This window comes from Hypanus sabinus, chromosome 14 (assembly GCF_030144855.1).
Source record: "Hypanus sabinus isolate sHypSab1 chromosome 14, sHypSab1.hap1, whole genome shotgun sequence".
Lineage (NCBI taxonomy): Eukaryota > Metazoa > Chordata > Chondrichthyes > Myliobatiformes > Dasyatidae > Hypanus > Hypanus sabinus.
The window spans coordinates 73,623,894-74,200,609 of record NC_082719.1 but is presented as its reverse complement, the minus strand read 5'-3'; the positions used below and the strand labels follow the sequence as shown (position 1 = coordinate 74,200,609).

Sequence of the window (576,716 nt, the reverse complement as noted above, 5' to 3'; positions counted from 1 at the left end):
AACTGATGAGTCGTTATTCAGCACCTTTCTTAATTTGCTTTCAGTTAACTCTTTTGCAGGGGATGTGACATGCAAATCAAGTTGTAGTTGGCTCAGCCAATCAAAATCCCACAATACTGGCTCTCCTGTTTTTACCACATACAAACCCAATGTGGCTTGTTGTTTGTTGTATTTCACGGTTATGAATGTTATTCACATGGGAGTTGTCTTTTCTTCAGTATAAGTTCTTAGTTGGATATCTGCAGGTTTTAGTTCCGTATCTTTGAAATTCCATTCAAATTTATTTTGTGAAATTACTGAAACAGGTGGGACAGTGTCCAAATCCAATTTTATTAATTTGTCATTCATTTTCAGTGTAAGCCATATTGATTGTCTCTTGTCAATATTCACATTGTAAATTTCAAGGCTAACTAGTCCTGTGTAATTCACATTATTCTCAGAATTTTCTTCAACAGCATACAGATTAGATTTCTGAAACGGCAAAATGACTTTTTAGCTTTTTCTTTTCCCTATGTAGTTCATTTATTGGTCCCAAAAGCTATTGGCACAGCACAGTGGTTTTGTGCTGAGGTCCTATGGCCATTGTGAATGCAGCATATGGCCATGCAGAAGAACCCTGTGCAGGGTCAACCCACGGAAGGCTGCTGGACCAGACAACATCCCCGGTAGAGTGCTCAGAGGATGTGCAAACCAGCTAGCAGATGTTCTCACTGGCATCTTCAACATCTCCCTGAGCAGTGACACCATTCCAACATGCTTCAAGGTCACCACCATCATCCCCGTGCCGAAGAAGTCTTCGGTGTCCTCCCTAAATGACTACCGTCCCATTGCACTTACATCAATCATCATGAGGTGTTTCGAGAGGCTCATCATGAGGCACATCAAGACCCTGCTGCCCCCCTCACTGGACCCCCTGCAGTTTGTGTACCGTCCCAACCGTTCAACAGATGACACCATTGCCACCACCCTCCACCTGGCCCTAACCCACCTGGACAAAAAAGACACATACGTTCGGATGCTGTTCATAGACTTCAGTTCAGTATTAAACACAATCATCCCTCAGAAACTGATTGGAAAGCTGAGCCTACTGGGCCTGAACACCTCCCTCTGCAACTGGATCCTAGACTTCCTGACTGGGAGACCTCAGTCAGTCCAGATCGGTAGCAGCATCTCCAACACCATCACACTGAGCACGGGGTCTCTCAGGGCTGTGTGCTCAGTCCACTGCTGTTCACTCTGTTGACCCACGACTGTGCTGCAATACACAGCTTGAATCATATCATCAAATTCACTAATGACACGACCATAGTGGGTCTCATCAGCAAGAACGACGAGTCAGCTTACAGAGCGGAGGTGCAGCGGCTAACGGACTGGTGCAGAGCAAACAACCTGTCTCTTAATGTGAACAAAACAAAAGAGATGGTTGCTGACTTCAGGAGGGCATGGGGCGACCACTCCCCGCTGAACATCGACGGCTCCTCCATAGAGATCGTAAAGGGAACCAGATTTCTTGGTGTTCACCTGACGGAGAATCTCACCTGATCCCTCAGCACCAGCTCCATAGCAAAGAAAGTCCAGCAGCATCTCTACTTTTTGCGAAGGCTGAGGAAAGTCCATCTCCCACACCCCATCCTCATCACATTCTACAGGGGTTGTATTGAGAGCATCCTGAGCAGCTGCATCACTGCCTGGTTCGGAAATTGCACTATCTCGGATCTAAAGACCCTGCAGAGGATAGTGAGGTCAGCTGAGAAGATCATCGGGGTCTCTCTTCCCACCATCACGGACATTTACACTACACGTTGCATCTGCAAAGGAAACAGCATTATGAAGGACCCCATGCACCCCTCATACAATCTCTTCTTCCTCCTACCGTCTGGGAAAAGGCTCCGAAGCATTCGGGCTCTCACAACCAGACTATGTAACAGTTTCTTCCCCCAAGCTATCAGACTCCTCAATACCCGAAGCCTGGACTGACACCTTGCCCTACTGTCCTGTTTATTATTTATTGTAATGCCTGCACTGTTGTTGTGCACTTTATGCAGTCCAGTGTAGGTCTGTAGTCTATTGTAGATTTCTCTGTGTTTTTTTTAATTACATAGTTCAGTCTAGTTTTTTGTACTGTGTCATGTAAACCATGGTCCTGAAAAATGTTGTCTCATTTTTACTATGTACTGTACATAGCAGTTATGGTTGAAATGACAATAAAACTTGACTTGAAGTGACTTGATATCAGCTAAACGGGAATGGCATTTCAAAGATACTGAACTGAAACCTGCAGATATCCAACTAAGAACTTATTCTGGAGAAAAGACAACTTTTATGTGAATGACATTCATAACAGTGAAATACAACAACCGAGAAGCCACATTGGGCTTGTATGTGGTAAGAACAGGAGGGCCAGTATTGTGGGATTGTGATTGGCTGAGCCAACTACAACATGATTTGCATTTCACATCCCCTGCAACAGAGTTAACTGAAAGCAGACGTAGAAAGGTATTGAATGATGGCACGGTGGAAACCCGCAGCAAGGAGCACAATGGGTTATCTGTTTGTGTTACCCAGAGAAATCAGCAGTAGCAGAAAACTACATTCGCAGTGGCCATAGGATCGATGTCAAGAACACAAAACTACTGTGCCATGCCAGTGGTTTTTGGGACTTCCCGGTAAAAAAACCATTGAAATAAAACTAGTGGAACAAATTTTAACAAAAACGTAGGTTTTGCTCTTAGTAAGAACTAAATTCAATTGTAAACAAGGCAGAAGTCTGATTGGTTAGTCCTCATCCAATCAGGAGGGACAGAATACAGACATATAAATACCACCAGACTAGACTTGCTCGGCTATCATCACTGAAGATGCTGGCAGAGTTTGTCATCAAAACGTCGATTACAATCAATACCTGTAGCTGGCTTGAAGCCTGAGAAGAGTTTATTCGATATAGATTGTAATATAGGTATCTCATTTATTGGGAAGTAGGGCTAAGTGGGTACAGAGGTTGCAATGCAGAAAAGGTAGATAGTTTATCTGTATTGGTTTATTTTGATGAGGTGATGCACCTTGATAAAGATAGTTTAGGGTATGTGGTTATAATGTATGAGCTTATATTTCACCTGTGCTTAGGTGTTATAATTTTCAGAGATTTGGGTAGGTTGTGGCAGTATGTCATGGAAACCTAAGGTGTAGAAAGTGCGAGGGGAACAAAAGTGTGAAGATTGTGAAGAAGGTGTAAAGTTTAACTGTTCTGGTTGTGGAGGAGAACATAATGCAGCTTATAGAGGTTGTGAAGTGCTGAAGAATGCACTTGCAATTCAACAGGTTAAAGTACAGTTGGGTGTACTTATGCAGAGGCCTTGCAAAAAGTTACGATGAATGTTGATAAAGTGTTACCGGGCTGAGAACAGACTGTGAATTCAATGGATTTATGTCGGCATCACAGTTCTCTTACTAAAGATACTTAACTCGTGGATAAAATTAAGTTTGTGATGCTTATAATGGATATGGTGAATTGCACTGCTCAGACATCTCGTTGTGCTGAGAAAATTAAAATTAGTGTGAAGGCTGAAGAAAATTATAACCCATGTTATGAGGGAAGCTGTAAATGAAGCTGTGAGAAATTTGATTCCTAATAGTCAAAACTTTAAGAAGTTTATTCCTGGTTTGTCAAATCTTCCCAACATTATGTGTATTCAGGAAACCAAATTGAATCAGAATCAGTTTTATTATTGCTGGCCTGTGTTGTGAAATTTGTTAACTTAGCAGCAGCAGTTCAATGAAATACATAACATAGAAGAAAAATAAAGTAAAAATAAATAAACAAGTAAATCAATTACAGTATACATATATTGAATAGATCAAATGGTGCAAAAACAGAAATAATATATATTAAAAAGGTGAGGTAGTGTTCAAGGGTTCAATATCGACTTAGAAATCAGACGGCAGAGGGGAAGAAGCTATTCCTGAATCACTGAATGTGTGCCTTCAGGCTTCTGTACCTCCTACCTAATGGTAACAGTGAGAAAAGGGCATGTCCTGGGTGCTGGAGTTCCTTAATAATGGATGCTGCCTTTCTGAGACACCACTCCTTGAAGATGTCCTGGGCACTTTGTAGGCTAGTACCCAAGATGGAGCTGACTAAATTTACAACCCTCTGCAGCTTCTTTCGGTCCTGTGCATAGCCCACCCCCCATACCAGACAGTGATGTAGCCTGTAAGAATGCTCTCCATGATATATCTATAGAAGTTTTTGAGTGTTTTTGCTGACATACCAAATCTCTTCAAACTGCTAATGATGCATAGTCACTGTTTTGCCTTCTTTATAACTGCATCAATATGTTAGGACCAGGTAAGGTCCTCAAAGATCTTGACACCCAGGAAGTTGAAACTGCTCACTCACTCCACTTCTGATCCCTCTATGATGATTGGTCTGTGTTCCCTTGTCTTACCCTTCCTGAAGTCCACCATAAGCTCTTTCATCTTTCTGACGTTGAGTGCAAGATTGTTGCTGCAATACCACTCCACTAGACAGTATATCTCACTCCTGCAGTCTCTCATCCCCAAAGAGATTCTACCAACAATAGTTGTATCATTAACAAATTTATATTTGGTATTTGTGCCATTCGCAGCCACTCAGTCATAGGTATAGAGTGAGTAGAACAGTGGGCTAAGCACACACCCCTGAGGTGCACAGGTGTTGATCATCAGCGAGGAGGAAATATTGTCCCCAACCTGCACAGATTGTGGTTGTTACCACATTTAAGCTTCTCTTTACAGGATTATATTGCTGTTGGGCGAGATAGGTTAGTTGGTGAGGGAGTGGTGTTGCTAGTTTTAAAGGAAAGGTATAGACTTGTGGAATTAAATGAAACGTATGCTGTAGAAATATTTGATTCAACAGATAGTAGTATTAAGGTGGTTAATTTTTACAAACCTTGGGGAAAACTTTCTATTGATTTGTGAGAAAGTTTATGTAGCTCTAGTTCACTAAGGGTTATATGATGTGAGGATTTTAATGCATATAGGTCAGTGTGGGATTGTTCGTGGAGTGATGGTAATGGTTTGATTACAGAAGAATGTTTAGATATTACTCTTCTTGTGTGTCTTAATGATGGGAGGAGTATACATTATAATGGTGATAATACTTCTGAAACTGCTATAGATTTAAGTTTAGATTCAAACATATGGGCTGGAGTGAGTATGTGGGATGTCAAAAATGATGAAACATTGAGGAGTGATCATTTTCCTGTAATTATAAGCTTAGGCTTGGATTTATATTGGGGACAGGAGACCACTTTTCAGAAGTGGAATTTTGGTAAGGCAAATTGGGAGAAGTTTTGAGGTCTTATGTAATGAACGTTTGTCAGGGCTGAATGTTGAGAATGATGTGGATTTTTGTAATGTCACATTATTCTTCAAACTATGTTGGATGTGCATTAATAAGAGAAAGGCTGTGCCATGGTTGACTAAGAAGTGTGTGGAGGCAATTTGAGAGAGAAATAAGGCATTTGGGAAAGCTACGAAGTATCTCTCTCTAACTGACCTTATTAAGGATAAAAGGGCACAGGCCATGGTGTTGAAAGTGGTGAAGGTTGCCAAAAAGTTTTACTGGATGCCATGTTGTGATAACATTGGAAGGGATATTAAATTTGTAGATATTTGGGGAATGATTAGGAAAATGGAGGGGGGGGGAAAGAATTTGTAGGGATGATAATACTCCAGTATTGACTGATGAAGGAAACATGATTGTTACTGAAATAGGGAAGGCTGAGTTACTGGGTCGGTCATTTGCTGCAACTCATAATCAATATAATTTAAGTGAAGAGGCTACACAATGAAGGGATAAGGCTCTAAGTGAATACACTGATGTGTTGGAAGCCAACTGTAGTAATGATAATATTATTGATGTAGGCTTTTCTTTGTATGAATTTACAAAGGCAATTATTAATGCAGGCCCCAGGAAAGGATGATATATATTATTGTATAATTAGAGGTATGACTGACAACTCTCTTGAGATAATACTTAAATTTTTGGATCATGGAAAATGGCAGTAGTAGTGACTCTTCTAAAACCTGGGAAACTCCCACTGGATCCTTCAAGTTATAGGCCTATATTGTTAAAATCTAATTTATGTAAGCTTATGGAATGTATGGAAATAGAGGGTTTGAATTATACTTTGGAGAACTATAGAACATTGCAGCACAGAAACAGGCCTTCTGGCCCTTCTTGGCTGTGCTGAACCATTTTTCTGCCTAGTCCCACTGACTTGTACCTGGGCCATATCCCTCCAAACCCTTCTCATCCATATACCTGTCCAAGTTTTTCTTAAATGTCAAAAGTGAGCCCGCATTCACCACTTCAACTGGCAGCTCATTCCACACTCCCACCACTCTCTGCATGAAGTAGCCCCCCTACCATGTTCCCTTTAAACTTTTCCCCCTTCACCCTTAACCCATGACCTCTGTTTTTTTTTTCTCCCCTAGAAGAGAGGTGATACAGCATTTTATCAGAGTAGATTTTGGGAGGGTAGAATGACAGTTTTATGTTTGGAAGGTGATGCTTGGAAAGCACAGTTAAATAAAGAAGTTGAAATAACAGTTTTTTTTGATATTGAAAAGCGATATGATGTGTATATCGGAAGGACTTTTGATTAAATTATGGAAATTAGGAGTGAGGGGGAGATTATATAATTTTTTTTCTGAGGTTTTCCTTTGGACGGTCTATGCAGGTAAGGGCGGGCGAGGTATATTTGGGTTTCTATGGGATAGAGAATGGGACCTCACAAGGCAGTGTTAGTAGCTCTTTATTATTTAATATTACCATTAGTGGTATTTTCTCTGAGTTAGGTACTAGGATGGGTAAATCACTATATGCAGATGATGGAGCTTTATAAATTAGAGGTAGAAATGTCAGTTTTAATGTATATAGAATGCAATTAAGAATTAATAAGTTTAAACAGTAGGCAAATAGATGGAATTTAAGCTTTTAGTAGCTAAAACTCAAGTTATGTGTTTTACAAAGAGATAATTAATAGACATGCTCTTGATTTGAAATTATATGGTCCAGCTCTTGAAAAAGTGTCAATGATAAGATTTCGTGGCATGTGGCTGGATAATAAGCTGACATGGAAGCACCATATCAGTAAAATAATTGATAAGTGTAAAGGAGCATTAAATATTCTCATGTGTCTCTGTGGGTGTTCTTGGGATGCTACACAAAACTCTTTGTTGACCATTATATTTGCTTAATTAGATTTGTTCTTGTGTAGGCTGTATGGCTTATGCAGCGGCTTCATCTACAACTTAAAAATGTTTGCATGTGATAAAGCACAATCTTTAATATCGTGTTGTGGTGCAATAAGGTCGTCCCATTTCGGCTTTACTGGCCAAAATGCAACAATTACCCTTATGATTGCTGTGTTTGAAGTTGATGTTAACATATTGGATTAATTTGAAGAGGCAAAGAAATTATCATCCTTTAAAGGTGTTGGAGAACTGTTGGGAACATCACAAGAAAAGTGGTTTCAGTTTTGGGTGGCTGGGTTCTTATCACGCTAGAATATGGGTTTGTTGGATTATGCAATATCTCCCACTGCAGCTTTCTCGATAACCCCATCTTGGTTTTTTCTGATGACTTTAGAAGATTTTAGATTACACTATTTAATAAAGTTGAAGGATTTTATTATGCCTGAGAGTCTGTTAGTTAATCAGAATATTAAGGAGAATTATTATGAAATGTTAACCATTTTTACAGATGGATCAAAATATAATTTAACTGGAAATATTGGCGTGGGGCTGTTTTTTTGCGTGTTTTACACGTAATGATAAAAAAACAACTTACTAACCATTTATGAGTATATACAGCAGAATTGATAGCCACCATTTTAGGCTTACAGTGCGTGGAGAAAAGTTGTCCTTACAAAGTTGTAATTTGTTCAAATTCTTTTTCAGTTTTGATGAGTCTTAAAACAGGACATTCTTGCAGTTGGTCATCAAACATTATTTCATATTCCAAATATTGGCTTACATGTTTTCTTCTTACGTGTCCCTGTACATGGAGATGATGAGGGAATGAACAGATTGATTGTTTAACTAAAATGCTATTAAAAGTTCAACAGTGAACACAGACCTTCTACTTAGTAAATCGGAAGTTAAGCAGTTGATAGGGTTAAGAATTAGGGGGTTATGGCAAGACTTTGGGATAATGGATATAAACGGAGATGCCTTTACAGAATACATATAACTATTGGGTTTAAGGGAGTAGGGAAGGAATTGTATTGACATGACTTAGGATTCACCATACAATACTTAATTATTCCCCATATTTTGTTGGAAAACATCATTCTGTGTTGTGTAGGTTTTGTCATCATTATGAAATAGTTGAACATATATTATTACAGTGTGAAGCATATAAGGTTGAAAGAAATCAAACACAGGCTTCATTACAATCTTTGGAGGTGGATAGTTGTCATTTAAAAACTTTAAGTTATGGCAGTGACTTAAATTTAATTCACAGTATTGTCCTTTACTACTTATAATCAATAGGGCTTTTTGGTGTAACTTAACTTTCATTTGAAAGAAGACGTAGTAAGTGATATTTTTCCCCCCAATTCCCTACACCACGCTCCACTCCAGTTGGTGGCAGTAATACACCTTTAATTTGGACTGCCAACCACCATTAAAAGTCAAAAGAGGAAGAGGAAGAGGAAGAAGAAGAAGAAGAAGGAGCAGAAGGTTTGGTACTCAATTGTCAGCTAAACTTTGAATTCTCGCCTAGCGTCTAGTTTAGAACCCAGTCTTTGTTTCAGTCTTGTATTGTATCTTGATTCTAGTCTCAGATACTCCTGAACTTGGGTCTTAACCATCCTTACCTAGGTCTCTCGTCACAGTATGATTGAGCCAAACATGGACCCAGTGGGGATCAGAGCCTCCCATCAGCTGTGGCTAGCTACAGCAGGAAAATCTCTAGACAGCACCTGGAGATACATGACTTCTAGGTTGCCGTGTGCCAACAATTGCAAGGAGGAAGCAATAGTCACTTGAGTGAGGCTGTCAGTCACTCTATGGAGTCAGTCCATCTTCCGACCCTGGAGAGACCCAGTGGTGACTCAGGCTCTTGCTGCAGTTTCCTCACTCAGTGTTCATCGGTGTTTGAACTCCTGCTGTCCCAGTTCCCCGTGGAATGTGTAAAAGAGGCCTTCATGATCTTTCTCCTGATCAGGAGAGCCCTGGTCTAGGCCACCACTCATTGGGAGTGGAGGTCAGAGATTTGCTCGAATTTGAAGGAATTTATGGACGTCATGAAGAGGGTGTTCCATCATCCTGCCAGAGCAAACAGGGCCTCGGAACGTCTGATGAAGACGGTCAGGTAGTTGGTCAGCAGCTGAATTGAATTTCGGATTTTACCTGAGGAGAGTTTGTGAGAATAAGGAGGCATTGGCGACTCTGTACTTCCATGGACTCTGAGGTAAACTAATGGATGCCCTTGCCTTGGGAGAGCCAGTAGAACACTTAAAGGCTCTGATCAACCAGTCCATCTGCCTGACAATTGCCTGGCAGAGTGAGACTACCTCAAGACATCAAAGAGGCCTAATCTGAGCCCAGCCTCAACATATTGCAGTTCAACTCCCAACCTGGGATAATGATCTGCCCGTCTCCTGCCGAGCCACTGCAAACTGGCTGCACAATACTCTCCGTCGACGAGAGGTCCTGGCTTCAGAGCTGAGGTTGCTGATTTTGCTGTGGGGAAGCGGGTCATCTGTGGGATGAACATCCAAAGCTGTAGCCGTCACCAAGCTCTTCGGACTGTGATGGTTGCAGCCACTACTCTCAGCCCTACTGGTTCTGGTGTCACGCTGAAGGCAGAGATATCCTGGGGCAAGAACCAACAAGAGGTAAATGCCTTTGTGGATCCTGGGGCAGCCGGTAATTACTGGACTTGGAGACTGCCCGACAGCTCAATATACATCTGTAAGAGTTGAGCCATCCTATGCCCACAACAGCCCAGGGTGGTCATCCTCTTTGCTCTGGGCAGATCCTGCAGTAGACATCACTTTTGCAGATGAGAACAGAGGAACACGCAGAGGACATCTGTTTCTATGTCATCGATTTGTTTCTATATCATTGAGAGAGGGAGAGTCTCTAGTTCAGGAGCAAGCCAAGGAGGTGCCCAAGTGATCTAGAGTTCTTGCAACCAAGCCTAAGGAATCCAATCAGCATGTTCCATCGAAGGGAAAGGCTCCTAAATGTAGACCTTTGGATCCTGGTCGCAGGAGCACAAAGACCCTTTATAGGGCTGTGGTGAACTATGTGCCTGTCTGGACACGCCCCCTGCTGACTGCTCCTGTGACTCCTCCCACAGGCCCCTGTATAAAGGCGATCTGAGGCCTGACGCTCGGCCTCAGTCTCCAGGACATAGTATGATGGACACTCACTCCTGGTTCCTTCTTCCAGTCAATAAAAGCCGATATCTCGTCTTACGTCTCAGTGTGAGTTATTGATGGTGCATCAATTTTATTGACTGGAAGTTTTAAAACATGGAAACCGTTTTGCATCCGGAAAGGTTGGATTTGGACCCTCAAGACCCTGACACAGCTCTCGCTTTTGAACACTGGCTTGCCTGCTTCCAATCGTACTTGGAGGAGGTTCGTGCAACTGAACCCACCGTTATGCACAGAATCCTACTCTCGAGAGTCACCCCCAAAGTTTACTCCATTATCCGGGACCTGCCGACCTACGATGGGGCACTGGACGCCCTCAAAAGACAGTACCTGCGGCTGGTGAACACCGTCTACGCAAGACATCGTTTAGCTACCCGGCAACAGCAGCCTGGCGAATCGTGCGCTGAGTTTCTCCGAGCACTACAGACACTCGTCCGACCTTGCGACTGCAAGACGCTCACAGCAGAACAGCATGCGGAGCTGCTGGTGCGAGACGCCTTTGTGACGGGACTGAGGTCAGTGTACATGCGCCAGCGGCTGCTGGAAAATGCCGACCTTACCTTACGCTCGGCGATAGAGACGGACAACGCTCTAGAAGCTGCTTTGCATAATGCTGATGCTGTCCAGTTGCGCGATTCCCTGCCGGTTCCGTGGACACCTCAGACCCCGCCACCGCCGGCTCCCAGGAGCAAATTCGCCAACGCCGCTGCCAGTCGCGATTCCACGAGCTCCCCGACCCAGACCATGGCTGTGGCCCGTCAGAAGCCCGTGTGTTATTTCTGCGGCCATAAAAAACACCCTCGACAACGCTGTCCAGCGCGAGAAGCGACCTGCTCCAGCTGCGGAAAGCGGGGCCACTTCGCCAAGGTCTGTAAGTCTCAACCTCGAGCGGAGTGCAGCGCTGTGGGAGAAACGTGGGGGCCGCCATCTTGCATGCCCGGAAGTGAGCGGCCATCTTTGTCGGCGTCAGCACGCCCCGCCCCCGACCCTCCGATGCTTACCGGGTACCCCGGATGTGAGCGGCCATCCTTGTCGACGTCAGCACGCCCCGCCCCCAACCCTCGGATGCTGACCGGGTACCCCGGATGTGAGCGGCCATCTTTGTCAACGTCACCATGCCCCGCCCCCGGCCCTCCGATGCTTACCGGGTACCCCGATGGCGATTCAACTCTGGCCACTGTAACTCTCGACCAAAGCACCCCAGACCAGCTTGCAAGGTCCATGATGGACATCCGGGTGGAGGGGCACAGGACTAGATGCCTGTTTGACACGGGCAGCACTGGGAGTTTTATTCACCCGGACACAGTGCAACGCTGCGGACTCGCAACGCGGCCGGTAAGTCGGAGGTTCCATTTGGCTTCTGGGTCACAGTCCACAGACATCCGGGCGGGTTGTGTAGTGACATTGGTGGTGCAAGGCACAGAATATCGGAACTTTACACTACTGGTCATGCCTAATCTGTGCGCACCTGTGCTATTGGGGCTGGACTTCCAGAGCCATCTCGAAAGTGTGACTATGGTATACGACGGGCCCCTCCCACCACTCACTGTCAGGAATCCTCAGTTTGGTGGGACTTCTTCACATACCCCACTACTGACCACACACACACACGGGCACACACATCCCATCCAGAACCAGGCCGACAGCTGCGCTACCGACACCACTTGCAGCCTCTCCACTCTCAAGGTCCCTTCCCCACCGCTGTTCGCCAACCTGACCCCTGACTGTAAGCCTGTGGCAACTAAAAGCAGGAGGTACAGCGCGGGGGACAGGGCCTTCATTCAGTCGGAGGTGCAGCGGCTGCTCAGGGAGGGGATCATTGAGCCAAGCTCAAGCCCTTGGAGGGCCCAGGTGGTTGTTGTTCGGACTGGGCAGAAAAATAGGATGGTGGTGGACTATAGTCAAACCATCAATAGGTTTACACAGCTTGACGCGTACCCCCTACCCCGCATCACGGATATGGTCAACCAGATTGCTCAGTACAAGGTATACTCGACCATAGATCTGAAATCCGCTTATCACCAGCTCCCCATCTGCCCAGAGGACCGCCCCTACACCACCTTCGAGGCGGGCGGCAGGCTCTATCACTTCCTGCGCGTCCCTTTTGGTGTCACGAATGGTGTCTCTGTCTTCCAGAGGGAAATGGACCGGATGGTGGACCAGTACCAACTGCAGGCCACATTTCCCTATCTGGATAACATCACCATCTGTGGTCACGACAGGCCAGATCACGACGCCAACTTCCAACGATTTCTCCAAGTGGCCGCAGCTCTGAACCTTACTTATAACAGGGACAAGTGTGTGTTTGGAACCACCCGCCTAGCTATACTTGGGTATGTTGTGGAAAACGGGGTCATTGGCCCTGATCCCGAACGTATGCGCCCCCTGTTAGAACTCCCTCTTCCCACCACTCTCAAAGCCCTCAGACGGTGCCTGGGTTTTTTTTCCTATTACGCCCAATGGGCCCCCCGTTACGCAGACAAGGCACACCCCCTGGTCAAGTCTACCACTTTTCCCCTCTCTGCTGAGGCCTGCGCGGCCTCCAGCTGCATTAAAGAGGACATTGCCAAAGCTACGATGCATGCCGTGGACGAGACTGCTCCCTTCCAAGTGGAGTGTGATGCCTCCGATTTTGCTCTGGCTCCTACCCTCAATCAGGAAGGCAGACCAGTAGCATTCTTTTCTCGCACCCTCCAAGGCTCCGAAATTCGGCACTCCACGGTGGAGAAAGAAGCCCAGGCCATAGTGGAGGCTGTTAGGCACTGGAGGCACTATCTTGCTGGCAAAAGGTTCACCTTGCTGACCGACCAGCGCTCGGTTGCGTTCCTGTTCAGCAACCAACAGCGGGGCAAAATCAAAAATGATAAGATTTTGCGGTGGAGAATAGAACTCTCCACCTACACCTATGATATCCTGTACCGGCCTGCAGACTCAATGAGCCCCCTGATGCCCTATCCCGGGGAACATGTGCTAGCACACAGCTCGACCAGCTGTACACCCTTCATGCACAACTTTGCCATCCGGGGGTCACCCGATTTTACCATTTTGTGAAAGCTCGGAACCTGCCATACTCCCTGGAGGACATCAGGACGATGACCAGGGACTGCCAAATTTGCGCTGATTGCAAACCGCACTTCTACCGTCCTGACACGGTACAACTTGTCAAGGCCACCTGCCCTTTTGAACGACTGAGTGTTGACTTTAAGGGCCCCCTTCCCTCCACTGACCGCAATGTCTATTTTCTCAGTGTTATCGACGAGTACTCACGGTTCCCCTTTGCCATCCCCTGCCCCGACACCACTGCCACGTCCGTCATAAAAGCCCTGCGCCACCTCTTCACTCTGTTCGGGTATCCCTGCTATATCCACAGCGATAGAGGGTCCTCCTTTATGAGTGAGGAGCTGCGCCAGTACTTGCTAGCTAGGGGCATTGCTACCAGTCGGACCACGAGTTATAATCCCCGGGGTAATGGCCAGGTGGAGCGGGAGAATGCCACAGTGTGGAAGGCCACACTTTTAGCCCTTAAGACAAAAGGGTTGCCGGTCTCTCAATGGCAGGAGGTCCTCCCTGAGGCACTGCACTCTATCCGCTCTCTGTTATGTACGTCCACCAATGCCACCCCTCATGAACGCCTATTCTCTTTTCCCAGGAAGTCTGTCACTGGGACCACCCTACCAGTTTGGTTGACGTCCCCAGGGCCAGTGCTGCTCCGGAAACATGTGAGGAGCAATAAATACTCCCTGCTGGTAGAGAGGGTTCACCTTCTACATGCGAACCCCCAGTATGCTTACGTGGTCTTACCTGATGGGCGGGAGGACACGGTCTCCATCCGCGACCTGGCACCCGCAGGTGCAGCAGACCACTACCCTGAAGGCTCTCCGGTAACTATGAACCCTGCACCAGAGGTGACACCGTACTCACCAGGCCCTACACAGACTCCTCACGACACTTGTATACCGGGCGTTTCGTATGCATTTATACCAGGCGCCTCGCACATGCGTGAGGGGTCACTGGCGCCTAGTGGGCAGGAACAAGCGCAACCTCCGTCCCCTGTGCAATCACCAATGTCGCCGGCATCCATGCGATCACAGCCGGTGCTACGTAGATCGCAGCGACAGATTCGACCACCTGATAGACTTGACTTGTAAGAAACTTCGCCACATGGGACTCTTTCAAACGAAGGGGGGGTGAATGTGGTGAACTATGTGACTGTCAGGACACGCCCCCTGCTGACTGCTCCTGTGGCTCCTCCCACAGGCCCCTGTATAAAGGCGATCTGAGGCCTGACGCTCGGCCTCAGTCTCCAGGACATAGTATGATGGACACTCACTCCTGGTTCCTTCTTCCAGTCAATAAAAGCCGATATCTTGCCTTACGTCTCAGTGTGAGTTATTGATGGTGCATCAAGGGCCTGGTTGCCATTGTCTGAGGATATGGATGTGGGTTTAGACTCTGATATGGTCTCTATTTCAACTAACGACTCTAGAGAATCTATGGAGAAGATTCTGAGAAAAGGTCTGCCAACTTTCCCCTGCTACCTAATGTGCGAGGAATGGTGCTGGGTCCCGAAAAGGGGCATCTTGGATCCAGCCCTCATATGTAACTATCATCTTCATCTCTCCACGTAGCTAAGGCCATCAGGAGTCGAATGTGTGAGATGTAGGCAACTGGACAGTAGTCATTCAAGACTTTCAGTCAGCCCTTCTGGGACCAGACATGATGTTTTCCACATAATCCGGACCCTTTCCAGGCTGAGTTTCAGATTGAAAATGCACTGGAGAATTCCACTCAGCTGCTCAGCACACTTCTTCAGGACCTTGTGGTTCACACCATCCAGTCGCAATGCTTTGTAATGTCTGAATTTCCCCGGACTCCTTCTCAACTGCTCAGTAGGAAGGTGAATCCACGGTGACTGAGGAGTAGGTGGAAAGTGGGGACTGGGGGAGGTGTAGATCATGACAATAGCAATTGATATGTGGAGGTGTGGATTGTAGGTGCAGGGGAAGGAGGGAGTGTAGACAGTGGCAGCCCAGTTGTTTGTCCATGTGTTGAACTGGAGGGGGAGGAGAGAAAGGGAGGTGTTGGTGCCAAGGAAGCATTGAGTGCCTTGGCACCAGGGCTGGTGTGCTGAGGGGAGGGGTGCTGAGGGAATTGGTTTAACTCATTAGCCCATTCATGGCTGCATTCCAAGGCTGTACAGCTAGGCTGATTGAAGCCAATGATGTTCTTCATGCCTCTCCACACCTCCCATGTACTATTCTACCCAAGCATGTTCTCCAGCTCTCTCCTGTATTCCTCTTTTGCCACCTGGATCTTCTCCTTTAGTTCCCTCTGCACATGCTTCAATTCCTCCCTGTCTCCTGATCTGAGGGCTCTCTTTGTGTGGTTGCGAAGAGCCTTCAGATCACTGGTGACCCATCGTTTGTTCTTGGGGAAGCAGCAAACAGTCCTTGATGGTACTGTTACGGATTCAAGCAACAATAAATATATGAGTTAGGCACGGGTTTTTATAACCAACAACACGTTTATTAAACACTGAAAACAAACCCCCCAAAAGTAAACAAATCATTAACGTAACTGGAAATCAGCTGCTGTGCAGCAGCTTAAACAGTTCTTAAAGCAATGAAGCTTAAACAGTTCTTAAAGCAACATTGCCAAAACAGTTCTTCAAAGTAATTTTGCAAAAGTTCAAAATGCTCACAGTCCATTTAAGGGAGAGATTTTTTCAGATTATTTAAATTCTCTTTCATGTCGTGTTGCTTCGGTTTCCAAATCAAACTTTTCCCACGAAGAATTTACGTAACAAAATGGCTTAAAGGCACTGATCTTTCCTTTACAACGCTGTGCTCAATCCTTTCTGCTATTTCACAGGGATTAACACGAGAACAGTCAACAAATTCCTTCCGAATAAGGATCAAACAAGGTCAAACCTGTTTCACCATCGAAATCGATTCTCCTCGATCTTCTAATTCCTGAACTCCGATCTTCACTCTCCACTGATTCTCAACCAGCAGTATTGTAAAGAAACTGCTGGCAATGTCTTTTTAAACTTTAGGCATTAGCTAAAACTTCATCTTTCAACTAAACTGCATCATAACATTAAATCACGCAGTGGCATGAAGCCAACATGGCAAATCCAGCCACGAACTGCCCCTCCTCACAGGGAGGGGTCCTCCTTTTATACCCTGTAAAAAAAACCTGTCACATGACCTCTACTGGTGGGAAAATGACATCACTCCACCATCACAAGACCATTACCTCAAGTCCAGTATAACTTCAACCCCAGTCATGTGACAAGGGTACGTAACACCTCCCTCCAAAAAAAAATTGTCTGTCAAGAACAAAAATTTTAACAATTATTTACAAGAAAAACAAATATATAAATTTTATAACATACATAATATACAATACAATATCATCATATAACATCTTACAATACAGTAGGAGTGTTACAATTGTAAAAAAAACACTCCATCAAAAAAAATACATTGTACATTCAACATCGAGATAGACAATCAGCAACCACATTATCTTAACCTTTAGTATGAGTTATCACAATATTGTACTCTTGTAACATCAAACTCCAATTTAATAATCTTCTGTTTTTGTTTTTCATCTTACTCAGAAAAACTAACGGATTATGATCAGTGTAAACAATAAGTGATTTTTAAGTTGTACCAACATATACCTCAAAATATTCTAAAGCTAAAACAATAGATAACAATTCCTTCTCTATTGTCAAATAGTTTCTTTGATGCTTATTAAAATTCTTAGAAAAGTAAGCTACTGGATGATCAACCTCATCACTCTCATTCCTTTGCATTAATAATGCTCCTGCAGCCTCATCACTAGCATCCACAGCCAATGAAAAAGGTTTTTCAAAGTCAGGTGCCTTAAGCACAGGTTGTTGACATATCATTGTTTTCAATTTTTCAAATGCTTCTTGACAAGGCACTGTCCACACAAACTTCACATTCTTCTGCAAAAGGTTAGTTAATGGAAGGGCAACATTAGCAAAATATTTACAAAATTTTTGATAATATCCTACCATTCCCAAGTATCTTCTGATAGTTTTTTTCCCCGTTGGAGTGGGAATCTCTAAAATTGCCCAAACTTTTGCCTGAACAGGAGCTACCTTACCTTGACCCACAACATAACCAAGGTAAGTCACAGTGGCATGTCCAAATTCACTCTTAGCTAAATTAATAGTTAAGTTAGCTTTTGAAAGCCTTTCAAACAAATTCTCCACCCCAATAATGTGTGCTTCCCAAGAATCATTTCCTGTCACTAAATCATCAATATAAGCATCAGTATCTTTCAATCCCTGAATCACAAAGTTAATCATCCCCTGGAAAGTACCTGGGGCATTCTTCATCCCAAATGGAAGAACATTATACTCATATAACCCAGATGGAGTTACAAATGCAGAAATCTCTCTACCTCTGTCCGTTAATGGAACACACCAATACCCTTTCAATAAATCAATCTTTGTAAGGAACTTTGCTTTTCCAACTTTATCTACACAATCATCTACTCTAGGAATTGGATACGCATATGATTTCGTTACAGCATTCACCTTCCTATAGTCCGTACAAAACCTAATACTACCATCTTGTTTTGGCACCATAACACAGGGTGAACTCCAATTCGAGTTAGAATGTCTAATGATATTATTCTCTTATATATAATTTCTTTCTCAGCATGTTCACATTTTTCTATGTTCATCCTATAAGGGGTGTTGTTTAATAGGTTTGGCATCTCCAACATCTACATCATGTGAAGCTATAGTAGTCCTTCTCGAAACAAATCCTTATATTTAAAAATTAATTCCTTCATCTGCTGTTTCTGCTCAAGCTGTAAATGTGCTAATTTCTCATCAATATTTTCCAGAATGGTTGAATTTGGTAACCTAACAGAAACAATGTTGGGTTTAGAATGAAATTCAGATGAATCATCTATCATGTTCCTTGTTAAATCAAACTCATTCTCACTAACCACAAAAGTCACAGTATCAGATTGTTTCCCAAAATATGGTTTTATCATATTTATATTCCAAAGTTGTGTTGACCTTCTATGATCTGGAATTTTTATCACGTAATCCACATCATTGATTTTAGACACAATTTCACTGTCACGTGTCATGGGGATGTAACAGTACTAAAGCGTCCACACAGAAGTTGATGTAGTCAGTGATGCAATCAGTAAGTTCATTAATGTCCTCCCCAAATGGTTCACAAAGCACATTCAAGTCAGTAACCTCAAAGCAGACCTTCAAGGCCTCTGGACACCATTTCTTTACTGTCTTTGCAGTAACTAGCTGTTGCTATACTTTGGGCTTATACAAGGGCATGAGGTGAACCAGGTTGTGATAACTGCTGAACTTTCGCTGGACAGTGGTTAGGCCTATCCAAAGATTCAGAGTTGTTATTGATAAACATGTAATAAATATTTTTTGCTTAGCTTTTTGTTGTAATGTAAACTTAATGTAAACTGTAATTAGCAATCAGGTTGAAGTTGGATGCACAGCTTTACAGACCCTGTTAGAGAATAGCCCACAGCAAGAGGCTGCCTGCTCAGAGGTCTGCTTTGCAAAGTGTGGTGACCAAGAGACTTCTTGTCTACATTAGCTAAATGAAGTTATGTCACATCAAGCATGATGACAAGTTCAGCTACTTGGACTCTCAGAGGGTCAGCTGTCTCTGCATTAATTGTGGATGTTTGGGATCTCTGTGCCATAAGCTTTGAAGACCACCTGTGTGAGTTACTTTGTCCCAGTAACGGTATATGGAAAACATCATATGCAGATCATTTCATTTAGTAGAAACTTGTATATCACAAGTACTGACAAGGATAACGACAGAAAGAGGAGGTTGCGGAAACAATAAAACTAGAATTAATTCCATAAACTTCAGTTTCTGTAATGGATGACAGGTTCATCTGTAGCATGTTAGTATGATCTTCTAATTCATAGGAATTGTACTTCTGTTTGGAAAATCCTTTGTAGTTTGCAAACCTTTTGTAATTTGGAAATCTGTTATAACTTTGTGTTAAGAACTACTGTACTTGTCTAAATTTAAAAGTTTGTTATTAACAATAAAATAATTGTTTTTTGAACCATTTCGTGAGTTGGATCCATCATTCAAGCTACACTTCAGTGCAGAGACTAGACAGGGAAATTAGCAAGTCCTTGAAGAGCAAGTGGGAGACAGTGTAAAGTCACTAGAGTGAGGGTACCCATTGATCCCTATATTGGATAAGGCTTAAATTCTTCTTTTGAATTAGGGCATTGCAGACAGGGAACCCAATACCATCACACAATTTACATGGCCAATTAATCTAGCAACCAGTGCATAGCTGATTATTTTGATATTGAATCATTTGGAGGAAATCCAATGATGACAAGGAAACTCCACACAGATATACCAAAGGTCAGGATTAAAGCCACCTCATTAGGGCTATGTTGCAGCAGCTCTATTGGGTGTTGTCCTCGCCATCTGCCTCACTACAAAGGTTTTTGAAATAGGTAGAAATTCAAGGAAATAGAATTCATATTCAAAGTAATATTGGAATAAAAACATACACTTGGTAGTGAAAGGTATGGAAAACAATCTTAGCAGCTATTTTAGAAGAGGAACTTTGAAAAAGTCCAGTAAAACTCTAAAACATTGAATTGAACCATATGACCCTTAGTATATCTGGCTTCCATCTATTGCTTTCCCATCCTGAAGTCAACTTCCATAATCACTCAATTACTGGGGGGAAAAAAGCTGTCTTTCAAGAGGGTGAATGCTTGCAAGGTGACAAACACCAATGGAGTACCTGGTTGGGCTCTGAAAACCTGTGCCAACCAACTAGTGGGATGTTCAAAGATATTTTCAATCTCTCCTTGCTACAGTCGTAAGTTCCCACTGTTACGTACCCCGTAACTGGGTCACTTACCAGCAAAGATAGAGAGGTCTGTTGAAGTCTGATGGTACTATTTTTAACAGTATTTATTGGTAAAAATACACAAAAATAATATCAATGCAAACATACAGATAATATACGTCATCAATACTAACTCTAACAGTGCAGGTATGATAATAATCAATAAGAAATAAGCTCTATCGTTGTCTAGGGGATAATGTATTGTCCGATGGAAATATAAAAGTCGTTATCTCATTCAGGCTGCAGCCTTTGGTTGGAGTCAAGAGAGACAGATGTTTAAACTTGCCAGCTTTTCCTTTTTATGATGTCGATCCTTCGAGAGTTCCGTTTTTTGTGTTCGGTCCTTTAGCTAAGCCGTTCCATGGACGCCCTCCAATTCCTAGGCCAAGGAAAAGGACGCACGCGAGCCCCACCGGCTGTCACTATTAAACGCCGTCACGGGATTTCTAGCGTTTCTCCGGGTGCGTCTAAAGGGGTGGTTTGCCAGACCTTCTTTTATCCTTACTCATGGGGTCTCAGATGTCAATCAGGTTGGAATGATGCCATCCCCCAACCAGCCCACGTTGCTCATTCCCTGAGGGCTTCCATGAAGTACAGTACTCAATACACAATTCCATCTCCAAGAGACAATGGCCGTTTCCCGTGGCTTTGTATCGCTGAGGGGCCAGGACATTCTAAACCCCTTTGTGGATTCTGCATATCTTTCTCTCATTTCCTGGGTCACCTGACCTGAATTAATAGCGATCTTGCGATTCTCAAAAAGGAGGGGGCTACTTTGTACCCTTCGAGTTGGGGCACAGGCGTAACACCACCTGCCTCAAAATGGCAACAATTATACTAGAATCCAAAGCGAGCAGGGTGAGCTGCCTTAATGACTATTGTCCAGTGGCACTCACATCTATGGTGGAGGAGTGCTTTGAGAGATTGGTTATGGCTAGAAGTAACTCCTGGCTCAGCAAGGACCTGGACCCACTACAACTTACCTATCATCAGAATAGGTCTTTGGTGGATGTGATCTCATTGGCTCTTAATGCAGCTTTGGCTCACCTGGACAATATAAATATACAAAGGTATACGGTGTATTGGCCTTCATCAATTGTGGACTTGAATTTAGGAGCCGAGAGGTAATGTTGCAGCTATATAGGACCCTGGTCAGAAGCCACTTGGAATACTGTGCTCAGTTCTGATCACCTCACTACAGGAAGGATGTGGAAAGGATGCAGAGGAGATTTACAAGGATGTTACCTGGATTGCGGAGCATGCCTTATGAGAATAGGTTGAGTGAACTCGGCCTTTTCTCTTTGGAGCGACAGAGGATGAGGGGTGACCTGATAGGGGTGCATAAGATGATGAGAGGCATTGATCGTGTGGATAATCAGAGGCTTTTTCCCAGGGCTGAAATTGTTGCCACAAGAGGACACAGGTTTAAGGTGCTGGGGAGTAGGCACAGAGGAGATGTCAGGGTTAAGTTTTTTACTCAGAGAGTGATGAGTGCATGGAATGGGCTGCCGGCAATAGTAGTGGAGGTGGATATGATAGGATCTTTTCAGAGACTTTTAGATAGGTACGTGGAGCTTAGTAAAATAGAGGGCTATGGATAACCCTAGTCATTTCTAAGGTAGGGACATGTTCGGCACAGGTTTGTGGGCTGAAGGGCCTGTACCGTGCTGCAGGTTGTCTATGTTTCTTTGTCAGGATGCTGTTTATTGACTGCAGCTAAACGTTGAACATACTCATTCCTACAGTTCTGATTGAAAAGCTCCAGAATCTGGGCCTCTGTACAGCCCTCTGCAACTGGATTTTCGACTTCGTAACTGGTAGACCACAACCTGTGTAGGTCAGAAACAACACCTCCAGCTCACTGACAATCAACACTGGCGCACCTCAGGAAAGTGTGCTTAGCCCACTATTCGACTATGTCTTCACTCATGACTGTGTGGCTAGACACAGCACAAATACTATCTATAAATCTGCTGGCAATACAACCACTCTTGGCAGAATTTTAGATGGTGACCAGAAGGCATATAGGAGTGAGATATGTCAGCTGGTTGAGTGGCTTTTTAGTGTTACGTACCCCATAACTGGGTCACTTACCAGCAAAGATAGAGAGGTCTGTTGAAGTCTGATGGTACTATTTTTAAAGTCTTTATTTATAAAGGGGCACAAAAATAAGATTAATACAAACATTCAGATAATATACGTCATCACTACTCAATCTAAAAGCGCGGGTCTAATAATTACCATCAATAAGAAACAGCTCGATTGTTTGTCTAGGGGATAATATATTGTCCGATGGAAATATAAACGTCACTCAGTTCCTGCAGGCTTCAGCCTTTGGGGACCGCTGGGTTTTCACTTGTTGGAGAGAGAGAGAGATTTGTGAGAAAAGAAACTTGCCCGGGTCTTTTATGAAGCAAATCCGTTGAATCGGGAAAGTTGGCTCCCCGTTGTTAGTTCAAGAACATCAGTTCTGTGGTACCTGCAACCGGCTCCCAAGCAAAGGGGAACCGAACGCACGTGGCTTCCTTCAAATGGCTTCCTGCTACTACGGGATCATTAGCGTTTCTTCTGGTGCGTCTACAGGGGTTGTTCTTTTATACCTCCTCACGGGGATTCAGATGTCAATCAGGTTGGGATGATGCAATCTCTCTCTCAACCAGCCCACTTTGCCCGAGGGCTTGCACGTAGCATAGTCCCCAATCCACAAACGTGGTCTCCAGGAGACAATGGTCAATGTTGCGTTAATTTGCATCACCGGGGAATGAGGCATCCGGCACGTCTCTCTCCCATTTCCTCACTCTCCAACTGACCCTCCCTTTCTACTGACCCTCCCCCCAACTGGTGCTCTTGCGATTCTCACAAAGGAGGGGGCTGCAGACATAACAGTAGCAACAACCTTGCACTCAATGTCTGTAAGACCAAAAAATTGATGGTGAACCTTGGAACACACAGAAGTCCAAATAGATGACTATGGACAAAAGATGGTGCCATGTCTGGAAGCCGTGTTGTGCACTCCAAATTGGCAAATTTCTGCTTACCTCTCTACTTCTTTCTGCACTTTTCTTACAGGAAGCTGAAAGTCACATCAGGTATGATCGATTGACTCTTTTGAACATCAGAAAGATGGCATTCAATCATAACATGCCGCCTTTCTTCCACTAGGACCCCCTGCTTGCACGAACCATGGGAGGTTCATTCACCACACAGGCATTACTGAGGAGGCGTCATCGGAGGTGAGGACAAAGAGCCAGCTTCTTGGTTAGGTTAAGACGGCGTGCAAATTTGCTGCCACTCCCTAGCATACTCCTGGCCAATGTGTAGTCTGTGGACAGCAAGCTGTGTGAGCTAAGAGCCAGAATATCCTACCAATGAGAAACAAATCACTGTAACATCTTACGCTTTCCGTAAACCTGGTTGTTGGGGGAAAGACCAAACCAAGCCATTGAACCCATTGTGTGCTCCAAGTGGGCAGGTCTAAAGACCTCTCTGAGAAGAGTAAAGGCGGGTGAGTATGTTTCATGGTGAACTATGCTTGGTGTGACACAGGTAGCGTGCACACCCTCAAATCGTTTTTCTCCCTGGATCTGAAGTATCTCTATGTTGACCTTTCTGGCTGCCTAGAGAATTCACGTCTGTGATTATTACAGCTGTGTATATCCCACCACAGGCCGATTCTAACCTGGCTCTTAATGAACTTTGCAAAACCAAAAATTTTCCATGAAATCAGACACCCGGAGGCTGCTTTCATCATCACTGGAGACTTTAACCAAGCATCATTGACCAGAGTTTATCTGAAGTTCTGCCAACACATCAAGGTAAGAACATGGGGAGGAAGCATACTCAACCATCGCTACTCTCCCTTCCACAATGACTACAGAGCACTTCTCCATCCTCCGTTTGGAAAGTTTGACCATTCCTCCATCTTGCTCCTGCCCACCTGCAGGCAGAAATAGTAGCAGGAAGTGTCCATAGTGAAAACTATCCACTGGTGGTCCAGCCAATCAGGCGCAATGTTACAATACTGCTTTAATAGCATCACCTGGGAGATATTTCGAGCTGAGAACATCTCCAAATACATGGAGGTAAATCACAAGCTTCACTTGGAAGCGTGCTGAAGACATTGTTCCCCAAAAATTGGTCTGAGTTACACAAATAAGAAGCCTTGGATAAGTAGTTCAGTGAGCGTGGTTCTCAGCGCAAGGGTTAAAACCTTTGCCTCCGAAGACCAACAGGAGCTTGAGAGATGCCACTATGATTTATGTAGAGCCATCAAGGTGGCAAAATGCCTACACGGACAAAATCCAGTCACAACTCTGCGACAGTGACACATGTAGCGTATGGCAAGGACTGCACACCGTCATGGACTTCAAGAGGAAATGCAGCAGTACAGTCGACATTACCACCTCACTCCCGGACAAGCTATATGTTTTTTACACTCCAGTCGAGGTTGATAGGAATGAACCCCCGAGGAGAGCCGCTGACAAGACCTGCACCTTGACCATCTCTGAGACTGAGCTACGTAGAACATTCCAGCATTCAACAGCTGCAAGGCAGCAGGGCTGGACGGCATCTCAGGGCGCATCCTCAAAGTGTGTGCTGAACAGCTGGCAGGTGTGTTTAATCTCTCCCTCTCCCAGTGTGTAGTGCCCTGCTGTTTCAAATTGTCCATCATTGTCCCTGTACCTAAGAAAACCAAGGTAGCATGCCTGAGCGATTGGCACCCTGTCACACTCACTTCAATTATAAGCAAATGCTTTGAGAGGCTGGTTAAAGACCACATCTGCAGCATGCTACCACCCACGCTGGACCCCCTACAATTTACCTACCGACAGAACCAGTATACAATAATACCAAAGACACAGCACTACACACCGTCCTCACTCACCTGGTGAAGAGGGATGCATATGTTAGAATGCTGTTCCTGAACTATAGTTCAACATTCAACACCATAATTCTCTCTAGACAGGAAACTCAGGGACCTCAGCCTGCACTCCACCTTGTGCAGCTGGATCCTAAACTTCCTGTCGGATCGCCGACAGCTGGTAACACCAGTGCACCTCTGACCGTCAACACAGGTGCCCCCAGTGTTGTGTTCTGTGTCCCCTTCTCTACTCCATTTACACCCACAACTGTACTGCCACACACAGCTCCAATCTGCTGATCAAATTGTCAGATGACATGACTGTGATCGCCCTTATTTCAAGCAGTAATGAGACAGCTTACAGAGGAGGGGTTGACCCCCTGACACAGTGCTGCCAGGATAACAACCTCTCCCTCAATATCCAAAAAACAATAGAGCTGATTGGAGCTGATTGTGGATTACAGGAGGAATGGAGACAGGCTCCACCTGATCAACATCAATGGGTCTGCAGTTGAGAGAGTGAACAGTTTCAAGCTCCTCGGTATACACATCACCGATGATCTCACCTGGACTGTACACACCAGCTTTGTGGCAAAAAATGTGCAACAGCATCTCTTCAACCTCAGACGACTGGAAAAGTTCAGCATGGACCCCCGAATCCTTAAGACTTTCTATAGGGGTACCATTGAGAGCAAACTAACTGGCTGTATCACCACCTGGTATGAGAACTTGCATCAACCTTGATCCCAGGGCTCTGCAGAGAGAGGTACGGACAGCCCAGCACATCTGTGGATATGAACCTCCCTCCACTGAGGACATTTACAGCAGTAGTTGCAGAAAGAAGGCCTGGAAGATCATTGGGGACATCAGTCACCCCAACCATAAACTGTTTCAGCTTCTTCTGTCTGGCAAATGATGCTGCAGCATGAAAGCCAGGGCCAACAGGCTATGGGATAGCTTCTTTCTACAAGCCATTAGACTTCTAAATTCATATGTATGTACATTTCAATGGACTCATAATGCAAAGATTTTTACTCACTCACATGGGATGGATGTAAGATTTATATAAATTCTATGGATACCCATGGAAGGGATCAAAAGTGGAAAGAGTGAGCAACTTCAAATTCCTGGATGTCAATACCTTTGAGGATCTATTATAGACCCAACGTATAGATGTAGCTATAAAGAAGGCACAACAGCGCCTATAGTTCATTAGGCATTTGAGGAGACATGGTGTGACTCCAAAAACAATCAAGAAATTTCTACAGATGTTTCAGGGACAGCTTTCTAACTGGCTGCATTATGGACTGGTATGGGGGGGGGGGGGAGGGTGGTGAGTGTACAGGATCGAAGTAAGCTGCAAGCTTCAGAGAGCTGTAAAATGAGCCTGTTTCAACATGAGCACTAACCTCCATAGTATGCAGAACATCTTCAAGGAGTGGTGCCTCAAAAAGGCAGCATCAATCACCCACCAAAGGCAGCATGCTTTGTCCTCAGGAAGGAGGCACACACTCAATGATTCAAGAACAGCTTCTTCCCTTTCTGCCATCCAATATCTTGATGGACATTGAACCCTCACTACCTCACTACTTTTTTTATTTCTACTTTCAAAATACTTATTCAGCTACTTTAATATATATTTAAATTCACAATTTTTTCTTTATTATTATATTTTGAATTCCACTGCTGCCACAAAGTCAACAAATTCCATGACATATGCATCTTATTGTTTGTTAATTTATTTTGTGGTAATATTACCTATGTGTTGTGTGTAAATGTTATGTACTGTGTTGTGCACCTTGGTCTGGAGGAACATTGTTTCATTCGGTGGTATACATATGTGTGTGTGTACATCTGTATATATGGTTGAATGACAATCAGCAGTCATAGTGATAGAGCACTACATCACAGAAACAGTCCTTTCAGCCCAGCTAGTCCCTGCCGAACTATTATTCTGCCTTGTCTAATCAATTTGCACCTGGACCATAGCCCTCTGTGCCCCTCACAGAAACTCACAAATCCCATTATTCTCAATGGTTTGAAATGTTCTCACACCAAAGTCTTGTCCGACTTCATTTAAAGGACTGAGAGGAAATCATTGTTGAAGTAAATTAACAAAAGGGATAAAAGGTGAAAATTAACTTGTGTGAATTGCTGATGTGCAAGATTTTAGTTGATAACTCCTTATATCTTTTTAGTACCACATAATTGCTAGCTTGTCAGAAAAAAAAGCTTCTTCGTGTTGTTAAACAAGACGGTAATATATTCCAAACTGGAGAATTTCATTCATGTTTTATTAAATTGCAAATTTCTTTTGGACCTCTAGATGGGGCTCTTTGCGAATAGAGATGAGACTAGAGCCTCAGAAGTGAATCAAAATAGTGTTACCAAGAGTACTCTGATAATTATAATTCTATTGCCAATAGTGGGCTGTCGTTCTCATGGTTTATGTTACAACCAGAGCTGAGGAAGTCCGAATTGAGTTTTCGGATATGAGGGAGATATTCCCAGGGAGATGGCAGTGAAAGTTTCATCAGGGAAACAAATATTCTTTAAATAATTTGCATAGAATATTCACTTATTTTTAACCATTTTTAATATTCATAATTTTAGTGTAACTTGTTCTTTCCTCCCACTGTGAATTTTATTGCAGTGTTAGCACAAAAATAAAATCTACTATATTTTAGTTTGCAGATTTTATATTAATAATTAAAAGCAACATTTAATTATTGCTTTTGAATGCTTTCAAGTTCTCAGAACATTCCCGCATGATGACAGTATCTCTTGTACAATTGATTGGATGGACTCAACAAATGAGTATGAATATATTAAGAGGCTGATGATCCTCAAAGGCAGCTTGAGTCTCTTAAACATATTTCCATTGTGACTGTCGGAGAGGATCCGAGTTCTTAATAAAGTCAGTTTGGACTCTGACACACTGGGTAAGGACTACATAAGCATCCACTGGAAGGAGAAGAGATGAAAAGAATCAGGAGACAAGGATAATTACTAAAAGACTGTGTCAGGTTAATTAGTTTATCTTAGTTGATTAAAAAAAAAATAACCTTTTGATAGAAGGCTTAAAACTACAACTGTATCTGCTCCAAGGAAAAGAACCTATTCAATTTCCCTCTTTTGGTGAAGGTCTCTATCTCAGGCAGAACATCCTGATGAAGGTCCTTTGCATCCTCTCAGTGCAATCACATCATTCCTATAGTGTGCTGATAAAACTCAAGGGAGTGCTTCCGCCCAATCCATGTTTTATAAAGTTGGACCATAACCTCCCGACTTTTATATCTATGCTACCTGGCTAATGGAAGCAAGCTTCTCACATGCCATCTTCAGTACCTGCTAGCCTACTGGGGATCCCTGTATTTCTACACCAAAGTCCCTATATCCCCCTTTACTCTTTAAGGTCCAACCATTCATTGGATACTTTATCATTGTTAGTCCTCCCTAAATTCATCACCTTGCCATTATCAGGATTAAATTCCATCTGCCATTCCTCTGCCTTTTGGCTAAATGATCAATATAATCCTGCAGCCTAAGAACATCCTCTTCAGCAATAACACTTATCACTTTCAAGTCATCCTAGTTATTTTTTGGTTGAAGTTTGGTTTTATTATCATGTAAACACATTAGCATAGCAGGTAGTGTAACACTATTACAGCACCAGTGACCCAGGTTCGATTCTGCGGCTATATGGAAAGAGTTTGCACGTTCTCCTCATGACTGTGTAGTTTCCTCAGAGTCCTTCAATTTCCAAAGGGTTTGTGTTGCCTTTAAGGCATTTGTTTAGTTAATTATATTTTCACTTTAGTAATTTGTTTGTTATCATTTTCTAGTTAAAGTTAAGGTTGTTTAAAGTAAATTCGTTGTCTGTGATATATCGCGGCATGTGATGACATCACACCCGGTTTCGCCGCGTCCTGTGGGGAAATATCGGTTTGGAGAAACGGGAAGGAGGGGGCTTATGTGTGCAAGATCAGCTTGAGAGTAGTTTTCTTTCTACGCACTAGAAACATTAGTGAAGCAATGCCAGAGGTTCATGAGATAATTGATATGTTGAATTAAAAATGTTAATGCTGATTCTGTTAAAAGTAATGACGGTTGATTAAGTTTATGTTTTTTGTTATTTAAAGAGTTGCGGATAGTTTGTGTTGAAGTGTATTTAAAGCCAGTCGATCGCGTAGGTAGATTCTGACTGTATGTTGCACTTTAATGCAATATAGTTGTTGTAGTTTTACTTTTGCAAGTATTTATGATGTAAATGTGATGCCAAGAAGGAAACAAATACTGTATATATTTTGTATTGTTTTATCAACAGTTTTCACCATACGTTAATGTGGAAGAGTGAACAGTAAACGGTTAATCTTACTGGGACCGCTTCATTGACTGATTTATGCTTGGTATTTAGTTCAGAGTTCTTTTACACCTGTGCGAGAACACTACAGGGTTGGAAGGCTATTTGGTCACATGAGTGTAATTGGGCAGCATGGGCTTGTTGGGCCATGCTCTACTGTATATTTAAATAAAAATAAAATATAAATAATAAAATGGGGAGCTTGGAACTATGAGGGAAAGGGGTGGTTAAGGTTGTTGGAATCATTCAGGAATTATTTTGTCAAGTGGAGAATGGGAAGTGAGGGGATCTCCTCTTTTTCTTCTTTTCCTCTGTACTCTTAGTTGATTATTCTAACCTCTGGATTAGTCCCTTACATGGCCTAATAATGCAGATGAACCAGATTCCTACCACATCCTAGCTACACTGTCATCTGGATATTCATGTCATGTCCTCTTCCAAAACAGTTAAAGAGTTAAAGGGTTAAAGGTGTTACTTAAAGAATGCTAGCTGTGTGTGCCATGATGTTCCTTATGGTGAGGTGACCAGGCCAACTGTACGTGGATGTGAGACTCTCAGGATGCAGTTATGAGCTATGCCTGAGGAGGTAAACCCCTTTGCCCATGGCCATTCTTTATCATGTTGGACTGAGCCAAATGCAAATGGCACAGAGGACTGCTGCAGAATGAAAGAATTGTGACCACTGCCTCGTTAGCAGGAATTTACCCATATATTACCAGTGGTCTCAAGCAAATTGATGGCTGGGATCTCTGGTTCATAGAAAATACTTGCAATGGATGCCTACAAAGAGATCCGCCATGGGTAGTCCCAAGCCCGGCTACGAAATGAGGAGGTACGGGCAAAAGGCTATCAATCCACCCCATCAAAACCCCATGCTACAGAAACACCAGCAGAAGCTCCAAAGACCTCATTCCTGGAAGAGGAAAGATACACCAAGAAGCTGGGCTACACCTGAGGACAACATGAACGACTGGCCCAGGACAGAGGACTCTGGCCCAGTAGGGGTGATAGACTTAGTGAATTTGTTGAAACTTTGGGGGTTGAGGATGTCTTGACAGAAGTACAGTATATAAGATTGAGAGGCATAGATGGGGTGGATTATCAAATACATTTTTTCTCTCATGATAGATGTATTAAAAACAGAAAGACATAGTATTAACCAGAAGGAAAGAACTCGTAAAGGAAAATTTGAGGGGAGGGTATTACCTTTCATGTGTAGGGGTATGTAAGCCTAAAAAGCAATGAATACTAGTCAATGGCAGCCTGCTGCAAGGGGAATCCTCAGATTCAAGTAAATCCCCACACTTGCTCCATTTGCCTCTCTCTGGCAAGAGGAAGTGATATGAGTGTCACTCAGGAGCTATCATCACCTTATGAAGCAACACAATAGACCTTGAATATGTGAATGTTAACTACTGATGAGGTTTCTGCTTCCTGTATTTAAAGAAGCATCTAACCTGCTTAAGCTTAAATAAACACTTCTGTCTTGTAAACAGTGCTCAGTTTAATTATAAACCAGAGTTAAGAAAGTTCGTTTTTGAGTCAGCTCAAGTACAATGGGCTGCAGTGAGGGAACAGACCTTCCTTATTTGAAATATTTGCTGGCATTACAGATTTATTGTCAACGTTTGTGCTATTGGTCTCTCCAGTGACTGGAAATATTGTCTTTGTGCCTGCCTATTAGCCAAGTGTCTGCAAGTTCTTTCAACCTTGGATGTTAGCATATGTTTAAGAAGCAAAAGGCAAAGAGAGCTCAATCAGATACAAATATAAACTCTTTCACAGAAATACACAGCACAGAAACAAACCCTTGGGGCCCATTTTTTCCATACTGACTGTGATGTAAATCTATTTGTGCTAAGCCTGTATCCCGTTACTTCTTTCCTATTGAAGTACCCATTCAAGTGATTTTTGATCATTTTAATCTTTGTTGAACCTGCTCCTCTGGTAGCTCATTACAAATACTCACCATCCTCTGTGTGGGAGAAAAACTTTACCTCTCAGATCTCTTTTAAGTGCCTTCCCTCTCGCCTTAGTTTGGTTCTTGACTCTTCTGCCCTGGGATAAAGGTTCTGGCTATCTGTATCCTTCATAATTTAATAAGCCTCAGTAAGGTCACCTCTCAGCCTCCTGTGTTCCAGGAAGCGTAACCTACACATTCCCCTCTGATGTTGCTTAACCTGCTCAATTCCTTCAGCAGATTGTTTGTTATGCCCAATCTACTGGTGAATCTCTTCTGTTGCCACATATTTTCTGCAGTGTGGTGGCCAGAACTGTACACATACTCCCAAACTGATGGCAAATATAACTGCAACATGAAGCCTCAACTCTTATACTCCATGTCTCGGCCTATAAAGGCAACATACCAAATGCCTTTTTTCTCTCCCTTAACCACTTGCACTTTCATTATCAGGGCACAATAGACTTGAGCCCCAAGGTCTCTGTATAAATTGAAGCTCTTAAGGTCCCTATACTCTATACATCAAAGCTCCTAAAGTCCCTGCCAATTACTCTGCATGTCCCAGCAGAATATAAGCGCTTAATGTGCATTGCTTTCCACATGTTTGGATTGAATTCCAACTGACACTGCTTATGCACCATCAATAACTCACTCTGAGACGTAAGGCGAGATATCGGCTTTTATTGACTGGAAGAAGGAACAAGCAGTAAGTGACCACCATACTACATCCTGGAGACTGAGAGGCTGGGCTCAGGCCTCGATCGCCTTTATACAGGGATCTGTGGGAGGAGCCACAAGAGCAGTCAGCAGGGGACGTGTCCAGACAGGTATATGTAGTTCACCACATTCACTCCCCCCTTTGTTTTAAAAAGAGTCCCCATGTGGCGAAGTTTCTTACAGGTTAAGTCTATCAGGTGGTCGAATCTGTCACTGCGATCTACGTAGCACCGGCTGTGATTGCACAGGTGCCGGTGGTGGTGATTGCACAGGAGACGGTGGTGGTGGTGATTGCACAGATGCCGGTGGTGGTGATTGCACAGGTGCCGGTGGTGGTGATTGCACAGGTGCCGGTGGTGGTGATTGCACAGGAGACGGTGGTGGTGGTGATTGTACAGGTGCCGGTGGTGGTGATTGCACAGGTGCCGGTGGTGGTGATTGTACAGGTGCCGGTGGTGGTGATTGCACAGATGCCGGTGGTGGTGATTGCACAGGTGCCGGTGGTGGTGATTGCACAGGTGCCGGTGGTGGTGATTGCACAGATGCCGGTGGTGGTGATTGCACAGGTGCCGGTGGTGGTGATTGCACAGGTGCTGGTGGTGCTTGCACCGGAGACAGAGGTTGTGCTGGTTCCGGCCTAAACGTAAGGCGAGATATCGGTTTTTATTGACTGGAAGAAGGAACAAGCAGTGGTTGACCACCATACTACATCCTGGAGACAGAGAGGCTGGGCTCAGGCCTCGATCGCCTTTATACAGGGGTCTGTGGGAAGAGCCACAGGAGCAGTCAGCAGGGGGTGTGTCCAGACAGGTATATGTAGTTCACCACAACTGCTCCACCCAATTTTTGAGCTGATTGATGTCCTAACGTATGTTTCTTTATAATCGAGAATTACACCATTTTTTGTGTTGTCTTCAAGCTTACTAATTACTGTATACCCCGTACATGGAAAATCTAGTACTGTAAAGCAGATGTTTGTTTTGGCAATAGCATGTGAGCTGGCAACTTAAGAAACCTGTTTGCAAAGCAAGAGTGGAATTCCCCTAGATCTGCCAGCACACTAAATTTTGAATTTTCTAAAACAATTACAAGATATCAATATACAAATGAAAGGTTTCTGAAGACTCCTTTGTACTTTTATGCATAAAAGAAAACTAAAGCATCATCAGTACTGGCTCTTCATCTTTTGTAATTAGTTGAGAATTGCGGCAAAGTTTAACATGGAAATCATTGTATTTTAAAACTTATAGAATGAATCACACGTCAGCTTTTAATATTTTTAAGGTTCACTGGTTCCTTTGTCACTTGTCTTCTGAAAGGAACTATCTGTGTTTTGCCATTTTAATGCAATATATGTGACTTAATTTAGGAGTTTGAAAATAGTAATGTAATGGAATGTTCAAAAATAAGAAGTTGGAGTAACTGAACCATATGCTAACACTGAACCAGACAGCATGAGACAAAGAGCTTGAGGTTACAAGTTCAAATCTAAATGTGTACTGGGAGCAAACTTCCTGTCAAACTGACTTGATTACAGTTAAATTAAATCGTCTGAATTTGGTAAAAGTGCATTTATACATCTTTGTGTTTCTTATCCATTTCTCCAGTTTTTCTCCTTTGTGGTCATTGGATCTAAATCCTTGAGATACTCCATGCGTGTTGAGAGTCCTTCAGGACACAGGTTGACTGATCATCTTTGAGGAATGGACTTACCTGAGATCCATCAGCTGGCTTTTCTTCAGAGTTGAAACCATGGCTAAGCATGATTCGATGCATTTCCCTCTTCTACAAATGCAATTTTATCAGCTTTGTAAGGTTGTCCAGTTAGTTCTCGTTACATTGCAGCTAGAGAAAAATATTTGACCAAGAAGAGAGAGAAACTTTAAATGGTAAATTTTATTCTAGCTCAGTGGACAAATATGGGATTTATTTCACGTCAGAAGGATAAATCTAGTGTCCCATTTTCTTTGAAGTTGGTAGCTATCCTTCTTCATAGGCAGTTTCTACTCCAGTTTTTGGGATCCTGGCATGTTAGGTGAAGCTAATTGTACAGATGAGCTAAGAGGTGTCTGATGGGACAGGTAATGGAAAGACAATGTGATGGTGTGCTCCACCTGCTAATTCTTCAGTGCACCTGTGTGCTCCTTCTCCACTTTGATGAGCTTTGGGCCAGAGATTCCCAAGTCAGTTGTGGTTGCACTTCAAGGTCCTAATCAACTTATTGACTTGAGTTATTCCAATTTCCTTCTCTTTAAACTATATCCCTTTAATTTTCACATTAGAACCACAATCAGGTATATTAACACTGACATATGTCATGAAATCTGTTGTTTTGCTGCAGGGGTTCAGTGAAGAATTTCTGTAAGTTAAAATAAGAAATACATATATAAAATATAAATAAGATGGCAACAAATTTTTGCGAGCAGCCAAATTGAGAAAAGTGCTGTTTGGCCCCTCCTGATTTGTGGAGTCAAAATTTTTTGTGAAAAAGGCCATCTATAGTGGCTCCTCCCAGGATTTCTCTCAGAGTTGCACAGTGTGAAGGTCATGTCCATAGTGAATCTAGATGGAAAGAAGCTGCTGTGTGATGCCTGGAGCAGCTTCTCAGTCACTGCGAGGACTCTTTTGTGAAAGGTTACAGCATTGAGGTTTCCTGTGTCAAAGTGCAAAGAGGTCCCTCTGTAGTGGACACAGTTGAATTTATTTCCTTTCCTGGATAGGGTGAAGAAGAGATGGTCAGCAGTGGTAGAGGTGCGCAGGAAATGTGAATGTTTAATCATTTACAAAATAATGAAAAAAGGTAAACGAGCCTGCTCATGTCATTATCTCCCCAATATCATTGTGAACTTAACCTTGCTACTCTATGCTCCCTTGGTGCAGTTGAACATTAACTTATAGATAGTTCCAATTTCTATAGTCTTATCTAAGTACAATCTGATTCCTTTTGAATCATGGTAGAATTTGGCATAAGAACAAATCCCTGCAGAAATTCAGTTCTTCCTTCTACAAGATAAATTGCACACTTGTAATATTTTCTGAAAATATTTGTTCTTTACTTTGCACAGTGGCACAGGGTTTAGGATTGTTGTCTCACAGTCCCAGGGACCCAGATTCAATCTGAACCTTGGACAATGCCTGTGTGGAATTTGTATGCTCTCCATAACCACACTGGTTTCTTCCAGGTACCCTGGTGTCCTTGCACATTCCAATAATGTGCTGATAGTTTAACTATTTTTCTGACTACACAAAACAAAATTGCAAACTGGGGGCAATAAAGGGGCAAATAGCCCCTTTGAGTAGTGTCAAAAAGATTTAAGGGAGAATTGATAAGTATTGAAAAGAAAATGGTGAGTAGGGAAGTAAGAAGAACTTGAATAATTGCAAACGGAGCTGGAAAAAAAGCATGCAATAAGGGTAATGACACAATTGTAATGGGGGACTTCAATATACAAGGTGATTGGGAAAATCAGGTTGGTGTCAGACTGCAAGGGAAGGAACTTGTTGAATGCCTACAAAGTTGCTTTTTAGAGCAGCTTACACCTACTTGGGGAAAATCTATCTTAGATTTGGTGTAGTGTAATAACCCAGATCTTATTAGGGAGCTTAACGTAAAGGAACCCTTAGGAAGCAGTGGTCATAATATGATTGAATTCATATTGCAATTTGAGAGGGAGAAGCACAAGTCAGATATATCAGTATCACAATGGAATAAAGGGAATTACAGAGGCGTGAGAGGAACTTGCCCAGGTGGGTTGGTGGTGGGGGATACTGTCAGGGATAAAAGCAGAGCAAGAATGGCTGGGGTTTTTGGGTATAGTACACAAGGCACAGGATAGATATGTCCTACAGAAGAAGTAGTTTTCAAATGGCAGGGGTAGGCAACCATGGTTGACAAGGGCATGTAAGGTAACAAAAGTGAGTAGGAAGTTGGATGATTGGAAAGCATTTAAAAATCCAACATAAGGCAACTAAGGAAGGAAAAGATGAAATATGAGGACAAACTAATAATATAACACAAGATACTAGAAGTTTTTTCCAGTTATATAAAGATTAAAAGGAAGATGAGAGTTGATATTGGACAACTGGAAAATGATACTAGTGAGGTACTAATGGGGGACAAAGAAATGGCAGATGGACTTAATAAGTACTTTGCATCTGTCATCACTGTGGAAGACACTAGCTGTGTGCCAGAGGTCCGTGAGTGTCAGGGAGCATGGGTGAGTGCCATTGCTATTACAAAGGATAAATGCTAGGCAAACTCAAAGGTCTTAAGGTGAGTAAGTCACCTGGACCAGATGGACTACATCCCAGAGTCCAGAGAGAGATTGCTGAAGAGATAATGGAATGCATTGGACATGATCTTTCAAGAATCACTTGATTCTGGCATGGTCCCAGAGGACTGGAAGATTGCAAATGTCACTCCACTCTTTAAAAGGGAGGAAGGCAAAAGAAAGGGAATTATAGGCCAGATGGCCTAATCTCAGTGGTTCAGAAAGTGTTGGAGTCCATTATTAAGAATGACGTTTCAGGGTACTTGAAGACCAATGATAAAGTAAGTCAAAGTCAGCATGGTTTCTGTAAAGGGAAATCTGACCTGACAAATCTGTTAGTTTTTCAAGGATGTAATAAGCAGGGCGGAGGAAGGAGAGGCAGTGGATGTCATTTACTTGGATTTTCAGAAGGCATTTGATAAAGTGCCACACATGGGTTTGCTTAACAAGATGAAATCTTATGGTGTTAGAGGAAAGATACTGGAATGGATAGCAGAATGGCTGACAGTCAGGAAGCAGAAGTGGGAATAAAGGTGGCCTTTTCTGATTGGCTGCTGGTGACTAGTGGTTTTCCTCAGGGGTCAGTATTGAGACAGTTTTCACATTGTTTGTAAATGGTTTAAATAATGGATTTGATGGCCTTGTGGCAAAGTTTGCAGATGATACGAAGATAGGTGGAGGGGATAAGTAGCACGGAGAAATTAATGCGATTGCAGCAGGACTCAGACAAACTGGAAGAATTAGCAAAAAAGTGGCAGATGAAAAACAGTGTTGGAGATTGTATGATAATGTATTTTGGTTAAAGGTACAATAGTGCAGACTAGTATCTAAATGGGGAGAAAGTTCAAACATCAGAGATGCAGAGGGACTTAGGAATCCTTGTGCAAGACTCCCAGAAGGTTAATTTACAGTTTGAGTCTGTGGTACAGAAGGTAAATGCAATGTTGGCATTTATTTCAAGGGGAATAGAATATAAAAGCAAGGAGATAATGCTGAGCCTTTATAAGACACTAGTCAGGTTGCACTTGGAGTACTGTCAATAGTTTTGAGCCCCATACCTCAGAAAAGATGTGTTGTAATTGGAGAGAGTCCAGAGGATGTTCACAAAGATGATTCTGGGAATGAAGGGGTTAATATATGAGGCGCATTTGGCAGCTTTGGCCTGTACTCATGGGAATTTAGAAGAATGCGGAGGGGTGGGGGAGTCTCAGTGAAACCTACAGAATGTTGAAAGGATTAGGTAAGATGGATGTGGAGAGGATGTTTCCTGTGGTGGGTGTGTCCAGAACTAGAGGGCACAGCCTCAAAATTGAGGGGTGACCCTTTAGAATAGAGGTAAGCAGGATTTTTTTTTATCCAGAGAGTAGTGAGTCTGTGGAATGTTCTGTCTCAAATTGTGGTGGAGGCCGAATCTGTGGATGTATTTAACACAGAAGTTGATAGTTTCTTGATCGGTCAGGGCATCAAAGGAAATGGCAAAAAGGCAAGTGTTTGGGGTTGAGTGGGATCCGGAATCAGCCATGATGGAATAGTGGAGCAGACTTGATGGGCTGAATAGCCTAATTCTGCTCCTATGTCTTCTGGTCTTATTGTTTAATATTGTCCTGTGTATGACAATGCATTGTGACAGGAACAAACTATATCACTAATAAGCTCCATCCTCTTGCACAATGATGCATAAATCTCAAGTTGCCGATAACAGTTATTTATCTGGCTCATGAATTAGATATTCCAAAGATAAGTTTCCAATTGGGAGTAGTTGAGTAGAGATATAATTGGCATCTGAAAAATCAATTAGAGGCCCAATTTCATTTAATTTGGTGAATGATAAAGCTGAAGGATAACTGAGTTTGTGTAAAATGAACTTGATTATATTATGTTCATTTGGTCTCATTTTCTGTGAGAGTAATCAAAGAGTAGCAACTACTCAGAATGTTACATGTATGACCATAATTCATCAGAAAATCTCTGCTATGCATTGTACGTGCCAAATCCAAAATTGTCTCTGATGCCTTTCTCACTGCCTTTCACCTTTACTTCTGCCTCCAATTCTATTTTGTGTTGTTTTAGCTTCTGTCTGCTTGTTCTTTCCAAATGAGCCTGAATGCACTTCATATAATCCCTACAAATTCCTTGTTGCTGTGGAAAATTGGTCAAAGCCCCATTCCATTTCTGAAGAAAATGGTAGTGTAGTTTTTTTTTTAAATGAAAATCAAAATAATATTGCCTGCTGGAAATCAGAAATAAAACATAAAATGTTAGAAACATTCAACAGGTCAGACCGCATCAGTGAAAAGAGAAACAAATTTAACATTTCAGATCCTAAACCTTTAATCTGAAATAGGCAGGAAAGAAAATTAGTTTGTTTTAATTTGCAGAGAATGTAGGAGAAGAATGGAAACAACCCTCTTACCTCTGATTGAGCAAGAGTAAATGGTTTAAGGTGGTTGTGAGAGGCAGATTATGTTTCTTTGTGCTTTGTACAAATGACTTGGATGAGAAAGTGGATGGGTGGGTTTGTAATTTTCCAGATGACACAGAGGTTTGTGGTTTTGTGGAGAATGTAGAAGATTGTCATTGGGTACAGCAGGACATTGATTTAGGCTGAGAAGTGATGGAGTTCAGGAAGTATGAAGTGATTCACTTTGGGAGGTAGAGCGTGAAGGCAGAAAACAAGGTTAATGGCAGAATTCTTAACAGTGTGGAGGAACAAAGGGATCTTGTGTCTCACAACCATAGATTTCTCAAAGCTGGAGCGCAAGTTAATAGGGTGGTTAAAAAGACATATGATGTGTTGGCCTCCATTATGCTGGAAATTGAGTTCAAGAGCCACATGGTAATGTTGCAAATCCACAAATCTCAGGGTAAACCACAATTGGAATATTGTGTTCAGTTCAGGTCATCTTATTATAGGAAGGTTGTGGAAACTTTAGAGAGGGTGCAGAGAAGATTTACCAAGATGATGCCTGGATTAGAATGCATGTCTTATAAGGAAACAGAGAGCGAGCTTTAGCTTTTCTCTTTGGAGAGAAGGAGGATGAAAGGTAACTTAACAGAGGTATGCCAGATGATGAGTGACACAGTTCAAGAGGATTGCTGGAGACTATTTCTCAGGGTAATACAAGGGGCCATAACTTCAGCATGTTGAGAAGAATGTATCGAGAGTAGATCAAAGGCAGGTCTTTCACACCGAGTGGTAGATATGTGGAAGATACATTAGAGAATTTAAGAGACCCTTAGATAGGCACATGACTAAGTGAAAAATGGATGCTAATGTAGAATAGAAGAGTTAGTTTAATCTTGGAGTAGGTTAAGGGGTCAACATAACATCGTGGGCTAAAAGGGCCTGAACTGTGCTGCACTGTCCTATGTTCAATGTTCTATGTCCTTTGGCAATGTTATGGGTTTCAAATAGTAATACTGAGAGACATGCTCAGCATATGGTAAACAACAATCCATTATTATTCTGTATATTCAGAAGATTAACAGGTTTGATGGACATTGCTGAAATGCCAAAGATTCTGATTAATTTGCATTGATTTGGCAGTTGCTTTGCAAAACCTGACAGATAACCTTTACTCTTCTCTGTATTTTTCATCAAGGGCATCGCCTAGAAACTATTCCTGGAAACTAATACTGTCCCCAGCCGGTGAATGAGAGTGTCCAATCAAGCACTAGTCTGGGATAATAGTGATTTTGGGATCTATAAAAGATAAGAAGCACATCTCTAGTTGGAAAGCCACAGAAGATTGCGAGTTGAGGGAAAAGAGGGAGTGGAGATGGATGTTTCATTTTCAATGAGTGTCACACTATTGATTGTTACAGACTCTTTATGCTTCAATATCAGCCAACATTTTTTTTCAGTTAATGCTTGGAAAGAAAGAAAGTATGTTAATGGTGCTCAATGTCAGTGTGGTGCAGCTGGCAGCATTTATTCACCATCTTCATGAATCTACCCATGTCTGCGAATGAGTCACAGTGCATCTGGGTGGTATGCAACTTGGATGACTAGCTGGAAGCAGATGAAAGTGTTTTTTTTTATTTTGAAAGACCATGAGATCATTAGTCTTAGGAGCAGAATCAGGCAATTTGATCCGTTGAATCTGCTCCACCATTCCATCGCAGCTGATTTATCATACCTCTCGATCTTAACCTCCTGCCTACTCCACATAACATTTGGCAACCTGACATATCAAGAGCATATCAAACATGGAATTATTTTGAAACTGTGCCCTGTGGTTGTAGACTCACCCACTACAGGAAACACCCTCTCCATATCTACTCCATCGAAGCCTTTCAACAGTCGATAGGTTTCAATGATGTCACCCCTCATTCTTCTGAATTCCAGTGAGTAAAGGCCCAGAGCCATCAAATGCTTCTCATATGTTAACCCTTTCATTCCTGGAATCATTCTTGTGAACCTCCTGTGGCCCCTCTCCAATACCAGCAAATCTTTTCTTAGATAAGAGGCCCAAAACTGCACACAGCATTCCAGGTGTGGTCTGACCAATGCCTTAACATTCTTGCTTTTATATTCTAGTACTCTCAAAATGAATGCTAACATTGCATTTGCCTTCCTCACCACCAACTCAACCTGAAAATTAACCTTTAAGGAATCCTGCACAGAGACTCTTTGTACCTCAGATTTTTTAAATTTTCTCTCCTCTTAGAAAATATTCTATACTTTTATTCCTTCTACCTAACTGTTTGACCATGCACTTTCAAACACTATTCCATCTGCCACTTCTTTGCCCATTCATCCAACTCGCCTAAGTCCTTCTGTAGCTTCTCTACTTCTTCAAAACTACCTGCCTATCTTCATATCATCCACAAACTTTGCAAAAAAGCCATCAATCCCATCATCCAACTCATTGACATACAACATAAAAAGAAGTTGTCCCAATGTAGAACCCTGTGGAACGCCACTAGTCACCAGCAGCCATCCAGAAAAAGCTCCTTCTATTCCCACTGTTTGCCTTCTGCCTATCAGCAAATGCTTTATTCATGCTAATATCTTTCCTGTAATACCATGGGCTCTTAACTTGTTAAGCAGTCTCATGTGAGGCATGTTGTTAAAGGCTTTCTGAAAATCAAAATACACAACATCCTCCGATTCTCCTTTGTATATCCTGCTTGTTATTTCTTCAATGAATTCCACCAGATTTCTCAGGCAAGGTTTTCCATGCTGACTACGGCCTATTTTATCAAGTGTTTCCAAATATAGTACCCCGAAACTCACATCCTTAACAATCAACTGCAACGTCTTCCTAACCACTGAGGTCAGATTAAAAGGCCTATAATTTCCTTTCTTCTGCCTTTCTTCCTTCATGAAGAGTGGAATGACAGTTGCAATTTCCCATGCCTCTGGAACCATGTCAGATCAGTATTAATGCCCTCACATATTCTTCAGCCCCCTCTTTCAGGATCTGCGGTGTATTTCAACTGGTCCAGGTGACTTATCTATGTTCAGAGCTTTCAGTTTCCCAAAAACCTTCTACCTAGTAATGGCAACTTCATACACTTCTACCCTCGACACTCTTGAACTTTCAGCATACTGAATGTTCAAGACTGATGCAACATTCTTGTTCAGTTTCTCTATCATTTCCTTGCCCCCCTCCATCAATACCCCTCCAGCATCACTTTCCAACAGTCTGATATCTACTCTCGCTTCACTTTTATACTTTATATATCAGAGGAAACTTTTGGTATCTTCTTCTGCATAATTCACTAGCTTACCTCTGTATTCCATCTTCTCCTTCTTTATGACATCTTTAGTTGCCTTCTGTTGGTTTGCAAAAGTTCCCGATCCTCTAACTTCCCAGTAATCTTTGATCTATTATATTCCCTGTCTTTCCTCCAAGAGGACTACAACCTTGTTGTGGGGATTAGAGGCTTGCGTGCCTCAATAACTTTGTTGGAAGGAATCAGGGCTTTCTGCTTTGACTCTTGATAGGGGCACTCATGCCAAACAGGTCAATGGATGGAGGTCAGACTAAGAGAGGTCCTCCAGGTTTGGAGGTTCAACTCAGAGCAAATAACCTTGACTGGTCAAAGTATTGTGGTAGAAACAGCAATGAGGAGTCCATAAAGGAACTTCATTGCTGCTCTTAATGTCAGTGGCATAATGGGCAATAAGCATACACCCTTTCTTTGGTTTTATGTTGGCTTTGACTTCTCCTGTTACCCACAGTTGTGTCATCCTGCCTCTAGACCATAAGACTATTGTACTATATGTGACTCTTCTGTATACCACAAGACCAAAAGACCATAAGATATAGGAACAGAATTAGGCCACTTGGTCCATTGAGTGGTCCGCCTCTCAGCCCTAATCCCTGCCTTCTCCCCATATCCACTTATGCCCTGACCAAACAAGTATCTATCAACCTCTACCTTAAACATACATAAAGGCTTGGTCTTCACAGCTGCCTGTGGCAATGAATTCCACAAATTCACCACCCTCTACTAAAGAAATTCTTCCTAATCTCTGTTCTAAAAGGATACCTTCTATTCTGAGGCTGTATCCTCTGGTCTTAGACTATGTAGCAACATCCTCTCCACATCCACTCCATCAAGACCTTTCACCATTTGATAGGTTTGAATGAGGTCACCCCTCATTCTTCTGAACTTCAGTAAATGCGGGCCCAGACGCATCATCGGTCTTCATATGACAAGCCGTTTATTCCTGGAATCATTTTTGTGAACCTCCTTTGAACCACCTCAAGTTTCAGCCGATCCTTTCTAAGATAAGGGGCCCAAAAACTACTCACAATACTCCAAGTGAGGCCTCACCAGTGCTTTATAAAGTCTCAACATTACATCTTTGCTTTGGTTTTCTAGTACTCTTGAAATGAATGCTAACATCACACTTGCCTTCCTCACCACAGTCTCAACCTACAATTTAACCTTCAAGAAATCCTGTACAAGGACTCCCAAGTCCCTTTAAGCCACATATTTTTGCATTTTCTATCCTTTTAGAAAATTGACAAAACTTTCATTTCTTCCACCAAAATGCATGACCATACACTTGCCAATACTATATTCCATCTGCCATTTCTTTATCCATTCTCTGAATCTAAGTCCGTCTGTAGGTGCCTTACTTCCTCAAAACTACCTACCTCTCCACCTATCTTCATAATATCTGCAAACTTAGCAACAAAGCCATGAATTCCATCATCCAAGTCATTGACATATAACGTAAAAAGAGTCAGTCCCAACACAAACCCAGAAAAGTACCCCCTTATTCCCACTCTTTGTCTTCCACCAATCACCCACTGCTTTATCCATACTAGAATCTCTTCTATCAAACCACAGGCTCATTACTTGTTAAGCAGCCTTCTGCCCACCTTGTTAGAGGTGTGTCACCTTGTGTGGCACCTTGTTAAAGGCTTTCTAAAAATCAAAGTACACAACGCCAACCTTTTCTTCTTTGTCTATCCTGCTGGTTATTTCTTCAAAGAACTCCAACAGCTTTTTCAGACTACATTCTATTTTATCATGTGCCTCCAAGTACCTGGAAACTACATTCTTAACAATCAACTCCAACTTCTTCCCAGCCACTGAGGTCAGACTAACTGGCCTATCATTTCCTTTCTTCTGCCTTATTGAAGATTGGAGTGACATTTGCAATTTTCCAGTCTTCTAGAACCATTCCAGAAACTAGTGATTCTTGAAAGATGAAGGATCATTACCAATGCTTCCACAATCTCTTCAGCCACCTCTTTCAGAACCCTGATGTGTACACTATCTGATCCAGGTTGCTTATCTGCCTTCAGACCTTTCAGTTTCCCAAGACCTTTCTCTTTAGTATGGTAACTTCACACACATCGTGACCCTTGAAACCTGGAACTTCCTTTGTGCTGCTAGTGTCTTCCACAGTAAAGATGATGCAAAATACTTATTCAGTTCATCCCCCATTTCCTTGTCTCCCATTACTACCTCTCCAGCATCTTTTTTCCAGCTGTCCAACATCCACTCTTGCCTCCCTTTTGCACTTTATGTATCTGAGCAAACTTTTGGTATCCTCTTTAACATTTTTGGCTAGCTTACTCTCGTATCTTTACCTTCTTAATGACTCTTTTAGTTGCCTTCTGTTGGTTTTTAAAATCTTCCCAATCTTCTAACTTCCTACTATATGGCCTCTCTTTAGCTTTTATGTTGACTTTGACTTCTCTTGTTAGCCACTTCTCTTTCCTTTAGAATACTTCCTCTTCTTAGGGATGTATATATCCTGTGACTTCTAAATTGCTCCCAGAAGTTCTAGCCATGATGCTCTGCCGTCATCCTTGCCTGTGTTTTTTTTTCCAATCAAAGACACACCAAAGTTCAAAGTTCAAATAAATTATATTATCAACGTATACATATGTCACCACATAGACGCCTAAAATTTATTTTCTTGTGGGAATACTCAACTAATCTATAGAACAGCGAGTATAACAGGATCAATGAAAGATCAAACAGAATGCATAAGACAACAAACAGCAAATGGGATAGATAAATAAATAGCCATTGTTATGGTACGTCTCTGGCAACAATAAATATAGAATTGAGACAGGTTTTTTTATAAACAAATAAACATTTATTTAACTCTGCTCAACAAAAATGAAAAGTAAACTAACGACTAACTTAACTGGAAGTTAACTGCTATATGGCAACTCAAACAGTTCTTAAAGCGATAAATGCGAACACACTTCTTAAAGTGGTAAATGAGAAAGTCAAAATGATTTGTACAGTCAATCAGGAGAGACTTTCCTGAACTAACAAATTCTTTGACGACATGACGTTACTGCTGATCCCAACCGAAATATGTCTTGCCTGAAAGACTCACGGTGAAGGAGATAAAAACGGCTTGAAGGAACTGACCTTTTCCTTGGCGAATAACCCTGTGCCCAACCATTTCTGCTCTTACAATGCAGGGGTTATCTCGGATGCAGGTTACTATTTCCTGAACGAAGATCCAATAGGGTCGATCCTGTAGTAAACCACCAATGACACCAACTTTACTTGATCCTTCAAGTTCCCATACTTCAGTAAAATCTTCATTCTCCAATACTTAGACTTTAAGATTAAATCGAAGATTTTCAAAACTGCCGGCACATCAATAATCTACCTTACAGTAGAAATTAAAACTCCACTTTAAAATGAAACTGCGTCACAAAACCAAGTACGCAGCATAACGGAGTAACTGCCAACTTAAACGACATCTCAACACAAAAGCTCCTGCATCACAGCAGGCTCTCCAGTTTTATACCTGTTGAGAACATGTCACCACGTGATCTCACACTGGCGGGAAAATACATCACCTCACCATCACAAGACCTTTACATCATGCTCACCAGATACTCAATTACGTCATGGTTATAAGACAGTTACAAAATACCCACGGGGTATGTAACACAACAAGTAACAAGAACATGAGATGAAACGTCCTTGAAAGTGAATTCATTAGTTGTGAGAACAGTCAATGATAGGTCAAGTGAAGTTGAGTGTAATCATCCCTTTTTGTTCAAGAGCAAGATGCTTGAGGGGTACTAACTGTTCCAGAACCTGTTGGTGCAAGTCCTGAAGCTCTTGTACCTTCTACCAGATGGCAGCAGTGAGAAGAGAGCATGACCATGGTGGTGGGGATCCCTGATGATAGATGCTGCTTTCTTACGACAGGATTTCATGTGGATGTTCTCAATAGTTGGGAGGGATTTATACATGATGTACTGGGCTGAATCTACTATTTTCTAGGATTTTCCATTCATAGGGATCAGTGTATCCATACGGTACTGTGATGCAACCACTCAGTATACTCTCCACTACACTTCTATAGAAGTTTATCAAAGTTTTAGATGTCATGCCAAATCTATGAGAACTCTTAATCAGAAACTCCTCAGGAACCAGTGACTATATTCCATCGGGAGTTTAAGGAGATTTGAAATCTGACTAAAAACTCTACATTCGAACTGTTCCATCACCACTTGGTATGAAGAATCCAATGTACAGGGTTCAACTGTGCTTCAGGAAGTGGGCATCCATCATTAAGGACCCTCACCATCTGGGACATACCTTTTTCTCATTATTACAATTGGGGAGGAGGTACAGGATCCTGAAGCCCCACATTCAACATTTTAGAAACAGCTTCTTCTCCTCTGCCATCAGATTTCTGAATGGTCCATGAAACTTCACCATTTGTAATTTGCAATTATTTCAAAGGTTCATTTTATTATCAAAGTGTCCATACAGAATACAATTTTGCGATTTGCAATCTCCAGATAGCCATAAAATACAGAAAAAACATGGAAGTCATTGAAAGAAAAGATATCAACCCCCTCCCATAAGAAAAAGAAAAGGATACACCATTCACAAACCCCTAAACCCCAATCCCTGTCTCATGCAATAAAGTAAGCTATCATCCACTCACCAAACAAACTATTTGTTTGGTTGATTGTGCATTTATTTATTTGTTTAGTGACTTAGAGTGACTCTTATGTCATGCACGATACTGCTGCTCCAAAACAACTGAAGTCAGTGATAATGAATCTGATCCGGATGGGGCCAATGTAGGATTAATGTTCACTACCGTAAGAGAGGCAGGAGATGCTTGAACAGGTAGGGAATTGTTCAGGATTTGTGTTCCTTCACCAACTGCAGTGGGCTTCTGTGTGCGTTAGTGAAGAGAGTCTAGTCTCATAGTGCCATCTTGAATGCTACTTCTCCATTTCAGCAGCTGCAGTCCAGGGATTTGGACAAGTCAGTGGGAATATTAGACTTTTCTAGGAAATGTTGTGAACATGCTTGAATCATTTTTCACTGTCCACTTGGTAATCTCCTTACCTGACTGAGGTCAGAGTAGTGCACTTGTTTCAGGAGCATGAAGATGGAAACAATGAGACCCATCCTTGAAAATAGTCTGTGTATCCAAATTAGTGATTCTGATGATGATAAGGACCATAAAACATAGGAGTAGAATTAGGCCATTTGGCCCATCAGATCTGCTCCATCATTCAATCATGGCTTGTCCTTATTCTCCTCTTTTCCCTCTTTATCTTCTGCACCATGGACCTACGCTCAGTGCCAGTTACCTGGTGTCTGTGGTGTTCTGCTGGGAGGATATGCCCCACAACAGTATCCAAAACTGTATATTTATTTTGGGGGAAATCGCCACAAGGATGCTCTGCTCTAACTGTCTATTCACATTTCTACTTCTCCTGACAGTCACCCAGCTACTCGCCTTCTGCAACTTCCCGGTAACTCTGATCAATTACTTTCTCACTCTCCCGAGGTGATGGTCACCCAGCTGCTGATCCAGATGCCTAACACGGTCTTCAAGGAGCTTCAGCTGTACGCACTTCATGCAGATGTAGCTCCCTGGGAGACTAGGGGTCTCTCAGAAATTCAGTATCTGGGATGAAGAACACACAATGGCCATTTAATACACTTAAGTCCAGCAAGAGAGAGAAAGAAAGGGAACCTTAAGAGAAACTTACCCAGAGCTAATACCTCTAGAGCTGAAGCATCCTTTGGGCCAATGCTCTGGCAAAGAACAGTGATGTTGGTTTGTTCTGGAGAAGTTTGCATTTGTGCCTTCTTTTGAATGTCTCAAGGTGTCTGTTAGTAACCCATGAGTTTCATGCTGAGTTTGAGGTCATGATTTTCAAATTCTCTATTCCTTAGATGGCAAAATGGATGATGATGGTGAATGTCATTATCTGCCTTCATTGAAGGTGCCTCTCTAAATCTGGTTTATATCATTCCAGGTTTTCTTGTGAGCTATTATTATCGTTGCAGTCAGAGCAGCTCTGCACTCATTTATTATGAAAACCATCCTCCTCTGCTTCGGCAAACTAGCTGACAGTGACTTGAAGCTCAGTATGCAAATGCACATATATATATATATATATGTGTGCATATATATATATAAAAGCATCATTTGCATACTGCAGCTCAGTCAGATGTCTGGATTTGGAGTAGTCCTTTGCAATGGTAATGGCAGCTTAAGTCAAAATCTAGTATTGCTGGTATATATGGATGCACACCAGAGCAGAAAGGAAGAATTTGCTAAACTTCTTGATGCATCAATTTGAAAGAAAAAATAATTTACCTGTGATTGTTTATCAAAAGTAAATATAAAACAAATAAAAGAGGAAATATTTTGTAATACTGTGAGTAGAATAAAACAGCATGCTTCATTTTTATTTGTATGGCCTGGTCCAGCAACTGTCCATCATTTTCTCGAGCTATAGCCAAAAGTACTCATAGTCATCCTGCCTTGGCGATGTCTACATACGTGTTTAGTGCCCTCTCATTTGGGTGGCAGACTGTCAGGATGTACTTTGGACATATGGAACCAGGGATTATGTGTGACAGAAGAAGTGCCCAACTGTTACTTAATCAGAAGCAATACACACATGAGCTGAAGTTAGGTGGAGAGCTGATAATCCCAATGCTCCAGTGCATCAATGGTTACCTCACTCTGTTCTCAGATTCCCAGCACTAATTTGCTTCTGCTGCTGTCCAGACTCAAAGGAAAGCAATCAGAAATTTGGCAGCATTTCAATCTCATTACTACAGGCAGGTGTAGAAAAGCTTTACTGCTGCCATTAATAGCATCAGGAGCATTCTGCCCACAAGCATAGTCAGAATAATTGTTGTTAATAACTGGATGAATGTAAAAAATGAATATGTTTTTTGGACACAGTGCCTGAGTGAAAGCATCACATTAAAGGTGCTTCAAACCAAGTATTTTTAAACTGTGCGGAAATTACCTAACTTCTTTGGAAAGTCTTCCACAAAGTTCCACTGGCAAATATGAAAATTGGGTTGACATCCAGTTACTGAATGGATTACTGTGTGATTCTGTCGCACAGAGTTACACAACGATTCATCCAGTAGCTGTCATACAGAAACTGTACATTCAGGAAGTGTTGCACATGCAGAGCTGAAAAGGGAAAACAAATGGCCAGTTCAACCACAAATGAGCAAAAGTCTTTAACTAGGCTGGTAGTCTGGCTTCACACAGATGCTTAGTGCATTGTAATTTTTTTAAATTGTACCATTCTGAACATTTGTCATAAATGATTCTCCATTCAAATATGATTATGTTCTGCAATTGGATATAATTAGGATATAATTTTCCATCACTAATGAGACAGTACCTTACACAATTTAATCAGTGGAATTACTCAGGTAAATAGGGGCTGAAATAATTGGGAATAGTAATGAAGTGCAGAACAGGAAGAGAGGCTTCTAAAAGCATGAAATACAAATGATCTGTTCAACAGTACAAGTAAGGCTCATCATGAGCACTGAATATAAATAGATTTTCATTTGGAATTGTTAAACGTGCATTGATTAAAAAAAATCCAACAGGACTTGTTGTGTGCTCTAAACAGCAGATTGATTTATGGACTATAGCTCTATACACATAAATATTGGAGTTATATACAGATAAATATGGAATATTTATATGTATATGGCTCTAATTTGATAATAGTACCAACTAAGCTTGTCTAGCCTTATACATGAAGGGACATGTGCTGAACCTGGTGTCAGCTTTTCATCCCTCTCTATTTTTTCCCTCCATTGTCTTCATGGGAGATGAACTGTTGGAGATCAACTCCAACCCAACAGAGGTAAATATTGCAAAGTCACTATATTTAAGTTTGCTGATGACACCACTGTTGTTGACCAAATAAAAGCAGGTGATGTATTAGCATAAAGGAGAGAGAATGAAAATCTGGCTGAGCGGTGCCACAACAACAACCTCTTTCTCAACGTTAGCAAAACAAAAGAGCTGTTTATTGACCTCAGGAGGAGGAAACCAGAGGTCCGTGATCCTGTCCTCATCAGAAGATCAGAGATGATGAGGTTCAGCAGCTTTAAATTTCTTGGTGTTATTATTTTGGAGATCATATCCTGGGTCCAGCCAGCAAGTGTAATTACGAAGGAAGTAAGGCAGCACCTCTACTTCCTTAGGAGTTTTCCAAGATTCTGCATAACATTGAAATCTTTGTCATAGTTCTACAGATGTGTGGCGGAGAGTATATTGACAAGCTGCATCACAACCTGATATGGAAACACCAATGGCCTTGAACAGAGAATCCTACAAAAAGTAGTGAATACAGTCCAATCCATCATGGATAAGGCCCTCCTCACCATTGAACACATCCACACCGAGTGCTGCTGCAGAAAAGCAGCATCCATTTTCAGGGACCCCCATCATCCAGCTCATGCTCTCTCCTTGCAGGTGCCATCTGTTAGATGGTACAGGAGCCTCAGGACTCACACCACCAGATTCAGGAACATTTATTATCCCTCAGACATCTTGAACCAAAGGGGATAACTTCACTCAACTTCACTTGCCCCATCCCTGAAATGTCCCCACAATCCATAGACTCACTTTCAAGAACTCTTCATCTCATATTCTTGATTTTTATTGCTGATTTATTTATTATCATTATTATTATTTTTACCTTCTTGTTGTATCGGTACTCTGTGTTATATTTTGCACACTGGTTTTCTGCCCTGTTGGTGCAGTGTTTCATTGATTCTATTATGGTTATATGATTTATTGAGTATGCCTGCAAGAAAATGAATCTGAGGATTGCAAATGGTGACATATATGTACCTCCATAATAAATTTATCTTGAATTATTAACTTTGAATATTTATATGGTATCTTAATTTAAACTGCTCATCCAGTAAACTCTGTTGTTTTAATTTGCTATGTCAGAATCGGTAAAGATAGCGGTGCATTCTTTCAAAGGCAGTAATGAACCCATTGTGTTTCTATGACAGATCAGCAACTTTTTGGTCTCTTCCCCTAACATTAGTTCTTACTCTTCATATAATTTATATTCAAAGGTTTGCACTTTCTCTGGGGATTTTTGAAACCATCTGCTGTGGAGAGGAGGGAAAAATAGAGCTGAAGAGAAGATGACTGTCTCAGACTCAGCATGGCCTCAGAAAAAAAGGACATCTTTTTAAAACTAAGAGGAGGAGGATTTTTTTCCAACCATATGATACTGGATCTGTGGAATTCATTGTCACAGAAGGGAGTTGAGGCCAAATCATTCAGTGCATTTAAGGCAGAGATTGATAGGTTCTTGATTAGTAAGGGATTTAAGTATTATGGGGAAAGGGCAGGAGAATGGAGATGAAAAAATGGATTTATCAACTTGTGAATCTAGGGTCAATAGGCTATGGCATTCCCCAGCTCTTAATTCTTATTTCTTATGCCCAAGGAGGAGGCCAAGATCTGCTGTGAAACCTCCACTTTGGTTATTTTGCTCTTCTTGTTTAAGTTACATACAGCTCTTGTACCAAGCAGCAGAAATTAATTGACCTCAAGTGAAGAGATCACAACTACATTTATAAAGTGGTGTCTTCATACAGAGTACCTTGTTAACCTCCTTGTTTGCAAGTGTAAGCTTCAAACAGATATGAAATTTAATTATTAATAGAAGGCAGAGGGAGATGGTAAAGGTTGTTCTTATGTTTGAAAACCTGTAGCCAGTGGTGTGCCAAGAAGAATAGTGCTTGAACCTTGCTGTTTGTTATGTACATGCAATCTGTATATAAATGCAGGTGATATGATTTGTACCATTGCAAATAACGTGAATATTTTTATTGTTGATAATGAGGAAAATAGTTGTAGAATACGGGATGATGTTGAACAGTAGGTGAGGTGGGCACAGCAATGGGACATGGAACTTAATCCTGACAAATGAGAGGTAAAGTACTTTGAGAGGACTAATAAGAGGATTCTGTCAGGGGGCAAAAGTCTAGTTTTGATTACCAAGGAGGATGTGCTTGGGAAGATGAAAGGTCTGAAGGTCAATAAGTCAACTGGACCAGATGTAGTAGATCTCAGATTCTGAAAGACATAGCTGAAGAAATTCTGGAGGCATTAGTAATAATCATTCAAGAATGCCTAGATTCTGGACTGTATCTGAGGACTGGAAAATTGCAAATGTCACTCAGAAGTTTCGAAGTCAAAGTACATTTATTATGAAAAGAGATAGTATGCATCCAGAATTCAAGTATGTATACACCAACCAGAATACTCCTACCTTTAAGAAGGGAGGGAAGGAGAAGACAGGAAATTTTAGACCAGTTTGCCTAACTTCAGTGGTTATGCAGTTGTTGGAGTCCATTACTAAGTATGAGGTTTCAGGGTAATTGGAGCCATATGATAAAAAAGGCCGAAATGAGCATGGTTTCATAAGGAGCAATCTTGCCAGACAATTCTGTTGGAATTCTTTGAGGAAATAACAGGCACGAGAGACAAAGAAGAGTCAGTGGATGTTGTTTACTAGGAGTTTCAGAATGCCTTTGACAAGTTGCCACACATGAGGCTTCTAGGCAAGAAAAGAGCCCATGCTATTACAGGAAAGATATTAGTGTGGGTAGAAGATTGGCAGACTGGCACGAAGCAAAGAGTCTGATTTAAGAGGGCCTTTTCTAGTTGGCTGCTGGTGACTAGCGGTATTCCGCAGGGGTCTTTGTTTGGAACCACTTCTTTTCCCATTATATGTCAATGGCTTGGTAGATGGTATTGTTGGCTTTGTGGCCAGGTTTGAGGATGATGCAAAGGTAGATGGAGGAGTGTGTAGTTTTGAGGAAGCAGGGAGTTTGCTGAAGGACTTAGATTGGGAAAATGGGTAAGGAAGTGGCAGATGGAATGTAGTGTAGGGAAGGGTATGGACATGCAATTTTATAGACTACTTTTTAAATGGAGAGACAATTGAAAAGTCAGAGGTGTAAAGGGATTTGGGAGCCTTGTACAAGACTCCCTAAAGGTTAACTTGCTGGCTGAGTTGGTGGTAAAAAAGGCAAAGGCAATAATAACATTAATTTTATAAAAGGGAATAAAAGTCAATAATAGCATTCATTTTGAGAGGACTAAAATATAAAGGATGTAATGCTGAGGCTTTATGAGGCATTTGTTAGACCACACTTGGAGTTTTATGTGCAGTTTTGAGACTCTTATCTAAGAAAAGATGTGCTGGTATTGGAAAGGGTCCAGAGGATGTTTACAAGAAAGGTTCTAGGAATGAAAGGGTTGATGTGTGGGGAGTGTTGGATGGCTCTGGGCCTGTACAAGTTCACATTCAATTTTATTGTTATCTGACTGAAAGTACAGTATATCCTACCACATTCCTTTGGCCCACAGTGTACCCACCCAGAAAACATACATCACACACAGCACTTCATGACTAAACAGTACAGTGAACAGTAAACAGCTTGCTATCCTAGTAACAAGAGTTTGGTGGTGGCAGAGTATTCATTAGTCTCCCAGCCTGAGGGAAGAAACTGTTCCTCAGTCTGCCAACACGAGCCCTGAGGTTACTGTACTTACTTCCTGATGATTGTGGCTCCAAGAGATTTTGGGAAGGGTGATAGGGATCCTCAGCAATGTTTAGGGCCCTTCATATACAATGCTCCCAGTAAAGGTCCCTGAGGATCCCTTAGGCAGTTTTCAATTTCTCTCCTTTCAGCTTTCATACCACATAGTGACGCAGCCATACAGGACAGATGTTGGAATCAGGGCGGGGATCTTTGCATCTCCCAATGTCCTCTAAAGTGTAGATGCTGCTGTGCTTTCTTGGCTAATGAGGAGGTGTTGTGGGTGCAGATTAAATTGTCTGTTATGTGTACACCAAGGAACTTTGTGCTCTTCACTCTCTCTACAGCAGAGCCATTCATGTGCAATGGAGTGTGGTCAACTTCACCTTCCTAAAGTCTTCAATCATTTCTTTTGTCTTGTCCTTGTTGAGACCCATTTTGTTGTTCTCTCACTATTTGACAAGCTTCTCTACCCCTTCTCTGTATGCTGACTCTTTATCGTCGCTGCTAAGGCCAATCACTGTTGCTTCATCATATGTACTCGCTGATGTTTTGAAGAATGAGGCAGGATCTCATTGAAACCTATTGAGTATTGAAAGGCCTATACAGAGTGGATGTGGAGAAGATGCTTCCTATAGTGGGTAAGTCTAGGACTAGACTAGAGTTGAGGAGGAATTTATTTAGCCGAAGGGTTATGAATCTATGGAATTCATTGCCATTGATGAAAGCTGAGACCAAGACATTGGGTATATTTAAGGAAGAGGTTGATTGGTGTCTTGATTAGTTAGTGTGTCAAAGGTTACAGGGAGAAGGCAGGATACTGTGGCTGAGAGGGATAATAAATCAGCCATCACGGAATAGCAGAGTAGACTCAGTAGGCCAAATGGTCTAGTTCTGCTCTTCTGTGTTGTGGTCTAATTATGATAGGGAATATACATTTAATGGCAGAGATTTGAGGAGAATTGCATAACACGGGGTCTTTGGTATACAAGCCCAAGTATAAATGAAGCTGGCAGTACAGATAGATTAGGTGGTGAAGAGGCAAATGGGATTCATTAAGTTCATTATCTGGGGCATAGAGTTTTACGAGAAGAAACGTATGCATTGACTTTATAAAGCATTGTTTGGACATTGGCTACATTTCTGGTTGGCACACAATGAGTAGGATATGACTGCACTGGAGAAGGTGCAGAGGAAATTCATCAGTATGTTGCCTAAATCAGAACACTTCACTCAGAGAACACATAGAAACAGAGAAAACCTACAGCACAATACAGGCCCTTCGGCCCACAAAGCTGTGCCAAACATGCCCTTACCTTAGAAATTACCTAGGGTTACCCATAGCCCTCTATATTTCTGAGCTCCATGTACCTGACCAGGAGTCTCTTAAAAGATGCTATCGTATTGCCGGCAGCCCATTCCACACACTCACCACTCTCTGCATAAAAAACTTAACCCTGACATCTCCTCTATACCTGCTTCCAGGCACCTTAAAACTGTACCCTCTTGTGCTAGCCCTTTCAGCCCTGGGAAAAAGCCTCTGGCTATCTACAAGATCAATGCCTCTCATCATCTTATACACTTCTATCAGGTCACCTCTCATTCTCCATTGCTCCAAAGAAAAAAGGCCGAGTTCTCTCAACCTATTCTCATATGGCATGCTCCCCAATTCAAGCAACAGCCTTGTAAATCTCCTCTGCACCCTTTCTATGGTTTTCACATCGTTCCTGTAGTGAGGTGACCAGAACTGAGCACAGTACTCCAAGTGGGGTCTGACCAGGGTCCTATATAGCTGTAACATTATCTCTCAGCTCCTAAATTCAATATGCTTATGATGAGAGACTGAAAAGGCTTGGTTTGTTTTCTCTTGATTGGAGGAGGCTGCGGGGAGATTTGGTTGCATCATATAAAATATGAAGGACCTAGATAAGTTAAATGATAGGAAACTTTCCCCCTTGGCTGAGCTGTCTAAAACTACAGGGCATAGGTTTAGTGTAACTGGCTCAGAGGGGATCTGAGGAGGAAACTTTCATGCAAAGGCTGGTTGGGAGATGGAAAACACTGCCTGATGGGGGTAGTGAAGACAGGTACTCTCACACATCTGAAAACAACATAGATGAGTACTGAAGCTGCGAGGTATAGATAGTTTCAGACTAAATGCTGGTAAGTAGGATCAGAATAGAAACATAGAAAATAGGTGAAGGAGTAGGTACTTGATGGTCAGTATAGACAGGGTGAGCCAAAGTGCTGGTTTCTGCCCTATATGATTCTATCACTTTCTGTTTACTGATAATGTTTGTAATTTACACACATTACATACTCTGAGCACAGATGCTTGTATTGGGAGATTTCAAAAAGCAATGCCACAAAGGTCAAACAAAAGATCTCTAGTAGTCATTTAAAGGCATTCCCACAGTAATCGATGAAACTTTTAACTCACTGAGATGCTCTTGAAAGACAGACATCACTGGATCTGCACACCTTAGTACAAAAAAGAACTATCACCACATACAAAATACCCAGCAACTGCTAGGAAAGAATGAATGGTATCTCCAGCATCTGGAGTAGCTGACCACAAATATAAAAAAAGTGACAAGGCTGAAGAAGGGTGGCATTGGTATGGTCCAGCTTCTACATTTCTTTTACCTCAAATAGACATCACAGATTGCTGCTTCTCAAAAGCACACTCAGTGGCCACTTCATTAGGTATAGGAGGGGAACCTGGTGCAGCCTTCTGCTGGTGTAACCCATTCACATCAAATTTTGATGTGTTGTGCATTCAGAGATGCTCTTCTGCACACCACGGTTGTAATGCGAAGCTATTTGAGTTACACTCTCCTTCCAGTCAGCTTGATTCAGTCTGACTATTTTCATTCAAACTCTCTCATTAACAAGTCACTTTCACCCACAGAACTGTCACTCACTGGATGCTCTTCTTTGCTTTTCACAGCTTTCTCTGTAAACTCTGGAGAATCGATTTCCCCTAGCCAGGGGTCCTTGGAATGGTAGAGTTAATGGTGGAGATCATGGCTTGGAACCCCTGTGTGTGAAAGTCCCAGGAGATGAACAGTGTCTGACATACAGGGTGGCCTAGGTGCGACTCGAGTAGCAGCAGCACTCTCAATGGAACGATTAAATATTCCTGTTTCAGTCTAATACGGCTAAAAAGCACAACTGCTTACAGGGACAGTACAGTCAACAAAGATGTCTTAATGCATTGAAACAAACTATCGCTGCTTAAAACAAATGGAAACAACACCGTTTGTGATCGGAAGTACCCACGAAAGACAGCTCGGAGGAAGTGCGAGCGTACGTTTCTGGGATACAAGTGTGTTTAAGGAAACGGGGTTTCAAACTCCCTATGTCGACCATCTTGCTGGCAAACGTGCAGTCTCTGGTGAATAAAATTGATGATCTCAGAGCTAGGGTGCTGATTCAGACGGACATTAGGACCATGTGCGTCCTTTGTTTCACAGAATCCTGGCTAACCCCTTTCATACCGGCTGCAGCAATTCAGATTGACAGGTTTACTATACACTGTCAGGATAGATCTACAGAGTCTCTCAAAAGCAGAGGTGGAGGAGTATGCCTCATGATCAACTCTTCTTGGTGCACAAATATATCAGTGCTGTCCCAATTCTGCTCACCAGACCTGGAATATCCAGCAGTTAAGTGCCGTCCTTTTTACCCACCACGGGAGTTCTCTGGGGTCATTTTGGTAGCAGCTTACGTTCCACCTCAGGCCAATGTCAAGCGGACTTTAGATGATCTGAGTAAGGGGATCAACATGCACAAAACAGTGCGCCCTAACACCTTCACCATTGTTTTGTGAGATTTTAATCAGACCAGCCTGATAAGATCTCTAAGCAACTGCCATCAACAGATCACGTGCAATACCAAAGGAAACAACACACTGGACCATTGTTACACCACCATCAAGGATGCCTACCGTGCTATTCCACACCCTCACTCCGGGAAGTCTGATCACCTGGCTGTACTTCTACTCCCTGAGACTGAAGACTGCAGCACCAGCAGTGAGGACCAAGAAGGTATGGACAAGGGAAGCATAGGAGTGCCTACAGGACTGCTTTGAATCCATGGACTGGACTGTATTCAGGGATTCATCTTCGGACCTGGATGAGTATGCTGCAGTTGTTACTGACTTCACTAAAACCTGTGTGGATGAGTGTGTGCCCACAAAGACTTACTGTACATTCCCAAACCAGAAGCCATGGATGAACCAGGGGTTATGTCATCTGCTGAAGGCTAGATTTGTGGCATTCAAGTCTGGCAACCCAGGCTTGGACCGGAAAACCAGGTATGATTTGCGGGGGGCAATTTCAAGGGCAAAGAGACAATCTTGGACAAGGTTGGAGGTGACATCAGATGCACAACAACTCTGGTAGGGGCTGCAAGACATTATTTCCTAGAAAGTGAAACCCAATAACATGAATGGCAGTGATGCTTCTCTGCCAGATGACCTCAATGCCTTCTGTGCACACCTTGAAAGGGAGGACACAACTACAGCTGTGAAGATCCCTGCTGCACCTGATGATTCTGTGATCTCCATCTCAGAGGCCAATGTTATACTCTTTAAAGAGAGTGAACCCTTGCAACGTGGAAGGTCCCAATGGAGTACCTGGTAAGGCTCTGAAAACCTGTGCCAACCAACTAACAGGAGTATTCAAGGACATTTTCAACCTCTCACTGCTATGAGCGGAAGTTATCACTTGCTTCAAAAAGACAACAATTATACCAGTGCCTAAGAAGAATAACGTGTGCTGCCTTAATGACTATCGCCTGGTGCCACCCACATCGACAGTGATGAAATGCTTTGAGAGGTTGGTCATGACAAGACTGAACTCCTGCCTCTGCAAGGACTTGGACCCATTGCAACTTGTCTATCGCCACAATAGGTCAATGGCAGATGCAATCTCAATAGCTCTCCACATACTTTAGACCACCTGGACAACACAAACACCTATGTCAGGATACTGTTCACCGACTATAGCTCAGAATTTAATACTATCATTCCCGCAATCCTGATTGAGAAGTTGCCTCTGTACCTCTCTCTGTATTTGGATCCTTGACTTCCTAACCAGAAGACCACAGTATGTGTAGATTGGTGATAACATGTCCTCCTCACTGACCTCAGGAGTGTGTGCTTAGCTCACTGCTCTACTCTCTATATACACTTGACTGTGTGGCTAGGCATAGCTCAAATACCATCGATAAATTTGCTGACGATACAACCATTGTTGATAGAATCTCAGGTGGTGTCGAGAAGGTGCACAGGAGTGAGATATGCCAACTAGTGGAGTGGTGCCACAGCAAAAACCTGGCAATCATCTCAGTAAGATGAAAGAGCTGATTGTGGACTTCAGGAAGGGTAAGACAAAGGAGCACATACCAATCCTCATAGAGGGATCAGAAGTGGAGAGAGTGAGCAGTTTCAAGTTCCTGGGTGTCAAGATCTCTGAGGATCTAACCTGGTCGCAACATATCGATGTAGTTATAAAGAAGGAAAGACAGCGACTATACTTTATTAGGAGTTTGAAGAGATTTGGCATATCAACAAATACAATCAAAAACTTCTATAGTTGTATCATGGTGAGCATTCTAACAGGCTGCATCACTGTCTGCTATTGGGAGGCTACGGCACAGGACCAAAAGAAGCTGCAGAAGGTTGTAAATCTAGTCAGCACCATCTTGGGTACTAGCCTACAAAGTACCCAGGACACCTTTCGGGAGTGATGTCTCAGAAAGGTAGCGTCCATTATTAAGGACCTCCAGCACCCAGGGCATGCCCTTTTCTCACTGTTACCATCAGCTAGGAGATACAGAAGCCTGAAGGCACACACTCAGCGATTCAGGAACAGCTTCTTCCCCTCTGCCATCCGATTCCTTAATGGACATTGAATCTTTGGATACTACCTCACATTTGTTCAATATACAGTATTTCTGTTTTCACACGTTTTTAAAATCTGTTCAATATACATAATTGATTTACTTGTTTATTTATTATTATTTTAATTGTATTTATTATTACAATTAATTTTTCTCTCTACTAGATTATGCAGTGCATTGAACTGCTGCTGCTAAGTTAAGAAATTTCATGTCACATGCCGGTGATAATAAACCTGATTCTGATATCAAGGCACCCTGACTGGCACCAACAATGGTCAAAGCCATTCACAGTAGATCACATTTCTTCCCCATTCTGAAAAAGACTTGAAACTCTTGTCTATGTCTTCATTCCTTTATGTATTCAGTTGCTACCACATGATTGGCTGATTAGATATTTGCATTAACAAGCAAATGTACAGGTGTAGCTCATAAAGTGGCCACTGAGGGTATAACTCTTACTTCTGCCTGACCTGAATTTCATTGTAGTATAATTTTATAATGTGGAAAGGCATGGATTGTAGTTAATACATTCCCTTGCCCCCAAGTCAGAGGTTGTGTGTTCATGTTTCACCTCAGAGATTTGAGCTGGTTCTGAGTAATCCCAGGGTCTCCTGCAGGAGAGTAGTATTTTTTTCAGATGAGTTCTTCGACCTACTTGAAGCTCTTTAAAGAAGGGCAAAAGTGTTGTTTCCCTTAGAGCTCAGCGTTCAACACCATCATACCCTCCATATTAATCAACCAATCTCCAAAACCTGGGCTTCTCTACCTCCCTCTGCACTGGATCCTCAATCAACAGATTACTGTCAGTACAGATCAGAAATATTGTCTCCTCCTCACTGGTAATCAACATTGGCGCACCTCAGGGATGCGTGTTTAGCCGACTGCTCTGCTCTACCTACACCTCTGACAATGCAGTTTAGCATAGCTCAAGTGCCACCTATAAAATGCTGGTGACACAACTGTTGTTGGCAGGATTTCACTTGGTGAAGAGGAGGTGCAGAGGAGTGAGATAAGATCAGCTGGTTGAGTGGGCGGGGCTCAAAAGAACAACCAAGGGAATGATTGAGGACTTCAGGAAGGGGAAGTCAAGAGAACACCAGACTACATTGAGGAATCAGCAGTGGAGTGGGTGAGCAGTTTCAAATTCCTGGCTGTCAACATCTCTGAATATCTATCCTGGGCCCAACATATTGATGGCATTTAACACGAGGTAGTAAATTGGATTAGACATTGGCTTCACAGGAGAAGCCCGGGAGTCGTAGTAGATGGATGCCTCTCTGACCAGAGGCCTGTGGTTAGTGGTGTGCTGCAGCAATTGGTGCTGTGTCTGTTGTTTGTCATCTGTATCAATGATGTGGTTGATAATGTCGTAAACTGGATCAGCGAATTTGCGGATAGCACCAAGATTGAGAGTGTAGTGAACAGCGAGACAGACTATCAAAGATTAGAGAAGGATCTGGAAGGGCTTGATAAAAATGACAGATGAAATTTATTGCAGACAGGTGTGAGGAGGTGCCCTTTTAAGGACAAATCAGGATATGACTTAAATGATGAGTTGTCGGGCACTGAGGAGTGCGTTACAACAGAAGGATCTGGACGTGCAGACCCATAATTCCTTGGAAGTGGCATCACAATAGATAGAGTCATAAAGAAAGCTTTTAGCACATAGGCCTTTATAAATCAATGTAGTAATTACGGGTGTTGGGATGTTATGTTGAAGTTGTACAAGATGTTGGTCAGGTCTGATTTGGAGTATAGTGTGAAACTTTGGTCACCTACCTGCAGGAAAGATGTCAATAAAATTGAAGGAGTACAGAGAAAATTTAGAAGGATGTTGCCAGGAATTGAGGACCTGACTTATAGGGAAAGCTTAACCTGGTTAGTACTTTATATTAATTGTAATAATAATAATAACAATAATAATAATAACAATAATGTTTTTTATTGATCTTTTGTTACAGCAGCAACACTTAAAAACACACTTAGCAGTATGCAGACTTAACTAATAATAAAGTACAGAATAAGAATACCAAATAATAATATTGCAATGTACAATAATGTGCAATAATGATGCATGAAATAATTAAACAGAGACTATTGTACTGTTATGTATCCCGTAACTGGATAACTTACCAGCAAAGATAGAGAGGTCCGTTGAAGTCTGATGGCACTATTTTCAAATGTTTTTATTTATAAAGGGGCACAAAAGTAAGGTTAATACAAACATTCAGATAATGCATGTCGTCAATACTCAATCTAAAGCGCGGGTATAGTAATAAGCATCCTTAAGAAATAATCTCGACTGTTGTCTAGGGGATAATATATTGTCCGTTGGAAATATAAAAGTCACTCAGAAGTCTGCAGGCTTCAGCCTTTTGGGGAATCGCTGGGTTTCACGTGTTTTAGAGAGATTGGTGAGAAAAGGAAAAAACTTGCCCGGGTCTTTATGAAGCAACTCCGTTGAATCAGGGGAGCGTTGGTTCCCCGTTGTTAGTTCGAAGTCCTTTTTGGTGTTATCAGCCACCCACTCCCCAGGGAAAGGTGAACGGAACGCACGTGGCTTTGTATGGCTTCCCGCCAGCATGGGAGCGCTGAGCGATGGTGTACTTCTGGTGCGTCGCTGGGGTACCGCCTCCTGCAGTCCCCTTTTATCTTGACTTGCAGAGTTGTAGATGTCCATCAAAGTAGGGTGATTCAATCCCCACCCCCACATTGCCCGAGGGTGTCCATATCCATGGTAGCTGTCACGTAGCAGGGACATGCAATTCACACAGGTGCCTCTAAGAACAATGGTCAAAACCGTTGCATTGTCTCTCATTTCCTGGGTCTGAGACCCGAATTAATAGTGATCTTGCGATTCTCCGGAAGGAGGGGGCTGCTCCCGCCCCTTCGGCCCCTCAGAGCTGTGGTACATTCATAACAGTACAATGAAGCGTGTTCTCCTATTGCAGAGAGATGAACTGTTGTATACACTTACTGTACTTGGTAAGAAAGATTACCTGTAATGATCCTTGTGACAGCAGAGCTGAATGAGCCTGTTTGAAAGGATGCTCCACTGCTTATTCAGTCGGTCATGGAGACGATGTGCCAGATTTTGCATAATAGATACCAGTTTGTTTAGTGACTTCATCTCCACCACTAACTCATAAGAGTACAGGAAACAAGCAGGAAGTCTGTTGAAGTATGTTGTTCTGATGTAGAAAATATTCCCTAGCGTGTAGATGAATGAGGGGAGATTTGATAGAGGTATACAAAATTATGAGAGATACAGATCAGGTAAACACAAACAGGCTCTTTCCATTGAGGTTGGGTGAGAGTACAACTAGAAGTCATGAGTTAAGGGTTAAAGCTGAAATGGTTAAGGGGAACATGAGTGGAAACTTCAGTCAGAGGGTGGTGAGAGTGTGGAATGAGTTCCCACCGGATGTGAATACTATTTCAACATTTAAGAGAAATCTGGATAGGTACCTCAATGGGAGGGGTATAGAGAGCTATGATCCAAGTGCAGGTCAATGGACCTTGGCAGATTAATAGTTTGGCATGGACTAGATGGGCTGAAGGGCCTGTTTCTCTGGTGTGGTGTTCTATGACTTCTTCTGTATGACCATAACTAATTACAAAGAAGCACAACCGCAGTTATATTTCATTCGGAGTTTGAGGAAATTTGGTAAGTGGCTAAAGACTTTAGCAAATTTCTTCAGATGTGCTGTGGAGAGTGTTCTCACTGGTTGCATTACCAACTGGTATGGAGCGGCCACCACACAGGATCAAAATAAGCTGCAGAAAGTTGTGAACTCAGCCTGCTGCATTATGGGCACTAGCCTCCCTATCATTGAGGACATCTTCGAAAGGTGTTGCCTCAAAAAAGTCAGCATCGATCATTAAGAACTTCCATCCAGATCTTGTGCTGTTCTCATTGTTACCATCAAAGAGGAGGTACAGGAGCCTGAAGAAACAGACTGTATGTCTGAGCAACAGCTTCTTCCCCTCCACAATGAGATTTCTGAATGGACAATTAATCCATATATACTACCTCATTATTGTTTGCTCTCTTTTTCCACTAATTTAAATCAATTGTATATGTAAATATATATTTAAACATATATGTTTTCTTATTGTAATCTGTAGTTTGTTTTTATTCTGCATTGCTCTTTACTGCTGCCCCAAAGCAACAAATTTCATGATATATGTCAATTATATTAAACCTAATTCTGATCCTGATTCTGAGTGTCCTGATCTAACAGTCAGCACCAGCAAACTAGATTATCTTGTCAATGCCAGATTACAATTTGTGATATCTTGGTCACCTATAAAGCATCTCACACATTTTCCACATCAGAACAATATACTTCAAAGTGTTTGTCTCTAAAGTTCTTTGCAATAATCTGAGACTATGAATTCTTTAGTGATTCAGATAGATGTAGAGGTAGGGAATTTTTGACAGTATTATATTTCTGCTTTCAGGGTGAAAATGCATATTTAGGCAGTATTCTAACTATGAATTGTTCATCATAATTCTTTGGATGGTAGCTTCACACCATTGGCTCCTTAGCCAAGCATATACACCAAATGTCTGAACCAACAGTTCCTTATAATGGAATCTGAGAATTCCACTTGAGAAAGAATATTTGCCTTTCTTTCAAATCCTATTCTTTCCACAGAAACAGGAGAATTTAAGTGTCTGGAACTGCTAGCAGACAGTACATCAAATTCTTATCAAAAATATAATTCATCAGTTGAGATCTACCTATCCCTGCTGACTTCATATTAATTTTCACCAAACCAACAAAAACAGATGTCTAAAATTGGAGTTACATTTCAAAGTTTATTTAAAATATAGAGAATATGAAAGTAAACTTTTGAACAAAGTTGTTCTTAGCCTTGAGTGTGAATGAAATATTTAGTTCTTCTGCTCCAGTATTTCTGTGCTCCATTAATCATTCAGGGGATGTTTCATGCTTAAAGCTTCTGATTCTTTCTCCAGTTTGGATTAGTTCATTTCTGGTATGAACGTTGGTATCCCCTCTGAAGGAAGTATAAAGACTCTTACTGTATAAAGTTGCTTTTGGATGTCTGTTGGTAATCTCTTATTAACAGATGTCCAAAACATAATTATAAAAGTGGATTATGTGTTCCACATAAGTTGTTTTCATTTAGAAAACAATGAAAGAAGACAAAAGTCCAAAAAATGAGCCGTTAACAGTTACACTAATCAACTACAACAAAATTTAAACAGAATTGAAACCATGTCATCATGTCAACAACACCAAATACTGCCAACTTGCTTTGCTTAACAACAAGCATCCCAAGACACCATAAAGAAAACTTACAATTCAAAATATGAGTTTTGGGGGGAACTCTTGGAATTTAGGGCCTCAGCTAACAGTGGAGCAGCAAAAATTTTGAATTGCTCAATAAGGCAGAATTGGAGATATCTTTGAAGTTTATCAGACGAGAGGAGATTTTAGAAATAGAGTGATAGAACTAGATGGAAATTTGAAAAAAAAGTTGAGGGAAATTTTTTAAATGAAGTACTGTTTAAGAGGTATGGAACAGCTGGATTCAAGATTCAAGATTGTTTAATGTGATTTCCTATACTCAAGTGGAATAGTGGAATAATTGATACTGTGGATCTGATACTGCACAAAAAACACAAGATAAGAACACAGTAACAATAAAAAAGTAAATACATAAGACAGCTTATGTACATATGTAATGTCCAGATTCATATTTTTGCTGTTATGCTGTATGCATTTCATTTAGCAGTTCTTTAAGAGCAGTTTGTTTTGCTTTCATTCTGTTTGGGTTATTGTTGAAGATAAGGGATGATGAGGAATGTGTGCCATCCAATTAAGATGGTAGAACTGAGGGGAGGTTTTCTTGGTGAAGGACATTAAGGTTGGTCTTGGGGCTTTTACTCAGCGGGAGATGAAGAGAGAAGACACTGGGGAGAACTGGTCATAGGGTACGGCCTGGTGGGAGACCCGTCTGTTCGAGATGGATTGCGAGAGATGTTCAGAAGGTGGTGTGTGCTTTCACGTTGACCGAGGGGCCCAGCACATGAGTGACAGAGAAGTTCGAGATGAGCTCCAACTTGTGCACATTTAACTGTTAAATTAAAATGGGTCCTTTTCTATTTTGTTTTTCTTTACTAACCCTTTAGTTAAGATTCATAAATATAGTTCCTTTAATTGTAAGTAGTGTACTGTCTGTTATTTCCTGGCATTAATTTGTAACACAATAGCAAATTATACAGCATCCACACAACTGGGGTTTGGGGTGGGAGAGTTGTCTCAATCTCAAAAGTTTGACAGGAGCAGAGAGCGTCTTCCCTAGACTTACGCAGCCAAGGATACTGGGGGTTTCACATAGATTGATTGTATGTCCACAAAGTGACACTAGGCTGTATATAAGGGGACTGACAGGAAACAATAAAGTATTGGTGGAGTTAGTGGGTGGAGGTGTTCATCAGTCTTACCACTCAGGGAAAGTAACCATTTTTGGTGGTATTATGTAGCCTCCTCCCCGATGAGAGTGGGACAAGCAGTCCATGAGCCGGTGTGTGGGATCATTGATGATGTTTTGGACCCTCTTCCATGACCTTTCTGTAGATATGTCCTTGATGGAGGGTAGGCTAGTACTGGTGATATATCAGCAGTTTGGACTACCTGTTGTAGAGACCCCTCCCGTCTGGCAAGGAGTAATTTCCATACAAAGCAAAGTTCAAAGTATATTTGTTATCAAGGTATGTATAAATTATACAACCTTGAGAATAGTCTGCTGACAAGCAACCACAAAACAAGAAACTGGAAAGAATCCAACAAAAAAAAAGACTAACAAACACCTAATGCATAGTGAGAGGAAAAAACAACAAAAGCATTGTGCAAACAAGAAAAGCAAGCTACAGCATTCATAATGAAAGTGAGTCCATAGACACGAAGCCTGGGGCAGCTGGAGCAGGCCCACAGCCTCAGTCTCACAGAGGAGCAAATCATCATGGAGCTCGAGGACACCAAGCTCAGAGCAGCGGGAGCAGCCTTAGCCTCAGCCTTGTGCAGCAAAGAGCAGAGCGGCAAGCAGAACCAGCCCAACCCTCGCCTCTGGTCGCGACACCCTGCCTTTTCAATCTATCTGGCCTGGCATTTATATCATCCAAACATTTGGCTGTTCTCCATACTAGGATCCAGGCCCTGTCACTTTGATACAGTCTGGGCCTCAAATACAGCACCATGTTACAGTCCATACCAGACCTTTCCAAATCAGCCCGGTGCTTAGACCCGTCCAACCTCACTCTCGGTTTAAGTGGGTGGGCTCCAAAGCTCCTCTTCCTCGACATTTCTCTGCTTCACCTGCCCCAACTCCATCTCAACCATGTCTTGACCTCACTCCAACCACAACTTCTCAAACATGCCTCGACAACATTCTGACTTTGCGTCACACCCACACGCCTCGAGCGTCAATCCAGCCTCGCCTTCACGCACCAGTTTATTGCTTGCAGTGATTATTTACCACAATTTTCCATAGAAAAAGTGTTATTAATAAAATATTTAGTTGCACTTCTTACTCTATGAACCAGCAGTAAGCTGTTGCTGGTCTTCAGTGGCATCATCTTAAACAGGAAGCTGTGATGGCACTTACAATGCTGGACCTGAGACAGATCATCTGAAATGACAGGACAGAGGAATTTAATGTTGATGATCTGTCCACCTCTGACCCCCTGATGAGGACATTAACTAAGAGGTTGTGTTGTGGCACCACTCAGCCAGATTTAGGCTGATTCATCACTACCTTTGATTTGGCCTATGACAGTGGTGTCATCAGCAAACTTAAATATGGCTTTGAAGCAGTGCTTAGCCACGCCTTTATCACAAGTGTAAAGCAAGTAGAGCAGGGGGCTAAGCACACAGCCTTGTGATGCACCCCCTGTGCTGATGGAGATTGTGGAGGAGATGTTGTTGCCAATCCAAAGGGACTGAGGTCTCCAAGTGAGGAAATCAAGGATCCAGTTGTACAAGGAAGTATTGGAGCAAAGATCTTGAAGTTTTGAGTTCTGAGGGGATGATACTATTGAACGCCAAACTGTAGTCGATAAAGAGCATTCTGATGTATGCATCTTTGCTGTCCAGATGTTCCAGGGTTCAGAGAAGAGTCAGAGATGGCATCTGTTGTGACAGTAGGAAAATTGAAGCAGATCCAAGTCACTCCTCAGGCAGGAGTTGACATGTTTCTAAACAAACCTCTCAAAATACTGCACCACTGTGGATGTAAGTTCTACTGGATGGTAGACATTGAACCAGGTTACAATGACCTTTCTAGGCACTTGTATAATTGAAGCCTGCTTGAAGCAGGCACATACCTCAGATTGTCAAAGCGAGAGGTTAAAGGTCGCAGTGAATACTCCAGCCAATTGATCAGCACAGGTCTTTAGTACTTGGCCAAGTACACAATCTGGGTCAAATGCTTTCCATGGGTTCACCTTCCCAAAGGATGCTCTCACATTGGCCACAGAGACTGAAATCACAGGACCATGTAGGAGTTCATGATGGTTCCTCCGTGTGTTGATGGCCAAAGCAAGAATAGGCATCGAGCTCATCTGAAAGTGAAGCTCTGTTGTCACCTATGTTGCTTGATTTCACTTTGCAAGTGGGCCTATTTTCACTCAAGCCCTGCCACAGTTGTCAAGCATCCTTCATTGCTTCAAGTTTAGTCTGCAATTGCCACTTCTCCCTTTAGATGGCTTTCTGGAGATGGAACCTGGACCTCTGGGATTTTCTTGCCAGACTTGAATGCCTATAATTTGGCCCTCAGCAGATTACAGATCTCCCGATTATACAAAGCTTCTAGTTGGGGAAGACTCTGAATGATTTTGTGAGGAGACACTGATCTATGACTTTTTTTATAAAGTCTGTGGCAACTGTGATGTGTTCATTCAGATCCACAGATGAGTCCTTGAACATGGGCCAGACTACCAACTTGAAGCAATCCCATAGCCGCTCCTTCGCCTCTCATGATCACCTCTTTGTCATTTGGCCCCACCTATACTGAAGAACACAGATATGATTTTAGGCATGTGGAATTCCAAACTTTGGAACAATGTCAGCAAGTCTTTAGAGAGATTGTTACGGATGTGAAAGAAATTTGAAATTAACATTTTATAAACTTCTTCAATGAACATCAATGAAACTATATGACAGGTTCATTTATCAAATACAAGCAATGTTTTAACCAATATCAGGACCTATTAGATTTTACTTCATATCAGTAAAGAAAATCAAGCAGGCCCATTTGTATTCATGGATTCCAACCCACCAGATTTTATGTTAAATATTTTCTCCTCTGGTTGGATTCATACTTGAGAAAATCCCACTAACATACAAATATCATTAGAATTCTTCATTTTAATAGCATTCATTTAAATTATCTCTCACATGCATTCTTCAAAAAGGTATAAGCTTTTTCAATGGCCCATGCACAGCTGGTAGCACCATTATTTCATTATCCAATATAATACTTTATTTTCAGTTATTACAAACACCTTCATGTGTAGACATTCACGTTCATTACAAAGTGATCAGGATGGGCTGTTTTCTGAGTGGAAAAGTGCTCAAATCTGCATTTAATACTGCTTTACCCCATTTTTTCCCTTTCTTGTCACCATCATTGGGGCCAAATTCGAAGTGTCCAGTCTCAAAGTGCTGAAACAAGTCCTGGTAACTTGATAGAAAAATTATTTGTTATTGTTAAAAAGCAGCCTTGTCTTATTTAGCACTCACCTTGATGTCCACTATTTATCTTCCTGACAATGAAATTCCACATTCCCATGTAATCAGATCTTTAGCAGTATACAATGTACAAATTATAATTTATGCTGTCCCAGGGGATTGAGAAATTGCTTTCATTGTTTCCCACCAATGGCAAGGCCTACCACCCACTTGTCTGTAAATTAGCCTCCAAGTCAAATTAAATACTTGTTCTGTTAAAGCAGGGAGCATTGCTGTGGAATAGTCTGGCTGTCTGCCAACCTGTTAAAGAATGAATATTGATTTTTAATGCAGATGCTTAGCTAACTCATTTCTACAGTCTTATTCACATCAATTTTTTCCCTGTACATTTTAAGCCATACATACATGATATAAAGAATAAAGGAGGGAACATGCACTTGGAGGTAGAGGTTGTCAAATGCTCTAAATGAGTACTTTTTCATCAGTATTTACCAAGGAGAAGGATATGGAGGATAGGGAGATCAGTGCTAAAACAATAGGGGATTTCGAGACAATGAAGAAGGTTTATTGGATAAATTAAAGAACATTAATCCGGATAAGTCTCCAGGGCCTGACTGGACATACTCCAGGTTACTGAGAGAAAGAAGAGAGAAGATTGCTGGGGTCTTGACCAATATTTTATGTCCTTTATAACCATGGTTGAGGTCCTAGAGGACTGGTAAGTTGCTAAAATGTTCTATTTTTCAGGTAGGAAAATAGGGATATTCCTGGAAAGTACAGATTAGTGAGTGTCACGTCCGTGGTAAGGAAGTTATTGGGCAGTTTTCTTAAGGATAGGATTTATTATAATGTTTAGCATGGTTTTGTGCAGAGCAATCGTGGCTTACTAACTTAATTTGAATTTCTCGAGGGGATGGCAAAGGAAACTGATGAAGGTAGAGCTGTGAATATTGTCTACCTGGCTTTTAGTAACACATTTGACAAGATCTCCATAGAAGTAGCATCCAAAAGATTAAGATGCATGGAACCCATAGTGAATTGGCTGCCTGGATTCGGTATTGGCTTGCCCATAAACATGACAGAGGATAGTGGTCGATGAGAATTATTCTAGCTGGAAGTTTGTGACAAGTGATGTTCCACAGGGATCCACACTGAGATCTCTGCTGCTTGTAATATGAAGTTCAATATAAGCATATAAATGGTCAGGATGAAGATGTAGTGGGGTGACAATGTATCTCTACCAAAGGAGATGTAAAGTGCTCCTTCCCTCTGCTAGCCTGCAGATCACACTTGGGCAAAGTGTAGCACCTGCTTTGCCCCCCGATCGGGAACACATGAAGCCATGGGAGGTGGTGGTGTATATCACAGGTCCTGGTTATACAACCATTGACACCAGGCAGACAATCTCTGAAGTTTGTTTGATAATGCCTTGGGTCACACATCAGATAAAGGCACTGGTCAGTAGAAGGCAATGGCAAATCACTTCTGTAGAAAAATTTGCCAAGAACAATCATAATCATGGAAAAGCCATGATTGCCCATGTCATATGACACAGCATTAAATGAATGAACGAACAAATATGTAGGTTGGTAGGTGAGTAATTCTGCAGATGACAATTGGTGGTAGAAAACTGCCAAATAATACAGCAGGATATATGGCATTTAATTGATCAAATGTGAAGCGTTACACTTTGGGACATCAAATATACAAAAACAGTTAATGGAAAGACCCTTAACAGTGCCAATGTGCAGAGGGATCTTAGGATACAAGACATCACTCTCTGAAAGTGATTCCACAGGTTTATAGGGTGCTAAAGAAGATATACGACATGCTTATCTTTATTAACCAAGGAAATGAGTTCCAGAGTCAGGAAGATGTGTAACAGCTTTATAAAATTCAAGTTACTCTGCATATAGTATTCAGTTCTGGTTGCCAATTATTCTCCCTGAGGAATTGTCTACTTGAGAAGTTTGTGAAGACTCAGGCCCAGACTATCATAGAGGTAGATCAATAGGTTCTTGGATATTAAAGAATCAAGGGATACAAGATACTGGCAAAGAGGTAAGAGATCATTTGTGATCTTACTGAATCCCAGAGCAGCTTATACCTTTTGCTATTTCTTTGCTCTGATGCTTAGAGGTGACTACTGAACAGTCTCAAAGGCGAGTTTGGTTTAATTAGTGGAAAGAGACACAGAATTAATGTCTCATGCCAAAGAACCTTCACTGTTTCTGAAGAACTGGTGAAAGATCTTTGGCCTGAAATTTTACATGTAGACTGAGAAACGAAGTCACCACTTCACCTCCTGGAGTGTTCTAGCATTTCCTATTTTACATTTCAGATTTCCATCTTCAGCACTTGTTTGTTTGGAAGGTTCAACAGATTGGTTGCGGAGCCAAAGGGTATTCTCTGCAGCTTTGACTCAAAACTTTCAACAATGTCCAACAATACCAAATTATTAAAGTCATCCCAATCATAACTACTTACCCAACTCATATTTTGTAGAAAGATTCGGATGAAAAATTTACAAATATGCTCCCCTCCATTGAACTTGCATTTTTACATGCTAAGGATTTCTTTCCACATTATTAGTAATACTTCATTTCACACAAAAATCAAGCAAAATTGACTTATCCTTTGTATAAATATTGTAGAGGTAAAACATCATATGAAGTGGGAAAAGTTTTCTAAATTATCTTCTCGTTAGTGGTTACAGCATTGAAAATTGCACCTAAATGCATTATGTTACTCTTCCATGGCATCCCAGAATATATTTAAATGAATACTAATTACCCATATAAAAGAAGAGTGCAGACTTAGCAAAAATACAGTTGCTCAAATCATATCCCTTTATGCTATAAACTGGGTACTTTCATGGCACTTTAGTCACTGCTATACTCAACACGGTGATTTTCATAATTAAAGAGTGAAACACCAATTCTGGCATTTAGGATATGGCACAGTGCATAAGTAAGTTACATTTAAAAAACAGATTCTGATGTGAGCATCCTGGGAAATGTTTGATTGTAAGCTAAGCAAATGCTCAAACTCACTGTCCGCTTATTTCAAAGATTCAAAGTATATTTATCATCAAAGTATGTATGCCGCAAAACAAATAAAACTATGGAACCCATTCTAAGAAAAACTTCAAACCACCAACAGGCAAAAATAAACAGATGGAGTGCTGGGGTAGGGCTCCGAAAACCTGTGCTAACCAATTGGCAGATGTGTTCAAAGACAATTTCAATCTCTCATTGATACAATTGGAAGTTTCCACCTGCTTCACGCCAGTGCCCAAGAAAAGCAGGGTGAGCATTCACATCTACGGTGATAAAGTACTTTGAGAGGTTGGTTAATGCTGGAATTGAGGCAAAGTTTAGGAGGGTTAATGGTGCCTAATGGCAACTTTTTTGCTTGCATCTTCAGAAAAAGCTCTATTTCAATCTTTAATATCTCTTTCAGGGTTAATTTGGAGTTACACACTGACTTCAGTTCTTTGCAGGAATGGGATCCACTCTCGGGATTTCACAACCGGCCGTTATTGTTCGGCACGCCAAAGGCTCGGCCTAAGAGTCTGGCTTGGATTCAGAAGCCTAGGATCTCGGGGCTCTGGGGTCAGGCAGAACGAGGGTCGGTGTCACAACAGGAGACCCATGTGTCGTTGGGGGAGTTGGGATATCTGCGGCTGTGTGTCCAGTTTTTGGGGACAGAGCTCGATAAAAATTATGTGGCAGACTATTAATGTCATAAACCAACAAACCAGCAAGTCGTTTGTTATGTCTCCCCACTCGCTGGAAAAATGGAGACAACTCTTTCTCCCTTATTAAGGGGAGGGAGAGGGAGAGGGAGAGGGAGAGGGAGGGAGGGAGGGAGAGAGAGAGAGGGAGAGGGAGAGAGAGAGAGAGGGAGAGGGAGAGGGAGAGGGAGAGGGAGAGGGAGAGGGAGAGAGAGAGAGAGAGAGAGAGAGAGAGAGAGAGAGAGAGAGAGAGAGAGAGAGAGAGAGAGAGAGAGAGAGAGAGAGCACCCCCCTGTGGTATGTCGAATACCGGGTGAAACGTGAAGCCTTTGGGGTACCTGCAACTCTGTGTCTTTGCTGTTGCTTTGCTCATGCTTGAGTGCTTGGTGTCGATACCGATGATTTTCCTTTTGCTAGTGAGGGTAGAGGAGATTGTTGCTCGCTGCCGCTTACATGCAGGAGGGGTGAGCTGGGAGGGGACTTTGGGGTTCTAGCATTTAACTGTCGTTCATTCTTTGGGGCACTCCTCTGTTTTTGTGGATGGTTGCAAAGATAAAGCATTTCAGGATGTATATTGTATGCATTTCTCTGACATCAAGTTGTATCTTTGATCCTTTGAATGCCTCCTTAAGCAAGAACCTGGATCCTTTGCAAGTTGCCTATCACCACAATAGGTCAACATTGGATGCAACCTTATTGGCTCTTCAAGTGGCACTGGATCGTGTGGACAATACTAATATGACATCAGGCTGTTGTTGATCGACTACAGCTCAGTGTCATTTCTGTTATTCTGATCAAGAAGCTCAAGTACCCCGGCCTCTGCAACTGGATCCTCGACTCCCTCACTGGAAGGCCACAGTCTGTGCAGATCGGACATAACATCTCCACCTCGCTGATAAACAACACTGGCAGATCTCAAAGATATGTGCTTGGCCCACTGCTCTACTCGCTCAACACCCATGACTGTGTGGCTAGGCTCAGCCCAAATGCCATCTCTAAATTTGCTGATGACACAACTGCTGTTGGCAGAATTTCAGATGGTGAGAAGAAGGTGTACAGGTGTGAGATAGATCAGCTGGGTGAGTGGTGTGGCAGCAACAACCTTGCACTCAGCATCAGTAAGACCAAAGAATTGATTGTGGACTTCAGAAAAAGTAAAACAAGGGAACATGCACTGATCCTCATCAGGGGATAAGAAGTGAAAAGGGTGAGCAATTTCAAGTTCCTGGGTGTCAACATCTGTGAGGACCTACCTTGGGCCTGACGTATCAACGCAGTTACAAAGAAGGCACAACAGCAGCTATACCCCATTAAGAATTTGAGGAGATTTGGTACATCACCAGATTTCCACAGATGTACCATGGAGAACATTCCAACTGGCTATATCACCATCTGGTGCAATGTGCAGGATTGAAATAAGCTGCTGAAAGTTGTAAACTCCATCAGCTCTATCATGAGAACCATCCTCTGCAATGCCCATGGTATTTTGAAGAAAAGGAAGGACAATGAAGAGAACAAAACTAATGTTGTCCAAGAGTAAACAGATGACAGGTATCAGTGTTGAGAGAATGCTAATTTGTCTGGGGAAGCTGTAAATAGAGGGAGCTGAAGGAGGACCGAGAAACAAAAAGCAAACAGACCCATTGAAACTGTGAGAAACAAAGCATATTATTGCTGGAAGCTGGAATGATGAAGTATCAGGCAGATCAGGCACAATGTGCAGAGGGACAAAAATCTAGGTTACAACAAAACTAGCCAGGGATTTGAAGGCAAAGAACTGCAGATGCTGATAATCTAAATCTGAAACAGAAAATGCTGAAATATGCGCAGTCCAGGAAGCACTTTTGGAATGAGAATCAGAAAGAGAGCTAATAACTCAAATCAATGACTCTTGACATAGTACTGACCCTCCTCCCTACAAAGCTGCCCAACTGGTCAAGCACCCTTGGTGTTTCCTGACTAGTACCATAATTGCCTGACCATGACAATATAAAAAAACTGGCTATTAGAAATCATTGAATTTACATCGAGCCCCAAAGGTTATCATCTTTCTAGACAGAAGCTGAAGGCTGATCATTCAGCTTCATTGTGAAAGAGTAAGCAACTAAAGGCAGATATGTCAGAGTGGGAGTGTGATGGAGAATTACACTGACAGGGAACTGGAAACTCAGGTAGCAAAGAGGGGGAATCAAGGGAGCTTTCTCTTCTTGGCTGCCTGTACGCTTTACAGTGTTGGGACTATTCCTTCTCACGTTACATGTCAATGATTCGGATAATGGATTTGATGGATTTGTGGCTAGGTGTGCAGTGATACAAAAATAAGTGAAGGGGCAGGTATTATTGAGGAAGCAGATAGTCTGCAGAAGGACTTGGATTGGAAAAATGGGCAAAGAAGTGGCCAATGGAATATGGTATACAGAAGTGTCTGTCCATGCACTTTGGTAGAAAGCATAAAGACATAGACTATTTTATAAATAGAGAGAAAATTCAGCTAACAGAGATGCAAAGGGACTTGGGAATCCTCGTGCAGGATTCCCTGGAGGTTAACTTGTAGGCTTCATTACATGAGGACTAGAATATAAAAGCTAAGATGTAACCCTAAGGCTTTATAAGGCATTGGTCAGACTACATTTGGAGTATTGCCATCAGTTTTGGGCCTCCTACCTAAGAAAGGACGTTCTGGCACTGGAGAGGGTCTAGAGAAATTCACAAGAATGCTCCCAGAAATTAAAGGGTTAATGTTTAGCGGTGTTTGATGGCTCCGGGCCTGTACTTGCCAAAATTTAGAACAATGAGGACGATATCATTGAAACCTATCAAATATTGGAATGCTTAGATAGAGTGGGTGTGGAGAGGATGTTTTCTATAGTGGGAAGTCTAGGACCAAAGTGCACAGCCATAGTATAAAAGGACATCTGTTTAGAACAGAGATGAGGAAGTATTTCTTTAGCCAGAGGGTGGTGGATCTGTGGAATTCATGGCACAGATATTTGCAGGGGCTAAGTTAATTGAGAATATTTAAAACAGAAGTTGATAGGCTCTTGATTAGTAAGGGCTTTAAAGGTTACAGGGAGAAGGCAGGGGAATAGTGGTATTTTAAAAAGGAGGGGAAGAGAAAAGATTTATGTGGTAGTGGCATCATATAAGAATGGCCTATTCAGTATGGACATGGGTAGGATGGAAGGTGAAGACAAAATAAACATTTTCCTTGTTCCTGTGGGAGAAGGGAAACTGAGACTAGACACTTGGGAAATGGAAAAGATAAAATTGTTGGACCTCAGAAACAAAACTAAAAAGAGATGAACAGGTGTGGAAGGTGTCATTTTAAGTACAGATATACCAGTGGCACAGAACCTAGGAGAATTGAATGGAGTCCTTACAGGGAGATGGGTAGAAGAAGGTGACATCAAAATTACTATGACAATCTAAGCAGTTCCAATAGATGGTGGTCATTAATGCATCCTGTGACAAGAAGGTAAAAAAGTGAGAAAGGAAAGAGTCCCAGAAGTGAACCATGTAAAATAGTGGAAATGGGCAGCAAAGCTGATGAAACTTTCCAAGACCAGCATGACAGCAGAAAGATGAAGCAATGCACTGGTGAATGTACGAGGGGAAAGGAAAAAAATAAGACTAGTTTAAGCATCCCTACAAAGCAAGTGTGGAAGAGTTTAGACCATCTGAGCCCTTTGATCTCCTACCAAAATGCAGCAACCCTTAGCTGTACCTGTGATTTCCAGGAATTTAGTGAGGTTGATGGAGAAGTAAAAATGAGGTCATCCAGGGTAAGGGTCAATGCAGTGGAAATATCTGGCTGGGCCTTTATCAAGAAGGAGGTAGAGGACCCTCAGACCATACTAGTATGAGCCAGAGTTTTCAAGGGATAGGGTGTCCTTCAAAACAGGAAATAAAGTTGATTTTGTCATTCTATTCACAGAATAGATGAATATGAAATCATACACTTTTTAGTAAGTAGAAGAGATGATCTCTTCCAGCTACGCCTTCTAATATGCAGATCAAATGCAAAATTGGTGGATGCTTGGACAATTAGATATCCAGATAGTAAGATCTGATAGAACATAAATATAGCAAGGCTTCATAAGAAACTTAAATCTTAAAAATTCAGACTAGTGCTCAATAAATTAAAACCAGTGCCAAGGGAATTCAAAATGTTACTGATTCCAGCACCTAAATAAGACAATATATTTTAAAAAATTGTCAGATATTTTTCCACTTAATGAATTTATCAAGGTTCTTCTACTTTAATGTTATGTGATACCATATTCCTGAAGCCATTAAATTGTTTGAAAGTGATCAATGCTGAAATGCAACTGTCTGAAAAATGACCAGCATTGTTAAGTGCTCATCAGATAAGATGGAAACAGTACACTGTCGTTTTTATTCATACCAAACTCAATGGATTGATAATTATCTGCATATTCAGGCATAATGAATACCAACAATTGAGAACAACTATTTCCCTAGATTCTTCAGTATTATATTAAAATCAAAATTTTCATTAAATCTGGTGCAGGGAATACTGTATTGTATAAAAATAAAAGGCTTTACAATGACTTTTTTCCAGTTAAGAAATTGTGAAATAATTAGCATTTTGCACAGGGTGTTGTGAATTGAATACTGATTATAGGTTTAACTCTATTAGTTCAATGCATTTATTTTAAAGGTGGAATTTTTTTTAAAAAATGTGACTAAATCTGTAAAGGGAAGCAATGGAGTTAGATTACAAAGTAAGATATATCCTTCATGTAAAATGTTTACTAAAGTGAGTCTTATCTCATTGATAACCCCAAAAGTACATGTTGTTACAGATACTGAAGTTATCTGGGTTTGGATCAAATGTAACAGAAAATTAAGTTTAAGAAGTATCCTTCTTTTGAATACTATTTGTCCCAAACTTTACGGAATGAAATTTATTAATGGTTATTTACTTCATTTAATTTGTTAATCCAGCAAAGAAATCTATCCGAATAAATTGGATAGATACATGGATGGGAGAGGTCTGGAGGGTTATGGACTGGGTGCAGGTCAATGGGACTGGCGGAATAATGTTTTGGCACAGACTAAGAGGGCCAAGTGGCCTGTTTTCTGTGCTGCAGTGTTCCGTGGTTCTATGGTTCTAATAAGTTCATTGTTTTACATTGAACGATTAATTGTTTTTAATAATTGTTGTAACAACATTTACATGTAAGGCAAGATAGCATATATAATGCTAGAGAATCAGATGTTGACCTGAACAAACAAATGCAGGCTATAGTTTATTGTACAGTAATTATGGAGTCAAATCAGCACTTCACCAATTACAGTGAATTTGGCAACTGCGTGAACAACAGCTTGAAATTCTATTGTACCAATGGGACACTTTGTGCACTGGTAGCACAGCTACTGAAATTGGATTGTGTCCCTCATGAATCTGACACATTAATGCCCAGGGATTGTCGGGTATGGCAGTAATGGCAAGGGGATACAACACTCCTGTTAATGTCATTTGTATGAAACAGTACTCACACACGGGATGTCAACAGCCTTGTCTTCAGACATTGATGCAGATTCTAAACAGAGGGTTGAAATCTACTTTGGCATTATTTATTCTATCAATTAGCTACCCGCTTTAAGATTTTATATTTAATGACTGTGTTCAATGCTCTTCCTTCCTGATTCACCTGATGAATAGGCTAGAACCACAGCGGCATATGCACATAATCATGTATTTGCATGCTGGGTATCAATTCCTTCCATAAATCGCAATACATCAATACCAACTGCCAATCTACAACTATGCTCCTAACTATGAGTAATATCACCAATCTGCAACCTTACTCATCAAACCTCCTATGTTCATATCCAGATCATTAGCATCCTTAACAAGAAGCAAGGACCCAGCACCATCAACGATGGAAGGATGATTTAATCAATAGGAAATTATTGTGAGAAATAATTAGTAAACTCTTGTTGCAGTTGTAAAGTAAAAATCCCATTTGAGCTAATTATGTGTGTCTTTCAATCAAAGTGTGAGATTTCCTTGCATCATACACTTGGGTGCCCTCTTCAGTTACCTGATGGGGTAACCATAGCCTTTGGCCAGAAGCAGATGTCATCAGGTGGTTCCTTAACTTCATAGAGTGTTTCAATCCTTAACTGCTACAATCTGCAGTTGGCAAGTCAGCAGTCATGGCCAAACCATTGCCCATCTGCTCCTGACTTCCAGCTCAAATCCTCTTGTGTCTTCTATATCCAGCAAGTGGCTCTTTCTGCTTCCTTCCCCATGCTCTGAGCTACTTGGGTCTTGCTCTTTTCATCAAGTTCCAGCGCAGACTGCAACCTCCATGCTGACCTTGTTGGAAACCCTCTCCATCCGATCTCCAGGGGGAATAGCCACATCTGCCATCCTTCATCCCTGCACTCCTGGACTAAGAACTAGTACCTCAGGACCTTCTTCTCGCGTGCTTCCTCACATCGTACTGTAAGCTCCACCAGGATGATTTTCTTGTCTTCAGTCTAGTGAAAGTGTGGTTTGCCCCACCTCCGGAAACTGCAGCTTTCTCCCCACATTGACCCTCATGTCCCACGGTTTGACAGTTCACAGCAGATTGGATCTAGGCCTCTTTGATAGTACTGGCATGGCCCTCTCCTTGATGAAAATGACTACCCAGTTTGCCTCTCTGCCAGCTGGTCTCTCCCGCTCCAATGTGTCAGCAAGGGACAGCAGGACCTTGCAATGACACCACCTATATCATCCTTGTGTTAAAGCTGGTTTGCATCCTACCCGTATGTGCATCAATGAACCCTGCTGACTGTAAAGCTTGCAGCTAGGGTCCTCTCTCAGCCCCCATGCATGCCGTTGTGATGGTGTTGGAGAGTGCCATACATGGATGACAAGAGGAAAGTGATCTTGCACTTGGGAAGATCCCATTTTGTCTAGGCGCCCTATGACCCCAACTCCACTGCCTTCAACAAATACCTTTCGTCCTCTCAGTTTCACACCTCTGCCTGGACCATGTCATGCCTATTCCTTGGAATACCCCATCATTGGAAGTGTGCAGAGCCGAGGCCTTGCCTTCCCAGGCATAGGTTGCCGATGATTTCCCTGAACTGCAGGGAGCTCACTGCCTGGTGTATGGCTGAGTTGGCAACCCACTTTCAGCCCGATCTTGTGGTGACTCTTGCTTAGTTTATTAGCTTGTTATTGGAGCCCCACGGTGTTAGCAGAATTCTACTTTTTGCCACCGTGAACTCCTCCACTACTGATGGCAATGGGAGCTGTAGCTGGCCTGATCTTATGTGGAGTCCCAGTGCAGAAAAACTTGGAGGGATCCCCAGCCACTTCCGCAGATGCTTATTGACTTTCCTTTCAATGCCTTCTACAGTGGTCATGGGGAACTTGTACACTGTGAAAAGCCACAACAGCCTTGGCAGAAGACCATGTTGGTACAGTCATGTCTTAATTTTGGGAGTCTGGTTTTGTCGATCTTCTTCAGCCACTCTTCAGTCTGCTTTACAGTGCTGGTGATGTTGGCATTGTCTGTCATTGCAGCATTATACCACTTTCTAAGACACTTCACTAGGTTGTTCTCTATGGATGGAATGACTTCTTGTATTTGCAGACTGAACTTGCTAGTAACTTTGTCCTTTTTGACCATTGTGTATCTGGACTTTCTAGCCTGGAAGGTCATCCTAGCCCAGGTAGGATATATGATGGGTGATCTCCACTGAATCCCTCTGCTTATTGATGGTAACCCTATTTTTGTGTTCACGGGTGGTTTCTGAATTATTTATCAACCTTGGTCTCTCAATTTAAGAATTTTTGTTTATCTTTAAAGCTGGAAATACAAAATACAATTGTTGGAAATAAATTAGCATTATACAAAAATAAAATAGTTGGAAATAGAATTATCACAGCTTACATAGTTTAATGGTTTCACTGTAAATGACTCGATGTCTCTGAAGATCAAAGGCCACTGGGAAATGTTATCCAGGCTGATCTTCCATTGTGGTACCAAGGGTTTGCACATATTTGCAGACAGTCTTCATTAAAGAAATTTTTGAAATTATTTTTTGTATCGATTAAGGTTATTTCTGTACAAATAGTCCAACCACAACATTTCATCTCTACAATGTGTTGCTCTTTCGTTGCTAGAATAATTTCCTTCTGTGGGGAAAAAATAGCTCAAACCCACACATACAGCAATAAAATAATTAGTATTCAGATAAATTTCAGCAGCATTGAAGCAATCCTGTACAAAGTGCATCTCTAAATTTATCTATATTCCTCATTAATTTTTAAACCTGTGGTATTAAGAAAGCAGTTCATGATGACATATAGCAGGTAATTAATATTCCATTCACATCCCTGGTTATTACTAGCACATAACTTTATTTCTGGTGAGCTATCAACAAGGAAGAAATCTGTCATGCTTAGTATACTGTATATGTGCTCTAAATGTATGAATGGAGATTTGTTTTCTTATTCATTCAGAGAGTTAGGGATATTTCTAATTGTTACAGAAATGGAAATGTGCTTCCTTGTTGAAATGCAGTAATAGAATTTGTAGTTAATGTCAGGACTTATACTAGTAACAATGAAGTTAGTAGCCATATTTTTTTATCAACTCAAAATTGTGTGGCCCTTGGCTGTAAGATCCCTAAGGTCCTACTTCTCCCGGCAGCAGATGTCACAAGCTGTTGGAAAAGAACCTTGGCATGTTATGGCAATACATCGTGTAGAAGGTGCGCATACAGCCACAATGTTCCAAGTCCAATAGTAAAGGGAGTAAATGCTTAAAATGGAGTGTTGGGAGCTGGTCGAGTGTGCTGCTCCTTCAACAGTGTTATGCAACATCTGTGAGAGGGAAGGAATTGTTTTGGGTTGGCACCCTGCATCAGGACTGAATTCAATAAAATTGGACACAATTTTTCCTTCTCCCATACATCTGTTCCTGCGCGTTGGTTTCCGTCCCCGCTCATATCTAGTTTAAATCCACTGGAGCCTCTCTAGCAAACCTACCTGCAAGAATATTTGTCCCCCTCCAGTTCAGATGTAAACCGTCGCCGTCGGAACAGGACCCACCTTCCCTGGAAAACTGCCCAATTATCTATAAATCTGAAGCCCTCCCTCCTGCACCATGACTTCAGCCACATGTTGATCTGCTGAATCTTACTATTCCTAAACCCACGTGCATGTGGCACTGGAAGCAATCCTAAGATTGCTATCCTGGAGGTCCTGTCCTTTAACTTGGTGCCTAGCTCCCTAAGCCCACCTTTCAGGACCTCCTCACTTTTCCTACCCATGTCATTGGTCCCTACATGGACCACAACATCTGGCTGCTCACCCTCCCTCTTGAGAATACTGAGAATTCGATCTGGGATATTGCGGATTCTGGCACCAGGGAGGCAACAGACCATCCGGAATTCTCGATCTCTTCCACAGAACCTTCTATCTGCCCCCCTAACTATCGAATCCCCTATCGTGACTGCTCTCCTCTTTTCTCTCCTTCCCTTCTGAGCTGAGGGTCCAGTCTCGGTGCCAAAGATGCAACAACTGCAACTTGTTGCAACTTGTCCCTGGTAGGTCATCCCCACCAACAGTATCCAAAACGGTATACTTATTGTTGATGGGAACAGCCACAGGGGTGCTCTGCTCTTCCTGTCTACTCCCCTTCCCTCTCCTGACAGTCACCCCACTACCTGTCTCCTGACTCTTAGGGGTGACTATCTCCCTGAAACTCCTGTCTATTTCTGCCTCTGCCTCCGGAATGATCCAAAGTTCATCCAGCTCCAGCTCCAGTTCCCTAACACGGTTTGTCAGGAGCTGCAGCTGGATGCACCTTTTGCAGGTGTAGTCATCAGGGACAGCTGTGCTCGCCCTGACTTCCCACATACTGCAAATGGAGCACTCAACTGCCCTAACTGCTGCCTCCATTACCTACCCCTAATCTAATTAGATTAATTAAAGGAGCTTACCCGGCCTTACCTCACCTGGAGTGAAGCTCGTACTCAGCCTCTGCTCGCTTTTTAAATTCCCTCGCTGATCTCAGAGGCTGAATTTCAAGCGCTTGCGCAGTTGTGCCCCGTTCAAACCCTGTTCTCGCCGAAGCCTGTTGAGCCAAAGCTGTCCCACTCTGCCTCAGTCCACTCCGTCAATGGCCGCTGTATATGGCGGTCTTTCTTTTAAATCTTTGGCACGCTACTTCACACGCCTGTGCAGTCTAGCCTCTTTTCCCCAATCAGTTAAAAATAATGGCTTCTCTCCGAGCTTTTTTTACCTCTTCCCTCTCCTCCTCTTGCTTTGATTTAAAAGACCGTTGGAAACTTCCTCTCCTTTTTAAACCTTTGACGTGCTATGTTACATGCCTGCGCAGTCTAGCCTCTGCCCCGATCAGTTAAAAAAAAAGGCTTCTCTTCGAGCTTTTTTTACCTCTTCCCTCTCCGCCTCTTGCTTCGATTTTATCTTGCTCTTCTCTATTTATTGCCCCGTCCTGTTTCTGACATCTACCCACACTGACTCAATAGACCATCCGTCCATGACTTCCTCCTTTTCTGCAGCCGTGGCACTATCCCTCATTATCAATGCCATGCCCCCACTGCCTTTGCCACCCTCTGTGTTCTTTATGAAACATCCTCTTGCTCTTCACATACTTGTAGAATGCCTTGGGGTTTTCCCTTAATCCTGCTTACCAAGGCCTTCTCATGGCCCTGTCTGGCTCTCCTAATTCAATCCTTAAGCTCCTTCCTCCCAACCTTGTAATTTTCTAGAGCTCTAACAGTACCTAGTTTCTTCAACCTTTCGTAAGCTTTTCTTCTCTTCTTAACTTTGTACGCCATGATTCTTTAACCCTACCATCCTTTCCCTGCCTCAATGGAACACACCTATGCAGAACTCCATGCAAATATACCCTGAACATTTGCCACTTTTCTGCCGTGCATTTCCCTGAGAACAACTGGTCCCAATTTATGCTCCCAAGTTTCTGCCTGATAGCTTCATATTTCCCCTACACCATTTAAATGTTTTCCCAAATTGTCTGCTCCTATCCCTCTCCAGTGCTATGGTAAAGAAGACAGAGTTGTGGTCACAACTTCCAATTGCTCTCCCACCGAGAGATCTGATCCCTGACCAGGTTCATTTCCCAATATGTCTGATGGCCTCTGAGTGGCATCAGCAGTTGGTGAAAAGAACTTTGGTTTTCGGAGCATTTTGGAATTTCAGGATTTCAGATAAGAGATTGTGGACCTGTACCAGATCAAGTACAGCCTCTCCTCCAGCTGGCCTATCAACATATTGTGTCAGGAAACCTTCCTGAACACACTTAACAAACTCCATCCCATCCAAACTTCTTGCGCTCAGGAGATGCCAATCAATATTAGGAAAGTTAAATCTCCCATCACAGCAACCCTATTGTTATTGCACCTCCCATCACAGCAACCCTATTGTTATTGCACCTTTCCAGAATCTGCCTCCCTATCTGTTCCTTGATATCCCTGTTACTATTGGGGGGTCTATAAAGAACACCCAGTAGATTTATTGCCCCATCCTGTTTCTGACTTCTACCCACACTGTCTCGGTAGACCATTCATCCGTGATGTCCTCCTTTACTGCACCTGTGGCACTATCCCTCATTAGCAATGCCATGCCCCAACCTCCTTTGCCACCCTCTGTGTTCTTTATGAAACATCTACAGTTGATTTACAGTTGCTTTTAGAAGGACAGAATGTTTGTCATCTACCATCCTTTCATGCCGAGAAAAAGTATTTGAGGAACAATAACAGCATTTAAAAGATATATTGATAGTAATGGGTAAGAAAGTTTTAAAGGGAGCTCGACCGAACACATGCTAGTAGGTCTAGTTTAGGTGATCATCTTAGTCGCCAAGGACAAGTTGGCCCAAAGGGCTTGTTTCCATACAGTAATGCTCATAGCTCTATAACCTTTAATACCCATCCTATGGACTGCTTTTCCAGCATTTATGGAATGGGTCGTGTTAGGTATCTCATCAATGATGCTTCTCTCCCAAGCAGTCATGGACAGGGTTGTTTTAAAATTTTTTTAAAGATTCTGAGAGCTGATCAGATGCATGGAACAAGTGATGTTTTTACTAATTAACGTATCCCTGAATGTTGTTAGTCTTACGGTATGCAGGCAGGGAATGTGTCATTGTCTGAGCATTGCAAATAGAGTTAAATATCGTAAATTTTTCAGTAAACGTCCCCTCTTCTGACATAATGATGAAGGATATTGTTGAGCCTCGGACAGTGTTCTGAGGACTCTTGCAGTGGTGCCTTGAAGTTAGAATAAACGGCCTCCAAAAATTACCGTCATATTTGTAAAAGTTTTGACTCAAGCCAGTGGAGAGTTTTTCCTTATTGGTTGCAAAGTTATTCAGAATTCTTATGTCTAGATTCAATTAAACACAGCTTTGAACTCAAGGACAATCATCCTGACCTTCCAATGAGTTTCAGTGCTTTTGTCTGTGTTAAGAACAAGGCTGTAATGTAATCTGGAAGTGACTGGTCATGACAGATGCTCTGAGCATCAGTGAGCAGGCAACTGGTGAATCAGTGCCACTTGATAACACTGTTGACAATGCCTTCCATCACTTAACTAATGACTGTGGGTAGCCTAACAAGGCAGTAATTAGTGAGATTGAACTTGTCCTGCTTTCTGTGGACAGAACATATTGAGCAATTTTCCACTTAGCCATGTAAATGCCAGTCCTACATCTGTCCTGGAATAGCTTGGTTGAAGAAGTGCTTATTTCTAGAGCAATGTTTTTAGACTTCTGAAGTCTTTTTGGTACTACAGGTGGTGGGGCTCATGGGCTTTCTGATTCAGTAAAATCACTGCCTAACCTTTTAAAATCTTATGTTTTAATGTCATTCACCACCCTCCTGTAAAAGACTTCTGAAAATCCAATGCACACATTCACTTGTCCCACCTCATCTACTTTAATAGATGCACCATCAACAAGCTCCAATAGATTAGACAAGAGTTAACATCCTTTCAAAAATCCTATCGTTATTACATCTTTTTAATTTTTTCTCAGCTCAAACTGGTAAAACCTGAGGTACGGGCATAGCCAAACACACTCATTTGTCAATTACTAGGAACATTCAGACCATTCCAGTAGTGTTTAGTATTGAGGCTTTTTGGCGATTTACATAGCTGTTGCTGTATAGTCCTAATTGTTTAATGCTACTGTGATTGTGGGATGACAAAATGTGTAGCCATTACTGCTGGAATAACGTATACCCGATTCATGTTTCATAGCCTTTCAATTTCCTCTTTTAATTCAGCATATTTCTGGTGATTTGCACTTATTGATTTCTGTATGTTATGTATGTTTGGAACGGCTATATCTATTAAAAAAAGTTGTTCTTGCTTGTTTATCGTGTATTATTCTACCTGGACAGTTATTATGGATTGCCCTATCTGTAATAATAGATTGGTCATAATACTATTTGTGGACAGGATCAAGCTTGTATTTATAGTAAGGTGTGGTTTCTTTTGTGATTTTGTATACTAAAGCAAGATTTTGGTGAATGATGCTTGCCACTTGATTGTGCCTATGTAAGTAATCTGATTGAGTTAAACTGCTGCAGGATTCTGTAGTGTTTTGGATTATTTCCAGTTTCTTTTGGCATTTTCTGCATTTATTATCTTCAATTTGTTGATTTTTATTATGTATTTTTGAGGATGTTTTGTGTTAACCGCCTGGTCCTGCATTGCCAGAAGGAATCCTTCTGATTCTGGGAAGTGGTCTCCAACTCTAAGTCAGGTTGACTTTCTTGTCAACATCTAGTCTGCTCAAATTGTTGGGATGTCTTTCATGAGGGTCATATTGTTCCATTGGTTAACATTTTCTTCTTTGGTGATAATTTCTTCATTTTTCTGGGTTGTGCTTTCACTCAAGTTTAGTGGTGTTTATGTTCTTCTGGAGTACTGACTGTGGTTTTTATTGATGAAAATATATCTCTAGATGATTTATCTCACTGTTGCATATTTTTATGTCTGCTAGTCCTCCTTTATTGTAAATATGATTATTATCTACACGTCTCACATTTCTAGTGGATTTGCCACTACTGCCAATGTCAAAGTCTGAACATCAAGAAAATATTTCAGTTTCCAACTCAAAATGGAAACCCTCACACTTTGCCACTGTGAAATCTATCATACTTAGTTTTGATCACTCATGTGGTCTACAGCCATTTTGTAATTTTCTAATCCCACCTAGAAAACTTGCAGGGCTTCCCACATGATCTCATTCTGATGAAAGCCCTTTGACCTGAAACATTAGCTCTGTTTCTCTTCCAATATTTGCACCCTGACCTGATGAATATTTCCACATTCTTCTTTATCAATTACTTGTCCCATTGACTGTAATGTGTTGAGATCACCTTGTTTGATTGCAATCCACAACTCCTTGTCAACATCCCCTTCCCACACATTATCCAATGGAGACTGCTGTGATTGTTTTTTTTAAGTACATGCTGTACACACTAATGATGTACGGAATTGTTATTTATTCAGGAGGCCCTTGAATGCCTTGAGAACATCAGTTCTGAAAAGCAGGTGATTAAAATAGCTGTGGGTAAGAGCACTTCAAGAATACAGTATTGAGTACTTTTTCCAAGCTATTTTCAACATCCCAAGCTCACTTTATGCTGGCCAGACTGAGCTGAAATCCTGGTTTAAATTTCTGTAAAGGTCAAGAGATAAGAACAAGTATTTTATTCAATTATAACCATTTTATATATGATTTACAATATTAATCTTTTCCAAGAAGTCCTTTATTACTGATTTCAAAAGTTGTGCTCATACTTTTCATCAACAATATAAATGTGGTAAAGCTATAAAATCATAATGGAACCCATATGTGAATCTTTAAAAGATTGTTTTCCACAAGGAGTGAGAAAGACTTACAGATTAATCTGTCAATATTTTGAGTCATTCACTAAATCACAAGGTGTATCAAATAAATGGGTGCTGACCACGAAGAAATTAAATGTCATGTACTATTTGGTTTGCATGTGCAACTATCCATACCTGAAACTACTGGTAGACTTCACATGATTATTACGTGTTTGCTTTGTATGTGTTCTAGTTGATTTAAAGTTGTAACTTATAAATATACTGATTTTTTTCAACAATTAAATGCCAATTAGTAGATACATCTACAAGTAAGCAATGATTTAAACAAGGCCACCATTTCCACATGACCTGTTGGAATCTTAAGTTCCGGTGAAATTACATTTGTGAATCTTTTTTCTTGCTGTAATCATTATTCCATAGAAGGATCTGTACTTATCTAGAACAACATCCTTCAGATGAGGTTTTGATCTGCTAAACTGCTGTTCTGATTATGTGGTATCCTCCTTCTGAGGTATTCATTCTGCAATGTAGATATAGAAGCTGTCAAACTGAAGGCAGCTTAAACCGTTGAAACTTCCTACAACATGCCGCAAACACTCAGCAGGTTAGGTAGGATCTAAGAAAAGGGAAATAGTTAATGCTTCAGATCAAAGATGGAGGACCGTCTCATAGAGAATACTTTTCTGACACTTTTCCTGCCTGTGTATTTTCATAATGTTGTCAATTTGTTTCAGCTTTTCATTGTTTGCACTTTTTTTCAGAAACTTTTAACATATCCATTGCTAGAAGTAATCTTCAGGCATCCTGATAGAAACATTGAAAACCTGCAGCACAATACAGGCCCTTTGGCCCACAAAGCTGTACTGAACATGTCCTTAGCTTAGATATTACCTAGCGTTACCCATAGCCCTCTATTTTTCTAAGCTCCATGTACCTATCCAGCAGTCTCTTATCGTATCCACCTCCACCACCATCACCACCAGCCCATTCCACACACTCACCACTCTCTTCGTAAAATAAAACAAATTACCGCTGACATCTCCTTTGTACCTACTTCCAAGCACCTTGAAACCGTGTCCTCTTGTGACAACCATTTCAGCCCTGGGGAAAAGCCTCTGACTATCCACACGATCAACAACTCTCATCATCTTATACACCTCTATCAGGTCACCTCTCATCCTCTGTTGCTCCAAGGAGGAAAGGCCAAGTTCACTCAACCTGTTTTCATAGGGCCTGCTCCCCAATCCAGGCAACATCCTTGTAAATCTCCTCTGCACCCTTTCTATGGTTTCCACATCCTTCCTGTAGTAGTGTGACAGTTCTTTCCAGATAGATAGATAGATAGATAAATTCCTTGAACAGCATGTTACTGAACCTACAAGAGAATGTGCTACCGTAGATCTGCTCCTGTGCAATGAGACAGGTAAAATTTGAGATCATGTAGTTAGGGACCCTCTTGGAAAGGGTGATCACAGTATGATTGGGTTTCTCATACAAATGGGGGGTGCAATAGTTCAATCTAAAATCAGTGTATTATGCCTAAACAATGGAGCGAGGGAGGATTTGACTAGTGTACACTGGGAACACAGGCTATTTGGCGGAATGGTTGAGGGACAATGGAAGACTTTCAAAGAGATTTTTCACAGCACTCAACAAAAGTATATTGCACTTAAAAGCAAGGACATTAATGGCCATCCTTGGATAACTAAGGAAATAATAAAAGGCATCAAACTAAAAACTCTAGCATACAAAGTCACCGAAAGTAGTGGGACACTGGAAGATTGGGAAAACTTTAAAAAGCAAAAAAGAACCACTAAGCGAGCAATAAAGGAAGATAGATTATGAAAGTAAACTAGCACAAAATACAAGAATGAATAGTAAAAGCTTTTATAATTATATAAAGCAGAAAAGGGTGGCTAAAGTGAATGTAGGTCCCTTGGAGGGCAAGAAGGGGGAATTGATATTGGGTAATGAGGAAATGGCAGAGGCTTTGAATGACTATTTTGTGTTGGTCTTCACTGTGGAGGACGTATCTAACATGTCAAAAACAGATGTTATGGATGCGATGAGAGCTGAGGACCTCGCTGCAATAGCTATCACTAAATAGGTAGTGCTGAGCAAACCTGTGGGCCTGAAGATAGATAAGTCCCCTGGTCCTGATGGAATGCATCCCAGCATACTGATAGAAATAGCAGAAATTATAGCAGAGAATTTGGTGATAACCTACCAGAATTCTTTGGACTCTGGACAAGTCCCAGCATATTGGAAGATGGTGAATGTCATACCACTGTTCCAAAAAGGATGTAAGGAAAAGGCAGGTAATGATAGGCCAGTTAGTTTAACATCTGTCGTTGGGAAAATGCTTAAAGGTATCATTAAAGAAGAAATGGTGAGGCATCTGGCATCAGGCAGGCATAGCATGGATTCAGCAAAGGGAGGTCCTGTTTGACAAACTTACTGGAGTTCTTTGAGGATATAATGAGCACAGTAGATAGACGGGAACAGATGGATGTCATTTACTTGGATTTCCAGAAGGCATTCAATAAGATGCTGTGTAAAAGGCTTATCCATAAGATATGGATGCATAGAATTGGGGTTGACATATTAGCATGGATAGAGGATTGGTTAACTAATCGAAAGCAGAGAGTTGCGGTACACGGGTGTTACTTTCGTTGGCAACTAGTGGTGAGTGGTGCGCTGCAGGGGTCAGTGCTGGGCCCACAATTGTTCATGATATACATTAACGATCTGGAAGAGGCATATCTAAGTTTGCTGATGACACTAAATTGAGTGTAAAAGAAAATTGTGCAGACTATACAAGGAGTCTGTAGAGATATATAGATAGATTAACTGAGTGGCAAATGGTCTGGCAGATGGAGTACAATGTTCGTTGATGTGAGGTCACCCACTTTGAAAGGGAAATGGAAGGGCAAATTATTATTTAAATGGTAATAGAAATTGCATCATGCTGCTGTGCAGACAGACTTGAGAGTGCTTATGCGTGAATCACAAAATGTTGGTTTGCAGGTGCAGCAGGCTATCAAGAAGGCAAACGGAATGTTGGCCTTCATTGCTAGAGGGATTGATTTAAGAGCAGGGAGGTTATGCTGCAACTGTACAGGGAACTGTTGAGGTTACACCTGGAGTATTGTGTGAATTTCTGGTCTCCTTACTTGAGGAAGGATACACTGGCTTTGGAGGCAGTGCAGAGGAGGTTCATCAGGTTGGTTCCAGAGATTAGAGGGTTAGAGTATGAGGAGAGATTGAGTCGCCTGGGACTGTACTCACTGGAATTCAGAAGAATGAGAAAAGATCTTGTAGAAACATATAACAGAATGAAAGGGATAGATAAGATAGAGACAAGAAAATGGTTTCCACTGATAGGTGAGTCTAGAACTAGGGGACATAGCCTCAAGATTTGTGGGAATAGACTTATTACGGAGATGAAGAGGAACTGCTTTTCCCAGAGAGTAGTGAATCTGTGGAATTCTCTGCCCAATGAAGTAATGGAGGCTACCTCAGTAAATATATTTAAGACAAGGCTAGATAGATTTTTGCATAGTAGGGGAATTAAGTGCTATGGGGAAAAGGCCGGTAGGTGGAGGTGAGTCCATGGACAGATCAGTCTTGATCTTATTGAATGGTGGAGTAGGCTGGATCAGATGGACGACTCCTGCTCCTGCTTCTTACGTTCTTAGGTCCTTATCCTGTTCCAGGAGGCAGAAATTATTGAGTAGCTGTTGGCAATATTAATAGAATTTTGGGCCTTGTGGATAGAAAAGCAGAAGGAAAATGATATGGGAGGGCGAGCTGATCTGAAATCCAGGTTTAAGTTCCTGTTAAGGAATATAACTGTGGGTAATCTGTTGTGAGGAAGGAATACTGGGTGACACTATCTGCATGGACAGAACATAGGTACAGCTGAGACTGTTAGGAATATATATAAAAAAAGATTTTGTACTTACTTTGTGACTGCATGTGGAACATTGTGATATATAGGGAAGATGGGTGGAGAGAAATGAAAATGATTCTTTTGAGATAGCTGCAAAATTGATGAGCCATTCTTGCCTTTTCTGTTCTAGCAGGGCAACATTTTTTTCCCCCAGATTAAAATCAGTGATGATGCCATGCTGCTAACTTCCTCATCATCACCATCTGTCCTGGTTAATGCTAGTCCTGGCATGCTCCTGCAGTAACTGGAACACTTACTACTTCTATGCTCTAATATCTATCCGGCTTGCATCACAAAACCAAGAAGCAGACCGTGAAGTGTCATTGTTGCTGCAATACTCCCTGCAATTCATCAAAAATTTTGGGAGATCACACAGTGGACAACTCTCAGGCAGACCATAAAATATTGGTATTCAGCCTGATTCTTTGTGAAATCAAATGGCAGTCTGTCAACTAGAGAGGAATGAAGCTTAGGGAATTAAATCATATGGTCCAAAACCTTCTTCTCTTCTTCAAATGCTAACTTTCCACTTGAACCACAGGATGAATTATGTAGGTCTATTGTCACCATGCTTATAGAAATATTATGAAAACCGGTTGAAGATATTTATGATTCTGTAACAATGCCAGGACCTGGTCATCATCCACAGCATCCTTCTTCTGGCTCCCCATATTCTTCCCTTTATTCCATGGTCTACTCTCTTTGCCCATTCAATTCTATCTTCTTCAGCCCTTTTCGCCCTCCCATCTATCCATCTACCAGCCTTTTCATCATTGACTGTCACCCTTCTCCCATCTTCTCCTCTTACATAAATTCTCCTAACAGCCACCAGCTTGTGCTCCACCCCTTCCCCACACCCTCTTATTCTGGCTTCTGCTCATTTTCTTTTCACTTCTGATGAAGGGTCTTAGGCCGAAATGCTGACTGTTCATTTTCGTCCATAGATGTTGCCTGACCTGTTGCATTCCTCCAGCATTTTGCAAGTGTTGTTCCCGAACTGCATAATCTGCATCTTTTTTCTGTACCTTGGTGAAAGTTTTGCTGACTTCCTTAATTTATCTTATAGTTAGAATCTGCTTCTCAAATACTTCAGATTTTGCTTTATGTCAGTAATAATGCAAAAAATTGGATGTTGGTTCAAATTTTATTTCATTTATGTAAAGTCATAGACAAAGTTTTTCTGAAAATATTTTGTTTTTTTTAAAATACAGACATTCAGCACTTCAATGAAAAAAATTACGTAAAAGGTTTAAAGCCATTAATTTAAAACTGAAGTCACACTATAAAAAGATATAGTTTATATGTTTCTTTTCTATGCAAACTGACAACTTTAAGAAGCTTTATCTGCAAATTAATGCATTATTTTTCTGGCAAGATCTCTTAATCACAGATTTTATGCACTTCTATGGGTACCTAACCTAAAACTCACATAGTGGGCAGATTTAAATTCCTGCAAATTCCCCACTAGTCCAACTATCCATAATACACTTACTTACTCACCATAACTCATACTTGATTTGCCACTTCACTGAGTAATCTTATTCTGCTTACCCATTGTCCATTGTCTGGTATTAAAATACATTTTGCAGCATTTACTATTATCCATTATTGTTGATTTGCAAGTAAAACCCTCTCTGATCCATTACTGCAGAAAATCTTGCCAGACCTAATTTGTTCATGTGTTTATAAGCTTAAACTTATTTATTATACACAATATTCTCTTGGCCTTTTTAAGAGTGGTGACCCTTTCTTAATGGCACATTTTCTTTATGGTATGTACTTAGTCATTTAATAGTTCTTTATATTTCCTCCAATAATTTAGCAAAATTCTTGAAATTGAGAACCAATACTACATACAATACAATGACTGGAGGTGCACCCATGACGGGAAATTTCAGTCTTAAATTAATTTCAGACAATGCTCAAACAAGAGAAAATCTGCAGATGCTGGAAATCCAATCAACACAAAATGTTGGAGGAACTCAGCAGGCCAGGCAGCATCTATTGAAAAATTACAGTTAACGATTCGGGCCGAAACCCTTCAGCAAGACAATGCTCAGTCGAGTTGGAACTCCCATAGACACATTTTGTTGATTGCTCGGTTTCATATGTGCTTGGCAACACATGGTGGGCCAAAAGGCTCGTCTCTGTGTTTTATGACTCTAATGCTGAAAATCACATAAGAGATAAAATGTTTGGGAGGTGAAACAGAATTATCATTTAAAGCAAGTGTTTTATTGGTATGCAGAATTTAATGTGTTTCTATCTCCACAGACATTGCCTGACTTGTTGAACATTTTATGTATTGTTTATTTTGGATTCCAAACATCTGCAGGATTTTGCTCTTTTTTAAAAATAATGCCACTGGATTTTCATGTTACCCTCCATGTTATGCATTACAGCAGTCTGATTAACCATATGAGCTGAGGAAATGTATATTGATGGTTTCTTGCATCAGTTTACTAAAATCTCAACATTCAACTCGTAAAATACAAAATATTATCTTCTAATCTTTGTTTGTACAGAAATGATAACAAAGGGGAAAACAAGTAATAAAATCATTGGTAGTAAATCTACAGCTGCAATGTCACCTATGAAGTAAGCCATAGTGTATTTTGATTTTGACTCCTTCCTCTACTTGAATTCTTTCTCCTATCAAAATAATGTCTCTAACCATTTTAGTAACTTTAATTCAGCACATGAAATATGGAGTTTTTACTTTCATCAAAAGTTCCAGCCCCAAGAGTTGCACAGTAGTGTAGTGGGTAGCACAATGCTTTACATTACCAGTGACCCAGGTTCAATTCCTCCCCCTGACTGCTAGGAGTTTATACCTTCTCCCCAAGACCATGTGGGTTTCATCCAGGTTCTCTGGTTTCCTCCCACAGATCAAATATATACCAGTTGGAAGATTAATTGGTCATTGCAAATTGTCCCATAATTAGGGTAGGTTAGGGTTAAATCAGGGATCGCTAGGTAGCATGGCTCAAAGGGCTGGAAGGGCCTATTTCATTCTGTATCTCAATTAAAAAATGCTTGTGTCAGAGTCTTGGTTCTACAAGTTTATTAATGTCACAGAGCTATGACAACACAGAAACAGCTCCTTTGGCCCAATCAGGCCATGCCAAACCAATCTTCTGCCTTGTCCGTTATACCTACACGCAGACCATAGATCTCCAAACCCTTCTCATCCATGTACCGATCCAAAACTTCTCTTAAATGTTGCAATTGAGTCCGCATCTACCGCTCCCGCAGGCTTGCACCATCTTCTGAGTAAAGAAGTTCCCCTGCAGATTCCCCTTGAATATTAGCTCTTTCTCCCTAAACCCTTTTACCTCTAGTTCTAGTCTCACCATAGCTGAGGACAAAATGATGAGAGGTATAGAAAGGCATCCACAAAGTTGTATATTTCAACCTCTTATGCTCCAAGAAGTAAAATCCTAACCAATTTAACCTTTCCCTATTACTCAGATTCTCAAATCCTGGCAGCATCCTTGTAGATTTCTCTGTGATGGATTAGAGGCAATGACAATAAAATATTAATTCAATTTATTGGTTTTAAAACTGGAGCAGAGATATTACAGCATCATTATCACCACCATCAGTTTGGCTTTATGCAAGGAGCAGTAAGGTCTTGTTTTGTGGCCTGTTTAAAATGCGGCAGAGCATTAATAATCATCAAAGTTGTAGTGCAAGTGTGACATCCAAAAATGGAAGAATGATCTGATAAAAAATGATAAGGGCCATTAGCGGGAAGAATAACTGAAAGCCAACACATACCCACCAAGAGGATGGATCTTTGCAGAAGCCACAAGCCTTGATGAACGCACTGCTGCCTGCATCGGAGAGGCACTGGAGGAGTCGATGTGTGCAGTCTAATAACGAGTGATGATCTTTGTTGCTTTTTTTTGTGATTGCAAGACTTGTTTGGACATGGTTAATGTGGAATGCTGCAAGTCCGATTGACTGGTTTATTGGTGGACAGCAAGGACTAGGTCTCAAGCTACAGTGCCAGAAGAGAGGCGTCAGAGGCAGTGCACACCATTGGGAGCGATGCGGAGCGGCGTCAAGGCTGGAGTTGGTGCTGCCCCCTGAACTTGCTTGGCAGAAGACAACCCATGTTGTGGTCGACTTCAGTTTTCTGCAACATTCATGGACTCAAGATCTGGACTATTTTAAGTGTCTGTATTCTACTGATAAGTTATCTGTGCTTGCTATATTGCATGTGCTATGTTTGCTCTGTGCTGTGTGTGACTGTTGGTACTCAGAGTAACATAGTCTCATTTGGCTGTGTTGGTGAGCATTCATGTATGGGTGAATGACAATTAAAATAGAATTGAATTGAAATGACCTGATTCTGCCCTTGTAGCTAATGGTCAAACAACACGCTTTACAGATGCCCAGGAAGCCTCTTGGACTTTTTAAGTTAAATTTAAAAATGGAAGTTGAACCCCTTATAATACAAATTTATTTCCACTGTCAAAGAAAGAAATAAATCTAAGCAAGGTAAAGAAAACCCTTATCTTTCTGTTGACAATCATGGAAACAAACACCAGTTTAGCTTCAGAGGATGCCAGTTCAAATATTTAAAGTTAAATATTCATGACTGATTAAGTATTGAACTCTTGCACAAAAGGTTGCTCTTCAGAGCACTCAGCAGACTTTGGGAATTCTCATGGTAAAATTTTGCCCTGCAGCACCAGACTCCTACGTAGAGCACCTGTAGTTCACTGATGTAGGTTCGCAAGACTTAGCTGGAAGAGTGAAGTTAAAAACATTTAAAGAGGTAATAGAAGTGCTGTTAGTAAATCCAAGAGGGACCAGCAGTTATTACCCTTCAGATGAGCCACCATTTATAACTGCCCAGAAACAGCAGCAATAACTTCACCCCACTGCTGTCGAGAAATACAAGGTGGTTTTTTACTGCCATCAAGAAATATCATCACTCATTGTGTCCAGCAACACAAGCATTTACTATGATCCACTGTAATTCAAGTAGCAGTCAATTTATATGTGTTTGGGTCTAGAAATCAAAGATATATTGACCTCAAATATAAAGATGTCCTTCAATGACCTACTTGTATCTTTCTTTAGAATTTTCAACTGATATTTTCTGTCTGAAACCGGCATGTTTTTGAGTTATGTTTATTGTTCATCATCTCAAATGCATACGCCCTGGTTTGGATCTATGACATAAATCTGACAGGGAAATTTAGATAAATGTCACATTTGATTTTAATAATGATAATTCTTGAAGTCGAATGCTTAGAAGCTTTGGCATGAAACCAAAATGAAAAACATTAAATATTTTCATTGCTTGTTCATTGAGTGGTACACTGACTAATGATGGTGCCATGGGATGTTGAAAGAGAATGTTATTCAAAACATTGGAAAAGACTTGCAATTTTCAGAAATATGAGATAAGTCATCAGTAGGCTGTAACATCATTTAGCAATATTGTTACATTTTGAAAATTTACTGTGGAAAGTAAAGCCTACTAAGTTTTATCAGTTCTTTCTAGTTTTATTAATATAAATATTGCTTGCAGAAGTACTACAATCAACTCATGTTAATCTATTCTATAATTCTCTATATTAATCAGTTCCTCTGGTCATATAAACTATCCAGATTAGCATCTTGGTATGCGGGAAGAAAAAAGCAAGGTAAAATAGGATATCTTTGCTATCCAATGATTCCCAAATATGTTAATCCCTTTCCAAGCTATTGTATTTATTACGTCATATTGAACTTTCTATTTGCAATCCCTTGCATTACCCCATATTTAAGTTAAATTCAAGCTAAATTACTTCAGAGTATCTTTGTCAGAATATAAACTAAATTGTTAGTTGGAAACTGGTTCATTCTAGTAAGAAATGCAAAAGAATGCAGATGATGGAATATTGAGCATAAGGTAAGCATGAAGGGGCTTGATCCAAAACATCAACTGTACATGTCCCTCTGCAGATGCTGCCTGACTCAATGAGTTTCTCCAGAAGCTTTCTCCATGTTATGAGTGGCTAAACTTTTCACTCATTTCCTGTGGAAAATACCCAGCAGTTATTCAGTGTACTTATTCAGTTATTTCAGTGTACAGCGACAGTGGGACACCCCTGTCCCACTTTACAGACCAGTGAAATTCTTCCAGCATAGAGATTGGCGCTGGGGATTTCTTTTGTCCTTCTTTCATTTCTTAATTTTAAAAGAAGTTCATTGACAAACTGGGTAAACAGAAAATCTACCAGAGTGATTTAAAAAGTCCCTGGGAAGTTCCCAGCAATGTTGCTTTATGCATAACTTCATGCATAAACACTGTTGTTTGTTGAGATTGTACGATATGCTTTGATTTTTGCTCATTTTGTTTTCTGCAAAAGTGTTTCAATGTACCGGTAGTTTTAAATGTTGGTTGTAACAAGCACTTAAAACACAGGGGAAAAAATCCTCATTCTATTGGTTTTCAGCCTTCATTAACCCAATTTCTTTAAGTTCTGTTAAAATAATCTTGTGCCCCTTTCTTTCTAAATTCATTTTAAAAAATGCATTCATATCAACTGGAAATACATAAATGTGGTTAGAATACTATATAGCTGGATGTTGATGTTGTTCCATTAAAGATCTAAGATTAAAAAGAAATCAGATTGGACTTTTATGTCAACCAAAAAGCATTCTTACACTTATACCTAGGAACTAGCTAACATAGGCACTCATCGTGAGAATCAAATGTGCCTTAATCAGTTATGAGCAGGAATAAACCAGAGGACAAGTTTTTAAGCTGAAAACAACAAAAGCAGCTAGTTGACAAACTCAAGTGGACAGAATGATTGACAGACATGCTTTTATTTTCTTGTCTATTCAAGAGAGCTGTGATACCTTACTTGGTGGCTGTCTGCTAGTTTGGAGCCAACTATGAACAAAGGCAAAACAATTTTTAATCATTTGTTATTTATTTTTCAGAATGAGCTTATCTGAAAATTCAGCAATCATGATAGGAATAATATGCAGCAAGTTTAATAAACTACAGATTTACAGAAACAAAAAAAAAGTTTTAAACAAGGTCAGCTGAAGTCTCAGTTGATTAAAATAAATACTCTAAATTCACATTCCTTCCAGTAATGGGCACTCTTTCCAATTGCCCAATTGTGGAAGAGCTATTAAAGAAAATATATTTCATTGCCCATGAGCATATTCATAAACGTGGTTTTGCCATTTGACAACAATTATGACCTAACAGAATAAAGACATTTGGCTCATCGAGTCAGTTGATCATAGTTGGTTTATTTTCTATCTCTAGCCCATTATCCAGACTTTTCCTCATAACCTTTAATGCCCTTACTAATCAAGAACCTATCAAACTCTACTTTAAGTATGATTAATGACATGGCCTCCACAACCATCTGCAGCAATTAGTTCCACAGATTCACCACCATCTGGCTAAAAACCTTTCTCCTCATCTCTGAAATAAAGGGGCATCCTTCTCTTCTGAAGCTGTGCCTTCTGGTTGTAGACTCTCTCACTATTGGAAACATCCTCTTCTTTTCCATTCTCTCTAGACCTTTCAATATTCAGTAGGTTTCAATGAGATCCTAAACTCATTCTTCTAAATTCCAGTGAGTACAGGCTCAGAGCCATCAAATGTTCCTCTCATAATAACTCTTTCATTCCTGTTATCATTCTCACGAACCTCCTCTGGATCCCCTCCAATACTAGTACATCTTCTCTGAGATATGGACCCAAAACTTCTCACAATGCTCCATACAACCTGAGGGCTTCTCAATTCACCAGATGAACTATATAACATAGTTGTGCAAAGTTTGAAGTGGAGCTGTCTCCTCCCTAATAAACATGACACCCAGATATGGCAGACACAGCATGTTCCTATTCACCCAGTTTGGAGCATCTAATATTGAAGTGTCACCCATTCTACCCGTCACAGGAGTTTAATTTAGTTATCCTACATCCTACCCCAGTGGGCATGATTTGAGATCCCCTAATATCTTTTTCAACATTACCAATGACTTCAACCAGGCCTACTTCAAGAGCTTGTCTCCTTATCCTCCAGGGACTGAAAAGTCTTTGACCAGGGTGATCACAGTAATCAAAGATTCCCAGAGAGCCACACTTACCCTCCCACTCACCCACAGTCCCACAGTTTGTTAAATCAGACCAGCAGACTGTGGTTCTCTCTGTATAGGAACAGAAGCCAAAACAAAAGGATCCAGTACAGAAAATCATGCAGTACTGCTCTGAGGAAATAGAAAAGCTTCTACGTGATGGCTTTGACTTAGCAGACAGGTTTATCTTTAGCTAGCCCAGATGAGTATGTCTTCTCCATCATGAACTTAATCAGCAAGCGTCTTGAGGATTGGGTACCAAAGAGGACAATCCAGATTTGAGAAACTGTGGAAGAACTGGTTGATGCACTGAATGCAGCACATCCCTTCTTAAAGAGCTTAATGTATTCTATGGATGCTTTGAACAGAAAATCGATGTAACCGCCCACCCCAACAGCTTCGTGTACCTGAACCCAATGCAAACACAAGATTAGTCTTCCAGAGACAGAATTGAAGGAAACCACTAAGACCAGATAATGTACATTGCTGAGTCCTTAGATTCTGCACAGATCAGCGGACTGGAATATTTACAGGAATTGTTAAACTCTTCGTGCTTCAGTCTGAGGTTTCCATCTCCTTTAAACTGCCTAGAATTTCCCTGCCGCATAGCCCTCTATTTTACTAAGCTCCATGTACTATCTAAGAGTCTCTTTGACCACCTCTACCACCTTTGCTGGCAATGCATCCCACATCCCCACCACTATCGTTCCAGTCATTGAGAATAAAAAGTGACCACCACCTGTGGCTCTAATGTTCACCATCATGAAGTGCTTTGAGAGGCTGGTAATAGTACATACAGTACTAAGTCAGCTCCAACCTCTTAGACAACATCAACTCTCTGCAATTCACCTGCTGCCAAAACAGGTCAACAGCAGCTACTATCTCCCTGGCCTTACACTTATCTCTGGGGCACCTAGATAGTAAAGACACCTATTTTAGATTATTGGTTGTTGATTTTATTTCCAAACAAACTTATCTCCAAACCTCGATACACTGAATTCAACAGCATCCTTTGCAATGGGATCCTTTGCTTCCTGATCAGTAATTGCAATCTGTAAGGATAGGCAGCCACTCCTCTGCCATAATTATTCTTAACTCTGGAACTCCGCAAGGCTGCTTCTTCAGACCCCTTCTCTACTCTCCATGCACTCATGACTCATGGCCAGATCCATCTACATCCATCTACAAGCTAACTCCATCTACAAGTTTGCAGATAATGCCACTGTAGTAGACCACATCTTAAACAATGAAGGATTCGACTACAGGATGGAAATAGAAAGCCTAGTGTCGTGGTGTCATGTCAACAACCACTTCATCTATGTCAGCAAAACAAAAAAAAAGCTGGTCATTGACTTCAGGAAGTGAGACAGGGTGTTTGGGAGAAGAAGGAAATCTGTTGGCACCAGTTTATATCAAGGCTGACAGGATCAAGAGCTTCAAGTTCCCAGAAGTGAGCATCACCAGTAGCCCAACCTTGTCCAACTACATTGACACCAAGGTCAAAAAAAGCTCGACAACTTCTTTAATTCCTCAGGAGGCTCAAGAAATTTGGTGTATTCCCTTTGACCCTTCCCAATTTTTATCAGAGTCCCACAGAAAACATTTGTCTGGATGCATCACACCTTGGTGTAACAACTGTTCTGCCCATGACTGCAAGAACCTGTAGAATTGTGGACACGTCACAGAAACCAGCCTCTCCTCCATGGACTCTGTCCGCATTTCTTGCTGCATCAGAAAAGCAGCCAGCATAATTAAAGAATACACCCACCTTCCATTGGGTAGAATACTGAAAACACGTACCAACAAACTCAAAGACAATTTCTATCCCACAGTGAAAAGACTGTGGAACAGTCCCTAGTATAATATGATTGACTCCCCCCAACCTTAAAATTTACCTCATTATGACCTGCACTTTGTCAAGTGTGCTGCTCTTCTCTATAGCAATTATACTTTATTTGGTATTCCATTATTGTTTTACCTCTTATTACTTCAATGCACTTTGTACTGAACTGATTTACATAAAGGATATACAAAACAATTTTTCACTGTACCTCAGTGTATGTAACAATAATAAACAAATTTAAAAAGAAGGGAAATTCTCCAGATGCTGGAAATTCAAGCAACACACACTAAATTCTGGAGGAACTCAACAGGCCAGACAGTATCTATGGAAAAGAGTATAGTCGCTGTTTTGGGCCGAGACCCTTCATCAGGACTGGAGAAAAAATGATGAAAAGTCAGAGTTTGAAGGTGGAATGAGGGAGGGGAAAAACACAAGGTGATAGGTGAAAGGGTGAAGTAAAGAGCTGGGAAGTTGATAGGTGAAAGAGATACAGGGCTGGAGAAGGGGCAATCTGATAGGACAGGACAGGAGCCATGGAAGAAAGATAAGGGGGAGGAGCACCAGAAGGAGGTGATGGGCAGGTAAGGAGATAAGGTGAGAGAGGAGAAAGGTTATGGGGGATAGTGAAGGAGGTGGGGGAAATTACCAGAAGTTCAAGAAATCAACATTCATGCCATTAGTTTGGAGGCAACTCAGACAGAATATAAGGTGTTGTTCCTTCATCCTGAGTGAGGCCTCATCACGACAGCAGAGGAGGCCATGGATTTACATATCAGAATGGGAATGGGAAGTGGAATTAAAATGGCTGGCCATTGGGAGATTCTGCTTTTTCTGGCAGATGGAGCATAGGTGCTCGACGAGGTGGCTTCCCATTCTACATCAGGTCTCACCAACGTAGAGGAGGCCACGCGGGAAGCACCTGATAGAGTAGATGACTCCAACAGTCTCAGAGGTGGTGTTGCCTCACCTGGAAGGACTGTTTGGGGCCCTGAATGGTGGTGAGAGAGGTGGTGTTGCCTCACCTGGAAGGACTGTTTGGGGCCCTGAATGGTGGTGAGAGAGGTGGTGTTGCCTCACCTGGAAGGACTGTTTGGGGCCCTGAATGGTGGTGAGAGAGGTGGTGTTGCCTCACCTGGAAGGACTGTTTGGGGCCCTGAATGGTGGTGAGAGAGGTGGTGTTGCCTCACCTGGAAGGACTGTTTGGGGCCCTGAATGGTGGTGAGAGAGGTGGTGTTGCCTCACCTGGAAGGACTGTTTGGGGCCCTGAATGGTGGTGAGAGAGGTGGTGTTGCCTCACCTGGAAGGACTGTTTGGGGCCCTGAATGGTGGTGAGAGAGGTGTTGTTGGTGCAGTTGCAGGTGCGGATGATAAACATATTTACCAGTTTTCCAATGATAGAGATGTCCCTTTAAAACACAAGGCGAAAAAACAAATGGTTGGAGTAACTCAAAGGGTTAGACAGCATCTGTAGACAGAAATAGACAGATAACATTCTGAGGATGAATGAGTAAGGGAATATGGTATGGCGAAAGGACAGGGCAAAAGCTAGACAGTGATATGTAGGTCCAGGTGAGAAGAAGTGACGTGGCGGCGAGGAAGTCCACCCCTCCTACAAATGACCAGGTACTGTATCTCACCATGGCCGACGTGAGAGGAACCCTGTGCAGGGTCAACCCATGGAAGGCTGCTGGACCAGCCAACATTCCTGGTAGAGTGCTCAGAGGATGTGCAGACCAGCTAGCAGATGTTCTCACTGGCATCTTCAACATCTCCCTGAGCAGTGCCACCATTCCAACGTGCTTCAAGGCTGCCACCATCATCCCTGTGCCAAAGAAGTCTTCAGTGTCCTGCCTAAATGACTACTGACCAATCGCACTCACATCCATCATCATGAAGTGTTTTGAGAGGCTCGTCATGAGGCATATCAAGACCCTGCTGCCCCCCTCACTGGACTCCCTACAGTTTGCGTACCGTCCCAACCGCTCGACAGATGACGCCATTGACACCACCCTCCACCTGGACAAAAAAAGACACATACGTTTGGATGCTGTTCATAGACTTCAGTTCAGCATTCAACACAATCATCCCTCAGAAACTGATTGGAAAGCTGAGCCTACTGGGCCTGAACACCTCCCTCTGCAACTGGATCCTAGACTTCCTGACTGGGAGACTTCAGTCAGTCTGGATCAGGAGCAGCATCTCCAACACCATCACACTGAGCACAGGGGCCCCCCAGGGCTGTGTGTTCAGTCCACTGCTGTTCACTCTGCTGAAACATGACTGTGCTGCAACACACAGCTTGAACCACATCATCAAGTTCGCCGATGACACGACCGTGGTGGGTCTCATCAGAAAGAATGACAAGTCAGCTTACAGAGGGGAGGTGCAGAGCCAACAACCTGTCTCTGAATGTGAACTAGACAAAAGAGATGGTTGTTGACTTTAGGAGGGCACGGAGTGAACACTGTTCGCTGACGGCTCCTTGGTAGAGATCGTTAAGAGCACCAAATTTCTTGGTGTTCACCTGGTGGAGAATCTCACCTGGTCCCTTAACACCAGCTCCATAGCAAAGAAAGCCCAGTAGCGTCTCTTCTTTTTGCGAAGGCTGAGGAAAGTCCATCTCCCACCCCCCATCCTCATCACATACTACAGGGGTTGTATTGAGAGCATCCTGAGCAGCTGCATCACTGCCTAGTTTGGAAATTGCACCATCTCGGATCGCAAGACCCTGCAGCGGATAGTGAGGTCGGCTGAGAAGATCATCGGGGTCTCTCTTCCCGCCATCACAGACATTTACACTATACGCAGCATCTGCAAAGGAAACAGCATTATGAAGGACCCCATGCACACCTCATACAATCTCTTCTCCCTCCTGCCGTCTGGGAAAAGGCTCCAAAGCATTTGGTCTCTCACAACCAGACTATGTAACAGTTTCCTCCCCCAAGTATCAGACTCCTCAATACCCAGAGCCTGGTCTGACACCTTGCCCTATTGTCCTGTTTATTATTTATTGTAATGCCTGCACTGTTTTTGTGTACTTTACGCGGTTCTGTGTAGGTCTGTAGTCTAGTGTAGCTTTCTCTGTGTTGTTTTTTTACGTAGCTCAGTTTTGTGTCATGTAACACCATGGTCCTGAAAAATGTTGTCTCATTTTTACTATGTACTGTACCAGCAGTTACGGTCGAAATGACAATAAAAGTGACGACTTGATTGGCAAATAGAAGTGGGAAGTGTGGAAATATGACAGAGGCTGGGAGGTGACAGATGGAGGCATGAAGGTCTGCAGATGATGGCTTCATCTGCACATCAGCTGGACCTCTCTGTTGCAAATTACTTCAATTCACTGCACCACTGTCACATTGACCTCAATGCCCTCAACCTCTTCCATTACCAAAGTGAAGTCAAATGTAACCTGAAGGATCATCTCATATTCTACCCTGATAGTCTACACTGTAATGGCATGAACATTGAATTCTCCATTTTCAGGTAAGCTGCTGCCCCTCTGTCCTTTTCTTTCTCCCAATCTACCCAAATCCTCCTACTCTCACTCAACCTCATCACACCTTCCCCCATCTTCATATCACCCAGCTTCCTTCCCCTCATCCACTAACCTTCAAAAGAAAGATGGCAGCACAGGAATGCAAGTTATGAAAGTTTTCTTGCATTTGATTTATGCAGCTTTGGAATTTTGGAGCCAAGAATAAACAAAGGAATAACATTTTTCAGCTAAAGCATGTTCAATTTTTTTCAAGTTCAAGGTTAATTGTCATTCAGCCATATATGAATACCCAGAAAATACAGCTAAATGAAACAGCGTTCCTCTGGTGCTGAGATACAAAACATAGTACTAAGAGTCGTACACAGCACAAAGTACATATAGCACGTACAAGGTGGAAGTAAATATAACATAGCTAACACTCCAGGGTCATGTCCTGTAGACTGATGGTGCATGGATGTTGTTGGCAAGAAAACGTCTGCAGTATTCCAATCATCATGCGTTAGTGCAGTGGCAAACACAATCCAGCTCATCATCTTCAGAGTGAACACTGGAGAGCAGCACTGATGGGAGTAGCCAACTCCCAGACTCCAGTACATCTGCTGCACTTCTGCTTTCTCCCGCACCACCTCCAGCATCGCTTCCCTGAGCACTGCAACAGGCATGGGAGCCTAATCTGCACTACCACTGAGGCCATGCAGAACCCCATTCAAATTCAGTATTCTTTATTAATTTCAGTTTGGCTAAAGTTAGCACTCTTACAACATTCTCCATTCTAAACGTTCTCCCAACTTTAACATTGTGCACTTCCATAATATTTTGCATAAATACATTGGATATTATTCATAATTGTTACTATTAAACTCTTTTAAACTTCATCACTGGGACCTTTTTATGACACAAAACACCAGCATTATGTAGTTTGATCATATCTCCCTCTTTCCTTTGTTTAATCACTAGCACAGATTTCGTGACAAAATCCAAATGAAAAAGATGCTGAAATGTAATTAAAGCAAAAATGAAAAATAAACATATGGAAGGTATGTGCCTTTTACCTCAATGATAATTTCATCTTTTGTGCTGGGAACTGCCATAAAATTTAAATGATGTAGCTGTACCCAAAAGCTCCATAATACTGCTGTAGATCAACCAAGTGACACACACAAAATGCTGAACAAACTCAACAGACCAGGCAGCATCTATGGAAAAAAATAAAGAATTGAAACTTCAGGCTGAGCCCTTTATCAGGATTGGAAAGGCTGCCTGACCTGCTGAGTTCCTTCGGCATTTTGTGCATATTACTCTGGATTTCCAGCATCTGCAGAATCTCTTTTGTTAGTGATCTCTCAGTAATCTCTCATTCCTTCATGTGATGTTTGCTCTTGTTAAATTGATCATTATCAATCAATGCTTCTCAATTTATATTGGAAAATAACATTAGTTGCTTAGACACAATCGATGATGGTGTACCACATGGGTCAAAGTTCCGGCCAGCCCTCAATACAAACACCAAAGATCTCCGTCACAGAATATCTGTCATTGAACATTTGCTAATGACTTTGTCTTCGCAGCTGAGGGTGAAGTTCTCCGTAATATCAAGCTAACACTCACTGACATTCAGTTGAACCCTGTTTCAAATTCAGGTGAAGTATTAATTTCAGTCTCAATTTCAGCAATGATAAAATCTCACTGGTCAGATGACTCTGAATCTCAGCAGTAAGATCACTGTCTAAACACCAGAGTAAAGATCACGTCTGGTATCAATCTTGTATGAAAAAAAGGCATCTTATGAAAAACATACCGTAATTGATACACTAGGACTTCAGTATTTTTGATTGTAGATTTTGTCTGACTTGTTGAAGAGTTTCGTTGTGAATATGATGGATGTTCAACTAAAGGGAATCACTAAGGCAATTTTGGCAATATAAGTATTGATATAACATCAATATAAGATAAGCAATATAAGATCAATCTATCTTATGCCTTTCATGTTGTCACACCTTCAAGCTTACTAACACTTACCAAGAATAAATCTTACTCAGTGGGTATGATTGGCTGGGTATGAATGAGACACTCCCAATTTAAGTCCCATATGTCCTATCTGAGTCAGCCCTGTTCAGTCACATGAATACACCTCCATTTAATGTACAACTTTTGGCTAAGCTCCAACATTAATAACCATGTTCTGATACCGATACCAGATTAGTGGCCAGCATATGAACTGAAGAAATATTAGTCTGCCTTCAAGTTCATAGAAATATAGAAAACCTACAGTACAATACAGGCCCCTCAGCCCACAATGCTGTGCCGAACATGGCCTTACATTAGAAATTACCTAGGGTTACCCATAGCCCTCTATTTTTCTAAACTTTGTGTTCCTATCCAGGAGTCTCTTAAAAGACCCGATCATTTCCACCAACACCACCATTCCATGCACTCACCACTCTCTGCGTAAAAACTTACCCTTGACATTTCCTCTGTACCTGCTTTCAATACAGTTTAAGGTGCTTGGAAGTCTGTGCTGGTAAATCCTGTTGTAAATTGTGAGAATGCTTCATCAAGCACCTCCACTCCATCTACCAGAACTGGAACTTCCTGGTGGCCAAACACTTTAATTCCCATTCCCATTCCGTTTCGACATGTCAGTCCAGAGCCTCCTCTTGTGCCAAGATGAGGCCACCCTCAGGGTGGAGGAGCAATGCCTTATATTCCACCTGGTAGCCTCCAATCTAAAGGCAAGAATATCATTTTTCCCTTCTAGTAAAATAAAATTTCCCTCCCCCTCTCCTCTTATTCTACTCCCCACTCTAGCCTCTTACCTCTTCTCAACTGCCCATCCTCGTTCCCTTTCTCAATAGTCCTCTCTCCCCTCTTATCAGATTCCTTCCTCATCTACGTCTTTCCTACACATCACCTTCTAGATATCCTCCTTCCTCTCCCCCCACCTTTTGATTCTGGTGTCTTCCTCCTTCAATCTCCAATCCTGAAGTAAGGTCTTGGCCTGAAACATCGACTATTTATATATTTCCATAGATGCTGTCTGACTTGCTGAGTTCCTCCAGCGTCTTGTGCGTGTTGCTTTACATTTTCAGCATGTGTGGAACTTATTTTGTTTATGATCTCTATCCTGCCGTATTCTTTAGCAATCTTCCATGCTATCCACAACACCACTGATCTTCATATCGTCTAAAAACTTAATAACATATTAATAACATAATAACTTAATAAAACTTAATTATTTAGTTATGTGTAATTCCCCACTTAAGTGTCTGCAATAACATGAATCTCAAGGTGGTACATGGCTAGAGTCCAAAGACGTACCAGTTGGTACGCTAATTGGGCATTATAAATTGCCCCATGCTTAGGCTAGGATTAAAATCAGGGGAAGTCGTTAGGTTGCGCAACTCGAAGGGCTTGAAGGGCCCATTCCTTGTTGTATCTCAATAAATAAACTAACATATACATAGTTTGATAATAAATTATACTTTAACTTAGAAATCATTGAAATCGGTTGTGAATACTCAAGATGGGTGCATGGAACGCCCTGTTGGGGATGGTGGTTAGGGTCAGATGCATTAAGGACATAAGAGACTCTTAGACAAGCACATAGATGATAGAGAAATGGAGAAATGGAGGGCTATGGGAGAGGGAAGTGTTAGATCGATCTTAGAGTAGGTTAAAAAGTCAGCATAACATTGTTGTGTTGGCACAGGGCCTAGTGGATAAGTGATCTGAAGGTCAGTGGTTCGAGCCTCAGTTGATGCAGTGTGTTATGTCCTTGAGCAAGGCACTTAACACATTGCTCTGTGATGACACCGGTGCCAAGTGGCATGGGTCATAATGCCCTTCCCTTGGACAACATCGGTGGCGTGGGGAAGGGAAGGCTTGCAGCATGGGTAACTGCCGGTCTCCCATAAAACCATGCCCAGGCCTGCGCCCTGGAAACCTTCCAAGGTGCAAATCCATGGTCTCATGAGACTAATGGATGCCTCACGTACAAACAAGTTGGATGAAATCAGCAGGTCGGGCAGCATCCATGGAAATGAGCAGTCAATGTTTCGGACCGAGACCCTTCGTCAGGACTGAAGAAGGAGAGGGCAGGGGCCCTATAAAGAAGATGGGGGGATACCTATAACATCATGGGCCAAAGGGCTTGTACTGTGCTATGGTGTTCTATGTCTATGTCCACCTACCTACATTTTCATCATAAATAACAAAGGTCCCAGTACAGATCCTTGCAGAACTCCATTAATCAGAGACTTTCCTGCAATCACTACCCTCCGACTTCTATGGACAAACCGGTTCTCAGCCCAAACAGCCGATTCATTGATCCCATACATCTTAATCTTCTGGATGAGCCTCCCTGAGGAACCTTGTCAAACACTTTACTAAAATCCATGCAGACAACATCCACATCTCTATCTTCATCAATCACTCACATCACATCAGCAGTCCTCCGGGACCTCGCCTGTGGTTAGAGAGGATATGATGGTGTTGGTCAGGGTATTGCTTAACACTCTTGCCTCTCTCAATAAACTGGCCCTAATCCCAACCAGCCCTAGGGATTGAACCACCTCAATATATTTTGAGAGACCCAACTTTAATCCTTCTTTTAATTTGAAATGTCCTAGCATATTAATACTCTCGACACTGATCCCCCATCCTCTACATTCTTCTTCTCGGTAAATATTGATGTAAAGTACTCATTAAGGAATTCACCCTCATACACTGCATGTAGGAAAATGTGCCCTCCTTTATCCCCTCCCTAATTATCTTTTACTCCCGATGTATGTATAGAATTCCTTGGGATTCTCTTTAATCCTACTTACTAAAGGCTTTTCATGGCCCCTCCTGCCTTCCCTAATTCCATTCTCTTCTTGAGATTTTCTGGCACTTTAATTATACTTGAGGGCTCTATTTGATTCTAAGTTACTACGCTTTACATACTTTCTTTGACAACCAAGGTTCTCTTACCTTACCATCCTGGCCCATCCTTCTGACTGGAACATACCTGTACTGTACTCTGTGCATTTGGTCTTGAAAAACCTTCCGAGTATCAAATGTTGACGTGCCCAAAAAACAGTGGTTCCTAATTAACATTCCTTTTTCCTGCCTAATGCTCTCGTAATTTGCCCTGCACCAATTTAATATTCTCCCACAAAGTCCAAACTTATATTAATCTATTGCTATCTTAAAACATAAGGAGTTAGTTCCCTAATTGCTCACCCACTGAGTAGTTGGTCACCTGGCCAAGTTCATTACTCAACATCAGATCTATTACAACCCCTTCTCTTGTAGGACTATCTATGTATTGATTTAAGAAACCCTCTTGGATGCACCTAACAAATTCCTCCCCATCTAAACCTCTTGCACTAAGATTGTCCCATTTTATATTAGGGAAATTAAAATCCCCCATGACAACAATCTTATTCTTTTTACCTTTCCTTAATCTGCCTGCTTATTGATCCCTCAAAGTCCAAGTTGCTATTGGGGATGGGAGTTCTGCAGTAAAATCCCTTCATAGTGATAGCACCCTTCCTATTTTTGAGTTCTACCCTTATAGACTCAGTGAATGAGTCCTCCGTTATGTCCCTCTGAATACAGCTGTGTGTATTTTCCCTGATCAGTAGTGCAACTTCCCCCTCCCATTTTGCCTTTATCTTTATTTTTTCTAAAACAATGAACCCCTGGGGCATTAAGCACTCACTCCTGTCTGTCTCTCAACCAAGTCTCTGTAATGGCCATAACATCATAGTTCCATGTACAGGTCCATCCTTTAAGTTCATCGGCTTTACACATAATACTCCAAGCATTAAAATACACATACTTCAAACTATCCATCCCTTTGAATCTATTTCTTTCCTCCTGTCTGTCTTCACTGGTTCTGACATCGACCCTCTTCTCCTTCCCTCCACATTCTGACCTGGTGCTCTGGTTCCCAACCCCCTGCTAAATTCACTTACAAAACCAGCGCCCCCCACCCTTCCCTACCACTTCTTTTTTTATGCCTTTTGCTTCCATTCCAGCAGCTGGATTAATCCTGTTTACTCCAACGATTGCAGAAACCTTTCCTCCTTTTCATATTTTTTTGTATGTAACCTATTTTTCAGGGTGATGAGGGTATCATCTTTGGCTACATCTCTGTGGTATTCTTTCAACACAGAAAAACATTTCCTCAAGGATATGAATCAAGAAGTGCACTGATTAGAACCAGTGGATCAAGTGCAAATAGTACATGGAAGGGATGATACCAAGGGTAGATCACACTAGTTATCATTTCTAAGTGAAATTGAGCCCATTGGGAAATAGTCCTTGGCACTCCATGCACAATAAATCTTCGTGTGGCTGAAGTTTTTGCAAGGTCAGTTTGCATTTAGTGACGCCATAAATCATGCACCAAACATTTTCTCCTGAACTTACATAAATTGAAGTTTATAGGTGCAATGTAAAAACTTTACACACTATATAAAGTATAAAGTGGAATTTGTTCTACTTTGTTGCATTTGTCTATTCAAAGGGAAACCCTGCAAGCATCAAGGGATGTGACCAAACATCTTCAAAACCACTGCAGGCTGCTCAGACACCTTTCCAAACTCACAGTGTGCAGGAAATCATAGACATGTCTTTTTTCAACAGTTAGCTATCAATGTATTCAATAATAATATTGCTGTTGTCCTTTATAACTGGAGACTGACAGAACTAGTAGCATTGCCAGCAGCTGCCATACCAGTGTATGTCAGCACAATGAAAGATATTTATTTTTATCCCATATTTGGGGTACATTTTAAAGGTGTTAAGAATAATTAATACATGAAAAAGATAGATGGATAGATTCTTTATTGATACCAAAGAAAATTACAGTGTCACAGTAGCATTACAACTGAACAGATATACAGCGTCAGCATGGCTACTAAACTCCCCACCATCAAGGACATCTTCAAAAGGTGATGCCTCAAAAAGGTGGCATCTATCATTAAGGACCCATACTATGCAGAACTTGCTCTCTGCCTTCAATGAAACACCATCTTTCTTTAAGCTGGGGAACTAAAGTTGTTCTGAGTGCTAGGCTTTTTTTGTCCAGGCCACAACTATTTGCCCTTCCCAAGTTGTTCCTGTTTGTATTATCCAGCAATCTCCTGTTTAATCCCAGCCTAATCACAGGACAACTTACATTGAACAATTAATCTACAGCCCAGAAGGTCTTTGGACTGTGAGAGAAAACTGGAGCACCCAGAGGAAACCCATGTGGTCATGGGGAGAATAGACAAACACTTTACAGACAGCGGCAGGAATTGAACCTGGGTGGCTGGCACTGAGAAGCATTGTGCGAAATGTTATATATTAAATGTAATGTTAAAACTTGCAAGGGTATAATTCCATCCCTAACTGATAGAGATCAGACAATAAATAATAATGAAATGGTAAAGAAATTGAACAACTAGTTCATGTCTGTCTTCATAGAAAAAAGCCACAAGATATCTGCCAAAGGTCAAGTGATTTCAGGAAGCGGCTCTCTGTAACCATCTTAGAGACAACAGGGGACAACTAGGGAAGGGAAAATGGTTGCATGTCTAGCTCTCTGAACGACTTTAGTTCCCAGTTTAAGAAAATGCTGTTTCATACAAGGCACAGAGCAAGTTCTGCATAATGTGTGTCCTTAATGATAGATGCCACCTTTTTGAGGCATCACCTTCTGAAGATGTCCTTGATGGTGGGGAGTTTAGTGGCCATGATGGTGCTGTCTGAGTTGAAACTCTCTGCAGGGTTTTTCCAATCCTGTGCAATGGCCCTTCCATACCAGAGGATGATGCAACCAGTTAGAGACCAGGATATGACAAGAACCATGGAAGTATCCACTCATGTTTCCATAGGTCATGAGGAAGCAGGAGAATTGTGACCTCCCCACCACTGACATCATGGACAGGAGGTGATCCATTATCAGAGATCCCCACCATCTGGGTCATGTCCTCTTCTCACTGTTACCATCAGGCAGGAGGTACGGAAGTCTGAGCTTAACAAATAAGTAAATAAATAAACAAACAGACAAACAAACAAACAAACAAACACGCACAAATAAATAAATAAATAAATAAATAGATAAATAGATGGATAGATAAATAAATAAATAAATAAATAGATAAATAGACTGACAAACATTTTTAAAGATCTTGAGTAATTTTCTGCTTGCATTTGCTTCTGTTACCTTTATTTTGTTTCCTATTTTTCAAACTTCCTTAATTTGCCTTGCTTATTTTCCCTTCTTCCCTTCTCCTTTAAAGTTCCCAAGCTTATTAAAACCATCTTCAAGAGCACTAGCATTTCCAACTCACCCACAAATCTCACCTGGTCCTCGACCTGCTTGCACAGATCCCAGCTGCCCCAAAGACATTCCCAGTGTCTCAAAAATGTACAAACCAAAGCTAACCCTCCTGCACCACCTGTCATTCATTTCAATAAATTTCTCTACTGATGATATATTGTTTTCAATACCCATCAGACAGAAAATTTGTCAGGGCATCAGGCATGTGAGAATTTGAGGATAGGAAGACATCAAAAATGATGACAAGTGCATTCCATGACAAGCATTCATATGACACATTCAGTGTATTTCAATAAATGATTCATAAAACAGGAGCATTAATGTCTTCATTGTTTATAGTGGCAATGTGTGATCAGATGTTAATCTTACTCTGTATATAATGATGAATTCATAAATTTAATAAGCAATATATTTACTCAGCAACAGTGCATCTCTGCATAAATGTACGGTACAGAAACTGCACTGTGGCGGACAAGATGTCTCTACAACGGGTAGTCAAAACCAGCCAATGTATCAGCAGCACCAGCTTATCCACCATCAAGGACATATTTACAGAAAGGTGCCGGAAAAAAAGAAAAAGGCTAACAATATCATGGAAGATTCCTCCCCCCCCCCACCCCCACCCCGACGATGGACTTTTTGTCCTACTCCCATCGGAGAAGAGGCTACACAGAATCAACACTAGGACCAGTTTAATAACAGTTACTGCACCCAAGCTGTCAGTCTGATTGACACCTCCACCCATTAACACAGCTCAGCACCACTACATTCTCATCATCTAGTGTCACTTTACGTACATACAGTCAGTCTATATAGCAGTTATATAACTATAGAACAGTCACTTCTACATTTGTTTTATAGGATTGCTTTTATATTTGTATTTATTGTGTTTTTTTAATTATTGTTCTCTTTATGCTTATTATGTTTTTTATGCTGCATCGGATCCAGAGTAATAATCATTCTGTTCTCCTTTACACTCAATTATGGAAGACAATAAATGGTCTTGAATCCTGAATCTCACTCTCCACTGCTTTTCTTTTCTCTAAGGTGACCGTCCTCTGATGTTAGGTGCTTGAAAGTTTGTTTTCTCCCCAGAGCTGGAGAGTAATTTTAAATCATTTAGTGCAACACTGGAGTTAACGAACCATAAACAGGTAATTAAATCTCCCTAAGGGCCATTTTTCATGTAACAGCAGAGGCTTTTAAATTATTAATTTATAGATAAATGCTTTGAAATTGATTCGTAACTAGTAGCATTATGGTTGAGAAAGGCATAGTATTTTACTTCCAAAATTCAGAGCAAACTGAGGATGTATTTCCAGTTGAAGGACATCAGTAACTACTGCTGCTAGATGCCATAATTAGGACATTATGAACAGCACTTCTTTCATTGATTTCTATAGCTACAGAAGATAGATTGGGTCATACAGTACAGAAACAGGTCCATCAACTCACGGTGCTCACAATGGCCATTGAGCACCCATCTACAACAATCCTGAACTAATTCCTCCTTTCTTCTCACATTCCCACTAATTCTTCCATCACTTCTCAGCCTTTATTCTCCTGCCATTCACCTACACCATGGGGAATTTACAGGCAGCACTTAAACTAATAAACAGCACTTTATTTTGCTGTGGGTAGAAACCTGAACACCTTGCAGGGAACCCCACACACACAGAGACTTAATTTTTTTTTTGTTTTAGGCTTACCTACACAAGATAGAAATGCCATGGAAATATACAGTACTTTTGTTGAAGTAACGCAGTACTTCCAATATAATTAGCCGAGGGAGAGGCGCTGGAAGACTGGAGGAGAGCTAATCTTGTTCCATTGTTTCAGAAAGTCTCCAAGAAGGAAATCACAAGGGCTAAAAGAAGTCATGAGGTTGCTGTTGCAGAACGAGAATTGCAAAAACTTCTACGGATATATTAAGAGCAAAAGGATAGCAAAGGATAAAATTGCTCCTCTGGAAGACCAGAGTAGTAATCCATGTGTGGAGCCAAAAGAGATGGGGGAGATCTTAAATGGAGATTTTGTATCTGTACTTACTCAAAAGCTGGAGACAGAGCCTATAGTTGTGAGAGAATGCTGCAATGAGGTCATAGACACTGTACAGATTACAGGGGAGGAGGTGTTTGCTGTCTTGAGGCAAATTATGGTGGATAAATTGTCAGGGCCTAACAGTGTGATCCCTTTGACCTGGTGGGAGGCTAGTGCAGAAACATCAGGGGCCCTAACAGGGATCTTTATCAATTGTAAAAGTATTATTGGAAAGTATTCAAAGAGGCCAGATAAGTAAGTATTTGGATAAACATGGACCAATTAAGGATAGTCAGCATGGTTTCATGTGGATTTGGTCATGTCTAACCAATCTTATTGAGTTTTTCTGGGAGACTTTGAGGTTCATATTGCATGTGTTTCTGGATTCTGTTACTCTAGTTGTGCTAGTCTTGGGTGGTGTGTCAGAGGGCTTCAAGGAGAACTGTGGCACTTTGACAAAGACAGGCTTTGAGGCCTGTATTGGCTAGTGGCACAGCACTGAACTGAAATGAACTGAATTAAGCTCAATACCCCTGAACCCCTGGTTAGATGTTTGATATTCAAGGTGTTGTTCGTTTGCTTTTTGCCTTTTGCAAAATTTGTTCTTTTTCCACATGTTGAGCAATTGACGTACTCTTTGAATGGGTTCCATAGTGTTTCTTTGTTTCATGACTGCCCGCAGAAGGACAAATCTCAGAGTTGTATTCAGTTAACGTTCTTTAATAATAAATGTACTTTGAACTATGAACTTATTTAAAACATCATTAGCCACTAGGAAGTTGCCAGAGGATTGGAGGATAGCTAATGTTGATCCACTGTTTAATAAATGCTCTAAGTATAAGCCTGGAGAATATAGACTAGTGAGCCTGTCATCAGCAGTAAGTTATTGGAAGGGATTCTAAGAGACCAGACATATAGGTGTTTGGATAAACAGGGATTGATTAGGTGTAGTCAACATAGCTTTGTGTATGTTAAATTGTGCCTAACTGATCTTACAGAGTTTTTTGTGGAAGTTACCAGGAAAGTTGATGAAGGCAAGGCATTGGATGTTGTCTACATGGAAATTACCAAGGCCTTTGACAAGGTTCCACATGGGAAGTTGATCAAGGATGTTCAGTTGGTTGGTACTCAAAATATGGTAGTAAATTTGATTAGACATTGGCATCATAGGAGAAGCCAGAGAGTGGTAGTAGTGGTTGCCTATCTGACTGGAGGCCTGCGACTAGTGGCGTGTCATAGGGATTAGTGACGGGTCCATTGTTGTTTGTCATCTATATCAATGATCTGAATGATAATATGGTCAGCTGGATCAGTAAATTGGGAAGACACCAAGATTGAGGGTATAGTCAACAATGAGGAAGACTGTCAAAGTTTGCGGCGTGATATGTACTAGTTGGAAAAACGGGCTGAAAAATGGCAGGTTCAGTTTAAGGCAGACAAGTGTATGGTGTTGCACTTTGGGTGTACCAAACAGGGTAGGTCTTACACAGTGAGCTGTAGGGTACAGAGGAGTGCTATACAACAGAAGGATCTGGGAATGCAGACAGATCTGTAATTTCTTTAAAGTGGCGTCAGAAGTAGATAGGGTGTAAAGAAAGCTTTTGACACATTGGTCTTCATAAATCAATGTATCGAGTATAGGAGTTGGGAAGTTATGTTGAAATTATATGAGACATTGTTGAGGCCTAATTTGAAGGGTGGTGTGCAGTTTTGATCACCGACCTACAGGAAAGATGTTAATAAGATTAAAAGAGTACAGAGAATATGTCAAACATGAGGAAATCTGCAGATGCTGGAAATTCAAGCAACACACACAAAATTCTGGTGGAACGCAGCAGGCCAGGCAGCATCTATAGGGAGAAGCACTGTCGACGTTTCGGGCCGAGACCCTGACCCGAAACGTCAACTGTGCTTCTCCCTATAGATGCTGCCTGGCCTGCTGCGTTCCACCAGCATTCTGTGTGTGTTACAGAGAATATGTACAAGGATTTTGCCAGACTTGAGCACCTGAGCTATAGGGAAAGTTTGAATAGATTAGAACTTCATGTCCTAGAGAGTAGAAAATTGGGTGGAGATTTGATACAGATATAGATACGAGGTGTATGAGGGGTAAATTATGAAGGGTATAGACAGGATAAATACAAACAGGCTTTTACCATTGTGGTTCAGTGAGAGGTCAAGGTGAAAGGTTTAAGGGGAACATAGCGGAGAACGTGTTCACTCAGAAGGCGGTGAAAGTGTGAAACCGGCAACCAGCGCAAGTGGTGGACACGGGGTCAATTTCAACATGTAAGAGAAATTTGGATAGGGACAAGGTTTGAAGGGGTATGGAGGTACAGGTCATTGAGACTAGGCAAATTAATGGTTTGGCATGGACTAGATGGGCCACAGGGCCTTTCCTGTACTGTAGTGTTCTATGACTATTACAAGTACAACAAATATAAATTAATAGAAAGTAAGTTAACATAAATTATACATAACTTACATGACAAAATAAACATAACGACACTAGCACAGGCAGAGAGAGAGAATAAGAAATCTGTTTTGTTATCAATTTAACAGAGTTCGGAGCAGAGGCAAGAGACCAGGTCCGTGGTGAGTATCCATGAATACCCGGTAAGCAATGAAGGTGGCTTTTCTCTGGAGCGTTTAAATAGCGCAGAGCCTTTGCTGAGATGATACGCAGAAAGGAAAATAACTAATTGTTTAGAATAAACAGACTGCAATTTAATATATTATGTTTTGATAGGTGATGGCTACTGCACAGAATAACTCTTGGACATCAGTGTGATCCAGGGCAGACATGATTGCAGGAAATATCTTTTAGCTTGATGAGCTTCACCTCAGAGTCACTGAGCTAGAGGCTGTGGTGAATTTAGACAAACATACCAAGGAGGAGGAAGGTTACCTGGATGCTGTGTACTGGGGTGGTGGAGGGGGGGGGGGGGAACAAACCTGTGACTACAGGACCTCAGATGGGGTCAGTAGTTATGAATAAGATAATGTAAGAGGGATGGGTGTAGGGACCCAGATGGCCAGAATGCAGAACCTTAATCTGTGCAGTTGAACTACAACTGCCACTGCCTCACAACACCAGCTTCAATCCTGACCTCTGATACCTCTCTCTGAGGAATTTGCAGATTTTCCCTGTGGCTTTCCTTTCCACATCTTAATAGTTTGGTAGGTTAATTGGCCTCTATAAATTGTTCCAGGTGCGTGGGTGGTTGATACAGTCAGGGAGGAGCTGACGAGAACGTAGGTGGAATGAAAACCACATTCAAAATTGGATTCATGCAAATGAGCATTATTGTTCAAGTGAAGAGTTCTGTTCCTTGCTGCAGTGTGTCAAACACCCCATAGTGCTTGTGATTGACACTCTTCTTTGTAACAAAGAACAAGTGACAAAGACTGTGCTGCCTGCCTGCCGTCAAGGCTCAGGTCAGAATGGCCCTCACAGTGGGAGGGAGTGAATCTTGTAGCTGTAGTAAAGGTAGGAACCTATGATAACGGTGAAGCAAAAAAACGGGTTCTGAATAGTCAGGATATCAGAAACAAAATCACAAAGGTTATACAACTTGAATAACATTAATAAAATGGAGAAGTGGCCGAAAGACTGGTGTGAGAGAAGTGGTTTATGGCTCATTAACTGGGGACTGTGGACACTGTGTGGTTAGATTGGTTTACACCTGAAATTGTTTGACCAGTCTGCAATAGAAGCTCCATTCTTCGGGAAGCAGAGGGTGTGTCTATATAAATTGCAAATATTACAAAGATATGCCAAATATCTTTAATATATCTTCAATAATATAACTTTAAGCAAAGTTATCACTAAACTCCAAGACCTGGGAGTAAACATCTTTCATTGTGATTGGATCTTTGATTTCCTGACCAACTAACCACTATCAGTAAATGTAGACAGCAACACCTCCACCATGATTAGTTTAAACACCAGTGCATCACAAGGCTGTGTCTTCAGCCCTCCACTCTACACCCTGTACACTGATGACTGTATAGCCAGACTCTGCTCCAATTCTATCTACAAGTTTGTAGATACCACCTTAGTGGGCCACATCTCAAATATGGTGAGTTGGAGTGCAGAAAGCAGATAGTGAGCTTCAGAACATCATGTCATGAAAACAAACTTTCACTCAATGTCTGTAAAACAAAGAGTTGGGAATTGACTTCAAAAAGCGAAGTGTACATCTGTTTTTATCAACTGTGCTGAGATCAGGAGGGCCAAGAGCCTCAAGTGCTTAGACGGAACACCACCAATAGTCTGATCTAGTCCAAATACTAGAAAGTTTACCATTACCTCTACTTCCTCAGTAGGCTAAAGACATATGGCATATCCCCATCGAACCTTACCTATTTTTACTGAAAGCATCCTATCTGGATGCATCATGACTCAGTATGGCCACTGCTCTGTTTGTCATCATAAGATATTGCAGAGAGTTCTGGACACAACTCAACACATCACAGAAACCAAATTCTCCCCCCTTCAATAAAATAGCTACCCACCCCAGACATTCTCTCTTTGCTCTCCCATCGGGCCGAAGATACAAAATTCTGAAAGCACATATCACCAGGCCAGCTTGTACTCCACTGGTATAAGCCTATGGAATGGTTCCCTAGTTTTGATCCCTAAACTTGAAACTTACTGTATATCTGCTCTGCACTTTCACTGTACCTGTAACACTTCACTCTGTAACAAGAGAAAATCTGCAGGTGCTAGAAATCCAATGACACACACAAAATGCTGGAGGAACTCAGCAGGCCATGCAGTAGCCATGCAACAAAATACAGTTGACGTTTTGGGCTGAGACCTTTTGGCAGGGCTGGAGAAAAAAAACACACTTTACTCTGTTATTATTTTACCTTGTGCTACCTCAATGCATTGTGTAATGATTTGATCTGTATGAACATTATGCAAGCTAAATTTATCATCACACCTCGTTACATGTGATAACACTAAACCAATCCCGATTCCAGTTAAAAAGCAAAGACATGGCTTCAGAGAAAATTACGAAGCTGGGAAAAGCTGAAAAGTCTCTGATTGGAAGGATAAGGATTACAGATCTCAGATAGGGCTGGAGATGAATAAAATGAAAGAGTGAAATGAAAAGCTAACATTTAAAACAAAATATATTGCTAGGGAAGGGTGGGGGAGAAGTATCTCTATTAAGTAAATACAACCAAGAAGGAAATAGGAAAGGTTTGAGCTCAGGAACCTATCATGAGACAACCTGGCTAGAGATGATAAAGGATAAAGGTCACTTATGGGAGTTGTTTATACACCATCTTAAGGTAACCACATGGTAGAACAGAGTATGAGATGAAGAAATAATAGAACCTTGTCAGGAAAGGAATTTAATAAGCACTGGTGGTTTCTACATGCAAAGCAGTTCAGATAAAAAGTTCACTGGTTGTTTAGGGGTTAGTTTCTGGATACAGCACTTTTGGAGTCAGCCACGGTTAAGATTAAGGCTATAGTAGATTTCATATTGTGTAATGAGAAAGGAATTATTAATGGCCTCATCATAGAGCAACTCCTATATTAGAAGCAATCGAAACATGTTGAATTTTGATATTCAGTTTTGGAGAGGGAAAAATGGGTCCAAGATTCGTACTTAAAATAAGGGCAAGCACCAGAACATGAAACCAGAGCTAACTAAAGTGAAATGGCAAATTAGATTAAGGAATCTATCAGTCAGTCAAGGAGCAGTGGTAGAATGGAATCTTTTGCAAAGAACAGAATGGATACATTCCAAAGTCTCCAAGGAAAAGCCCCAACAGCAGTAGTCAACTAAAAAAAAAGTCAGAAATCATATCGTACTTAGAGATAAAATATACAATTGTGCAAAGGAGGGAGGTGGGTCAGAAGATCAGAAAGAATATAAAAATGATTAAGAAGCAAAGAGAAATTAGAATATAAGATAAAGCTCACCAGAAATAAAAAATAGCAGTTGGTAAGAGCTTCAATAAATATTTTTTAAACACATTACCATTGCAATTTGACAATTGCCAACATAATCATGGACATGATTTCTCTTGCTCTCCACGCAGCCCTGGATCACCTGAGTAGCACAAATAGCAATGTCAGAATACTGTTTATCGACTACAGCTCAGCATTTAACACCATCATTCCTATAGTTCTGATTGGAAAGCTCCAGAACCTGGGCCTCTGTATCTCCCTCTGGAAATGGATCCTCAACTTCTTAAGCAAAAACCACAGTATCTGCAGATTGGGAATAACATCTGCACCTCACTGACAATAATCATTGGTACCCTTCAGAGATGTGTGCTTAGCCCACTGCTCTACTCTTTCTGCACTCACCTACAAATTTGCTGGCAATACAACTATTACTGGCAGAATTTCAGATGGAGATGAGAGGGGATACAGGAACAAGATATGCCAGCTAGTTGAGTGGTGTCACAGCACTCAACATCAGTGAGACCAAAGAGCTGATTGTGGACCAGAAAGGGTAGGATGAGGGAACATGAACCAGTCCTCATAGAGGGATCAGAAGTGAAAAGAGTGAGCAATTTCAGGTTCCTGGGTGTCAATATCTCTGAGGAGCTAACTTGGTTCCAACATATCGATGCACTTATAAAGAAAGCAAGACAGTGGCTATATTTCATTAAGGGTTTGAGGAGATTTGGTATGTCACCAAAACACTCTCAAATTTCTATAGATGTACTGTGGAGAGCATTCTAACTGGCTGCATCGTAGTCTAGTGTTGGGATGGGAGTGCTACTGCACAGGATCAAAGTAAGCTGCAGAGTGTAAAATCGTTTAGCTCTATCATGCACACCAGCCTTCAGGGAGGGATGCCTCAACAAAGCAACATCCATTATTAAAGATCCCAACACCCAAGACATGTCTTCTCATTGCTACCATCAAGAAGGAGTTACTGAAGCCAGAAGGCACATACTCAATGATTCAGGAACAGTTTCTTCCCCTCTGCCATCCAATCCCTAAATGGACATAGAACATATGAACACTACCTCACTACTTTTTTATTTCTATATTTTTCTCTATTAATATACTCCAGCATTATACTGCACCTGCAAAGTTAACAATTTTCATTACTGATATTAAATGTGGTTCTGATTCTGAATCTGACATTTTTTTATTGGGATCATAAGACCCTGTTGGACATTGGGAAGGTAGAACACTGCAAGTCTGGTTCACTGATTTATTGGAGAGGCTGATGGCAGGGAAACTGCATTGACACAGTTGTGGAGAGGTCTAGGCCTCAGACTGTGGAGTCACCTGTTGCAGCTGTCCAGGGGAGGAAACATCAGAAGTAGTGTGGCAGAGGACAGAGGCCTCTGTGGTCACACTGGAATCCATACTGAGTTGGGAGCTGTCCCCTCCCATTGGTGCTGGTCTCCAGTGTTCTCTCAGTGCTGCCCTCTGGTGTTAGCTTGGTGCCACACTCCAGTGCTCACTTGGTGGAAAAACAAGCTGAACAAGGACAAATTACCATCAATCCACAGGCCAGACAACTCAGGGACTTGGGCTATATTATCATCTATTTATTTTTCGTGACTACATTTTTCTATTATCATAACCATATATCTTATTTGCACTGTGTGCTATGAGCAGTGAGCAGTGTGTTGTTGGTAATGTGTTTTGCACTTTGGCCCTGGAAGAACACTGTTTTGTTTGGCTGTATTCATGTGTGATTTAACTCAAACTTGAGCTTGAACTGAAGAAAGTTTGTTATGGGAAAGTAAAGCTGAGGAATTAATAATGGAATGCATGGAGACAGCAGTTTACAGATATGTTTGCAAAGCTAACAGAACGTTATCCTTTCTTGTAAGAGAAATAATACACTTAAGTAAGGAGGTCATACTTTTACATAAGGCAATGGTAAGACAGTTTCTGGAGTTCTATATGCAGCTTTGAACTTACTTTAAAAGGATGTTAATATGTTGGAAGCACTTCTGACAGGTTTACTGGACAAAGACAGGAAAGGACTGATTCTCTTAAAAGATAAAAAAAAATTGGATGAATGATAATTAAACCTCAACTGAACTTGAATTGAATAAAGTGAGTGTTGATCATGGGAAAGTGAGACTGGGGAATTAATAATAGAAAACATGGTGACAGCAGATGGCAGGTATTTAACATCAGTCTTCACTATGGAGGATACAAGCAACAATATAGGGGCTGTGAATAAGAGGAGAGGGAGGAGCTCAGAAAAACTACAATCACTATGAGATGGTGCAGATAGTGATGAAGCTGAGGATTAATGAGTCTCTGATCCTGATGGACTTCATTCTTAGATCTGGTACTAGGTGAAAACCATGTACTGAAGGAATGGTTTCAATTTTCCAAAATTCCCTAGTATGTGGGAAAGTCAAAAATAGTGAATGTAACTTGTTTATTCAAAAAGGGAGGAGGAATAGAAAAAAAAAACTATAGATGAGTTAGCTTAAGATCCGTCACTAGGAAAATGTTAGAAACTGCTATTGAAGATATGATGGTAGGACATTTAAAAAAGTTAAAGTTTGTCAGGCAAAACGACCCCCAAAATTGATTGTAATTTTTAAAGAAGTATTGTGCTTTAGATAATGAAGTTGCATTAGGATGTCCAAAGACAAAGGTTATTGTGAAAAATAAAAGTGCATAGCGTAGGAAGCAATCTGTTGTCGTGGATGGAATATTGGTTGACTGACAATAAGCATGCTTAAGTGTATACTTTTAGGTCAGGGCAGATGTCACAAATGGCATGTCACATCATTTGTTACTGGTGTCTCAACCTTTTACAATGTTAGGAATAACTTGGTAAAGGGAATCAACGGTAGTGTTGACAAACTCATGAATAACACAAAGCCAAATAAAAAGAAAAGAAGTGTGAAAAAGATCAAAAAGAGTTATAAAATGATAGAGAAATTTTAAGTAATTAGATGAACACCTGGCAAGTGGAGTATAAAAATCCTAATTATCTAAACAGTGAGAGATTGCAGAGCCGTGAGATACAGAGGTGTCCTCGAATATCATTTGCTGAAGGCTACTATACGGTGCTGCTAACAATTAAGGAAAGCTAAGAGGATGTTATCCCTTCTTGTAGGAGGAATTATACACTTAAATAAGGAGGTCATCCTTCTTTTATATAGGGCATTGGTAAGACTCTTTCTGGATTTCTATACACTGCTTTGAACTTACTTAAAGAAGGATGTTAACATATTGGAAGCACTTCAAAGAGATTTACTGGATAAATAACTGGAAAGGACTGGTTGTCTAAAAAGATTTAAAAAAAGACTCTCTGAGCTTGTATTGGCTAAAATTTTAAGGAGTGACAAAGTCTTGATAGAAACTTTAGAAAATCCTGAGCAATCTTGACAGGGTGAATGTGGAGAGAATTGTTCCTCTTGTGGGATAATAAAGAATGATGACTCACTGTTTAGAAGTAAGTTAAGATAAAGGTTAGTGTAGTGCTATTACAGGTTGGGTGGGGTGTTTAGGAGTTCGCTTTTCAATTCTGGCACATTCTGTAAGGAGTCTTTGTACATCTTCACTGTGGAATACATGGGTTTTTCCCCAGGTGCTTCAGTTTCCTCCTACGGTCCAAAGATGTACTGGGCAGGATAATTGGTCATCATAAATTGTCCTACGATTAGGTTAGGGTTAATTGGACTTGTCGGGTTGCTGGAATATTATGGCTTGAAGAACTGGAAAAGGCTATGTCATGCTATATTGCTAAATAAAACAGTAACATAGAGAAACAGGCCTTTCAGCCCATCTAGTCCATGCCAACATGTTATTTATCCAGACTTCTCTTAGATGTTGCAATCAAACCTGCATCCACCACTTCTGCTAGCAGGTCATTTCACACTCACACCATTCTCTGAGTGAGTAAGTTCCCACACAGGTTCCCCTTAAATATTTCACCTTTTACCCTTAACCTATGACCTCCAGTTCTAGTCTCACCTAACCTCAGTGGAGAAGAAGGCTGCTTGCATTTATCATTTTATATACCTTCAGCAAATCTGCGATGAAGATTCCTCTCTACAAATCTACCATTCAACAATGCTCTGGAGAATAACCTATTCTATCTTTCCCTGGATCTCAGGTTCTCAAGTTCTAAACACATCCTTGTAAAATTTTTCTCTAAATTTTTTCTCTCATAAATGGTCATAACTTTTTGAAGCTCTTTCATAGAGGGCAGTGGGAGAGCATATTTGAAAATTTTTAATTAAGTAGTAGGTAAGCAAGTGGGTAAAAGGTAAATGGAGTTTTGAGATTATAATCAGATCATAGAAACATAGAAAATAGGTGCAGGAGTAGGCCATTCGGCCCTTCGAGCCTGCACCGCCATTCAGCATGATCATGGCTGATCATCCAACTCAGAACCCTGTACCTGCTTTCTCTCCATACCCCCCGATCCCTTTCATCACAAGGGCCATATCTAACTTCCTCTTAGATATAGCCAATGAACTGGCCTCAACTGTTTCCTGTGGCAGAGGATTCCACAGATTCACCAATCTCTATGTGTGAAGAAGTTTTTCCTCATCTCAGTCCTAAAAGGCTTCTCCTTTATCCTTAAACTGTGACCCCTCATTCTGGACTTCCCCAACATCGGAAACAATCTTCCTGCGTCGAGCCTGTCCAATCCCTTTAGAATTATATATGTTTCAATAAGATTCCCCCTCAATCTTCTAAATTCCAGTGAGTCTAAGCCTAGTCGATCCAGTTTTTCTTCATATGAAAGTCCTGCCATCCCAGGAATCAATCTGGTGAACCTTCTCTGTACTCCCTCTATGGCAAGAATGTCTTTCCTCAGATTAGGGGACCAAAACTGCACACAATACTCTAGGAGCGGTCTCACCAAGGCCTGGTACAACTGCAGTAGAACCTCCCTGCTCCTGTAGTCAAATCGGTGACAATCTTACGAAGTTGTGACCGGAAGTGACCAACTTCTGTTCCTAATTTGCATGTTTGTCTGAAACAAATTAGGACAACTGGGCCCAATGTGCTCGGCATCATGCTATGAGAAGAGGAGAAGGGAAGGTATGCCCTAATTTAAAATCAACCATAACAGGAGAGGGGAGCAAGTGGGGACGAGAGGATGCTTGAGAGGGGAGAGGGGATGCTTGAGGGGATTCCAGTTCTCCAAGGACACCCTAATGCAGATGTGCTTAATAGCACAACTGCCCTGGGTTAGACTACGTCTTGTTGGAAAATTGCCAAATCTAGGAAGCACTGTGATTCTGCTAACACTGTCCATTAGATAGTGCTGGTTGTACTGACATAAATTATCTGTTTGTTGACGCTTTGGATTCTGCTGCAAATGGTCTCTGTAATAAGGAAAGGAAGTAAGCACTGCAGTGACGAGTTTACTGGAAAACCAAGTCTTGCAGCAGAAGTATTACATTCTTGGTGTCCAGTTAATTGGAATTTCACCACTCCAGTTTAATCAAATGCCTAAATTACCATGCTTAGCTTCTGAGTGTAAAATCAGGAAGGGTTACAGAACACTGCTGCAGAAGATCTGTCCCATTGTTCTCGTTTTCTCCGCTTCTCCTAATTCTGAGCCCATGTCAGATCCAGTATATCCAGAATCGAATGCTTATAATGCAGATCTTGCTTTTGGAACGTGTAGTGTGGGTTTCAGTGCGGTGTTGTATTCACTATCACTCTTCAGTGCTAAAACACAAATAAGTAGTGTTCATTGATAGGATTGATTTCAATCGCTCTGGCTAAATATAGTCTAATATACCTATGATGTAGTCTCTTCCAGTCTCTTTCTGAACACACAAAAAAAGCTCTGCACAAGCAATGGGAGGTTTGCACCATTTCACCGTCTGCCCTTTGAAGAAGAATGTACAGTTCTGACATGCGCTTCCTCAAAGCCTAAAAATAAGCAGCCTAAGATTTGCAGAACGAGATAGCAGAGATAGATTCCAGCACCAGCAACACAGTTAAAGAAAATAAACTGTTAGTAGTTCTGTGGCTGTTGTTGTGGTGTTTCTTCCTAATTAGTTCTCACTCCTTCAATCAGATACTCCTTTGGATACTTTCCTTTTGAAAAAGAAAGGACTGAAGAGGAGAAATTACCAGTAGTTGGAAAAATCAATATTCAAGCAATCGAGTTGGAGACCAGGGAGCCTCCTTCTCCCATTTTCCCTTCCCATTCTAGTTCCGCTCTTACCCTTTCTCCTCACCTGCCCATCACCTACCTGTACTTCCCCTTTTCCTTCCCTTTAATCTCTGCCTCTCCCAGTGTAATGTGCTCTCCTGCTTCAAATCATCCACCATTGTCCCTGTACCAAAAATGACAAGGTAGCATGTCTGAACGACTGGCGTCCTGTCGCACTCACATCAATAATAAGCAAATGCTTTGAGAGGCAGAACAAGGACTACATCTGCAGCATGCTGCCAGCCAAACTGGACCCCCCACTCCCCTGTAAAATTTGCCTACTGACAAAACCAATTGACAGATGTAAAGTAGTCACTGCTCTACTTAGCATCCTTACACTTCTGAAGAAGAAGGATGCTTATGTGAAAGGCAACACGAGTGAATCTGCAGATGCTGGAAATAAATAAAAACACAAAATGCTGGCAGAACTCAGCAGGCCAGACAGCATCTATGGGAGGAGGTAGTGACGCCGTTTCGGGCCGAAACCCGAAAATAGATGCTGTCTGGCCTGCTGAGTTCTGCCAGCATTTTGTGTTTTTATGCTTATGTGAAAATCTGTTCTGGACTACAGTTCAACATTCAACACCAAAGTTCCCTCTAGGCTCAACAGGAAGTTCAGAGACCTTGGCCTTGACACTGCCTTGTGTAGCTGGGTCCCGGACTTCCTGTCAGTTTGCCGGTAGGTGGTAAGAGTGGGCTCCCTCCCCTCCTCCCCTCTGACTCTCAACACAGATGCCCCTCAGGGCTCTATACTAAGTCCACTGCTTTACCCCCTGTATACCCATGACTGTGTCACCACCTACAGCTCTAAACTGCTAATTAAATTAGTCAATGACACTACATTTATTGGCCTAACCTCAAACAATAATGAGGTGACCTATAGAGAAAAAGTCATCTCTCTAACACAATGGTGTCAAGAAAACACCCTCTCCCTCAATGTCACAGAAACAAAGGAGCAGGTTGTGGATTACAGGGGGAATGGAGACTGGCTAACCCCTATTGACATCAATGGATCTGGGGTTGAGAGGGTAAACAGGTTCAAGTTTCTCGGCATCCACATCACCAAAGACCTTATGTGGTCTGTACATACCAGCTGTGTGGTGAAAAACGCACAACAATATCGCTTTCACTTCGGACAGTTAAGGAAGTTTGGTATTAGCTCCAAAATCCTAAGTATTTTCTACAGGGGCACCTTTATGAGCATCTTGACTGGCTGTATCACTGCCTGGTGTGGGAACTGTACCTCCCTTAATGCAGGACTCTTCAGAGAGTGGTGCAAACAGCCCAATGCACCTGTAGTTGTGAACTTCCCATTATTCACAACATTTATGAAGACGGGTGTGAAAAAAAGGCCCGAAGGGTCATTGGGGGCCTGATTCACCCCAACCACAATTTATTCCAGCTACCATCCGGGAAATGGTACCACAGCATAAAAACCAGGACCAACAGGCTCTGGGACAGCTTCTTCCACCAGGCCATCTGACTGAATAACTCACGTTGATTTGAGTGTATTTCTATGTTACATTGTCTCTTCTAGTTATTATAACTTATTATAAATTACTATGATTGCACATTACACATTTAGACAGAGATGTAACATAAGGATTTTTACTCCTCATGTATGTGAAGGATGTAAGAAATGATGCCAATTCTATGGTCCACTGTCCTTTCATATTAGATTCCTTCTTCTTCAGCTCTTTACCTTTTCTACCTATCACCTCCCAGATTCTTATTTCATCCCCCCCCTTCACCCACCCACAAATCCTCCCTCTCACTTTGTCTCACCTATCAACTCTCATGAAAGTTTTTCTCTTGCGGCAGCAATATATTGCAATACCTAATCATAAAAACTATAAATTACAGTAAGAAGTACTAGGTCTATTAAGAAAATTACATTAAATAAGTAGAGCAAAAAGAAAGGAAAAATGCTGAAGTAATGTTCATGGGTTCATTGTCCATTCAGAAATCTGTTGGCAAGGGGAAGAAGCTGTTGCTGAAGCGTTGGGCAGATTCCTATACCTCTTCCTTGATGGCAGTAATGAGAAAAGGGCATTTACTGGATGTTGAGGTCCTTAATGATGGATGCCACCTTTTTGAGGCATCACCTTTTGAAGCTGTCCCGGATCCTGGGGAGGATCGTGCCCATGATGGAGCTGGCTGAGTTTACAACTTTCTAAAGCCTTTTTTGATCCTTGGCAGTGGCCCCTCAATACCAGACGGTGATGCAACCATTTAGAATGCTCTCCGCAGTACATCTGCAGAAATCTGCAAATGTCTTTGGTGACATTCCAATTCTCCTCAAACTCCTGATGAAATGGAGCCACTGTCGTGTCTCATTTGCAACTGCGTCAATATGTTAGGCCCAGGATGGATCCTCAGAGATACTGAGATTCAGGAACTTGAAACTGCTCACCCTTTCCACTTCTGATCTCTCGACTTTCCTTTCCTGAGATCCACCATTATTTACTTCGTCTTACTGATGTTGAGTGCAAGGTTACTGCCATTGGGTCCCTCATCCCTGTTTTACTATTCAATAACCTCATGACTGATTATCACAACGCACAACACACCTTTTTCCATCCCAATATCCCCTGATTCCCATAATATCTAAAAATCTATCAGTCTCTGTCCTCAATACATTCATTGACTGAATCTCCTCTTCAATGGAAAATACAAAAGATTCACTGCTGTGTTGGCAAAGAAATGTCTCCTCATGTCTGTTCTGAATGGCTAGCTACTCATTTTAAGACTGTGGTTCCTTGTTCTGGAGAGCATAGCCAGGCAGCATTAATCGTGTATCTGTCCTGTCAAGGTCTTTGAGATTTTAATCTTTTCTTTATTCTTAAAAATGTCAAGAAATTAAAAGACATGAGAGCTTAAAAGAGGAAGATTCCAGGACTTGCTGGTGTGTTTCCGAACAGGATTCTTCTATTGCTTTTTATTGGCAGCTGGCAGACCAACTAAAAAGGTGCATTATCACCACGTACTGAACTGGAGGGTGAAGGAGATGCAAGAGAGGGATCCTAATATCTCCCACCACCAACCCCAAGAAGAAATAATACAAATAATAAGGATATTAATAATAAAAACTAACTAAATAAATAAATATATGAACATGACTTAAATTGTTTTAAACAACCCAACAATTCATAAGAATTTTTAAAAGAACTCTAAAAGAAGCATGCTTTCAAATTTTTAGTTATTTGTCTGACTAATAAACTAATTGATAGTGGCCAATGAGAAAAAAGTTAGTGTACTATTGAGGAGCTGAGGCTTTAGCTTCTCAGCATAAGAGGTAAGTTGCTGGGTGTGAGGATTTCTTAGACATATGATTTTTAAATTCTGTGTTTTTTATTGCCTGTTCCTTTTCTGTTTTGTTGCGTGAGGGTGGTTGGTTGTGGGTTGATGTTCTGCTGTATTCTGTTAGCTTTTCTGTGTGGGGGAGGTGTTGTTTTTTTGGGGGGGGAGATGATTAAGACGTTGTTCTTTATTGTGTGTGGGGGTGGATTTGTTGTTTCTCTCCGAACGACTCTCATCTTCTTTGTTTTTGTGGCTATCTGGAATAGACAAATTTCAACATTGTATATGGATACATGCTTTTGTAGCGGTGTGCTACACACAGCGCTGGAATAACGACACGCAGACCGTGAGTTGCAGTTGCATAAAAGATTTATTCAAACTTCGCGGCCTCGCTTTTAAGCCTTCCCCTTTCTGCCCTCCCCGGGCGGGAATGTTGTATATTCACAGTCCCCTCCCGCACGTGGGCTTTTCCCCTTGCTGGTGAAGAAGGCCTGGCGCCCTTTTTGGGGCCGGCCTGTCTGCCATTTTGTGAGCCGGTTCGAGTGTGCTGGAAAATGGGTCACCACACTTTGATAATAAATGACCATTTTGAGAACAACTTTGAAAAGAGCTTCTTGAGAAGGCACAGTTAAGAAAATATAAGGTTTTATTTTGTTGTTCATCCTTAGTTTTTAACCCTGCGTAAGCAGGATGATAATTAAGTCAAGACATGGGAGGTCTGGTCTCTCTGATGACCATATCTGTGGGAATTACATCCAGTTCCAGCTCCTGATAGACTCCAGGCACTAGAACAGGATATGGAGGTACAGAGAGTCAACTGGGAAGCTGAGGACTTCACAGATAAAACTTTTATTGAGATGGTCCCACTCGAATACAGGTTTCAGCTAGCTGGGTGACCACCAGGAGCAGTAAGGGGAGCAGGTAATTGGTGGAGTGTTCACTGGGGCTGTTCCCCTCAGCAAAATGTATGCCTGTTTTGTTGCTGCTGGGTAGGGTGGTGTGGACTATCAGGGCACATCAACAACAGCCAGGTCAATGACTCAGCAGGGAAGCATGAAGTCAGGGAGAGCAATAGTGATAGGAGATCAACAGTTGACTAGAGATTTGTGCGAACAGTGAAAGAGACACCAGAATGGTGTGTAGCCTCTATGGCAAAGGATATGTCAGAATGGAGGCAGAATGTTCTCAAAGGAGTGAGTGAACAGCCAGAGGTTCTAGTGCTCATTGGCACCAATGACATGGGTAGAAAGGGGAAGAGGTCCTGAGTGTGGTCTCATCATGACTAGGGGAGGCCATGGACTGACATATCAGAATGGGAATTGGAATTTCTGTATATCGGTGAGACCCAATGTAGGTTAGGAGACCGCTTTGTTGAGCACCCTATGCTCCGTCCACCAGAAAACGTGGGATCTCCCAGTGGCCACTTATTTTAATTCCACTTCCTATTGCCATTCTGATATGTCTGTCCATGGTCTCCTTCACTGTTGTGATGAGGCCACACTTAGATTGGAGGAACAACATCTTTAAATTCCGTCTGGGTATCCTCCAACCTGATGGTATGAACATTCATTTCTCGAACTTCCAGTAATGCCCGTCCCTTTCATAATTCACCATCCCCTTTTGCCTTTCTCACCTTATCTCCTTGCTCATCTATTGCCTCTCTCTGGTGCTCCTGCCCCCTTGTTTTCTTCCATGGCCTTCTATCCTCTTCAATCAACCCTTCTCCAGCCCTGTAGCTCTTTCACCAATCCACTTCTCTGCTCTTAACTTCATCCCACCCCCTTCAGGTTTCACCTAACACCTTGAGTTTCTCTCTCTCCTGCCCCTACTTTTTAAATCTACTCCTCTGCTTTTTTCTCCAGTCCTGCCGAAAGTTCTTGGCCCAAAACATCAACTAACTTTTTTTCCATAGATAGAGCTTGGCTTGCTGAGTTCCTTCAGCATTTTGTGTGTGTGTGTTGCAAAAGTAAATCTTATCAGAGTACATATATATTACCACATACAACCCTGAGATTCTTTTTCCTGTGGGCATACTCAGTAAATCTACAACAGAAACTATAAACAGGATCAATGAAAGATCAAGCAGACCGTAGAAGACAACTCGAGGAAATCTGCAGATGTTGGAAATTCAAACAACACACACAAAATACTGGTAGAACACAGCAGGCCAGGCAGCATCTATAGGGATAAGCACTGTCGAAGTTTCGGACCGAGACCCTTTGTCAGGACTAACTGAAAGGAGAAATACTAAGAGATTTGAAAGTAGCGGGAGGGGAAATGCAAAATGATAGGAGAAGACCGGAGGGGGTGGGATGAAGCTAAGAGCTGGAAAGATGATTGGCGAAAGTGATACCGAGCTGGAGAAGGGAAAGGATCATGGGATGGGAGGCCTCGGGAGAAAGGAAGGGGGAGGTGGAGAACAGGCAGGGTGATGGGCAGAGAGAGAGAAAAAAAAACAAACAACTATATATGTCAGGGATGGGGTAAGAAGGGGAGGAGGGACAATAACAAAATTGGAGAAGTCAATGTTCATGCCATCAGGTTGGAGACTACCCAGCCGGTATATAAGGTGTTGTTCCTCCAACCTGAGTGTGGATTCATTTGACAGTAGAGGAGGCCATGGATAGACATATCAGAATGGGAATGCGACGTGGAATTAAAATGTGTGGCCACTCGGAGATCCTGCTTTCTCTGGTGGACCAAGCATAGGTGTTCAGCGAAACGGTCCACCAGTCTGCGTCGGGTCTCACCAATATATACAAGGGCACACCGGGAGCACTGGATGCAGTATACCACACCAGCCAACTCATAGGTGAAGTGTTGCCTCACCTGGAAGGACTGTCTGTGGCCCTGAATGGTGGTGAGGGAGGAAGTGTAAGGGCAGGTATAGCACTTGTTCCACTTGCAAGGATAAGTGCCAGGAGGGAGGTCAGTGGGAAGGGATGGGGGGAGGAAGAAGTGGACAAGGGAGTTGTGGACCTGTGAGTCACCCGTCTTCCATCATTTTGCATTTCCCCTCCACCCACTACTTTCAAATCTCTTAGTATTTCTCCTTTCAGTTAGTCCTGACGAAGGGTCTCGGCCTGAAACGTCGACAGTGCTTCTCCCTATAGATGCTGCCTGGCCTGCTGTGTTCCACCAGCATTTTGTGTGTGTTCATAGAAGACAACAAACTATGCAAATGCAAATATTAAAAAAAAAATAATGAGAGCATGAAATAGCAAATAAAGCGTCCTTAATGTGAGATTATTGGTTGTGGAAACATGTAACAGAGTGTAGTTATCTTCTTTTGTTCAGGAGCCTGATGGTGGAGGAGTAGTAACTGTTCTTGAAGCTGGTGGTCTGAGTCCTGAGGCACTTGTACCTTTTACCCCATGGCTGCAGTGGGAAAAGAGCATGGCCTGAGTGGTGAGGGTCTTTGATGGATATTGCATTCCTAGGACGATGTTTCATGTAGATGTGGCACAGTGGTTGGGAGGTCTTTACCTGTGGTGTACTGAGCTGAATCTATTTGTTCACACAAATCTCTACTCAACTGTTGATCTCCTATCACTATTGCCCTCCCTGACTTCAGGCTTCCCTGCTGAGTCATTGACCTGGCTGTTGTTGATGTGCCCTGATAGTCCACACCACCCTACCCAGCAGCATCCAAACGGGCATACATTTTGCCGTTGGGAACAGCCCCAGTGAACACTCCACCTTTTTGTAGGATTTTCCACTCAAAAGCATTGCTGTTTCTATACCAGGCCATGATGCAGCCAGTCAATACACTCTCCACTACACATCTATGGAACTTGGTCAAAGTTTTAGATGTATGCTGAATATCCACAGACTCTGGAGGAAGTAGAGGCACTGTTGTGCTTCCTTCACAATTACATTTATATGATAGGTCCAGGACAGGTCCTCTGAGATAGTGGCACCCAGGAATTAAAGGTACTGACCCTCTCCACCTCTGATCCTCTGATTACTGGCTCACAAATCTCTGGTTTCCATCTCCTGAGGTTTGCAATCACTTCCTTGCTCTTGTTGACATTGAATGAGAGGTTGTTGTTATAACACGACTCAGCCAAATTTTCAATCTCCCTCCTGCTTGCTGATTCATCACCACTTTGATACGGCCCACAGCAGTGGTGTCATCAGCAAAGTTGTATATGGTGTTGGAGCTGTACTTGAGCATACAGTCATAGGTGCAAAGCAAGAAGAGCGGGGGCTAAGCACACGGCCCTGCTGAGCACCTGTGCTGATGGAGATTGTGGAGGAGTTGTTTTTGCCAATCTGAGCTGACTGGTTTCTGAAATAGAAAGACAGAACAGATGAATGAGTAGTTGAGGAACTGGGTCAGGGTTTCGAGTTCATGCATCATTAAAAGCTCTTCTGGGGAAGGGGCAACCAATACAAGAAGGACAGGTTGCACTGTAACTGGAGTGGAACTAATGTTCTGCTTGGGAGGCTTGCTAGTACTGCTTGGGAGGGTTTAACCTTATTTGGTGGGTGGATGCGAACTGGAGTAGCAAGTCAGAAACTAGTCAGGATGGGTAGAGATGAATGTAGATGTGCTGAGCAGTTAGAGCAGATGGGAGCAAGGTAACAGACACAAAGGCATGGACGGGCAGTGGCTGTATTTTAATGCTAGGAGTATTATGGTTAAGGTTGATGAACTTGGAGCAAGGTTCTGTAAATGGAACAATGATGTTCTGGCCATAACAGATACTTGTTTGAAAGAGGAAAATGAATGGATGGTTAATGTTCCAGGCTTTCAAGTTTTAAGAAGTTAGAGATGGAGATAAATGCTGGAAAGCTGGAGGTGGCAGTTGTGCTATTAATAAGGGACATACTCATGAGAGCTGCACTAATGAGATTAGTGTGCACAGCCACACTAATGAGACTCACCCACAGTCTACTGTACTGTACATGGGTAGAACACAAAAAAGAAAGGTGCAGTAACTTGATGAGATTATACGACAAACCCAACTCAATAGTCACCAGGATATTGAAGAACAGATTAGGAAATGGACATGTGATTGAGGTGTTCAAGAGAATCTTAAATAGGTACATGAATATGTGGGAAATGGAAGGATATAGACATTGTATAGACAGACAAATCAGTTTAGATAGGTGTGTGATTACTATTTCGTAGTTCAGCACAACATTCTGGACTGAAGGGTCTATTTCTGTGTTAAAATGTTCTACATAATAAAAAAAGGGATAAAATATGGGATTAATGTGAATGAGTGGTTGATGATTAATATGGATTTGATGTGTCAAAGCCTTTTTCTATGCTGTACTACTACGGGCCCAATCTTTGCAATTGCTCCTCAAAGGCAGACCTGCCATTCGAGAACCGAACAAGTCAAATCTAAAGAGACTGCTGATGCTGGAATGTGGAGTAACAAACAATCTGCTGGAGGAACTCAGTGGCTTGAGCAGAAGTAGAATCAAATTTATTATCACTGTCTTATGAAGTAAATATTGTTTTGTGGCAGCAGTACAGTTACTGAAATAATGCAAAGAAATGGAATAACAAGCTGGTGCTTATGGATCATTCAAAATATTGATGGCAGAATTAAGAAGCTGTTTCTGAGCCATTGACTGCGGGTCTTCCGTCTCCTGTATTTCCTCCTTGATGGTAGTAATGAGAAAAGGGAGTATCCCACTTGGTCAGGGACCATAGTGATGGATGCCATATATAAATGATTTGGATACAAATATTTGCGAGTTGATTAGTAAGTTTGTTCTCAACAGGTATCGGTGGAACAAAAGATAGTGAAAGTTATGAAATTATACAGGAGGACATAGACCAGATGGGAAGTTGGGCAGATGGGTGGCAGACAAATTTTAATTTAGGAAAATGAGAGGTGACGCACACAAAATACTGGTGGAACTCAGCAGGTCAGGTTGTGTCTATGCAAAAGCATACAGTAGACTGTTCAGGCCAAGATTCTTCAACAGGGCTGTCTGCTGTATTTATATGGGAAGAACTCTAAAAAGAAAGGTGCAATAACTTGTTGAGTTGATATAACAGACCCAACTCAATAGTTACCAGCACACTGAAGAACAGATATACAGGCAGATTACGAATGAACATGTGACTGAAGTTTTCAAGAGGATCTTAGATAGGTACATGAATATGTGGGAAATAGAAGGAATAGACATTGCATAAACAGATTAGTTTAGTTGGGTGTTTGATTACTATTTTGATTAGGGCAGCACAATATTGTGGGCTGAAGGGTCTATTTCTGTTTTCTAGTGGTCTACATAATAAAGAATGGGATTAATATGGGATTAGTGTGAATGAGTGTCTCCCAAAATATCGACTGTACTTTTTTCCATAGATGCTGCCTGGCCTGCTGAGTTCCTCCAGCATTTTGTGTGTGTTGCTCAGATTTCCAGCATCTGCGGGTTCTCTCCTGTTTGAAATATGAGGTGTTGCACTGTGGAAAGTTAAAAAATAATAGAACATGTACAGTAAATGGCAGGAAGCCCAGGAGCATTGATTTACAGAGGGACCATGGTACAAGTTCATAGCTGCCTGAAAAAGGTGACAAAGGTGGATAGGTTCATGAAGATATTTGGCAAGCTTGTCTTCATGGTCTCAGCATGAGTGTATGTTGAACTATATAAAGTATGGTCAAGCTGCACTTGAATTATTGTATATGGTTCTGGGCATCACAACATAAACCTAAAGGGTAACATAAGCACAGAACAAGTTTGCTTGAAATTTTCTTTATAAGGGCATATTGGTTAGGATGAATTTATTCTTGCTGGAGTGTAGGGTGCTGATGGGAAACCATAGATAATTTAATACAAAATGGAGGTCATGGACAGTCAGTTTTCCTTATGTAGGGAATCTAAAACTGGAGAGTATGGGTTTAAGGTGATGGGCAAACAAAGTAAATAAGATCAAAGGAACAAGTTCTTCACACTGAGGATGATGGTTATGTGGAATAAGCTGCCAGAGATAGAAACATCTACAAGTTATAAAAGGCATTTAAACAAGTATTTGATCCAGGAGAAATATGGGTATAATGTATGTAAATGGGATTAATAAAGCTAATATACATCATAGACAGCATGAAAAAGTTCGCTGAAGTGCTTGTTTCTGTGCTGTGCAATTCTGACTATTAATTTATCTTCCCTTATATGAATGTGACCTGCATCAGTTTTTAGTTTGCTTTTTTTTAACCCATTTTCCTACTCAGCTTCTAATTCATTGTGCAAACTCTGCCTCTCTGGTTAAAATGCTGAACTGTGAGATTTAAAGTTGAGATAGTGAATACCTGGTTCCTGAACGCACTGCTTGGTCTAGAACAGTGTGTCTCAATGTCCCGCCAAAGCACCTTCTTATTTACCAATGTCTCTGTTGGGCACGATATACTTTCTAGTGCCCCCCAATGTAAAAAACATTTCTACCATATGCTAACATGAGAAAAATTATTCTGCTTTAAATTTTTATTTGTTTTAAACCTAGCTTACACAGTACCTGCGCGCTGGACAGCAGCTTCAATATCAATGGCATGCTTGAGCTTGATGGGTTTTAGCAAGAGTTGAAATATCCGGTTCAAGTTGTGACAGCAAAAGTCTTAAGTCCCCACGTGTAACAATGTCCAAGCGGTTTCTGATGTTTGCGAGTATCTGGCTCACTGCACTGAAGCCTCTTTCAACAAGGTAGGAGGATGGGAATGCAATGAAGAAAAGTTTGGCTCTTCTCCAAAAACCAGGAAACTCCATATGACAGTGTAGCCACATTCCACAAAATCCAACATTTTTGAAAAGCATATTTACTTCTTCATTCTGAATTTTGAAAATGTCTCACTTTTATCATCAATATACATTTTGAGCTTGTCATAGATTGATTCTCCATTGAAATTTGATTTTAACATTTCACAAAAGGGAGGCTTTTCAGAAACTTTTTCATTTTTGATAAACCGTACATATGCCATTAGCAATGCATTGTCTTGCACAATTGACTCATCCAGTTGTATCCAAATTCTGTTTGTTCTAGCTCTGTGCATAGTTGATACTCAATGTCTTCACTCATTTTGTCAATGCAATGAACTACAGAGCTATTACTCAGAGGAACTGATTTTAAAATACTGGTATCCATTTTGAGAACAGTGATGAGCATGTCTGATACAGCAGATATTATTAATCTTTCACTAATTGTATGAGATTTTCCACACTTTGCTATCACTGTGGAAATGTTATAAGAAGCAATGAGATCACTATCAAGGTCATTTCTTGTTTTCTTGGCAAATGACTTGAATGTCCAACACTTCCAAATGCTTCTTCCATCTTCTGGAACTGAGTAATATCATAAGTGCATTTTCAGGAGTGTGTCTTTTACAGAAATGTTCCTGCAATTCTGATGGTTTCATGGCTTAATGGCTTCATTAGACAGCACAGCATTACAAATAATACACATGGGGCGTTGCTGATCTGACATGAACGGAATAAAACCATTCTCCAGGCATATAACATAGCATTGATGTACTTTCTGTAGTTTCTGTTTCTTAGCAGGATTAGAATTCAAGACTTCACTGCCTTCAGATTCATAGAGATTGCACTCTATGTATTTAGCCGTCATTAATGGGGCTCAATTAAAATAAAAAAATTAACTGAGAATGCCTATCAGATGTTGACAATGTCAGATAGTTGACATAGCTGGTCAGGTCTCAAGTTAGGGTGCTGCTTACTCACCTCCCAAGAATCTTGAATACACTCTGACAACTTCTATTTCCCCTAATGTCCCCTTATGACACATAACCACCCACTAGGGGGAATCCCTGCTTTAGAAGGTTTTCCGTTACTTTGTGCCCAAGTTTAAATGCCCTCAGTGAAACAGTGCTAGATTTTCAGTTGCCAAGTCCAGGTAGGTTGCAATTTTTAAAGTGTCCTCGTTTGCATTTCATTGGAAGGAATGGTTTTGCCTTTGCATTACCCACAAAAGTGGTTAAGGCCTTTGTCTGGTTACCTGAAGGTCGCTAGTTCAAGCCTTGGCTGAGACTGCGTGTGTGTCCTTGAGCAAGGCACTTAACCACACATTGCTCTGCGATGACAGATATATGGGTAAATGGGTAGCTCTATGGGTCCTAATGTCTTTCCCTTGGACAACATTGGTGGTGTGGTGTGGGGAGACTTGCAGCTTGGGCAACTGCCGGTCTTTCATCTTTCCATCCAAAAAAAACCTTGCCCGGGCTTGCACCCTGGAAACTTTCCAAAGTGCAAATCCATGATCTATCGAGACTAACGGAGGCCTATACACACACACAAAGTTCTGGAGGAACTCAGCAGGCCAGGCAACATCTATGGATAAAAAGTATAGTTGATTGTTTCAGGTTGTGACCCTTCATTAGGACTGGAGGGAAAAAAGATGAGGAGTCAGAGTTAGAAGGTGGGGAAAGGGGAGAAAGAACGATAGTTGATAGGTGAAGCTGGGAGGGGGGCAGCGTTGGTGAAGTAAAGTGATGGGACGTTGATTGGTGAAAGAGAGGGTTGGAGAAGGGGGAATCTGATAGGAGAGGACAGAAAGCCTTCGAAGAAAGAAAAGGGGGAGCAACATCAGAGGGAGGTGATGGGCGGGTGAGGAGATAAGGCGAGAGAGGGAAAAGGGAAAGTTGGAGTGGAGGGTGGGTGGGCATTACAGAACGTTTGAGAAATCCATGTTCATGCCATCAGTTTGGAGGCTAGCCAGACGGAATATAAGGAGTTGCTCCTCCAACCTGAGTGTGGCCTCATTGCAACAGTAGAGGAGGCCATGGATTAACATGTGGGAATGGGAAGCTTAATTATAATGGGAGGCCACTGGAAGATTCCGCTTTTCCTGGCAGTTGGAGCATAAGTACTCAGCGAAGTGGTCCCCCAATCTACGTTGGGTTTAATCGATACACAGGAGGCCATCTCGGGAGCACTGGATACAGTAGATGACCCCAATAAACTCACAGGTGAAGTGCCGTCTTACCTGGAAGAACTGTTTAGGGCCCTGAATGGTTTTTCAATCAATGACTTTGCTGTTATTTAGACTCTAGAACTCTAGCTAAAAGAAGAACAACTTTTGTGATGAAGTTGCTCTTCTGATTTTGAACTTGAGCTTATATGGAAATGGCCAGAGTCAAGCCCCTGTCCCAAATATCAGTAGCAGCTACTGCAACCATAAATGAAAATATACTACAGCACAATGTTGATTGTGTGAAATGTTACTGCCAGTCAATACAAATATGTATCTAAACATCTCTTATATGTAGGCCAATTTGAGCACCCTTTAAGATTTTGTTAGCCACCTGCGCCAAAGTATCCCAACATTCCCAATGCAAAGTTGATGATACTGTTGATAGATCTCAAGCCTGACCTCAGCTTTACACCCATATCTATCCTGGATTACTTGTAGGCAAAAGAACATCTTTCTTCAGCACCACACTAGCCCTCATATCTCACTCTCTTAAAGAGCAAGATCTAACAATATTGTTGTGGATGATCAGGGGTCTTGCCTTTAGAATGATACTTACAAATGAACAGCATCTCCATGGATGCACCAATGCCAGTGTTTCTCCTTCTAGAGCAGGGTTCCCCAACTTGTGGTCCACAGACCCCTCAGGTAATGGTAGGGGTCAAGGGCATTATAAAGGTTGGGGACCCTTGTTCTCAACTGACTCCCAATGAATAGCCAATTATATTTTACCATGCCTATCTATTGGTCACATATTGACAGCCTCAATAGACCATCAATGTGGAAGAATGTTGTCTCTTACTTTCTATTTGAATAGATATGCCATTTGCTCCACTCAGTACCCCAGCACATGCTCAAGACAGCTGACCCAGGTGCACTGGAAAGTGAGCATAGATGGAAGGAGTACAATAAAGTTTAAATAAAGAGGACGTTCCACCATTTACTACTATAGATCCTCTGTTTTATTATCTGTTTGTTGCACACTACTGTTACCCAGTCAATGCAGATTCTGAATTATTAAAAGCGGCTTATCCTTCTGTTATTAACTACACTATCTGTCTCCACTTTGAATTAAAGCAGTGGTAAAGTTGATACATTGTCAACAGTAATTTAGAATTCAAGATAGGAAAGGAAGGGAGCTGTAAGTATTTGTAAATAGATTCCTGTATAAATAGCTTTATACATTACCCCGATTACAAGGTTGGTCGAAATTTACTTGAAGACAACAGGCGGATATTGCAGAATGTTATCGCTTATTCAATTTATTTCACAATCTTCTTCGAAAAAGGGAGAAGCAACAGTAAAGAGCGAACTGATTTGAGAGGAGAGGGTGGGGATTGTCTCCTTTCTCTTAATCTGACCCCAATGATTTTGCTGTGAACGGTCCGAAAAAACATGACCGTGAAATTGAATTATTTGATGTTTACAATACTCCATTCAGTTCAGTCGGTGCAAAAAAAAAGAATGGCTGGAAGGGGATGGACACCGAGAATTAAACTGCATGTCTTGCATTCAGTTTCAGAATGGCAATTCCCTGGAAAGGGAAACCGTCTCACGTGATTTCAGAAACAGAATGTGATTTTGAATGAGTGTTGTGGCACCTGAAGTGAATCCTTTATTCAGAGCTTCATGTGACCCATCAGTGAGAGCAAGGAACCCCGCTGGCGCTCGTTCTGTTACTCCAGGGCTCAAGGGCCCGAGTCCGAACAGGTCTTTCCACCTACTTCGAGAATGGCATCCCTAATAAGTCTTCCACACACAGTATTATACAACATTTTTCAGTTAACATCCATTACAGAATAGGCACATTGCCATATTTGGGCTGTCGGTCAAATTCCCCAAAGGTCACGAAACGGAGGGAAAAATAATCACCAACAAATTTAGGGATTGTAGGATAAATCGCACCTTCTATAGAACGCCGCGATGAAATAAAATGCACGCTGCCACATTTTCGGAGGCGTGGATTGTGTGCGGATATGTTGATGATTTTAATAATCGCTTGCTGAATAAACAATAGACAGGGAACCTAATTTGTGAAATTAACACGTCGCATTTATTGAATGAGACAACCCGTGCATACAAGCCCCCCTCCCCACCATTACCCCCACCCTCTCTCACATATACATACACAACCCCCGCAAGTGCTATTTATCAGTCCGGAGTTCTGTCAGATCCGTCGTGGCCATCAGATTTCTTCAGCGGGTGACGTTGTCAGAATTCACCTCATGAACTGATGTGTGGCATCTTTTGAATTCCTACGTTCGTCCGATACTGGGTAAAATACCGTGTGGCTTGCTCACTTGCCCAGATCGACAGGCTGCTCACGGGTCGGATATTACTCTCCCCTGAAGGAAAAAAATGCAGAAGGAATAATTGATGAAGAAATCGGTTTGAAAAAAAAAGGAAGCAGGGGACTAGCGTCTTGTTAGCTTTCGAAATCGCGAAGCCTTGTGGAGCAGGGTGTGTGTATGGTGTGAGTGTGTGTGTGTGTGTATGTGTATGTGGAGGCTGCGGCGCCCCGTAGTACACCACATCCCTAGTCGGAAGAGCAGCTGGATTGCTATTGTCATCTCTGGCCAGCTGAGATAAAGCAGCTGCGGCAGCGTCCCTTGGAAAGAGGCAGCAGCCCCGCATCGAGCCCATCCATCTCCCGGCCCCAGCAACCCCGCACTGCCTCCCAGCCGTACCACACTGGGGACGCTGACCTTGGGCTGGCCAGCGACTCGGTTCGCAGGTTTGATTTTTCTGGAAAAGAGGGGACAACAAAAGGAAAGCAAAACATTTCTCTCTCTGTTTACACTTCATGGGGATGTGTTCAAGGCAGGAGAGGATACAGACAGACATAGACAGCGTACTCCAGAGGTGCAAGGCGGACAAGGACTGCCTGTTTTCCGGTAAGATTTGATATTAATAAAAAAAAACAAAAGCTCCTAAATGGCTTTTGCTGTTTTTTTTAATCGGTGTTAAAATCCCGACTGTAAGCGTTTGGTTCTTTGACATGACACTGGGAATATAAAGTATTTTCTTCTGTTGCATCTTTATTGCATTAATTTACGGTATTTAAAATGGATTTGCAGCAATCACATAATTATAGACCAGATAGATGAAAGCCACTGTTGCTGCATTTTCTGTTCAATTCCATGGATGTGTCCATTTGCACCGACAATTTTGTTGTCGCTATGGTAACACTTGTTGCATAAAAAACGTACTGTACTGTAAATGGCCTGATCAATGAAGTACGCTCTTCGCAGACTCTGAACTGCATGTGATTGTTTCGCTAGAGCTAGATTATATCATTAATCCACGCAAGGCAGTTCAGTACACAATCCTCTTCGTTTGTTCACTTAATTTTGATATTGTTTCTGTTTTATTCTAGATTTCAGATATTCCGATTCCACATTCACCTATACATATACAAGAGGCTCGAAAAGGTAGTGTGGAGCTTTATCTTTCCCATCCATTTCCACCCCTAACCCCTCAAAAACAAAACTTCCGTGTCTGTTGTTGTAAAAGTAGTTCCAAAACTTGCTCAGAACTTCCGCATACCCAGGCTTTTCTTTCGGTTCAGTTGAAGAACGATGAACAATAAAAGGGTGATGATATTGTCTAATAGGTGTTCTAATTTGCAGAGCCAGTCTTGAATTTAAATACAAAAATTAAAAACAGAAAAAGTTTCTGTCCATTAATACTTTGTTCTAAAGTTCCTGAATGCAGTAGCGCACGTTGCAATATATATCATTATATATTTATTCACGTTATATCTAGGGCGTTGAATAAGCAATATGTGTGTTCCAGTATTTGCAGGTTTTTTCTTACGTATGCTCAGAGCCCGCGATTTATCTGAAAGGTATATAAATATAGTATCATATGCCATGACTAACTGGGTAGTTGCTGAAACGGGGGAACTAGTTGTGATAATTTTGCCCGGCTCCCCGCCCTCGCGAAGTTTATAACATATATGAAAACAAAATTGACGGCTTTAGATTTCTGAGAGAACTGGAAGACTTGGGTTTACTAGTTGTGCGGTTTTAACCATCTGCTGGAGCGGGGCATTTCACCTCTGTAGATACGGTATTGTTATGCACACGGAAGGCCATTTCTGATGATCGAGCAAGTCCACCTTCGAGTGGTGGATGCAGAAACCCATAGATGAGAGAGAATTCGCTCAGCGGACTCGTTTCTTTCGGAGTTAGGAAGTCTGTGCTGCTATTTTAAGGGATTTCTTTTTACATTTAAAAGGACGGCCTAAGAGGTTACCACTGTTTTTTTGTCTGTAGTTCGAATGAATGTGCAACCGCGAAGAAGAGGAAACTAGCTTAGTTGGAGGTTGAAATAGGCTTTGAAACACCAAGCTTAAGCACTGAAATCGCTTTAGTCATAAGAATTTTCATTGCAGTTATAATCCTCAGAGCAGCTTCAAAACAGTACACAGTAAAAACGAAACAAGAATTAAGCAGACAGCGCAAAACCTTTCAGACTGTTGCCTGTTCTTTAAAAAGATCATTAAGTCTATCTGGGTGCTTATGAAGTCGACCTTCATTCACGGAGTTAGACTGGAACGCCTACCTAAAAAAAAATCATTGATCTCCGTTCTGTGAGTTCCTTTTTAGGAGGGGACTTCCAGAGTTCACATCCCCTTCCCCCAAATATTACTTCCCAGTTTTGCTCTTAAGTTATCTACTTCTAATTAGTGGGATTCCCTCACTGGAAGAAACACTTTCTGTCTTGCATTCGTTCATTAAACACCTTCATCATTTTAAATGCGTTGCCTGCGTTACCATTACAGTGTGGTGAATTTAAGTATAGTGTTAGATTGAATGTAATTTTTCAGTTATGATAATATTCGTAAGTTTAGCACTAATCTTATGTCTTTCTTGAATTTCACCATCCAAAACTCAACAGTACACTCCAGTCAGTATTAAAACTTTGTCCAGTTATAGTATATCTTGTTTTTTTTTTCACAATTGCCTTAGATAAAGGCAAACATTATATAAACCCCATTTCCTGCCTCCATGCCTCTATCTTTTTAGATTTGCTACATAACTTAAAAAAATACTCTCCGAAGGTCCTTATGGACAATACTTCAAAACTGATCCCTGGATATCATCAGAGTGCCTGGAACAAGCGAATCAACCATAGTGCTTTCACAGAAACCATATGGCCTCATATTGATCAATTTGTGTTTGGGTACAGACATTCTATGTGGTATATTTGTTTTTGAAGTTAATTACATTATGAATTTCCACCGCCAAATAAGAGCAATTCACAATCCAAGACTTTGCATTCTCCATACTTACTACTGATTAAAATTTTAATTATAACTGAGTTGATAAAATCAGTATCACAGGTCATAGAAGCAATTAAAACAAAGGCTGACATAGCCCTGGGATTTATTTCTAGGGGCAAAGGATATATTATTGAAAAATAAGGAAGTTAAGATAAAATTTCATGAGATCTTGGTAAGGCCATGCCAGAGTGTTGTCCATTGTATAGTCACGGGTGCAATATGGAAATACAAAATGATTACCAAGGTGGTGCTAGAATTGAAAGGGGGAATGTACAGTTTTGGTATTTGTTTTTGGAAAAAAAAAGTACTTAAAATTGAGCCAATAAAGTTTTTTGAAGTTATGAATGGGATGGAAATAGTGGAAGGGAGAAAATATTTCCACTTGAAAAAGAATCCAGATCATTAGTCAAAATGGCTGCCAGTAAGCCAAAAGGAATTGAGAGGATATTTTGTTTCTGTGTAATCGTAATGTGGAATTTCTTACACCAACAATTGTTGTGCAAAATAGATACTTTTGAAAAGAAATTAATCACTGCTTAATGGAACAATAAAATTATAACCTGGAGACAAGACACTTTTGGTGGAATAGGAGGTGACTTGTGTAGGTTGTTAAGACTGGTGCAGACTTGTAGGACCTTTTGTGTTGGATTTTTTATGTTATGGTTATGTGCTGAAGATCATTGGCTGCATTGCATGCAGTTAATTGTAAACCAAATGATTAGCTTTTCCTCAGTAGAACTTTCAATACTTCCAGTAGAAGGTTGTAGGTTTAAGGCCCTCTGTAGAGAATTGGTCACATAATCTAAAATGGCATGTCACTACAATTCTGAGGAGTGCTGCATTATCAAACATAGCAATGAGATGATGAGTTAAGCCCTTACTGCCTCCCAGGTGGAAATAAAAGTTTATATGATTCAATTTCAAGAAAAGTGCAGTAATGTTCTTTCTCTGCCCAATCGATAATTTTATATCCACCAGCATTGTTAAATCTAATATCATAACACTAATCTCCCTGCTATTTGTGGATATTTAATGTCAGTGAATTTTACTGCTGTATCTCCATTTACCATAAGAGTAACCACAATATGACTGTATTTTGTTTGCTGTAAAGCACACTGGGACATGAAAAGTGTTAGAAAATACATTTTATTTCTTAAAGAATATCATAAAACTTAAATTAAGTAGGGTGAATTTGCACTGCAGCTGCATTTATTTAGTTTTACAATGGACAATCCCAATGGTTACGAGGGGCAAGTTCAACTTTAGGCTTCACATTGAGCGGAGAACAAAAATGGAATTTGTACAGGATGAGTATTTTATTTCACAATGCGTGTGTTGATGATATAGTTTCAGCCAAAGAGTCTGAGACACTATGCTGTACGTGACTGAGCCTAGACCAATCAATCATGCTGCAGAAGCAACTTACAAAGCAAACAAGCCTACTTAAAGAAAAGAGTAGAAATACAATTTCACCCAGAACAATCTGAGCATGTTCTTTGGGAAAATAAAGTGACTGGAGGATAATTGTAGGCAAATTATGCACATAAAATGAAGCTGTCACTTCCAGCTGTATAGATATGAGGTGTCTATGACAGGATGATTTCCCAATCACCCTCCCTCTGACAGGAATACCATTGTCATCATATGAAATATTTTTATTTTATTAAGTAGCCTTAATAAACAGATATCCAATGTAGAGAACTGGAAAGCCACTAGCATCTTAGTAGTTTTCTTCAGCCAAGATCCTTGCTGTTATTTGATGCTATGCTGAATAAACTGGCAACTTTATACGTTGTTGATTGCAGAATTATATGGAAAGCATATATTAGAAGGCCAATCTGACAGACTTGGTTAGGATCTCTCTCAATCTATACTCTGTATTGAAAATCCACTTGAATTGCAGACATTTTACTTAAGAATCCTTAAGAAAAAAAGACAAATTTTGAATGTGTGCATTATTTTTTACCTGGTGGTGCAAATCGTTCTTATTTGATGTCATCTTTTGCTTTGATCCAAAAGCATCTGACTCACCTTATAAATAGCAAGTTATAAATAGTGATGTGCCAAGTGGATAAAGAATAGATTTGAGATGGTTCATTTAATGTATTAAAAGACAAGATGTAGTCTTCTCTGAGGTCTTTTCCAGTGTTTGACCTTATGGAGGCAGAAAATTACAAAGGAAAATTATAAAAGCAGTGAAAAGACAAAAATTATTTACCTTGCATTGTGAAATTTTAACAGAGAAAGAATACATTCTCTAGTAGAAAATGATTATGTCTCTATGTACATTACAATAAAGATGAGTAGTGGTGTGTGTCCATTGTGTCTGACAATGGCAGGAATCCAGTGCAGGAGAGAACAGAAGACAGTGCACCCGGACAGTTCCACTCTCTCAACCGCAGAAATCCTGGTCCAGTGGTATGAACAAGTGTCACAAAATGGGGTCTTCCTTGGTTGCAGAGGATGACCATGACCTCCTCTGTGCCTTGTCACACCCTTCGTTCTCCGTGGAGTGTTGCAGTACCGTCTTCCTAGCTGTTGGATTTCACTGTAGCTCTCATCCGCCCAGTCTGCCAGATCTGACTTTGCACGCTAGCAGAGGCATGTCCCTATCTCACCAGGGTACGAGGCTGCCAGGTATTGCCACCTGGTTTAGCCCGCCTGTCGAAGCAGTGTACCGGGGTACAGCCACTCTCGCATGCCAACGGCTGCTTGGAGCCACAGGACAGAGCTAAATGTCTGGTGGGGACCAAACTTGAATGAACTTCCCCAGAATGAACATGACAAGCCCCTTCACTGGAGGTGCTACCCTTCCCCGAAAAATCCCATAAAGGTGAGTACCCATGTGCAAAGTCTAGGAGAGGTGGAATACCAACATGAGAAAGCAATATTTCTGTTATACAGACCCATTAGGAACACTGTATTTAGTTTAGGGCATCAAGAAAGACTATTTCTTGATGAAAGCAGGCCTACAAGAAAGCTATTCAGGGGTTGCTGGTAAAGATGCAACAGAATCAGAATCAGCTTTAATATCACCAGCATGTGTCATGAAATTTGTTGACTTGTGGCAGCAGTACACTGCAGGACGTAAAAAATTATTATCAGCTGCAAAGGTAAATAATGTAAAAATTGAATTAATGAGCTAGTTTATGTGGATAGCTGAGTAATCTGTCAGCAAAGGGGAAGAAACTGTTCTAAAAGCATTAAGTGTATATCTTCAGGATCCTGTGCCTTCTCCCTGGTGGTAGTAACAAGAAGTGGGCATGTCCATGTCCCATATGGGGGCCGTTAATGATGGTGCTGTCTTCTTGAGGCCTTGACTCTTGAGGAGTTCTCTCTGATGGGTAGGGTTGTTCCCATGATGGAGCTGGCTGAGTCTACAATCCTTTGTAACTTATTTTGATCCTGTGCAACGAAGGCTCCATACCAGGTTGTAATACAACTAGTCAGAATGCTCTCCACTGTATGTATGTAGAGATTTATAAGAGTCTTTGGTGACATACCAAATCTTCTCAAATTCTTAATGAGATAAAGCCACTGGCATGCCTTCATGATTGCATCAATGTGTTGGGCCCAGGATAGATCCCCTGAGATGTTGACACTCAGAAACTTGAAGCTTCTTACCCTTTCCACTGCTAACCATTCAATGAGAACTGGTGTGCGATCTCTGACTGCCTCTTCTCACTCCACAACCAATTCTTTGGTCTTGCTGATGTTGAGTGTGAGGTTATTGATGCAACACCACTCAGACAAATCTATATCGCTCTTGAATGACTGATGGATGTCATCTGAGGTTCAGCCAGCAACAGTTGTGTTATTGACAAATTTATAGATGGCATTTCAGTTGTGCCTAGGCACACAGTTATATGTGTAGCGAGAGCAGAGCAGTGGGCTAAGAATGCATCCTTGAAGTACGGCTGTGACTGTATGTGAGAAGATATATTTCTAATCCATACTGACTGACTGTGGTCTTTTGATGTGGAAGTCAAGGATCCAGTTGCAGAGGGAGGTTTTGAAGCTTCTTAATTAATACTGAGGGGATGATTAAATTAGATGACCTTTATTTATTACATGTACATCAAAACATTGAAGCATACAGTGAAATGCATCGTTCATGCCAGTGACAGTCTGAGTATGTGCTGGGCCATTCTGCAAGTGTCATTGTGCTTTGGGCACCAGCGTATCATGTCCACAACTTTCTAATCCTAACCCTTACATCTTAGGAATGGGGAGGAAACTGTTGCTTCAAAGCAGACTGGAAAGCCAGTGAGACTATGTCCGCTGTAGAATTGTTGCACTGTTGGGGAAGTTGCAGCTGATGCAAGTTCTTGCTCAGGCAATAGTTAATTCTAGCCAGGATCAACTTCTCTAGCCACCTTGTTGCTCTAGATGTGAGTGCCATTGGGCAAGAGTCATGGAAGCAGCTCACAAATCCTGCCACAGAGGCCGTGCTTCCAATTGTGTCTCTAACTTCACATAGAATTTGCGTTTTCCCTCTCACAATGGCCTTCCGTAGATAATAATTGAACCTCTTGTAAGATTCTTGATTGCCAGCCTTGAACACCACAGATATAACCCTCAGCAGATTGCAAATCTCCTGGTTGATCCAGGGCTTCTGGTTTGGGAAGATTCACTGCATTCTCAAAGGCACACACTCGTCCACACAGATCTTAATGAAGTCGATGATGGATGTGGCATATTCATTCAGATCCAAAGATGCATTCCAGAATATGGTCTAGTCCACTGATTCAAAGCAGATTTGTAAATGACCTTCATTATGCCTTAATTTTATCAAATTAAAATGTTGAATTATATGGGCATTGTTTGAACTGTAAGATTAATTTGATGGGTCTAAAGAAAAGAACCTGATTCCAGGACAATGGACATATTTATAAATTTTGTATTGGCCTATCAATATTCTTCTGCACAATTGATGCTGGACACTAAAGATTACTTACAGTGGGCAGATTGAAAACTGAGAATGAGTTTTTACCATGTATCGATATCAAGTGATCAATGGAAGCAAAGTGAATTGAAGTACATATCTACAGTCTAATTACATAGAACAGGCTCAAAGGGTTTAATGGTTTCTTTATGTAACTTGAACCTAATATGAGATCATATTTTGCACACTAATTTACAAAATGCTTTTGGTCTCATATCCTATAATACTTTATGGATCTGACTTTTTACAGACTTTTTGCTAAGTCCACTAGTATTAGTACAGTTCTGCTGCAGTTGTACAAGGCCTTGGTAAGACCACACCTGGAGTATTATGTGCAGTTTTGGTCCTCTAATCAGAGGAAAGACATTCCTGCCATAGAGGGAGTACAAAGAAGGTTCACAAAGAAGGTTCCTGGGATGGCAGGACTTTCATATGAAGAAAGACTGGATCAACTAGGCTTATACTCACTGGAATTTAGAAGATTGAGGGGGGATTTTATTGAAACATATAAAATTCTAAAGGGATTGGACAGGCTAGATGCAGGAAAATTGTTTCCGATGTCGGGGAAGTCCAGAACGAGGGGTCACAGTTAAAGGATAAAGGGGGAGCCTTTTAGGACTGAGATGAAGGAAAACTTCTTCACACAGAGAGTGGTGAATCGGTGGAATTCTCTGCCACAAGAAACAGTTGAGGCTGGTTCATTGGCTATATTTAAGAGGAAGTTAGATATGGCCCTTGTGGCTAAAGGGCTCGGGGGTATGGAGAGAAAGCAGGTACAGGGTTCTGAGTTGGATGATCAGCCATGATCATACTGAATGGTGGTGCAGGCTCGAAGGGCTGAATGGCCTACTGCACCTATTTTCAATGTTTCTATGTTTACTGTTTATACGATGGAAGAATAAAATCATTTGCATTCTATGTGCATGGGTCTGAATCACAAAAATATTCATAGGGTAAATGCTATGGTTGTAAGTGAAGGGTACAGAAAATCTTTACGGATAACATACTGGTTTTTGAGGTATTCTTTTGGAGAGAGTAAGAAAAGTATTATGTAATTAAAACAGAATTCTGGAAAAACACAACGGGTCAGGAAATATGTGTGGAAAGAGAATCGGAATTGATGTTTCTGGGTGGAGATCCTTCAGTAGAACTGGAAAAATGAGAAATAAAGTTAGATTTTAAAACATTTATCCTGTGTCTGGCTTGGTTGAGATCAATACTTGGTGTTTATGTCAACCAAGACTAAATTAGAGTAAATTTACTCTTCAAATTCAAAGTTAAATTTATTAACAAAGTATGTATATGTTGCCATTTATTATCTTCAGATTCATTTTCTTCCAGGAATATACTGGAAAATAAAGAAATACAATAGAATTTATGAAAAAAAGAACTATACCTAAACAAAAACAGACAAATACCCAATATGCAAAAGAAGACAAATTGTGCAAGTTAAAAAGAAACTTAGAACAGGAGTTGTAAATTGTCCTTAAAGGTGACATTAATAATCTATGTCCTTTCCATGTCTTTTTGTGAAAGAGATAAAGATACTCAGTTACCTTTTATATCAGGTGATATTTTAGTTGATGGAAATAGAATGGTTTCACTTATATTAAACACAAATAAGAAAGTTTTTTGTGGGTTGTGAGGAATGTGTTCAGGAATAGAAGTATTTACATTGAATATCGTAGATTAAAACTACCTCACTTGGTCCATCTGGCTCATGTTGGCATTTACAAATATACAGCAGTTCCCTCTTATTCGTCTCACTCCCCATCCCACTTTCTTGAAATTCTTTTAACTATTTAAGTGTATTTTTGTCATTTGATTTTGTATTTCTACAGAAAATGTACAGCAATTGAAATATTTCTGTAGAGAGCTGCTAAGGCCACAATAATGGAATAATTTAGTAAATTACTCAGTGCAGTATTTGGAAATCAGAATAGTTGTTGGAGTGTAGTTCAGCTGAATTTATTCAGTAATGGAATTCTATTGACAGCTCTGCATATGTTAGTGATGTTGATGAGAGTGAGTAAGATAATGACTTTTATTTGAAATGGTTTCAATTACAATGGATTGGAGGGATCAATGGATGTGGATACCAGATACCTCTGTTTCTCCACACTGCCAAGAATTCTGCCATTAACCCTGTATTCTGCCTTCAAATTTGAACATTACATTTTTCAAGTTTGAACTCCAAATGCCAGTTCTCAGCCCAGGTATGCATTCTGTCATTGTTCTAATGCAACTTGCAACAATTCTCAAAACTATCCACAACTCTATCAGCCATTGTGTCATCTGTAAACTTACTAACCCACCCTTTCACTTCCTCATCCAAGTTATTTATAAACATCCCAAAGAACAGGATCCTAGAACAGATCCCTGTGGAACACCACTGGTCACCAACCAACAGGCAGAATACACTCCATCTGGAAACACCCTGTGCCTTCTAAGGTCAAGCCAATTCTGTATCCACACAGATAAGTTTCCCTGGATCTCATGCACCTTGTCTTTCTGAATGAGGGTACCTTAGGCCTGATTAAATGCTTTACTAAAATCCATATATACCACATGCACAGCTCTACCTTCAGCAATGTGCTTTGTCATATCCTCAAGGAATTCAGTCAGGCTTGTGAGGCATGGCCTGCCCCTCAGATTATGCTTCTCCAAATGTTCATAAATAACCATATAACCATATAACAATCACAGCACGGAAACAGGCCATCTTGGCCCTCCTAGTCCATGCCGAACCCTTAATCTCACCTAGTCCCACCTACCCGCACTCAGCCCATAACCCTCCACTCCTTTCCTGTCCATATACCTATCCAATTTTACCTTAAATGACACAACTGAACTGGCCTCTACTACTTCTACAGGAAGCTCATTCCACACAGCTATCACTCTTTGAGTAAAGAAATACCCCCTCGTGTTTCCCTTAAACTTCTGCCCCCTAACTCTCAAATCATGTCCTCTAGTTTGAATCTCCCCTACTCTCAATGGAAACAGCCTGTTCACGTCAACTCTATCTATCCCTCTCAAAATTTTAAATACCTCGATCAAATCCCCCCTCAACCTTCTACGCTCCAATGAATAGAGACCTAACTTGTTCAACCTTTCTCTGTAACTTAATTGCTGAAACCCAGGTAACATCCTAGTAAATCGTCTCTGCACTCTCTCTAATTTATTGATATCTTTCCTATAATTCGGTGACCAGAACTGCACACAATATTCCAAATTTGGCCTTACCAATGCCTTGTACAACTTTAGCATTACATCCCAACTTCTGTACTCAATGCTTTGATTTATAAAGGCCAGCGTTCCAAAAGCCCTCTTCACCACCCTATCTACATGAGACTCCACTTTCAGGGAACTATGCACAGTTATTCCTAGATCTCTCTGTTCCTCTGCATTCCTCAATGCCCTACCATTTACTCTGTATGTTCTATTTGGATTATTCCTACCAAAATGTAGAACCTCACGCTTCTCAGCATTAAACTCCATCTGCCAACGTTCAGCCCATTCTTCTAACTGGCATAAATCTCCCTGCAAGCTTTGAAAATCCACCTCATTATCCACAACACCTCCTACCTTAGTATCATCGGCATACTTACTAATCCAATTTACCACCCCATCATCCAGATCATTTATGTATATTACAAACAACATTGGGCCCAAAACAGATCCCTGAGGCACCCCGCTAGTCACCGGCCTCCATCCCGATAAACAATTATCCACCACTACTCTCTGGCATCTCCCATCTAGCCACTGTTGAATCCATTTTATTACTCCAGCATTAATACCTAATGACTGAACCTTCTTAACTAACCTTCCATGTGGAACTTTGTCAAAGGCTTTGCTGAAGTCCATATAGACTACATCCACTGCCTTACCCTCGTCAACATTCCTCGTAACTTCTTCAAAAAATTCAATAAGGTTTGTCAAACATGACCTTCCACGCACAAATCCATGCTGGCTACTTCTAATCAGATCCTGTCTACCCAGATAATTATAAATACTATCTCTAAGAATACTTTCCATTAATTTACCCACCACTGATGTCAAACTGACAGGTCTATAATTGCTAGGCTTCCTTCTAGAACCCTTTTTAAACAATGGAACCACATGAGCAATACGCCAATCCTCCGGCACAATCCCCGTTTCTAATGACATATTAAAGATCTCCGTCAGAGCTCCTGTTATTTCTACACAAACTTCCCTCACGATCCTGGGGAATATCCTGTCAGGACCCGGAGATTTATCCACTTTTAAATTTCTTAATAGCGCCAGTACCTCCACCTCTTTAATTGTCATAGGTTCCATAACTTCCTTACTTGTTTCCCACACCTTAGACAATTCAATATCCTTCTCCTTAGTGAATACCGAAGAGAAGAAATCATTCAAAATCTCTCCCATCTCCTTCGGTTCCACACATAGCTGACCACTCTGATTATCTAAGGGGCCAATTTTATCCCTCACTATCCTCTTGCTTTTAATATAACTGTAGAAACCTTTCGGATTTACTTTCACCTTATTTGCCAAACCAACCTCGTATCTTCTTTTAGCTTTTCTAATCTCTTTCTTAAGATTCCTTTTACATTCTTTATATTCCTCGAGCAATTCCTTTACTCCATGCTGCCTATATCTATTGTAGACATCCCTCTTTTTCTGAACCAAATTTCTAATATCCCTTGAAAACCATGGTGCTCTCAAACCTTTAACCTTTCCTTTCACCCTAACAGGAACATAAAGATTCTGTACCCTCATAATTTCACTCTTAAATGACCTCGATTTCTCTATTACATCCTTCCCATAAAACAACTTGACCTAATCCACTCTCTCTAAATCCCTTCGCATCCCCTCAAAGTTAGCCTTTCTCCAATCAAAAATCTCAACTCTAGGTCCAGTCCAGTCCTTCTCCATAATTATATTGAAGCTAATGCTATTGTGATCACTGGACCCGAAGTGCTCCCCAACACATACATCTGTCAGCTGACCTATCGCATTCCCTAACAGGAGATCCAACACTGCCCCATCTCTAGTCGGTACTTCTATGTATTGTTGCAAAAAACTATCCTGCACACATTTCACAAACTACCGTCTATAAGTAACTTCTCCAATAATTTGGCCAGTGCTGAAATAAAACTCATTAGTCTATAATTCACAGGGTTATCCCTATTCCCTTTCTTGAACAAAAGAATAACTTTTGCCACCCTGCAATCATCTGGTACTACTGTGGCCAGTGCAAATGCAGAAATAATCATTACCAAAGGCACAGAACTCTCTTCCCTTGCATCCCATAGAAATTTGGGCTATCTCCCATTTGGCTCCAAAGACTTGCCGATCCTGATGTTCTTCAAATTTTAATTTTAATCTATTGCATTCTATGTAAATAGAATTATAAAAGAACAGCCTATGTAATAAATAGATCTTATGATCTTAATAATTGTTAAAGCAGACTCAAAAAGTTAGAAAATCTCTTCCACTTTTACTCATATTCCCATGATGTTAGTGCTGCTTGGTTGACTGCTGCTACTCAAGTGGGTTTGGTGGAGGGGGTGCGGCTGTGGTTGGAACACGAGGATTAGGTCAGAAAGTGGAGGGATTGAGTGGAAGGTAGATATCATGACCAGTACAGATAAGGTAATAGAAACCATGTGATAGACAGGTTGAAGTGTGTGTATTGAATTCTGGGTTTATTATGGATAAGGGTAACGAATTTAGAGCATAAATCGGTTATAATGTGGAACTATTATAGTGTGGCCATAATAGACCTAGTAGAGAGGGGGACAGGAAAAATACATAATATTGCTGGGTTTCTATGCTTTTAGAGGAGGCAAAAGAGGGGGAGGAATCAGGCATAATATCGCAGCTGCTCTCAGAGGGTACATAACGGCAGTATCATCTCCTCGGTCTGTATGGATAAAGCTTAAAAGTAATAAAGGTGCAGTCACTCTGAAGGGATGCTCAATAGCTATCGGGTCTTTGAGAACAGACATGCAGGCAGATTAAGGAAAGGTGTAAAAACAACAGTGTTGTTGTAGTGGGTGACTTTAAGTTGCCTAACATAGATTGGTGGTTTCTTGGTGCAAAATGCTTAGATGCGGCAGAAGCTGGGTCCATCCAAGAGAGCTTCTTAAATCTGTATGTAGATAGTCTAACACGAAGAGAGGCCATATTAACCTGGTATTAGATTATGGCCAGATGACTAAAGTTTCAGAGGGGAATAGTTAGGAACTACTGATCACGATGCTTTAAGTTTTAAGATAGCCATAGATAAAATTAAGTATGATAAGTATGCAGGAGAGTATTACATTGGAGCAAGGTGAACTAATAGATTATTAGGTAGAATCTGGGGAGAGTGAATTGGGAACAGCTGGTTTTGGGCATGTCCATACCTGACATGTGGAGGGTGTTTAGAGTCAAACTGCACAGAGTACAGGACATGTATGTTCCAGAAATAAGGAAAGGCAAGATGGCAAGATAAGGAAACCATGGGTGTCAAGACACGTGGTGAATTTAGTCAAGAAGGAGAAGGAAGCATATCAAAGGTTTAGACAGCTAACACAGAGCCCTTGAAGACTATTAAGAAACAATGTCAGACAAGGATTCAAGAAAGGGATTAAGAAAACCAAGCTGGGCCCATGAAAAGTATTTGATAAGTAGAATTAAATGGAATCCTGAGCCATTTTATGGGTAAGATCGCTCAGGGATAAAGGAGAGAACAGGTGCTTGGAGGCAAAGGATGTGGATGAGGTTCTAAATGAGTACTTTGTATCAGTATTTACAGAGGAGAAGGATGTGGAGGATAGGGGGATCAGTGTAGAGTACATTAATATGCTAAAGGGCATTTTGAGATAAAGAAGGAGATATTGAAGGAGAAGGAGATAAAGATAAAGAAGGAGATAAAGATAAAGGAGATAAAGAAGGTTATGGTGATTGTCCCCAAGGATGATGGCATATACCCCCAGGTTATTGAGAGAGGCAAGAGATTAGATTTCTGCAGTCTTGAACATCATCTTCGCTTGCTCCCTAGCCACAGGTGAGGTCTTGCAGGACCGATAAGCAGCTAACGTTCCATTATTCATGAAGAGACATAGAGAGAGATATAATCCTGAAACTATAGACTGGTGAGTCTCATGTCAGTGGAAAGGAAGTTACTGGAATGGATTCACAAAATAGGAGCATTTGGAAAACAATGGCCTAATTAGTGACAGTCAGCATGGCTTAATGCAAGGCACTTTGTGTCTTACTAATGTGATTGATGATTGTAGAGGTGTGAATGCCATCAACATAAATTTCAGTAAGGTGTTCAATAAGTTTCCTCACAGGAGGCTCATCCAGAAGATTAAGATCCAAGGTGAAATGGCTGTTTGGATTCAGAATTGGCTTGCCACTTGAAGACAGATATGATTTATTTTGGGCGCAGGGCTGTGACTGATGGTGCTTTGCATTGTTCTGTACCGGGACTTCTGTTGTTCGTGATATGCCTGTGTCAGAGAGGTGTCAGTGCACAATCTAACTTCAAGTGATTTTCTTAGTTGCTTTTCTTGTGATCACAACATCCTGTAGGACAATGTTAATGTGGAATGCTTGAAGTCCGATTCATTGAATGACGGGTGGACGGCAAGGGAGCTGTGTTGCTTTGGTTGTAGCAAGTTTTAGGCCTCAAGCCATGGTGTTGCCTGTTTTAAGCCACCCACGAAAGAGGCATTGGAGGCAGTGTGGCGCGATGTCCAAGCAGGAATCTGTGCTGCTCTCCAGTAGTTGCTCAGCAGAAGCCAAGCTGTAATGTGTTCAACTGCAGACTCCTGTAACATTCATGGGCTCAGTGTCTTGGACTAAACTTTTTTATCATGTGACTGTATCTTACTGATCTCTTATATATGCTTGTTACCCTGTATGTGCCCTGTGCTGTGTGAGACTGTTGGCACTGTATTTTGCACCTTGGTCTCAGAGTAACACTGTTTTGTTTGGCTGTATTCATGGGTATTCATGTATGGTTGAGTGACAAACTTGAACTTGAACTGTAGGTCATTGGTTACCAAGTTTGCAGATGCTACCAGTGTTTTGAATAACTTAGAAGGATACAGCAGGATAGGGATCAGTTGCAGATAAGGACAGAGAAATGGCAGATGAAGTTTAGCCCAACAATGCCTAGAATCCTGACAGTATTGTGTCCATATCCATAGCTCCCTGAAAGTAGTTATGCAGGTTGATCAGGAGGTAAATAAGGCAAATGGCATGCTTCCCTTAATTATTTGAAAAACTGAGTTCAAGAGATAGAAAGTTATGTTGCAGCTTTATAAAACTCTACCTAGACTGCATCTGGAGTATTTCATTCAGTTCCGGTCATCTTGTTATAGAAAGGACTTGGAGGCTCTGTAGAGGGTGTAGATGAATTTTACCAGAGGGCATGATCTCTAAGGAGAGGTTGGATAAACTCGGGCAGTGGAAGCTGAAGGAAGATCTAATGAGAGGTTTAGAAATTATGAGAGACATAGTTAGAGTAGACAGCCAGTATCCTTCCACCACACCCCCACCCAGAGCTGGGATGTCTTATAGCAGAGGGCATGCATTTAAGGAAGAGTTCAAAGGAAACATGTGCCACAAGTTTGTTTTTTTACATTGAGACTGGTGGCTGCCTGCAGTGTGCTACCAGCAGTAGTGAAGTAAATATCAGGCTCTTAGGCACATGAAGGTGCAGGAAGTAGAAGGATATGAAAGTTGTGTAGGCAGAAGGGATTAGCTTAGTTAGGCATTTGATTACTAATTAAATAAGTCTGGCATAACGTCATAGGCTGAAGGGTTTGTTCCTATGTTGTACCCTTTTATTTGTTTGTTCTATGATGTCACTGTGAAAGAGAACAGGGGATTTATTGTTCACAATATCTAATGCCAAATCTATATTTTTAAAACAACCACACTGGTCTTTATGGCAGCTTGCTGTGTGAATATCGGCTACTTCCTTCTGAGCAGTTCAACAATATACACATTACAGGAGTATTTTATTGGTCATAAAGCACAGGAACGTGTTATAAGCTGAGCATGCCGAGACAAAAGAGGATCTGGAACAGGAGATTCTGTAGGTGCTTGAAATCATAAAAAATACACAAAATTGTGGAGCAAGTCAGCCAGCATGTATGGAGGGAAATGACGCTGCCTCTTTATAGTAGTCATTTTAATATTATATCTTGTAGCAAGTATTGTATGCGTCTGAAAATTAAGTGTTGTATTGCCCTCCCAACCATTAGAGCACATCTACACAAAGCATTGTCAAAGGAAAGCAACATCCATCATCCGGGTCATACTTTCTTCTCACTGCTACCACCAGGATGGAGGTACAGGAGCCTTAGGACTCACACCACCATGTTCAGGAACACTTATCACCCCTCAACCATCAGGCTCTTGGATCAAAGGAGGTAACTCCACTCAACTTCACTTGATCCATAATTGAAATGTTCCCACAATATGTGGACTCACTTTCAAGGACTCTTCATCTCATGTTCTCATATTTATTGCTTATTTATTTATTATTATTATTTCTTCCTTTTTGCATTTGCACTGTTTATTGTCTTTTATGCACTGGTTGAATGCCCAACTTGGTGTGGTCCTTCATTGATTATGTTATGGTTATTATTTAATTATGGATTCATTCAATATGCCCACAAGAAAATTAATCTCACGGTTGTACATGGTGACGTATAGGTACTTAGATAATAAGCTTACTCTGAACTTTGAATGACGTTAGAGAATCTTTCATTTCCTGCCATGTAAAAAGCTCACATTATTGTTCAATGAACACATTTTGTATGGTATCATTTACAAAAAAAAAATCCTGTTCCATATTATAAAAATTATGGCAAAGCATTATTTCCATATTGATAGAGAAGGTGTTCCAAAATTGCTGTTCTCAGCTGAAAGGTCTCACTGAGTTGCAAGGCAGGTATTTGTTCCTCTAGTCCCCTCAGAACAGAGTTAGAGCGATACAGTCCTTTCACCGAGAAGCCATGTAATCAGTTGTCTTTGAATCCTATCCTTTTCTTTTATAGGGAAGGGTTATTAAAATATTTCAAGTAAATATTTAATAACATAAAACCTGAAGTTTGAAAGCTAATCGCAAACAGGTTTCAGAGGCATTCTATGTTATATCTAATGAAATATCAACATGTCACATCTCTGAAAAATAAATATTTGCACTTGGAACTGTACATTGTAATGTATTATAATGTTCAGAGCAGCTGAACTTCTTTCATTTCTGAGGAAGAAGTGAAATTCAGTTGCCTGCAAACTGCATAGTTCAGTTTAAGTAATGCAGCTCATATAATTTTCAACTTTTTTGCCTAATATTAATGACAGCCTGGCAACTTCATACAATGTTTTGAATGTCAGGTTGTTCTCAATAAAATGAGTATTGAGTTAAAATGATCATTTTAGCCCCATTGATTGACTTGTGAGAAGGAGGAATTAACTCAGCATAACTCCTCTGACTCATAATTAATAATGCCACTGGATGCTTACTTGTACATTGTCGAGAATTAAAATGGAACTAAAATGATGAACAAAGCTTCTAAAATATGAATCAGTGATAATTAGGAATTTATAATATTTATCATTGAAAAGAATGGGATTACAAAAGATTTTTATGGCAAGTACCAAATCAATCCTCCACTATTTCTTCTTAATCAATTTGCCTGAATTAAGTCCCACATTGTTTATCTTTGCAGCAGCTTCTTGGTATTCCATTCTGCATATTCACAGCCGCTTGCATTACGAGAAGATTAAATCTAAACCATCTTCTCTTTTCCAAGCTTGAGAATGTTTCCTGGTTCATGAATCCTGTATAGCTGAGACCATATTATCATACCTCAATTTATACATTTACTTAAGATTCTTGAGTACTTGATTAATATTTCTAAAGTAAATGATTAAAATCCATAAATCCTTATTACAGCAACAGGGTTTAATATTGATTCAGATGTGCTGCTTTTTAAAAATTGATTCAAGTGCTTGGAAATGCAAACATGTATGTACGGTTGCGTACACTTTGTCACTCTTTATTCCTTTAATGCTTAATTTTTCTGGCAGTATTAATGATTGGTATTGTTCTGAATTTTTACAAATCATTCTGAACATTTGTAATTAGGGTTATGTTAAGGGAGTTATATTACAGTGTTGTATGGTGCAAATATCACTGATAAGTTCAAATATAACATGAAATGTGGCAGTACAAGTGTGTACGAGATGCATGATTTTAGTTAACCATCTAATGAAATGTGCCTTATTCTGAGCACAATTTTCATGGCATCATTTCAAACATTCTACACCAGTACTTTGTATTTTAGTAATGTATTTAAAAAAAAACATCATTACAATTATTTGGATAACTTGTCTTTGTCTCTTCATCTGGATCCTGTAATAATCATTGGGGTTCTCTACTCTAATCCAGCAACATTCATCTTCCAAACACATGTTTCTTTTAAATCAATTTATCATCAATCTATACAGTTACATTACATGCTTGACTTTTTTTAAGGCTCTTGTGGGACACTTTATTGATTGCCTTCTGGAATGTCCAATAAACTAGATCATTTTTGCTTTATCCTATCAGTCAAGATATCATCATTTTATCCTGTCATTGTTTTATTTGAAATATTATGCACCAATTTTGCTTCATATATTTAATTGATTTACATTATTTTTTAAAATCATTTTGATGTCCATTTGGACATTTTCAGTAATATAAGACATTTAATAATGGCTATCACATTTCCAATAATGGATGTATAGAATTCTGCAGTATAGAATAAAAGTAAAATTACCTCAATGTTTAAAAATTTGTTTACATATGCCTGTTATTTGACCTGTTATTTTCTGCCAGTGTTGTATAATACAGCCAGGCTAACACATTACTAAAGTTTATGTCAATTTTATTTTTTCCCTTAACGCTTTTGCTTATTCAGGATTATGACTAGATTTTTAGTTGCAGCAAAAAACTAGTCATGTTTGTAGTCAAACACAAGGAAATCCGCAGATGCTGGAAATTTAAGCAACACACACAAAATGCTGGTGGAACGCAGCAAGCCAGGCAGCATCTATAGGGAGAAGCGCTGTCGATGTTTTGGGTCGAGACCCTTCGTCAGGACCAACGAAGGGCCTGGTCCTGACAAAGGGTCTCGGCCCGAAACATCGACAGTGCTTCTCCCTATAGATGCTGCCTGGCCTGCTGCGTTCCACCAGCATTTTGTGTGTGTTGCTCATGTTTGTAGTACTGACTTCCAAGTTTCTGAGTGTCTAAATTATCCCCAGTCAAAGCTGCAACACATTTTTTATGTTGAATGTGTTGTTCCTACAAATGTTATCTTCAAATTTGAAAAAGTTTTTTAGTTGCATGTTCCCAAATATGTGTTTCTGATCAAGGATTAAATGAGGTGAACTATTAATTATAATGCTTAAGGAAGAGGTAAGGCTTGCTCAGACAGCTACCATAAGACCATAAGACATAGGAGCAGAATTAGGCCATTCAGCCCATCGAGTTTTCTCCCATGTGGATTCAAGATAGTTTATTGTAATTTCCAGTACACAAGTGTAAAGGAGAACAAAATAATTATTACCCTAATCTGATACAGCACCAAAAAAAACTATAATAATAAAAACACAATAAATGTACATAGATTATACAGTGATATCTGTACATAAGGTGACTGTCAGGAAATGTTAAAATAGTGGTGGTTGCAGTGTGGAGAGATTGGTTAGTGGATTGAGGTGTTGATCAGCCTTATGGTTAGGGGAAAGTAACTGTTTTTGAGTTGGTGGTCCTAGTATGGGTGTTTTGTAGCCTCCTCCCTAATTGGAATGGGAGTGGAACAAGTAATCCGTGAATCCATGAGCAGGGTGGGTGGGATCCTTCATGATGTTACTGGCCCTTTTCCAGACACCTTCCTCTATACATCCTTGACGGCAGGTAGGCAGGTGCAGGTGATGCATTGGGTAGTTTTGACTATTTATTGTCGAGCCTTCCTGTCCTGTATTGACAGGAAAAAAATACAAGAGTTTGGCCTCAAGTAGAATAGATCATTCAGTTCCGGTCACCTAACTTTAGCAAAGATTTCCTTAAATTATTCCAGGCATGTGCACTTCACTTGTAAAATTCAAATGTAGACGTTGTGGTGATTCCCTTGAGAGCAAAAAAAAAAGATGAGATAAAATTTGACATCGGTGATCAAGATCATAGCTTGATTCAAAGATAGAAATGGTTCCCTTTTAATGGATGAACACAAGATTAAAAAATAAGCGGTAAAAGATAAAAGGAGGACGTGAGAAAAAACTTTACATGCAAAGGTTGGTCAGGATTAGTGCTCGCTTCCTATAGAGCTGATGGAAACGGAATCAAAAGGAATTTGGATAAGCACTTAAGGGAATATTTTTGAAATCTATGGAGAAAGACCAGAGGAAAGGAATTGTTGGGTTTTATCTGCTTGAAGCCACCAATGGATGATGGGCTGAACAGCCTCATTTTGTTCTACAAGAGATGGAGAAATGTTGTGAAGTGGTGAGCTGTAACTTCAAAACAGATTGCTATCCCTTGTATTGGAACACAATTCCTCTCTCAAGACACGGCAAATAAATCAAGATTTATCTTTCTCAGCATCCTTTTTCTCCCATTACTCATTGAAGTAATCAAGGCTTGCACTGACCAAGTCTCAGCCTAGTTCCAACTTAAAGTGTGCACAGTAGTACCTGAAATGAAATGAAAAGCAGACTATGATGAAATAGATGGACAGTGTGGCCACCTTATAAAATACCTCTTTGTCATTGGAGCTGCACCTTGCCTATTTTGACTGACAGTGTAAGGCTTCTGATCTCATTTTGAAGCCATTGCCAAAGATGGATTCTGTCAATATTGTAGGTATTGCCACCTTAGCAGATGTATTTGTTACAAGTTTCTGTCCAATTATGTTCAATTCTTCAAGAAATAGGTCCTAGAACATCATACAGTACAGCACAGGTCCAGGCTCCTTGGGACACGCAGTTGAGCTGAGCCAATTAAATTAGTAATCAAATGGCTAACTAAACTAATCCCTTCTGACTACACAATGTCCATATCCTTCCATTTTCCTCAAATTCATGTGCCTATCTATATGTCTCTTAAAAATCCCAAATTTACCACTACCCCAGTACCATAGATGAACAATGTTAATGTAAGACAGGGAATAAGAAATGAAGGGAGATATTTAGGGATGGTCAAGGGATGGAGAAATGGACATTTTAACTGGGAATGTGACTGTCAAAGCTAGAGATGGTAGGAACTGTGATGATTAGACAGGTCTCTATGCGGTTTTCCATAGAATGAGTGAGTCAAGGAACCGTGACCTCTGGTAAAGATTTGGGGCTGGGAATCACAGAGGTATTTTGAAGTACAAAGTCAAATTCAAAGTAACATTTATTATCAGAGTATGTATACGTTACCATATACTATCTTAAAGTTCATTTTCTTGTAGGCATTTGCAGAAAAATGAAGAAATGCAGTAGAATTTATAAAACAAAGTATACATAACAAAAACTGACAAGCAACCATTGTGTAAAAGAACACAAATTGTTGCAATATTAAAAAAGTAACACCACAAGCATGAGCTGTAGAGCTATTGAAAGTGAGTCTGCAGGTTGTAGATAAACCTGCTGAAGGGTTTCGGCCGAAACGTCGTTATTACCTCCTCCCATAGATGCTGAGTTCTGCCAGCATTTTCTGTTTTTATTTATTTCCAGCATCTGCAGATTCACTGGTGTTGCCCCTGTAGGTTGTAGAGTTAGTTTGGAATTGTGGTGAGGGATGTATTCTTCATGCTTTCTATAAATGACCTGGATGAGGAAGTGGAGGGATGGGTTAGTAAATTTGCTGATGACACAAAGGTTGGGGTGTTGTGGATAGTGTGGAGGGCTGTCAGAGGTTACAGCGGGACATTGATAGGATGCAAAACTGGGCTGAGAAGTGGCAGATGGAGTTCAACCCAGATAAGTGTGAGGTGGTTCATTTTGGTAGGTCAAATATGATGGCAGAATATACTATTAATGGTAAGACTCTTGGCAGTGTGGAGGATCAGAGGGATTTTAGGGTCCAAGTCCATAGGGCACTCAAAGCTGCTACGCAGGTTGACTCTGTAGTTAAGAAGGCATACAATGCATTGGCCTTCATCAATCGTGGGATTGAGTTCAAGAGCTGAGAGGTAATGTTGCAGTTATATAGAACCCTGGTCAGACCCTACTTAGAGTACTGTGCTCAATCCTGGTTGCCTGATTACAGAAAGGGTGTGGAAACCATAGAAAGGGTGTAGAGGAGATTTACAAGGATGTTGCCCAGATTGGAGAGCAAGCCTTATGAGAATAGTTTGTGTGTACTCGACCTTTTCTCATTGGAGTGATGGAGGATGAGAAGTAACCTGATAGAGGTGTACAAGATAATAGGAGCTGGATAGTCAGAGGCTTTTTCCCAGGGCTGAAATGGCTAGCATGAGAGAGCATAGTTTTAATGTGCTTTGAAGTAGGTACAGAGGAGATGTCAGGGGTAAGTTTTTTATGCAGGGAGCGGTGAGTATGTGGAATAGGCTGCCGACAGCAATCGTGGAAGCGGAAGCGATAGGGTCTTTTAAGAGATTCCTGGATAGGTACATGGAGCTTAGAAAACTAGAGGGCTATGGGTCAGCCTAGGTAGTTCTAAGGTAAGGACATGTTTGTCACAGCTTTATGGGCCGAAGGGCCTGTATTGTGTTGTAGGTTTTCTATGTTTCTATGATACACATGCCAGTTCAGAGCCCTGAAGGGTTTATGGTAATAATCTGCTTCTAAAACCTAATTGTGAGGGACCTAAGGCTTCTGTACCTCCTCCCAATGGTAGTAGCAAGAGAGCATGGCCCGGATGCTGAGGTTCCCGGATCAGAGATGCTACTGACTTGTGGCAAAGCTCCATGTAAATGTATTGAGTGGTGGAGAGAACTTTGTGTGTGATGGTTTGGGCTGTCTCCACTATTTTGGCAGACAACTATGGCAGCTATTTTTTTGCATGGCAAGATATTAAGGAAAAGCAGTAAAATTAACTAACCAGTTAATTCATATTTTATATGACATGGTTTGAAAACTATACCCCTTAAGTACCATAAAATTACCCATTTGCCTTTGAAGTATTCCATTTGATTTGCACCATACACTGGAATAGTTAGGAGGTATCTCATTTTGATGAAGTTCAGATGGAGTGAAGGCATGAGAAATTTGTCGGTGTAGATGAGTATTTAATATAGCATACAATCAGGGAAATTAACTCAGTAGCACTCAGTAAAGTTGAGAGTACTAATGTTTTTGCTTCGGATTATATATGCTTATTTTGATATCTGAAGTTTTAATTGTATGCTAGCCAAGCACGAATTTTGCAAGGAATGAAGAGCTAAATAAATTGCTTTGCTGCAAAGAGATGACATGAACTTGATGGATAAATAACCTCCTTCTGCATTGTAATGATTTTCTAACTTTCAATTCATTATCAACTCATAAAATTAGAAGCTCTTTTCTGAATTATGTCTGCTAACATGTTAACTGCAGCAGAACAGGCAGGAGTTCTAGTTTAAGGATTATTCCAGTGGAGAACGATTCCCTCCTAAATGTACGTGGTGCAACCTCAATCTGTAATCCCAAACATCCCTTCTCCTCTACTGATGCAGACTGAGTTCTTCCAGTAGTTTATTTTTTAATGCTTATTAATAGGCTGATTAACTAATTAATTGCTGTGTCTTGGACAATTTTATTGAGGACAAATAGCTGCCAAATCTGCCTCCACAGAAGTAGTGATTTTGTAACTTAGAATAATCTATGTGAAATAATTCAGAATATCTCTGAGAAAAGGTAAGATGCAATTTAACAATAATTAATCATTGATACTTTATCAAGGATAATACTTTATTGTGGTAGCTATGGCTCATGATAACTATTAAACTTCCTGCGCTGGAAATTTTGTCATTGTTTTAAACTACTCAAGTGGGCTTTTTTAAAATAAAAGTAATGCATTGTACAATGCATATTCGAAAACTGAAAAATAGCATAAATTGCTTTGGACACTTAGCAGACCAAAGAAGTTCTATAGAGAAAAGCTAATTTAACCAAGCATGTCATTAAGTTATTTCTCAGATATAGATCATACATCAGAGTATTTCTATGAATATTTGCTATAATTTTTGGTATGTTTTGATATGAACAGAATCACTTGACCTTGTTCATTGTTTATATTGTTAATTGTTTTTCAAATTCATTTCAGTTTTAAAATTTCAGGTGATTATTGATCCACTGAAGAGAGTAATGAGCTTTCTGAGTAGCTGTGATTGTAATCAGTTACTTTATTCTTGAATATTCTGTTAAAGAGTAATACAAAAAGAAACATTTGTGTGCAATTGCCATAATGTACTTGTTGCCAACAGGAAATCATCTGGGGCTCAGTTAGTAGATAATATATTTGTTAATATTTACCACTGTGAGAGTATCTTCACCAAAAGGACTGCAATAACTATGACCACCACCCTTTCAAGGCCATTTGGGGATGGGCAATAAATGGTGACTATCCTGAAGAAGCAACTCAGCCCAAAATGTCGTCCCTCTATTCATTACCATAGATGCTGCCTGTCCAGCTGAGTTCCTCCAGCATTTTGTGTGTGTTGCAAATGGTAGCTTCTCCAACAGCAAACAGATTGTGAAAAAAATTAATTAATGCATTGCTTTATATTTCTTTATAGAATACGGGCATGGCTGATGACAGCAGCACATACTGTCCTCATGCCCCCGAGAAGGTACTATTAGTGCTTATTCTTGAAGCACTGCAGTTGGGATGACAACGATATTCCTTAAGACCATAAGATATAGGAGCAGAAGTAGGCCATTCAGCCCATCAAGTCTGCTCCACCATTCAGTCATGGGCTGATCCAATTCTTCCAGTCATCCCCTCTCCCCTGCCTTTTCCCCATACCCTTTGATGTCCTGGCTAATTAAGAACATATCAATCTCTGCCTTAAATGCACCCAAAGACTTGACCTCCACAGCTGCTTGTGGCAATAAATTCCACAGATTTACCACCCTCTGACTAAAGTAATTTCTCCGCATCTCAGTTCTAAAAGGTGTTCTTCAATCCTAAAGTCATGCTCTTTTGTCCTGGATTCCCCTGCCATGGGAAATAACTTCACCATATCTAATCTGTTCAGGCCTTTTAACATTGGGAATGTTTCTATGAGATCCCCCCCTCATTCTCCTGAACTCCAGGGAATATAGTCCAAGAGCTGCCAGACATTCCTCTTACAGTAACCCTTTCATTCCTGGAATAATTTTCATGAATCTTCTCTGAACCCTGTCCAATGTCAGTATATCCTTTCTAAAATAAGGAGTCAAAAACTGCACACAATACTGGTGGTCTCACGAGTGCCTTAAAGAGCCTCTTCATCACATCCATGCTCTTACATTCTATACCTCTAGAAATGAATGCCAACATTGCATTTGCACTTCTTCACCACTGACTCAACCTGGAGGTTAACCTTTAGGGTATCCTGTACAAGGACTCCCAAGTCCCTTTGCATCTTTGCATTTTGAATTCTCTCCCCATCTAAATAATAATCTGCCCGTTTATTTCTTCCATCAGGGTGCATGATCATACACTTTCCAACATTGTATTTCATTTGCCACTTCTTTGCCCTTTCTTCTAAACTATCTAAGTCTCTCTACAGGCTCTCTGTTTCCTCAACACTACCCACTCTTCTACCTATCTTTGTATCATCAGCAAATTTAGCCACAAATCCATTAATCCCTTAGTCAAATCATTGACATACATCATAAAAAGCAGCGGTCCCAACACTGACCCCTGTGGAACTCCACTGGTAACTGGCAGCCAGCCAGAGTAGGATCCTTTTATTCCCACTCTCTGTTTTCTGCTGACCAGCCAATGCTCTACTCACCCTTCTGAAAATCTAAGTACACCACATCTACTGCATCTCCTTTGTCTATGCTGATTGTAATTTCCTCAAAAATTTGCAGTAGGTTTGTCAGGCAGGATTTTCCTTTCAGGAAACCATGCTGGCTTTGGCTTATCTTGTTGTGTGCCTCCAGGTATTCTGTAATCTCATCACTAACAATCGATTCCAACAGCTTTCCGACCACTGATGTCAGGCTAACAAGTCTATAGTTTCCTTCCTGCTGCCTTCCACCCTTCTTAAATAGCGAAGTAACATTTTCAATTTCCAATCATCTGGTACAATGCCAGAATCTTATCGGTTCTTGAAAGATCATTGTTAATCTCTCCGCAGTCTCTCCAGCTACTTCCTTCAGAACCCAAGGGTGCATTCCATCAGGTCCAGGAGATTTATCCACCCTCAGACCATTAAGCTTCCTGAACGCCTTCTCAGTCATAATTTTCACTGCACAAACTTCACTTCCGTGACACTCTTAAATGTCCAGTATATTGCAGATGTCCTCCACTATGAAGCCTGGTGCAAAATATGCATTCAGTTCTTCTGCCATCTCTGCGTCTCTCATTAAAATTTTTCCGGCATCATTTTCTATTGGTCCTATATCTACCCCTCAACTCTCTTTTACCCTTTATATACTTAGAAAAGCTTTTAGTATCTTCTTTGAGATTAGTTGCCAGCTTCCTTTCATAATTCATCTTTTCCTTCTTAATGACCACCTTAGTTTCCTTCTGCAAGTTTTTAAACTTTCCCAATCCTGTATCTTCCCAATAGCTTTGGCTTCCTAGTATGCCTTCTCTTTTGCTTTTACTTTGACTCTGACTTTACTTGTCAGCTACAGTAATGTCCTTCTTCCATTCGAAAGTGTATATATTTTTTGTAATATATCTGCCTTGCCCGTCCCTCATTTTTCGCAGAAACTCCAGACTTCACTGCTCTGCTGTGCTTCTTGCTAGTGTCTCTTTCCAGGGTGCTGTGAGGGAATTCCCAGATTTTGACAACTGTTTCAAAGGAACTGTGATCAACTGCCAAGACAGGTTGAAGTCCAAATTCAAGTGTTGTCTTTCACAAGTGGCTTCTGCTTTTTTCCTTTCTGAAAGGCAGAATGTTTGGAAGCTGTGTACTTTTGCTGAGTGCACAGAGGTTGGAGTGGCACGGTGATGTAGTGATTAGTGTAACACCATCACAGGGCTTGAGACACTTCCATTGCTTTCTGTAAGGAGTTGGCACATTCACCCCGTGGGATTCCTCTGGGTGCCCCAGTTTGCTCCCACATTCCAAAAAAAGGGTATGGATCAGTGGGTTAATTGGTCACACAGGTGGCACAGACTTGTCGGGCTGCAACGGCTTATTACTATCCAGTATCTCAAAATAATAAAAATAATTAAAAATGAGAGGATGGAGGGCTTAGAGTGACATGTGGGGTGCCACTCATCTGGTGCCGCTTTGCCCTGGATGGTGCCGTGCACATTGTGTGACAGTTGATCTTCAAGCAAACAAGTGAAACCCCTTTTCACCGGGCGACTCTGGAACTGTGGCTCATTAGCTCCTTGCTAACAGCCACTGGGCTCCACGGCGAGAACCCCACCTTTCTCAGGCTCCGTATGTGTAGGGTGTGTACACTTTGGTGACCTGGTTAATCCAAAAGGAGACCAATCCTGACACCACGCGCCAGACAAGAAGGGCTGTCTGTCTGATGCGACACGCTAAAAAAAACAACTTTGGTCCTGCCAAGCCTGTGAGGTCTTGCCCACCCAAACCCCCAGTTTGTGTGAGTGCTTTGTGATTTACTGCCCCCCTGCAATTGCCCGTTGGCAAGAAATAACAGACTTTATGCTGCTTACAATTACAAAGAAAGTATATTTATGAATGTTAACTTAACCAAAGAGTTATTAAAGAGAACAAAAGGGCCCGTTATAATTAAACAGTCAAATACGCACATATGGAACTTTGGTCTGTGTGAAAGCACACATCGCCTTCTGAATGTTGCATGAAATACATCTTGAACAAATGGGTCTCCCTCGGAAGTATTGGTCCTTCCTCCTTGAAGCCATTCATCTGCACAACGCACCTTGTGCAACAGGGGCGGTATCCTCAGCTACCTTTCCCCCTGTCTTCTCCCAGCTCCTGACAAAAAAGACCTGGACTTACACCAGTTTATCCTCAGAAAACCTCTCCACCCAGCATTCTCTCGATCAGCTGACATCATATTCCTATGTTGAACAACAAAGCCTCTGAACTCAGTTCAAACCTAATTTGGCTGAAAGCAGACCAGACTGCTGTTACAGAACTGCTAAAATGAAATACCTACAGCACAGCAGTAAAAATCTTAACCAGGGCCTTGCACAAGTATGGCATATTACAATGTGTGCCTAACTTGTACCTAATAAATGACAGGAAGGCTTCAGAGACTTACTTATTGGAGTCACTCACTAAAGGACTTTTGTGGCTCACATAGATGTGGGCTTTATTCATCATGCATGTTCCATCATTTGTAGATATGACATGAAATGACAGAAGTCTAGTAAATGTAATGGTTTCGTCAGGCCTCCCACCTTTACCCACAGATTATTGACTACAATGCTGCTTCCTGTCAAAAGCGAGTGGTTAGATACTCAGGAGGAGGTAGTCATCGTCTGGCAATTGTGTAGGTCAATAATTATTCGCTTCTTGAGCTCATGACTGAACATTTTTCAGACCTTGGTTTTTGTAAACACAAATTGCAGTACATTTGAGAAGCTGTAAATGAAACTTATACAATCACCAGACATTCCTACTTCTGACAATGCAGCTATGGTCATTCATTTGGGAACTGACTGCTGAAGGATTTTGTGTTAAGAAATTGCTGCACTGTCTTATGGCTGATTGCCATTCCCCTCATCCAAGTTCTGACTCCAGTCATCCCAATCCAAACTTTTCTATGGAATTCAGTGTTTTGTCCCTGTTTGGTTCTGGACCGCAAGAATGTTTGGAGCTGAGCCTTCTGCTGAAATTGAGGTTACATAAGTGAACAGGCTGTTAGCAGGAAATTTGCATTTGGTGGTGCTTTTAACAATACGGTATAGCCCGCAATCTTGCTGTTGATTGACAGACCACTGGGTTAGTAAGTAGCTACTGATGTTTGAGCAGTGTTGTATTTTGTCAGGTGGATGTAAAAGATGTAGCTGCCTCGAATGTAGCCTGACAGGAAGTGTGGCTAGTTTTAGCACATGAGTTTTACCACCTGGGGTATTTTTGGAGCCCATGGGCTTTCCTTCATCAAGCATGGTCAGTCGTTTATTGAATCACATTAATTTGCTGAAGACAGGCAACTCTAATGGTTGAGATCCTAGGTGGACCCTGAGACTGACCTGTCATTCAGAGATTGACACAACTGTTTGAATTTGAAAATCAAAAACTGCAGGTGCTGGAAATCTGAAAAAAAACGAATAAATTCTGAAAACAGTTTGTAGGTAAAAGAGAAATGGTTAACATTTCAGTTTGAAGACCCTTTGTCACAGTTCTGGTGAATGATCTTTGATCTGAAGCATCAACTCTTTCTTTCTCCATTGATGTCATATCGCCCAGTTGTCAGGCCTGCACATGCAGACTCCTTCCAGTCACCATCCAGACAAACAGGAGTTACCAGCCACTCTTTTCTAACATCACCTGCAGCCTATTTAAACCCAGCTTTCATCCACTGTCCTTTGTTCACTCATCGAACCAGCCATCCTCAACCGAATGCTCCTAACATTCCATTACCTATGAGTTTAGTATTTGTTCTCGGTTATTCTTGTGGCTCCTCATGATTTGTTATATTGTGGTTGATTATTAAAGTTATTGCTGACCGCTAAATTGGGTCAAGCAACCCCTACGATTCTGGACACCAATAAGTGATTACAGCATTTTCTGTTTTTATATGGTAAACTTTGCTTTCTGTGAGGATCACATGACCTATTCCTCTCAGAATTATGAGATGAAAATAATTACCTCCAAAAATATGATTTACGTACTATAATCAAATAACTATCAAAATATAGGCCTGTGGAAATTTATCCCTGTGTTGCTTAATTAATTTTTAAGCTATTGTATTGAAGGGAATTATGATGCCAGAAAATTAAAAATAATATTAATTAGTGCCCTTGGTAATATGCCCATGTGGTATACATTCTCCAGTTTTGGTGATACATCCCTGTTTGAACTTAAAATGCTTGCACACATAAGATGTTCCATCTGTATTGACTGGAAAACATCCATCATGGAGTTACAGCAACAAAATCACACCTATTTAACTGTTATGTCAGTGATATATTGGCTTTTGTTAGGGGAGGGTTCGAGTACGAGAGTCTGCAATTTTATAGAACCATAGGTTCACCAAGGCATAGTATGATGCAACTCAAAAATAGGCCCTTCAGCCCATTATATCCATGCAATGTTTTTTGTCCATATCCATTAATCCCATTTGCCTGTATTAGAACTCTGTCCTTGTATGCCTTGTCTATTTAATTTACTGCCCAAATATTGATTAAACACAGTGTTTGTATATGACTCCACCAATTTCTTCCCAGTGCTTTCCAGATATCAACCCCTTTATTTAAAAAAAACTGCTTAGGTCTTAAAGCTCCTTTATCTTGCATTAAACCAGTTTTGTTTTTGATACCTCCTCTCGATTTGGTAGGGTCTTGGTGGAAATGCAGCTGAAGCATTGTGCATAGTTTTGATCTCCTGCCCCAATAAAGGTTTAAAATTGAATACAGAACATAGAACAGTCCAGTGCAGGAACAGACCCTTCCGCTCACAATTAAATTAGTAATCAAATGGCCAACTTAAATTAATCTCTTTTGCCGACACAATGTCCATATCCTTCCATTTTCCTCACATCCATGAGTCTATCTAAACATCCCTTAAATGTCTTTAATGTTTCTGCCTCTGCCACTATCCCAGGCTGTGCATAGAGGGAGTGCAAGTATGATTTCAGTGGCAGAATGAGGTCTGACGGGAGATTGAGTAGATTAGGCCAGTATTTTCAGACTTGTGTGATGTTATTCAAACAGGCTAGAAGCAGGACGGATATTTCTCTTGTTGTGAAGTCTAGAATCAAGGATCACAGGCTCAAAATAAGGTGTAGGCCTTAGGCCACATCCTGTTTCAGAATGAGATGTGGAGGAACTTCTTCATTCATAGTATGGTGGAATTTTGGAATTCTCTATCCCTGAGAAATGCAGAGGCTCAGTTAGTGAGTTTTTTAAAAGCAGAGATGGGTAGATTTCTGCATGTAATGGAATTATGGGATGACTATGGCTTTTCTCTTTAGAGCAAATGAGGATAAGGGATAACTTGATAGAGGTGTTTTCCTGTGATAAGAGACATAGATAGAGTCATTGGCCAGAGCCTTTTCCCAGGGGCAGCCATGGATTACATGAGACGGCATAATTTTAAGGTGATTGGAAGAAGTATGGGAGGGAGGGAATAACAGAGGTAGGTTTTCCTATAAGAGTGGTAAGTGCATGCAACACTGTCAGGGGTGCTGATAGAGGCAGATCCATTAGCAACATTTGAGAGTCTCTTAGGTAGGCATATGGATCATAGAAAAATGGAGGGATTTGTAAGAGGGGAAGGGTTAGATTCATCAGGGAGTAGGCTAAAATGTCAGTACAACATCTTGGACTGAAGGGCCTATACTGTGCTATTGTGTTTTATGTTCCATGTCCTATGTTCTGTATAGAAATAGTGTATTGGGCATTGAGAGAGAATGTCATCTATCATCTTGATGAATGATAAAGCAGAAATAGTCTTCTATTTCTAACCCTTATGTTTTTATGTTTTTCTTTACCAGAAGGTATAATATTGTCCAAGGTATTTTGACTGGTTTATTGATAAAGTTCTGACCAAAATGTACAAGGGTGCTAAACAGCTTCGTCACTGTAAACGGTTGGTATGTTGTTGTTACTGTATATAGAAAGGAATTTTTTTTCCTCGAAGAAATGCCTCCACAAGACTTTATGATCTTAAGGCTCTGAGTGCTAGTCACAGTCACTTTTCTACAGTTTATGGACTTAAACAACTGCCCTCTGTCTGCTGTACAATTGTGAATGGGCAGAGAGAATTGAGTCCAGCTCACAAGAAGGAACTAGAATAAGAGGGTGTGGGTGGAAATGTCAGGAGGCAGTAGCTTAATGGGGTCTGGGGCCTTGAACATTCAGGCTGTGGATCAGAGTGCACAATGTTATAACTTTCTGATCTGATAAGGTGTTGGGGAGTGACAGAGTTCCAGTTGTAATGCCTTACATGGAAAGGGATTTAGGGAACACAAGAGAAAGATAAGGGAGATTAAAAGCCATTAGATCTGCCTGAAGCAGATTTCTGCATAAACACTGTGCACTGGGAAAGTGGCTCCTAAATTTGTCCACAAAATACACAAGTCAGTGCACTGTGCTCGATGTTTGCATGCATAATCTGATTCTAAAGATATTGTATCCTATTTATTATAGCTTACAGTACAGGATAAAAATAAACAAATTTTAAATGGTGACTTGAATTGGCAAGCATTGCATTTTCTTCTTATTTCTGTACCTGATGGATAGCTTATGGACAGCCGCAGTAGCAAACCTTGGACGCTTTGTGCCTATTGACCTGCAGTCTTGGAAGTGACAATGTCATTGTTTGCTCCTTTGAGCTGCTGTGGGCACAGTCTTGCGTGTTACTTCATGGCCCCAAATGAGTGAGATCATAGTCTGAAGGTCTGAGTTTTCCCAAAATATTTGAAAGAGCAGGGAGCTGGAAAATTATAGCAAGGTCATTGTTCTTTATGTCAAGAGTGATGTGTTGTCTGCACTTGCCTCATGTCACTCATGGCTGTGATGTCTACTGCATACACATACAGAGTGCTGTACTTCAACGAATGACTTGGTATCTTTTGAATGCCCAGACTGAGTACAAGCTTTCCATTTATTTCAAGCATTACAGGCTTCATCCTTTGTAATCTTTTTATCATTTAGCTTGTTTATCACGGACATGGAAAACTGCGGTTCTGAAATCGAGTAGGCATGATATTAGAGCAAGGGCATTTACTGACTGTGACAGTAAAAACAAATGGTATTAGCTGACAATGAGGAATGGCTTCCTTTGGGCATAGAATTCCAGCTAACCTGAAATAAAGATGTCACTGTTGTGGCCCGCAAATGTCACCCTGCATCAAGAGCATGCCAACAGTTGGTGTTTACGCTAATAACTTAAAATCTGAGCAGAACAACATAAAGCTCTCATGTAAGATTGGAATGCTGCCTGTTCAATATTCTGTTGGATACCAGCGTGTGATTTCAAGGCTGTAATTCAATTGTGATTTATTTGTCCAGTGCTGTGAATCCTGATTTAATAACTTAGAATCTAATGCCTATATTACTGCCTTGTATGCTTCCAGCTATCCATTATTCTTTATCAAACATAAACTGTATCATAATGAAGGACCTTGCAATCCCATATGCATTTTCTTCTTCAGAAAGGGCAAGCTCTGAAGAATTTTTCGAAAATATATCAACAATTGGATATCCTTCTGCAGCAATCTTTTCTCTGCTATTTGACAGGGGACAGCTGAATGCTCTGATTGGGTAATTATTTCCCAATCAGATGCAGAATATCTGTTTAACTGACTATTCCCTGCCTGTAGCTTTGTTGGATTTTGCTGTGATGTGGTAGTGTTTTTGACCACTTCATCTGTAATTCTGTATTTTGTTTCCCAGAAGCACTGGCAAGCCATCAGATTGAATGGGACTGTACAATTTCCAGACACGATTCTGCATTTGACTGAGAAATGACACACTAAACAATATGAAGTAGTTTCAAGGATTAATTTAGCAAACAATAACCTGAATGTTCCACTGTTTTGGAAATTTCTGTTCATGCAACAATTTACTTTTGAATAAGCATTTTCAATTAATTTTAATAGAGATCACTGAAGAAGTGGTGGTGCCCATTCTCCCATCCTAACTTCTTTGGGTGGAATCCTGGCAATTTCCTTTTCTTTTTGAGCCCACACCCATCTAAGCCCACCATCTGTGTACCTATCCAAGGTTTCTTAAATTATGCTATTGTACCTGCTTTAACCAGTTCTTCTGGCAGCTCGCTCTATATACTCACCACCCTCTGCATGAAAATGTTGCCCTTCAGGTCCCTAGTAAATCTTACTCCTCTCATCCTATATCTTTGATTCCCCTACCCTGTTGAAAAGACTGTTACCTATTTCTCTCAGAATATTAAACCTGTCTATGAGATCACTCTTCATTCTCCTACATCTCAAGGAATAAAGACCTAGCCTGGGCAAGCTCTCCCCATCACTCAGGCCCTCTAGCTCTGGTAGCATCCTCATAAATTCATTCTACACTCTTTTGAAGTTAGCCACAGCTTTTCTATAATGGGATGAGCAAACCTGTACAAAGTATTCAAAGTGTGGCCTTGCCAATGACTTGTATATTGCAATTGCAACATAATATCCCTGTTGCTATACTCAGTAACAATGATCCCTCTAATTTGTTATGACCAGTACGTGCAAAAATCTTGTGCAATTTTTTACCTTGTGACAACAACGTGTGCGCACTGAATAATTTCTTCAAATGAAACAGTATAAGTTAGCCGGTTCAAAAATCTGCCAACAAATCAACTTAAACTCCATGTTGTCAAAACTGTCCGCATCATAAACTGGAAAAGGAAATGTGATTGTGTACGTTGGTGAAATGAGATAGAGGGTGATAACCTTTTGAGCGCAGTTTAAGTTCCTTTGTGTGCTAGAAGCAAAAGATGTGTGCGCACGCACATGTGCACGCCTTAGGGAGAACATTGCTCAGTAGCCTGACTACTAAATGCCTTTTTCACTGCCCTGTTTACCTGTGGCATTGCTTTTAACAGACTATGTACTTGTCCTGCTACGTCCCTCTGTTTCATTAAATTTCCTAGTGCCTCACCATTCACAGTACAAGTCCTAAAATGGTTTGACTTTCCAAAATGCATCACCTCACAATTATCTGTATTGAAATCAGTTTGCCACTCCTTGGCCCACTTCCCTAACTGTTCAAGATCCCCTTGTAATCTGTGGGAACTATCAGCATTCAAACTTCTCCAAAAATAAAGAGTGCTGCTGCATGCCTACCCTAGTGTATCACATTATAGATTATCCATGTTGACTTGTTGTTTCCCAATGTTTTGTATTCTACACCTGTCCTCAGCTAGAAGCCCAAGAAGACTTTATGCTCATATACAACGGGAAAGCACTAGTTTCTTGTCTCCAAGTTACCGTGTCCTCACCTGTATTATTTCTACAGCCCAGCATTCCCACCAGCTGGCTTTAGCTACCGGATTCCAGATTTCTGTCTGTCTGCCTTACTGCCCTGTTTTTTATGTTGGAGCCTGTGCCTAAACTTGCCTGAAATTCAGCGATGCAGGAGACTGCAGATGCTGGAGTCTGGAGCAATAAACAATCTACTGGAAGAACAGTGCAGAGTTTTAACCCGAAACATAAACAATTCCTTTCTTCCCAAAAATGCTGTTTGACCTGCTGAGTTTCTTTGGCAGATTTTTTGTTGCTCACTTAAAACTCTCCACCTTCATGCCAAACTATTATTATTTGACCTATTTTAACTGCAGTGAGTCAACATCTGTTATTTTGTATTTTTCTTTTTTTTCTCCATTATGTAAAATCCTTGGGATATTTCTGTATGAAATTCAAGCTTTACTCTGCTGTATTGTGCCATTGAAGTTAGTTCTCATTTCAGGATTGAATATTTAAACAAAGCATTTTTTTGGGTTTGAATAACTTGGTACTGAGAAAGGGATTGTCCACTGCACAAAATAATAATAAATCATTTTAATCTTAATTATTCAGTGGCATGTTGCTGTTTAAAAGTAGAGGAAGGTAAGGAGTCCAGGTGTACACGTGCTTAGGAACCTTTTGATTTTCTTAGGTTTCTTACGTTCCAGTGATGTAAGCCCAGTTATTCTTCTATCCAATTCTCACAAACACAAAAATTTAATTTCCATTTAATTTCTGAATTGGAAAACAATTTATGACCTAACAGCAGGAATCTATTAGATTTCAAACCACTTGGGCAAAAATGGAACATTTGCAGGGAATAATTATTCAACCTTTCGAACTACTTGCAAAATCTGCATCACTGCTGATGGATTCAATTATATTTTCATTGCATTTTGTTTTGAGCTGCAGGCTGTGCTAGCATCTCTATCCATGAAATCAGTGGAGGGAAGCAAAATGCAGCAATCTTAGAGGCATCCAAACTGAATGAGTGGAAATTGGTAACGTGATCAAGTATGGACATAGATAAGGAATATTTAGATTTGAGGACAAGGATTTTGGGATGCAAAAGAAAAGGTTAAAAATCCTCATTCAATATCTGTGTAAATTTCCCCATTTACTTTGGTCCTGGCCTGCTGAAAGCCACAGTAACTTGGCCTCAACAATAGTATTGTTTTCTTTTTCTTCACAGTAAAAAAAATGTTAGAGAAAGCAAGATGGACAGGGGAAATCAACTTGGGTGAAGCTGATCTCACAGCACCCAGTTCTCATTCACACAAGAGTTTATAACCTACCATTTTTGTCATTGGTAGCAGGTGGCTGAGGTGTAGAAGTAGGATATTAGTTGCTCTTTTAGTTAGGACACTGCTATGTCATCCCTGTAACAAACTAATGATCTTGTTTTATATTACAATTTATATATCTTGACGACATAGAAACTGGCTATTTCAGCCAATCAAGCCTATGCCAAATTACAAAGCAATACCATACCCTGCTAATTTTCCCTACACAAACAAGAAAACCTGATGACATGAACATTGATTTCTCAAACTTCTGGTAATGCTCCCCACCAGGCTTGACCATTCCCCATCCCCTTTTCCCTCTCTCACCTTATCTCCTTGTCTGCTCATCACCTCCCTCTGGTGCTCCTTCCACCTTTTTCTGTCTTCCATGGCCTTCTGTCGCTTTTACCAATCAACTTCCCAGCACTTTACTTCATCCCTCTCCCTCCCGGTTCCACCTATCAGCTTGTGTTTCTCACTCCCCTCCCCCACCTTTTCAATCTACTCTTTGGCCTTTTTTGTCTAGTCCTGCTGAAGGGTTTAGGCCCGAAACATCTTTTTCCATAGATGTTGCCTGCAGTGCTCAGTTCCTCGGGCAATTTGTGTGTACTGCTCTCATTTTCCCTGCAATCTATTCTCCTTATGTTTCCATTAATCCTCTGTGACGGTACCACACAGTAGAGGCAGTTTGCCATGATCAATGTGGTCAACCAGTACAGGTTCTGAATGGGGGAAGCAAACAGAAACACCCAGAGAAACCTCATGTGGTCAGAAAGAGAAGAAGCAAACTTCATGCAGACAAAACCAAAGGTCATTGAAATCCAGTTGCTAGAGCTCTGGAGAAGAAGCTCCACCATCGGTGTCACCATGCCATCTATTTCAATGACCAGGACTCGGCTAACTGCAACCCGCCCAGTGCAGTCTGATGCAATTTAATTTTATAAGAAAAACAATGTGCTGGAAATACTTAACAGATGAAGTAGCAATTTTGAAGAAAAAAGCTGAAGGATTTTTAAAAAAAGCTCTATTTGTCACATATACATTGAGGTATCAAGAGATATCGTGAAATGCATTGTTGGTGTCAATGACCATCACAGTATGAGGATGTGGTGGGGACAGCCCACTGGTATCATCATGCCTTTGGCACCAACATAGCATGCCAATAACTTACTAAGCTTAACCCATATGTCTTTGGAACGTGCGAGGAAACCGGAGCACCTGGAGGAAACTCACGTAGTCACAGGGAGAACGTACTGTTTACAGACAAAATGGGAATTGAAACCCTATCGTTCACTGTAAAGCATTATGCTTACTGCTACACTACCATGCAATTTATGTTTCACTTTGATCACCTTTCAGCATTCCATTAATTCTGGTAAAAGATCATAAAATTGAAATATTAATTTGGCTTCTCTCTTTATGGATACTGATGTCTTCATGCATATTTTCGGTATTTCTGTTTTTATTTCAGAATTCTGACATTTGGAATATTTTGCTTTTGCTAGTGGTCTTTAAGGATGAATTAGCAAGATGGCAAGATTGGCATAAGGCACTTATGTATCACGCAGAGAATTTATCATATGGCTATATTAGTTATCAAAATTATGGAATGTAAAAGTAAATAAATCCTTCTAGTTTGATAATGTGGTAGAAATTATTTCTTCTGGACCGTGTTGTAAAGGAAATGAGCTCAGATTTGACTATGTTTCAGTGTTTTAACACATTACTTCAGAGGTAATGAGTATCTTAACTCAACTGTACTGAGAAGGAAGGGACTTCACTAATTCCTGCCATTATCCAGTTACACTGCTAGAAAATATATGTATGCATTTTACATAATGACAATTCACTAGGAATGTTGATAACCTAGCATTTCTGTTTCTTCCAATTACCCATTGGGACTGTTGAAGCACCTCAGTACCTCGAAGGAACTGTACTGTAATATATTGGTGTTTTCCAGAGTTAATGAGGTTAGTGATGGTGTTGATGGTCCACAGTGGGATCCTTTTTAAGGGATAAGAAAGGGAGGTGCCTGAGAGATGCGACTTGGCCTCAACAAGTTAGAGGTCAGTCTGCCACACTGTAAGAACATCTCCTTTATCTTTGGGTTTGATGGAAAGATTGGGATTAATGCAGAAAGAGTAAAGGGCAGAGTATTGGATTTTATGTAGTTTGGATTCAAAGCTTGACAATTTGACTACTCTTTATCTTTACTCCCAAGTGTCCACATATTTTATTTATCTTGCATGTCAGCCTGAGTAAATGTGTTCTATTAAAAATTGGTGCAATTCATTTCCAATACCTTGCTTGAGCTGGCAAGTTGCAATATGAATGAAAGGATAGTCAAAGTCTACTCCACTCAACTTGACATTGTATTACATCTCCCAAACTTCACTTTGAAACTTTGATATTTACTCTTTATTCCTCTATCCAAGTTATAATTGAAGCTTCTAGTTTTTATTTAGAAGTAGGTTAAATTCCTTGAGTTCCTCATCTTGAAAAATGGTGTCAGTTCATTTACCACAGTGGAAGACCAGTGGAAGCTTTCAACCCTGAGGTCAGTGGACTAGAAGGGTTTACCTCTGATCTCATTGACTGATGGCATGCTATGGAGGGGCTGAGTGGTGTATTCCTCTTTCTATACTATGTTCTGAAAACAAAATTGTTATTATTATTTTTTTATGCCCAATGTAACTCTTAAGTTATATATGACAATCTGCATTCAAATGTTTAATCTAAGTAAACCAGGAATTAGACATGGATATTATTGAAACTATTTTCAGATGTTGAACTTCTGCAATAATTGTCAGATTTTGAATAGTTATACAGTAAATTTTCTGCATTGCTTTGTTTTTAGATTGAACTTCCAGAAACACAACCTATGAAATGTACCAGGGTTTGGCTGTATTTATAGCTCTTTGCATTCTATCATAGTCAAAAACAATTAACTTGCTGAGACTGCATTGTTACCATTTTTGCAAACACTTCATATTTAAATTCACTGACTGATTTTAAGCAGAATTTTTAAAGTTGAGATTTGGAGATATTAAGAAATTAGATTTATTTCGTTGTAAATTGAACTGTGGGCATTTTATTAGGTACCTCCTGTACCTAATAAAGTGGCTAATTAGTGCATGTTCATGGTCTTCTGGTACTGTAGTCTATCCGTTTCAAGTTTCAATGTGCTGTGTGTTCAGAGATGTTCTTCTGCGCTGACTGTTGTCATGTCTGGTTAATTAGGTAATTGTTGCCTTCTTGTTATCTTGAAATTCTCTGGCCATTCTTCTCTGACCTCTCTCATTACCAGCACATTTTTATCCCACAGAACTGCAACTCACTGGATTTTAAAAATTGTTTTTCACACCATTCTCTGTAAACTCTAGAGAACCTTGTGCATGACGATTCCAGGAGATTAGCATTTTCTGAGGTACTCAAACCAGCAATCATTTCACGGTCAAAGTCATTTAGATCACATTTCTTCCCCATTCTAACATTTGGTCTGAAAAACTACTGAACCTCTTGACTATATTTGCATGCGTTTATACAATGAGTTGCTGCCACATGATTGCCTGGTTAGGCATTTGCATTGGTGAACAGGTGTACCTAATAAAGTGGCCTCTGAGTGTATGTGTGCAATGTGTGCAGATTTGTTCAAACTGTATTGAGTGGTTAACTAGTCATGCAAGATGCTAGTTAATATAATTGTTTAAGATCTAGTTCATTAAGGGATAGGTTAAATTTAAAATGGAACTATGTTTTGATTCCCATTGACAAGTGTCAGGCATTAATGGAGGAGAGTGAAGTTACAGTGCTGAGCGAAGTGACCCCACAATCAACAGATCAGTCAAACGCTCTGAACACTTTTCACTCAGTTGTGAATGACAGTGATGAATTAAGCAAATAACAGGGAAAGCAGCTCAGTGAACATCCTTAAACATCTTCAGCATTGTCACTCTTTAAGCTAGTAAGGCATTTGATAAGGTCCCTCATGGTAGGTTGATTCAGAAGACAAAGATGCACGGGATCCAAGGTGAAATTGAAAGTATGGATTCAGAACTGGCTTGCTGATTGATGACAGAGTTTTGTTGTGCGTGGGGGGAGAGTGTTTGTGGGTTTATGTACTCTTGTTTTCTGTTGTTTTTTATGCGGGGAAGGTTTAGTTTTTTTTTTGAGGGGTTTGATGTTCCTGTTCTGTTTTGTGGGTGGAGGAGCTGTTTGGGGGATTGATGATCTGAATGCTGTTCTTTTTTGTGTGTGGGGGAGTGATAGGTTTGATGTTTCTCTCTGAACAACTTTCCTGTTCGTTCTTTGTTTTATGGCTATCTGGAGAAGACAAATTTCAGAGTTGTATATGGTTAGGTACTTGATAAAATAAATAAACCTTTGGACCCTTGAACTTTGAACCTTTGAGTGTATGTGGAAGGCTGTTATTCTGGCAAGAAATCTGTGATAAGTGGCTTACCACAATCACTGTGATATTGTGATAATTGTATATAGATGGGTGGATTAGCAAATTTGCAAATGACACTAAGATACTGGTAGTGCAGCGATTAGCACAACACTATTATAGCTCAGGGTGTTCCGAGTCAGTTCAGGTGCCATTCTGTAATGAGTCTCTACATCCTTCCCATGGAAAGCATGAGATTTCCTGGTGCTCTGGTTTCCTCCCAGATTCCAAAGACTTACCAGGTAGGTTAATTGGTCATTGTAAATTGTACCATTAGGTTGGGGTTAAATGGGATTGTGCAGTTGTAGGAGCAGTGTGGCTTGAAGAGACAGAGGGCCTACTCCACGCTATATTGCTAAATTAGTAGAGTTGGTGACATTATTAAGGAATTTCAAAGAATACAGCAGAATAACTGTAAATTAGTTACAGATGAGGGCAGAGAAATCACTGATGATGACCAGGGTAGTGTGAAGTGTTGCACTTTGGGAAGACAAATGAAAGAAAGTATTCAGATAATGGTAGGTCCCTGAATAGCATTGGGGCACAGAGAAATATTGAGGTGCTGGTCTATAGGTTACTGAAAGTGGCAATGCAAGTGGATAAGATGGTAAAGAAGGCATCTGGCAGGAGTGTTTCATATAAGAATAAGGAATGCATGCAGTAGCTATATTAATTGTGCACTGCATGCTGTTCTGGTTGCCCCATTATAGGAAGGATGTGGAGACTGAGGAGAGTTTGCAGAAAGGGTTTACCATGCAGCAGGCTGGTTTAGGGGGTATAACTTATAAGAAAAGGTGGACAAACTTGAGTTATTATCCCTAGACTGTCAGAGGCCAAAAGGTAGACCTGGTAGATGTTTTTAAATGTATGAGAGGCATAGGTAGTGCAGGCAGTCAGAATTTTTCTCCCAGGGTAGAAATATCAAACAAATAAAAAACAGGTCAAGCTTTTTTCAAAGGGAGTGATGGTGCCTGGAATATGTTATCAGACATAGTAGTGAATCCAGTAGCTTTGTGGAACCCAAGACTCTTGACACATGAACATGAAGGGGACGGAGAGATATGGCTGACACACAGGAGGAAGACATGTAGTATAAATTGGCATCGAAATGAGCTCTGCATCTTTGGCCAAATGGCCTGTCTGGTGCTCTACTGTTCTATCTACTGAACCCAGGCAGAGATACACAAAGCAAATCTCTGGTATTGGCCTACAGCCAATTATAGCCAATTTAGCAATTTACTTCAAATTAGATGGTAGCAAGAAATGGGTGAAGAGCATGCATATTAAAGGCTGTGCATCTCACCATGAGTTTGGAATTGCGTGTCAGAACGAGCCTATGTCTTCAGCCAGACCACTTTAGTGTGACCAAAGCATCAACATGACAATGACAAAACTTGCCTAAGCATAAAACATGGAAGAAATTCTACCTACCGATAACATGTCTACCACAAATCAACAGCGAATTAATGGAAGCTTTGCCATCAAGAGGAAGCTATTTATGGAACAATTGCTCACCATTGCAGACGTTGGAGTTGCCTAGCAACCAAGATCACAACAATAGAAATTAACTACAAGATGAGATTTCTCCCTGTGACCTCGTGGGTTTCCTCTGATTTCCTCCCACAGACTAAAGCCGTAGTGGTTTTTAGGTTAATGGATTTTTGTGAATTGCCTAGTGATTTGGTTAAGGTTAAATTGGAGCTTTCTGGGTGTTGCAACTTGAAGGGCTGAAAGAGATGATTTTGTGCTCTATCTCAGCAAATAAATAAACCCATGAACACCACCTCACCATTTTTGCTCTCCTTGCACTAATTTAACTTATATGAATGTACATATCTATTAAACAACAACAAATTTCATGACATATGTCAGTGATATTAAACCTGATTCTAATTGTAATGCAGTTGTCACACATATGGAACTGACATGAGGTACTAGACTTGAGGTATGGTGAAAATTACATGGCGTTAAAACCACTGTTGACTGAGTGTTGAATTCAAGAGCCCAAACGGCTAATGACTGGGGATTAGTTGCAAATGTTTCAGTGGTTAGAGAAACTGAAAGCAGACCTCTTTACATTCATTGACGTCACCCCTGATAGGTTTCCACCATTAACATCCTGATGGTCAATGGAAGCTGTCACATACATAACATTGCTCCTAAGACAGGTAAACATTTTGTACTGGACGTTATCATTGCCTCAAATCCCAAACTTTCATCTATAAGTGAGGAGGAGTATGTATGAGAGATGAATGCTGAGAGGATGTTTCGCTTCTTGGGGGCGAATGTGGAACTGGGGGGCATAGTTTCAGAATAAGTGGCCATCTATTTATGATTAGATGAAGAAGAAATTTTGTAATCATAAAGCTTTGGAATTCTCTACTGTAGAGTTCTCTGGAGGATAAATCACTAACTACATCCAAGGCAAAGATTTTTGTTCAATAAGGGCTAAAATTTCTATCATATCAAAACTGATACACCTTTTACATAGATGAAATTATGTGTTCAATACACAGTGCACAGTGAGGCACCTATTGCTGAATCATTGCACATTTCTGATATTACAACAAATAAAAAAATTACACAGCTAATTCTCTTGTGTTCCTCTTTGGATACATAACTGAGTTTTTCTCCAAGTTACCTGTCATATGTATTACTTACAAAAATAATGTGCAGGAATAGACAAGCTGATTCCTACAATATTCAGAGAAAGACAATAGTCCATATGAAACTTTAGCAGTGGAACATTTGTCATCATAGTTGAAATGCTTGTTGTAATAGGCCAACCCTATTTCCTATCATTGAAAACTCCTTACCTTAAGTCATCAGAGTCATCAATATGGTTAACAACACAGGAAGAATTTCTGCTTCATTACATTTGTTTGCAGTCATTGTTTCACTTACCGGGTTTATCCTTACAATTGTCTGATTTATAAACATTTCATGAACCTAACCAGGCAGCAAATAAAAAATGAATTGCATATTATTTTTGCTCTGTATCATGTGAAAAATAGTATAGAGCTATTCAAAAAACCTCTACTTTTGAAAACAATGTAGTATACTAAATGTCTATTTTGCAAATTAGCAGGTACGATAGAAATGCATTGCAACCAGGCTTCACCTGGGTGTTGGGATGGCATTTCCGAATTTGTTGCTTTTGCAGCTACGTAAGGGAAGTGAGGAAAGTACCAACTGTGTCTCAGCAGGAAGCACTCTTGCCTTGAAATAGAAGGCTTTGGGTTTAGATATCTTTCCTTAATAAGTCACTTCATCTGATGACCAATAAGCTGCAAAAGTTTGCTGGTCTCCTGGTTTCCTGTGCAGAGATGATGATATACTTTTTCAGTGTGACTCTGGGCTCAGTCCTTGATGGGGAGGCTGGTTCACAGCTCCTCTGTGAGATTTTGCAGAGTGCAGATACGCTCCGTGTACTACTGGCCAGCTCTGCCCTGAATGACTTCAACTTCTTGTCCGAAGATTTACCAGCTAGCAAAGATGTTCCAGGTAATGGTAGTCAATACCACGTGGTAAGGTACTGTATTTCCATACAGATGACTGAGTCATATTAATTGGAAGAACTGAGAAACCATAAAGCTTGCCTAAATACCTATTCATTCTCTCCATGGATATAATCTGAGAAAACTACAAACTATTATATGATAAAGCAACTTTTGTCCTATCTCTGAGAAACAAGAAGTTGGCCAACCTTGTTAGAAAAATTGAAGTGTTTTTTGTTCAGTTTGACATCTATTTGCTGCCTTGAGTACTGATCCACCAATATTATGACTCATTTTGCTCAGCTTGTGCCCTGCTTCTCATTAGAACCAACAGTGCAGCACCATGTCAGTTCCCCGAATGTGGTATGCCACATGCTACTTGGGAGCCAAAGCGCCAGAGCAGATAGAGGAGTATTGTGGAGAAAGACACTGTTAAGCCTACATATAAAGTCAAGAATCAAGAGGTCTATCACAATGGGACTAATATTCTGAGCTGTGTATATTTCAACGCAAGGATTGTTGTAGGAAAGATGGATGAGCTCAGGGTATGGATCAACACATGGAATTATGCTGTTCTAGCCATTAGTGAACTTGGCTGCAGGAAGGACAGATCTGGCAGCTCAGTGATCCATGGTTCCGTTGTTTTAGACATGATGGAGCAGAAGGGATTAAAGGGGGGAGGGTTGGCATTACTAGACTGGGAAAACATCATGGTCAGTCAGGACAGACTGGAGAGCTGGTCTAGTGAGGCTTTATGGGTAGAACTGAGGAATAGTAAAGACACGATCATGTTAGTGGTCGTATTATTATAGACCACACAACAGTACACAGGATTTAGAGGAGCAAATTTGTAGAGAGATCGCTGACTGTTGCAAGAAACATAAGATTGTGACAATAGATAATTTTAACTTTCCACATATTGACTGGGATTCCCATACTGTAAATGGGCTGGATGGAAAAGAGTTTGTCAAGTGTGTTCAGGGAAAGTTTCCTTAATTAGTACATAGATGTCCCAACTGGAGAGAGTGCGATACTAGATTTCCTATTCGGGAATCAGACAGGGAAGTTGTCAGAAGTTGTCAATTGGAGAAAGATCAATTTTGATGGCATCAGAGAGAATCTAGCAAGTGTGGATTAGGGCAGGTTGTTTTCTGGTAAAGGTGTACTTGGTAATTGAAAATCAAATTTTGAGAGTACTGAGTTTGTATGTCTCTGTCAGAATAAAAAGCAAGGAGAACAGGTTTAAGGAACCTTGTCTTAAAGAGATACTGAGAGCCTGATTAAGAAAAAGAAGGAAATGTATATAAGATATTGGCAGACAGAAACAAATGAGGGACATGAGGAAAGTAAGAAATGCAAGAGAACACTAAGAGAGAAATCAGGAGGGCTGAAGGAAGGCATGAGGTTGCTCGAGCTGACAATGTGAAAGAGAATCCTAAGGGATACTAAAGGTATATTAAAAGCAAAAGGCTAGTAAGAACAAAATAGTCCTATGGGAAGGTCAGAGTAATAACCTATGTATGGAGCCAAAAGAGAAGAGGGAGATCTTAAATGGATTTTTTACAGCTGTATTTACTTAGGAGCAGGACACAGAGTTTATAGATGTGAGGTAATGCTGCAGCGAGGTTGTGGACCCTATACAGATTACAGAGAGGGAGGTGTTTGCAGTCTTGTGGCAAAATGGGTGGATAAATCCTCAAAGTCTGACAATGTGTTCTCCTGGACATTGTGAGAGGCTAGTGCAGAAATTGCAAGGGCCCAGCAGAGAGATTTAAACCTTCCTCAGCCATGGACGAGTGCCGAAGGTTTGGAGGATAGCTAATAATGTTTTGTTGTTTATGAAAGGCTGTAAGAATAAGCTAGATAATTAAAGGCCAGTGAGCCTGACATCAGTAGTGGATAAGTTATTGGAATATATTCTAAGGGACTGGATGAGTAGTTGGATAGACAGGGTTTGATTAGGGACAGTCAACATGACTTTTAGTCATGTCTAAAATTACTTAGTTTTTTGAAGAGGTTACCAGGAAAGTTAATGAAGACAAGGCAGTGGATGTTGTCTACATGGACCCTAGCAGGACCTTTGACAGGGTCCCGCATGGGAAGTTGGGCAAGAAGGTTCAGTCACTTGGCATTGAAGATGAGGTGGTAAATTGGATTAGACATAGGCTTTGTGGAAGAAGCCAGAGTGTGGTCGCAGATGGTTGCCTCTTTGACTGGAGGCCTGTGCCTTGTGGTGTGCCACAGAGATTGGTGTTGGGTCTGTTGTTGTTTGTCATCTATATCAATGATCTGAATGATAATGTGGTAAACTGCATGAGTAAATTTGCGGATGATACCAAGATTGAAAGTGTAGAGGACAGCGAGGAAGACTATCAAAGCTTGCAGCTGGATCTGGACCGTACGGAAAAATGGGCTGAAAAATCACAGATGGAATTTAATGCAGATAAATGTGAGGAGTTGTATTTTGGGAGGACTACCCAGAATAGCTATTACATGATGAGCAGTACGGCACTGAAGAGTGCGGTAGAACAGAGGTATCTGCAAAAGTGGCGTCACAGTTATATAGGGCCATAAAACTTTTGGCACATTGTTGTTTATAAATCAAAGTATTGAGTACAGGAATACAGGATGTTATGTTGAAGTTATATAAGACATCAGTGAGGCCTACTTTAGCCACCCACATACAGGAAAAAGTGTAAAGAAAATTTACAAGGATGTTGCCAGGACTTGAGGATCTGAGTTATAAGGAAAAGTTGAATAGTCAGGATTTTATTCTCTGGAACATAGAAGAAGAGATTTGATAGAGGTATGCAAAATTATGAGGGGTATAGATAGGCTTTTTTCACTGAGTTTAGGTGAGACTACAGGTATTGATCATGGGTTAAGAATGAAATGTGAAAAGTTTAAAGGGAACTTCTTCACTCAAAGGATGGTGAAAATGTAGAATGGGCTGCCAACACAAGGTTTGGATGCAGAGTCAATTTCAGCATTAAAGAGAAATTTGGATAGGTAAAAGGATGGGAGAGGTATGGAGGGCTTTGACCCTGGTGCAGGTTAATGGTTCAGCACAGACTAGATGGGCCAAAGGGCCTGTTCCTGTGCTGTAGTATTCCATGACTCTATGGCATTGATAGAGCATTGCACTTATGTTAATTTGAGTTAAAATAGGCATCAAATTGTTTATGTTTACTAGGGGAGGAGGATATGAGATTGACAGTTGTGTATATTTTCCTTGTGCTGACCAGAGAGTAATTGTAAACCCGCAGCAGATATGTCACAATAGGTTAACTGAATGTCAATCATTAGCAGTGCATTTAACAATTATCACTGTGTCTGAGGTGAGTGAAGCAATACTGAGCAAAGTCAGAGTAATTAGTGGTGATGACTGGTGTGTATTGATCTATGTAGACACTTAACTATGTCTTCCACCTTCAGCCCAGCTTTTGCACTGTCCCTTATGTCTTCCAGTTACTGTAAGTAAGTCTGGAGCATTTAACCAGTTCTTCCAGAGTTGCGTGATTGCATTTGTGGTAAGATAGACAGGGACAATTTAGAAATAGCATTTATGTTCACAACTGCTGTCAAAATATTTTATCTCAACTGTACTTAGTCCAGGTCTGCTGTTAATAGAATATTAATGTTGTGTTCTTCAAGAATACCAGGACATTCTCAAGGAGAAGGTTGTTAAATTTCAGACAATGATGGATATAGGCAAGCAGTACTGAATGGTACCAAATGTAATTTTCCATTATACATCTGCAAAACAAAACAATCACACAGATGTCCAGAGTTTTGTCTCTGTGTTCTCTGCTCTGCTGTCCATTCTGAGCCAGAATTCACGCTGGCAGAGGCATGAAGAACAAGTTTGCACTACCACATAAGGATGTGTGGAAAACTTATTGCTGTCTAATGGGTTGGAAGCCTGCCACTCCAGCATACATGCACAACAAAAGAGATTTGATGAAGAGAGTTATCACAGTTCATTGCAGATATCTGAAGAACTAGTAATCTGAAATGCAGAATAATGGACAAAAGGAGAGTACTCAGTGATGAGTTTCTGTAATTAAAAAGAAAATATTTGAATGTTTAATCTATGCCACCTTTTAAAATAAACTTAATAAATCAAAGTGCAGTATGTTACAAATTTCTATGGGAATTCCAGCAAGCTCCACTTCCAATGATTGTTGTACAGCAAAGAGCGTCAAACATGCAGTTTTTTTTTGCTTTAACAGCAAGAAGCTCTGTGCACATAGTACTACAATAGTACATGTTATCATGTTGCCATGTTCTTTGCCCAAGTGACTTATTCACACAACTATGTGAAAATAGACTGTACCTATCCTGCAGTCTCTCATCTCTCTCTCTCTCTCACTCTCTCTCTCACACACACACACACACACACACACACACACACACACACAGAGCTCAGCAGGTCAGGCAGCTTCCTTGGAAATGAATAAACAGTCAACATTTCGGGGCAAGACTCTTCGTCAAGACGGGAAAGGAATGGGGAAGAAACTGGAATAAGAAGATGGGGGCGGGGTGAGGAAGGGGTACAAGCTAGAAGGTGATTGGTGAAGCCAAGTGGATGGGGGAGGGGTGGTGAAGTATGAAGCTGAGAGATGATAGGTGGAAAAGTGATAGAATTTAGTGTGAACCACAGAAAGAGAAGGAGGAGGGGCACTAGGGGGAGGAGAAGAGATGAGGTGTGAGGTGAGCCAGAGTGGGGTATTGAACAAGAGGGAAGGGGACGGAAAAAAGTTATTGAAAGTTGGAGAAATTGATGTTCATGCCATCAGGTTGGAGGCTATCCAGAAGAAACATAAGGTTTTGCTGAGAGAGGCCCCATCACGGCAGCGGAGGAGGCCGTGGACTGACATGTTATAATGGGAATAGGGATTGGAATTAAAGTATATAGCCACTGGGAAATCCTGCTTTTTGCCGATAGAGTGAACATGCTCAATAAAGAGATCCCAGAATCTACGCCGGGTCTCACTAATGCAGAGGAGGCCACATCGGGAGCACCAGATAAAGTTGACAACCCCAACAAATTTGCAGGTGAAGTGTTGCCTCACCTGGAAGGACTGTTTGGGGCCCTGAATAGAGGTGAGGGAGGAGGTAAATGGACAGGTGTAGCACTTCTTTCGCTTACAGAGGTAAGTGCCATGAGGAGGATTAGTGGGGAAGGACAAATTAACAAGGGAATCATAGAAGTGTTTTCTGTCAGCCTTATTCTAGGCCAGGGGTTTGAGACCTGGGGTCCATGGACCCATTGGTTAGTGGTAGGGATCCATAGTATAAAAAGTTTGGAAACCCCTCTTCTAGGCTCTTCATAGCCACATTAAGACTTTTGAAATGCATATGTTGTGCTAATGTAGTGTAATATTGCTGGTAATTTAAGAATAATAAGGCCTGGCATTTAAAATGGTGTCACATAATCAGGTCACCTCTGTTAATTATATTGGCTGAAATATAAATGTTGTCCATTATTATGGGGAGAAAAGTAAGGTTTGTATTTACAACTATTTTCTTTTCAAATTAATCTTTCCTGTTGTCCATTTTTCCAACATTTATGGTATTTGCTTTTATATTTATTTTGAGGTTCAGCAAGTTTGCACAGCTGAACATAATGGTTTGTCTATTATAAGATCCCACTAACAGCAGTAAATTGAACAAGAGATTAAACCATGTCTGATGGTATGAACAAAAGGGAGAACTTTGCAAAGCAAGTAAGAACATTCTGTACTTTGAATTACAAAGTTGACATGAACAGGCAGGAAAAATCGATAAAACCCAATTTAGAATATCTGATTTTAACCACAGATAAGGAAGTAACCACATGGATGTATACCAGCTCATGCAGCATCCCATTAATAATAGTGCTATTGGTTATGAAAATTAGATTAGCTACTAGAAGTCTTCTTTTCTTTGGGCCAAGCTCAATAATATGAAACATATTTTTTGTAATACATATTGAACTCCATTTAATTTATTTAGGTACAAATGAGTTGAGTGAATGAAGCCCAATATACGCAATACAGCAGTCAAATGAACTGTTCAAAATATTTGAAGATAACTAACAGTCCATCATCTATGTTACCATTCACTGCCGAGGACAAGTAGCAATAAGAAAGCACCTCCTAATTCAAGGAGGGGGGGTTAGGCTGCCATTGCACAGTGCATAGACACCCTATTCCCACACCCAATTCATCGTTTCTTCCCAAGCCATATCTGAGGCATTGAACTCTATATCTCAAGAGTTGCATTGGATGCTCAAAGCTGTACGCTGTTTAGCAGTTCGGCAAGTCGATCACATGTATATGTTATATAATATTTGTTGGTCTCAATAGCATGAAGAACAGAACAAACAAGGAGGGATGTTCAACTTCTGTGATAAAAGAGAGAGGACATTGAAATGGAAATTATCATTGAGTTCACATACAAGAGAAAATCTGCAGATGCTGGAAATCCAAACATCACGCACAAGATGCTGGATGAATTCAGCAGGCCAGGCAGCATCTATGGAAAAAAGTACAAGGGTTTCAGCCCGAATGTCAACTGTTTACTCTTTTCCATAGATGCTGCCTGACCTGCTGAGTTCCTCCAGCATTTTGTGTGTGTTATTAATGAGTTCACCTAGAATTAGAGGAGACTGAAATATTAAATATGTTGAGAATATAGGGTAAGTTATTGCAAAAAATCTTATTATTGGTAGGATGTTTTGACACTTGATCATAACTCTTTCTCAACCTGTCACTGATTCACATGTTGGGAGATTAAATAGATTACTACTATAGAAAGTTTCTTTACAAATCTTTGTTGAAATCTACTTAGGATCTAAGGAAGATGCAAAACATAGATTTGAAATATCATGTCCTGGGGTAACTTTCCATATAGATAGGAAAGTGCAGGCAATCCAATTAATTATTGGATACTCAAGCTCATTAAATGATGAGGGGCACAGATAGATGAATAATCAGAGTCTTTTTCCCCTACCCTACCCTGGGGAAAAAGATTGTGATTACCTGCCCTATCTATGCAGTTCATCATTTTATAAACCTTTAAAATGTCATCTTTCCACCTCCTTTGATTCATGGGAAACATTCCCAGCCTCTTGAACCTCTCCTTCTAAATCAATTTCTCCTGACCGGGCAACATCCTTGTGAATGCGCCATCACATCCTTCCTATAGCAGAGTGACCAGAACCACTGATAATATTACAACTGCAATCTCACCAACATTTATACAGCTGCAATGTTACATTCCAACACATGTACCAAGTGTTGAGGAAAGCATGCATGTCATATATCTTCTTCACCACCCTGACTAATTGTGTTCTCGGTTTTGCGCTTTGGAATAACGTATTTGAAACCTGAAAGTCTCCGTCCTACAACGTGCTCTATGGTCCTTCACTGTGTATGTCCTGCCCTGGTGTAACCTCTCAAAATCCATGACTTTGTACTTGTCCAAGTTGAATTCCTTCTGGCATTCATTTTTTCCACTTCCACTGTTCCTAGATCCTATGATAACCCTATACAACCTTCTTTACTATCCACTCTGCCATCTGATTTCGAGACGTTACAAACTTAATAACCAAGCCACCTACCTTCTCATCCCCATTGTGCTAGCAGGTATACTCTATGGCCACTTTATTACGTACACAAGGTTCCTAATAAAGTGGTCACTGTGTATATTTCTGTATATTCATGGTCGACTGCTGCTGTAGTCCATTCACTTCAAGGTTCCACGTGTTGTGAGTTTAAATCTGCTTTTTTTCATGCCATTGTTGTAATGCGTGGTTATTTGAGTTATTGTCACCTTCCTGTCAGCTGGAATCAGTCTGGACATTCTACTGTAACCTCTGTTAATAACAAGGTGTTCTGCCCACAGAAGTGCTGCTCACTGGATTTTTTTTTGTTTTTAGCACCATTCCCTGTACACTCTAGAGACTGTGTGTGGGTGAATATCCCAGGATATTAGCAGTTTCTGCGATACTCAAACCAACCCATCTGGTTCCACGGTTAAAGTTACTTAGACCACATTTCTTCCTCATTCTGGTGTTTGGACTGAATCTCTTGTCCGTGTCCACATGCTTTTATATATTGAATATAGATGTATTTGAGTTACTATAGTGGCTACTGAGTGTATATCCCTGATAATTTTATGTATCTAAATCTTTTTCCCTCTTAAGTTCTTCTACTCCAGGGGAAAAAAGTCTCTTCACCTCTCTTCATGTTTGCAGCCAAATGGGTAACTTACTTTCTGCATTGTCTCTGATGCTTAATTTCAGCAGTAATCTCCTTAAATAGCTTGAAGGCCTATATTGAGGACCTACTTCCTTGCACAATATATTCTTATTTGATAATGTTGCAGAAACTGAGGTTTCCAGCATATGTCAGGAGTGGCTGAAGTGGAAGTGTAGATCTGAGGAAATTCTGAGTAAAATTAGCTTATAAACACTGTAAGCAATGCCAGAGGAGATGAGTTATATTGTATAAATGGTACCTAATTCCTAAGGAAATGGCATTTAGCATGGTTTTCGGAGAACATTACAAATTGTTGGCAAAATATATTCTTATATTCATACATCATTATTTTATCTGGGTAATTAGCAATTACAGTATCATTGGTCTGAAATGTTCTGAATCAAAATCTTCATTCTGCTTTGACAATCTAAGTGTGGCAGTCCTTAAAATAAATGAGTTATGAGACATTTTCCCCTTAAAGGACATTACGGGCGAAGGCTTTGTTTTGCACAGCATACACTAGAGTGTGGTTGAAATTAAATTGTAGTCAGGCAAAGGAAATTATTTTCAAATATGTCAACATTACTCCAGCCCCATAGGGTATCATTTTAAGTTGACTGAGTAGATGTTATGTATTGTTCATGGCATCATAATAAAATGGAAGCATTGAAGTGTTATGGTCAGAAAGATAGGAACACGATTGTGTCCTGACAATAAGAAATGCAGCTGTTTATTCATGCGCCAGAATATTGATGTTTCTTTAACCCTTACTGATGAGTTTAGCTTTGTTGTAAATGAAATACCTCAATGGTTCTTATCATTCCAGTGATGGAAATTTATAGTGAATACTAGGATCCATTTCTCCATACTGTGGTATTTACTTTCTGAGCCACTAAATTCCACTTTATCTCTGACAACTTCGGTCAGCAGTCAATGAGGAAAGATTAAAGTGAGACCATGTATAAAATAGGCCAGGCCTCCCAGTCAACAAGTGGATCAACTGCACCCTTCCTGGTGAAGTTGGCATTTGTCGATATGAAAGTGAGAACCGTTCACTGATTCTCACAGCTTACTAGATTAATTTACATGAGAGGGCAGTCTCTTTGAGCAGAAGGTCAGGACAGACTAACAATTTGTCTCATTTGATTTATTTCTTCCATCCGCAAAATGCCTATAAAAAATGGATGGAAGTTAAAATACAATAAGAGGAGGTATTTTGTGAATCTTAACTGAGTAAATATTTGGGTTCCAGCTCCAGCATATGATACTGCAAACGATTTTGCTGTTTCTCATTTCTGGCTTTCACCTATAATTAAAAAAGCAAGTGTTTTTCTATTGGTAGATAGAAGAAATCACTCCAAGTCATTAATCTAACTTTACCTTCAAACACAATGACCTCTTGTGCTATCATTTCTGTAATTAAGTACTGCATGAAGTGGAATTTGAGCTGATTGAAATTTTAGTGCTAGTGATTCAAGAATCCCTTCTGGGCATTTAAAAATGACACTGGCAAAGTGAGACAAGGGTAAACAGAGCTCACACAATGAACTAAAGTGGGACCATTGTGGATCCTCAGTGCATGATCTTCTTCTCTGTTTTCTGCGAGCCAAATTCTTCTCAGGGAAATGGAAGTGTATATAGTTGCAGCAAGAGGCATGAATCACCATTTTAACTGCAGATCTACAGATTGGCAACCATAACTAGGAGCAGGCCTAATGAAAGAACCAAATCACTAGGAACAAAGAGATTAAAAGATTTGCTGGAGAAGGCACTGGAGAATTGCACTACTTGCAGGCCAGAGTATCCAACAGAGGGATGTAGAAAAAACATGGAGATATAAGTGAAAGCAAAAAAAAATCCCAAGTTTATCAAATCTTGACTGAAAACTGAATCACTGAAAACTGACAGGCAGTCTTGGCAAGAGATGAATATTTCCACTTCAAGAAGAATAAATGAGTGCCATTGGTATTACAAATGAAAAATTGCTTGGCAAACTCAAAGGTCTTATGCTGGGTAAGTCACCTGGACTAGATGGACTACATCCCAGAGTCCTGAGAGAGGTTGTTGAACAGATAATAGATGCAAAGGTAATAGAGATAATAGACTTGAAGATTGCAAATGTCACTTCACTCCTTAATAACGAAGGAAGGCAAAAGAAAGGAAATTATAGGCCAGTTAGCTTAACCCCAGTGTTTGGGAAAGTGTTGGAGTCTATTATTAAGGAGGAGGTTTTAGGGTACTTGAAGACTAATGATAAAATAAGTAAAAGTCAGCATGGTTTCTGTGAAGGGAAGTCTTGCCAGACAGATCTGTTAAGAATTCTACGAGGAAGTAACAAGCAGGGTGGACAAAGGAAAGGCAGTGGATTTCATTTACTTGAATTTTCAGGAGGTACTTGATAAGGTGCCAGACATGAGGCTGTTTAACAAGAGCAGTGAGTGGTAATAAAAGGGAGGAGGCAGTGAGTGGTAATAAAAGGGGCCTTTTCTGGTTCACTACTAGTGACCAGTGGTGTTCCTCAGGAGTCAGTTTCGGGATTGCTACTTTTCACGTTGTTTGTCAGTGATTTAGATAATGGAATTTATGGCTTTGTGATAAAGTTTGCAGATGAAACAAAGGGAGGGGTAGATAGTGCTGAGGAAACAATGTGATTGCAGCAAATTGGAAGATAAATTGCAAGAATGGGCAAAAAAGTGACGGAATACAGTGTTGGGAAATGTATGATAATACATTTTACTAAAATGAAAAATAGCGCAGACCATTACCTAAATGGGGAGAAAATTCAAGCATCAAAGACGCAGAGGGACTTAGGAGTCCTTGTACAAGACTCCCAGAAGGTTAATTTACAGGTTGAGTCTTTGGTAAAGAATGCAAGTGCAATATTTGCACTTAATTCAAGAGGAGTAGAATATAAAAGCAAGGAGATAATGCTGAGCCTTTATAAGACACTAGTTAGGCTGCACTTGGAGTATTGTCAACAATTTTGGGCCCCATACTTAGAAAAGATACGTTGTCATCCAAGAGAGTCCAGAGGAGGCTTATGAGCATGATTCTGGGAATGAAACCATTGATATATGAGGAATGTTTGGCAGCTTCGGGCCTGTACTCACCAGAATTCAGAAGAATGCAGTGGGATCTCATTGAGACCTACCAAATGTTGAAAGGTGTAGATAGAGTGGATGTAGAGAGGATGTTTCCTATGGTGGGGAGTATCTAGAACTTAAAATTGAAGGGCAATCTTTTAGAACAGAGGTAAGGAGGAATTTTTTTAGCTGGAGTGTAGTGAATTTGTGGAATACTCTACCACAAACTGTGGTGGAGGCCAAGTCTGTGGGTATATTTAAGGCAAAAGTTGATCGTTTCCTGATCTATCATGGTATCGAAGGATATGGTAAAAAAACAGGTGTATGGGGTTGGGTGGGATCCAGAACCAGCCATGATGGAATGGCAGAGCAGACTTCATGTGCTGAATGGGCTAATTCTGCTCCTATGTCTTATGGTGTTAAATACTGTGTCAGGAAAAGAAGAGGATAGAAAATAATGTAAGAAATTAATGTTAGAGAAGATGAGGAAGATGCAAAGATATTGGACTGGGAAGACTAATGTTCAGTAGCTTAGCTTAGTGTCTGGTGCACAACAACCACATAAAACTGAAAGCAAGTAGGTGCTCAAACAAGAAGTGGAAGCTGTTTAAGTATGAGATGTAAAAAAGTCAAAGTAAAAGTGTCTGGTTGGGGACGTAAACAGACTATAGTTATGACAGTTTATGGGGATTTTTGGAAGGTGCTCAAGAGATTCTGAAGAAAACTACTTGCACATTATATGACCTTAAGTAAAGTGAACTGGAATAAGTTATCAATATGCGACTCTCTGTCATGTGTGCTGCCACTCCAAGGCTGTGGTTAGATGAAATGCTGAGCTTACAGAGGGCTAACAGACAATCACCCCAGGCACTGGCTGGCACTTTGAGGTCATGGCCAATTCTCTGGCTACTCCACTGGTCTACTGTGTGTGTTTTGTTGGGTTTGCCAATATTGTTTAAAACATCTACTACTTCCTTTAGTTATTGAATTAAATGTGTAAAACTTACTTTATTACACCATGCTTTAATATACGGATTAAAACAAATGCTTTTTAAATATCTCAAAAGACTATATACTTATTTTTATGGCAAGCCCATAATTCATCCCTGGATTATTGATCCAATGGTAGTTAAAATGTGATTTATAACTTTTGTTATCATTTAGAAGCATCTTCAATTCCTCTTGTAATGTATTTATGTAACCAGAGTGAAGGAAAGAAGAGCATCACAATGGAATAATTATTTCAACCAGCAGGGCCGCCCAATGGGTTCCCTACGTCTGTGCAGTAACATTCCATGATAATCCAATGGCTTTTTATAAAGGCAGAAATTATCTTGTGAATAATTATATGCTGATCTTCAATAATTCTGTGCCTAGCTTGTTCACTTACTGAAGGGGAAAAAAATGAATCTAATGATACTTAAGCACTGAGCCCCACAAAAGAAAAATACTTCAGGCATGTGTGAGGCTTCCCTCATAAATACTGATAAGCTGGTATCAGAAGCAAATCTTGTGCTGTCTGCCTTCCACCATAGTGATGTGAAGGCCAGCTAGAATGTTGCTATCTACCATTGGAAACATCCAACTCACTATTTAGGTAAAACATCAAACTGAAGCCTTCCTATTCTGTTGTACACCTCTGAGCATGCTTCTCTCAGAAGTTTCCCTCTGCTCTTTCCACGCATTTATACTGCACTGTTGTCATCCAAAGAAACATTTAGATCATGGATCTTATACTTTATCTGGATAAAAGATGGTTAATGAGTCAAATAGATGTGGTGTACCCCAAGGGATTAAAATCTGTGAATTGATTTAGACCACCATTTAAACCTTTCCATGCATTGGGAGATGAGTGAGATTAGCTTTATTTGGTACATATGCATCAAAATATACCTTTGAATGTGCCATTTCCGTCAAATCAAATCAGTGAGGATTCTGCTGGGAAGCTCCCAAGTGTCACCACACTTCTGGCGCCAATGTGGCATATGTATATATTTCTTATTGTAATTAATAGTTTCTTTGTTACGTATTGCAATGTACCGGGAGCATAAAACAGCATACTTCACGGCATATGCCAGTGATATGAAAACTGATTCTGATTCTGATTCCCATCTGCCAGTATCTGGTCTGTATTGCTCAAACCCAGCTTGTTTATGTACCTTTCCAAATGCCTCTAAAATATTGCTGTTGATCCTGCTTCTGCCACTTGACCTGTCAGTGCATTCTAGACAGCCAGCAGTCTGTGTGTAAAAAAAAACTTGCCTCATAAATCTTCTTGAAATATTCCCCCTGTCGTCAACTTTAAGAATACATTGTTTATTAGTAATTTCTAAGTAAGTTGTGGTGGCTTTTTAAAGTTCAGTGACAGTAGATTTTTAACTAATGGGTGCACTTTTGTATCTTGCCTTGAGTTCCTTGCAACACCCTGGGAAAGGCTTCACTGCTAAGGTAATGGTTGTTCTGTAGAAGCAGTGTCTGGGTTATGGTTAGAGATAACAGTGCTTGGGATGTGAGCTGGGTCCTTTGTTTGGTGGGTGATGAAGAGGGAAGACGATGGAGAGAACCGGTGGGGTCCGTGGTTCGATGGAGTCAGGTGCCAAGATTGATTAAAGATCAGTGAATATGAATTGTGGGAAAAGTTGAGCTCCAACTTGTGCATATTTGACTCTTTAATTATAACAGGCCATTTTGTTCTTTTCTTTGCTAACCCTTTAGTTAAGATGCATAATTATAATTCCTTCAATCATATGCAGTGTGCTGCCTGTTATTTATTGGCCCAGAGTTGTAACAGGGTAGCAAGTTACACAGCATCCACACAAACTGGGGTTTAGGGTGGGAGAGCCACCTCAAGCTCATGGGTTTGTGGGACTGGAGTGTGTATTCCCTGGAATTAAGCAGCCAAGGAAACCAGCGGGTTTCATCCTCAACTAGCCTGTGTAGCTACCACTGACAACTCCATGTCACGTTCGCTCCTGAAATTCTTTTGAATGAGCACCCCAGCTCATAAGTCTCAGGAAAAACTTGTTACTTTTAGGATACTCTGTGAAAGTGTCTGAGAAGTCTTCAGTCAGCTTTGAAGCTGACGAGTAAGGTGACCTGGTGTCTGCAGAATGTCCCTAAATAGGAAATAACACCGCCCCCCCCACCCCCACCAACTAGCACTGTTTTCCTCTTACAACAGAGAGTAATGATCCAGATTATATCTGCATGGACAGATGAGCATGATGGAAATAATGAGGTAATTTGTTGTGTGCCTGGCAGTAGGGAAATGCAAACATGAATACTGTACTGAAATGCCTAGTCCATTTTCAGTCCTAGTGCTGTTTCTGAATGATATCTAATGCAATCTCCTTCAGGTAAAATCAGAATTGGATCATATCACTCTTTAAAAGCAAAGCTATGCAATTAAACTTCCAAGTTTTAGTATTTTTGTGACATTAACCTGTGCTACTAGTCCCATGAACAAACCTGTGAGAAACCCTGAATATAGGCTTTCAGTGAAATTTTATCTATTTTATGGTTGTTTTCCAATATTTTCCAATACTCTATTTATTGGGATTTAACTAGTACAGAACAAAGCATGGAAACATGACTTATAAAGTCATATTTATGCTTAGAATGAAAACCAAGATTGACAGGATTTCATTAACTGAGAGATATGTTGTCATCTCCTGGGTTTGCCACCTACCCCATTACAGGGATTGAAAGTAAATGTGGTGAAATGAAAGTTATTGAGCAACAGGCCAGAACCTCTCATTTTGTTACAGTTGTCAGGACAATTAATTAAAGGGAAGATAAATGAATATATTGAAAAGCAACTGCAAGTTGCCGAGTTGTGTTTGTGTTCAGCATGTGAACTATGCAGTCAAAAGATGCTACCTCACAGTTCTTGCCAGGTAGAGTGATCCTGTAATTTGCATCTCTTCTACACTCTCAACTTTATTATATTTTTGTCTGTTTATTAGTTTGTTTATCAGGGTCTTAGTTTCCCTGATAAACAAGGCCAGCAACTTTTTGCCGATTCTTAACTGCCCTTGAAAATGACTATCAGATGATAATCTATTACTGCCCTCAGAGAGGAGATATAGGAGCTTGAACTACTCATTGAATATGAAAAAAGGATCTAGTGCTTCTCCAGTGTAAAATGATGCATAAACTCTTCTCAGGCTTCAACCCTGATGAAGATAGTGGAGTTTGTCACTGATACACTGGTTAAAATCGGCACCTGGACCCAGCTGGAAGCCGCGAGAAGAGTTATGTGACATGCTCAATGTTTTAGGAGCAGCTTCTGCCATCAGATTTCAGAACAGACAAAGAACCAACCCATGAACACTACTTCACTATTTTGTTCTCTTTTTGCACAACGTATTTAATTTAAATATCATTAATTCTTATTGTAATTTATAGTATTTTTATTTATTGCACTGTACTGCTGCCACAAAACAACACTTTGCACTGTATTTCAGTGATATTAAATGAGTTTCTGATTCTAAATGTGGTGATGGGCCACCTGGTGAAGGTACTAATACAGTGTTATTGGGTGAGAAGATGCAGACGTTTTGATCCAGCAATTGTGAAGAAAGGATAATGCATTTCCAACGTGTGATAATGTAAAACCTGGAAGGATCACGTAGTTATTAATTTTCCCATGTACATAAAGGCCATGTCGTTCTTGATAGCAGTGATAATGGATTTGCAAGCTCTTGGAAAAGTAATCTGGGCAATCTACCACAGTGTATTTCATGGATGGTATATTTGTAGCCATTAGTGACTCCCAGAGTAGGGACAGTCAGCATGGCTTTTTGAAGGGCAGATCATGTCTAACAAGCCTGATAGAGTTCTTTGAGGAGTTGACCAGGCATATAGATGAGGTAGTGCAGTGGATGTGATTTACATGGATTTTAGTAAGGCATTTGACAAGCTACCATATGGTAGGCTTATTTAGAAAGTCAGAAGGCATGGGATATAGGGAAGTTTGGACAGGTGGATTCAGAATTGGCTTGCCTGCAGAAAGCAGAGGGTCATGGTGGAGGATTGGAGGGTTGTGACTGGTGGTGTCCCACAAGGATCGGTTCTGGGACCTCTACTTTTCGTGTTTTTTTTTAACAACCTGGATGTGCGGGTAGAAGGGTGGTTTGGCAAGTTTGGTGGTGTTATGGATAGTTTTGAGGATTGTTGAAGATTGCAGAGGGACATTGATAGGATGCAGAAGTGGGCTGAGAAGTGGTAGATGGAGTTCAACCTGGAGAAGTCTGAGGTGGTATGCTTTGGAAGGACAAACTCCAAGGCAGAGTACAAAATAAATAGCAGGATACTTGGAAATGTGGAGGAGCAGAGGGATCTGGGGCTACGTGTCCACAGATCCCTGAAAGTTGCCTCACAGGTAGATAGGGCAGTCAAGAAAGCTTATGGAGTGTTAGCTTTCATAAGTCGAGAGATAGAGTTTAAGAGTCATGGGGTAATGATGCAGCTCTATCAAACTCTGGTTAGGCCACACTTGGAGTGCTGTGTCCAGTTCTGGTCGCCTCACTATAGGAAGGATGTGGAAGCGTTGGAAAGGGTACAGAGGAGATTTACCAGGATGCTGCTTGGTTTAGAGAGTATGCATTATGATCAGAGATTAAGGAAGCTAGGGCTTTACTGTCTGAAGAGAAGGAGGATGAGGGGAGACATGATAGAGGTATTCAAGATATTAAGAAGAATAGATAGAGTAGACAGCCAGTGCCTCTTCCCTAGGGTACCACTGCTCAATACAAGAGGACGTGGCTTTAAGGTAAGGGGTGGAAAGTCCAAGGGGGATATTAGAGGAAGGTTTTTCACTCAGAGAGTGGTTGGTGCATGGAATGCACTGCCTGAGTCAGTGGTGGAGGCAGATACACTAGTGAAATTTAAGAGACAGGTATATGGAGGAATTTAAGGTGGGGGGATTATATGGGAGGCAGGGTTTAAGGGTTGGCACAACATTGTGGGCCGAAGGGCCCGTACTGTGCTGTATTGTTCTATATTGTTCTATGTCTATGTTTATAAAATGAATGTTTAGAATGCTGGCGGGGTTCAGATCAAGAGGACTGCTTTATTCTGATGGTGTTGAGCTTCTTCAGAATTAATGGAGCTGTACTCATTCAGGCACCTGACTAGTGCCTTTTAGGTGGTAGAAGTGACTTTGAGGGTCAGGAGATAGTTCAGTTGCTGCTGATTAACCAGCCTTTGACTTGTTCTTGTAACCATGTTATTTTTGTGGCTGATCTACTTGAAATTCCGATCACTGGTGAGTTGGGAACTGTTGATGATGGGGTTAAAACTGTAATAATGCTCTTGAATGTCTCTTGTGTGCTGTGGACATTAACAAACAATTCTGTACCAGAAATGCTGCTGCTACTTATTAGCTCTTGCCTGAATGTTATCTAGATGTTACTGCATAAAGGCATTGCTTACTTTATCAACTGTGGAATTATTAGTGAATATCCTTACTTCTGAAATCATGGTGGAAGGGAAGATGATTGCATCAAGATACTGTCTTGAGGAATATCTATAGTGATGTCCTAAGGAACTTCTACCTGGATGTCTTACAACTTCAGACACCTATGTGCAAGGTGTAACTCTAACTATTGTAGTAGTTTCTTTTTGATACATATTGACCTAGTTTAACACACACAAAAAAACGTTGGAGGAACTCAGCAGGCCAGGCAGCATCAAGGGAATGAACAAACAGTCAATGTGTTGGGATGAGACCCTTCTTCAGGACTGGAAAGGAAGGGGGAAGATGGCCTGAATAAAAAGTTGGAGGTAGCGGGAAGGAGGACTAGCTAGAAGGTGATGGGGGAAGCCAAGTGGTTAGGAAAGATAAAGGGCTGGAGAAGAGGAAATCTGATGGAAAAGGAAAATGGACCAAGGGAGAAAGTGAAGAAAGAGGGGCACGAGGAGGAGGTGATAGGCAAGTGAGGAGAAAAGGTAATAGGCCAAGGTGGGGAATAGAAGCCAAGGGAAGAGAGAGGAAAAAAGTTACTGAAAGGTAATCTGGTAGTTTTATCAGGACTCCTTAGCAATATATTTGGTTACACTTACTTCATGTCTGGATTTCAGTTTTTTGCTCCACGTTTGAATCAATGTGATGAGGTCTTTAGCTGAATAGTCCTTGCAAAACCCAAATCAAAATCAATCAAATCAGGTTTAATTGTCATTCAACAATACATAGATACAGCCAAACAAAACAGCATACCTCTGGAGCCAAGATGCAAATCATACAAAACAGCACATTCAAAATAGCGAGCAAAGAAGCATATTCATGCAAAAAATATATGTATATAGTCCAAGACCCTGAGTGACATGTTCCGCAGTTCATGGTACAGTTTCCTGGCAGTGTGGAGACGCATGCAATCCAGCCTAATGTTCCACCACTCGAACATGGGAGGGCAGCTCTGACAGAAAAGGCCAGCCCGCAGCCAAGCGCAAACACTACGCTGCACCGCCTCCACATCACCTGCAGGCAAGCCTGCAACTTGAGGCCCAGTCCTTGCTACAGCCAAGGCTACACAGCTCCCATGTCACTTGTTGCGCCACCAGACAAGGGTAACAGGCCAGCAGTAATTTACATTATCACTGTCCAAGAGAGTCTTGTAATTGCAAGTGAAACGTCTGAGACAATCTCCCATGGTTATACTGCTCGGTGCCTTCGTGCACCAACTCCAATGCCTTCAAGTTACAGGCCGCAACACTGTCTGCAGCCAGGTCAGCTCCTTCAACATCCCAGCTGGCTCCTTCCCTGACATCCCAGCTTAGTCACCTCGGCTGGCTGCCACTGACACCAGTACAGCTACTCCAATCAATGAGCAGCTCACAGATGGAGTAGCCTTGCAGTACCCAAAGTTCTTGGAGTAGAACAATCTTTTGATCATAATTGGAGCACAGTTTACAAAGGAAAAAGCACCATTGGTTTGCCCCCAGGAGACTGCTGCATTTGAACACGTCACCATCTTATGAGAAGTCCATCACCCTGAGTGAATAGTTTATAAATCAGAGGTTCCCGGACTTCTTTTATGCCATCGACCCCTACAGTAAACCAAGGGATCTATGGACAGCAGTTTGGGAACCCGTCTTATAAATGAATAAGTGGCAATTGTTAGTTTCTATTTTATGGCTAATGATTGAGAGTAGTCAGATAAGAGAGTCATTAGCTGGATTGGATTTGTTCTTTGTGAATGGGATGATCGTTGGCAATTCAGCTTTCCTCATTATCTTGTATGGTCTCTGAATTTTCAAGACTTGAATATGCAAAGTACATTTATTATCAAAGAATGTATAAATTATACAATGTTAAGATCTGTTTGCCGCAAAGCAAGAAACCTGAAAGAACCCGATTAAAGAAAAAAAGATAAAAATAAAAGACTGATTGCCAGATAAATTTGCTATTGCTAATTGGACTTAAAGACAAAGACCCAGGTATTCAATTTAATTACTTTATTTCTTGATCACACTAAAGCGAGCAAAATCATGGTCTTTTATACCTTAAAAAACACGCAGTTCAGCCATTTTCAGGGGTTAAGAGTTCCTGCTTAGACCCCTCTGCCTGGGCCTCGATTTCTCCTCTTGGCACTCAGAAGGTTTACCCTTGCACGCAGGCCAGTTGTACGGCCATCGGAACTCCCTCTGCAAGGTTCTGGATGCGTCCATACCTTACACAAAATTCGACACAATCACATACACAATCAGTTCTCCATTAATCAGAAGAAACCAAGCTGTTAGTCACATAGTCTTGAAGGCCAGTGGTTCCTCCCCACTGATTATAAGAAACCAAGTCATCAGTCCTGTAGCCCTGAGGGATAAGGGTTCCTTCTTACACATGACATTCATGCATTATCAGTTCTTCATTCCTAGCAGGACTTAGTACATCTATGTGTTATTGGTTCTTCATTTCTAACAGGACTTATTGCTAATTAGTATGAGTAGACAGACAGACCCCATCTGCTCCTTACCCTGGTATTCACATGCTTTTGTTAACCCTTAGTTCTCAAGCGTAATATTCTTCCACACCAATACTTGATGCACGAGAGAAGAAAGCAGAAACCATGTGAACAACTGAAGAGATCAACAACATTCTGAACCAAAATTGAGTCCTCAGATCAGAAGCAGCCTGAAGTAGCCAAAAACCTCACTTATCAGTTCATCATATTAGCGGGCACAGAACACAGCAGCTGGGGCAGCCTTCATAGCCTCAGCACAATGGAGAGAGGAGTGATCATTGCGCAAAATGAGCTTAATTGGCTCTTGTTTCAGATCCTGACACCCTGCCTTTTTGGTCTTTGGGCCAGTGTTTAAGTTGTCTAAACAGCGGATGGTATCTCGCACTAGGCACTGGCTTCTGGAAAGGAGTCAGGGTGTAGAACATGTCGCCCAGCGGCTCGCTCCAGGCCGGGGTTTCACCATCCAGCCCGAAGCCGCTCTCAAGCTCTTCAAATCAGCTTGGCAGCCAGAGCAATCCACCTCACACGCGAGTCAGTTGTACGGGCATTGAATCTCCTCTGCCTGGGCCCCAGCTTGTCCTCTCTGTGCCCAGACTGATTCATCCTTGCACCCAGGCCAGTTCAATGGCTATCAGAACTCCATCTGCAACGACTCCGCAGCACACTATCTCGATTCATTCCTCGAACTCACCTCGTCATCACTCGCCCCATCGTTTGCAGTGATAATTTAACACAATTTATCAGAAATGTATTTTTAAGTGAGGTTTTTAGTCGGATTTCTTAACTTTTTAACCAGCTGTTGCACACTTGCGCCTGGAACGAAGAAATTTTTTATCAATTTCTATTCTTTATTACTTTGCACCTACTATCCAGGTGACAAGTCCAAATTTTCTGAAGTGTTTCCTCATAGTTCATGCTCTGACGATTAGAAGCATCAGTCAGTGTTGAAGTGAAAGAGTCATTGATAATCACTCTGGAATGAAATTACAAAAAACCATGTATGTTTCAAATTAAAATCATGAAGATGCAGGATATATCCAACTTACAGTAGAGAATGCCTGGTAATAATGCAGGCTATATCTTACATTGAAGCACAACATTATTCAGAACAGCTTGCAGTGAACATTTCTATTTATTTTCAACCAGCAACACCTTCTACCTCTGTTCAAGAAATCTTCAAAGATTGATTACGTAGTCCAGTAGAGTGCCAGATCTTTTCTTTAATGTAAGAAATAGCAAACTCTGTAACTGAAGGTTATTTTCTGATTATCAACAAGCAGCCAAAGCCCAAAATTAATGACAAATCGGAAGTAGAAAATTGCAGCCTTTAAGCAGAAACTTTAGCGAAGAACAAAAATCTGCAGCTGCTGCAAATCACATTATTTATTTATTTTTCTTTCCCTTTTTTTTCATCTTCTGATGCCGTGCAGGTTTCAGTGGCGAGCAGCTGAGCAGATGGCCTCCTCCCAGGCTTCTGTCAATATCACTAAGAGTCATTGTTCAATCTTTCATCTCTGTCCAGCCATGGGGAAATTCCTGACTTCCTTTCAGTGACTCTAATTTTGATTCCGCTGTGCTGAGTTGACTCATTTCAATTTCTCAGCATACATATCACTTTCAGGTCTTCTGCTGTGTTCCCAGTGAACCTGAGCTGGGAATGCATCGGCAGGGCCATGAGTTTTCCCCATTGTATAACATCATGAGGTGGGGAACATAGACTTTGGATGATGAGGTAGGAAAGGGCTGTGACCAGTTATTTTTGTATTTATTTTCTCTTCTATGGGTTTGCATCAGATAATACACAAATAGACAAATGGCTTGATGTAGTCCACACTATCCAAATACAAATTAATCACAGCATGTCCATGAAAAAAGAAACAGTATGGCAAATATTCCTTTATACCTGGAAGGTTATGATATGGCAGCCAACTCGAAACAACAGAGGAAGCTCCACACAGGTAGAGGCAAGCAATTTAAAAGGCACAGAAGTGAAAGGAGGGGGGGGGGGGGGGAGGGAACTGCTGCAGTGAAAGTAGATTCCATAGTTAGAGGAGCAGACACGAGATTCTTGGACGTGAAAGAGACACCCCAGTGGCTTTTGGCTTTTCTGGTGGCCCAATTGTATTGCTGTCCATTTGCATGGGCAAATAAAAATAGGGTAAGGACAAGCAAAGCAGGCAAGTGGAGCGGACCTGTGTTATAATGGGGAGGCTTTGGTTCAATAGGCTTTGGCAGTGAGAATGGCTCCAGAGGCTGTGTTGTGTTTGTTTTGTGAGATGTGGGAGTTCTGGGAGACCTCCAGCCTCCTGGATAACCACATCTTGCCCCAGGTTCACTGAGCTGCAGCTCCTCAGAGGGCGTGCTGGGGAACTGGAGCTGCAGAGCAATGATGTTTGGCTCACAGGGGAAATAAGGAGGTGATAGATAGGAGCTACAGGGAGGTAATCACCCCCTAATTTGCAGGAGGCAGGAAAATGGGTGACTGTCTGGAGGGGGAAGGGAAATGGGCAGCTAGTACAGTGCACCCCTGTGGCTTTTCTCCTCAGTAATAACATTTTGCAAACTCCTGAGAGGGACGACCTATTGTTGGGAGTTGCAGTGACCACGTATCTGACACTCTGGTGCTGTGGCTCAGAAGTGAAATGAAGGGGGGTGGGGAGGGAACTGCTGCAGTGAAAGTAGATTCCATAGTTAGAGGAGCAGACACGAGATTCTTGGACGTGAAAGAGACACCCCAGTGGTATTTTGCCTCCCTGGTGCCAATGTCAGTGATGTCCCAGATCAGATCCATGGCGATCTAAAGGGGAAGATTGGTCTTTGTACATACTGACACCAACGACATAGGTTGAAAAAAGGAGGAGGTCCTGGAGAGAATTTAGAGAGCTGAAAAGTGGGACCTCCAGATAGAAGTCTTTAGGTTGCTGTCTGTGCCATGTGATGGTGAGAGTAAGAATAGGATGATGTAACGGATGAATGTGTGGATGAGAAACTGGTGCAGGGGGCAGAATTGCAGATTTCTGGATCATTAGGATCTTTTCTGGGAAAGGTATGACCCGTACAGAAGGAATGGGTTACACCAAACTGGGTGGCCAATATTCTTGGGGGCAGATTTGTTAGCGATAATTGGAAGGTTTAAACTAATTTGGAAGGGGAATAGGAACTGGAATGATAGGGCTGAGGATGGGACAGCTGGTATGCAATTAGATGCAGTGTGTAGTGAGACTGTGAGGAAGGACAGGCACACAGATGATTAGACAAAATTGCAAACTGTGGATTGAGTTGCAATGTAACATGGGGACAAAATCAAAAAGGGTGACAAATACAGGACAGAGGGTGGTATATTTGAATGCACAATAAAATACACTAGATTATCTTGTTGCGCTGTTAGAGATTAGCAAGTATGACTGCGGCTGAAAGAAGATTATAGTTGTGAGCTTAACACCCAAGGGTACACATTGTATCAAAGGGGGCAGGCAGGTAGACAGAGAGGGTGGCGTGGTTCTGTTGGTAAAAATTTAACTCAGATCCTCAGAAAGAGGTGATGTAGGATTGGAAGAAGTAGAATTGTTGTGAGTAGAGTTAAAAAATTGCAAAGGTGAAAAGACCCTGATGCAAGTTATATACAGGCCTCTGAGCAGTAGCCGGAATGTGGGGTACAGATTACAATGAGAGATAAAAAAAGGCATGTACAAAGGGCAATTTTACAATAGTCACGGGGATTTCAATTTGCAGGTAGATCGGGAAAATCAAGTTGGTGCTGGATCCCAGAGAGGGAATTTGTAGAGTGCCTATGAAATGATTATTTAGAGTAGTTTCTGGTGGAAGCCTTGTAGGAGAAAGGCTGTTTTGGATTGGGTGTTGTATAACAAAGCTGGTTTTGATTAGGAAGTGTAGGGTAAAGAAACCCTTAGGATGCAGTGAATATTTATTATAGAGCTTCAAAGAGAGAAGCTAAAGTCAAATGAATAAGTAATACAGTGGAGCAAAGGGACTTACAGAGGCCTGAGGGAGGAGGTGACCAAAGTTGATTGGAAGGGACATTAGCAGGGATGACGATAGGCTGGAGTTTCTGGGTGCAATTCTAAAGGTGCAGGGTAGATACATCCCAGAGAAGAAGTATTCTAAAGGTAGAATGACATAACCATGGTTGACAAGGGACATCAAAGCCAACATAAAAGCAAAAGAGAGGGCATATAACAGAGCAAATGTAGCGGCGTGTTCAAGGATTGGGAATATTTTAAAAACCAACAGAAGGCAACTAAAAAGCCATAAGATCATAAAACCATAAGACACAGGAGCAGAACTGGGCCATTTGGCCCATCAACTCTGCTCTGCCATTCAATTAATAGCTGATCCTTTTTTCCCCTCCTCAACCCGATTTCCTAGCCTTCTTGCCGTAACCTTTGATGCCATGTCCAATCACGACTTAAATATACCTAACGGTCAGGCCTCCACTGCAGCTTGTGGTAACAGACTCCACAAATTTGCCACCCTCTGGCTAATGAAACTTCTTTGCATCTCTGTTTTAAATGAATGCCTCTCTGTCCTGAGGTGTACCCGATTGTCCTAGACTCCTTCACCATGGGAAACATCCTTTCCACATCTATACTGTCTAGGCCTTTCAATGTTCAAGAGGTTTTAATGAGATGCCCCCTTATCCTTCTAAATTCCAGTACAGACCCAGAGCCATTAAACATTCCTTATATGATAACCCTTTCATTCCTGGAATCATCCTTGTGAACCACCTCTCTGAAACCTCTCCAATGCCTGCACATCTTTTCTTAGAGATGAAGCCCAAGATATTCACAATACTCAACAGTGCCTTATAAAGTCTCAGCATCACATCTCTCTTCTTGTATTGTAGACCTCTTGAAATGAATGCTAACATTGCATTTGCCTTCCTCACCACTGACTCAACCTGCAAGTTAACCTTTAGGGAGTTTGGCACAAGGACTCACAAGGACTCCCTTTGCATCTCAGATTTTTGGATTTTTTCCCTGTTTAGAAAAAAGTCTGTACATTTATTTCTACTACCAAAGTGCATGACCATGCATATTCCAACATTGTATTTCACTTGCCACTTTCTTGTCCATTCTCCTAATCTGTCTAATTCCTTCTGCAGCCTACCTATTTCCTCAACACTACCTGCCCCTCTACCAATCTTTGTATCATCTGAAAACTTGGCAACAATGCCATCTATTCCATCATCTATATCATTGTTATACAGCATAAAAAGAAGTGGTCCCAGCACTGACCCTTGCGAAACACCTCTGGTCACTGGCAGCCAACCAGACAGGGACAGAAAAGGTGAAAAGCAAGTCAATAATATCAAATGTTTTTTTCAATTATATTAAAAGTAAAAGAGAGGCAAGAGTAGGGTTTGGACCACCGGAAAATAATAAATATTTTGCAACATTCTTCACTGTGGAAGACACTAGCAGTATGCCAGAAGTTCCAGACTGTCAGAGGGCAGAAGTGAGTGCATTTGCTATTACTAGGGAGAAGGTGCTTGGGAAGCTAAAGATCTGAGGTAGATTAGTCACTTGACCATATGGACTACACCCTGGGGTTCTGAATGAGGTAGCTGAAGAGATTGTGAAGGCATTAGTAATGATATTTCATGAATCATTAGAATCTGGAATGGTACTGGAGGGCTGTAAAATTGCAAATGTCACTCCACCCATCAAGAAGCGGAGGAGGCAGAAGAAAAGAAACTATAGGCTAGTAGGATGACCTCAGTGGTTGGGAAAATATTGGAGTCAATTGTCAAGGACGAGGTCTCAGGTTACTCAGCACATGATAATATAGGCCAAGGTCAGCATGGTTTCCTCAAAGGAAAATCTTGCCTGACAAATCTGTTGGAATTCTTTGAGGAAATAAGAAGCAGGATAGACAAAAGAGAATCAGTGGATGTCGTGTACTTGGATTTTCAGAACGCCTTTGACAAATTGCCGCACATGAGGCTGCTTAACAAGATAAGCGAGGATAGTGTTGCAGGATAGATACTAGCATGGATACAGGATTGGCTGATTGGCAGGATGCAAAGTCTGGGAATAAAAGGAATCTTTTATGCTGGGCTTCCAGCCCTCAGGTACCATTCCAGAATCTAGTGTTCTGCAGGGATTGATGTTGGGATCACTTCTTTATATGTTATATATCAATGAGTTGGACGATGGAATTAATGGCTTTGTGGCCAGTTTGTGGATGATACAAAGATAGATGGAGGGGTAGGTCATGTTGAGGAAGCAGGGAGGCTACAGAAGGACCAGACAGATTAGGAGAATGGGCAAAGTAGTGGCAGCTGGAATACAGTGTCTGAAAGGGCATCGTCATGCATTTTGGTATAAGGAGTAAAAGTGTAGACTAGTTTCTAAATGGGGAGAAAATTCAAAAATCTGAGTGCAAGGTGACTTGGGAGTCCTTGTGCAGGATTCCCTAAAGGTTAACTTGTAGATCAATTTGGTTGTGTATTTACTTGGAGTTTTGTGCCCAATTTTTGATCTCATATCTATGAAAGAATGAGCTAACCTTGCAGAAGGCTCAGAGGAGTTTCACAAGAACAATTCTGGGAATGAATGTGTTATCATAGAAGAGATATTTGATGGCTCTGGGCCGGTACTCACTGGAATTCAGAAGAATGAATCGGGATTTCATTGAAACCTATCAAATGTTGAAAGGTCTAGATAGAGTGGATGTGGAAAGGATGTTTCATGTAGTGGGGGAGTCTAGGACCAGAGGGTACAGCTCAGAAGAGAGGGACAACCATTTAGGAGGAATTTCTTTAGCCAGAAGGTGGTAAATCCATGGAATTCATTGTCACCCATGCAACTGTGGAGTCCATTGAGTGTATTTAAGGTAGAGGCTGATAAGTTCTTGATTTGTCAAGGTGTGAAAAAAGGTTATGTTGAGAAGACAGGAGAATAGGGTTGAGATAGAAATTGGATCAGCCATGATAAAATGGCAGAGCAGACTTGATGGGCCAAATGGCTTAATTTTGCTTGTATGTCTTATGGTCTTATACAACAGGAAACAACAATAGCTCTTTCAGAGAGCAATTAATTAGTCCCAATCTCTCTCTTTTCTCTAATTCTTACATTTTTTCTCCTTCAGCTGGTTATCCAACTCCCTTTTGAAGGTTGTGTCTGCTTAGTGTCCCTCCCCCTTACAGGCGGCACACCAAATTCAAAAGTGTAAGGATTGTTCACCCCCATGTTCCCATGATACGGTTAGCATTATATTCTGCTTATAAAGCCTTAGAACTCACATACTTATCGACTGCTTTGCTAAGCTGTCTCTCATGAGCATCCCCAAATTTCTCTCCACTTGTTGACTATGTAATATTCTATAAAGGGAGTATATCTTGGGCTTTTCCATTGCATTACCTATTTTTCCACTGTCCTAAAAAAAAATAGCTACTCAATCCAACTATTTACATAGAAACTGTAATTCTTTGGGGAAAGTACTCTGAGGCATTTAAGAAACTCTTAGGCAAATGGTTGATAGTAAAATGGAGGGTTATGTAGGAGGGAAGGGTTAGATTGATCTTAGAACAGGTTTAAGGTCAGCACAACATCATAGGCTGAAAGGCCTGTTTTGTGCTGTGATATTCTATGTTCTATGTATGCTATCTGGTATGGTAATATTGTTTCAGTTGTTGGCCAACTATGCAGTTTTCTGTTCTTAAACTTTATATTGTTGCCAGTGTAAGTTCTCCTTTGAGTGCTTTTTAGTGCAAATTAAAGTGCACCATCTATGACTGAGAGTGGAGGAGGCTGCCACTCAGGGGCTCGATAGAAACCTGAGTTGTTGGTGGGAAGGAAATTTTTGGCTGACTCCTGTGCTGGGGATGGGGGACATTACGTGGAAGTTGGTGTCTCTGGCTAGAATTTGAGAGCAGAGGGAAGGTGTTAGTGATTAGCAGATTGACGGGCTGGAGACTTTGGGAATGAGGGTCAGGGTTGGTTGTTAGGGGAATTGCAGCAACTTATTTGTGTGAATTACCTCAGTAGGTCCCAGACTGGGGAAATACTATTAGCTGTTTCAGGAAAGAGGAGAGTATGCTGCTTGGAACGATGTGATCTAATTTACCTTGCAAAACTCCAAAATGAGCAATGTAAGGAAATTATGTCATTTGAAGCTCTGTTCATGGCAGGGATGACACTGAAAAAGATTGTGCATTGCAGAAGGATTTCCATGCATGACTTTTCTTACCCACTTGTAAATTTGCATGCACACTGCTACCACTCCTTTGACCCCACTGGGTGTTAATTCCACTTCATCTGTGGGCTCTGAAACCATAAACCTAATGATTGGCGAACATGATTTGCCCTTTAACCTGTAATCTGGATGTTATTGCTGTTTATTCAGTGTTGGGATGTGGATGTCACTAATATCAGCATTGTCCCTGAACAGATGCAGTAAAGAAGCCAGCCACACTGCTGGTCTGGAGTCACATAGCTACATGAGGTCAGAAAGGCTGATTTGCTTCCCCAATTGATAATAATTAAACACCTGGGATTTATAACATTCGTTAGTTATGTGGTTACCAATACCAATAGCTCTTTTTAAATTCCAAATTATTTAAATCCATCAATTTAAATTCTCCTACTATCATGATATAATTTGCGCTCATGTCTCTGAGTCAATATTCCAGGCTTTGAAGTCATTCCTATAATTTAACCATTGTCATCATATGCACTTTCCTCTCATGTTATTGTTCAAGCATTTCCCCAGCATTGGTGTTAAATTGAATGGCATTTTAAAGCCAAGTTTGTATATCTATCAGATATATAATTTCCCATCAGAAATATTGAAGGGAAAGATTAAGATTACGATGCATGTTTTGATATCCATTAGAGCATCATAAAAGCAAATTTTTTATAATGCTCTATCTAATAATTTAGGGCCAAAAATGGACAAATAAAAATCAGAAACGTAGTGCTTTTTAACAGAAACAATTATAAAGATTAAGTGGATTATTTGAAGTCAGCTCACATCTTCATGCCTGAATAAATTATGCAAATAACAAAAAATATATTCAACAATTGTGGTCCCATGGAGTGCTAAAAATTAAATGCTTCATTGGGTAACATTTAGACATGATCATACAATTAAATATAAGATCCTATTAAGCTAACATTGAATGTTTTTCTGTGAAAATGCCAATGAAATGAATCAATATTCTGGTACACTACAGATGCTCTGGTCCACCGTTTATATTACTTCCACGCGTAGTCTTGGTCTTGGCTGTGAGTATGCCTGTTCATTTAACCTTTAATAAACCTCCAAATGTTTGACTCTGTGATTTGAACTCATTCTTGGCACGTAGTCAGGGCTGCTGTCTTTGTATTATTACAGAAATGCCTTCCCAACTTGCATGCCTGCAGCTCTGTCAGCTGAATATTATTTGAAATTCTCCTGCAATCAAATTTCTTTGCTTCAATATCTTTACTAGTATGGGAGAAAAGCTGGATTTTGGTCAGGGATGATACTGGAAAATGTAGCAAGCTATTCAACTGTATTCTTGATGGGCTTTTGAGGATGTGTGTATGTGTCTGTATTTGTTCAAGTGTGTGTGTGGGTGTCCACCATATCTTCATATTAGGGATGGGTGGGTTGATTAAAATATGATTCAACAAACCTTCCTTGGTTAGGTGCCTTTTAAAGGGCACCATTCTTACAAATTGATGATGCTCTAGGATCAACCCAGAGACCTCCCTCAGATTAAGTTCAAGTTCTATTTATTGTCATTCAATGGTACACATTATACCACCAAACGAAACAACATTCCTCCAGACCGAGGTGCAGAACACAGTACATATGACTCAGACGCACAACACCTGAAGAAATATTAGCACTAATAAATTAGCAAATAATTAAGTCCATTTACAATACAAGTGTAACACCACTCATGTTTCATATGTGATGAAACCTGGGTGCTGGCAGGAAGGTTCAATAATCTTACAGCCTGGAGAAAGAAGTTGATCCTATCCTAACAGTTCTTGTCCCAGTAGGGTATCAAAGAAATTGCCGACAGATGGAAAGGATCATTGTCAATGCAAAGGGCGCTGTGTACACAGTGCTCCTGATAAATACCTCTGATGGGTGGAGGAGAGCCCACTCAGCATTCCTTGCAATCCTTTGTAAGAACTTTAGGTCAGATGCCACACAAATCCCTTAGCTGGTCAGGTCACTCTTGATGATGCTTCTGTAAAAATTGTTTTGAATAGGAGCTGGGGATGGGGGATCCTAACTTGCCTCAATCTCCACAGCAAGTGGAGTCACTGCTGTGCTTTCTTGACCAACGAGGTGGTGCTTACGGACCAGGTAAGATCACCTATTAAGTGCAGTCCAAGAAACTTCATGCCTCCTAACTGTCTCCCTGGATTTACGTGTAGTGAGCCTGCACTAGCCTGCACCTTCCTAAAGGCCACAATCATCTCTTTGGTCTTGTCCTCTTTGAGAATCAAATTATTAGGCTTGCACCATTCTACCAGCCACTCTACCTCCTCTCTGTATGCTGTCCTGTCTCGTCATTGTAGTTGATGAGGCCAGCCACTGTTGTGTCATCAGCAAACTTAATAATGCAGTTTGAACTGGATCTGGCAGTGCAGTTATGCATCAGCAGCATGGGCAATAGTGGGCTATGTGTGCCAGTGCACAGCACCATAGGACTAGAGATGTTTCTGCTAACACTAACTGTGGCCTTTCTGCCAAAAGGACCAGGATCCAGTTACAGAGAGAGGCATTGAGGCCCAATGAGGACAGCTTACCCTCCAGCTTCTGAGGGTGATTGTATTAAATGCCAAGCTGAAGTCAATAAATATTATCATGACCTATGAGGCACCATTTTCCAGGTGGGACAGGACGGAGTGGAGTGCAGAGTGCAGTGGACCAATTTGAGTGATAAGCAAAACAATGTCTAATGATGTCATTCAAGCCAAAACAGTGTTTTAGTGCACATTAGCCTATTCATTGCCCATTGCCAACATGGGCTACTGGCTCACAGGCAAAGACCTAGGTCATGAGTTATTCAAAAGACTTTCTTTAGAATCAGAATATTACTTCCTATCCACTACTTAAGCATAATCATTTTAGTGTTTGGTGGGGGTCATTCCCACAGGCTATTTTATTGATCCTGGGTTTAAGCAGAGATTTTGCCTCAGAAAACAAACAGGACACTGGAAGAAGTCAGTGGGCCAAGCATCTTCTGTGGAAGCAGGAGGTGTTTGTCAGTATTTCAATTCATCAGGACAGAGAGGAAAGAGGAAGAACTCCCATATACAGAATGAGAGTGAGGTAGGACAAAGGCTACTGGCTGATAGGTAGAACCAGGTGAGGAGGGGATGATGGGAACTGTTCACACCATTAGATTATAAGCTACCGTTGAGGTGTATTTCCATTGTGCCTGGCCTCTCCATCAGAAAGGTGAAGGCCAAGGACAGAAAGTTTGACAAGAGAGTGGGGAAAATAGAGTAAAATAACATACAACTGGAACCTTAAGATGGATGCTGTAGACAGAGCGCCTAGTCTATGCTATGTTCCTGCAAAACAGAGGAGGCCACATTATTAGTACTGAATGCAGGAGATAAGGTCTGTTTGTTTAAAATGCTGATCCCTTGTATCTGCAGACCGATGTTGGCCCAACACTCAATCTATTGGCCTTATACGTGACCCTGGTCTGAGAGATATTTAGTTACTTTGTTTCCAAAGATAGAACAGTTGTCATTATTGACAAGTGGGTGGAAAAAACCCTGTTATTAGCCTGTTAAAGCCTTTTTATGTCACAGCTGATAAATGCAAACAACAGCAAGATCAAATTGAAACGTCTATGGGCCTGAGTTTCTTCTGGCTTTAAGAGTATTGTGGCACCAGGGGACCTCACAGGAATTCCCATGATCCAGATATTTGTATAATGTGGCCAAGGAATGGCTTGGCCTCAGCACCTGATGAACTGAGAACAACTGGATCAGCAACAAAGTGAGATTCTTTCCTCTTATCTTCAATAAGTTAACAATAACCAAACAACAGGTTTTATCAGTTTTCTCAAATGGGATTCCATATTTTCTGGTGAATTGCTATGACACTGTTACAGGAATTGAGGAGGAATGGAGTTTTCTGAATTGAGGTTACATCCCACCACCACCAGTTTCCATGCACACCTCAGCCGATTCTGTCCTTGAACTGTACAATGAGTATTAGGAGAAGCATAGTCTGATTGGAGAGAGCCAGCATGGCTTTGTGAGGGACAGGTTGTGCCTCACGAGTTTGATTGACTTCATCGAGTAAGTGACAAATCAAATAGATGAAGGTAGAGAATTGGATCTGGTTTATATGGATTTTAGTATGGCATTTGACAAGGTCCCCTCTGGTAGGCTCATTCAAATTCAAGTTTAATTGTCATTTAACCATACGCCTGAATACAGCCAAATGAAACAGCATCCCCCTGGAACCAAGGTACAAGACACAGTACCAACGCTCACACACTGCAATGGCTCATATAGCACATCAAAGAAAACAGAAGGTGCTTAGTCAATGGTGCCTATTCTGCCTGGAGTTCAGTGGGCAATGGTGTTCCAGGACCCCTGCTAGTGGAAGAGTGGGTTGCTAAGTTTGCAGATGACATGAAGGTTGGTGGTATCATGAAAGTGTAGGTGGTTGTTGTAGGTTACAATGGGGCCCAGGATGCAGAACTGGGACCTTCTTAGTGTAAAGGGCTTAGGTGGGGTAGAATTTGTTAAGTGTATCCAGGAAGATTTCTTAAATCAATATGTGCATGGTACGATGAGAGGAGGGGCCATATTGGACCTGATGTTGGGTAGTAAGCCTGGCCAGGTGACTGACCTTTCAGTGGTTGAGCAGTTAAGGAACAGTGACCACAACTCCTTAACTTTCAGGATAGCTATAGTTAACGATAGATGCATTCCTTACGGGAGAGTTTTAAATTGGAGTAAGTCAAATTACAAAGGCATTAGGCAGGAACTAAGAAGTGTTAATTGGGAACACCTTTTCTCTGGAAAGTCCAAATCTGACATGTGGAGTGTGTTTGAAGATCAATTGCACAGAGTACAAGAAAGGTATGTTCCTGTTAGAAAGAAGGACTGGGATGGAAAGATGAGAGAACCTTGCTTGTCCAGAGAGGTGATGAATTTAGTCAAGAAGAAGAAAAACATATCTAAAGCTTCAGGAGTTAAGATCTAACAAAGCACACAAGGAGTATAAAGAAGCCAGCAAATAATTATAGAAGGGAATTGGGAAAGCCAGGAGGGGCCAGGAAAAGTCCTTGGCAAGTAGAATTAAGATGAATCCCAAGGCATACATCAAGAGTAAGAGGATAAGTAGGGAGAGGGTGGGACCACTCAAGGATAAAGTAGGAAACATTTGCTTGGATGCAAATGTCCAAAGAATGTGAGTGAGGTTCTTATTGAGCACATTGCTTCAGTATTTACCAAGGTAAAAGATACGGAGGACCAGGGGATCAGGTTATTAAAGGAGGCAAGAGAAGAGATTGCGAGGGTAATGACCTGTATCTTTATGTCCTCCCTAACCATAAGTGAGGTCCTGGAGGACTGTTGAGTGGCTAATGTTGTACTATTTAAGCAGGGAATAAAGGAAAATCCTGGGAACTATAGACTGGTGAGTCTCATGTCAGTTGTAGGTCAATTGCTGGAGAAAATGCTTAGGTATAGGCTATATGAGCATTTGGAAACCCATGACCCAATTAGGGAGAGCCAGCATGGCCTTGTCATGGTAAGTTGTACCTTATCAACTTGATTGAGCTTTTTGACAAGGTGACATGAGAGAATGACGAGGTTAGGGCAGAGGGTGTTGTCTACATGGATTTTAGTAAGGCATTTAGACCATAAGACGTAGTAGCAGAATTAGGCCATCTGGCCCATTGAGTCTGCTCCGCCTTTCAATCATGGTTGTTCCTTTCTTTCTCCTCCTCAACCCCAGTTCACGGCCTTCTCCCCGTAACCTTTGATGCCATATCGAATCAAGAACCTATCAATCCCTGACTTAAATATACCCAATGACCTGGCCTCCACAGCTGCATGTGGCAATAAATTCCACAAGTTCACCACCCTTTGGCTAAAGTAACTTCTCTGCATCTCTGTTTTGAAAGGGCGCCCCTCTATTCTGAGGCTGTGCCATCTTGTCCTAGACTCCCCACCATGTAGATGCTTTCCACACCTACTCTGTCTAGGCCCTCCAACATTCAATAAGATCCACCCTCATCCTTCTGAATTCCAGTAAGTACAGACCCAGAGCCATCAGATGTTCCTCATATGATAACCCTTTCATTCCTGGAATCATCCTCTGGACCCTCTCCAATACCAGCACATCTTTTCCAGGAAGAGGGGCCCAAAACTGTTCACAATATTGAAGGTGAGGCTTCACTAGTACCTTATAAAGCATCAGCATCACATCCTTGCTCTTGTATTCCAGACCTCTTGAAATGGATGCTAACATTGCATTTGCCTTCCTCACCACCGACTTGACCTGCAAGTTAACCTTTAGAGTGTTCTGCACAAGGACTACAAGTCACTTTGATTTTTGGATTTTGTCCCCGTTTAGAAAGTATCCTGCATGTTTATTTCTACTATTGTATTTCATTTGCCACTTTCTTGCTTATTCTCCTAATCTGTCTAAGTCCTTCTGCATCCCACCTGTTTCCTCAACACTACCAGCCCCTCCAGCAATCTTTGTATCATTTGCAAACTTGGCAACAAAGCCATCTATTCCATCATCTAATCATTTGTATACAGCATTAAAAAAAAGTGATCCCAACACCAACCCCTGTGGAACACCACTAGTCACTGGCAGCCAACCAGAAAAGGATCATTTTATTCCCACTTGCTTCCTCCTACCAATCAGCCAAAGCTCTAACCATGTTAGTAACTTTCCTGTAATACCATGGGCTCTTTACTTGGTAAGTGGCCTCATGTGTGGTACCTTGTCAAAGGCCTTCTGAAAGTCCAAATATACAACATCCACTACATCCCCTTCATCTATCCTACTTGTAATTTCCTCAAAGAATTCCAACAGGTTCATCAGGCAAGATTTTCCCTGAAGGAAACCATGCTGACTTTGTACTATCTTGTCCCGTGTCATCAAGTACTCCAACACCTCATCCTTAACAATTGACTCTAACATCTTCCCAGCTACTGAGGTCAGGCTAACTGGTCTATAATTTTCTTTCTGCAGCCTTCCTTCCTTCTTAAAGAGTGGAGTGACATTTGCAATTTTCCAGTTCTCTGGCACCATGGCAGAGTCCAGGGATTTTTGAAAGATCATTTCTAATGCCACCATAATCTCTAATGCTACCTCTTTCAGAACCCTAGGATGCAGTTCATCAGGTCCGGGTGACTTATGTACCTTCCCTCTTGTAACAGTAACTGCACCCATTTCTCTTCCTTCACACACTACAACATCAGGCTACCACTAGTGTGTTCCACAGTGAAGACTGATGCAAAATACTCATTTAGTTCATCTGCCATCTCCTTGTCCCCCATTATTATTTCACCTGTCTTATTTTCTAGCGGTCCTATATCCACTCTCATTTTTATTTTCAACATACTTGAAAAAGCTTTTACTATCCACTTTGATAGTATTTGCTAGCTTGCTTTCATATTTCGTCTTTTCCTTTCTAATGATATTTTTAGTTGCTCTTTGTAGGTTTTTAAGTACTTTCCAATCCTCTATCTTCAATCCACTAATTTTTGCTTTGTTGTATGCTCTTTCTTTTGTTTTTACAATAGCTTTGACTTCCCTTATCAACCATGGCTATACTATTTTACCATTTGAAAATTTCTTCATTTCTGGAATACATATGCCCTGCACCTTTCTAATTTTTCCCAGAAACGCATGCCATTGCTGCTCTGCTGACATCCCTGCCAGCAGTTGTTTCCAATTTACTTCGGCCAACTCCCCTCTCATACCACTGTAATTTCCCTTATGCCACTGAAATAGTGCTATGTCAGACTTCACTTTCGCCCTATCAAATTTCAAGTTGAACCCAATCATATTGTGATCACTAGTTCCTAAGGGTTCTTTTACCTTACACACCCTAATCGCCTCTGGTTCATTACGTAACACCTAATCCAGTATAGCTGATCCATTAGTAGGCTCTACGACAAACTGCTCCGAAAAGCCATCTCTTAGGCATTCAACAAACTCACTCGATTGAGATCCATTACCAATCTGATTTTCTCAATTGACCTGCATGTTAAAATCTCCAATGACTATCATAATATTGTCTTTTAGACTCCCCTTTTCTATTTCCTGTTGTAAACCGTGGCCCACCTCCAGGCCACTGTTGGGAGGCCTGTGTATGACTTCCATCAACGTCATTTTACCCTTGCAATTTCTTAACTGAACCCACAAGGATTCAACATGTTCCAATCTTATGTCACATCTTTCTACTGACTTGGTGCTATTCTTACCAGTAGAGTCACACTACCCCCTCTGCCTACCTGTCTATCCCTCTGATATAACACGTAACCTTGGACATTCAGCTGCCAACAATAACCATACTTCAACCATGATTCAGTGATGACCATTTGACAAGGTTCCTCATGGGAGGCAGAATAAATGCTTAGTGGCAGAAATCTCTGAAGTGTGAAGGAATAGAGGGATCTTGATGTCTATGTGCATAGATCCCTCAAAGTTGCCAAACAAGTTGATAGGGTGCCTAAGAAGGGCTGTGTTGTATTGCCCTTCGTTAGTTGAAGGATTGAATTCAGGAGCTGTGAGGCAATGTTGCAGCTCTATTTAAAATAAAACATGTGGAATATTGTGTCCAGTTCTGCTCACTACGAATCTTTAAAGAGGGCGCAGAGAAGATTTAACAGGATGCTGTCTGGGTTGGAGAGCATGTCCAATGAAGACAGGTTGAGCGATCTAGGGCTTTTCTCTTTGGCAAAAAAGAGGATGAGAGGTACACAAAATGATATGAGGCTTACATCAAGTTAACAGCCAGCACCTTTATCCCAGGGTCAGAATGGTATAACTTTTAAGGTGAATAAAGGAAATTATAGTGTGTATGTCAGAGGTAGGTATTTTAACACAGAAAGTGATGGTTGTGTAGAACACACCACCAGGGCTGGTGATCGAGGCAAATACACTGGGGACATTTAAGAGATGAAATCAAAATGGAAAGCTGTGTGGGACAGAAGGTTCAGCTTGATCTTGAAGTAGGTTAAAAGACTGGCCCAGCATCCTGGGCCAAATGGCACTGTGATGTAATGTAATATATTCTGTGTTCAATTGATTTTCTGATTTGTTTACTACTTCTCAGGTATCAGGTTTTTTGAAGAAGTTACGAGGAATGTTGATGAGGGTAAGGCAGTGGATGTAGTCTATGTGGACTTCAGCAAGGCCTTTGACAAAGTTCCACATTGAAGGTTAGTTAAGAAGGTTCAGTCGTTAGGTATTAATACTGGAGTAATAAAATGGATTCAACAGTGGCTAGATGGGAGATGCCAGAGAGTAATGGTGGATAATTGTTTATCGGGATAGAGGCCAGTGACTAGCGGGGTGCCTCAGGGATCTGTTTTGGGCCCAATGTTGTTTGTAATATACATAAATGATCTGGATGATGGGGTGGTAAATTGGATTAGTAAGTATGCCGATGATACTAAGGTAGTAGGTGTTGTGGATAATGAGGTGTGTTTTCAAAGCTTGCAGGGAGATTTATGCCGGTTAGAAGAATGGGCTGAACGTTGGCAGATGGAGTTTAATGCTGAGAAGTGTGAGGTTCTACATTTTGGCAGGAATAATCCAAATAGAACATACAGGGTAAATGGTAGGGCATTGAGGAATGCAGAGGAACAGAGAGATCTAGGAATAACAGTGCATAGTTCCCTGAAGGTGGAGTCTCATGTAGATAGGGTGGTGAAGGCTTTTGGAAAGCTGGCCTTTATAAATCAGAACATTGAGTACAGAAGTTGGGATGAAATGTTAAAATTGTACAAGGCATTGGTAAGGTCAAATTTGGAATACTGTGTACAGTTCTGGTCACCGAATTATAGGAAAGATATCAATAAATTAGAGAGAGTGCAGAGACGATTTACTAGGATGTTACCTGCACTTAAGTTACAGAGAAAGGTCGAACAAGTTAGGTCTCTATTCATTGGAGCGTAGAAGGTTGAGGGGGGATTTGATCGAGGTATTTAAAATTTTTAAAGGGATAGATAGAGTTGACGTGAATAGGCTGTTTCCATTGAGAGTAGGGGAGATTCAAACGAGAGGACATGATTTGAGAGTTAGGGGGCAGAAGTTTAAGGGAAACATGAGGGGGTATTTCTTTACTCAGAGGGTGATAGCTGTGTGGAATGAGCTTCCTGTAGAAGTAGTAGAGGCCAGTTCAATTGTGTCATTTAAGGTAAAATTGGATAGGTATATGGACAGGAAAGGAGTGGAGGGTTATGGGCTGAGTGTGGGTAAGTGGGACTAGGAGGGCCGAGATGGCCTGTTTCCGTGCTGTGATTGTTATTTGGTTATATATGTTGTTATATGGCTACTATTCTCTGGATGTCCATTTTTGAAAACTATGTTTTCTCAAGATTTGTACGATAACACAATTTGAAAAGACGGATAGTTGGTGTCTCATGAGTTAAGTCCCTTGAGCATTTGCGTGCTCATTCTATGTGAATTTACCTCAGGATAAAACATTGAAACCTCCTTATGTACTGTACCTACTGTACTGAATTGAGTCGATGGTGTGAGAATTGATCTTGTCTGTTAGAATGTAGTTCTAATAATTCCAACCTGTAATTTCACATTACCAGATGACTAACTTTTTGACGTTTCAGGATGTGACTCTTCATTAGGTTATATCATCCAATTTTGATTTCCCATGTCTGTCTTTTTGAGGTACTGCAATTATTTTTGTGAAAATGGTTCCTCAGTGCTGTTGCAGAGGAAATTCCAGGATTTAGTCTTGGTAATGATGAAGGAATAGCAACAGGTTTCTAAGTCAGAATAGTGCAGGACTTGGAGGTGATGGTGTTTCCATAGGCCTAGTTTTAAACATAGTTTTCCTGAATGGCCAATTTTGTGAAGGAAATGAATTTGCTATTCAGAAGATTTCACTTGTCGCTCCTGAATACCTCTACCACTTCTACTAATACAGGACCGCACTTAACAAGGAAGGAATTGGTGATGCATGGCCACCAATGAATGTAAAATAGACCCAACAATGACCATATTCTTGAAATAGTGATGTTACTGAGATACTGTTTTTATCAGAATCATGGAAACCAATCATTTCAAATTTCCTTTATTCTCTCATGGGGAATCTGCAAAGGAACTGCTTCACTCAGAGAGTGGTGTGTGGGTGGAGTGAGCTGCCAGTGGAACTGATGGATGCTGGTTTGATTGCAACACTTAAGAGAAGTTTTGGATGGGAAGGGTGTGGAGTGCTATGGTCTAGGCGTGAGTCAATGAGATTAGGCAGAGTAAAGATTGACACGGACTAGTTGAGGCAAAAGGCTTGTTTTTGTGCTGAGATGCTCAATGATTCTGTGACTCTAAAGATGCTTTGTTGAAGTTTTCTGACAGCAAACCATTCATTTTTAGTGAAATCAATAGAAGGGAAATTAAAATGTTCAACCCTAGCCAAAGGTTGTAAAATGAAAGTAGGGAGCTTACTAATTTATCAGTGGAATGGCTTATAAGCAATCTGCACAGATATTGGTTCTGCTGCTATTTTCAAGACATCTGAAGTAAAAGTTCAGGACCTGAAGATGCAAATTAGGCTTCTGTTAATGGCTCCTTTCGGAAATTTGTCATGAATGAATGCACCACCTCCATATCATGCTCACAATTGCTCAATAGTTCCATTTGTCACGGGGAAATGATGAGACAAAATTTGATTAACCTTTCTCCAGACAGTTAAGCAGAGCAGTGACAGAAACAGAGCATCCAAAAAAATGGCTTGCTGTAATGCCCTTATCTCCTTCATTCTCCCAAGACTTTACCTGTTGGATATCGATAGCGTCACATTGACTCAATGTTAATCCTACTTCAGCATCAGTGTGTCTGATCAGATGTAACTTACCAGGCTTATTTTGATTTGTGTCTAGTTGGTCTAATCTTGATTTGTGTCTAGTTGTTTCAACATGGGGATAAATTCTCTTGTCACTTTATGATTTTCACTCCTGCGAATCTAATCAAATTCTGTAATAAGCCACACATTCTGTAGATTGGCTGAACATTTATATACTTTCTGCTGTTTTTTTTTATCACTGTTGTAATCCCCATACAGTTGCCTCTTGTTTCCATCCTTACCCCACTGGCTTCATCACACAGGACCATGTACAGATATTTCTTTGACAGACATTGATGTCGTTTTTGAGAAATTGGCAGAATGACATTTCTCTGGTGAGAAACTAATACATTTTTTATCCCATCATTTGAATGGTATACTCTGTGAGTCAAATGATCCACTCTGCAGAATGCCTGCGGGTGGGACTGGAGGTGGATGTTGTGGCAAAGAAGAAATTGCAATAATAGTGAAGTAAATGAAGGCTATTTCCTACGAAAATAACATTTGTATTTGCTATTAATTGCAATTGTACACTTGCCAGTCAAAAATTTAAAAATTCTTCAATGTTAGATTCATGATTAACTCCCAGATGCAGATTGCAATTTTATGAAACCACTAATATTTTACTGATTCCCTAGCACAGCCATCTACTGAAAAATGACACAGTTCAGACAAAATAATTTTACAAATCTGTCCTGAAGAATTAAATGTCCATTTTAAAGCCCATTGTGCCCTTCTGCCTCACAGTGGAAAAAAATTTGGAAGTACAAACTGATTTTAGGATTCTTATCTTGTATGGTTATGTTAAAAATATTAAATTCTGAACTGCCATATAGAAATGACTAAACGTGAATGATTGGTGGTGACATGTTTACATTTCTATTCAGGTTTTTGAAGATATTCAGTACTTAAGCTTCAGGCTTGAACTGAGTGACAAGCTACAAAAGAGGTTCAAGAATATGGCCCATCATCACTTCACCATGGGCAATTAAGAATGGGGGATAATTGTTGGGCTTGATTCACCTAAAAATTGACTTTGATAACGTGTTAGAGAACACAGTAGTCATTAGATGGTAGCATTGGTGCTGAAACGTAGATGTGTTTAATGTCCGCTTGAAAGGTGTTCTTTGTTTGGTATTTCTACACAGTACAATATGCACCTGGAGTTTTTACTAATTTTAATTGTTGGCCTCTTCTCAGCTGCTAATAGGTTTTATTATAAATAGACAGATGCTGGAACTACTCGTCAGTATCAATGGAAAGAGAAACAGAATGAGTTTTCCATCACTGACACTTCTTCTGAAGTGGGGAAGAGAGAAAACAAAGGATTGCTGTAAATTGCAGAGAAATTGGGAGAGAGAAGGGTAGAGCAAAGGGAATATCACTGATAGGGTGAGAACTGTTATGTTTTGTAAGTCCAAAACATTAACCTAATTAAAGGGAGAAGATAGAAATCCAAAATATGAGCCTAACTTTGTTTTACTTTAAGCAAGGTGCACATATATCACATAATGGTGTCTTGACATGTGCATGTATTTTTACAGATAACCCAAAATAGATTATTTAAGCAAATAAAGAATGCTTACTCAAACAATATATTTACAACATTACACAAATAATACTGAAAAATTAAATAGTGTAGTGGCATCAGCACCGGACTACGAAGCGAATGGTCTTGGTTTCGAATCTAGCTGGTCCGTTGCATGCTTTCCAACTGCGTTGGATTGTAAAACGCAGGTAAGTGCAAAGGAAACGGCAAAAAATGCCACCCAATGTGCCACAAGGCATGAAAGAGAACAGCAGCATATACACAGAATGCAATGCAACTACTATATACAGCCATCCACAGCATAGTATATTTTAAAATGTCCCATTCAGGCCAAAATAATATATAATCGCTGTGGAGGCTTTTTTACTCATGTGGAATAACATTTTTTCCTAACAAGGGGGATCTCTCTGCCTGGGAGGTGAGACTTGTGGCTGTAAAACATTCTCAGGTTCTGGAGCTTCCTCCATGTTGGTTGTAGGGGTTGTTTCTGAGACTGCAGTAAGTGGTTCTGACAGCTGTGGCTGCATTTATTCTCTAACAATGGACTTTGCTGTCCTCAACTGATTGATGTGTCATCTTCAGATGATATCAGACACAATCTCCACTGTGTAGGATTGTGGTCCACTTCTGGGTTTAATCATTCCACTTATGGAGACTCTTGTGAGGACTGCTTGTCCAGGAATTAAATATAAAACCTCTTTGGTTGAGGAGCCTTCAATTTGTCCCAGCTGTTAGTTCTGCATACATCTTCTGAGATTGGGTTTGAGGAGATCCAGGTGTGAATGCAATGGACGACCCAGGGATAACATAGCTGGTGAACTGTTGGTTGTGGAGTGTGCTGCATTGTGATATGAGTGGAGGATATTGGTGAGCTTCTGATTCGGTACCAGTATAGTGTGTTTTACTGATATTGCTGAGAATGCTTTAGCCTCTGACTGGTCAAATTTTTCTGCCAAGCCATTCATAGCCAGGTGGTATGCTGCAGATGTAATATGTCTTAATCCATTCATTTTCAGGAATGACTGCAACTGTTCTGACACAACCTGTGGTCCATTGTCACCGACTAAGTGTTCTGGAACAGCAGTTATTACAAAGAGGCTTCTCAATCCATCAGCTGTGTGTGAGGCTGTAATGGTGGCTATTGGGAACACTTCTGGCCACTTTGTAGCTGCATCCACTACTACCAAAAAAATTGCATCAGTGAACGAGATGACAAAATCCACTTGAATCCTCTGCCAGGGCAAAGCAGGCCATTCCCAGGGAAGGAGAGATGCTGCTCTTGGCATCTTCTGGATGTGTTGACATCCTGCACAGTGCATGGCAAGCTGCTCAATCTGCTGATTTATTCCAGGTCACCTGACAAGGCTTCAAACCAATACTTTCATTTTAACTGCACCGGGATGACTGGCATATAGCTCTTCCAACACTTTAACTCTTAGTTTGGATAGTACAACAACTCTTAATCCCCACATATAGGGAACTTGACCCCATCAAGGTCAAGTTCATCCTAGCACTGTTAAAACTGGGGGATCTGGAGCATCTACTGCACATTTCAGCCAATTTTAATACCTAAGTAGACTGGAGACAGTGCAGGGCCTTCTCTGCTTTCTCTTTTGATTATGTTTGCCATAAGAGGGAGACTTTTATTTTCTGTTAAGGAGAATAAGAAGAGGATGTATTTCTCTTGTAAATTTTTCAGGTATTTCATTTTCCAAGGGTGAACAGGACAATCCATCCATATTTTCATGCTTAGTATCCCCTTGAGATCAATCTTATAAATGTGTACTCCAATAAACAGATCATACTTCTACATTTGTGATGTTGCTGTTAGTGGAACACTCCCCTGTGGATTAAAAATGGGCACTCAAGGTTTATGATCAGTGTTGACAATAAACTTTCTACCATACAGGTACAGGTTGAAATGTTTTACACTCCAATTCGGATTCAAGGTCTGTCTGTCAATCTGAGCCTAATTTTTCTCTGCAGCAATAAGGGAACATGATGCGAAGTCACTCATCACTTGTGACATGACTGCACTTATACCATAAGACCAGGTGTCACAGGCAAGCTCCACTTGATGATGTAAATATTAATACAGTATCTGATGTCACCATTTCCTTCACCTTCTTGAAAGCCACTTCACACTACTCTGTCAATGGCTGTTTCATCCTGATCTGTAGCAATGAGTTCAAGGGGTGGAGCACAACAGCCAAGTTTGACAGGAACCTTTCACACTAATTGACCAATCCTAAAAAGGTCTGCAAATATGATATGTCCTTTGACCTTGGGGAATCCACTTCCTGTGTTTTCTCAGCACATTTATGTAATGCTTGTGTGTTGATGTTGTGACCACAGTAAGTGATGCTTGGTTTAAAGATTTCATATTTGTTGCATTGTGCTCTGAGCCCACAATCTTCTAATCTTTTTAACACTCACTTGAAATATTGGAGATGTTCCTTGTCACCCTTACCAGTATCAATGATGTCATCCAGGTAACACTGAGTGCCTGGGCAGCCTTACAGCACCTTGTCCATAGCTTTCTGCCAGAGTGCAGCTACAGATGCTAATCCAAAAATAAGCCTATTGTAGTGATAAAGCCCCTTGTGAGTGCTTATGGTGAGAAACACTTTGGACTCTTCTTCCATCACCATCTGTTAGGTAGGCTGCAGCTAAGTCCACTTCACTGAAGTGTTTCCCTACAAAAATGTTTGCGAGGATATCCTCAATCCTGATAGAGGGTATTGAACTACTTTCAATACTGGGTTGATAGTGACCTTAAAATTAGCACAGATCTGGACAGACCCATTCTTCTTGGCTACTGCGACCACTGGTGCTCCCCATGGGCTCCATTCAACCTTGGAAAGAATTTCTTCATCCTCCACGTGACCTTGCTCACTGGCTACTTTATCACGGATCATATAAGGAATTGATGGGCTTTGCATACCTTGGGTGCAGCATTTTCATTTAACACTAATTTACCCTTGATGTGTTTGAGTTTTCCAGTGCCATCCTTGAACACTGCTGTGGCATCATCCAGTACCTTTCTTAATTCGCCTTCAGTTGACTCTATTACAGGGGATGTGGTATGCAAATAGTGGATGGATCTCCAATCAAGTTGTAGTTGTCTCAGCCAGTCACTTCCCCACAATGCTGGCACTCCTGTTTTGACCACATACTAGCCCAATGTGGCTTGTTGGTTGTGGTATTTCACTGTTAGAAATGGCACTCGCACCAGAGTTATATTTTCTTCAGTGTAAGTTCTTAGTTGGATATCTGCAGGTTTGAATTCAGTATCTTTGAAACGCTGTTCGAATTCATTTCATGGAATGGACTGAAACAGCTGAGCCAGTGTCCAATTCCATTTTAATTAATTTGCTGTTTAATTCTAGAGTGTGCCATATTGCTTGTTTATTATTAGTTTTCACAGTGAAAATCTCAAGGCTACTTAGTACTGTCACTCTATTCAGACTTTTCATCAACTGTATGCAAATTAATGCTCTTTTTGAAACTGCAACTTCACTTCTTTTGTTTTTCTTTTCTCTGTGCAGTCCATTTATTTTTTTGTACATAATTTGTCTACTACTTTGTTGAATTTTCTGAAAGTTTCAGCTTTAAATCTGCATGAGGCAGTTGTATGTGAGCCCCTGCCACAATAGTAACACAATTTGTTCAGCCATGCCAATTTCTATTTTGTTGTTGCAATTTTGTTCATGCTCACTTTCATATCTGACTGTAACTCAATTGCGTCTCTGTCTACTGTTTCCGTTGATACAGCTATTTCAACTGCATTTAAATGTAAGTTGTGATTCAGTTAGGAGCCATTTATGAATGTTTTCTTGTAAGATTCCACAAATTAAATGATCCCTCAGTGCATCATTAAGCTCATGACCGAATTGACAATGCTCAGACAATCCTAAAGCGTTCTGCAAATAACAATGGTTTTGATTTTAAATGGTACTGCATTACTTTCACAATATCAGCAAAGCTTATCTTGGCTGGTTTGATTGGAACAGTCAAACTCCAAAGCAAACTGTATGTCTTCAAACACCATTCACTGGTGTGCTCATTGGCTATTTCATTTGCTTCAAAATACTACTCAATCAGCTCTGTATAAAATATCCAGTTATTTGTTGTGTAATCAAATGTGTCGATCTTTCGGATATAGCCAGCCATTTGTTTTTTTTTAATGATTATCAGCATCCAATACTCACAGTTCATAAAACCATGAATTCTCCTGTTTAATGCCTTTTTTAAAAAAACTCAATCATGTTTCTTTTTCCAAAGAAAATGTGCTGCTCTGAACAAAAAAAATATGGGCTGCGCTGCTTTTTGTTTTAAACGCAACAGTTTCTTACTGCGCTTTTTTAAAACTCCAAAGTTAAACTGCACTTCAACAGGTAGGTAGGTATCTCAGGTTAATTTTAAAAATGCTCCATTACAACTGTTATGTCTTGTAACTCCAAAACATTAAACTAATTAGAAGGAAAAGACGGGAGTCCAAAATGTGAATCTAACTTAGTTTTACTTTAAGCAGGGTGCGTGTGCATCTTGAGGTGGAGTTATGACGTATGCAATTCCAGTATTTTTACATATGACCCATAATGAGTTATTGATGCAAAGAAAGAATGCTTATTCAGAGAGTACATTGCTCAAATATTATATATAGAACAAGACCAAGCAGGTTATTGCGGCTATCAGAAACAAACTATGCCTCTCTGTTTACCTGCTAATATAGGAGTTGACCAGCAGTTCTGACTATACGAAGAGAGGGAGACAAAGAGCCCTAATAGTGTTTTGTTTTCCTAAAGATCTTCAGAATGTTGGAATTATAAAATATAATTACTTATGTTTGAGAAGAAGGCCTTTGTCTCATCATGCTTATTTTGGCTCTGAAATTTAAAAAAAAAAGGTTTTTTTTCACATTCTCTTGCCCTTTTGATATTTGGCCTGAAGACTGGGGAATTGAGTTCTAGTTTCTCCACACTAGGATGTCATCCAATTGGCAATGAAGTGGAGTGAAGTGATGACATCAGACTGAGTCAACAGGCTAAGCTGATCCTCTTGTCATTTTCCAGGGAAAATCAAGAATTAGTAAAAATGGAAAAAAAAATTCAAGACTGCTGGGAATGATGAGGTGATTGAGAATGATTAGATCAAGGCCTGACAAGATGATCCATTGACATTTTTATGTGCTGAAGTTACTAGAGCACCATTATGGATATTTTCAGGATCTTTTTTGTGATCCAAACTAATGTACTTGTACATGACTTACTTATTTTCAGCTTTATATCGAAAAGTGTAGTAATGTGTGTAGGCCTCTGTTAGTCTTGATAGAAAGTTTCCAAGGCGCAAGCCTGGACAAGGTATTTTTTTACGGAAGACTGGCAGTTGCCCAAGCTGCAAGTCTCCCATCTCCACACCACCGACGTTGTCCAAGGGAAGGGCATTAGGACCCATAGAGCTGAGCACCGGTGTCATCTCAGAGCAATGTGTGGTTAAGTGCCTTGCTCAAGGACACAACATGCAGCTTCCGCCAAGGTTTGAACTAGCAACCTTCAGATAACTTAATGCTTTAACCACTTGGCCATGTGCCAACATATCGAAAAGTAAAAGGTAGGCAATTATACTTCAGAAATTTAGACAGGTCATGCTATTTTCCTTTCTGAATTTTTTATTTCTTTCTAGAGGGTATGGAGACTATGACCATTTTCAGCCATGGTTATGGCACTCTGGAAACCAGAATGGCTTTTGCCTATCATTTTAGGAATGACTAAATCTTCATAACTTGGATCAGATCCCATCTTGGGAAGTCTACATTTGATACTTTGAAACTGCCCTACCCCCAGTACCACCACAACCTAGTTCCAATCTCCCACCCAGCTATTATCCCTGATTGGTTAAAGTCCCACGCCACCAGATTCAAGGAAAGCCATGTCCCTTCAGCTGTTTAGTTCTTGAACTAACTAGCACACCCATAATCACCAGAGTTTAGTGAAACTATAACCACGTTGATTCCTTTACACTAAATCTCTTTCTTGCTCTACTTGTATTCTATCATGTAAAACTTGGGGATGATTGATGTTTCATTTATGTTTTTCTTGTAAATATTGCTTATATAATGCCATTTGCCTGTGATACTCCTGCAAGTATATTTTTGCTTGTTTAACATGCACAACACATGCTATTATGTAAGCTACCACGTACTTCTGCAGATGACAATTAACTTAACTTTGACTTTGACAACATAGACCCAAATCTCCACTCCATTTCCTACCATTCTACCTTTGGCTTCTTGCATTGTCGTCTCCAGCTAGCTCATTGGCACCTCCTCCTTAAACCCCACCACAACATTGATCATCAATGTGCACAGATCTGATCTTTCCCACTGACGTTCATGACTCACCCACTCCAGCTGACCACTTGTATTGCTCGCCTGCTGATCACAGAGCCAGCTGTCTCTCCCAAGCCACACACCGTCAACCCTCTCCTTCCCTATCCCCCTTTCCCCCTCAGAGTGGCAGATATCCTCCCAGAGGTACAGTCCTATCATAAAGATACTCTTCAATAGTACTCGTGCCGATGGGTCTGAGACGCTGCTGGGCTCTGGAGGCTCAGGACAAATGTGGCTCACCTGTTACTGCCTTGAGCATCTAGTATATATTCACTAAATTCTCTGGTCAGCATAGTTTGGACAGAGACTAAGTATTCTGCAAGTATTATGCTGTTTAATCGATAGTGAACCAATAACAATAGAGAGTGATGTCATACATTGTAATATTTATTTTCAAAACCTCACCCAGCTTTATTTAATTGCCTAGAATACTCTCATGACTGGGAGGACTTTGGCAGGATTGTAGACTTTTCACAGTGTTCTACAGCTGTGTTGCCAATAGCAACAGTTCATGCTGTTATTAATCACTCTCCTCTTCACTCTTCCCAGTGGGGCAGCAATGCCTTTATAATAGGCTGCTTTTATTTTTAATTTTTTGCCCTCATTTTATTTTCTCTCTCCAATATCTCAGCCACGTGGCCTTTCTGTCAGCAGTTGATGAAGTGTTTAAGGCAGAGGCGACAACAATGATGCTAAGTGACTGCCTACTGGGAGATGAGCAGCGATGTTGATGGGAGTGATGGCTTTCCCTCTTACTGATGTGGATGGAATTTTGATGTTTCGTTGTGTATCCTGGGGAGAGCTAGTCTCACAAATATACTGAGGTAGCAAGACTGATTATTTTTTTTCCTTGTTTTATTTTCCTTTAAAATGTTGGTCCTTATATTTAGGATGATAACAGGCTGGAGAAGCATCCCCTATCAAATATAGGGAAATTATTGGAGAAAATTGCAAGAAAGATTAAAGAAGATTTGAGAGGAATGTTTTTTTTAAATAAGAGTGGGTGATATCTGGAACTCACTGCCAGAGGTGTTGGCAGTGTTGAGATATCACTATGTTTATGAGATATTTGGATGGGAAATTCATAGAAAAATGAAGACCTGAGGCAGGGAAATAGGATTTATGTGGATGTGGAGAAATGTCAGCAGCACATGTTGAGCTGATAGACCCATTTCTGTGCTATATAATTTCCTGACTCTGTGCAAAACTTCTGTTTCCTATTACAATCCATCCATATCTCTCTGAATATTAGCATTCTCTAGTTCCACATAATTTAAAAATAATCTGTTTCTGTATTCTTCTTGCCAAAATGCATAATGCAAAATGCACAGTTCTCCACGTTATAGTCCACCTACCATTGTTTTTGCGGACCTACTTAAACTGAACGCATCTCTTTGCAGAATTGTTTACCTAGAAATTAGATCCATTTGAACATTTTGTTGCGTGCATAACTCTCACATAAAATTAATTCTGCAGGTTAAATTGTGCTAGTTACCTTTTCTATTAGCGACTTTCAGGAAATTGGCCTGAGCTCTCCAAGGCACAATTCATCCCAGCAAAGCTGACACTTTCTGAGCTATTTCCAAATTTACCAACAGACACTGATATTCAAGGTGCAGGCTATGTCCTGTGAGGAAAACTCATAAGAAAACATGGAACAAATCCCACAATACATTGGTAGGGTGAGACTTACTTTCTCTGCAGCTCTAATGTTATATAGCTCTCTCCATCAGTCAGTTTTAGTTAATGTACAGCATATTTCCTGAGCTATGTTGGGGTCTTATAACTTTTAGCAGATATTTGACGTAATACACTGCCAAGACACAGACTTCCATCTTGAACTGGATGGTGAATCTATGCCTTGCAGTGAAGTGAGTCCACAGTATGTGCCCCAGTGTGTTGATGGTTGTAAGTGTTGAGTGGTAAATCACGTGGAAGCTTTTTTAATTACGTACTTCTCTTTCCTGTGTTTTCCCCCTAACTCCAAGGCAACAGGTTCTGCAACTGCTCCATGACTGCCACTGGAAAGAGATCCTTTAAGTCTCAGGCATGTTTCCCATTTTTCACAGCAGCTATGATGCAGCAGCCATGGTCTCTGCAGAGAGTTGCTGTTGGGAACTGTGTAGTAAGATGTTGACACACCAGTGAGAGTGAAAAACAAGTTTTGTTTTCTCAATTGCATGTTTTATTTTGGTCCAGTCACCTCATTAGACAGTAACGTTTCAGTCAATATAACAAAACAGGAGAATTAGGTATGCCCTCAGAAACACTCTTTCCCATCTATTAATGCATTGTAACTTACAGGGTTGAATGTTGACAATGTGTAATTTAGTTCTGTATCAGCAAAGATCTTAATCGTTTAGAATACTTCCTAAAAATGAAAACACCCTGTTAAAATGAAACTAACACTTATTCAATGGAGGGAGAAGGCAAAAGTATTCCTGTGGCATTTAAAATAGAGAAATTAAAATAACATTTTAAAGAACTGCACACACAAAATGCTTGAGGAACTCATTAGGTCAGGCAGCATCTATGATAGAGGAATAAGCAATTGATAGTTCAGTCCCTACCTTTCATCATGACCGGAAAGGAAAGGGGAACAGGCCAGAATATGAAAAAGGGGGGAGGGGAAGCAATAAAGTTTGAAAGTGATAGGTGAAACCAGATGAGGGGGGAAGGGCATGAAGTAAGTAGCTGGGGTGTGATAGGTGGAAGAGGTCACAAGCCACATAAGGAATCTGAGGAGTGGTCAGTAAATCATAAGAGAAAGAGGAGGAGGAGGAGCACCCAAGAGAGGTGATGGACAGGTGAGGTGAAGAGGTGAGAGAGAAGCCAGAATGGAGAATGTACTTTTCTAAGAAAAAGAAGCAGAGAACACAGAAAAACAAACAGAAGTACAGAAATGAACAAAAGAGTGCAAAAAACCCAAATTACAACTCACATGACAAAAGAAAAATAGAAGAAATTAAAGAACAGCTAATTGCATGCAAGATGGTTTATCTTTGTATGCAAGATATATCCAAACCATAATAAAAAATGTGGGTTCATTAGATAAACAAATTAAAAGAAAATAAATGAAAGCTTTAGTTTGATCATCATGTCTTGTGCTTCTTCCCCTGGAGTTTCTCGAGAGTCTAACCTTATATCTTAGAGCAGTTCCATTAAAAGTCACACACAGAGTTTGGTACAGGGTCAATCTTCTAACCAGCTGTTATTTGATTGTGAAATTAACTTATTTACCTACAATGTCTCTTTTGCCTATCGTAGAGTCTGAGATCCCAGGCCTTATACTGTAGCCTCTGTACCTCAATGTGCACAATACAAGTAAGGTATAGGAATAAGCTTTCAGAACCACAAGCTTGTTCTTGTATTCAATTCATAGCTGACTTGATGGTAATCTCAATTCCTCAATAGTGAATGCCTGTCGTAACCTTTCACTCCTTGCCTTTCAAAGATCTATCAGTCTCTGTTTTAAAAGTATTCAATCACTCTGCTTCAACTGTCCTTTGAGGAAGAGAGAGCCAATGATTCACAGTCCTTTCAAATAAATCAAAATCACCTTGTCTTTGTCTTATATGCCCAAGCCCTTATTTTTTAAAGATATCCTGTTCTTGATTCCCGTACAAGAGGAAACATCCTCTTCACTCTGTCAAGACCCTCAGGAGCTTAAACATTTCAATCAAGTCTCCTATCACTCTTTAATGCTCTAGCAAATAGAAGCTTAACTGATTCAAACATTCCTCATAAGGCAACCTGTCTATTTCAGCTGCTTAAGCAGTAAACGTTCTCTAACCTGTATTCAATGCAATAGCAATATTACTGAAATAAGGAGACCAGTATTTTTACAGCACTTTGGATGTGGTCCCACTATTAAATTCTCATAGAAATAGACTCTGAAATTCTGTTAGCATTCCTGATTATTTGCTATATCTACGTACTAACCTTTTGTGAATCATGCGCTAGAACAATCAGACCAGTGTTTGAACATTCTGTAATCTTTCAGTATTTAGATTACTTGTTTCTTTTTTTCCCTGCCAAGGTAGGCAATTTCATAGCGTTACAGATCTTTGTTCTCTCTCTTACTCTATCCATATCTCCTTGTAGCCTTTTGGCCTCTTCACAACATGCTTTAACTGTCTTTATGCCATCAGCAAACTTAGTAACCGCATCTGCAAAGCCATCATCCAACTCAATTATATAAATGATAAAATTTATATTTTAATACTGTGAGCTGTGGAATTCTCCAGAACCTTATCAAATGCCTCATGGAAATGTTAGTATAGTAAACTCACTGGTTACCCTTTTTTTATTTGGCATGGTCAGTTATCTCATTCACTCTATAACACATACTGTTATCCAAATATACTGAAGGTGCTCACGGTGAATGGACTGTTGTGAAAGCTGAGGGTCATACTTCTTGGATCCTCTCAGCATGCTTCTGGTTACCCTTTGCTGTCCCTGACCGTTCACTAAATTAGAAGATTTCTCGGTGCAGAGCCTCCAGTAAACTTTACGCATTGGGAAAGCTGTAGTGTAGGCAGCTCGGACTCTAACTCATTGCCTCTGACTGAAGCTCCTTGAGATGCAAATATTTATTTATCTAGTGATACAGCATGGAGTAGGCCATTCTGACCTTTTGAGCTGCACTCGCCAGCAACCCACCAATTTTTCCCAGCCTAATTATGAGACAAATTACAATGACCAATTAACCTACTAACCAGTGTGTGTTTGGAGTGTGGGAGGAAACTAGAGGATACAGAGGAAACCCATGCACACACAGGAAGGAAGTACAAACTTTCTTCCAGAGGAGGCCAGAAATGAACTCCAAACTCTGATGCCCCGAGCTGTAATCCCATCACACTAATGACTACACTACTTTGACACACAATTACAGACATATATCTTCCCTGGATCATGCTGGAGTCCAGAGCTCCCACGTGCCACACCCATGACACGTTGTTTACCGAAGCATCCTTAATACACTTGTTAAGCACTTAATTATTTTATACAATTTGTTATTTTCCTTATTCTATATTTATTACCTCACAACAAGTTCAGTGCAAGTCTTAGGGACAATATAAATTGTAACCAGGTATTGTTTTAGGAATATTATGTTTTCAAAGAGATTGTAGATCTATAGCCATTTCTGCTGATGAAGGGTTAAACAATGCAATGTCTTGTATTATCCTACAATTCATCGGCTGAACCACATCATTATTTGAAATCTCGTACTTGCTGCTCTCTTCCCTGTCATTTTTGATTGGATCAATTTGTGCCGGAAGCAACAAAAATCTGTTTGAAGCTGCTGTGAGCATTGTCAACACGAAGTAAGAACCCTCTCTGGATGAAGGGAGCATTTAATTTCAATTAAAAACTCCCTAAAAGTATCAAACATTCATTTCCAACCTCCCCCAAAATCACTGCCAAATTTAAATATCGTGGTTCTATGTCAGAATGCTTGAAAAATAACATAGAATCCCTGATTAAAAATGTTTGGACATCTGACCATGACTCTCAAATAATGTGCAGCTGCATGAAGTATGTCACTCATTATTTATCAAGAGGCCTTGCTGAACTCCTGAGCTGAGTTCAACAGGTTGGCCTCTGGCACACTGCACGTAGTTTGTCATAATAGGCATATAGGAAAACCATATTCTCTGTTCCACATAGGTCAATGAAGTCTTGGCCTTGATATTCCCAGGAAATTGATAGAGAAACACTTGGTGACATTTCCTATTTTTGTATTGGGTACACATTCACACCAAATAAGGACACAGCTAAGAAATATCTGTAAGATCTTCTGCATCAATCATGTGAGAGGAAGGGCATATTTGAAATCATATGTAATGAATCTTATAATCTACATTACATTCTTTTAAAAATAATTTCTTATCTCCTTAACCATTAAACCAAAACTCTGTGCTGTATTCTTTTCCTCCATCTTTTCTCAGCCCCAACTTTCCTTCTATCCCAGTACCCCATCGGCCTTGAATAGTGCAATGTCTCTCTGAGTCCCAGTGACCATGTTCAGGGTCTGACTCAGTCATCAGAAGCTATTTGACACTCAGTGAATCAAGAGGGCTGGAAGATCACCAGGGAAACAGATCACTGAAATGGTTGACTGCTCATGGTTCACAGACTTGGGACCCAAGCTTCCAACAACATGGTATGAGGTCATCCAGACAAGGTCAGTAGCTCAACCAGTCGAGCCAGTTTTCCAACTAGAAGGGAGGTAAGCATTGGCAGTGATTCTGTTCACTGTCTGTCTGCATGTTATATAACTCAGCCACATGATTTGGAAGTCCTGAAAATTGATTGTAACTCCAACAGACAAGCTGATAAAATCCACAGAAGGATGACGTACATGGAATTAAATTTGCCCCAAGTATTTTGCAAAACATTCTGAATATTTTTCAGAATGACGAATGGTCTCAGCCCGAAATGTCAGATGTTTACTCATTTCCATAGATACTGCCTGTCCTGCTGAGTTCCTCCAGCATTTTCTGTGTGTTGCTTTGGATTTTCAACATCTGCAGATTTTCTCATGTTTGTGAATATTTTTGTGATGTGAGACATATGGATTTGATTCAGATCTAACTTCAATGTGAACTAATAGAGTGATATCACGCCTTAATATTGACACTTGAAGGCGTAAAACATTTATATGCCAATGTCATACAGTGTAGATTTATCACTTACAATTTTGTCTTGCAAATGAAAATTTTAAAATAGCACATTGTGCTTGCTTTAATGATTCATAACTTTAAGCATGCAGACCTATTGAAAGTAAATTACTGGGGAAAATTTCTAAAGCAAAATACTGCATTTTCAAGAACTATGAAATAAACCCAAATACTTTAAGCCTATTGGGATGTGTTGAGATTACAAATGTGGACAATTTATAAGGAAATTAACAAAACTATTCTCTTCATTGAGTTAGTCTCTCAGTCAACCATAGAAAACATTCTGGCAGGAATCTGGCCTCAAATTGGCATTGAACTGGTAATTTCAGCAGCAAGCTGACTGGTGATGTGAGAGATGATGAACTGGAGTTAAGATTAAAAATGTACTGTAGAGGTGCTGAAAAGTGGTTTGACATTCATGCCACAGAAGTGGCCGGACAATGGTCAGTTCCACAAGAGAGTTTCATCGTCTATTCCTAACATTAATACAACCTGTTGTCCTATCTTCATCCTCCTGGGAGTCAAGATTCAAGTTAATTTATAACATGTACATTGAAACATACAGTAAATATCATAAGACCATAAGACATAGAACCATAGAACCACAGGCTTCACAGAACGTTCTGGAAGGAATCTCAAATGCATCCCTACCACGTTTCCCTTTTACCTTTTTCTTGCTCATGTTAAGGTTCTCAGTGGTAAAAATATGTCAGCTGATTTAATTTCTTGTGCTTTTTCAAACCTTTGAAAGACTATTCTGGTATTTCTGTTTTTTCCTTTCTGCTGTAAAGGCCATTCAGCCTATCAATTCTGTGCCAGTACACAGAGTAATCACATTAACTCCCTTGAAACTCATTTCCATCGACTGTCCATTAAACCTACCAGCCGAGATCAGGAGCAGTTAAGAGCTGTCAAATAAACGGCAATGCTGTGTATCCCTGGGATGTGTGGGGCACCCAGAGGAAACCCACACAGTCATAGAGAGAATCAGCAAAGTCCAAGCAGGTAACACTAGAGGTCAGGAATTAACCCAGGCTATTGGAGCTGCAAGGCAGAAATGAGCTTGGCATCGCACTAATGTACTGTTGCAACAGGTTGGTTTTATCAAACGTGTTCATTGCTTTCAGGGAATTTGACTCTCAAGTATATATGCTCTGTAATGTAATACATTGCAGAATATATAACAGTTGTAGGATTCTCTATTACTTGGATATCATATTAAATATTTTTATAAGATTCTGATTAGGGAAAAGGGTGCATCTAGAAGAAGGTCTTGATGAAGAAGACAACGATGCGTATAGAGCAAGAGGGAAAAGAGGAGGCACAATATTAACTTGACAGCCTGAGAATACTGAGCCTTTGTCTTTTAGTGAAAACCTGCAGTTTTCAATAATAACCTTTGGCTGCTGAAAGAATAATTTGAGTTCTAATTTTGTGAAACTTAAAGGTGAAATGACCTTCATTGCATTTTAAACTCGATTGTCAAATGTAACCCCATGGAGCCTCTGATGAATGTCAGCACATTTGATAAAGTCTTTGGAGATTTATAGACAACTTGTTTTTATTTATGTTCAATATTTGCATGACCAAAACATGAGGACAGGTGCAGGCAACTAACTGCAACTATTGACATTCTTTTTCCTTTCTGTGTTATTTGCATAATACAATGAAATTTTTAAAATATTTTAAAAACTTTAAAATGCACTTCTGGACTGAGAGAGGTGCATGGAGGTTGGGGTGGGGAGTAGATTTGGTGGTCTTTTTGTTATTCCTTATTTTGAAAAGCTACTTTTCACCAGCTTTTTTATGATAAATAACTTTCAACAGGAGGTTCTTTACTAAATATTTATGCTTCGGGCAGAAGCTCAGTGCACTTGACTTTGTTACAAGACTTGCATCCAAATATGCACAGGACTCACAACATTGAGTGCATTAGAATGGCTTTTCCTGATCTTGCACACTCACTTGGGTGGAAGCCAGGTAGTAGGCTTTTCCTTGGCTGCATTCCATGTTGGTGAAGGGAGGAGTAAATTAGTTATAGAAGAAGGGCATTTGACCCCTGTATCCTTCTCCATCATTCAACAGATGAATGTTGATCTCCCTTGGCAACTGCACTGACAGGCCAGTCCACCATAATCATTGACTCAATTATAACCAAACAAAATCTTGATTTTTGAATATACTTAATGACTCTATCTCCACAGTTTGCTGGGTCTCAAAATTCTAGATTGAAGATCCTTAGAGAAAAGATAATTGCATCTAAAATTGTATCATTTCCTGAAACAGTGCCTGCTGGCTCCAGATTCATCGCAGTTAAGTGTTAAGCACTTACCACCCTCTAACAAATCTTGTATGTCTTTAGTAATACTGCCTCTCAATGTTCTGAGCTCTGCTGTATATAAGCACAACTTCCATAATTGTTTCTCCCAAGAATCTTCCTGCACTGTCTGAATTGTAAGTATGCAACATCTTAAATAAGGAGACTAAAATTCTATGTAATTCTTCATGTGTAGTCTTACTAATGGTTTGGGCAGTTGCAGAAAAGATTTCTGAGTTTTATACTTCGTCCCCTTTGCAATAACAGCTAAAAAATTCTATTTTTCCCATTAACTACTTGCTATATCTGCAAACTAACTGTCTGTACTTCTACAATACAGCACATCACAGACAGCATTCTTTAGTTCAACACCAATGAAACAAAATTCTGCCTTTCCATTCTTCTTCAAATAACAATCTTATATTCCTTCACATTATATCTCAAGTACATATTTTTGCCTACTGCTTTTGTAGACCCAAATCTTTAGCAACACTCCACGTGGATGTGCACAATGTTGGGAATGGCTTTACTGTGACAAGCTTGGCTGTATCCACTACTTTTTGTAGGATTTTCTATTCAAGAACATTGAGGTTTCCATACCAGGCTGAGATGCAGCCAGTCAATATACACTCCACTACATATCTGTAGCTGTCTGTCGAAGTTTTACATGTCATGCTGAACTCCTAAGCAGGTAGAGGCACTGCCGTGCTTTCCTCATAATTGGACTTCTGAAATGATAACACCAATAAATTTCAAGCCGCACAGTTACAAGTAGAAAGGGAGTACAGCTGGGAGTCAAGCACAATGCTTTGTGGTGCACCTGTGCTGATGGAGATTGAGGAGGAGACATTGTTCCCAATCCAAACTGACTGGTGTATGCACGTGATAAGATCAAGAATCCAATTGCAAGGAGGAATTGAGGCCAAGGTCTTGAAGCTTATTGATTAGTTTTCTGGGGATGATAGTATTGAATGCTGAGTTGTAGTCAATAAGGAGCTTCCAGATGTATGCATGTTTGCTGTCCAGGTGCTCTAGGCACCGGGATAAGTGAGGCCTGCTTAAAGCAGGTGGGTTCTTCAGACTGCCAAAGCGAGAGGTTGAACATCTCAGTGAACACTCTAGCCAGGTGATCAGCACAGGTTTTTAATAATTAGCCAGGTACCAGCTATAGACAACTACCTTTGTACTGTAAGCAAAATTCACTCATCAATTGTTGACCAGACTTTGAAGCAAGGGTTATATTTGTTCTGACAGGACTGCACCACCCTGCCCCCACAACCAGCAACAACACCACTAAAGATCTCACAGTTCATCTCTTTTAAGGATTTAGAGGTGTCCTGGGGATTCCCAATGTGCTCCAGCAATCCTGAGATTAGGGTAACTACTGTAGCCTGCTTTCTTTTTTATTTCTCCTTCTTTGTGAGCTAATTTCCTTCCCCTCCCCCCCCACCTAACTTTTTATTCTGACATCATTCTCCTTCCTTCTCAGTCCTGAAGAACAGTCTCGGTTAAAATGCCGTCTGTTTATTCAGTTCTGTAGATGCTGCCTGACCTGCTTAGTTCCTCCAGCATTTTGTGTGCGTTGCTTTGGATTTCCAGCATTGGCTGACTTTCTGATGTGTCCAACTCATTTGACCCAACTTTGTTGAAACCTCACTGCCCCATTTGACATTTTCTAAGGAATCAATCTTGCAGTCTGTAAGCAGTCGAGACCTTGAAATGGATCTCCCTAGCACCTTATTTGTTAGATGTTAACAAACTGAAATTGACCCAGTTACATTGAGTCTATTTCCTGTTATTTTGACAATCCTCCATATTTGCTAATATATTCTGTACAATGCCATGAAGTCTCAAATGGCAGAGTGAACTTTTATCTTTCAAAATTCCTTTCTGGAAATACAAATACACTGCATTAAGTGGCATCACCTTTATTCATCCAGCTCATTACATCCTTGAAGTATTCAAATAGATTTGTCAAATAGCATTTCCCTCTCAAACAAAAATGATGACTCTGTTTTATTACCTTATGATTTTCTCATCATCCAGCTGCTACTCCCACATAAAAGAATGCAATGTTTTCCAAATAGCAAGTGTTAGACTGACTGGTTTATAGTTACCTACTTCCTTGCTCTGGCTCTCTGGAATGCGGCACCACAATTGCAACTTTCCTAAAAACTGGGGCATTTTCAAAATACAAGGGGTGATTGATAAGTATGTGGCCTAAGGTAGAAGGAGTCAATTTTAGAAAACCTAGCACATTTATTTTTCAACATAGTCCCCTCCTACATATACACACTTAGTCCAGCGGTCGTGGAGCATACGGATCTTGGACCTTCAGAAAGTGTCCACAGCAGGGGTGATTGATAAATTCTTGGCCTAAGGTAGAAGAAGATGAGTTATATAGCTCTCATTACATGCACATGCAGTTCAACTCTTTAAGTGATTATATAGAAAGTTTGAAGTTAATAACTCATCAGGGGTGATTGATAGGTTCATGGCCTAAGGTAGAAGGAGATGTGCAGCCAATTCATTGAAGATTCTAGGTTACAGACTATTAGATCCAGAATACATGTCAGTCTTTGTTCCCAAATGTTTGTGTAGTATCTCTTCTCTACTTTCAAGCTGGTCCCTACCATCACCTTTTTTTTAGTATTATTAGCATTTTTGGTGACTTTAACCAAGTGACATAGCTGGAAGACGACTGCATCATGGTTTCTGCAATTGGAAATAATTCTGACCTCTGGTATTTTTCTGTGCCATTTTCCCGTTTTCTCTGTTACAAGATGAAATTGTTTTGGATGTTCTGTTTTCTTCTGTTTACCAAAGACATGCATTGGTATGTTAATTCACCACCTTAAATATTTCCTTGAGTGTAGGTGAGTGGTAGAATCCAGAGGGATTTAATGGGAATGTTAGGAGAAAAAAGTGGGATTAGAGTAGATGGTTGGTTGATGGTGGGTGTGAATTACATAGGCTGAATTCTAGTTTCGGTGTTGTATGACTATAAACATGGTCCCGATCTGAAGCATCAACTGTTTTGTCCCCTCCTTGGATGCTGCCTGATTTGCTGAGTTCTTTCAGCATTTTGTGTGTGTTGCTCAAGATTTCCAGCATCTGCAGAATCGCTGTGTTCATAAAATCTTCTGGCCTATCATTAATCCTCCACCCGTAGCTTAGCTTAGTTACTTGTGGATGGATCACCGTTCTCATAGAATTATTATTTCTCAATTTATTTTTATTTTCTCTTGGGAATTATGAAATAAGTCCTAAAAAAGAACTGTAACGACTTTGTTGTTTTTCCATTTGTTTTTCTATCTTGTTTATCTAACTCTGCCTTCATACCTTTGTAATCACCTTTATTACATTTAAGACCCTAGTTTTAGGCAATGGTTTCTCACTTTCAAAATGAATTGTGAAGTTCTATCATGTTATGATCACATCCCCAGAGGATTCTTTCCACAATATTAATGAATCCATTTTGTTACATGCAACCTGCTCTAAACCAGTCTATTCCCTGGATAGCTTCATAACATATTGTTCTCAGAAACTACTACAAATGCAATCTGCATACCTTTCCTCAAGGTTACTTAATTATTGCAATATTTTTCATAAAAATTATGAGTATATTTTAATTTATACTCTATCCTACATATAACATCTGTCTGGAAGCCTTTGGGCTGCTCCCATCAGCAACTTCTTTCCCTTACCGTTTCTTATTATACATTTTGAATTTCCGAGTCAATCATTTCTCACTAATGTACTGACTTCATCCTTTATTAATAGAGTAACTGTATCTTCTATCCTTCCAAAATGCCACACATCTCAGAATATTCAGTTCCTAGTATGAGTCACCTTGAAACCATTCTCTCAGTTGCTGGAGCAGACGAGCATTTGGGGGTTGGGAAGATCATGGGAAAATGTTTAAAGATGAGCTGATCGGAGGAAGATTGGGGGAATTACTGAGGAGCAAAATGATCATGGAAGTATTTAAAGGAGGCTGGGAATTGATGAATGAAGAGCCTATTTGGTAAGCTGAAAATCAGGACTAAGTAGAGAATAAGGGGCGGTGATTGTAATTGTCACTGTACCTTGGTACGTTGTGTACCATCCAGGAGGATCATTCCATTCATAAGTAAATCAAGGTAATGCAAGGTAAATAAGAATGTAGAATATAGCATGCGGTTACAGAGAACGTGCAGTGCAGGCAAACAGAATGCTGATGGGCAGATCAAATGTTCGTCTTTCAGGAAATGAGATGTCCAATTGGGAGTCTGATAATGATGGGATAGAAGTTGTCCTTAAGCCTTGGATAGAGTGCTCTTGGGGAAAGTTCAGACTGTTCTAATAGATCAATGGAAAAATGAAGAAGAGCCCAAAGGGAAATATTATGTTTTGTAACTTCAAACATTAAACTAGTTCAAATGAAAGTAAGAGAGCCGAGAGATGCGAGTCTAACTTCATCTTTTACTTTAAGCAAAGTGCACGCACATCATGTGTGGCATGATGGATGTAATTCACGTACTTTTGCATATGATTTATTGAAATGACAGGAACGCATAATCAAACAATATACAAACAAAATATTAAAATATTTCTGAAATCTTAAATACACAACATTCCTCCCTGCTTAGCTATAAACTCCAACTCAATATAGAATGCATCTCAGCTATATACATTATATACTATACATTACTATATAGACATGCACAGTATGGTCAATTTTTAAATTGTCCCATTCAGACTGAAAATTTTAATTGCTATGGAGAATTTCTTACTTTTGTGGGATAATGTCTTTCCTGACAAGGGGGATCACTCTACTTGGCAGGTGAGGCTTGTGGCTGTGAAAACAATCGCAGGTTCTGGGGCCTCCTCCATGGTGGTTGTAGGAGTGACTCTGGGACTACAGTAAATGGTTCTGACAGCTCTGGAAACCTTTCTTCTCCTTTTCTTGTTTTATTTTTCTCCAGATCTACTTCAAACATCCTCTTTCTTTTCCTTTTCCTTTCTAGGATGTGCAATGTGATCTTGAGAAAGTGCATTTAGTTAACTGGAGTATTCTCTTAATAATCCTTCTATTGCTTCCTTTACAATCTGATCTCTCCTCATGGTTTCCTCATTCACAGCATCAACTGACAAATCCTGTTCTTGTATTGCCATTGACTCCTTTCTTTTTGGCCTTCCATTCATCCAGCTGGGATGTGGTCTTTGCATCGACTTTCACAATCAGCTTTTTATCTCCGGCTTGAAGTTCATGCAATAACCTTAAAGCCTGCAGAGTAAATTCGGTTTCTTTATGCTCACAGAAGCTGAGTGCTTGCAACTTTCCTGAAGTTGCTTGCACTCTCTTCCAACTTAAAACCAAGCCACACTTTGCAATTAACATAATTAACATATCAGCAGCTTTCTCAGGTATGGTTTCTGCAAAAAACTGTTGTAGTTGGACCACTGTTTTCATCACTTTTATGATTCCTCTGAGTAGCAAGGTCCTTCCTTGTTCTAATATGCAACTTAATTGCAAATCTGTCTGCTATTTCCATTGATACAGCAATTTCAACTACTTGTTTTAACTGTAAATTGTGTTTCCATTCAGATTCCACAAACTAGGTGATCTCTCAGTGCATCATTAAGCCCATCACTAAACTGACAATGCTCAGACAGTCTCTTCAATTCATCCATGTACTCTCAAATGGACCTCCCTTCCTTTTGATTCCACTTATGAAACCTAAAGTGTCTTGCAATCAACAATGGTTTTGGTTCTAAATGTTCCTGCATTACTTTCATGATATCAGCAAAGCTAATTTTGGCTGGTTTAGTTGGAGCCATTAAACTTCAAAGCAAACTGTACGCCTTTAAACGCAATGCAAAACTGATACTCATTTCTCAATGGCTATTTCATCTGCTTCAAAATACTGTTCAATCAACTCAGCATACATGAGCCATTTAGCCACTGAGCAATTGAAAGTGTCTATCTTTCTGATGTAGCCAGCCATTTCAGCTCTATTTTTTATGAATATTATGACCTGGTACTCTCTGCTTAGGAACCCAGAAATTCTTCCATTTTCTTTTGTTTAAAACTTGATTATGTCTTCCCTTCTGAAGAACACATATTACACTTTTAACTTACACTTTTTAACTTAAACGTCTCACTGCACTTTCTCAGGTAACTGGTCATCTCGGGTTCATTTTAAAATACATGGTCACCACTGTTATGTTTTGTAACTTCAAAATATTAAACTAGTTCAAAGGAAAAGAAGGGAACCAAGAGATGTAATCGAACCTCATTTTTTACTTTAACCATGGTGTGCACATATCACATGGTGGTGTGATGACGTGCAATTCACATATTTTTACATATTACCCAGAATGAATTATTTAAACAAACAAGAATGCTTAAGCAATGTATGTACAAGATTACTCAAATATTACTGAAATGTTAAATACTCAACGGGAAATCGTGTGAGGGGAGTTGGGTAGTGGATCAAAGTACTGAGTGAAGGGTTGTACTTAGTTGGTAGAAAATCATGAGATGCAGCTAATGAGATGGGATGGGAGACTTATAGAAGACTGGGTGGAGTGATTACTATTGAGGGCAATAGAAGGGAAGGCTGAGGAAAATCCATTTCCCACCCCCCCATCCTCATCATATTCTACAGGGGTTGTATTGAGAGCATCCTGAGCAGCTGCATCACTGCCTGGTTCAGAAATTACACCATCTCGGATTGTAAGACCCTGCAGCGGATAGTGAGGTCAGCTGAGAAGATCATCGGGGTCTCTCTTCCCGCCATTACAGACATTTACACTATACGCTGCATCCACAAAGCAAACAGCATTATGAAAGACCCCACACACTCCTCATATAAATGCTTCTCCCGCCTGCCATCTGGGAAAAGGCACTGAAGCATTTGGGCTTTCATGACCAGACTATGCAACACTTTCTTCCCCCAAGCCATCAGACTCTTCAATACCCAGAGTCTGGACTGACACCAACTTACTGCCCTCTACTGTGCCTATTATATTGTTTATTATTTGTTGTAATGCCTGCACTGTTTTGTTCACTTTATGCAGTCCTGGGTAGGTCTGTAGTCTAGTGTACTTTTTGTACTGTTTCACGTAGCACCATGGTCCTGACAAGCATTGTCTTGTTTTTACTGTGCACTGTACCAGCAGTTTTGGTCGAAATGTCAATAAAAAGTGTCTTGACTCGAATAGAACCTACTGTGAAGTGTGACTGCAATCAATGTGGATATGACGAGGACTTAGGAACTTAAATTTGTTCCTATTTATGTCTGATAGATACACTATGGCAAGCCCATACTCAACAAGAAGAACTAGAAATGTGCAGCAGATTAAATGGTATGCTTAACAAGAATAGGGATCACAATTTTGGGTATTTCCTTAGAACTGAGTTGATGCTAGTGAAGGGTCATCATCCCGACTAGACTAAGAAATAGATGAACGGACGTTTCACCGCTGAAATATTTAAAGGCATGGGATCAGTTTGATGGAGGAGGCCCAGGAAGCTGCATAGAGATTTTTGGATTCTTTTGTCCTATTATTTTATTTAATTGCCCCCTCTCTCTTTGCCTAGAGAAGTAAGTATACTGGTTGTTGAAATCCTCCTGCCAGCAAGAAAATAAAATCAGGGTCTTTGATGAAGATCTGACAGCTTAAATTTTAGAACAGGCACCTGCATATCTTTCTTTAAGATATACATATACCTTAATGTCATTTTCATTCTCTTATTTGTAGTGGGCATTAACAATGATCTCCTATACACCAGACTGGTTAATGGACAATATAACAGATCCCTCTCTCCCCTTACAACTTTATCCATTGAAAATCTCCTAAAGAGCTGAAATACACCCTGTTTCCCTGCTTTTTTTCCCACTTTGGTGAAGCCTGGTTTAATTAGCCAGTTTTCCATCAATTCCTTTCAAGCTAGTACTCCTTTAGATATTCAGTCATTCTTTGCCTGTTAAGTTTCTTTGATTTTCTGATGTTGTTCCTCCTTTGCTTTCATGTGAATTTCATTTTTGTCATTAACTTCCTCTTCAGTACTTTACAAGGTGTTGTTATTTGTTGGTTGATATATTTTAGCCATTCCACTGACCTTATTGATCATTGTTCATCTGTCATTTATTTCTGCACTGAGAATAATTTAAGCTGCACATTTGATCTCTGTGCAGATTTTTTTGATTTTCTGAATGTTTGCAACAGTGTCTTTATTTGCTTTTGACTTTCTGGAATCTGCAGCTTTAAACTTAATCTTGTTGCATTTGTTCAGTTATGATACTTCTCCCTTGCTATTGATGATGTGGACTGTGGTTAATCAAATCAAAAAGATTACTGCCAAACAACAAAATGAAATTGAGCAATGTGTAGTATTTTGTTCGAGGTTATTTTGAAAAACAGTTTGATGTCTTTGATGCAAATAAACAAATTTTCCATCACTCGATCATAGCAGAACAGCATTTCTATTGCTTTTGCTAATGATTTTTCAGAAAGCAATATTTTAGAACAAAAAATATCGTTAAGTCACATTTGTTGCTCTAATGGTGAAGTGTAATCATTCATATCATGTCATGTTACACCTCATATCAGACAGTGGTCGTAAACCTGATTCTGATTCTGCTTCCAATTTGAAAATTAATGATTATTTGATACAGTTAGGAACAAAGATCAAATATATAGAATGTAGCATCTTATTCATTAAAGTATAAAGGGGAAGAAATTTATTGTATAGCTTTTCATAATACATAATTTCTATGTGCTTACAACTTATCCCTATCTTGTCTTTTCCTTTTAAAGTCATTATGAACCTCAAAGAAGCGTCTGTCATTTGCATGCCCTGATTGCCTTGTAGTCTCCTTACCGTTTGTACTTCTTGACAATAATATCTGCCATAATCGACATGCAGCATCCTGTGAGAATAGGTCCATACAGTATCATGAGTGGTGGTTGTCCATTGTGTCTGATGATGCAGCTGCAGAGAGTCTTTAAAGTGGGAAAGCCATTGTACTGAAGCAGTTCTACTCCCTCGATCTCAGAAGTCTGGGTCTGGTGGTACAAACAAGTGTCATAAACTGGGGTCTTCATTGGTTGCAGTAGATGACCAAGACGTGTTCTGTGCCTTGTCATACCCTTCACTCTCTACTGAGTGTTGTATTACTGGCTTCTTAGCTGTTGTATCTCACTGTAGATCTTATCCACCCAGTTCACTAGGAGCTGTCTTTACATACTGGCATAGGCATGTCCCTATCTCACCTGGAATAAGGTCGCTAGCTACCCTCACCTTAGCCTGTCTGTCAAAGCAGCATACCAGGCTGTGGCCACTGTCAAATGAAAACAGCTACTTGGACCCACAGGTGAGAGCTGAGTGTCCGATCAGGACCGAATGTGTAGCAGATCTAGTGAAGGGGATTGTTGTGTCCTTTCTGGAGCAGCTCTGTATCATGAGTATTCCAAGCTAAAGAAACATAATTTAAAACATATTTTAAATTTGGAATTTTATAAATGCTGTTGCTTCAACTGACACAAGAAAATTCTATTTATGTGATGTCTCAAATCCAGGTTGTCTATGCATAAAAGGCTTAAATTAAGCTGCTGTATTAAAAATCAAAACAAAGAACACTGTCATCTTTTCTGAACAATATTTAGGTCTAGATTACTGAGAGATTTCCTAATAGCTTTCCTATGACAATAAGCTGTACTAATTTGAAACTAGACAAACTCACTTTAGGTATGCTATTCCCAAGAATTAATGTTTCAAAATTCAGCCTCTCAAATGTTACTGAGCTAATGTGAGTCAGACAATTCTGTGTTCAGAACCATACTAGAAACTCTGAAACATATTTCAGGCTGATTTCCCGATACGGTATCCTGAGAGTATTGTATTGTTGGATGTGCCATCTTTCAGAAGAGATATCAAACTGATGTCTTGATGATGTAGGAGATCCTTGGTAATATTCTGAGTAACCTGCCAGATACTTATTTCTCACCCACCAATACTGAGAAGCAGATACTTTGGTCATAATTACATTGTTAGGTTTCCCTGTGTAAACTTGCACTGTGTCAGTTTCAATTAAGACACTGATGATTTTCAAACTCTTGACAGTGCCAGCAATTAGCCTAACAGTTACGACCTCAGCAGCAAGTGCTTAAAATGATATAAACAAATCCAAACAATGCTCTTCCAGTGAATGGATGCTTCAGTAATAGAAGGAGGATTGAAGAGTATCCCTGGGATCAGAAGACACAGCTAAGTTGATGATGAGTAGATCCCCAGAAAGCATAATCTTTGTCCACAGAGGAGTGGGGGGTGTATTGATTAGGGAAGATATTGCGGTGGCATAGAGAGTGAATCAAGGGCAAGAATCCTTCTACCTTGAACTAAAACCCTATGGCATTCTTCCAGAATGGACAGGATATTAAGAAGCTAATTTGCAGAAAAATTATAGAGATATGTAAAAGATAAGGAGTAACAATAACATGGAATTTTGCCACCCAAATGTAGATTGGGATAGCAATCATATGAAGGGTAAATTCAGATTCAGTTTATTTCTCATTTACAAACCACAAAAGCAATGCTGTTAAAAAATGAGACAACGTTAAGGGTAAAGTTCTATAAATTAAGTATTTCTGAAGTGTCCAATCAGGATTACCTTGTTGATCAGTATGGTTCTTTTCCAACAAGGAAAAAGCAATAGGCTTGAATCTTAAGCGTAACAAAACTAAACAAACATCTGTAGGGGAATATTAAGTAAACAACAGTCATGATTTCTTGAAGTTTAGAATGAATAAGGAGAAAGTGATTGTAAAACAGTCTGAGTGATTTTATGGACCACTGCAAGATAAAAATACTTGGAAAAGGATCAATTTCTGTGGAATGAAAATAGATCTGGGCAAGGTAAATCAAGCAAAATAGTATTTGAACAACTGCAGACCTGTGAGTTGGAGACATTTCAACTACTGTGCAGGAACATTCTTGTGAAGGTGATAAATAAAGAAAAATGTGAATGAAATTGAGCAAATTTATCCATTCTAAGGCACTATCCTCTGCAGCATCAAGAAAACCTTCAAAATGTGATGTCTCAAAAAGGCAACATTTATTATTAAGGACCGTTATCATCCAGGATGTGTCCTCTTCTCATTGCTACCATCAAGGAAGAGGTACACGAGCCTGAAGGCATACATTCCACATTTCAGGAACAGCTTTTTCCCTTCCGCCATGGGATTTCTGAATGGACAATAAACCCATGAACACCACCTCATTATTGTTTTGCCCTCTTTTTGCACTATGTATTTAATTGTTTAAAAAAATATATATTTATACACACACACACATGCACACACGCACACACGCACACTTATTTAGATGCAACCATTGTTGGCAGAGTTTCAGACAGTGATGAGTGAGAGTACAGGAGCGAGATACATCAGCTAGTTGAGTGGTGTCACAGCAATAACCTTGACTCAACGTCAGTAAGACTGAAGAACCGATTGTGGACTTCAGAAAGGGTAATACAAGGGTAGGCACACCAGTCCTAGCAGAGGGATCAGAGGTGAAACGAGGGAGCAATTTCAAGTTCCTAGGTGTCAATAGCTCTGAGAATCTAACTTGGGCTCAACATATTGATGTGGCAAAAAAGATGGCATGACAGCAGCTATATTTCATTAGGAGTTTGAGGAGACTTAGTATGTCTTCTAAAGCACTGACAAATTTCTACAGATGTACCATGGAGAGCTTTCTAACGGGCTGCATCACTGTCTCATAAGGGGTGGTGGGGGGAGAGGGTTGGAGGTGATTGCACAGGATTGAAGTAAGCTGCAGAGAGTTGTAAACTTAGTCAGCTCCATCTTGGGTACTAGCCGCCATAGTATCCAGGACATCTTCAAGGAGCGATGCCTCAAGAAAGCGGTATCCATCATTAAGGACATCCATTACCTGGGACATGCCCTCTTCTCATTGCTGTCCGGGATGGAGGTACAGAAACCTGAAGGTACACACTGAACAATTCAGGAACAGCATCTTTCCCTCTGCTGTCTGATTTCTGAATGGACATTCAACCCATGAACACAACCTCATTACTTGTATTTATTTCTATTTTTGCAATACTTTATATATATATACACACGCACATAATGTAATTTACAGTTTTCTCTTTTATTATGTATTGCATTGTACTGCTGCTGCAAAGTTAACAAATTTAATAATGTACCAGTGATATTAAATCTTATTCTGATTGTAATTAATAGTAGTTTTATTATTATGTATTGCAATGTACTGCTGCCACAAAACAACAACTTTCATGACATATGCCAGTACATGGAACCTGGTTCTGATCTTGATTCAAATAAAAAGATCATATAACAGATGGCAGTTTGTTAACAGCTGTGAGAGCCAGACTGATAAATGAAAGTTTCGAACAGAAGTGAGAAAGGAAATAAGAGAAACTGAGAGAGAGAGCAGAAGACTGGCGGTAAATTTAAGTAAATGGAATCCAAAAATATTGTGTAAGTGTATAAATGGTTGTTAGAGGCAAGGTTGGGGTGATCAATAACCAAATAAGAAAACTACAGGTGGAAGTAGGGTCATGGTTGAAGTTTCTAATGAGAACTGCACATCGGTTTCACCAAGGAAGAAGATGCTGCTGAGTGTCAGTAAAGGAAGATGAATCATTAAAGGAGTAAAAATTGATAAAGCAGCTAGATTAGATAAATAGCCTGGTTGAAAGCCGCTAGATAAGCTAGTGTTTCATACCTTTAGTGATCTGGGTTCAATCCTGACCTCCTGTGCTGGCATTTATTTGAACATTTGTTCTGTGACACCTCAGAAATCTTCTCCTTAACAGAAACCATACTGACTTTGACTTATTTTATCATTACTCTCCAAGTACCCCAAAGCCTCATCATTAATAAAATATGCTGTAAGGTTTCACTGCTAATGTAATGATTTCTTTGTAATGTTCACTGCTGAGGTAACAGTTTCTCTGTAGCAGCACTGTTTGGGTTATGGCTGCAGATAACAGGATGCATGTTAGCCAATAAGGAATTGTTGCTGTGTCTTGTCAATCTGGAAAGATGCTTTTTCGTGGTCTTTTGTCGAGGAGAGATGAAGAGGGAAGACATGTGTGGAGAGAACTGGTAGACCACCGGATGGAGTGGACTGGGATCTGAAGGTCTGAAGGTCATCGACGCTCGGAGGAGACCGATGGTGGAAGAATGACTACTGAGTGAGCTCCAACGGGAACTTTTGACTTGAATTAGGCCCTCTTAAAATTTTCATTACTAACCCTATATTCAGATTAAGATTCATAAAGTCTATCATTTAATTGTATATGGTGTACTGTCTGATATTTTGCGTTGTGGATTTGTAACTGGGGGTACATTACACAGCATCCACACAAACGTGATTACCCAGTCTGGCGGGGCCGAAGGCTGATTCCCCTAGATGAACATGAGCTGGGCGAGCCTGAGGGTTACATTGGTAATAGACTCCAACACTTTCCCAACCACTGAAGTTAGGTTAACCGGCCGATAATTCCCTTTCTTTTGCCTTTCCCTTTTCTTAAAGTGTGGAGTGACTTTTGCAATTTTCCAGTCCTCTGGGACCATGCCAGAATCAAGTGACTCTTGAAAGATCATGACCAATGCATCTGTTACCTTGTCGGCAACCTCTCTCAGGATTCTGGGATGTAGTCCATCTGGCCCAGGTGACTTATCCACTCTAAGACCTTTGAGTTTGCCTAGCATTTCTTCCTTTGTAATAGCAATGGCATTCGCTGTTGTCCTTTGACACTCACGGACCTCTGACACACGGCTAGTGTCTTCCACAGTGAAGACTGATGCAAAGCACTCAAAAGTTCACCTGCCATTTTTTTGTCCCCAATTACTACCTCATCAGAATCATTTTCCAGTGGTCCAATATCAATTCTCACCTCCCTTTTGCTGTTTATATAACTGAAAAAAACTTCTAGTATCCTGCTTTATATTATTAGCAAGTTTGTTCTCATATTTCGTGTTTTCCCTTCTTATAGCTTTTAGTTGCCTTTTGTTGGATTTCAAAAGCTTCCCAATCATCCAACTTCACACTCACTTTTGTTACCTTCTATGTCATTTCCTTAGCTTTTGTGTAGTCCTTAACTTTCTCATCAGCCACAGTTGCCTAGTCCTGCCATTCGAGAACTTCTTCTTCTGTGGGACACATCTATCCCGCGCCTTGTGAACTATTCCCAGAAACTTCAGCCATCTCTGCTCTGCCGACATCCCTGCCAGTATCCTCCCCCTATCCACCTGGGCAAGCTCCTCTCTCATGCCACTGTAATCCCCTTTATGCCATTTCTCACCCCTGCATGCCCTCTCATCCCCATATGCGAGAGATTCTACCAACACTGGTTGTATCATCAGCAAATTTATCGATGGTATTTGAGCTATTCCTAGCAATACAGCCATGGGTATAGAGAGAGTAGAATAGTGTGCTAAGCAGTCACTCCTGAGGTGCGCCAGTGTTAATTGTCAGTGAGCAGGAGATATTATCACCAATCCGCATGGATTGTGATCTTCCAGTTAGGAAGTCGAGGATCCAGTTGGAGAGGGAGGTACGGAGGGCCAGGTTCTGTAACTTACTGATCGGGACTCTGAGAATGATGGTGTTAAATGCTGAGCTATTGTTAATAAACAGCATCGTGACATTGGTGTTTGTATTGTTTAGGTGAGCAAAGACCTGTGTGAAGAGCCATTGAGATTGAGTCTGCTATAGACCTATTGTAGCGATGGGCAAATTGCATTGGGTCCAGGTCCTTGCTGAGGCAAGATTTCATTCTAGCCATGACCACTGGTTCAATTGTTGCCTTTTTGAAGTAGATGGGAGCTTCTGACCATAGCAGTGAGACGTTGAAAATATCCTTATATACACCCACCAATTGGTTGGCACAAGTTTTCAGAGCTGTACTAGGTACTCCATCAGCTTTTGAAAGTTTACCCTCCTTAAAGCCAGCCTTACATTGGCCTCCGAGACAGAGATCGCAGGGTCACCGGGTGCAGTAGGGATCTTCGTGGCTGTAGTTATATTCTTCCTTTCAAAGTGGGCATAAAAGGGGTTGAGCTTGTCTGGTTGTGAAGCATCGCTGCCATTCAGTGGCAGCTCATCTAGAGTTAACAACTGTGGCATACTCATCTAGATTTGAAGATGAATCCCTGAATGCAGTCCAGTCCACCGATTCAAAGCAGTCCTGTAGGCACTCCTCTGCTTCCCTTGTCCGTACCTTCTGGTCCCTGCTACTGGTACTGCAGTCTTTGGTCTCTGCCTATACTCAGGGAGTAGATGTACAGACAGGTGATCAGACTTTCCAAAGTGGAATTACACAGTAAGCATGCATGATGGTGGTGTAACAGTGGTCCAGTGTGTTGTTTCCTCTAGTACTATAAGTGATTTGTCGATGGTAATTATTTAGTGATTTTTTTTTTTCAGGCTGTCCTTGTTAAGTTCCCCAAAATGATTGTGAAGATGTCAGGGTGTGCTTTTTTCAAAAGCTGCTCATAGATTCGTTAATTGGCCTTTGGAAAGAACCCCTAATATTTTGATCAGGGGTAGAATCTGGCGGGAGATATTGGGAATTTAAGAATGATAATATGGCTTTGGTATAGAATCAAAATCAGGTTTATTTTTGCTGAAGTATGTAGCAACATTTATTGTTTTGTGGCATTATAACATTGGAAGAGAAACATTTATTGTAAAATACAAAAATAAAAAATTAAGCAAAAGGGGAATATTGAGTTACTGCTCTCAGACCATTCAGAGATCAGTTAGCATAGGGCAAGAAACTATTCCTATAACTTTGAGTGTGGGACTAAAGACTCCTATTCCTTCCCCTAATGGTAGCAATATGAAGAGTGCACATTCTGGTGGTGAGTGTCCTTACTGATGAATACTGCCTTCTTGAGGCATTGCCTCTTGAAGATGGTCCTCGATGGTGGAGAAGGTTGTTCCCATGATAGAGTTGGCTGAGTCTACAACCCTCTGCAGCCTCTTTTGATTCTGTGCACTGTAGCCTCCAGACTAGAGACCAGGCAGTAGTGTAACAACTCAGAATGCTCTCCATTGTACCCTGTAGAAATTTGTAAGACATTAGACAACATATCAAATCTCCTCAAACTCCTAATGAAGTAGAGCTACTAGTGTGCTTTCTTTGTGATTGTATGTTGGGCCTCAGATAGATTCTCTATGATGCTAACACCCAGGATCTTGAAGTTGTTCACAAATCCTACCTTTGATCCTCAATAAGGACCAGTGTGGGTTCTCCTGACTTCCTCTTCCCGAAGTCCACAATCAATTCCTTGGTCTTGTTGATCTTGAGTGCGAGTTTGTTGTTGTGATATCACTCATCCAGCTGATCTATCCTACTCCTGTATGCCTCCTCTTCGCCGTTTTAGATTCTGCCAGCAACACTTTGTCAAATTTATAAATGGCGTTTCAGTGGTACCTAATCTCACTTTCAAGGGTGTAGAGAAAGTAGAAGAGTTGAATAAGCATGCGTCTTTGAGGTGCACCTGTGTTGATTGTCAGTGAGGAGGAGATGTTATTTCCAATCTGTACTAACTGTAGACTCCTGATAAGGAAGTTGACGATCCAGAGGAAGATCCAGAGGTTCAGGGCTTGAAGCGTGCTGATTAGTACTGAAGGTATGATGGTGTTGAATGCTGATGTGTAATCAATAAAAACAGCTGTTGTACGTTGACAAGGTGCTTCAAAATAATTAGATGAATGCCTGATGGCTGGCATGGATTTATTGAGCCAAGTGATGTTCTTCGGCACTGTAAGCCCATTCTATAATAGTGTCATCCTAATTAAAATAAAGAATGCAGTTTGAGAGTTGGGCTATAAATAGTACAGATGAGTTAGAAACAGGCTTAGTAAAAGCAGAATGTTCTATGTGTATATAAAACGATTATATTCAGCTCAGAAAAATCTAAAATAATGCTCAGAATGAATTGTGTTAACAGTGGCATAACTTAGAGTCATGAAGTCACACTGTAAGGAGGCAGGTCCTTTGGCCCAAGCGGTCCATGCTAACCAAGTTTCCAATCTAAACTAGTCCCATCTACTTAATTGGGGCCCATGTCTCTCTAAAAGTTTCCTATCTATGTACCTGCAAAAGTGACTTTTAAATGTTCAATGTTTTTAAATTTGAGGGCGTAATACACCAGGAGAACAGGGCCACCAGAAATCCTGCTGAAAATTTAAGTGACTGAATGTTGCAACAGCCATTAAGACACCCAATATTGCTTTACTCAATGTTAAGCTGATTTTCAGCAGAGCTCTTTTCAAAGTTGCATGAACAAATTTTCAGACCCTTTTAATGTAGCAGGTGGCAACTCATTTTGAATTGTTCTTATAAAATGAAACTATCGAAAATAGTTCTGGCCCTGTCATCTGGCATTTTTTTTTACCATGACAATTTTATTCAACCATGGTTCTTGCTACTGGAGTAACAGTCCCATAGTAGTCCTAAACCACTGGCTGAACAATCCTAGAATAAGATGCAATTGGTTGTAACAATATTTGACCAACAACAAAGTTAGCCCAGTCTGTGGCTGGTATGACAATGCACTTTGGCAGTGTCTTCACGGGTTGAATGGAGACGCCACATATCACAGCATAATCTGTGGGGCTGAGTTTTCTCCTGTATTAATAATTAACAGGAGGAACTGATCATGTTTGATAGCTGACAATAAAGCCATACTATCTACTCACACTTCGGTTGCTCAAGCCAAACTAAAATATATAATAAGCTGTACATTTTTCATTTGATAATGTAGTCATTTGGAAATAAAACTATTAAGCACAAAATCAATTTTAAGAATGTTGTTTCATATAAAATGGTCTGTGCGGTATTTTAGGCTGAGCCAACTGCAGCAATCAAGTTAGATGTCATAAGATTACTGAAGTAGTATAATGGATGTGAAAAGCTCACATTCTGTCTTTTCCTTCTGCTGGATGCGAGAAGAAACAGGGCCTAGACAACTATACCGTGAATATTCATTTTAAGCATATATTTCTAGGAGGATCAGGTTTCAGTAAGTGGCATCTTTTTGATGCATATTTAAACTATTTTTAGCAATAGGTTTAAAAGTAATCTATAACCTCCTCTGAATTCTGTCTACACGAATTGTTGCTTTGGTAAAACAGCCAAGCATAATCAAAGACACCCACCCACCCCAGACATTCTCTTCTTCCACTCCTATCGAATAGAAGATACTAAAACCTGAAAGCACATACCACCAGGTTCAGCTGCAGTTACTATCTTGCTGTTATAAGACAATTGGATGGTTTCATACTACAATAAGATGGACTCGACCTTTATCTTCCTCATTTTAACCTTGCACCTTATTGTCTATCTGGGCTGCTCTTTCTCTGTAACTGTAATACTTTATTCTTCATTCTGTTATTGTTTTATCTTGTACTGCCGAATGAACTGTTGTAATGAATTGATCAGCATGGAGAGTGTGCAATACAAGTTGTTCTTTCACTATATCTTGGTGCATGTGATCAGTAATAAACCAATTGATTTGATCAAAATGATATGTAAGACAAGTTTTCCACTGCACCTCAGTTATTGTGACAATAATAAACCAATGTTACTAATTAATTTTTATCAATCAACCTTCAAAGCAGTCAGTCTGTTCTTCTATCCCAAGCTTTGGAGGTTCTTTATCAGTTTATCTCAGTCATTGTTCAATTTTGATGGTAAACATTAATGCTGTTAATTCTAGTTCATTATTTTTGTTCTAATTTCATCACCAAGTAAGAATGAAAGAACGGTTTAAAATAAAATTGACTAGTTGTAACGGTAATTGCCTTGGTTATTCTGGGCTCAGTTAATGAATTATTCTTGAATTGCATTCAGGTTGTTCTGTAGAGAGTTTCTGCACAGCAAGGCCCCACAAACAGCAGTCAAGCAAATACCAGTTTATTTATCATGATGATTTAAAATTGTTATCAATGGAAGCTTTAGGAAATACTTCTTTAATATTCCTCTTAAGGCATGAGATCCTTTATCTGAATGGAAAGATGAAGCCCCATCTCTAAACCTTTGTGAGCAACCCTCTACTACAGTATAACACTGTGGTATTAGCTTGTAGTTTGGGCTCCAGTTGCTGAAGTACTGCTTGAAAACTTGTAACTTACCTATGAGAGTCAGAGTGCTATTGTTGGATCTAAAGAACACTCCAAGAAACTACTTTATATTATGCAAAGCCTTTCATGTTCTTAAGATATCCCCAAAGTGTTTCACAGTTTCTTAATAAATGTCATGTGGAATTAATATCACTGGTTTGTTTTAACATTTCTACTCCCAAAACAAATCCTCAAAATTCTATTTGTTACTGCAATCCTTCATTACAGTAAGTTTACTATTATGGCTCTGTCAGCTTGATCCTTATTTGGTTTGATCTGTTTGGTTACAATCTTTTCATATGACTTATATTATTTTTTTACATTTTCTCCACAATGCACTACTTCATATTTCACTACATTGGATTGCATCTCCCAGTTACTTGCCCATCCTGTGAGACCCTTTTCTGTTTATTCTCAAACTTTGTTAATATGGAATGGTCATCAAATTTCAACAGTATTATTTCTGTTGTAAGGTCATAAGATATAGGAGCAGATAAGTCTGTTTGGCCCATTGATCCTGTTCCGCCATTTCATCATGGCTGATCTATTTTCCTGTCAACCCCAATCTCCTGTCTTCCCCTGTATCCCTTCATGCCCTGACCAATCAAGAATCCATCAATCTCTGCCTTAAATACACATATAGACTGAGTGTCAATAGCTGCCTGTGGCGACAAAATCTGCAGATTTACCACTCTCTTTTCTAAAGAAATTCTTCCTCTTCCTCCATTCTAAAAGGATGTCCCTCTATTCTAAGGCTGTGTCCTGTGGAGTTACACGTTTCCACCAAAGGAAATATCCTCTCCACATCCACTCTACCAAGGCCTTTCACCATTTGATAGGTTTCAATTAGGTCACCCCTTATTCTTCTGAATTCCCAGGACCATCATACGCTCTTCAAAAGACAAGCCATTTAATCCTGGAATCATTTTCATGAACTATGTCAGTTCCACACATTTATCCCAAAATTACCAGGCAAACGCCACTTCATCACCATGAGCTCATTTTTAATCTTCTACACAACAGCCTGTCTGTGCAAGTACTTTACCGTTAATACTGATTTTAATTAATAATTATTTTGCGAATGAAGGTGTACACATTTCACTTTGATTTGCAATGGATGATCAGTTTGGAATTCTCATGTATCATCTCATCCGTACCCTCTGGGATAAGTCTAAGAGACCAAGTGCACCAATTCAATATCTACCAGGCAATACACTTTTACTGTCATGGTGGCAGTGTGATTATTGCCACCATGTTTGAACCAATCAAGGTATACTTGTTCTAAATTACACAGGAATATTTTCTATTGTTCAACCCATCTGAAATAGTGTAATTAGAATGCATCTGAAGAACTACTTATTGCTATCGCGGGTGAGATATCTTAACGAAATTTGCATCATTGTTTCTGCCATTTCAGTTTTCTTTGGGAGTGGGACCTTCAGTAGGCACGTCCTCAGCATATGTTTGAGAAATTATTGGCACGTTGATAAAACAGTAAAAGTCAGCTTCGATGAACAGTTAGTACTATTGCCAAAAGTTCACACAGTGTCAGCAGAAATGAGAAAAATTTGTGAAAGATTGGCCTTTACAATAAGAATAAAGTATTCTCTATTAGTATTGGAAAGCCATGCACCATTCTTCCTGCCTGGTTTTGTCTGCCTGAAGGAAATAAAGCTATAGTCAGGAATCAGAAAAAAATCTTACAACATTGTAAAGTTATTACAAAGTCACAAATTGCTCAGTTGGTCCAATGATTTCATTGAAGAAATCTATGTTGTTTCTAAGATTACTTAACATCCAATGGAGGTAAAAGGGTCCCGAGCATGAATGTGACATCTTGAAAGCGCAATCTTTACATCAACTCCGATGGAACACTTAGACAAATTTGCATTTGTGTAAGGAGCCATAACTTGATCTTCAATATTTGTTACCAACCAGAAACAAGTAGCTCTTTATCAAGTACTGCATCGCTAGCTCTCACGTACAGTTGTTCCACATTGTTTTCCAATAATGACTTGCATGTACTATTTGGTAAATTGAAACAGAGCTATTGATTAGATTGTTCACAATGTGCCTTTTTCATAAATCACCTTTCATAATAACCTCATGCTTAAACCCCTCAAAATCCTTACTCTTATATCATGCTTATGTCATGCAAAACCTATTTGTAACCCTCAGAAACACTATTGGACTTCTTGTCTACACTAACTCAAGTTTGGTGTTGGAAGGATGAAATAAAACTAAATAGTTTTGGCTGCATCAAAGGTGAAATTTTCAAAAATTATGCTTTGAATCTGTTTTCAGTTATCTTGATTTACATCAGTATATTCAGTTGGGGACTTCCATACATTTGATTTTTTTTCTTCTGCATTTCTCCTTGTCTCCTCGGATCATGCACGTTTCAGGTCTATGTACCGCTCTGAAACTGCTGCAGTTTTGTTGTTGCATTGTGTAATGGTATTAATTCTCCATCCCTCTTCTCAGGACAATATTATGTCTATTATTGTGGGAAATGATGCCAAGTTCAGAAACATTTATTATCTTATCAGGCTCCTGAATTGCTGTGGTAACTTCATTCGCCACTACTCTGAACTGATTCTATGACCTGCAGGTGCACTTTCAAGGAGTCTTTACAACTTATTTTTTATTTGTAGTTAGTCTTTTTAGCACCTTGGTTGTTTGTCTATCTTTGTTTTTGTACAGTTTTTTTATATAGAATTGTGTTTCTCTTTTCCTGTAATTGCCTGCAAGAAAATGAATCTCTAGGTAATACAATATATGGCAATATGAATATACTTTAGACATATGCCCTCATAATTGTATATTTCTACCTAAAACAGATGGTGAATTAGATATTACCTGAAAGTTTTAACTTAAATAATGTTGCATGCAAGTGTGAAGAATAAATTAAATTGCATTGAAATGGTTTGCGATCTGTTTCAATTCTTAGTTTAGGTGAAGGCCAATCTTTATGTTATTGGACTTTCAGTAAGCTACATGATTGACAATCTCAGTAATCACCTGGAAATTTTGTCAAAAGGCTAATCTTAGTATAGGATCAGAATGTGCAGGACTTTCCACTTTCACATCGCCATATCTCTGAATGGAAAAAAAGAATGAAATGAATATACATAAGTATATTGCATTTTGAAGATCCCTGGTCCATAAATATCCCCTACTTTCAATTAATTTTTCCTTTGTTTTTCCACTTGTTCAAAACTCTTCTGTCCCTAAATAATTGTGTTTGCATTAATTCACTTAAGTCATGTGTAGAGACCAGCATTTATTGTATATTCCAGAGCATTTCAGAGTCAACCCACACTTGGCTAGGCTGGGTAAGGATGGAAGATTTCCCTCCCTAAAGAAACATAGTGAATCATGGTTTTCTTTCTCTTGTCCTAATATACTTCCCAGGTGGAATTTGAGCAATTGTACCATTTGAGATGATTGGAATCATGTGGTACAAATACCACATGATCCAGGCAATAATATGATCCCCAGTTATGGTTATTTTGAGAAGAGAGCTGCTGTTAAATTCAACTCTGGAAACATACCTTGTCTGGAGTGTTAAATGGACTTCCCTCTGAGTCATAAGGCTGGGTAACAGAATGTACAGTTGTTGCAAGAGATAATAGCACAAAGCAATTTGCATTCAGTCACACTTCTACTGGGGCCATTATCATCAACAGATTGATGTGATGGCTCATATAGTGATACACCAGACATCACAGGCAAACTCCTCTCAGTGTTCTTTAACTCATCCTTTAGCGTCCAAAGTTTAACTGGAATTTTGTAATCCAATCTTTAATCAAAGCAGAGCAACTGTCTACTCTTGAAGTAATTTTTGAAGTAATGCTATTGTAGATTCAAATGCCAACCCATTCTATTGATATCTTCAGTGAGAGGAAAGACTTCTCAGTGTCAGTCCATGTGAAATCTGTAGTCTCTCAAGTTACAGCCAGCAGGCAGCACGAGGGTGGACCCTCTTTCCAGATGAATGCACTGGGCTGAGTGCACTTTATTTCTATCAGTAGATGTCACATCCTCTAACTAACGCTCACTATTCCCATTAATGTTTATTAGCCAACAGATGTCATGTCGCACATCCAATTTACCTCTGGGCATCATGAGCATAATGGACTTTATTATTGTCAGAGCATAGAAAGAAAAAAGGTAATGGAAAGAAAAATGCAGTAAAATAGAGTAGGGCATTGGTTAACTGAAGCAATCTGATAGAATAGACATATAATTACCAAATTAATATCATAAGGACTAACTGTGAAATGGTGCATTTTGTTAAGAATTACAATGGAAGAATAAAGGTATTTATGCTTGCAGGTGTGGATACAGATACAGTACAGAAGAAAGGTATATATTTATGCTTGCGTAGATGTTCAGAAGGAACAGCAGCTGGTAATTCATGTGGCTAGACGAATGATCTGGAGACATGGGTTCAAATCCCAGCAGGACAGCTTGGAGATTTTAATATAGTTGATTTAAATATTCTGAAATTAAATAACTGGAGTTAGTAATGGTTACTAGATTGTCATAAAATCCCATGTTTTATGAATGTACTTTGAGGGAAAGAAGTCAACCATCCTTTGGCCTACGTGCTTCAAGGCTGCCACCATCATCCCCGTGCCGAAGAAGTCTTCAGGGTCCTGCCTCAGTGACTACCATCCCATTGCACTCACATCCATCATCATGAAGTGTTTCGAGAGGCTCGTCATGAGGCACATCAAGACCCTGCTGCCCCCCTCACTGGACCCCCTGCAGTTCGTGTATCATCCAACCGTTCAATAGATGACGCCATGCCCTCCACTTGGCCCTAACCCACCTGGACAAAAAAGACACATACGTTCGAATGCTGTTCATAGACTTCAGTTCAGCAATCAACACAATCATCCCTCAGAAACTGACTGGAAAGCTGAGCCTACTGGGCCTGAACACCTCCCCTTACAACTAGATACTAGACTTCTTGACTGGGAGACCTCAGTCAGTCCAGATCGGAGGCAGCATCTCCAACACCATCACACTGAGCACAGGGGCCCCCCAGGGCTGTGTGCTCAGTCCATTGCTGTTCACTCTGCTGACCCACGACTGTGCTGCAACACACAGCTCAAACCACATCATCAAGTTCACTGATGACACGACCGTGGTGGGTCTCATCAGCAAGAACAATGAGTCAGCAATACAGAGAGGAGGTGCGGCAGCTAACGAACTGGTGCAGAGTCAACAACCTGTCTCTGAACGTGAACGAAACAAAAGAGATGGTTGTTGACTTCAGGAGGGCATGGGGCGACCACTCTCCGCTGAACATCGACAGCTCCTCAGTGGAGATCGTTAAGAGCACCAAATTTCTTGGTGTTCACCTCACTGAGAATCTCACCTGGTACCTCAATACCAGCTTCATAGCAAAAAAAGCCCAGCAGCGTCTTTACTTTCTGCAAAGGCTGAGAAAAGTCCATCCCCCACACCCCCATCCTCATCACATTCTACCGGGGTTGTATTGAGAGCATCCTGAGCAGCTGCGTCACTGCCTGGTTCAGAAATTGCAGTATCTCGGATCATAGGACCCTGCAGCGGATAGTGAGGTCAGCTGAGAAGATCATCGGGGTCTCTCTTCCCGCCATTACAGATATTTACATGCTGCATCCGCAAAGCAAACAACATTATGAAGGACCACACACACCCCTCATACAAATGCTTCTCCCTCCTGCCATCTGGGAAAAGGCACTGAAGCATTCGGGCTGTCATGACCAGATTATGTAACACTTTCTTCCCCCAAGCCATCAGACTCTTCAATACCCAAAGTCTGAACTGACACCAACTTACTGCCCTCTACTGTGCCTATTGTCTTGTTTATTATTTATTGCAATACCTTGCACTGTTTTGTTCACTTTATGCAGTCCTGGGTAGGTCTGTAGTCTAGTGTAGTTTTTTTCTTCTGTGTTCTTTTTACATAGTTCAGTGTAGTTTATGTATTGTTTCATGTAGCACCATGGTCCTGAAAAACATTGTTTTATTTTTACTGTGTACTGTACCAGCAGTTATAGTCGAAATGACAATAAAAAGTGACTTGATTACAGCCCAACAACAATGTGGTTAATAATCAACTACCCTCTTACTTACCTTCGAGGTGAATTAGGAATGGACAATTATACCGGCCATGAAAAGAAAATGATATATAAATCACAAATATTTGTAAGCTGTTTAATAATGGTATAAAATGCAAACCAAACTCTGAACTTTATTTTTAGAACTATGCAACTGAGAAGTAAAACAGCTATGTGCAATTTATATGGAATCTAGGTTAGCTTGGATCTGGACAATTAGACACATTTATGATCTATGCATTATCAGCAGGAGAAGGAGAAACTACTAGTTCTGCATCCCTTATCCAAAATGCTTGAGCAGAAGTAGTTCGGATTGTGGAATATTTGTACCTATATTATGACAACTTGCACAAAATGCTGGTGGAACCCAGCATTTTGTGTGTGTTGTTTGAATTTCTAGCATCTGAAGATTTCCTCATGTTTGACCTATATTATGAGATACCTTTGGTGATGGGATTACGTATACAGCTTATGAATAGCTGGTGTGACGCTCATGGGGTGAACAGTTCGCCTTCAGAGCACTGTCTGACATGAGGTATCTGGGTCCTCCACAGACTGTCAGAATTGAATGATGACCTCCAACTGCATTTATTACTGGTTTCCAGTAAGGTGATTGTTTCCATATCCGCCATTGGTTTCATACAGCTGCCTGTTCCACGGCAACAACAATGGAGGTGCCAGTTTTATGGAATATTTTAAATAATTTTATGCATGAAACAGTTACCATCCATTTGCAGTTTGCTGTGATGCACCTTTGCTTGATTCATGATCAACATAGTCTCGAGCAGCTTATGTTCACTCTGACAATGACGTAACCACTTTTTCAATATATGATCGAGATCTTCATTTTTCACTTTATGGAGTGTTTATCTATTTTTTATTAAATTCTTTTCATTACATATGTGAGGTCTCTTCTCAGAACTCTCTGTGGTGCACAGAGACCTGCGCATCTCCTGGGATCCTTCATGTCATGTCATGTCAGCACTCAAAATATTTTGGATTTCGGAAGTTTTTGGATTTTGGAATTCCAGATGAGGGGTACTCAACCTGTAATAGAGAGGAAGAGTAATCAAAACCACAAGAACATATTTAATAGAGAAGATGGTACATGTCAGAGGTAATTCTCTGGAAAATTGAACGTTGATCAGAGGTAGAAGTAACACATGGTAAATGAGTTATGTAAACAGAAGGATTTGTTGATAAGGGTTTTGAAAACTCATGGCAAGATTAGATACAGAAAGTTTCCATTTCTAAGAACATCAAAATATCAAATTCTAATAATGAATTTGCGAAACTCATTCTTACCTAAATGGCACTAAAATGTGAAATATATTACCATAAAGAACAGTTATGTGTCCACATATAAGTGGACACTAAATAAGTAAATGGAGATAAGCAAAACAGAAATTAATGCGTTTGTTGTTAAATGAAGGCTCATAGAGCGTGGCTTATGTGAAAGTGTTTCAGTTCAGTTGGAACAAATTGATTATTCTGTGCTGTAGATGATGTGAAATATCTCACTCAAGTGCAATGGGAACAGATAAGTAAAAGCTGCAAGACTATCCTCCAGGAGCATCTGTGTTACTTTTCTCTCCCGATTACCATCTTCAATCCAACATCAGCATCTTAGATAATAAAGGAGAAACATATGCTAATACCTCTCGTCACCTTCATCGTCATCATCTTGTTTATCTTTATTGTCCTTGATCTTAGCTATTATAACAGTTTTGCTGGTATGTGTTGCAGAGGCCGAGAATGGTTAAGTATTACAATTGAAATGTTAGTTTTATGTTAATGGTTTAATAAATTTACCTTAGTTTATAAATGTCATTACATTTGTTTTTTGTGGTTAGGGAGGAAATGAACTGATGCATTTGTTATCTTTTTCATGATTTTGAGCAATCAGTCGGTTGATAATGGCTTACATCTACTGCAGCCCAATGAGTTGTGAGGTGGCTGATGAGACCAGTGTGAAATTAATTTATAGACTCTGCCTTGGTGAGGTTCTGGTGAGGTGATGGTCGTCTGGGTAGGTAGTAATAAATGTTGTGCACTCCTTTTGATATTTTTATCTGGGATTCCACATGCTTGCATTCTCTTTGCTTTCTCTGAGGCTCCATCTCCACCTTGAGAGGTATTGACCAGCGATTTCCATGAAGAATAGTGAATATCATATTTTTTAAGGAAGCTTTTGAAATATTCTCAAAGGATTTCATCTATCCTTTTGTTCTTCTTGTTGTCTCAGGACCTCAGCAATGTGCATGTCATCCCTTTTAGTAACCATATAACCATATAACAATTACAGCACGGAAACAGGCCATCTCGGCCCTTCTTGTCTGTGCCGAATGCTTACTCTCACCTAATCCCACTGACCCACACTCAGCCCATAACCCTTCATTCCTTTCTTGTCCATGCACCTATCCAATTTTGCTTTAAATGACAATACCGAACCTGCCCCTACCACTTCTACTGGAAAATAGTACTCTTGCCTATTATCTTAAAACTATGCCCTTGTTCTTAGAGCACAAGACATAGGACTCGCTAACTTGATGATGGAATTAATTGGTAAGATAAAGTATTCTGTGCCCCTATTTGTGACATAACTGAAAATGTATTTACAGGAATTTGTAGAATTCTGTGGATTTCTATTGCTTCCTGAGAATTTTGATGAATTTCATCTCTGACAACATTCTTAGAGACCACTTTGGGAACAAGTGAAATCTCTTTGATCTCCTTATTTTTCATCAATGGCAGCAAATCAGGCACATATCAAACCATCCATTCTGTTTCTGATCTTTTAGACCTGCAGTAGGAGAGCTCCATTTGGGCTAGGAATGAGATGCAAGAGATGTAGTGTGCAAGGTGTGGAATTGGCTGATTGTGGAGCTATCTAGAGAATAAAAACAATAAAAAATGTGCAATTTGAAATAAAAACTTCTCAGCTCTCTAGAGATACGGCTTGCTGTGCTGCAGATTTTTCTCTTAGCATTAATATAAATCTAGTAGCTGTCATAGCTCCCTATCATGGCTCTGAGCTGATTATTTTAGACCATAAGATGTAGGAGCATTGTTGGGCCATTTGGCCCACCAAGTCCGCACTTCCATTTCATCATGGCTGATCCATTTCCCTCTTAGTCCCAATCTCATTCCTTCTCCCGGATCCCTTCATGCTCTGACCAATCAAGAATCCATCAAACTCTACCTTAAAAATATCCAATGACTTGGCCTCCACAGCCACCTAGTGTAGCATATTTCACAGATTCACCACACTCTGGCTGAAAGAAATTCCTCATCATCTCCATTTTAAATGTTCATCCTTCTAACCTGAGGCTGTATTCTCTGGTCTTCGATTCCCCCACCAGAGGAAACATCCTGTCCACATCCACTCTATCAAGGCCTTTCAGCATTCCAACATTCCCTAGGTTTCAATGAGATCACCCCTCATAGTTCTGAATTCCAGTCAGTGCAAACCCAGAGCCATCAAATGCTCCTCATATGATAATCCATTCAATTTTAGAATCATTTTTTGAACCTTCCTTGAACCCACTCCAATATCATGACATCATTTCCTAGATAAGGGGGCAAAAACTGCTCACAATACTCTTAAGTGAGGCTTCACCAGCACCTTATACAGCCTCAGCATTACATTCTTACTTTTATATTCTAGTCCTCACTAAAAGAATGCTAACATTGCATTTACATTCCTCACCACTGCAAATTAACCTCTAGGGATTCTGCACGAGCACTCTCAAGTCCTTTTGCACCTCAGATTCTTCAACTTTCTTTCCATTTAGAAAATTGTCTACATGTTTATTTCTTCTACCAAAGTGCATGACCACATATTTCCTGACACCGTATACCATCTGCCATTCCTTTACCCATTCTCCTAATCTGTCTAAGTCCTTCTGTAGCCTCTCTGATTCCTCAAAACTATCTGTCCCTGCATCTAACTTTATATTGTCTGCAGACTTGGCCACAAAGCCAACAAGTCCATCATCCAGATCATTGACATGTAACATAAAAAGCCATGGTCCCAACAGAGATCCCCGTGGAACACCACTAGTCACCGGCATTCAACCAGAAAATGCTCCTTTTATTCTCACTCTTTGCCTTCAGCCAATCAGCCAATGCTCTATCCGTGCTAGTCTATTCCCTGTAAAACCATAGGCTCTTAACTTGTTAAACAGCCTCAAATGTGGCACCTTGTCAAAGGCCTTCTGAAAGTCAAAGTTCACAACATCAACCTATTCTTTTTTGTCTCTCCTGCTTTGCTATTTCTTCAACAAATTCCAACAAGTTTGTCAGACAACATTTTCCCTTGAGGAAACCTTGCTGACTTAAGCCTTCAAGAGAAATCAACTCCAAAATCTTCCCAACCACTGAGGTCAGACTAACAGGATTATTATTTCCTTTCTTCTGCCTCTCTGCCTTCTTGAGTGGAGTGACATTTGCAATTTTCCAGTCCTCTGGAACCATGCCTGAATCTATTGATTCTTGAGAAATCATTACTAATGCCTCCAAAATCTCTTCAGGCACCTCATTTAGAACCTTGAGTATAAGCCACCTGGTCCAGGTGACTTACCTACCTTCATACCTTTCAGTTTTCTATGCACCTTCTTCCTATTAATGGCAATTTCACAAACATCTGCCCCCAAAACCCTTGAACTTCTGGCATACAGCTAGTGTTTTCCACGGTGAAGACTGTTACAAATACTTATTCCGTTAATCCGCCATTTCCGTGTCCTCCATTACTATTTCTCCAGCATCATTTCCCAGTGGTTTGATGTCTACTCTTGCCTCTGTTTTGTACTTTATATATCTGAAGAAATGTTTGATATCCTCTTTTAATGTTGTCTAGCTTGCCTTCCTATTCCATCCTTCCTTATGAATTTTTAGTTGCCTTCTGTTGGTTTTTAAAAGCCTTGTGATCCTCTAACTTCACACTTTTTTGCTCTAAGATATGCCCTCTCTTTGGCTTTTATGTTGGCTTTGACTTCTCTTGTCAGCCACAGTTGCATCATCCTGCCTTTAGAATACTACTTCTTCTTTGGTATGTATCTATCCTATTCTTTTCAACGTGCTCCTAGAAACTCTAGCCAATGCTGCTTTACTACCATCCCTTCTAGTGTTCCCTCCCAATCAATTTTGGCCAGCTCCTCCCTTTGCTCCGCTGTAATACTGATACATCTGACTTCAACTTCTCCTTCTCAAACTACAGTATGAATTTGATGATATTATGATCATTTACCCCTAAGGGTTCCTTTACCATTAGCTCTCTAATCAATTCTGACTCATTGTACAACAGCCAATATAGAATTGCTGATCTCTAGGGGACTCGACCATGAACTACACTAAAAATCCATCTTGTCAACATCCTACAATTCCCCCTCTTGGGACCAATGCAAACCTGATTTTCCCAATCAATATGCATATTGAAATCCCCTATGACTATCATAAATTTCCCTTCTGACATGCATTTTCTATCTCCCATTGTAATTTGCAGACCACATCTTTACGACTGTTTGGGGGTCTGTATATAACTCCCATCCAGGTCTTTTTACCCTTGGAGTTTCTTAACTCTATCCACAAAGGTTCTGCACCTGATGCTATATTAACTCTTCCTAATGGTTTGATTTCAGTTCTTTTACCAACAGAGACACCCCACTCCCTTTGCGTACCTGCCTGCCCTTTGGATAAAATATGTATACTTTGATGTTAAGCTCCCAGCTATAATCTTCTTTCAGCCACAATTCAGTAATGCCCATAACATCTTACGTAACAATCTGTAACCATGCTACTAGTTCATCAACCTTATTCAGTGTACTGCGTGCATTTATATATAACACCTTCAGTCCTTTATTTATCACCCCTTTTGTGTCTGTCGCCCTTTTTACATCACAACTCATCCTGTTGATTGTAAATTTTATCTATCATCAGCCTCTCCTTACTAGCAGTCTCACAACATACACATTAATTAGTCAACTTATGAAAATGGTTCAGCAAGTGAGGTAGGCAAGGTCTCATTATGGTTAGCCTACCTCCAGACTGGTATATATGATTATCAAATGTTGTATGGAATCAGTCTTGTGTGGTGGACTTGCCAATTGAAAACATAAACTAGAGTGAACATGGTTTAAATGAAGTTGGTACAACCTGTTGTGAGAGATCTCTCACTTGTGCTCTTGATCATATTGAAAGTTGAAGTAAAAGAGTAAATAGTCGACGTTTTAGGCCAAGACCCTTCATCAGACCCTTCCTAACGAAGTGTGTTGGCCTGAAATGCCAGCTGTTTACCCTTTTCCATAGATGCTGCCTGGTCTGCTGAGTTCCTCCAGCATTTTTGGTGTGTTGTTTTAGATTTTCAACATCTGCTGATTTTCTTGTGTTTGATACTGAAAGTCAATATGTTTTAATTAATCAGGTAGCAGGAGACACACCAGTGCTTACTAATGGTTTTAGCACAGTTAAATTGCACTGTTACTACCATAAGTTCTTGTTCAGGGTCTCAGGCTTTCAATTTTGATTGTCTCTGTTTATATCCCAAATATTCCATAACAGACAAATACTAATAATTTGTTTATAGAGCTGATGACACAATGATTGTTTGCTATATACTTGGACTGTTGTGTGATTAAAATAAAACTCTGAATGTGCTTTACTTTTATACATCACAGTACCATGCAGAAGTTTTAGGCAAGTGTATATACCAAGGGTATGTTTGAAAACATGGAGTGGAGAATGAGTTTGTGAATTTAGTGGGAGCAAAGGATGTTGGGAATGGCAGAGGTGAAATGCCAATGGTGCGGTAGGGGTGTGGGACAGGTGGCAGCGAAGGAATATAGAGGTTGGGGATGGTGTGGATGCAGACACATCCAGCCCTGTGACACCAGGCAAGGTTATCTAACTCCAAACAATCAGTTTATTGGTCATTACAGAATGTCTCTCTGGTGCTTCCCACTCCCTTCTCTCTCCTTTCCCCTTTTCCCAACAATGATGCCCCTCTCCCTGCTCCCATCCCACTATCAGTCCACAATGGAGGCCCATATCAGGATCAGGTTTATCATCACTCACATATGTTGTGATTTCCTTTTGGAAATAATGGTCACAACATGTAGAATTCTGGATATGGTTTGAGGGTGAACACTTTGAATTCAAAACCCATTTCTTCATTTTAAGTATGGGAAAATGCAAAGTTTGAATTAAGAATTAGCATAAATTAACAGGAAATATAGGCAAAAGAATATATTAGTAGATGAGCAATGGTAGATATTTAAACAGCTATTATATAAAGTTTAGGTAGAAATATTATCCTAATTAGAAAGAGGGATTCTATGAGAGAGATGAAACAACAAAGGAGGTCAGACAAAATACTAAATCAAAAACTAGAGCGTTCAAGCTCCTGGTAGATCTGAAAATTCAGGACATTTATTGAACCAGTAGCAAAACATTAAAAAAGCTAATAAAATGGGAGAAAGTCAATTATGAGAGAATATTAGCAAGTAATGTCAAAACAAACAGCAAAACAATCTATGTTTATAGCAACAGGAAAATGATAGCTAAGAGGATTTTGCAACGTCTGGAGAGTGAGATTTGGGAATTAATAGTACATGTCCATGTTGACTCGTAACACCTAAATAGGTAACCAGTCATGCTGCAGTGAAATTACTGGGATTCTGCAACAATAGATGAATAAGTAGAGTGAGTGGGTGGAAATTTGGCAAATAGAATTTTGATTTATTAAGTGTAAAGTGATAAACTTTGTAAACTGAATCAAAAGGCAGATTATTATCTAAATGGAGAGAGGTTGCAAGCAATACAATGGAATATAGACGTTCTTGTGTATTAAACACAATAGTTAGCATGAAGGCTATGTAAGTAGTTATTAAGACAAAAGGCTTACGGGCCTTTATTGCTAGGGGATTTGAGTTTGGAAATCAGGAAATATTGTTACAATTATGCAGAATTTTATTGGGTTCACCTGGAATACCATCTGTAGTTTTTGTCCCCTTGCTTAAGAATGGATATAATTTTATTGGAGACAATCCAAAAGAGATTGACTGGTTAATACCTGGGATAAGAGGGTTATCCTTTCATGAAAGCTACTGAAGTTGTATGAAGTACATTTGCTTGAGTTTGGAAGATTGAGAGGTGATTTTATTGAAACATGTATGGGGGCATGACAGAGGTAGATATTGAGGTGTTTCCACTAATGAAAGTGCCTCAGATAAGGGGACATGGTTGCAAGGAAAGGAGGTGATCATTTAAAACTGAGTCACACAGGAATTTTTATTCTAAAAGAGGATGGTGAATCTCTGGGATTCTTTACCCAGGATGTTTGTGAAGGATATTTCACTCAAGGTAGTTAAAAGGGGGATATATACATGCCTGAAAGATTGTGGAATTGATGACAGTGTGGAAGAGGAGTTGGAGCCTCGGGGAGGTCAACAATAATCATATTGAATGGCAGGACAGGTTTGGGGAACAGATGGCCTCATTTTGCTCATATTGCGTTTGGGTGTTCTTTCCACTAAGCTGGTGTTCATTTAATAACCCATCAATTTCACATGGAAATTAAGATTCAATTATTTCATATACTGTAATTGTGAGTATAATCTATAATGGAAAGGAAACAAACTTTGGGAATTAAGGTGTAACTTCCTTTACAAAATGGCTCTCGGAAGAAAATTTATTTGGTCAAGACTGTTTGGGCAAAATATATTAATAGTTCATATGCCTCGGCATATAAATATTGTGAAAAGAGTTCAAAAGTAGATAGATTAGATCAAAATAAGGGACGTCTGAAGGAATATGCAAGCAAATATAAATTGAATTGTCCACATTAGTAAATGATAACATGCACTGCTTTAGTTGAAAAGTTATTTTTTCAATTGAAAAAAAAGTCAAAGATATATGAAAAGTAATGCAGTGGCATTAAATATAATTGTCCTTGTGCTGAAACAGGAGCTCAGCAGGTTCTCTCAGCCCCTCAATTCAGAGTTTGTAACTACCATGCAGTTGCTGCCTTCACTGCTGGGACATTACTTTCCATGTCTGTCGCAATATGGTGTCAGAGAGCAAGAGAAACTTGTTGCTTCCAACAAGCAATGTGATGTCCCACTCAGCTGTCATGCTGCAAGTGACCACAAGCCACTGTGAATTGGACTGATCAACAGACCTACACTTGCAACATGCAGGTTACAAATGGTTGTTTAAAAAAAGGAAGCTTTTCACCGAAGGGAGCTCTGGTACATTATATAACAGTATCCTGCTATTGAATTTGAGGCTGGGAGATGCTGTGTGCATGTCATCAATGTGGCAGTGTAGAATCTAAAATTTCTGTCTTTTTCAGTAACTCTCTGTAATATGCCCCTGCTTTATGGCTTGCACGTGAGTAATGAATGTACAGACTTTCCACAAAGGCTCTAATTTCAGCAGCTGTGGGACAAATGTGCAGTGTGCTGCTTTAGACATCATTAACCATAATACTGATACTGAGCAAACAACGACCACTCTGTGGTGAATGGTGGCACCTAATAGCGACTAGGTTACTATCCTAAACATCCAGGAACAGATTGCTATCACATCCTCATGTACAAAAAAAACCCTTATGTGCAAACCACACAAAACCAGCAAGTGCCAAATTCTCAGCTGCGCATTTTTTTCAAACAATGACAAAATGCTGTTATTTTGGTTAGTGATCATGGAAATCAATGAAAATAATTGATAATAACTTGATTGATTGATATGTCTATTTTCAAATATAAATTCTAATTATTGCTGTTTATCTCCTCAACAGGGTGTCTTATTCAGTTCACGTCTCCGAGGATTATCCAGGTACTCATTTCCCTGAAAGCTCTATTTCTAAGGACATGGTTAATGTGTAAGATTTTGGAGTAATACTACACTGCTCTGGATTGACTGTGCACATGCTATTTAGATGTGGTGGTTGGCTTCTACCTGACTAATTTGTAGTCTGTTGCATTCATGTGGCAGATTCACCTTGGGGTGGTGGAATTGCTTAAAAATGTAAATGTATCATCAAATGTCAACTGGTACATTGAATAGGTGAAAACAATAGCTTGTATGTGTGAATTGACCCAGGACAACTCCAACTTTAAGCTGTGATATTCCATCATTCCCCAACTGAATCTGAGAACTGAGGTGAAAAATCTGTTTTATTTGTAAGTTCTCAAGAATATTTAATGAGTCTATTGAGCAAAAGTCTCACAGAGTAAGAGCAGTATTTTCATATCAAGCTACATCAACATTACTAATGCTAGACAGCACTTGTCACTATCCATCATTTTTTATACATAATCCACCAGTGATAAAAGACAATCATTAACATGAGCAAAGTACACAGAATGCTGGAGGAATTCAGCAAGTCAGAGGGGAATAAATAGTTGATATTTCGGGCCAAGACCCTTCATCAGGACTGGAAAGGAAAGGGGCAGAAATCAGAAAAAGAAGATGGGTGGAGGGAAAGGAGTGCAAACTGGGGAGTGATAGATGAAACCAAGGGAGGGGAAAGGTGGGTAAATGTAGGACTGGGGAGGAAGCAGGAAGCTGGGAGGAGCTAGGTGGAAGAGGTATAGAGTTAAAGAAGAAGAAATCTAATAGGAGAGGACAGTGAGCCATGAAAGAAAAGGGAGTAGGAAGAACATCAGAAAGAGGTGATGGGAAGGTGAGAGGAGAAGGAATAACCAGATTCAGTTTAAGATTAAAGTTAAAATTCATTTATTTATCACATGCATATTGAAACATACAGTGAATTCTGGTGTTTGTGTTAACAACCAGCACTGCCTCAGGATGTGCTGTGGTGGGGGAGGGGGATGTTCACAAGAATTGCCACACATTGTAGCACTAACAAAGCATGCCCATCATCTTCATCAGAGCAACACAGCAAAACCAGCCCTTCTATCACCCTCCCACCCATGCACTCACGCATAGACAGACCCACAACTCCAGACCTTTGACCACCAGTCCTTGGCCCTTAACTCTCAGACACACAGAGGCTTCCAACCTCTAGACCCTGGCCCCAACTCACAGGTGTCAACCTAAGATTGCTCAACCTTCAGGCTTTAGCCTCCAGACTCATAGATCCCTGGTCTTCGAACTCCACCCAGAATGAGCAATGGTAAAAGAGAGGAGGGAGGGGGTCATACATTACAGGAAATTAGAGAATTCAACTGTCATGCTATCAGGCTGGAAGCTAGGCAACCAGAATTTGAGGTGTTCCTCGTCCAACCTGACTTTGGCCTCATCATGGCAATAGAGGAGGCCATGGACAGGTATGTCAGAATGTGAAATGGAAATCAAACTGAAATGGGTAACCATTGGAAGATCCTGCCTTTTGTGGCAGACTTACTGAATTCCTGTAGCCTGTTAGGTGTGTTGTTCAAGATATTCACCCTCTGCAGAGTCTCTTGTGTTTATAATCATGAATATGCTTTATTCCTTCCTGCCTTTCTGTTTGAATGTACTTTTTGAATATAGTCATTAGCTCAGAATGCTTCAGCTTCTTTGCAGCAGTGCCTTGAGTAACTCTTCCAAGTCAACACCTCAATGAAGTCATCAGCAAAAATAGTCACAAGCAATCAACAGATTCCTGGTGTCATGTACAAAAATCTGTGGCACAATCTGATATTTTAAAGGGGAACTGATCTTGAAACATTTTCTGTTCATATTGGTTTACTGAAACTTATCTGAATAATACCACAGATTTCTGATGGTGTTCACTTAGGTATGGTTTATAAATAGACAAACTATGACTATACCACCTTATTTGGAATTCAACAAAATTGTTGTTATGGTTGAAATGTAGCCTTATCAATATCAGCATTCATTGTTACTTCAAAGAGATAAAGAGAGATGATGATGAAGAAGAGGTTGTTTCACCTCCAGGCTGCATCTTGGATCTGCAGGATGGTATAAGGTATAGGAGTTGTTGGCAAAATTGACATTTATTGCTCAACCTAACAGCTAGTGCTCCAGCAACTTGAAACATTGAGGAAAAGTACTTCCCATTAGCATTGTTAGTAGGCAAGTCTGAACAATGGAGAAGTTGCAGTACATTTCCAGGCTGGTGTGTGACCATAAGACAATTAGACATAAGGGAAGAATTAGGCCATTTGGACCATTGAGTTGATCCATTATTTCATCATATCTAATTTATTATCCCTGTCAGACCTATTCTCCTGCCTTCTTCTGTAACCTTTGACTTCCTTACTAATTAAGAACATATCAACCTCTGCTTTAAATATCCCCAAGGCCTTAGCCTCCATGGCCTTTTGTGGCAATGAATTCCAGAGTTTCGCCACTCTCTTTCTAAAAATATTCCTCCTCATCTTTATTCTAAAGGGACATTCTTCTGCTCTGGGGCTGTGCCCTCTGGTGCTAGACTCCACCATTATAAGAAACACACTCCTCACGTCTGCTCTATATTGGCCTTTCAGTATTCAATATGTTTCCATGAGATTACCCCTCATTTTTCTAAACTCCAATGAGTACAGGTCTGGAGCCTTCAAACTCTCCTCATATTTTAACCTTTTAATTCCCTTGATCATTCTCATGAATCTTTTCTGGACCCTCTCCATTGCCAGTACATTCTTTCTTAGATAAGGGCCTAAAACTGCTCACAATGAAAGGAATCCATAAGGAACTGAAAGTCCCTTACAATTGCTCACAGTTTCCTAGACAATGGAGATTTTGAGTTTGGGAGGTATACTTAATCTACTTGTCTACAACTTGGAGATGATGTAAATGTGTTGTAGATTTAGCTATACTCCAAACATCATGAATAAGGTATAGCATGAATAATAATGAAGACAAGTATTACAATAGTCATCAAGTGCCTTGTGATGACCATTATTAGGTGTTAGTGGTATCATGCCACTTAAAGTTCCTGTGATGGCAAGATCTTACGGAATGGCTTCTGTTGCTCAGGACCCTGAAGGCACTCTCCTCTAGGCTCTCTGTAGGCTGTTTTTTGAAACTATAACAAGACCAGAAGGCCACACTTGAGTAAGGTGCCCAGTATGAGGAGATCAAGAGATCTTTCCTCTCTATAGGGCATCCATTCTACTTACGAGGTGCCTATGTATGGCAGGCACAATACACTGCCTGAGAAGGAAGGCATTGTCACACTTGTTAGATAAATGGTAGATCATTATATGTTCTATCACTCTTGAATAGCCTTTGAAGCTCAGTAAAATGTCTAAGTTCACTTGTAGGGCCCAAAGAGTCCATGAGGAGAGTCTGTTGTTGAATGTTATGGGCATGATTCATTCTGCTCCATAGTCAAGTAAAAAGCAATGCATTCTACATTCCTCGTCTAGAAAACATCCATTTTATCATTTTATCATTTATCATTTTATTGTTATGAGCAGAGAGACAACATCTGCTGGAAGTAAATTCCTTGTATGTGCATAGGTACTTGGCGATTAAAGTCTGATTCTGATGAATGAAGACAATAGTGAGCTTCAAGCTAAAAAAATGTAATGGTCCTAAGATTGAGGCTCAGAATGATGTTTGCCTTCACCTAGACAGGTGATTTGTCCAGGCATTTGGCTGTAGGCAATGAAATATTTGTCACCTTTTGAAGAGTAGGAGTGGGCTGAATTGAAACACACAAGATCTTGATGTGTCTTGACAGGATGGTTATGTGGAGGATGGTTCTCTTGAAGTGAATCTAGAAACAAAAGCCATTGTTTTAAAAATAAGAGGTCACCCACTTAAGATAGATATGAGACAAAAGATTTTCTTTTAATGGTTGTGAGTTTATAGGGTCATTCAGTCGAAGCCTATTGAACATTTAGTAAAACAACTGCTGATTCAACTTCCCCCTTGTGGACATTTTCCTCTCTGTCATCAGATACCCCATTGATATAAAAATCTATCACAGCTTTAAATACATTCAAGGATATTTTTCTGCTCAAGGAAATCCACAGACTCACACCCCTTTGGCAGAAGAAATTCTTCTTCATTTCAACTCTTAAATGGAGACGTCTTTATTCTTAGATGATTCTCTTTGGTCCTAGACTGTCCTTACATACATTATATATTATAGAACCTTACAAATTTTGGTAAGATTGTCTCTCATCTAAATTCCAATGAGCACAGACCCAACTCATTACAACTTTCCTCATTATAAAATCCCTCATTACCTGGGATCAACTTAGTAATCCTTAAATGAACTACCTCCAATGATAATATATCCTGGGAACCTGTGGAACTCTCTTCCTTAAGGAGAGGGAAGTTTTTCAGTCTTTCAAAGTAGAGGCAGCTAGAGGTTTGATAAGCAAAGCAAGGCAACTGTGGGTAGATATGGATGTGTGATTGATGTTCCAACAAGAGTGGTCATGATCTTATTAAATAGCAAATTAGGCTTGAAGGGACAACAGTTCTACAGCTGCTCCTAATTCATAGGTTTTGGATTTGTATACTTATTTGTCACTTGCTAAATTTAGCCTCTAAGCACTTTATTCCTTGGATAGTTGAAGGAGGGGGTGTGGCTTCTAGAAAACATTTGAAGATATATTGTGTTTCTCAAAGTGCTTTTGCCCTTCCGCCTTTGAATTTCTTAAGCAAATTGTCTTTTGGCTTCAGCTTTTCTCCTTCTCTCTTGAACACGCAGGATCGAATGTTTCCATTTTGAACAGGATAAAGATTTGTAGTAAATCCCATTACGTATCTTGCCTGTGAAATGTGTGCTTAACTCTGGCTCCCAAATACACATGCAAATTATTGATGTCCCTTTAAGCAGCACAGATATAAACCATGTTCCTGCTGTTAAGATTTGTTTTTTTTTATATAGTTTGTACAGAGTGTTAATTACATTTCTATGATTCACTTTCACATAGGAACCACCAACTGGGTGTTGCTCATAGACTAATGTCATCCATATGCCCTCTGAATGCTCTCTGTGTCATGCACAAACAAGTTGCAAGTCAAAATTCCTATTATGCTGCAGAAGTATTGTTAGTCCTTAGCTTCATTTTGTAATTGACAAGCACTTCGTGATTAGGTTTCTTTTTACTATGTTCACTTTGTAGGCGCTGTTTGAGAATAACTGCAAAAGATAACACGTTTGATGGCTCTGCGCCTGCACTCAGTGGAGTTTAGAAGAATGAGGAGGGAATATCATTGAAATCTATCAACTATTGAAAGTTTTGGCCAGTGGATGTGGAGAGGAAGTTTCCTATAGTGGGGAAGGCTAGGACCAGAGGGCACAACCTCAAAATTGAGGAGAGTCCATTTAAAACAGAGAAGAAGAAAGTCTTCTTTAGCCAGAGGGTGGTGAATCTGTGGAAGTCGGTTGGTATATTTTAGGTCTTTTATTAACCAGGACTTCAAAGGTTATAGGGAAAAAACAGTTGAGAGGGATAATAAATCAACCATGATGGATGGCAGAGCAGACTCGATAGGCCAAATGCCCTAATTCTGCTCCTAAACGTCTTATGGTTTATGTTTTCTACTGGTGTGGTCAAATAATTCCAAAGCAACTTGTGTTGTGCTGTACCAGCTTATGCTAACCTCAACCCTGATGGTTACTAAAAGTCCTTAGAGCAGTTTCCTTGCTAGGCATCTGCATATGAGTGCTTGCAGACAGAAAATCACTTTAGATTATTTGGAGATGTTTAAAATCTATCTGTTTTATTGGTACTTGCCTATACTCATGTATAAAGATCTTGGAGTGATGTTCCAACCCAAATCATAAGGTGGTCAGCTTGTGAATCACGAACCTCAAATGCATCTTTGTGTGTTAAAAGTCCTTTGAATTCCAGCAGCTATGTCCAATGTCAAGCTAAGTGTTGACATTTTATTATTTATTTCACCTGCGATGATGTTTCGGTCAATAATGTAGTTTGCCCAAGGCAAAATAGCTGGAAAGTGATGATGACTTTGACTTTGGATTAAGATATAGAATTAGCAATTTCTCTTGAGCAACTATTGCAAACAAAAATTGGAAGAGGTATTCACAAAATGAATTACATATCTATTTCAAACTGTTATTCAAATGAAAAATTATTCCAACAGATTGTTTGTCTCGTTCATGAATGTTTTGTGATTAAACTTTGAGCACTAGGACCTGGGTGTGTGACTACCACAATTCTACTTTTATCCACACCCTCGACGAGATGAGTGGATAATAAATAATGGCTGCAAGCTTGACAGCATGTGGCTGTTGACAATGAGATTAATGTCATTTACAATTCACACGTGAAAGACCCATTGAAAGACTGAGATGTAATGAAGATAAGTGAAAGCTATCCATGATAGTTTCAAGAATAACTATTGCTGAATGTGAGGTTATCGGGCTCTTTCTGTTGGAATTGTTGAGCAACATTGTTTATTTAGACCATGATGAATTTCATGATTAAGTCTTTGATGGTTGCATCAGTTCAGTTTTGCAATGATTAAAATAAGTTAGGTGGATGTTATAGATTATTCACTCTGTTAATAGACAACAAAACTTTTCCATACATCAGTGCACTCTGAAGGACAGAGCATTCCAATGTCAATGAAACTTGCCATTGGTGCTGTGATATTGATTATGTCTGAGGAAAATTTTATTATTAAGACCTGATGGCACAAGGGTGCTCAAGGAACCATCTGTCTTCATTTGTATCTACAATGGGAAAGGACTTCAGGTGATAGGGATGTGTGAAATTTAATCGAGAATGACAGAGTGTGAGGTAAAGCTCCTTCTCTGTTTGTTTCAAGCCAAGAATCCATTTTGATCAATCAAAACTGGCTTTCAAAGATATGGTTAGATTGGAGGGAGAAGTAAAGAAAATGAAGGGACTGTCTGTATCAGCAATACACGACAAGTGTCCTGAGGTGTTTTATGATGAATGCAGAAATTCCAGGGAATGAAAGCAAAGATTCCTTTAACCTTTCCAGAGCATGACCTGTAGCTTACAATATGAAGGAAGAAGTTGAGACAGAACTAAAGAGACAAACTGGAAACAGGAGCCATTGAGCTACTTTTCTGATTGTGTGTTCTTACCTTTTCTGTGGTGGTGACAGAAGACATCATTAGGATTACAAGGCATTATAAGGTAATAATCAACAGAGAATGTAAACAGATATTCCTCATCTTTGATGATTTGTTGACTCAGCTCAGAGGAGCACAGGTCTTCAAATCACTAGCGAGAGAAAATCTGCAGATGCTGGGAATCCAAGCCACACACACAAAATACTGGAGAAACTCAGCAGGCCAGGCAACATCTATGGAAAAAAGTAGTCAACGTCGACGTTACAGACCGAGACCCTTTGGCTGGTCTGGAGAAAAAAAAAGATGAGGAGTAGATTTAAAAGGTGGGAGGGCAGAGAGAAACAGAAGTGATCAGTGAAACTGGGAGGGGGGAGGGATGAAGTAAAGAGCTGGGAAGTTGATTAGTGAAAGAGATACAGGGCTAGAGAAGGGGATGTTCTCATAGGAGGGAACAGAAGGCCATGGAAGAAAGAAAAAGGGGAAGGAACACCAGAGGGAGGAAATGGCAGGTAAGAGGATTAGGTGAGAGAGGGTAAAGGGGATGGGGAATGGTGAGGGGGAGAGTGGCATTACCGGAAGTTTGAGAAATCGATGTTCGTACCATCAGGTTGGAGGAATATAAGGTGTTGTTCCTCCAACATGAGTGTGGTTTCATCGCGACAATAGAGGAGGCCATGGATTGACATATCAGAATAGGAATGGGAAGTGGAATTAAAATAGGGGGCTAATAGGAGATCCTGCTCCATCTACAAGTCTTCACAGTATTTACCATCTCATTCGTTTACCAAGAGATCAGGATAAGGCAAAAAATTAAAGCAGTGTTCAGCAATAAATACTGGCACTGTCCCCAAACACAAACATTAGTGCCGGAGAGTATGAACTTCAAGCACGTTTCCTGAGGACAGTACATCATTTACCACAAGGCTCAAGGTTCAATGCCATCATGATGACCTGGTATGGAAACACCAAAGCCCAAAAAAGGAAAAGCCTATAAAAAGTAGTGGATAAAGCCCAAAGCCCTCCCCACCATGGAGCAAATCTACAATGAGTGCTCCTACAAGAAAGATGCATCCATCATTAACAACATCTACCCTCCAGGCCATTGCTGCTGCCATTGGGAAGGAGGTGGAGGAGCCTTAGGTACCATATCATCAGTTTCAGGAACAATTAATATTCCTAAATCATTGGGCTCTTGAATCAGCATGGATAACTTCACTCATCTCAGCAATGAACTGATTCCACAATCAATGGATCCTCTTTTAAGGACACTACAACTCATATTTTCAGTATTATTTATCTACTATTTATTATTATTATTATTGTCCTCTTGTAGTTCTTTATTCTACTGTGAATGCTTGAAATAAAATGAATCTCAGGGTAGTACATAGTGACATGTACTTTGAGAATAAATTGTCTTTGAATAAACTTTTATCATAAAATTATTGAATGTTTATATAGTACGATAAAATGAACTTGATCTACCATGTTACGACTTTATACTTTCTCTGTACTCTCTGGCACCTTAATCTGCACTTGATTCTGTTTTTGTTTTGTACTATCTCAATGCCCTGTTGTAATGAATTGATCAGATTTACCAAATATGATTCAACATTTATCTGGAAAGGTAGATCAAGAATATAGGGAGCATCAAGAAGGCATATTTCATGTGAAAATGGATCAAGAGGGGGAAGATGTCAGAATAAGGAGGTGGGAGGAGGGGAAGGAGGACACATCTAGAAGCTGTTGCTCTGGATTGCCAGCATCTGCAGGATCCCTTGCGTTTATGGCCTACATTGAGAGACTGTGCCTCCCCCACCACCCCCCATCCCTGTTTCTTGACTCTTCAGCTGAGGCAAACATCTTCCCTGTATCCACCCTTTCAAGTCTTTGAAGTTTTTTTTAGTTTCAATGTGATCTCCCATTCTTTTGAACTCTAGAGAATAAAAGCCTTGTTTACTCAGTCTTTCTTCATATGACAAATCCACCATTTCTGGAAGCAGTGTAGTAAATTAATGCATACATATCCTATTTTGGATTGGAGGCCAAAATGGTACACAATTTTTGCAGTAAGATATTTTATCCTGTTCTCAAATTGTCTTACAATGATGGCCAACATTCCACTCGTGTTCCTAACTACTTGCTGCTCTTGTATCTCATGCAAAATGCTGGAGGAACTCAGCAGGCCAGGAAACATTGTACTTTTTTTCCATAGATGTTGCCTGGCCTGCTGAGTTCCTCTAGCATTTTGTGTGCGTTGCTTGGATTTCCACCATCAGCAGATTTTCTCTTGTTTGTACTGCTCTTGTATGTTGAGTTTGTCCACAAGAATTTTTTGGTTTCTTTGAACATTGCTTTTCTGTGTTGTGCCTACTCACTCAGCTTGTCTGCCTCTCCTTGAAGCTTCTTTATATCCCATCCCTACTCCAGTTCCCACCTAAGCAACACACACAAAATGCTGGAGGAACTCAGCAGGTCAGGCAGCATCTGTAGAAGTGAGTAAACAGTTAAGGTTTTGGTCCACCTTCTTCCCACCTACGTAGTTTTGTATGATCAGAAAACCTGGAAACAGGATTTAGATTCTGAAATGCCAGAATATTGCTGAGCAAGGTCTATTTTACTTATAAAGTAGATATTGAAAGAAGATCTTAGTATGACAAGAGTTGAAGGCCTACTTAAGATAATTAATTACTATGGACATTTCCTGCCATTGTTAAGTTGATGTAAGGATCTCTATTTGCATTACTGATCATAAAACAAAGTGGAAGTGGAAATTAAAAAAAATTGCTGTTGAATTCATAGGTTTATGTCCATTATTTTCCAGCATAGCTGGTACATATGACCTGTGATGCATCAACTCATGCCAGTTGTACACCTGCTGTAAGGGAGAAGCAAGGCACTGAAACGATCTTTCAATGAGACAAAGAAAGCTTATCTATCATCTACTGACTGGTGAATTTCTAGAAGGACTTGTACAGCTGGAGTTTTTCAGTTTACTACAAGTTTCTGCCGGGTTTTTTTTTGTCCAAGTAGCCCTTACATGAAATAAGCAAGGTATTAGAAATGCTAGATATAAAAACAGAAATGCTGACAATATTCAGAGATCAGGTGGCATCATTGAGAAAGAAACAGTCTTTTGGTCATTGAATTATCATCGGATCAGAGAAAAAGCAGAAGTCAAACAGCTATCAGCTAAAATGCAGAGATGGATCTAATATCTGCATCTACTTTCTGGAGTACAGGAATGCTCAATACAATCAGAATATGGGTAGACACTGTGTTGAATGCCTGCTGATGCACATTCATGAGAGACCCAAATATGTCGTGTCATTCCTGTGAAAAGTAGGTGGTACTCCACTTGCAACCCAACAGCTTACTGCCATATTCCTGCTCTCCTGAAGGTGTTCAAACGTGTCTAGCATAGGGAAGAAGCAGAATATGAAAATTACTTGGTAACCATGTTACCAAAGAAATGAGCTAAGCATTTCTCAGGTCAGGTTGTTTGGAGATCTGGAGTAATTCTTACACAAGGAAAAGCAAATCTGTGGAAGTCTCCCAAATAAATCCTATTTCAAGCAAGTTACCTTGTTTCTTCTGGGGACTTCAGTTAGGACTCTATTGGAGAATACTGTGATGGAAACACAGTAATATTTAGACTGTCTCAAAAATCTCCAATATTTTCCAATGTAGTGTACATCAGGTCAACCAAATGACTATTTTTTGGGGGCTTGAATTTCCACCAATTTCTACCAAACCTGATACATAACAGCAAAGTACGTCCAAATGAGATGTTACCACCTACAGGTGATCTACCAGCAAAAAACAGAACTATGCTATAACTGACCAATATGGGACTGTTAGTTCACAAGCAACAGAAAATCTGCAGATGCTGGAAATGAAAGTAATACACACAAAATGCTGGAAGAACTCAGCAGGCCAGGCAGCATCTATGGAAAAGAGTAAACAGTCAACATTTTTGGCCGAGACCCTCTTCATCAAGGCTGATAAAGGGTCTTGGCCTGAAACGTTGACTGCTTACTCTTTTACATAGAAGCTGCTTTGTGCTGAATTCCTCCAGCATTTAGTGGGCCTGTTAGTTTGTAGTTTTGTTGGTAGCATTGGATCTTTTTATCTCATTTTTATATATATAGTATTATGTGTGCTATCATCCAAATTAAGGGGCAAGATAAACTCTGAGACTCCAAGTGACTTGGGACTGAGACCCAAGTGTTAAACCTGTTGAGCCCTTATTTCCCTTATTTTTATCAACATCCTTTCATGAATGAGCGGAAAATTTAAAAATTGCAAATCTTAGGTGAGAATGTGGTGTTGATTTGTCCATGCTTTTTTTTATGAGTTCTTGATTACTGGATTCATTGATGAATTCTAGTTGAATAACTGAAATAAGTTTGGAAGTCCTTAAGAAAAAGAGTGGTTGTCTATGGTGGGGTCATTGTTTTATTAACAGCTTCTGAACAAAACAATGTCTGTGCATGTTTACTAAATATAGAATATGGAGAAGAGAAGCTCTGGTGAAGTGCACTCAACTAAAATTGAGAATTAGTTTAATTCAATAAATTTTAGCACCATTGACAGAAACTAACAACATGAAAGGCTGTTCAGGGTTACAGAAACACGGGTATATTAACTGTAGTTATTTAACTAGACTAGTATTCCAGACAGAATCCAGGGGAAGTTGATGAGAGTATGGGGAGAACAACATCTGATTAATGTAGGATTCATGTAAATACATAGATACATGGGGCCGTGGCACTGTTGATCAGAGATAGTGTCACGGCGGCAGAAAAGAAGGAAGTCATGGAGGGCTTGTCTACGGAGTCCCTGTGTGCGGAAATTAGGGATAGGAAGGGGTCAATAACTCTACTGGGTGTTTTTAATAGACCACCCAATAGTAACAGGGACATCAAGGAGCAGATAGGGAGACAGATTCTGGAAAGGAGTAATAATAACAGGGTTGTTGTGGTGGGAGATTTTAATTTCCCCAATATTGATTGGCATGTCCCAAGAGTAAGGGGTTTAGATGGGGTGCAGTTTGTTAGGTGTGTTTAGGAAGATTTCTTGACACAATATGTAGATTATCCTACAAGAGGAGAGGTTGTACTTGATCTGGTATTGGGAAATGAACCTGGTCAGGAGTGAGGTCTCTCAGTGGGAGAGCATTTTGGAGATAGTGATCACAATTCTGTCTCCTTTACCATAGCATTGGAGAGGGATAGGAACAGACAAGTTAGGGAAACATTTAATTGGAGTAAGGGGGAATATGAGGCTATCAGGCAGGAACTTGGAAGCATAAATTGGAAAGAGATGTTCTCAGGGAAATGTACGGAAGAAATGTGGCAAATGTTCAGGGGATATTTACGTGGGGTTCTGAGTAGGTATGTTCCAATGAGACATGGAAAGGATGGTAGGGTACAAGATCCATGGTGTACAAAGGCTGTTGAAAACCTAGTCAAGAAGAAAAGAAGGGCTTACAAAAGGTTCAAAAAACTAGGTAATGATATGAATCTAGAAGATTATAAGGCTAGCAGGTAGGGGCTTAAGGATGAAATTAGGGGAGCCAGAAGGGGCTATGAGAAGTCCTTAGTGGACAGGATTAAGGAAAACCCCAAGGCATTCTACAAGTACAGGAAGAGCAAGAGGATAAGATGTGAGAGAATATAACCAATCAAGTGTGAAAAATGAAAAAGTGTGTATAGAACTGGAGGAAATAGTGGAGGCACTTAATGAATACTTTGCTTCAGTATTCACTCCGGAAAAGGATCTTGGCGATTGTAGGGATGGCTTGCAGAGAACTGAAAAGCTTGACAATGTAGATACTAAGAAAGAGGATGTGCTGGAGATTTTGGAAAGCATCAAGTTGGATAAGTCACCAGGACCAGATGAGATGTACCCCAGGCTACTGTGGAAAATGAGGGAGGAGATTGTTGAGCCTCAGTCAATGATCCTTGCATCCTCAATGAGGACGGGAGAGGTTCCAGAGAATTGGAGGGTTGCGGATGTTGTTCCTTTATTCAGGAAAGGGAGTAGGGATAGCTCAGGAAATTATAGGCCAGTGAGTCTTACTTCAGTGGTTGGTAATTTGATGGAGAAGATCCTGAGAGGCAGGATTTATGAATGTTTGGAGAGGCATAATATGATTAGAAGTAGTCAGCATGGCTTTGTCAAAGGCAGGTCGTGCCTTACGAGCCTGATTGAACTTTTTGAGGATGTGAAGGTACATTGATGAAGGTAGAGCCATAGATGTAATGTATATGGATTTCAGCAAGGCATTTGATAAGGTACCCTATGCAAGGCTTATTGTGAAAGTAAGGAGGCATGGGATCCAAGGGGACATTGCTTTGTGGATCCAGAACTGGCTTACCCATGGAAGGCAAAGAGTGGTTGTAGATGGGTCGGAGGCCGGTGACCAGTGATGTGCCTCAGGGATCTGTTCTGGGACCCCTACTCTTTGTGATTTTTTATAATTGACCTGGATGAGGAAGTCGAGGGAAGGGTTAGTAAATTTACTGATGACACAAAGGTTGGGGGTGTTGTGGATAGTGTGGGAGGCTGTCAGAAGTTACAACGGGACACTGATAGGATGCAAAACTGGACTAAGAAGTGGCAGATGGAGCTCAGCTCAGATAAGTGTGAGTGGTTCATTTTGGTAGGTCAAATATGATGGCAGAATAAAGCATTAATGGTAAGACTCTTGGCAGAGTGGAGGATCAGAGGGATCTTGGAGTCCGAGTCCATAGGACACTCAAAGCTCTAACACAGGTTGACTCTCTGGTTAAGAAGGCATATGGTGCATTGGCCTTCATCAATCGTGGGATTGAGTTTAGGAGCCGAGAGCTATATAGGGCTATATAGGGCCCTGGTCAGACCCAACTTGGAGTACTGTGCTCAATTCTGGTCGCCTCACAACAGAAAAGACGTGGAAACCATAGAGAGGGTGTAGAGGAGATTTACAAGGATGTTTCCTGGATTGGGGAGCATGCCTTATGAGAATAGGTTGAGTGAACTCGGCCTTTTCTCCTTGGATCAACAGAGTATGAGAGGTGACCTGATACACCGTACAAGATAATGAGAGACATTGATCATGTGGATAGTCAGAGGCTTTTCCCCAGGGCTGAAATGGCTAGCACGAGAGGACATAGTTTTAAGGTGCTTGGAAGTAGGTACAGAGGAGATGTCAGGGGGTAAGTTTTTTACGCAGAGAGTGGTGAGTGCGTGGAATAGGCTTCCCGTGGCAATGGTGGAGTCGGAAACGATAGGGTCTTTTAAGAGACTCCTGGATGGCTACATGGAGCTTAGAAAAATAGAGGGCTATGGGTAAAGACTTGGTAGTTCTAAGGTAGGGACATGTTTGGCACAGCTTTGTGGGCTGAACGGCCTGCACTGTGCTGTATGTTTTCTGTACTCAATTGTCGGCATACACATGCTGAGCTGACTGCCGTCTACATGCTGTAGCTATGTGGCATTTTTCTAAAAAATAGGGACAAAACATTTTTTAAAGTGCAGAGAATAGAAGAGAAGGAAAGGAGAGACTGGTTGTGAAAATAGATGATAGTTTCAAGAAGAAAATAATTCACCTTAAAACAATAGGATAGCTCTCTGAAGCTGTTGAAGCTGTGTTAAACATACATCAAAAGATGGGGTGATAGACTTTCTGTGAGGTCTAAAGTGAAAATTCTTGTGACAATGGCACACTACACCATGGGTAACCTGCAGTCCCTGCTCTTTGCAAAACTTCAAACTCACTGCCCTTACTCTTCACTGCCAGCATAGAATGGAAGGTAGAATAAGAACACAAAATGCTGGAAGAATTTCCTAATTAGGTGCAAATATGGAGAGAAAAATAGAATTAAGAGCCTGGATCAATGACCTTTACTGAGACCTCAAATCACAAGGGTCAAGACTTGATGGTTTCGCTTAACCATTAGTGAAAAAGCAAAGTCAATTTTTTTCTTTTTTATTTTCTCCAGCTTCTGCCAGGAGGAAATCAAATGTTTATATCAAACCCATCACTACTGTCACCTTTGTACTTGTAAAGCAGTTCTTGATGTGTGCTGCAGAGGCTTTCAGAGTTGCAGTAGCCATCAGATTTAATTCAATGTATTTATTAGTCAATTCCAGCATTTACTGTCCATCTCTGGTTGATCACAAAATGAGGACGGAGTTAAGAGGCAACTACGGTAGCTGGTCTGGAGTCACTTGAGGCTAGTCTGGGCAAAGTGAACAGATCAGATGGGATTACAATTGGAGTCATCTTGTGATAATCATTACAGAGACTGGCTTCTTTGGTTTAAATTACTTGATTTATTTAGTTAATTGACTTGAAGCTGCCCGGTGCTATGGTGGGATTCAAAATTGTGTTCTTTGAATCACTGGTCTTGAACTCTGGATGCTAGTTCAGGAGTGTAACCACTGTACTGCTGTTCCTTGTCTCCAGTTTTACAAATGCCGTTGTTCATTGAGCTCAAGGCAGAGTGGCTCCCTGAAACTTGTGAATGGTTATGAATGGCTGCTAAAAGCCCGATGTCAACATTCTATCTCCCTTTGACTTTTTCTTGTTTTTGTTCCACCTGGTCCTGCTCAAGGTACCCTTTTCACAGTTTTGCAAGGAGAATCCTTCCAATTCCACACAGGAGCTATTGCTTTTTCACTAATGGTTAAGGGAAACCATCAAGTCTTGACCCTTGTGATTTGAGGTCTCAGTAAAGGTCATTGGTCGGGGCTCTTAATTCTATTTTTCTCTCCATATTTGCACCTAATTAGGAAATCCTTCCGGCATTTTGTGTTCTGCTTTGAAATCAGCAAAGAATCCTGTAGAGTTTTGGAGCTTTAAGCAACTCTGAAAGCCATCAGTTACTTGTAGAATTGAATCAATGGCCACGGAATTTATCAGCAGTCAATTAACTATATGGTTGTTGATGATCATATTAATTATTCTGTTGTACTGCTATAAGTGTGTGTTACACGGGGTCGAGCTGATTAAACAACAGGAAAATTGGTCGTGCTTTGCACTTTATCTCCTTGCACTACATCTTTTTAGGGACTTGTGTTGCATTTTTGCACCAGATTTATTAACCTTTCAGATGTATATACTTAAATGTGTTTATAGCATGGACATTAGTAGTACTCAAGTTCTGTGTTTGTTTTTCTGTGGGATTAAGCAGCTTCACAGAGGCAATTCCACCTGTTATCAGGTAATAAATACCTTAGTCAAATATATTTGTCATTTTTTCTACTATAACACAAAAAGGGAACCCTTCACAGTTACCAGTGTTCCATTTACTATCATAATTATGTTAATTTATGTTAACTTTAAACACATTAACAACTTTTAGAAAAAATGTACTAGTATGAAATATATATATTCATTTTACGTGCCTTGTTCTTGCTACATCCTGTTTTGTGGTTAATGACACAGGCTTATGTGTTAAATTAGCCCATTTTTGTAAAAGTCAATTTTATTTATTTGTCTACAGTATTTGAATATTATTATCAAGGCCAACATTTATTAACTATCCCCACTTACCACTAAACAGAGGGTTAACTGTGCCATTTCACAGAATACTTTATAGACAGCTACACAAAAAAGGAAATAATAATTTTCTCTAACTTGGTTAAACAGTTTCCTTAATCTTCTTCAGCTTTGTAATGTTTATTATGACTGTATACATTATCTCGGGAATGATTTCTTCTAAACCTAATTCATTACCCTTCTTTGATTGAAGAGAATGTATGAAGAAAGAGATTTCAGACCTTTTTCCCCAGATGCCACTCACTTAAACTGTCAGCATGTCAAAACCCTTTGATTTTGCCTAATTAACACTAAACACAGAGCAGACTTGAACTTCATGTAAATACCACAGGAAAACAAGTGTGGTTCAAGAGTCACTTAGCAGCCAGGAGTTATTTGTTGCGGTTTCATGAAAGAAGCTGTTGAGTCACAACCAGCCAGGGCATTGTTCTGAGTCTTTTGTAATGCTTTATCACAACGTAACAGCTTCTGCTTTTAAGAAGGGTGTTTATCTGGGGTTTAGAGGTTGTTTGTCTGACTATCATCTCATGCTCATTTTGTGAAACCAACAGATACAGCAAAGTCCCTTGCCAGATGCCTGAAGCCAGCTGTCAGGAGGATACATTTCTTTTCTGCTCGATCTATCTGGCAGTGAGTCTTAGCCAATATGTTTTTGTCACTCGGTTGGAGCATGAAGTCTGAACATTGGGAAAAAATGACCACGTGTCATAATGGGTGACACATAAAAATAACTTTGAAATGTAGGCAATGAGCTTTTTCTTTTAGTTCATGTTTTACCATTCCCCAAATACCGTTTCTCTCTCTCTCTCTCTCTCTCTCTCTCTCTCTCTCTCTCTCTCTCTCTCCCTCCCTCTCTCCCTCTCCCTCTCCCTCTCCCTCTCCCTCTCCCTCTCCCTCTCCCCCTCTCCCCCTCTCCCCCTCTCCCCCTCTCCCCCTCTCTCCCTCTCTCTCTCTCCCTCTCCCCCTCCCTCCCTCCCTCCCCTTTAACATTTACCAGCATAAAAAATTAGTTATTGTTTGAAGGCTGAACTTCATTGAGACCCAATTATATGGATTCCCTGTTACCCAAATGTCATCGGGAGCCCCGACCTGCTGACATAAACTATGCTATCAATTCCTTGCAGGTTGGGTCATTTAAATTCAGGAGTGCAATCAATACTTAGCAGGCTCCCTGTTTTTAATTCCAGTCTGTTATTGTGAAAACCCCTTCTGAACACTTCCTGAGTTTTGCTTTGTGAGATGCATAATAAATTCAATGGCGATGGACAAAGATGTACAAAGAAAGGTATTATTTAGCATAAACTTCATTCAGAGTTCCAAATGCGACCTTGGTATAATGCTGAGAACCATTTTGTTGTAAATTTGCTGCACAGTACTGACATGCTGCAGGGCTTACAACTTTATTTTTTAACACTCACATTGCCATTAATTTGCACATATCTCGGCTCAACTGTTCTGTACTGTACTGAAGTGTAACTAGTCATGTTATTTGTAATCGGTTGGGGGTGGGGTGGAATGGGAGCTTTTCTGGTAGGCTGTTGAGTTTGCCACTTTTCATGTTATATATTAATGATCTGGATGACAGAATTGATGACTTTGTGGCCGAGTTTGCAGATGATACAAAGATAGGTGGAGTGACAGGTAATGCTGATAAAGCAGAGAACCTTAAGAAGAACATGAACTGATTAGGAAAAAGGGAAGAGAAGTGACACTGGAATCCAGTATCAGCAAGTGAATAGTTATTCACAATGATAGACAGAATATAGACATAGGCCACTTTCCAAAAAGGACGGCAAGTTCAGAAGACACAGGTGCAAAGGGACTTTGGAATCTTCTTGCAGGATTCTCTGATTATTAACTTGCAGGTTGACTTGGTAGTAAGGAAGGCAAATGCAATGTTAGCGTTAATTTCAAGAGGACTTGAGTATTGTGATCAGTGTTGTGACACATATGTAAGGAAAGACACGCTGGTATTGGAAAGGGTCCAGAGGGCTGTAATGAGAATGATCCCAGGGACTAAGAGTTCATGTATAAGGAGTGTTTAATGGCTCTAGGCCTGTAGTTACTGGAGTTTGGCAGGATGATTGGGAAATTTATGGAGTATTGAAAGATAAATACACACAAGAATGATGTTTGACTCGGAGAGGAAGTGAACTCTGATGATATTCCTTCGCCTGCAATCTCTGTAATTGTTTCACTGATGGACATAAGAGTTTTGAGAATCATACGAAGCTGGTCAGACTCCACTTGGTGTACTGTGCTCTGTTCTGGTTGCCTCACTACAGGAAGGATGTGGAAGCCATAGAAAGGGTGCAGAGGAGATTTACAAGGATGTTGCCTGGGGAGCATGCCTTATGAGAATAGGTTGAGTGAACTCGTCCTTTTCTTCTTGGAGCATTGGAGGATAAGAGGTGACCTGATACAGGTGTATAAGATGATGAGAGGCATTGATCGTGTGAATAGTCAGAGGCTTTTTCCGAGGGCTGAAATGGTTGCCACAAGAGGACACAGGTTTTAAAGTGCTGGGAGTAGGTACAGAGGAGATGTCAGGGGTAAGTTTTCTTATTCAGAGAGTGGTGAGTGTGTGGAATAGGCTGCCGGCAACGGTGGCGGAGGCGAATATGATAGGGTCTTTTAAGAAACTTTTAGATAGGTACATGGAGCTTAGTAAAACAGAGGGCTATAGGTAAGCCTAGTACTGTAATTTCTAAGGTAGGTACATGTTCGCCACAACTTCGTGGGCCGAAGTGCCTGTATTGTGCTGTAGGTTTTCTATGTTTCTATGTTTCTAACATTTTGTGGGTCAAATGCTGGAATTTCTGTAGGTAGCAACTGATAATATCCCATGCAAGGGTCAGCAAGGGCAAACACAGTTTTCCCAGACATTTTGGCAGCTGTTCATAGGCAACTGCACCCTGGCGCTAGACTCCTCATAAAATGGCATGCTGGGGTGACTATGCTCACCACTTAGTATGGCGGTCCTATTGGATTTATATGTGGCAGGTTGAGGAAATCCTTTGTGGATTTCAGTATAGCAGGATAGTTATGGTGGACTAGATTAGAGTTTATACTCTGGCACTTTTAGTTGTTAAAGAGTTTGAATGTTTTTATTTATGTTTTGGTTTGATTTTTCTGAGTCATTTTCAATAACATCTGAATTTTCTTTCAATCATATTTTTTAATCCTAAGGATATATTTAAAGATATTGATGATTTTGACAGGAGTCTAATTTGATGGATCTAGCTTAGAATTAGGTAAATGCATCATTTCAGTTTTCTTATGAAGGGTTTGTTTTGGCACTATTACTTCAACATGTGAAAGGTTCTGTCACACCCCTGGGCCTTGCTGTTCAGCATTAGGCGGCTTCTTTTAATAATTTTCCACCAGATGATCCATATGATGTAACTGAGAAGTTCTAATACAGGTGAGAGATGTTAATGGATGGCTAGCACCTGACCACAGACTCTGTTTACTATTTTTCAATATGTTGAGCAATCATGGAAGTTCAGTCCCAGCATCAAACTTCAAATGTCACCAACGAACAACACTTGAACTCTTTCCCGTCTTCACTTTACACCTTATATAGTTTTAACTCTGTCACATGTACATCGAACATCAACTATGCAGTGAAATGTATTTTTTGCGTCAATGGCCAACAGAGTCTGAGAAAGTGCTGGTTGCAGCCCACAATTGTCACCATATGTCCAGTGCCATTATAGCTCCACTTACACAACTTACCAACCGTGAACATAACCTGTTCGGTTTTAGGCACGTGTACAGAAAACAGAACCCTCAGAGGAGAGAGAAATTACAATAATTTTTATGAACAATGGCAGGAATTAAGGCCTGATTGTTGGCACTCCAAAGTGCTGTGCTAACCACCATGCCACCCATGATTGGATATAATGAGCTTAAGCGATCTTTATAGTTTACAATTTCCTTCCTGTAAGCTTTCTAGTTCTGTTCTTCATTAAATTTGCTTCTCTGTTTTAGCAAAAATTTACCCTGACACCAATAATTTAGGTGATGGTGGTAAGAAGATGACGATGTGTCCCAGATGGTGACGGTCCCAATGATGGATCCTGCTATCTTGAAGGTGTCCTTGATGGTCGGGAGGGTTATGCCTAATAGAACTGGCTGAGTCTGCAGCCTCTTTTGATCCTGTGCATTTTAGCCTTCGTACCAGGTGGTGATGCAATCAGTAAGAATGCTCTGTACCATAAGTTTATAGAAATTCGAAAGAGGCTTTGATGACATATCAAATATCTTCAGATGCTGACATGCCTTCTTCAGGATTGTATTGGAGCTAGGATAGGTCTTATAAGATGCTAACATCCAGGAACTTGAAGCTGCTTACCCTTTCCATCACTAACCCTTCAGTCAGCACTGGTGTGCGTCTGATTTTCACTTCCTGAAGTTCACATTCAGTTCCGTAGTCTTGCTGATGTTGAGTGTGAGGTTGTTGTGACACCACTCAACCAGTCTAATTATCTCATTCCTTATGCTTCCTCATTACCATTTGAGATTCTGCCAATAACAGTGGTGTTGTTATTGATAATTTATAGAGCATGTTTTATTTATAAATGACGTAGTTCAAAGTGCTTTATAATGGGATACAAGTACAAACACAAAAATAAAATTTAAAAAGTAAAAGTAAACATGAAAATAAAATACAAAAAGATGTTAATTAAAAGCAAGGTTGCATAATAGGATTTAAGCTGACGTTTAAAAGCATCAACTGAGTCTGCATCCCTTATAGTTTTAGCTATTGAATTTCAGAGTTTAAGAGCATAGCTCAATAAAGCTAACCTGCATAAGTATTTTTTTGTAGGAGATTGTTTAAATTTAAGAGACTGGTAGAAAAAGACCCGAGAGCTTGAGCAGGATTATAAAACAAATAACAATTCCATGATGTACTCCAGTCCCAGATCATTAAAAGCTTTAAAAACAAATAAGAGTACCTTAAAATTAATTCTAGAAGGGACAGGAATCCAATGCAGATTAGCTAGTGTGGGAGTGATATGTTCCCTCCTCCTGGTTTTGGTTAAAATTCTAGCAGTGTGGTTCTGAATGATTTGAAGGTTGTCAGTCAATAGATTGCTTTGGAAGGCCAGTTAAAAGCGTATTGGAGTGATCTAGTCTGTTCTCTATACAGGCAGAAATTAGCTTTATATTGTCATGGCATGTCAGAAACAGACATACCTTTGCAATATTTCTTAAGTGTAGAAATGCTGTAAATTTATAGATGGCATTTGAGCTATGCTTAGCTACACAGTACTGAATACCCACACAATGTTTCAAGAATGACTTCTCATCTGCCATCAGATTTCTGAATGGTCCGTAAACATTATCTCATCATTCCTTTCTTGCACTATTCATTTATTGTTTGTTTATTATTTACTGTAATGTATAGTAACATATGTCTTGTACTGTACTGCTGTTGCAAAACAACAAATTTCATGACATGTGTCAGTGAAAACAGAGCTGAGACTGATTGTGATCATTGCGTTTTCATTGAGAGGCTTGGTGTTTAGCTGCTGCTACACAACTCCAGGGATCTCGTTCAATCCTGTTTTTGGATGCTCTTTCTGTGGAGTTGGCACATTCTTCCTGTGATGGTATTTCCTTCAGATGGTCCAGTTTCCTTCTATCTCCCACAGACACACTTGTCGGCCTCCTGTTACTCCCTAATATCAAGAGGGAAATTCGGGCATTTCAGAGAGAAGAAGTTACAGGAAAATAACTATGGGGTATAGAACTGGCGGAAACGTTTTGAGAGCTAACATAGAATCAATGTGTCAAAAGCCTCCTTCCCTGTCTTTAAAGAATGTAAAACTTGTCATTTTAAGAACATTATTACTCAGTAAGAGTGGATCTCTGAGGATGAGAAATTGCTCTTCCATGATGTTCCCACAAACCAGCTAAACCTGGCAGCTGTTTTAACTCGACTCTGAGCATCCAAAGTACTAGCTACCCTTATTATCATTGGACTGAAGTAACTTGATGTTCAGATTTGTTGATGGCTGTGTAAAATGTGAGCCGTTGATGCAGAAAAGGATGCAAACAAGTTAGGGATTCCAAAGACAGGAAGTTGACTGGTATGGTAAATATAGTTCCGAGGTAGTCTAACTACATTTGAATTTCAGTTCCTAAGGTAGTGGGAACATGAAAACATTACGAAATCTTTTCATTTGATGGGTGTCATGAAAAACTCCCTGTTCTTGTCCATCGGGCAGCTAAATATTAATCATCAACTTCCACCCTGCTTTGTGAACTTCAGTGAGGCTAATACAAAACTGTTTCAGAACTTCTGCTCAGTGTCCACTTTATTAGGTACAGCCACTTGTTGATACAAATATCAAACAAACTAATCATGTGGCAGCAACTAAATGGATAAAAGCATGCAGACATGGTTGAAAGGTTCAGTTCTTCAGACCAAACACCAGAATGGAGAAGAAATGTGATCTACTGTAACTGAATTGGACCATGGAATGAGTATTGGTGCCAGAGGGGATGGTTTAAGTATCTTAGAAACTGCTGGTCCTCTGGGATTTTCATGCACAAGAGTCACTAGAGTTTACAGAGGATGGTGTGAATTTTTTTTTTAAAATCCAGTGAATAGCAGTTCTGTGGGAAAAAAATATGCCTTGTCAATGAGAAAGGTCAAAGGAGAATGGCCAGTCTGGTTCAAGCTAACAGGAAGGTGACTATACCTCAAATAACTATGCATTATGACAGTGGTATGCTGAAGATCTTCCCCGAATGCATATCATGTTGAACTTTGAAGTGAATGGGCTAGCAGAAGATCATGAACATACACTCAGCGTCCACTTTATCGGATACAGGAGATACAGTTTATGAGATACGCTGAGTGTACATCAGTGTGAATCCACCAGGCATTAATCTTCCACTTCATATTTCTTGTATCAAACTGATTTGGTAATACCTGAGAGCTGGATTTGCATAAATCAAATTTTATGAAAACACAAAGTATACTTGCACACAGATCAATTTGGCTGGATAATTTCTTGTCAGTCTGCAAGGGGTAGGGGTTGTGCATCCAGGTTTTGCATCATACTGTCCAATTATTTTGGAACTGTGTTTCTTCCACAGATCAGTTGGCAATGCATTTTGGTTGTGTAGTGTAAGTGTTGAAACTCGGATGCTGCAATTTATTAATTATTATCTGTTAAAATAACTCAGTGCACAGTGATTAATTTCTTATTAATGAATATAATTCTTCCCCTTCCCTGCTGAATACCTACTATTTCCCAGTTTTAGGATCATTTTTCCTGTCCAATTTTACATAATGAACACTGATGTAGGATGTAGTACAAATTGTGCAAAACAGGAGATGACTAATCTATTTGGAAAAAAAAAGAAATTATCTTATGTGGCCACCAATGTGCAATTATCTATGTTGTCTTCCAACCTAGCTAATTCATACCCCACTGATCCTTGCTGCCATCTGTACACTGGAAGTACTCCAATATCTTGATCAAATAGTCACTGTTCAGGACTGAGCTAATGGTGGTTGAAGCTTAGACAATCATGACCAAATCCAACATGGTCATTAATCTCAAGTTACATTTTACACTTAGCATTCATGTTTCTATAAGCATAAGTGCCTGGATAGTGCACATATAAAGGATCTTCTGCCAAAACTAGAGTACATAGATTGAAACTAATTGAAAGACTAGTGGAGGAGATGAGGGTAGTTCTTCTCTCACTGAGAGGTTGATAGGTGTCTGGAATGCGTTGCCTGAATGGATATTAGGGACATTAACCCTCATCATATTTGAGCAGCATTTGTATGCGTACTCAAAGAGCCAGGAACTCAGGGCTGGGGACCAGTACTGGAGTGTGGGGTTAGGCTAGAGAGCTCGCTTTCTACCAGTAATTACATGATGGGTTGAATGGCCTCCATCTGTCTAATAAACTTCTAATGATCTTATCTGGATTTACTCTTGTTAGGACAAGTGGGACCATTTTTGTTAAGTCCTGACTTATTTTCATTCACTTTCAGGAAATCAATTATTCTAATCCTGAAACATTTTCACATGTAATTAATAAACTGCACCAATTGGGTAGGTGGGTATGGGGCAGGTTTTAACCATCAAGAACATGCAGGTTAACAAATAGGTTGTTTTCTGAGTTTGGCAAAGATGGGTCAGGAGAACAAATGACCAACCAACAGTATTCAGAAAATCCTTTCAACCAGGAAGTTTCACCATGCTTGAAAGTGCAGTCCTGGTAAATGTCAGAGCTCCCAACCTTCTTCTTAAGTTACAAATCTACAATTTTCTGGGCTAAGTACAGGCTGACATGATGAGAGCATTGGAAGATCCTTCTTTAGAACATAGACTAGTACAGTACAGGAACAGGCCCTTCAGCCCACAATGTCTGTGATGACAATGATGCCGATTTAAATTAATCATCTGCATGCTTGAGGACTATATCCTTCCATTTTCTGCTCGTTCTTGTGTCTATTTACATGCCTCTGAAATGTTGCTGTTATAAATGCTTCTACCACCTCCTTTGACACCTCATTCCAAGATTGATTTATTGATATTACTCCTCCCAGATTTGAAAAAATATGATGAGCTGGCTTACAAATCTATTATTAGGTGCCATGGTTCTCTCTGGCAGTGCACATTACCAATACCTCATCACATGAGAATTTGATAATAATATTCTAGTATTTGACACATTAGTTCAGTGTAGATCAGTCCATTCTCTAGTGCCTTTAGAGAAACATATTATACAAGTTCCTTTATATCCAATAGAAAATCAAAGTTCACTGTCAGCAAAAAAGATCACAGATTGCACTTGATGCCTGGATTCACTTTTCTGTCGTGTTCTTATCAGAGTGCTCAAGCTTTTTAAATCTATCCAATTGGTAATATCAAGGTACAAATCCAGTTTGACAGAATTCGTGCATGTGGAGGGGTGGGGGATTGGAAGTCTATGATTTGACTCAGTTATTCTTGATGTGCAGCTCCATCAGCAGACTGCAGTGGCTTACATAACATTGCCACCCACATTTTGTTAGAGTGGAACTGCTCCGTTTACTTTGATAGCTCTTTTAAAGTGTGCTTGGTAGACTTCTGGTGGTGCAGAAATGAGAAGTATTACAGAATATTGATTTGAATTGCATTACTGCCAGATAACAGATACAAAACAATTTTTAAATGAACATGTAGGCTGTTAGCATCTTTCACGATGGCAAATGCATTGAGTACCATAGCAATTGCTCAGTACCAGTAACAGTTCTTGTATAGCTTCATTATCTCATGTATTGTATTCCTGAATATGATACTGCAATTTCCAACAGCAATTCTATTACATTTTTTTATGGATCACGAGTCTTAAAAAATAACAATTTTTTCACTGATAAGAAGTTTCAAGTACACTGACAATTTCTTTTATTGGACAGCATCTCCTTTATACGTGTGGAGTTCCTTTTCAAAATGCCCCAGTACAAAAGTCATATTACTGAACAGAAAGAAAATGAAAGAAACCTTTATGGGGAATCAGCCGATATCAGACCCAGAACATTCACACCTGTCTTTTAAATTAAAGCTAGCACATTAATCTAACAGTCCCATTGTCCTTGGATCATTTAATTTTATTTGTCAGGCAAAGAAACAAAATGAGACTTTAGCTACAGCTTGTTTATTACTGTATCTATCTTATTGAGGTTGTTTTTAAATTGTTACTATTCATATTTCAGACATAAAATGATTCTATTTTGTGGTGCAAAAGAGTAAACAAGTGATTTACAGTAATTGGAAGATTTTGAGCACTTGGTGTCATTACAATGCAAAATGGATTGTGTACATTCTGTTCACAGCCTTGTAATTTGTCACTCTGTAATGTAGCTGAAACTATGCAAACTCTTCTCTTGTTTGTGCAGGGTTTATCCTGCTGCATAATACACCAGCTGTGATTACTTTTTTTTCCATGAATTCCATAATGTAAATCCTATCTACACCATGGCAGTCAAAAAAAGGTGCATGTGTACCAGAGCATTCCCAATGGGTGAGGTGCAAATTCGAGGAGGGCTAGGTCATTCAGCATTTCAAGCCATCTTTACTATTCAGTTAGGCAGTAGCTGATTTTTTTTAATGTCGAAGTTTTGTCATATTTTGTTAAAATTCATGATTCCCTTAACACTCAAAGGTCTATTAGTCTCTGTTTCCAAAGCTCACAGGAGCAAATTTTCCAAGACTTCCAAAATGGTTGACCTGTTATTCTGAGATTTCTTGGAACATGCTTGCATTAAACCTTTCTGTGATCTTCAGTCCAAAATCCAGTGTTGATTCATTAACATGTTGCCTGATATCATGCCATTTTTACAAAAGGCGAAGTTTGACTAATCATCTGCCAATCAAATACACAAGCTCATTATTACTGCAAGGAAATATTTTTGAATCATGAATGTTTTCTGTACTTCATTCAGGTTAAAGGTTTTGGTTGAATGCTGAAAACTATTATGAAGGAATAAATTTATTAAAAGTTATCTGTTTATAAAGTGACTTGTATTAATTTAAACAATTGTATTCATGTCACAGTGAATGACTATTTCATGTTCAAATTGCTGGAAAACATTTTGTTTCTATTTAAAGCAGATAGCCCCAAATAAAGGAAGTGATCACTGCAGCATCTTTTCCATGTAATGCATTTCTGATTTATGCAGTACAAAATTGATACATAACTTTTGCACTTACGCTGTTTCTTCAGTTAAGATTTTGAAATTATGCAAAGCTAGTGTAATCCTATGACACAAGAATGTTCTAGAAATTAATATATATTAATATACCAATTAGATAGTTCTGTCCAACATTTGGAGAAATATAGAGAGGAATATTCTGTCTCCCAAAGATATATGATCAAAAAAGTGCTTGTGTGAATATGAATAGAAAGTCCCAGCTTTTGCTGAGAGTGAATTGTTTTGGTGTAACCTGTTGATTTATGAATGTAAACTGTAACCTACATGGAGCTAATAACAGAATTTGATGTGCTTTTTCTTATCTCTTCTAGACAATACTTACGTGTCAAATTCAGAGAATGAAGATGATGTGTTAGTTACAAGGGACCCCATTCCAGTTATTTTCCAAAGAATAGCAACAGGTAAGGTCATGGAGCTTATTACTGCCAAATGTTACACAACTCTGCATTTAAGAAAGATCGAGCTAAGTTCTTGAATGGCTTAGGCTCTAAGGCTCTGGGCCAAGTGCTGGTAAATGGGATTAATATGAATAGGTCCTTTGGTTTGGGTGAATGTGGTGGGTTGTATGTGTCTCCGCTTACTCATTGCCCCTTTGACTAACTGTTCTGTTTGAACAATGAATGAACCGAATATTCTTTATTTTACAAGACATTGGACAAATACATTTTTTTTCACTACAGCACAGTGCAGGCCCTTCAGCCCTCCATGTTGTGCCGACCCATATAATCCTTTAAAAAAAGTACTAAACCCACACTACCCCATAACCCTCCATTTTTCTTTCATCCATGTGCCTGTCCAAGAGGCTCTTAAATACCCCTAATGTTTTAGCCTCCACCACCATCCCTGGTAAGTCAGTCCAGGCACTCACAACCCTCTGTGTAAAAAATTTACCTCTGATGTCTCTCCTAAACTTCCCTCCCTTAATTTTGTACATTGCCCTCTGGTGTTTGCTATCGGTGCCCTGAGAAACAGGTACTGACTATCCATCCTATCTATGCCTCACATAATCTTGTAGATCTCTATCAAGTCCCCTCTCATTCTTCTACGCTCCAAAGAGAAAAGTCCCAGCTCTGCTAACCTTGCTTCATATGACTTGTTCTCCAAACCAGGTAACATCCTGGTAAATCTCCTCTGCACCCTCTCCATAGCTTCCACATCCTTCCTATAATGAGGTGACCAGAATTGAACACAATACTCTAAGTGTGGTCTCACCAGAGATTAATTGTAGAGTTGCAACATGACCTCTCTACTCTTGAACTCAATCCCCCTGTTAATGAAGCCTAGCATCCCATAGGCCTTCTTAACTACCCTATCAACCTGTTCTGCAACCTTGAGGGATGTATGGATTTGAACTCCAAAGTCCCTTTGTTCATCCACACTGTTAAGTAACTGACCATTAATCCTGTACTCAGTCTTCTGGTTTGCCCTTCCCTGGTTTGCCCTTCCCTGGTTTGCCCATGACAAAGAAATTAATGTAAGACTGCCCATAAAACATTCTTAGTACAAACGTACATTGTTGCACTCTGAAGTAGCTGTTAGGCTCTCACAGTTACATTCAGGACTCTTTCACTAAACTAGAAGGCAACTACAGCCAATAGAACTTGTTTATTTAAAAATTAACCATGCTCCTTTTTGACACCTCTTCCTTTGGAATTAGGAGGAGAAGCAATGTTCTTAGTATTTCTGTAAAATCCATGAGGAGCCTCCTGTCTAGGCCTGTATCTTATTCCAAGAAAGTCTTTGATCTCCTGGTCGATATATGGTCAAAAATAGACTATAATGAGTTGTTATGTTGCAGCTGGGATTAGATTCCAGTGTAAATTAAGAACAGAAGTGTCTACCTTTCCTTTTAAGTATTATTGAGTTTCAATTGATTTTAAAGTATTTTCTTGTTTCGAGCTGGAATGGTAGCATTGCACCAAATACCAGGTAATAATTCAGTAATGTTGCTGTTAGTAGTAAGACTACAATATAAAAGCAGGGATGCTCCTTCCAATAGAGAGAGCACAAGTGAAGAAGGTGATATTCACTTTCACTGTCATGGGCAGTGCAGGTGTAGCTTTGAGCGCTTTGCAGCTATTGGAGGGAGAACATCTGGCAGAGCAGCTGAAGACTCCAAATGGTTGCTACAAACGTACAGTCTGATACTGGCAATAGAGCAATGGAAACAGAAACTTCAGGTCGACTGTTGTTTTCATTGCAAACAAGCTACTGCCCAAACCTTGCTGCTTAATTGGTTTTGCGTTCACCAGTGGCAAAGCTGGGAGTTGGCACTTAGTTAGAAAATATTGTGGAAAGGTTTGCAGGCAGTCTCAAGGAAGTTTAGCTCAACCCCTTCAACTTCAACAGTACCAATAATTATTCTGCAGAACTAGAGTGCTTCATTGCTTGTGGGCATTAAGCTATAGGAACTGCAGGAGATAGAGATTGAAACTAAGTCTGAGACCTTTGGTGAGCTGTCAGGAAAAAAATCGCATTGCCAATAATTGTGAAATCTCATCTTTGCTAAGCAATAACGTTTCAACACTTGTACTTTCTGACGAAGAACTCAAAATACTGAAATCCATCTAATCAGGACAGATAATGAATTACTACATTTTATTAACTGATCCATTCATATAACACATAATTGGCAAAATCAAACAATTTCATATGTAAAAATATCTGGAAAGAATTGAACTATGCAGAACATTTTGATTCAGAAATATCTATGAAGCACTCAACATCTTTAGAATAAAATATTTCATCTAAAGTTAAGCCAGTAGCATCCTTCACAAATGTGCTATTAATTTCTAATCATGTGACTGTGACTAGTGGTGTGCCACAGGGATCAGTGCTGGGTCCATTGTTATTTGTTATCTACATCAATGATCTGCATGATAATGTGGTAAAGTGGATCAGCAAATTTGCTGATGATACAAAGATTGGAGGTGTAGTGGACAGTGAGGAAGGTTTTCAAAGCTTGCAGAGGGATTTGGACCAGCTGGAAAAATTGGCTGAAAAATGGCAAATGGAGTTTAATACAGACAAGTATGAGGTATTGCATTTTGGAAGGATAAACCAAGGTAGAATATACAAGGTAAATGGTAGGGCACTAAGGAGTGCAGTAGAACAGAGATATCTGGGAGTACAGATACAAAATATCCTAAAAGTGGCATCACAAGTAGATAGGGTAGTAAAGAGAGCTTTTGGTACATTGGCCTTTATAAATCGAAGTATTGAATATAAGAGTTGGAATGTAATGGTGAGGTTGTAAAAGGCACTGGTGAGGCCAAATTTGGAGTATTGTGTGCAGTTTTGGTCACTGAACTACAGGAAGGATATTAATAATATTGAAAGAGTGCAGGGAAGGTTTACAAGGATGTTGTCGGGACTTGAGAAACTAAGTTACAGAGAAAGGTTGAATAGGACTTTATTCCCTGGAGCATAGAAGAATGAGGGGATCAACACATACAAACAAGCTGGACTAACTCAGCAGGTCAGGCAGCATCCGTGGAAACGAGCAGTCAGCGTTTTGGGCCAAGACCCTTTGTCAGGACTGAAGAAGGAGGGGTCAGGGGCCCCATAAAGAAGGTGGGGGGAGGGTGGGAAGGAGGAGGCTGGTAGGTGCCAGGTGAAAAACCAATCAGAGGAAAGAGCAAAGGGCGGGGGAGGGGAAGCAGGGAGGGGATAGGCAGGAAAGGTGAAGAAGGAATGTAAGGGGCAAGCACTATGGGTATTAGAAGAAGGCTTCAGAATCATGAGAGAGGTGATAGGCAACTGGAAGAGGAGGCAGAGTGAACGTGGGATGGGGGAAGAGAGGGGGATGAAAATACCGGAAGTTGGAGAATTCGATGTTCAAGGGGCTGGAGAGTACCCAGATGGTATATGAGGTGTTGCTCCTCCAACCTGAGTTTGGCCTCATCATGGCAGTAGAGGAGGCCATGTATGGACATGTCCAAATGGGAACGTGAAGCAGAGTTGAAGTGAGTGACAACCAGGAGATCCTGTCTGATGTGGTGGACAGAGCGGAGGTGCTCGACAAAGCAGTCACCCAATCTGTGTCTGGTCTCACCGATGTAGAGGAGGCTGCACCAGGAGCAGCGGATGCAATAGATTACCCCACCAGACTCACAAGTGAAGTGTTGCCTCACCTGGAAGGACTGTTTGGGGAGAATGAGGGGTGATTTGATAGAGGTATATAAAATCATGATGTGTATAGAGTGAATGCAAGCAAGCAAGCTTTTTCCACTGAGGCTAGGGGAGAAAAAAACCAGAGGACATGGGTTAAGGGTGAAGAGGGAAAAGTTTAAAGGGAACATTGGGGGGGCTTCTTGACACAGCAAGACTGGTGGAAGTGTGGAATGAGCTGCCAGATGAAGTGGTAAATGCGGGCTCACTTTTAACATTTAAGAAAAACTTGGACAGGTACATGGATGACAGGTGTACAGAGGGATATGGGCCAGGTGCAGGTCAGTGGGGCTAGGCAGAAAAATGGTTCAGCACAGCCAAGAAGGGCCAAAAGGCCTGTTTCTGTGTTGTAATGTTCTATGGTTCTATGTTCTTAGTACACAAGAACATTGGAGTAGTGAGACATATGTTAGCAAGGGCTCTAGCTTTGTTATAGTCACAGTAAACCGCTAATAAATTGGTCTAGTGAACATCTCCCTTACTGGTTCATGCTGAAAACATATCACCTTTCCTCAGCCGATTGTAGTTTTTACCACCACCCTGGTAAAATAGATCTGCAGACTGTTGATATAATATCAATTGAACTAGTGTTTTATTTCAATGGGAGGGAAGATTGGACTGGGTATACGGTATGCAAGTTAGACAAGTACTTACCTTGTTCATCTACAGAAGGCATTCCCAACCTGAGGTCCATAGACTCAAGATTCAAGATTCAAAAACTTTATTGTCATTCTAACAGTACATCAGCTCTGCAGGGCAGAATGAGACAGCATTTCCCAGGAGCAGTGCAATCATAACATAACAAATGCAACACTAGATAATAAACATAACAATAAATAGTAAAACACAACAGCCACATGTCAGATAAAATCAAGTTATGTGTCTAGTGCAAGTCAAAAGTGTCCAAAGCAGAGTCAGGTAGAGCAGCTATTTAGCAGTCTGACTGCCTGTGGGAGGAAGCTGTTTAGTAGCCTTGTGGTTTCAGTTTTGATGCTCCTGTAACATTTACCTGATGGCAGAAGAACCAACAGTTCATGGAGAGGGTATGAGGGGTCTTTAATGATGTACCATGTCTTCTGGAGGCATTGACTCTGAAAGGGGTCTTGGACAGAAGGTAGGGAGACCCCAATAACCTTCTCTGTTCCCCTAACCACCCTCTGCAAGGCTTTTTTGTCGGCAGCACTGCAAGTGGAGTACCAGGTTGTGATGCAAAAGGTCAGCACACTCTCAACCACGCCTCTGTAGAATGTAGTTAAGATGTTAGTGGAGAGTGATGCTTGTTTAAGCTTCCTTCAGAAAGTGCAATCTCTGCTGGGCTCATTTCACAATTCCAGTGGTGTTCCTGGACCAGGCGAGATTGTCTGAGATCTGCACCCCAAGGAACTTGATGTTTTCTACTCTCTCCACTGTGGAGCCGCTGATAGTGAGGGGTGTGTACTCAGGCTGAGACCATCTGAAATCGACAATCATCTCCTTGGTTTTGGTGACATTAAACATCAAATTGTTGTCACTGCACCAGCTCTCTAGGTGTTTGACGTCCTCCCTGTACATTGTTTTATCATTTTTGCTGATGAGCTCCACCACTGTGGTATTATCAGTAGATTTAATGATCAGGTTCTCCTTGAATCTGTCTGCACAGTCATGTGTTAGCAATGTAAACAGCAATGGGCTAAGCACACAACCTCGTGGGGATCCAGTGCTCAGTGTGATGGAGTCAGAGATGTTCCTGCCAACACGGACTGACTGTGGTCTCTCTGTCAAGAGATCCAGAATCCAGCGACACATGACAGTGTTAAGGCCAAGCAGCGGCAGTTTCTCCACTAGTCTCTGCGGGATGATGGTATTGAACGCTGGACTGAAATCAATGTCCTTGCTTAAGAAGATCTTAATACCATAATATATAGGAGCATAATTAGTCCATTTAGCCCATTGAGTCTGCTCCACCATTTCATCATGGCTGATCATCATGTTCCCTTTCAGCCTCAGTAATGGCAGTGGCCCATGATATAAAAGAAGCAGTGAACCCTTGATCTACATTTAGGAAAATAAATACCTTGTGAAGTCTGAAAGAAGAAACATATTGTTTAGTAATCTTTTAAATGATTATAATAACTTATTTGATAATTTCATTATTTACAGAATCAAAGAATCAGGACAAGACAATAAACTGAGCAGAAAATATATTTTAATTCTAGAAGCATTCACAATGGGTTAATTACCTTCATCAGTCTTTACATTCATCAGTTAAGTAGCCAAGTGAACTCTACGAAATATGTTTTCAAGATAACTCCCATGCAATAATATACGCAACCTTAGGTCTGTTATGGAGCACTTGCTACTGGCCAATTCAAACTGTGAATATGGCTACCAAACTGGAGACCACTGTCCTTAATGTTGAGGACCCCTATGAAGATTGGTCTGTCAATCAATCAATCAATGATGACAGAGAATCTTAATTTTATAACATGGACAGTTCATTGGAATACTAATGGAAAGATGAAAAGTTTTGTCCTGGAATCTTTTCTCTATCATCTTGTCACTTTTTGGTATGTTAGCCACAAATTCAATATGAATTTAGCTACATACTGTATCTTACAAACATGTAAAAAGCAGGCCCAGTGCTAGCATGGTTTTGAGTTGTTGAAAAACATCTTGCTGAAAACTACCAGTGATATTCTTTTTAATTAGAGCCACTAATAACTTGGCTCTACAAAAACACTAGAAGTAGAAATGTTATAGATTACTTCCCTTTCAGTGTGAATTTGATGCTATAACTCACCTTTATTTTTCAGAATTAAAGTTCAATCATGATGCCACAAGCTGCCTGTCAATCAGAACAAAGCTGCACAACGAGAGGTGCCAGGTAACTCACTTTGAATCAATTTGTCCATTAATTTTTCTCACTTTTTCCAAAATTTAAATTGAATAGTGTGTGGCTTTATCTCACACTCTGTTCAGTTCTCTGTAGTGATAGGAAGCGATTACATGATGCAGCAGGAAACTCTACCCAGTTTACTTCATCTGATAGCTAGCAATTAGGAGAAGCCCTACTGATCACTCAATAACATGGCAACTTCTGTGCTACTCCTACGTATTATTTGTTCAGATTAAAACATAAACTGAAAGCCTTTCAGCAGACTCAGAAAATGTTGATATGATTGTTTTCACATGAATCATTTGACAGATTACCATAAGACATGAAATATAGGAGCAGATTTAGGCTATTCAGCCCATCGAGTCTGCTCCACCACTTCTTCATGGCTGTTCCATTTCCCTCTCAACCCCATTCTCCTGCCTTCTCCCTATAAACTTCCACGCACTGACTAATCGAGAACTTATCTACCTCTGTCCTGGCCGCTGCAGCCACCTGTGGCAATGAATTCCACAGAATCATCATGCTTTGGTGAAAGAAATTCCTCCTTATCTCTGTTCTAAATGAATGTCCCTCTATCTTGAAGCTATGCCCTTTTGTCCTAGACTTGCCTATCAATGGAAACATCCTCTTCACATCCACTCTAAGTTTTTCAATATTCGATAGGTTTCCGTAAGATACCCACTACCTAACAACATTATCCATTTAGAAAACTAATTGTCTAGAATAGAACGGACCATTGAGTTATTCACTTTTCTTTTCAATTGTTACTATTTTATTTAGAACTTGCCATATTTAGAAGTGAATTTACGAGGGGTGATTGATAAGTTCATGCCCTAAGGTAGAAGGAGTCAATTTTAGAAAGCCTAGCACATTCATTTTTCCTACATTTACACACTTAGTCCAGTGGTTGTGGAGCATACGGATCCCTTCTTTGTAGAAGTCAGTGTATTAGACCTCCAGAAGTGGTCCACAGCAGGGCTGATTGATAAGTTCGTGGCCTGAAGGAGATGAGTTACCAACTTCAAACTTTCTGCATTTTTACTTAGAGTTGAACTGCATGTGCATGTAAGGAGAGCTGTATAATTCACCTCCTTCTAGCTAAGGCCACAAACCTATCAATCACCCCTGCTGTGGACCACCTGGAGGTCCAAGACGCTCTCGTTACATGCACATGCAGTTCAACTCTAACTGATAATGCAGAAAGTTTGGTTAATAACTCATCTCCTTTTACCTTAGGCCATGAATTTATCAATCACCCCTGCTGTGGACCACTTCTACAAAGAAGGGATCCGTATGCTCCACGGCCGCTGGACTAAGTGTGTACATGTAGAAGGGGACTATGTTGAAAAATAAATGTGCTGGGCTTTCTAAAATTGACTCCTACCTTAGGCTGCAAACTTATCAATCACCCCTTGTATGTAATGCCATCCATAATTCTATTGTGCAATCTGAAATTCAGTGATTAATGAAAATAAAAAATAATTGACAATGGGATTTGCTCTAAAGATTGTAATGTTCATTCCTGGTCCAGTTTTACTAATGCATAAGGAAATCTAAATACATAGAATGGTGTAGATTATGTTTTTATGCCACTTCAGTCATATTCATTGGCACATGCTTGACCTGTGACATGTGCAATTCTCTGTCCTACTTGCTGCCTTTTGCAGTGCCAATGAGGCTCTTTCAGATGGACGCTGCTATGCCTGATCTCTTTTATATCCATCACCACAAGCACAACACTGAAAAGTTTTCATTATTATTCTTGAATGTTCCTGGCCTGTGATTACTTTCATTTCATTTTTATGTAATGGAAATCCTAGAGGGCATTGACCTTCTTTGGTACACATTTCACTGGCTGCATTAATTTTGCTGGATGTATCTCAAGGTGTCCCTGTGAAGCAGTCCTTTTGCTCTATATGGCCCACAAGAAAATGTTTAAAAATATGTTCTGCTTACCTCAGCTTCCTCTATCATTGAGTTCTCCTGCCCCTAATTTTATAGTTGCTCCAGCTCAATGGTATTCAAAGGAAATTTTATGACACGTAAAAAAAATGTCTTTGTACCTTTAAATATTTAAAGTCCAATCTATTTCTAGAGAGCATGAGAGTGAATTGATTATCTGTGTCTTCCCTGCCCCATCCTGATTTAATTTAAATAAAATAGATGAGATCAAAGTGTGCTGTGCTCACGTTTCAGATTCTTGATTTTAATTCCCACCTGAACCAAACTTGTTTGTTATATAAGTTAAAATTAGCAAGTGTTCCAGCTTGAGCAATCAAATTGAAGAAATTATCCTTTGTTTTTATTAACTAAGGGGACATTTTGTCCTGACACATCTGAGATCCTCTGTTTTAATCCCACAAGGCCATTGTATCATTGAATGGTGGGAGTTTTACAGCACCAGATGAGGTCTTCAACACTCTGTATCCATGCCAGTTGAAACTGAGCCACCCAAAGTAACAGTGCCTTTCTGTACTGAATCCACAGCTTTGCTCACCTACACCACTTCAAGCACTCATCCAAACACTGTTTACATGTGGCGAAAGTTTCTACATCTACCACTGTTTTGGGCAGCGAGTTCTTGATCTCTACTACAAATGGGAAATGAGGGATATATAGATGACTCTCTTCACCTCCCCTCCAATCATTCTACCAATAATATTGGATATGACCTACTTCTAGATATCTAAGCCTCTTATGATTTTGTACAACTTGCCTAATTTTTCTTCAAAGCTAATATTTTCCAGCCCTGATATCATTTCCAGATATCCTGCCTCCACTGCAGTCATTATTTTTTCTGTGAAGTAATAGCCAGCACTGTTTGGAGTCTTCTAGCTGCAGTTCTTTGTTGTATGCAGTTCTAATTGGTGAACCATGCATGAATTAAAATGGTATTCTGGGAACATCATTTTAGGAAGCAAAAATATCCTCAAAGGCCAACCCTTTATGGGGTCTTGTGAACTATGAACTGTATCTCACAGTGCTCTTAATCTGTAGACCTGATACTGCCACTAACTGCACATTCTTGAGTAACTACATCTTCTACTGGAGGGTCTTTTCCTGGTGATTAATAAATTAATTCAATCCCCTTAGCCTGATTTCCTTCATCTCTAAGAAATCTTGAGAAATTCATTTAATTGCAATAGCCCACTCCCCATTAGGTGAATGACAAGGAAGCTGTCGGTCAAGAAGGCAGCTAGTTTTTTTAACAGCTCATCTCATAGTGCTCTGACCTGGGAACATGCCACATTAATGTCTTAACATAAGGTTGTCCTAATATTGTGATCTGGATTGTGATGTTTAATTCATCATTAGCACTATTTGGGGCACTTTTCTTTTAACATCCTTTTCCATAAATATGCGAAGCTTCACTGAATTAATATCACTATCACAAAATCCCCTCTCCCTAATACTACTTCCACTGCCTAGTTTTATTTTCTAAGCCCCAACAAAGAATCTAGAACTAGTCGTCCAATAACTTTATTGAATACTGTGACTTTTACACTGACTGTGTTATTACAGGGGTATCTGCAATCCCCCACCATTATACTTTACAGTTGTTGCACTTGTCAGAATTTGCCTGTAGTGGTGCCTTTTCATCTCAGTGGAACCATATGGAGGTCTACAGCATAACAGTAGTAGTATAGCTTCTGAACAGTAAATCCATAGTAAGTCTATGATAGAAGAATGAACAATATTTGGTTTATGTGTTGACTGCAAAATCCTGTTTGTTATTAAGATAATTAGGGTGTAAAGGCCTGCTTTATAAATATGGTTGCAAACGCTGCTTTCAAAGTTCCTTGCTAATCAATTCTGTTATGTCATGTCTGAGGCTTATGTTCACATTCAGCCCTTTTTTCACTTCTACACTGCTCTATTTTACTATGAATAGTGCTTTCCACAAGTATCCCTTTTTTGCTGCAAATTTCACAGGGTTCTTCGGGTTTCTGCCAACTGCAGCTATTTTCCACCATACTCTTTTAGGTAGAGTGATTCAAACAGCAAATTTGTGTGTGTGCAGAAATATTCATTGTGTTGTCAGAAATTGTCCATAGTACATTCTCTCCTTTCACGGGATCACTAGAAGTCCAATGGTTTGGTACCAGAGCAATCTATCCTTATTATCTGGTTTATGTAGTTAATGAAAAAGAATCACATTTTCTTCTAGTTTTAGTAAAATATAAACCATTGTTTCGTATACAGGAGAGCAGGCATACTTGCACAATAGAGGAAGATTCAGAAGGAGATAATGATTCCGAGGAATTTTATTACGTTGGTCAGGTGAGTAGGCTTCCAGTTATCTATTGGTTGCAATCTGGGATTTGGAGATTTATGAAACAAATGCTGACTCATTTTGAAATAAATAAATATTTAATTTTAATTTTATCATATGTGCTTTCTAATTATTAAATAATATTGAGCGGGTATTCCCACCTGTATGCAGAAAATAAAAAAAATGAAAATTATAACCAGCTCTTGACATCTCATACAGCTTTGATGTAATTAAAATTTGATTCAGCCAATAATTGATAGAGTACTCTAGATAATCTTGTTAAATATATCTCATCTTGTGTTCTTCAGTTTCTGATACGTTCATGAAATAAGGTATGTTTTAAAAAAAAGTCCACTCATGATCTGTCTGAAGTTTTGCTTAAAATCTTAATGGGTAATGGTAAATGATTCCAGAAAATTAATGCATTTACTGTGACAGTACTACTGGTGAAAACAAGGACAGAATCAATCTTATTGCTGATACCCTGTCCTGGTTTGCATCACCAGCTTCATTGTATAGAAGTTCAGCTTTGGTGCTTCAATATTGTCTTAAATCCAGTGATAAAAGAAATCTATTGAAGTGAGTTAAAATGGTTCAAATGTGTTAGATATTAGATGTGATCTAGAATAACCAACAAGTAAACAATTGAAAACTCGGTTTGACAACTTCAACTCAATCCAATATTAAAATATCAGAGCAAAGTAAAATGTAGAGCTTAGTTTCCTCCAAAAAAACATGGAAATAATCAATTTTAAATGTGCAATATTGATGTGCATTTAAAAGCTGAGAAGTTACCTTTCTGTTTGAATTAGCTAACTACATTATTATTAAAACCTCATTTCAAAGGCCCGGGAAGAAGATCAGTTCAATGACTCAGTACCTAAAGGTGCGCACAATACTGGGCGGCTCCACATCTGTCCAGCCAGCAAGACGTAGGTCAAGAAAGAAAAAGACTGTCCTGGTCGGCTGCAGACCTGGTGGGGTGGCTGCTTACATGTGGATCATGGGGGAGTTCTCTTCTCCTGCCCTCCAAAATAAGTTTTAGATTTTTCTTTTTCCTGGATTTAAGGAGAGCCAAGCACGTGCAGTAACACATCTCAACAGCAGACTTTGAATTTATCATTTCATTAAGATCCAAGTCTCACAACACCTCTTCACCGATACTGAATCAACTGGTCCTACTATGGACAAGGATGTATGCAAATACAATGGCTATCAGTTGATTACTAACCTAGCCCATGTTCACTTTCTACACATGTTGGCCTCTATTTGGAAGCTCCTCCTTCTCCCTCTCCAAATACTTAAACCTTAAGCTGGAGCCTGGTCCATTATATTCCTCCAGCATCTAGTTCCCATCTCACTTCTCACTCAGTCCTACCTGGCTTTACACATTCATCAGCTTTGAGTGGGACATTTCTCAAATTCAAGTATGGCCCTTAGGTTAAAAATGGCTTGGTCTCACTTCCCTTGCTTTTATCTGCTGGGCCATTCATTTTATTTCTCAGACTGATGTCTCAGCTTCCCATGTCATTAAACTGTTTCTGCTGGTGGGCAAGTCAGAGTGAAAGGGCCATCAATTTATTGTCACTGAGAAGAAAGATGTGAAAAATATTTTTTCACATATAGTAGTTAATTGGAGTATGGAGTATTGGACAATACCACATTTTTATTTGAATATATATAAGCATTCTAAGCAACAGAGCCAAAGGGTATATGAGAACGATTGAATTGGTTTTACAAAGAGTGCATGCTGATATAATAGGCCAACTACCTCCTTCAGTTCTCAATTATTTGTAAGGATACTTCATTGTTAATTTTCATCTTTTAATCTATATGTAGGAGACTGAGAAACTGTCCAGAATTTATCTTTTAAGTACCGGTAATCAGATGACATAAAAACAGAAAATTTTAAAATTGCAAAAACAATAAACAACAAAATTAACTTATTTGCCAATTTTGTAATTAATTTGAAATTGAAATGCTATTTGCCCAGCCCATTTCATTAATTTAAAAATATGCTGTTTGATGGACATTTTGAAAAAAAGATGTTGAACCCCAAGTTTACAATTAAATGCTGTTTTATATTCTCGAAGTAAATTGCTCACATGCCCCTGATCATGCCAGCAAGAAATTCCTGTACAGGGGGATACACAGCATTATTTAATCATGTACTTGCACAGGTTAATGATTCTGCATTGTGAAAGGTCAAAGGTTTGTGTGTATACTAACCAAGTATTGGTGCACTCTGGGGAGAACATATACTCTAAGTGACAATTTGAGGACACCATGGCATTGTAGGTAGTGGTACTGCCTCAAAGCTTCATCCAGGTTAAATCCTGACCTCAGCCTTTGACTGTGTGGAGTTTGCACGTCTTTCCTGTGGCTATTGTAAATTGTTTGGGAGGAGATAATGGACATGATAGAATGGATGACAAGAAAATAACTGTAGAAGTGGGATGAATGGATTATTCTGTTAACTGGTATAAACTCAATTGTATAATTGGCTTATTTGTATGTTATTAAAATATTGAATAATGAGTTAGTAGTACATGGACTAAATTTTAGATGAAGGATAGAAAATAAAATGTAATGATAAATGATTGCCTTTCAGATTGGGAGGTGATGGACATCGATTCTCTCAAGGGGAAGAGCAATAGTTTATCATGGGTTAATAAACAGAAGTTCATTTACTGTTCTACATCAGTCATTTCAGCATTGCTCTGCAGAATGCAATTTCAATCTTTGCATCTTACAGTAAATTTGAATATGTGGTCAGCAGTAATAAAAATAAATGGACCGCAAGAGAACATAGTTAGCACACTGGGCAGATGAGCAGCAGGTGAAGTTTAATAGAGAAATGTGAAGAGAAACATCTTGATAGATCAAACAAGATAAAAGGATAGTTATTTTGTAGGGAGATTTCTCTTCAGCCCTATTGAGCTTCTCACATAGGGACAGTACCTCCATGGATTTCTGAAGTTAACTTGAGCAAGACCAGTGGGAGAAATGGCTGCTCACAGAAAGAGTTGTAAATTGTCAATGTTTCTAGCAAATTAACTGTTTTAAGTATGTGTATGCTTTCACTTTTAATTGACATTTGATAATTGTTTTCATTGGTAATTGGTTTATTATTGTTTACTGAAAAAACTAACAGTGAAAGAACTAACCTTCATCAGGTTTCGGCCCGAAACATCGTCACTACCTCCTCCCATAGATGCTGTCTGACCTGCTGAGTTCTGCCAGCATTTTGTGTTTTTATTTATTTCCAGCATCTGCAGATTCACTTGTGTTACAGTGAAAAAACGTTGTTTTGCATGTTGTCATATCTGGGTGGATCAGAATTGTTGATTTTAATACTAAGAGTGAAGGAGTTTAATCTTTGAGGAAAAAACACACACAGAATACCCAAGGCACTCAGCTGATCAGGCAGCACCTCTGGAGAGGAATAAGCAGTTAACGTTTTGGACTAAGGTCCTTCATCAGGACTGGGAAGGAAGGGAGAAGAAGCCAGAATACAAAGGTGAGGGGGTGGGAGAGTACAAGCTGGCAGGTGATAGGTGAAAGTGAGTGCAGGCGAATGAATTAGGAAGCTGGAAAGTGATAGGTGGAAGAGGTAAGAGGCTGAAGTAGAAGGGATCTCATAGGGGATAGTGGACTATGGAACAAAGGGCAGGAGGAGTAGCAGTTGAGGGAGGCAATAGGCAGGTGAAGAGAACAGAAGAGCTTAGAGGGGAGCCAGAAAAGGGAATGGAAAAAAGGAGAGAAGGGAGAGGGGAGATAATACTGGGAGTTATCTTTGAAAATGTAGCTGAGGAGGGCAGAAACCTTTTGTCTTGACATGTGAAGCAATGCCTGGCAGTTGGTGAGTGAAAGTTAACTTGCAACTTGTGTGAATTGACAGAAAATGAAGGAAGAGTGCAGCTGAGATAAGGAAACTGAACTGAAGGTATGCTAACACAAGGAACAGCGTGGAAGCAAATTAATTGAAAGTGACAAATTACGCATTAATTGGCCAGTTGAGAAACTTGTGTGGGAAGTCAGGAACCTATGCTTAGATGCTTATACAGGTTGCATACCCCTTATCCAAAAATCCTAAAACCTCCAAAATCTGAAATTTTTTGATTGCTGACGTGATGCCACAAATGGAAATTTCCACAATGTGTTGGGAAGGTTCCCAGACAGATGTGTGCACACTAGACAGTTCTAAGCAGTGACCTTACATACACTGAGTGGAGTCCTTTTGGAGAAAATTTGTTTTCAACTGTCATCATAGCCAGACCTCCATGCATTGCTCACCGTGAACACCATGTGTTTGTGCTTATTCTCTGCTCTGTGCTGTGACGAGATTGTTGTAAATATCACAAAGGCCTGCAGTTACCCCTGTGGGTATTAGTGAAAAGAAAAGGAGAAAGCTTTTATGTTTATCTATAACACAGAAAGTCAAGTTGTTGGAAAAACTTGACTAAGTTTTTGTAAGTGTGAGGGATCTGACAGAGAAGTATGAAGTTGGAATGGCCACTATCTATAACAGGAAGAAACAAAGGACAAACTATTGAAGTTTTCTGTTGAAAGTAATGAACAGAAGTTAGTGAAAAATAGAAAACCACTGCTTAAAGCAAAAAAGTGAAGATCTCAATTGTATATCGATCTTTGTTGTTGTTCAACGGCAGATTCAAGTATTTTCCCAATGCCATTCTGCTGATTTTGTTACCCTGCACACTTTATATTTTCATTACGTTAATGGTTTGTAGTAATTTTACTGTTATGTACAGTACATATGTGTCATGAACAAGTCTAAACTGCTTACCGGTAGTACATAAATTCAGAGTCGGGAATGATGATGATGCCAATTAACTACTGACTGTTCGTCCACCTGGGCAACCACGATACTGATAGCTTACCTTTTTAATAGTTTCACATACACATTATTTCTTTAGAACATAGAATAGTACAGTACATTACAGGCCCTTTGGCCCAGTGTTGTGTCAGCCCTCAAACGCTGTCTCCCATATAACCCCCCCCCCACCTTAAATTCCTCCATATACCTGTCTAGTAGTCTCTTAAACTTCACGAGTGTATCTGCCCCCACCACTGACTCAGGCAGTGCATTCCACACACCAACCACTATCTGAGTAAAAAAAAACCTTCCTCTAATATCCCCCTTGAACTTCCCTCCTTTAAGCAAAAATTATTAAAAATATTGTATAGAACTACCTTCAGGGTATGTGTATAACCTGTATATGTAATGTAAAAATGGATTTTGTGTTTAGACTTGAATCCCAACCCCAAGCTATCTCATTATATGGATGCAAATATGCCAAAATCCAAAAAAAAATTTAAATCTGAAACGCTTCTGGCCCCAAGCATTTTGGTATGGGGTGCGCAGCCTGTAGCTGTTTACTGGAAGCAGCTATCAACTGGGGAAAGAAGCAGGTGACTAACTAAAATGCTTATAATGCTTTAAGAAAAACTTACAGAGAGAGTGCCTCCTGGTTATTTAAACAATGTACAATAGGATTTGATAGTAATGTGTGGCATAATAGTATAATTTTCTTCTGAAACTGGCATTTAAGTGCAGTCCAGGCTAATCCAGTGTAAGTCTTTCTGCTGGATGCAAGGCTGTTCGATGAAATAAATGTAAAGTTTACTGCATTGTAGCAAGACATGCCCGTAATTCCAACTATTTGTTGCTACCTTAACAATATTACTGAGCAGAGAAAATTGATTGAACGAAGTGTCACCAGAAGAGAGTGAAGGAAACTCAACTCTACATTGAATTCAGATTGTAGTTCACCTTAAAGTGCTTAGTGTTGACACTCAGTGGGTTGAGAGAGAGTTATATCAAATGTATTCTTCTGTTGACCGGAGCTCCCAGTAGAACTCTGTTGAACACAACATCGAAGAACTTAAACTAAAAACATGTTGCAGCATTATGAGAATGTGCCACTGCAGTATTACGTAAAGCACCACTGACTGAAAAATTTTTAATGGCAGTCTGTGATCTTGCATAACAACGAATCACACAGATGGAGTAGGAATGCATTTGCATTTCTGTTTAATATACAGTGCAGTTTTATCAATATCATCAAGGTATTAGGCTAAATTATAGCAGTGGTGTTTTAGCACCTGGCACAGAGATAAAATGTGCCAGTTTTGATTTTAACATTAAGCTGCAAACATGATTGCGAAGAAAACATATGCACCTCAACCTTTGCAGCAGTTGTGCGAAAGTCACTTGGGAATATTACATTGCACAATACAGGCTGGGTTAAGTTTTAAATTTCAATCGCTATTAAATTACATTCTGAATGTGCTGAGGGTTTCTTTGTCTCATATGGTGACACTGCTTACAAGTATTATCTGAGATCAATTTCAAATCAAACATTCCTGCTCAAAATGTTTTTATCAAAGAAATGAGATTCTTGGACACTCAACTGTAAATATTCTGATCTCAACAAGGTTTGAAAGTTCTACTTAAACCGTATAGGTACTGGAAACATGACTAACTCCAAAGATAAGTGGTGGTGTAGCTTGCGATGACGGCGGTTGGGGGTGGTGAAGAGATCATATTATAGGTTGGAACATCTAAAAATGTAAGAAGTTAGAACATTTGTTAACAGAAAATATAACAGAAAAACATAAAGTTAACAGAAAAATAATCTAAATAAGAGTTAATTGTTGTTTAGTCAACCCCCAGGGTAGGATAACATTGGCAATAGCATCCGATAAGATAAAGGTATATATTAAGAATAATGAAACGAGGTACTTAAGTCATGGAAAATCTGTGAGGACAATATAATTCAATTTGTAAATACTTCGGAAAGTAGGGCCACTTAAGACTGCAAAAAGAGAGAGAGAATAAAAACAAATTTCTAGTTGGAAAATTTGGAAGGGGTTGATTTGAACTTTTGGTCCTTGACTGGGTAATATGTTGGCAGCCTGCTCATTATAGGCCAGAGAGACTGGAGACATTTGTTGTATGGAACCCTCCCAATTTTTGCCTTTCAAACTTGACAACTGAAGAGAAAATGCATGCTGACTTGGTTTTTCTTAAGGGTTTGCAAGTGAAATATATTCTGGAATTCTCTATGTTTTTTTTTATTTGAACATAGATTGACAGAACTTCTGTTTGAGCTGAAAGCCAGCGGCGTCTGAAGCTGAATTTGTGAAGAGGTCCAGTGTTTGAGAGAAGTGTTTTGACACACTGGAAATAATATGAAGTTCCCAGTGTTAAAACACTATTATTTTACTTGGTTGATATAGAAATACAGAAATAACTTGCAATCAATAATTAGAAAGTCACCAGTATCGAGTGACCAATGGAACACAACACCACAGTTGAGTTATTGTAAAACCATTCACTTTACTAATGCAAATGAGCAGGCAGAGGTCAAATGTGCATTTATACACCACATTTAACCTATTTAAGGCAGTGTAAAGTGGAAATAGATCATGAATTATATTTATTTTGCATTTTTTGAGGTGATGCTACTTTTTTTTTTGAAACGGGTGCCTCGGCAGCCAAGCTGTTAGCACAACGCTATTACCTCAGATTTCAATCACGATGTCTTCTGTAAGGAGTCTCCGTACATTCTCCGTGTGGAAAGCATGTTTTTTTCTGGGTCTTCCAGTTTACTCCCACAGTCTGAAGATGTACCGGGGTCATTGTAAGTTGTCCCGGGATCAGGTTTGTTAGGGGTTGTGGGACAGTGCAGCTTGAAGTATGGAAGGGCCCATTTCATGCTCTATATCTAAATAAAATAAAGAGATAAATAAATAAATAATGTGGATGTAAACAGTTGTACTGTGATGTGAGACTCGTGCTTTTCAGAATCTCTGTATTGCATTCAGCACAGTTACTAATACATTACTTTCCAGATCCACTACAGTAAGTAACAGCTAATTCTTATGGCATAGAGCCTTGATAGACCAAGGGCCTGTAGTTCTAACCCTTCCAGAACCTTGATCCAGGTCTTGAGAGTCAGTGTCGTTGCTGCTCTGCATCCTTCAGTGGTGTGGCAGGGTCTTAGCAGCCACTGGGCCTTGGCTGGCATGTACAAAACCTACAATCCATTATCTCATACTATCCCCTTTTGCTGCATGTGCACACATGTCCATGCTCCAATGAAGATGCATGAAATGATTAGAACCATCATCCTCAGATGGCAAATTTCACCACAACAATGCTTGAAGACAATTACTAATTGGATTACAATTTATAGAAATATATAATTCAATATGGAACATAGACATCCACAGCATGTTACAGGCTCTTCGGCCCACAAAGCTATGCCGACCATGTAACCTACTCTAGAAACTGTCTAGAATTGCCCTACCACATAGCCCTCTATTTTTCTAAGCTCTATGTACCTATCAATGAGTCTCTTAAAAGATTCCATTTTAATCATCTCCACCACTCTCTGTGTGAAAAACTTATCTCTGACATCCCCTCTGTACCCACTTCCCAGCACCTTAAAACTGTGCCCTATTGTATTAACTATTTAAGCCCTGGGAACAAGCCTCTGACTATCCACACAATCAATGCCTGTCATCATCTTATACACCTCTGTCAGGTCACCTCTCATCCTATGTCGCTCCAAGGAGAAAAGGCCAAGTTCACTTAACTGTTCTCATACAACATGCTGCCCAATCCAGGCAACATCCTTGTAAATCTGCTTTGCACTCTTTCTATAGTATTCACATCCTTCCTAGAGTGAGGTGACCAGAACTGAATATGATAAATAATGCTGATAAATGCAGGCGTAACAACTAAGAGTTGACACCCCAATAAAAGTCACTGATCATACTGTTTAAAGAAATGTGCTCACCATTGTCAAAATGGTAGAGGAATCCTGGAAGAAAGCGTCATGCTCTCAGCTTGTTCTCCGAGAGTAAATTTCAAGTGCAATCCACAACCACAGCTTACATTCAACATATGAAATTTGTTAACTAAATGCAATCTATTCAGGCAAAGAAAATCCTGAGCTGTAAAATAAATAAAAGCACAAACATTGCAGGTTCTAATTGGATAGAATTCAAGATTGTTTAATGTAATTTACAGTAAACAAGTGTAAAGGAGAATGAAATAATTGTTACTCCAGATCCGATGCAACCCATAAAAATACAATGAATATAAATACATAAGATAGCTCATAAAGATAGATTGATCATATGTACGTAGAGTGATCTTAAGTACAGGAGCTTCTGTACATAAGGTTACTCTGACAGGAAATGATAAAGTAGTGGTGGTTGGGGGTGTGTTAGTGGATGGAGATGTTGATCAGCCATACTGTTTGGGGAAAGGAATTGCTTTTGAATCTGGTGATCCTGGCATGGATGCTACATAGCCTCCTCCCTGATGAGAGGTTGTGTGAGACATACACGTCCAGGAGCTTGAAACTGCTATCAGTTTCCACTGCTGTGCTGCCGATGTAAAGAGGGCTGTGAGTGGTGTGTGTCCTCCTCAAATTAACGGTCTCCTTTGTTTTATTGACATTGAAGAAGAGCTTATTTGCCTGGCACTGGCTCTCAAGTTCTTCCACTCCTCTCTGTAGGCCATCTTATCATTGCTGGTGATGAATCCCACCACTGTCATGTCATCAGCGAACTCGACAATGTGATTACTCGGGTTTTTGGCTACTGCCCCATGTTGTTAAGGCAACCACATCACTGAATCATCTGAATACTGAAGTGTAAAGTGTAGCTCTGAGAGTACTGCATGTTGAATTCCAAATCCAGAATATATACAGTGAAACTAAGAGGAAAACTCCAAGTCTTGCTATTCTGTGGAGAATTCTGTGCTCCAAAATCTCATGACTGCAACAAAATCTAAACAGCCCAGCAAGTTGTCTTGAAAGATTAAATTATTTAATGAAATGACAGAGAGGATCAATAAGGGGACTACAGCTGAATTTTTTCTTGCATTGACTTTTAAAATCCATTTAATAAAGTAGCACAGAAAAAACTTATGAAATCTGTGATTTTGAGGAAACTTGGCTCAAGGCTGAAAAGGAAATAGCTGGGGAAGTATATCCAACAATCTTCCCTGCTGTCAATTTTAGAGTTACTGCTCTTTCAGACTGTGTATTCATTATCTAAATCTGTAAAGTCTGCAAATGGCAGAAGTGTAATAAACAGTGAAGATAGTCATGAAAATTAAGGAGAATGTTGAGAGGTAGTAAAATAATATGGTTGTAATTACAGCAAATGCCTCCGAACTTCACTTACTAAGTTGCCTCATCCTGATTTGCACTGATGCTTGTGTGGAGTTTGGAATGAAAAGCAAGATGCTCAATGGCTTTCAGCCCGAAACATTGGCTGTACTCTTTTCCGTAGACACTGCCTGGCCTGTTGAGTTCCTCCAGCATTTTGTGTGTGTTACTTCAATGGGTCAGGTAGTATCTGTGGAGGGAAATGGTGAGTTAGTCAAGACTCCTCATCTGGACTGTTAGTCCAGATTAATGTTCCTTTTTGCTCCAGATTTCAACATCTGCAGCGTCTTTTGTCTCCTTTCTCTGGAGGTTGCCCTGGACTGTATGGATTTTTTCCAGGTCCTCAAGGTTTTTTACACATCTCAAACATAAGTGATTCAGTAGGTTAACTATTCATTCTATGTTGCCACTTGTACACAGTTTACAAGCATAGTTGTAGAATCTGGGGGAGTTGATGGGACTATTGTGGAGAATGAATTAGAATTACTCTAAACTAGTGTCTGATGATTAGCACAATCTTATTGGGCCAAAAGGCTTTTTATATTGTTTGATTCCATGATATCCATGTCTAGAATGGTGGAACAAGCTTAAGATGTATAGTTTGGGAGAAGAAAGAAAAGGGTAGATTGCTTTCTACAAGGTGAGAAAATTTAAAAATCTGAGGTGCAAAGGGTCTTGCGAGTCCTCACGGAGGATTCCCTAAAGGTTAATTTGCAGGTTGAGTCTGTGGTGAGGAAGGCAAATGCGATGTTTGTATTCATTTCAAGAGGACTAGAATATAAAAACAAAGATGTAATGTTGAAAATTTATGAAGTACTGGTGTGGCCTCGCTTGGAGTATTGTGAGCAGTTTTGGGTCCCTTATCTAAGAAAAGATGTGCTGACATGGAAAGGGTTCCAAAGAGTTTCACGAAAATAATTCCAGGATTGAAAGGCTTATCATATGAAGAACGTTTCATGGCTCTGGGCCTCTACTCACCGAAAGTCAGAAGAATGAGGGGTGACTTCATTGAAACCTATCAGATGTTGAAAGGCCTTAATAGAGTGGTTATGGAGACATATTTGTCATTTTGCAGCAGCAGTGCAATACATGAAAATATGCTATATATTACAATGAGAAATATAAAAATATTAAACAAGGTGCAATAACATAACATAGAGTGGTAATGTTGATGGATTCATTGTTCACCAGTTATCTGTATCCTTCACCACAGAATATGCCAACTCTGCTGTACATTTCCAATATTTTCCGTTTCTGTCACTGAAGCCTTACTTTGCTTTGAAGCTTATATTGTAGTAAGTAGGTGTGATATAACTTGACTTTATTTGAAACTGTGGCATCTCTGCCAGAAATCCATTTTATGTACAATTGTCATATGATGGCAGAGTCTAATGCCAGAGGACACAGCCCCAGAATATAAGGGCATCCTTTTGGAATGGAGATGAGGAAGAATTTCTTTAGCCAGAGAGTGGTGAATCTATGGAACTCTTTCCGATAGTTGGCTGTGGAGGCCAAGCCATTGAGTACATTTAAGGCAGAGGCTGACAAATTCCTGATTAATCAGGGCATGAAAGGATATGGAGAGAAGGCAGGAGACTGGGGCTGAGAGGGAGAATGGATTGGCTGTGATTGAATGGTGGAGCGAGCAGACTCGATGTGCCAAATGGCCTAATTCTGCTCCTATCTCTTATGTTCTTGTGGTTTTATCAGACCATAAAACACAGAAGCAGAATTAGACCATTCACCTCATCAAGTTTTCTCTGCCATTCCATCATGACTTTTTTATGTGTATTCCTGTTCCCTTGTTTCTATGTAAGATCAGTGACAAAAAACCAAAGGGATTTCAGATATTTTTGATTGATAGTTTTTTGTTCATGAAGGGGTTACATCTGGATTGCACTATCCTGGAAAAATACTGGAAGCAGATTACATGCTGGAGGGAATTCGAAGTATGTTTGAAAAGAAAGAAAGAAAATCCTGATTATAGTTCTGGCGCTATTTGATTAGCTGTCCAGCAGAGTAACAGTAGATTACCCTCAAAAGTAACTTCTCTGGTCTCCAAATGGGTTTATAATTCTGTATGTTTCTCACTTCTTTACTATTTTAACTATAACTTTCTACTTTTTATAAAACTAATCTCATTGGCCTTTAAATTATAAGAGAATACTGTAAATTACCAACGAAAGACAAGATCTCAAAGATTCAATTAAGGTGCAATTTTGACATTATTGTATGTATGAAGAACTGCTAAATAGACTTCATTTTGTGCAAACTAGCCTTTAGACTCTAAGCAAAAGCAAAATAACGGACAACAACATGGGCAACAGTTAGTTGCTAGTGTCGGGAGTACAATTTAAAAATAGCAATGCATTTTACTTCATTTACAAAATTTTGCTATATTAACTGATGGAAAATTATGGGCAACAAGTTTTACTGTTTCTGAAGTATTCTCAGATTATTCATACCAACTATGTCCTCGGTTTCTCATGCTTAACCAGGGTAACTTAGCAGGAAGCAGGGTGAAAGCCAAGCAATTGTACATAAAATGGATTTCTGGCAGAGATGCCACAGTTTCAAATAAAGTCAAGTTAGATCACACCTACTTACTACAATATAAGCTTCAAAGCAAAGAAAGGCTTCAGTGACAGAAACTGAAAATATTGGAAATGTACAGCAGAGTTGGCATATTCTGTGGTGAAGGATACAGATAACTGGTGAACAATAAATCCATCGACATTACCACTCTATGTTATGTTATTGAACCATGTTTAATATTTTTATATTTATTGTAATATATAGCATATTTTCACGTATTGCACTGCTGCTGCAAAATGACAAATTTCATGACCTATGTCAGTGATTATAAATCTGATTTTGATTCTGAGAGCTATGTTTCAGGTCAAGAAAATTCCTGTTGTGAAATGAGTTTCTTTTCAAAGCTTGAACAAAAATATTTCACGAATTAGACAGTATGCCTATCACAGTCTTCTATCCCTAAGGCTGAATAGCTCTGCAGTACAAAAGTGTTGATAAAAATTTCTCTTTATGTGGCTTTATCCCAGTGGCAATATCTTGCAGCACTTTCAATAATTATTGCTTATATCAGCAAATCCAGAATTTATTTACCAAAAATTAATTTGTTCAGTACATGAATGGTGATATTCCTAAAATGCACAGTATTGGTATATCATTAACTGATTGGTTAGGTGCTTAATATTCCATGGCTGTAAATGTGACAGGAGATCGAGTTTGCCACAATTTCTGCATTCAGTATGGGTCTTGAATTATTCAGTTTTTATTTTGGTTCAGCTTACAACTTGAGTTTTTTTATTATTGTTATTATAAATATGTGACAACTTGGGTATTTTGTTTTCCTTAACATTAAAGAAATAAAAGGTAAATATATCTATTTTCAATTAATTTAATAATTTATAACAAATCAATTTATAACAATCAGAATTTACAACCAGAAGTAAACCTAGTTCACTTCTCCATATTCAAAGTAAACTAGCACCGTGTTTTTTTTATTATTCTGGGTCTTCTTCCACTAAATTCTCCCTAACACACCACTAACTAGGATATTTTGTTATATTCATCAGTAATTTATGTACATTATTTTTTTTAAACCTGCATTCTCAAAGCAATACTAATGCTACCTCTTATCAGATATATTTGAAGTAAATAAAAAACAGCATTGGTAAATAGATCTTCTGAGGTATTACTATACTTTGGATATTGGCTGAACCGATAAATCAAAGCCCTGGTCTGATTTAAAATTGTGAAATCGTGTTAGTTTACAGGATGGTAGGAGTTCAGTTTATCCTTGTGGGAAATTTAATCTTTGAAAATCTTAAAACTCATCTTTAATTTTACTTTATTAACCTTGTAAATTCTGCTCTTAGTTACATTCATAAGGAAATAGTCATCTATAGATTTCAAGTGAGAAATTTATTAAAACATAAACTTGTTATATTATTGTGGCCATTCATTAGGAATGAGTTATTGTTTCTGTTTTTATATATCATTGATAAAATAATAGTACTAGAAATTTAAGAGCAGTTAACAAGTTAGTTTAATTTACAAATGATATGAAGAAAGACTTGTTTTACGTAGCCTTAGGATAGTCTTAGGTGCTGGAATATAAATTGTTTAGTAATCAAAAGGAATCGTTTGGTCTTGTGGTGGAGGGATGGGTGAGAGTCTTGGGGGAAGGGAATTAATACTTGGATTATTAGGTTGTATCTAGGCATTGAAAGCATGATGAAATGATTATTTCCTTGGCAGATATAGTTTGTCAAAAGGGATTAGATAGAAAAATTGTTAGCTAGTGAGATGGGGAGGGATATTCAAATAGCAGACTGGTCTTCAAGCATTGAGTAGTAGAATTCAGATTCATTTATTTTGTCATATGTACATCAAAAACATACGCTGATATGCATCATTTATGTTAACAACCAACGTGACCTAAAGGTGAGCTGGGACAGCCCGCCAGTGTCGTCACACATTCCAGCACCAACATAACATGCCCACGATGTTCGACAGAACCACACAAGCAACAATAGTAACACAACAACAGCAACAAAAACAAACCCCTTTCCTCCCCTCCCACCCACCCACTCACTCACTCACTCACTCACTCACTCACTCAATCACATACACACAGATGGACTTCCAGCCCAAGGACAGGCCAGAACCTTGGACCCTTGGACTTAGTCTGCAGGCATCATCCCTCCAATGTCTGGACATAATGACTCAGTGCTTCAACCATTGACCCTTGACTTGAAGACTCAACGACTTCATTCTATGACTTTCGAGCTCTGGCTTTGACCCCAGGATTTGCCGATCACAGAACTTTGAACACTGAGCCTCCAACTCTGGACTCGCTTGGACCTCCGATGCCAGGACTTGTAAGTTTGAGAGATTACTGGTCCTTGTTTCTCTTGCTTGCACAAAGGTCAATCCTGGGACTCATTGAACTTGGAGGGTTCACCAACCTGGAGGGAGTGGGATTTGTGGTCGCCAACCTTCATCCATAGAACCTTCCAACCGTAGTCATTGACCATTGACCACGGCGGTTTGATGCTCTTCGTCCTCAGCAGCTGCCAACTGAATATCCATCCACAGGGATGCACGGATCACAGAGTACTCTAACCTGGATTCTTATTCCAACCACTGACTCCTGCGCTGACACCTTATTAACTGCCCCTGACCTCTAACACCCCCTCCCTGTCCCTGAACGCTATCCTGACCCTTAACTCCCCACACTACCCCCCAAACCATCCATTTAAACCTAAAAGCACAACTAAATCTGAACCCTGACCTCAACAGGCATCACAGCTCAGTGCAATCCTAACTGGAAGATCACCATCTCCAGGCTGAAGTGGGAAATCCTTTCAAAATTCAAAGTAAATTTAGTATTAAGTTACATATATGTCACCATATACAATGTTGAGATTAATTTTCTTTCAGGCATACTCAGTAAATCCATATTAGAATAATAACTATAATATTATCATTGAAAGACTGCACCAACTTCAGTGTTCAACCAGTAAGAAAAAGACAATAAACTGTCCAAATACATACATACATAAATAAACAAACAAACAATAAGGATCAAGAACAAATGATGAAGAGTCCTTCAAATGAGTCCATAGGTTGTGGGAACATTTCAATAATAGACAAGTGAAGGCAGATAGAATTTTGCCCTTCGATTCAGGAGGTTGATGGTTGAGGGGTAATGATTGTTTCTGAACCTGGTGGTGTGCGCACTGAGGATCATGTACCTTCTTCCTGATGGCAGCAACGAGAAGAAAGCATGACCTGTGTGGTGGGGGTCCCTGATGATGGATTCTGTTTTCCTGTGACAATGTTTCCTATAGATATTCTCAATGGAAGGGAGGGCATTATTATATCCACTAATTTTTGCAGGATTTTCCATTCAAGGCCACAGATGTTTCCATACCAGGCTGTGATGCAGTCAGTCAATATACTCGCCAGTACCCATCTATAGTAGTTTGTCAAAGTTTTAGATGTCATGCTGAATCTTTGCAAACTTCTAAGGAAGTAGAGGCACTGCTGTGCTTTCTTCATAATTGCACTTATGTCCTGAGCCTAGGATAGATAATCTGAAATGATAACGCTGAGGAATTGAAAGTTGCTGACCCTCCCCAAATTGGATTGTCCAAAGAGGACTGGCTCATGGATCTCTGCCTCCCTTCGCCTCCTGAAGTCAATAATCAGCTCCTTGGTCTTGTTGATATTGAGTAAGAGATTGTAATATTGACACCACTCAGTTATATTTTCAATCTCACTCCTAAATGCTAATTTATCACCATCTTTGATCCAGCCTTCAATAATGGTATCATCAGCAAACTTGAATATGGTATTGGAGCAGTGCTTAGCCACACAATCATAAGCATAGAGAAAGGAGAGTAGGGGTCTAAGCACATAGCCTTGTAGTGCACTTGCGCTGATGGAGATTGTGGAGGAGATATTGTTGCCAATCCAAACAGACTGGAGTCTGCAAGTGAGGAAATTGAGGATCCAACTGCACAAAGAGGTATTGAGGCAAAGGTCTTGAAGCTTAGTTTCGAGGGGGGCAATGATATTGAATGTTGAGCTGTAGTCAATAAAGAGCATCCTGACATATGTAACTTTGCTGTCTAGATGTTCCGGAATTGAGTGAAAAGTCAATGAAATGGCATCTGTTGTTGACCTGTAACTCGAGTGGGCAGATTTGACTGGATCTATGTCTCTTCTCAGGGTGGAGTTTATATGTTTCATCACTATCATAGCTGCACTCTCTGATATTTGGTCAAAGCCAATGTCACCAATCTTTGTAAACAGACAAAAGTATTTCTGAATATTTTCCATGAAGACATTTTCCTTTAAAGTAGCTGAATAAGAAATACATTTGGCTCTGAATATCTGGCAATACTCTATGCACTCAGAAATACTCATTCAAAAATTATTCTTGAGTTAATTTTGCCACATGCAATGTGTATCAGCTGGATTATCCATATGGCTATGTGCAGGTGGAGGCCCAATAAAGACTGCCAGCTTTTCTTCATATAGTTGAAGCTCTTATTTTAAATTTTCAGAAGTGTAATTTATCACTGTGACCCCACAAGTTTTCCATCAACACAAAATACAGGCAGATGCTGGAAATCCAAAGCAACACACACAAAATGCTGGAGGAACTCAGCAGGCCAGGCAGCATCATTTGCTTAATATTGTTTTAGTTTCAATTTGTTGCTTTTGATTGTATTTCAGATGCGTTTAAAAATATACAAACTACTAACAGCGAACAGCTTTAGGACCTTACTCCTCTCTCAGAGTTTCAGGCAATCAGATTGTGACTTGCTGATCCTATCCTAAATCCATAGGTCATGGCCATCGCCGTAGGTTAGATTACTCCTGTCTCATTTGCAGCTTCACCTGGGTGCCTGCTTTGACAGGTATAAAGGAACTGGCCATTCAGCTGAAGATATGAATATTACTCCTTCTGAAAAATATTTCAGTGTAGACAAACTCTGTATGCCTCTCATCTTGTTCCATCAGTGCCAGGTTATGATTACACACAGATAATAAACAATCAAGTACATTATTCCATACTACTTAATGCTTTTTTCATGATTTTCACTATTTAGTGAATTTAAAGGCACATTTACTTCAGACATTTATCCAGCCATTTTATTCCTTCATAGTTTAATTTAGATTTTTTTTCTCTGTTCATTTATTCCATTTGATTTCCTTATCTATTAGGGAAAACTATGAATTGTAACAGCAGCCACAATCGGTATCAGTATTGTTTCTGGGATTCTTTTTACCGGACAATAAATTAGATGTTTATTGGAGATAAAGCAGCCTGCCTTACCCACAGGCTGGTGTACAGCCTTGAACAGATCAAAGAAATTTCCCTTTACTTACATTTTGATAAGTTAGCCAGGTCAGATCTAACTCAGTAAACGGCAGGAACCTGGATAGACTAGAACAGTGAGATCCTGTGGGAGTTCCTGGAAGTGGCAATACAAGTAAACAGGATGTTTTGGTTTGCTTTCATTGGTCAGGGTAATGAGTAGACTAGGTGGGATGTCATGTCAGTACTTTCTCTGATAAGACCACACTTGGAGTTTTATGTGGAATTCTGCTCAAGTAGTGGGGAAAATGTGGGGAAATGGTTCACAAGGATGAAATGTAGGAGGCTGAGGTGTGACCTTGTGCAGGTAAATAAACCCATGAGGAGCATAGATAGGGTGAATTGTGAGAGTCCTTTATTCCCCAGAGTAAGGGAGTCTAAAACAATAGATTTAACGTGAAAAGGGTTGAAATGGGCTGGAGGGACATCTTCATAGAGAGGATGGTAGCTATGTGAAACAAGCTGCCTAGAGGAAGTACTACAGAGGAATCAGCTACAGTCACTATGCTTAAAAGAGATTTGGACAAGAACATAAATAGGAAAGGTTCAGAGGCCAGACATGAGCAAATGGTTCTAGTTCAAGTAGACACCTTGGTTGGCATGGCTAAGTTGGGCCGAAGGGCTTGTTTCTGTGCTCTGGCTCCAATTTAGCACTGAATATAAGCTGCCATCTTGTAACAGCTGAAAGGTAATCTGGCGTATTTGGATGTACATGGTGATAGACGTGTTCACAGCTGTAACCCAGTAGGTAGCTATGCATCATGCAGCTAAATTTCTTCTTAATGAATTGTGCACTTTCTTCTTGAAAACTGAGAGCTTGGCATGGCTGTCTGTAATAGATTTCATCTTGAAGCTGTGCCTGAGGCACAGTATAAGAGTATGTTTCTGTTTGGCACAGGTGAGGAATGGATTGGAACTGGTAATAGTTTCTGACAGGTAATTGCTCGGTTTAGCATGAACGGCTTGATACTACTACACTTCTGTGCTTTTCACACAGCTTTGAGTGAATGGCCAGGGAGCTCACTTTATTCCAGCCAAAGGGGTATTAATGAAGCTGTAAAAGCCTCAAAACAGGATCAACCGGTTCATCATGAGCATGGTTGACTAACTGTTTGACTGCTGTCATTTCTCCAAGGGGCCTTTCCCTGGACATCCGGTGTAACAGATCTTCTGGGTCTTGGGCATTGTGATTGCACAAATTATAGTCTTTGAGAGAGATCTTTGACCCAGAACATTATGTTTGCTTTTTGTTTCACAGATGCTACCTGATCTTCTGCGTATTTCCAGCATTCTCTGCTCTTAGTGCTAGGTCCTGTGATGTTGCTCAGACCCTGACGGCATTGATGTGAACAAGTAGGCACAGCTTGCACTGCAGATGTTCTTCTTGCTCTCTTTGCCTTTGAATAACCTAAATCATTCGTAAACACATAGGAACAAGTCATTCCAGAAATAAAACAGAAATGCTGTAGCTGATGTTCTGTGGAGCTTGGAAGAACCAGCTGTATTTTTTCTTTCTGCTTCCACCGGAAGTCTAGCAGTCCACCAGTCTGAGGTCTTTCATTTCTCTTTCCCCTGCCATAGATGATACTTTGTCCTCCAGAGCCAGTATTTAGGCCAGAACTAGTTTTGAATGGCTAAATCATGCTCCATATTATATTAGACCGTAGTATTATGGTCTTAATTTGTCTTAACCTGGATGTGAAAGTTACAGCAAGATGTCCATTTTTGACATGCAGCGCACAAGCAAGATTTATTTGAGAGCAAATCACAAAGTGGTCCGTGGTAACTCACACATTCTAGTAGTGGAGCAGACCAAGGATGTCCTTCTGCAATTCAGATATCTGACATCCCATGGTTTTCTATCCCAGAAAACACTTATACACAGAACATTTACATAATCCATGGAATTAGTAAGCAAGGGTTCCCTATAATTAAGATCTAGGTAATTTTCTAATGAGACAGTTGTTTTTGCCTGTGGAGATGAGATGTAGGATAGTCAGACTAGAAGAATTTATGAACTGGAGTAATACATACACAATTCTGGAGGAACTCAGCAGACCTTTATCAGGACTGATGAAGGATCTCAGCCTAAAATGTTGACTGTTTATTCCTTTCCATAGATGCAGCCTGACCCGCTGAGTTCCTCCAACGCTGTGTATGTGTTATACTGGACTTACAGCATCTGCAGAATCTCTTGTGTTTAGAATTTATAAATTATTCCCTGTACAGAGCTAAAGTTGATACATACACCTAAAACCAGATTTTCTGGGCATCATGACAATGTCATTTCTGGTACTTTGTTATATATAAATTGGTTACTACTTTTCTTACATGACATCTAATATAATAGTCCTGCTTGAGCAGTTCCCAGGGACTGAGGACCAATTGCTTCTATTCCATTTTAGTGGGGTTGAGGTGGGATCTGCTATTCTTACAACAGGTGAGGCAATACGTGTTCATTGAAGCAGATGGTTGGGTAGTTTTGAAGTTGGTAGGGACTTCAGGTTCTCAAAGTTTCTGAGTTCTCCATTACTTTTAGGAGTGTTAATGGGCCTGCAGATTCGCTGAAATAGTGGGGATGTTACACTTTTCCATGGAGTCTGAGAACATCCTTCTGCATCTTGTTCAGATCAAGCTCAGAAAAAAAAGAAGTCTTTGTATTGAGAGCTGAGTGAACGACGTGACCAGAGCTGATTGAGTTCGGGCAGTTGTTCTGAGAGGACACTAATATTGATCATATTTGATAGTAGATTCAGATTATTTTGCAGTCAAGTTGTATCTCTTCAGGGCTTTGAGTTGCCTACTGTATGTGGACAAAGTCGCATAGCACATGGGAAGGTAGGGATCACTGCTGCCTGACACATCATGAGCTTTGTGTCTGGTTCTTGAGACTCATGGTTCCTCCATTGTCCAAAGGCTTATCTGGTGCACTGGAGATTGTAATGAATTTTATTGCTGAAAGGGCACTCCTAAGATATATTTAAAAAACACTCCTCGTCTTCCAGGTTTGTGTCATATGTCCTTATTGTTGGGGTTGCTGTTGTGCGGTAGGGATGAGTTGGGGGAGAATCTTGATTTTTCTGATTTTTAAATACATTACATTATCTCACGAGTTACTTGGAATTTGGCCTCTGAACACACAAGTGTACAAATCTTGTCTGTAACACGAGTGAATCTACAGATGCTGGAAATCTTGTCTGTAGCTCAGTGATGAAGTTTGGAATGATCTTGTTTCTTGAGTGAAAGTAAAATTGCTTAAACAACAGCAGGAAGCTTGTTGGATGTGTGTTGAAATTTTGAGGTGAGAAAAATTACAGAAAGCATTAGGGCTATAATACAGCCTCAGCTAGACTCGAGTTTCCATGAAGATTTGTTGTGCGGTTTGCCTGTTGATCGAAATCACGTTTTACTTGCCATCATGTCGCAGATGTTAGATATAGACAAATGGTGCCCAGTGTCCATTTTATGTGCTATTGAGTTTCATGATGCTATGAAGTTTTTGCACCAGCTAAATCCGTGAAGGATGCTCCATAATCCTTCTCAGTTGATGGAATCAAATCCATTCTGATATCAAGAAGGACAAGATGCTACTGCGTACAATTATATTGGAAATATGTCACAGTGAAGATCTTCCACTGTTTCTGTTGATGAATGGAATCAACACTTATTTTAAGAGTTGTTCATCAGTCACTGGGAGGAGGTGGTTGAGGAGGATCTAGTGATGATTTTGCCTGTGGGTGACTATGACAGGATCTGTACACTGCAGTCTCTGCAAACAGATTTATCCCCTTTCAATTATCACATTTCCAGGGTTCCCTGCCATATCCTCCTATCCCCAGACTTAGGAAATGAGGCTGTAAATTAATGACTTACATTCCTCTTTGCCAAGTTTTTGAATTTCAGCAGGGCTACTACCATCTGCTCCTGAAGCCTTGTTGTTTTCCACTTGGCATCTGGCCTTTTCAACTCTTGCTGGTCTTATCATTCTGGGCAGATTAACAGTAGATCATTAGTTGAAAAGTGACTTGAGAGATCCTCAGGCTGTGAAAGGAGCAATTGAAACACAATATTGTTAACAGGTGCCCCAGGTGACTTGTTTATCTATTCGATTCTGGTTATACAGGCATGTATTGCTTTTTCCTTTGTAGGTTGATTTGCCAATAGAAAACACTGAATAAGTCATTGGCCTGAAATATAAACTTTTACTTTCCTCTTTGCAAATGCTGTCTAATTTGTCTTTACTTGAGATGTCCATCATCCACAGTTTTGCACTTTTCCTGGTATGGTTTCTCATTTTGCCTCCTCTTTTTGTATTCTCTTGACTGTGTTAGATGAGCCAGTTAAATGGGCACAGGTGAATACAATGCTGGACATCTTCCTGGCTTCACCTCTCACTATCTAGCTCTCCTCATTTCCCTTTCCCCACCTTTTTGTTCTAGCATCTTCCCCCTTCCTTTTCAGTCCTGAAGAAGTGTCTTGGCCCAAAACATTGACTGCTCATTTCTACAGATACTGCCTGACCTGTTGAGTTTTTACATTTTTTGTATATTCCTGGCTGAGGTGCTTCACTCCCGACATTCTGTGAGTTCCTATGTAACAGGTATGCTGCCAGTAACTATTTTAAACTTCCAGAAGCTGGACAAGAGCTATAGGCAATAATTATGAAGGGAGGTCTCTTCTGGATTAAACAGGAAACACACTTAAGCATCCACAGTATTACTGAAAGAAAAATTGTTGGGTTGTTAAAGAATGAAATACTCTAGATAGACTTTTGAAATTAGAAACAATCTGTCTTCTCAGTGGAAAGTTTTAATTTGTCACAATGTATACTGTTAAGTGCACACTCACTAAATTGTGATTACAATTTCAGGGAAACTATGATGGTGAACTTCATAAGCATCCACAGCTCGAAGCTGACCTGGCAGCCGTGAGAGAGATCTATGGACCTGCCGCAGTATCCCTCAGGTACACTACCCTAACAGGGTCTTTGCTTAAGAATGATCAGCCCTACATTAAAGGTCATGGGAATGTTCTCAACTTGTGCTATTTTAAAATCCGTTCACTTCTTCTACTCATCTTTGGAAGTCTGAAATTACTCCAGTGACCAGTTTCCAGTATCTCATCAACTTTGAGGGAAAGATCGATAGAGGAACCAGAATGGTGAATTTTAGTTTCAAAATCTCTTTGTAAGATAAATAAAAAAAATAGGAAATAAGCAAGAAGAATGCTGACTTCTGAGAGCATCAATGTATTGGATTTATCTATTGCTGCTTGTTGACTGCAGTTTATCCTCGTGAACTATTATAGATAAATTGCTGAGTAGATGGTTTATACATGTCAAGATCACTTTTAATAGTGCCAAAATGAATGAATGTTCTAAGTGTTGAAAATTGCAGTGTAGGGACAATGGTGATATCTCTGTTTTCTATTACACTCTTTGTGGCTATTGTTCTCCCATGTTGTCAGGCAAGATGATGTCATAATGGAAGTTTTCAGACTACAAGAATACAGTAAGCTGTTCCAGAGGATATCATGATGACTGTTTGATTTACATTGTTTATGCTCACAGCCAAGCTCTTGACCCTTCCCCACACCAGGGTAATCCTAACATTTGTAAACCTCGGTGCCTTGCCATCTGGTCCATGTAACTCCTGTGGCTCCCTCATCTGAGCTCATTCATGAATTTAAAGAAGTAAAGCCAGAATTTTAAAGCTTGGTTTTTTTTCTGGTTTCAACAGAGGAACACATTGTAATTCTTCAATATAATCTAACAATACCCAGATAAGGAGATAAAAATTCGATAGCTTCCCCATTTTCAACGTGATTCCTCCATTTATTATAGAAGGTTAGAACTAAAATATAAACCTTAAATAATTTTAAAAGAATTTTAAAAGGGCAGACATAAACAAAACAACTCGCTGGTTTATGGTGTTAAGGTCTGCTGCATCGCTTTTCTCCGAGTTCTCCGACTTGGGAATCGGCAACAAACTCTTCGTCACCAGTGAGAGAAAGAGAGGGAGAGTGTGACCTAAGTACCCACTCCCTTTAAAAAATTCTTTCTATAAAGTAATATTAAAAATATTACTTATTTTATTATTAATTTATTATTTGAAATATTTCCATTTCATTTCATCTGCTTGATAATTTAGGTACTCCGAAGCGTTTGACTCTGTTCAGAAATGCTTGGAAGTATTTGAAAGAAATTGGCATTTGTTTCAAACTAATGTATTATTTTCTCATGTTAAGTCTATTCAAATATTTATATTTGTTTAATTACTTTTCATGATTTTAAAATAATACTGAATGTCTCAAAAACTGGGTGTTCTTTAGAAGACTGTTCTACATAAGTACAGGGCATAGTTTGACACAGTTAATTTCATTTGCTTAGATTGTATATAGTCTTGATTTGGTGATCGCAAAAGTTGTGTTTTATAATATGGGAAGCTCTTTTAAGGCACAGTGTATTATCATACAAAATTTTCCTGGCTGTCTCCATATTCATCCTGGGAAGTTTTTCAAAGACAAGTTTATCATTTTATCCCAAAGTTATTGGGGCTTATTTGCTATCTGCAACATCAGCCTTATTATGAAATTTTTGAATTTAATTGACTATGTCTGAAAATTAGAACAAATTTGTACATAAATTTCCCTTAGGATGTTAAATTAGAAGCCATTCTCATTTATGATTGCAATTGGCATCTTTATGTGAACAGATGAACAAGCAGTACTTTTGGAATCAATGATTTAGTTTGGCTTTGGGAATGTCCCTTTCAGCCTTTGCAGTTCCCATCAATCAGCAAGTAAATTCTGTGATCTCTGTCCATATCATTGGATCAACTTTACAATGGCACAAATTTTCCAGCTTTGCTTTGCAACGAGTTTAAGTTTTAGGATCCAACCCTTGGATTTCTTCAAATATGTACCATCTGCAAATTGATCAAGTAGTTCAAGGTCACATGGAACAGGGAGAGTTTATCAAAAATGCTGCAGACTTTTGAAGAAAAGTATTTTACTGACATTAGGGTCCCTAAAGGGCTGAACATTTGTCTTGAGCAACAGCCACAAAATGCTGGAGGAACTCTTTTGGTCAGGCAACATCTATGGAGAAGAATAAATAGTTGACATTTTGGGTTGAGGCCCTTCATTAGGACAGGAAAGGAAGAGGGCAAGAAGCCTGCATAATGCCCTGGTTATGATTTCTACTGCTAATGCTGTAGGGTATTTCGTTTCATAGCTTTCTGTAAAAACAGTGTGTCCTGCTGGTAGAATGTTCTGTTTTTGGCTAAAGATAATGGGCTATGATGTTCAACATAGAAATTTTGTGTCAGCCAATCAGGATGATAGAATTAGGAGAAGATTCTAGAGAGAGCTGGGTGGAGAGTGGTTTGTGATGGACAGTGGTGGGGTTTGTGGTCTTTTTGGCGGGAGACACAGAGAAGGTTGGGAGAGACGGCCATGGGATTCAATTCAACGGGAAGACACAATTTCAAGGAGTGCTTTATAAGATGAAGAAGTCCAAGAGACAAAGTTTTACCAGTGATTGGTGATGAGAATCCAGCGCCATGAGTAACCATCATACACAGCTTTTGGACAATATGAGTGATGCACCATCAATAACTCACACTGAGACGTAAGGCGAGATATCGGCTTTTATTGACTGGAAGAAGGAACCAGGAGTGAGTGTCTATCATACAATGTCTTGGAGACTGAGGCCGAGCGTCAGGCCGCAGATCTCCTTTATATAGGGGCCTGTGGGAGGAGCCACAGGAGCAGTCAGCAGGGGCGTGTCCCGACAGGCACATAGTTCACCACAATGAGTTCCAACATAATGTGCACATTTAAGCTGGTTAACTATGATGGGCCCTTTTTTTTTTTCTTTCTTTTAATAACTGTTTGAAATTAGTGAATACACTTTCTTTATAATTATATGTGGCTATTTCTTGCCAACCAGAAATTGTGTCTGGGGAGCATTTAGACAGCATTCACTGTAGTCAGGTCTCCATTAACCAGAACATCCCAACTTTTTTGTCTGATTTATGATTTATAACCCCAAATCTTACCATGCCTTGATGTATATTGCTTATAAAAGGAAACCTTCTCACCGCTGAGTCACGAAGCTGTTAGCAGAGTTGGCTGATGAGCCATGTTTGCATATGAGCCCGGTGAGGGGACCTCACCTGAATAGAAATGGGGAGAGGGGAAGCTGGCAGGTGATAGGTGTGAGCAGGTGAGGGGTAGGTGGGTGGGTTGGGAGAGGAGGGATAAAGTAAGAAGCTGAAGGGGTTGGTGAAAGAAGTGAAGGGCTGAAGAAGAAGGAAGCTAATCAGAGAGAAGGGTGGAGCATGGAAGAAAGGGAAAGAGGAGGGCAACCAAAGAAAGTTGATGGGCAGTTTGGGAGAAGAGAAGGGGTGAGAAGGTAACCGGGATGGGGAGTGGAAAAATAGAGGAGGAGGGAGGGAGGAAAAATTACTGAAAGTTAGAGAAATCACTGTCCGTGGCATCAGGTGGAGGCGACCTAGACTGAATATGAGGTGTTGCTCCCGCTCCCTGAGAGTGGCCTCATCAAAGCAGGAAAGGAGGCCATGTACAGATATGTCAGAATGGGATATCAAATTGAAATCGGTAGCCACCAAGATTGTATCCTTTGCAACAGACAGAGCAACAGAGCTTGATATTTCACTTAAAATTTTGATGTTGTGGTAACCCCATTGTTTCATACAACCCCCATAATGTGTATAGAATTTGAATAAAGTTACCATTGAGAAATGCCATGACAGGCCCAGCATGGGATAGCCAACCAGGAAATATGAATGTGTTGAATAGTAATTTTTTTTAATCCATTGGTTGTTTAAGGCTGTTTGTATGCAGGACTTATAAGTGAATGTTGAGGCTGAAGGGGGCAATAAAACAAGTGTGAAGTACAGAACAGAGCAAAGGCGATTAGAAGAGCACAAAGTGGCAATGAAATAAACAAGCAATTTATCAGCCTCCCTTTAGCATAGGAAGCTCAACCAGAATAAATCCTGTCGGAGATGAACAGTCCATTAGTGCATGGCAGTTCATTTGAATCATTCAAGAGTGATTAACAATGATTAACAGAATCCCAGTAATCAGATCACAATACAAGGTGGAAAATTAAATGAAATGGCCCAAAGGCATAAATCTAGATTCTAGTCTGCCTCTACGCTTTCATTTGGATGAAGGATGTAAAACATTATCAAATCTCACTTACTTAAACATAAAAGAAGCGATTCATCCTGTGCAGGCCACCAACACAGGCAATCCCATTTGTCACATTTCCCTAATACCCCGCTGTCTTATCTTGCTATAGCCCTGTAATATATTCTGTCCCATCTGGTCATCTCTCCTTTGATCCTTTGCCATTAAGGGGTAAATTACAACAGCTAATTAATATAGAACACTACAGCACAGCACAGGCCCCTCAGCCCACATTATTGTGCTGACTTTTTAACCTACTCAAAGATCACTCTAACTCTTCTCTCCTATAGAGCCTTCCATTTTACTGTCATACATTTGCCTATCTCAGACTTTCTTAAATGTCCCTAAGAATCTGCCTCTACCACCACCCGACAGGTCATTCCACATACTCACCACTCTCTGTGTAATACTTGCCTCTGATATCCCCCTATACCTTGCTAAGTCATCTAATAATTGTACCCCCTGGTATTCGTCATTCACCTCCTCCCCCTCCGGGAAAAAAGTCTCTGGCTATCCACTTGATCTAGGCCTTTTATCATCTTGTACACCTCTACCAAGTCACCTCTCATCCTCCTTTGTTGTAAAGAGAGAAGTTCTACCTCATTCAATCTACCAGCATATGTCTTACAATTTGGTAGGAACTAGAACGCTATAGCTTAAATTCACACAGATACTGGGCAAGTGTACAGTATCCACATAGACCATCACTTCTTATACTACCACCTTAGCAGTGTGAACTAGAAATTTTGTAAATCTTGTAATCTTTGACTTGAAGATCTTGTACATCCTATTTTAAGGTAACTTCTTTTTCCTACTTCTAATATTTGTATATCTGTGCACTTGAAATGCTACAATGAGACTGTAATTTCCTTTGGGATAAATAAAATATCTATTTATCTAGCTTACACCCAAGATCAGGATAAAACCTAAGTCATTTGAATCGTCAGCTATCTCATGAACTGCCTCAATACATTGTTATTTTGCTTTATGCTCTTTACAGATGCTAACTGATCCAGGGATTACTTTCACTTCATGCTTTTCTTTAAAGTTATCAATACTTGCTGTATTCATTTCTTAATTTTTTAATATTTCCCAATTTAAGCTCTGCTTAGTGCACACAATGATCTGATATCCCTATCTGTTGCCTTAAAAAAGTAACAGCCAATCTGCTCGCTGCTTGCACACCTAGAAAAGTTGCATTTTATCTGCTAATTTTCAGTTGTCATGGACGTGAATGAAAAAATGTGTTATTATTTCTGTATCTGATTGGAGATTAGACTGTCATTATAAAATGAGGAATTATCTGATATTGTCAACTGATACACTGGATGTGTGCTGAAGTTTTCTGCAAAGGACTGCACACAGCATGAAACAACAGTATGCTCACAGCTAGCTCAGCTTGTATCTTGAAATAATTGATTTTCAACAATACTTTGGAGATCATTATTGAAGATACATTTCATTCAGGATATACTGAATTATTTATGAGACTACCATGTTATTGATATCACTTTGATAATTATGGAAATAATATTGATTTGTATGTGTATGTATAAATAATTTGATTAACACTTAGTACTAAAGATATTCATTTTGTAACTTTGTCCAATTCTATTCATGTAATATAAACTAACCCAACTATGCTCCATGAACTGATCTCCACATCTGGGCTTTTGTGTCTCCCTGACTGTCTTCACTCTACTGTTGACAGATCTGTTTTAGACCTGCTCTCTGGAATTCCTTCTATGAAGCTCTCTGCAGTTGTGCTTTTCTCTCCTCCATGACTCCCCTTAAGCCTAATTGCTTTGACCGAGATTTTATAGTTATCTGATCTTGCACCCCTTACAGTCTGTTATTCTGTCATCTAATGTGCATATTTCTGTATATTCATGCGAAACACCTTGGACTGTACTATGCTTAAAGACGGCAAATAATACATTATTTTGATTGTTTCAAAGGTTCAAAGGTTTCAAAGGTACATTTAATGGCAGAAATATATACAATATACATCCTGAAACTCTTCTTCCTCGCAACCAACAGAGGAGTGCCCCAAAGACTGAATGACAGTTAAATGTTAGAACCACAAAGCCCCCCCAGCTCCCCCTCCCACACTTAAGCAGCAGCAAAGCAACGATCCCCCCTCCCCAGCAAAAACAGCATCGGCACCCCCCCCCCCATGGAGCACTCAAGCATGCAGCAAAGCATCAATAAAGACACAGACTTGCAGTACCGCAAAGACTACTCGTTCACCCAGTAATTCGACATACCACAGGATCTATCTCTCCTTAATAAGGTAAAAAGAGGTGTCCCCGCTTCACAGCGATAGGGGAGACATAACGAACAACTCACTGCTTTATGATGTTGAAAGTCACTTTTTCCAAGCTCTGTGCCCAAAGAACTCGGGTCTCTGGGCACTCAGCCAGCAGCCAGCTCACTGCATTTGATCTTCCTTGTACTCCCACGACACACCAGTTTCCTGTGGAGACACTGACCTCAAGTCCGCCCACCTCCAGAGCCATGACATCCCAGAACCCTAAAGGTGCACTGATCTTCTAGGCCTTGGTATATCAAATAGCAGCCAGTCGTGAAACCCCAACAGCAGGTCCCATTCCCGCAAAGAACCAACGTCAGCGTGTAACGCCAGGTCAGGGTCTTCAAAAGAACCCTGAAAGGGAAAGATAGAGATATTAAAGATAGGAATAGAGCTGTTTCCGAAGATGCAAGCAAAGGAGTCACAATTTGTCATCATTGTCCTCTCAAGCTCCACCCAATGTAAGTGATGCGTTAACAAATTTTTATTGAATAAAGGAAAATAATGCAATGAAGGACAAAGGAAATGCTTCAAAATCAGCTGGAAGAAATCCAACACCACATCTAAGAAATAGGAAGACATTGCACTCAATAGGTACACCAGCAGGAAATCTGTTCAAGAGGGAGCTGCACTGGATAAGAGCAATCCCGCTGTGCTGCACAGAACAAGTAGCGACTGCTGAAGTAGAGACTGAACAACCAAGAGACCCAATCACTGAACAGACTGATCGCTGACACCACAGAGTTCACAATACACCAGAATATGTGGATCCCAGATCAGCCTCCACTGCCACCTGAGGACTCACCATAGACAACCCCTCAGAAGAACATCATACTCAACATGAGTGATTGCACAACTACTACTTTATGTAATAGGAAACCATTTTTTTTCCCACTGTCAAGTCTGAGTGAAAGCATTTTTTGATCTAACCTTGATGGTTCTATTTTATAAGAATATATCCATGTTATAGAATTAACCTTAGTGATCAATTGCATTCTCATTCTGTAAGAGTGGATTGTATTGTCAGAAAATAATTGCACTCCACATACAACTTTGTATTTGCCCTTTAAGTTTTGTTGCAAGCTCAGATACATTTGCTTATCAGTGCAGTTATCCAAATATTAACGTGCATATTGGACTTTTTCCCCATTTGAAGTAGATCAGCCTTCCTTGAATTTGATACTTTAGTAAGAAATTAGCTTAATTGTAAGTTCCTGGAACTGTTGAGTCCAGATGGCCACTGTAATTTAATGATTGTTGTAATGAAAGAATTCACAGGTTGTGATTTATATGAAGAATACTTATAATACATATTGTATAAAGCTTCCATTATAATTTAAATGCTGTTAATGCATACTGGATTATAAGCCCAAGCATTCAGAATCCATTTGCAGATTTCTTAAAAACAACTTGGAGAAATTGATATTCATTACATCTTTTTGTGATTGGCAGTGCAGTGTTTGAAAACTTCAGTTTGTTTTAATACAGTTTTGGTAGACCAACATCAAACACTTGAAGCAGATGGGATGGTGTTTAGATACGGTTATCACATAATTGATTATTTGACAAAACTGAAGGCCAAAGACAAAAGGAGAAATTATGAAATTATTTTCTTTAAATGACTAATGGATTAGAAAAGATGAAAAAATTGGTGAACAGTTGCTCCTAAGGTTGAAATGAAATGTGGTTTGGGCTTGGAGGGACAATGTAATGGCTACTGTTGTGTGTGATCCTTATTACTGACTTAGACATGGGAACACAGGACATGATTTCAAAGCACACAACCATCAGAAAGCAGGAACAAAGGCATTAAGAGACCTTAGGAGAAACAAAGATAGATTGGTGCAATAAGTAGAAGTTAGGCATTTGAAATTTATCACAACAGAGGTCCATCTTGGGAGGTAGAATAAGGAGAGATAATATAAATTAAGTGGCTTGGTAGAACAAAGGGAATGGAGGATATAAATATATATCTTTTAAATTAGCAGGACAAGTTAAGAAGGTTAGACTACTTTTGAGTCTATTGAATTCAATGGAAGGAAAGATACTGTACATAAATATTCTGAAATATTTTGTGTGCTTTTTCTCAAAATAAAATGCTTTTTTTTGCACTTTCCAAGAAGTGCAGTTACCCAGGACTGAGAGGCTGTAACTGTAAATCCATTTGAAAATGTAATTACCTAATGCAGTTACATGTGTTGCAACAGTACATTTTCCCTAAGTCTAGATTTGGCTCTTCAAATAAATTTCTTATTCAATTAAATTATAAGAAAATAACTATAAAAATAAATGATTGAGCTTGAATAAGGTGTAAATAGAGGTTGCTAGAAGCTGAAATTCGGGTATTAAATGTAAGCAATTTATGAAAAGTTCATCTACTGAAAAAAGTAAACTGTAAATAACATACGGCTTAGAAATATCAAAGTACAAAATGAGACTATTCTGCTATAAGCTGCTTAAAACAGTTAGAGTTATAGAGTCACTCAGCATGGAAATGAGCTCTTTTGTCCAACTAGTCCACGCCGACTAAGGTTCCCACCCCTTTGTTCACTTCTGGTCCATGCATTCTAAAGTGTTCTTTTTGATGTGTAAATATGTTTTAAATGTTAAGATGCCTTTTCTAACTGATAAATAAAATCAGTTTAACATCCCAATGTGGGTGGACTGGATAGGAAGGGAATATTAAAAGAATAAACCTGTAAACCATCTAATCCACTGGAGAGAAGTTCAGTGTCTTCCAAGATGCTCAACTTTTTTGACTGATTATAAATGAAAGTGATTCTCACACTTAATGGTGAAGTTACATTTTTATCAAAGAACCTTTGATAGGCTCTGCTGGGAGTCTATTGCTATGATAGAGCTCAGAGCAGATTCCCAGATATAGTGGGCAGTATGAAGGACAGTGATTATTTCAATGCAAGTGTTGGGAAATGTGGCAATTTCATTACTTAAGTGAGAAATAGAACATAGAACAGTGCAGTACAGGAACAGGCCCTTCAGCCCAAATATTGAGCCGAACTAATTAAATTAGTAATCATATTTCTAATCTCTTCTGCCTACACATTGCCATATCCTCCTTTTCTCCTCACAGTCATCTGCCGATCTAAACATCTCCTGAAAGTCTCTAAAGTTTCTGCATCTACCACTACGCCACGCAGTGTGTTTCAGGCACCCACCACTCTCACTGTGTACAAGAAACTTGCTCCTCACATCTCCTTTGAAATTACCCCCTCTCACCTGAAATGCATACTCTCTGGTATTAGATACTTAAAACTTGGGAAAAAGATAGTGTTTAAATGCAAATAGCACTCTTAAGACACATTTTAAAACACACAGGATTCCTATCTTAAGCATTTCCAAATCATGAACCATTTCTAAAACACAAAGGATCTCTCAAACACAAAGGATTCCTAAAACACAGGTACAATTCCTAAAAAAAAGACATACCACAATGCAGATGAACAAGTCATCCATTGCAGAAACTGAAGCTGGAAGAATGGATTCTAGCTCACTCCATGTCTCTTGATGTTCTTGACCCTATTCCTAATAAGCCTGAAGAGCTCTCTACATTTACACCATTTTCTTCCATTTGATTGACTTCAAGTGTATATGATATTTCCTCAGATATTCTTTTAACAGAAATGGTCTAAAAACATTTTTGGAGACATCGTTCCATAATCAATGCTGTAAATGCTGTGAAGCTAGCTTCTTTGAGTTCATAAAACCTTCCAACTATGAACACCTCAGTTATTTGATATGCTAGAGGATGTTATCCCTCTAGGCTACAAGCTTCCTTGAACTAAGCAACTTAAGAGTCAGCGTGTGTGTTTGAAAAATAACCCAAGTTAAACATCACTTTGTCTTATATTACATCTCTCCACCAGTTAGCCTCGTGGCATGAGCCGGCAAATCTGAGCTACAATAAGACCATGTTTGCAAAGCTGCTCTGTAGACAAAATTTGTTCTAACTTCAAACTAATTAGTGCTTGCCTTTTACCTGTTAAGGACTGAAGACTCTATGAACAGAAACCAAACAAACTTGGGTAGAGGTTTAGTTACATTTTGTTTTTATCTTAGAAGTGGTAGATGCTGTATTTAGAAAGCTACGATTCTATGCGGTGGCCTAGGACAGTGAATGTCCATCACAACCATATGCTTTCTTAACCACCCTATCAACCCGTGTAGCCACTTTCAGTGAGCTGCATATGAACTTAGACTCCAAGATTCCTCTGCTCATCAGCAGTGCCCTTAATAGTGTACTGTCTCTTTGCACTTCATAATTGGCCAGATAAAAATCCATCTATCATTTCTCGGCACACAGCTGCAAGTGAATACAATGGAATATATCCCATTGTGTTCTTTGCCAGGCTTTTACACTATCCACAACACCACCAATGTTTATATCATCTGCAAACTTACTAACACACTCATCGACATTTTCATCCAAGTCATTTATATACATCACAAACAGCAGAGGTCTCATTAATGACATGTCCTCCAGCTAAAATAAGACCCTTCGATTTCAAAGATACGTTTGCTTTCTTTGACAGGAAGATGAAAGTTACTATTGTAACTTCACTTCTATTTACTTAATATAATTTTATACTATATTAAAATTACAGGAGTCAGTTTGGCTTATTCAGCTTGTACTGTTCCAAAGATTTTGTTCATTTCGTATCCCTTGCACAAAGCCCAAACTCTGCTCACTATGAATCACACCCAAGACAGGAAATAGAGAACCTTTGTTTTTAATGGTCCTGATAAATCTTAACCCGCCTCTCTGCCATTGATTGTAAATTGCAAGTAGCAAATTAAGTCCTCACTAACAAAGCAAAATCTGCTTTTATCAATACTCTTGCATTGCAGTTAGCTTCGCCCTTTACACACTGTGCATGAACTCACTACAAAACCTATCAGAACTGACTTATTAATACTGCCCAAGCTTTTACACCACTCCCCCACACCCAAACACACAATCACTATTCACATAACTGGTTTTCTACATGTTCCTGTGAGCTTTCGGAAAGATTGCCCAGCTGAAAAATAGCCACATGTGTTCATCAGCTTGGCTTATGATGTGAGGGATAGATGCACACTTTAGAAATAGATGCACAAGTTTAGATACACATTGACGTTAAATCTTCAGGGCTTTCCCAAACACAACTGCTCTCACCAGCTTTGAAAAATTGCCCAGTCAAGATCATGTCTAGTGGCCTTAAGTGTCACAAAACCATTGGCACGACATTGTAGATAATTATCAGGATATGTAACAATGTTCCATAATCAGCCAGTTTTACATTTAATTTTATGATTAAACAAATAAGTTTTGGAAGCTTGACAAAGAAACCTTGCTTCGGGCTAAAATTCTGATTTTGGACTTTGCTGTGAGTTAATATCTTCACAATCTCATTTTGACCTGTCTGCTTCCCTGAGTTGGTACAGTAATTGGGTTTCCTTGGACTCAGCTTCTACTCTGCAAGCTTCTGGTGTGGATGCACCCATGCTTGCCATTGACTTTCAGTCTCCATGCTATTACCTAGCACTCAGCTGCTCCCCGCTTGGGCTCTACCTTTCTACTTGAGCATTATGCTTTGCAAAGGGTAACTGCATTTTAACTAGTTTCTCAGTTACTGGACAAATAGATTCATAAAGTTCCTTACTGATAACAATATTAATAAACTATATGATTTTAATTGAGTTCAAAATGATCATTTGTGATACATACCTCAAATACTGTATTCCAGCAAAATATTGTTGAAATTTGTCAGTTTCTAATGAAGTTGTTTACAATAGACATTGATGGAATGATGAAATTTTAAATTCAGAAATAATATGGTCTACACAGAGCCGACATTGCCAGTGAAACGTGGCAGGAGGAAGTTTTGTGGTCACAATGACTTACTGATGAAAAGTGGATAAATGAACGTGGCCATGCATATGTAAATTAATCTACTTCTGATCTCAGCTACACCAGAATAAGATTTTTAACAATTTATTCCCAATGCTGTTGGTCTTTTAGATAAGACGAACAACCAGCCGATCTGGTACGAAAGACAGTGTGAAGTAGCTAGAGTGGAGGAAAAAAGTAAGTGTCAAGACGATCTAAGGAAGAAAATGCCAGAATGCAGATACACATCAAATAAGCTATATCAAAAATAAACCTTGGGAGTAAGCTTTTATTTCATATTCAGCTACTTGGGAGGACAGATGAAAAGCTTATTATTGCAGGGTGTACAATATATGAAGAGCCCACTTAAAAGCGTATGCTGTCAGTTCTTTATCACCAGAAATGTATTAATGGAGCTTGGTATCAGTGCAATTGCAGCATTTTTTTATTGCTGTTATGCCACTGCTGTTTCATCAATGAGACGTAATTTGCAATCTATGATTCAAGAGCAGTGCTGTAACTTGGCAATAATGTTCTAATGAAATTCCCGAGAACTGGTCTCAGCACTTTTGCATTCAAATTTGAGGTATACATCTTCAACTAGTGAAAGTCAGCATTTAAAACAATTTAAAACTTGACCCAAAACAGGAGTGTGTGGGCCACGGCAGTCAAATCTCAGACATGAGATCTCAGGCATGGCACCTGATGATGATGATGAATTGATCTACCAGAAACCCTTTTGAACTTTCTGAATTTGGAGTGGCATCCTTTCCTAGAAATGTATGCAAAAATAAATCATCTCAAGCACTTCAGTTTTTTACTGATAAAATCCCGAAGAAATAATCAGAGATAGTTTCGGCACTTTTGCAATCAAATGAGAGGTGGTATATCTTCAAGTAGTGTAAGGAAGCATTTAAGCAATTTACTTCGCCCACCAGAAACCTTCTAAACTCTTTTTGGAATTTGGAGTTGCATCCTTTCCTAAAAAAATATGCAAAGGGTATAATAATGTCATCCACTTCCTTTTTTAACCATTAAGTATTATCCATCAAATGAGCACAGTACAACATGGACAGTCCAAGCATGTCTCTCGGAGCAGTTTTATTCTTGTGCTCAAAGTAGTCAGCATTATTGAACATTTTGCGGTTAATCTGCTTTAGATTTCCAACATAATAATAACGGAAAACCCCATATTTCTTATAAAATAATTTTTGGAGTTTACTTTTTAATAAATAAAATTCCTCTCAAGTAATTTCTACTTTCAAGCCACAGCAAAGAATGATGACAACAGTAACTTTTTTTTATATTACTGGATCCTGTGTTTTTTTTTTAATAAGATCCTTAAACTGAGCACTATGATCCAGGCACAGTTCGATGGGACTAGGCAGAATACAGTAATAGTCTGGCACAGACTAGCTGGGCAGAAGGGCCGGCTTTTGTGCTGTAGTGCTCTATAACTCTACGACTCTAAGACATTAAAATGTAAATTCCCAAGAAAACAATTATTCTGTCTTACTTTTTAGAGTCGTAGAATTGTGACAAATTTAATTTATGTGATCAGAAATAGAAAATAAGTGGATGTCAAGCCATTATGTCCAATAGTCATTTGAATTATTTTCCTGGGCTACTTCATGCCCGTATTTCTTTCACCTTCTTTGACAGCCAACAAAACCAACTTTTGATGCTCTGCCTTGTACCTGTCCTAATGGACCATATTTCCCTAAGTGAAAGGTCTCGGGAAGCTTGCAGGGCTGATATCGTACACAAAGATGAAAGACCTGGACATTCTGTAACGCACCCATCAGGGATTTCCCAAGTGTGTTCCAATGCTGGACTCAAGGTAGAATTCAGCAGCAGAATGCTGGTTCAGCAGCAATCAAGCCAGGCAAACCGCCAATCGATCCAGATTATACATGATGTACGGTTAACAATTCAGGCTGATGACTTTTTTGACTAACCCAACATTGTCAACCTAATATTGATGTCATTTACACTTTATCTGTAGAGAACTTACTAAAACTGGCTTTAACTCACAGGTATTTGCTTTGAAATTATTTTTCGCTGTTTTGTTTTGCAGATGAGTACTGATCTCAGTACATTTTCTCATGCTAATTCAAGCTGAGTTTTAATACGATCAAAGGAACTTAAGTAGCTTCATCTTAAATCCTTCAGATTTGCATGCCATCTGTTGAAATATCTGATTTGCAGGTTAAGAGCAACACATACAAAATGGTGGAGGAACTCAGCAGGTTAGGCAGCATCCATAGAAATGAACGAACAGTCGACGTTTCAGGCCAAGGCCCTTCTTCAGTTAATGACTAAAAAGTTTTCTATTAAATCAGAAACAAATTATCAGTGGAATTCATAGGTGAAGCATTTGTAGACTAATTAAAGTCTAACTTGTTTGGATAGGATGGTGAGATCTGTAAACTGAAGAGAGATTGTGTTGGCATACAATTCCTCCAACCTATGGCATGAACGTTGATTTCTTCAACTTCCAATAAATCCCCCCCCCATTCCCACTTGGTGAATTTCCCAGTCTGACCTCTTACCTCTTCCCCTCACTTGCCTGTCACCTCTTCCTAATGCCCCTCCCTGTCCCTTTCTCCCACAGTCCACTCTCTTGTTCTATCAGATTCCTTCTTCTCCTGCCTTTTGCCTTTTCCATCTATCACCTCCCAGCTTCTTACTTCATGCCCCAGATGCACCATCAATAACTCTCGGAGACGTGAGTTGAGATAGGCTTTTATTAGCTGGAAGAAAGCACTGTCAGCAGCAAGAGCCCACCACACAACATCCTGGAGACTGAGGGAGGAGCAGTGCCTCCAATCGCCTTTATACAGGGGTCTGTGGGAGGAGCCACAGGAGCAGTCAGCAGCGGGGCGTATCCAGACTGGTATATGTTGTTCACCACAGACCCTCTCCCCCATCGACCTGGCTGCACCTGTCTAGCTTGTCCTCATTCCCCTTCCCCCAACCACTATACTGGCATGTTCCCCCTTCCTTTCCAGTCCTGATGAAGGATCTTAGCTCGAAACACCAACTCAGTTCCCCCAGTATTTTGTGTGTTTTACTCTGTATTTCCAGTATCTGCAGAATTGCATGTGTTTATACAGTTTAAATATTAATCTTCAATCAGCAGAAAATCCATGGAAAATAAGTCCAGTTTATCCAGTCTCTCCCAATTACTGAAGGTTTCCAATCTAAGCCACACACTAGTGAATCTCCTCTTCACCGTTTCCAGCACCATCGTATCCTTTCTACAATGATGTTCAGAAAATATTGGGAAGGAGGTTGTAGATTAGTGGAGTTGAAATGCTGTGCAAACGCTACAGTGGTGGAAGGGGAGGAGGAAGTTCACCATTGGAATTCGTTCAGGAAGGTGACAACTATAACCTATTTAACACATTTACCCATCTCTACTCTCAGATCCAGCCTCATACTAACAACTGTAATCTCCTGAAATCAGTATTTCTTACTGTGCTACAGGTTCTTGGCAGCTAGAGCACTATTTGCATGAGGAACAACCCTTTATATCTGAATGTAGATAATGCCCAAAATATACAGTCTCCTCTCAGCAAAGAAAAACTTTACCACTCCGTTCAGGCATCCTTTGCAGAGTGGAAATTATAGGGTTAACAAATAAGAATGTTGGATGGAAGAGAATGAGCTGTACTGGTAGTAAGCATTTGCTTGCTCAATCACTTTCTCCTTACACCAGTCTGCTGTCTCACAACAGTTTTTCTGATTCTTCCCCAGACTTTTGAAATGTAAAGGTGAGAAAGCAACAAAATTGGCTGATATCCCATTACTCAGTGAATAAACATAATATTATAGAACAGGGGTGGTGAACTGTTTTGACTGCGTGCCAAAATTTGCAATAGTCTTCTGAAAAATTATCTTGCTTGCCAAGGTAATTTTGAGTGGAGATTGTCATTGATTAATATATTAGTAACAATAAGGATAAAGGATGAGTCTTGTTACTTATTTATGTGTATTTATTGTCCTACTATTAATAAAAGTATAAAATAGACAAACAAATGAATATAGCATTTTATAAAGCCTGTTTAAAATTATTAATTTTAATCTTTGAAAAAGACAACTGAAAAATATCTTAATTTCTATATAGCACTGCTATTGTGCCTCAAACAAAGTTTGAACATGTTTGTTTCTTTGCTTGTGTATCTAACATAAGCTGAAAAGGCTAAATGCAATGGTTTACTAATATGAATAAAATATGTTTATTACAAAGAGTAAGTATTTGTGGGGCACTGCTGTCAGGCAGTAAAAACAGTTGTTGCTTTAATTGGCAGTAAATATAATCATAATGTATTTTTCTATTATGAATTGAGTTTAAAGAATTGAGGGGCAGCAATGCCTGTTGCATGCCAACAAAATTGTTGTGTGTGGCATTTTGGGCATGCTTGCCATTGCTTCTCCACCCCTGAATATAACATAAAGCAATAGAGCATAAGAACAGGCTCTTTGACCCACAATGCTATGCCAAACTAATTAAGCTAAAAATGCCTAATTACACTCATCCCTGATGCCTACACAGGGTACATATTCTTCCTTTCTCTGCATATTCATGCGCCTTTCTAAAACTCTCTTAAATGTTTTTGTCTGTAACCACCCTCATTTACACATTCCAGGTGCACAACAATCTGGATAAAACTTGACTTCAATATCTCACACTGAATTAGCAATAGAGAGCATGCAAGTGTAGAGGCTGAAAAGTTAACAGATGGATTTAATGCAAGAGGAATAAGAAGAACATAGAAGAAGACTATTGTCTAATTGGAGAATGGCTGCAGATGAGTGAAGTGCAGTGGTATCACAAAAGTTAGCAGATAAGTTGTTAGGAAAACAAATGACACAAGATGGATGGAGTTTAGAAATATCAAATTCCTGCTGTATCATTGCAGAGGGTACTAATGAGGAAATACCTGGAGTTCAGCTTTGGTACCATTATTTAGGAAACGATGTATTGCCATTGCACATAATCTAAAAAAAAACCCACTTGGCTCGTGTTTCAGATGGGAAGGTTGATATACTGCAAGTGGCTGAAGAAATTAGATCCATGCTGTCTGGAATTCAGAAAAATGATCTTGTTGAAGCATATAAAATCATTAGGCATGACAGGGTGGATTTTGAAATGTTTTCACTGGTGTAAGAATCTCAAGAAGGACGCATTAAAAGATTAAGTAGTAGTTACTGAAAGTGAGATGTTAAGAATTGTGTTCTTGTAATAGCTGGAAAATCTTTGGAATTCTTTTCTCCAAAGTGCTCCAGGAGCTGACTTATTGGGCTATTTAAAGAGGAAGTTTATGAAGGATGGGAGAATTGAGGGTCAAAGGGGCAAGTACAGAAGGGGAAATTATATTAGAAAGGCAGGGCACAATTGAGTGACCATAAGGCTTACTCCTGTATTTTTATCTTGTTATATTCAGCCAGCTACAGTCACATGAGTGTCGGGGAAGGGTTGGAAAACATCCTTGCCCAGAGGAAGAAAACTAAAAGGTTATTGGTCCAGGTTGATGGCTGAGTATCTGATGAAACCTCTTGCACCCTTTTGTGCATTCCTGCGGTGACAAAGAATTGGCCCAAGAACAAAATCCATGTCAGTATAGACTTTTATGCTAATGTGTATGTGAGGGAGTTTATACCAGCACACTTTCTTGTACAGGGTTCTTTCTGGCCCAAAATTTGCAATCTGTATGTAACCCCAGTCCTAAAGGACAAGATGGGATGGGGAAAGGGAGTGCTTCTAGAATAGAAACATAGAAAACCTACAGCATAATACAGGCCCTTTGGCCCACAGAGTTGTGCCGAACGTGTCCTTACCTTAGAAATTACTAGGCTTACCTATAGCCCTCTATTTTATTAAGCTCCATGTACCTATCAAAAAGACCCTATCGTATTTGCCTCCACCAGCATTGCCGGCAGCCTGTTTCATGCACACACCACTCTGAGTATAAAACTTACTCCTGACATCTCCTCTGTACCTACTCCCCAGCACCTTAAACCTGTTCCCTCTTGTGGCAACCATTTCAGCCCTGGGAAAAAGCCTCTGACTATCCACACGATCAATGCCTCTCAACATCTTATATATCTCTATCAGGTCACCTCACATGCTCCCTTGCTCCAAGGAGAAAAGGCTGAGTTCACTCAACCTATCCTCATAAGACATGCTCCCCAATCCAGGCAACATCTTTGTAAATCTCCTCTGCACCCTTTCTATGGCTTCCTGTAGTGAGGCAACCAGAACTGAGCATAGTACTCCAAGTGAGGTCTAACCAGGGTCCTATATAGCTGCAACATAACCTCTCGGCTCCTAAATTCAATTCCACGAATGATGAAGCCCAATACACCGTATGCATTCTTAACCACAGAGTTAACCTGCACAGCTGCTTTGAGTGTCTAGTGGACTCAAACCCCATGACCCCTCTGATCCTCCACACTGCCAAGAGTCTTACCATTAATACTATATTCTGCCATCATATTTGACCTATCAGAATGAACCACCTCACGCTTATCTGGGTTGAACTCCATCTGCCACTTCTCAGCCCAGTTTTGCATCCTATCAATGTCCTGCTGTAACCTCTGACAACCCTCCACACTATCCACAACACCTCCAACATTGATGTCATCAGCAAACCTACTAACCCATCTCTCCACCTCCTCATCCAGGTCTTTTATAAAAATCACAAAGAGTAAGGGTCCTAGAACAGATCCCTGAGGCACACCACTGGTGACCGAACTCCATGCAGAATATGACCTGTCTACAACCACTCTTTGCCTTCTGTGGGCAAGCCAGTTCTGGATCCACAAAGCAATATCCCCTTGGATCCGATGCCTCTTTACTTTCTCAATAAGCCTTGCATAGGGTACCTTGTCAAATGCCTTGCTGAAATCCATAGACACTACATCTACTGCTCTTCCTTCATCAATGTGTTTAGTCACATCCTCAAAAAATTCAATCAGGCCCTTGACAAAGCCATGCTGACTACTCCTAACCATATTATACCTCTCCCAATGTTAATAATTCCTGCCTCTCAGGATCTTCTCCATCAACTTACCAACCACTGAGGTAAGACTCACTGGTCTTTAATTTCCAGGGCTATCTCTACTCCCTTTCTTGAATAAAGGAACAACATCCGCAACCCTCCAATCCTCCGGAACCTCTCCCGTCCCCATTGATGATGCAGAGATCATCACCAGAGGCTCAGCAATCTCCTCCCTTGCCTCCCATAGTAGCCTGGGGTACATCTCATCTGGTCCCAACGACTTATCCAATTTGATGCTTTCCAACAGCTCCAGCACATCCTCTTTCTTAATATCTACATGCTCAAACTTTTCAGTCTGCTGCAAGTCATCACTACAATCACCAAGATCCTTTTCCGTAATGAATACTAAAGTATTTATTAAATACCTCTGCTATTTCCTCCGATTCCATACACACTTTCCCACCGTCACACTTGATTGGTCCTATTCTTTCACGTCTTATCCTCTTGCTCTTCACATACTTTTGGAATGCCTTGGGGTTTTCCCTCGATCCTGCCCACCAAGGCCTTCTCACGGCCCCTTCTGGCTCTCCTAATTTCTTTCTGAAGCTCCTTCCTATTAGCCTTACAATCTTCTAGATCTCTAACATTACCTAGCTCTCTGAACCTTTTGTAAGCTTTGCTTTTCTTCTTGACTAGCTTTATAACAGCCTTTGTACACCACTGTTCCTGTACCCTACCATAACTTACCTGTCTCATTGGAATGTACCTATCCAGAACGCCACACAACTATCCCCTGAATGTTCACCACATTTCTTCTGTTCTTTTCCCTGAGAACATCTGCTTCCAATTTAAGCCTCCAATTTCCTGCCTGATAGCCTCATAATTCCCCTTACTGTAATTAAACACTTTTCTATCTTGTCTGTTCCTATACTATTGTAAAGGAGACAGAATTATGATCACCATCTCCAAAATGCCCTCCCACTGAGAGACCTGACACCTGATCAGGTTTGTTTCCCAATACCAAATCAGCCTCTCCTCTTGTAGGCTTATCTTCATACTGTGTCAAGAAAGGTTCCTGAAAACACCTAACAAACTGCACCCCATCTAAACCCTTTGCTCTAGGGAGATGCCGATCAACATTTGGGAAATTAAAATCTCCCATCACGACAACTCTGTTAGTGTTACACCTTTCCAGGATCTGTTTCTCTATCTGCTCCTCAATACCCCTGTTATTATTAGGCGGTCTGTAAAAAACACCCATTAAAGTTATTGACCACTTCCTGTTTGTATCTTCCACCCACAGAGACTCTGTAGACAATCCCTCCATGACGTCCACCTTTTCTGCAGCTGTGACACTATCTCTGATCAACAGTGCCACGCTCCCACCTCTTTTGCCTCCCTCCCTGTCCTTTCTGAAACCTGTAAAACCCAGCACTTGAAGTAACCGTTCCTGTCCCTGAGCCATCCAAGTCTCTATAATAGCTACCACATCATATCTCCAAGTACTGATACATGCTCATCCGCTTTGTTCACAACACTCCTTGCATTAAAATAGACACATCTCAAGCCTTCGGTCTGAGCACGTCCCTTCTCTATCACCTGCCTGTCCTCCCTCTCGCACTGTCTACAAGCTTTCTCTATTTGTAAGCCAACTTCATCTACAAAACTGCTAAAAAAAACTTGCATTCAACAAAGCAACACCATTGCCATAGCCAGCAACTGAAAAAAATTATCAAAAAAAATTGCCTAATTACAAAAAAATCAAACTTTTAACAATTCTGAAGAATAATTACTACAAAGCAAATCATTTACAGTTAGTCATTTCAAAAAATTGAATAGTTTGTAAAAATGGAAAAATACTAAAATTTAAAACATAATTTCTGTTCTTCCATAATAAAATCAGTGGAAGTGTTAGTATGTTAAGATCCAAGTGGTCCAGGTTATCCAGATTATCCACAATGTCAGAGCACAGGCAAGAAATTACCAGCAACTAGATGCCTACAAATCCCTGACCTCCACATTCATTCATGCCAAAGTATCCATGGTATGTTGGCACTTACACAGTAAAAAAAAATCCAGAAATTCCACATGGAACTGTTGCCATTCCCCTAAAAATAAGATCCAATAATCATCAACTGAGAGAATTGGGTGTTATTTTATCTCGGGGCACCTGAGATGAGTTGTAATCACTCTCATTTGCTGCTGTGTTTAAAATCAGTTAATGCTTATTTGTGCCATAAGTGAGGTTATCAACTATCAGGCTCCTGAACCAGCATGGACATCTTCGCTCACCGTAACGCTGATCACTGAACACACACTATGGACTCACTTTCAAGGATGCTACAACTCATGTTCTCAATGTTCTTTATTATTATTACTTGTTTATTTTTTTTGAATTTATACACTTCCTTCTTTTGCACATTGTTTGCTTGTCAGTGTATATAGTTTTGCATTGATTCTATTGTACTTTTTGTTCTACCGTGACTGCCTGCAATATAATGAATCTCAAGGTGGTGTTTGGTGACATGTACATACCTCTATTCCCCACTCTGCCCTTTCAATTCTTCTCACCTACCTATTCCTTTCACCTGTGTCCCTCCTTCCCTTTTTCCAATTGTTCACTCTCCTCTCCTATCAGATTCCTTCTTAACCAGCATTTGACCTTTCCCACCCACCTGTCTTCACCTATCACATTTCAGCTGGCCTCTTTTCCCTCTCCACCTTTTAATTCAAAGGCAACAAAAGTGTAAATTATGCAACCTTGGGATTTGCTTGCTAACAGGTAGCTACAAAGCAAGGAACCTTAAAGAACCCAATTAAAGAAAGAAAAGAATAAAGATAAACATAAAAGACTAACTTAATGAAAAGAGGAAAGAAATATAAAAATCATGCAAACACTTGAAGCAATCAACAGCATTCTGAACCAAACATGAGTCTTCAGATCTGAATCCCGGAGCAGCCCAGAGTAGGCCTGAATCCTCGCTCATCAGTTCATCATACTAGCCAGCATGGAGCACAGCAACCGGGGCAGTCCTCATAGCCTCAGCATCATGGAGACAAACGAAATCAGCTCTCATCCCAACCGATACCCAGTCTTTTCAGAACAAACAGCGAAAGGCTCCACACCCTGGAGAGAGGAGTGATGATCATGGAGAGTGAGTGAAATAAGTTCTCCCTTCCAATCTGGACCGGTGTTTAAATTTTCTAACAGTGCATTGTACCTCGACAATTAATTCTCAGCATTACCTGCTTGTTTTTATATTCTAGTCCTGATGTGAATGCCAATATTGTATTTACCTTCCTCACCACAGACTCAACTTACAAATTAACCTTTAGGGAATCCTGAACAAGGACTCCCAAGTCCCTTTACGATTCAACTATTTCTATTTTCTCTCCATTTAGAAAATAGTCAACCCTTTCATTTCTTCTATCAAAGTACCTGTCCATACACTTCCCAACACTGTATTCCATCTGCCACTTCACTGCCCATTCTCCGAATCTGTCTAAGTCCTTCTGTAGCCTCTCTACTTCCTCCAATTTCCTGCCCCTCCACCTATCTTCATATCATCTGCAGACTTTGCAACAAAGTCATCAATTCCATCATCCAATTCATTGACATATAGCTTAAAAAGAATTGGACCCAACACACACCACTGTGTTGCACCTGTATTGGTCACCAGCAGCCAATAGAAAAGGCTCCCTTTATTCCCAGTCTTCGTGTCCTGCCAGTCAGCCACTGCTTTATCTATGCTAAACTCTTTCCTGTGGGCTCTTATCTTGTTAAGCAGCCTCATGTGTGGCACCTTGTCAAAGGCCTTCTGAAAATCCAAGTACACAGCATCAATAAATTCTCCCTTATCTATCCTGCTTGTTATTTCTTCACAGAATTCTAACATAATTGTCAGGCAAGATTTTCCCTGACGGAAACCATGCTGACTACGGCCTATTTTCTCATGTGCATCCATGTACCACAAAACCACATCCTTAACAATTGACTCCAACATCTTCCCAAACACTGAGGTCAGACTAACTTTCCTTTCTTCTGCCTCTCTCCCTTCTTGAAGAGTGGAGTGACATTTGCAATTTTACATTTTTACAGAATCATTCCAGAATCTAGTGATAAGGTTTTCAAGATGGCAGTGCGCATGGACGCAGCGGACCCTTGGGGAGTGATGTGTTTGTTCTGTTTGTCCTAGACGCATAACATGCAGTCGGAATGTGCTCGTTAACATCAGGGCATACTATGTCGGAAAAACTGACGAGTTCTGGTGTGACATGGACAGTTTACACCGCTACGGACTACTATCCGCTACCAAGCCGGTTGCTTCCCGAGGGAGGAGGAAGCGAAAGCGCCGTGAGGGAAGACAGAGGAGGGGTAAGAGGGCCGGCATCCATGCTAGGCTAAAATCTAACCGCACCAGGCCAGGGGTACCGTCCCTCCTGCTCTCAAATGTCCGCTCCATCCACAACAAGCTGGATGAGCTGCATCTGCTGAGAGAAACACGTGAGGAATTTAAAGACTGCTGTGTGTATGTCTTAACGGAATCCTGGCTCCATGACAACATACCGGACGCGGCGATACAGCGAGAGAGAATGACATTGTTTCGTGCGGACAGAGAGGCAGCCAGCTCCAGCAAGAGCCAAGGAGGAGGTCTGTGTACTTATATAAACAAAGACTGGTGTGAGAACGCTACAGTAGCTGCTAAACACTGGTCACCGCTGGCTGAATTTCTCATTGTGAAATGCCGGCCGTTCTATCTGCTGAGGGAACTCACCATCATGCTTGTGGCAGCTGTTTACGTAGCTCCCAGTGCCAATGCTGAGGCTAATGCTAACAAAGCACTGGGAGGCCTACGTGAAGCCATCAGTGAGCTACTGACTACACAGCCTGACAGCTTTGTGGTGATTGCTGGGGACTTTAACCACACCAGCTTAAAGACTGTGTTCCCCAAGTTCCTGCAATATGTGGATTTCAAAACCAGGGGAGACAACACACTGGACTTGGTTTATACCAACACCCCACAGACATACAAAGCAGCCCCCCGCCCCCCACCCCCATCTTGGCCACTCTGACCACATATCTGTCATGTTAACACCAGCATATAAAACACTGCTTAAATGTGTGAGAGCAGAGAAAAGACAGATAAGGGTCTGGCCAAAAGGAGCAGCCTCAGCACTACAAGACTGTTTTTTGCACACAGACTGGGACATATTCAAGACAGCAGCCTCCTATGGTGACCATATAGACATTGAGGAGTATGCGGAGGCAGTAATCAGCTACATAGCCAAATGCACGGAGGATATCACTGTGATGAAAACCTCCACTGCACGTGGTAATCAAAAGCCATGGATGAAAACAGAGGTGCGTTCACTACTGAAGGCCCGTGACACAGCCACAGATCGGGGGACAGGAGTACGCTTCGCTCAGCCAGGTCTGCGCTTTCACTAGGGATCAGGAAAGCGGAAAGGGCCTATGCGGGCAAAATACATGGACACTTCTGTGACACAGGTGACATCAGACGGATGTGGCAGGGAATTAAAGCTCTGACAGACTACAAGATCAGGCAGAAAACTGATGACAGCGATGCCTCTCTTCCAAACAGGCTTAACAAATTCTTTGCAAGCTTCGAAGCATCAAACACTACAGCAAGGGGGAGAGCCAGTCCCTTCTTACCATCTGACCAGCCGGCTCCAATCATTGATTCAGAGCACACACGGAGGACCCTTGCCAGGGTCAACCCACGAAAAGCGGGAGGTCCCGACAACATTCCTGGACGTGTGCTCTAGGAATGTGCTGATGGATTAGCAGATGTCCTGACAGACATCTTCAACATCTTCCTTAGTCAAGCCATTGTCCCCAGATGCTTCAAAACCTGTAATCATCCCTGCAATTATCCCCGTAGCAAAGAAATCAGTTGTAGCCTGTCTGAATGATTACCGTCCCGTCGCCCTGACCCCCACAGTGATGAAATGTTTTGAACGGCTTGTCAAGCCTCATATCACAGCCAGCCTCCTCTCATCACTGGATCCTCTACAGTTTGCTTATCGTCCAAATCGCTCTACGGAGGACACAATATCCACCACACTGCACACAGTTCTCTCTCACTTGGACAACAAAGACACTTATGCCAGAATCCTGTACATTGATTTCAGTTCAGCGTTCAATGCCATCATCCCGCAGAGACTAGTGGAGAAACTGCCGCTGCTTGGCCTTAACACTGCCATGTGTTGCTGGATTCTGGATTTCTTGACAGAGAGACCACAGTCAGTCCGTGTTGGCAGGAACATCTCTGACTCCATCACACTGAGCACTGGATCCCCACGAGGCTGTGTGCTCCGCCCATTGCTGTTTACACTGCTAACACATGACTGTGCAGCCAGATTCAAGGAGAACCTGATCATTAAATTTGCTGATAATACCACAGGGGTGGGGCTCATCAGCAAAAATGACGAAACAATGTGCAGGGAGGAGGTCAAACACCTAGAGAGCTGGTGCAGTGACAACAACTTGATGCTTAATGTCACCAAAACCAAGGAGATGATCGTCGATTTCAGACGGTCTCAGCCTGAGCACACACCCCTCAGCATCAGCGGCTCCACAATGGAGAGAGTGGAAAACATCAGGTTCCTTGGGGTGCAGATCTCTGACAATCTCAACTGGTCCAGGAACACCACTGGGATTGTGAAATGAGCCCAGGAGAGATTGCACTTTCTGAAGGAAGCTTAAACAAGCATCACTCCCCACTAACATCTTAACTACGTTCTACAGAGACGTCGTTGAGAGTGTGCTGACCTTTTGCATCACAACCTGGTACTCCAGCTGCAGTGCTGCTGACAAAAAAGCCTTGCAGAGGGTGGTTAGGGGAACAGAGAAGGTTATTGGGGTCTCCCTACCTTCTGTCCAAGACCCCTTTCAGAGTCAATGCCTCCAGAAGACATGGTACATCATTAAAGACCCCTCATACCCTCTCCATGAACTGTTGGTTCTTCTGCCATCAGATAAACATTACAGGAACATCAAAATTAAAACCACAAGGCTACTAAACAGCTTCCTCCCACAGGCAGTCAGACTGCTAAATAGCTGCTCTACCTAACTCTGCTTTGGACACTTTTAACTTGCACTGGACACTTATAACTTGTTTTTAACTGACATGTGGCTGTTGTGTTTTACTATTTATTGTTATGTTTATTATTTAGTGTTATGTTTGTTATGTTATTATTGCACTGCTCCTGGGAAACGCTGTCTCATTCTGCCCTGCAGAGCTGATGTACGGTTAGAATGACAATAAAGTTTTTGAATCTTGAATCTTGAAAGATAGTTACAAATACCACCACAATCTCGTCCGCCACCTTTTTCAGAACCCTAGGGTGTAATCATGTGGTCTAGATGACTTATCTACCTTCAGACCTTTAAGTTTCCCAAGAATTTTCTCATTAGTAACAGTAACTTCACACACTTAATGACCCCTGACACCTGAAACTTCCAGCATCCTAAAGACTGATGCAAAATACTTACTCAGTTCTTCCACCATTTCATTGTCCCCATTACCACCTCTCCAGCATCATTTTCCAGTGTCTGATATCCACTCTTACTTCCCTTTTACACTTTTTGCTTACCATTTGACTATCCTATTTGATCAGTTTTGTGATAATCTGTTTTTGTTTAAGTTATTATTTTAGATCCTTGTCTATTCATGAATTAAGTTGATTACTTTTTCATTGAATGCTCCAGGGCAATCTTGCAAAATCATTTAAGCTTGTTTTTTCCTGGTAGTTTTAGGACAGACTCAGTAAACTTTTATTTATATACACTCAGTGGCCACTTTACACCAGTACTCCTGCAAGTTAACGCTAATATCCAATCATTCAATCATGTGGCAGCAACTCAATGCAGAAAAGTATGCAGACATGGTCAAGAGGTTTAGTTGTTGTTCAGACCAAGCATCAGAGTAGGTAGGATCTAAGTGACTTTAACCATGAAATGATTATTGGTGTCAAGACTTTTTTTTAAGTATCTCAGTAACTTCTGATCGCCAGGAATTTTTATGCATAGTAGATTTCTAGAGTTTACAGATAATGGTACAAACAAGCAAAAAAATCCAGTGAGAGGTAGTGCAGTGATGTGGGTGGAAATGAAGTCCAGATGAGTTTAAGCTGACATGAAGGTGACAGTAACTCAAATAACCATGTGTTACCTCAGTGGTGAAGATCATCTGTAAACTCAGAATTCGTCAATCCTTGAAGTGGATGAGCTACAGCAGCAGAAGTCCACAAATATACACTTTGTGAACAACTTCTTATTTCCAGGGAGTACCGAATAAAGTGGCCACTAAGTGTCTACTGGCTGGTCTAGAATCGTTCAACTCTACCACCTGTCATTCTGTACTTAGAAAATTGGAGTTTAAAATTGAACATAATGAATTTTACTTCAGTTTTGTGATTGCTGTGCGCTTGGTGCACAGTGGAAAATGAGTGCTGTGCCAATGTTTGAAGTTATGCCTCTCTCAATTCTCAAGGGCCTTCAGTAGTCTGGCAGTTTGTGCTATGGTCAGTTATCTTTAACAGCTTGTACAACTGTAACTTTGATTTGAAATTCTCCAGATAAATATTTTCTAAAGCAGAAGACTCTCTTAGAAAACTAAAATGCCCTTTGGTGGCAAGCGACAGCATTTTGATTCGTGTTTTTTTTTTTGTCTCCAGTGATTTATTACTAATTGATCAAAGACTGGAACAATGTCATTCTGGAAATTAAATCTGAGTGGGGTTTTTTGGTAAATAGTGCAGATATATTGCTGTACCCTATCTAAGCAGCTGTGTGTGGGTGTGCATAAAAAATAACTCTAATTCTAGCAATGTTGTCTTCTGTGACACTTCGAACAAGCTCCATTAATATTTATAGCTGTGAATTGTTTTGATGCAGCCAAGTATCATCAATCAATTCAACATAACCATTATAATGATAGTGGACACGAAAAAAAGGGCTTGAGCCATTTCTGCCCAAGTGACAGAATAGAGCTTATTCACTGAAGAATTTTATTTTTTGGTTTTCCCAGTTGTGCAAACAATGCAGTTTAACTCTGAAATCAAATACTGCCATCACAGTGTTCAGCCTTCTGACCTCAGGCTGTTTAATTCCAATATTTTATCAAAGCAAAATGAACATGTGAAGAGATTTAATGTGCAGGATGATAACAGGGTCTCTGCCCAAAATGTTAAATACTGACTGACTTGCTGAGTTCCTCTGGCATTTTATATCTATGGGCAACATGTGGAAGATGAGAATGCAACTGGAAGCTATTGATTTCCCTGCAGCTTTCAGTCGTCAGCTTTACAATGTGTGCATACCTGAAGCACACAAAGCTAGTTAATTCAGGTCATTTCTCATAACACTTTCAGCAGAAGGCATCTCTTTAAAACAACTTTCAAGAATCAACAGATTCTGAATTTTGTTTTGAAATAGTTTAGTTGTTGAACTGAATGCATTTCACCATCCATTGAGTATCTATTCTTATTTTACAGTAAGCATACTATTCCATATAATAGTCCTTAGGACACAATTAGAATTGAAAAGCATCAGTGTTTGGTAGAAAATTTCCTTGTGCAAAATGCTATCACAACTACACAGACATGATGAGATAACTTTTCTGACTTACTTGGTCATTTTTGGCACTGGTGACTGAATAGTAATGTATCAGTTTGCTTTTATGGAATGGTTGATCTCAATTGGATGTATGCTGGACAAGTTTTGTAATTGGGGAACATTTTTTGCCATATTACCACTTAGTTATGAAGATGAAAATTAAGCCACTGGTGACAGTGAAAAGCCTGAGCCTCAAAACAGAGTCCAGCACATTCATGAAGCAGATGTAACAAGTCAACCATGAGATGATAAGGAATTAAGCACCATAAGAACGTGCTCCATCATGATTTGTAACCATGTGGCTTGGCATACCCCTCACTCTCTGATAACTATCAAGCCAAGGAATCAATCCTGGTTCAATGAGGGCAGAAGAGCTTCTCATGACAAACACCTAAAAGTCATTGAGCGGTTTAGCATAGAAAAAGATTGTTCAGCCCATCTAGTCTAGACCAGCCTAGTTTTTTGTCTCATCTCCTCTTGCTGCACCTGGATCATAGCCCTCCATATCTCTCTCATCCATATACAGCACCTATCCAAACTTTTGTGAAATATTACAGTTAAACCCAATAGGCTTCTCACCCAGCTGAGTTCAATGTCTTTCATGCTCGGTTTGACTATCAAAACATGGAGGCACTTTCACAACCTCCCACAGCCCGAAATGACCCAGTGATTTCAGTCTCTGAGGCAGACATGAGAGTACCTTTCAGGAGGTTGCACCCACAGAAAGCAGCTGGTCAAGTTCTAAAGACCTCTGCTGATTAACTAGCTGGAGACTTCAGCAATAATCATTGACTAAAGCTTGGCATTCAATACTATCATCTCCTCAAAACTAAGCAATAAGCTTCAAGTCTTAGGCCTCATTTCCTCCATCCTCAATTTCCTTACTTGCTGACCCTAATCAGTTCAGATTGGTAACAACATCTCCTCAACAATTTCCATGGACGTATGCTCGACTCGCTTTTTATTTATGACTGTGCAGTTAAGCACAGCTCCAATACCATATTTAAGTTTGCTGACAACACCACTGCCTTTGGCCAATCGAAGTTGTTGATGAATCAGCATATAGGAAGGACATTGAAAATCTGTCTGAGTGGTGCCACAACAACAACCTCTCACTCAGTGTCAGCAAGACCAAGGAGATGATTGTTGACTTCAGGAGGAAGCCAGAGTTCCATGAGCCAGTCCTCATTAAGGGATTAGAGGGAGAGAGGGTCAGTAACTTTAGGTTCCTCAGAGTTATCATTACAGAGGATCAACGCTGGATCTAGCTCATAAGTTCCATTATGAAGAAAGCACAGTAATGCCTCTACTGTCAAAGTTTGCGAAGATTCTGCATATCATCTCAAACTTTTCAAACTTCCAAAGATGTGGTGGTGGAGAGCATATTGACTGTTGCACCAGGGCTTTGTTTGAAAACACCAATGACTTTGCATGGAAAAACCTGCAAAAAGTAGTAGATATGGCCCAGCCCATCATAGGAAAAACCTTCCCCACCATGAGTACATTTACATGGATTGCTGTTGGTGGAAAGCAGTATCCATCATCAAACACCCCTATCATCCAGACCATGCTCTCTTCTCACAGCTGCCATCAGGAAAAAGGTATAGAAGCCCCTTGGGATCCACACCAACAGGTTCAGGAACAGTTATTACCCTCAAACATCAGGTTCTTGAATCAGAGGGGATAACTTCACTCACCCATCACTAAACTGTTCCCACTGAACTGGACTCACTTCATTTCCTGTTTTCTATATTTATTTCTTCTTCTTCTTCTTCTTCTTCTTCTTCTTCTTCTTCTTCTCTTCTTCTTCTTCTTCTTCTTCTTCTTCTTCTTCTTCTTCTTCTTCTTCTCTTCTTCTTCTTCTTCTTCTTCTCTTCTTCTTCTTCTTCTTCTTCTTCTTCTTCTTCTTCTTCTTCTCTCTTCTTCTTCTTCTTCTTCTTCTTCTTCTTCTTCTTCTCTTCTTCTTCTTCTTCTTCTTCTTCTTCTTTCTTCTTCTTCTTCTTCTTCTTCTTCTTCTCTTCTTCTTCTTCTTCTTCTTCTTCTTCTTCTTCTTCTTCTTCTTCTTCTTCTTCTTCTTCTTCTTCTTCTTCTTCTTCTTCTTCTTCTTCTTCTTCTTCTTCTTCTTCTTCTTCTTCTTCTTCTTCTTCTTCTTCTTCTTCTTCTTCTTCTTTTCTTCTTCTTCTTCTTCTTCTTCTTCTTCTTCTTCTTCTTCTTCTTCTTCTTCTTCTTCTTCTTCTTCTTCTCCTCTTTCTTTTCATATTTGTACAATTGGTTGATTTTTTTCCCATACATTTGTTGTCTGCCCTGTTGAGAGTAGTTTTCATTGATTCTATTGTGTTTCTTGGATTTACTGTGTCTCCCTCAGATTCACCTTAAATTAAGCCTGACCTCTAGTGCTCCTCTCACCAACCATATAAGCAAAGTGCTTGCCTGAATTCACCCTCTCTATACCATCAGAATTTTGTATCCTTCTGTAAGGTCTAGGCATGCTGAATCTTTGGGCCAGACTGAAGCGGTGGGGCCTGGGCCTGAGAGCAGATAACTAACTAACATTTGACCAATTTAAGCACCGAGACAGATTTTAAAAATTTAGGTATTGAAGCCAAGGGCTGAGGATGAAATGATGTTCAGGTCACTACTCCAGGAAGCGTTACACATCTCTGAACTGATTCTGCAGCTACGGCCTGCAGCCATCAACACTTGCCTCCATGCTAAACCTGTTTCCATGGCTGTGGCCTGCAGCCATCGGGGTCCTAGAGTGATTGCAGCATTGAACTGGCTAGATGGCTCCAATCTTACTTTTGGGGTCTCTTATGTTCTGTGGATTGTTTGTTCACTTTTTTTTTGTTGCTTCCATGATTTGTTCTTTCTTTTTCACACATTGGATGTGTGACTACCACTTTGGTGTGGGGTTTTTCATAAATTCTGTTGTGTTTCTTTGTTTTGTGGCTACCCTCAAGAAGATGAATCTCAAGGTTGTATATGGTATAAGTACTTTGATTAGAACTGAAGTGCCAAGCCAGTGAAGCCATAATATTGGACTTCAGATATGTGAAGCAGCATGCATTAGATATAGTCAATAAATCTCCAAATGAGGGATCAGATCAAAGTGTAGTGAACAGTAAATCAGCTAGCAAGAAGAGGAGGCTCATGGCCTGGCAGGGCCTAGCAAGCATGAATGCTAAAGACAACCAAGGAAGACTCACAACCATTTTCAGTCATCAGTGCAATGTTGAAGATCCATTTTGAGTTCTGTTGATCTCCATCATCGTGGAGACCCCTCTTCATCCAATTTTATTCACTTCCGGTGATAAGGAGAAAAAGCTGTATGAGATTGTTGTCATGATTCAAAGGAAGCAGTTCTAGAGAGTGATTTGGCAGGCTGGGACTTAATTTCTTGGTGGCTGAGGGGTAACCTTACAAAGTTCTAAAAAACCATGTGAGTGAGAATGGGGTCAACACCATGTTTTGTTAACCCATGAGAAAGGAACCAAAAGCTAGAAGGCATAAGTTCAAGGTGAGCGTGGATTGATCTAATAGAAATCTGTGGGGTGATGACATCTTCATGCTGCAACAAGCTGAGAATGAAAATAGGTGAAGCAGGTACTCTAAAAATATCTAAATGACATTTGGATAATATATATTGATAAGAAAGGTTTAGAGGGATGGAAGGTTTGGAGAGAGGTACAGATTAGTGTGGAGCGCACTCTAACTGGTTGCATTACCATCTGGTATGGACAGGCCACTGCACAGGATTGGGTAAAGCTATAGAGGGTTTTAAACTCGGCCAGCTCCATCATGGGCACTAGCCTCCCCAGCATTAAGGACTTCTTCACAAGATGATGCCTCAGTAAAATGGCATGTGTCATTACTGACTTACTCTCTTCTTATTACTACCATTAGACAGGAGGTACAGGAGCCTGAAGGCACACACTCAACACCTTAGGAACAACTTCTTCCTCTCTGCTATCAGATTTCTAAATGGACAATGAAACATCCTTTGAACACTACCTCACTGTTTTTGCACTTTTCTGAACTAATAATTTAATTTAATTATATATCCTCAGTGGCTACTTTATTAAATATGCCTACTGTTTATACTTCATTAATGTAAATACCTAATCAACCAAAAGTTTACGAGGATCTCAATGCATAAAAGCATGGCATGGTCAAGAGTTCAGTTCTTGTTAAGACCATACATCAAAATGGGGAAGAAATGTGATCTAAGTGACTTTGACCATGGGATGATTGTTGGTGCCAGATGGGGTGGTCTGAGTATATCAAACTGCTGATCTTCTGGGATTTTCCTGCACAACAGTCTTCAGAGTTTACAGAGAATGGTGCAAAACAAAACAAAAAGAAAAATCCAATGAGTGGCAAATCTGTAGGAAAATGCTTTGTTAATGAGAGAAGTCAAAGGAGAATGGTCAGACTAGTTCTATTTTTATGTATTGCACTGCACTGCTACTGCAATATAACATATTTCATGACATATGTCAGATACATTAAGCTTGATTTTGATTCTGAGAGAAATGGGTCTAATGTGGGCAAATTTGGCTATGTTAGATGGGCACTAGAGTTGGTGTGGACTTGTCTGCCCGAAGGGGCTATTTCCTTTGCTGTTTTAATCTCTGATGCTAAAACTGAGAAAATGACCATCTCCAACAAGAGAAATTCAAACCACTTGTTCCTGAAATTTAATCACATTCCTGAAGGAATCACATTTAGACTCTTGAAGGTCATCATTGACAGAAACTCCACGGAGCAATCACGTGATGATTGTGGCAAGAGAAAAGGTAAAAGGCTGCAGCAGGTGACCCACAGAGGTAGCTAACATTGAATTGTCCCACTACTCACATTGTTATACTACGTTGTTGAAATGTATTTACAAGCCAATAACAGTGACTACCATCCTATCACATACTCTATCAACAACAAACATGACAATTTATCACCAAAGTCACAATCTTTCAATGATTTCCAATGATAAGCGATTGCTGATGCCTACTTGTGATGATCAGAATGTTTAGAAATGTTGTGATCAATTACAATTAATTAGACTTTATGTAAAGCTTTTCTTCCATTGACAATGCACAAGCCTGAAGTGAGGTAGAGTAACCTCCACTTGTCTGCACAAGTGCAGTACTGATAATAATCAAAGGCTTGGTGCTATCCAGAAAAAATTGCTTGCGCGATGAGCATGCCAACCACCACATTCATTCCCTCTACCATTGGCACATAGTGACTGCCGTGTGTTCCAACTTCCACTTTAGTTACAAGCCTTGACTATCCAGAACACTTCTCAAACCCACAACCTCTAGCACCAAAGAAGTTACATGCAGCAAACATATGGTATTCCATAACTGTTGCACACTATAATGATTTGGAATTTTTATTTTGTTCTTTGTTGGGCTTTTGCTGGAACTCCCTTCTGAGTAACACAACAGAAATACCATCAAAAGAAGTTGCAATTGTTCAGGAAGTTATTACATCAGCACTTTCTCAAGGACGGATAGGTATAAGCAATAAATGGTGGCCTTGTCAGCGAAACTGAACATCCCAAAGAACTTTTTTGGATAAGCTCCACTTTGGCTTTTTAACTTAAACTTAGAGCCAGGCATGTTGAATTGGGATCCAGCCAACCATGAAATTGCTCTAAAGTTCTTGGATAAAAGTCATGCTGGTCTTGTCAATACATGAGGAGATCATGACATGTCAATCAAGCTGGTAAACATGTATCTGATGCTTTCACTCTTGCAATTCCAGGTTAGCAGGTTAATCAATTACCCAGAATCAAATTCAACAATATTTCTAACACCGTGATCAATTGCAAGTAATTACACGTTAGCGACTCATTGAGTTTCTGACAGAATGATGGTCACTGCTATTTGCTTGTAAATACATTTCAGTTCATCCAGCATTTTGTGTGCACTTGACCATGTCTGACACTTCCTTCCCCTGTCTCTATCTCTGGAGACAAACTGTATTAACATCTTCTATGAACTTGCTGAAAGCCATGGCTAACCCCCTTCCCACCCTGTCTCCTGTGAAAATCTGATACCCTTTTCTCAGTTCTTTGGTCTCCGCCACATGTTTCCAGAATAAGGCTTTCCTTTCTAGGATGTCAGCGCTGCCTTCCTTCTTCAAAGATCAAGGTTTCCGTTTCTCCACCATTGACGTTGCTTTTACCCACATCTCCTCCATCTCCTGAACATCCGTGCTCACCCCATCATCCCACCACTTTAACAAGGATAGAGTCCACACCCACCACCCATGAGTACCCACATCCAACACGTCATTCTTCACAACATTCGCCACCTCCAAAGTGATCCTACCATGAAACACTTCCCTCCCCCCACTCTCCACTTTCCACAGGGATCCCTCCCTCCACAATTCCCTTTCCTATTTGTCCCTTCCCACTAATCTCCCACTTATCACTGCAAATGGCCAAAGTGCTACACCTGTCCATTCACCTCATTTCTTACTTCCATTCAGGGCCCCAAATAGCACTTCACCTGTGAATCTGTTAGGATTGTCTACTGTATTCAGTTCTCCTGAGGTGGCCTCCTCCACGATGGTGAGACCCGTCATAAATTGGGGAGTGCTTTGTCTAGCACCTCCACTCCATTTGCCAAAAACGGAATTTCCTGGTAGCCAGCCGTTTTAATTCCTATTCCTATTCTCTTTCCAACATGTCAGTCCATGGTCTCCTCTTATGCCACGATGAAGCCACTCGCAGGGTAGATGAGTAGCTCGTCATATTCTGGCAACAGACACAAAATGCTCGAGGAACCCAGCAGGCCAGGCAGCGTCTGTGGAAGAGAGTGAACAGTCAAGGTTTTGGGCTGAGACCCTTCATCAGGACTGAAAAAGAGCAAATGAGAAGTTAGAGCAAGAAGGTGGGAGAGAGGTGGAAGAAATAAAGGGTGGAAGGTGATAGGTAAATCTGGGAGAGGGGGAGGGGTGAAGTAAAGGCCTGGGAAACCGATAGGTGAAAGAGATAAAGATCTGGAGAAGGGGGAGTTTGATAGGAGATGGTAAAAGACCATGGAAGAAAGGGAAGGGGGAGGAACATCGGAGGAAGGTGATGGACAAGTAAGGAGATGAGGTGAGAGAGAGAAACGGGAATGGAAATGATGAAGTTCAGTGGGGGAGAGGGGCAATTACCAGAACCTTGAGAAATCATTTGCTGAGTTCCTCCAGCATTTTGTGTATGTTGCTTAGATTTCCAGCATCTGCAGATTTTCTCGTCTTCAACATATTCTGTCTGCCGAGCCTCCAATCTGATGACACGAACAGCAATTTCTCTTTCCGATAATTTTCTTTTCTCCTCAGCCTTCGTCTTCAATTTTCCATACTGGCCTCTTACCTCTTCTCACCTGCCTATCACTTCCCCCTGATACCTCTCCTTCTTCCCTTTCTCCCATAATCCCCTCTCCACTACTAACAGATTCCTTCATCGCCAACCCTTTACCTTTCTTATCTAGCCTAGCTTCACCAATCGCTTTCTAGCTATCCTCCTTCTCCAACCCCACCTTTTTATTCTGGTGCTTTCTCCCTTCCTTGCCAGACCTAAAGAAGAGGCTTGGCCCAAAATTCTGACTATTTATTCATTTCCGTAGATGCTACCTCCCTGATCCAACATTTTGTGTGTGTTGCCTTGGATTTCCAGCTGAATTTCTTGTCTTTAACACATTTCTGTATCAGATACAATGCTAGAATGGCAGGCCAATTACATGGAAGCTACTTTGTTATGTATTGGACAAAACAACTGCAAGAAAGGAATCATTGAATTTTTGCAGCAGTAATATTTCAACAACGTACCTTGCTTTAAAAATACATGAACTGTTTAAAGAGGTCAATGCCTAGAAAGGTAGTAGTTCAAAGCATTTTGCTTTTATTCCAAGATTTTTTTTCTCATTCAAACCTCATTGATTCTATCAATATGAAACTGAAAACTTCAGATGATAGAGGCCCATTAGGCACCTATTCCTGTGCTACGTTCTATCATCTGAAGTTTTCAGTTAATTCCAATATTGTGCCAAACTATTAAAATACATAATTAAATGCCCAACTAAACTAATCCCTTCAACTATGTCAATATTATTTCATTTATTACACATCCGTGTGCCTATCTGAGAACCTCTTAAGTGCCTCTATCAATTTGTGTTCATCGCCTAGGAAGTACATTGTAAGCACGCCCCACCCTCGGTGTAAAACAATTCCTCTGTGCATCTCCTTTTGACTTGAACCCCGCTCACCTTAAATGGATTCCCTCTTGTACTAGACTTTCCAGCCCTGAAGAAAGATACTGGCTCTTTACTCTATCTATTTCTGTCATTATCCTATAAACCTCTATCAGATCTCCCTTTACCCTCTGCCTCTCCAGAGAAAACAATTCAAGCTTGTCTAACCTCTCCTTATAGAACAAGCCCTCTAATCCAGGGAGAATCCTGGTAAACCTCTTCTGCACCCTCTCAAAAGCCTCAACATTCTCCCTATAATAAGCCAACTAGAACTAAATGTAATACTCCAGATATGGTCCAACTAATGTTTTATAAAGTTGCAACACAACATCCCGATTCTTAAACTCAATTCCTCGACTAATAAAAACAAGTATATCATATGGTTTCTTTAGCACCCTATCAACCTGTGTAGCTACTTTCAAGGAGCTATGATTTTTGGACCACAAGATCCCTCTGCTCATCAACACTGTTAAAGTCTTGCTATTAACAGCCTACTGTCTTTTTGCTTTTGATCTGCCAAGCTGCAGCACTCCATACTGAGCTTGATTAAACTCCATTTGTCATTACACTGTCTATATCTGCAACTGACCTATGTATCCTGCTATATCATTTGCCAGTCTTTTACGATATCTGCAACACACCTACCTTCCTTTTTTATACAAATTTACTAACCCATCTACGTTGTCTTCCAGATCATTCTCTGTCCCAAACAGTAGTGCTTCTGGTACAGATACCTGTGGAGCACCACTATGCACAGATCTCCAACCAGAATAAGTCTCATTGACTGCTATCCACTGTCTTCTATAGACTAGTGCAAATCTGTATAATATTACATGTGTATCTATTAGCATTTGTGGTTGCTAACCATGATGATTTATGTTGATTGGGTCAAAATGTGAAATACCTTTAGTCGATTTTAGGACTTTTGCAATGACACAAGACTCTGTATTGTTATATTTTTCCCACTAGATAATACCAGTGAATTGATTCTTCAATCTGCCAAAAAACTACCCTACATATTTTTCTTGGTAATTAGTGATATTATTTGATAAAACTAAAGCTCTACTGTATATAAATTAAACATTACAACAACGTGATATTTTATAGTAACAACATTAAGCCTGTCCATTAAGTAAAGTATAATTTGTAGCACAGCAATGTTCTTGGACTGGAAGTCCCCTGCCTTGGTTTGAAATTCAGACACTCTATTATAAATACCATTTAATTATTTGGATATTATTGCTATTTAAGAATTATAGTTCAATTTTAAAATGCTGTGTATCTTTAGGTGATTTCAGCAGATGAAAAGGGAAGTGACATAGAATACAAATAAATGCCTTATAAATCAGGAACTCAAAAGCAGGGAAACAACTGCTATATGTTTTTCTTTTGAAATGAGGAAACAAAAATGGCCAAGATATGAAATAAGTTCACTAGAGAGCCAAGAAAATTTCAAGATTGAGTACTATTAGAATTGCAATGGAGGATTAGCTAAGTGTATAGGAGACAATGAGGAGGGGACTAAAATGGAAAATAAAAACAGAGCTTGCTGAAAAGCTAGCTTAGAATTACTGTCTGAAATGTTCCTTTTGTTTTGTGATTTTTAAAGTGCTGAACTTTATTTGACAAATCTGAAATAATTTAATTACTAATGAATGATGGTGCCTTCCTGGAACTGTGGAAGTTTACTGCTCATTTGTAGGCCATTTGGCCTATGTTGGATATAAAAAGGCGAATTGTGACGAATCCCACTAATGAGTCCTTGATTGTAGCCTTGTGAGGTTTTGTAATTGTAAATTGAAATTTATTATACATTTTGTACTACTCTGTTAGTGTTTTTATTATACTCCAAGTGTATAATTTTTAAATCAGTAAATTAACAAAATGAACTTATCTATCAATATGAGTACTATTATAGATGCAAAGCAAACTTTAATGATCTAGAAAAAAAATCTGAGCTATCTTTCTTCAAACAAAGATCACCACCATCATTAATAATATATTTTTTGGAATAATCTCAACATTAAATAGAAATTGTTGCAGAAGTGGATCCAGGAAAAATTTAAATTTTGAGATACAATAAAGAGGGAATAGATTGTGAAATATTATTTTAATTAGTGTCTGGAGCAATTTATGTAAGGATGATTACCTTAGCTGTGAAATACATGTTGTTAAATAGCCTGCTAACAGGTTTGCAAAATATCACTTGAATAAAGTTGTGGAAGGGGGAGTGGGAGATATTGGGTAGGATAAAATTAGGAAGTGCTAAATTGGTTGTCATCACTCAATTAGCAGGTTTCTAGATCATTCAGATTATGTTACTGAGGAAAGATTAGTTGAAGAGAACAGAAACTGTGATGAAATTTTCAATCCTTCCTTGGATAGGGAGTTTTGCCAGGGAATTGATTCAAGGCAAATGTTGCATTCCTGTTCTTTAAAATAATGGACAAACCTGGTTACCCCAGGCCACTTCATTCAATTGATTAATGGAGAATGAGAAGAGATCTTTGGCAAGAAGAAAATAAATTCTCACTGGAGAACTGAGGGAGAGCAAGCACTGATGTGTGAAAAACAATCTATATCTGACTAACCAGCCTGACTTCTTTAATAAAATAATAGGGAAAGTTTACAAGGTAGATTATACTTTACTCAGTTTTCTGAATTTTGGCATCATTGAATTTATTGCCCATTCATAATAGCCCCTGAGAACCTCATGATGAGCTGTCTTCTTGAATTGCTTTAGCTCTTTTGGTGAATGTACTCCTGCAGTGTTCTTAGGGAGTATTCTAGGGTTTAGATCCAACAGCAATGAAAGATTGGAAATATACTTACCCCACTCTGGGTACTCTTGAAGGGGAACCTATTAATGGTACAGTTCCTATGCACCAGCTGTTTCAGCAATAATGTTCTTTCCATTATAAGACCAGACGAGAGGATGTGCAGTGATGGTGGATGTTGCTAGACCAGTTCTGTGTCTATCCCATCTGGCATAACTGCGGTGCCAGACACTACAATGGACAATGTCCACAGTGGCTGTTGTTATTTTTTTAATACTATTTATTTTTCCTATGCTTAGACTAGTTTACCCACATCATGTGACATACGTATTTGGAAAATAGAATTGTTGGTATTAAGTAAATATGGTAACATGAATATGTAGTTGGTAATGGATAAGAGGAGGTTATTAGGTGAACATGTGCTTTTGACAGAAAAAATTATGGACTTGGATCAAAAAGAAGTTGATACTATGCCTATTAAATTTAACATCACAGGTAACTATCCAGGACACGGATGTAATGAATAAATTTTCTAAGCATATGGACAATACAATCCTTGGAAGTATAATTGATAGTGAGCAGGATAGTAACAGACTTCAGAGAGACATGAATGGGATAGGGCCAGATGGCCTACTCCTGCTCCTATGTTCTTATATTATATTCGTATTTGCTTATAATGGTTAGACATGTGAAAGATGTAATGAGGTGTTGCCGTGTTGGAAATACTGCATATGAGGGGTATTGTGTGTGAACGTGATCTATGTTTATAGCTGTGTGGCTGAAGCAGGCACATAGAAAACTTGGTGTGCATGTGCATCAAAACTTGTGCAGGTTACAATACAAACGAGGGTGAGATACTTGACATGGTGAAAAAGGCTTTGGACAAAAAAGAAGTTATCGAGAGAGCCTTTGTTGGTGTGAACTGTGGGCTGAGTGACCATGCACCAGGCTTTGGAAGATGACTTGGAAATGGAGAGGCTGCTGTGAGAGCTATCTGCCTTATTTAGTATTTGTATTAAACTGCCAACGGCACTGTTTTACAATAATCTGTGCATAAAACTAACATTATGAAATGCTATTTCACTTTTCCTTCTAAGGCATGCACAAACCAAAGGCAGCAAGAGAAAGTGTAGTATATTATGCACCATAATTCATCTACTAACAAATACATTCCTGATCGGAAGATAAAAATTTGCTCTTGTAGGATACTTTGGGATATATATTAAAATATCTTACTTAAAATTCTTCTATGTACAGCTCCTTATTTTCCATCCCAGCGACATAATTAATTATTCTGAGGGACGGACAGTTTTGTAGACAGTTGGGTGCCAGGTGCAGCTAGGTGAAGAATGATTGATCTGTTTTGGAGGCATGTTTGTTTAGGAAGACTGTTGGGAAAACATGGGGAGATGTTTCTACTACTCCTCAGATGAGATCACTCAGATCCAATACTTGTTAAACTTACCAGTCAAAAAATGACTGTGTAATGAGGCCCTCGAGCTCTGCCACTCCCAAGATGTGGATATGGCTGCCAAGGTTGGCATTCAGTATCGCTCACTATCCCTATCTGAGGAACCTACTAGGCTGCTTTGAAATATAATTAAGGAGAAACTACATTGTTGATTGTGGGAGGGGGTCAAGACTACTATAAGGGAGAGCAGACTGCTTAGCCGAAAGGTCATTACAGTCTGCTGAGATTACCAGCTCAATTCAGAAAACAGGGGCCCCTTCCATGCCTTTCTGGCATTAGGATGCTGCTGTTTTCCCTACATCCACGTGGGTTACACTCTATGTCTCGAGCAAAAGCAGGAAGACCGATCACAAACCTAGGCACATTGCCACAGCTCTACAATCCAATGAGTCACAGAGGTATCATCACCATCTTCATTATCTGCTGTGTCGTATGACGTAGGCGATCATGGTCTATGACCATGATTGTTCTTGGCAAATTCTACAGAGGTCATTTGTCTTTGCCTTCTTCTGGCAGTGTCTTACAAGACTGGTGACTCTAGCCATTATCAAAACTCCTCAGTTGTCTGCCCGGTGTCAGAGGTCGCATAACTAGGTCTTGTGATATGCACCAACTACTCATATGATCATCCACCACCTGCTCCCATGGCTTCACCTGACCTGATCGGAGTGAGTTAAGGAGGTGCAGCACCTTGCTCAAGGATGACCTGCAGGTCAGCAGAGGGAAAGAGTGCATTACACCTCCAATCAAAAATCCAATGCCAGAGTACAGGGTTCAGATTGTAATAGTTGACCACCAGGGGAAGTAAGCAGTTGGTGAACAGTTTCCCTGTGGGCACTCCCTCAGCAACAAGTACACCCTTGCTGCGTGAAATGATCTATACGGGCACAGCAACAGCAGCCTCGCCACTGGCACTGTGGCCAGCTCTGAGGTTCAGCAGGAGGGGAAAGTCGGGCAGAGCAATAGTGACAGGAGGAAGTGCAAGAGATTCTGTGGCCGTGAAAGGGATTCCGGCATGGTGTACTCCCTCCCAGGTGCTAGGATCAAGTCTGCAGAATGTTCTCAGTAAGGAGAGTGAGCAACCAGAGACTATGAGCACGTTGGCACCAAGGACATGCGTAGAAAAGGGGAAGAGGTCTTGTGCAGTTAGAGAGCTAGGGAAGAGGCTGAGGAGCAGGAATTCCAGGGTTGTATTTTCTGGATTACTCCCAGTCCCACGTATTAGTCAGGGCGGGGATAGAATGATAATATGGATGAATAAGTGGCCGAGGAACTGGTGCATGGGACAAGGTTTCAGATTTCCCAATCATTGGGTTCTATGGGAGGCACTGTGTAACCTGTACAAAAAGGACAGGTTACACCTGAACACAAGGGGGATCAATATCATTATGGACAGATTTGCTAGAGCTGTTGGGAAGGTTTAAAATAATTCGACAGGGGGATGGGAACCAGAATGATTAGGCTGAGGATTGGACAGTTGGTATACAAATACATGCAGTGTGTAGTGAGACTGTGAGGAACAACAGGCAGATGATAGGGGAAAATTGCAGTCAGTGGAATGAGTTGAAGTGTAACATGGGGACAAAATTGAAAAGGGTAATTAATACAGCACTGAAGGTGTTATATTTGAATACACACTGTATATGCAATGAGACAGATGATCTTGTGGCACTGTTCATGATTGGCGGGTGTAATGCTGTTTATTTAATTAACTTTTTAAACAATACAGTGATGAGTAGGCCCTTCTGGCCCTTTGAGATACTTGGCTGCCAGCAACCCCACAACTCTGATTAACCCTAACACTACCACAGGACCATTTACAATCACCATTTAACCTACCCAGTATGTCTTTGGACTGTAGAAGGAAAAGAGAGCACCCGGAGAAATCTCTGTACTCCACGGGGGGAGATACAGATGCTCCTCACAGAACAATGTCAGAATTACATACAGAAACCCAGAGTGCCCCGAGCTGTAACAGCAATGCTCTAAATGATATGCCACCCTGGCCTGCGCTGAGTTGTGGCTGAAAGAAGATCATTGTTGGCAATTTAACATCCAAAGGTGTTCGTTGATTAAAAGGGATAGGCAGGTGGGCAAGTTGGGCAGCTTGGCTCTGTCCTTAAAAAATAAAATAAAATCCTTAGAAAGAGGTGACATAGAATTGGAAGATGCAGACTCCTTGTGGGTAGAGATAAGAAACTGCAAAAGTAAAGAGACCCTGGTGGGAATTCTATACAGGCCTCCAAGCAGTAGCCAGTATGAGAGATATACTTCACAATGGGAGATAGAAAAGGCATGTTAAAAGGTCAATGTTATGATAGTTTGAGAAGATATGATAGTTGCTGGAGTTGAGAAGAATGAGGGGTATCTTTTTGAAACTTGTTGGATATTGAAAGGCCTAAATAGAGTGGATGTGAAGTGGCTGTTTCCCATAGCGGGTGAGTCTAGGCCATGAGGGCACAGCCTCAGAATAGAAGGACATCTATTTGGAACAGAGATGAGGAGCAATTTCTGTAGCCAGAGGGTGCTGAATTGTGGAATTCATTGCCACAGATGTCTGTGGAGTCCAAGTCATTAAATATGTTTAAAGTGGAGGTAGATAGCTTCTCAATTAATCATGATGTCAAAGGTTACAGGGAGAAGACAGGAGAATGGGGTTGCGAGGGATAATGAATCAGCCATGATGGAATGGAAGAGCAGACCTGATGGTCCCAATGGCCTAATTCTGTTCCAATGTTTAATGTTCTTATAGTCTTAAGATCATGGACATATTTTATAAGACTAAATTTTTATCTACTTTTGATTCCTTTGAAGTTTCACTTCAACCTTTTTGTTTTGCCATTTCAGGGAGTATGGTGCAATTGATGACGTGGACATTGACTTGCACATTGATGTCAGCTTTCTTGATGTGAGTAAACAAATTTGCTGTTTATTTATTGTGACATGATTTGTGAACTATGGACTTCATGTGCAAATGAATTGATTGTGGCACCAAGTCTTATACTGACGGTGTTTTATCTATTGTTCATTTAATTCTATTACTGAATTCATGAAATAAAATTGAGTATACTGGTGAGATATTTAAATGAGGCATGAGAAAGGAGCTGGTCAAAGTTGATTGGAAGAGGTCACTAGCAGGGATGATGGCAGAACAGCAATGGATGGAGTTTCTGGGGGCAAGTCCAAAGGTGTAGGATAGATATAGCCCAAAGATGAAAAAATATTCTACAAGGAGGTTGAAGCAACTGTGGCTGACAAAGGAATTCAAAAACAACATAAAAGCAAAAGAGAGGGCATATAATATAACAAAATTAGTGGGTTGGGGAGCTTTACAAACTAGCAGAAGACAATTAAAAAAAACCACAAGGAGAGAAAAGAGTGAAAGAGCTTGCTAATAAGACTACAGAGGATTACAAAAGTTTTTTTTTCCCAGATACATAAAGCAAAAAATAGAGGTGAGAGTGGATATTGGACTGCTGGAAAATGGCACAGGAGAGTGAGTAATGGCAGACAAACTTACTAGGTATTTTGCATCTGTCTTCTCTGTAGAAGGCATTAGGGTTCTGCCAGAAATTTGAATGCCAGGAGGCAGAAATGAGCGTACTTCCTATTAGCAAGGAGAAGATGCTTGGGAAGCTGAAAGATCTGAAGGTAGATAAGTTACCTGGACCAGATGGGATACACCCCAGGGTTGCCAAAGAACTTATGGAGGCATTATGTCACATGTTCGGACATGGCTCAAGTGCAGAGCAGGGGACACTGAAGCAGGTCGATAGTTCACAGACTTTAGTGCAAACAGAGTCAGAAGGAAGAGAAAACAATAAATGCTAGACCAAAACAGGGCCAAATCAGCCTGCTAGGCTTGTTGTTTCTGGCCAGGCAGCAGAGAAGTCCTAGCTCATCTCCAGGTGCGCTTATGGCACTGGATCAGCTGTTCAGCAGCAGGAACTCCTACATCAATCTCCTGATCAGGGCAGAGCGGTGACTGGGATTCAAAGGGAGACAGATCTGTGGAGGACGACTGGACTGTGGAGTATCCTTGCTCCCGTTAAGTGTTGAACAGGCTGAGTGGAGGTCCATCAAGGAGACTGACCATGTACACCAGTTTTCTTGCATCATCACCAAAATGACCAGGCCGGGCTTGGAATGTCAGCTGGCATTGGGTAAAAAAATTCCTGCAACCATCGGGATGACCAGAATATCTGCCTGGTGGAGGAATACTTAGTTCCTGTATTGACATGGGAATCTGTGGGGGTCCAAAGGCAGGAGTCAGGAGCATTAGTAGCAGAGATTGTCTGGGCAGCAGAAAAGGAGAATCTGCAAGATGCAGGGAGTGGAACTGAGGTGGCCAGAGGCTGCTGAATTGCATTGGTGTGAATGTTAATGCCTGTCAGCTGATGCTGGCTGTCCACAGTGAGCTTGTGGACAGTGGCTATGAGAGCAGAAACTGCAGACACCTGAGTCCAGTTGTCTATGGTGAGCTGTTCAACTATTGTGGCTAGGGATGATACCTGTTCCTCCAGATGAGACTGGGCTTGTCGGCATGAGATTATCTGCCTCATTGCCTCCGTAACTTCACTCAGAACAGATTCCATTGCCTGTAGCTTGTCCCCTACCTGACTAATGAATCTCAGGGCCAGCGTAAGCTGCAGTCTCTCTCTGCTGGGTCCTTCTTTGTTGGGTCAAGACTTGCTGTTACCATGTTTGGGTATGGCCCAAGTACAGAGTGAGAGACACTGAAGCGGGTCAATAGTTCACAGACTTTAATGTGAATGAAGTTAGATGGAAAAGAAAACAATAAACGGTAGGCCAAACAGGGCCGTTAACTAAAACCTTCAAATGGAAAATGAAGCCAACACTGTGGCTGAAAGGAATAACTAAATACAAAACAATTACCACTGGTCTTCAGAGTCAGTTGACTCGACAGTCCAGTTTTCTCAGGTAAGGCCAAATGCAAGCAGGCAGTGAAACATTGTTGTGCTTTGCTCAAGTCTTGACAAGTGCTACAACAAAAAGAATGGAGTTAAATACCATCACAATGATTAGCTGATGTGTGCATATTCATGAGCCCAATTGCTGTACCTGCTGCACTGCCAAATCCATGGCTGTGACACTTTAGTAATGAAATAGTTATTCTATGAGGAGAGTTTGATGGCTCCAAGCCTGTACTTGCTGGAGTTTAGAAGAATGAGGGGGATCTCATTGAAACCTATCAAATCTTGAAAGGCCTGGATAGAATAGAGGTAGAGAGGATGCTTCCTATCGTGGGCCTGTCTAGGATCAGAGAGCACAGCCTCAGATTAGACGGATATCTATTTACAACAAAGATGAGAAGGAATTCCTTCAACCAGAAGATAGTGAATCTGTGGAATTCATTGCCATGGACAGCTGTGGAGGCCAAGTCTTTGTGTATATTTAAAGTGGAGATTGACAGGTTCTTGCTTAGTCATGGTGTCAAAGGTTTGGGGAGAGGACTGGAGAATGGTGTTGAGAGGGATAATATTTTTGCCATAGTGGAATGGCAGAGCTGAGTGGCCTAATTAATCTCCTATGGCTTAGGGTCTTGTGGTCTTATTTGAAGTAATAATCCCAATCTCTGAGCAGCTCCGGCACTTGGTTCCCTCATTCAAACATCAATTGATGGTTTTGCATCATTAGTCTGATATGCAATGTCAAAAAGTGGTGGATTATCCTGGATCATCCCTGTGGTCAAATGAATGCTGATTTTCTGGTTTCTGAGAATTGATACAAAGTAGAAATAAGAAATAAGAAGAAAAAAAACAGAGAATGAAACACTCTAGGCTGCAGTGTTTCACCCGGTGTGTAAATAATCAGAGGATTGAAAACGTTCCAATGCATGACCACAACCAGAAGATGAAATATAATATTTAGTAGATAGATGGTGGTTTAGAATTTAATTTGTAATATCTTTTCCCATGAAATAGAGGGGTGGCATTTTAAAAAAAGAATGGAGTTAAATACCATCACAATGATTAGCTGATGTGTGCATATTCACGAGCACAATTGCTGTACCTGTTGCACTGCCAAATCCATGGCTGACCACATGATGCTATAGATGTCAAATAATTACTGATTCTTCAATAAGTAATATTAAAGGTAAAAAGATAGATTCAGTGGCCACTTTGTTAGGTACAGATGTGTGCCTACTAAAGTGGCCACAAAAGTGGAGTCCATTGTGGTCTTCTGCTGCTGTAGTCCATCCACTTCAAAGTCTGATGTGTAACGCATTCAAAGACGCACCTCTTCACACTACTGTTGTAACACATCGTTATTTGAGTTGCTGTTGCATTCCTGTAAGATTGAACTTGTCTGCCCATTCTCCTCTGACCACTCTCATTAACAGAGCTGTTGCTCACTGGATCTTTTGTTTAATGCACCACTCTGCAAACTCTACAGATTTTTGTGCGTGAAAATCACAGGAGATCAAACCACCCAGTATGACACCAGCAATCAATCCTTTGTCAGAGTCACTTAGATCACAATTTTCCCCATTCTGATAAACAACTGAACCTCTTGACTATGTTCTGCATGCTGTTGTGCTTTGAATTCCATCTACGTAGTTGGCCAATTGGATATTTGTATTAATGAACCGGTTTACCTATAAAGTTGCCACTAAGTGTATATAAATACACCTTTTACTCTAAAGGTTTCAGTAAATGACAGAAAATTAACCCATTTCAAAAATATACAACTGTAACTATAGATTACTAATTATCTCTTTTCTTTTGCTGCTTTCTTATCTGAAAGTGATGACTAATGTTTCAGATCTGATGAATGCCTCACTGATAAGGATTCAGAGTTAGGGCAGGGATACACTGGACAAGTCAATATCAGCAAGAGGCGAGTGTGAGAGATACTGCTATACATTAAGGTGGTTCCCCACAGCCTGATAGGATTTATCCCAGGATGCTATGAGAAGCAAGGCAGGCGATTACTGGGACTCTAACAGAGGTTTTTGCATATGTGTAGCTATAACTTCTAAGGGACAGGATTTACATTCACTTGGAAAGGTAGGGTCTGATTAGGAGTCAACAAAGCTAAATCCTACCTCACGTATCAAGTTGACTTCTTCAGTAGGTTGAAAGTAGATTGATGAAGGCAGTGCAGTAAACATGGTTTATGTAGACTTTAGCAATGCTTTTGAACAAGTCATACATAGTAAGCTGGTCCAGAAGGATAAAGCACATGGGATCCAAGGCATGTTGGTAAACAGGATGCTAAATTCACCTTCTGATGGAGGCAGACAGTAGTGGTAAAAGGTTGTTTTTTAATCTGAAATTGTATAACCAGAGATGTATCACAGGGATTGGTGCCGGTTCCATTGTTTTTTTTATATAATTGCTAGATATTACTTGGTTAGAATCTCCTATATTAAAACATTTGATTGATTTATGGAATAAGATAAATGTTGATGATGAGACAAAAAAATCTTTATTAACAAAGAGATCTTTAATTCAAAATAGACTTATTCCTTTCACAATGGGCAATCAACTTTTATACAATTGGTTTCAAAAAGGGGTTAGATATATAGGAGATTGTTTTGAAGGAGGTATATTAATGTCATTTGATCAATTAAAGAATAAATATAAAGTATCAAATAACACTTTATTTTGTTACTTTCAAGTAAGGGCTTATTTAAGAGAAAAATTAGGTCAAACAATGTTATTGCTGAAATCTAATGAAATAGAAATTTTAATTCAAAAAGGAAAGATTAAAAAATTTATATCTTGTATGTATAATTTGATTCAAAAACAGGCAATTAAACAAGGAGTCCATAAGTCAAGACAAAAATGGGAAAGTGATTTGAATATTAAAATTGAAGAAACAAATTGGTCAAGACTATGTCTTGATAGTATGACAAATACAATAAATGTTCGGTTAAGATTAGTGCAGTATAATTTTCTACATCAATTATATATTACACCACAAAAAATAAATAAATTAAATCCAAATTTATCGGATCAGTGTTTCCGATGTAACCAGGAAACTGGTACTTTTTTACATTCTACATGGTCTTGCTCTAAAATTCAACCTTTCTGGACAAATTTAAGACTTTTACTGGAACAAATTACAGGAACACAATTTCCTCATAATCCAATATTACTTTTACTAGGTGATATTGAAAGGATAAAACTGAAACTCAAACTAAATAAATATCAGAAAGAATTCATAAAAATTGCACTGGCAGTAGCCAAAAAAGCTATTGCAGTTACTTGGAAATCGGATACATATTTAAGTATAGACTCTTGGAAGAAAGAAATCTATGGTTGTATTCCATTAGAAAAAATTACTTATAATTTAAGAGATAAATATGAAACGTTTCTGAAAATTTGGAGCCCTTATTTACAAAAGACAGGACTAAATATATAGATGCTCTGAAGATGAAACAATTGGTTATTTGGGGAAAGAAATAAATATATATATTAAAGTTATTACAAACTCCGTGGAGATCTTCCAATATCCAGGCACTCTTTCTTTCTTTTTTTTTTCTCTTTCTTTCTCTTTTTTTTTCTATAGGGCAGTTAGGGGGGAGGGGTTAAGGGGAGGGGGGAAGGGTTATATACATTTTTTTTCACACTTTACTCTGTAATTACTTAAAAATGCAATAAAAAGTTTTCAAAAAAAAAAGATATTACTTGGTTAAGAATGTAGATGGACTGATTAGCAAGTTTACTGATGACACCAAAATTGAAAGATAGCAAATATGTTTGTCTGTAGATCAGCTGCAAAGTTGGGCAAATTGGTGGCAGATGTGAATTTAACCCAAACAAGTTTGAGGAGATGCATTTTGGCATTCTGGGCAGGATATATACAATGTATGACGATAATCTCAGGAGTGCTGATATGCAGAGGGATGTTGGGATGCAAGTTCATAACTCTCTGAAGAAGGTATTCGACCTGCTTGCCTTCATAGCACAGGGCACCGAGTATAAGATTTGGGGATGTCATGTTGCAGCTATGAAAAATATTGGTTAGGCCACACATAAGGTACCGTGCCCAACTCTGGTCACCACACTGCAGGAAGGATATAATAGCATTAAAAAAAGTGCTATTGCCCAGCACCATTCACATCTACAGTGATGAAATGCTTTGAAAGGTTCGTCATGACTAGACTGAACTCCTGCCTCAGCAAGGACCTGGACCCATTGCAATTTGCCTATCGCCACAATAGGTCAATGGCAGACACAATCTCAATGGCTCTGCACACAGCCTTAGGCCACATGGACAACACAAACACCTATGTCAGGATGCTGTTCATCGACTATAGCTCAGCATCTAATACCATCATTCCCACAATCCTGATTGAGAAGTTGCTGAACCAAGGCCTCTGTACCTCCCTCTGCAAATGAATCCTCGACTTCCTAACCAGATGACCACAATCTGTGTGGATTGGTGATAACATATCCTCCTCACTGACGATCAGCACTGGCGCACCTCACGGGTGTGTGCTTAACTCACTGCTCTACACTCTGTATACTAATGACTGTGTGACTAGGCATAGCTGAAATACCATCTATAAATTTGCTGATGATACAACCATTGTTGGTAGAATCTCAGGTGGTAATGAGAGGCCGTACAGGATTGAGATATGCCAACTAGTGGAATGGTGCCACAGTAACAACCTGGCACTCAAGGTCAGTAAGACGAAAGAGCTGATAGTGGACTTCAGGAAGGGTAAGACAAAGGAGCACATACCAATCCTCATTGAGGGATCAGAAGTGGAGAGAGCGAGCAGTTTCAAGTTCCTGGGTGCCAAGATCTCTGAGGATCTAACCTGGTCCCAACATATCGATGTAGTTATAAAGAAGGCAAGACAGCAGTTATACTTCATTAGGAGTTTGAAGAGATTTGGTATGTCAACAAATACACTCAAAAACTTCAATAGATGTACCACGGAGAGCATTCTGACAGGCTGTCTAGTTTGAGGGTGGGGGTACTGCACAGGACCGAAAGAAGCTGCAGAAGTTTGTAAATCTAGTTAGTTCCATCTTCGGTACGAGCCTACAACATACATCTTCAGGGAGCGGTGTCTCAGAAAGGCAGTGTCCATTATTAAGGACTCCAGCACCCAGGCCATGCCCTTTTCTCACTGTTACCATCAGGTAGGAGGTACAGAAGCCTGAAGGTACACACTCAGTGATTCAGGAACAGTTTGTTCCCCCTGCCATCCGATTCCTAAACTGAACCCTTGGACACTACCTCACTTTTTTTAATATTCAGTATTTCTGTTTTTTTGCAAGTTTTTTAATCTATTCATTATATGTATACTGTCATTGATTGATTGATTTATTTATATTTTTTCTCTTTTATATTATGTATCACATTGAACTGATGCTGCTAAGTTAACAAATTTCACATCACATGCCTGATTTTGATTCTGATTCTAAAGAAGAGATTTGCCAGGAACTTGCCTGGAATGGAAAGTTTTAGTTACAGGAGAGATCAGAAAGACTGGATTTATTCTCACTATTAAATAGGAGGCTGAGTGGTAACCTTATAGAAGTTTAAATTATGGGGGACATAAATATGGAAGGCAGATTATTCCTGTTTGTGTGTGGCACAGGTTTGATTTGAGAAGGTGGAGATTTAAAGGAGGTCTGAGGGGCAAGTTTTTTTGACTGAGTGTGATAGGTATATGGAAGGACAAGCCAGGCAAGGTGGTAAAGGCAGATATAATTACATTAATTGAAAGACACTTGGACAGGTACTTTGATAGGAGAAGTTTAGAGGGATATTGACCTAATGTGTGCATGCAATTGATAAGCATCACAGTTGGCACAGATGAATTGGGCAGTCCTGTGCAATTCTGTGACTTCTTGATGAGTTATTTGGTAAATCATGAGACATTTTCCTTCTCTAATTCACCCATCTGACCTTTTATCAGTTATGAGAGTTGATAGTGATATCATCATATCATGAGCAGAGAACTTCTGTTGTCTTTTTCACCCATCTCAGAGAAAGCACCAACACGTGAATCATAGTTCATTCACTGCCTTTTCCAACTCACTGATACTACTTGTAATCGTTAATTCACATACTGAAGCCGCCCATTTCAATAAAATCAAGTACTAAAATTCTCCTGTGAGGATGAATTGAGGAAGGACAGCAAGGTGTACAGTATTTATCCCAGTATTGAAATGTGAAATACTGGAAGCAACAAATCTTCTCCATCAATTCATCAATACTACATGCAGAATATATCTTTATCCCAAGAATGAAATCTGTAAAATTATTCTCTGCAACTACACACCATTGTTTAACTATATATGACATTCAGTTGAAGTCTCTGCCAACTATGTGCAACATGGGTGCTTCACTTAAACATTAACAATACAGAAGTGAAAATTGTTCTATAGATTATTTGAATGAAAATTCTGAAGTGAATAGAAAATAAGAATGGAAATTAATGGAAAGTTGAGCCAATTTCTTTTTTATTGAAATTGTAAAGGGCAAGCTTTATCATAAAAATCCCAATTTGATGTTTTTTGTGTTTCTTCCCAACTGGAGCATCCACTTCCTCGCAGTAGATGGTGATGATGGTGGTGATAACAATTTCAAAGGAGCCAAGCATGATTGAGTTGTTGGAAAGACAGCTGAAGTACTGTCAAGTTTAGCACATAAAGGAGATATGAAAGTGTGTTTGTTATAATATATTGTAAAATGAATGAAGTGTGTACTTAGTGTGATCATTCATTATCCACTTCTGATGGATCTTGTTACTTTTATATTTCTGAATAAATTGCTTTCTTTCTGCTTGCCTGGCTTTTTGACAGGAGGAGATCGCGATTGCATGGGATGTTATTCGCACAGAACCGGTGATTGTGCGACTGCATTGCTCTCTCACACAGTATTTAAATGGTCCAGGTTAGTATGGCTTAAAACCTGTAGTTTGGTTAGTATGAAACTTAACTTCTAGTTAAGGTAGTTGTAGCTCTAATGCTCGAAATCAAGTGACAAAAAAATATGTTTTGCTATCTGGCCTTTTATTTACATATTTAAATAAACTATAGAAGTAGAGAAGAGGAGCTTATTTTTGAATCTGGACCTCTAACAAGCAAGTGTAGTTCGAAGGCACACAACCTGTTCATAATTTTTGATCACTTAGAATCATTTAAGTTTATCACTCAACTTTAAAGAGGCTTATCACTGGGACTCCAATGCCAAAGATGTTGCTTAACAGAACTACTTAAATTTCCTTCCGTATATTAGTGAGTGAGTATCCCTATGTGGTGCAGTTCTGCACTAAAAATATCTTGATTCTGAATTCCCTGATTCCAGGCTGTATAGCACTATTGCTGTTGGAAAATTTGAGAGATCCCTTTTCATGTATCTCTGGCTACATACCATCATATAATTTCATATAAAATCATCTTAGGGACCAAGGTACTTTTGGGAAGCTACAAAAATAAACATCCTCAATATTTTCTTCACAGTATAAATTATCCTCTTACTGCTGTTCTTCTGTGAATTTTTGGGGGCATTCTTAAAAATCTTATGGAAAATTTGAGTATACTGGATTTTTTCTCATGGTTTAAATAATTTCCTGTTTTAATTTTTCCCTCAGAAGTTGTTGTAGTGAGCAAAGCAGAACAGTGCCGGAGGTCTGTAAGCAGGCTATCTGGGAATATTAGGTCAGCAGCAAAATGCTGGCAATGCTGGGTTTGGAATGAATTCCTGAGGATAAATTGCTCGTTAACAATTCTCTTGAAAAATACCTTCCTCAGTCTATCGGTGCTGAAATTCACAGTAGTTCTGACTGGGTCTACAGGACTGAAATTATAGCTCCAGAAAACTTGAAGTAAAGGTAATAGAACCATTCAGCAGATCTAGCACCAAGTGTGGAGAGTAGAAAGTAAAATTGTTACTAGTCCTTAAAAAAAAGTGGACGTGAAACGTTAAGGTTACCTTTTTCAGCAAGCTCATCTTTGATACAAATTTCACTTTTCTTAGTGTTCATTGATCATTAGTTTAACAGGAATTTGTGTGACTTCTCCTTGAAACTCTATGTTTTTTCTTCCACCAAATGAACCATTAATATATCAGAATACTTCAAGTTCTTGAAGTAAAGAAGGAGCCCCCATTATTTACTAAGAGATCTGAGAACTTGTTCTGGAACTCCACAAAATGTTTGAGTGTTTTCACTGCATAATTCCCATTTTGTAAAAGGCCCGACAGCCACTTAAGCTATTCTTTCCAACATACCAAGAGTTTCACCATCCTACATCAACATGTTCATAGACGCTTGCTATTTCTGACACTCTGCACTGACTTTTGATCATTGAATTATATTGATTAAAATAAAGTTTAAAATATTACTGTTTTGGAAATACACAATATATCAGACCCCGGCTGCTGTCGAAAGTACATACATATACAACTCTGAGATTAGTTTTCTTCTGGGCATACTGAATAAATCCATTGAATAATAACCATAACAGAATCAATGAATGACTGCACCAAATTGGGCATTCAACCTGTGTGCAAAATACAGCAAACTGTGCAAATACAAAAAGAAATAAATAATAATAATACATAAGCAATAAGTATTGACAACATTAGATGAAAAGCCCTTGAAAGTGTGCTCATAGGTTGTGGTAACAGTTCACAGCTGCGGCGAGTGAAGCTGAGTGATCTTATCCCCACTGGTTCAAAAGCCTGATGGTTGAGGGGTAATAACTTGGTAGTGTAAGTCTTGAGGTTCCTGTACCACCTTCCTCATGGCAGCAGTGAGAGGAGAGCATGTCCTGGGTGTTGAGAATCTCTGATGATGGATGGTGTGACAGTGTTTTGTGTAGATGAGCTCAATTATGGAGAGAGCTTTACCCGTGATGGACTGGGCAGTATCCTCTACTTTTTGTAGGATAATAATCAAGATAGAGTGTTTATCACTCTTGATCAAAACTCCTAAATTATTTTAATAAGTGCATTTTGTACCAGAAAAGTTAATAACTCATCCCCTTCTAACTTAGGCCATGAACTTATCAATCCCCCCTGATGAGTTATTAACTTCAAACTTTCTGCATAATCACTCAAAGAGTTGAACTGCATGTGCATGTAATGAGAGCTGTATAACTCATCTCCTTCTACCTTAGGGCACGAACTTATCAATCACCCCTGCTGTGGACACTTTCTGGAGGTCCAAGATCCGTATGCTCCATGACCGCTGGACTAAGTGTGTAAATGTAGGAGGGGACTATGTTGAAAAATAAATGTGCTAGGTTTTCTAAAATTGATTCCTTCTACCTTAGGCCACAAACCTATTAATCACCCCTCATATTACTCAGATATAATGATAAATTTATCTGTATGTGCTTCCAGAGAGAAGTCTTTAGAAGCAATAACCATATATTGAGGATTCAGGCAGGCATAATCATGAGATCTTTCTTGCGTTAAAACTTGTAACACTTGCAAACTCTCACATATAGACAGCTGGGATCAAGCCAGACCTTTGAAGAAGGAAATAAGGAAGGCATAAAGGCACCATGAGAAATCCCTGACAGATAAGATAAAGAAGAATTTCTGAAGATTCTTAACTGGGTAGCCGGGAAAAAAAGTACATTCCCTTTTAGATCAGCACAGAGCCACAGGAAATGTGTGAAGTCTAAAATACTTTACCCCAATATTTACAGTGGAGAATGCGTGGAAGCCCATGAGTTCAGGGGATGGAATAGCAATGTGTTGGGGTTCATAAACATCATGAAACATTCTCAGCCACATGGTAGCATAGTGGTTAGGTTAACACTTTGCAACACATATGATCACAATCAGGGTTCAATTCCTGATGGCACCTGCAAGGAATTTGTAGGTTCTCTTCATGACTGTGTGGCTTTCTCCCAGGTTCTCCAGTTTTCTCGCACATCCCAAGATGTACAAGTTAGGGTCAGTAAGTTGTGGACATGCTGTGTTGTTACCAGAAATATGGTGACCCCTGCAGTCTACCCCTGCTCATCCTTGGATCATCTTGGCCATTGATGCAAACGATGCATTTCACTGTATATGTGACAAATAAAGCTTATCTTTAATCTTTGAAAGAGGAGATAGTGGAGGTATTGAAAAATCACTAAGGCCTGGCCAAGAGTATCTGTGCTGAGAAGCAAGGAAGAAAACTGTTGAGTGCTTGTATCTCTGGTAAACACAGGTTAGGTACCAAAAGACTGGAGGATAGCCAATGTCATGCCTTTATTTAAGAAAGGCTGTAGAGATAAGGGAGGTAACAAGGGGCAAGTGAGCCTTACACCAGTGGCAGGGAAACTAGTAGAAGGGATGCTGAGAGATTAGGTTGACTTGCACTTGGAAAGGCAATGACTGTTTAGAGATAGTTAGAAAAGTTGTGTGCGTGGAAAATCACGCCTCACAAATTTGATTTGAGGTTTCTGTTCTGAGGAAATAACCAAGAAGATTGATGCAGATAGGGTTGCAGACGTTGTCTATGTGAACCTTTGCATGGCCTTTGAAAAAATACCAATTGTAGGTGAGATCACACAGGATCCAGTGTGAGCTAGCCAATTTGAAGTCAACAAAGTCAGCTTGGTGGTAGGAGGCAGAGTGTGGGAATGGAAGGCTGTTCCTCAGATTGGAGGCCTGTGACCACTGGCCAGCGGGATCAGTACTAGATGCTCTTTTGTTTGCCATATATGTTAATAATTTGGATGAGAATGTAGATCATGATTTGATAATCATGATTATGAAATATGAAAATAACACCAACAACCAGGTTAGATGAGGATCTACAATAGGTCAACTGGGGAAGTGGGGAAGGGGAATCTAACTCAGGCAAGTGTGAAGTAATTCATTATGGGAAGTGACATTGTTACAGGACATGCTCAATAAATAGAAGGGCCCTAAGAATTGTTGTTGAATCGAGATATCTTGTGGTACAAGTACAACATTCCTTGTAAACAAGATATTGAAAAGGTGTACACATGCTTGCCTTCATTGGCTATGGTAATGAAGGAAAGAAGGCTAAGATGTGACATGGTATAGGTATATATAATGAGGAGAAGCATAGAGTAGATAGCCAGAGTCTGTTTTCCATGGTAATAGTGTCTAAAACTAGAGGCATAGGTTTAAAGTGAGAGGGCAAATATTACAGGTGATCTGAAGGGATATTTTTTTCAGATATCTGAAATGAGGTGTCAGTTAAGGGGATGGAGGTAGGAACGCTAACAATATTTAAGATATATCTGGATAGGTATATGAGCAAGGCATAGAGGGATATGGAATTAATTAAGAGGGAAATGGGATTTTTATAGTAGGCAGTGTGCTTAGCATTAACATGGCGGCCCAAGTGGCCTCTTTCTTTGCTGTACAACTGAATGATTTCATAATATTTCCCATATTAATCTTCTATATGAGATTGGATTTGTTCGTTGGTTAATCACTCTTTTTACACAGTCTTTGCAATGGGTTTACCGATTGTTAAATCTTCTTCAAACCTGATTTAAATAATCAACATTGTTGATTCTGAATACGTGAAATAGTTTGAAGTCTTTTATATCCATGGCAACAAGAAAGGCAACATCATTGCATCACCTGTGCAAAAAGAATGCCTATGTTTAAATAACAAGCTGAAATCTATAGGTAGCACAGGAAAGTCAGCATAAACAATATACCTTTTCCTTTTACATTTTCCCTCCAATCTTCCAGAAACCCCAGGAAGAGAGTAAATGTTACTTTATTCCATGCTGGTACAAAATCCATGACAACAGCTATCAACAGAGGCAGTAGATATTTATAATAGTGGATGGGCATTGATAAATGAATCACTTCATCCTAGATGAAGCTGAGTTTGCCACTTCCCTGCAGCTACTTAACCCGCATCTTTAAGTTTCTCCTTGGCTGCCGGTAATTTACAAGAGCTTAACAAACAGAAGTAAAGTTCATGCTTATTTCTTGTTTTTTATTATTGTTTGTGCATTGAGATTGAACTCAGTACATACAGGTAAAATACGGACAAGAAGTCCATTTGTACATTCTGACAGTACTGTGGGCACTTATGATTTCTCTTTAAAATTAACAGACAGGGAGGTTTGGCCCCGTGACGCACTGATCTGCAAAATGAAAGCCTGTTTCCATAGAAACAGAGGCAGTACAAGAAAGAGAGGAGAGATACTTACCTATATGGTTGTGATAGATACCAGAGATTATGTCATATTTTGTTTCATTTTGAGATGTGTTAAATGGATGGCATTTGATGTTATTTATGAATGAGATCTGCTGACCTATAAGCTCAGAATGAATGAGCATTAGTCTACTTCCCATGTGTCAAAGCTGATGTCCCACAGCTCGTAATTTAAACTACTGTATTTAACAAATTCGTTCCCTTGGTCCCCAATTTATTGTAATTGAAGCTGTGACACAGTAATCATTCATTCCAGTTAGTCATCAATTAAACCTGCCAGTGAATATAAATAATTTACACAGATGCAAGGTATCTGTAGCTCTCAAAACCTTCTTGGTTCTAATATATTAAATACTATTATGTTTTTCATAAGGTTTTTTTTAATAATACCCTTATTCACTCTCTGCTATAATTTTGCAGTTCCAACGGTTGATGTTTTCCAAACATCGACAAAGGACCGGTTTGGATTGGGGCATCAATTGAAAAAGTAGGTCTTTTGGAAAATGTATTAATTATTTAAAGAACAACACAATAGTCTGCATTTCCATAGCACCTTCTGCTGCTGGAGTTGAACTGAAGCTTTGTACCTATTCAGGTGGAAATAAAAGATCCCATGGTACTTGAAAGATTGTTTCCTGGACGACAGTGGTCTCTCATCCTGCAACATTAAAACAAATGATCTACTTGTAATGATCCTTATGTTTGTACAATTATTCAAAGTGCAAACCTATTCCTATGTTCTCCACATTAATATCATGCTTCCACAACAAAGAGAGATTAATTGGTTGCAAGACATGTTGGAATTTCAAATGTGCTAGATTTATTGTAATATAAATAAGAAAATATTAACAGATGTTACTGACAGATGTAAATATCCATGCATCATATCTCACTCTAAATAGATAGCATTTTCTAATTCTGTCTAATGTTGTTGCCAATTTGGATGGAAGCCACTGGAGGAATTATGAGCAACAAACACAATATGCTAAAGGAACTCAGCAGGTCAGGCAACATCTATGGAGAGGGATAAACGGTCATTGTTTTGGATCAAGACTGGAAAGGAATGAGCAAGAAGTCGGAATAAGAAAATGGGGAGGAGGGGAAGGAGTACTGATCAGGTGAGGGGGAAGGTGGGTATCTTGGGGAGGGTTGAGAAGCTGGAAAGTGATAGGTTGAAGTGAGAAAGGGCTGAAGAAGAAGGAATTTGAAGTGGACCACAGGGGAAAGAAAATATAAGTTGTAGTTCAAAGTCTCTGTTACAATTGTATCACCATTGTGACTGCACTTCAAAAGCTAGAGAACCAGCAGATTTGCTTAGTGAAGAGCTACAAAAGATATCCCAAACAGCAGATTGCTGAATAATCCATCAGTACCTAAAATATAGAGAATTTTTATTCTCAATCTAACAGAAATTAAATCAAGGAAGAACAAAAGGTTTTTAGTTATGTCAGGGCAAGGAAGCAAGGTTCCCAACCTGGAGTCCACAGACCCCTTCCTTAATGGCTTTGGTCCATGGTATAAAAAAGGTTGAGAGCCTCTACAATATCAGAATCAGAATCAGGAATCTTTTTATTATTAAGGGATATATAGTTAGTGCAGGAGAATGGTGTTGAGCAAAAGATCAGCCCAATTCTTGTTGGAGTAGGTGTGATGATCATTCAACAGATTTGACAGTTCTATTTTATCCCTCCCTCAGAATCATGCAGACTTTTGTTACACACCAGTGGAAGCAGAACAGCAAGGAGAAACTGAACTGTCCCCATGGCAAAAAGATCAGTGAGAAGAAAGTGAAATCCCCACTGCACATATTTTCATCTTTGCGCAGGTAACCTGATAAGCTTTGGGAAAAGAGAACTCTGCTGGTTAATCAATAACTGAGTTGAACATTAATTCATTATTTTCTGGCAACAAGCTCAACTTAATGTCCATTCTGCCAGCAAGTGGGAATTATATCCTTAAAAAGTATTCTTAAATATTAATGGAAGTTTTTTGTCTTTTTTTTTAGCTATGCTCTTGAAGCTTGAGGCTGAATAATTGGGCTAGTGCCCCTTTGATATTTTTTTACCTTCAAGGTTTCCCTTTAGGATTCTAAACTGTTTTCAGCAATACTGATTAAACAGAGAACTGTAGCTCTTTCAGCACATAATAGAAACACACAGAAAGTACAATATAATTGCAGCAATACCTCCTAACCCCTGTATGGCAACAGCATCTCAATGAACTATAATGTGCTGCTTGCCCTTCTAATTACTTGTTGTATTTGTTTGGGGACACTCAGTAATTCACGTAGAAGGCTCCCAAATAGTTTTACAGACTAATATTTGCTTTAAAAAATTCTGCCTTTCTCTTCTTTCAGTCAAAGTTAGTGTTTCACATATTCCCAGATTATTTTCCATCTGTATCATTTTTGTTTAATCACCCTTATTAAACAACTCTTATTAACCACTCTTGGTTTTGAAAGCCTCAATTATTCCAGCACCCACCTGTTTTAGGAGAGATATGGATTTCTACCATTTTTTGTGAAGTGTTTTCTGTTTCTTAAAGGGGTTAACAGAACTTTAAGATTGTGAAGTATTGAGTTGTATTTTTAATGTACTAATTTATTGTTAATGAATTATAAGTCTCAATAATATTAACAATCTTCTTGAACTCTATGATATACCCAAAGTTTATGTAATTTAATTTGCTGACTCTCCACACAGATTTTATGTTTAAATTCAAGGAAATGCAGGAAGGGATTATTTGAAACAAGGGATTAATCTCTCAGAGACACAAGCAATTATAGCAACTGATTACTGGGGCAACAAACAATCTGTTAGAGGTTGATCAGCATCTGTAGTGGAGAAAGGAGTTGTTTATGTTCTAGGTCAAAACCCTGCTTCGAAACTGAGAGCAGATATAAAGGAGAGAAGGGAGTGGTGAGATATGAGTCAGAGATCATTGATGGACTGCGGAAGAGTGAAGGATGATGGGCAGGAAGGGCCAGGTGGGGAGAGGAAGGCGAAACTAGAGATACAAGGAAGGCAGAAAAATGGGAAACCATGTTAAAATCTGATAATTAAAGAAAGTTATACTCGGAACCATTAGGGAAGACGTGACTGGCAGAAGGGTCAACATTCAGATGGGCAAAGTGGGGAAGTCTATGGATAAAATGTGTAGGTGGATAGAGTAAGTGGAGAGTTGAAAAAAACTAGGTGTTGGAGAGGTGGGATGGGAAGGGGACAAAAATGGAGGGACTGAAGGAAGCCAGAGTGGAGAATTGCCTAGAAGTGGAAAATTCATACCACTGGATTGTAGATAAGCCAGGTCAAATATGAGGTGATTTCCTCATGTCTTCATTGGACTTCAGCCTTGCATTGTACTTATCAGACTCATGAACCCCTCGGCTACGTCCAACTTCACCATCCTGTTCCTCAAAGCTGAACAGATTGGTGTGGGAATGGGAAGTAGTATTTAAACATCATGCAATTTGGATCTCAGGATAGTCATTGCGGACAAAGCATAAGTGCTCTGTGAATTGATTAGTTATTACAATTGGTCTGGCTGACCTGGAAGGGAACACTAGCCGGGATGATGGCAGAATAGCAATGGCAGGAAGTTCTGGGGGAATTCAGAAGCCCAGAGATGAAGACTTGGTCTAATTAGAGGATGAAGCAACCGTGGCTGACAAGGTAAGTCAAAGACAGCATAAAAGCAAAAGAGAAGCATATAATACAGCAAAAATTAGTGGGAAGTTGGAAGCTTTTAAAAACTAACAGAAGGCAACGAAAACCTATAAGGAGAGAACAGGTAAGCTAGCCTATAATATAAAACAGATAAAAAAAATTTTCAGATATATAAAGAGTAAAAAGGAGCTTAGAGTGAATATCATACTGCTGGAAAAACATGGTGGAGAGATAGCAATGGTGGACAAATAAATGGCGGAAGATCTTAAGTATTTGGTGTCAGTCTTCCATGTGAAAGACACTAACAATATGCCAGGGGGCGGTATTGAGCGTAGTTGCTATTAATTAGGAGGAGGTGCTTGGGAAGCTGAAAAGTCTGAAGACGGACTACACCCCAGGGTTCTGAAAGTAGGAGCTGAAGAGATTGTGAAGGTATTAGTAATTCTTTTTCAAGAATCACTAGGTTCTGGATTAGCACTCTTTAAGAAGGGAGGGAGATAGAAGAAAGGAAATTATAGGCTAGTTAGCCTGACTTCACTGGTTGGGAAGATGTTGGAGTCCATTATTAAGGATGAGATTTCAGAGTACTTAGAGGTGCATGATAAAGTAGGCCAAAGTCAGTATGGGGAGATTTTGCCTGTCAGATCTGTTGGATTTCTTTGAGGAATTAACATGCAGGTTAGACAGTGGATGTTGTTCATTTGGATTTTCAGAAACCTTTGTCAAGTTCTCAGATATGAGACTGCTTCACAGGTAATAGCCCACAGCATTACACGAAAGATACGACTATGGACAGATGATTGGCTGACCAGCAGGAGGCAAAGAGATTTTCTGTTAGCTGCTGGTGACTAGTGGTGTTCTCCGGGGGTTGCTGTCAGGACTGCTTCTTCTCATGTTATATGTCAGTGATTTGGATGACGGAATTGATGGCTTAGTGGCCAATTTTGCAGACAAGATGAAGATATGTGGAGCAGCAGGTAGTGCTGAGGAAGCAGTGGGTCTGCAGAAGGACCGAGAGAGGTTGGGAGAATCGGCAAAGTAGCTGATGAAATATAGAGTAGGAAAGTGTATGGTCATACACTCTGGTGGAAGAAATAAAGGCATAGACTAGTTTCTTAAATGGAGAGAAACTTCAAAAATTAGAGGTGCAAATCAACTTGGGAGCCCTTGTGCAAGATTTCCTAAAGCTTAATTTGCAGGTTGAATCAAGTCAAGTCAAGTCAAGTCAAATCACTTTTATTGTCATTTCGACCATAACTGCTGGTACAGTACATAGTAAAAATGAGACATTTTTCAGGACCATGGTGTTAGATGACACAGTACAAAAAACTAGACTGAACTATGTAATAAAAAAAAAACACAGAGAAAGCTACACTAGACTACAGACCTACACTGGACTGCATAAAGTGCACAAAACAGTGCAGGCATTACAATAAATAATAAACAGGACAGCAGGGCAAAGTGTCAGTCCAGGCTTCCGGTATTGAGGAGTCTGGTAGCTTGGGGGAAGAAACTGTTACATAGTCTGGTTGTGAGAGCCCAAATGCTTCGGAGCCTTTTCCCAGATGGCAGGAGGGAGAAGAGATTGTATGAGCGGTGCATGCGGTCCTTCATAATGCTGTTTCCTCTGCGGATGCAGCGTGTAGTGTAAATGTCCGTGATGGCAGGAAGAGAGACCCAGATGATCTTTTCAGCTGATCTCACTACCCACTGCAGGGTCTTGTGATCCGAGATGGTGCAATTTCCGAACCAGGCAGTGATGCAGTTGCTCAGGATGCCCTCAATACAACCCCTGTAGAATGTGATGAGGATGGGGGGTGGGAGATGGACTTTCCTCAGCCTTCGCAAAAAGTAGAGACGCTACTGGGCTTTCTTTGCTTTGGAGCTGGTGTTGAGGGACCAGGTGAACACCAAGAAATCAATGGTAAGAAAGGCAAAGGCAATGTGAGCATTCATTTCAAGAGGACTAGAATATAACAGCATGTAATACTGAGGCTGTATAAGGTATTGATCAGCCTGCACTTGGAGTATTGTGAGCCATTTGGGCCCCTTATCTAAGAAATGATGCATTGGCATTGGAGAGGAACCACAGGAGGTTTGTAAGAATGATTCCAAGAATGAAAGGGTTAACATATGAGGAGCAGTTAATAGCTCTGGACCTGTACTTTCTGGAGTTTAGAAGACTGAGGGTGGATCTCATTGAAACCTATTGAATATTGAAAGGGCTGGATAGAGTCGTTGTGGGAAGGATATTTCCTATAGCGTGTGTGTGTGTCAAGGACCAGAGGGCCCAGCCTCAGAACAGAGACATCTGTTTCGAACAGAGATGATGAAGAACTTTTTAATGAGAGGGTAGCAAATTTGTGGAATTCCTTGACACAGATGGCTGTGGAGGTCAAGTCATTGAGTATACTTAAAGCGAAGGTTGGTAACTTCTTGGTTAGCCAGGGCATCAGAGGGAGAACATAGGAGAATGGGGTTGAGAGGGATAATAAATCAGCCATGATGCGATGGCAGAGCAGACTCGATGGACCTCACTCATCTTCTACATATGTCGTATGGCCTTAATTACCTCTATAAGGTCTCCTCTCAACTTTTTTCCATTTTAAGGAAAAGTACCCCAGCTTTTCCAATCCTTCCCTCATCCTTGAAGGCATTTTAGTAAATCTATTCTGCACCCATTCAATGTTTAATAAAATGTGCAGTCAGAAATGGACACACACACACAGGATCACAGAAAAGTTATAGCTTGGAAGAAGGCCATTCAGATCATCAAGTGAAGTATTAAATACCAGAAGTTGCCCTTCTCTTTAGCTTTTGCTGCTACTTAAAAACTCTTTAGATTCAAACCTCTGCAGCTGTAATGAAAGTTTGTCAACCTAAATTACTGAAGCCGTTTCTGACTCCACAAATGCTGCCTAACCTATTGAGTATGTTCCGTATTTTCTATTCCTACTAATTATCTATTATATTTATTTCCTTGAAATCCAAAGTAAGTCACAAAATCTTTTCAATTCCAGGTCGCCAAGTTATCCTCCACCTGGATGTGGCAAAAGTAAATCAAAACTGAAACCAGAACAAGATGGGATTCCCAAGTCACAGAAACTGCTAAAGAGGAACTGTTCCAGTACTGGGAAGGTGGAAGATGGCTGTGATTCCAAACCTCACAAACCTCTAGGCCGTTCTTTTTCCAGTGATCCTAGAACTGATCAGACTAATTCATCAAAGCCGCATAAACTTTTAAGTCGATCGTGTTCTGCCACCATGAGGCTGGATGAAAATCTTCCCCTGAAGTCCCACAAATTATTGAGCAGGACATGTTCTGGTGACACCAGATGTGAGCACAATAGTGCACCCAAGCCACACAAACTGCTGAGCAAGTCTTGTTCCAGCACTCTGAAGCCAGAGGAGACGGATGGACTAAAACATCACAAGCTGCTGAGCAGGTCCTACTCCAGCAATGCCAAAGTGGGTAAAACAGAGTTGTGCAAAGATCCCACTTCTGAGGGTAGAAGACTCTCACTTACCTCAGGTCTCATTGGCATATTAGCGCCTTCCTCTTCATCACAGTCCACAGTACGTACCTGCCTCGATGTAGTTTCGCTATCTTTACATTCCATAGAGATGAACTCAATGAGAAAATTCCATATGTTCCAGGGACCTGCTTGAACAAAATATGGAGCAACTTAGAAAATGAGTTAGCCTGATCCAAAACATTCAGGTTCAGGACAACAGGCACCAGCATCTACTTTAAAATTGAGTCACAGTATTGTATTGGAACTTGAAAAATCACAATTGCTGTAGATTTAGATCAGTGCTGCAAATACATTAAGTATTTTCAACTAAAATTAAGATCTCTATCTTAATCTATTAATATTGTAGGAGTGTTATAAATCAGATGGTATCACAATTAAACAGCATCGTAAAGCGAGTTCTGTCACTGGATATTTATGATGACTCTTTGGAGGTGACACAGAGCTATCATTGTGACACTATTTTTCTCTTTTTCTGGAGAAAATCAGTTATCAACCATTTCCCCTCTGCAAGAAGCATTCCTTTTAATCTTTCAGGAACAAACAACTTGTACTGAAACATTCAGAAATAGCCAACATTGGTAAATGGAGTTAATGAATATCAGTAGACCCCTAGGACATTATGTGTTTCGAGTCAAAGTGATAATGGCTACTCTGTGATCTACCATCTTTGCTCAAATATACCATCAAACTATAAGATATAGGAGATGTATTAGGCCATTTGGCCCAATGAGTCTGCTCTGCCACTTCATCATAGCTGATCCAATTTTCCTCCTGATCCTTCTCCCTGTATCCCATCACGCTGTGACGTATCAGAAATCTATCAAATTCTGCCTTAAGTATACATAAAGACATGGCTCTCACAGCTGCCTGTGGCAAAGAATTCCACAGATTCACCACTCTGGCTAAATACCTTTTTTTAAAATCAAAAATCTAACATACATTGATGTAAAGTTAACACTCAGCTGAGACAGCAATTGTAGCTCGTAGACAGGAGTTCCAACTTTCTATCTCCCACTTACTGTAGAAGCAATTACTAACAACAGTCCTAAAATCATTTTTAGCTGGGGCACTTACTTGTAGTCATTCTTAACAATGGAAATAGCTTCTGCCTGCCCTCTCAGCAGAAATACTCTCTATCTGCTCTATCAGTTCCCCTTAAGGAACCAGAGCTTTTTCTGATCAGCAGCTGGGAGGTTTAACTTGGATCACTGTTTTGGATGTTTTGAATTCAACAATATATTTGCCTTAGGCAAAGTTGCTCCACATTTGGTGGATTATCTCAGTACATCATCTTATATTGACTCTGGTTAAATGCTGTTGTTTTTAAATCTCACCTTTGTCTACAAATTCTCCCCTGTTCTCTGTCCACCCTTTGTAATCTCCTCCATCACCCCAACCGATCTCTGACCAGGCACTGATCATCTGCACTGGTTCCTTTTTAAAGCACAATGTCTAGTTTTGTTTGTATCCTTGTGGAGCACCCTAGGACGTTTTGCTAGCTTAATGATGCTACATACTGTAACTACAAATTATTGTTGTTAGCGTTGTTGTTCCACAACAGCTTTTTTTATTGGTTGGTCTCATAGAAACCACTGGGCAAAATGCTGTGTGCACAGCCAGCATCATTGCAAATTCTTGCTGACTCTACAGGGGCATATGTTTGTAGCCATGAGCAACACGCTGACTGAGAGACTAAAACACCAACTTTCCATCTGCTCACACTTGGACTAGATAGATTAGGTACTGACTACGGCATACCTGAAATTTAGAGTCCTTAAAACATACTGACAATTTATTTTGTTTTCTGCTGTGTCTTTTCATTTTGAATCTTTAGTTATTAAGGTCTTGGGGATATTTTGTCATTTGCTTTGACTTTTCTTTGTTAAAATGGTGAACAGAAAATATGATTATGAATATTCTAGTATTTTTAACCCAGGGTGTTACTAGCTAGTCACCCCAAAACCTTTCACCATTTACAAGGCACAAGTCAGGAGTGTCACAGAAACAGTCATAGAGTTATACTGCATGGAAGCAGCCCTTCAGCCCTACTTATCCATGCTGACCAACTTGCCTACCGAAGCTCATCCCATTTGTGATTACGCTCTGCATGTCTGAATGAGTACAGCTGTAAAGATTCTCACACAACGTGGCACAATCCAGGAAAATGGTACCACCCTACCCACTATTTCTTTCTTCACTAGTGCATAATGGGTACAGTTAATTAGAATCTGGTTTATTATCACTGACGTAAGTCGTGATATTCATTGTTCTGTGGCAGCAGTGCAATACTATTCAAACTTACAATAAAAAAAGTAATGTGAAAGAAGAATAATGAAGTGTTGTGTATGAACCGGTCCTCAAACGTGGTAGGCGTGTGCCTGTGACAGAGCTGTAGGTGGCAGTGTTCGGCATCTAGAATAGTCCACTGCATTTATTCACCAGCCTATTCCAACAGCCCTCCCAAACACACAACCTCTACTCCCCAGAGAGAGAAGGCCAGCAGATGCATGTTTCTTTCCAAGATGCACTCCGTCCTGTCTTGGAAATGTGTTGCTTTTTCCATCACCACTGGGTTGAAATCCTGGAACTCCCTCCCCAACATGACTGTAGGAGTACTTTCACCAGGAGAGTCAGGGAATCATAGGTGAACACACTGTGTCACAACTGGTGAGTTGTTTCCTTACAGCTCCTGTGAATCAGTTTCAGTCCTGACTTCCAGTGCTGTCTGTGTGGAGATTGCATGCAATGACTGCATGAGATTCCTCAGGTGCTCCACTTTCCTCCCCCATCCAAAGACACGCAGGTTTACAGGTTGATTGGAGACAGTACCTGTGCAAATTGTGCAGGTGAGTGATAGAATCTGGGGAAAGCTGGTGAGAATGTGTCAAAGTAATGGCTAAGACTAATATAGCATAAAAGGGTGGGGCAGATGGCTAGTGCAGACTCAATTGGCTGCTGTCTAATACTGTGACTTCATGACTGCAGTGGTTCAAAATCATCTTCACAGTGAATTTATTTATTTATATTTCAAAACTACTTATTCATTTAGACAGAGGCAACTATATGCCAGTTATATGCAGACTCTAAAAAATGAATGAAGGAAAAAAGTTCTCAAAATTCTCCAATATTGTGATATTTTTTATTATTTATATTGTTTAGCGTACTTGATAAGTCTTATCTGTTGACTCAGGCAGTGGTTTGATTCAGAAATATTGCAGAGACTTAAGTGAGTGAAAATCAAATGTAGAGCATGAGACAGTTGAGCAATGTTTATAAACCAAAGAAAAAAGGTGATTGAATTTACCTCTTGTCCTGTAATAATGCTAGCAACAGAACAATTGTTTCTGATGGATATGAATCAGAAAGCTGTGAGTCTGCTGCTCCCTTTATAAGCCTTATCTTTTTTAAAATCCTTCAATAGCTCCTGAACGTTTATGATAGGATGCAGTTAGATAACTCCCTTGTTCTCTTAACAAAGTCCATTTTTATTTGCTAGAAATACATGCTTTCAAGTTGTAGTTAGAAACACCCTTGCCCATCCCATCATTATTTTGACCCAATAGTACCTTCCATTGTAAATGTTCAAGTCTTCATCAATTCTGCAGCATCAGGTTTCAAATTTTTGAGAAAGAAAGGTTCTAGGAGACAGAAGTTATTCTGATTCAGGCCAGGATTATAAATATCTGGAAAACTGAAGATTAATCTCATCCTATTAACAATTTTCAAGATATTGTTTATAATCTTTAGTGCCATACCAATTTAGTTACTTTATTAGAGTAAAATTGTTACATCAGAAAAATGGTTAGTCATGAGCTAATCCAAGTAGTTTTGTTCAATTAAAAGTCCTTTCATTAACTGATATAGTTCCTTAGGTTATAATAGAATAAGCAAGCTCTAGACATTTATATGCTATATTAAGAAATGTAATTTGTCTTTAGGCTGATTATTGTTGAACTTGATAGTTATGTTTATTGTTTTCTTGTCGTTTCCTTTTCCTATTAGTCTAGCTTTAATGTGAAAACACTAGTATCAAGGGAGCATGGGTTTCTCGTGCAGGTAAGGAACTTAACAGCATTACTACTTTGACTACTGTCCAGCCCTTTACCTTTTCACAACTAACAAGACCTTATTGTGCGCAGACCATTGAATATGCAGAGCAGCGGATACCAGTCCTCAACGAATACTGCGTGGTGTGTGATGAGCCTCATGTCTTTCAGAATGGACCAATGCTTCGGGTGAGTGGAACTGATATTTCATTTACTTTAATCATAGCTAATCGTTTCATTATGGTGTGCACTTAATGATGAGAATGCAGGTATATGAAAAGAATAATGAATTTTGAGAATTTTATGCTAAATGGCTAAACTTGAACTGACTGCACTTGCTTGCTCTTCAATACAGTTCTGCAACTTGTTCTGATGTATTTCATGTGTCTCAGTTGGGTCGCACTGTTACCTGAAAGGAATAATTGATTCCTGGTATTAGATCGCATCGGTGGATGTAATGGAGGGCATGTCGTACCTCTATAAAACCACTGTAGCCAGTTCTGGCTGTCTCATCATCGGAAGGATGTGGAAACCTCAGAGAAGATGCAGAGATTTACCAGGACACTGCCTGGATTGGAGAGCATAGGTTGAGTGAGCTGGAGCTTTTCTCTTCAGAGTGGAAGAGGATGAGAGGTGGCCTGATAGGGAAGTACAAAATAATAAGAGATATATATTGAAAGGACAGCCAGAGACTTTTTTCCAGAGTATAAGTGAGTAATATAATGGGGCATAATTCTAAGGTGATTACAGAAAGCTCTGCGGGGAAATGATAAATGTAAGGTTTTTTCCACAGAATAGTAGCTGCATGGAATGCGCTGCCAGGGGTGGTGGTAGAAACAGATATGTTAGGGACATTTAAGAAAATGGTAGGCACAGGAATGATAGAAAAATGGGCCGCTATGTAGGAGGGAAGGGCTTGATTGATCTTACAGAAGGTTAAAAGGTGAACACACACCATGGGCTGAAGAGCCATACTGTGCTGAAATTATCAGTATTCTATGTTTAACATCCACAGTCTATGCACTAGTTTTATTCTGAGGTGGAATAGAAGACTATGGCCAGAGTGTACACTATGTCCACTTCCAGCGCTTTATTCCCATGTGGTAATGTGACACGTCTTCTCTTGTTCTAATACAACTGCTGAACAAATTCGATGTAAAACTGATCTCTCTTCAACTGACTGAATTTAGCCATCCCCCAATGAATCACATTTAAATGTGATTATCACTTGTCTTTTTCCGCAATTGCTCCAAATTTTATGATGCTCAGGGATCATTGTTCTAAGTCCACCCCACTAAGACATGCTAGGGTTGTCCCACAAGGTCTGTCTCCACTGCTTCCTTCCTAATCGGGCTGTAAACACATAGGTCAAGTAAGTTGTCATGTGTACAGATCAGTTTGTTTGTCACTTAGGAAACTAATAGGAATAGGAAACTTATAGCTAATAGGAAACTATTCCCCACAGCAGATGTGTCTAACACTAGGGGACATAGGTTTAGGGTAAGAGGTAAGAAGTTTAAAGGGGATCTAAGGAAGTATTTTTTTACCCTGAAGATGATCAGAGTGTGGAAATTTCTGCCTGAGGGGGTGGTGGGGGCAGAAGCTCTCACAACATTCATCAAGGTGAACACAGAAGACTGAAGACTATGTAAGGGTAAATGGCATTGGCATTGATAGGCTAGTTTTTATCTGTTCCTGCCAACAAGAAACTATGAGGCCTAATCCCATCTGCCAGCAGCAAGGCCATATCTGAATAATTAGGCAGTCGATTTATAGCTCACGCTCCTCCAGAATACCCAACAATTTAAGGTATACTTTTGCTGTCAGTATGAACTATAATAAGACAACTGCAGATATTGAAACTCTTCTTTACATTGGAATTTTTTAATAACATTCATTTAAGTTCTGTACAGTCAGCATGATTGAAATCAAGTAGGTATTCAAGCAATAATACAGTTTTAGAGTCTGTCAGCTTCTCAGAGATGGCTATGCACCATGATTTTCTATTAAGTGTTATTCAGATGTTTCTGTGTTAAAAAAAAATGAGTGCAAGCTTTAACACGTACTTGGGAAAGTTCAACAAATTCTAAAATACTTCTGGAGGTTCCCCTGCCCATAGGCTCGAAGAACAGTTGAATCTGCCTAAAGTGAAACAACTGCCATTTCAATTTAATGTGCTGTCACATAAATACACATATGCTTGTCCCAGGAGTTCAAATGAGAGGATGCAGCTCACTTGAGCCTTTGTGTTCAGGAACAGAAAGTGTGTGGATGCTCCAGGCTTAAGACAATCAAGCCCGTTGGAATTTTATGTGGTCAAATACAAGATTAATGTTGATTCTGATATTTATGCCAATGTTTAATGGCAGTCACCAATCTTTCTGTTCTGTTGTGTAGTTTGCTGTAGACTTTAGTTGGTACTTGTTGAACTTTGGGTGGAATCTTATGGTAGTATTTTTAAGATGCAAAAAAAGGAAGGTGTGTTTGTTTTGTCCTTCTGTGATGCATTGGACATGCAAAGCCTAATGGGTTATTTAGGTCATTGTTGAGGGGCTGCGGAAGAACGCTAGCCCACCCAAGTGATGGCTCCCTGATTTTATTAGATTACCAGAAACCCAGAAAATCCATGCTGTGCCTAGGTTGATGTCAACTGGTGTGTCCTATGACAGAGTAAATAGATTGGTGGGGAGGGTGGTGCTACTTCTGTGGTTTTCAAATTCATTTGCAGAAAAAATTCATGGAAAATCAACCAAGGTAGCAGCAGGCAAATTTATTTAAAACTATCTTAAAGTTTCCCTCCGCAATAATATATTCCTGAGATGATAGTTTTGCTGACAGCATGTCTTTGATATGCTTTGGCAGTAATGATAGACTGTAACTGAATGGCTTGCTAAATCATGTTGGGAGCAGTTCACAAATTGACCCCCTTGGTGTGTGTGACTAGGGAAATCACAGCACGCAAAGATTATAATCTGGCTTTGGCAAACAGATTGATTTGTTACATCCTGATCCATGATAACTTATATGGATATCAGTCTTTCTTACTCCCAGTGTTTAAACAGACTGGGTTTAGATTATGAATCAATTTTAATCTATTTCATAGATGCAGGCTGCAGAATTACTGATTTAACAACATTCTCAACTACCTGCTTTCCTGAGACCTCTTCTGGGGTGAATCCATAGACAGTTTGAAGGATCCATAAATTTCAGGCTTATTCTGTCCAAAGATTTCAGTCAAAGTTCTTCATAAATCAGCTAAAGTAATGTTTCTGACACCCAGCAACAAAATGGCAGGAGATGGATTGTCTGTACTGAAAGCCAGTCAGCTACAGACACACAAAAACTCTTGATGACTTTTCTCTTGGTAGCTGTGAGGCACTGCTGCCCAAGATCCTCCCACCCTCTCTCCCCTTAGGACTACTTGCCTGTGTGGTTAAATTTCAGTGAAGGACTCTGCCATATGTACCAGCCCGTGCACATCTGCACGACACACGTAATGTGAGACCCATGCTGTAACATGAAACACATTAGTGCAGAACATTGGGATGTTGCAGCCGCTCCTGTATGACCTAAAGCACTCAGATGAAACTGTATAATATTTAGTGCAGCAATTCTCAGGATGTGTGGATGTACACTGCGTTCTGCGTGTTCACTTTGGAAGGATTTGCGCTGATTCCTGTGTTGCTTTCTCCATGCTCGCCGATTCTCCATGCCATGCTCTCCATGCTCCCCTATGCACTCCTCATAATATAGTAGTCTCCTGTTCTACTTTGCAGCCTGGCCCACCAACATCTTCTCTAGCTGAATTTGATGTGATCTTTTCCTTCAGGCTGTGCCACCCTTTCCCTCTGCCCTGTCACAAGCTCTCATGCTCGGCCTCTCATCATCTGCAGATCCGGTTTTTATGCAACTCTGTTGCATGTTTTGGTTAGAAGAAGAAAGAAAAGCAGTGCAAAAGAAAGAGTATAGTTCTGAGTTTTCAATATATGTATATGGCTCATTGAGAGATTGAGATCATGGTTCATAAAGCATTGGCAAGCTTTTCACTGTATCTCAGTACATATTACGATAATAAACCAATTCTAATTCCACTAGGATTGTAGGATTGATATCTAAGAGAGTGGAATACAAAACCAAAGTTATATTGCAATTAGAAATTGGTTCTAGTTTTGTTCTACATATAAGAATGGACAGTAGAGACTCCTGAGAGGGTTGAGAAAAGATTTAGCAGATTGATTGATAGGATGAGGAACTGAAGACACATTAATAAAGTAAAGAGACTGTTGTTGTTGTCCATTAGTATAGTAAAGATTGAGAGATGGGAGATGTTCAAAGTCATCAAGTGTGCGGAGGAATGAGAAGAGGGAAAAGAGCTCACACTGGGCCATGTGTGGACCATGGCCAAGAACCAAACTATATTGAGTTCAAGTGACTCTGAAGGAGTTAGAGTAAGACTCCATGACAGAGAGGTGGAAGTGAATTTGATCATAACTTTAAAAAGTGAACTAAACAGATAATTCTGTCAAAAGAAGTCTTGTACAGCTGCAGGGAATGAGACTGACTAGTCTTCTGTTGAGATTCAGCATTGGCTTCATTAGCTGTTTAAGAAAGAATGGAGGTCACAACTGCCAGAAGACTTTATGTGTTATGCCAGATTTGAAGACTTGATTTTGCATAAAATTGGATAAATTCTCTCAACGGTTTCACTGTTTTGTGTAGTCTCACAGAATGGAAATTGATACAAAGTGCTGAACATTCTGCATAGGTGTTAGGAAATAGTGACTTTCAGAGCAACACATTAACCAAGCCACTCATGTATTTAGTAAAGTGCACAGCTTCACTGATGGCAGTGTTGTTAAAAAAAACAATGAACTTAGTCTACTTAGGGTACGTCACTGTGGTAAGGGTAGGGCAAGGGTAATATGCACAATATCTGTGGCTGTTGTTATGCTTATTACCCTTGCACCACCTGATCTAATTAGTTGTCTGTTGTACTTCATGTACCAAATAAAACAAGGTGGCCTCTGGTCTCGCAATAAAACCTGTGTTAATTAGATGTGATCATCTGATGTCTCAGACTTATGTTCTGTTCTATAACTAATTTTTATCTTAATTCCATCTATGGAGATTTAAGTTGCTATTTCAATGTAATCCTTTCCAATTGGTTAAGTCTGCTGAGAGAATTATTTCTCTGGTAAGTATAAATGTAACAGTAAGATTTCATAAATTTTTCATCCTTAAGTAAATCATGAAAACATTCTAAAGAATATGTCACAATTACATTTATGAATTGGTGAACACATGTCAACCAGAAGAAATCTTACTTCAAGCCTTCAATATCTTATCAGTGTTTCTTTGTAATCTGCAATACTCCTCTCAGATATTATTTCTGTGCTTTTTTCAGACATAAATACTTAAAAAGAATTTAAAATTAAGACATTTAAGGCTTTAAATTATTCAAGCACCCTTGAAAAACTTGAAACGTAACTGTCAATTAAACATAAACACCAGAAATTCTGGAGATGTTGGTAATCTTGAGAAACACACAAGATGCTGGAGGAACTCAACAAGTCAGGTTGGGAATATGGAGGAGAATAAACAGTCTGACTCTTATGATTTTAGTGTTCGAGTAGTGGAACCATTGCAGAGTCAAAGGCAGGAATGTGGTTTGGGGAGGTTGGGGAAATTACCCTTAACTTTCTATTAAAGGTTGACAATTAGATTAGGACTCAGTCAAAACTGACTACAAATACCTTACTTGTTTGAATTCTAAATTAATGTCCCATATGTGCTTTGATGATGCTCTTCAAGCAAATAATATTGAAGGAGGTCATCCAGGCTATGCATTCCCGAATCCAACAGAAAAGCTCAATAAAATTCTACCTCCTCCCCTACCCATAAGTACCCACACTCCTCCACCTCTAATCTTTCCGAATCAAGATTGTTCCTAAATGGCCCGATACTTCTCAACCCTCTTCAACATTGTTCAGATTTCCTTTACCTTCCATGAAAAAATACAACTGTGCACGAGATGCAAAATATAAAAAGATCTCATGGTTGGATGGAATAAATTATTATTTTCAGTCAATGTTAAAGTCAGAGGATCAAATAATTAATCAACCAGCAGTTCCATTTTGCAGTGTGTTAGCATGGAGCACTGTAGTTTTCTGTAAAGAGAACATGCTGAGTTTATTGATTGGACTTATGTGAGTCTAAGGGATGGGGCCAGAGCATTATATGGTAATTAATAATCTAAACCAAAAAGCATTGGCTATATTTCTCCTTCCTAGCAAAATTGCAGTGTGATAGAGAGAAAAAGTGACATAATTACCAATATGTTGTTCATTGGCTGCATGGAAAAAATAAGCAGCAGCTTCAGATAGGTCTAAGCTATTGTATGGATCACATAGGCCAGGTTGGCTGCAAGTTACTATATAAATAACGTTTTTGTCACTTCCTTAGTTGTTTTCCCCTGGTGGTTCTGACTCACACTAAGTTAAGGATGAACTCAGCTTAGTGTGAAATAGGCTGTCTGTTGTGAGAAAAGCTAACAGATAAAGAAATACCTAACGAAGCCAGCTGATGAGCCTCAACCTTGGCTGGAAGAAGGAGAATAACTTTTAAGCAATGTCACTCAGAGTCTAATACTACAGGGCATAGCATTAAGGTAATTGGAGGAAAGATAGTATTGAGGTGGAGGATCAGTTATTATTTAATGGTGGATCAGACTAGCAAGAGCAAATGACCTGACCTCCTCCAATAACTGACATCCTTATACTATAATTCAATTTAGAAAACATGCACACCTATTGGTGTGCACGAGAAAGGAATTAATTGATTCTGCTGCCCCCCAGACATTCAGTGCCTTCTCTCCCTCCTCGTTTCAGTTCTAGGGCATATTTGAAGAGCAGCAACCATGGAACAGTACAGGTCCTTCCGTCCACAATGTTGTGTAGACCATTTAACCCCTAAGGTCAATCTAACCCCTCCCTCCTACATAGCCCTCCATTTTTTTCATTCATGTTCCTATGTAAGAGTCTCTTAAGTATCTCTAATGTATCTGCCTCCATCACCATCCCTAGCAGAGCATTCCATCCAACCAGCACTCTCAAACAAATGTACTTCTGACACTCCCCTACCTAAATTTACCTTAATGCTATGCCCTGTAGTATTAGTCATTCCCATCCTGGGGAAATATCTCTTGCTATCTACTGTATTTATGCCTCTTATCACCTGACGCACCTCTATCAAGTCACATCTTATCCTCCTTCTCTCCAAAGAGAAGAGCTCTAGCTCACTCAACCTTATCTCATTGGACACACTGTTTAAAACTGGCAACATCCTGGTAAATCCCCTCTGCATCCTCTCTAAAGCTTCCATATCCTTCCTATAATGAGGTGACTAGATCTGAACACAATACCCCACGATATCATTTTGAAGGTGACCCTATCCCTATGAAACCCGTGCCTTTTTGAACTTCAAGCAAAGAAAGTCAGGAAGAAATATAGAAAAACAAAGTCATTATACCAAATGATAGATGGCTCAGATTGGTTGATAGATGTGATGGTGCTCACTTCCTCTGACGTGATGGTCCAGATTTAATTCCACCAACCAGGTGGTAAAATGCAAATCATTGGGGTTATTCATGTTCTTATGTCACTCTGATGTTAGCTGAATAGCCATTACTCATTGGAGTCACAGTTGTGATATTCATTTGAAATAGAATTTAATATGCAATGCTACAACAGCAGAGGGTGGTTAAGATTTTAGTAATAGTATTCAGTATGATGACTGGGTAGGCCATATTCTTCACATATCTGACACCAGTACCCTAAAACAGAAGCTCCATTTTGAGTTTCTTGTGTGATATAATTACTGGGCGGACAGAAGAAAAGATTTAAGGGTCTACTCATAACTTCCTTGTAGAAATTCAACATTCCTACTAACCCCTAAAAATCTATAGTCCATACCTAATCAAAGTGGAGAAAGAGTATTTGGGTTGGTATTGAGAACTTCAGGGCCATCCATTGAGTATACACAGATGGCATGTATTAGGAGCAGAAGGAATAAACTACCATATCACAAACTTTCCACCCATCACCGTGGTCAGATACTTCCCACTCCATTTGTGGAAGATTCTTCCATTCCCAAGATGCCTCCATACCTACCTAGGAAACCACAAAAGCAGAGTGGAAGCAAGTTATCGTCAATTCTTAAAAAGTGTTTATGTATCTTTCTGAAATATGAGCACTATGTCTAATGCATTGAATTATTTCCTGTGGTCTTATCACCTTGTTACTTTAAAACAACAAAAAGTTATTTCTTTCAATCAAAAGCAAAATGAAACAAAATATTTTAGTGTTCATCAAAGAATATCCACTGAAGTGGGCAATGATTTAGGAATTATTACAGAGCTCAGTGCATTTGTACTTGGGAACATTAACTTATTTTATATTCTTCAAAGACAATGTAAGATTTGATGAAAATCTTGATGGTTAAAGGAAAATCACTAGGTGGTGGTCAACAGATGGTGAATTAAATGTAATCAAAGAACGTTTTCACATAGGAATTGCTGTGAATTATCAATCCAGCTGTTGCTGTGTGCTGCTATCCATCTTGATTTTGCAATCTGAAACACTTTGCAACCACTTTATGTACTAATTTTTTTTCCTGCATAGAAATTCAGCAATTGAGCAATTGTTTATAGTTCCATTTAGATTAACGTTTGTGTTTTGGAGAATTGGTCTGGCAAAGTTCTAAGCTGATGGAGTTCTGAGAATATCTCTGTCAAAGCAGTCTCTTACATAAGAGATGGAAACAGGATTATTGGACCTATTCCATCAGTATCGATCATGTCACTTAGCCACACTGTTACCAAATTCCCATCCAAAAATCTTTCAGTCCCAGCTTTGTATATACTCAACCACTATCCCCAGAGGATTTTTAGAGATTTACAACCCTTGGCATAAATAAATTTCTTCACACCTCGATCCCAGGTGACTGATTCCTTACCCTTATACTATTGTCCCAAATTCTAAACTCTCTCGAAATATAGGAGACAGTCTCTGTGAATTCATCCCTTATATTTCTCAGAGGTATCGCCTCTTGGTCATTTAATTTTCAGTCAATCTTACTCGATTTCTTCTCTTGACATATCCAGCATTCAGTATGGTAATTCCATGCTGCATTGATTCCACATTAATCCTCCTTCAGCTGTAGAGATCAAAACTGTCCACAGTACTCCAAATGAGGTTTCACCAAATCCCTGTTCAATTGCAGCAGGACTTTCTTCTGTGCTCCATTCCCCTTGTAATAAAAGTCAACGTACCATTTAACTTCCTAATTGCTGTAGCTTCATGCTTAATTTCTGCATTTCTTGAACCAGCATACCAATACCCTTCAGTACACCATTGGACATAATTTCCCAACATAAAAGTTTTTTTGTATTTCTCTTTTGAATAAATCCATTTAACTTACTTTACTACACATCAGCCCTTGATAAGATCAAGAGAGACTAAGTGTTTGTGCTTCATTCTATTGGAAGTCTCCCACCTGAGCACTTGGACTACTCTCTTGTTGCTTTTCCATTTCTTATCTTACTAGTTTACAATCCTTGATGTGTAAACAATTTCATTTTAAGGCTTCTTTTTTTTCTTTCACCAATATCTCTGCTGCACTCAGGACTAGAATATCATGATTAATGAACTGACAAGTCTAAATGGTAAAACCTTACATAATGTAGGGATGTACAAAATCCAACAAAAATGCCCAAGTTCAAACAAGAGAAAACCTTCAGATGCTGGAGATCCAAGCAACACACGCAAAATGGTGGAGGAGCTCAGCAGGGCAGGCTGCATCTATGGAAAAGAATAAGCAGTCGATATTTTGGGCCAAGACCCTTCATCAGGAAATGTACAAGTTGCTACTTTTCATCAACATACAAGCCTGGGGAAAATGCATCAGTTCAGCTAAGATCATCTTGCTAAAGTACAGTGTGCAGTAGTTCTGCTCTGGAAAACAAATTAAATCCTTGAAACATTTTACCTTGATTTACCTCATGACAGATAGCTAGAGAGAGCTTCCTGGCCCATATTGAGCAAAGATTAATAAACAGTGGATTTCCCAGGTATCCTAATGTGATTTTCATTTAGCAACAAATGTGTTTATTTCCCCTGGTGGAGTCAAGCTTCAATTATTCCGATGTCTGAGAAGAATGTGGTAACCTGCTTCAATGAGTACTGTTCAGTAGCACTTATGTCCATTAGGACAAACTGTTGCTGATGAAACATCAACTCCTGCCTGAGAAATGACTTGGATCCACTCCAACTTGCCTTCTGTCACAACAGGTCAACTGCGGATGCCAATTCAACCCTGGAACATCTGGACAGTGAAAATACTGGATGAGGATGCTCTTCTTTTAATACAGCTTGGCATTCTATACTATCACCCCCTCAATATTTCACTGTACAACTGGATCCTCGATTTCCTCACTTGCAGACGCCAGTCAGTTCAGATTGGTAACAACACTTTCTTCACAAATGTACAGGTGGACCTCAATGCTGTGTGTTTAGCCCCGGCTCTCCTCGCATTATACTTGTGACTAAGAGGCTAAGCACAGCTCCAATGCCATATTTAAGTTTTCTGATGACACCACTGCCATTGGCTACATCGAGGGTGCTGATGAATCAGTATATAGGAGGGAAATTGAACATCCAGCAACAACATCTCACTCAATGTCAGCAAGACCAAGGAGCTGATTATTGACTACAAGAAGAGGAAACCAGAGGTCATGAGCCATTCCACATCTGGGATCAGAGGTGGAGAGGGTCAGCAACTTTAAATTCCTCACTATTATCACTTCAGAGGATCTGTCCTGGGTCTAACACATAAATGCAATTATGAAGAAATCACAGCAGCGCCTCTACCTTCTTAGAAGTTTTGCAAAGGTTTAGCATGTCATCTAAAACTTTGACAAACTTGTACAGATGTGTGATAGAGAGAATCAGGGCTTGGAGTGAAAACATCAATGCCCTTGAATGGAAAAGCCTACAAAGAGAAGTGACATGGCCCAGTCCGTCATAGCTAAAGAGCTTCCCACCATTGAGCATATCTACATGGATGGCTGTTGTGGAAAAGAAGCATCCATCATCAAGGGCTGCCACCATCCATGATACGCCCTCTTCTCACTTCTATCATCAAGAAGAAGGTACAGAGGCCTCAGGACCCACACTACTGGGTTATTACCCCACAACCTTCAGGCTTTTGAACCAGTGGGGATAACATCACTCAGCTTCACTCACCCCATCTGTGAACTGTTTCCACAATCTATGAGCTCACTTTCAAGGACTATTCATACCATGTTCTCAATATTTATTGTTTATTTGTTTATTATTATTATTGTTTCTTTCTTTTCTTTCTTTTTGTATTTGCACAGTCTGTTGTCTTTTGCACGGTGGTTGTGTCCATCCATTTGGGTGTGAACTCCCATTGATTTTATTGTGTTCCTTGTATTTACAGAGATTGCCTGCAAGAAAATGAATCTCGGGTGTATATGGTGACATACATGTACTTTGATAATAAATTTGTTTTGAACTCTGAAGCAACACTTCATCTATCTCACTCCTCTTAACTGCCCCCATATAATTGACAGATTTAATTATCCGTTCAATATTGTTCCGCTGGTAGAGCAGGAATAATTTTATAATTCCTTTGAACTGCAGGATTCAGGGTCTGTGTATATTTGGTAATGAGGAAATTTGTTCTCTTATATAGTAATAATAACTTCTATTTATAAAGCAACTATGACATATCAGACATCCTGAAGTATTTCACAAATAATGAAACTAATTAATGTTGGATCCCCATAAGGTGACATTAAGGTAGTTGACTAGGAGCTTGGTCAAAGAGGAGGATATTAACCAGAGGTAAGAGAGTGGCAGGGTTAGGTAAGAGAGGTTAAAAAGTGAAGCATGTTGTCACTGAAATTGTCCATTTCAAGATATCTACTCTAACCAAGTATTGAAATTACTGGTAACTATTATAGCTATTATTGCAAACTCAACGAAGCGTGAAGTCAGTTTACATGCAAGTTAACCAAGAAAGGAAAGTAATCATTTGAAAACCTTGAAGGTTACTATTTTAATTTTAAAAGCAAAACCCTGAAATTGATCACATGATGCCTATTTTATTGGTGCTAATAACGCCAAGTTTAATTTTGTCTGGAATAGATTTCACAAGTGAATATTTTGAGTTGAAATTGCATCAATTATGAAACAGGAACAGACTATTCATGGGTATCCCATGTCAGGGCACCTGACCTTCTCCTAACAGAAGTTCACCAAATAACAACATTGAGTGAGTACTACACACTTCCAAATAAATTGATGTAAATTAGAGATGAAAAGAACAAATATGGACTTTGTAGAACAATCCACCATCAACTAGAAGAAAATTGTGAAAGTCCTTGCTTTTTAAAGTAGCATTGCTGATATGTGCACGGGCTGTGCGGTTGTATCATGGTTAGCATAACACCATTACAGAGCCAGGGTTTTAATTCCTGCCACTGACTGCAGGGAGTTTTTACATTCTCTCTGTGACTGCATGGTTTCCGCCAAGTGCTTCAGTTTCCTCCCACATTCCAAAAGACGTATGGGCTTGGGTTCGTGATTGTGGGGATGCAATGTTGGTGCCAGAAGCATGGCGACACTTGCAGACTACAACATCCTTGAGATTTAATTTGATGTAAAACTGTACATTTCACTTTATATTTCCATGTACATGTGACAAATAAAGCTTACCTATTAGTCTATGTGGAGTCCTGAGCAGGGAGCTCCAGAATTCACTGCAGGTTGCTCACTTTCCAAAATCCACAGAACTAACAGAAATAAGGTGATTACAAGGGGTCTGTCAGTCTTCAGCATCCACAGCCTCATCACTCAGCAGTGAAAGAAGGAATCATTGTCAACATAAGCTAACACTAAGCCAGCGAAAGAGGGAATCTTCCTTAAATGAATTTAACAAAATTATAGTCCACAGTGCAAACCATGTTATCATTACCACAAACATGGAACAACAAAAATCATCAAGGGACACGAAACAGTGTAGAAAACTCTCACTCATCCTGGTATGTGGGTTCTCTTGGGTAGATGATAACACTAACACAAGAAAGTCTGATGATGCTGGAAATCAAAAGCAACACATACAAAATGCTGGAGGAACTCAGCAGGCCAGGCAGCATCAATGGAACAGAGTAAACAGACAACCTTTCGGGTCGAGGCCCTTCTTCAGATTGTAACACTAAGAATAACTGAATCCCTACTTCAGTTACTTATTTTTCCTAATAATTTTTCCTCCCTTAAAGAAACCAGATCTCTACATCAAATACACTCTTTGTGAAATTCTTTAATTGTAAACAGCGATGTGTAGATCACTCTGACAACTCTTGTGAGATCACTGTGTTGCTCTATTATTGTGTTGAGATTATCATTCCCAAGGGAAATCACAGAAGACTTCCTTCTAAGCTGTTAGATGAGGTATGGTAATCCTAGTGGTTGTCCTGGCCACCTTCCAGCTGATCTTGTTGACTGCAAATTGCATGTCACTTTGAATAAATGTGGGAGCAACCATTTTCTCCCCTGCATCATCTATCCATAGTGTGTGTGTGCTGCTTTGGAGAGTGTGCCTTTTTGGGATAACTCTGTACAAAGTGTCTGAAGACCCAGTAGGTTGAGTATGGAGAAATGACTTTCCTATTCTAGTGCTTGCTTCTGTGAATCAACTTAATACCATCTCACACTTTATTTTGGCCAAACTTACTCTTTTTTTTTAAGCGGGTGATTTGATATGATATTGATGATACATGCAACATTTTTTGATACATTGAAAATGTGTGAAGTGCTATTCCAGGGTAATGAATGAATGTATTGAATACATGTTCCAAGGTGGTTTTACCTTTATATTAAATAGTATTCTTCATCTTAAATAGATTTGAAACCTGGAGTGTTTAATTGAGAAATAATTTCTAAGTTAATTATCATGAAAAAAGATGCATAAAATTGCACATTTGGCCTTTAGCTAACCCGGAGCCAACCAATTGTTCAGTATCACAAAAGAAATACAGAGCAATTAGGCTGGAGATGACATAAATCTTACCTTTCTCAAGAAGAAAATGTGCTGCATTCTTCTGGCTGCAAATTTCTGGTGTCTGATGGGAAAGCAACTGCTTTGCACATCAATCCCAGTACCTGTTAGTCCCAGTTACAGACTGGCTAAATATTTGCATTTACTGTGAATTTTGCAGCTGATGGCTCTGCAAAGTCATCAGCATAAACAAGAAAGAATGACTTGGACTTATATAAATCACTTTAAGATGTCAAAACTTAGCAAATATTACAATGAAGAGGCAACACAAAACACTGCAAATGATGGAATTTTGGTTTGAAACTCTGCAACAGTCTTTATGCAGGATTTCAATCCAAATCATCAACCATTCCTTTCCTCCCACAGATGATGCTAGACCCGCTGAGTTCTGTCAATAGGATTGTTTATAATTACAATGAAGCACTTGTGAAGTGTAGTCACTGTTCTATAGTTGAAATGAACAGAAGGTATTCAGTCAAATCACTCACCAAGGCAAAAGCTTATCTTGTCCTTGATTCATATCTGGCACATGAAGTCTGATTCCTGTCACATTGATATAATAGCTTCTCGTAAAGTTTGTGTTGACAGTTTTCCTTGGTTAAATCAAACTCCTACACAAAATACGAATCACATCAAGATGAACCATTTTGACTTGGTCTGAATGTGATGTGCATAAGAGACCTTTAGGGCTGATTTCCATCCTGTATAAAGCGGCTCCATCAGCTTCATCCGAACGAGGCACCAGGTAGTTCAATTGTTGACACTCACAAAATGGTGCCCATCTACCAGTGTCTGAATCAAATCAGTCAATTTAGCCAAAGAGCCTGTGTACCTCAGGCTTCCATAAAGAAATTATGATCCCAGAAGCACTATTATACAAAAATATCAGAAACCCCAAGTGTTCAACCCACAATTAGGCCTCATCTCTGATCATAGTGGAACATGAGATTTTTTACTATATAGATTTCATAAGGGAGTTTTTAAGCTTCCAATTAACTTCATTCCCTTTTCTTAATTAGTCTCAGTAGGCTTTGTCTAGATCTTGGAAGTGCTGACATCAGCAATTTCGTTTGGATGGAGGGATAGTAAGAAGAGGATGGGAGGATGAACAGATGAGGGAGATATTTGGTGAAAACCACATAAGCCAGCATTAAACAGAGGCAGGAGTCATATTTTTAAGGAGCAGTGCTTCAAGGATCTGCACTTCTTAAGTGAAACTGTTTTGGATCTTTACAACATCCTGCATCAGGCCTTATTGGTTCCTATGCCAGAACCAAGCCTTTTATTGTAAATGTCACCACATTTTCAATCGCTTTGACACAGCCTCCTTTCAGTCTGCTACAGTGTACATTATCTGCATTGTCCATTTTGCAGTTTCAGACTTCATGGTAGTGTCAAATGGCTTATTGCAATGTATTTTAGCCTTATTGAGAGGCATTCACTTGGAGAGATCCAGCAACTGCAGCAGCAGGGTCTGTAGAAATTGGATGAATGGGGGATTAGTGGTAATGATTAATTTTGACTTGATGCTCTGAAGGATTTGTTTCCATACTATACGTTTGTATAACTAGTCTTTCATCACTCCTTCAATCCAACATTGTGATAACAAAACAATTTATTCAACTAGTCTATGAGTGACGTACTATCAATAATGACAGGTACTGCTATGAAGCTCCCAATTTATGAAGGCACAGTTATTTCAACTTTAAACATAAGTTCAAAAGTCAAACTGTATCATTCTTGCAAGACAGGCAGAGAGTGAGCAAGGGTGGGGTTGGTGATCTGGAAGTAAGGGTAGCTTTCTGACAGGTGTCTCTCTAGATTTGGAAGTACTACATCCTTTACCTCATGAACTATATTTTGATCTCAGCAGACATACTGGTGTAATTCACACTGTGGGCATTGACATCTCAGAGCATCTATCCTGGGCCCAACACATTGCTGTATTCATGAAAAAAGCACACCCACAGCTTTACTTCATAGAAGCATAGAAAACCTACAGCACAATTCCACTTCATTCAGAGTTTGAAGGGATTTGTTATGTCACCAAAGTCTTAGCAAATTTATACAGATGTACCTTGATCAGCATTCTGTCTGATTACGTCATCACCTAGTATGAAAGGTCCAATGCACAGGATTTAAAAATCCTGCAGAAGTTTGTAGACCTAGCAATCTCCATCATGAACACTAGCATTGCACTGTCAAGGACTTCTTCAAAAGCTGGAATCTATCCAGCAATAGATGGCAGCATACATCATTAAGGACCATTTCTATCCAGAACCTGCCCTCTTCTCATCACTACCATCAGAGAGGAAGTACAAGAGCCTGAAGACACACACTCAACTTTTTAAGAACAGCTTCTTCCCCTCCACCATCAGATTACCGAACAGTCCATGTATACTACCCCCCTACTGGGGGGGGGGGGGGAACACGATGTAGCAGTTAGCACAACACTACTACAGCATGGGGCATCAGAGATAAGAGATAAACTCCAACACCATCTGTAAGAAGGTTGTCCGTCCTTCTGTTGAGCATGTGGGTTTCCTCTGGGTGCTTTGATTTACTCCCACATTCCAAGGGTGAATGGTTTGTAGGTTCATTGGTCATTGTAAATTGGCCAATGATTAGACTAAGGATAAATAGGTCATTTGCTGGGTGGTATGGCTTGTTCGTCTGGAAGGAGCTGTTCCACCCTTTATTTCTAAATAAATAAATAAAATGTTTGCTCTCTTTTTGGATTTTGAATTTATTTTTTATTTCTTATTGTAACCAGTAGTCATTTTATGTATTGTACTGTACTGCTGCTGAAAACAAGAAGTTTCTGATACTGCCTTGAATGAGCCAGTAGAAATTGGTCAATTGAAGAAAAGACATTAAAAGATCACAAGGGTTATGGGGAAAAGGCAGGTAGATGGAGCTGAGTTTACGGACAGATCAGCCATGATCTTATTGAATGGCGGAGCAGGCTCAAAGGGCCAGATGCCCTACTCCTCCTTCTGTTTCTTATGTTCTTATGTAATCTCAGACTTGGGCTAAAACTAAGTATATAGTCCTATATATAGAACTATATATTATTAACATACTATTAAATTTGGACTTATTCCGCAGATGGAGGTATTCACTGATATTCTGCATTGTGAATATTATAAGTTGCAACGTCCTGTATTCTGAGAGTTATACCCTGGGAGTTCCTTTAATGATTTAATCAGCCGCACCACCGTTGACAGTATTTGTTATAAATGCTGTCAATGGTGGTGCAGCTGAGAGCATGGATTTGTTATAAATATCAAATAGAAGCTGCCCTCTGGTAGGCAGATTTTCCCTTTCACCTACTTGACAGTAACCTGGGAAGCAAAATCTTTATTAAGCAGGAAAACTGCTGCAGTGGTTTAGTACCTGACTCACAAAGGTGAAAGTCTGCTACTAGATATTGGAAAAATAGATAGATTTGCCTGTGAATTAGTCAGAAATCCAATATCATAAGATATGGCATTATTTACGCTTGTCTGCAGAGTAAGTGGTGCCTCATGCATTATTCAGACATCTCGGCAATAAGCATTAAATATTGCTGGTGAGGATTTGGAACCTGGCCCAGTCCTTATACACCCCACTGTGTAGCTAAGTGTCTTGGACCCTGACATCTTCATCAATTGATTAGATAATTTTACAGAATTGTTAAAAGTGGAACATAGACAGAAGGCATTTTAAAGCCACATGGGCACATTATACCTTTCACACAGATAATTAGAGTGATAGTTTTAGTCTTATTTCTGTCTGATATTTTTCTTTGGTTTATTTATATTCAACAATTTGGGGGAATTATGTGATAGTAAATATCCATTTGTCATGACCCTGGCATGTACTTGTTTTCTAATGCACTGGTGGCTGTGATACTTCATTAAAAGTGTACCATCAACTTTTAGTAGGGTCATGACAAGATGAGCCAAAATTCATGTTAAAATAGGCTCAGAGCAATCACAACTCCCTGTGTGGATCTGGAAATGTAGTAAGATGCAGACTAAGAAGCAGGAGGCATTTGTGGGCTAGAAATGTTAAATAGAATGCTTTGTGAACCATTATTGTGAATTTATAGTCACGAGCTTTGTTCTGAAGCTCAATGTAAATCTGAGCTTCCGAACGATGGTTAAAATTTCCAGTGATGGCCAGAAATGGATGGGCAGTCATTCAACTTTCAAAAGGCGGTCAGAATGGGCAAGATTAATTATGTGCGTGGAGGAGTAGAGGTGGCTGAATTTCAGTGCAGTTAAGTGTAAAGCAAGTGGCAAAAAAGAATAGATGATATGCAGAGACCATAAATTATGTCAAAATAACTAAGCATGAAGTGAAAAGACAGTAATAGAATTTGAGCTTAGCATATCCTGTCACTAAGAGTCACAATCACAAGAACAAACACAATATTCAATTATATTGGAAAATATGCTCAGCTAAGTAGAAATCATGCTAAAGTAATCATTTTGAGCATGTTCGAGAAAAGGGGAATCATCTGTGAAAATCAAGGTGAAGGTTAATCCACAGGGGTAAATGATGAGAACTTATTGCAAAATATCCTATCCGTTTTTGAAAACAGTTAGCTAAAGGTAAGTTTATACAGTAACTATCAGTCCAAGAAGAGTTTTCAATACCTTCATACTGCCTTTCTCTAATTGGGATTCCTCTAAGGTGTATGAGATGTTTGCCTTCATTAGCTGGAGCATAGAATATAAGAACAGAGGGGATTTGGTATAACATTTCAATAAACATTGGCTAGGCCACAAGTAAAATAACTTCAGCAGTCCTGATTAGGATCTCAGCCTGAGCCATTGACTGTTTCCATAGATGCACCTGTCTAGATGAATCCCACCAATATTTGGTGTCTGTTGCTCAGGAGTTCCAGCATCTGCAGTGTCTGTTGGGTTTATGACTTGAGACGATGTTACAAAAGCCTTGTAACATCTAAGAAACATTAGGAGAGCATTTCAATCACAGAATCATGGTAGGCTTTGGAGCAGTGACTGGTGAATGGGATGAGTACTGATAGATACTTGATAGTTAGCATGGAATGGTGGGTCAAAGAGCCTGTTTCTTTATTGAATTACTCTATGATTTGTAACATTTCAATGATAATAATTATAGAGAAGGAACAGTGAGACGCCACATCAATCCGAAACTCTGACTTCAGCAGTCCAAAGGTCTAAAATGTCTGTTAGAAGTTTTTGCAACATAGGGAGATTAATAGTTGAAATAGAATTATTTGAAGTGACAGCCATGAATTCGTAACAAACAACAGTGAGAGCTGTGAGACTGAGTTACATTTTCTTGACGGAACAAATTATCTTTAAGATTAGAAATAACCTAAAAAGAAGAATTAGTAAATCATCAAAGCAGTAAGTGGTCATACTGGCCTTTTAGGTCTACAATAAAAGTGTTTGCTTTCAAAATGATGCCATTCATTTTCCAACTATCCACCACTTTCCTACTCTCGCAAAAGGAACATTGCATCCAACGAACTGCTCCAGTTTTTGCAAAGAATTTTCATCTCTGTGGCACCTACTGGAATGACATACTGTATGTTTGCATCACAAACAAGAGAAAATCTGCAAGTGCTGGAAATCCAAGAAACACACACAAAATGCTGGAGGAACTCAGCAGGCCAGGCAGCATCTATGGAAAAAAAGTACAGTCGACGGTTCAGGCCCAAACCTTTCAGCAGGACATTTGTATCACAGATATGCAGAACTCAGTCACAATTACCTAAAGCCACATTACTTAAAAAACTGTATATGTCAATAAATTGAGTTGACATGCAAGGGAAAGTAAGTTAATCAGATTGATTAATCAAGCTAATAGCAATATTAATTATGGTATTGATTTGATTAATAAATCTGGCCAACTTACTTTCCCTAGCCTGCTTAACTACAATTCAGCTGGCATCCTTTGTACCTGTTTTCAGTGTGTCTTTTCCAGTTCTGGTGCTCCATAGCCTTTGCCGTTATTTTCAGGCTAATCTTCTACTGTTTAGCCAGATGCATCAAAAATGACATGGACTGTGGGCAATATTACAGTGAGGGTATGAGGGGTTAGAACACCTGTTGCCTCCAGGTAAGAAGACATTGTGGGTTAAGGTGGTGTAGAATGTGAGAAGAAGATGCAGAAGTTAAACAACTGCAGATGCTGGAAATCCAAAGTAAAAGCAGAAAATACTAAACACATTCAGAAGGTCAGGAACAGGTAGCATTTGAAGAAAAGGTGTAAGTATTTTAGACGAAGAGCCTTCATCTGAACTGGAAAAGTGAAAATAAATAAGTTAGATTTTGTATAGAGGATGGACAAAGGATGAACAGGACAAGTGGAAACTGTGGTGACCCTAATGTTTACTGACGACACCACAATTGTAGGCCGTATCTTGGGTAATGATGAGTTTGAGTACAGGGAGGAAATTAAGAACCTGGTGGCATGGTGCGAAGACAATAACCTATCCCTCAACATCAGCAAGACAAAGGAATCAGTTGTTGACTTCAGAAGGAGTGGCGGACCGCATGATCCCATCTACATCAGTGGTGCCCAAGTTCCTCGGGGTGAATATCACAAATGACCTGACTTGGTCTAACCAAGCAGAGTCCACTGCCAAGAAGGCCCACCAGTGCCTTTACTTCCTGAGAAAGCTGAAGAAATTTGGCCTGTCCCCTAAAACCCTCACTAATTTTTATAGATGCACCATAGAAAGCATTCTTCTAGGGTGCATCACAACCTGGTATGGAAGTTGTCCTGTCCAAGGGTGAAAGAAGCTGCAGAAGATTGTAAACATAGCCCAGCACATCACACAAACCAATCTTCCATCCTGGGACTCACTTTACACCACACGCTGTCGGAGCAGTGCTGCCAGGATAATCAAGGACACAACCCACCCAGCCAACGCACTTTTTGTCTCTCTTCCCTCCGGGAGAAGGTTCAGGAGCTTGAAGATTCGTACAGCCAGATTTGGGAACAGCTTCTTTCCAACTGTGATAATACTGCTGAAAGGATCCTGACCCGGATCTGGGCCGTACCTTCCAAATATCTGGACCTGACTTGCACTATCTTACTTTCCCTTTTCCATTTTCTAATTATGATTTATAATTTAAATTTTTATTATTTTTACTTCGATTTGTACTTCAGGGAGCGCGAAGCACAGAATCAAATATCACTGTGATGATTGTACACTCTATTATCAATTGTTTGGTGACAATAAAGTATATAAAACAGTGCAGATAGCAGATTAATAAGGGAAATTACAGAGAGGAATGAATAGTGATATGTTTAGGATGTAGGTCAGAGTTGTCACTGAAACTTGAAGTGAAATAGAGAATGTTGGAAATGTGCAGCACATTATGCCGCATCTGTAGAGTGAGAAAACTCTGATTTACCTTTATGGATCTATAAAATAACAGAACTCAGCAATTCTGTACAAACAGTTTAAGTAATGTATCTGAAATCACTGAATGTGATATTGAATCTTGAAGACTGTGTTATGCACTGACAGACAATGGTGTTCCCAAAGTTTCTGTTGGGCCCCACTGAAATAACACAGGAAGCTGAAGATTGATAACTCAAAGTGTTGTAAAGTGGACAATTAATGTGACAGACAACTGAAAGCTCGGGGTTGCTCCTGTGGATTGGAAAATTAATCTTCAAAATTGTCACCCAATCTGCATTTGTATTCTCCATTGTAGAATACTTACACCATAAATACTATACTAGGGCTGTTTGGGAAGGTTTAAACTAATGTGGCAGGGGTTTGGGAACCAGACCAGTAAGTCAACAAGTTGAGGCAATGAGTTTGAAATAAAAGTTGAAATAAGAGATTGAGGGATGGTGGTAGATATCCTCAACAGTAATTTGGGCCCTTTGTCTACAACACTCCTGGTAAATGTCACAAATAGTAAAGGAGGGAGACCCTTGTGATCCTCTCAGCAGTTTTTCCTATCTTCTGTAAGGTCTTGTGGTCCAATGCCTTACAATTTCCGCACCACTCAATGATACGGCCAGAAGGACACTCTCAATGGTCTGTACCTCAATCTCTTCCAAAAAAAATGTAGACGCTGCTGCATCTTCTTGAATAATGAGGAGGTGTTGTGGGGCCAGATCAGATCATCCATTATGTGCACACCCAAGGAACTTTGTACTCTTCCCTCTCTCCAGGCCAGAGTCATTGATGTGAAATGGAGAGTGGTCGAACTGATCCTTTCTGAAGCCCACAATCATCACGTTAGTCTTGTCCACTTTGAGAACCAGGCTCTCATTCCACAGACAGCTGTGCTGGCCAAGTCATTGGTTATATTTAAGGTAGAGGTTGATAGGTTCTTGATTAATCAGGGCATCAGAGGTTATAGGAAAAAGCAGGAGAATGGGATTGAGAGGAATAATAAGTCAACCATGATGGAATGGCAGAGCAGACTTAATGGACAAATGGCCTAATTCTGCTCCAATGTCCTATGGCTGTTCTCACATTATCTACTTCTTCTCTGTATGCTGACTCATCATGGTTGCTGACTCATCATGGCCAACCACTCTTGTATCATCATGATATGCTTTGAGCTGGATCTGGTAGTTGAGAGTCAGCAGCATGAACAGCAACAAGCTAAGCACACAACCCTGGGGGCAAAGGTGCTCAGCATGATGGAGCTTGAGATATTGCTGCCGACTCAGACTGACTGGAGTCCTTTCATCAAGAAGTCCAAGATCCAGTTACAGAGAGGGGTGTTGATTCCCAGTGAAGACATTTTACACACTAGCATCTGAGGGATGATCGAGTTAAACGTCAAACTGAAGTCAATAAAAAGCATCCTGGAGTATGATGTATTTCTAGCTAGAACAGGATGGAATGGAGAGCTGTGGCACCATCAGTGGACTGGTTTGAGCAGTAAGTGAACTGGAAAGGGTCCAATGTAGCTGGAAGGTGGGATTTTAAATAATCCGTTAATAGCCATCAAAGCACTTGATGATTGTTAAAGCTAATGCCACTGGATGGTAATCATTGAGGCCATTTACCATCACTGTCTTGGGCACTGGAATGATGGAGGCTGCCTTGAAGCCTGCAGTGACAGTGGACTGTTTCAGAGAGATAGTAAAGATATCCTTGAAGACCTCTATTAGCTGTGCTGCACAGACCCTCAGCACCTGACCAGGAATGTGGATCGGTCCTGCAGCTTTGCCTGGGTTGACCCAGGCTACGATCCTCTGCATCTCAGCAGTGGCCAGAAAGAATCCCTGTTCCTCAGGGGAAGAGTGGGGTTTCCTCAATATTACCTCATTCATTGCATCAAGTGATGCATAGAGGGCATGCAGCCTATCAGGGAGGCATTGCTGTTGTTGACATGCAGGGTGGATTTGTGATCTGCAGGTAAAGCAAGTGAATTTGTAGTCTGGGTTAGTACATGGAACTCTGATTTTGTCACCATTACAGAGACTTGTCTGAGAGCAGGGCAGGACTGGTAACTCAGCTTTCGAGGATTAGATGTTTAAGACTCAACAGAGTTGTTCAGGGAGAACGTCATATCCACATGTAGGGAGGACGTGCTGGAGAGCTCATCCAGTAACTGCATTTGAATAGAGGTCAGAGATAAGAGAGGTACAGTCAGTATATAGGGATTATTACTGAAAGCCTTCCAATTTAACACCAGCCTAATCACAAGACAATTTACAATGACCAATTAACCAACAAACCGGTACGTTTTTGGACGGTGGGCGGAAGCCAGTGCACCCAGTGGAAATCCATGTGGTCACGGGAAGAATGTACAAACTCTTTATAGAAGGTGCCAAAATAGAAACAAACTCCGGGACGCCCCTTGCTATAATCACCTTGCGCTAACCGCTACTCTATCCTGGTGCCCAGGATGCTGTCTGGATCAGAGAGCATGTCTTATAAGGAAAGATTAAATGATCAAGGGCTTTTGTCTTTGGAGTGAAGAAGAATGAGAGGCAACTCAATAGAGGTGTATGAAATGATAAGAGACACAAATAGAATGGACAGCCATCACCTGTTTCCCAAGTCAGAAATAGCTAATACAAGAGGCAATTACACACACAAAATGCTGGTGGAACACAGCAGGCCAGGCAGCATCTATAGGGAGAAATGCTGTTGACGTTTCGGGCCGAGACCCTTCGTCAGGACTAACCGAAAGGAAAGATACTAAGAGATTTGAAAGTAGTGGGAGGAGGGAGAAATGCGAAATGATAGGAGAAGACCGGAGGGGGTGGGATGAAGCTAAGAGCTGGAAAGGTGATTGGCAAAAGTGATACCAAGCTGGAGAAGGGAAAGGATCATGGGACGAGAGGCCTCAGGAAAAAGAAAGGTGGGGGGAGCACCAGAGGGAGATGGAGAACAGGCAAACAACTAAATATGTCAGGGATGGGGCAAGAAGGGGAGGAGGGGCATTAATGGAAGTTAGAGAAGTCAATGTTCATGCCATCAGGTTGGAGGCTACCCTGCCGGTATATAAGGTGTTGTTCCTCCAACCTGAGTTTGGATTCATTTTGACAATAGAGGAGGCCATGGATCGACATATCAGAATGGGAATGGGACGTGGAATTAAAATGTGTGGCCACTGGGAGTTCCTGCTTTTTCTAGCAGACCGAGCTTAGGTGTTCAGCGAAATGGTCTCCCTGTCTACGTTGGGTCTCACCAATATATAAAAGGCCACACCGGGAGCACCGGATGCAGTATACCACACCATCCGACTCACAGGTGAAGTGTCGCCTCACCTGGAAGGACCGTCTGGGGCCCTGAATGATGGTGAGGAAGTAAGTGTAAAGACAGGTGTAGCACTTGTTCCGTTTACAAGGTTAAGTGCCAGGAGGGAGATTGGTGGGAAGGGATGAGGGGGACAAGTGGACAAGGGAGTCGCGTAGGGAGCGATCCCTGCGAAAAGCAGAAAGAGTGGGGGAGGGAAAGATGTGCTTGGTAGTGGGATCCCGTTGGAGGTGGCAGAAGTTACGTAGAATTATACGTTGGACCTGGAGGCTGGTGGGGTGATAGGTAAGGACAAGGGGAACCCTATCCTGAGTGGGGTGGCGGGTGGATGGGGTGAGGGCAGATGTGCGGGAGATGGGAGAGATGCGTTTGAGTCATTTCGACATTAGAGGAGGCCATGGATAGACATATCAGAATGGGCAATTATTTTATTGTGATTAGAGGATGTGTTGCAGTAATATCAGAGATCGGTTTTACACACTCTGAGTGGTAGGTGTGTGGAATGTGCTGCCAGGAGTGGTGGTAGAGCTAGATACATTTAAGAGATTCTTAGATAGGCTCATGGATGAAAGCAAACTGGAGAGCTATGTGGGAGGAAAGCATTAGATTAAAATTGATTAAAAGTTGACCCAATAACATGGACCAAGGGGCCCCTACTATTCTATGGTCTATGTTCGAAGTAATCGTGCAACTGTGTGATAAGGAGTTGTTCATGAATACAAATCATTCCATTGAGCAAGAAATACATTGTTGGTTTGTTACCTGTGTTAAGCAAGTTTAATTGTGGATTGCAATATCAGAATCAAGTTTATTATCACCGGCATGTGACGTGAAATTGGCACCCATTCACTAAACTTGACCATTGTTAAACTATGGATACCTGTCAGCACTAATAGATAGCCAATCATAACTATCCTTATCCCATTCCATTTATTAATATTACAGGTTTCCTTCAATATACTAAGAACAAGGAAGAAAAGTTACCATGATTTAATCAGGAATCACTGAACCATTCTGTACCTAATATCAGCAGTAGGACGAACTGAAGTATCATATGCCCATTGTGGACAATTGAAGTCATGAAGCAATGAATATCATTTACCTTCTTACAAAAGCTGTACATCTTTAACCCTTGGATATCTGATTCAGTTTTTTTTTTAATTTCCTCTGACATTATATTCTTAATCGAATCACCAGCCTCCTATTATAATTCCAGTCAGACAGTAAGAATCCCTGTGAAAATGGTGTAAATGAATTGGGTATTAATTGAATTTGTTTTCCGCTTTTTAGCATAATTGGGCAATCAACACAAATTTACTATGTGGATACTTATGGGCTGTGTTTCTTAAAGCAGAACTGGACTCAAAGGGTTCATTGTGGTCTTAACATGGATGGTGATGGTCTCTATCTATAGAGTAGGCAAACAATGATAGAACATAGGACATCTACAGCACATTACAGGCTCTTCAGCCCACAATGTTGTGCAAACCATGTAACCTACTCTAGAAGCTGCCTAGAATTTTCCTATTGCAAAGCCCTCTATTTTTCTAAGATCCATATACCTATCTAAAAGTCTCTTAAAAGACTCTACTGAATCTACCTATACCACCTTCCCTGGCAGTGCATTCCACGCACCCACCAGTCTGTGTGAAAAACTTAACTCTGACATCCACCTCGTACCGACTTCCAAGCACCATAAGACTATGCCCCTCAAGTTAGCCATTTCAGCCCTGGGAAAAGGCCTCTGGCTATCCACACGATCAATGCCTCTCATTATCTTATACACCTCTATCAGGTCACCTCTCATCCTCCGTCACTCCAAAGATTTAAGGCCAAGTTCACTCAATCTGTTCTCATAAGGCATGCTCTCCAATCTAGGCAACATCTTTGTAAATCTCCTCTACACCTTCTCTATAGCATCCACATTCTTCCTGTAATGAGGTGACCAGAAATGAACATGGTACTCCGTGGGGTCTAACCACGTCTTATATAACTATAACATTATCTCACACTCTTGGACTCAATCACATGGTTGATGAAGGCCAACACACCATATGCATTCTTAACAACACTGTCAACATACGCAGCAGCTTTAGGTGTTCAATTTACATGGATCCAAAATCTCACTGATCTTCCACACTGCCAGGAGTCTTACCGTTAATATTATATTCTGTCTTCAAATTTGACCTATGGAAATGAACCACTTCACACAAATCTGGGCTGAACTCCATATGCCACTTCTCAGCCCAGTTCTGCATCCTATCGATGTCCCTCTGGCAACCCTGCAGACGACCAAAATACCCCCAATTTTTGTATCATTAGCAAACTTACTTAACTACCCTTCAACTTCCTCATCCAGGTCATTTATAAAAATGGCAAAGAGGAGGGGTGCCAGAACTGATCCCTGCAGAACACCACTGGTCACCGTCCTCCATGCAGAACATGACCCATTCACAACCACCCTCTGCCTTCTGTGGGCAAGCCAATTCTGGATACACAAAACAAGGTCTCCTTGGATTGCATGCCTCATTACTTTCTACATGAGCCTCACATGGGGAAACTTATCAAATGCCGTACTGAAATCCATATACTCTACATCTACAGTACTGCTCTACCTTCATCAATGTGTTTTGTTACACCCTCAAAGAAATCTATCAGGTTCGTAAGGCATGACCTGCCTTTGACAAAGCCAAGCTGACTATTACTAATCAGATTATGTCTCTCCAAATGCTCAAAAATCCTGCCTCTCAGGATCTTCTCCAACAACTTGCCCACCACTAAAGTAAGACTCACTGGTCTAAAATTTACTGGGTTATCTCTACTCCCTGCCTTGAACAAGGGAACAACATTTGCAACCTTTCAATCCTCTGGTACTTCTCCTGTCCCTATTGATGATGCAAAGAGGCTCAGCAAATCTCATCCCTTGCTGGTGGGTCAATCAATAACTGTTGCTTTTTGAGTCTGCTCTTAGGGCTAGAAATCTGGTTCTAGCCAAAAGGATGAAACCTTTGGGCACAATATAGACTTGAAAGGAAAGATAAACCAACCAGATTTAGCCTAGGTATCTTGCTTTTCACTAACTTCACAAGCAACCTTGATGCTATTTGACTGTCTCAGATGAACAAAGAGGTCATTTAGGTATGAAGGAAGAATGATGTCATTTGGTACATGTAAATGCATGTGTGATGGACACAGATCAGTTGAACAAAAGTCAAGTATATATTAAGGAGGCGTGTTCCATGCTTGTGTGAGAAAGGCAAATGTGTGTCTCTAAAGCATGTATATTAATAGAACAATTAAATTCAAAATGAAAAATGCTGTAGTATCTTTCTTAATGTTTTAATATGGCCTGATGTAGAACATCATCCCATTTGTGCTCCTCACGTGGTGGATTAGTGATAATTGGAGACTTTTGTAACATTCGGAGGAGGCTATCTAGTTGGAAGTCCATACTGCACAAAGAGGGTGTCAGTGATCTTCCAGTACAGAAGGCTGTAGCTAAAGGCTACAGTCCCAGCATTGGGCTATATGTCCCTATTTACTCCCATCAGGGACATGGGCTATTTTACCTCAAAAAATATTAATTTTAGAAGACAATTAAGATCTTTAAAGATATTAGATATTGTTCAAATAAATAGACTAGTTGAGAAGGAAATGATCAATGGACTTGATCATTCTTGACAATAATGGATCTTTGACATCTGAAACTAGGTGTTCATTAATTGACAATGAATTTACTAAAATATATGAAATATTTAAAAAAGAGTTTAAGAAATTCCTGAAGATAGTCCACAAAGCCAAACAAAATGGCAGCTGTGTTTTGGAGGATATGTCTCCTTGACACTGCAGTCTCACAAGATTCTGTGTGATTTTCTTCAGAAATTGGAGGGAACTTGATAAACACTGTCAGTAATAAATATACAAGAATAGCTCATTGCCATCATAAAATACTTTTAAACAATGCCATACAGGTGTTCCATTGAACAGTTGAATTCCTTAGGCATAGAAGGCAATGGATCAAATGTTGGGCTATGGGATCAATATGGAAGAGTGTCTACTAGTCGGTGTAGACTGATTGGGCTGAATGGCCTGTTTCTACAATATACAATTCTGTGACTGTCTAGAAATACTGCTGCACCCAGGACTTTAGCGGCAAAAGCCTGAGCAGTGCACATTTTCACTGACACTAGAGCGAGATGGGGTAAGGTAATGGCTTCCTCATGACTGCAGGCCTCCTTGTGATTCAGGATGATATTGACCGCACATAATCTTTAATGAATTTATACAACAGCTCTGAAGTATACCACAGCAGAAGGTAATTCTACTCAGTGTGCAGCTGACAGGAAACTTCAGCCAAACATCATGTGAGGTAGTGCCCAGTATTTTGGCTACAGTTATGATGCCTTCATTCTGTGACAGGACATAGTACCATCTGCTTTTGAGCTATTGGGACAAATCAAAGGAGGGATACTCAGAAACAAAAGATACCCGCTGACAACATTGCTCTTGAAACTAGTCCTCAATTCATTTATTACAGGCAATGTTTATATATATATAGCAGAATATTGCAGGATTCTGTGTGTAAGAATCAGCAGGATGCCACCGGCACGTGGGCTGAGCCTGAGGCCTACACCGGAAACCATCCATTCTCCATCCTGCCACCCATGGTGATGCAGGGGTCCGAGATTTAGGTCCCAGTGGTGGTGGTCCAGTCAGGGTCTTGAGCTGGACCCCACGTGCTTAAACTACATCTGCCCACTAAAACCTGTGGATGAGAGTGACAGAAACAAGAAGAGTCATGCTGGCTCAGGCATCACCTGGATTAACAACGCCCGCGCCAATGGTTAATGCCAACAGTACCGCAGCATAAAAGCCAGGACCAACAGGTTCCGGGACAGCTTCTTCCACCAGGCCATCAGACTGAGTAATTCACACTGATACAATTGTATTTCTATGTTATATTGACTGTCCAGGGTACACACTATTTATTACAAATTACTATAAATTGTACCTTGTACATTTAGACAGAGACATTACCTAAAGATTTTTACTCTTCATGTATGAGAAGGATGTAAGTAATAAAGTCAATTCAATTCAGGTCCTAAAAGCCAGCTGAATAGGAAGAACAAGATCAGAGTCATCAACACATTTGCCCTACCAGTCATCAGATACCCAGTTGCAATAGTGTGCTAGCCAAGGAACAAACTGGAAGCCACTGACATCAAGATCCAGAAACTACTAACATACATGGAGGATTCCACCCGAAGTGAATGTCAAGTGACTGTACAACTGCCGGAATAAAGGAGGACAGGGACTTGGAAGTGTCATGGCCACAGTCCTAGAAGAAATCCAATGTATACATGAGTGTGTCAGGAAGATAGCCCCAAAGGATGACCTGCTAGGAGAGAACCTCAGACAGCAGGCAGAGGGCATGGAAATGGAAGTGGGTGAAGCAGAGCCAGAGGACCAAAGACCATGGCAGGACAAGCCATTGCACGGGATGCACCGTCACTAGATATCAGAGGTGGCTGACATAAGGAACTCCTATCAATGGCTGGAAACGCAGGGCTGAGGGACAGCACAGGACGCTACACAAGTATAAGAGCAATAGAAGCAAGGGTCTATCACACCAGACAAGACCCAAGATGCAGACTGCAAAGAATCCATTGAAAGCACAAGGTACACGATGCGGGCAGAGACAGCAAACACTGAGTGGCACAATCAAGTGGCAGGAATTGTGTACAGGTATGGATTGGACACTCCCAAATCTAAATGGGAAAAACCCGAGTAGTTAGTGGAGAATGATAGAGCTAAAATCCTGTGGGACTAACAATACAGACTGATAAGTTGGTACTGGCCAACCAACCAGACATAGTAATATTAGACAAGGAACAGAGGAAGGCAATAGTAAAAGATGTGGCAATTCTGAATGACAATAACATCAGGAAGAAAGCATATGAGAAGCTGGAGAAATACCAGGGCTTGAAAGAGCTTGTAGAAAGGATGTAGAAGGTTAAAGCCAGAGTAATCCTGATGGTGATAGGAGAACTTGGAGCTGTGACACCAGGAGTGGGAGAATAGTTCCAACAAATCCTGGGAACAACATCTGAGGTCTCAGTCCTGAAGAGCACACTACTAGGGACTGCAAGGATATTGTGCCGGACCCTCAAGCTTCCAGGCCTGTGGTAGGGGATCTGAGATTGAGGGGAAAAAACTACATATACACACCATCCTATATATATATATATCACACTTCTTGGAAATCTGTCAGGAATGACGATAACATCAGTGGCGCCTCTGATGAGAGCAAAGCCTGAATTGGGAAGCGCAGATGCACTTGCAGGTCAGGCACGTTACAGCCATTGAAGAATCAGCTGGTCTCTCCTTGTGGTCCTGCTGCTTTTGATTGAGGCCCTTCAGCCGCTCCCCTTCAAATGTGCTGGTACCTTTGTAGACTGCAAGGTGCCAGGCGTTGCAGTCTTTAGCCAAGGCTTCCCAACCAGTCACAGGAGTATTGCATGCCTTCGAGGATGCTTTCACATAATCTTTATAGCACTTTGTGGGGCCTTCCTGCTTTCTGGTGTCTTGTGCCAGCTCGGAAAAAGATCATCAAAGTTGAGCCTTCATGATCAGTGTCTCTCAGAGCTCTCAGCCCTTCCTAGTACTTCTGTTGTGGGACTCTGTCTTGCCACACGATGCCCATGATCTTGCGAAGGCATCGCAGGTGGAACTGGTCAAGCATCTTGTTGTGCCTGTGGTATAGGGTCCACGTTTCACAGTCATACAGCCGAGAAATCAGGATGACTGCTCTGTAGACTGCCATCTTGGTCTTCAGCCGGATGCCATGTTCTCTCCACATGTGTCCATAGTTTGCTAAAGCTTGCCAGCTTTTGCAAGTCTGTTAGAGACCTTTCTAGACCCCAAGACCTGGTTCTGCAGGGTTGGCATAGGGTGCGGACTGAAGTAGAACTTCTGTCTTCTGCAGGCTGATGGTTAGGCCGAATTTTCTTGCTGCCACAGCGAGGTAGTCAGCAAACCCCTGCAGGTCCCTTTCAGTGCGCATTGCAAGAGTGCAGTCATCTGCAAAGAGGAAGTTTTGTACTATTGCTTCCAGCACTTTGGTCTTGGCCTTGAGGCGTCGCAGATCAAAGACGCATCTATCAGTCCTGTAGCGAATCGTTATTCCTGAATCAGTCAGTGAGAGAGCAGAGATAGAGAACAGCGTCATGGCAAACAGCAGGCTGAACAGAAAAGGTGTGAGGAAACAGCCCTGTTTGACACTATTAGTTACTAGGAAGGAGTCAGAGGTGCAGAGTTGTGTATATATGAAACACACACACACACACACACACACACACACACTTACTTCAGAGATGAGGAGGGATTTCTTTAGCCAGAGTGTGGTGAATCTGTGGAATTCATTGTCATAGAAGGCTGTGGCGGCCAAGGCATTGCGTATATTTAAAGCAGCTATTGATAGGTTCTTGGTTATTAAGGATGTCAAAGGTTATGGGGTGAAAGCAAGAGAATGAGGTTCAGAGGGAAACTAAGTCCATCACGATCAAACAGTGGAGAGATTTAATGGGTCAAATGGCCTAATTTTGTTCCTATGTCTCATGGTCTAATATTATTGTTACAAAATATGTCAGAGTAGGCTACCAGTGTACTCAAAAGAATAAATCCCTTCCCGGACAAATGTGGAAGAGTTCTGCAGTACACAGCAGAGAGGGTATCTATGGAGACACAAGGGACTGCAGATGCTGGAATCTGGAGCAATACACAACCCACGAGAAGAACTCACAGGTTGAGCGGTATTAGTGACAGGAAAGAAATTGTCATCATTTCCACCCAAACCCTGACATCAAGATTTGTGGTTGCCTGCCATATGCTGTATAAACTTGTTGCCATGGCTTGGCTTAACTATTACCACAGCATGACAAGTAGAAGCAAAGGAAGAGGGTGTGGAAGACTGTCTGTTTTTTTCAGGGCTTTCAGTGAAAAATTCATGTCAGTGATACCCATTAACATGGCCCCAGTTCCCCAGTCACCATCTTAATTGTTACTGTATCAAAATTCTGGAAGTCCCCTGTCAGCAGTGCTGTGAGAGTTCACCTGAACTGCAGCGGCTCAAGAAGACAGCTCACCACCACCCTCCCAAGGGCAATTAGAGTTAAATAACAAACACGGAACTTGCCACCAATGCCAATATCCCAGAAAGTAAATAATTTAAAGGGAAGCTACATGCCACTCATTATTAATGTCTCATGACATACAGAAATCTGGGACTGGGAAATGAACAGGATTAATTTTCAGCAGGTGGGTGAGAAGCTTCATCAGTAAGGAGCCTTGAAGCAGGATTGTCTCTACAAGCACAGTGATACATTGCACTATTTGAAGATCAAATCTGCTGATGCAATAATAGATTTGTCAGTTCTGCTGATGACTATGCTGATACAATACTTCAACACTACTTTTAAAATAGAACAGCAATTCAAGGATGAGGAAAGACAATTTGTCCACTGATGCTTATCTCCTTAGCCCTTCAAGTCCTCTTGTCCGTCAACCAACCATAACTTTAATATCCTTAACATCTTTAACTTTATTAACTTGCCTGAAAGATGCCTATCAGTTTTATGACATTTTAAAGTAAAAACTCATTGATATATTATTTAACTTAAATTTGTCTTTCACTAATTTAGCTATTCATCATTGAATGGTCTGAGTTGTCAGGAAATAGTCATCTGCTATCATCCAATAATATTATAAGTATTTCAATTGTGCACCCCATCTCTAAAACGTAGGATTTTATCTTTCCTGATCTTTTCTCATTTACAGAATTAATTTTTATTAGTATTCTCTGCAACTTTTGTATGTATGTTCTTATTACAAAATGTGCGCACTGTACTACGACTGGGTTTTGATCAATTTGTTAAACCATTTTGGTACAACTTATATAAATGTGCTGTCTCGCAGCGTAGTCCAACGATGCTTGCTTTATTGAAGACAAGGTTCAATAGATTTTTAAATATTGAAGCAAGCAATAAATGTGGTGTAGTGCAAGGATGTGCTATCAAGGTAAAAGTTCAACCATGATCTTATTGAGCACCTAGACTGGCTGAATGGTCTAGTCCTTCTTTTATTTCTTATGTTCTCACATAAGAACATTGCAAGAGCCACCCACTTTTATTTCTAGGTTGATAAGTTTCCTCTGATTATTTATGTTATTTACTGAAGATTGCCATGTTCCAGACATTTGTCGGGGTTGGGGAATCCTTAAATATTTCTCTCATATTTGCTGACGGTGTTAGAAGGAGGATAGTGAACTGATGCCTGCAGATATCGAATTAATTCAAGGGGTGATTGATAAGTTTGTGGCCTACGATAGAAGGAATCAGTTTTAGAAAACCTGGCACATTTATTTTTCAACATAGTCCCCTCCTACATTTACACACATAGCCCAGCGGTCGTAGAGCGTACGGATCTTGGACCTCCAGAAAGCATCCACAGCAGGGGTGATTGATAAGTTTGTGGCCTAAGGTAGAAGGAGATCAAACTTCAAACTTTCTGCATAATCACTCAGAGTTGAACTGCATGCACATGTAACGAGAGATGTATAACTCATCTCCTTTTACATTAGGCCACAAACTTATAAATCACCCATTGGTGGACACTTCCTGGAGGTCCAAGATCCGTATGCTCTATGACCACTGGGCTAAGTGTGTAAATGTAAGAGGGGACTAGGTTGAAAAATAAATGAGCTAGGTTTTCTAATACTGACTCCTACTACCTTAGGCCATGAATTTATCAATCACCCCTCATAGCTTATACTGGATAAAAATAACTCCCGTGGGAATGACATTCATGAAATACAACAACAAGCAAACCACGCTGGGCTTTGTCTTGTATCTGGTAAAACAGGAGGGCCAGAATAGTGGGGTCATGAATTCCTGAAATAACTGCAACTTGAATGGAGATCTCTCCACCATTTGCATGCAACATCCCCTACAATAAAACCAATTGAAAGCAAATTTAGAAAGGTACTGGATGTCGCCACAACAGTGTTCATGAATGGCACTGAAAGACTCTAACATACAGTATCAAGGGTAAAATTAAGTTAAATGAAAATGCCATATGTTTTGCAAAGCCTGTCCGGTTCTTTATGCCATCCATGGTGAAGTAGCCAGCAAGCGACCTTTTTCCAAGGTTGAGTGGAGCCTGTGGGCAATGCCAAATTTTACCAGTACACGACAGGAATGGGTCTGTCAGGATTTGTAGTGATTTTAAGGTCGCCATCAACTCAGTACTGAAAGTAGATCGATACCCTCTGCTCTGGATAGAGGATATCTTTGCAAACAATTTTGAAGTGAAACACTTCAGAATAGTGGACTAAGCTGAGGCCTACCTGCAGATGAAAACAAAAGAATCCAAAATGTTTCTCACCATAAACTCTCCCAAAAGGCTTTACACTATAATAGGCTTATTTTTGGAGTAGCACCAACACTGTGGCAGAAAGCTATGGACGAGATGCTGCAAGGCTGTCCACGCAGTCAGTGTTACCTGGATGACAAACATTGATATCAGTAAGGTTGACAAGGAATATATCCAAAATTTCAAGACAGTGTTAAAAAGATTAGAAAGTTATGGGTTCAGAGCACAATACAACAGGTGTGAATTATTTAAAAGAGGCATCATTTACTGTGATCACACCTTTGATGCACAAGGATTATCTGAGTATGCTGAGTAAATTCAAGCAGTAGTGAATGCTGCAAGGACAAAGCATGTGTCGCAGTTGTGGTCCTTTTTTAGGATTTGTCAATTACTGCAACAGGTTTTTGTCAAAGGTAAAGGAAATAGTGACGGCAGAGACTGTACTCGTATGTTATGATCTGCATCATCCAGTGAAGCTTTCCTGTGATGCCTCACCATTTGGTATTGGAGTAATCATGTCATATGTTATGAGTGAAGGAAATGAATGTCCGCGTAGCCTTTGCGTTGCATTCCCTTACCGCTCCAGAGCAAAAAATTGTGCACAGATCGAAAGAGGCCTTAAGTTTGGTTTGGAATGCATTACGTTTTCTTAGGCCTGAATAGGACAATTTAAAATTCACTGTGCTGTGGATGTCTATATCGTATACTGTGTGTGTATGTATACTGAGGTGCATTCTATATTTAGTTGGAGTTTATAGATAAGCAGAAGGGAATGTTGTGTTTGTAATATTTCAGTAATACCTGAGTAATATTGTAAATATATTGTTTGATTAAGCATTCTTCATTTAAATAATTCAATATGGATTACTTGTATGAAGTACATGAATGGCATACATCATCACGCCACCATGTCAAAAGCACGTGCCTCACTAAAGTAAAAACAAAACTAAACGTACACAAGTTACTTCTCAGCTCTATGTTTTCTTTCAATAAGCTTTATGTTTTGAAGTTACAAAACTCAGGAAATCCATGCTGTCACCGGGAGAATAAGTTCCACAAGGGGAGTGTTGTGTGTCATGATCAAACCCAGATTGCTGAAGCAAGGAGGCATAAGACTGCCAATCAATCAAAAGTACATTCAAGTAAATTCTTACTGTTTAACTTGAAACTCCATCCAATACATTGGAAACACTCAGCTGGTCATAAAAGAACTGCTGGCATGTAGCATCTGTTGAAACTGCAATATATGCCAGGTGAACAGAACTTCAAAAGAACAGGATTGAACAAAGAGTGAGGGAAATGTGTATGCTTATCCGCAAATGGCCCAACTGATTTGAGCACCAGGCAGGAAGAGCAAGAAGTCAGAGACAAGTTGAAAACACAGGGAGTTTGGCAGTGACTGAAGATGTAGGAGATAGAGCAGATAGTTATTTTTTGTCACCCATTTCAAGTTAGCTGATCTCAGCTGGGCCAGTGGTTAAGATAATATAATTGATCTCAATAACACAGGCTGGGACTAGGAAGTGGAATATCAGAGTCAAAATCAGGTTTATTATCACCGGCATGTGACGTGAAATTTGTTAACTTAGCAGCAGCAGTTCAATGCAAAACATAATATAGAAGAAGAAAAACAGGTTTTTTTTTCTGGTGATTTAGGTAGCTTATTGGAAAGTGCTCAACACATTTAAAATTTCCTGGCCATCTGTGCTTGTCACTAGCCTAAGTGACAAGAATTCACAAACAGAACCAGCATAAGTGGGCTCATTCTCCATTCTGACAACACTCACAAATTGGCCAGCTGCCAAACCAACTTAAAAAATAATCAATATTTCTAATATTTTTCACATATTAAAATGCATAAACTATTAGAACTAAAAAAACAATCAAAAAGATTAAGAATTTAAAATTTAAAGCAGTAACACATTCTATAACATGTAGAAGCTTAGGGAAATTTTTTAAAAATTCAGAATATTTTTATAGAATTAAAACATTTAGTTAAACTCAATTCATCTAAATATACATTATTTAATACTCAGCTGGCTTCCTCACAGATGATCTTCATTATTCAAAATAACTGATTAGCTGTTACTGCATCAGGACTAATCTGGTGTGGATTCAGCTAACAGTTCTCCAGATTTTTTCATCGAATGGTTCTCTCAAATGTGAAAGTGTGCCCTTGAGTGAAAAAAAACACTGAAGATTAAATACAACACAGTGTAATCTGTTACTGAGGCTCTGTTAAAGTTATGATCATTTTTCTGTTTTTTATTGTTCTCAGGTGTGCATTTAGCAAGGGTTTATACGATACCTAGACAACAACATATTTAATTATTGCTGCTTCAGACACTGCTCAAGCAAGTAAATAAGCTTTTCCATTTCGTTCATTCATCCTGTAGTACAACTTAAATCGTTTTTCTTTCTGCAGGGTGAACCAGGGTAATTCCACAGGGCATAATGAGATTATTTGTAAATCTGAAACCCAAGAACAGGTTGTTGGAGTAGTAAATTCAGCTTCCACATTTTATCCCCCCAGCTCTTCATAGATTAAATACTATTACAAGATGCTTTGTCTGTTTCAAAAGAATGTTTTTGATAGATATGTAATTCTGGCCAATACATCTAATCCTATTAAACAAATAATTTATTGCATTTAGTGTAATTCTGCATTATCTCAGTCAACATTTCTTGTACTCTTGTCATCTATTAGACGAGAACACAAAAATATAGAAGCAGGAGGAGGCTACCAGGTTCCTCAATCCTGCTCCATCACTGGATGTGATCAAGAGTGACATTTCCTGGCTTCAATTCCTCTCTGTACCAGATGCCTATAATTTTCAGCTCCCCAGTCATTCAAATATTTATCTATGAACCTGTTAACTATTTCTGATGATCAGGCCTCCTCCACCCTTCGGGGCAGAGAATTCCATAAGACGTAGGAGCACAAATAGGCCCTTTGGCCCATTGAGTCTGCGCCACTATTCCATCATGGCTGACTTATTATCCTTCTCAACCCCATGCTTCTGCTTTCTTCCCATAAACCTTCGACATCCTGACGAATCAATAACCTATCAGATTTTGCTTTAAGTATACTCAATAACTTGGTATCCACTGCCATCAGTGGCAATGAATTCCACAGATTCCCTACTCTCCGGGTAAGGAAATTCCTCTTCATCTCTGTTCTAAATGGATGTCCCTCTATTCTCAAGCTGTTCCCTCTGGTCCTTGACTCACCCACTGGAGGAAACATCAGCAATATTTACTCTTTCTAGGCCTTCCAATAAATTTCAATAAGATCCCCCCACCCCACCCCCTCATTCTTCTAAATTCCATAAGACAAAGGAGCAGAAGTTGGCCATTCGGCCCATCGAGTCTGCTCAGCCATTTTATCATGAGCGGATCCATTCTCCCATTTAGTCCAACTCCCCTGCCTTCTCACCATAACCTTTGATTGCCTGGCTGCTCAGATACCTATCAATCTCTGCCTTAAATACACCCAATGGCTTGATCTCCACTGCTGGCCGCGGCAACAAATTCCAAAGATTCACCACCCTCTAGCTAAAACAATTTCTTCACATCTCTGTTCTGAATGGGCACCCTTCAATCCTTAAGTCATGCCCTCCCGTACTCGACTCCCCCACCATGGAAAACAACTTTGCCACATCCACTCTGTCCATGCCTTTCAACATTCAAAATGTTTCTCTGAGGTCCCTCCTCATTCTTCTAAACTCCAAGGAGTACAGTCCAAGAGCAGTCAAACGCTCCTCATATGTTAACCCTCTCATTCCCAGAATCATTCGAGTGAATCTTCTCTGAACCCTCTCCAACGTCTGCACATCCTTTCTTAAATAAGGAGCCCAATACTACACACAGTACTCCAAGTGAGGTCTTACCAGTGCTTTATAAACCATCAACATCACATCCCTGCTCCTATACTCTATTCCTCTAGAAATGAATGCCAACATTGCATTCGCCTTCTTCACCACCAACTCAACCTGGAGGTTAACCTTAAGGGTATCCTGCACGAGGACTCCCAAGTCCCGTTGCATCTCAGAACTTTGAATTCTCTCCCTATTTAAACAGTAGTCTACCCATTTATTTCTTCTACCAAATTCCAGCAAGTTCAGGCCCACAGCCATCAAGCACTGTTCCTATATTAACCCTTACAAATCCAGAATCATTCTTGTAAACCTGTTCTGGACCCTCTCTAATGCCGGAACATCATCTCTTAGATAAGGGGTCCAAAACTGTTAACAATAATCCAAGCACAGACTTCCCAGTGTCTTATAAGGCTTCAGCATTACAACCTTGCTCTTGTATTCTAGTCCTCTCAAAATAAATGCCTTTGTCTTCCTTACAACCAATTTACCTTGCAAGTTAACCTTTAGGGAATTGTACACAGGGACTCCCATATCCATTAGCACCTCTGGTGTTTGAATAGTCACTGTATTTATAAAGCAATCTATGTCTTTATTCCTTCTACTACAGTACAGGACCAAACACTTGCTGACACATCTGCCACTTTGCCCATTCTCCCAATCTGGCCACGTCCTTCTGCCAACTCCCTGCTTCCACGACAATACCTGCCCCCCACCTATGTGTGTATAGTCTGCCAACTTGACCACAAAGCCATTAATTCCGTCACCCAAATCATTGACATCTAATGTGAAAAGAAATTACCAACCCCTGCAGAACACCACAAGTCATCAGCAGCCCACCAGAAAAGACCTCCTTTATTCCCATTCTTTGCCTACTGCCAGTCAGCCAGTCTTCCATCCATGCTCATGTGCTGCACTTTGTCAAAGACCTTATGAAAATCCAAGTAAACAATCCAAGTAATCCAAATATTAGATAGGATCGACAAAGGAGAGTCAGTGAATGTAATTTCCTTAAAGAATTCCAACAGATTTGTCAGGCAAGATTTCTCCTTAAGGAAACCATTCTGACTTGGACTAATTTTATAATTCACCTCCAAGTACCCTGAAGCTTCATCCAACATCTTCTCAACCACTGTAGTCCAGCTAATTGGCCTAGAAGTTCCTTTCTTCTGCCTCCCTTCCTTCTTAAAGAGCGGAGTGACATTTGCTATTTTCCAGTCCTCTGGAAACATTCCAGAATCTAGTGATTCTTGAAAGATCGGTACTAATGCCAGGTTGCATGGTAAGTCAGGAAGGGGTAGCACCTCTGGTGGGGGAACATGTTGTGTCCTTTTCGGGCAGTTTGTCCACATTTGGTACCCACCTGACACTCAGCTCTCACCTGTGGCTCCCCGTAGTGGTTTGCATGTGACAGCAGCCACACCCTGGGCAATGGCCTCAACAAGCCAGCTAAGCTAGTTGAGGGTAGTCAATGGGTCTCAAACCCTCAGTGAGATAGGGAGTTGTCTCCTCCAGCATGTGAAGCCAGACTCTGGCGGATTGGGTGGACGAGACCAATGGAAGGTCCAACGATCAAGAAGGTGGCCTTTTCAAGCATTGTGGAATGCGTAGAGCACGACAAGATAGAGAAGATATCCTGTTCATCCACCTGCACCTAGTCCCATCTGCAGCCATCTCAACCCTTGTCTTGCCACTGGATCCAGATGGGAATTGGGAGGAGGAAGTGAGGCTGACACTGCACAACTCTCCCTCACTTAAATCCAAATCAGGCGCTAGTCTCGACACCATCAGCTGGCTGGTGGCATAGTGGCATCAACGATGGACTTTGGGGTTGGAGGTCCCGAGTTTGAATCCGGCCGGCTCTCTTTCACGCTCTCCATCCGTGCTGGGTTGAGCATCGAGCTAGCAACTCAACATCGTAAAAAGTACTAATGGTGTGGAGGTCTTCATTGATGATGATGGACGAACCTTTTACTACTAATGCCTCCACAATCACCTCTTCTACCTTTTTCAGAACCCTGGGGTGTAGTTCATTGGGTCCAGATGACTTAGCTACCTTCAGACCTTTCAGCTTCCCAAGCACCTTCTCCTTAGTAATAGCAACTATACTCACTACTTCCCCCTGACACTCTTGGCTATTTCTGGCATACTGTTAATGTCTTCCACTGTGAAGACTGACACAATTATTTTGTCCTCCATTACTAATTCTCCAGCATAATGCTTCAATGATCTAAAATCCACTCTCACTTCCCATTTACTCTGTATATATCTGAAAAAGCTCTTTTATATTATTAGCAAGCTTTTCTCTCCTCATCTTTTTTTCTCTTATGGCTATTATAGTTGCCTTCTGTTGGTTTTAAAAAGCTTCCCAAACCTCTAACTTCTCACTATTTTTGCCATATTTTTGCTTCTGTTTTGCTTTCATGCTGTCTATGACTTTCCTTGCCAGCCACAGTTGCCTCATCCTTCCTTTAAAATACTTCTTCACCTTTGGGGTTTATCTATCCTGCGACTTTAGAATTGTCTCCAAAAACTCCAACCATTGCTGTCTGCCATCAATCCTTCTTGTGTCCCCTTCCTATCAACTCTGGCCAGCTCCTCTCTCATTTCTGTGTAATTCCCTTTATTCCACTGTAATACAGATACATCTGACTTTATAACTCTCAACCTGCAGAGTGAATTCTATTATATTATGAACAGGGTCTCCTAAAGATTTTTTTACCTTAATCTGCCTAATCAAATCTCGTTCATTACACAGCACCAAATTTAGAATTGCCTTTCCCCAAGTGGTCTCAACCAGAAGCTGCTCTAAAACTAGACATTCTACAAATTCCCTCTTTTGGGATCCAGCACCAAACTGATTTTCCCCAATTTACCTTCATATTGAAATCCCCCATGACTATCGTAACATTTCTCTTTTTACATGCCTTTTCTACCTCCCATTGTAATTTGGATCTCACATCCTGGCTACTATTCAGAGACCTGTAAAGACCAGCAAGGTCTTTTTACTCCTGCATTTTCTTAACTCTACCCACAAGAATTCTACATCTTCTGATCACATGCCATCTCTGTTAAGGATTTGATTTCAGTTTTTTACCAATAGATCCATCCACTCCCTCAGCCTGCCTGCCTGTCCTTTCGATACAATGTGGTATCCTTGGATGTTAAGCTCCCAACTATGATACTCTTTCAAATGCGACTCAGAGTTGCCCTCAACTTCATACCTGCCAATCTCTGACTGCATTACAAGATCTTCTACCTTATTCCATATACTGTGCATATTCAAATCTTAGACCTTCAGTCCTGTATCATCACCCTTTTCAGGTTTTCTCCCATGTGACACTTCAAGTCATCCCACCAAGTCATCATACCATTGTATAAATAAACATTGCTGTTCATTTTCCACTCGGTGTGATGCTTAGTCAATTCTGGAAGGCTGAATGACCGACAATCAGATATTTGCCTTTCGATGAAGACAGGCCCTGAATCTTGCTGTTCAGCTGAAACTGCCTACATGAGTGCATGAAGTGAAAGTAGGATTTTGGATTTGTGTAACAAAGAGTTATTTCCATTGTACAAATGGGAAATCGGTCTGCATATTGTGTAAAATCAGAATAAACATCATGCCAAGCCTCATTGATGGCAGTCAGTACAAAGTATTTCTTCATTCAACCTATTTAACGGACGTAACTTACTGTGGCTTATCCAGCACATTGTAAAACACTGAATCAGTCTCCAAAAATGTGTGTCAACCTAATCTGATGATGCAGCAATATCATGACGAGGGTATGTAGTGAGCAACATTGCTTACTTGTCAGAGTGAGCATAGAAAGAGATTATATATGAATTGCAACTGTGAAAACTACTACTCTTTCAAAGAACTTTGAGCCAGGATACTATCCAGATTCAATGAAATATTTGTTCATGCAACAGTATGTTCCATGCTATCCCTAATATTTAAGTTGTGGATGTTACGATTAGGATTAAAATCTTAATGGATGCTCGTCATTATTTTCTGTTAGAAGGTGAAAAAGGGATGAAGATGAATAATGTGAGTGCATATGAACATAATGCTATACAGGTACATACAAATGACAGTTTGGGGGCTGGGAGTTTGCAGGATAAATTTGCCGGTTGCTATGAAGCTGCGGGCATCCTCTGGTTTCTGGTAACTTCTTCAAAGCCACATTTCTGACTTGTAAGCTGTCCAAGTTATGAGCAGTTCACCGGAATGGAACCCTGCCATAACCTGGGGAGGAAAATTTAACCTTGAGCAGTCAAAATGCTGAAGATTTCAGTAACAGATCAAATACAAATATCTGTCATCTTTCTAGTCAGTCTAACAGTCCTACGAATTGCTTGTTGATTCAGCATTTCAGTATTGGAAAGAGTAGTGGTAGAACAGTCAACAGTGCTTTACAAAGTTGTCAAGTAGATACAAGATATTTTTATATTTCAAGTCAAGACAAGTTTATTGTGACGTGCACAAGTACATGCACACAGGTGCAATGCACATCATATTTGCAGCATTATCATACAAGCAACATTCACAATTTTTATCAGAAAGAACATAAAACAAAAATAAAGTCCATTTTAGTACAAAGTAATTGAAGTGGCCATAGTGCTGCTGAACTCTAGTGATTAGGGTGAAGCAGCTGGTTGAATTGAAGTGGCTGTTTTTGAACCAGGTAGTGTGGAACTTCCAGGTTCTGTACCTCTTGCCTGATGGTAGCTGCAAGAAGATGGCATGGCCTGGTTGGTAGTGATCTTTGATGAAGGACGTTGCCTTCTAGAGTAGCACCTCCCCTAGATATTTCCATTGGCAGGAAGCGACATACCCGTGAAATACTCATAAAATTTGTTAGAGTGTTCAATGACAAGTTGAACTCCTTAACCTCCTAAGAAAGTAAAGATGATGGCACATTATCCTTGTGATTGCATTGGTGTGCTGGACCCAGGACAGGTTATCCGATACATTGAAGCCCAGGAATTTAAAGATGCTGAATCCTTCCACTTCTAATTCCCCAAAGTATTGGGATTGGTTTACTGGTACTACTATAAGTTCATTCTGATTAAAGATATTACATTTGGATATAAAATATAGATGTCAGTGTTGTTATCAAAGTAGAATATCAGAAGTACCTACAAACATTTGAAAGGTCTTTACAGGCCTAAGAAACAAAATTATAAATGTATCAAAAGACATAATAAAAAGGACAAGTGGAAGTTTGGTCAAAAGTGTTTTAATGAGGAAATGGTAAGGTTTTGGTCATCTCAAACCCTGACCAGCGAAGGTGATGCAAACAGAAAAGAAATACAGAAGAGGGCAAAGTTTAAGGAATTCAATGTTTGTTAACTGTTGAAGGCTGCAGATTACAGTGATGGTGTGGTCAGCCTTGTCAGATGATGCACAGGGATGAAACAAGGTAAAAAGTTAGCATATTCACCATCACAGGTACAGAGAATGAAAACTGACTCTTTGAATAAGCCATTACTGTAGCGGAGGATGAACTCTTCTGCAGAAAGTAAGGCTCCTCTATTTCCTAAGATGGCACATTTGTTGTTCGATATGTGTAGTCCTTTAGTTGGTGCTGCCAGCTGCTGGACACTAATGGTATGGCAGTCAATGGTCAAGCTTTTATAAAGAAGTGACTGAATGGTAGAAAATGGGATAGTCTGCCAGGCAGTTCTGTGAGTATTGACTTAATTTAGGAATAGTATCCATATATAGACTTATGTGACTTAATTTTAAAAGTTTCTCACACTTTTAAACTGAAGAAACAGGGCACTAGGTGCTGGAATCTGGAGCATTGCACGAGGTGCTGGAGGAACTCAACAGGTCAGGTTGCATATATGGAGGGAAATTAATATCTGACATTTTGGCTTTATACCATTCATAGGCTGCTGCACAGCTGTTGCCTGACCTACTGAGTTCCTCTATCAACTTGACTCTTGCTTCAGATTATTAAACCAATTTGAAAATAGATGTGACATTCATTTTCTTTACTAAGACGGCAAATCTTTGAAGTAGACAACCCCTTTACAGGAATCAACCTGATGAATATATGCAATGTGAGTAAGTGTAATGAAATTCCATGCTGAATTTCATATGTTCCAAACTGATTGGCCTTGAAATGGCCTTAGCATTTTGGGATCATTGCCCATCTCCAATCTCCCCAGAACAGTGGTGGTGGAAGCTGGTCTTGAACTGCTGCAGCGAAGTAATTTTCTCTGTTGTTGTTGAATAACTTTAGGAAACATATATGCAAATTTATTTGTCCATGGCCATGAAATTTAGTAAAGTGATAGGTTAGCATCTTATACATTTATTACTGACATATGTATGGCCTTTATGATATGTCTATATCTTGTTGCTCTATTAACAACGCTTTTTGTTTTGTATATTGCAGCCCACTGTATGTGAACGAGAGCTGTGCGTTTTTGCCTTCCAGACGTTGGGAGTAATGAATGAAGCTGCAGATGAAATAGCAACAGGAGCCCAGGTAGGCACCTTTCACTGTTTTTGCCGTTTACAGTAACTGACAGTTACAGTGAGCAGGTTACAATGAATAGCTGTGTGGCACTGGTAAATCAGGCACTGCCTTTACATTTGGAATTCAAATTAGATACAACAAAAGCAGAAGCAAATTAGGTAATAAATTTTCTATGGGCATTGAGTACCAAGCTTATGTTTAGTATGAAAAATCACTAATAGTTGTGTTAGCGAAATGTTCAATCATTACTTTTCAACCATCAGGCTCCTGAACCAGCATGAATAACTTCACTCACACCAACACTGAACTATTCCACAACTTAGACTCTCTTTCAAGGACTCTACAACACATGTTCTCCATATTATTTAGTTGTTGTTTTTTTTGAGTTCAAGAACCCTTCAAACTGTTTTACCCAATGTCCTGGCCTCCATAGCTGTCTGTGGCAACAAATGTTATGGATTCACTACCCTACGACAAAAGAAATTCCTTGTCATCTCTGTTCTAACTAAAGGGACATCTTTTTATAAGAAAGCAAGAAGTAGGAGCAGAAGTAGACCATCTGGCCCATTGAGCCTACTCCACCATTCAATAAGGTCATGGCTGATCTGGCCATGGACCATTCTCCTCTTACCTGCCTTTTCCCCATAACACTTAATTCCCCAACTATGCAAAAATATATCCAACCTTGTCTTAAATGTATTTATTGAGTAGCCTCCACTGCTTCATTGGGCAGAGAATTCCACAGATTCGCCACTGTCTGGGAAAAGCAGTTCCTCTTCATCCCTGTCCTAAATCTAATCACAAATCTTGAGGTGATATTCCCTAGTTCTAGTCTCATCTGTCAGTGGAAACATCTTTCTTGCCTCTATCTTATCTATCCTTTTCATAATTTTATATGTTTCTATACAATCTCTTCTCATTCTTCTGAATTCCAGTGACTACAGTCCCAGGCGACTCAATCTCTCCTGATAGTCTAACCCCCTCATCTCTGGAATCAACCTGGTGAACCTCCTCTGCACCGCCTCCAAAACTAGTATATCCTTCTTCAAATAAGGAGAGCAGAACTGCACACAGTACTCCAGGTGCAGTCTCACCAGTACCCTGTACAGTTGCAGCATAACTTCCCTGCTCTTAAATTCAATCCCTCTAGCAATGAAGGCCAACATTCCATTTGCCTTCTTGATAACCTGCTGCAGCTGAAAACCAACCTTTTGTGATTCATGCACAAGCACTCCCAAGTCTCTCTGCACAGCAGCTTGCTGCAGTCTTTTACCATTTAAGTAATAATCTGCTCTTTCGTTTTTCCTTTGGAAGAGCATTTACCAACATTGTACCCTATCTGCCAGTCTCTTGCCCACTCACTTATCCCATCTGTATCTCTCTGCAGACTCTCCGTATGTTCTGCACAATTTGCTTTTCCACTCAATTTGCTATAATCAGCAAACTTAGATACACTACACTCTGTCCCCTCTTCCAGATTGTTAATGTATATTGTGAACAGCTGCGGGCCCAGCACCAACCGCTGCAGCACACCACTCACCACTAACTGCCAACTAGACAAACATCTATGTTTCCAAACTCTCTGCCTTCTGATAGTTAACCAATCATCTATCCATGCTAAAGCATGGATCCTTGCATCCTTATCTTATGGATAAGTCTTTTATGTGGCACCTTATCAAATACCTTCTGGAAATCCAAGTAAATAACCTCTATCTGTTTCCCTCTATCCACTGCACTCATTATATCCTCAAAGAACTCCAGAAAGTTTGTCAAACAGGCCCTGCCTTTGCTGAATACATGCTGCACCTGCCTGATGGATCCATTTCTTTACAGATGCCTTGCTATTTCTTCTTTGGTGATAGCTTCAAGCATTTTCCCAACTACAGATTGTAAACTAAGTGGCTTATAGTTACCTGCCTTTTGCTTACATCCTTTTTTGATCAGTGGTGTGACATATGCCATCTTTCAAATCAACCGGGACCTGTCCAGAGCCCAGAGAATTTTGACAAATCAACAGCAAAGCCTCTACTATAACTGCTGCCATTTCTATCAGTATGCTGGGATGCATTCCTTCAGGACCAGGGGACTTATCTATCTTCAGGCCCACAAGTTTGCTCAGCACTGCCTGTTTAGTGATAGCTATTGCATTGAGGTCCTCACCACTCATCACAGCCATAACATCTAATATGATATTGGCATGTTAAATGCATCTTCCAATGTGAAGACCAACACAAAATAGTCATTCAAAGCCTTAGCTATTTCCTCATTAACCAATATCAATTCCCCCTTCTCTTCCTCCAGGGGTCCTACATTCACTTTAGCCTCCCTTTTCTGATTTATATAATTATAAAAACTTTTACTATCTGTTTTTATATTTTATGCTAGTTTATTTTTATAGTCTATTGTCCTTTTCTTTATTGCTCACTTAGTGGTACTTTTGTTACTGTTTAGAGTTATCCCAGTCCTCCAGTTTTCCACAACTCTTGGTGACTTTGTCTACATGAGCTTTTAGTTTGAAGCCTTCTTTTATTTCCTTAATTATCCAAGGCTGGCTCTCCCCACCCTTACTGGCCCTACTTTTAGCTGGAATATGCTTCTGCTGAGCACTGTGAAAAATCTCTTTAAAATTCTTCCACTATTCCTCAACTGTCCCGCCATATAGCCTGTGTTTCCAGTCTACACTAGCCACATCCTCCCTCATCCCATTGTTTATGAATAATACACTGATTTTAGATTTAACTATTGCACCCTCCATTTCTATGAGAAATTTAATCATACCATAATCACTCTTTCCAAGAGGATCCCTAACCTACAAAATCACTAATTTTACCTGTCTCGTTGCAAAGGACCAGATATAAGATAGCACATTCCCTTGTAGATACAGTAATGTGCTGTTCAAGAAAGCCATCACGGATGCATTCTATGAAGTCCTCAAGAGTGCCTCGACCAGCTTGACACTCCCAAATCTATGTGGAAGTTAAAATCCCCCATGTTTCATTCTTACATGCCTCAGATATTTCTCTGTTTATTGCCTGTGCCACTGTAATGTTATTATTTCAGTGGCCGATAGACAACTCCCACTGGTGATATTTTTCCCTTTGCTATTCCTAATCTCTATCCAGATGGATTAAACATCCTTCTCCTTAGATCTTATATCATCTCTCACTGTCACCCTGATCTCATCCGTAATTAAGAGCACTATCCACCTCCCTTACCTTCCTACCTATTCTTCCTCGTTACATGATACCCTTGGATATTCAATTCCCGGTCCTCTCCACCTTGCAACCGTGTTTCTGTAATGGCCACTAAATCATACGTCTTTGAGCTGATTTGAGCCAGTTCACTGACCTTGTTTCGAATACTATGGGCATTCAAAAAAAGTGTCCTTACACTCATTGTGCTTTTAAGATATTTTAATATTTTACCCTTTTGCACTTGACTTTCCTTCATTTCACTCTTACTTTTCTCTTTTTTATTTTTGTTTTTTCTTTATCTTTATCCATACTTTTCTTGTTTGCTCTATCCATACTTCTCCAATGTGTTGACCCTACCCCCCCCCCCTTTATAGTTTAAAGCCCTATCCACAGTCCTAGTTATGCGATTCACAAGGATACAGGTCTGATTACAGTTCAGGTGGAGCCCGTCCCATTGGTACAGCTCTCCCCCCCACCCTTCAATACTGGAGCCAATTTACCAGGAATTCAAACTCACTTCTCCCACACCAATCTTTGAGACATGCATTTAACTCTCTAAACTTCTTGACACTATGCCAATTTGCATGTGGCTCAGGTAGTAATCCAGAGATTTTTAATTTAGTCCCTACCTGCTCAAATTCCCTCAGCAGAACCTCTTTCCTCATTTTACCTATGTTGTTGGTACCTACATGGACCATGGCAACTGGATATTCCCCTCCCACTGCAAATTTCTCTGCAGGTCACATAAGATCTCCTGAACCATGGCACCAGGCAGCCACACAGCCTTCGGGATGCTCTATCCTCGTGATAGAGATCTCTGTCTGCTCCCCTGACTATTCAATCCCCAAATACCACTACATTTCTCTTCTTTTCCCCCTCTTGGATGGCTCCCTGAACTACAGTGCCATAGTTAGGTTGCTCATCCTTCCTACGGCCTCCACTCTCATCCACACAGGGAGCAAAAATCTCAAACCTGTTGGACGAGCTCAAGGACTAAATCTCTTCCAGCACTGTGTCTTGGATCCCACTACCCACCTCACTCGCGGTCACACCACAGACCGAATTGGAGGCAGCTAATCTAATGGGTGTGTCTACCTCCTGAAACAGAGCATCCAGGTAGTCCTCCCCCTTCCTGATGTGCCACGGTGTTTGAAGCTCAGATTCCAGTCATCAACTTTGAGCAGCCAACACTTGCTGCAGATGTGGTCACCAGAAACCACATCATGCAGCTGCAGCACATCACCTGATCCTGTATTATCCCTTTACAGTATTTAAATAGCTGTAATTTGGTGACTTTTTATTCAACCACTACAAAAGCCTCACTTGCTATTTACCTTTGCCTTCTAGCCAAAGCCTCAAGTTCCCACTCCTAACCTGGTCCCCTCAGACACTGACCTCTCTGTTTTGACTCTGCGTTACTGTTATTTGCTCCTAGTAATTAATTGCAAATCAATTGGTCTGCCACTAATCCGCCCATCTCTGCAAAATGCTCCTTTTTAAAATTCTTCTCCCTGACATATGTGAAGCTTTCTCTTCGAATCACTTGTCCACTGCTAATGCGCTGAGCCCCGCAAAACACTCTGTGTTTAAACTTTCTGAGGCTGCGACCAAATTCAAGCCTCACCGTGAAGCATCCAAACAATAACCTCTCATGCTAAATACCAACAATGGCACCCCAACATCAGTCTGTGCCTTCACTAAAGAAATCTAATTGGAGATGAAAAAATGCATTTTGAAATGCTTGTTTAATTAAGCAGGGTGAGATTTATAAAGCAGACATGACTTGTTATCATGGAAACTTGCACTTCAAATGGTGCATAAATCAGACATCTAACCTGAATCTAATTCAGTCTTGGCAGGCAGGCGGGTTTAATTAAATTCAGGGTTTGTCAGTAGCTATTTCATATTTTATTATCTCATATTTTCTTCTGCTGTAGGAGTCCATTTAGATCAATGACTCCATGCTAGTCCAAGCATTTCGATCAGTCCCAATCAATTATTATTCATTTCCTACAACTCATTCTTTCTCACATGTACACTACCTTGCTCACCTCTCACCAAATAGTAAACCCTTGCAACCTATTTAAAGTAGCCATTTGATTTATCAGTGCACCATTGGCATATGGAAGGAAAGCAGATCAGCGGAGTGAAGCGATGGGAAAATGTGTAACCTCTACTCAGACAGCTCTTGGATCAGGACCAAACCTGGAGCCAGACAGCAACTCGCTAACTGTTATACCACTCCGCTGCTTATTTTCATTAAGCTCGTAATGAAAATGTCAGTAATTCTGGATTTAAAGGTCTCATTCTTAAACCTTCTTAATAAATGTTGCTTTCATCTTAAGAAGCGCAGAAAATCAGTTATGAGTCACTTTTTCCTGCATTATGACTTATCAGCTATTTCTACTTTTCATCACTGCAAAGCTGTTCATTGGTACCATAATAACTGTCACGGTGGACAGATTTCAAAGGACAGTGACTCCACAACATTAGCAAAACAGCTCTTTGAGTTTGACTACACTCAATAAGGTTTTCAATGGCTTTGTGCTAAAATTTGTACGAGTTCAGCAATGTTTGGTATTAAATTACAATATCACTCAGTGAACTATAAACTGTACAGTTAATGAATGAAAGAAGTGATGCTGGTATTAATTGGGGACTATTAAGAGACTCTTAGATAGGCACATGAATGAAAGGAAAATGGCCGTCTCTGTGGGAATGAAGTGTTAGGTTGATCTTGGAGAAGGTTAAAAGGTTGGCATGACACTGTGGGCTGAAAAGCCGCTGCTGTGTTGTGTTGTTCTATACTCTAAAATGCAGCTCCTGGGACAAACTCTTGAAGCAGAAGATAGGTATAGTTCACATCTTAAGCTACAAAAGTAAAGGGTAAAATTTCCAGCGATTCAACCAGTCAGAAAGCTCTCCACAGTACATCTGTAGAAGTTTTTGAGTATTTTAGGTGACATGCCAAATCTCCTTAAACTCCAAATGCAATATAGCTGCTGTTTTGTCTTCTTTATAGCTGCATGGATATATTAGGACCAGGTTAGATGCTCAGAGATCTTGACACCCAGGAACTTGGAATTGCTCACTCTGTCTACTTCTGATCCCACTATGAGGATTGGTTCGTGTTCCCTTGTCTTACCCTTCCTGAAGTCCACAATCAGCTCTTTCATCTTACTGACATTGAGTGCAAGGTTGTTACTATGACACCAGTCAGTTAGTTGGTATATCTCGCTCCTGTACACCCTCTCATCACCGTCTGAGATTCTGATAGCGATAGATATATCATTAGCAAATTTATAGAGGGCTTTGAGCTATACCTAGCTACAGACTCATGGGTATAGACAGCGTAGAGCAGTGGGCTAAGCACACATCTCTAACTTGCACCAGTGTTGATTGGCAGCAAGGAGGAAATATTATTATTATTACAAATCCACACAGATTGTGGTCTTCTGGTTAGGAAGACAAGGATACAATTTCAGAGCAAGGTACTGAGGCCCATGTTCTATAGCTATCAAGCAGGACTGTGGGATTGATGGTGTTAAACCTGAGCTATGGTCAATAAAAAAATATCCTGACATTGGTGTTTTGTACAGGTGATCTAGGACTGTGTGAAGAACCATTAAGATTGTGTCTGCTGTAGACCTATTGTGACAATAGGCAAATAGCAGTGGGTCCAGGTCCTTGCTGACAAAGGAGTTGATTCTGGCCATGACCAACCTCTCAAAGCATTTCATCACAGTAGATGTGAATGCAACTGGACGATAGTCATTAATACAGCTCACACTACTCTTTGTTGCCCTTTTGACGCAGGTGGGACCTTCTGACTGTAGCAGTGAGGGGTAGAAAATGTCATTGAATACTCCCACCAGTTGGTGGGCACATGTTTTCAGAGCCTTACCTGGTACTCCATCGGGCCCTGCCATCTTGCAAGGGTTCACCCTCCTGAAAGACAGCCTGACCGGCCTCAGAAACAGAGATCACAGGGTCACTGAGTGCAGCAGGGATCTTCGCAGCTGTAGTTATATTCTCCCTTTCAAAGCAGGCATAAAAGGCATTGAACTCATCTGGTAGTGAAGCATCACTGCCATTCATTCTATTAGTTTGTTGGAAGTAATGTAATATAAACTGATTTTATGTATCTTAATGGTGAAAAGTTAGTTCAGATGCCAACATCGCAAGTTTTCCCACATTCCACATGATAGCAACCTAGAATCTGCAATAATGTCTTGGAAAAGTAAATTGAAACTAGTTTAGCTGATGCAGAAAGAACTGTGATATTAGTTTAGTCAAATTGACATTTAACCAAAGAAATCTTTCTATTGAGCATGCAAGAGACTGCAGATACTGGAATCTGGAACATCAAACAAGATGCTGAAGGAATTTAGTGGCAGCATCCATTGAGGGAAGTTGACAGCGTTCACAGTTGAAGGGGCTCGAGCAGAAACAATGACTATCCATTTCCCTCCAAAGATGCTGCCTGATCCAGCGTCATGTTTGCTACTCCAGATCACAGTTATTTCCGTCATGCATTTGTAATGTTAGACCATGGTGAATTTCACCCAGTACCTGTATAAGCATAAAATCTGGATCCTGCAGAAGGGCATTATTAGTACATATGACATAATCGGTTTTGAGTTACACACACTTCCAATTGATACCCTTCTGTCATTGCAGGTGGTGGATTTGTTGGTGTCAATGTGCCGATCTGCTTTGGAGTCTCCAAGAAAAATGGTCATATTTGAGCCATATCCGTCTGTGGTGGACCCACTTGATCATCGCAGCCTGGCATTTAACCCAAGGGTATTTTCCTTCCTGTTGATTAAGCATCTACATATTGACTCTCTGATATACACTCAGTGACCACTTTATTCAGAACAGGAGTGAAGCCTGGTGTAGTCTTATTCTATTGAAGGCCATTCACTTCAAAGTTTGATGTGTTGTGCATTTAGCATTGCTCTTCGGCACACCTCTGTTGTATGAATGGTTATTTGGGTTACTGTCCCCCTTGTTTTAGCTTGAAACAATCTAGTCATTCTCTTCTCACCACTCTCATTAACAAGGCATGAACATTCCAGAAGAATCCGTTTCTGAGATACTCAAACCATCCCGTCTGGCACCAATAATCATTCCATGGTCAAAGACACTTAGATCACATTTCTTCCCCATTCTGATGTTTGGTCTGACAACAACTGTACCTCATGACCATGTCAGCATGCTTTTATGCATTGAATTGCTGCCACATGATTGGCTGATTAGATATTTGCATTAAAGAGCAGGTGTACAGCTGTACGTAATAAAGTGGCCACTAAGTGTATATATTTGGGATGAAAAATACATATAGCCACAAAGATAAATTGAGCATTTTGGTAGTGTTCTGTGTTAAGATACCTGGCAATCACCATCGCACACTGAAAATTAACATCAGTATATTGTATACAAAATAAAGAAATATTTACTTACTATATAGTCATCACATTGGTGATTTGATTGGTCTGAAAATGTTACCACACTTTTCTGTTCCAGTATTACACTTGGTATGTCTAGATACCAGCAAATGTTTATTTAAGATATTACACTGGCTAAGTCTAGTCATATTCTCAATGAATTTTGTTCTATGAAATATAACACAAGTAATTTAAGGAAAAAAAGACCCGTTTCTATGACCATGTTGTTTCTAACTAACGTTCTTGGGAATGGCACTTTGATCAAAGTTTCTTCAACACAAAACAGATTCACCCGATGGTAATCTGAAAAGTTTAGGGATGAGAGATTGATACAATACTATCCATCTAGTTGGTTTTAAAAATCAATTACTTGTATGAAAGTCTAGTCTCCTTCAGGTATAATGAAATTATTTTGAACTTAAACTAAATATTAGGAGAAACACAGCCAGCATAATCAATGTTATCTCTGTGTCTATTTTAGGAAAAGCACAGGCTCTGAGGGAGCAAGTATTGACTATTAATGATTTAATATGCTTATGCTAATGAAGAAAGGCTTAAATTGAAAATCTTTTCACCAGAACAGTGAATTTTAATTAATATATTTGCAATTATGCTAAGATTTGAGAAGGAATATAGATAAAGATTGCTTGCTCTGTATTATGAATTGAACACTCAGTAATCACTGGGAAATGAACAAAATAATTACATTTGAAGGATTATTTGAACATGTAAAGCTTTATGACGAGTGGTAAGGAACATACTCGAGCTTCATTCTCTTGAGATTATTCCACCAATGAGGCTGATCAACAGCTAAATGCTCTCCACTCTCCTTTGCTCCTTGTCTTTGTTCACCAAAATTTGTTGATCTCATATTTAAAATTATGAACAGAACTAGCATGTACTTCCATTTTGGAAGATAGTTCCACATTCTACTACCCTTCCTGTGAAAAGTGTTTCCCAAGCAGTCCATCGTCGATTTTCAGTTTATTATCGTGAAATCATTGAAACAGCAAACACAGTTGAGACATAGGGTCATAAGGCACAGAAACAGGCCCTCTGGCCCATTTCGGCCATGCCAAAACCATTTAAATTGCCTACTCCCATCAACTTGCACCAGGACCACAGCCTCCATATCCCTGCTATCCATTTGCCTATCCAAGCTTCTCTTAAACATTGAAATTGTGCTCATGTGCACCACTTATGCTGGCAGATCATTCCAAACTCTCACAACCCTCTGAGTGAAGAAAGTTTTCACTCAGATTCCCCTTAAATTACTCACCTTTCACCCTTAACCCATGACCTCTGGTTGCAGTCCCACCCAACCCTAGTGGGAAAAACCTGCTTGCATTTATTCTGTCTGTACCCCTCATGACTTTCTAACTGTCTATCAAATCTCCTCTCAATCTTCTATATTCTAAAGAATATAGTCCTAAACTATTCATATTTTCCTTTTAACTCAGGTCCTCTGGACCCAGCAACATCCTTGTAAGTTTGCTCTGTATTCTTTCAACCTCATTTCCATCTTTCCTGTAATCTGCACACAATACTCCAAATTAGGCCTCACCAGTGTCTTATAGAACTTCAGCACTTCATTTCCTGTACTCAATACATTAAGGCCAATATTCCCAAAGCACACGGCACGGGTAGCAATCCACTGGAGGTCCTCCCCTTTAACTTAGCACCTAACGCCCTGAAATCCCTATGCAAAACCTCATCACTTGTCCTACCATATCATTGGTACCTAAATGGACCACAACTTCTAGCTGTTCACCCTCTCACTTAAGAATGCTGAGGACTCGATCTGAGATATCTTGGACCTGACAACTGGGAAGCATCTGGAAATCTCATTCTCATCCACTGAACCTCCTATCTATTCCCCTAACCAAAGAATCCCCTGTCACCACAGTGTCCCTCTTCTTCCCACCCACCCCCATGCCCCTTCTGAACCATAGTGGCAGACTCAGTGTCAGTGACCCAACCACTATGTCTTTCCTCTGTTAGGTCATTTCCCTCTGCCCCCCCCCCCCCCACAACAGTATCCAAAGTGGTATAGCTGTTATTGAGGTAGATAGCCACTGGGGTACTCTGCACAGGCTCCTTAACCCCTTTCATCCTCCTGACTGTCACCCAGTTTCCTGTGTCCTGCAACTTGGGTGTAACTGCCTCTCTGTATGTCCTATTTGTTATCCCTTCTGCCTCCCAAATGAGCCGGTCTTCATCCAGTTCCAGCTCCAACTCTTTAACACAGATAGCAGAAACTGCAGCTGGATGCACTTCTCACAGTTGTAGACATCGGGGACACTAGAGGTCTTACTGCCTTCCCACATCCCGCAAGAGAAGCATCCAACTGCCTGACATCTCGACTGTCTTGGCTGAGTAGATATAAAGAAGGGAAGGAAAAAAAAATTACCTAAAGCATTTTTTCTTTTGCTTTGTCTGGCGTAAGCCTCTCTTCTCTGGAGGCTCGGAGAGTTAAAGCCTCAAGGTCGCCACTCTGACTCTGTCCAATCAGACAATGGCTGCAGCACTTGTCCAAGCCTTCCTGCTCTTACTACTCAATCCCAAACACGGATTGGTGGCTGGTCATAGCTCAATTACACTGCCACACTCCACCACTGCATTTTTCAACTCCATCAGTGGACCTGAGTGAAACCCCCTTCTCTCAAACTTCTGATGCCCAGATTGGTCAGTGATCAGAGCTCATTTCTTCTACGGTGATCATGATGCAAGTCCACCTCAAACCAATTTGCCTGCATTAGAATAATTCTATTCAAGATACTCAATATACAATATTGAACTCCTTATCAGATACAATGTTGCAGTTGTATCTGCCTTCACCACATCTTCTTTCAACTCTTTCCAGATACCACACTTGATTTGAAAAAAAACTTACCCATCTGATCTCCTTTAAACTTCCCTCTCATCTAAACCAGTGTCCTCTATTTTCAGATCTCCCTACCTTGGGATAATAATTGTGACTATCTAGCCTATCTATGCCCTGGGAAAAAAATTTATAAACATCCATAAAGACCGTAAGACCATATGACATAGGAGTGGAATTAGGCCATTTGGGCCATTGAGTGTAGTGCACCATTCAATCATCGATGATCCTCAGCCCCACTTCCTGGCCTTCTCCATGACTATTATAACATTGTCCTTTTGACACACCTTTCCTAGTTTTCTTGTAATCTATAGTCCACATTCCAGCTATTGTTTGGAGACCTGTATATAACTGCCATCAGCGTCCTTTTACCCTTGCAGTTTTTTAACTCAACCAACAAGGATTCAACATCTTCCAGTCCTATGTCACATCTTTCTAATTATTTGATGCCATTCTTGACCAGCAGAGCTATGCCACCCACTGTCCTATCCCTCCGATACAATGTGTAACGTTGGACTTCCAGCTCCCAACTTCAACCATCCTTCAGTCATGATTCAGTGATGGCCAACATCATACCCGACAATCTGTAAAAGTACAAGATCATCCACCTTATCTCTTATACTCCGTGCATTAAGATATAACACTTGAGTACTGTATTTGCTCCCCTTTTTGATACTGCATCTCTAAATGCTCTGATACTCAAACTGCTGGCTGCAAATTTGTCCTAACATCTGCCTGCCCTTCCTGACAGTCTGACTGCACACTACCTTGGCGTTTTTACCATCTGTCCTATCCTGAGTCCCTTCACTCCAGTTGCCATCCCCCTGCCAAATTAGTTTAAACCCTCCCCAACAGCTCTAACAAACCTGCCCACGAGAATATTGGTCCCCCTTGGGTTCAGGTGCAACCATCCCTTTTGTACCAGTCATACCTCCCCCAGAAGAGATCCCAATGATCCAAGAACCTGGATCAGACACACATTGATCTGCCAAATCAACCAGTTTCTACCCTCACTGGCACATGGAACAGCTAGCTATCCAGAAATTATTATCCTGGAGGTCCTGTTTCTCAGCTTTCTGCCTAGATCTCTAAATTCTCTCTTCAGGACCTCTTTGCTTTTCCTTCCTATGCCATTGGTACTAATTTGTACCAAGATATCTGGCTGCTCTCCCTCCCCCTAAGTGCTGTGGATGTAATCCAAGATGGCACCTGGGAGGCAACATAACATCCATCATAATCACCAATCATAGTTTGCTATTTTTGTGAGTAAAGAAACCCGTTGATTTAATCTCACTTCTATGCAGCAGTTTGAGGAATCTGTTCTGCATTCTCTCTATTACTACCATATTCTTTCTGTAGGGTGATTACCAGAACAATTTTCTAAGTGTGTTCTAACCATTGTTTTGTACAAGTGCAACATGATATTCCAACTCTAAAATTGCCCAAGGTTTGAAAGCATAATTTGAAGAGCTGTGGCCAAAAAATACTTTCCACAAGATTGTATACGATTTAGCCCTAATCCAGTTTTTTGTTATCTGAAGTCACCAACAATGCTCAACCGTAGTTGCCCTTAAGGAGAAGGCATTGAGTTGCCTTCTTGAATTTCTGCAGTCCGTCTGATAAAAGTCCTCCTGTGGTGCTGTTATTTCTGCATTAGAAGTAGATGTTTCAGAATTCCAGGATTTAGGCACTGCCACAGAGATGCATTCCCATGATAGAATGGCATGCAGAGTGGAGGGATCTGGAGCTGGTGGTATTCCTGTACAATTGCTACTCTTGTTCATTTTGCTGGTAGAAATCGCAGGGCTGGAGTATGCAAAAAGGACTACTTCATTCACCACTGAGCTTTTTCAACATTGTTCAAACTGCACTCCTCCAGTCAAGTGGAGATTATTCCACCATTGTTTCAGGTCTGTGCCTTCTATTTGGTGGAACGTCCTTAGTGATCACTTCTTGTGCTCGTACTGTACATTCACAGTAATGTATTTAAGTGGCTGGATGAAGACAGTTTCTGGTCAATAATTGAATCATCCAGGATATGGATGATAAGGGACTTGGTGACAATAATGCCAGTGTTGATGGTTAGACCCTTTTTTGTTGGAAATGCTTGTTGCCTGGCCTTTTTGCTATTAATGATACTTGATATTTATCAGGCAGTTCCTTAATTTATACTGTCTGTTATAGTCCTTGTTGATAACAAGGTATAATTTGATCAATTTGATTATTCAATGTTTTAGTAGCTAAGGTATGGCCCACAATATGCTCATAGTTATATAATTGCATATAGAATTGCATCATAAGACGTTGATTGGCAGTGAATTATAACTGAGAATTGAGATAAAATTATGCTGACATTTGGATTAGTTGAACAGATACTGTCTTAGATCAACATTATGTTTCCTTCCTGACAATGGCTGTGAACTCTGAATCAAGTACCATAGTGCTTCTTAGTAGTTGATGCTGTCAGCTAGTTTCTTTCTAGAATTAGACAACCTCTTTTTCATTCTATTTGCACTTCAAAGGAAATGAAAGATCAAGGATAACCTATCTTTGATTAGAGTGAAGACAGATGATTGCCTTTGGTTTTGACTCAGTATTGTGAGCCTGAACTGGAGTTGGGAGTAAGAAGAGAAAGTTGACATTTATATCTGACTCAAAAAAAAATCTTCATTATAAACTTACATGAAGAAGGAAATTGGAGGTGGTGCAGCATAGCTACACTAGATTGATTCTTGGGATGAAGGTTTTGTCCTTCCAGTAGAGATCAAGTAACATTGCAATATAGTTCATAAGACATCAGAGCAGATTTAGGCCTTTTGGCCCATCGAGTCTGCCCCACTATTCCATCATGGCTGATTTTTTATCCCTCTCAACCTCAGTCTCCTGCCTTCTCTCCTTAACCTTTGATGCCCTGATTTAATCAAGAACCTATCAACCTCTGCTTTAAATATACTCAATGATCTGACCTCCACAGTTGACAGTAGCAATGAATTCCATAGTTTTATACCTTCTTGCAAAAAAAGGAATCCTCCTAATCTCTGTTCTAATTGGATGTCCCTCTGTTCTGGGACTGTCCTCTCTGGTCCTAGACTTCCCCACAATAGGACGCATCCTCTCCACATCCATTCTATCTAGGTCTTTCAATATTCATGAGAAAATCTGCAGATGCTGGAACATCAACTGTTTACTCTTTTCCATAGATGCCACCTGGCCTGCTGAGTTCCTCCAGCATCTTGTGTGTTGCCTTCAATATTTGGTAGGTTTCAATGAGCTGCCCACCTCATTCTTCTAAACTACAGAGAGAGCAAGCCTCAAGCCATAAAACATTACTCATATGATAATTATTTAATTCCTGGAATCATTTTCTTGTGAACCTCCTCTGAATCTTCTCCAATGCCAGAATGCCTTTCCATAGATAAGAAAACTACAAATGCTACAATACTCCAAAGTCTGACCATGCCTTATAAAGCCTCAGTGTTACATTCTTGCATTTGTTTTCTAGTCCTCTAGAGATGAATGCTAACATTGCATTTGCCTTCCATATTACCTACTCAACCTGCAAGTTAACATTTAGAGCACTCCTGAGTCCCTGTGCATCTCAGATTTTTGAATTTTCTGCCCGTTTAGAAAATAATCTGTTCCTTCTTCCTTCTACCAAAGTTGATGACCATACATTTCTCTACACTATATTTCATCTGCCACTTTTTTGCTCATTCTCTACTTCTGTAGACTCTCTGCTTCCTCAACATTATCTTCACCTACTTACTTAACTTGACCACAAAGCTATCCAAATGATTGACATATAACTTGAAAAGAAGTAGTCCCAACACTGATGACTGTGGAACACCACGAATTACCAGGAGTCAACCAGAAAAGATGTATTCCTACTTTTTACTTCCTGCCAGTCTGCCAATCTTCTATTCATCTTCACATCTTTCTTGTAATACCATAGGCTCTTATCCTGTTAAGCAGCCTCATGTGTGACATCTTGTCAAAGGCCTTACAAAAATCTAAGTAAACAAATTCCACTGTTATATTTGCAGAATTGCAACAGATTTATCAGGCAAGATTTCCCCTTAAGGAAACCATTCTGACTTTGGCCTACATTATTATGTACCTCCAAGTATCCCAAAACCTCATCCTTAATAATGGACTCTAACATCTCCACAACCGCTGAAGTCAGGCTAGTTAGTTAGCTAGTCCCTCTCCACACCTTGTGGCGCAATGAGCCAATGTAATTTCTTTTGCAGTTGTCTGTTTTTTATGAGGCCGAGTTGCTAGATTGACGCTCAACCCAGCATGGATGGAAAGAGTTCAAGGAACCCAGGACCACCTGCCTTGAAGTCCAGTGTGGATGCCACTACACTACCTTCAGGCTAACTGGCCTATAAATTCCTTTTTTCTGTCCTCTTCCCCTCTTGAAAGAGTGGAATGACACTTGCAATTATCAAGTCCTCTGGAAGTATTCCAAAATCTAGTGATTCTTGAACAAACTAATAGTAGTCTTCCGTTTGGCATGGGCCTTGTGCACCGAATCAGGCTTTCTTTAACCATGCAGTTGATCTTTCTTAGTGAGGCCTAACCTAATTTGCCAGGCTCTGGCATGATGAAACATAAATAGAAAACAATTTCTAAAAGAATATATTTTGAAGCAGTAGTTGTCAATTTATCTTTAGATGGGAGAGGTTAGCAGTTTGTAATACTTTCAAAAAGGAAGCCATAAATAGCAGACTGGGAGACCGTTTCGCCGAACACCGGCACTCAGTCCTCCAGCAGTGGTGGGATCTCCCTGTGGCCACACACTTCAATTCCACAGACCACTCCCACTCCGACATGCCTGTCCATGGCCTCCTCTACCGTCAAGATGAGGCCACACGCAGGTTGATGGAGCAATACCTTATCTCCCGCCTAGGTAGCCTCCTACCTGCCGGCATGAACATCCAACTCCCAGGCCTCTGTTGATACCCCTGCCACCACCCCCCCCCCATCTTACCCCATCCCTATCTATAATTTTAGTCTGGTTCTCTTTCTCTCTGTTTTCCCCCCTCACTATAATCTGCCCCCCAGCCCTACCTTTCTTTCTCTTTTATTTCCCATAATTCTCCACTTTCCCCCTAGCCCATTTCCCTTCAGCCTATCACTTCCCAGCTCCCTACTTCATCCCTCCCCCCACTTCTTATCCTCCCTCGACCATCCCATGTTACTTCACTCCTGATGAAGGGTTTTGGCCCGAAACATCGTCACTACCTCCTCCCATAGATTCTGTCTGGATTGCTGAGTTCTGCCAGCATTTTGTGTTTTTAGCCATAAATACAAGCTTGAATGTAACTATTTAATGAAATGTCTAGGTGAAATGTCTTTTCATTGTGTATTGAGTTTATGGAATTCACTTAGCATTAATGTTTGATACAGAAACTATAACAACATCCAAGGTAAGACTGAAAAAAATGTAATAATGAGACCAGGATTGGAATATGATTGGAATTCATGATCAGTTGGATGACCAGTAATGACATGAATAAGTTCAATAGCTTTATTCAGTGATATAACTCTGATGTTTTTGCATTGGAAGCAGAAGTAGAGCTTACTACAATTGTTTATAATTATGCAGCAATTATTATAAAATTCTAAAGTGAATTTTTTCTCCATGTTTCAACAAGAAAAAGGATTATGAGCGGTTAGTTAAAGCACTGGACAGCATAACATCCATCAGGGAAATGACCCAGGTAAGGACCAACGTTTAGTAGCAAGCTTTACACTGCATCACAGGTAACTATAATCCTGTTTTTATTAAAATAAGTTTTAAGTGAATTAGAAAGTATGGAGCAACTACCTTCTGCTCAAGTTAATCCCTTCTTCTAAGAAAAAAATGCATTTATCAACATTTGTTGGATTATGAGTGGCTTTGTATGATCTCACTCATCATATGAGCTTTCAGTCACCCCCACCACACCTAGCTGAACTTGCCATTTATAGCTCTACAATTCCATTTGAGCTCAGTGTTTGGATGCCACACCCTCCTTCCGAGGAGCAACTAGACCTCAGCTGATGCATGCTTAGATCCTATATCCAGAACATCCTAATGGCCTTTTGACAGCTAACAGCTGTGAAATCAGAGATTGTGTATTGTGCTGTTGGTTTTCTATGTATCTACATTTAGAAACAGATCAAATAAAGTGAAATAATCTATAGGCTTGAGCATGTGAATATTAAAGAAAAGAATGTGCTGGGGCTTTTGGAAAGCATCAAGTTGGATAAGTCGAGGGACCAGACAGGATGTAACCCAGGCTGCTGTGGGAGGCGAGGGAGGAAATTGCTGAGCCTCTGGCGATCATCAATGCATCATCAATGAGGATGGGAGAGGTTCTGGAGGGTTGGAGGGTTGCAGATGTTGTTCCCTTATTCAAGAAAGGGAGTAGGGATAGCCCAGGAAACTATAGACCAGTGAGTCTTACATAAGTGATTGGTAAGTTGATGGAGAAGATCCTGAGAGGCAGGATTTATGAACATTTAGAGACGGAGCCATAATATGATTAGGAATAGTCAGCATGGCTTTGTCAAAGGCAGATCATGCCTTACGAGCCTGATTGAATTTTTTTGAGTATATGACTAAACACATTGATGAAGGTAGAGCAGTAGATGAAGTGTATATGGATTTCCACAGAAGGCAAAGAGTGGCTGTAGACGGGTCATATTCTGCATAGAGGCCAGTGACCAGTGGTGTGCCTCAGGGATCTGTTCTGGGACCTTAGCTTTTTGTGATTTTTATAAATGACCTGGATGAGGAAGTGGAGGGATGGATTAGTAAATTTGTTGATGACACAAAGGTTGAGTGTGTTGTGGATGGTGTGGAGGGCTGTCAGAGGTTACAGTGGGACATTGATAGGATGTAAAATTGGGCTGAGAGCTGGCAGATAGAGTTCAACCCAGATAAGTGTGAGGTGGTTCATTTTGGTAGGTCAATTCATTTTGATGGGAGAATATAGCATTAATGGCGAGGCTCTTGGCAGTGTGGAGGATCAGAGAGATCTTGGGATCTGATTCCATAGGACACTCAAAGCAAAGTTGCCACACAGGTTGACTCTGTGGTAAAGAAGGCATACAGTGCATTGGCCTTCATCAATTGTGGGATTGAGTTTAAGAGCAGAGAGGTAATATTGCAGCTATATAGGACCCTGGTCAGACCCTGCTCTGGAGTATTGTGCTCAGTTCTGGTCACCTCACTACAGTAAGGACGTGGAAACCATAGAAAGGGTGCAGAGCAGATTTACAAGGATGTTGCCTAGATAGGGCAGCATGCCTTATGAGAATAGGTTAAGTAAAATTGGCCTTTTCTCCTTGGAGCAACAGAGGATGAGAGGTGTATAAGATAATGAGAGGAATTGATTGTGTGGATAGTCAGAGGCTTTTTCCCAGGGTTGAAATGGCTAGCACAAGAGGGCATAGTTTTAAGGTGCTTGGAAGTAGGTACAGAGGAGATGTCAGGGGTAAGTTTGTTTTTTAATGCAGAGAGTGGTGAATGCGTGGAATGGGCTGCCGGCGGAAACAATAGGGTCTTTTTAGAGACTCCTGGATGGGTACATGCAGCTTTGAAAAATAGAGGGCTATGGGTAACCCTAGGTAATTTCTAAGGCAAGGACATGTTCAGCACGGCTTTGTGGGCTGAAGGGCCTGTATTGTACTGTAGGTTTTCTGTGTTTCCAATTTAGAAAAAGTTATTAAATTATTTCAAAATAAGCATTAATGATCACTTTAACTCCTAGAAATTAACTAAACCAAAGAAAAATAAGTCAGCAGTTTAGCTTTTTAATTTAGCTTGATAATCCCATTAAATTGATAGGAACTTGGTTCTTTTCTTATCTCATTCATCCCTATCGAAAGCTGAGGGACTGGAGTGAAATACATCTAGTCCGTCAGCTCAGGCCATTTGTGCACCATTCTTGAACTCAGTACGTCCAATGGTAATGCATTACAATAGGCAGATGTGAAAATCATGGGCAAGCAAGGAGAACATCCCTGGCAATTCTCCATAGACTTCTCCATGGAATTCTCCAATTCTGCCTACAGGTGTTTACGTTTTGGCATATTATCTAACAACTTGTTTTATTGAGGTTCACCAATTGGATTGCCTTAATGCTTTAGTTTCTTCCGTTCCTCCTAAAGTCATACTACATGGATCAGTTTCAGAATGAACAAAACTCAGTAATATTTTAAAACAGTGTGAGAAATAAATCTAACAAGTCACTTTAGCTTTTCACATATCCCTTCACAGTGTGATTTTCCACATTGAATCTTACATAAATTAAGATTTTTATGTATTTGCCAGCAACCATTTTCTACTTAATTAATTTAATCTCTTTATTTTTTGCACTCCTTTTCCCCAATCATGTGCAGTTAATTTTTAATACATGCCAATTTGGATGAAAATTACCCTAAAATATTAACATACCACCTTCACTTCCAGGTGCTTGACTTCTGTTTTTGTTTGAAAACTCTGGTTTTGCTACATTCTGTTCATCGGTATTGGAGTGAGTACTTTAATCAGGAGTTACTGTCCAGACTTTCAAACATCTAGCATAGAAATTGTGTCCTTAGCATAATAACACAACCCAAGTCATTTAATTTTTGTGTTTAGCAAATTCAAAATTAAATTATTGGTTTTATGTGTGGTGACTTCATCCATCATAACTGAATCTTATTTCCAATTCACTGAATTATTTCCAAGTGTACATATTCCCATTATCCATTTCTGTATCTGTATTAGTCATTTCAGAATACACATATTCGTTAAACTCTACTTATATTATTTGTTTCTGCTCAGTAACCATGTTTGAGCATATGAAAGAGTAGCACTTCCTGAAAGTAATCAACCTGTTCTGTATTGTTAATCATGAGCATGCCGTTCTCTCTGTATCCATGCATAAATCCATATGTGATCCAATCAGAAAGGAAAGCCATGTGATGTGCTGGCAGCCTGGAACATTTAGTCCACCGGTTTAAAGTGTCAACATAGAAATAATTTAAATGTGCTGTGAATGTCCCATTCACAGAGACTTTGTATCTTAATGTTTTTGTATGGTAATAAGCATCCATCACTTCTTTGGTGTGTGCTCATTAGATTCCAACGTATCAGCCAGATATTTCTGCAAGTGAGAATTGGTTCATGGACGTCAATGATATGAAATATCTTAACACTTTTATAAGATCAGTTAAATTCATGATTAAATTAAATATAATAAAACACAGTGTATTTAGACACCTCAGGTCTAGTATATCTTTGCCCAATTAAGCGGCTGCTGAAGTTTCTTGGAAATTGTTAAATCGGTATAAAAAAGACAAACTGCTATTTAACTGAATAGCCACTTATGTATTTAAATAAACAAACTAGGATACTACCAATGCTACTACAGTACTATAAAACAGTGTATTGGTTCTTAATAGTCTTCAACAGAGGAATTCATCCAATGCTATGCTACTGTATTTTTTCTTTTTGATTGAACAGAATCAGCACAGGCACCTAGTGCAAATAATCTACTACATTCATAATATGCTTTAGATGATGGCACCCTCCAAATCTTAATTTTCATTGAAGCACTCAAGATGATTATTGATATCTTCAAATTCTTTATACGTCCTAATTCATTGAAGTTATGAAACATTCCATTTTCGCTCCTGGCTGTTTCTAGCATCTCCAAGCCTGAATACTTGAAACCACAGTGAGCAAAACAGTTTTGTTTTTCTGCTTACTTCTCGCCAACTACCTGTCAGTGCATTTTCAACACAAGCACATGCAAATGACTCTTTTTAAAAACTGTTTACTGTAAGGATGGTGTAGTATCTAATAGCAGGAAAAGTGCAAGTGACTGACGCTACTTAGAAACTGTTCTGCAATGGTCTCCTGTCCCAATTATGTGGCACCATGTCCCAAATAAATGAAGGGAATTCCAGCTATTTTCTCAATTAGTTTTTGTTCTTTTAGAATTGTCCCAGGTAAGTGGCTGCCTGATTAACCGATGGCCCAATTAACCAGAATCTGCTGGAATTGTAGATGTGACATTTTACAGAATAAATGATGGTCAGATATGAATTAATATGTTGGCTTCCATGCCTGAAGCTTACTCAGTAAATTGAACCATTGTAGCTCTTCGGGACCTGATCTATTAACATGGCCTAATATTGTACAAAAATAAGCTGAAGGCTGGTATAATTAATACTCAAAAAAAAGCATAAAAGTTTAACTAAAATTAGAAAACATTCTCTAAGCACACTAAGTTTGCCGGTTTTGGGACAGAGATGGATAAATGTTTTAGAGAAAAGAATTTCCATCAGAAGTCAGAAATATTAGATTAACTCTTCATGTTCCATAGAGCTTTTTGTGTACTTTAAGAATTTCCTAATTGTATTTTCCTTATTGCGAGGTTATGGTCATAAATAAAGTGCATGATGAACCGTGGGAAAAATCTATTTAATTTGTTTGTCTTGATAGGCACCGTATTTGGAAATCAAGAAGCAGATGGACAAGCAGGATCCACTGGCACATCCCCTGTTACAATGGTACTTTTACACCAATATTGAATAGTGGAATTTTACAGCAGGAACTGGATTTGATCATAAAATGTAGAATAGTACAGCACAGCAAAGGGCTCTTCAGACCACGATGCCTGTACTGGCCATAATACCAACTCAAAATAATCCCATTTGCCTGTACAAGGCATGTTTAGCTCTTTTCCCTGCCTACTCATATACCTGTCTAAAAGATTGGGGTTAGTTTAATGTCATATACACCAGGGTCCAATGAAAATCCTTGCTCTTTTGAAGCTCAACAAGGTAAACAATATAAATAGTAATAATCAGAACAACAATGAATACAGCAACAAGTGCAAAATAATGCAATTGTGCCAATTCTCTTAAATGTGGCAACACACAGTAAATGATGGAGGAAGTAAGTAAGTCAGGTAGCATCTTTGGAGAGGAATAAGGCGTCAACGTTTTGAGCCGAGACCCTTCAGCAGGACAGGAAAGAAAGGGGGAGGAAGGCAGAAAAAGATGGTGGGGGGAGGGGGAGGAGTACAAGCCTGGTAGGTGATAGGTGAAACCAGGAGAGGTGAGAAGGTGCGAGGAAGAAGTGAGAAGCTGAAAGGTAACAGGTGGAAGAGGTAAAGGAATGTGATAGGAGAGGACAGTAGACCAAAGGAGAAAGGGAAGGAGGAGTGGCACCAGAAGGAGATGATAAAAAAAGGCACAAGAGGGGAGCCAAATTGAGGAATGGGAAAAAAGAGAGGGGCAGGACAAATTACTAGAAATTAGAGAGATTAGTGTCCATGCCATCTGATTGGAGGCTACCCAGGTAGAATATTTGGTGTTGCTCCTCCAGCCTGAGAGTGGTCTCATCATGGCTGTAAAAGCGGCCATGGAAAGACATGTTGGAAAGGGAACGCAAAGTGGAATTAAAATGGGCGGCAACCCAGAAATCCTTCCACTTGTGGCTTAGGGAGTGAAAGTGATCGACTAAGCATTCCCCCAATCTGTCCGATGCAGAGGAAGCCAAACCGGGAGCACTGGATACAGTAAAATGACCCAGGCAGACTCGCAGTTGAAGTTGGCCTCACCTGGAAGGATCATTTGGGCTCTTAAAGATGGTGAGAGAGGTGATAGAGGGGTAGGTGTAGCAATTATTTTTGCTTGCATGATTAAGTGCCAGGGTAGATCAATGGGCAGAAGCAAGTAGACTAGGGAGACATGTAGTCTCACCACCATTCTCCAACCTGGTAATTTCGTCCCTCTCCCCGTCTCTCTTTTTCTATTCTTCATTCTCCTTCTCTTCTCGCCTGCCCAGCTGCACCTTCTGGTGTCCCTCTTCCTTCCCTTTCTTCCATAATCCTCTCTATTATCCTATCACATTCCTTCTTCTGTAGCCCTTTACCTCTTCCACCTATTACCTTCTTCATTCCCATGGTGGAGGTGGAGACAGTTCCAAGTTCATGCCTTAAACTTGTTTATCCATTTTTTTCTTAACACATTAAGCAGTTGTAATGCATTAACCTCTAGACAAAATTACTAGTGTACAATATTAATGGTGTACAATATTACTGCTCTCACTGCCTGGAGATGCATTGATTTGCTTCTACAGAGCATTCCTTGTTCAGTACTTTTCTCCATTATGATTAACTACATTATTATGATTACTCAGCCATGTGCTTTTATTTAATTTGCCAGCTACAGTGGTGCTCGAAGGCTTATGAATCCTGTAGAATTTTCTCTATTTCTGCACAAATATGACCTAAAATGTGATCAAATCTTCACGCAAGTCCTATAACTAGGTCAAGAGGACCCAATAACACAAAAAGTTGTACTTGTTCATTTGTTTATTGAGAAAATGATCCAATATTATATGTATTTGTTGGAAAAAGTGTATGGACCTCTGGGGTAATGCCTTCTACAAAAGCTATTTTGAGTAGGTGTTCCAGTCATGGAGATGAGATTAGAGGTTGGGTTCTTGAGGTGCGCTGCCTGTAAAAAAAAGTCACACGAAGTCTGGTTACTGACAGAACCTGTTTTTATCAAGAAATATCTGTTTATGTGCATCATGCCTCAACCTAAACAACTTTCCAAGGACCTTAGAAGAAGAATTGTAGAGGTGCATGAAGCTGGAAAAGGCTACAAAGACTTGAGTGTTCATCAGTCCGCAGTAAGAGATATTGTCTACAAATGAAGGAAACTCAGTACTGTTGCTACTCTCCCTAGCAGAGGGCATCCTGCAAAGATCCCACCAAGAGCACAACGTGCAGTGCTGAAGGAAGTGAAAAAGACCCCAAGGATAACAGCAACAGACCTGCAGAAATCTCCAGAACTCACTAAAGTCTCTGTTCACGTGTCCACCATAAGAAAGACACTGAAGAAGATTGGTGTTCATGGAGGGACACACAGAGGAAACCACTGCTCCCCCCCCCCCAAAATAAAATTGTGACATTTCTTTGCAAAAGACCTCCTGGATATTCTGCAGTGCTTCTGGACAGATGAGACAGAAGTTGAACTTTTTGGCAGAAATGCACGCTGGTATGTTTGGAGGAAAACACCAAAACCTCATCTCAACTGTGAAGCATGATGGGGGGAGCATCATGGTTTGGGGCTGCTTTGCTGCCTCAAGGCCTGGACAGAGTTGAAGCAGTTTTGAAAGGAGTAATAGCCTAAAATTCCTCCAAGCCAATGTGCAGGACTGATCAACAGTTACTGGAAATGTTTGGTTGAAGTTATTGCTGTTCAAGGGGTCACGCCAGCTACTGAAAAAAGAGGTACGGGTACTTTTTCCAACAAATACATGTAACATTGGATAATTTTTCTCAATAAATAAATAAACAAGTATAATGTTTTTGTGTTATTTATTTAATTGGGTTCTCTTAATGTAGTTCTAGTACTTAAATGAAGATCTGATCACATTTTAGGTTATATTTATGCAAAAACAAAAAAAATTCTACAGGGCTCACAAACTTTCTAGCACCACTGTATATGTTATAATTGCTGGTTCTTGTGATCAAGGAAATGAAATGATGCTGTGTTTTTCTTGTTTAGGATTATTTCCAGTAACAGATCCCATATTGTAAAATTACCTGCAAATAGGGTAAGAAGTTTGATCACTTCATTTTTGAAAGAAAAACAGTTTTGGAATGTACATTTTCCCCTCACACCATTGTCATACAAATTGCATCTGTTTTCCTTGCCTCCACTAATTAACAGCATTCGATTTGCACACATTTTTCTTGCTATTTTTCACCACCCAAAATAATTCCATGCATAAATGTGTAATGCCATAGGGAACCCTAACATAACACAGGAAAAAAATCTACAGTATACCAGAAGCATTAAGATTCTGAATTAATTCCTTGCCTCGCTGCACCGTTGAGTTACAAGTTACAGGATGGTTTTGGAACTCTTACCTGTGATCCCTTGATAACATGTCAGTACTTTTCTAAGCTTACAGTTATCAGAAATTGACATATTTTGTGTAAGTTTCAGTTTTGGGAAATTAAAGTAGACAATCAACAGTGGAATTTATGTGTTAACATAGATAATGAACCGATATACACTACCTCACTATATATTTTTTCTTTTTGGGCTGTCTTTCTGTATTACACATTTAATTACACGTATATATATAGATAACATTTAATTACATATATATTATCATTGTATTTTACAGTTTTTTTTTATCATTAAATATTGGAATGTACTGCTGCGCAAAACAACAAATTTCACGATACGTGCCATTGGAATTAAACCTGATTCTGATTCTTCTGAGTGTAATGTCATGTTGTGAACAGATTTGTTGAATACAGAGTAAAACTTGTCACTTCATTCTTTTATGCAGCAACTAAAATTCATGCATACGCCTCACCAGTTCCTGCTCCTCAGCAGTCCACCGGCCAAAGAATCCAATTTCAGGGCAGCAAAGAAACTTTATGGGAGCACTTTTGCATTTCAGTAAGTTTCCATTTGCAAAATCCTTAAGAATGTGAATTGCATATTTGCTCATTTTTTTCAAATGTAACGAGGAAAGAAATACTTCATCAGTGTCTGCTTAAATATGTAAAAGTTAGTTGTTTTTTTTAAATCATGATAGCTGCTAAATATTTTTCCAATATAAAAGTTTGAAAAAGAAAGTTCCTTTTATTTTTACTGTTTGACAGTAATTAATAACAATGAGGCTTTATTATGCCAAATATTTCAAGGGACAGAGAAGGAGAAGTGTTGGAAGAACTAGGTTTCAGGAAGATTCACATTTAAACTGGTAAACATGATCAGTAATAAACTAATAGAGGTGCAAATGTATTTAAAATAATGGGAAGTGTATGTCTAAATTCCTGATATCCCTTTTTCCAACAGATAAGATATCTTTGCAGTTTTATAACCTTCCCTTTTTTCTTGCGTTTACTATCCCAATCACCCCAATGGTTCTCTATCTAAATGTCTTTCTCTTGTAACTCTGTATATAGAGCACTTATTAATTTTGTTCTTTAATCCTGGTTCTTTATTTCTGTGTCCTTGCTTCTGTGACTCTTAATTACTCTGTGACCCATTTTGAGTGTGAACATGCTTGTACTTTTTCAGGCTGGTGCCAGTCTTCATGCCTGTACGTGTATCATTATTGTACCTTGTCTATGCATTTCAGTTTCGTCCTGGTTCATGATAGTCATTCACTGAGGTCACATTGGTTTCTGTTTTCTGCCACTTCCTTTATGCATTCTTTCCATTCCTCACTCTGAAACCATCCAGAGGAAAAGAGCTTAAATGAAAACTACATCTTTGCACTTTTGAACAGTACTAATGTATTGACTAGGAAATTCCCCCATTCACCCAATATTACAGAGGTGGAGGTTTGTCAGAAACTTCATCTATACCCAAAGTTACCAAGTAAAGCACCCTTTCGAACAGGCTGATTCGCCTCAGTTGTCACAAGTATTGTTGGTTATATAATTACTATGTACTTTATTATTTGTTAATATTATCATATTTATTATTATTATTTATTATTGCTAAGTGTGTTTTAGACATTGCTGCTGAAACAAAATAATTTCTCACTTGGGATCAATAAAGTACTATTATTATATGGAGGCATGAAATATGAAGGTGATGATGTTTGATTATGTTACATAAATTTCCCAAATACTACTGGAGTTCTTTATGTTTTATATCTAGTGGTTCACATATAGAGAACTGGCACTCCATTTTAAGGAATGGTTTAATTGTTGCATCTAACACACGATTACAGGTAAGATCCGACTCGGAATTATTAGGAATTATTCTGCAACTCAGTATTGTTCTCTAACAACCATACTCAGTTGATCATTATCATCGCAAGAAGTCAAAACTCCACAGGAAACATACTTCCCAAAAGATGCACACTGCTACTGCTTCATACCTCGAGTGACGCATATAGCATACTGTATACAGTATGTATATAGGACTAATACATTTGATAATTCTTTATAAAGTAAAACAAATTAAACCAAGTCCTGATTTTTATCCAATGTTTTAATGTCATTTTAAACCTTTGCTCAGATTCTTCTGCCAAAAATTAGATGTGTAATAGCAATAATTATTTGTTCACACATCGTTGACTATAAACATATGACAAGAAAACAAAATATCCTATGGAAGACAAGTTGTTACATATTACAGAACAAATTATGGAATTCTACTATACAGTACATGTCACAAAAGTAGTATCTCCTGTTCAAGAATTCGGAGAGTCAAAGATTGAGTAGTCAATGTCTCTTTCCTATTAAGGAAGAATCTAACTTTAGAGGGTGTATGTTTAAGGTGAAAGGTGAGAAATTTAAAGGAGATTGAAGGAGAAAGTTTTTTCTCGAAGAGAGGGTTAGTTATGTGGAGTGAGCTGCCGTGGAAGTGTAGAGGCAAACACAGTTACAAAATTTAGATAATACTTGATAGGACAGAAGTAGAGGGCTATGGCCTCAATGTAAGCAGTTTGGATTAACATAGACAGACAGCAACATTGTCATGGACTAGTTGGACTAAAGAGTTCACTTCTGCGCATTACAACTCAATGGCACTAAAGAGGATTTAGTTATTTTTTAAATGATCAGGGGGTTGAGAATTTTTTGAACTGGTACAAAGGACCATATGTGGCCTAGGAAAGATCACCCGTCATCATATTGAATGGGAGGCCATGCTTTAGGGGGGCAAGTGGTTTACTATTCCTCCAATTGTTTTGTATTCTTGTATTCATAAGAAATTGAGATCATCTTCACGAAGGAGGAAAATGCCAATTATATGACAAATCACCCTATTTTATTCAGGTTACGTGGCTCTTTCTGTTAAGTAAATGGTCTTGCTGATAATATCTGTTAAGTGGATGAAAACCTGTTGGAAGTATACAACATAGATCAAATGGGCTACCTTTTATTCTAAGGATTTGCTTGTTTGTTTTTATCCCACTTACCACAGCTACATGGAGCAGTGTATGGAAATGGCATTTATCTTAGTCCGTTGTCAAGTATTTCTTTTGGTTACTCAGGCAAGTATATTTTAACTTAAGCTTAAGACCCAAATCTTTAATAGTGTTAAACAAAGGAAAGAAAAATATGTATCTTTATTTTCTCATCTGCTGATTTCTTTTTATGTAAGGACTGGAATTCTTTCTGTCTAAACTTTCTTGAATGCAAACAAGTTGATGTATAAAATATTGCAGAAAAGTGAAGAATTCAATTTGGAGCAGTCATTTTTAAATACAAATGATTCTGCAGATACTAGAAATTCAGAACAACATACAAGCCACCATTGATGCTGCCCATTACCTGGACATCTGCCCTCACTCCATCTTCCCGCCACTTTAACAGGAATAGACTTCCACTTGTCCTGACCTACCACCCAATGAGCCCCTACATCTGGCACATCATTCTCCACAACCTCCACCATCTTAAACAGGATTCTACCATTAAACACATCTTTACCTCCTCCCCAATCTCCACTAACCACAGGGATTGCTCCCTCTGTGAATTCCTTGTCCATTCATCTCTCCCCACAAATCTCCTTCCTGATACTTCTCCCTGCCAGAAGAAGTGATACACCTGCCCATTCACCTCCTCTGTCACCTCTATTTAGGACCCCAAACAATCCTTCCAGATGATGCAACACACTTCACCTACACAGACACAAAATGCTGGAGGAATTCAGCAGGCCAGGCAGCGTTTATGGAAAAGAATAAACTGTCAATATCTCAGGCCTGAAACATCGACTGTTTATTCTTTTCCATAGACGCTGCCTGGCCTGCTGAATTCCTCCAGTATTTTGTGTATATTGATTTCCAGCATCTGCAGATTTTCTCTTGGTTTTGACACTTCACCTGCAAATCTTTTGGGGTCATCTACTGTATCTGGTGCTCCAGATGTGGCCTCCTCAACATTGGTGAGACTTGATGTCTGTTAGGGAACTGATTTATTGAGTATATCTATTAACTTTTCACAAGTTTAAGCCAATTCTAAGTTCTAAATGGAGATATAAAGAATAGACAACTAGTTAAAGAGTTACTTTAGAGATGCTGCTGATGGCAAATTCAACGTTGAAAGGAACTTCAGAAAGTAAACTAGTCCATTGAAATAACGGAAGAAACCTCGAAGTTTTCCTTAAGAGAGGCTTTAATGCATGTCTCTGGCTGGGAGAGATCAGTGTAAGCAACTTACTGTGTTTGTGGAGGAGGGTGTGGGCAATACAGCAGAGCAGTGTTTAGTGCTGCCTCTGCATATTCCCAGCAACCCACATTCAATACTGAATTAGGGCTCTAACTGAATCGCTTGTGTATTCTCACCATAGCCAGGTGGGTGCCCTGGTTTACACTCCCACCCCAAAGATGTGGCAATAGTTAATTGGCTACTGGACCTTGCCCCTAGTGTATCTGGAGAACCAGGGGACAAGTAACAAGCATGTTTGAGGGAACAGATTATGGGGAAGAAAGTTAGGCACTGGGATAGATGGGATTGCTCTGAGGGCCAAATCAGGCTCGATGGAACAGCTGACCTCCTACTGTATCAAATAAAAAATATGAAAATACCTCTGATGTTTGCATTTTCTGAAATAATTGGACATTCACAAAACCTATTATTTTATTTATCCAAAATATAAGCAAGGCAACAAAGGAAACTACTTATCACAATGGGATACTTCAGTCCTGAAATAACCACTCACTTTATATGTTGTCACAAAAAATACTGTTTGATTCTGGTGTATTTAAATCACATTTTTATATATTCCATTCTCTTTAAAATAGTGATAGAATGGTTGACTAAAGGTTCCTTTTGATACAGTCAATGTGAACAATGAAATTCTCCTTTATGATGATTCTCCATTGTGTTTACCCTCTAGGGATGAATAAAAAGCAGCAGAAGGTGACAACCAAGGATGAACAGCCTTCACACAATAAAGCAGCCACTTTACAGGTATTGGGATGCTGCCAAGACAATTTCCATCTTGCATTATCCATCATGTAGCTGCAGCATATATAAAGATCCAATAATGAATTCCAACACCAAAGCAGTATGTTTTTAGTCACCCTGCTCCTGACACTGTGTTTAATGTTTCCATTCCAAATCACTGGAAAATGCATCTGCTTAACCCAATCTGACACACGTTGGGTCATTTCTGTAGGGTCACGTACTTGCACCCAGAGAACCTTGTGATGGAGTAAAGGGATAGGTAAATAGGGGTATAGATTAGAGGGGATTAAAAGACAATGATTAGCTAATGATCAATTACCTTATAGGTACCTTATGTTGGTTGCTGTACAGCCAAAAAGGGAATCTTACCCAGCAACAAGTGATGTACCAGACATTGTTCCCTAATAGCATTAGACGTAGGTCTAAATAAAGAATTATCTGGCCGCACAAAGAATTATTGAGGTATAACGTAACTAAATAGGGGAAGGACATTGTGGGGGGGTTGGTAGAACATTCGAGAGTAGGGGCAGGTGTCAACATAAGGAACTAAGACTGTGTCCATGCTGGCCTTGGCAGAAATAATTATAACTAACCAATAATGATTTTACATATAATTGTATCTATCAATAATTGCATCTAATTGCATGCTATGAATAAAAAGTGAAGTTTGACGAAGTATCACTTGTTTTATGGTTTTATTGAATTTGTGGTACCTTGCGTTATTGTATCAGGGTTGATCCGCCTTTGACACTTGTGGCATTGTGAAGCTCTAGAATTAGGAGGCCTTTGGTGTATTCTAGGAGCTCCTATACATGGCAATCAAATGATAAAAACTATTAATATTATCATACTGTGTATTTGATGGTTTTGATACTGTGAAATATCCTAAGATGTTTCAGTGTAGAACACTTGCTTTAGACTGGACTAGGAAGTTGTGCCAATGCTGCTTGTTGTACTGGGAGCCACCAGATTTACATAGCAGTGTACTAGATTACCATAGGGTATTGATTCATTTCCAATCTCCCAATACAAGCATATCTCAACTTCAACCCAAGTTGTCCACTGCCATTCTAAAAGCATAGTTGTGAGGTGTGAAATTCACATCTGCCAGGGTCACAGAAGGTTGGCTACTCATTACACACTTCTCCATGTTGTCTTCTATTGAGTCTAGATATATATAATAGTTAGAAGTAAAATGGACTGCCAGCTCTCTACCACCTATGTTATAAGACCACATGGTCCATCTTCTCAGTTATTTTCTTTGATGATTCTATGCTACATGGAATATTTTGGGCTTTGCATGCTGCCTTCCCACAAGTTCGAAATCAAACAGAGTGCAAGTTTGAAATAGGGCACAGGAGCACACATTTTTGTCCTGATACACATCTCTAATGAGGCACCCCAAATGCCACTTCAGTAAAATTGCTCATGCGCATTTAATATTCACTAGGAGCGTCATAACATCCAGCAAAAAATAGAGATATTTATAAGTGATATAATACAACATTGAAGAGAAAATGAATTTAAGCTCCCTTGTGCATTGACACTAATATTACATCATTAAATTTTTGCTTATCCTTGAACATCTGTTCAGTTTTATGTCAGTGGCTGCAATATCGCTGGTGAAGGCTTGCATTTGGAAACTAAAGACTGTAGATAACTGGCAGATTGTGCACAGAAAAAGATGACCACATTTCAACATGGGTGATTCCAATCAGGAGTAATTGCTTGGCAGGCAACCATATGCAGCGAAACAATGCATTTCCTCATGATATTTTCAATATTCTTCATCTTTTATTTTCTATTTGTGATCTCTACTCGATAACTGCCCCACCAAAGGGAACAGCCTATCACTATTTGTACATTTTATATCCCTCCTTGTTTTATATATGATCAAATCTCCCTTCAGCATTCACTTCAAGGAAAATATTCCCATTCTCCATGACCATTTCTTGTAAAGGTAGGCTTTCACCTCAGGAATCATTCTTATACACTGTTCCTGGTCCTTCTCATTGTTTCTGAAGCAGTGTTTCTCAACGATTCAGCACAACATCCATGCTTTTATATATAAAGCCTAGACTCGTGTAGATAAAATCAACCCATTTTATTTCTTCCAGTCACAGAAAAAAGGACAGCAACCCCAGTTTTTGCAGAGTCGTAACCTGAAGTGTATAGCCTTATGTGAAGGTATGTATTTCTCCATTGCCGGGCAAATCTTCATATACAGAGAAAACATATGGAAGAACACTTGTGTTTTACAATACTGTAAAACTTATGATTTTAAATTCTAATGAGAGTTCTCACTCTGTACTGAAAGCAATTCTCTTAATGGATAGCTAATCTAATTTTGATGATTGAAGTAATTACTACCCTTCCTCTGGAAGAAAAGAACATGTTTTACTTTATGATCAATAATCCAGATGAATTTTATCACTTATTTTTCTGTTGGCTAAATTTACTAAATTTACTGAATTTACTAAATATTTTCCCATTGGCCTGGCACCCTCTCTTTGCTGTGTGGCCACATGCAAAGCTAAGTAAGAAATTTGACATACAATACATAGTGAGGAATTGAGACATTTTCTTACCATTTGAAGTACCAATGGATGATACAAAGCATACCTGTTTAGTTACATGTGTTATTTCTCAATTAACTGACCAGGTAATGGAAAATACTAAATGTGCAGGTTCAAATCTGGGTTTCTCTCTTGAATGGGATGAGTCTTGATGTCATGTAATGAGAACAAAGACAGAAACATAGAACAGATATGATATAATCAACTGCAGTGAAATCATTTAGACAAATTACCTTCAGTAAGCAAAAATAAAGATATTAATGATTCTCATACCTGCTGCATGTATCAGTATGTTTTGTGAATAAATGAGGTAATGTAACATAACATCTGAAAAAAAGATCAAGATTCAGCCACGCAAGCTTGCTGCAGCATTCCATATGATCACGGGTTTTACTCTCCAGGCTTCATTTTTTCTTCCATGTCAATTCCCTATTATCCTCATTTTGCTGATGTTTCGAAAATGTATCCACTCTTCCTGGGGAAGAGAATTCCAGAGATTCACCACCATCTGCAAGAACCTCTGTTTTAAAATGACTGTCCCTAATCTTGTAATTGTTCCCTGGTACGAGAATTTCCCACTAGATGGTAATTTCTTGACATGTACCCCATCGTGAACTGCTAAGGATCTTGTATCTTTCAATAAGATTACCCATTGTTTTTCTAAACTCCAAAGAATATAGATTAAGTCTTGTATAGTCACTTGTTTTTGGATAACTTTTTTCATCTTTGAAAGTAGATGTATATTATACTGTCTCCAATGGAAATTAATCCCATCTAAATTAAGGAGATCAAAACTGTACATAGTGTTCCAGGTATGTTTTCAACAGTTCTTGGTACCATTGTAACAATATCTCCCTGTTTCTAAATCCAACCCTTTTGCCACGAAGGGCAAAACTCGTACATACCATCTGTCTTACTACTCATGTCCACTATATTTTTGTAATTTGTGCGAAGAAACATCCCAATCCTTTTGTACCTTGCATTCGTTCTCCATTTAGATATTAGACTACCTTTAGCTTCCTTTGAAGCACATAGCCTTATATTTACCAATTTCTAAGTCTGTTCATAATCACTCAGAGTGCAAATAACCTTTTGCAACATATGCTGCTCCCTATTTCTCTGTCATCGGCAAATCCAGACATATACTCTGCTCCCTCCTCTAGGTCATTAATATAAATATAAGTAACTCAGGGCCAATAATTAATCCTTGGAGCACCTCACTATATGAGACAACATCTTATCATTTTCAAAAGACAATTGTTCTTAAAACAAACCACAAAATACTGAAAGGTCAACAGGTCAGTCAGCATCTACGGAGAAGAATAAACAGTCATCTTGACCATTTTTCAGTCTGTGCTAACACACCTTAAATGCTGCACATCAGCTTGTGCACCAGCTTTTTATGTGGGGAATTTGCCAGATGCCTTCTAAAGATAGATCAAACCCTGCATGTACAAGCAGTAAGTAGAGTTTTACACACCAGCCTCTGCCATTATATCACTCTGCTAGCAAGGTAGGTTTCACATGGAGTGAATGTGGGGAGAATTAGAGGTGACTGGATACAGAAAGTGCGTATTTCTTGAGAGCATATTGAATTGGATATACAGAAGAATGTTGGTGGATCAGACAATTGCTCTGGCAAGGATAGTATATGGAAATATAGGTTAAAACAAAAAATGTACAGTAAAAATAAAATTTAAGAAAGCAAATGTTATCAGCAGTCTAAAGATAGGGAAGTCTTCAGTAGCCACCCATCCTCTAAGTTAAGAGGGCAAGTAAGAGTGAATTGCAGACAACAGTTGGTGGGTAAATATGTCATTGATTTGAATGAACTGTAAACTTCAGAAATGCACATGAGAAACAGCCAACAGCAAAGAACCAGAGGAATAGCAGTATTGACAAGACTGTTTTCATGAAAGGAGGGAAGATAAGTTAACATAATTGACAGGAAAATGAGAAAAGTAACTAAAATAGTAGAAAAAATATGAATGCTTTTTTTTGCAGTGATCACTTCACCAGATTTGCACAAACATGGAGAAATTTGGGTAGTTCCACAAACAGATCATGTCTGCACAAGATTCTTCTTTGTGTAAGTACTGTTAGTTTCTGATCTTAGCTGATACAGTAAATTTTCAATAATTAAAATAACTGAGTTGAATTCTAACTGACACTTCTGAAATGCAGAAGACAAATTCTCCCTGATATACTAGATGAGGCCTAAACTGTGATTTATAAAGTTTTTCTGCCCTTAAGAATGTATTCTTCATTCCATTTTGAAGACATCCAATTTCTTAATACAAGATAAAGCATGGATGTAGGAAAGAATTTTCAATATAAATAATCTGTGACTGTGTTGAGGAAACCATATGAACATATGAATTAGGTGCACAGAACACCCACTCTCAGGCAGAGTAGGAAGGCTAAACAGGGCTTCGCTGAGAACTGACGGAGTCTAGGTAAGTAGGCAAGTCATTCCTTATTTCTTATTCAACTCTAGACAGAATAGGGGATATGCCTAACGAGCCAGTGTTCTGATCTGGGTATCAGATGTGAGATTTCCAGGAGCCTCCCAGCCTCCCTGATGGCACATCTGTGCCAGGTGCATCGAGATGAAACTCCTTAGAGAACACATTAGGGAACTGGAGCTACAGCTCGATGACCTCCAGCTTGTTTGGGAAAGTGAAGCAGAGATAGACAGGAGCTGCAGGGAGGTAGTCACCTCAAGGCTACAGGAGCGAGATAAATGGGTGACCGTGAGGAGAGGGAAGGGAGAATGAGATAGTGGAGAGCACCCCTGTGGCTGTCCCACTCAACAATAAGTTCTCCATTTTGAGTACCATTGGGGTGGATGACTTACTTGGGGGGAAGCAACAGTGGCCATGCTCTGGCACTGAGTCTGGCCCTGTGGCTCAGTAGGGTAGGGAACTGAAAAGATTGGCAGCAGTTATAGGGACTCTATAGTCAGGGGAACAGATAAATGATTCTGTGGATGCAGAAAGGAAACATGAATGGTAGTTTGCCACCCCGGTACCACAGTATCCAGAAAAGGGAGGGTGAGCAGCCAGAAGTTGTGGTACATATTGGTACCAATGACATAGGAAGAGAATGGGAGGAGGTCCTGAAAAAGAATATAGCGAGTTAGGAGAAACTGGACCTCAAGGGCAGTAATCTTAGGATTTCTGCCTGTGCCATGTGACAGTGAGGATAGGAATAGAATCAGGTGGCTGATAAATGCATGGCTGAAGAATTGGAGTAGGGGGGAGGGATTCAAATTTCTGGATAATTGTAACCTCTTCTGGGCCAGGTGGGACCTGTACAAAAAGGACAGGTTGCACTTGAATCTGAGGGGGACCAATATTCTTGCAGGCAGATTTACGGGAGTTGTTGTGAGTGTTTTAATCTAATATTGATGAAGGATGTGAACCAGGATGATAGAGCTGAGGATGAGCCAGCACGTTTACAAGTAGATGATGGGTGTAACATGAATGTAAGGAAGGATAAGCCAATGATTGGGTACAAATGCGGACAAGAGCAAAGAGTTAAATTGTACCACAGAGGCAAAATTTAGAAGGGTGAAGAATACAGGACTGAAGGTGCTGTATTTAAATGAGCACAGTATTCGGAATAAGGTGAACAAAATCATGGTGCAATTAGAGATTGGTCGATATAAAATTATAGGAATCACTAAGTCGTGGCTGAAAGAAGGCCATAGTTGGGAGCTTAACATCAAAGGATATACTTTGTATCGAAAGGACAGGCAGGAAGGCATAGGCGGTGGTGTGGCTCTGCTGATAAGAGATGGAATTACATCTTTGGAAAGAGGTGACATAGGGTCAGAGAATGTTGAATCTTTGTGGATAGAGTTTAGAAATTGCAAGGGTATCATTATGGGAATCATACATAGGCTTCCAAATAGCAGCCAAAATGTGGGATTGAGATTGCAAAGGGAGCTGAAAACGGCATCTAACAAGGGTAATGACTCAATTGTAATGGGGGACTTCAATATGCAAGGGGTTTGGGAAAATCAGGTTGGTGTCAGATCACAAGGCAGAGAATGCATTGAATGCTTATGAGATGGCTTTTCAAGGCAGCTTGAACTTGAGCCTATTTGGGGAAAGGCTACCTTGGATTGGGTGTTGTGTATTAACCCAGATCTTATTAGGGAGCTTAACATAAAGGAACCTTTAGGAGGCAGTGATCATTATATGATTGAATTCATACTGAAATTTGAGATGGAGAAGCACAAGTCACATGTATCAGTGTAGCAATGGAATAAAGAGAATTACAGAGGCATGAAAGAGAAGCTTTCCCAGGTGAATTGGAGGAAGATACTGGCAGGATGACAGCAGAGCAGAGATAGCTGAAGTTTCTGGGAATAATTCTCAAGGCACAGGATAAATATGTCACACAGAGGAAGAAGTTCTCAAAGGGCAGGGGTAGGTAACTGTGGCTGACAAAGGAAGTTAACAACTGCATAAAAGCTAAAGAAATGACATATAATGTAGCAACTGTAAGTGGGAAGTTGAATGATTGGGAAGCTTTTAAAATCCAACAAAAGACAACTAAAAATGTTATAAGAAGGGAAAAGATGTAATGGGAGGGCAGACTAGTCAATAATATAAAACAGGATATTAAAAGTTTTTGTCAGTTATGTAAAGAATAAAAGGGAGGTGAGAGTTGATATTGGAGCACTGGAAAATGATGCTGGTGAGGTAATAATGGGGGCAAAGAAATGGCAGATGAACTCAATGGGTACTTTGTTTCAGTCACCGCTATGGAAAACCCTAGCAGTGTGCCAGAGATCTGTGAGTGTCAGAGAGCAGGAATGAGTGCCATTGCTATTACAAAGGAAAATGTGCTAGGCAAACTCAAAACTCTCAAAGTGGATAAGTCATCTGGGCCAGATGGACCACATCCCAAAGTCCTGAGAGAGGATGCTGAAGAGATAATGGACACACTGGTCATGATCTTTCAAGAATCACTTGATTCTAACATAATCTAAGATTACAAATATCACTCCATTCTTTAAGAAAAGAAGAAGGCAGAAATAGGAAATTATAGGCCAACTAGACTAACCTCAGTTGTTGGGAAGGTGTTGGAGTCTACTATTAAGGATGCAGTTTTGAGGTAATTGGAGATTAATGATAAAATAAGCCAAAGTCAGCGTGGCTTTTGTAAAGGGAAATCTTGCCTGAAAAATCTGTTAAAGTTCTTCAAGGAGGTAATGAGCAGTGTGAACAAAGGAGAGACAGTGAATGTCATTTACTTGGATTTTCTGAAAATGTTTGATAAGGTGCAACACATGAAGCTGCTTAACAAGATAAAATCATATGGCTTTACAGGAAAGATACTGGCATGGATATTGGAATTGGTGACAGGCAGGAGGCAATGAGTGGGAATAAAAGAGGCTTTCTCTGGTTGGCTGCTGGTTATGTCGTGTTCTTCGGGGGGGTCAGTATTGGAACTGTTGCTTTTCACATTGTTTGTTAGTGATTTAGATAAGGGAATCAATGGCTTTGTGGCAAAGTTTGCAGATGATACGAAGATAGGTGAATGGGTAGGTAGTTTTGAGGAAACAATGCAATTGCAGCAGGGCTTAGACAAATTGGAAGAATGGGCAAAAAGTGGCAGATAGAATACAATGTTGAGAAATGTATGATAATGCATTTTGGTTAAAGTACAATAGTGTGGACTATTATTTAAATAGGGAGGAAGTTCAAACATTAGAGGTGCAGAGGGACTTAAGAGTCCTCATGCAAGACTCCCAGAAGGTGAATTTACAGGTTGAGTTTGTGGTAAAGAAGATAAATGTAATGTTAGCATTTATTTCAAGGAGAATAGAATATAAAAGCAAGGAGGTAAGGCTGATCCTTTACAAGTCAGGCCACACTTGGAGTATTGTCAACAGTTTTGGGACCCATATCTCAGAAAAGATGTATTGTCAATGGAGACAGTCCAGAAGAGGTTCACAAGGATGAATCCAGGAATGAAGGGGTTAACACGTGAGGGGCATTTGGCAGCTTCAGGCCTGTACTCACTGGAATTTAAAAGAATGCGGGGGTGGGGGGGGGGAAGATCCCATTGAAACCTAGCAAATGTTGAAAGGACTAGATAGGGTAAATGTGGAGAGGATGTTTCCTATCCAGAACTAGAGGGCACATCCTCATAATTGAGGGGTGACCCTTTAGAACAGATGTAAGGAGGAATTGTTTTAGCCAGAGAGTAGTAAATCTGTGGAATACTCTGCCATAGACTGTGGTGGAGGCCAAGTAGGTGCATCTATTTAAGGCAGAAGTTGATCGTTTCCCAATCGGACAGGGCATCAAAAGATATGGTGAGAAGGCTGGTGTTTGGGTTTGAGTGGGATCTGGGATCAGCCCTGATGGAATTGTGGAGTAGACTCGATGGGCTGAATGGCCTAATTCTGCAGCTATGTCTTTTGGTCTAATACCTTTGACCTACAAACATGTACCACTATTTAATTGTTAACCTATCATACCTAAACACTGCAATCTGTCTACATAGTTTATTTTCAATCCTTCCTTCTCCCACATTTAAAAAAACTTTCATCCTCTGCTTCCACCACCCAGAGAATCATGACTTGAGAAAAATAATGCTTTCTCTGTAATAAATCAATTAATACATACGTTTGCTTATTTTGACGAATACCAAACGAGATAAAATTATGCGTCTTATTGATGATGTGCACAAAATAGAAAAACAAATAAAAGGACAAATGGAAACTTTGTTATTTGTAAAGAGCAAATTTGTAAGGAGATAACAGATATTTGTAGTAAGCACAGGGTTGTGATTGTGGGAGATTTTAATTTTCCACACATAGACTAGGAAGCCCATATTGTAAAAGGGCTGGATGGTTTGGAGTTTGTAAAATGTGTGCAGGATAGTTTTTTGCAGCAATACATAGATGTACCAACTAGAGAAGAGGTACTGTTGGATCTCCTGTTAGGGAATGAGATAAGTCAGGTGACGGAGGCATGTGTTGGGGAGTACTTCAGGTCCAGTGATCACAATGCCATTAGTTTCAATATAATTATGGAGAAAGATAGGATTGGACCCAGGGTTGAGATTTTTGATTGGAGAAAGGCTAACTTTGAGGAGATGCAAAAGGATTTAGAAGGAGTGGATTGGGACAATTTGTTTTATGGGAAGGATGTAATAGAGAAATGGAGGTCATTTAAAGGTGAAATTTTGAGGGTACAGAATCTTTATGTTCCTGTTAGGTTGAAAGGAAAGGTTAAAAGTTTGAGAGAGCCATAGTTTTCAAGGGATATTGGAAACTTGGTTAGGAAAAAGAGAGAGATCTACAATAAATATAGGCAGCATGGAGTAAATGAGGTGCTTGAGGAATATAAAGAATGTAAAACGAATCGTATGAAAGAAATTAGAAAAGCTAAAAGAAGATACAAGGTTGCTTTGGCAAGTAAGGTGAAAATAAATCCAAAGGGTTTCTACAGTTATATTAATAGCAAAAGAATAGTGAGGGATAAAATTAGTCCCTTAGAAAGTCAGAGTGGACAGCTATGTGTGGAGCCGAAAGAGATGGGGGAGATTTTGAACAATTTCTTTTCTTCGGTATTCACTAAGGAGAAGGATATTGAATTGTGTAATGTAAGGGAAACAAGTAGGGATATTATGGAAACTATGACGATTAAAGAGGAGGAAGTACTGGTGCTTTTAAGGAATATAAAAGTGGATAAATATCCAGGTCCTGACAGGATATTCCCTAGGACCTTGAGGGAAGTTAGTGTAGAAATAGCAGGGGCTCTGACAGAAATATTTCAAATGTCATTAGAAACAGGAATGGTGCCAGAGGATTGGCGTATTGCTCATGTTGTTCCGTTGTTATAAAAGGGTTCTAAGAGTAAACCTAGCAATTATAGGCTTGTAAGTTTGATGTCATTGTGGGTAAATTAATGGAAAGTATTCTTAGAGATGGTATAATAATTATCTGGATAGACAGGGTCTGCTTAGGAGCAGTCAACATGGATTTGTGCATGGAAGGTCATGTTTGACAAATCTTATTGAATTTTTTGAAGAGGTTACTTGGAAGGTTGACGAGGGTAGAGCAGTGGATGTTGTCTGTATGGACTTCAGTAAGGCCTTTGACAAGGTTCCGCAGGGAAGGTTAGTTAGGAAGGTTCAATCTTTTGGTGTTAATATTGAAATAGTAAAATGGATTCAACGGTGGCTGGATGGGAGATGCCAGAGAGTAGTGGTGGATAGCTGTTCGTCAGGTTGGAGGTCGGTGACTAGTGGTGTGCCTCAGGGATCTGTACTGGGTCCAATATTGTTTGTCATATACATTAATGATCTGGATGATGGGGTGGTAAATTGGATTAGTAAGTATGCAGATGATACGAAGGTAGGTGGCTTTGTGGATAATGAAGTAGGCTTTCAAATCTTACAGAGATTTAGGCCAGTTAGAAGAGTGGGCTGAAAGATGGCAGATGGAGTTTAATGCTGAGAAGTGTGAGGTGCTACATTTTGGTAGGAATAATCAAAATAGGACATACAGTACATGGTAAATGGTAGGGCATTGAAGAATGCAGTAGAACAGAGTGATCTAGAAATAATGGTGCATAGTTCCCTGAAGGTAGAATCTCATGTGGATAGGGTGATGAAGAAAGCTTTTGGTATGCTGGCCTTTATAAATCAGAGCATTGAGTATAGGAGTTGGGATGTATTGTTAAAATTGTATAAGGCATTGGTAAGGCCAAATTTGGAGTATTGTGTACAGTCGTGGTCACTAAACTATAGGAAAGATATCAACAAAATAGGGAGAGTACAGAGGAGATTTACTAGAATGTTACCTGGGTTTCAGCACCTAAGTTACAGAGAAAGTTTGAACAAGTTAGGCCTTTATTCTTTGGAGCGTAGAATGTTGAGGGGGGACTTGATAGAAGTATTTTAAATTATGAGGGGGATAGATAGAGTTGACATTTCCATTGAGAGTAGGGGAGATTCAAACAAGAGGACATGAGTTGAGAGTTAGGGGACAAAAGTTCAGGGGGTAACACGAGGGGGAATTTCTTTACTCAGAGAGTGGTAGCTGTGTGGAACGAGCTTCCAGTAGAAGTGGTAAAGGCAGGTTCGATATTGTCATTTAAAGTAAAATTGGATAGGTATATGGACAGGAAAGAAATGGAGGGTTATGGGCTGAGTGCAGGTCGATGGGACTAGGTGAGAGTAAGCATTTGGCATGGACAAGATGGGCTGAGATGGCCTGTTTCCATGCTGTAATTGTTATATGGTTATGAACAGTATATGAAAAGAGATTTTGAATAGAATGCTTTTGAATTGTCCTTAGGTCCCTAATTATATTTGTCATTATTTTGATCATGCTTGATGTATTTTTGTTCAACAACTGATTTTGTTTCATCTGAATTAAGAACCTATTTCCCATAAGGCAGTAAGTAAGGAATTATTTCAGATGTCATTGAAGTGGAATCAAATAGAAACAGATGATGATGCATTGAAGGAAAACACAGAAACTGCTAAAAAGTCTCAGTAGATAAGGCAAGATCAGCTTGAAGGTCTTTCATCAGAATTACAAAAGTGAGAAAACAAATTAATTTTAAGTTTCAGAGGTACAAAAAGAAATACCTCTGATAGGATAAGGCCAAGTGATCAGAGTGTCTTCTTAGTAACTAAATAAGGCAGTTAAAGAAAGAGAGAAAACAAAGGAAAATAAAGCTGTGAAATAAAGTGTCTATAAAAGCATATGAATAAAGAAAAATATATGCAAGAAAAGTGAAATGTAATGCACTGTATTATTAGCATTTTCACAACTGCTTTTTGAAGTATTGATAATTTTTTTTCTTCTTGTGTCACTCCAGAAATATGACCAGGCATTTCAAGGCTTGATTCACCCTTGAAAACTTAACATCACTTCTGCATGGGCATCCATGGGAGAATGTTTTAATTTCTAATGTAACATTGTATAGGAACTTTGATTAGATTGCCATGTGAAGACCCATCATTGGGCACTCCAAATATTTAGTAGGATAAGATAGACTCTTAGACTCACAATTTACCTATGATCCTGCACTTTAACTGTTTACCTGCCATTCACCTTTTTGGTAGTTCTTTCACTTTATTCTATTATTATTGTTTTACATTATTCCAGCTCAATGTACTGTGTAATGATTTGATCTGTATAAACAGTATGCAAGACAAGCTGTATATTGGTACATGTGACAATAATAAACCACTACCACTATATTGTAGACTTTGAAGTGCAATGTAAGACTAGACAATCTGCCAAGTAAATTTAGTTATATTTATCCTAGACTAACTTCCACTGCCCCAAAGCCATTTTCTACTACACTACCCTCTCTGTCCTCTCCTCTTCTCCTCCAATTTCTAGTCTCCATCTGTTTTCCCAACTCAATCCTAGTCTCATGATTGTGGCCCAGGGAGGTGGAAGTTTATAATAGCATTTATTCATAGAAATATAGATGCTAAGAACCCATACTCCACCTGGAACATTGACTTGTCGTTTGTTTCAGATATGAAGATGGCCAAGTGGGTGATATCAGTACAAACACACAGGATGCCAGCATTCATAAAGAAATTCTTCGGGTTATTGGAAACCAGACAGCAACAGGTTAAAAGAATCACACATCATCACTGACTGGATCAGAATGCCACGTCTGGCTTTTAAGCTGCAGTGCAGTTTCGAACTAAAATATTAACAACCTAATTTCAAATGCACAAGCTAAGATTTAAATAACGCACTTATTTTCAAGATTTCTCATTCGAACCCAATATTTTAGAAAAGCTAAGTCCGAAGTTTTGCCAGACATCGAGTTGGCATTGTTGTGATGGGTTTTCCTGGAAAAGTTGTACAGTATTGTGTATTGACCCTGATTTTATTCGGCTTTGGGAAATTGAGCATGAGACTGGTGCGTTATGACTGGATTAGGTTCTGGTGCTGATTAGTTAAGTTGTGAATCTTGGCGAAGTGTAGAATTTGCGATGAGTGATACTTACGGGATTGCACCCCACTGTATCTCTAAGTTGCCATGTAGGAATGCTGAGGAGGAAAACTCTGCCTCAGGCATCAGATGAATCAAGAATGTTCCATGTTTATCAGTTGCTCCTCTTTTACTCATAAATACCACATAGTTTTAGCAATGTTGATATAGTCCACTCCCATTAGGAGTGAGAACTGTGTTACTTTTTAAAAAGTCAGTCTATCCTATACCAGCCAAACCATTGTTTTATTTATATTTTGAAAAATGTTATAATTGTGAAGACAAAAAGAAATTTAACAAAATACTGCCTGGGGTGCTTTGATTGCGGGCCTTAGTGAAGAAACCCTCCCTTCTAAAGCGCCATAATGATGCCAACTTTTTATATAACAAAGCCTTTTTTAAAAACTCTTGGTGGTGATGGACATTGGTGCTGGCAGCCACTACAGATTCCTTTTAGACCAGAATAAAAACTAAAACAATACCAGAGTCTTGAGAAATGGTATCCAAAATGTACATTTTTTTAAAAAATAGAAATGTAGTGCAGAATTTCAGCATATTGAGACAATAAAGGATAGTCATTTTGATATCTGAACTTGTCCAAAAAAATAGAACACTGCTTTTTTCTATAAAAGTGGCATATTTATGTTTAAAATAAGGATTGGTCTTCAATTAAAATAAGGTTGTCACTCCGCTCCTGAGTTTTGAATCTGGTTGAAGTTTTTTTTCCCTTTACAGACAGTATCTTCTTTCGGGATAAAAATGATCCATCCAACATTGCTCTGACACCTTTTAATTCTGTCGATATTGAACTCCCTACTAATACGATTATTATGTGAAGAGTTACTAGATTTTGGCATATTATTTCAAAAGAAGAAAAAAAAGATTCTTAGTAACTGTTTTGAACCAATATTATATAATCCTTGCAGTGAGTACCCTAGGTACCTTGCATGTGGGAGTGACCATGTGGCATTAAGTCAATGATGTCATCATAATATGACTGAATACTTGTCTATTGTTAGGAAGATTTAATTATGCAGTTAAAATTAGTAACATTTGGTATTTGATTTACAGCAAAACCCCCTCTACAATGTGCCATTTTACAACGATAAAATGATTTTGTTCTCAGTTTTTATTTCAAAAGTACCGTAGAAAGCTGAATTGAGGAGGGATCCACTTTGGAGAACGTTAAACAGCCTGTGTTGTTATGTAAGTTATAATTTTGCAGATTGGGGAGCAGTAGTTCAAAGAGAACATTGCAATATCTGTACTTTTCATAAAGCTCTTGGAAATTACAGACTTAATCTAGATACAAGCACAAAACACTTTACAATGGTATTGCTTATTCCACTCTTCTGTATCAGATACAATTAAAAATCAGCATTTAATTTGATACTCTTTAATTACAAAGAGTTTAGAAATGCAACTTTTCAGACAGATCAACCAGTTTCATTCTTTTTGCTCTCTCACGATATATTGATGGTACTGATTTCAGCTTAAAATAATGAAGATTAAAATATCAGGTATGAAAGAAGTTTACAAATCAAACTTTCTTTGGACTTGTTTAAAATATAGAAATCACTTCTTTTAAGTATTTGTTACATTATCATTGTACACTATCATAACATGTCTTAAGTATCAGTTAAAGGAATAATTCCTGTGACATATTTCAGAGTTGAAAGATGCAGATTGTAAGCATGTTTGTAACAAGGTATGCAATGTGAACTAACTCTTCAAAATAGGTATCAAGTTTTTCAACATATATTCTCTATTTATACTTATTTGACAAATTTGTGAAGATTTGTTGAAAGCTTTCGTTTTGGACATTTGCTGTGCCACCACACCAGATTTCACTATTATGAGGTATAGTTTGTACTGTCCTTTTAAAATATATTTCTGCTTTGCATTTTAGCATCTTTCACTTCTTTGACTAAATCACAACTTTTGTTCAATTTTCCTCTACTTATTTCTAATATAATACCAACCCTGCATTAAGCACTGTCTGTATATCCACACTGCAGCATATAGGTTCCCAGTCACAATTTGCAGTCCCAGTAATCAATGTTGCATATTTAGATTTGTTCATGAAAGTAACCCAAGGTTTCACAGGTCAATACTTAAAACAGTTAAAATAATAAGTTTCACTGATTCTTCTATTATTTAGAGTAAATTCAATTCTAGGTCAGAAATCAACTAACAGATCAAGATTAACACACACAGAACTCACCAGGTCAGGTATCTATGGAAAGGAATAAACAGACAGTATTTCAAACCAAGACCCTTCATCAAGACTGAAAAGAAAGGGGGGAGAACTCAGAATGAGAGGGTGGGGGTAAGTGAAATTGTACAAGCTGCAAGATGATAGGTTAAGCCATGTAAGGGGGAAGGTTCCACCCGGGTAGCCCCAACCTAATAGCAAGAACATCGATTTCTCTAATCTCCAGTAATTTTGTCTCCTACCCCTTCTCTCTTTTTCCATTCCATGTTCTGATTCCCTTCTCATCTTTTCTCCTTATTTACCTGTTGGTTCCCTCTGGTGTCCCTTCTTCTATAGCCTTTTACCTTTTCCACCCATCACATCCAAGTATCTCCCTTACAGCTTAACCTATCAAGTTTCGCTTGTTCTCCGTCTCCCTGCCCCACCTTCTCATTCTGGCTTCTTTTCCAGTCCCATTGACGGCTCTCAACTCAAAACTTTGACTGTTTATTCCTCTCCACAAATGTTGCCTGACCTACCAAGTTCCTCCATTTTGTGTGTGCTACTCTGGATTTCCAGCATCTGTGGAATCTCTTGTGTTAAAAGTTCAAGATGAATGGACGTGAAAATTAGGGAGGATGAACAGTGTAATGGAAACTAAATTGTTAGGTAGTGGTTCTATTGCCCCACCAACCACTCCGTCCCCTCCTTTCTCACCATCTCCAAACTGTATTTTTATATTGTAATCTATTCTTTGCATTTTAACCGGTGTTCATCCTCCCAAAGTACGATAAAATGGATCTAAGCGGAGTAGCACGAGCAGACGATATGTATTCTCATTCATGGAGCATCACAGTGAAGTAAAGAGTGTTTTTGACTAGCATATTTATTTTGTACCTTCCCCAGAAATGGAAAAGTGGTTAATATCCCTTGGAAGTATAATTATTAACCACATAAACAAATGGTGAAAATGGCTGTTGTCACAGATGTAAATATCAATTGTTATCAGGCTATGTTTGGTACTTGGGCCACTTAAAATAAAAAAGGGCATGTGGGATATGTTTTCTTGCTCTAATACTTCTAATGGCATTGCCCACTATAACAGCAGAGTCCATATTAACATACTAGACATGTATTTGTGAAAGGACTTTCAGTCATGGACATTACATTTGTGAATGGGTAAAAGTGGTCTTTGGCAAGCAAAGCACAAACCCTAAAGCATTGACTGTACTTGATTGCATAAACTGTTAACCTGATGTCTTTTGAGATAACTTTTTGGAATGTATTATGCATATTAGGTTAGCTGTGTGAATAATTTTAACAACATGCTGTTATAAGCACAGCATTTGAGCATACTCTGAAGGAATGCTGTATTATTGGAAGTATCATCAATCAGATGAAATTTAAAATCTGCCTGTCCTTTAATTGAAACTAGAAGCAAAATATTTGCTATAATGAGAAAAACCATGATTTTCCCCAGTACTATAAAATAACAGCCCTCACTATAAAATACTGCCAAAGCACATTGGATCTGATACTGCTGGGTGCAGTATGCAGTTTCGTTCAGAACTCTACAGATTAGTTATTCAAACTGAAGGTTTGTGTGCCCATGCTGTGAAATGCAGAAATCTGTGACCCACTGACAGAGTTGTGGAATCAAATCAGCTTGCCTCCCTACATGGTGGAACCAAAAAGACGAAGCTGGATTAGAAATCCCACTGGTTTCAGTACAATTTATAGTGAGGTTAAATGGAAGAGTTCATTTTCTAAAAAAAAAATCTTCTGATTATTTTAAGCACTTTTGAGTTTGTTCGTTATGTTAATTTCCAATGTTTGTTAATTCAATTCTTGTGATTTATAAATATCAGTATGTCCAAGGCATGCATGAACTATGAATATCTCTTATTCATCTTACAGCAGGAAAACTGATTTCATATTTGCCAACCATCAGTATTTTTAGGCGTTGCTCGGGACTATGCCAGAAACAGGCTAGGCACCACTGAGATCATGAGCAGAGGGCCATCAAGACTGGCTTCCTGTTTGGGACAGATAAGTGCAAGTATGCAAGGGCCATGGGTAGCAGTTCTGGATAGCAATCCCAGACCAGCACAATTCTGCCCATTAACTCATGGGTTTCTTTCACCGTGAGTTCAACGAACTGTCCTTAGTTTGGTTGTCACCCTGCTTATGATGCAGTCACTGCATTTGAAAAGTAATTATAAGCTGTTGAAGCATTTTGAGATGTAATAAGATCATATGAATACAAGAACAATTCCTACAAAAGTGCCTCATTATAGACTAATTGAAGCATAGAACACAGAAGCAAGACCTTTGCCCCATAGATGACCATGAAGCGCCCACATAAGTATCTCCCTTTTTCCCTCTTACATTGTTCTGAACTTCTCACACCCAATCCCAACCACCCATGCCCATGCCCATTCCACCACACCTGATTCATTTGTTACCCATTTGCACTAGAGCCAATTAACCTACCAATCATTATGTGACTGGAACAAGAGGAACCCAGTGCACCCAGTGGAAACATGGGAGAACATGCTAACTCCACATAGATAGCATCCATGTTTGAGATCAAAGAGGGATCTAAGCTACTGTGCCGACAATGTTTAAGTCTCTCAATAAATTTCATTTCATAATTTTAAAAAATGTGACTTTGTCTCAAGCTAATATATAGAAGACATTTATTGTAAAACTATGTTTGCCTTGCTGGGCACCAGGAAAGTAACTGATAAGGATCAAGGTTTTTGATGATCACGAGAGATTCCAGCAAAATGGATGAATGGAAGCTTCTGCCCAGGTTCATCCTTATCAGTGAAATTGGCACATTATGCCCTCCAGTACATCCTTTACTAGATACATGCAAGCAACAATTTTTCAAACATTTCCGTCTGAGAAACTGTCTCTGATCAAGAACTCAATTTAACTATTCTGTCATTTGTCATGCATAATATTCCTACAACTGAAAAACAAAGCCTACTGGGATGGTATTTGTGGGCTATGTTCCTCATCAAGAGCACAGTGCTAGCCTTCACCTGTGCATTTGTTCTAATGATGTTTTCAATAGCATATTATGGGAGGAAACACAGGCAGGAAGCCGCTTCCACGCAGAATGGACTTCAAACGTCTACATTTGCTTGGAACAATTCTGTTAAGTATAGAGTCATAGCTAGGCTTCATAGTCTTGTCGGGAAGCTATTTTTTAATCAGTTTATTATTTTTTTATCATATTTGGCTTTATAAAGGTAGTGAATTTTACCTTTGGAAAATAGAGATGGCCATAAAAGAAAAGTGATTCTGAGTAGTTTTAAGCAAAATTAATCTTTCAAAATAGTATAGATTTCCTGAACTTCATTCTTTATGATATTCTTAGTTTTTACACGTAGATTGAAGCCAACATCCATTGCTGTTCTGACAGGCTGTGCTCAAGTTTGATGAGTTTTTGTTCATTAATTTCCATGGAAACTTCCTTGAGTTCAGATTTGTGCCTGTTTCAATCTAGGTTATCCATGTCATAGAGTTTGTCATTTGATGGAAGAAAATCCAAGGCTGTCCTGGGTTAACTGAACAACAGGCATTTGTTCTTAGGTTAATGGAGCATTTTAGTTGCTAGTTATTCCAAACCTAGGTAACTAGGATATCTTTGGGGCAAAGGAGGAGAATCAATGTCTGGATGTCATGGTTTATAGATTTCTACCTAAACGTGCAAATAGATCTTTTAGCCATTGTCTTATTTCTCTGAACCTCTCACCCTTTCTCACAACTTTCTCCCCTTTCTCAATCACTCTGTCTCCATCCCTCAAGACAAACTGTCTACTGACATCTTTTGTAAACCTCTTGATTCCCATGGCTATCTTGACTATACCTTTTCCCACCCTGTCTCCTGTAAAAATGCCATTCCCTTTTCTCTGTTTTTTCATCCCTACCACATCTGTTCTTAGGATGAGGCTTTCCTTTCCAAGACATCAGAGATGTCCTTCTTCTTCAAAGAATGGGGATTCCCTTCCTCCATCATTGATGCTACCCTCACTCGCATCTCCTCCATTTCCCAGACACCAACACTCATCCCATCTTCTGATTGCCTTAACAGGAATAGAGTTCCTCTTATCCTCATCTACAAACCCATGAACATCCAACACATCATTCACGCAACATCATCCATCTTCACCAGAACCCTACCACTGAAACAATCTTTACTTTTCCCTCCCCTCCACTCTCCACAGTGATCATTCACTGGGCGATTCCCCTGCCCATTTGTCCCTCTCTCCTATTCAGACTCCAAACAATCCATCCAGCTGAGGCAACACCACCTGCAAATCCTTTGAGGCCATCTACTGTATCCGGTGCTCCCGATTCAGCCTCCTCTACTGTGCATTGGCGAGACCCAATATGGATTGGGGGTTTGCTTTGTCGCACACCTCCGCCTCATCTGCAAACAGCAGGATTTTCCAGTGTCCAGCCTTTTTATTCCTATCCCCATTCCCATTCTGGCATGCCCTCCTCTTTTGCTCTGATGATACCACTCTGAGGTTGGAGGAGCAATACCAACCTATTCTGTCTAGGTAGTCACCAACCTAATGGCATGAACATTCATTTCCCCAGCTTCTGGTAATTTTTCCCCCTGCCCCTTCCTTTTTCTATTTCCCACTTTGACCTCTTACCTCTTTTCCTCACCAGCCTATCATCACCCCCTGTTGCCTCTCCTCTATCCCTTTCTTCCATGGTCCACTTTCTCCTTCTATCAGATTCCTTTTTCTCCAGTCCTTTACAGTACCCATCTACCCCCCGCCCCCAACCTGGATTCACCTGTCACCTTCCAGCTTGTTTTGCTTCCCCTTCCTCGCCCCCCACCCCACCGTCTTACTCTGTCAAATTTCCACTTCCTTTCCAGTCCTGACGAAGGGTCTCAACCCAAACATCAACTGTTCCATGGATGCTGTCTGGCCTGCTGAATCCCTTAAAAGAACAGTTGCTATGTTTTGGGATATTTCTGGTAAATCCTACTAATGCATCCCTCCCCATCACACAGGTTGTACTGGAGCTTGACAATTTTTCTGGGCTCCCTGGGTAGGACGCTGTATGGGTCCATACTTAGCCCACAAACATGGTTTGAACACATATAAAAACAGTGTATACTACAGTGTGCATCCTTTACACATAAAACTAACTACTGGTGGAGAGGAGAATATTTCACCCAAGTTAGAATGTGGACTATAAGTTTTCCATACCCTGAAAAATTTGTTTTCCTAGCCGTGTTTTGCTTGCTGCTCATTTTTTCTGCTATGCTGCATGGGCAATTGGAAAACTGAAATTGCAATTTACACTTTAAGACCACTGTATATATTTGCCCTACAAGCGGTGTTCCATTACATTCCACTGTAAGGCACAGTCTGATTAAATGTTAATGTGAGCAATGCAGTGCATTTTATTAATAATATAGGTATTTATGGTATAGGTTTAAGATTTTTACAAAGCCATTTGGGATTATTAATATAAATTGTCAAATTGACTTATCACTAAAGTTAGATTTCTGATTTTATCAGTTTGCTGTGTTTTTTCATACCAGATGAACTCCATCAGTACTGCTTTCGCTCTCATGTATTCTGACACAAGGTATAGGAGCAGAATTAGGCCACTCGGTCTATCAAATCTGCTCTGCCATTCCATCATGGCTAATTTATTATTTCTCTCAATCCCATTTTCCTGCCTTCTCCCCATAACAGTTGATGCTCTGTCTAATTAGGAACTTATTAACCTCCATTTTAAATATACTCAATGTTTTGGCCTCCACAGCCATCCATGACAATAAATTCCTCAATTCACCAAAGAAATTTCTTTGTTCTAAATGGATGCCCCTCTATTCTGAGGCTGTGCCCTCTGGTCCTAGACTCACCCAGTATTGGAAACATCCTCATCACATCCATTCTATCTAGGCCTTTCGATATTCAATAGTTTTCAGTCAGATCCCCCTCCCATTCCATTCTTCTAAACTCCAGTGAGTACAGGCCCAAAGCCATCAAATGCTCCTCATACATTAACTTTTTCAATCCTGAAATCATTTTAGTGAAGTTCCTGTGGATTGTCTCCAGTGCCAACACGTTTTCTTAGATAAGGGTCCCAAAACTGCTCAGAATACTCCAAGTACCCTAATACCTCATCCTTAGTAATGGACACCAACATCTTTCCAACCACTGAAGTCAAACTAACTAACTTAATAATTTCCTTTCTTCTGCATCTTCTTAAAAAGCACAGTGACATTTCCAATTTTCCAATCCTCCGGAACCATGCCAGAATCAAGGAATTCTTGACATGGTGGTAAGGGTGTGTTGTCAGGAGACTAACATGTTAAAAATATAGATTGTGTATCATCTAGTAGTCTGAGCTGTGATTTGAAACTTGGTTCTTTATGAAGTGTTGAATGGCTACTAACACAAATTAAGGTATGACTGTGTATTATTTGCATGCCAGACTGTTGCTTTCAGTGGTTTGTAATTACCTTAAAAATGTTTCAAAGGGTGTAATTTGTTTTTGGCCAAAGTGCAAGACCAATGATAAAAACTTTGCAGCCTTTCATAAATCTTATCTAATTCTGTTTTCCTTTGTTGGGTCAAACAGTGTGTTAGAGTTTGCTGAACAGCTTTCTCACTGTTCTTCTCAATTGCCAAATGAGTGTTTTGTCCCCTTATTTTAGACTTGATGGAACTGAATGGTAGAACTGTTTCAAATGCCTGAATGACCTACTACTGTTTCTGCCATTGAGCTATACTCACTCAATACATTAGAAGCAAGCCAATCTTTTGCTTATCAATTAATTACCCAGTGAGTGAAGCATGTGCATGAAGCAAGTGGACCATACTACTGTTCGACATTAAATTAAGACTACACGCTGCCATGCTATCAATACAAATGAAAGGTGTTTGAGAAAACACCTGCAGATCTATTGTGTACTAAGTATCGCAAGTTTGGGTTTATTTGCATTTGGATTTCAAATAATTACCTAATTGACAAGGAAATGTGAGAGGTATTGAGACACAACTAATTTTAAATGATTCAAATGAAGAAAATCAGAGAATCCATCAGACAATCCTGCTAAAAAGTTGAATATTAATTATTTTCTCTTAATTATAGAGTGTGTGTATTGTGATAATTAATGCATGTCTTGAAATAGGAAAATGCCCTAGAGCTAATATTACTTTGAAAATTATACCATGACAAACATAACTTTGTTATGTTTTTCTCAGTTTTTATACCAGGTTTTAAAATAAGTTTTAAATTGGTAAGCCTCCACAACAGAGAAACACATTTAAACTGATAAAGGCCCTTTAGCAAATGGTTAGAGATACACATGAAATACTAACCAATCTTCCGGTCATTTATATTCCTTTCACTTTCATCTTTTGAGGTGAAACTAGCCTGCAGTAGAAACAAAATGTCGGTGTCTGGAAATTGGCAACTCCGCTACACCATGTAAAAACAAAAGAATATGCTGAAAATTTCCAAAATGTCAGGTAGCATCTATGAAGTAGGAAAAGAGATCAGCCATCTTTAAGAAAACTTGTAACGAAGAGACATTAAAGAACATTATCTTTGGCTCCCTTTCCACAAATTCTGCCTAATCAGCTGTTTATTTCCATCAGTATGTGTTTTTATGTCAGACTTCCTTTCATAGTTGTGTAAAATAGTTGTTGATCTGTTTTCACCCACTGTGCACCACTGCCAAAGACCAGTTTCATCCATTTTGCCTCTCTCTCACGATTAATCACTGAGTATTCATAAAGAACAGACACAATTAGCGGCATGGCTGTAAAGGAAAAATTAATCAAGACTCACAGCAGCTTCATCTGTCTGAGCTTCCACTTTCACCACCACTCTATTCCTAACCCACTTATTTTGTCCTTTTTATGCTTTCATTTTAAAATTTGATGCAGAATTTTCATTACACAAGATGAAGAACAGCAGTCACAAACAGATGTAATTGTAATTCAGTACCTTAGCTTTCAGTGCCTTAGAAGTATAAGATACTGTCAACAACGACATCAATGTATGTACATGATGTAAATTTGCCAAAAAAATACAGAGGCCAAATATTTTCTGTACTCGGTTCACATTGCTTTTAATTAGAAGTTTAGGTCCTGTTGCTGTCTAATTTCCTCAAATTGGATTTATGTTTGCTGTTTGATCAGTTCATGAAATGTTTTGATCAATCATTGATGTAAATGCTTCATTAAAAAGGTAATCAATTCTTTCTGGTGAGTTTTCTGTGTCTGAAGAGTATGGTTCTGTGAGTAGGAGTGAATTTCCATGCATTTAATAAGTGAGCTGTTCGGTGGGATTATATTTTTATCGCTATGACAAATACGCAAAAAGTTATGTTATTGTATTTTGGGAATATTGATCTTAACCCCCATGAAAATCTGCAATAAACACCGTGCAAGTACAAAAAACGGTGCAAAATTACTATTTAGAAGTAACCTACAGTATATGCAAAATTTTTTAAATAGGAAGGTGGTTGGTTAACAGAAATATGAGAACTTAGCTTTGTATTAGCAGTAGTATTAAGTGTTATTTGGTAAGTGGAAAGACATAATATACAATACTGTGCAAAAAACCTTTGGCACCCTAGCTATACATGTACCTAAGACTTTGCACAGTACTGTAAATTATAAGAAATTTCATATTGATAGTTTAAAAATGTAAATTAAAAAACACACTCAATGTCCAGCAAGTAGAAAAAAGTTTTATCAATTAGCTCAACCTTATGTTCTTATACTAATACTGTAATAAATAGAAGCAGGAGTAGGATATTTGGACCCTTGCATCTGTTCCACCATCATGATAGATCTCCACCATTTATCAGCAATGTTTCTGCTAGTAGAGTTGTTGCCTTACAGTGACCAGACACCAGGTTCAATGGGTGCTTTCTAAGCAATTTGTCAGTTTTGTCCGGATGCTCCCTTTTCAACCAAAATCACAAAGATATGCAGATTCTAGGTTAACTGGTCACTGTAAATTACTCCTAGTGTGTAGGCATATAATTTGGAGGGACAGAATATAGGCAAAAATATTTTTTTAAAGAAGGATTAGTGGATATGCTGAGCCAAAGGATCTGATGCTGTGCTGTATCACACAATGGCTAGATTATTCATCTGCCCTAACCCCATATTCAATGATTTCTGAAATTTTTTTAAAAATTGATTATAGTCTTTAATGAAATCAATGACTGAACTTTCACAGTCCTCCAGGGCAGACATTTCTCATCTTTGCTCTTATATTCAAACCTAATGTCAATGAAGACCAACAGACCATTTGCACATTTGCTGTAATTTATGTGCAAAGACATTGAGATCTCTTTGAAAAACAATATATCCCATCTCTCAACATTTAAAAGAAAACAGTCAGTCCAATTTTAAGAAACCAAAAAAAATGTTAAGATGCTGGAAATCCGGAGCAACACCCACACACAAAATGCTGGATGAACTCTGCAAGTCAGACAGTATCTATAGAAATGAATATTTCAGTCAACGTTTCAGGCTGTGAACATTACTCAGGATCTTCCTTCAAATGCATTGATAGACAAAATTCAGATTGCAAGGTAAATCCCTTCTAGAGAACTTGTAAGACGCAGGTGAGCTTCCAAGAAAGCAGTTTATAGTGGATAAGTGGTGTGTCCGTGAGAGGGAGGCAGGATCAGATTATAAATTTCACACATGTAATTTTGAGGTTAATTACTGATTGGCAGAATTTATTAAACAGAGATTAGGCAGAATTATTTTTTTCTGGAAAAATGCATGGAAGCTCCACACGTTGACTTCCACTGAAGATGTGGATTGAGGGTGCATTCCAGAATAAATGAAGAATGGAGCAGCAGGCTGCACAAACTTGCAAAGTGTGAGATAAAGGATCATACACCCAGTGGCCATTTTTATTAGGGACACCTGTACATTAGTGCAAATAACTAATTAGCAATCATGTGGCAGCAACTCGGTGCAGAAAAGTTTGCAGGCATGGTCAAGAGGTTCAGTTGTTCAGACCACACATCAGAATGGGGAAGAAATATGATCTTAAGTGAATTTGACTATGAAATGATTATTGCTGCCAAGGACGGCAGTTTGAGTGTCTCAGAAACTGCTGATCTCCTGGGATTTTCACTTAACAACAGTCTCTAAAGTTTACAGAGAATGGTGCAAAAAAAAAACAATCAGTAAACTGCAGTTTTGTGGGTGAAAATGCCTTGTTAATGAGAGAGGTCAGAGGAGAATGGCCAACCTGGTTCAAGTTGATAGAAAGGTGATAACAGCTCAAATTTTATTTACAGTATTCAGTATTTAGCAATACTGCGCTAAGTAGGTCCTTCAAGCCATACCGCCACAGGAAACCCAATTAACCCTAACCTAATCACAGGATAATTTACAAAGACCAATCAACCAACCATGTACATCTTTGGACTGTGGGAGGAAACTGGAGGACCTGAAGAAGACACACATGCTCCACAGGGAGGATGCAGAGACTCCTTACAAAATGGCAAGGGAATTGAAATCCTTCTCTGAAACACCCCAAGCTATAATAGCGTCGCACTAACCACAACATTACCATGGCAACCTAACCATGTGTTACAACAGCAGAGTGCAGAAGAGTGTCTCTGAATGCACAAGGTGTCGAGCCTTGAAGTGGATGCTTTACAGCAGCAGAAGACCAGAAACATAGTACACTCATTGGCCTCTTTATTAGCTTCAGGAGGTATTTAGTACAGTGGCCACTGAGTATATACCTGCAGGGATCCACCCGTAATATCACAGACAACAAGGAATAACTGAGGTATAAGAGACTGCATATGCTGCAATATGGAGCAAAACTACTGGAACAAATTCAGCATGTCAAACAGCATTTGTGGACCCAACAGGATGGCCTGCTCAGAATAGACATTACTGTATTTACACTTGCCCAGCAACAATTAAGAGTTCTAAGAGGATATATAATTATTTAAAGAAATCACTGTCTTTAAACTGTCCACACCTTTCTCAGTTCTGATTTAGATCAATGAGTCCTGATGAAGGATCTCAACCCAAAATATTACACATACCTTTGCTTCCACAGATGCCACAAGACCCACCAATGATTTGTCTTTAACTGAAGGAGCAACAGAATGTATTGCAATTTGGTTGTATTCACGATATGCAGCATTTATGTCTGATCAATATTTGTTTTCACTCATGCCATCATAGACATTTAATCAGTAAAGGTCCGGCACTTCACAACAAAACAAAAGCTGTTCAATCAGTGATAATAGGTGATGATTTGCTTTACTTTTCAGGTTTCCACAGTGAATTTTCAGCCACTTTCAGTTCATTTCCCTGTGTTGGAGCTCAATGGACATTATTGCAAAGCTTCCTGGAGGGAAACTCCACTGTCCATGCAAGTAAATTAACAATAACATTACTACACCAGTAATCGTACAACATCCAAAGAGGTAGTTAAAAATATTGAACTAAATCACTCTCAAGTTTAAGAGAAAGCTTCACATATGCTGGAAAACAAGGACACTATCAACGCTGCCCTCACCCACATCTCTTCCATTTCACGCATGTTTACCCTCACTCCATCCCTCATCAGGGATAGGGTTCCTCTTAGCCTCACCTACCTCCCACTACCTCCACGTCCAGCACATAATTCTCCATAACTTCCACCATCTCCAACTGGTTCCACCACTAAGCACATCTTTCCTTCCCACCGCACTTTCTGCTTTCCGCAGGGATTGTTCCCTATGCAACTCCCTTGTGCATTCGTCCTTCCCCACTGATCTCCCTCCTGGCACTTACCCTTGCAAGTGGCAAAAGAGCCACAGCTTCTCCCTCACTACCATTCAGAGCCCCAAACAGCCCTTCCAGTGAAGGTGACACTTCACCTGTGAGTCTGTCGGAGTCATCTACTGTAGTGTGGCCTCCTGTATATTGGTGAGACCCAACACAGATTAGGAGACTGCTTCACCAAACAGCTACACTCCATCCACCAAAAAGGTAGGATCTCCTGGTGGCCACCCACTTCAATTCTACTTCCCATTCTGACATGTCAGTCCATGGGTTCCTCTACTGTTGTGATGAGGCCACACTCAGGTTGGGAAACAGAACACCTTATATTCCACCTGGGTAGCCTTCCACCTGATGGCATGAGTATCGATTTCTTGAACTTCCAGTAAATGACCACCCCCCCCCCCCATTCCCCCATTCCTGTTTCCCTCTCTCACTGTCTCTTTACCTGCCTATCACTTTCCTCTGGTGCTCCTTCCCATTCCCTTTCTTCCATGGTCTTCTGCTCTCTCCTATCAGATTCCCTCTTCTCCAGCCCTTTATCTCTTTCAATCATCAGCTTCCCAGCTCTTTACTTCATCACTCCCCCAGTCCCTGTTTCACCTACCACCTTGTACTTCTTCCTCCCATCCACCCCCACCCCCTGCGTTCGTGCTCTAACTTCTCATCTTATTTACTAAGCCCGATGAAGAGTTTCAGACTATAACATTGACTGGTTACCCTTTCCAGAGATGCTGCCTAGTCTGCTAAGTATCTTCAGTATTTTGTGTGTGTTGCAGTATTCTTGTGGGCAGGTTTGTTAGAGCTGTTGGAGAGGGTTTAGACTAATTTGGCAGGAGGATGGGAACCAGAGTGAAGGAACTCATGGATGGTAAAAATCAAAAATAGCATGCAGTCAGATGCTAAGACAAAATTGCGACCAGCAGGGTGAGTATCAGTGCATTAGGGATGCAGAATCAAAAAGGGTAGCAAATAACGTACTCAAAGTGTTATATCTTAATGCAGAGTATAATAAGGTGGGTGTTCTTGTTGCACTTTTACAGATTGTCGGGTATGATGTTGTGACCATCACTAAATCATGGATGAAGGATGGTTGCGGTTGGGAGATGAATGTCCAAAGTCACATTGTATCAGAAGGATAGAAAGGTAATCAGAGGGGGTAGCGTGGCTCTGCTGGTAAAGAATGGCATCAAATCTTTAGAAAGAAGTGACATAGGATTGGAAAATGTTGAATACTTGTGGGTTGAGTTAAGAAGCTGCAAGGGTAAAAGGGTGCTTATGGAAGGCCTCCAAACAGTATCTGGGATGTGGACTACAGATTACAGTGGGAAATAAAAAAAAGCATATCAAAAGAACAATGTTATGATAGTCATAGGAGATTTTAACATGCAGATCTATTGGAAAAATCAGGTTAGTGATGAATGGATCTCAGGAGAGAGAATTTGTTGATTGCCTGCTATATGGCTTTTTAGGACTAGTTTGTCATTGAGCCTACTAGAGGATCAGCTATACTGGAGTGTAGTGTAAAGAACCAGGGGTGATTAGGGAGCTTAAGGTAAAGAAGCCCTTAAGAGGCAGTGATCACAACATGATTGAGTTCAACTTGAAAGTTGATACATAGCAATATTTCAGTGGAGTAAAGGAAATTACAATGGTATGAGAGAGGAGTTTGTCAAAATTGGAAGGAGATGCTGGCAGGGATGATAGAAGAGCAACGATGGTCATGCACTTTGGTAAAATAAATAAATGTGCAGTCTAATTTCTAAAGCAGGGAGAAAATCCAAAAATCTGAAATTGAAAAGGACTTAGGAGTCCTTGTGCAGAACACCTTAAAGGTTAATTTGCTGGTTGAGTCAGTGGTGAGGAAGGCAAAAGCAATGTTAGCTTTGTTTGCATCAGGTCTAGAATATAAGAGCAGGGATGCATAAGAGCATTAATGTGGAGTTGTTCATCAGGTACAACTTCATTAGAAGCTGTAGAAAGCCAACTGAAAATTCTTACTCATCATGGTCAAGATTAGCTGGAGCACTCCTACTTCTCAATTGTTTGAATTTGTCTTTATCAGTTCAACATCCTTAATTTATTTTGGCTTAAAATCTTAAAAATAAATGTCATGGCAAATACTAAAAAGGTAAATGGCATGCTGAGAACTTGAATACAATAGGTGGATAAAGAATCCGAAAGGGGCTTGATGGCCTCTGGTAAAATCATCACAGGACGACAGAAAAATCGGGAGGCAGGGTAAGATTGTTCAGGAGTTGACTCAGAAATGCACTCCTCTGTGTTGTAATGCATAGTTAATGTTTAGGGGCAGCGCAGAGTTGTATCAAAGCTCCAATGACCCAAGTTCAATCCTGACATTGGGTAGTTTGTGAGGTTCATATGTTCTCTCTGGGACTGCACGCACTTCCTCAGAATATACTGGTCCGCTAATTTTCTATGATAAATCACTCGTGGTGTGAATACATCGTAAAAGAGAAAAGAGGCAAGTGGATGCACAAAGTAGGTTGTTTTATACCTATAGCAGGGGTTCCCAACCATTTTTTATGCCATGGAGCCTTATCACTAACTAGAGGACATGGAACCCAGGTTGGGAACTCCTGACCTATACAAACACCCGTGTTTAGATCACATGAAATTTGGGCACTGCAGTTTAGGACTGAGATTTCAGCCTTAGGCTCTGCATCATGAATTTATCAAATTTTGGCATGGATATTTTGAGCAATTTCTTCAACATATTAGATAGAGGCAGCTTGAACATACCAGTGCCACTGCTGAAAACCACATGGGGATTAATTTTGTTTGACGCTCCCTCTGATCAATCCAATAATAATGTTCCAAAAGTTAAAGAAATATATTCGCAAAACATGCAATCTTGAAACGATGAAACTTACTGAAACTAAAACTAGTGACATTAAACGACTTAAGCAAAATTAAGTAATCAACAAAAGAGATAACGCCCAGCTCTAAACTGCCAAGAGCAAAGCATGAATACGTAACTAAACCCTTTGAATTAACATCACCCATACTCACGTGAGTTAATTGTGGTAATTAACATAAGAAACGCACAACACAGAAGGCAGATCGAAAACAGAAGCCTACATTCCAGCCCCGTAATTATTATAATTTCAACCACTTATTACCAAAACTCAGAAAACGTTCACACTTAAGTCTTTCTGGTAAGCGGTTTCTGCTGGACTGTGAACTTCTTGACAAACCAGGTTGTTCCTCTTGACTGCATTCAGGGAAACCTGTCTTAAACTACTGCTGTAAAAGCTTATCGAAGTTCAAAACTGAAGTTCCATTAACTGTTAGCTCAGACTGAGCGTAATCTCTTCCACCACGATGGTTTCCTTTCAATGATCCATTAACAGACCGACCCAGCATTATTTTATTTGCATAGGGCCCATCATTAACACTTTGTATCACTGGCAATGGCTCCAGTGCTTTAGGAACATTCACCCCGATCAGCAGTTCAATTTCTGGCAAATGAATATGCTTCAGGTGACCCCATTCCTCTGACGAGGAATGTTCCTTTTTGTGACAGGCATACTTTCCTACATACAGATAATAGGCAATTCACAGTATTTCACATTATCTCACCCCGCAATTTCTAATTCTGAAACGACATCACAACCTTCTCTTGACCCATGGTGCTTAAGAGTGTGTGTTATTTTTCCAGTCAGGTTGAGCTTGTTCATGAGGCTCACTGAACAGAACACACTGTTGTGCTTCCTTGATCTGGCAAAGCATAAGTAACTACTGTCTTGTTACACTTAACCTAAACTGGAATTATAGGAAGCTTTCAATCATGATTGCTAGCTCCCGTAAGGCCATTAGACTCCAGGGCATGACTCGCTGCTGTGTTAGATTCTTTCACAGCTTGTTTCCGATCTACACCCTTTTCTTCAGAGGGAATATGAACCATGCTGGGATGCTTGCCACTGCATACCTTGCTTGAAAGACGCTTCCCGCAATCACTGCTGACGTGCCTCGTACACAAACCAAAACAGACGCCACCTTTTTTTAGGAAGGCAATATTCTCATTATGAACCACGTTCTCCAGCCGAGAGCATGAATCCAAAGTATGTTCATCCTAGCAGAACAAACAGACACTTTTGGGAGACAAAACCATCTCCCTTTCATTTAGTCCTGTCTCAGTTTTAGCTTTACTTTCCCCGGTGGCAAAGCTGCATCCTTTAGCCTTAGAATGAATTTGTGACTTCGTTTTGTTCACTGTGCTTACTGCGAGTGATATAGCGCTGTATACATTCTCAAACACCGGGTGTGTAGCCGTCTCACTTGTTAATCTTACCATTGAGCCTTTCTTGCAGCTTACTGACCACCAACCCCCAACTTTTCCCTTTAGAATATAAGGTGTTGTTCCTCCAACATAAACGTTTTGCTCAGATTTCCAGCATCTGCAGACTTTCTCTTGCTTGTAAAACATACAATGTTGAAGTGATGAAACTTGTGAAACTAAAACTAGCAATATTAAACGTACCTAAGCGAAGTTAAGTGATCTCAAATGTAATTAAGAGATATAATTAAACAAATGATATGATGCCCAACGGTCCCCAGTTCTAAACTGCTGAGAATATGTTACTAAACCTTTTTGCTTTTAAACACCCTCACCCACGTGACTACATAATAAACACACAACATAGAATACAATGGAGATAGAAAACAGAAGGATAGTCCTACATATAAATTAGATCAGATAGAGCGTAATGATAAACAACCCCTGTTAGTTGGGGCGTCTAGAATCAGAATGGGGTTTAATATCACCAGCATATGCCATGAAATTTGTTAACTTAGTGTCAGAAGGGCAATGCAATACATGATTACACAGGAAGCAGTATATCCATTACTCCATTACAGTTATATATATATACACACACACGCACACACATTAAATATTTAAATTAAAAATAGTGCAAAAACAGAAATAAAAAAGTGAGGTCGTGTTCATGGGTTCAATGTCCATTTAAAAGTAGGATGGCAAAGGGGAAGAAACTGTTCCTGAATCGCTGAGTGTGTGCCTTCAGGCTTCGGTACATCCTAACAATGAGAAGAGGGCATGTCCTGGGTGATAGCCGTCCTTAATGGTGCCGCTGCCTTTCCAAGATACCACTCCTTGAAGATGTCTTGGATACTATGGTGGCTAGCACCTCAGATGGAGCTAATTTTACAACTTTCTGTAGCTTCTTTCAATCCTGTAAAATAGCTTCCCCAAACCAGTGATACGGCCTGTCAGAAGGTGCTTCATGGTACTTCTGTAGAAGTTTGAGTGTCTTAGGCGACAAACCAAATCTCCTCAAACTCTGAGTGAAATATAGCCAATGACTTGCCTTCTTTATAGCTGCATTGAGATTTGGGACCAGGTTGGATCCTCAGAGAACATGAACATGAAATTACTTACTCCACATCTGATCCCTCTATGATTAATTTGTGATCCCTCATACAACCCTTTTCTGAAGTCCACAGTCACCTCTTTGGTCTTATTGACATTGAGGGCATGGTTTTTGCTGCAACACCGTACAATTAGCTGGTATATCTCGCTCCTGTACACCCTCTCATCTCCAACTAAGCTTCTGCCAACAATGGCTGCATCATCAGCAAACTTATGACATTTGAGCAATGTCTAGCCACACCATCATGGCTATAGAGCGAGTAGAGCAGTTGGCTAAGCACACATTCCTGAGGTGCACCAGTATTGATCGTCAGCGAGGAACAGTTATTAACACCAATCCGCACAGATCGTGGTCTTCTGGTTAGGAAGCTGAGGATCCAATTGCAGAGGGAGGTACAGAGACTCAGGTTCCATAGCTTACCGATCAGGACCGTAGGAGTGATGGTGTTAATCACTGAGCTATAGTCAATGAACAGCATCCTGATATGGGTGTTTGTATTGTCCAGGTGATCTAAGGCCTGGTAAAGAACCACTGAGATTGCGTCTGCCGTAGATCTATTGTGGCAACAGGCAAATTGTAGTGGGTCCATGTCCTTGCTGAGGAAGGACTTGATTCAGGCCAAGACCAAGCTTTCAAAACATTTCAGCACTATAGATGTGAGTGCTACTATACTATAGTAACTGGATAGACTAGATGAAGAGGGGACAAATGTGATTAGCGAACACTTCACATAAAAACGGTACAGAAATTTGGAAATGCATTTTACAAATAATAATTGATCCCGACTCAGTGGTCAATCTGTAACCCATCATGGGTATGTTTTATTAACCAAAGGCATTGGCAAAAATTAAATGAATGAAGATTTCTCAAATTAGGTCACCAATTAGCAAACTATCTTCTGATAATTAAAGCAACACTGAGGGGGCAAAAGACTTTATTCCAAATGTTGATCATCAGCTGGTCTCACAGTAACCAAATACTTTCTAATATAGAGACAGTGGAATAGCCTTACTCTAAATTTAAGTTAATTCACCATTTTTCGCATTGGCTATTTAAGATATCACACATCATGCAAAACTGAACATGTGTTAACAACTATAATCCAAATCTTTAAGAATTTAAACATAAGAACGTGAAAACTGAGTCTAAACTATCTGGCATGGTGAATTGCATAAAGCAGCTTTATCAACTTATGACCAACTACGATTTAGTAAATATCACTGTATCCATTCCTTTGCACTTAACTAGCTTGAAGGAATTTTGAGTCATCTTTTATACAGACTGATTATAGTGGGTGATAATTTATGATAGATATTCAATGCAGAGCTACAAGGCAGGTAGTACTTTGTAAATATTCAAATCATCCAACCAAACCAGTTATACAATTTATTTTGGTGGCCAAGTTCAGCTAAAATTACATTGTGTTGACAAGACTGAGGTGCACAGATTGTGGAGTGAAATATTACAAACAAGTTTCGCACTGAATCATAAAAGTTACTCTTTGAACTGAATATTACTTTTAGTTTTTTTTTAAATATGGGTCAGGTGCATGAGCTGCAAGACAAAATATACACCAACAAGGTGAAGCAAGTTTATTTTGCTGCATGACAATGTATAAAAGTTAAGTATCTCTCATTGGTAAAGATGGTTTTTTCACACAATTTCAATAAGGTTGTGCTGCTCTTTCAGCTACAAAGTAATATCAACATTTTGCACTCTGCCACCAATATTAAATGGGAAATGACTAAAGTATGCCATACTTAGGAATCATGATAAATACATTTCTAACAGTGACAGAATAACACCTCAAGTAAAATGGCAAACCGAAGAGTTTGAAGTGGGTTTAAATGGTTATTTGCTAACACACAGCATAATTTGATTTACTTTCTAACATTGAGCTTCTTTCGACTAGTCACATATACAATATGTTTGTATTGCAAGTATAAAGGAATAATATGATGTTTATCATTCATAAATCAATAAACAGTTTAATAATACCATTCCAATTAAATATCGTATCAGAAAAGCAATGATAGGGGATACATAATATGCACTTTCAGTGTAGAACTCAAAACAGAATTTCACACTGAGCAAGGGCTATGAAGCACAAGTTGTTCCAGAATTCATTTAAATCTTGTTGTACAATACAAAATCAGCTTGGTTACGATGAGTCATGATTACCAAACATAATATTTTTAAAAGGCAGTTTCCAGATTATTAATTTACTTCCCATGGAGAGTGTAATGTCTCTATTCCATGTGCACATTCATGAAAAGTAATTGTAATTATGGTCATCTGGATAATTCAATCCAGAGCAGGTGCAATAGTAAGATAAATTTCAAATGGGGAAATGCCTCAAAGTGACTTAGAAAAAAGTACGCATTCTTTATTTCTATCTTATAAAGTAGCTGTCTACCAATTTTGCTCACATGTTCTTGATTTGATTTTTGTATTACTTGTTTACTTTGTATTATTTGAACTGTTCCAAAGAGTTAGTATTCTGCTTTGTATCACCCTATTTTACAAATTCCTGGAGATGAAAAGATATTCTAGGAAGAGATGAAACAATTGGTGTGATAGGGAATAGGGAGAGCAGATAAAATGAACTAAGGTAAATTTCCAGTTTGATATTGTATTCTCCACATTGTCTTTCCCTGCTACTTTTATTTACCAGTTTTCAAAATAATTGAGATAATTGTGACTGTCAATAGCTACAAAAACTCTTAAGATATTTTCTGTGCCTGAAACCAACATTTTTTTTTGTGGGAAAGATGAACCAAAAGTCAATACAGTGCCATTTGACACAGTAGCTGCAATATTACTATGTGCTTTGCAGTAAATTTACTCCAATGCACAGAGATATACTATTTGGCACAGAAGTTCACAAATAAAGTTTCTATTTCACAAAAGGAAATTGCAATTATGCATCAGATTATTGCTATTTATGCTTTTTGTGAAAGTCAATGCATATATAAAGCATACAAGTGATCGTTGTTGGGCAGCAATATACATTAAAGCATTTTCAAACTACAAGCAGCAACACCTACAACACACGAATATTGTACATAACTGTTTCCTTTACAATACGGTTCAGAAAATTCCTTTGGCCTTCAGCTCATCCTGCACTCTTGCCAGATAGGTTGGATCGGGATACCCAAACCTAAAAATTAAGTAAGCTCTTAAGTTACTGTGCCAACACAAAATGGAGAATAGTAACATACTTTAATATTTCCTGGATTGTTTTGTTGTCTACTTCCCCCCATCCACTAAGGATTGCTGGCAGTCCTCATTTCGCACCATCCTCCTGCCTCCCCCACAAGATGTTGTATGGTGGTGTTGGTGGTGAGATACCTACAAACGAATGGCTTGCTAAGTCATTTCTGTAGAAATTAAAGTGACGATCACATGGGTCACCTGAATCATATGAAGACCACTCCAGATAAAGGTGGCAGATTTCCATGCCTTAATGAACCAAATGGATTTTTATAACAAATTGGTCATTTTTCTAGTTATCGTTAGAAATGTATGTTTGTTCTAGTTCCAGAATAGAACTACAATAAAACCCAATACTTCTTCCTCTCCACGACCCTCCAATGTCTATAAACCTTGTCCACAGATGTTTTCAAAGTTAGCATTTTGAATATTCTTGTACATTCCAAAAGGCCAATTTGAAAGCTGACAGTTCAGCACATACAATACAAAAGTTTTGCAAAGCTCCATTAGAAGCATGGGCACAAGAAGCCTTTGCATGTCAGCAATTCTTTCAATTATTTACTTACAGACCTTAGAAGTGAACAAAATATTGTGATGGCCAATTGTAACAAACAGCTCCGCTATGAAGTACCAGCAGGCAAAGCTTGGGATAAATATACATGAGCTGTGTACATTTCTCTGCCACTAGGCTAAGGAAGGAAGGAAGAATAAGGTGCAAAAGATGTCAAACTATGGATTAAAAATGGGCTACTAACATTCTTTGTACTTTATTCTTTATCAGTTGTATTAAATACCTGTATTCAAGTCTGTCCCCCACCTACAATTCCCCTATAAATGATCTGTGCAGTTATTTAGTCTTGTTCAAGCACTCAGAGAGTTTCACTTCATTTTCTGGTCTTTTTACTCCTTTGAGATAGAGTTTAAAATCATATTTTCTGATTGCAACTGTATTCTTTCCAAAAGCATGAAGATGATGCTTGGTTACAGCTATTGAAAAGGCCAGCAGTTTCAACAATTGGTTAGAATCCAAAGGTAAAGTCCTCCTCACCACTGAGTATTGCCACAGGAAAGCAGCATCCATGATCAAGGACCTGCTCTCTTTGGGAAGGAGGTACAGGAGCCCAGGGTCCCACTGCACCTTAGTCCCACAGATAGCTGAGATAGTTTCGCAAAGATCAAAGTAAATTTATTATCAAAGTAAGCATATGACTCCATATACTACCCTGAGATTAATTTTCTTGTGGGCATTCACGGTAGAACTACACACAGAAACTGACAATGTGCAAAAGAGAAACAAATACAAAAAACCTAATAAGGACACAAAGGTTGGTGATGTTGTAGATAGTGTAGAGGATTGTCAAAGATTGCAGAGGGACATTGATAGGATGCAGAAGTGGGTTGAGAAGTGGCAGATGGAGTTCAACCTGGAGAAGTGTGAGGTGGTACATTTTGGAATGACAAACTCCAAGGCAGAGTACAAAGTAAATGGCGGGATACTTGGCAGTGTGGAGGAGCAGAGGGATCTGGGGGTACATGTCCACAGATACCTGAAAGTTGCCTCACAGGTAGACAGGGTAGTTGAGAAAGCTTATGGGGTGTTAGCTTTCATAAATCGAGGGATAGAATTTAAGAGACACGATGTAATGATGCAGCTCTATAAACTCTAGTTAGGCCACACTTGGAGTACTGTGTCCAGTTCTGGTCGCCTCACTATAGGAAGGATGTGGAAGCATTGGAAAGGGTACAGAGGAGATTTACCAGGATGCTGTCTGGTTTAGAGAGTATGGATTATGATCAGAGATTAAGGGAGCTAGGGCTTTACTCTTTGGAGAGAAGGAGGATGAGAGGAGACATGATAGAGCTATACAAGATATTAAGACAAATAGACAGAGTGGACAGCCAGCGCCTCTTCTCCAGGGCACCACTGCTCAGTACAAGAGGACATGGCTTTAAGGTAAGGGGAGGGAAGTTGAAGAGGGATATTAGAGGAAGGTTTTTCACTCAGAGAGTGGTTGGTGTGTGGAATGCACTGCCCGAGTCAGTGGCAGAGGCAGATACACTAGTGAAGTTTAAAAGACTACTAGACAGGTATATGGAGGAATTTAAGGTGGGGGGTTATATCGGAGGCAGAGTTTGAGGGCAGGCACAACATTGTGGGCTGAAGGGCCTGTATTGTGCTGTACTATTCTATGTTCTATAATAATAAATAAATAAATCATATTGACCACATGAATTGTAGAGTCCTTGAAAATGAGTCCACTGGTTGTGGAGCCTGTTCAATGTTGAGGTGAGTGAAGTTATCCACACTGGTTCAGAAGCCTGATGGTTGAAGGGTATTAACTGTTCCTGTGGGACCCAACACTCCTGTCCCTTCTTCCTAATGGGAACAGTAAGAAGACAGCATGGCTCCCTTGTGGATCCTGTGGATTTTAACCATTTTTTGAATCTTTTGGCCTTTTCAATAGCTATAGCTAAGCGTCATCTTCATACTTTTGAAAAAAATGTATGGTTGTAATCAGAAAATATGACTAAAAAGTGGGTTAATTCTATAGTTTCTCCTGTAAGGGCAGCAAATCCATGGTTGATTGTTTTCTGCAACAGGTTATTAAAATGGATTTCAAATAAATCATCATTGAAAAAGGGGGAAAAAAGTGAAGTTGTGTGAAATCATCAGTAAAAGTTAAACAGATTATGGTGTGGCCAGGTACATCAAAACCATTAACGAAAGGGAATTGGGATTTATGATAAAAGGTCCTCGCCTGAAACATAGTGAATTCTTATCAATCAAATGCATATTGAGAAGCTGTGTATTTTAACAAGTTGGAGTCAGACAGCTCAGACACAGGCCCACTGATCTTGGTTGATCAAGATACCATCTAAGCCAGCCCCATTTGAACATGTTTGACACACATCCCTCTAGACCTATCCTGCCCATATACCTGTCCAATTGCCTTTAAAGTTTTAGTATACCTGCCTCAACCACTTGCACTGGCAGCTGATTCCATATATGGACCACCTCTGCGGGAAAATGTTACCCCTCAGATTCCAGTTAAATCTTTCACCTCTCACTATAAACCACTGCTCTCTTGTTCGAGGCCCCCAACCTTGAGAAAATTTCTGTACTTCTTGATGAAAATCTTCTTTATTTTATGCCACAGTCATTGGAATAATGATGACACAATATGTGTCCCAATAAAGGTTGATATCAAGTCAATCTTTTTGAAAGGAAACCGTGTTATGGACAGAGCAAAACCTGCTATCCAAAGAAATGGGTGAAACATGACCTCATCATTGTATTAACAAATGGAGGTTTAAGGGCACTGAGATGATGCATTCTGATACAGTTTTAACAAGACAGATTAAAGCTGAGAAATGGAAGATGACCAGCTGTATTTGGCACGCGAAATCAAGCAACCAGTGCTGGAGTCTGGCAGCAACAGGAAAACAGCTGAAATTGAACAGAATAAATGTGCAAGAGCATCAGAGCTGAGTGATCAGCTGTTCAATCATCTCTGATTTTGCAAGATGCTGTTCTGATTTAAACACCAAAAGTAGCCGACAGTAAAATAAAATTGAAGAAGAAGACAGCAATTTGAAGTGCAACTAGGTTCAGTTCCTAACTCCAACACTAACACAGAGGTGAGGGGTGAAATCTATTGTGTGTGACAGTGTCATACAAAACAGAGTTGATCAACTTTATCCGGTGAGCATTTTGGAATTTTCCACAATGGGTAAATTACTTTCTGGGCTTCAATTAGATAATTGCAAAGAGTGAAAGAATTAATAAATCACTACTTCTTTATTAGAGCAGTAAATAAATCCAACTTTTGATAAAAACAGACTATCTAACATACATGAAAGATTTAGTCATGGTGGCAAACAGTCATTCAGTGATTGGCTGATTATATTTAGGTTCTCCCAAATTTTCCATCCATTGAATATGGCCGTCATTCAGTAATACATTCAGCTGCTTTTGTAAAAAAGTGAATAGGCTGCAGCAGCTCACACTTTCTGTAGGACTCCCCAAGACAATTTTTTTTAAACTTTTGTATGCCAGATAAAGATGAAAGATAAACTTATCCTCAATACCATACTTACGCTGGTGGCCCTCCAAAAGTACTTGTTTTGTGATGAATATCATTCCAGGTCACCACATTGCTTCTCCCCGTGGTACTAGACGTTCCAACAGTGAAGATTAGTTTTTGATTGAAAGCTCGCTGTAGGAGCTTGAGCACCTTTCTCCCCTCTGGACTGTTTGGTAAGTAAGCAGTACGCGACGTACCAATATACCTTTGGCCAGGCTGTGGATGCTCTTTCTACAAGTTAAACAAATAACATTACAAAATTATCCGCATGCTTTAATATTAAAACTATAGTTCTGCTCCTATTCTCCCACTCTGTAATGACTCAGTAAGTTTATCTGGTTTATCTCCACATGCAGGCATGATAAAAATGCCATACTTGTTTGTCTTGGTTTCACTCTGATGGGTAGAATAATATATTTTTTTTAAAAGCTGATAACTAGCCCTGTCATTTATTATTCTCCACAGTCCTTTAAAACTTTTTCTCTCAATTACAAATCTATTTTATTTTAAATGTTAGTAATGAACCTGCATCCAGATCATTGCAAATGAAGAACATAATTTTCTCATGTTACCTGTGTTTTCGTCATTAACTTCGAGGCTTCATTCAGTTACAAAGCTTTCTACCATTGGGTACAATTTTTCTAAATTTATTCATACACAAACCTTCACGATTTTGAACACCAGTCACATTTTGTGGCCTTCACTAATCAAGGGAGAGAAATTCCACCTTCTCCAGTCTGCCTAAATGACATACTGAACCTCATGCCTGGGGCCATTATTGTAAATGTATTTACCTCCCTCTCAAGGAGCCGAACTTGCTTTTGGGAATGTGGTACTGATGGAATTGAAAAAATCTCACTACAGGAGAAATTAAACTGCCTCCTCAAACCTCCTAATGGCTACTTTCTACACTCTGTCACCACTTTTATTTGGTGCACCTGCTCGTTAACATAAATATCTAATCAGCCAGCATGTGGCAGCAACTAAATGCATAAAAGCAAGCAGACATGGTCAAGTGGTTAGTTGTTGCTCACACCAAACCTCAGATTGAGGAAGAAATGTGATCTAAGTGACTTTGACCGTGGAATGAATGTTGGTGACAGATGAGGTGATTTGAGTCAAGTTGACACAAGTTGGTCCATGATGACAGACCAGGAAACTCTTTAACTCAACAACCATTTTACTGTGATGGACACGTAACAGACCAGGCATTATGACCCAGAGAATGAACCCAACCAGTCTCACACCGATGGGGGAAGGTGACCATCACACACCCTGGTTACGGTTAAGGTGACCCACAAATGCACAAGCAAATAACTGTATAACCCAAGCTAAAATGTAACAATAAACAAACCGGAACTTCCCACCATAATCCCACAAAAGCATTTTAACACAAGAACAATATACAGTACTGGTCATTAGAAATGCAGGGGCAGGCTGTCGACCATGCCACCACCCAGAACATCACACTAATAGATTGAAAGCTTTTAAATCCCTAACAATTTCGGCAGATGAGGCTCATCCCTCATGCTTGCTAACAGTCAGGGTTTACCCACAATCCCACATGACACCAGAGTTCAATGGGCCAGCTTGATCAGCCCTTCATATTTCCACTAGATGAGTGCAGGTGGCTGTGTTGTTTGAAAAGTAACTAATACAGTGGATTAGTGTATTATTTAATCAACAATTAAGGGAAATTATTATGAAAGTCTGATAATCTGGCATACTTGAGGCTTTGGTGCTGAAGAGGCAGATTTTCCAGACTATTTGATGTTATTAATATCACAACCCACCTTTTCATTACTTTCTGCTTTAGAAGTCATACCTGATCAAAATACACGTTTTATGGCAAACAAGGGGAAGCCAAAGGGAATGCTGCAACCAGAGGTCTGGTCATTTTAAGGAGTCAGGTCAGTAAAAGTGAAATTTTGAAACACTATGTGCCAGGCATCATAGAACTGAGGAACTGTCTTCTAAATTTAGCAATTGATACTAGGTTAATCATTAATTTTTAAAATGCCATTGATAATTGCTTCATCATCATTGTTAACACGAGTTGAGTGAGTATATGAAAATAAATGGCAAAATAATCTCATCAAACTAACAAACTTATTCCTACTACCGTGAATCACAAATTAAAATTCTGAGCTATACCCCTGAGAAGCACTGAGTGCAAAAACAAGAACATTAGATTAAAGAATTCTGTATTTCAGATATTGCACTTTAAGAAGCACAAGACGACTTTGGAGCACCAGATCAATAAGGGAAGTCCTACTTTCCGTGTTCTCAGAGAAATTATTTTGATAAGCTAGGGAGCATGCAGAGCAGTGCATGAGTGGTAAAAGATTATTGTGAAGACCATAAGACGACTTAATTCAGGTAGCGTAGTGGTTAGCACAACACTTTACAGTAGAAGTGACCTGGATTAATTTCCCGTCACTGTGTGTAAGGAGTGATACAGGCTGTAAGGTTTCACTGCTGATGTAATGGCCTCTCTGTAATGTTTTACTGCTGAGGCTAAGGTAATGGTTTCTCTGTAGCAACAATGTTTGGGTTATGACTAGAGATAATGGGGACATTGGAATGAATGTTAGCCAACAGGAGGGGTGTTGTTCTTTCTTGTGCGTCTGGAAGAGGGATTTTCGCGGTCTTTTGTCAGCGAGAGACGAAGAAGGAAGACACATGTGGAGAGAGCCGGTGAACTGGGAGCGAGGGTCTGAAGGTTGACAACACTCGGAGGAGGTCAATGGTTGATGAATGGCCATATCAGTGAGCTCCAACGTGCACTTTTGACCTTTTCCTTAAAATAGGCCCTTTTCCTTTTTTCTTTACTAACCCTATATTCAGATTAAGATTTATATAAAATTCAAAAAAAGTACTGTCTGATATTTTGCGGTTCAGATTTGTAACTGGGCAGCACATCACACAGAGATTTCTCAGTTTGGCGGGACCAGACGCTGTCCTCCCCTAGATGAACATGTGCTGGCCAAATCTGAGGGTTACAGGAGTTTGAACGTTCTTCCCGTGACCACGTGAGTTTCCTCCCATAGTCTAAAGACATACCGGTCTGTAGGTTAATTGGGTATTGTAAAATGTCCCTCGATTAACCTAGGATTTAAATATCTCTGCTAGGGCTCCTGCAATTTCCGCACAGGGTCCAAGGGAACACCTTGTTAGGCCCTGGGGACTTATTCAACCTGATTTGCCTCAAGACAGCAAACATCTCCTCTTCTGTAATCTGTATAGGTCCACAAAGTTGATGCTGCTTTGCCTCACTTCTGTAGACTCTGTGTCCATATTGCATTGGAAGATACACAGCTCAGGGCATTATTCGCACCATGCTCAACCTTTTTAAATTCCTTTTTGTCTGAGGTCTTTATCAACATTTGTCTCCACCTCTCCACTGTCAGTTCAAGCACTCTGGTTCCCATCTGCTTGCAACTCCAGTTTGAGCCCTGGCAAAGCTATGCAGCACTAGTAAACCTTCCAGCTTGGGTATTAGTCCCCCTCCAGTTCAAGTACAAACCATCTCTTCCACCTTTCCTGGAAGAGACCCCAATGACAAAAAAAAACTGTTATCTCCTCCCCCTCCCACCCCCGCACCAACTCCTTAGCTCTTTTTGGCAATTTCTGGCCTCACTAGCAAACCAGAGATCACAGCTCTGGAGATCCTGCCCTTTAACTTTGCAGATAACTGCCTGAACACACTTTGCAGAACCTCGGCACTCTTCCTATCTGCTGTATTTCATCGGTACCCACATGGAACGTGACCCTCCCACTTAAGAATGCTGAGAACTAGATCGGAGATGTTCTGGAGCCTGGCACCCAGGAGGCAAATGAGCACCTGCGAATCTCGTTCTCATCCACAGAACCTCCTTTCTGTTTCACTATCCTTCAGCTTGCCTCTTCTCGCCCCCACCTTCCCCCTGGCACCGAGTCAAGAGACCTGACCGCTGTGATTTTCCTCTGCTCAGTCATCCCTCCCAACAGTATCCAAAGTGGTAAGGTACATCTGTTCAGGGGAATGGCCACTGCTTAACTCCTTCCAGACTGCCACCCAATTTCCTGTGCTCTGCACCTTGGGTGTAACTACCTCTCTGTATGTGTCTTATCTATCACTTCTTCAGCCTCCCGAATGTTCCACAATTCATCCAGTTTCAGCTCCAACTCCTTTGTGTGAAAAGTCAGCAGCTGGATGCAGCTCTTGCAGATGTACTCAAAATGGACAATGGAGTTCTCCCTGCCTTCCCACATCCCACCAGAGGAGCATTCAACTACACTGCTTGACACCCATGAGATATGGGAGCAGAATTAGGCCATTTGGCTCATCAAGTCTCCGGCATTTCACATGGCTGATCCAATTTTCCTCTCAGTGCCAATCTCCTGCCTTCTGCCCATATCCCTCCATGCCCTGACCATTCAAGAATCTATCAACCTCTGCCTTAAATATACCCAAAGACTTGGCTTCCCTACTGTTCTAACTGAGCAAATATAAAGAATAAAAAACAATAAATAAACTGTTGGGGTTGGGGGGGAAGGGAATATACCTACAGTTATTTTCACCTTCACCCACTCAAGCCTCTCCTCACTGAAGCCTCAAAATCCCTACTCTAACACTGTCCACTCCAATGATGGCTGCTCCATCAATGGTAACTCAGCTTGCCTTGCCTTGTTTAAATTTGTTCTTGCCTATCAATCCCAATTTCCAATTGGCCATTGGTCAAAACACCAAACTGTCACAAGTCGATGCCTTATGTAATCAATCAGCAAACCCAAGTGAGGTATGTCTGCTTAAGCTTCAGATCTCCAATTAGTCGCTGCTCAAAACACCAACCACCACAAATCGATGCCTTACATCAATCCATTAAAGAATTGAAGGAGACTGCAGGGAAAGGGAGAAGTGACCCGATGGACAGATTTGAATGCAGGAATGAGAATATTCCATTTGGAATGCATTGTAATAGAACAGTCTGGGCATCATGAAGATACGTACAAACGTTTGTATGATGATTTCAGTTTCAGGAAATGATCAGAGGCAAAGATAAGGATTGTAGAAAGGCATCAGAATTTGTTATGGTATCAAACAACAATGTTCTCACTATTTTCAATATTTGATTAAGAAGAAAACTCCACTCATTCATCTTTGGGCATTAGACAACATTTAGTGAAGGTGGAGCATTCCAAGCAGGGTATTACCAATGTGCGTGCAGAAACTCATGCCACTTTTTGTGATGATGCTGCACATGGAAACTATACATTGTGCCAGGGGCAGATGGAGGACATCATATTGAAAATCTGGACAAGAAAAGGGGAGCCATTAAAGGTAATTCAATGTCTAGTGCTACATAAACCAAGACTGTTTTACACATCATATAATGAAGAATTGATGGCCAAGATGGTGGAGACCCAGATACAAAGAGGCAGCAGCTTTCAGAAAGGGTTATTAACTTCCCAAATAAAGAAAAAAAATGTCAGGGTTGAGTGCATCTAAATGGATTGCTTTTCATGCAGCCAAAGCAGACTTGATCAGCCAATTGCTGCTAGGTACTACTCTAACATTCTGTAATCACACCTTTCGCTCAGAATGATGGTACAGCAGAAAAGCTACTCACCCCCTGGAAGCCATCTGGTATTGTGTAGTGTATCTCAATGGTATCATATTTTTCATAACCAGGAAGACGCATTTGCATGAGCCTGTGAATCATCCGGCCACCTTCAGGTTGGTTTCCCTTTAACTCTCCATACACTTCTCCACATACTGGACAGGCAGACTTAGTTTTAAAAGCTTTGTCTATGCATTCCTTACAAAACGAATGTTTACATTTTAACGTTTCTTGCATTTCCATTTCTTCCAAGCAAATTGGACATGTTTTGTCCTCATCTTTTGCTTTTCTTATCATAGCATCTGAATTTGAGGTGAGATTACATTCAGATTGTAAAGGTTGCCTCCTGCCCGAGTCTACTGTATTGGCACCAAATGAGCTAGGCTGAAAATTCTCTTGCCTTTTATTGGGATCCAGGGCAGCTTCTGCTTTGGTAATATCATCAGGACTTCCCACTAAGCTAAGTTCTGTATCCTTATACCCAAGCCAAACTTTTGGAAAATTCTTTAGGAGAAATGTTTCCAAATTTTTAAATGTTAGGCCTCTCCCTGTAAGGTTAGGTGTTATTATTTTCATGCGTAGATTTGTTGCAATATGTTGATAGAAAGAAACAAACTCTTCTCTTGCAGCACAGCATGGTATGTTTTTCTTATTTTTTATAAATTGTACAGTTGAACATTTCCCAGAATTTGTTGTTTTTCTGATGACATCAAAATTTCTCTCTATGTTTTGCAGCTCATCCTTATAAATATGTTCAATGTAACTCATAATAAATCTGTCTACAGATATTACATCATGATCACATGAGTTCAGCGATGCATGAGACATTGGAGTTTCTGTTTCAGGAAACCTTGCCGATCCTGCACCAGAAGACTTTGCAGCAGAAGGCTTTCCAGACTCCATTCCAGGTCTTGAGGATTCTGTATGAGAGGACTTCCCACCAGAGACTTTTGCAGATTTTGCACCAGAAGCATTGAAGGATTCTGTTCTGGTGGAACTTGAAAACTTGAAATCAGACGACATTGGAGATTTTACTTCAGAGGGCCCTGCGTTCTCCTCCTCAAAGGATGCACAAGGTTCTGCACCTGAGGACTTTGAAATGCCTGATCCAGAGAGCCCAATTTTAAGTTTTGTTAATTCAGTGTGAATTCTATCAATCTTTTCAAATGAATCGATAACTTCATAACTTTTAAGGCCACCTTGACATTTTTCAAATACTTTGCTTAATTTAATGATACCCAGTGCTTCATTTTCTTTGCCCTTAAAAACGCTTAAATCAATGGTTGCTCTGACTTCAGGAAACACCTGCAAAAGGCAAAAATAAGCAATAAGTATATAATCTTTACTAATGTATCACTTCTCTACGTTACCTGAAGCAGGTGTAAATACTAGTACAGTACAAGCATTTTTCTACATTTTTAACTCTTCCTGAATATAACTGGGTTTGCTTCAACCTCAGTCAATGATTTAAGTTTTACCAACCCCTTTTAGTGATCAGTGTTTCAATACCATGAACACTGGGAGCAAGCACATCATGCAAGTCAGAAATTCCTATCTGTGATTCAAGCTCTCCATGATGACCATGGGCAAGTAAAGACAGATGCTGTGACATAGCCCTGCAGGGGTGATGTAGGAAGGAAGTGGTACAGATCAGGCTCCAGTGCTCTGGTTTTCCAACATCTACCTGACAGCATTGGAACTGGCCCTTCGGCCCAACAGTTTATGTTGACCAAGGGGCTCGTCTAAGTCACACCCATTTACATGTATTTGGCTCAAACATTTCTTATCCATATATCTGACCTGGAATAAAACCCCAGAATTTCATCAATAAAATCCCAGAATTGTCACTTTACTTCTCCATTCCATCCCTACTTTGACTTCCCTCATTGTTCCAATGGTACCTTAAATTCAAGAAGCAGCACCTTGCCTTCTGTTTTGGCACATTACAGCCTTCAGGACTTCAAAGCTCAAAGTAAGTTATTACCAAAATACATGTATGTCACCATACACACGCTTGAGATCCATTTTCTTGTGGACCTATTCAATAAATCCATAAGAGAATAATAACTAAATAGAATCAATGAAAGACCACACCAACTTGGGTGTTCAACCAGTGTGCAAAAAACAACAAACAGGGCAAATAAAAAAGAAAGAATTACAATAAATATATAAGCAATAAATATTGAGAACGTGAGATGAATGGCCATGAAAATGAGTCCATCGGTTGTGGAAACATTTCAATGACGGGGCAAGAGAAATTGAGTGAAGTTATCATCTTTGGTTCAAGAGCTTGATGATGAGGGGTGATAACTATGCCTGAACCAGGGGATGAGTCCTGAGTCTCCTGTATCTTCTTCCTGTGGTCAGCAGCAACAGGAGAGCATGATCTGGGTGGTGGAGGTTCAAAGTAAAATTTATTTTCGAAGTACATACACATCACCACGTACAACCCTGAGATTCTTTTTTTTCTGCAGGCATACTTAGCAAATCTATAAAACAGTAACTTTAAACAGGATCAATGGAAAACAAATTGCTCGAATGCAGATATAAATAAAAAGCAATAAGTATCAAGCTTGAAATAACAAGATATAGAGTCCTTAGACTATTGGTTGTGGGAACAGCAGAAGTAGAATAAGTGTAGTTAGCCCATTTTGTTCAAGAGCCTGATGGTTGAAGGGTAATAGCTGTTTTTGAACCAGGTTTTGAAAGTTCTGAAGGCAGCGAGAAAAGAACATGGCCTGGCTGGTGAGGATCTTTGATGATGGATGCTACTTTTCTAAGCAATATTTCATGTAGATGTGCTCAGTGGTTTGGAGGGATTTACCCATGAGGTACTGGGCCGAATCCACTACCTTTTATAGGACGTTCTGCTCACAGGCATTGTTTTCTCTTATCAGGCCATCATGTAGCCAGTCAGCTCTTTCCACCACATAACTGAGAGAAGTCTGCCAAGGTATTTGATGACATGCCAAATCTCCACAAAATCCTGAGGAAGTAGAGGTACAGTTGTGCTTTCTTTGCAATTATATTTATATGATGGGTCCAGGACAGGTCCTCGGAAACATTGATACCCAGGAATTTAAAGTTACTGACCCTCTCCATCTCTGATCCTCCGATGATTACTGGCTCATGGACTTCTGGTTTCCCTCTACAGAATTCTATAATCAGTTCCTTGGCCTTACAGATATGGAGAGAGAGGGGTGGTTGTTAGGACACTATTCAAACCAAGTTTTCAATCTCGCTCCAGTATACAGGATAAAGGCCACAACAGTGGTGTCATCAGAAAACTTGTATATAGTGTTGAAGTTGTATTTAGACACACAGTCATAAGGGCAAAGGAGGTAGAGCAGGGGGCTAAGCACACATCCCTGTGGTCCTCCTGTGGTGATAGAGATTACAGAAGAGATACAGATAATGGATCTCTGATAATGGATGCTGCTTTCCTGTGACAACACTTCACATAGATCTGCACAATGGTGGGGAGGTCTTTACCTGTTTTGGACTGGGCCATATCCACTATTTTTTTTATATAGGATTTTCTGTTCAAGGGCATTGGTATTTCCATAATAGGCTGTGATGCAACCAGTCAATATAGTCTCCACAAATCTATGGAAGATTGTCAAAGTTTCAGATGTCGTGCCAAATATTAGCAAACTCCTAAGGATGTAGAGGTGCTGGGCTCAAGACAGGTCCTCCAAAATAATAACATCAAGATCAAGAATTTCAGATGACCAGTCATTCTAGCATCACGCCTCTCATGTCTAGCACTCATAATTTTCTCCTCTTCACTGGTATATTATGTTTAATTCATCTTCTCCATCCCTGCCCCTTTAACTGACACCACCACGTTATTGAAGCTTTTCTCATCTCCAACGTAGCAAAGGGTAGTCCATTCTGTTATCTCCAGCCCTCCATTTCTCTACAAATTTAAGGTTATTTCTAATGTTTTTAAATTCCTATTGAGAGTCAGTGGCTTCATTACTCTCCATACAAGCCATCTACCCTGCTGAGTTTTAATTTTTAATATAAATAATATTTGAATAAAATGCTTGGAAACGCCAAAATCCCCACGGAATCTTTCCTCCAGTGGTGACACTTACTACAGCCAAGCAAAACTGAAGAAAGAAAACTATGTATGCATGCCCTTGACAAATTCAGAGCTATCAATGGTTGAGTTGCCCCTGAAAAATCTGTCCATTGGAAAATTACTTTTTCCTTCAGTATGTACGTACAACCTTCAGGTACTGTAGAACTTGTTATAGTCATTCACAGCCTAATTTTCATTGCTCATTCCTATTTGCCTTTGGCAGCGTTTGATGGTATTGGGTTTGGTGACCGCATAGCTCTAAACTCAAACAAAGACTTTAATTCCAATCCAATACAGATAGCCACAAGTATCCTCACTAAAGTGAAGTTATACTGTAACTATCCAATCTTTAAAGACTAGTTTACTTCCCTATCTATTCTCCATGGTGAGTTTAGCTGCCTATACCCACTACACGAGCAGTGGGTCCTGCCTCTCTACTAAAGAGAAGAAACTTCCAGCTAACAAAGTAGTTGTAACAAAGTTAATTTATTTACAGTGATACATGTTTAAATTCAAACTGTATTCTTAAAAACATTTAAAACTCACAGGGATTTTCTGTCTTTTAAAAGACCTCTATATTACAAACCATTTCTAAAACACAAAGGATTTCCAAAACATAGGTACAATTTCCAAGAGCTACAAAGACATACCAATGATGCAGACGAACCAGTCGTCCATCACAAAGATCCCAGGTATCCACAGTACATAAACCTTCCAACTCATTAACAGGTCAGTTATTGATCTGCTACCTCCAAGAGGAGCACAACCTTGTCATTGGGTTTGGAGGCGTGTGTGCTTCAATGACCCAGAGAGCCATGTTGGCTGGAGTCAGGGCTTTATGCTTTGGCTCATGGGAAGGTCACCCATGTCAAACAGATCAAAGGGTAGAGGCTGGATTCAGAGTTGTCTACTGGTCCTTCATGTTTGGGAGTTCAGCTCAGTGCTAACAACACTGACTGGTAAAACAAAATTGTCACAGAAACAGCAGTGAAGAATCCTTCTGCATCAGAATGCAATGGTATTCCCGAGTCTCCACCCGGGTCTTGCATGACTGACAGTAGTGGAAACTGAGCGGAAGCTATTGACATGATGAAGGAAGCACTAGATACTTGCCAGAGGTGGAGGGCCTTCACTGCTGCCCTAAACACAAATACTAAGTACTGATCTGCTAAGCGATTGTCCACATCTTGTCTGCAAGTTTCCTTAAACTAAGCAACTTACCCAGCATTTAGTTTGAAATACGCCAAATTAAGTAACCCATTGTGTTATACTGCAATTAGCCTTGTGCTATGAGCCAGCAACTTTGTGGCTCTATACAGTGCATGTTTACAAAACTTATTTACATCTTCAAGTTCATTATGGCTTTCCATTTGAAGTAGCATCTTTGAGTGTTTAAGCCAAGCATATGAAGTACTAATGCAGTAATGTTAAAATATTGTCTTTCTTAACTCTTGATAAGAACTGAAGACAAGCTCCCATTTAAGACCAGAGACTAAATAAAGAATATAGTTGGAAATTTCACTTATAACCATTTGATCTTTACAAGTGATCCCTGTTGTGCTTAGAAAGGTAAGCTCTGCCAAAAAAAAAGCAAGAGACTCCCTGACCCAGGAAGCAAATATCTATCACAAGTGAAGGCAAACCATTGTAAACCACTGTAGTCTGTGTGATATACCAATGACTTTGGGCAGGGAGTTACAAGGGTCATCATAGACTCAACAACAATATTGGAAAACTATTTCCAAATCATCATATGCGCAACTTGGAGGGTTAAGAATTTCTTCATACCCAAGGGTGATAAGAGTCAAGAATGACAACATTTTAACATTACTGGGTTAGTATTCGAGATGCCTGCCTTAAACACTCATAGATGCTACTTCAAATCCAGCAATGTTTAACTGTCTGTAACATCGACACTACCAGTTTGTCAGAAAGAAACAATTTGGGTCAGCAATGACATTCAGAGAAAGAAATATGGAACAAGCATCTATATAACTTAAAACCAGAGCAAAGTGGCTTCTTTCGTACTACCCAAGTTCTTGATGCAGCAAACTGCAACTTCCAAAGCAAATGCATCGCAGTTGCTCAAGAGGAGAAAGTGAAAGTAAAAATGCGACGTGCAGAAAGTGAATAATTAGTGTTGGTCTTAACTGAAATGCAATTGAGTGAAAGAAAAATGTTTAAAAAGTTGCTGGTTGCACTAACTTCGATCACTAATTTTCCTGACTGATTACATCAAACTAGACTTTGAACAAGAATCCAACAATCTGAATCTACCGCTACAGAAAAGGGCAAGAAAGCAGCATATTATCCCTAGAGACAATTCAATGAGCATACCATGTACTGTAGACCAAAAAGTGAAACGATTTGGGCATAACAACGTTGAGCCGTCAATCGGAGGACTATTTAAGAGCAGCCCAAGTGGATTCCCTTGTCGGCCTACAATTTCACAGTATACAGGGCAAGTAGATTAAGAACCCGTATTTGACATAGAAGGATACTTAAAAGTTGATGCTGCGCCAAAATAGCAGAAAGGATGAGCAGAAGTTTGGCCGAAGGATAAGGTTTTGAGGAGGAAAGTGGGAGGGAACGAGCTCGGGCCTAAAAGGCTGAAGCTATCAGTGGCTGAAAAACCTGGAGCATAAACAGCAGCCAGCGCGGCGCAACATCATTTAAATCAATCATAAATACTACAATAGTAATCTGGAGAGATTCTTAATAAAATTACTTGACCAATCACAATCGCTGGGTTGTTTACTCCGCAACCACAACAACAAAAAAACACACACATGGAAATTACGGCTTCTAGGTCCGTTTCTGGAAACACAAACACTGACAACACACCTCCATTTCAAGCCCTCGAATTGAAGACCGTTCCGTCCACAAAGCGTAGCCCCCTGAACTAGCCACTTCCTCCTTCCTCCTGCTGCGCCTGTCCTTGCATCGCCGATTGGACCTTGCGCGCCTTCTCCTACTGCTGATTGGCAGAGCCTCCCATCAATCACGCTGTCCAGGGTCGGAGAAGCTGACGCACGGCTCAAAGTGCGCAAGTTTTATTTCAGTTTTCGCTTTTGGTTTTCCGTTCTGGTTTGGGGAAGGTCGAATCACAGGGCGAAGCCGTTTCATTCTAAGTATGTAAAAGTTGAGAAACAATTTATTTAAAATGCTTAATTCAGTTCTTCAAAGGATAAAGAGAAATTCAAAGACAAGTCTCAATAGAGCTCAAAGGAAATTAATTTCTGGAAATAATGGAAGGCCAGGATTTGATAACTTTTTTGAGTAGTGAAACCCCTGACGAATGGTGCCTTAAATTTTGGCGCAGGTAACAACTTCATTTGTACACAAATGAACCCATATGTACAAGATGAGCTGTAATATTCCTTGCTGACTGGAATACTTATCAACCCACCTTTATTTTTACACTATATACTTGTTAAAACATTCAGAAAATGTAAAGAGTAATTGAATGAGATATAATTAGTTTGTTAAGGACAATATTAAACCACAATTACTGCTGAAAGTCACAATGCTCTTAAATTACAATCTTTCCTATAATCTCAAAATTACAATAATTTTGATAATTATATCAAAATTCAATATTTATTAAAATTTACAAAATTACTAAAATTCACCTATTGCTGGGACTGGAGGCCTAGTGATATAGACAATAGACAATAGTTGCAGAAGTAGACCATTCGGCCCTTTGAGACTGCACCGCCATTTTGAGATCATGGCTGATCAAGAACTGTCAATACCCAGTTCCTGCCTTGTCCCCATATCCCTTGATTCCCCTATCCATAAGATAACTATCTAGCTCCTTCTTGAAAGCATCCAGAGAATTGGCCTCCACTACCTTCCGAGACAGTGCATTCCAGACCCCCACAACTCTCTGGGAGAAGAAGTTTTTCCTTAACTCTGTCCTAAATGACCTACCCCTTATTCTCAAACCATGCCCTCTGGTACTGGACTCTCCCAGCATCTGGAACATATTTCCTGCCTCTATCTTGTCCAATCCCTTAATAATCTTATATGTTTCAATCAGATCCCCTCTCAATCTCCTTAATTCCAGCGTGTACAAGCCCAGTCTCTCTAACCTCTCTGCGTAAGACAGTCCAGACATCCCAGGAATTAACCTTGTGAATCTATGCTGCACTTCCTCTACAGCCAGGATGTCCTTCCTTAACCCTGGAGACCAAAACTGTACACAATATTCCAGGTGTGGTCTCACCAGGGCTCTGTACAAATGCAAGAGGATTTCCTTGCTCTTGTACTCAATTCCCTTTGTAATAAAGGCCAACATTCCATTAGCCTTTTTCACTGCCTGCTGCACTTGCTCATTCACCTTCAGTGACTGATGAACAAGGACTCCTAGATCTCTTTGTATTTCTCCCTTACCCAACTCTACACTGTTCAGATAATAATCTGCCTTCCTGTTCTTACTCCCAAAGTGGATAACCTCACACTTATTCACATTAAACATCATCTGCCAAGTATCTGCCCACTCACCCAACCTATCCAAGTCACCCTGAATTCTCCTAACATCCTCATCACATGTCACACTGCCACCCAGCTTAGTATCATCAGCAAATTTGCTGATGTTATTTTCAATGCCTTCATCTAAATCGTTGATGTAAATCGTAAACAGCTGTGGTCCCAATACCGAGCCCTGTGGCACCCCACTAGTCACCACCTGCCATTCTGAGAAACACCCATTCACCGCTACCCTTTGCTTTCTATCTGCCAACCATTTTTCAATCCATGTCAATGTCTTGCCCCCGATGCCCTGAGCTTTGATTTTACCCACCAATCTCCTATGTGGGACCTTATCAAATGCCTTCTGAAAATCGAGGTACACTACATCCACTGGATCTCCCCCATCAAACTTCCTGGTTACATCCTCGAAAAACTCCAACAGATTAGTCAAGCATGATTTACCCTTGATAAATCCATGCTGGCTCGGCCCAATCCTATCACTGCTATCTAGATATGCCACTATTTCATCCTTAATAATGGACTCTAGCATCTTCCCCACCACCGATGTCAGGCTGACAGGTTGATAGTTCTCTGTTTTCTCCCTCCTTCCTTTCTTAAAAAGTGGGATAACATTAGCCATTCTCCAATCCTCAGGAACCGATCCTGAATCTAAGGAACATTGGAAAATGATTACCAATGCATCTGCAATTTCCAGGGCCACCTCCTTTAGCACCCTAGGATGCCGACCATCTGGACCTGGGGATTTGTCAGCCTTCAGTCCCATCAGTCTTCTCATCACTGTTTCCTTCCTAATGTCAATCTGTTTCATTTCCTCTGTTACCCTGTCCTTGGCCCAGCCATACATCTGGGAGATTGCTTGTGTCTTCCTTAGTGAAAACAGATCTAAAGTACTCATTAAATTCTTCTGCCATTTCTCTGTTTCCCATAACAATTTCACCCAATTCATTCTTCAAGGGCCCAACATTGTTCTTAACTACCTTCTTTCTCTTCACATACCTAAAAAATCTTTTGCTATCTTCCTTTATATTCCTGGCTAGCTTGCATTTGTACCTCATTTTTTCTCCCCGTATTGTCTTTTTAGTTAAGTTCTGTTGTTCCTTAAAAACTTCCCAATCATCTGTGTTCCCACTCATCTTAGCTCTGTCATATTTCCTTTTTTTTAATACTATGCAATCTCTGACTTCCTTTGTCAACCACTGTGGCCCCTTTCCCCCCTTTGAATCCTTCCTTCTCTGGGGGATGATCTGATTTTGCACTTTGTGCATTATTCCCAAGAATACCTGCCATTGCTGTTCCACTGTCTTTTCTGCTAGGCTATCCATCCAGTCAACTTTGGCCAGCTCCTCCCTCATGGCTCCATAGTTTCCCCTGTTCAACTGCAACACTGACACCTCCAAGCTGCCCTTATCTTTCTCAAGTTGCAGATAAAAACTTAACATATTATGATCACTACCTCCTAATGGCTCCCTTACTGCAAGATCGCTTATCAAATCCTGTTCATTACATATCACTAAATCCAGAATATTCTTGTCCCCGGTCGGCTCTCGTACAAGATGTTCCAAGAATGCATCCCATTGGCACTTTACAAACTCCCTATCCTGTGGTCCAGCACCAACCTGATTCTCCCAGTTCACCTGCATGTTGAAATCCCCCATAACTACTGCGACATTACCTTTGCCACATGCCAATGTTAACTCCCTATTCAACTTGCACCCAATGTCCATGCTACTGTTTGGTGGCCTGTAGACAACACCCATTTGGGTCCTTCTGCCCTTACTGCTCCTCAAATCTATCCACACAGACTCTACTTCTCCTGACCCTATGTCCCCCCTTGCAAAGGACTGATTCTCATTTCTCACCAACAGGGCCACCCCACCCCCTCTGCCCACATTTCTGTCCCTACGGTAGCACATATACCCTTGAACATTCATTTCCCAGGTCTGATCTCCCTGCAGCCATGTCTCCGTTATCCCAACAACATCATAGTTACCCATTCGCACCTGGGCTTCAAGCTCATCCGCCTTATTTCTGACACTTCGTGCATTCAGATATAGAATTTTTAGCCCATTTCTCCTCTCTCTGTTCGAATCGCTGCCTATTGTGCTTAACCCAGCTCCCCGAACTCCCATCGGGCTATATGCCCCTAGAATTTTGTTGTCCTTCTAAATTTACTTATTCTTTCAACACATTTAACTCCATGTTCCATCAGACCATCCCTCTGTACATGTGTCCTCCTTATCACTTGTTCCGCCTCACCTTTCTCTACTACACACTTAATATTCCGGAACCGTGTAGTCCCCACCTGTCCTTTATTCTTCCTCTCACTATCCTCTCTCACATTCTGGATCCCCGACCCCTGCAAATTTAGTTTAACCCCCCCCAAGAAGCACTAGCAAACTTCCCTGCAAGATTGTTAGTACCGTTCCAGTTCAGGTGTAAACCGTCCCTTCGGAACAGATCCCACCTTCCCTGGAACAAAGCCCAATTATCTACAAACCTGAAGCCCTCCCTCTTGCACCATCCTCTCAGCACATTTAATCTTTATAATCTTTCTGTTCCTTGCCTCACTCGCACGTGGCACAGGTAGCAATCCAGAGATTGTTACCCTGGGGGTCCTGCTCTTCAGCTTCGCACCTAACTCCCTGAACTCCCTACGCAGGACCCCCTCATTCATCCTACCCATGTCATTGGTCCCTACATGGACCACAACATCTGGATTCTTGCCCTCCCTCTTGAGAATAACCTGCACCCGATCTGAGATGTCTCGGACCCCGGCACCAGGGAAGCAACATACCATCCGAGACTCCTGATCTTCCCCACAAAATCTCCTATCCACCCCCCTGACTATAGAATCCCCTATCACTACCACTCTCTTCTCTTTCCTCCTCCCTTTCCTAGTCGAGGGTCCAACCTCAGTGCCAGAGACAGGACCACTGCAGCTTGTTCCTGGTAGGTCATCCCCACCAACAGTATCCAAAACAGTATACTTATTTTTGATGGGAATGGCCACAGGGGTGCTCTTCTCTCTCTGTCTGCTCCCCCTGCCTCTCTTGACTGTCACCCATTTGCCTACCTCCTGTCTTTTCGGTGTGACTACCTCCCGATAACTCTTATCTATCTCTGCCTCTGCCTCCCGAATGATCCGTAGTTCATCCAGCTCCTGCTCCAATCCCCTAACTCGGGCTGATAGGAGCTGCAGCTGGATGCACCTATTGCAGGTGTGGTCATCAGGGACAACTGTGTTGACCCTGACCTCCTACATACTGCGTACGGAGCACACCACTGCTCTGACTGTCTCCCCCATTACCTGATCCCAGATTAGTCAGAATAAATGAAAAGCAGGCTACTTGCCAAAGTCCTCTTGCGTCGAAGCCCGCTGAGCCAAAGCCCAGCACTCTGCTCCTGCGCACTCCGCTGAAAGTGGGCCGCTTTTTAAAGCTCGCGCTCGCCGCTGATGTCACCCGCGCTTGCGTAGCTTTACCCTTCTCCTCAGGTATTCTCCAGCTAGGTCCGAGGGTCTCGGCCTACCTACAATGGCTGATCCTCTGATCTCCAGTCATCTGTTGATCACGAGCACTCCTTACTCCCACTCCGCTGCCCGCACCGACACAAGATGCAAGGTGGGATAGCTTGGGGTTTTGTGCCTGGATCGTAGCAGATTGAGAGCTTTACAGAAAGCATAAAATCATGAGAAGTATAGATAATGCTGTCTTTTCCCAGCATAGGGGAGTCTAAATCTAGAGGGAGTAAGCTTTGGGTAAGAGGGGGAGCTGTTCCACAAATAAGGTGGTGGGTGTGTGGAACAAAGTGCCAGAGAAAGCCGTAGAGGTTTGTATGATTACAACATATAAAAGATGTCTATACAGGTGGGTAGCTAGGAAAGGTTAGAGAGCTATGAGCCAAACAAGGCAAATGTGTCCAGCTTATTTCCTTGTAATTGGCATCACAAATACAGTAGATAGCGGGGTAAAGAGAGTCTTTGGCACATTGGTCTTCATAAATCAAAGTATTAAGCACTGGAGTTGGGATATTATGTTGAAGTTGTCTAAGATGGCGGTGAGGCCAAATGTGAAGCATTGTGCAGTTCTTGTTATGTTTTCTGACTCCAAAACATAAAACTAAACAAAAGGAAAACAAGGGAGCCTGAGAAATGTATGTGACCTTCATTTTTCCTTTAAGTGAGGTGTGTACTTATGGCGTGGTGGTGTAATAATGTATCACATTCATGTATGTTTACATATAACCCTTAATGAACTACAAACCCTATTTCCAGAAAAGTTGGGATATTTTCCAAAATGCAATAAAAACAAAAATCTGTGATATGTCAATTCACGTGAACCTTTATTTAACTGACAAAAGTACAAAGAAAAGATTTTCAATAGTTTTACTGACCAATTTAATTGTATTTTGTAAATATACACAAATTTAGAATTTGATGGCTGCAACACACTCAACAAAAGTTGGGACAGAGGCATGATTACCATTGTGTTACATCACCTTTCCTTTTTAATCATTTTGGAACTGAGGATACTAATTGTAGTAGATTTGCAATTGGAAATTTTGTCCATTCTTGCTTGATATAAGACTTCAGTTGCTCAACAGTCCGTGGTCTCCGTTGTCTGATTCTCCTCTTCATGATGCGCCATACATTTTCAATAGGAGATAGATCTGGACTGGCAGCAGGCCAGTCAAGCACACGCACTCTGTGTCTACAAAGCCACGCTGTTGTAGCCCGTGCAGAATGTGGTCTGGCATTGTCCTGCTGAAATAAGCATGGACGTCCCGGGAAGAGACATCACCTTGATGGCAACATATGTCTCTCTAAAATCCTAATATACGCCTCAGAGTAAATGGTACCTTCACATATATGCAACTCACCCTTGCCATGGGCACTGATGCACCCCCATACCATCACAGACACTGGCTTTTGCACCTTTCGCTGAAAACAATCAGGACGGTCGTTTTCATCTTTGGCACGGAGAACTTGACACCCATTTTTTCCAAAATCTAGCTGAAGTGTGGACTCATCTGACCACAGCACACGGTTCCACAGTCTTTCAGTCCATCTGAGGTGAGCTCGGGCCCAGAGAACTCGCCAGCGTTTCTGCATAGAGTTGATGTATGGCTTCCTCCTTGCATATTACAGTTTCAAGTTGCATTTCTGGATGCAGTGACGGACCGTGTTAAGTGACAATGGTTTTCCGAAGTACTCCCGAGCCCAGGTCACAGTAGCATGATGGTTTCTTAGGCGGTGCCACCTGAAAGCTCGAAGAGCACGTGCATTCAACAGTGGTTTCCTACCTTGCCCTTTACGCACTGAGATGTCTCTGAATTCTCTGAATCTTTTCACAATATTATGTACTGTAGATGTTGAAAGACCTAAATTCTCTGCAACCTTGCATTGAGAGATGTTCGTTTTGAACTGACTAACAATTCTCTCATGAATTTTGGCACAAAGGGGTGAGCCACGACCCATCCTTGCTTGCACAGACTGAGCCTTTGATGAACACTACTTTTATACCCAGTCATGATACCTCACCTGCTACCAATTAGCCTGCTTAATGTGGAGTCTTCCAAACTGGTGTTACTTGAATATTCTGTGCACTTTTCAATCTTATTTTAACTGTCCCAACTTTTGTTGAGTGTTGAGCCATCAAATTCTAAATTTGTGTATATTTACAAAATACAATTAAGTTGGTCAGTAAAACTATTGAAAATCTTTTCTTTGTACTTTTGTCAGTTAAATAAAGGTTCACGTGAATTAACATATCACAGATTTTTGTTTTTATTGCATTTTGGAAAATATCCCAACTTTTCTGGAAATGGGGTTTGTATATAAACAACAAAGAATGTTTAACTAAACAATATATTTATAATGTTAAGCAAATATTACTGCAATATTAAATACGTAACACTCCTCCTTTCTTAACTATGAAGTCCAACTCAATATAGAATGGCTCGCAACCTAAATGCATTTATATAAATAACACTAACATATGCTATATAATACAACTATTTTATAGACAATCACAACTTAGTAAAATTTAAATTATCCCATCCAGGCCTAAAGATTTAAATGCTGTGGAGCATATCTTACTCTTGTGGAATAATGTTTTTTCTTGTCAGGGGAGTCACTCTGCTTGCTAGATGAGACTTGTGGCTGTGAAACAATCTCAGTCACTGTGGCAGTTGAACCTCTGAGAGCAGGAAGTGGTTCTCACAGCTCTGCATACAATTCTTCTGTGTGTATTGGCATCTCAAACAGTGCATGACAAGCTACTTTATCTGATCTTCTATCCCAGGCCATCAGACAAAGCTTTGAACCAACGCTTTCATTTTGACCACACCTAGATGACCAGCATATAGCTCCTCCAACATGTTAGCTCTCAGCCTGAATGGTGCAACAATGCTCACTTCCCACGTAAGGCAACCTCCATCAAGGGGAAGTTCACCTTGGTGCTGTTAATAATGGGGTTCTGAAGTGTCTGCTCCACATTCCAGCTATTTTGGGTGAACAGGTGGATCTGACACAGTGTGCAGCATTTTCTGGTTTCCCGCTGGATTAACTCCGCTGAATAGAGAGACTTTCGATCGGCGTTAGGAAGAATACGTCACCTGATCCATAGCTTTCTGCCACAGTATAGGTATAGATGCTAATCCAAAAATAAACCCCTTATAGCGATAACACCCTTTGTGGGTGTTTATGGTGAGAAACACTTTGGGCTGCTCTTCCATTGCCATCAGCTTAGGCCTCAGTTTAGACCACTTTGCTGAAGTGTTTTCCTCCAGAAAGGTTTGCAAAGATTATCCTGGGCAGAGGGTATTGATCTACTTCCAGTACTGTATTAATGGTGACCTTAAACTCACCACAGATCTTGACAGACTCATTCCTCTTGTCTACTGAAACCACTGCTGTTGCTCACGGCTCCACTCAAACTTGGAAAGAATTCCTTCAGTCTCCATGCCATCTAGATTACTATCCACTTTATCATGGATGGTATTAGGAACTGGGTGGGGTTTGCAAAAATTGGGTTTGGCACTATTTTACATTTGAAATATTTGAGTTTTCCAAGAACATCCTTGAACACTGCTGTGGCATCATCCAGTAGCTTTCTTAATTCACTTTCAATTGACTCTATTGCAGAGGATGTGGCATGCAGATGATAGATGGATCTCAAATCAAGTTGTAATTGTCTCAGCGACTCACATCCCCAGAACGCTAGCCCTTTTCTTTACCACATACAATGTGGCTTGTTGGTTGTTGTATTTCACAGTTACAAAAGCCATTACCTCAGGAGTTATCTTTGCTCCGGTAGAAGGCCGTAGTTGGAAATCTGCAGGCTTAAGTTCAGTATCTTTGAAATGCCGTTCAAATTCATGGTGTGGAAACAGCCGAGTCCGTGTCCAATTCCGTTTTAATTAATTTGCCGTTCACTTCTGGTGTAAGCCATATTGTTTGTCTATTGTCAGTTTTCACTTTGAAAATCTTAAAACTTCACAGTCCTGTGTCACTCACATTATTATCATATTTTACATCAACAGCATCCAGATTAGTGGTCGTTTAGAAACAATAACTTGACTTTTATCTTTTTCTCTGCCCGATGCAGGCCATTTATTTTTGTCTGCCTGATATGCGTATGTGTCCTACTTCATTGCATTTTCTACAAGATTTGCCTTTAAATCTGCATTGGTCTGGTGTCTGGAGAATGGAGCAGTAAGTTGTCATGGGTGATTTGCTGATGACACTAAACTGAGTGGAAAAGCAAATTGTACAGAGGATGTGGAGAGTCTGCAGAGGGATATAGATAGGTTAAGTGAGTGAGCCAAGGTTTGGCAGATGGAATACAATGTTGGTAAGTGCAAGATCATTCACTTTGGAATGAATAATAGAAGAGCAGATTATTATTTAAATGGTGAAAGATTGCAGCATGCTGTTGTGCAGAGGGACTTGGGAGTGCTTGTTCATGAATCGCAAAAAGTTGGCTTGCTGATACTACAAGTTATTAAGAAGGCAAATGGAATGTTGGCCTTCACTGCTAGAAGGATTGAATTCAAGAGTAGGGTGATCATGCTGCAAATATACAGGGTACTGGTGAGGCCATACCTGGAGTGGTGTGTGCAGTTCTGGTCTCCGTACTTGAGGACGGATATATTGGCTTTGGAGGCAGTGCAGAGGAGGTTCACAAGGTTGATTCCAGAGATGAAGGGGTTAATCTATGAGGAGAGATTGAGTTGCCTGGGACTATACTCTCTGGAATTCAGAAGAATGAGAGGGGATCTTATAGAAACATAAAAATTTTGATAGGGATCAATAAGATAGAACTAGGAATGTTGTTTCCATTGGTAGGTGAGACTAGAACTAGGGGACAATGCCTCAAGATTCAGGGGAGAAGATTTAGGATGGAGATGAGGAGAAACAGTTTTTTCCCAGAGACTGGTGACTATGTGGAATTCTCTGCCCAGGGAAGTAGTTGAGGCTTCTTCACTAAATATATTTAAGAAACAGTTAGATTGGTTTTTAAATAGTAAGGGAATTAAGGGTCATGGGGAAAAGATGGAGTAGATGGAGCTGAGTTTATGGACAGAATCAGCCATGATCTTATTGAATGGTGGGGCAGGCTTGATGGGCCAGATGGCCTACTCCTGCTCCTATTTCTTATGTTCTCATGTGATTCCTGCTATAATGGTAACAGAATTTGTTTGTTCAGGCAGGTTTCTTTTTAGACATTGTAATTTTGTTCACAGTTATTTTCATTCCTGACTGCAATTCAATTGCATCTCTATCTGCCTTTTCCATTGATACAACTATTTCAACTGCTCTTTTAAATATGAGTTGTACTTCATTTAGGATCCATTTTTGAAAGTTTTTTTGTAAGATTCCATGAACTAAATGATCTCTCAGAGCTTCATTAAGCCCATCAATATACTGACAATGCTCAGAAAACATCTTCAGTTCAGCCATGTCTACTGAAATGGACTCCCCTTTCTTTTGATTCTGTTTATGAAATCTAAAGGGTTCTGCAATCAGCAATTGTTTTGGCTGTAAGTTTTCCTGAATTACTTTCACAGAACCCGAAAAGCTCAGTTTGCCTGGTTTGATTGGAGCAGTCAAACTTTTAAGCAATCTGTATGCTCTTCCACTCAGCAAAACTAGCACTTGCTTCTCATTGGCTTTTTCATTTGCTTCAAAATACTGCTCAATTTATTCCACATACAGCAGCCAGTTATCTTTCATACATTTGAATGTATCTATCCTTCTGATGTTTCAGGCCATTTCTGCTTTTTTAAAATTTATTATTATTATCACCCAGTACTCACTGATTATGGACTTGAGAATTCATCTATTTTCTGTTTTTTTTCAAAACTCATACGTCTTTCTCCTCTTGCGAAGAAAAAAAAGTGCGGTGATTTTTTTGAACTTGATTGCCTCACAGCACTTCAACAGGTAGGTAGTTGTCTTGGTTTAATTTAAAACTTCCTCATCTCTACTAATATGTTTTGTAATTCCAAAAGATAAACTAATCAAAAGAAAAACAAGGAAGCCTGAGAGACACGTGCAAACTTCATTTGTACTTTAAGTAAGGTGGGTACTTATGACACAGTGGAATAATGACGTATGCCATTCACGTACGAAGAGGGAAGTAGTAGCAGGAAGGTAGTACAGGAGTCTCCTGCGGTCATCTCCCTCCAAAACAGATATACCGCTTTTTAGTCTGTTGGGGGAGATGGCTCATCAGGTGAAGGCAGCAGTAGCCAGGATCATGGCTGCACATGAGGGCAAGAAAAAGAGTGGCGGAGCTGTTGTGGTAGCGGATTCCATGGTAAGGGGAATAGAGGGGAGCTTCTGTGGCCACAAACGGGACTCCCGTATGGTGTGTTGCCTCCCAGTGCAAGGGTCAGAGATGTCTTGGAGAGACTGCAGGGCATTCTGAAAGGGGAGGGTGAGCAGCCAGCTGCCATGGTGCATGTAGGTACTAAAGATGTAGGAGGAAAGTGGGATGAGGTCCTACAAGCTGACTTTAGGGAGCTAGGAGATAAATTAAAGAGTAGGAACTCAAAGGTAATCATTTCAGGATTATTACCAGTGCTACATGCTAGCCAGAGTTGGAATAGCAGGATAGCTAGAATGAATATGTGGCTTGAGCGGTGGTGCAGGAGGGAGGGTTTTAGATTCTTGGAGCATTGGAACCGCTTCTGGGGGAGGTGGGACCAGTACCATCTGGACAGTCTATAACTCGGCAGGGCTGGGATCAATGTCCTCGGGAGATTGTTTGCTAGTGCTGTTGGGGAGGTTTTAAACTAATATGGCAGGGGGATGGGAACCCACACAGAAAAGAAGAGGGAAGTGATGCAGACACCAAAGCTAGAGTTAGTGAAGAAAAAAGTAAGAGTAGAGTGCATAAAAGTAAAAAACAAAATTCACCTAGATTCTAAAAGGACAATGAGTATAAGGGTACTTTATCTAAATGCCCATAGTATTAGAAACAAATTTAGTGAACTTGCAGCACAAATCAGTACCAATGCATATGATTTAGTGGCCATTACAGAAAGCTGGTTGCAAGGTGGAGATGACTGGGAATTAAATATCCAAGGGTATCTGGTTATACGGAAGGATAGGCAGGAAGGCAGAGGAGGTGGGGTGGCGCTCTTGATTAGGGATGATATTAGGATGATTGTGAGAGATGATATAAGATCTACAGAACAGAATGTTGAGTTCATCTGGGTAGAGATTAAGAATAGTAAAGGGAAAAAATCACTGGTGGGAGTTGTCTATAGACCACCTAATAAAAATTGCAGTGGCAGAGGCAATTAACCAAGAAATAAATGGGGCTTGTAAGAACAGAAAGACAGTTGTCATGGGGGATTTTAACTTCCACATAGATTGGGTGAATCAGGTTGGTCAAGGAAGTCTTGAGGAAGACTTCATAGAATGCATCCGTGATGGCTTTCTTGAGCAGCATGTTAGTGAACCTACAAGGGAAAAGGCTATCTTAGATCTAGTCCTGTGCAATCAGACAGGTAAGATTAATGACCTTGTAGTCAGGGATCCTCTTGGAAAGAATGATCATAGTATGAGTGAATTTTGCATACAGATGGAGGATGAAATAGTTAGTTCTAAAACTAGCGTATTATGTTACAAGGGAGATTACAATGTGATGAGGGAGGAGTTGGCTAATGTGGATTGGGAGCACAGGCTATTTGGTAGGACAGTTGAGGAACAGTGAAATACTTTCAAAGAGATTTTTCACAGTGCTCAACAAAAGTGTATTCCAGTCAAAAGTAAGGACAGTAAGTGTGGGGAGAGCCAACCTTGGATAACTAAGGAAATAAAAGATAGTATCAAATTAAAAGCTCGTGTGTACAAAGTCGCAAAGAATAGTGGGAGACTGGAGGATTGGGAAAACTTTAAAATGCAACAGAGAGCAACTAAACAAGAAATAAGGAAAGGAAAGATAGAGTATGAAAGTAAATTGGCACAAAATATAAAAACAGATAGCAAAAGATTTTATAAATATATAAAGCGGAAGAGGGTGGCTAAAGTAAACATTGTTCCCTTGGAAGACGAGAAGGGGAAACTGATATTGGGTGATAAGGAAATGGCGGAGGCATTGAATGACTATTTTGAGTCGATCTTCACAGTGGAGGACACATCTTATATGCCAAAGAGGGATGTTATGAACGAAATGGGAGGTGAGGACCTCGATAAAATCACTGTCACTAAAGAGATAGGGATGAGCAAACTAGAGGACGTGAAGGTAGTTAAGTCCCCTGATTCTGATGGGATGCTGAAGGAATTGGCGGAGGTTATAGTAGATGCGTTGGTAGTCATTTATCAAAGCTCTCTAGAATCTGGGCAGGTCTCGGCAGACTGGAAAACAGCAAAAGTCACGCCACTTTTTAAAAAAGGAAGTAGGCAAAAGATGAGCAACTATAGGGCAGTTAGCTTAACATCTGTAGTTGGGAAAATGCTTGAAGCTGTTATTAAGGAAGAAATAGCAAAACATTTAGAAACGAGTGGTTCCGTTAGACAGACGCAGCATGGATTCAGAAAGGGCAGGTCCTGTTTGACAAACTTACTGGAGTTCTTTGAGGACATAATGAGGGCTGTGGATAGAGGAGAACAGGTGGATGTCGTATACTTGGATTTCCAGAAGATGTTTGATAAGGTGCTGCACAGGAGAGTTATAAATAAGATATGGATGTCTGGAGTCAGAGGAAGTGTATTGGCAAGGATAGTAGATTGGTTAACCAATAGAAGACAGAGAGTGGGTATAAATGGGTGTTTCTCCAGTTGGCAGTTGGTGGTGAGTGGGGTGCTGCAGGGGTTGGTGCTGGGCCCGCAGCTGTTAATCATTTACATTGATGATTTGGAAGAGGGGATGGAGTGTAGCGTAGCAAAATTTGCTGATGGCACTAAACTGAGTGGAAAAGCAAATTGTACAGAGGATGTGGAGAGCCTACAGAGGGATATAGATAGGTTAAGTGAGTGGACCAAGGTGTAGCAAATGGAATACAATATTGGCAAATGCGAGGTCATCCACTTTGGAATGAATAATAGAAGAGCAGATTATTATTTAAATGCTGAAAGATTGCAGCATGCTGTTGTGCAGAGGGACTTGGGAGTGCTTGTTCATGAATCGCAAAAAAGTTGGCTTGCAGATACAACAGGTTATTAAGAAGACAAGTGGAATGTTGGCCTTCATTACTAAATTCAAGAGCAGGGAGGTCATGCTGCAACTATACAGGGTACTAGTGAGACCACACCTAGGGAACTGTGTGCAGTTCTGGTCTCCATACTTGAGGAAGGATATACTGGCTTTGGAGGCAGTGCAGAAGAGGTTCACCAGGTTGATTCCAAGCATGAAGGGGTTAACCTATGAGGAGAGATTGAGTCACCTGGAGTCACCTATACTCTCTGGAGTTCAGAAGAATGAGAGGGGATCTTATGGAAACATATAAAAATTTTTAAAAGGATAGATAAGATAGAAGTAGGAAAGTTGTTTCCTTTGCTAGGTGAGACTCAAACCAGGGGACGTTGCCTCAAGATTCAGGGGAGAAGATTTAAGACGGAGATGAGGAGAATCTGTTTTTCCCAGAGAGTGGTGAATCTATGGAATTCTCTGCCCAGGGAAGCAGTTGAGGCTTCTTCACTAAATATATTTACGATACAGTTAGATAGGTTTTTACATAGTAAGGGAATTAAGGGTTATGAGGAAAAGGCAGGTAGATGGAGCTGAGTTTACTGACAGATCAGCCATGATTTTATTGAATGGCGGGGCAGGCTTGATGGGCCGGATGGCCTACTCCTGCTCCTATTTGTTATTACTTATGGAATTTAAATTGAACCCATAATGAACAATATAAGCAACAAGTAATGTTTAACCAAACAATATATTTACAAAATTATTCAAATATTATTGAAATATTAGATACACAGCACTTCTGGTCATGTAGCTAGAAACTAAACTTGAAAGAGTACAAATAACTATTAAAAAGATTTTACAGGGAATTGAGGACGTGAGTTATAGGGAAATGTTGAATAGGTTAGGACTTTATTCCTAAAGAATCATAGAATATGGGGAGATTTGATAAAGGTATACACAATTATGAGGGGTATAGACAGTGTAAATTCAAACAGGCTTTTCCACTGAGGTTTGGTGAGACTGGAAATGGAGGTCATATAGGTTAAAGGTGAAAAGCGAAGTAGTTAAGGGAGACCTGAGGGGTCAATTTGTCTCTTAGTGGGGGATGTGAGTGTGGATCGAGCTACCTGCAGAAGTGATTGATGTGGGTTTGATTGCAATATTTAAAAGAAGTTGGTTAGGTACATGGATGGCAGAAATATGGAGATTATGGTCCAGGTGTGGGTTAATGGGATTTGGCAAAATAACTGTTTGGCATTGACTAGATGGGCTGAAGGGCCTGTTTCTGTGCTGAAGTTATCTATGACTCTATAACTCAGGCAGGCACCCTGATCACCATGGATCATTTGGGATGAGGAACCAATTGCCATACTGTATAACTCTATTTATAAATAAAATGTTTGTAATATTTAAATTATAACCTTGTGTGTACATTCCAACAATTCACTTGTTAAAGGTTTCATTAAAAATGCTGTCACAGGACATCCCCAAGTTGCACATGGGTTTTATTTTCACAGATGATGATAAGTCAATTTTGTTCATAAGTTGAAAACATAGAACATAGAAATCTACAGCACACTACAGGCCCTTTGATCCACAATGTTGTGCCTACTCCAGAAACTGCTTAGAGTTACCCTATTAAAGTTTTTTAAGTTGCCTTTTATTTCTCTAAGCTCCACGTACCTATCTAAGAGTCTCTTAAAAGACCCTGTTGCATCCGCCTCCACCACCACCACCAGCAGCGCACTCCACTCGCCCACCACTCTCTGAGTGAAAAACTTACCCCAACATTCCCCCCCCACCTACTTTCAAGCACCTTAAACCTATGGCCCCTCGCATTCTCAGCCCTTGGAAAAAACCTCTGGCTATCCACACAATCATGGCCTCTCATCATCTTATACGCCTACATATGCCCTTATATACACAAAAGCACTCGATATGGTAACCATATCTCCAAAGTATCGAGGTAGATGTGTCTGGTCCTAAAAGATGCTACTGAGCTGGAAGTGATATGCTCTGATTTCCTTTTAAAATTAAAAAAAAATCAAGTGATCACTGAATGGTTTCTTCATTCTTTTCTTCTAAAATGTCTTTAAAGCTCCAAATACTGTCATTGGCTTCCCTAAAAGCTTTAATGTATCCAGCTAATCTAGGATCTTGCTCTCCTAGCATTGTCAAACCTTTAAATCACTTCAAACTTGTGGCCAATCCTGTTATAATCAATCCTTTTTCACGTTCTGGATTTCACCTTCCTATTGTTTTCCTTCTTCTGACAGTGCTTTTTCAGTGCTATAATGTCTTCATTATTCATCAATAAACTCTTCACAGGCTTCCAGCCAGGTACACATATCGACTTTAACCAACATTTTGATGGCGATCTCTGCCATCTTTATCCGTGATAATGCCTGGGCATGTTTAGTCCAGTGGTAGTTATATCCCGTTGTCCGTCTCTCCTGATTGGTTAGTCCTCATCCAATCAGGTTTCCGCTGTCCCACCTTGTTTGCAATCGAATTCTAATTCTTTAATTAATTAATTAATGAGACCTGTGCCTTTGTTAAAATTATTTTCCTCTAGGTTTATCTCAATGGCTTCCTTCACTAGGCAGTGCCAAATGCCATTGGTATGGCACAACTGTTTTGTGCCGTCGAAGTCAACCCTATGGCCATTGCAAATTAAATGTTCTGCTACCACCGATTTCCCTGGTTAACCCAAACAGATACACCTCCTGTGTTCCTTGATGTGGGTTTCCATCGTGAGTCCTATCTGGCTGACATATGCAGCTTTGCATTCACAGGGAATCATTTAAATGCCTAGCGACCTGAGTATCAGGTCATCTTTGACCTTCATAAGCTGTGATTTGAGCTTCTTTACAGTTATGTAGATAGTATTAATCTGTTTTTCCTTCAGGATCCTGGCGATCCTTTCAGAAACTGTGGAAATAAAGGGAAGATAGGTGGTAGAGATAGGCTCCTCCTCATTGTTAGGTTTCCCGGTTTTTCTGTCAGCCATCTTAAGGGCCTGATCGATTTCCTTCACCTTGTAGCCATTCTGTTGAAATGCCATGCAAAATCATCTTATTTTTTTAGAGAGACTCTCCAGGTCTGAAGTAATTTTCACATGGTCAATCAAAGCAGAAAGAACCGCTTTACGTTGGAAGGTGCAATGGTGGCTGTTACTGTTGAGGTATAAGTTCATGTGAGTGGGTTTCCGATAGATGCCAGATCTGAGGTTACCAAATATATTCTGTCATATTAGAATGGCCAGGAACGGGAGGCAACCATTCTTCTCCATCTCCATCATAAATTGAATGCTGTCCAGATGGTTGTGGAACTGTTGGAGTGCCTGGAGTCCATGGTGCTACAGAAGTGTCATTATTGTATCTGAAGAAGCATTTGGGGCATAAGCAGGTGATGAACTCAGAGCGCTCTCCTCTAAGTCCTCAGATTAGCAATACCTGGTGACAAGGGTGATCCCATGGCCACTCAGTCCGTTTCTTCATAGTAGTTTCCCTTATAGAGGAAGTACGTCAATGTAAGGGTGTGTTCAAAAAGGTTGATGGTACCCTTATCAAACCTTGACCAGAGGAATACCAAGCTGTCCCTAATAGGAACTCTTGTGAACAGGGACACCATGTTGAAACTGACCATTATGTTCTCCAGCGCCAGCTGGATGTTGGTTATCATTTTTATGACATTGGACAAATTTTTGATGTGATGCAGGTGACCTGGGATTCAGGACTGCTGCTTTTTACAGGATTTCCTATGAGTGTGGGCAGCGTATATCCGCCAAACGGGATACATGGTGGAAACCCGCATCAAGGAGCATAGGAGGCATATCCATTGGGTTACCCGGAAAAGTCGGCAGTAGCAGAACACCGCACTCGCAATAGCCATAAGACTGACTTTGATGGCCTCATGCCCACTGTCCATGGACCACATGTAATATGAAAGGTTAGTGCACTTGCCAGTCGAAAGCCACTTCCACCACGTTGAATTCCACAATTGGTCCATTTGAGGGATGCAGCAGCTTTTTCTCATTGGTTGCCTTGTAAGCCATTGCACTAGTTTCCAGTTCTGGGCGCCTCAGGGGTTTTAGAGTAGCATGTGCGAGGGACTCACCTGTTTTCCTTTGTCTCCAGGGGCTGCTCTTCACACTGAGGTTGCACCCAGTGCAGAAGAACCATTGGGAAAGTATGCTGCAAATAGGAGAGCCCGTACACACACTTAGCTAAATAACCGTTGAATGCTTAGCTTTGTAGTTGTGTATTTTGGAAAAACATAATTAAATACCAACTGAGTTTAAGGTGTTTCTGAATGTTTAGTGTCATCATTTTTGCAGGTTGGGGTGGCTTAGATGAGTACTTGTTTGACTTAGATGGTTGAATGTTTTACTGTTTCCCTGTCAATACACAGTTAATGTGCTTCTTTGTAATCAGTGTCTTGTGTCTCACTAACAAATCCGTGCAACTGCTACCCCATAACGCCACTCAATCCACCTGAGCCCTCCAGAACCTAGGAGGGCGATGTCTAGTGCCCATGGTTCACATCATCATGGATGGGATTTACAGTACCTGATCAGCTGGGAAGGGTACAGCCTGGAGGAGGAGGTCTGGGATGCCTACCAGTTTCATCACCCAATCGGAGAGGTCCACCAGAACCATCTGGGTCAACCTGAATCATCAGGTGAAGCTGTGGGAGAGAGGGATCCTGTCTTGTGCAGGCAGACGCCTCCCAGTCGCTACCCAACAAACAGAAGTACTTGCCACCCATTTCCAACTCATCACCTTCAGTCCATTGCAACCCCTCTCTCATCCACAATCCTTCTTCACTCATACGAACCAGCCATCTCAACCAGTTGTTCATAGCCTCAACTGCCTTGTTGTGTTAAGCATGTCTTCCTTGCTTTGTGATTCCTCATGGCTTGATATTTTGCAGTTTATTAGTAAAATATCATTTACTGCTAAATGATCTCTGCTGCTTTGCATTTGGATCAAGCCTCCACTACATATCTGGACAGTTACATTGTAATGTGTAGATTTCAAAGGACACTAAATAATTTAAAGGCATAATCTGATGCAAATACATTTATTTGGTTTAGTTTCTTGAGCAGATTTCAGAATTTTACTCAAAATAATATTAGGATAGTTCTCTTATCAGTCTATTGTAGGTTCTCTATTCTGGTGCTAGCATGAACTGATAGCAGATAAAGAGATGTCATCAATGGCAAAATTTGAGCCAAGTGACAATATGTGGCCAATAGTTCTTCTTAGTGTTATTTCTTATTCATAATATCATCCCATTCTGATGATGCATTGAAAACTAAAATGCAAAAGTTATGCCTAATAATAAACTAGGTATGAAAGTGTATTTTCCTTAATCTAGATGACCACGAAGTAATCTCAAAAAACAGGAGCCTGATGAGTTGAATAGAACTACACAGTCATTGATCAGCATGCCTGGGATATTATCTGATGTAGCAGATTGCTCCATTTTGAGAGACCAAATTCTGTTGATGTTGGTGATGTGTGCCTTTACTGGAATTCATCATCCTGCAGATACTAGTCATTGTCCTTTTACGGAACATTATATCAATCAGGAACAACACCTTATATACCGGCTGGGTTGCCACCAACTTGATGGCATGAACATTGACTTCTCTAACTTCTGTTAATGCCCCCTCCTCCTCTTCCTACCCCATCCCTGATATATTTAGTTTTTTTCTCTCTCTCTGCCATCACTCTGCCTGTTCTCCATCTTCCTCTGGTGCTCCCCTCCCTCTTTCTTTCTCCGTAGGCCTCCCATCCCATGATCCTTTCCCTTCTCTAGCTCTGTATCCCTCTTGCCAATCACCTTTCCGGCTCTCAGCTTCACCCCACCCCCTCCGGTCTTCTCCTATCATTTTGCATTTTCCCCTCCCCCTCCTACCTTCAAATCTCCTACTATCTTTCCTTTCAGTTAGTCCTGACGAAGGGTCTCGACCCGAAATGTCAACTGTGCTTCTCTCTATAGATGCTGCCTGGCCTGCTGCGTTCCACCAGCATTTTGTGTGTGTTGCTTGAATTTCCAGCATCTGTAGATTTCCTCGTGTTAGCAGTTAAAGTGGTGTCATCAATGGCAAAATTTGACGCCAGTACAATACGTGGTCCAAGGATGGTTTTATCTTTTCCTTGTCTTTTTCCTACTATCTCTTTGAAATTTGTAAATATACTTTCTTTATAATTTTATGTGTGTACATCTGTTATTTCGTGTGGACCAGCAATTGTGTATGGGCAGTATTTACACAGCATTAGTTCAAATCGAGGTTTCTTTAATCCGAACATCATGATGTTCCTGTTTGGCTGAACCTCAAATCATATTGACCCTAGATGTATTTTGTTTATGAAAGATAGCCTTCTCACCACTGAGTCCCATGGCTGTTCGTGGGGCCAGCAACAAGCCATTTACATACAAGCCCATGGGAGGGGCTTCACTGTGGGGGTTATTGTTCAGTGATTTGCTGAAAGCTGATGTAACTGCTGTAAGAATTGATTAAGTGGTTTGTGTGTTTAAGCCTGTGTTTAAATTATTGTCGGAGAAAATGATTAAAGTACTTTATTGATGCCACAGGGATTAAGTTTGGTGTGATTCAAAGAGTTTACCCAAAAATAATGCTTATGTTCGGAGCATGGGTGAATATTCACAGCCCTGAAGAATTAGACAATATGACAGACCTGCAGCAACTGACATTATCACAATCCAACAGGGTCTTACGATTGTAAGTGAAATGTCCAAGACAATCTCCCACGGTTATGCTGCACCAACTTTGATGCTTCTTCGTAGTGGGCAGCAATACATCCCGAAGCCAGGTCTGCTCCTCTGAACCCAAGCTGGATCCACCAACACCTTGGCCAGCTTGCTCCTTCTTCACCTTTCCAGCCTTCGATGCCTCGGCCGGTTCTCTGGCCCCTTCAACATCTTGGCCAGCTCTGCCGCTGACACCAGTCCAGCTGCTCTGATCAACGAGCAGCTCACTGATGGAGCAGCCCTGCAGTACCTGATGTTCTTGCACTAGAATTGTCCTTGGATCATAAAAAAACAAATTGTATAAACAAAACTTGCCTGTCCTTCCTCAAAGTCTCACTACACACGGCATTTAGTTGTATACCAACTGCCACATCCTCAGCCCTATCACTTAGGTTCCCATCCCCCTGCAAGCTAGTTTAAACCCTCCCCAACGGCTCTAGCAAACCTGCCTACAATAATGTTGTTTGGAGATTCCATATTTCCTAAAAGGGAAAGAAATAACTTTATAGGCACCTGGAGACAGAGGCCCAGTAGAAAGCCTGATACCTAAGGATACAAGATGGCACCAACAAACAAGGCAGCCAATGGTGACGTCCTGCAGACAGTTCACAAAACTACTACCTCTTCTCCTTCTTTTAAATATGCTTCTACTACTAAACTGTAATTTATATTTTGATTATGTGTTTTTGGGCTGACTGTACATTCTGCCACTTTTGCTGTCTCTGGGGGAGTTCATCAAGGTTGAGAGCATGTTTGAGAATGGAGTGTGTGGCCTGATGGCAAAGCACCCATCTATGATCAGCTCCATCACTCATTGGTCCGGCCAATTAAAGCAACAAGCAGGATTGAAATCGATGAGGGTGAGAACAGGTGCCCAGCGCCATCAGCCTGTTTGATGGGTTTCCCTCTCCCTCTTTCCCGTTGCTGCCAGGGTAAGGTGCAGGAGTCTTGGACTTTGGGCAAGTTTGATTGGCACTGCTCTGTGGTTCATGTGTCTCCGGTTACTCCTATTTAACGGTTATTTTGTGTGAGTTTGTTTGGGGTGCTTTGGTGCAGACTGGCTCTGTCCCTGTGTCCTGCAGTCAATGAATGGCACAGTAATTAACTGAAATGCACAAAACTAAACTGATCATGCCTTGGCCATCTCAAGGACTCTGCTGTTTGGTGTTCAATATTCTATTATTCATTAATTTTTTGCTGTTTTCATTATTTATTCATTTTTTGTGTGTTGGGTGTTTTTAATGTTTTCTTTGAATGGGTTCCATAATGTTTCTTTGTTTCAGGACTGCCTGCCAGAGAACGAATCTCAGCATTGTATATTGCATACGTACTTTGATAATAAATGTACTTTGAATCTTTCAAATCTTTGAAAATCTGGTGAGTGGAGAGAGGGCAGGAAGGTCAGCATCACATTGACAACCATAATATGCATGAGTTTTTAGGTTCTGTGAAAGTAATCTACAAGTCCATCATAAAAGGTCCAAGCTGAATGAGAACTAGCAATAAAGGTGAATCCATTAGTGACTGAGGGCCACTAGAAGCACTTCAGCCATGACTATCCATGTTGTGATCACACATGCCTCCATCTTACTACATCTCACCTTTCTGCCACTGATTACCAATCAGAAATCAAGAAGACCACATCCCAACTCAAAAGTGATAGGCACGTAGAGCAGACGGCATCTCTGCTGAACTCAGAAAACTCATAAAGCTTAGCAGCAAAGAGCTCCAGTCACTAGTCAACAGTATCATTGCTAACATCATGGAAGAGGAAGATATTCCAGGAAGCCCCTGAGATAAGGTAATTATGACCCTGTTTTAGATAAGAGGCAATTATTATCAGTGTCCTTCTCAATCCCTTCCTCTTGGTGGCCAGAAAACTGTTTTATGAATCACAGTACGGATTCTGTCCCTTGAGAAGCTCAGTGAGTACGATCTTCACGGTGTGGAAATTCCAAGAGAATGCAGGGAACAACAACTAATATATGTACCTTTCTTTGACCCAACCCAGACCTTGGACTCCATCAGCTGGGAGGCGCTGTGGAACGCTCCCCTGAAATTCGGTTGCCTACAGAGGTTGAAATATAAAGCATTATATTTCAAATAGGTGGACAGGTGTCAAACAAGGCTGTGCCATTGCTCCAACACTGAAAAATGCCTTGCTGTAATATTGCATTACACTTGCAACACGTTTCCCGCTTATATGACCTAATCTTTAGAGCTAATGCAAAGCTCTTCAAGCTGAGGTAACTACGTTCCAGAGTAAAGAGTATCCAAACGTCAGCAGCTGAGCTGTCTTCCACTGATGATGCTTCTAACTTTGCATGCTCAGACCAAGCTAATCTCCAACTGATGCAAACAAACTAAACCTTTCATATTAAGGCATCTCAAATATTTTCATTTCCCAGAAGATTTTTCTGCTTGTGTCCATGATATCCTGAAGTGGGAAGGTGAACAGCTAGAGGTTGTGGTTCATATTGGTACCAACGACATAGATAGCAAAAGGGAGGAGGTCCTGAAAACAGATTACAGGGCGTTGGGAAAGAAGCTGAGAAGCAGGACCATGAGGGTAGTAATCTTGCGATTACTGCCTGTGCCACGTGACAGTGAGTAAAGGAATTGAGTGAGGTTGGAGCAGGGGGCAGGGATTCATTGGAACCTCGTTTGGGCAGGTACAATAAAGATGGGTTGCACTTGAATCCTAAGGGGACCAATATCCTGGCAGAAAGGCTTGCTAAGGCTTTTGAGGAGAGTTTAAACTAGAATTGTTGGGGGTTGGGAACTGAACTGAAGAGACAGAGGAAGGGCAGGTTGGCTCATTAATAGAGAAAGCTTGTAAGCAGTGTGAGAGGGAGGAGAGGCAGGTGTTAGAGAAGGGATGCGTTGAGACTGAAAGTTTGAGATATGTCTATTTTAATACAAGGAGTATCATGAATAAAGTGGATGTTTAGAGTATGGATCAGCACTTGGAGCTATGATGTTGTGGCCATTACAGAGACTTGGGTGGTTCAAGGGCAGGAATGGTTACTTAGGTTACCTAGTGTCAGGCTTTGGATGTTTCAGAAAGGACAGGGAGGGAGGCAAAAAAGGTGGGGGCATGGCACTACTGATCAGAGATAGTGTCATGGCTGCAGAAAGGGAGGAAGTCATGGAGGGATTGTCTATGGAGTCTCTGTGGGAAGTTAGAAACAGAAAGACGTCAATAGCTCTACTGGGTATTTTTTATAGACCACCCAATAGTAAAAGAGACATAGAGGAGCAGATAGGGAGACAGATTCTGGAATGGTGCAGTTATACCTGGGTTGTTATGATGGGAGATTTTAGTTTCCCCAATATTGATTGTCATCTCCCTAGAGCAAAGGGTTCAGATGGGGTGGAGTTTGTTTGGTGTGTTCAGGAAGTTTTCCTGAAACAATATGTAGATAAGCTGACAAGAGGAGAGGCTGTACTTGAACTGGTATTGGGAAATGAACCTGGTCAGCTGTCAGGTCTCTCAGTGTGAGAGCATTTTGGAGATAGTGATCACAATTCTATCACATTTACCATAGAATTGGAGAGGAATAGGAGCAGACAAGTTAGGAAAATGTTTAATTGAAGTAAAGGGAAATATGAAGCTATCAAGCAGGAACTTGGAAGTATAAATTGGGAGCAGTTCTTCTCAGGGAAATTTACGACAAATGTGGCAAATGTTCAGGGGATATTTGCATGGCATTCTGCATAGGTACATTCCAATGAGACAGGGGAATGATGGTAGGATACAAGAACCATTCAAAGGCATTTTCAAAGGCTATTGAAAATCTAGTCAAGAAGAAAAGAAAAGCTTATGAAAGGTTCAAAAAACTAGGTAATGATAGAGATCTAGAAAATTATAAGGCTAGCAGGAAGAAGCTTAGGAATGAAATGAGGAGAGCCAGAAGAGGCCACGAGGAGACCTTTGTGTGCGGGATTAAAGAAAACCCCAAGGCATTCTACAACTATGGTTAAGAGGTTAAGATGTGAGAGAATAGGGCCAATCAAGTGTGACAGTGGAAAAGTGTGTTTGAAACCAGTGGTGATATCTGAGGTACATAATGAATACTTTGCTTCAGTATTCACTACAGAAAAGGTTCTTGGATTGTAGGGATGACTTACAGCAGATTGAAAAGCTTGAGCATATAGACATTAAGAAAGAGGATGTGCTGGAGCTTTTGGAATGCATCAAGTTGGATAAGTCACCGGGACGCGACGAAATATACCCCAGGCTACTGTGGGAGCCAAGGGAAGAGATTGCTGAGCCTCTGGCAATGATCTTTGCTTCATCAATGGGGATGGGGGAGGTTCCAGAGGATTAGAAGGTAGCAGATATTGTTCCCTTATTCAAGAAAGGGAGTAGAGATAGCCCAGGAAATTTTAGACCAGTGAGACTTACTTCAGTGGTTGGTAAGTTGATAGAGAAGATCCTGAGAGGCAGGATTTATGAATATTTGGAGAGGCATCATGGATTAGGAATAGTCAGCATGACGTTGTAAAGGGCAGGTCCTGCCTTATGAGCCTGATTGATTTTTTTGAGGATGTAACTAAACACACTGATGAAGGTAGAGCAGTGGATATAGTGTATATGGATTTTAGCAAGGCATTTGATAAGGTACCCCATGCAAAGCTTATTGAGAAAGCAAGGAGGTGTGGGATCCAAGGGGACCTTGCTTTGTGGATCCAGAGCTGGCTTGCCCACTGAAGGCTGTTACGAATGTGCCACAACTCTGAGGGGCTGAAGGGTACAAAGTCACCCCCTCCTTTTTGAGAATCGCAAGATCGCTATTAATTCGGGTCTGAGACCCAGGAAATGAGAGAAGACGTCCAGAATCCACAAGGTTTGGAATGTGTCCTGGCCTCAGCAAAACAAAACCACTGATAACGGCTATTGTCTCTTGGAGACGAAATTGTGTATTGAGTAATGTACTATTCATTGAAGCCCCTCAGGGGATGACCAGAGTGGGCTAGTTGAGGGATTGCATCATCTCAACCTGATTGACATCTGAGACCCCATGAGTAAGGATAAAAGAGGGTCTGGGGAACAATCCCTTTAGACGCACCAAGAGAAACGCTAGAAATCCCGTGACAGCATTTAATAGTGACAGCCGGTGGGGGCTCGTGTGCGTCCTTCCCTTGCCTGGGATTGGCAGGCTCACCACGGAAGAACGGCTTTAGCTAAAGAAGAGGCCACAAGTAAACGGCCACAACAACGAGACTCCGACGGACTGAAATCAGAAAAGGAAAAGTCGGCAAGTTTTTCTCCCAAAACTCTCTCTCTCTCCAACCATTGCAAACCCAGCAGTCCCCAAAGGCTGCAGCCTGCATGAACTGAGTGAACTTTATATTTCCACCGGACAATACATTATCCCCTAGACAACGATAGAGCATATTTCTTATTGATTATTATTATACCCACACTTTTAGATTTAGTATTGATGACGTATATTATCTGTATATTTGCATTGACATTATTTTTGTGTATTTTTACTAATAAATACTGTTAAAAATCGTATCATCAGACTTCAATGGACCTCTCTATCTTTGCTGGTAAGTGACCCAGTTACGGGGTTCGTAACAAGGCAAAGAGTAATTGTAGATGGGTCATATTCCGCATGGAGGTCGGTGACTGTTGGTGTGTATCAGGGACCCCTTCATTTTGTGATTTTTATAAATGACCTGGATGAGGAAGTGGAGGGATGGGTTAGTAAATTAGCTGATGACAGAAAGGTTGGGATGTTGTGGATAGTGTGAAGGGCTGTCAGAGGCTGCAGCGGGACAGTAATAGGATGCAAAACTGGGCTGAGAAGTGGCAGATGTTCAACCCAGATAAGTGTGAGTGGTTCATTTTGGTAGGTCAAATATGATGGCAGAATATAGTATTAATGGTAAGACTCTTGGCAGTGTGGATGATCAGAGGGATCTTGGGGTCCGAGTCCATAGGACACTCAAAGCTGCTACACAGGATGACTGTGTGGTTAAGAAGGCATACAGTGCATTGGCCTTCATCAACCATGGGATTGAGTTCAAGAGCTGAGAGGTAATGTTACAGCTATACAGGACCCTGGTCAGACCCCACAGAGTTCTGTGCTCAGTTCTGGACACCTCACTACAGCAATGATATGGAAACCATAGAAAGGGTACAGAGGAGATTTACAAGGATGTTGCCTGGATTGGGGAGCATACCTTATGAGAATAGGTTCAGTGAACTTGGTCTATTCTTCTTGTAGCGATGGAGGATGAGAGGTGACCTGATAGGGATGTATAAGATGATGAGAGGCACTGATCGTGTGGCTAGTCAGAGGGTTTTTCCTCGGGCTGAATTGGCTAACCTGATAGGGCTCAGTTTTGAGGTGCTCAGAAGTAGGTACAGAGGAGATGTCGGGGGTAAGTTTTTCATGCAGAGAGTGGTGAGTGCCGGCAATGATGGTGGAGGCGGATACGATAGGGTCTTTTAAGAAACTGCTGTATAGGTACATGGAGCTTAGAAAAATAGAGGGCTATGTGTAATCTTAGGTAATTTCTAAAATAAGTACATGTTCAGCACAGCATTGTGGGCTGAAGGGCTTGTAGAGCTGTAGGTTTTCCATGTTTCTAAGACCTAGCATATGCTTTAAGGTCATTTATTCTGGTCAATGGAGTCCTTTCTCACACTTCCTGCATTACTTAGGCATGCTGCTACCACCTCACCCCAAAACGAAGTTAGATCGTCCATAATCTTTGCCTTTTACACTAATGCAAGAAGACTTTTCAATCCATTATGTCCTATAACTGAGCTATGTACGTACATTACTGGCTGTCCCTGGGTTATGAACGCCTAATATATGGAAACCCCTAAATAGGAGTGAACTTCAATAATATAGTTGTATTCAAAATGCATATATATACAGTGCCTAAAAAAAGTATTCAGCCCCCTTGGCAGTTTTCATGTTTTATTGTTTTACAATAGTGATTAGTAGCGATTTAATAGTGATTAATAGTGATTTGGATTTTTTAACACTGATCAACAGAAAAAGACTCTTTTGTGTCAAAGTGGAAACAGATGTCTACAAAGTAATCTAAATTAATTACAAATATAAAATACAAAATAATTGATTGCATGAGTATTCCTCCCCCCCCCCTTTAAAATGGCACACAAAATCATCACTAGCGCAGCCAATTGGTTTCTTAAGTCGCATAATTAAATAGAGATCACCTGTGAGCAGACAAGCAGACATGTTTCAATTCATTGTAGTAAAAATATACCTGTACCTGAAAGGTGCAACTGTTAGTGAGTCAGTATCCTGGCAAAAACTACACCATGAAGACAAAAGAATTAACTCTGCAAAAAGGTTATTGAAAAGCACAAGTCAGGAGATGGATACAAGAAAATTTCTAAGTCATTGAATATCCCTTGAAAAATTGAAAGAATATGGCAAAGCTGTGAACCTGCCTAGAGCAGGCCATTCTCAAAAACTGAATGACCGTGCAAGAAAGGGACTAGTGAGGGAAGCCACCAAGTGACCTATGACAACTCTGGAGGAGCTACAAACTTCAGTGGCAGAAATGGGAGAGACTGCGCATTCAACAACTGTTGCCCGGGTGCTTCACCAGATGCAGCTTTATGGGAGAGTGGCAGAGGAAGCCATTGTTGAAAACAACTTACATGAAATCTTTGCAATGTTTGACAGAAGACATGTGGGAGATTCTAAAGTAAGTTGGAAGAAGGTTCTATGATCTGATTAAACCAAAAATGAGCTTTTTTTCCATTAGACTGAACACTATGGTGTAATCCAAAAAACACACATCATCAAAAACACACAGTCCCTACTGTGAAGCTTGGTGGTGGCTGCATCGTGCTGTGGGGATGCTTCACTGCAGCAGACCCTGGAAAGTAGAGGGTAAATTGAATGCAGCAAAATACAGGGAAATCCTAGAGGAAAACATGATGCTGTCTGCAAGAGAACTGCAACTTGGGAGAAGATTTATTTCCCAGCAAGGCAATGACTTCAAGCATTACGTCAAAGCTACATAGGAATGTCTTAAAAACAACAAAGTTAACGACCTGGAGGGGCCGAGCCAGAGTTCAGATCTCAATATAATTGAGAATTTGTGGTTGGACTTGAAAATAGCTGTTCACTCACAATCTGACAGAGCTTGGGCAATTTTGTAAAGAATGGGGAAAAATTGCAGTGTCCAGATGTGCAAAGCTGATAGAGACCTAACCACACAGACTCAAGGCTGTAATTGCTACCAAAGGTGCATTACTAAATACTGACCTGAAGAGGGTGAATACTTACGCAGTCAATTACTTAGTGTTTTATACGTAAGTAATTTAGATCACTTTATAGAGATTGATTTTCACGTTGACACGAAAAAGTCTTTCTGTTGCTTGTGTCAAAAAAAGCCAAATTAAATCCACTGTGATTCAATGTTGCAAAACAACAAAACATGAAAACTTACAAGGGGGGTGAATACATTTTTCATATTTAGTAGGTACACTCTGTAGATGTGAATTGTTTTCAATGGTGGCTTTCTCTTTGTCACTCTCCCATAAAGCTGCGACTGGTGAAGCACCCAAGCAACAGTTGTTGTATGTGCAATCTCTCCCATCTCAGCCACTGAAGCTTGTAACTCCTCCAGAATTGTTATAAATCTTTTGGTGGCCTCCCTCACTGGTCCCCTTCTTGCATGGTCACTCAGTTTTCGATGATGGCCAGTTTTAGGCAGGTTTACAACTGTGCCATATTTTTCCATTTTTTTGGTGATTGGCTTGACTGTACTCCAAGGGATATTCAGTGACTTGGAAATTTTCTTGTATCTATCTCCTGACTTGTGCTTTTCAATAAACTTTTCGTGGAGTTTCTTGGAGTGTTCTTTTGTCTTCATGGTGTAGTTTTTGCCAGGATACTGACTCGCTAGCATTTGGACCTTCCAGGTACATATGTATTTTGTCTGCACACAGGACTCTAAGAACAGATCTCTATTTAACTAATTATGTGATTTCTAAAAACAATTGGCTGCACTAGTTGTTTTGCAGAGTGAAGGTGACTTATTGTTTGTAAAATTGATGAGAAAAACACAAAAAAGCACAGTTTATTGAACATTATGCTCTTGTTACCACTTAGCAGCAAACATCTCGTATTCCAACAAGAGGCCCGCATTGAATTTCCAGGCACAATTTGGTGTGATAGCTCTCAGCCCTTAAATACTTTGGATAGGTGGATTCTGGTGTCACAGCAAAGGCACAAGGCAGTTATCAGAGGGTTTGCCAGTGAACAACCACATGGTTTACAAACATGAACAGAATGGAACTGTTGCTTTAGCCAGTGTCACATAGAATTTTCTTACTAGGTCACTTCGTAATCAGTCATCTAAGTTGCATTGAGAACTTGCACCTAATAAAGCAGCTAGCACAAATTGGACTTGTTGCATTCCTTTTCAGCTTAACCCTTTTTGAACAGTTGTATCACAGAAATGGATCCAGGGCCTCAACAGTTTATAGAAAAGCCACAAGTGATAGACACTATAAACCTGAAATAAAAGATTTTGGATCTAAGGTCAGTCACGTAAAATGTTAACTGTTTCACTCTTTTTCTGCCTGACCTACTGGGTATTTTCAGTTTTTACTGGTTTTATTCTAAAGCATTAACATTTGTGGCATTGCTTGAGGTATTTTCAGTAGGAAAATAGCTTTTTATTCAAAGCAAACTAGAGTTTTCTGAAGCCAGCTTGCTATTCTCTATAGTTATCTAAGCTTGGCCGTTATTTCATGTGCTAGTTTATTTTATTTCGGGTAACTTTACACATCCTCCTTTATCTTTCCACTACTGTAATAGCTCTTGAAAGTCATACCTTGCAATAGGTCAGCCTACATATGGATGCTATAGAGACATAATAAAACATGACATATGATTCTCAATAATTGCTTGATTCTGTCATTGAGTTGCTTCCGTTAAATATAATGGGAACATAGAGCGTTAGCCTTGCAACAGGGACATCTATGTGATTTGCATTTTCTTAGCTGTGTGACTTGCTCTTGGTCTTAGGTTTGTTTTTTTAATAATTCAGTCTCTGCCTTTATTTATTTGTTAAAGGGAGATTCTTCCGTGTTGTCATCAATGGATTGAACAGAAAATGAGTTAAAATTTAATTTTATCTGAAGTAAGAAATGTTCAATTTCTGAAGAGTCCAGAGTTTTACTTTTGTTGGATAAAATAGATGCAGGCTTTCAAATAATGTATTTGCTTTGATATTTGTATTACCCAAAATTTTCCTACACAACATTGGTTAAAGATTGGTAGACTAAAATCAAAATATTACATTGACTAGATTATAATAGTGCACATTTTATTTTCAGATTTGAGGGAAGAATAGACAAGTTCCTCTGAGGAACCAGGAGTGAAAGCACTTTTCTTTCTTATTTAAGTTTGGCTGGAAAATGAAGTGATTAATATTGAGTGACTCAGGTCTCAGAAATGAGGTAAAGTGAGGATGCAGGCTCAGACATATATAAAAAAAAAATCACTGCTCTTCTTGGTATTTATCAATAACCTAAACATGGAAAAAAATTCAAAATTTGTATGTGAAGTGCAGTTCAAGACACCACAAGATCCAAAACGGTGCATGTACAGTGTGCATTAAACAAACTAATAGATAATTCAGTATTTCTACTGAAAAATAATTCCATAATACCACTTTTCAACATACCTATTGAACAATCCACATTCTCAGTATTTTTATTTATTCATCAAATTTTAAATGCAATACAAAGATTCAAATGTTGATTCTGCAAATTTGAGGGGCTGGCTTCACCATAGTTTGCTTGTACTGATAAAATGATTATGAAGCAATGTTGTGTTGGATTTGGTTTAATAAATCAATCATCACAGTAATCCATAATTCAGTGCACTTCCTGATATTATGGACATCATTGTCATATGGAAGATATTAACAATGTATGTCTATTATAAAATCACAAAAGAATAAGAGAATAATAATGTGGAATCAGGGAAAGTAGATTGTGAATTAGAGTAATGAGCTACATGAATTAAAATGGCTACTTCTGATCACACATTAAACAGAAATAAATCTTACCTAGGTAAAATGGTGCCATGATATATTTCAATTTCCTCTGCTATCCAACAACCAGTCCTCAACCAGCCAGTGGAACAGGTGAGCAGATTTAAGATCCTTGTTGTCAACATCTCAGAGAGTCTCTCCTGACTCCAACACATACAGTAGACGGAATTACAAAGAAAGGACACCAACAGTTCCACTTTATGAGGAGTTTGAGAAGACTTGCTTTGTTACCAGAGACCCTTGCAAATTTTGACAGGTGTATGGTGAAAGGCATTCTGACTGGTTTCTGGTCTTTTTTGTTGTATGAATTGCCAAGAGGAATTGTGGTTCTTTGTTTATACACAATAGCCTAATATTATATTTAGATGACTTTGACAGTATATATCCCTTTCATTGTTTATGTTTATTGTATTATGTATTTGATATAACTTCTCCTCTGATTTTTATCTATTCATTTTTGTTTTTAAAATTCAATAAAAAAAAGATTGAAGATGAAAATGACTGGTTTCATCACAGCCCAATATGGAGGCTCCATTGCACAGGATTGCAAGAGACTGCAGAGGATTGTAGCTTCAGCCAGCTCCATCGCAGGCACAGACCCACCCCACCATTCAGAACATTATGAAGTAGTGCCTCGGGAAGTTGGTAGCCATCATTAAGGGCCCTCACCACCCTCTTCTCATCAGTACTCTCAGGAAGGAAGTACAGGAGCCTCCTCAACTATTCAGAAACAGCTTCCTCCCCTCCGTCATCTTCTGATGGCCCATAAACCTGTGAACACCACCTCATAACACAATTGTTTAATCTAAACAGGTCTCAACTGATCACTTTGTTCAAGTCAGGATCTACGCCAGATTGTTGCAGAGCCATTGTTTGTCTGACCACTGAAATGATCCATAAAAGCCATTAAGTTATGTCATTGAGGCTGTCTAGACTGTAGCTTGTCCAAATTTGAGCAGCACCAGATTATTATACTACATCTACTGCACTGACAAATCTAACTCGATACTTCTTATCCTACTTTATCCTATCCCATTACTAACTAACGAAGGTATTTCAATATTAACCACTCTTTGTTTGATCATTTTATTACTTGTTGGTGATGGATGCTGTTATCCCAGTAAACTTTGTTATTTTTGTTATGCTCAATGATGTCTGTTAGCATTGGAAATCTTAAGCCATTGCCAGACTTCAGACTGAATGTAGAATCTGGCACTTAAGTCAAACTGATTAACCTAATGAGCTTCGTAATAAGAGATTCTTCTGCCTTTCGTTTTTCGTCATTTGGTCTAGGGGTCTATGAGAAGATAATCCTTTTCTTTGGAATTTACCGCAAAATGGTTGCTCTGTAGTTTTTACATACCTTTCCAGAGCATGAACACATTCCCCTCTCTTGTGGAACTTATCCATCTTCCATGTTCAAAGGACTCACAAGGCTCTATAGTGTCATTAGCATTTTCCCAAAGCCTGTCCGTGTCACATCATGGAATTTCCCTAACTGTAATTATCTCACATGCATTCTATCCGTAAAACTTCCCAGTGAACTAGAGTCGATCTCAGAAGCTGAAAGTTTTATCCATCTTCAGCTTGTCAAAATAGCCTCCTTCTTACTTTCAGTTCCACAAAACCAAACAGAAGTTCATCTTTGTTTTGATCTTCTGTCATTGCTGAGTTAAACACTCCTGCCTTCAGCAAGTTTCTACTATGTTCTCTGATATGGTCATATATTTTGCCAGTGGCATGTTGTTTCCTGTTGAAATTTTTGTCCTTAATTAGGAAATTCTTGAATGGATGGCATTATTGAGATCACTTTGTCAGTGCTGATATTATCTCGGCATTATCATCATTTATGGTCTATCTGCCTGGGTGGAGCTAACTTCATAAGCTTCTCTCCATGCCCAGTGGCAGGTATCAACACCTAGAATCAGTCTGACTGGCAGCTAATATCTCTCAAAGTAGACATTTCCACACTCAAACTTCCTCCATTTCTTCACCATAAGGATTTAAGAGCTGATGGAAGGAGTGGAATATCAATGGCTTTTATTGGGAAACCTTAATACTGTAACTCCCTGGGTCGCCTCAGGCTCGCTCAGCTCGTTCTTGTCTAGGGGGCGCAGCCTTCAGCCCCGCCAAACTGGGTAATCAGCTGGTGTGGATGCTGTGTGATGTCCCCGCCTCGCCCAAAAACAGACAGTACACCATATGCGATTAAATGAGTACAATTTATAAAGGTTACTATAACTAAGTGATTAATAACGATACAGTATATATGAAGAGAAAATTAAAGAAAAGGCGCCAAACTTATCAAAGTCCAAACCACTTCGTGCACAGCCATTGGAGCTCAATTTCTGAAGTCTTCTGGCCACCATTCGATCC

At 40.2% G+C, this 576,716-nt stretch overlaps 2 protein-coding genes and 1 long non-coding RNA gene across 6 annotated transcripts; 2 read left to right on the top strand and 1 right to left on the bottom strand.

Annotated features, from left to right (window-relative positions):
- Nucleotides 1-143,602: 143,602 nt before the first annotated feature.
- On the top strand, nt 143,603-513,383 carry parp8 (poly (ADP-ribose) polymerase family, member 8). Of its 2 annotated transcripts, none has more exons than XM_059989438.1 (26): nt 143,603-144,154; nt 144,637-144,691; nt 281,345-281,382; nt 309,138-309,227; nt 315,789-315,859; nt 320,075-320,152; nt 343,144-343,238; nt 387,679-387,739; nt 396,627-396,717; nt 402,395-402,461; nt 403,671-403,799; nt 408,660-409,215; nt 413,178-413,231; nt 413,315-413,410; nt 458,803-458,895; nt 466,761-466,886; nt 476,072-476,137; nt 480,898-480,965; nt 483,981-484,029; nt 484,777-484,889; nt 486,105-486,177; nt 487,377-487,446; nt 489,291-489,364; nt 491,479-491,548; nt 493,942-494,026; nt 502,467-513,383. In XM_059989438.1, exons 1-26 carry the CDS (start codon nt 144,064-144,066, stop codon nt 502,567-502,569), a joined length of 2,562 nt encoding a protein of 853 aa, XP_059845421.1. In that variant the 5' UTR covers nt 143,603-144,063; the 3' UTR covers nt 502,570-513,383. The 2 variants fall into 2 exon arrangements, with proteins under 2 accessions (XP_059845421.1, XP_059845422.1); XM_059989439.1 differs by having other exon boundaries at nt 501,795-502,570.
- A 10,555-nt stretch (nt 513,384-523,938) lies between these two features.
- Nucleotides 523,939-542,303, bottom strand: si:dkey-3h3.3 (uncharacterized protein LOC100144568 homolog). Of its 2 annotated transcripts, none has more exons than XM_059989436.1 (4): nt 542,194-542,303; nt 535,272-536,567; nt 529,673-529,890; nt 523,939-525,521 (listed from the first exon to the last, which is right to left on the bottom strand). In XM_059989436.1, the coding sequence occupies exons 1-4, from the start codon at nt 542,197-542,199 to the stop codon at nt 525,452-525,454; spliced, it is 1,590 nt and encodes a 529-aa protein (XP_059845419.1). In that variant the 5' UTR covers nt 542,200-542,303; the 3' UTR covers nt 523,939-525,451. The 2 variants fall into 2 exon arrangements, with proteins under 2 accessions (XP_059845419.1, XP_059845420.1); XM_059989437.1 differs by having other exon boundaries at nt 542,139-542,217.
- Nucleotides 542,304-542,363: 60 nt separating this feature from the next.
- Nucleotides 542,364-561,860, top strand: LOC132404874 (uncharacterized). 2 transcript variants are annotated; one of them, XR_009515694.1, is made up of 3 exons: nt 542,364-542,480; nt 560,242-560,438; nt 560,627-561,860. It is a non-coding gene; the product is annotated as an uncharacterized LOC132404874 (long non-coding RNA). The 2 variants fall into 2 exon arrangements; XR_009515693.1 differs by having other exon boundaries at nt 542,367-542,480; nt 560,208-560,438.
- Nucleotides 561,861-576,716: the final 14,856 nt, after the last annotated feature.

Coding starts and splice junctions, on each gene's coding strand:
- si:dkey-3h3.3 (XM_059989436.1), bottom strand. Junction 529,891..535,271: donor TACCAGATGGCTTCCAGGGG/GTGAGTAGCTTT, acceptor TTTAACTTGTAG/AAAGAGCATCCACAGCCTGG. Junction 525,522..529,672: donor ACTTTTGGAGGGCCACCAGC/GTAAGTATGGTA, acceptor CTTAATTTTTAG/GTTTGGGTATCCCGATCCAA.
- parp8 (XM_059989438.1), top strand. CDS start 144,064: ATGGGGATGTGTTCAAGGCAGGAGAGGATACAGACAGACATAGACAGC. Junction 343,239..387,678: donor CCTGCCGCAGTATCCCTCAG/GTACACTACCCT, acceptor TTGCCATTTCAG/GGAGTATGGTGCAATTGATG. Junction 486,178..487,376: donor CATCTAACACACGATTACAG/GTAAGATCCGAC, acceptor CACTTACCACAG/CTACATGGAGCAGTGTATGG.